This window comes from Loxodonta africana, chromosome 13 (assembly GCF_030014295.1).
Source record: "Loxodonta africana isolate mLoxAfr1 chromosome 13, mLoxAfr1.hap2, whole genome shotgun sequence".
NCBI lineage: Eukaryota > Metazoa > Chordata > Mammalia > Proboscidea > Elephantidae > Loxodonta > Loxodonta africana.
Window position 1 is genome coordinate 50,061,269 of NC_087354.1, and position 528,422 is coordinate 50,589,690.

A 528,422-nucleotide genomic window follows, 5' to 3' on the forward strand; every position below is an offset into this window, starting at 1 on the left:
TTTTATAAAATATATGGCCCCATAACTGTACTGTTACCAAAACCATAAGTCTTGTTCAGAAAAAAGTATCCCCTCTCGAACCAACATCGATGCTTATAAAAATTAAAGAACAAAATGTACTAAACGACACAAACCTTTTAAGGCATTTTAGAAGTTGATTTCCAGAATAATGAAAAAATTTCAAGCTCTCAAAATCCTGCTATGTTTATAGGACAACTCTTGGATTTGTGAAAATATCAGCTGCACTGAGAGAAGAGTGCATTAATTACAAAGTGCTCTGTGGCAAAATATCAGCTGATTTTTAAAGGTCTTCTTAGTTTGATCTGATCAAGACCAATAGGTCTGAGTTTTGAGTGATCAAGTTCTACTATGTCCTACTTCGACAGGCTACCATGATGAAAAGTAAACAATAATTGAGGAATTCAAACATTCAGTTTATTAAACTAAGGCTAGTGAGGCCATAGCATGAAAAAGAGCTGCAGTCATTTGGGACAAGTAGATGATTTTAGAAAGCTAAAATCAAAAACTGAAGACATGGAAAAATTCATAAGTACGAGGAAGTAATAAAACACAAAGGTGACCACGAGAATTACAAATATATTTAAATCTCAGACCTGGGAAATGGACTATACACAGCCTTCTGGGGGGAAGAGAAGCGCCTTATATGTTCTGACAGCACTGCACCTTTGGCTTGTTTTCAGTGGTTGGTGGCACGTGAATAGGAACCACATTGTTGCTTGGAGACATGTCATTTTCACGTCTGTCTGACATTTGCTTCTGAGAAACAATGCGGTATATCTCTGAGTGAAGAAGAGAAACAGCAGTACTTGGTGTGAATAAACCCATCAACGGTTGGTATAAAAGAAAACATATAGGTACATTTGCAGGAATGACCGATTTTGAGCATACAAATAAACTCAACAAACAACCCCAAAATTTAAAATTTTATTTTCAAACAGACACTGAATAGAGGACCGAGCAATATTTCGTTCTGCTACACACAGGGTCGCTATGAGTCAGAACCAACACCAACAGCACCTAACGACAACAAACAAGAGAAGCAAAGGTTTTTCCATTTCGGAGGGAAAAGTTCACCGAAGTCAAAAACATCTTGGTTTAAAGAGTCTTACGTAGCTTAGGAAACCCTGGTGGCGTAGTGGTTAAGTGGTATGGCTGCTAACCAAAAGGTCGGCAGTTCGAATCCACCAGGCGCTCCTTGGAAACTCTACGGGGCAGTTCTACTCTGTCCTATAGGGTCTCTATGAGTCGCAATCGACTCAACAGTACTGGGTTTGGTTTTTTTTTGATACATTGACACTGGTTCATGGAAAAATAAAAATCTGCACTATCACACACCTCAGGTATTTTTCTAGGATAGGAAAGGACAAGCACAACTTCACAAACATCCCAAAATCCCAAAGGACTCTTGGAAGGGAAGGAAGGACAGATAATGTGCTTATCAGTGACCCTCTGAACCAAAATTTAATTAATTACTCAAAACAGGCAACTTAAGATTTTGTATGCATACTCTATTTTTCTTTCATGATACATTTTAAAACTAATTGCTTAGTATATGCCTGTCCCACTAAGCACTAAACCCTATGAGGACCAAAATTACATCTGCCTTATGCAATGAAGTATCTCCAGCATGTAACACATAACCCAAAAAACCAAACCTGTTACTGTCAAGTCAATTTTGACTCATAGTGACCCTGTAGGACAGAGCAGAACTGCCCCACAGGGTTTCCAAGAAGCAGTTGGTGGATTCGAACTGCTGGCCTTTTGGTTAGCAGCCAAACTCTTAATCATTGCGCCAACAGGGCTCCATATAGCATATAGTAGACTCGACGGCACTGGACTGGGTACTGGAGGGGTTCAATATCGGAATTGACTCGATGGCAGTGGGTTTAGGGGTTCAATAAGTAACCATTTTCACAAACGTTGTTTTTCGTTGCCCTGAAGTCGATTCTGAGTCACGGTGACCTCCTGTGTGCACAGTAGAACTGCTCCACAGGGTTTTCGACGTAGTGAACTTTCAGAAGCAGATTGCCAGGCCTGTTTTCCAAGGCATCTCTGAGTAGGTTCGAATAATAAACCTTTTGGCTACTAGTCAAGTGCTTAAATGTTTGCAAAATGCTATTAAATCCTCTATGGAATGTATCTTTATTTGGTCTTTTATTGCACTGCCTAAAAGTAGTTCCCTCTGACTAGATTATAAATTCCTTAAAAACAGAGAAGGTACCCCTTCTTTATCTTTTTTCTTCCAATACCCCTGCCAAAAAAAAAAAAAAAAAAGCCTCAAAAGGAAAGGAAATTCTTAAAATAAAACAAATTAACAAGATATACCTTCTAATGTGATGTACTATGAAGGACACAGTACCACCCATGTATGTCTTCTTGTCAAAAATGAAATTAATTATGAGGAAACAATTAGATAAATCCAGACTAAGGGACATTCTACAACTGGCCTGGTCTCTTCAAAAAAAGTTACTGTCATAAAATACACTGAAAAGATTGGGATGAACACTGTAGATCTGTGCTGTTCTATACAGTTCACCTACTTAAAGTAAATAAATAAAACAAAAAATTCTACCAGACACATTTTAAGTGCTCAATAGCCACCCATGGCTAGTGGCTACTGTACTGCAAATGCAGGTATAAAACATTCCACCATTCATGTGATTCTTGACTAAACCCTGGGATTAAAATCTAAAAAACCAATCTATAAAGGACATTATTAGTACAGTTAGAGAAGCCTAAATATGGACTGTATATCAGATAATACTGCATAAATGTTAAATTTCTTAGATATGGTATATAGTATTGTGGTTATATAGGAAAATGCCTTGTTCTTAGAAAAGACTCAAGTATTCTAGATGAAGGGTATATACAGATATTCATTGTATTATTTCTGTAAAATTTTAAAAAGCCTTTAAAATATAAAGTTATGAGAGAAAGCAGAATGGTATCTTCAAAATCCTCTGCAATGTATAGACATTATTTGGATCCTAATTTAAACTGTCATGGTGACCTCATGTATGCAGAGAGAACTGCTCCGTGGGGAATTCAAGGCTGTGACCTTTTGGAAGCAGATCACCAGGCCTATCTTCTGAGGCGCCTCTGGGTGGGTTCGAACCACCAACCTTCTGGCTAGTAGTCGAGCACCTAACCATTTGTACCACCCAAGGACTCCTTCACCATGAGTGGGAATCGAATTGATGGACAAACAACAAATTTAAACTGTAAAAAAAAAAAAAGAAAAAGTTGGGACAGTTAAGAAATCTCAATATTGCATGGAAAATACATGATAACATGGGATCACTGCCTTTTTTTAAGTGGCTTTCCTGTTATGGGTTTAAGTGCTAATCAGATATGCACACTGAAATGTTCACAAGTGAAATGATGTAATATCTAGAATTTGCTTCAAAATAACGGGGGAGGGAGTAGGTAGAAGAAAGACGGACTGATTGATGAGTGCAGATGGTTACATGGGAGTTCATGATACTAGTCTACGTTTGGCATGTTAGAAATTTTCCATAACAAAATGTTAAAAAAAAAAAAGTATTAATTTAATTAGCGTATTTTCTCCAAATGAAGAACTAATTTCCCTAAAGTTGAACAACACGGCAAACTGTAGTCAAGTGAATATATAAACAAAAACACTGACAGTGAGTGTAACCTTTTCTTACCCTTTTTTGAGGGGGTTTAAAAAAATTTTTTTAATGCAAATGATATGGAGCCTTAACTTAGATTCCTCTTTTACTGAAAAGTGATAGGATGGGAGAGTGTCAAGGGTAAAGAGGACAGTCATTCAGTCAGGCTAGTGGCTAAGGCATGAGGATGATCATCAACTTACTATAAGCTATACCATTCATTCTTTACATTTCTTTTTAATACCAAAGGAGGAGCTCTTCTTTCTCAAGTCAAATGGTTAAACATGTGACTCCTACAAGTTTTAACTTCTTTACAAGTTGCTTTGAAGATTAACTTAGGAGAACTCACCCACCAAAAGAAATGGCAGTTTCTTACATAAAAAGCAAGTATGCATAATATTGGAAGAAGGGCAAAGACAGGCTTCTCGGAGAACACAGGGAGGTAAATAATTAAAGAGATCTCATTACAAAGCAAGACACTTGAGCAGTGCTGAAGAACTGCGCACAAGCACTGCACACTACTTTTTTAGAAACGGATTAATGCTGCATTTGCTCCAGTCACCAAAAAGATGCCTGTTAACAAAAATCCTATCAAGACGATAAGGAAAAACCAAACAGTTGGTCAGAAAACTGGAAGGGAGAGAATGTTCTTCCAGGTAGAATCTTTTACCTGGTTCTATTATTTTATTAATTATGGAGCACTACAAGGCTCCGTAAATTATCTACTTAAACTTTCTCTTGGCTGGGTGTGTCACTTTAAAAAAAAAAAAAAAAAAAGCCTCTGATAAGAAAATAGGAAGCAAGTACCTTCCAGCTGGTATCTGATTAGAGAAGGTTATTAAGTGGGGGGGAGAGGACAGGACTAGTAACTTGCTAAACCAGATCTAAGAATTCTCCTCTCTCAAGGGCACAATCTCCTTTAGAACCAAATGAATGTGACGTATCAATGCCCTTGGGGTCATTTTTCAAGAGGTAGGTACAAAGGGTAGGTAAGGTTAGAAACAGAAGGAATTCTGCTTTATTCTTTTATCAGGATCTCTTGTAGGAGATCTAAATATCAAGTAAAATATTAATATAAGACAGTTTTATAAATATAACCAGTTAGGGCTAAATATAAAGAATATACACCTATTCCTACTCTACCAGAAGTATACGTTATAGTAAGTTGCAAAAGAATTCAAAGAAATCTAACTGTTCTAAATCGGGGAACCAGCAGATAAAAATTTTCGATCCCTCCAAAAATCGTGAAAACAGCAGAGGCCTGAGGTACTCCACTACAACCTATACTGCCTACGGCAACCAGGAACCTTTGGCAGTGAATATTACATAGTCCGAAGTGGTTATCCCATCAAGTCACTTATCCTATTTTACTGAAGAACTAGGAACAGACTCTGTGCTGCTGAAAAGTAACAAAAAGCAGAGTAGGGATTCATAAATCAGTATATATCTCTGAAAATGATCCATCTCAAATCTAATGGCAAGTCTGAAAGTTTAGAGCTACACATCAATCCCACAGTGAACTGACAATAGACAAGTTTACCCATATACATAAAAATATTGGTTCCAGACCCTTATTATTGGGTTATTTCTTTCACAAGCATCAAGTTCAGCTATAAGGGCAAAATGGAACTTTTACCAATTTTATATACATATATTATTGCTTAACTGCAATGTAATTTTGAGCCACAAGCGATTCATAAAACAAACACAAATACTATTGTACCAAAATGAGATACAGTACAGGAAAAGACAGAGCTTAGTAAGGCATGAAGAAATTTACAACAAAACATCTGGATTCCCATGGCAACAGAATACAGCACAGAACAATCTCCGAATTAAACTCAGTATTACTAGGTCAGACGCTTTTGATGGGTTCGTTTGGGTTGCCTTCAAACCCACTGCTCACCATGTAAACTTCTGAAGGTCAAAAAATGCCCAGATCTGATATACTGGCACATATTTAAAGAGTTTTCACACACCAAGAACAAAGCTGCTACACCTAATTGAAAGATTCTCACTACTGCAATAAAATTAAGGTCTCTGAAAAATATCATCTGCAAAATTATACATCCACTGGCCACTCCTTCGACACCCTACAGGACAGTTCTACTCTGTCCTATACGGTTGCTATGAGTCAGAATCAACTCAACAGCAACGGGGTTTGTTTGTTTATTATGTACCAGGAACTAGCTAAGCACTTCACATGCACTACCTCATGCACTGATGTTTGGAGACCAGTGACAAACCATTCTTCCCTGTAGGTTATACGGACAAAAAACCTTAAGTCACAACAAAACAGTTAAGTCAAATCATATCACGAAGTATTTATAAATATAACCTCACTCTAAAAAAAGAAAGAACTCCCCAAAACATACTTGGATTTTACAGATGAAAAAAGCCTTATTTTTAAAGTCTAGAAAGGTTAGCTAACTTGCCCAAGATTAGAGCTCATAATAAGTGGAGGAGCCAGGATTAGAACCCAAATCAGGCTTCCAAGTCCATGCTCTTAACTCTAGGCTTTAATCCCTACATTTTTACAGTAAAATAAGATGATATTTAAGAGTTAAAATCTGTTTACCTCTAATACAAGTACTGTATTCAAAGAGTAAATTAAAATCTTGTTACATTATCACCGGATGCTCATTTCTTTCAACGATTTATCCATATAGACGTCACAGGACAAATCCACATAAGACTATTCTATACTAAGATTATACTCTAAACCTAGAGTTCTTAAAAATAACATACAATTTAAAAGTGCTTAAAACAAACCATGGAAGTACTTATTAGAGGATTAAGATTAAATTTACTGATAATTTGGTCATCCTAATAAAGTCAGATTAAATATGAGAACATACAAATGTCTTCTTATCCTCAAGCCTGACCTGGTCTGCATAACCACATTCCAAACAGTATGAGCCTGGTTCTTTTCCCACTTCTTACTTAAACTTTTCTATGTGAAATCACTGACTGATTTTCTCCAACAGGTAACACCTGGTTCCTTCTACAATACATCATGAGAGAATTTTACTTTTTGTTTTTTAAATTAAGTATATATTTTTCCCAAGCATTTTCTACAACACCTCAGACCTAAGAATGCCTTTTTGTTACTGAATTTCAAAAGGACATTTATATCTTCCCGTGGCCAGGATCTCAATATGCACCTAATGAAAGCACATTCAGGTATAACTTTGCGGTCATGACCATGAAGTATGGAAACATTCACTGGAGTAAGAACAGAAGCAAACAAATTATTTTTGAAGTATTTTTTCCCGCTCTGAACCAGATGAATTAGGATGACTGAAGCTCAACAAGCAAGAATTGCAACTAGTTTTGTATTCAAATACTCTTGCTATAGTAGCTCTCAAACAATAGTCATTCTCTGATGATGTCATATATAGTTTCAGTTTTTTGATTAATTTGTCTAAATTACTTTTTAAAACTTTCAATTCCCAGTAGTATAATCTCAAATGAAAGTCTTACCTGTCAGGATTGTTTGAAAAGCAGCTTCTACATTTGTAGAGTCTAGAGCAGACGTCTCAATGAATGACAAACCATTCTTTTCTGTGGGGAGACACAAAAACTACAGTCACGTCAAGTCTTAATACAGGGATATGATACTCTCAAGCACTCAGAAGGAAAACAACAGAACTTTCTAAAATATAAAACCACCTCACCTTCTCAGGCAGAAAGGGCACCATTCTACCTCCAATGTAGTAGATTAAAAAGAACAGTGAGAAACTCTCATTGACTTCTTAATTAAAATAATTACTTCTACAGCTAAATACTACCACTAGCAATGAAAGTTAGTACTCAAACTATATGGACTTATCAGATACCCAGCTATCTTCATCCCCCGCTATCTATCTACTATCTTTCTCCCTATTAACCGCATTGCTGTGGTATGAACATGGGTATATATGATTCACTTAAAAAAAAATTCTGTAATTATATTATTTGAAATGAAGCCGCTTCTTGCCTGAGAAACTAAAAACTGCTGTAGGAAACTTTTACTCACAACACAATCACTAGTGCAAGGTTACAACTTTCACTAATCAAGAACGTACAATGTTGCATTCTGGCACAGCACTGGGTGAGAATACCGTCAGAGATTGACTGATTCTCTATAAAACCAGAAAAATTATGGACATAAGCAGCTAGACTCTCGTTGGTCTCTGGCATTCCCTGGGCCATTGCTTTTCAGACTGACATAGAGCACTGTGTATAAAATACAGAGGCATACTGAAAAAACAGACAGGAAACAGAATAAACTGATAGATTTTATCTACCATTTACATTCAACTTTTTGGCAACAAAAGCTCAGAATTCTACAACACTTTAATGACTCAACATTAAGCAAGGAACCATGTACCAAAAACCAAACCCATTGCCACCCAGTCAATTTGAATTCATAGCGACTCTATAGGATAGAGAAGAACTGCCCCATAGGGTTTCCAAGAAGCAGCTAGTGGATTTGAACTCTCAACCTATTGGTTAGCAGCCGAACTCTTAACCACTGCGCCACCAGGGCTCCGTATAGTCATCACAAATTTTCAAAACAATAATTCTTGCTGAACACTTATGCCTACTTTTCTGAAACTACTATAACTTACTACTCTCATTGGAAGGGTTAAATCAAAACTGCAAACCAAAACACTAAGAAACACCGCACCACCTTACTGCCATGGAATGTGTATCACTAACCTGCGAAAGCTCTTGCTTCATCTGTAGGGACCGCCCTGAGATGGCGTAAATCACTCTTATTGCCCACAAGCATGATAACAATGTTACTATCAGCATGATCCCTCAGTTCTTTCAGCCATCGCTCCACATTTTCATACGTGAGATGTTTAGCAATGTCATAAACCAATAAGGCACCTACAGCTCCACGATAGTATCTGAAAACAGAAAATATATTTGACTATTAGAAAACAACCACAAGACAGAAGCAAACACCAGAAGAACTCAAAATATGGATTGCTGATTTTTTAGAACACACTTATAAATACATTTCAAAACCTTAATCCTGGAATTCTTAAAAGGAAAAAAAAAAAAGAAAAACCCCACAAAACACTGCCTTTTTCATTACCAAAAGTCAGCTAATTCACTTGATGGCAGCCTACTTCATAGAACTTAAAAACTACAAGACTTACGCTGATGTTATAGCTCGGTATCTCTCCTGCCCTGCCGTGTCCCATATCTGTGCCTTTATTGTTTTCCCATCAACCTGGATGCTTCTTGTTGCAAACTCGACTCCAATGGTGCTCTTGCTTTCCAGATTAAACTCATTTCTAGTGAATCGAGACAGGAGGTTACTCTTTCCAACACCAGAATCTCCAATAAGGACAACTGAAAAGACACAAAGAACTTAAGGTCAGATGAAGGACGCAAACACATTCAGAACACCGCTGTGATTTCAACAGAATGAAGTTTGGCTTCGGAGTAAATTAAAAAAAAAAAAAAAATACGGCATCTGATGTTTTAAAAAAGGCCAGGGAGGAGGGTACGTTCAGTAGCCCATGCTCTTGACCTGCTACCAATCAATAAGACCAATTTATTCTTTTAACCAGTTTCTGCCTGCAGGATAAATGACTTTCACACATCATCTGCTTAGCACATGAAGATAAGACAGTAGGATCCTGTTTTAAACATGCAATTTTAATCACAGACCCAACAGTATCTGATGACAGGTTAATGCATTAATGGTAGCTATTTTTTTATACCAATTTTACTACCTTAGAAGGCAATAACTTAAAAGACAAATTGTCAACCAAATGGAAAATATGTGATATTAAAATGTATCAGACATGAAAGCAAAGGATGTTAGTGGATGGGGAGGAAGATAATGAATATTGAATATGTTCTACTTAGTTTCATCAAAGACTGGATGTGACCTCAGGACTCATTCCTAGGCAAAATGAAACACAGTAAACACATGGGGCACCAGGTTTATAAATCTCACCACCCTGCTCACAGAAACTAAAATGACCCTTTAATATTTGCATTTATCGGATTGGTACAGGAAGCTAGAGACAAAAACCAACCAACCAAACAAACAAAAAACACTAAGGATAAATGCTGGGCCTGGGAAGCTGACTTACAATTCTATTTACTCTGAGTCAAGGCCAAAGCAAGAAGGGCCTATGCTTTCACCTATGACTTAAGGGATTTTTTTTAAAAAACAGGTTCTGATTAGATGAGCTCACTCCCTATGACTACCACAGGAGGCAGCTTATTTAGTAACTAAATACATGGAGACTGTTTTTCAGCCAAAGGAATGTTACACTGAGAATTTCAAAAACAAGGGAGAAATAGGCAATTAAGACAAGGTTTTTAAAAGCATTTCATCTATCTGAATTTAAAGAAGAAAGTAAGTTCACAGGTTTATAGAATCTGAGGTATATAATGTATTTCCTTCTGTTTGTAAAAAAAAAAAAATCATCAGCATAAAGACATTATACTTATTCCTACCACTGATCACCAATATTTCCTCTTATCTGTGAACTGACTAGACAGACACCAGGACTAGAAAATCAAATACGTAGGAATAACACCAAGCACGCCTTATTAAGGAGACCAGGGTTTGGTGGGAGGGTTGGAAAGGAAGGTAAAAACTGTGTGGGCTCACTGCACTCTGGTCAGAGGGCAAAGACAATTCATTACGCATTCCTTCCTTGCCACAAGATCGGATATAAACTGGCCTCTGGACAGTCTTGGAGAGAATATATTATCAAATGCTTATCTTTCCAGCTTCCTTTATCAGCTGATTCAGCAAGGAATCATCCAGGCAGTGGTGACTCCATGCAGCACAAAGAGTAGTTATTTCTAACTATACAGTCAATTAGAAGGTGTTAAAGGTGATAGGGCAAACACATATTACATCAAATGCTTTTATTTGGATACAAGGGAAGATGGATGTCAAGGTCATGGAATAATGTACAAAAACAAAGCACTTCCAATTTTATAGGATAGTTAGTTGATATGCTTCCAAAGTCTACCTTCTGGACATGATGTCAAATCCCAGTTTCAGTAATACAATCTATCTAATACGCTCTTTATATAGGGTCGCTATGAGTCGGAATCGACTCGACGGCACTGGGTTTTTTGAATATGCTCTTTGGAGCCCTGTTGGTGCAGTGGTTAACCACTGGGCTGCTAACCAAATGGTCGGCAGTTCGAAACCACCAGCTGTTCTTTGGAAACCCTATGGGGCAGTTCTACTCTGCCCTACAGGGTCTCTATAAGTCGGAATCAACAACGGGTTTTTGTTTTGCTTGTTTTTTATTATGCTTCTTAATACAGGAGGCTGGATGTTCTGTTCAGGAAATCTACTCTGAATCACTCTGGTCCCACATTAGCACTAAGGTATAAAAGCCTAATCTGAGATGGGAATAGGGAAGAAAGGTAAAACCAAAATGTTACAACATTTCTACTTCATGTTATATTGCTAGTTGCTGTTGAGTCGCTCCAACTCATGGCAACCCCACATACAAAAGAATTAAACATTGCCTAGTCCTGTGCCATCTTCACACTCAAGTTCATTTTTGCAGGCACTGTGAATTTTGAGTGCCTTTCAACCTAGGGGGTTTCCAGCAATATTCTTTTGTGATCCACAGCACTCTCAACGGCTAATATTCAGAAGCAGATCACCAGGTCTTTCTTCCTAGTCTGTCTTAGTCTGGGAGCTTCTCTGAAACCTGTCTACTATTTGAAATACCAGTGGCACAGCTTCCAGCATCATAGCAATACACGAGCCACTACAGTAAGATAAACTGACAGACAAGTGGTGGGCACTTTGATATCAATTAGTAATTCAAGAGCCGGTCACTTAGTATAAAGCCAAAGAGTACATAATTAAATGAGAAAAAAACATGACGATGCCTTTGGAAGAATTAAAAAAAAAAAAAAAAACACTCAAAGATGGCCCTCACCCTCCCACAAAAACTGGAGCAGTTTGAAGCTAAGGTTTCTTCCCTTTTGACCTTCACTTTAACTAATGATTATGTTCATTATGGTGGCATTCTCAAATCTTTATGCCATCAAATAGTGATGGAATTTTTTCCTTGATGTAAATAATAAGCAATTATTAAAAATAGTACCCTTACCTAAAAGTAATTCAAGACTCACAATTGATGCTACCATAGCCCAGAGAATTAAAACAACAGTGAATGCTTTATACAATACAAAACTGTTACCTCAACTAGACATGGCCAGTATTGCCAGAATTAAAAGTATCAACTTGTTAAAGGGATTATATATTAAATGACAACAAAAGATGTTAGTTCTATAAGAACAGTGCTGCCAAGAAGATGCTAAGAGATGGCACAAAAAGGGAAAACTGCTTCTATTCAGTTCACCAAATGAGAAATCAAAACATGCAGAGTTACATTTAGGATCACTAAAATAAACAAACAGATTAAATTAAACAACATAGGAGAGTTTACTGGCTGTGATCAAAAAAAAAAAAAAAAAAAAAACCCTCCGGAGACTCACCCTTCACCCAAAGATTAGACAGGCCCATAAAACAACAGGAGACTAAAGGGGCACAAGAGCCCAGGGGCAAGGACTAGAAGGCAGGACGGGACAGGAAAGCTGGTAATAGGGAACCCAAAGTTGAGAAGGGGGACTGTTGACATGTCGTGGGGTTGTTAACCAATTTTATAAAACAACATGTACACTAACTGTTTAATGAGAAACTAGTTTGTTCTGTAAACCTTCATCTATTAAAAAAAATTAAAAAAAAAAAAAACCAACTTCATGTACTTTTCTCCATCGACTCAAATTTGAATAATTTCTAATCAAAATAGTTTCTCTCATTTAGATGACATTTAATTGTTTTAAAAATGTGATAAACCATATAATCACATCCACACTTCAAGAAAGGAATTTGCAATGACTTTCCTGTTTAGAAAGAAGCCCTGATGGTGCAGTGGTTAATGGCACATGGCTGCTAAACACCAGCAATTTGAACCCACGAGCTGCTCCAAGGAGAAGGATGTGGCAGTCTGCTTCCGTAAAGATTTACAATCTTTGAAATGCTACAGGCAGTTCTACTCTGTCTTACAGGGTTGCTAAGAGTCAGAATTGACTAGATAGCAGTGGGTTTGGTTTGAGTTTCTATTTAGAAGTCCCTGGATAGTGAAACAGTTAGTGTACTCAGCTGATAACCAAAAGGTTGAAGGTTAGAGTCTGCCTCGGAAGGAAGGCCTGGCAATCTACTTCCCAAAAAATCAGCCACTGAAAACCCTACGGAGCACAATTCTACTCTAACACACAAGGGGTTACCATGGATCAGAGTCAACTCAATGGCAACTGGCTGGTTCCTATGTATTCCACAACTAGTATCTTAGGTTAAAAGTACTTCCTCTTTAAACATTTTATAACTATAGCCATCTATGTGGTATTTCTATACTAAATAATATAACCAAATTAAACAATAGCATCTGGAGATTAAACATCTATAACCAAAACAAAACTAAATAACATTTCTAAAATAACCTGACAGTATTTATCACCTTTGGTTAACCTCATCTGATGAATTTTAAGTATCATCTCTAATACCCAATATTAAATTTTGCTCATAATCTATGTCAAACATCAGGCTGCTAAATGCCATAAAAGCAAAATATACATATAAATTTTCATTATTTAACATAAATTCCTATCTCTACCACCACATTTAGTTTTATACTCTCTCCTGCTAATTTACTCATCTGAAATTCAATTTGATGTATCAGTCAGTGTATCTGACCTAAAAGTTACAACCTGACAAAGTCACTAATCATTTTCATACTACTATTCATAAATGAACATGGAGATGCTTCTACTCTTTCAACTATATTCACAGTCCAACCTCACCAAAAGCATCTTTAAAATAAAATGCATTCAATAAGGCCAAAGTCCAGACGAGTTTTTCCAGATTCGGCAGAATTCAAGTTGCTCAACCAAAAGTTGTGAAAGAAAAACTACCAAGATGCAAGACAGCGAAGTTCCTAGGAGCCTCTCTAACAACAAGATGCAAGACAGACAAGATGCAAGACAGCGAAGTTCCTAGGAGCCTTTCTACCAACAAGATGCAAGACAGCGAAGTTCCTAGGAGCCTTTCTACTGACAATCAGCTGATGGTTAATTACCACTGACCTTCGGTGAAACTGAAAAGAAATTGCTGGAAGCAATAGACTGTATATCCAGATATTTTTAGAAAAGGTGATTTCAATTAGACTGGTGTCTATCACATTTATTTATAAACAGGGGCTATGATTGATGCTTACCTCACTTATGGGTCCCATATGGCTTAACACATTGTGTGTAAATACTTGTACAATTTTTATTTAAAAAAAAATATAGTTTTAAAAAAATAAAACTAATTTGCCCCCATCAAAAGTCTCACTGTTCAAATTAACTAAAGATTAAAGTTCAAGAACAAATTCATCATTTAGAATAATTGTCCTGCTCTCCCCACATCGAATTCCCATTTGGGAATTCTAATCACATCCTATCCTAATCACAAAATCCCTTCATTTTCATCAGTTACAGTTACAAACTATCTCCCAACTCTCTCACTGTTTAGTTTGCTAGGTAAGCCTTCTAACAGACATACAGCTTCTCTGTAGAATAAAACCATTTAAAAATGAAATTATTCTTCCTTCCCTTTAAAATATCATTACTATACTGATTAATAAATATAATCATTACATAAAATATTTTTTAAATATGATTTATAAAAGAATATGGCTAAATAATAAGCATTGAAGTTTTAAAAAACTGATTCACATCCTGTAAAAACTTTAAAAAAGTGAAAATCCTCATCACCACGTTTTTTAAAACACTATTTTAAAACAGCAGAATGTGCAACGAAATGAAATCTTAACATAAAATATAACATAGAAACAAAATACTTCAGAAGCTCCAAGTTTTGAGTTTCTTTACTAATATTTAAATGCTCACATATTTATAACGATTTAAGGTTTAAAAAACTGACAAGAACTTCTTCATTATTATCATTTATCGAAACCTCACAGAAGCTAAAATTTCAGTCTCATTTAATCCTTACAATAGAGTGGTCCTATCTCCTTTTTACAGGTAAGGAAACTGAGGTTCAGGAAGGTTAACTCTCCAAGGTCACAAAGCAAACATACGACCTGAGCCAGGATTTGAATCAAGGTCTGTGCAATTCCAAAGCCCTCAATCATTGTTAGACAGGTGGTCTAATTGCAAAATTATTTTGATATCAAAAGTTTAAATTCCTTAACAGACTGGAAGGGCTGACTCATTAGGGGCAGAGTAAGTGGGAGTATGGAGTAAGGTGTATATAAGCTTATATGTGACAGACTGACTTGATTTGTAAACGTTCACTTAAAGCTCAGTAAAAATTATTAAAAAAAAACTAAAGATTTCCTTTAAAAAAAAAGTTTAAATTCCTTAAACCAATTCAGGACAATTAAAATTATTAATTTAAAAAGTTAATGGATTTCTATGCCCATCATTCAAGTTACAGACCAAACAGGAGAAATGCTCTGGACAGTCTGTCTTATTCTAAATTAATTACTTCAAAGGTAGCTAGCTGCCCTCTGCCACTGTGCCTTATTTAAGAAAACAAACCTTTATGACTTTAATGATTAAACCCCCCAAAGTCTCTAGGGACTCACAAAGTAATTTCACATCTCCCCAGATGCCTTCAGCAAGCAGTACATAAAGGAACCTAGGTTTCCCCTTTATATTTGTAAAATGCATTAAGGACCCTCTTCTCTGAAAATGCGTTTCCAGCATGGGGGCGAGGGTGGATACCGAAGGTTGGAACCCCACTATTATACTCCTCTGGGCCATATTTTGGCCCAGAGGAGTAAGTGATGACAAGGGTAGCTAGTATAATAAGATTTGCGAAGTATTGGTGAAGCAAAGAAATTTTTCCTGCCTCCTTTAGTCAGTCATTCCTAGCACCCAATGGCAAAGTCAGAAACACTGCCTAACACTCCGTTTAAACTCCACCCTCCACTGTGAAGCTTTAATAGCAATGGCTTCTTCCTCCCCAGTAATGATCTTTGTTCAGCACATTACTGACGCCTGCCCTCCTAATTCAGAAGCAGAGAAAGCGCATCGGAGTGAGAGAACATTCACTAAACAAAAAAGCATTTACTGTACTATTTTCTCATTGAAAAGTGTATCCTTCATCCTTCATGATTTAAAAAAAAAAAAAAAAAGCTATTTGGATTCTTTCCGGACTAATAAGCAATTCTTTGTATCCATTTCCCCCACTCTCCAAAATGTTTTGTCCAAGGGCACTACATGTTTCTCTACCTTATAATAAATATTTAATATGACCCAAAAAGCATACAACCTCCCCCCTCCCCTTACCCACCACCTTTTGGAAAAGGTATGGAGCCAACTAGGGCTCTTTCCTTCCTGTTCTAAAAACACCAAAAGATTGGATCCTCCCAGCGTTGCAGCAGGAAGCAACCAGACCATAGTGATAAAGCTCGCTAGTATTTGTGCAGCGCACAACCTTTCCTGCTCAGGAACTGGGCCTTCAGGTCTGGCAAGGATAACAGCCACCACCCATCCGCAGCCCCTTCTCACGAGTTATCCCAGGCTGGATGCCGCTGGGAAGGGCCGGCAGGAGGGGGAAGTCGTATCCGTGTGCCGGGTCATTGCGACAAGCGCGCGCCTGGGTGACACAATTCCCCTGGCCCCCCGCCCGCCCCCCGGGGTCGCACCAGAGACGTGGAAGGGAGGGATGGTGGAGGAGAAGCTGCCAGTCCGCGGGGCGGCCCGGGAGGTTACTGACCGCGAGAATAGCAGGGGCAGGGGTGGGGTGCGGGTGGAGGCCACTGACCCGCTCAGATTTTACCAGGGCTTGGCCGGGGGAGGGGGGGGCAAGGGAAGCCGGCTAGGAGGGGCGTCCGGCCGGCTCGGGGCTAAAGAGAAGCAGAGGAGACCTGGAGTGGGAGTCCCCGGGCCGAAGGACAGCCGAAAAGGGACGCCAAGGGCCTGCCGGAGGGGCTCCCGGAGGGGCTGTGCGCGGAGACCGCTGTACCCTGAGGGGGAGGAGGCGCAAAGGCAGAAAAGGGAGATGGCACGAGGGGCCCTTCGAAGGGGCCTGGGCGCCCCGGGGAAGGAAGGAGGAAAACCCTCCGGGAGAAGGGAGAAGGCAGTCGCCGGGAGGACGCCCAGGGAGGGGTTCCGGGGCTAGCGGGGGCCTACGGGAGGTCGCTAAGATGGGTGTGTGGTGGGGACCCCTTGTGTGAGGGGAGCGAGGCTGGGCTGGGAGACGGCAGGACGAACGGCACAGAGAGGAAGGGCTGAGGCAGGCCCATGTCGGCGCAGGGGTGGCCCGCGCGCGGGTCCCCCGGGAGTGTCCCGGGCCCCCGAGGGGGGACTCGGTAGAGAGTGAGAAAGCCCACAGTCTCACCTTTGAAGAGGTAGTCGTACTCGTCGTCGCGGGTGCCCATTGCGCGGCCGAGGAGCGAAGGGGCGGGAGCAGCAGCGGTATCGGTCGGTAGGACCAGGGGGCGTCGCTGCAGGGGTAACCCGAGCGCCGAGCTTCAGATGCCGGACCCGGTAAAGAGCCCCGCCCTGCCGCTGCGCCACTTCCGGCAGGCCCCAGCCCCTCAGGGGAAGTACTTCCGGGGAGGCGGTGCCCCGCCTCCAAGCCCAGAAACGTGGTACGCGGCCAGGGTCGCGACAGCCTTACGTTTCTTAGTCCTTCAAGGAGGCTCAAATAGGAAAACGAGTCCTGGATGCCCAGCTGATCACGCCGTTAATGGCCTCTCGTTCATTCCATACGCACCTCGCACTGCCTTGCCGGAACCGGCGCTGGGAGCGCATCAGACCCGCCTCCGAATAGTGGGTTTGTGGATGGGGGCGGGGTTTTCTAAGGTTTAGACAGCTGAAGGCGGCTCTATAAGTGTGGCGGTTCCATGGTGTAATGGTTAGCACTCTGGACTCTGAATCCAGCGATCCGAGTTCAAATCTCGGTGGAACCTGCAGCGGTTAGTTTTTTTCTGATCACAATTATAGTTCATTTATTCACTAAGTCGTTGTTGTACAACTGCGCTAGGTCTGGCGTTGAACTAAATAGAATGAGAATTTCGCAAAACGCAATCTTTGCCTCTGGACACCTCACAGATTATCCCTTTCAGTTCCATACTATCTGCCACCTCTACATGAGGATCTTGTGAGGAAGGAGCTTCTTCACTTAGCCTCTTTAGCCTCAAACCCTAATTCAAAAGCTTCTTCAGTGAAATTCCTTTTGCTGGAATTTTCTATCTCCAGCTCCATTAAAGAACAGGCAGGCTCTTCTATTCGCTCCTCTCTGGAAATCTCTCAAACTATCTCCAGATGTCACTCAGAGGACTTGGCCCACCCTCCTCATCAAGATTCATCCAGAACTTTGTGAGCCTTTACTATTTGTCAGCCTCTAACTTAAAGTAAGCCCGTTTTCACAATCATTTAACAGGAAGAGCAAAGGACAGCAATTTCCATTTTAGTGGCTTACTTTCCATTTTAGTGAATAGTAAGACTGAAGTGATTTGCCAAGGATCACAGCAGGCCTCCTTATATTTGAGAGTTTTGTAATTCCACAGAGCTCTTTCCCATTTATTGTAACATGCCGTACATACTGCCTATATACAAACTCTCAATTTAGACTTTTGGGGAAGGGTACTTGTAGGCAGAAACAATGGCCCTCCAAAAAAGTCCATGCCCTAAATCCGTGGAAACTGAATATGTTAGGTTACATGGCAAAGAAGAATTAAAGTTGCTAATCAGCTGACCTAAAATAGATGGATTATTCTGGATTAACCATGTGCACCCAACGTAGTCATAAGAGTCCTTAAAAGTGGAAGAGAGAGGCAGAAGAGGTGAAAGCGATGTAATGTAAGAATGATGGACCAGGCTTTGCTGGCTTTGAAGGTGAAGGAAGGAAGGGGGCCATGAGCCTAGGGATGAAGAGGCCTCTAGAAGCAAGGAAACGGATTCTCCCCTAAAGCCCCAAATGGAACACAGTGTGTTGACACCTTGATTTTAGCCCAGTGAGACCCATGTCAAACTTCTGACCTACGGAACCATAGATAATAAATTTGTATTGTTTTATGCTACCTAGTTGTGATCATTTCTTATGGCAGCAATATGAAACTAATGCAGTGCCATTGTCAGTGCTTTCTCTGCCAGTATAAAGTGATAGAAGGTTTATCTAAGGTCCTAGGTACTGCCTTGTGCACGGAGTGACCACTATCCACATTAGGGGAGAGGCAGGATGTTACACAAACAATCAAGTATTTACGGGATACCTATTACATGCTACTACAGATTATTCTTAAGTCACAGTCCCAGCCCTACTCAGGGATCAGACAAGATGGGCCCAAGAAAGAGGGAATATCAATAACTAAACAGTTCAGTAGGAATAACTAGTGAGAGTTCTTGTGATAAGTGCCAAAGTTCAGAGAGACTGATATAATTAGGGAGAACGCCCTGGAGGAGGTGGAACTTGCTCCATCCTCTAAAGGAAAACTCTAGGAAGGAAACTCATTTCGGGAAGCAGGAGAAATTAGATGGTAAGAATATGTTGAGCAAGGTGTTGATGCCAGAAGACTTTTGAACTTTTCCCCATAAGTCATTTTTTACAATGCGTGTTTTGAGGTCAATAGTCTTCCTAAAAAGAAGGATTGGCAGATAAGTAGAGCATTACTGAAGAGGAAGAACAAAGTGGGAGGCCTCACACTATCTGATTTTAGAACCTATTACACCACCACAGTAGTCAAAACAGCCTGGTACTGGTACAACAACAGATACATGGACCAATGGAATGGAATTGAGAATCCAAACATAAATTCATCCACCTATGAGCAGCTGGTTTTTAACAAAGGCCCAAAGTCTGTTAAATGGGGGGAAAAAGTCTGTAACAAATGTGCTGGCATAACTGGATATTCATCTGCAAAAAAATGAAACAAGACCCGTACTTCACACCATGCACAAAAATTAACTCAAAATGGATCAAAGACCTAAATATAAAATCTAAAACGATAAAGATCGTGAAGAAAAAATAGAAACAATGCTAGGAGCCCTAATACATAGCATAAACAGAATACAAAATATAACTAACAATGCATAAATACCAGAAGAGAAACCAGATAACTGGGAGCTCCTAAAAAAGAAGCACTTTTACTCATCAAAAGACTTTGCCAAAAGAGTAAAAAGACAACATACAGACTGGGAAAAAATTTTTTGGCTACGACATATCCAGTCAAGGTCTAATCTCTAAAATCTACGAGATACTGCAAAGCCTCAACACCAAAAAACCCATTGCTGTTGAGTTGATTCCGACTCATAGCGACGGGATATGACAGAGTAGAACTGCCCCGTAGGGATTCCAGGCAGCGCCTGGTGGATTCCAACTGCCAACCCTTTGGTTAGCAGTCAAGGTCTTGACCACTACACCACCAGGGTTTCCTCGACAACAGAAAAAAAAACCCAATTAAAAAATGGGCAAAGGATATGAACAGACACTTCACCAAAGAAGACATTCAGGCAACTTGTATGAGGGTAGAGAGGCTGGGCTGGGAGACAACAGGAGGAAATGGTCATGATCAGAAATGCAAATCAAAGCTACAGTGAGATACCATCTCACCCCAAAATGGCTAGCACTAATCCAAAAAACACAAAATAATAAATGTTGGAGAGGTTGTGAAGAGACTGGAACACTTACACACTGCTTGTGGGAATGTAAAATGGTACAACCACTTTGGAAATCAATTTGGCTTGTCCTTAAAAAGCTAGAAATAGAAGTACCATATGATCCAGAAATCCCACTCCTTGGAATATATCCTCGAGAAATAAGAGCTGTCACATGAATAGATACATGTACACCCATGTTCATTGCAGCAGTGTTCATAATAGCAAAAAGATGGAAACAACCTAGGTGGCCATCAACAGACAAATGGATAAGCAAATTGTGGTATATACACACAATGGAATACTATGCGACACAATGAAATACTATGCAATGATAAAGAACAGTGATGAATCCGCAGGTTGATCACTGATCTTTATCATTGCATAGTGTTCCACTGTGTTCATAATATTCATTCTCACAACATGGATGAATCTGGAAGGCATTATGCTGAGTGAAATTAGTCACAAAAGAACAAATATTGTATGAGACCACTACTAAGAACTCAAGAAAGGGTTTAAACACAGAAGAAAACTTTTTTTGATGGTTACGAGGGAGAGGAGGGAGGGAGGGAAAGGGAAATTCACTAACTAGATAGTAGACAAGAATTATCTTAGGTGAAGGGAAGAACAACACACAATAGAGGGGAAGTCAGCACAACTGGACTAAACCAAAAGCTAAGAAGTTTCTGGAACACAACCAAACACTTTGAGGGACAGAGTAGCAGGGGCTGTAGTCTGGGGACCATGGTTTCAGGGGACATCTAGGTCAATTGGCATAACAAAGTTTATTAAGAAAATGGTCTGCATCCCACTTTGGTGAGTGGCATCTAGGGGTCTTAAAAGCCTAGTGAGCAGCCACCTAAGATGCATCAATTGGTCCCAACCCACTTGGGACAAAGGAAAATGAAGAACATCAAAGACACAAGGAAAATATCAGCCCAAGAGACAAAAGGGCAACATAAACCAGAGACTCCACCAGCCCGAGACCAGAAGAACTAGATGGTGCCTGGCTACCACCAATGACTACCCTGACGGGAAACACAACAGAGAGTCCCTGATGGAGCAGGCGAAAAGTGTGATGCAGAACTCAAATTCACATAGAAAGACCAGACTTAATGATCTGACTGAGACTGAAGGAACCCTCGAAACCATGGCCCCCAGACACTCTGTTAACCCAGAACTAAAACCATTCACTCTTCAGACAAAGATTAGACTGGACTATAAAGCATAAAATAATACTCATGAAGAGTGTGCTTCTTAGTTCAAGTAGATACATGAGACCAAAAGGGCAGCACCTGTCCGAAGGCAGGATGAGAAGGAAGAAAGGGACAGCAGCTGGTTGGACGGACACGGGAAACCAGGGGTGGAAAGGAGGAGTGTGCTGTCACATTATAGGGATTGCAACTAGTGCCACATAACAATATGTGTATAAATTTTTGTATGAGAAATTAACTTGAGCTATAAACTTTCATCTAAAGTACACACACACACACACACACACACACAAAGAAAGAAACCAGAGACAGGACCCCGATTCCTGCCCCAGGGATTACAACCCAGGCTCAGACCAGGCTTTTTTCCAAACATGTTTTTAATTCCAACATCCGTCTTAATGGCATACTACTGCATACTAATTTATCCAGTAGTTGTTGTTATACTGAAAATGAAAGCTAATGATTTCAGCTACAAACAACTAAGCCAATACTATAAAAATATATTGTAAGACACTGAGAAAAAGAAGGGTTGCATGGTCAAACGCATTGAGAAAAGCTATACATTGTCTCTCTCCTTAGGAACTCCCTTAGTGCAGTGACAATTTAAAGTCTCTAGAAATTCTGCTCTGATGAAATCTTTTTTTTTTTTTTTTACCTGTATTGAACACAGCATTTACCAGATTCACGAGATCACAGAACTCTCTTCCCATGTGACACCTGTTAGCGTGCCTCTGAACACTTTGGTAGATGCTCTGACATGGAGTCATCATTAAAGATTTGTGAACAGAGGGGTAACTGAGTAATACTGGATTTGTGTCTTAGGGAAAGCCTAAGACGGCTATGGACTGATATATTTTCCTGCACACAAAACTTTTTTAATCAATATAATGCTGTAACTACGATAAAAAGCAGAAATAGGAAAATAATTTGTTATAAAATGACACAGATTTCATATGTTAATGCTTGGGCACAAGGATAATAGAAGACATGATAAAGTAGTCAGATGCTTGCACCTAATAGCAGAATCATCATTCATTCAAAAAATATATATTGAGTACCTACTATGTGTTGGACACTGTCCTACGTTTACTGCCTCACAGAGCTTACATTCTAGCAGAATAGCGGGAGGTAGACACCAAACCATCAACATAATACGTAAGTAAATTGCAAATTACATTACAAAAAGAAAACTCAACCTATTGCCATCAGTTCCGACTCATAACAACCCTACAGGACAAAGTAGAACTGCCCCATAAGGTTTCAAAGGAACAGCAGGTGGATTCAAACTGCTACTTTTTGGTTAGCATCTGGGCTTTTAACCACTGCGCCACCATGGCTCCGCGTGTTACTTTAGAAGGTGGTAAGTATTATGGAAAAAAAAAAGAATGTGGAACAGGAGTAAGGGAAAACTACAGTGCAGAGCAATAGGAAGGTAGGTAGCAGGTTGCAGTTTTAAAATAGAGTGGTCAGGGTAGGCTTCACTGAGAAAGTAACGTTTGAGAGAAGATTTGAAGGAGGTAAGAAAATGAATCATGCAGATATTTGGGGCAACAGTGTCCAGGCAGAGGGAATAGCCAGTGCAGAGGCCCTAAGGTGGAACTTGTCTGGCAAGCTTGTCTGGCTTTAAGGGGCCGGTGAGGTAGGCAGGGGTGGGTAGTATAAGTAGAAGCAGAAGTAGGAGAGAAATGGATCAGAGAGGGCCTTCTAGGCCATGGTAAGGACATTGACTTATACTCTGAGTAAAACAGGAAACCACTAGAAGGTTTATGATCAGAAGAATGACATGATCTGACTTACATTTTAAAAAGGAAAAATCTGGCTGCTTCGTTGAGAATAGATTGTAAGATAATAGGAGTGGAAGCAAGAGCCGCAGTGGCACAAACGGTTAAGCAGCTGCTACCCGAAAGGTTGACAGTTCGAACCTACCCGCGGCTCTTCAGGAGAAAGACCTAGCAATCTGTTTCTGTGAAAATCAAAGCCAAGAAAACCCTAAGAGACAGTTCTACTCTGTCACACTGAGCCGGTATGAGTCGGCGACTAGACAGCACCCAACAACAAGGGTGGTAGCAGAGAGACCAGTTGGGAGGTTGTCACAAGAATCCAAGCAAGAAGTGAATACATCAGCTGCAAATACAGACTAATATTCAGTACCATATTTCATAGAATCTGAGATGTCATTGATTGTAGGCTACGTCCTGATTTCAGAGATGCTAAGATTTTTTTTTTAAGATATGCCGTGACGTAGTGGTTAAGTGCTACGGCTGCTAACCAAGAGGTCGACAGTTTGAATGCACCAGGTGCTCCTTGGAAACTCTATGGGGCAGTTCTACTCTGTCCTATGGGGTTGTTATGAGTTGGAATCAACTTGACGGCAGTGGGTTTGTTTTTTTTTTGTTAAAGATATGCGGTGTAAATTACATTATGCAGTGTGAATTGCAATATTCAGTGTTGAATTGGTTACTCAAGTACCCCAAATGGTACTGACTGTTGAAGACATGATCTTTCTGAAATAATGAACAACTCTCAGTAAAGTTCCAAATAAAGTACTATCTTCTATTTACCCATTAGTCTCATACCTAGAAATTCAGTTTATATTAAAGCCATGCAAAAATAGTTTATATGTAAAATGGAGTTAGAGGCTAGGTTCAAATTATTACAAACTTTTTTTCTTTAATCTACATTAATGTCAACTAAGTGGTTAAGAGCTTTGGCTGTTAACCAAAATGTTGGTGGTTCGAATCTACCAGGCTTTCCTTAGAAACCCTGTGGGGCAGTTCTGCTCTGTCCTATAAGGTTGCTATGAATGGGAATCGACTTGAGGGCAACAGATTTTTTTTTGTTGGGGAGCTGGCATTAAAAGTTGTGCAAAATTTATTTCCCTTGAGAATGGGAACCAGACAAGGATGCCTTTATCACCGCTCTTATTCAACATTGTGCTAGAGGTCCTAGCCAGAGCAATTTGGCTAGACAAAGAAATAAAGGGCATCCAGATTGGCAAGGAGGAAGTAAAATTATCTCTATTTGCAGATGACATGATCTTATACACAGAAAACCCTAAGGAATCCTCCAGAAAACTACTGAAACTAATAGAAGAGTTTGACAGAGTCTCAGGTTATAAGATACACATACAAAAATCACTTAGATTCCTCTACATCAACAAAAAGAACATCGAAGAGGAAATAACCAAATCAATACCATTCACAGTAGCCCCCAAGAAGATAAAATACTTAGGAATAAATCTTACCAAAGATTTAAAAGACCTATACAAACAAAACTGCAAAGTACTACTACAAGAAACTAAAAAGGACCTACTTAAGTGGAAAAACATACCTTGCTCATGGATAGGAAGACTTAACATAGTAAAAATGTCTATTCTACCAAAAGCCATCTATACATACAAGGCACTTCCGATCCAAATTCCAATGTCATTTTTTAAGGTGATGAAGAAACAAATCACCAACTTCGTACGGAAGAGAAAGAAGCCTCGGATAAGTAAAGCATTACTGAAAAAGAAGAAGAAAGTGGGAGGCCTCACTCTACCTGATTTCAGAACCTATTATACAGCCACAGTAGTCAAAACAGCCTGGTACTGGTACAACAACAGGCACATAGACCAATGGAACAGAATTGAGAACCCAGATATAAATCCATCCACATATGAGCAGCTGATATTTGACAAAGGCCCAGTGTCAGTTAATTGGGGAAAAGATAGTCTTTTTAACAAATGGTCCTGGCATAACTGGGTATCCATTTGCAAAAAAAAGAAACAGGACCCATACCTCACACCAGGCACAAAAACTAACTCCAAGTGGATCAAAGATCTAAACATAAAGACTAAAACGATAAAGATCATGGAAGAAAAAACAGGGACAACGTTAGGAGCCCTAATACAAGGCATAAACAGAATACAAAACATTACCAAAAATGATGAAGAGAAACCAGATAACTGGGAGCTCCTAAAAATCAAACACCTATGCTCATCTAAAGACCTCACCAAAGGAGTAAAAAGACCACCTACAGATTGGGAAAGAATTTTCAGCTATGACATCTCGGGCCAGCACTTGATCTCTAAAATCTATATGATTCTGTCAAAACTCAACCACAAAAAGACAAACAACCCAATCAAGAAGTGGGCAAAGGATATGAACACACACTTCACTAAAGAAGATATTCAGGCAGCTAACAGATACATGAGAAAATGCTCTCGATCATTAGCCGTTAGAGAAATGCAAATTAAAACTACGATGAGATTCCATCTCACTCCAACAAGGCTGGCATTAATCCAAAAAATACAAAATAATAAATGTTGGAGAGGCTGCGGAGAGATTGGAGCTCTTATACGCTGCTGGTGGGAATGTAAAATGGTACAACCACTTTGGAAATCTATCTGGCGTTATCTTAAACAGTTAGAAATAGAACTACCATACAACCCAGAAATCCCACTCCTCGGAATATACCCTAGAGAAATAAGAGCCTTCACACAAACAGATACATGCACACCCATGTTTATTGCAGCTCTGTTCACAATAGCAAAAAGCTGGAAGCAACCAAGCTGTCCATCAACGGATGAATGGTTAAATAAATTGTGGTATATTCACACAACGGAATACTATGCATCGATAAAGAACAGTGACAAATCTGTGAAACATTTCATAACTTGCAGGAACCTGGAAGGCATTATGCTCAGCGAAATTAGTCAGAGGCAAAAGGACAAATATGGTATAAGACCACTATTATAAGATCTTGAGAAATAGTATAAACTGAGAAGAACACATACTTTTGTGGTTACGGGGCGGGGGGTAGGGAGGGAGGGTGGGAGAGGGTTTTTTACTGATTAGTTAGTTAGTAGATAAGAACCACTTTAGGTGAAGGGAAGGACAATACTTAATACATGGAAGGTCAGCTCAACTGGACTGGACCAAAAGCAAAGAAGTTTCCGGGATAAACTGAATGCTTCAAAGGTCAGCGGAGCAAGGGCGGGGGTTTGGAGACCATGGTTTAAGGGGACCTCTAAGTCAATTTGCAAAATAATTCTGTTATGAAAACATTCTGCATCCCACTTTGAAAGGTGGCATCTGGGGTCTTAAATGCTAACAAGCGGCCATCTAAGATGCATCAATTGGTCTCAACCCATCTGGATCAAAGGAGAATGAAGAACACCAAGGTCACACGATAACTATGAGCCCAGGAGACAGAAAGGGCCACATGAACCAGAGACTTACATCATCCTGAGACCAGAAGAACTAGTTGGTGCCGGGCCACAACCGATGACTGCCCTGACAGGGAGCACAACAGAGAACCCCTGAGGGAGCAGGAGATCAGTGGGATGCAGACCCCAAATTCTCATAAAAAGACCATACTTAATGGTCTGACTGAGACTAGAGGAATCCTGGTGGTCATGGTCCCCAAACCTTCTGTTGGCCCAGGACAGGAACCATTCCCAAAGACAACTCATCAGACATGGAAGGGACTGGACAGTGGGTAGGAGAGAGATGATGATGAAGAGTGAGCTATTTGTATCAGGTGGACACTTGAGACTGTGTTGGCATCTCCAGTCTGGAGGGGGGATGGGAGGATAGAGGGAGTTGGAAGCTGGCAAAATTGTCACGAAAGGAGAGACTGGAAGGGCTGACTCATTAGGGGGAGAGCAAGTGGGGGTATGGAGTAAGGTGTATATAAACTTATATGTAACAGCCTGACTTGATTTGTAAACGTTCACTTGAAGCTCAATAAAAGCTAAAAAAAAAAAAAGTGCGAAATTTAAGAAAAGTCCAACTCACATACTAACAGAAATCTAATATCCTGGCCTGTGTTCTCTAAATGCCCAATCATTGTGACAACCAAATTTGCTCCCCAAATTTCCAAAGAGGCCTCTTAAATGTAATGTCAACGCATCATTCTTGAACAGACACATGACCTGATATGGCCCTATCAGAGGGAAATCTCAAACTTCTGTGTGACGCGTGAAGGGAGACACCCTGCCCACTTGGGCCTGAGTGAAGAAACCCAAAGCCCTGACTGGACCAGCAGCTCTCCGACCACCAAGCCTCGGGATAAGGCTTTTACCTTGGAAGACAGAAAGCAAGACAGAAAAAAGCTGGCAGCTGAATGACACTGTTGAACCTCTGAATTAGCCCCTACCAAAGTCCACTCCACCTCTGAACACTTTGATTAGTTGGCCAATATGTTTCACTTATTGGTTAGGCCAATTTGTGTCTAATTTTCTATTCTTTGCAGTTGAAACACGCTGATACCCTCTTCTTCTTTCATCAAATAGTGTTAACAGTTGGATACATATTTTTTCAGACTCTTTAATATAAAGATATGTAAAATCAAGATGTATATTTCATTTTGCATAAGTGAAATTTTATATAAACTGTTGAACAACTTGATTTTTTCACGGACATCTTTCCATGCTAACAAATATAGAGCTCTGTTGTATGGGTGAAATACACTTTATTTAACTAATCTGCTATTTAGGATCTTCTCGTTGTTTTGATACTATAATCACGCTGTAGCAAAATTATTTCTTTTGGATACATTTCTAGACAAAATGCCTTCCCTATGGGTGGACCAATTTCTATTCCTAATAATGGTTTATAACAACAGTTCCTGAGTCTCTACATTATTAACAATACAGAGTGTTATCCATCATTTTCATCTTTGGTAATAAAATAAATAAAAATTATATCTCCTTTGCAAGTGAAATTGACAATTAAAAAAAAAAAATGTTTACTGGCCTCTCTTTTGTGAATCACCTTTCAAATCTTTTCTTCATTTGTCTACCAGGATATTCATTATTTGCCTGATAATTAAAAAAATTCTTTTTAGAATTAAGAATATTAATCCTTTGTCAATCATATATGTTACAGACATTTTCCCCAATTTGTTATTTGTGTTTTAACTTTTGAATAGAACCTTTTTTTTATGGAATCTTTTCCATACTGAGATTTTAATTTTTTTAGTATTTTTTCCTCATGTAAGTTGAATTATATCTCAATAAAACCGTTAAAAAGAAAATAAAGAAGATAAAGTTATCAGAAGTGATTCTATTCTTAAATGTTTAGAACTGCTTCATACGGTTTCCAAGAAGTGGCTGGTGGATTCGAACTGCCAGGCTTTTGGCTAGCAGCTGAGCTCTTAACTGCTATGCCACCAGCGTTCCAACTAATGCAAAAAGATGAGGAAAAGAAATAAAAGATATATCTTTTGAAAGAGAATTTTAAAATCAATATTTGGAGATTGTTTATTATCTACAGAGAAAAATCCAAAAGGAAAAAAAATTTCACATATCATAAAATTTGCCCTTTTCACAGGTACAATTGAGTGTTTTTACTATACTCGCAGGTGTGAGTAAACCATAAAATGGTGCAGCTGCTTTGGAAAACAGTCTGGCAGTTCTTCAAAAGGTTAAACATGGGTTTGCCATATGACCCAGCAATTTTACTCTGAGGTGTATATCCAAGACAGATTAGAACATATGTCCATAAAAAACTGGTACAAAAATGTTCACAGCAGCATTGCTCATGACACCCCAAAAGTGAAAACAACCCAAAATGTCCATCAATCAATGAATGATCAGTAAAATGTGATATATCCATACACAAACCCATTGCCATTGAGTTGGTTCTGACTCGTAGTGACCCTATGGGACAGAGTAAAATATGCCATAGGGTTTCCAAGGCTGTAATCTTTACGGAAGCAGACTGCCACATCTTTCTACTTTTTGGTTAGCAGCTGACAGTTAACCACGGTGCCACCAGGGCTCCTGGTACAGGCATACAATGGAATTTTACTCACAACAAAAAGGAATGATGTACATGTTACAAGGCGTATGATACTTGAAAAAACATTATGAAGGAAGTCACACAGACACAAGACTATGTATCAGTAATTTCATTTGTATCAAATACCCAGAACTGACAACTCTATAGAGACAAAAATTAGATTCATGGTTGTCTAGGGCTGGGAGAGTGGGGGGCGGGGGGGAGGGGTGTCTACTAAAGGATATGGATTTCTTCTTGGGGTAGTAAAAATGTTCTAAAAATGATTGTGATGATGGTTGCACAAGCCTGGATACACTAAAAACCATTAAATTGTACACTTTCAATAGGTGAATTGTATGGTATGTGAATTATAGCTCAACGAAGTTCTTACCAAAAAGTAGGCCTCTATTCTAGGACTTTTTATTCTAGAGCAAATACAAAAAGTTGTATTTTTTTTTCAAATTTTCTATAATTAACTAGTATTACTTTTGCAATTAGAAAAAATAAATGATATAATTTTAGAGAAAAGAAAAATCCTATCCAAGCCTCAAGGACCAGATAAAATCATGCGCGCCTCCCTGGTGATGTCTTCTCTGATCAGTCCCACCAGAAGGGGTTGCCTTCTCTGTGCTATTCTGGGCCAGGTCCTCTGTTCTCTGTTCTCTTCTGTGTTCTCTACTCCTAATTATGAATAAAATAATTAATTGTTTAATGTAGGAGGCTGGGTGGCACAAGCAGTTTGCGATTGGCTGCTAACCAAAAGTTGGTGGTTCAAACCCACCAGGCAGCTCCAAGAAAGAGGAGGCCCGGCAATCTGCTCCTATAAAGAAAACCCTATAGAGCACAGTTCTAATCTGACACATGTGGGGTCACCATGAGCTGGAATCCATTTGACAGCAACTGTTTTTATTGTTTAATGTTAACATGCTGCATTGTTGTGTCAGTTGGAACCTCCAAGGAGTTACAAGTACAGTCGGTTTACTCAGGGATAACACCTGTGAAAATGAAAAGGGGAAGGAAGTAGAACGCAGATCTGACAAAGTCTTGGTCCTCTGAACAGGGAGCTTTGGAGTAAAGATTGCCCATCAGAAGAGCCTTCCTTTGGGCAGAACCAGCCAAGCCCACACCATGCTCAGTGATTAGTTGGGGGCTATCTGGGAAGACTGTGGCTTTGGCTCGAAAGCCGAAGTGTATCCTGAAGTCACTAACAGGTGGAGGCTCTCCTTGCAGCTGAAGGTGAGTTTTTTTAAGAGGGTAGGTCGGGACAGTGTAACTTCATAGTTGGATATTTGTATTGTAATCTTACATATATATATAAATATATATAAAATCTCACAAAGCTCAGGCTGTCCGTACTTCTTGAAATAATTCTTTGTATCCCCCACAGTGCCTAGCACAGCTTTTTGCCATGGTAGGATCTCATTGAATATATGCAGAAAAATGAGTGATGGAAAACCTTATGGAGCAGAGTTCTACTCTGACACACACAGGTCACCATGAGTCAGAATGGACTCAATGGCCACTGGTTTTTTATTTGTCTTAACAGCTGACATAACTCTCCATTTTTCTGTGTTTCCTCCCAACCTTTGCTTTATGCATACATATTTTTCAAAAAATGTTTTATTGTGGCAAATTTTAAACATGCACAAAGTATATAAAGTAAAATAATCAAATCCATGGACCATTACCCAGTCCCCCAAAACATTAATCTGTGGACAGTCCTATCCTATCCACATCAGCTACTCCCTCCCACACATGTTTTTGAAACAAATCCCAGGCACCAGACACCACATCATTTCATTTATAAATGTTTCAGTAGTAATCATTCAATTTTTCATTCTGCCTTTTTCACTTGTAGGCTAAGAAAGACAAAGACATAAATAATTCAACTTAAAAAAAAAAATTGGAGTGTTCCGATGTTGGCAGTGAGAGTTGACTGGGGGGGATGGGAGGAATGCCTAAATGCTACAGCATCTGGAGAACTTCATTACTGAATCTTTTCATTTTTCCACCCTCCCTTTTGTGGTTAAATGCAGTTAGAAACCAATTAAAATTCCATTTGCTATCACTTAAACACTAACATGTTGTTGTTGGGTGCCATTGAGTCTATTCTGACTCCTAGTGACCCTATAAGACAGAATAGAAGTGCCCCATAGGGTTTCCAAGGCTGTAATCTTTATGAAAACAGGCTGCCACATCTTTCTCCCACAGAGCGGCTGGTGGGTTCAAACTGCTGATTTTTTGGTTACCAGCCAAGTGCTTAACCACTGTACCACCAGGGCTCCCTACACATCAGTATAACATAGACTAAATCGTAATGAAAAACACATGAAAAAACAAATTTTATATAATACAACTAAATTCCAAGGCAGTTACAAGTCGTCTTCTCCAATGTCAGCAATTTAAAAAGATTTCATTATAAACCCTTTGGATATATTTTGGTTTTTAAATGTTCTACCTGATTATCCATTGGTCAGACATTTCTTTGGAGATAGATTATTGTTCTCTCCCCTCATTCCATTATTTCACTTTGCATGATTGGAGTTCCAGAACTGGGGGAGAAAACGGAAAACACAAAGAGAATCATTGAAGAACTGCTGACAGAAGACATCCCTAATATTAGGAAAGATGAAAAGCTGGCCATCCAAGAAGCTCAACAAACCCCATATAGGATAGACCCAAAGGAAAATCACCAGGCATATCAATAATCACGCTCCCTAAAATAAAAGACAAAGAAAAACTCCTGAGAGCAGCTCGAGAAAAGTGAAAAGTCAGATACAGAGGGTAAACAAAAAGACTAAGCTCTGATTATTCTGAAGAAACCATGCAGGCAAAGAAGGCAATGAGATGACATATACAAAACCTTGAAAGAAAAATATTGCCAAATAAGAATAATATATCCTGCAAAACTCTCATTCAAATATGACGGTGATATTAGGACATTTCCAGATAAATTGAAATTAAGGGAATATGTAAAAACCAAACCAAACTTATAAGAATTATTAAAGGGAATCCTTCAGTTTGGGAACAAACAACATCAGACAACGGCCTGAATCTAGGATGCAAGACCATATCAGCCAGATACCAACTAGGTAATGAACTCTCAAGGATTAATCAAACTAAAAGATTTACAACAGGGAACAAGAGAGATTAATCTGTAAATGACAACAAAGTCAGAACAATAAAAGAAGGAATAAACAGTGTAGGTATTGAACTTTCAAATGGAGAGGAAGGCAAGGCAATAACAAGTAATAAAAGACCAGTTCAAACTTAGGAAGATAAGGGTAAATTTCAAGGTAACCACAAAGAAAGTTAACAAACCTACTCATCAAAATAAAGAAGAAAAACATAAAATCTCAGTAAACACAAAATCTACAAAAACGAAAGAAATGAAGAAAAAATCCACAAACAACAGGAATTCAGCACAGGAGAGTAAGAGGAACAAAGAAAACGTCGACACCACACACACACACACACACACACACACAAAAAGCACTACAAAATGACAATAAACTCACAGCTATCAATAATTACACTGAATGTAAATGGCCTAAATGCACACATAAAGAGACAGAGAGTGACAGAATGGATTAAAAAACAGGATCCATCAATATGCTATCTACAAGACATACAAGACATCTACAAGAAACAAAGACATAAATTTATTAAAAATCAAAGGATAGAAAAAATATATCAAGCAAACAGCTATCAAAAAGGAACAAGAGTGGCAATGGCTAAGCTCAGATAAAACAGACTTTAAAACAAAATCCAAAGAAGGGCATTATACAATGATTAAAGGGATGATCCATCTTGAAGACGTAACCATAATAAATGTCTACGCACCCCATGACAGGGCTCCCAAATACATAAAACAAACTCTAACAGCAATGAAAAGAGAACTCAACAGTTCTGCAATAATAGTAGAAGACTTCAACACACCACAATCAGTAAAGGACAGAACATCAAGAAAGAAACCCATTATTTCACTCCACAGTGTCATGAATGATGTTACCCCTCAGGGAAAATCAGGATAGAGGGGGCAAACATCGAAGCCCAGTCCCAAATGCAGATTCGGCAGACAGGAAATCCTCTTATCCCCACATTTACCATATAGAACGTTTGATATTTTAAGGAAGTAACTCATAGTGTAACCTGGAGTTATTCAGTTTTGTAACACCATTAGACTATGGGTTACAATTTTCTGGACACTTTATATACACTGGAGCCCTCGTGGCACAGTGCTTAAGAGCTCAGTTGCTAACCAAAAGGTCAGCAGTTCAAATCCACCAGCTGCTCCTTGGAAACCCTATAGGGCAGCTCTACTCTGTCCTATATGGTCGCTAGACTGGACGGCAATGGGTTTGGGTTTGGTTTTGGTTTTACATACACTATCTTTTACCCTGGCTCTACCACGCAAAGTCGATTTTATTTGTGTTTGAGAAAACCAAGATTCAGAGAGGCTTACTCAAGATCAAGCATTTAACTGCGATGGAGTGAGGATCTGAACCCTTGTGTACCAATTAGGTTTCTTTAGTTGCAACCAACAGAAATTGGCTAAATTCAGTCAAAGGTGGGGCGTTAATTGGAGGGCTACTGAACAGCTTACAGAATGAATGGAAAGCTTCAGGACACAGGGCTGGCAACCAGGGCAACAGGATGACCCAATCCTCTAATCCGGAAAGAGTGAACATCAACCTTTTTTTTTTCCCATCCTTCTGCCATTTTGCTCAAGATTCAAAGCTCATGGAAAGAGATCTTTATTGGTCTTTGCCTTCAGGAGGAAGACATGACATGTAACTTACTATCCTGTGAGGAAGCCTCATGTTTCAGAAGAGATAATTCTTCAAAAGGAACTCAGGATGCAGTTTTGAAAGGGTGAATGGATGCTGGGTGACAAAATAATAATAATAATTCTGTGGTGCCGTCTTGAATTCAATGTCCATGTCTCCCTTCAGGGAGGGACTTGCTCCCTCAGCTGTAAGAGTCTTGTTAGCAGACAGCCTTCAGCTGTCCAGCCCTTCAGGAATTGCCTTTTCTGCAAAGAGCCACCTCACCTATGGTTACACCCTTCCAGGGGCAGCCCACATCCATGACATACTGAAGTTGGGGTATAAAGGCCTGGCCATTTCATCTCAATGCCAGGACACCTCAGAGGGGCCATTTTAACTTCAGAGCTCTCTATGGGTTTATTGAGGCTATTACAGAGTCTGTGTCGTAGCTCATCTTTTCTCTCTACTCATTCCTGCTTCCCTAGTCTCCCTTTCATAGGTGTTGATCCTAAAGGAATTTTTAAAGCATCCTGAATGCTAGACTCAGTCTCAGAATCTGCTTCCTGGAGAACACAACCTACCACATTTTCAACTTACTAATTCTGTCTGACTCCAAAGTCTTTGATCTTTCCACTACACCACATTGCCTCTTGTTTTAGTCTCTAGTGCTGCTATAACAGAAGTACCACAAGTGGTTGGCTTTAAGAAACAGAAATTTATTTTCTCATAGTTTAGGAGGCTAGAGGTCTGAAGTCAGGGCACCGGCTCTAGGGGAAAGCCCTCTGTCTCTGCTCTGGGGGAAAATCCTTGTCTCAGCTTCTGTGATGTTCTTCTCAGCATTCCTTGGAGATTTCCATGTGGCATCCATCTTTCCCCCATTCTTGCTTTCTTGATTCTGTCCCTAATCTGTTCTTTTTATGTATCTAAAGTAACTGGTTTAAGACATCCTGTACACTGATAATGGCCTCATTAACATAACAAAGAAAACCTTATTCACAAATGTGATTATATCCACAAATATATTGTTGTTGTTGCTGTTAGGTGCCTCAGAGTCAGTTCTGACTCATAGCGACCCTATGCACAACAGAACACTGCCCGATCCTGTGCCATCCTCACACTTGTTGCTATGTTTGAGCCCATTGTTGTAGCCACTGTGTCATCAATCTCTTTGAGGGTCTTCCTCTTTTTCACTGACCCTCTACATTACCAAGTATGATGTCCTTTTCCAGGGGCTGGTCCCTCCTGATAACGAAATCTCACCATCCTTGCTTCTAAGGAGCATTCTGGTTGTACTTCTTCGGAGGTAGATTTGTTCATTCTTCTGGCAGTCCATGGTATGTTCAATATTCTTCGCCAATGCCATAATTTAAAGGCATCAGTTCTTCTTCAATCTTATTCATTGTCCAGCTTTTGCATGCATATGAGGCAATTAAAAATACCATGGATTGGATCAGGCAAAGTGACATCTTTGCTTTTAACAGAGGTCTTTTGCCGCAAATCTGTTGTTTGATTTCTTGACTACTGCTTCCATGGGCACTGATTATGAATTCAAGTAAAATGAAATCCTTGACAACTTCAATCTTTTCTCCACTTATCATGATGTTGCTTATTGGTCCAGTTGTGAAGATTTTTTTCTTTATGTTGAAGTGCGATCCATACTGAAGGCTGTAGTCTTTGACCTTCGTCAGTAAGTGCTTCAAGTCCCCTGCACTTTCAGCAAGCCAGTTGTGCCATCTGCATATTGCACATTGTTAATGAGTCTTCCTCTAATCCTGATGCCCCGTTCTTCTTCATATAGTCCATCTTCTCGGACTATTTGCTCAGGGTACAGATTGAATAAGTATGGTGAAAAAATACGACCCTGACACACACCTTTCCTGATTTTAAACCATGCAGTATCCCCTTGTTTTGTTTGAATGACTGCTTCTTGGTCTGTGTACAGGTTCCTCAAGAGAACAATTAAGTGTTCTGGAATTCCCATTCTTCGAAAAGTTTTTCATAATTTGTTATGATCCACGCAGTTGAATGCCTTTATGTAGTCAATAAAACACAAGTAAACATCTTTCTGGTATTCTCTACTTTCAGCCAAGATCCTTCTGACACCAGCAATGATATTTCTCATTCCATGTCCTCTTCTGCATCCGGCTTCAATTGGCAGTTCCCTGTCAATATACTGCTGCAACCATTTCTGAATGATCTTCACCAAAATTTTAATTATGCATGATACTAATGATATTGTTCAATAATTTCTGCATTCTGTTGGATCACCTTTTTTTGGAATGAGCACAAATATGGATCTTCTAGTCGACTGGCTGGGTATTTCTTGGCATAGACGAGTGAGCACTTCCAGCGCTGCATCCATGTTGAAACATCTTAATTGGTTTTCTGTCAATTCCCGGGGCCTTGTTTATTGTCAATGCCTTCGGTACAGCTTGGACTTCTTCCTCCAATATCATCGGTTCTTTATCATTTGCTACCTCCTGAAAAAATTTGAACTTCGACCAATTCTTTTCGGTACAGTGACTATGTGTATTCTTTTCATCTTCTTTTGATGCTTCTTGCATCATTCATTTTTTGCCCACAGAATCTCTCAATACTGGAAATGGACGCTTGAATTTTTTCTTCAGTTCTTTCAGCTTGAGAAATGCCGACCACATTCTTCCATTTTGGTTTTCTAACTCCAGGTCTTTGCTCATTTCATTACAATACTTTGTTTTCTCAAGCCACTCTTTGATATCCCTTCAGTTATTTTACTTCGTCATTTCTTCCTTTCACTTTAGCTTCTCTACATTCAAGAGCAAGTTTCAGAGTATCTTCTGACATCCATTTTGGTCTTTTTTTTTCTTTCCTTTTTAATGATCTTTTGCTTTTTTTGTATATGATGTCCTTGCTCTCATCCTACAACTTATCTGGTCTTCAGCCATTAGCGTTCAATGTGTCAAATCTATTCTTGAGATGATCTCTTATTTCAGGCGGGATATAATCAAGGTTGTACTTTGGGTCTAGTGGATTTGTTTCAATTTTCTCCAGCTTCAACTTGAACTTGCATACGAGCAATCGATGGACTGTTTCTCGGCTGGCCCCTGGCCTTGTTCTATTTGATGATGCTGAGCCTCTCCCTGATCTCTTTCTGCAGATGTAGTCATTTTGATTCCTGGGTATTCCATCTGGCAAGGTCCACATGTATAGTCATCATCTATGTAGTTGAAAAAGGTATTTCCTATGAATATGTCTTTTGTCTTGCAAAATTCTATAATCCGATCTCTGGTATAATTTTTATCACCAAGACCTTATCTTTCAACTTCCTTCATTTCCAACTTCTGCATTCCAATCACCAGTAATTATCAATGCATCTTGATTGCATGTTTGATCAGTTTCAGAGTGCAGAGGTTGGTAAAAATCTTCAATTTCTTCATCTTTGGCCTTAGTGGTTGGTGCACAAATTTGAATAATAGCCATATTAATTGGTCTTCCTTATAGGCACCTGGGTATTATCTTCAGGATAGATTTTAAAACAGTCCTTTTTGACGATGAATGTGACACCATTCTTCTTCAATTTGTCATTTCCAGCATAGTAGAACATGTGACTGTCTGATTCAAATGGCCAATATCAGTCTATTTTAACTCACTAATGCCTAGGGTATCTATCTTCAAGCATTCCATTTCATTTTTGAATACTTCCAATTTTCCTTGTTTCATACTTCATACATTCCATGTTCCGATTGTTAACGGATGTTTGCAGCTGTTTGTTTTCACTTTGAGTCCTGCCACATCAGCAAATGAAGGTCCCAAAAGCTTTACTCCACCCATGTCATTAAGGTCAACTTTTTCTACTTTGAGGAGGCAGCACTTCCCCAGTCGTATTTTGAGTGCCTTGCTACCTGAGGGGCTCAACTTCTGGCACTATATCAGACAATGTTCCACTGCTATTCATGAGTTTTTCACTGGCCTGTTTTTTTCAGTGGACCACCAGGTCTTTCTTTTTAGTTTGTCTTAATCTGGAAGTTCCACTTAAACCCAACCATCATGGGTAACTCTGCTGGTATTTGAAATACCTATGGCATAGCTTCCAGCAACATGCAAGCCACCACAGTGTGACAAACTGACAGATGAGTGGTGGTCCAACAGCCTGGCCCATCCGGCCTCCTCCACAGCTGAGTGAGGCCCAGTGCCTGTCTGAGAAAGGAATCAAAAGAAGGGATATGCTTGTAACCTGTGTCCCCAGTCCCAGCCTCACTCTAGGACCTGGGGCTGGCTTCTAAGTTTCCGTCCAGTCTTCAGCCAGCTTCTGAGTTAGTGGCAGTATACATACATCCCTATAAAACCTTGGAGTTTACGTTGAGTTTCTCCCAGCTTGGGTCCCCATGACTGCTCTGGTCCCCTTCAGCTCACTGGTCTCTTCCAGATGCCCAGGATGGGGAAGGTACAGGTTGGGCCTCTGTCTTGGAGTGGGAATGTGTTTTATTCACCCAGATTTGTTTTTGTTTTTCTCCCTGGGCTGGGGAGAGGAGATGGGTCTGGATCTTTTTTTCACAACTCCGTTTTCTGTCAGTCTCCATGCTACGGTTGCATTTCTGTTTTCTATGAATGAGTCTGCATTCAATTCAAGAAACTACCAGACACACACACACACAAGTACACACAACTATAGTGGTTAGGATTTATGACACATATTTTGGGGGGATACAATTCAGTCCATAACACCTCTTAACATAAAATGCTTTTTAATTTTATACTATATTGTTATTACTATTATTAAGCTCTATATCAACACACATTCTTCCCCACAAAATGTAATTATGCTTCATTATGAGTTTTTTTTACACCTTTAGAATAACAGTGCCACACAATATTCAAATTGGAGAAGAGAGAGGTCTTTACACGCTATAAAGTTTGAAAATTCAAGTATTAGACCTTAACAAACATAAAGAGAGAGAAACACAGAGAGAGAGAGAAATAAACAGGACAGGGCAAGTACACCTCCAAGTGAGTAAGAAAGGCCCATCTCCTCTTCTTGCCAGAGGAGCCATAGTTCCCTTCTGCCTCTCGGGGTGTGGGCATCTCTCTATGCTGTGATTCCAGTATTTAAGATTTGTACTTTGCTATAACACAGCACCAAACACAAACCAACTACTTCACCTTGTCTCGATGAAGAAACCACGATCCGCTCTAACACTAGGGAACAACTGTGGGGGTGGGACTTAATAAAATATGGTGTATTTGGGGCAGCTTGAGGCCTTCCTAAGGGTTTACAAGGGTAATTTTGACTGTATTCAATTTTCACCTTATATGCCAACCTTAGAACCTAACCCAGGTGAGACATAACCCCCTTTACATTTGCCTCGTTGCAACAGGACGGCATTAACTCATACCAAAAATTACAACAACACCTTAAAAAAAAGGTGAATGGAAGTATAGAAAAAGGGCAACAGACTGAAAGAAAGACTGATGTTCTTGTTAGGGTATCTGTGGATTTTCCTCTTTGTAGGAATCTCTATACGGTGCTATCCAATAGAAATATAATGCAAGCCATACATGTAATTTAAAATTTTCTAGTAAACTCATTTTTTAAAAAAAGAAAAAGAAACATTTGAAATTAATAATATATTTCATTTAGCACAATATATATCCAAAATATTATCTTTTCAACTTGTAATCAATATAAAAAATATTAATGACATATTTTACTTTTTTTTTCATATTGTCTTTGCTAACCAGTGTGTATGTTGCACTTACAATGTATCAGAATTTGGACTAACCACACTTGAAGTGCTCAAGAGCCACATGTAGCTAGTGACTTTCTCATTGAACAGCTTAGGTCTAGAACATATTTTCCAATCACAGAGAAATCTCCTGTCATTTCTCTGAAAAGTTTGGTCTAATGGGGTAACATCTGAGGGAAAGATGTGCAAGTAGATGTAGCTCCATATCAAAGCCTGCCAGAGCTGAGGAAGACTTCCATGCATCCTGGATGAAAAAGTGGGCAACAGTTTGTGTGTTGGTAGGAAGTAGAAACCCAAACCAAACCCTATAATGCACCCTTAGTAGAGAGAAGCAGCATCTCCCAGAGCAGAACATGAATCAATAGTTTCCAGTTCCCCAACAAGCAGTGAATCATTATGGTTTCACAAGGATAATTCACAGTGCAATCCAATCAAGTCTGTAAATTATAGGCAAGAAGTTTACTCCTCATGCCTCACTGCCTTCTGCCCTGGAGGAGAAAACAGCAACAGCTAATAGAGAAGACGTGAAAAAAGTGCCGAACTATTGAATGGTTGATTTAATTTAAAACGACAAACTCTACTTTTTACAGCAACATGAAAGAATGGAAGTAATAGCTCAATTTTTACTGCTTTGAAACGACGTTGAAATATGGAGCTGAAAACAGCTTTGAGCAAAATGAAACAGACTTTAAAATCATGAACACCATTCTACTAGTTTGGTGCCTACACAATACCAAATGAAATAAAGAACTAATTTATTCAGATATCTTTTAGCAGACTACACACACACACACACACACAATTTTGCATCTGATGCAGAAATGTTGAGCTAAGAGTTCAATATAAAAGCTATTCCATAATTATTGAACCCTGCAGTGCCTTCGAAGCAGAAAACTGTGAAAGTGCCATGTTAGAAACACCTTCAAAATCCAGCCCACACAGAACTCCATGGGAAACATCTCTGTGTCAGATAAGTTCAAAGTAAAAATCTATAAATCACAAGGAAATAAGTCATAAAGAGGGAGATTTAGCAGAAACAACAAACAGGACAACTTGTACTTCCAAAACTCAAGATAACAGAACAATCTAAAAAAGATTTTTTAAATAAGTTTCTTTAAAATGTTTAAAGAATAGTTGCCTTAAGGCGAAAACAACACTATATGAAAAAGTACCAGTGTGATCAAAGAACCATATAGAAATTTTAGAAACAAAACAAAACAATCATTGGGGAAAAAGTTTAATGACAGATTATACAGTGGATTAGACATAGCTGAAGAGAAATTAGTAAATTGGAAGCTAAAAATAAAGAACCATGCAAACAGATTTAAAAATGTGAAGAAAAAAATTAGAGACTTGGAGAATAAAATGAGATGATCCCACATACGTTGCACAGGAGTTACAAAAGGAAAGAATAAAGGAAATCGGGGACAGGTAATATTTGAAGACATAGTGGGTAAAATCTTAAAGATCTGATTTTTCAAGTTGAAGAAGTCCACCAGCCAAGCAGAAAAAATAAAAGCAAATCCTTACTTAGACACATTGAAGTGAAATTGTAGAACATTGATGCCAAAGAGAATAAAAATTTTGAAACTATCAGAGAGATAATAAAGCTTACCTACAAAGAAAAAAAAAAAAACAAACTGAAACCGTTGCCATCCAGTCGATTCCAACTTATAGCAACCCTGTAGGACACAGTAGAACGGCTTCACAGGGTTTCCAAGGAGCAGCTGATGGGTTTGATTTGCCAACCTTTTGGTTAGCAGCCAAGCTCTTAACTACTGTGCCACCAGGGTTCCACCTACAAAGAAACGACTACTAAACTCATAACAGACATCTCACTTTCAAAGTACTCAGGGACAATAACCTAGACTCTCAAGACATTTCCAGACATGCAAAGACTGAGAGTTTACTTCTTACAGATTCTTGCTGAAAGATGTACTAACGGATATACTCAGGAAGAAAGAAATTGAACTCCGAAGGGCAGCGTGGGATGCCAAAAGCAATTGTGAGCAAAGGTACTAGGAAACATGTTGGTAAATCTGCAAATAGCTTAAAGCAAGAAAGTTGTTGTTAGTTGCCGTGGAATTGATTCCAACTCGTGGCAACCCCACATATGGAGAGTAGAACTGCTCTCTATTGGGTTTTCAAGGCTGCAACCTTTTAGTAGCAGGCCTGTCTTCCGAAGTGCCGCTGACTGGATTTGAACTGCCCGCCTTTCAGCAAGTCGTAGAGTGTTTAATCATTTGTGCCACTGAGGGTTTCCTAAAGCATGAATAAGTAACTAATAATTCACTAGGAAATAAAATTCACATGTAAGTTTTTTCACAAATAAAATGCACACATCTATTCTGGGTGATATTCTGACAGATGCATGCAAATTGTGTTTTGCTATAACAGCACCAAACACAAACCTTGAAGTGCAAAAAGTTACAAATACCTAAACAAATTTACAAATACAATTTTCATTAGTCCCTTTTTATAAAATAATTTACCCCAAATTGTTTTTTAACATGTTGTCTTTAGTCATATCACTAGGGATCCCCAATCTCCACCTTTATCTCCAAGGACTTTTAGTTATAACAGAACAAAGGAATCAGCAATCTCACCATGAAAGTCTAAACATTAAACATGATTCTGGGTGCTGTACAAAGCAAATTATCTAGACACAACCCCAGCATTTTAGGAGAGGGTAGAATTCCTTCTACTCCTAGGCCAAATAGGTTCCTTATACTTCATTCTATTTATCCCTCAGAGCACATCACAGAACAGATAGCATCACTAATAATTTCACTGACCATTAGGATTTAAAAGACTTTCTTAGTGATATGGAGTCCCAAGGTAGGAATGATTTCCTGGGACCATTTTCTTCTATAAAATGTGGCATTCTCTTTTTTCCAAGAATAACAGTAGGAACTTTGCCAAAAGTCAGGAAGACATGCTTTCAAAACCAACTGTGCTTCCAAACTCAGTGTAGGGATAAAAATATTTTAACTGATGATTTAACTATGTTTCCCTTTGAGTTACTAACATGCAGGGCTAGATTTTTTAAAAGAGAAATATCTTTGTGCAAATAGTATAGGCTTCCGTGTATCAGTCTCTGTGTACAAAACTTTAGGAATTGTGTTTGGATTTTTAAAAATACATACGAAGTTCTGTGCCTTTCTTTCTTTGTATATCTCCATGTCACTATCTTAAAACAAACAACCAGGACTTTCTTCCTCGGTTCCTCGGCCTGGCCTTTCCCTTTCTCACACGTTCTCTTTTTTCGCTCCTTTTCTTTCTCTATCTCTATCTTCTCTCTGTTTCTTTCCCTTAAAAAACAATTTTGATTCATAGTGACCCCATGTGTGTCGGAATAAAACTGTGCTCCATAAGGTTTTTCAATGGTTGATTTTTTTTAGTTTCCCATTCAACAATTTATATACAAAGTTTTGTGACATTGGTTGCATTGTGGCTGATTTTTTGGAAGTAGATTGCCAGGTTTTTCTTCCGAGAAGGTTTTGCATAGATTCAAACTTCCACCCTCTTGTTTAGCAGGCAAACACGTTAACCATTTACAGCACCAGGGACTCCTTTTTTTCCCCTTAGCTTACCAATATTGAAAAATATTTTTAAATCATTTGTTTGTGAAGTGAGATAGAAGGAAGGCCACAGACTTCAGATCAGATAGACTGGTATTCAAGTCTTAGTTCTTTACAAGCAATGTGGGCCTTGAACAAATTATTATCCCCTCTAAGCCCTGGTGGCGTAGTGGTTAAGAGTTCTGGCTGCTAACCAAAAGGCTGGCCAGGCGCTTCCTGGAAACCATATGGGGCAGTGCTATTCTGTCCTATAGGGTCACTATCAGTCCGAATTGACTCAACAGCAATGGATTTCTTTTTTGTTTTTCTAAGTTTCAGTGTTCTCATCTGTGATTTGGGGAAAAGATGTCTGCCTCGGAGTTGTTGTCAGAATCACTTGAGATAAGTATGTGAAACAGGAAAAGTAGAGTAAATATTGAATAAATTCTGGCTCACTCGCAGGGCTTTACGGTCTTTGCTCTTAATTTTGATAGCAAACAAATGAAATGTTTTGTTTCTCTCAAAATATTGTTTTATACTGAAAAAAAAAAAAAACCCAGTGCTCAGACTTGAAATTATTATTTTTTTCATAGTCAGTTGTTTGATGGAAAACCATTTCCCATCTATCAGTGTTTTCCAAATTTTGTTCCACAGAACACTAGTATCTTTCTAGATATTGATAGCTGTTCTGTGAACAAAAGGATTGGCGTCAATAAGTTTGGAAATGCTACAAACAGTATCTTCTTGTAGATTCACAGTGCACGCTGGCTGATCCAAGTCCCTGACAGCTCCTCCAGGAATTTCCCGAGCAACTTTGTTTAACTCATTGTTTTCCATCACTAGTGGACCATCGTGCTCATTTTTCATGTAACACCTATTAATATCCTGCAGAATACTCCAAGGAACCCCATTTGAGAAACACTACCCTGAAGAGATGGATAAACTATACATTTTAAGCAATTTTCCATAATTGTAACTTCTTTTAACAGCTATTTTGATAAGAACTAAATAGCATCCAATTAAAAGTATAATCTTTGGCCAGAGCCTGGATCATTTTAATTTGGTGTTTTGGGTTGTCTTGGTTTTGATGATTTTAGTCCTTATTTTAAAATGTAGCAATCATTCAAATGACAGTAGCCAAAGCACCCACTGAATACCGAGCACATAGACAAATCACACAGGCTCTTTCTTCAAACCTCGGTTCCCTTGTTTCTAAGGTGGGAGAATAGAGGCTTTCATATGGCTTTGCTGTGAGGACTGAATGAAATTACCCACGTGCAAGCGCAGCCTATACCAGAGTAGTCTGGACTGGTTAAGTAATGCCCTTGGGCTGCTGTTGATTGTAGGGGTGGGAGTTAAGGACATTCAATGGTACTAAAGAGAAATAATCACGGCTGCTTGCCTGGCAGGAGCCAGGAGCACTATTTGAGCTCAGACCCAACCAGGTCTGACTTTTCTTTCCAATGGAATTCTAAGAGTACACAAAACTCAGATTAGATGACCAAGGCCTGGAGATATGGGCAAGTTCGAGGAAGGAAAGAAAACTCACCACTACCTCGTACGGTTGTTATGAGGGCATAGTAAATATATAAAGAATGCTAGATATTATTATTAGAGAGAAGTCAATACTGTTTTGTTTAAGAAAGATGCATCTAAATATATGATAAAAGGCATAAATGACTACCGGTAGAACTAAAAGCAGGCAAATATTTCCAAAATTACCAGAAGCAAAAAAATCCAAAGAAAACACAGAGAATTTGCCGGAAGCTGGAAAATAAAGATATACCAAGGAAGCACAAAAATAGAAAAGAAAATAAGATGACGAAACTAAGACCACGTTTAATAATTAAATAATAAATGTGAAAAAGAGATACTGTCTAGTCATCTAGTGCTGCCATAACAGAAATACCACAAGTGCATGGCTTTAACAAAGAGAAATTTATTTCCTCACAGGAGAGTAGGCTAAAAGTCCAAATTTAAGGCGTCAGCTCCAAGGGAAGGCTTTCTCTCTCTGTCAGCTCTGGAAGAAGGTCCTTGTTCTCAGCCACACCCCAGGGAAACTCCCTTTACCTTGGATCAGGGAGGTGACTTGAGTAAGAGTGGTGGTAACAATTCCACCCTAATCCTCTCAACATGAAATTGCAATCACAAAATGGAGGACAGTCACACAATACTGGGAATCCTGGCCTAACCAAGTTGACACATATTTTTGGGGGGACACAATTCAATCCATGACACTAACTTATTGGAAAAAATTGATCAAAAATCTAAATCAGCCTACAGAGCCACATCTAAAACCATAAACTGATAAAAGCCAATGTTGACGATAGGGAGCAAATACGTCCTCAAATCCAGTGTTGGTATAACATTCCTGCAAGGTGATTAGGCTAATTGTATTAAAATGTAAAATGTATATCCCATTTTAACCAGCTAGTCCACTTCTATCCACTGCCATCGAGTTGATTCCCTGATGGCGTAGTGGTTAAGTGCTGCGGCTGCTAACCAAAGGGTCAGCAGTTCAAATCCACCAGGCGCTCCTTGGAAACTCTGTGGGGCAGTTCTACTTTGTCCTACACGGTTGCTATGAGTTGGAATTGACTCAACAGAACTAGGCCTAGGCTAGGCAGTCCACTTCTAAAAATTCCCTTAAGGAGAAAGTTGCACAACTGCAAAAAGTTACACAGAGGATATTTACCATTGTGTGGTTTATGATATCAAAATATGCAAACAACCTACATTCTCAACAATAGGAGACTGTTTGCATAAATCATCATTCATAAATATCATGGAATAGTTGCAACCGTTAACATTCATGGTGTTAGTTTATAGTTACATGACCCTTTGCCTTCAAGTTGATTACTCATAGAGACCTTAAAGGATAGCCGACCCTATAGGACAGAGTAGAACTACCCCACAGGGTTTCCAAGGAGCAGCTGGTGGATTCAAACTGCCAACCTTTTGGTTAGCAGTCAAGCTCTTAACCACTGTGCCACCAGGGCTCCTATAGTTACATAGTCTGTAGTCATTGACTTGGAATTACTACATTGTATAGTTAGAACTACATAACTATCCACTGCATATTCTGAGAGAAAATAGCAATTACAGAACACCACGTGAATTATGACCCCATGTATGTGAATCTACACGCATATACCTCTATATGTATGCTGTATACTGTGTCTACCGTAGAGAGATTCCTGAAGGATGTCACCAAAATCGTTATGGCTGTTGCTCGGGGTGGTGGGATCTGGGGCCAATTTTTATTTCCTTCTTTGTACCTTATCTTGAGTATAAACCATAGTCATAAGAAACCCATTTTTGTGTATGTGTCTAAAAACTGTAATCCTTTAAAGCTGCTGGGTCAGCCTCATGAGACCCTGGATGCCTATGAATTTCATTCCTATCATTCTCCCAAAGATAAGCTTTAGGAATGAGAAAACAACTGGTGGCTATCAGGATAGCCAAGCCCAGACAGGCTTCCTGCTTAGAGAGACCAGCAGCGGACAGTTCATGCAGACCCAGCTAGCAGGTCATCTTTAGGGAAGGGTTGAAAGCAACTCTTCAAACTGGAGACAAAGAGTTGCTGAATGCAGGCCCTTCTATGTTGCTTCTCAGTGTTTGATTTTTTTTTTTTTTTTGGCTTCTATGATGGCTATAATACAGCAAGAATGGGATTTTCCCCCAAATTAGAAGGCTACGGTGACTAATTTCTGGGACTTTCTGAGGCTGCTGTGTGCATTAGGCAGCTGCATGGATCGGTGTCTGACAGCCAGAGTTCTCTGCAGCAGTGGCTTTGTTTGCAGCCCTGTGACAGGGTGACAGACTAGGAGGAGCCTCCTGATGCTTTTATTTATTGTCTGACTGTTTCATAAAAAAAGAGCATCGATTACTTTTGTAAAAACAATAAAGCTGTTTTTAAAAGGATTGAGTGGTCAGCAGTGTCTGAATATGATAAAGACTGACAGGGGCTCATTGGATGAGGCAGCTGGGAGGCAGTGAGAGATCTGGTCAAGAATAGTATCTGTGTGGTGGTGGGGGGTGGGGAGTAGTGGCTTTAAGAGAGAGCGGGAAGTGAGGAAGTGGAGAGAGTGAGTTTGGATAACTATTTCTGGAAGTTTGGCCACGAAGAGAAGGCATGAGATAGGGCAGCAAGTGACTCAAGGGGAAAATTGGGAGGCAGGAAGAAGTATTTAGTTTTTTGTTTGTTTGTAACTGTTTGTTTTTGCTAGTTTTTAGGATCGAAAAGTAACCAGTAAGTAAGGAGAAGTGGACAACTCAGCAGAGAGAGGGGAAGCTCATAACAGGGAGTCTCTGGAAAGGAGGAAGGGAATGGACACCAGAGCACCAGGGAAGAGGTTAGCCCTAAGCAGAATGAGGAACTTTGTAACTGGAGGGCAGGTGGAAAGGCCACGCAGAGATCAAATGGAGGGCTGCCTCTCCAGTGAACACAGAGATTGATAAAGATGGCCCTGCAGGGGCCAGTGCCGTTACTTTTCAGAAGAGGGTACTGCTGTCGTACTGTGGTGGCTTGTGTGTTGTTATGATGTTGAAAGTTATGGCACTGGTATTTCAAATACTAAAAGGGTCACCCACGGGGGACAGGCTTTAGTGGACCTTCCAGACTAAGTCAGACCATGAGGAAAGGCCTGGCAATCTACTTCTGAAAATTAGCCAGTAGAAATTGTATGGATCACAGAATATTGTGCGAGACTTCAACCTGCTTACTTTAGACATGTGATCAGGAGGGACCCGATGGCTGCAGAAGGACATTATGTTTGGTAAAATGGAGGATCATCAAAGGCAAGGGAAACCCTCAATGACATGGACTGACACAAGGGCGACAACGATGAACTCAAACATACCAACAATCATGAAGATGGTGAAGGACTGGTCATCATTTCATTCTATTATATGTAAGGTCACCGTGAGTCAGCACCAACTCAATGGCAACTAACAATAACACTGCTGTTATACCAAAAAGTACTGAAACGTCACCCCGTTCCACCCTGAAACAGAAAAGATGTCTGTGTCTATTGTCTTGACCATGGTGATTTCACAGGTATATTCACATCAGATTGTACCCCTTAAGTATGTGCAGTTATTGTAAATCAATCATACCTCACTAAAGCGGTAAAGAAATGTCGTTCAGTTGTAAACTGCCTCACCTCAACCAACAGGGGGCGTTGTTGCACCCGAAAAGATAAGGAATTGATTTTCCTACAGGAGTTTTAATTCTGTGGTCGTTCCGCTTTTCCTCAGCTCTTTTCAGATGACAGTGCTCTCATTTACAGGCATTAAAAGGAGACAAATAAGTATAGGCATGAAAATATAGGGACAAGGATGTGCAAAACCTGGAGCTGCTGAAATACTCTGGGTGCCTGAGCAGCAAGCACTAACGGAGAGCCTCAGCCAGAGCAAGGGTGAGACAGAGAAACAAAAAAGCATTTCTTCACAGCAGTGCGAGCTGAGCAAGAGACTCTCTAGTAGCAAAGAAGGAAGTTGCTGCCTTCCAGAAGAGAAGACTGTGGATAAGCATTTTTGTGAATCCATCAGTACAAGGGTGGGTGTCACATCATCGGCCACCTGGAGCCCTGAAGGAAAGGGCATGGAGAAGGGGCACCCGTGTTGCATTCTCTCTGAGGACTTTCCTGCAGCTGGGGACCGAGTGAGGCTTGGCCCTGACCCACAGGGAAGACTCTGGCTCCCTGGAGAAAGATTTGCTGAGAAGCCCTGCCTGTCAGCTCCCTCAATGTAATATTTGGGGCAGTTAAGTTTCCTGCTCCCCCACCACTGGATCTCTGTTTTCTCATCTGCAAAACGAGTTGATGATCTTTGCCTTGCCTGCTTCTCAGAATAACTGTGGAAGACTCCAGTGAAAACACTGAAAAATCAAAAGGACCTGTGAACATGAGGGCTTAGTGCAACCGCAATAATTTGGCAGTGTAGGTCATGATCCAGGGTTCCCTGCTTTGTGAAAAGGTTTCACAAACTCTCCCAGATACTTGTGGTCAGCTTCGTTGATTCAGTATACTGGTAAATGACTCCTTCATCCCACCCCAGGCTCCACCCCTCTGACCTGTCATAACAACACCGCAGATAGTATTAGCCCCATCTTACAGCCTCATAAAAAAGAGAGAGGTTAAATGTCTTTCCTACTAAGGGTTACAAGCTAGTCAAGTAGAAGAGCTGGGATTTGAACCCAAGACTCAAACACCAAAGTCTGGTCTCCTATACTTCTCTCTGCTGTCTTTTAAAAGACTAGTGTCTAATACAGGTATTACAAGCCACAAGTGGCTACTTAAATTTAAATGAATTAAAATTAAGCAAAATTAAAAAATTTGGTTCTTCAGTTGCACTGGGCACGTGTCAAGTTCAATAGCCACATGTCACTAACGGCTACTGTATCGCACAGTGCAGATATGAAACATTTCCATCATTGTGGAATGTTCTAATGGACAGCGGCTGCATGCACCAGGAAGATACGATCAGACAGATGGAATATGTACTCTTACCTGATTCTGCCCCCTTTTATCTTTATCGTCTAATTCTGAATATTCTCTCTAGTTCCCCTTCAGTCTTCCATCTAAGCGCCCAGAGGGCATGCTGGGGGATGACCTGCTAGCTCTGCAGGGCACCCAGCACCCAGGGCAGACACCGGGATTTTGATGACAAAGACCGATGTTGACACTTTGTCAGAGCCCAGGAGACAGCAGCTCTGAAGCAATCTGCAACGACAGTACCAGGGTGGGACGTGAACAGCCTGTTTCTGCAAATCTGTGGGTTTTTTTTTTTTTTTTTCCTCTCCTAGATCTGTCAGAAGCAGAGACAGAAAGGAAAAAGGGAGAAAGCCAGAAGGGAAGTGAGGGGAGGGGGCAGTGGTGCTACATACACCACAAACTTGGGTGAACAATGGAATAGAATCAATAAATATTCAACACTACATGCCTTCCTCCATGTGTTTATGAATGTCTTCTTCTAGTTCTTCAGGGCACGAAAGTTTATCCCTGAAAACCATAAAGGAGAGAAACTTCCTTTGCCATTCCTGCAGTGGGAGGAGTTTAACAATCACCCACTCTAAAAAAAAAGAGAAAAACCACCAAACATGAATTTATATGATCCTGGATCCTTGGAAACTCTATGGGGCAGTTCTACTCTGTCCTATAGGGTCGCTATGAGTCGGAATCGACTCGACGGCAGCGGGTTTGGTTTTTTTTTTGATCAAATTATGTCTAAAAACTCCATCCCCTGGTGAGGAAGACCATAGAATGAGTGTTGGAATCAGGTGTGGCAAAACAAAACAAACAAAGAAGGCCAGGTTTGCTCTGGGTGACCATTCTTCTCACCTGTTGCTGTCAGCACCCATTTCCTTTGTCCTCTTGCTGTCCCGGATATTTGGAATCCCTGCTTTAGTATTCATCCTTCCCCGGAAACCTTTATGCCCGTGGCAGAATTATTTGAGGACTTTTTTTTTGGTGAGGCTTATGATACACTTTCGGGCATCACACCACCTAGGCCACAAACTAAGGAGCCCTGGTGACACAACAGTTAAGCATTTGGCTGCTAACTGAAAGGTTGGCAGTTTGAGCCCACCCAGCAGCCCCACAGAAGAAAGACCTGGCAATCTTCTTCCATAAAGATTACAGCCTTGTTCCCAAAGTTCATCCTTTAACCAAAGATTAGACAGGCCTATAAAACAAACGATAACACACATGAGGAATGTGCCTCTTAGTTCAATCATGTATACAAGACCAAAAGGCAATGACGAGAAGGCAGGAAGGAACAAGAAAAATGGACGGAGGAAACAGGGAATTGGGGTGTGGAAGGCCAGAGTGTTGACACATTACGGAGATTGTAACCAATGTCACAAAACAATTTATGTATAAATTGTTGAATGAGAAACTAATTTGTTCTGTAAATGTAAAGTTTCACCTAAACACACTGAAAAAAGAAAAGATTACAGCCTTGAAAACCCTATGGGGGCAGTTCTACTCTGTTACATGGGGTCACTATGAGTCGAAATTGATTTGAGAGCACCTAACAACAACAAAAACAGGCCACAAACTACTCACCTTATCTAAACCTAAGTACAGTTTTACCTGCAATGTTTATTTGACTAAGTTTCTCCAACTCTTGTAATTTAGGAAGTAGCAACTTCACAATGTTATAAGATACTCTTTAAGTAATTTGGAGGTGCTCTTTTGCAAGGCCTGCCTCACTCGTGTAAGTATTATTTTAAAACACTGCCTTTGGGTTCCTGGTGTTCAGGTTGGCATTTCTGTAGCTGCTTCAGCACTTCCTTCCTAGGGAGAGCCTGTGGCCCAGCTCCAAACAACACTACACATCTTCCTCTAAGTATCCATGCTTGTTGGGTTTCCTACAACCCAGCCGTCACTCTGAACTGCTGTTCACAGAGCCTGCTGTGAGGAAATCAGAATGGGTCTCAGTGGCACCACGCACAGGGCCAAGGAGCTTTGGAACCTCTTGGAGAAGCAGCTGGGTGAAAAGCAGCAGGCTGCCTTGGGCCTCTGGGTCCCACCCTGCTGGGACACAAATGACACTGGAAACCTGCGTTTAGAGTTTCTCAGGGGCTTGGCACTTTGCTCGGTTGTCCCAGTGACTCACGTGATAATTTTCCAAGCCTTCAAACTGGGTCAACATGCTTTGTTTGTCCAGAGAGTTCCCGTGGGAGGCCATTCCAAGGAAAGCAGGCTGTGGTGATGTTTGGCCAGGTGATTCTTTTTGCTGGCTTTTAGCCTGCGGAAATATTACCAGTACTCAGGCCAGGAGAATTAAAAGCTCCTTAGCAACTGGGCTGCCCCCCCATCCATGTTACTAGTTAAGTGTTAACCACACTGCTAATGGTGGCTCCCTCCATTAGGGAACCCAACAGATGACTTGGGAAAGCTCTGAACCATGATGTCCACTCCATATAGATATGAGAGACAGTGAGCTTGGGCCAAGAATCTAGCCAGAGAGGCTTCCGTTAACTCTGTATGACCTGTTCAAATTATTTATCAACAAAGTCAGCTTGGGTTAGCATTTATCAAATTTGAGAATTTACAGACCCCCAAGAACATATCTGAAGACTTGCAGGCCCCACCTTTTAAAACTTGGCCCTAAAAGTTTTTCATAGCAGCATTATTCATAATAGCCAAAAAGTGGAAACAAACCAAATGGCCATCAACCAATTAATGGACAAACAACAGAATACAATTGAAAAATATTCAGCCATTAAAAAAGAGATGAAGTACTGATACATGGACAAACCCTGAAAACATTATGCTAAATGAAAGAAACCAGACACAAAAGGCCACATATCACATGATTCCATTTATATGAATGTCCTGAGTAAACAAATCCATAGAGACAGAAAGTAGATTAGTGGTTGCCGGGGGCTCCGAGCAGAGGAGGATGGGGAGTAACTGCTAATGGTTATGGGATATTTTTAGGAAGGGATGATGAAAATGTTCTGAAATTGGATAGTGGTGATTGTTGCATGACCTTGTGAATGTACTAAAAACTACTGAATAGTACTCTTTAAAATGGTGAATTTTATGGTATGTGAACTACATGTCAATATAAAATGTTACATGATATGATTTTAGTTGGTTACTGGATCCCAGGATATCTTAAACACCGTGTGAGGCAGTGAAACTTTCTGTCATGATTGTTATGAGGTACCCAGTCAGGTGCTCCAGGAAGTGCTCATGTTACCTTTGGATGATCATGGAAACGGAAATCTAGAATTACAAATATTCATAGACAACTCACCAGTAGGGCCCCCATGGATCTGTGAACCCCAGTCTGAGAAACACTGACCCAGATAATCTCCCAGGATTTGTTATTCTTTTACATGTTTTGCAGTGACTTCTCATAAGGTGTTTTCCAGAGAGAAAGCCTGGCCAGGGATACCTTGGGATTTACATGTCCCTTGGCTAAACCATGGTAACATAAGCAAATGACTACATCTACACTCCACGAAGTTAGGCATGTGATCTAGGAGGATAGAAATGCATAAGCCCCATCATGAGATGAAACTGGAGTATGATATCAGGTAATCTAACATGGAAAATCCCTGAGGAAGGTCTTCTGCTGTGGCCCCGCTTGGGTCGTGGGTTGACCGCCCTTGATTTAGACACTATGACCTTCCAAAAGGGTCACTTGCAATGGAATAAAGATGGCCACTGTTACTCAAAGCAGAGTAACAAAAAGCCAGTGGGCACCCAAGTGAACAAGAGGACTTTCCCACATAGATTTTTGGGTATGGGCAAAGGTCAAGGAGCACAGGACAAGCTTCAGGGTTGGCTCTTCTACTTCTTTAGCTGGGGGGTTACTCCCTTGACCCTCTACCTTTCATTTCTTCACCTGGAAAAAAATCAGAAACTATCCTACCTCATGGAGCGACTGTTCATATGAGTTCAGTTCATCAAAGCACCTATTCTTCATGTACCAGACACAGAGCTAAGTGCTCAGAGGAATTCACTGTGGCCCCTGACCTCATGGAGCCCACAGTCTATCAGAGGAGACTATTGTGTTCAGTGTTATGGTGAGAAATTTCATGTTGAAGGGGCTTTAAAAACTATTATGTGCTACAAAATATACGGTAATATATCTTGATTGTCCAAAATGACTCAATGGCTTATCTGATACCCGGTTCTGGATATTTCTTTAATAAGAATACTTTTGTGGAATTAAGCATTGAGGCAGTTATTGAACATCATTTACCTGGTTATTGACTTAATTCACCATCTTCTCCCATAAAGGCATTTTCATGTTGTGCCACTAGGTGTCTCATTATTTTGAAAGAAAATGGAAAAGAACAATGTTTCCACTTACAGCATGAGTCAGCTGTAGTATAAACATCCCACCCACTTAGCTAAAATCTCAGCCCTTTGCCTCTCATTTGAAAAGAAGTAGGGGAAAAAGATGTCTTTGTGGATTCTTTCTCCTCATAATCAACGTGCCTCCAAACTGCTCTCTTGAGAAAGCCATGACTATTCAAGATGAAGTAGAGAATCTTCCCGGAAGTGAGACTAAGACCCGAAGGACAGCAGTACTGCATTCCCGTTGGTTTCCTAGGTACTCTTTGGCCTGTATTTGAGCCAACATGCCTAAATCACACCATACTATCTATGTGTCCACACAAAATATGTTCTTCCTCATTCAAAAGTGTCAATCAAAGGAGTCGTTTTCATACTACAACCCTGGATTTTTTTGTTCTGCAAATTTTAAGTTTATAAAATATTATCTCAATATTTTCACTCAAGAAAACAAAGTAAAGTATTATAATGAAATGTGCAAACATCTGGAGTTAGAAAACCAACAGGGAAGAACATGCTCAGCATTTCTCATCCTGAAAGAATTGAACAAAAAAATTCAATCCTCAAGTTGCAATATTAAAGGATTTTATGGGGAAAATATTGAATGACCCAGGAAGCATCAAAAGAAGATGGAAGGAATATACAGAGTCGTTGTACCAAAAAGAACTGGTCGACAATCAACCATTTCAGGAGTAGCATATGATCAAGAGCCTATGGTACTGAAGGAAGAAGTCCAACCTACACTGAAGGCATTGGCAATAAACAAGATTCCAAGAATTGATGGAATACCAACTGAGATGTTTCAACGAATGGATACAGCACTGGAAATGCTCACTCATCTATGCCAAGAAATTTGAAAGACAACTACCTGGCTGGCCATCTGGAAGAGATCCATATTTGTGCCCATTCCAAAGAAAGGAAACCCAACAGAATGCAGAAATTATCAAACAATGTCATTAATATTACACACAAGTAAAATTTTGCTAAGATCATTCAAAAATGGTTGCAGCAGTAGTACATCAGCAGGGAATTGCCAGAAATTCAAGCTCGATTCAGAAGAGGATGTGGAACCAGAGATATCATTGCTGATGTCAGATGGATCTTGGCTGAAAAGGATGTTTACCTGTGTTGTATCGACTATGCAAAGGCATTTGTCTGTGTGGATCATTACAAATTATGGAAAACATTACAAAGAATGGAAATTCCAGAACGCTTAATTGTGCTCATGAGGAACCTGTACATAGACTAAGAGACAGTCGTTTGAACAGAACAAGGGGATACTGATTGGTTTAAAGTCTGAAAAGGTGTGTGTCAGGGTTGTATCATTTCACCATACTTACTCAATCTGTATGCTGAGCAAATAATCCAAGAAGCTGAACTATAAGAAGAAGAATGTGGCATCAGGATTGGTGGAAGACTCATTAACAACCTGCGTTATGCAGATGACACAACCTTGCTTGCTGAAAGTGAAGAGGACTTCAAGCACTTACTGATGAAGATCAAAGACCACAGCCTTCAGTATGGATTACACCTCAACATAAAGAAAACAAAAATCCTCACAATTGGACCAATAAGCAACATCTTGATAAACAGAGAAAAGATTAAAACTGTTCAAGGATTTCATTTTACTTGGATCCACAATCAATGCCCATGGAAGCAGCAGTCAAGAAATCAAACTATTGCATTAGGCAAATCTGCTGCAAAAGACCTCTTCAAAGTGTTAAAAAGCAAAGCTATCACTTTGAGGACTAAGGTGCGCCTGACCCAAAAAAAAAAAAAAAAAGCTCCTGATCCAATCCATAGTATTTTCAATCGCCTCATATGCATATGCATAGGAAAGCTGGACAATGAACAAAGAAAACCAAAGAAGAATTGATGCCTTTGAATTATGGTGTTGGCAAAGAATAGTGAGTATGCCGTGGACTGTCAGAAGAACGAACACATCTGTCTTGGAAGAAGTACAGCCAGAATGCTCCGAAGAAGAGAAGATGGTGAGACTTTGTCTCACATACTTTGGACATGTTATCAGGAGGGACCAGTCCCTGGAGAAGGACATCATGCATGGTAAGGTAGAGGGTCAATGACAAAGAGGAAGACCCCTGATGAGATGGATTGACACAGTCGGTACATCATAGGCTCAAGCCTAACAACCATTGTGAGGATGGCGCAGGACCGGGTTGTGTTTCATTCTGTTGTACATAGGGTTGCTATGAATTGGAATTGACTTTTCTTCAGATGGCCTAGGGCAGAACCCTTTGCCTATAAGCAACATTACAGAGGAAGGTAACAAAAAGGAGACTGCATGCCTTCAAAAATCTATCAAAATTTCAAGAGCCCATCTCATCAGGCTTTCTAAATTTTACTAGTGGGTGTGTAAATTGACATGACCTTTCTGCAATGCAATTTGGCAATATCTGTCAAGTCGGAATCAACTTGATAGCAACAGTAATCTATCACTATATTTCAAAAATATCAATTTTTTAAAATTATACTTTTTAACCCTGTGTCTTTCAGGATTCCAAACAGGAAAGACAATTTACCCCAATGGTATAAATGAAGAGATTTTAATAAAGGGACTAATTACAGGCAGGGATGTTGAGGCACCTGAGAGAAGAGCAACGGTGGGAGGCTGTTAACCACTCCTAAAGCTAAAACGGCAAAAGAAGGAAATAATCTATGGATCTCAGTAAGAGCCAGAAAGGGTCATATAGGAAGAGCCACCAAGGCAGGGGGCTGGGATGGTGGAGAGGGACACTGCAGCTGGTGTCCCAAAGCAGGAAAAGGGTAAAGAGGAAATACCCAGACTTCTTTCGCTTCTTGCCCTCTGATCACCCATCTACTAAATCCCAAGGAAGCCAGAGGGCAAGAGACCCAGGAGGTGCAATCTAGAAAGACAGAGAGTTGGGGGGAGAGGGCAAATGGCAAATACCCAGCACAATCCCATAATCCATTTCTAGGAATATATCCTAGGGATACAATCAAAGATGGAGGCAAAGAGTTACATGCAAGGGTGTTTTTCACAGTGTTATATATAATAGTGAAATAAATTAAAACAAGCTAAATTTCCTATAATAAAAGAATAGATAGATAAATAATGGCAGATCTATACTTGGAATATCATTGTACTATTAGAGTCATTTTTAAAGAATCTGTGATGATGTACACAAACGCTTACAATAAAATGTTAATTGAAAAAAAGGACACAAAACTATATGTGTAGTATTTACCGAATTCCTTATGTGCAAAGGGAAAAACACCTTAAAATATTTACACTATTTCTTTTTGATGATGGGATGATGTTTTTATTTTCTTCATTACATTCAATAGTTTCTCTTTTCTTTTTCCACATTGAGCATGTGATACTTTTGTGATCGGGGGAAAAAAACAGTGCCAAAATGGAGCATCCATGTCATTGAAACAGGCCCTGATCAATGTAAAATATTAATAAGGGACACAACAATTGTTTAAGGAAATTAAAGTCGGTGACATGAAGATTGAACCTCAATGCGTGTCTGTTTGATATCTAGACAAAAAGAAAAATCAGTCAATTACTAGGTGCTTTCCTACATGATAGCCAGTATACAGATATTTTAAATGATTTTGATTCTTGAGTAAATTTTTTTACTATTTACTTGAATAACAGGTATCATAAATATTCAGTTTTAATTGGTTTCATTCTTATAACTCTGGGAAATCCAAGATATATCTACAACCTTGAAGCTGTTTCTCAGTTGAGATAAAAAATGTCCACTCTTTTAATTTTTATATTTTAGTGTTCAGTATTTTTAAACTGTATTTTTATTAATTAGCCAAATAATACATGAATACCTTCTTGTTTTAAAGATCCAAGCTATACAGAGAATGCAGATTTTCCCTTGGCCGCCTGGTCACTTGATTTTCTTCCCCTAGGTAATCCTCAAGACCTTTGTTTATCATTTCCATACGTATTGAAATATGTGACTTTGTTTTTCATTTGAGTTAATGATGTTACATTGTACATATTGTCCTGCAACTTGTTTTGTTTCCTTCATGTTGAAGCTTCACTTTTTCAGTGGTTATGCAGTTTTTCAGGGTTTGGATATTCCACAGTTTACCTGGCCATTCCTCTTGCTGATGATTGTTTAGGTTGAGTCTAGTTATCTGCTATTTCAGACAAGGCTGCAGTGAAAATCCTTGTACATGCCTCTGTGTGCTCGTATGTGAGCATTTCTCTAAGACAGCTATGAAAAATGGAATTTTTGACTGGAAAAGTGTGTGCACTTAAATTTTTACTTTGTACTGTCTGACAGCCTTCCATTAAATTTCATCAATTTACACTCCCACTAAAAAGAGGAAAAGATGCCCATTTTTCTCCTTTAGTCACAAATTAAAGAAGATTGATAATGCGAAGTGTGGCAGGAGCTAGAGAAATGGATACTGGAATAAAGGTTCTTTTTACTGCCAGCATCTACACTTCAGGGAGTATTCTTTGGAGACATTAAAAGTGATTATGTTAGACTGTTGTGATAAATAAACAAAGAACATTTCTGTTGCAGGATCACTGATTTTTGTATGTAATGACAGCAGCCCTGCAGCTGACAGGAATTCACTCAGAGCATTTTATCAATTACCATTGTTTTATAATCATTAATCCCTTCATTCGCTAAGTACCGTATTTTAATAAGTTCTACCTTCTATTCTGTTTGCCAACCACACCCTCCTCCCCAGATATTTCCACAAGCATGCTATACTAATTTTTTTGCTTGTTATTGGTGTAAAAATATGGTAGATGTGAATTTCCCCATTTAATAATAATATTTTGGATTATACCATTTTCTCATAGGTTACTTCAGTTTTGATCTCTCTTCAGTAATGGTGTAAAGTGCTATTTCAGATGGGGAAATCAAGGTCGAGAGGAGTTAAATGGTTTTCCAAGGTCATACACAGCCAGTTTTAAATGGAAGGGCTCAGATCTTCTAACTCTCAATTCTATTAGCTTCCCACTTTTTCAATTGCTTTTAAAATAAAGGACAGTGGAGTAACCACAAAGAAATTTAATACACCTACTCACCAAAATAAAGAAGATGAAAACAAAAAGGACAGTAAACACAAAATCAACAACAATGAAGGATATGAAAAGAAAATCCATAAACAAAAAGAACTCAGTACAGAAGATAAAGCAGAACAAACTGTTAACATCGCCAAAAAAAAAAAAAAAAAGCATAACAAAATCGCAGCAGTAAATCCATACCTATTGATAATCACACTGAATGTAAATGGTTTAAATGCACCAGTCAAGAGACAGAGAGTGGCAGAATGGATTTAAAAAAAAAAAAAATGACCCAGCAATATGTCGCCTACAAAGAGACACACCTTAGACACAAAAACATAAACAGGTTAAAAATCAAAGGATGAAAAAAATATATATATCAAGCAAACAGTAACCAAAAGAGGGCAAGAGTGGCAATAATAATCTCTGATAAAATAGACTTTCAGTCAAAATCCATTATAAGAACAAAGAAGGGCATTATATAATGATTGGAGTGTCAATCCACCAAGAGGACATAACCGTGATAAATATTTGCACACCCCATGACAGAGCTCCAAAATACATAAAACAAAATCTAACAGAATTGAAAAGACAAATAGACATTTCTACAATAATAGTAGGAGACTTCAACACACCAGTTTCAATGATGGACGGAACAAGTAGGAAGAAACCCAGCGAAGATACAGAAAGAAGATCTAAATAACACAATCAACCAACTTGACCTCATGGACATATACAGAACGCACCACCCAACTGCACCACAGTACACAACCTACTCCAACACACATAGATCATTCTCCAGAATAGATCATATTTTAGTCCACAAGCAAGCTTCAATAAATTCAAAAACATTGAAATAATGCAAAGCTTCTTCTCTTATCATAAAGCTATAAAACTAGAGATCAATAACAGAAAGAACAAGAAAAAAGACTAAATACATGGAAACTGAATAACACCTTACTTAAAAACTATTAGATAATAGAAGAAATTAAAAATGAAATTAAAAACATTCTTAAAACCAAACAAGAATGAAAACTCAACATACCAAAACCTTTGGGACACAGCAAAAGCGGTGCTCAGAGGAAGATTTATAGTAATAAATGCACACATCAAAAAAGAAGACAGGGGGCCAAAGTTGATAGCTGAACCCCACAACTAGAACAAATAGAAAAGGAGCAGCAAAAGGAGTCCATAAAAAAGTCCATAGTCACCAGGAAAAAAAGGAAATAATAAAGAGCAGAGTACAATAAAGAACAGCAGAAGTCCTCTCTGCCTCTTTGATGGAGTTCATGTCAACCCAAAAGGAACCACAGAGGGCAGCATGGCTCAATGGGAGATGCAACTGACCACTGGCTCTTTGCTCCCTTGAGCAGTGTGACGGTAGGCAAATCATTTAGCCTCCCTGGGTCTCAGCTGCCTCTTAGAAAAATAGAGATGATGCTCAATATAGGTATTGGCAGCCGAGATGACACTGTGCGATACCTGCTGGCTGTGAGATCGTATTTGCAGTTAAACTTAGGTTAGCCCTTCTTCTCCGCTCATAAAAATACATTTTACAAAACCCAATTCTCTGCAATGAATTTATCCTCCACAAATGTGAACCCACAAGGGAAAAACTTATGATACAACGCTTTCTTTGTTGAAGTCTAAAAATGCTCCTTATCTTTTTTTTTTTAAAGCTTTGTTAGGTAAACCCCTCACTGAGGGCTGGGGAAATCCTCAGGGAACAACCGCAAATGGTTTCAGCTAGCTCCCTGTGTCTGAAAAGATGTTTTCTGCTTTGGATCTCTTACACTTTGTCATGACCTCAATGCCACCTGCATTGTTTGTTACTTATTATTTACAGAGGAAAAAAAAACTGATTTATTTTCCTTCCCCACTTGGAATAACATGAAAGCTTTCACCAGGTTGTTCTTGACAGCTCCAAGGTCCACAAAGCCAAAGATTTTAAGAGCTGGAAGGGATCTTAAGAGATCACTTGATCCTATCCCCTACTTTTGAGCAGATAAAATATTTTTTTTCCGTTTACCAGATGAAATATCTGATGTCCAGAAAGCCTGTGACTTATCGGGGTTTTACAGCCCCCGAGTCTTCTCATCAGTACTCATTCCGTTCTAACACAGGACAATTCATTGGTGACCCCAGCTCTTCCAGAAAATTGCACTGCAAGTCAAAAAGAGTAAACCATGTGATCGTTGGCTGTTTTCTTTTTATCACACATCACAAGTTCTAGTCCTAACCATATTTTGATGCATTATTTATGAGAGCCATCTGGTCACAGGTTCCTGGAGAAAACTCTGGAATTTAAAAAAAGTATGCTCCATTTTTTGAGGAAACATACTGATTTACTTAAATTTTTTTATACCTGCTTATCAGTTATACAGCAACAAGAATTGATAATTCTTTTTTTAGAATTTAGATATAACTTAGAGTGTGCATATCTTACCTGTACAACTTGATACATTTTTGCAGTGTGTCTATACCATGTAACAACTACCCAGATGAAGATACAGAATATTTCCAAAGGTACCCAAAGGTACCTGCTATTTTGACTTCTATGACCAGAAATTAGTTTTGCCTGTTTTTGAGCTTCATATTAGTGGAATCATACAGCCTGTACTCTTCTATGTCTAGTTTCTTTCACTCAACGTTATATCGGTGAGATCGTTAACTGCATTCTGAAAATGCAATTCACCTTCTGGCTGAAGTCCTCAGGGACTCTCTCAAGATCCGGTACATAATATGCCAGCTACACAGAGGTATGCATAGTCTAAAAAAAAATGCAGTTGAGAAAAGAACTTTGAAAAATGACTAGACTGGAATACCCTGTACTGTTTCTGTCACTTTCTACTCTTGCAGCAATTTCCCTCTTTATCTCTGCTTTTAGATGCACCCAAGTATCCCCTTTTCCCATTAATGGATAAATAGCTTATAAAAATTTCCTTGCTTATTCCTTCCTGATTTATATCCAGCATTCCCCTTCAGTGCTCCACAATCATTAGTTTAAAAGCTGGAAATGGCCTCAAGCTCTCATCTGACGCAGCCCTCTATCATCAGCAAGGAAAGGACTATTCTCTCCTTCTTTTCAGATTCAGCAGATATTTACTGAGTGCATTAAACCTTCCATGTGTTATGCTAGTCTCCAGGTGTGCAGGGGGAGGCAGGGGAGAGGCTACGAATATATAGCAGTGATGGTCCCTACCCTCACGAGCTTCCAGCCTAGTAGAAAAGCAGGATAGTGCAGACATCTATATAACGTATATATGTACAATGTATAAATGGTCACAATATGATTATAAAGTGTTAAGTGACATCGCTGGGTTAAAAGAAGATGCTGTGTGAGATCAGAGGGAAAGCTAACTTGTAGTGGGAGTAGCTTCAAGGAAGCTTGATGAGGGGTATTTGTACTAAGAGGATTATAAGAAGTAGGATGCGATGGCTAGGCAAGTTTAGTCATGCAGCGATGGGGGAAGGGCATTTTAGATAGTTAGCTGTAAGGACGAGGACACTGAATTGGGAAATCACGTAGTATGCACAGGGAGCAGCAATGCAGTTTGACCCAAGAGTAGGGTAACTGATGAAGAAACTGGGGCCCAGCGTGGTTGTGGATTACCCAAGGCCATAGTGCCAGGGAGCCCTAAAATGGGGATTGGATCCCAGGCATCTTCCTTCCCTAAAGCTCTCAGTGCATGCTTTCTTTACAACAGTCCATTATATATTGTCTGTTAATTAACTGAATCTCTACAATACTCTAGGCACAATTGAACACTACAGTCTCCAAGACTAATTTGGTATGTACATAAAACATACCAAATTTTTTTTCTATAAAACAGTCATTTCCAGGTGGAGTGTAGGGCTAATATAATATTGGACTAAGAAAGTTTCCTTTCCCTTTAATTGCTAGAACTATTGAGTTAGACTTCAGAGCAAATACTACAAACAACAGAGAGAATTAAGCCAACCACAAAAAAGTTCTCTGCATCATGTTTTTCTGCACGGCATCTATACACTGAGTCTTAGCTTTGACTACACATGTGTTTTTTTCCATAACGACTTTGACTCATGTTTGAGCAAGGGGTAATACAGGACGATCTGAAACCTTCAGTTTAAAAACACTCCTAACATTCTAGTATAGCAAGACTCACTTCCGGTTAGCTTATCAACCACTGAAAGACATTTCCCCTTTGTTCTTGTTATGTTTAGTGTAACTATGGAGACTCATCATTTTCTATACAACTGACACACTTGATCCTGGTTTAATGTACTCATTTTCTGAGAAATGTTACCAAAAAAAAAAAAGGGAACTGTGGTCACTATTAGACTTTTAGTCTTCTTTGGTATTTCGATGTAAATCCAACATGCCCGTTAGTAGAATTCATGACAGCATAGTTAAGTACCAAGCACTGTGAATTCTTTCTAATTTCATTAACTGCTTCTACCTAAAGTTTTGGTGTCAGAAAAACATGTAATTATATTTTAAACAGGTAAGGCTTTCGGATATTTTTATAAATTGTAGGGCGTATAAAGTTGAATTTTGAGAGTTCTGCTTCCAGGAATATGACAGGCTCAGCATTCAGACTGCCCCTCTCAATGAAAACAAAAAGACAAGCCACACATAGGGGAAAATACGTGTTTGTAAATCACATATCTGATAGATGACTTTATAATATATAATCTATATATTAAGAAATTTTTGTATTATATATAAAGTATAAAATGACTTTATAATATATATTTATGTAAACATATAAAGAACTCCCAAAACTCAATAATAAGAAAACAAACAACCCAATGAAATAATGGGCAAAAAGTCTGAACAGACACTTCATCAGAGAATGGCAAAAAAGCACCTGAAAAGTTCTCAGCGTCATCTGTCATTAAAACTAAAACCTAACCTGTAGCGGTCAAGTTGATTCTGACTCACAGTGACCCTATAGGACAGAGTAAAACTGCCCCATAGGGTTTCCAAAGAGCAGCTGATGGATTCGAACTGCCGACCTTTTGGTTAGCAGCCTGAGCTCTTAACCACTGTGCCACCAGGACTCCTCGTTAGTCATGAAGGGAGTGCAAATTAGAACCACTCTGAGAATACTACCACATCTCTATTAGAGTAGCTAAAATAAAACAATCTGAAAATACCAAGTGCTTGTAAGAATAGGGAACAACTGCAATTCTTGCACTTTGCTGGTGGAAATGTACAATGGTATAGTCACTCTGGAAAACAGTCTGGCAGTTTCTTAAAAAAGTTAAACCTACATGTACCATAAAAGCCAACAATCTCACTCTTTATTTACCCAAGTAAAATTAAAACTATGTTCACTTCAAAAACCTGAACACAAATAGCTGTAAAAGATGTATTTGTAATAACCCGAAACTAGAACAACCTCTACGTTCATCAACTGAAGAATGGATGACTGAACTGTGGTATCCATACAGTGGAATACTACTCGGCAATAAAAACCAATGAACTCTTGATACACACAAAATAGATGAATCTCAAATGCATTATGCTAAGTGAAAGAAACCAGACTCAAAAGGACTACATATTGTATGCCTCCATTTACATAACATTCTAGAAAACTATAGGGACAGAGAACAGTTGTTTCTAAGAGTTAAGCGTAGGGGAGAATTTGATCGCAAGGGTGTAAGTAGCACAAAAGAATTTTTTTTGTGGGGGGATACTCTGTATCTTGACTACAGTGGTAGTTTCACAGCTCTACATATTTGCCAAAACTCAATTTTACTACATATATATATATATATATATATATATATATATAAACTGTCCATAATTGTCAGATTGGGTAAAAATACAATTGAGTCTCTGACAGTCTCTGTTGGCCAAGGGCAAACTTTGCTTCAGAAAAAAATGTGTTCAGTTCTCATTCTGAGAATTCCTATAAAATTATGCTCCAAAACTTGTTCATTGAACAATATGTGTATAAATTTTTGAGTGAGAAATTAACTTGAGCTGTAAACTTTCACCTAAAGCACAATTGAAAAAAAAAAGTATTTCTATTTTTAGATTGTCAACATGTGGCAGGAAATAAAAAACCCATATATATTTGACCTAAATGAATACATTTTAACGTACCATGGTTCTATGTATCCTAAACAACTGCAAAAATACGGAGATTAAGAATCAAAGAGAAATTATATGTCTCTAACAGCAAGAGTTCTTGAATTTTTCACTTTTTATCCAGCTGTTTTGCCATCATAGAGCTAATTTTAGAAGGAGCAATCTTATAAAATACAGCGTAATTAAGAAAACTAGGGTTTTTTTTTTGTGTTTGGTAGTCTGTTTGGGGTTAAAAAAAATTTTTTTTTGAGACTTCTAATTCAGAGTTGTACAGGGTGCTTGATTTTCTGAACAAAGCCAGTAGCCTGAGAATAGTCTGAACCCTAAACCTGAAGTTAAACCAAGCAGCTTTGACCTAAAGAATCATAGTTATTTTCTACAAGAGTTGAAATTCAGAATCCCAGTTCCTTTTTGTTAATGGATTTTGATATGAAAATAAAGTTTTTCCTCCATCAGTGAAAATCATGGTGCGTGATGGGTGACTTTTCCCTGCAAACAGAATGACTACATTTGCTTTGTAATGGATTTAAGAGGACAGTGCTTGATTTCCCTTGCTGAAGACTGCACCAGCTGCTTTTTCTTGCTCTTTTTATGATGAGAATCGTCAGCAACATGGAACACACTGCCACATTTTTTGAGCAATGGTACTTACAAAAATGTAAGGAATCAAACCAAACCATCTAACCCAAACCGGAAATTCAGACCACAAAGGCCAGTCTAGTTTTCCCCATTTCTCAAAATAACCGGAGCTGGGTACACACAAAATTCCACTTTTCTTTGTGCCATGTAGATGCTGCAACAAGTGGGAGAGATTCTGCACTCTCAAAGTCATAATGAAGCCAGTCTTTTCACCCTGTTACATAGGTGAGCAATTACTTTTCGCTAATTAACTAGGAAACAAAATAGATTAAAAAGAAAACAGTTTTATGTAACTCCCAACAGGTTCAAGTGCTACACAAGGAATGACTTAAGAGTGTAGCTAACAACTTATTCAGTGCATGAGTTACCATTCAACTGCTCAATAAAAGCTTATTTAGAAACAAAAACATATGTCCACACAAAACTTGCACATGAATATTCATAACAGCATTATTCACAACCCAAAGGCGGCAACAATTCAAATGTCCAACTGATGAATGGATAAACAAAATGTGGTGTATATATATATACACATAGACACACAATAGAATATTATTTGGCCATATAAAGGAATGAAGTTCTTATACAGGCTACAATAATGGATGAATCTTGAAAACATTATGCTGAGTGAAAGAAGCCAGTCACAAAAGACTACGTATTGCATGGTTCCATTTATATGAAATATCCAGCTATCCTTTCACCATACTTATTCCATCTGTATGCTGAGCAAATAATCAGAGAAGCTGGACTATATGAAGAAGAACGCAGAATCAGGATTGGAGGAAGACTCATGAACAACCTACAATATGCAGGTGGCACAATCTTGCTTGCTGCAAGTGAGGAGGACTTGAAGCACTTACTGATGAGGATCAAAGAGCACAGCCTTCAGCACGGATTACACCTCAACATAAAGAAAACAAAAATCCTCACACTTGGACCAATAAGCAACATCAAGATAAACGGAGAAAAGACTGAAGTTGTCAAGGATTTCATTTTACCTGGATCCACAATCAATGCCTACGGATGCAGCAGTCAAGAAATCAAATGACACATTGCATTGAACGTATCTGCTGCAAAAGACCTTAAAGTGTTGAAAAGCAAAGATGTCACTTTGAGGAGTAAAGTGTGCCTGACCCAAGCCACGGTGTTTTCAATCACGTCATATGCGTGTGAAAGCAAGACAATGAACAGGAAAGACCACAGAAGAGTTGACACCTTTGAATTATGGTGTCGGTGAAGAATGCTGAATATACCATAAACTGCCAGAAGAATAAACAAATCTGTCTTGGAAGAAGTACAGCCAGAATGCTCCTTAGAAGCAAAGATGTCAAGACTTCGTCTCACATACTTTGGACATGTTAACAGGAGGGACCAGTCCCTGGAGAAGGACATCATGCTTGGTAGAGGGTCAGCAAAAAAAAAGAAGACCCTCTATGGGACGGATGGACATAGTGGCTGCAACAATGGGCTCAAGCATAATAATAAATGTGAGAATGGTGCAGGACTGGGCAGTGTTTCACTCTGTTGTATGTAGTGTTGCTGACATGGATTGAATTATGTTCCCCCAAAAATGTGTGTATCAATTTGGCTGCACCATGATTCCCAGAATTCTGCGGTTGCTCTCCATTTTGTGATTGTAATTTTATGTTAAAGAGGATTAGGGTGGAATTGTTAACACCTTTATGAGGTCACATCCCTGATCCAATATAAAGGGGAGTTTCCCTGAGGTGTGGCTTGCACCAACTTTTATCTCTCAAGAGATAAAACGGAAGCAAGAAGAGGGTTGGGGACCTCATACTATTAAGAAAGCAGTGCCGGGAGCAGAGCGTGTCCTTTGGACCAGAGGTTCCTGCGCTGAGATGCTCCCAGACAAGGGAAGACTGATACATCACAAGGACCTTCCTTCAGAGCCAAAAGAGAAAGAAACCCTTTCACTGGAGTTGGCACCCTGAGTTCAGACTTCTGGCCGACCGGACTGTGAGAGAATAAACTCCTCTTTGTTAAAGCCATCTGCTTGTGGTATTTCTGTTATAGCAGCACTAGATGACTAAGACTGTTGCTGTCGGTTGGAACAGACTCGACAGTACCTAACAACAACAACATCCATAACAGATAAATCCATAGTGGAAAAAAAGCAGATTAGTGGTTGCCAGGGATTGCGGGGAGGGGAGAATGGGGCATGACTATTAATGGGTGTGGGGTTTCTTTTGGGGTAGAAGAAAATGCTCTAGAACTGATTTTGGTAAAGGCTCTAAAAGTCTGTGACTATACTAAACACCATTGAGTCATACACTTTAAATGGTGAGTGGTATGTGAATTATAACTCAATAAAGCTGTTACCAAAAAAAATTCCTGATTTATAGAAAAAAGTTAACCAACTATAGAGTTGGAAAGCTTTTCCAACCAGCTAAGAACCCAAGAAACTTCTATGGGGGGAAAAAGAAAAAGAAAACATCCTGTATGGCTCTGGAGTCATATTTGATCTGAGACTTAGGTTTCACCTAATTACTCTCAAATTGTGTGCCTGGTCACAAAAGTCATTCGCTAAATCCTGAGACCAGTGATTGGCCAAGCTTGCTTTTGTGTGGTTAGGAAAACCGTATTACTGAGCAAACCCACAGCTTGTGACATTTATAAGAACCTTGGCAAATTAGCCACAACTACTGAAAAAACCAAAACAGCCTTATGAGAGTAGAAATGGAGAACGAACGGAGAAAAGTTACTTTCGTCAGGCAGGCTTTGAGCAGAAACACCATGTTTACAAAATGTTTTGAGATGTCCTGATAAGCAGTTCTAATGACAGCATTTTACAGAGTTATCATGAGCCATGTGTAGCCTAAGGAGAATTTTCAGTGTATCAGGGTGGCCCACATGTTGCTATTTATCACTTAAATTTCATATCAGAACCAAAATTGAGGGGGAAAAAAAACCCAACCGTGACACCAAAGCAAGTCATCTGTGGCCTGAGTAATGAGGCCTCTTGCAAAAAACAGAGATGAACACATTTTTGAGAAACAGGCTTTGGTTTCAGAGAACTATTGCAGCTCTTTAATTCGTTGGCTGATGCACCTCAAGTATGTAGAAATTTACAGTAAATTTTTAAAGGGTTTATGTGCCTCCAGAAATTTTTACCATTTTTAAGAGAAATAAGAAACACTGTGGTAGTTACCCACCCCTTGCCCGTTACCATCTGACTCATAGTGATCCTACAGAACAGAGCAGAACTTCCCCACAAGGTTTCCAAGGCTGTAATCTTTACGGAAGCAGACTGCCATAACTGCCATATCTTTTCTCCCGAGGAGTGGCTGGTGGGCTCGACTGCCAAATTTTCAGTTAGCAGCTGAGTGCTCAACAACTGCACCACCAGGACTCCTTATGGTAGTTCCCAAGTAGTAGCATTTACTTACTTTCAGAGGCTGCTTTTTAGTGAATAAAGCAACACTTGTAGACCATAGGAGTATGTCTTCGATGCAATGCAGTCGCTGCTTGTTACAGCAAGTGAGAACTCTGATGAAGAGAGACATGCAAGATCTCTTAAAGAATAACAGTCTCCTAAAAAGGCAATTGCTTTCCCTATAGGAAATAACACGTGAAGCCTAGCAGGCAGAGTTCGATTGCCTGAATTTTCAAATGGGCAGTATTCTATTTCAAGGCCATTCTGTTGCAAAACCTTGCTGTGTTGTTGTAACACATCTGTGTCTGTTATAAAACAGAGAAGAAAGCAAAAAAAAAAAAAAAAAGAGAGAGAGAGAGAGAGATGGAAGGAAAGGGTACTGCATGTAACTTTTCAAATGGCGGCCTTACAATTGTTGTTAGGTGCCATTGAGTCAGTTCCAACTCATAGCAACCCTATGTACAACAGAACTAAATGCTGTCTGATCCTGCACCATTCTTATAATCGTTGCTGTGTTTGGGCCCATTGTTGCAGCCACTGTGTCTACCCATCTCATAGAGGATCTTATTCTTTTTCTACTTTACCAAGCATGAAGTCCTTCTCCAGGGACTGGTCCCTCCTGATAACATGTCCAAAGTTTCTGTGAGACAAAATCTTGCCATCCTTGCTTCTAAGGAGCATTCTGGCTGTACTTTTTTAAGACAGATGTGTTCATTTTTCTTGACAGTCTATGGTATATTCAACACCCTTCGCCAACATCATAATTCAAAGGCATCAATTCTTTTTCAGTCTCCCTTATTCATTGTCTAGCTTCCTTATTTGTTGTCCAGTTTTTCTCTACTGAAAATACCATAGCTTGAATCAGGCACACTTTAGTCCTCAAAGTGACATCTTTGCTTTTTAACACTTGATAAGAGGGCTTTTGTAGCAGATTTGCCCGGTGCAATGTGTTACTTGATTTCTTGACTGCTGCTTCCTTGGACTTTGATTGTGGATTCAAATAAAATGAAATCCTTGACAACTTGAATCTTTTCCCTGTTTATCATGATGTTGATTCTTGATCTAATTATGAGGATTTTTGTTTTCTTTATGTTAAGGTGTAATCCATACTGAAGGCTGTGGTCTTACAGTAGATAGCTGATTCTTAAAACACAATTGAATGAGCTCTGTTTTTACTAAAGATTAACATGTTTCCTGTACAGACTCTAAAGTTTAAGACACTACTGGATCAAGGACACCTTATCATCTAAATAAATGCTTGTCATCTTCACAAAATGAAAATTATGGAGGCCAATGAATTAACAATGGCTGATCATCATTTATTGAGTATCTGCCAGGTATATTTTCCTGTCCAATTTCTTTTGGGGTTTCAGGGTTTCAGGTTGGGTTTTAGGGATAAAAATGTGAGATGGGATATTTATCATATAATTGTCTTGTGTTGAGGTTATTATTGGGAATATGTAAGGGAATGTGTCTGTGAAATTTCCTTCAAAAATGCCTACTTGTATAGATATGTATCGTCTTGGTAATCCAGTGCTCCTGTAACAGAAACACTACAAGTGGATGGCTTTAACAAAGAGAAATTTATTCCCTCACAGCCTAGTACACTGTAAGTCCAAATTCAGGGCGTCAGCTCCAGGGGAAGCCTTTCTATCTCTGTCAGTTCTGGAGGAAGGTCCTTGTCATCAATCTTCCCTGGTCGAGGAGCTTCTCAGCTCAGAGACCCTGGGTCCAAACGACACACACTCCTGCTCTTCTTTCTTGGTAGTATGAGGTCCCCCTGTCTCTCTGCTCAATTCTCTCTTTTATATCTCAAAAGAGATTTACTTAAGACAAAATCTAATCTTGTAGATCTCATCTACATAACTGCTGCTAATCCATCCCATTAACATTGTGGTGACAGGATTTACAACACATAGGAAAATCACATCAGATGACAAAATGGTGGACAATCACACAATATTGGGAAACATGGCCCGGCCAAATTGATACACATATTTTTGGGGGACACCATTCAATCCATGACATGTATACAGACAGCCAAATGTTTTCAGTAATGATGATAATTATAATCATTCTATCCAAATACATAGGTTGTTATAAACTATGTAATTAAGAACTGGAACAATATATATTCACAGACTAAATGATAGGTAATGTAATGACAGATCTGAGAAGTCCTTCAAGCAACTACAGCCTTGATCATAAAATACTCAAAAGGGTAGAATGATTAAGATGTAGTTGGGGTTTTGCTTGGCGTGGAAGGGAGATGGTTAATTGAAAATCAAAAGTTTTCTCCCAGTATCCCCAAATCTGGACAAATATTTACTAATATTGAAACAGCTTCTAAAGAGCCCTTGGTGGTACAGTGGTAAGTGCTCAGCTGCTAGCCAAAAGGTTGAAGGTACGAACCCACCAGTTGCTCTCAGGAGAAAGATGTGGCAGTTTGCTTCCATCAAGATTACAGCCTTGAAAACCCTATGGGGCAGTTATACTCTGTTCTGTAAGGTCACTATGAGTTGGAATTGACTTGATAGCAACAGGCTTGGGTCTTTTTTTTTGTAAATTGCTTTGAATGGTGAACGAGTCAAAAATAAATAAGTCCTTCCATGAGCTACCTCATTCCTGGGCCTCCAACTGTAGTCCTCATCCTAGGCAAAAAAATCCCTTTCCTGTTCCCTGTGAAATTATTGGTTTTTTAAATTACCTTTTTTTATCATGGTAAAAATATATATAACAAGACATTTGCCAGTTCAACAATTTTTACATGTACATTTCACTGACACTGATTATGTTCACTGTGTTATGTAACCATCACCACTATCGTTTCCTAATTATTCCACCACCGTTAGCAGAAACTCATGCACTCTAAACAATAGTTCCCTCTTTGCCTCTCCCTCCCACCTCTGGTAACCGCTATTTGGCTTTGCTCTTCATAAAAAAAAAAAAAAAAAAAAAAAAATTTTTTTTTTTTTTTTTTTTTATGAAGAGCAAAGCCAAATAGCGGTTACCAGATACCTTTGCTTATTTCATATAAGTGGAATCATATAATATCTTTTCCTTTGTGACTGACTTATTTTACTCAGCATAATATTTTCAAGGTTCATCCATGTTGTAGGACTTCATGTACATGTATCTGGACTTCATTTCTCTTTATGGGTGGGTACTATTCCACTTCTGCCAGAAGAATGAACAAATCTGTCTTGGAAGAAGTACAGCCAGATTGCTCCTTAGAAGCAATGATGGCAAGACTTTGTCTCACATACTTTGGACATGTTATCAGGAGGGACCAGTCCCTGGAGAAGGACATCATGCTTGGTAAAGTAGAGGGTCAACAAAAAAGAGGAAGATCCTCAGCGAGATGGATCGACACAGTGGCTGCAACAACGGGCTCAAGCATAACAATGATTTTGAGGATAGCGCAGAACTGGGCAGTGTTTCGTTGTGTTGTACATAGGGTTACTATGAGTTGGAACTCACTGGGTGGCGCCTAACGACAACAACACTATTCCATTGTACATATATACCACATTTGTTTATCCATCCATCTGTTGATGGACATTTAGGTTGTTTCCACCTTTGGCTATTATGAGTAGTGCTGCAGTGAACATTGGTGCTCTTGATTTTTTTTTTAAAGAAACACAGAAGTTTCACAGAAGGATCTGCACAGTTAGTTCCTGAAAAAAAAAAATTAGCTTTGTAACTTCCCATTTCCAAGGACTTTAACTAGGCCAAAAAGAAAAATATTGAATGAGGTTTCTTAGGCCTGAGATACAAAGTTTCCCATAATCACAGTCCCGGAGCACAGTTTCTTGACAAACAGAACATGTGTCAAAGTGTCTTTCCTGTTCCAGTCCCAGAAAGTCACAGATCTCACTCTACATCTGCTTAACATCTGCAAAAAACTCTTGTTTTATGGACAATGCATTCACTCAAGCCATAAGTCTTTCACTCACAATTCAAAGTGGTAGTAGTGACAAGAACAAATTCTACCTTGGAAGGTATTTTCTGACCCACTCTGCTTAGGAGCATAGATCTGTCCAGTTTTTTATTACTGCTTTATGTATCTAGATGATACTCTGGTCTATCCAAATCAGCTTCAGATTCAGTTATTTGAATTCTTTGAATTTCTTAGTTCTGTGGACTTAGGTGGGCATCATCAATTAATCCCCATAATTTGATCCACAGCTATTTCTAATAGACTCTAACCCCGAGATGTGCTTGCTTCAATTTCCCTGTTGCTTTGGAAACCCCTACGTAACTTCAATTAGAGTCTTTTTACATTATGTAGCTTTCTATAAATAGACTCACTGTGTTCTCTAGATGTAAAGATTGATTTTACATTGATTGCTTTCAGCATAGGACTTACTAGTATTTTAAAATCTTGCCTTTCCTCAAATATGCGCATTCGTCCAAGTATTAATAAAGCTTATGCATTAAATTTTACAGATGATATAGATTTACACAGGCAAAATGTTCGACTTGGAACATATACTGTAGAAAAAGAAAGCTGAACCAAAGTGGATAAAACAAAAGATCAAGTAAAGAATCCAGCATGGGACCCTCCCAATGCCACAACCCACTTCTTGCCGTAATTTGTAGCTTCACTAGTGGCTGCATTTTTATTTTGTTTCCTTTTTTAGTCTCTTCCTTAGATGTACCACTTACATATGCTTTTGGATGGCAACACTAACCTCTACTGAGTTTCTTCTTCTAATGCAACTTGGTCAGTTCCATTTGCATCGTAGATGCCCCGTGTGATACAAAAGGCAGTATCCTGAAGGTCCAGAAATGTAATGGAAATGATATTTCTGTTGTCCTTTCTCATCCCGTATGCTTTTCACCTATCACCACAAATGTAAAACTACTATTAAACTGCAACAACCATACCTCCATCGCCAGCTAAATACCCTTGGTTTTTGCTTTTGTTTGTTTGTTTTTAATACTCCTTTTTGAGCTTCACAGAGTACAACAATTTTAGAGTTGAAAAGTTGACAGAATCCAGTTTTCAGGGTAGGAAAGATGATTTAGTGAGAATCCAACCTTTGACACATTTTCTTGTATAAAATATTATGGAAACTTAGTCGTTAAGGAAATGCAAATGAAAACTGCAATAAGATTCTATTATACATCAATTACCCATTGCTCTCAAGTCAATTCTAACTCATAGCAACCCTATCGGACAGAGTAGAGCTGCCCCATAGAATTTTCAAGGCTGTAATCTCTACAGAAACAGACTGTAATCTTTACAGAAGCACATCTTTCTCTCTTGGAGCAGCCGGTGGGTTTGAACCACTGACCTTTTGGTTAGCAGCTGAGCACTTAACCATTGTACCACCAGGGCTCCTTATACACCAATTACAATGGCTAAAAAAAAAAAAAAAACCTAAAGAATCCAACGAATCAAAACTTGACAGTAACAAATGGGGCAACTGGAACTCTCATACATTACTGGTAGGAATGCAAAATGGTACAGCCACGTTAGGGAACAGTTGACAATTTCTTATGAAATTAAACAGACAAGTATCACAAGACCCAGTAAGCTCTCTTCCTAGGTATTTACCTAAGGAAAATGAAAAGGTATGTCCACATAAACACCTGCATGAGAATATTTATAGAAGCTTTATTTATAATTACCCAAACTGGAAATAACAGAAATGTCCCTCAATTGGAAAATGATAGATAAACTGCGGTACGCTCATACAATGAGATACTACTTGGCAATAAAAATGAACATGGTGCACGCAACATGGATGAATCTCTCAACTGCATTATGTTAAGTGAAAAACGTCTCGAAAGGCTACACATTATATGATTCTATCTATATGTCTTATGTACTTTGGACACGTTATCAGGAGGCACTAGTCCTAGAGAAGCACATCATGCTTGGTAAGGTAGAGTGTCAGCAAAAAAGAGGAAGACTGCCGATGAGATGGATTGACACAGTGGCTGCAACCACAGGCTCAAACGTAGCAACCGTTGTGAGGATGGTGCCAGACTGGGCTGCGTTCCGTTCTGTCGTATATAGGGTCAGTGTGGTCAGAACCAACTTGACGGCACCTAACAGCAACAGCAACGTTTGTATGTCATCCTGGAATGGGCAGTATTATGAGAATAAAAATCAAATCAGCGATTGCCAAGGGCTAGGATGGGGTTGGGGGTTTGACTACAAAGGGATGTGACAGAACTTTTTAGGGTGACAGAAATGTTCTATAAAATATTATGAGTGTAGTGATAGTTCACAGGTGTATAATTTGGCAAAACTCATCAAACTGTACACTTAGAGGGTGAATTTTACTGTATGGAAATTTAACCTCAATAAACTTGACTTTAAAAATCACACACACAAAAAAAACTTTATGGAAATGGATGGAAGATGATGAAGACTATCTTTGCCTGTGCGTCGCACACCTAGGGATTTGTATTTTCTCATACTTAATTATTGCATTACTTTTCAAAGAGAATGCCAGCAGAACTTGAATTCTCGTTATTCTCATGACAATGAGATCTCTTATTATTCTCATGACAGTGAATCTTAGTAATAATGAAAACAGGGGAAGAAAAAATAATAATGTACAATAAGTCAGCCAAACTGTTATAAAAAAGAATGTCTGTATTCCATGAGCTGTTAGATTCTGGCTGAACATCCTGTATTAGAGGAAGTGGTCTTGTTCCTGATAGTAAGAAAAAGATGCTTTGGTTTTATATGTAGATTTTCTGCAGCAATAATTAATTTAAAAAATTAATTTTTAGAATATTTAAATATAAAAAAGTTTAAAGAAATCCTTGTACCCACAAGCAAAATAAATATTTCTTAAAATTTTGTCATATTTATTTAGATTTTTTTTTTTTAAGTTGTATGATACTACAGTTGAAGCCCTAACCTCATCTCATTTCCCTCTCACTGCCATAGGTAGCCAATCTCCTGAAGTTGATATGTATCCCTGTGTTTTAGAGATTTGTCCATGTCGATAGATGTCATATTTCATTAATTTTAATTACCATATAATATTCCATTGTATGATTATATCAAGGTTCTCCTTTTGACAGACATGTAGTTTTTGTAATCTTTACTATCAACAATATACCAGTGACCATAGCAGTGTCTCCTGCACAAGTTTTTCTAGGTGCAAGGGTTTTCAAGCTTTATGGCCAATACAGTGAGAAATAATTTTTCATTCAGACCCTATACAGGCATACGTGCGTATATCATCACAGGTTGGGTTACCTGGGAAGCAGGCTCTGAGACAGAGATTGATGCACAGGATGTTTATTGGGGAGTTCCCTGAGATCAGAACTTGTGGGGGAACGAAGGAAGCAGGAGTGGGCAGAGGGAGAAGTTGGGTTGCAATGAAGGAGCAACAAAGGCCTCAGCAGATCCCGCTTTAACTGGGGTGACGCTTCAGAGTTATCTGGAATTGGGGAGAGGAGCTCAGGCCTTTTATACACTTGCATTGGCCACTGACTGGATAAGGCTGTACTCAGGAAGAAGGAGTGGCTTTGGCAAGTAGCTCTCTTTGGTCAAAGGCAAGTCCTGGGGAGGAATTCAGCTAAAAGCTGTTGACTGACAACACTCAAACAGCTGAGAGAATGAATGTTACAGTCCTGAAGAGGAAATCTAGGTAGCATACCAGGGCATCTTGAATATTTATATATATATGTATATGTATGTATATATGTATATATATGTACATTTCTCCCCCCACAAAACAATTCTTACCATGATATTTCCTGTTCTATTTCATTAAAAAAAAAAAAAAAAGATTGCTACAATCTCTAAATTGTTTTCCCAATCCACTAGTGGATCATGACTCACGGTTTGAAAAAAATCTGCTTTAGGGTATATACCTGGAAGTGGAATTGCTGGATCATAGGGCATAACTTTATGAATTTTACGACAATATTGCCAAACTGCTTTCCTAAGGGGCTGGGCCATTTGAAATTCCCACCAGCACAGCATGTGTGTTCCAGTTTTCCCATGACTTTACCAACTCTTGGTATTATCAGGTTTTTTAATGTTTGCCTATCTGATGGATGTGAAATGAGGTAACACGTTAGAGAATCTGATGCTCCGTCTTTCCTAAAAGTTTAAACACATTCCTAATATTCTAGTACACCAAGACTTACTTCCTGCTAGCTTATCAACCATCAAAAAGATATGTGCATTTCCCTAGTAACTAGGTAACATTCAGTATTTGTTCTCTCAAAGTAGAAATCTAGGCTTGTAAAACGAATCTTTTAGTCTTGTAATCTTTTCTGTAGCACTTAGTAGAGTGCCTTGCATATAATGAGGTACCAAGTAAAATATTTGTAGAGTGAAGGAGTGAATTCTATGTCTAGGTCCACGGTATTTAAGAAAATTTCACTTTGTTTTAATCCGTGGTTTGTTAGAAGCCTAGAAGTGAGTATGAGGCCTGGGCTATGGTCTAGTTCATTTATGTGGTTTGGGAAAACCCACTTTATCTTTCTGAGTCTCAGCGTTTTACTATGCATCCTGCTTACTTCATGCTTACTTTGAAATATTGAATTCCCAGAAGTGAATTAACATTTAGGTAATAGAGAGAACAAGAACTGGGAATCTGGAGATCTGGATGCTCGTTCTAGCTCTTCTCTCCCATTATTAAATACATGACCTGGGAAATATCACAAGTGGGCAAATGGTCACTAATTTGAAAATGAAATGGTCTCTAGATGATCTCTAAGATTCCTTCCTGCTCAAAAGGTCTATGTTCTGGGTCAAAGAAACATAAAGTCAATTTATGAAAATGCCATTCTCTCAGAAGGCATGGTCCCTGGATTGTCTGTTAACCCAGAACTAAAACCATTCCCAAAGCCATCTCTTCAGTCAAAGATTAGACTGGACTGTAAGACATAAAATAATACTCATGAATAGTGTGCTTCTTAGTTCAGGTAAATACATGGGACCAAATGGGCGGCTCCTCTCCGGAGGCGAGATGAGAAGGCAGAAAGGACAGGAGCTGGTTGAATGGACACGGGAAACACGGGGTGGAAAGGGGGAGTGTGCTGTCACATTATAGGGATAGCAACTAGGGCCACATAGCAATGTGTGTGTAAATTTCTGTATGGGAAAATAACTTGAGCTGTACACTTTCACCTAACGGACAATACAAAAAAAAAAAAAAAAGTCATTCTCATAAAGCCATCATGATTCTGGGTCACGTGATAAATCTTAAATCCGTTTCCTAATTGCCTGCCCTGTCTCAAGTGCTCTATAAACCCAAAAACCAAACCCACTGCCGTCCGGCAGATTCCGACTCATAGTGACCCTGTGGGACAGAGTAGAACCGCCCTATAGGGTTTCCAAGGCTGTTTCAACCTTTACAGAAGCAGACTGTCACATCTTTCTCCCACACAGTGGCTAGTGGGTTCAAACGGCTGAACTTCTTTGGTTAGAACAGAGCCCGTCAACCACCACACCACCAGGGCTCCTAATTGTTCTATAGCCCAATTCATTTAGCCCTACCCTTGTGCAATTGCCCTACATGTTTCCTGAACTCCACCCTTGAGATTTTCCTTTTCAACCAGTGACCATTTTTATTATCTCTAGTCTTTCAACTCTTGGTCCTAGCCTTTTAGCAAACAGAGGCTTACTTTATGCAATCGTTCAGAGAGTTTGAAATGGAACACATGTTTCTTGTCTCTTTTCACAATTCTACTAATTCCCCATCCCCTTTTAGCACAGAATTAGTTCACCAATGACCTGTATCAACACATACTCTCTTCACCGCAACATCAAGGATCTTTTCTTCAACTGTGTATCATCCACTACTTTCCAGAGAGCAATGCACAATTGGGCATGAGTTTGAACCCTGTAGTGCCATTTCTAAAAGCTTTTCTTCCATTTCCATTCTGATATATTCAAATAAAATAGCCTCTTATCAATTTAAAGTCATTATATTTCCCTTTTAGCTTAATCCAGAACTGTGCAAGTTATTGTAATACTGAAACCTTAAAAAGCCCGTTGCCATTGATAGATTCAGACTCTACTCTACTGAGTAGAACTGCCGTACAGGGTTCCCAAGGCTGTACTTTTTACTGAAGGAGACTGCCACGTCTTCCTCCCGTGGAGCCACTGGTGCTTTCCAACTGCTGGCTTCTTGGTTAGCAGCTAAGTGCTTAACCACTCGACCACCAAGACTTCTTTAAAATACCTAGGCTCTAGTAAATCAATAAGGTGATTTTTTTTTATTAACTTTTACTGAGCTTCAAGTGAACGTTTACAAATTAAGTCAGACTGTCACATATAAGTTTATATACACCTTACTCTGTACTCCCACTTGCTCTCCCCCTCATGAGTCAGCCCTTCCATGGTGATGTTTATTAAATTAAAGATGCTGTTGAAACAATTACAACCAAATATGAAAACTTGCAGGGTTATGAGTGGACAATGGAGGCAAAGGATATCCATTACTAGGAATCACTAGGACACAGTAAAGTAATGCTGACGCTGTTATTGTGTGTTGAGTCCATTCTGACTCATACTGACCCTATATGACAGAGGAGAACTGCTCCATTGGGTTTGCAGTGGTTGAAGAGCTCAGCTGCTAACCACTTTTTTCTTTTTCTTTTTAATTGTACTTTAGATGAAAGATTACAGAGCAAATTAGTTTCTCATTAAATAATTAATACACATATTGTCTTGTGACCTTCGGTGCAGTGGTTGAAGAGCTCAGCTGCTAACCAAAACGTCGGCAGTTTGAATCCACCAGCTGCTTCTTAGAAACCCTATGGGGCAGTTCTACTCTGTCCTACAGGGTCAGTACGAGTCTCAATTGACTGGAAAGGAACTTTTTTTTTTTTTGCTGTCTAGTCAATTCCAACTCATAGCGACCCTACAAGACAGAGTAGAACTGTCCCATAGGGTTTCCAAGAAGCAGCTGGTAGATCCGAACTGCCAACCTTTTGGTTAGCAGCCAGCCTCTTAACCACTGCACCACCAGGGCCCTGTAGCTGACACTAAACCAAACTCACTGCGGTGGAGTTGATTCCAACTCATAGTGACCCTATAGGACAGAGTAGAACTGCTCCATAGGGTTTCCAAGGAGCGCCTGATGGATTTGAACCACCAACCTTTTGGTTAACAGCTATAGCTCTTAACCACTGCACCACCAGGGTTTCCTGGGTGACGCTGAAACCCTAGAAAGCCTAAAATAGCTTTCCGGGATTATTTAGTTTAACAAGATAACCATCTTATGAGTAGCTTTGGAGATCTTTTTGTTTTTTAACTTAAATCTTTATTATTAATAGCCTATTATTTTACATGTAAAAATGGTTGAAACGGCAAAGGTTTTGTATTTATTTTAGCACGCGCAGGCACACACACACACACAGTCTATTATTCTCCCAATCCTGAGTAAGCTAATTGTTAGAGTCTTTCCTTCTTGGTTACCTGGTCCCTTGATATAACTAGCTGGAATATTGTACCCCCATCCATCTCTTTGTTGGTATGCACAAGTGTGGGAAAGAGGAAGGCGGTGCTTATGGATAGCAAAGGCTTAAATGCCTTCTCTCAATTGGGAGCCTTGCGTTGTCAGTCTGAAAGTCTTCCGAATGAGAGGCTGTCACCACCATCCTACAGAGGGGTAGGAGGGAAAGAGACCAAGTCCCTTAATGCCCGGTTCCTCTGAGCTAGCCTCAAGGCAGGGCATTGAACTTTACCACCAAGAATAGGGAGAAAGGGAGGAGGAAGTTGGCAACCTCCAGATGTACCTGAGCAACTGATGTATATGCATATGTAGGTGTAGGTGTGTGTAAATAGTCATATGTGTGTATATATGTGTATTTATTTATGAAAGTCATGACTCTTATTGAAAATATAGCAAAATATAAAGAAAAAAGTATTCTCTATGCTCAGAGGTAACTACAATTAACTTTTTTTTTTCAGTTTTTTTAAAAAATAATATTTCATTGTGTTTTCCATGAAGGTTTACACAACAGTTTAGGGTCCCATTCAACTGTTTCTACACAAATTGTTCATTGTCATTGATTACATTCTTCACGAAGTATGAACATGTTCATTATTTCCTTTCTGGTTGTTCTGTTTCCATTAGTCTAGTTTCCCTGTCCCCTTACCCTCTCATCCGTTGTTTTAAAGTAGTTGTTGACTATCTGGTCTCATATAGATGATTTTTTAAAGGAACATAGTATTCACAGGTGATGTTCCTTATTTTGTGAGATATTTGTTACTTAGCTAAAAGGTGACCTCAGGGGCTAGTTTCGGTTCAAGGTTTAAAGAGAATCTCAGGGTGATAATCTCGGGGAGTCCTCCAGTCTCAACCAGTCCAGTAAATCAGGATTTTTTTTAAAGAATTTGAGGTTCTGTCTCACATTTTTCTCCTACTCTATCACGATCCATCTATTGTGGCACTGATCAGAAAGGTTGGCAGTGGTAACTGGTACTGGTAACAATTTAAAGTATTTCCTTCCAGAATTTTTTTCTGCATAAGTACATACTAACTGTTTTTTATTTTTTACTAAATTGGAGTATATTTAGTACACACCTTTGTTAGTCTGGGTTTTTCAGTGAGACTATTCCTAAATTATTATTAAATAATCTTTGAATATATTAATAGTTATCATTCCTGATTTCCTCCTTAGTAATAACTGGAAATGCATTTGGGCTCCAGACATCAGTTTTTATTTCTGAAGATGGAGTTTACTAACTTGTCTTCTTTTTATTTCTCACTCTCCCTTGCAGCTCTTCTTTCCTCCATGTTGTTAGACAAGCCTGAAGGTGCCCTGAAAGAAGGTTAGTAGTTTGCTTTCCTAAGTCCTCCTCCGTGAGAGGTGGCACAGTTTAGGAGTCTACTGGGTTCAGGAATGAGTCCTTCCAGGGACATTTTCTTTCTTTCTTTTTCTTTTTAATTGTACTTTAGATGAAAGATTACAGAGCAAATTAGTTTCTCATTAAATAATTAATACACATATTGTCTTGTGACCTTGTTTGCCAACCTCATGACATGTCAACACTCTCCCTTTCTTGACCTTGCATTCCCCGTTTCAGCTTTCCTGTCCCCTCCTGTCTTCTCATCCTTGCCCCTGGGCTGGTGTGCCCACTTAGTCTCGTTTTGTTTTACGGGCCTGTCTAATCTTTGGCTGAAGGGTGAACCTCAGGAGTGGCTTCAGTACTGAGTTAAAAGGGTGTCTGGGGGCCATATTCTCGGGGTTTCTCCAGTCTCTGTCAGACCAGTAAGTCCAGTCATTTTTTATGAGTTAGAATTTTGTTCTACATTTTTCTCGTGCTCTGTCTGGGACCTCTATTCTGATCCCCGTCAAAGCAGTTGGTGGTGGTAACTGGGTACCATCTAGTTGTGCTGGACTCAGTCTGGTAGAGGCTGTGGTAGTTGTGGTTCATTAGTCCTTTGGTCTGGGAACATTTTATATCACTATTTCTATATGAACTATCACTATTCCTATTAATGCTATAGTTCTGTTCTTTTCTATTTAAATATTTATTAAGTAAATATACTTTTTTTTTTTTTTACTAGGCCCTGGGTTAGATTTTGAGAAAAGATTAAGATATGAACCCTACTCTCAAGCTGCTTATGTTTCAGCTAATTGAGAAAGAGAAATATTTATCAATAAAAAGGATAGTATAAAAATAAAGTATTATAGATGCTATAAGTACAAGGTAATCATAACATTTAACAATGGAAGACATTTATGAGGTGCTTACAATATGCCTGGCACTGTGCTAAAATGTTTAATACATAACATTTTCAGGACCACTTAAAGTTGTTATTATTCACTCCATTTTACAGATTATCAATGGATGCAGGGAGGTGAAGAGCTTGTCCCTCGCCACATAGATACAGGATATAGACTTGGTCTCACTAATTGTAAAACCTGAATGCAGAGCCACACAGTGGGGCACAAAAGGAGAGAAGAGCCAATTTTACCTGCGGTGGAAATGGGACGGGGCTAGGTGGAGCAGGAGATAAGGTTTCTGGAGAAGATGAGGCATGAATGTGAGCTTGAACAACGGAGTAGAAGTCCCATAGGTATGTGTTAGAGGGGTGGGGCAATCCAGATAAAAGGAGCAAAGACTTGGAAACAAAAAGTGTATGAGTGGTTTTGGGGGGATTACAAATTAGTAGTTTCACATGGCTAGGGGTAAAAATGAGCACAGTGAAAGATAAGACCGGAGAAGTTGGGGTGGGGGTCTAACTGGAGAGCTTTATATTCCATTCCAAGTATGAAATAGGGAACTATTGAAGAGTTTAAAACAGGGAAGTAACATGAGCATATATCAACATGAGCATACTTCTTCCTTAGAAAGAGCAACGTGGCAACACAGGGATGGAGGGATTGACGATGGAAAGACAGGAGATAAGGAATCCAATTAGATGACTGCTGCAAAATTTCAGGTAAAAAAAAAAGAAAAAGGTGTGAATTTGAGCCAGGTCAGTGGAAGTGGGGATAGAGAGGTGAAGAAGGCTACAACTGATTTAACGAGGTGCTTTCAGTTGGTTTTGATGATTGGTTAGGTATCAGGGAATGATGGAAAAAGAGGAGTTGATGATGACTCACAGGTTTTGGCTTTTGTGACTGGGTGTGTGGTGGGTCCTACTCAAGGGATTAGAAAATAGAGGAAAAATAGGTGTGGAGTATAGATAATGAGTTCATCTTGGAAAATGTTGAGTTTGAGGTGCACTTGTGATAGCCAGAAGATGTCTGGAGGCAGTTGAGTATATAATCCTGAAGTTTAGGAGAGAGAAATGACCTAAAGATGTGTCTATCTCATATTCTGAGGGATTATATGGAAACAGAGTTTTCATTTTGTTTTTAAGCTCATTCTTTTCAATTGCAGGTGTTTCCCCTTGTTGGCACCATTTCTTAAGCTTTAGCAATGTTGTCTAACCTTGCAGGATGCATGTCTGGACCCATCAATTAAAAAAAAAAATGTTTGATTTGTTCAGCTGTATGTTTTCCAAATATTCTAGCCATGACAAACAATGTTGAGTACATGAGGAAAGCTGACTCATATTTCCTACAAATCAGCACAGATATCCATCCATCCAGATTATTTGAACCTTTGGCCACTCACGAAGAGAGTCAAAGTGTTGGAACAATTTACGAGCACCTCTTCCATTTGTTGAGAGCAATTCTAGTACATCTGTTAGAAAGATTCGGAGCTAAAAAATTTTTTGTTAAAAAAGCTTTTCCTGCCTTGTACTACCCCCTACCTCCATGCCCCAGACAATGATATCCTCTCTTTCATAGAAAGTCCAGGTTCTCTGAGGACTCAACTTCCCTGAGCTTCCTCAGCAGTGGGTGTTTCACTAGAATAGAAATTACCATAGTCTGAATTTTAGTAAATTTACATGCCTGGGATTATTAGTGTGCCCTTATCTATCTTGGTTTTCCCTTTGTGTCCAGCATTATGTTTTGTATATAAATGATGATTGAAGAAAATTTGTTAATAGTCACGAAATATCATCCTAGGATTTAAAGAAAGTTGGAGGCATACTTGACTGAAGACAGTGGCAGTTAAAAAGACACATCATATAAAAATAACTTTCTTTTGCAGATAATTAAAAAATTAGAAATGAAATTAAGAGGAATTATTGAAAGAAGAAAAATAATTAACTTGACATTTCTTATTATTCCTGAAAGTTGTTCAGATAATTTCTTTCAAAAAGCATTTTATCAGATTTGTGTTTAAAAATAACTTGATAATATTGCTAATAAATTTCAGTTTGTGGACTTAAATACACTGGAATGTCACTCTCAGTGCTATTTCACAATGAATAGAATTGGCAGTGTGTGTTCTGCTTTGGGACACATCCAAAGAGTTTCTAAAGGACTATAAGATCTCATCCATAAGGAAGCCTGGTGCCATAGATATCAAGGGTTGCTTTATAGAAGGCTCCAGGGTTTTTATTTAAAGTTGTGGGAAACTTCTGGGATAGTAATTAAGGCACATAGATTTAACAGGTGAAGAGGATTAGACTGTACAATAGCCTGAGATTCCAGTGCTTTAAACTGTTACCGGTTTCATAGTTTTCCTTCTTGGATCATTCAAATCAGTGTTTTCAAATAACTTCTCAGAAATAGCCAAGATACAGTTTCGGGTGTAAAAGATGACACAGTTTCAGAGCTGGCATGCGGTGGAAATTTATAAGCGACATTTTTCTGTCTGACCTGTGTCTGCACTGCTAGACTCCCTAGCCCAAATCACATTTAGGGCTTAAGTTTGTTTAAACTGTGACGATCGTAACACATGCCTGGGATGTTGAGAGGACTAGTGACATGACTGTTAAGGGCTCTGAGGTACTTCCTGAGTACACAGACAAGTACTGCTTATCGTTTTTCTCCAAACCCAGACCCATTGCCACTGAGCTGATTCTGATTAATAGAGACCCCATAGGGCCGAGTGGAACTGAGCCACAGGGATTCCAAGGCTGGAATCTTTATGGAAGCAGATTGCCACATCTTTCTGCCCCTGATTGGTTAGTGGGTTTGAACTGCTGACTTTTCGGTTAGCTGCCAAGCACTTAACCACTGCATCACCAGGGCTTCTTATCGGTTTTTCTACTGCTCTTTAATATTGTTTTTTCAGAAGTTGTTTTCTTTGTTTAAAAAAAACAACAAAAACACTTCAAACCTTTTCAACTCTTGAAACATTTTAAGAATCCCATTCTGTAAGCTATGCTTGCAACTATGTGTCTATAATATTTTAATTTGTACTTTGTAGTGTAGATGGAAACATTTGGATGTTTTTAGCCAATGAAAGGAGTGCTTTTTGTTGCTAGACAAATGTTTTGATACACCAAGCTATTCCTCAAAGAGGAATTGACCTGAGAGTTCTAACAATTAAAATCAATGAAATGTTAGATCTGTGTCCAGTGGGGTTGGGGGGGAGATGGGAGATTTCCAACTGGACTTTTAATTTTTTTTTTTTTTTACAGCTTTATAAAGTGATAATTAACATATGATGTACTCAAACATGCTGGTGACTGTGAGGATGATTCAGAAGCGGACAACGTTTTGTTCTGTTGTACATAAGGTTGCCTTGAGTCAGTAGTCGGCTAGACTGCAGCCATCTATCGGTCTAAACCACACATATTTAAAGTACAGAATCTGATAAGTTTGACATATGTATACCAGTACCATACCCACTGCTGTTGGACACAGTAAAACTGCCTCATAGGTTTCTAAGGAGTGGCTGGTAAAATCGAACTGCCAACCTTTTGGTTAGCAGCCGTAGCTCTTAACCACTGCACCACCAAGGCTCCTGGCATATGCTCCTGGTATACATTTGTGAAACCATAACCACAATCAAGATAATGAACACGCTCATCATTCCCTCAAAGTTTCCTTGTGCCTCTTTATACTATCATCCCACCCTTGCAGCCACTGACTGGCCTACAGCCATGGCCTTAAATTGGGCATGAAAACGCTGTAGATGACATGGCAACAGGGAAGAAGGGCCCAGTCTAGTAACTAGATCTAGTTTTTTGTTTAATGGAGTTAACGATGCTACATTTAGGAGCTGTTTATATATATATATGTGTGTATATATATAGACTCAAAGTGTTTTCAGGTAAAAATTGATCTTTTGAACTTCATAACTTTATGGAAGGCTAGATTATTTAAAATGTGACAAAAACTCACTCCCATCTCTCTTGCCCATTTCCAACCCTTTCTTCACGGAAGATTGATTTTAAAATTAAATTTTCCCAAAGCTGGAATCATTTATTTTTTTAATGAGAATTAATAGTATTCATAAAATATGCGCTGGATTAGTTGTACATAAAAGGAGGGGCAGGTTGCCTGTGCCATTTTGGGGCATACATTTATAAGACCATGGAGCATATTTTATGACCATGGAACACAGTTTTTCAGCACTAAAACTTAATTGCTCTTACAGTCATACTCTTCATTAGTATTATGTGTTAGCCATCTGAGCTAAAACTTACATTAATACTTCCTTCTGGGGTGGCGGTTTCTAAACTTGCATGGTGTGGTCCACTGAATCCCTCAATGGGAGCAAACAATCCTGCTGACCATCAAGGCCATTTACTATTTTTTTTTTTGGGGGGGGGAGGTGGCGGGAACTTCACCGGAGGCCTTAAAAAATTCATTTTTGATATTCAGATAGCAAATTATACCAGAAAATGCAAGGTTAAGCACTTTACAATACATTTGAAACTACAGCATCAAAAAACCTACACATATATAGCAGGCCACATTCTTTTCCCTAGTAGCACTATAGTGAATTGAATTGTGTCCCCCCAAAAAGACTGTCAGCTTGACTAGGCCATAAGCCCCAGTATTGTGTGATTGTCCACCATTTTGTCATCTGATATGATTTTCCTAAGTGTTGTAAATCCTGTTTCTATGATGTTGATGAGGTGGGATTATTGGCAGTTATGTTAATGAGGTGGGACTCAATCTACATGACTGGGTTGTGTCTTAAGCCAATCTCTTTTGAGATATAAAAGACAGAAGCGAGCAAAGAGACATGGGGACCTCATACCACCAAGAAAGCAATGCTTGGAGCAAATCTTGTCCTTTGGACCTGAGGGTCCTGTGCAGAGAAACTCCTATGCCACCAAAGGAAGATTGATGACCAAGACCTTCCCCCAGAGCCAATGGAGAGAGAAAGCCTTCCCCTGGAGCTGGTGCCCTGAATTTGGACTTCTAGTCTACTAGACTGAGAGAATAGATGTCTCTTTGCTAAAGCCAACCACTTTTGGTATTTCTGTTACAGCAGCACTAAATGACTAAGACAAGTATATTATGCAAAAATGAATAAGAATGACTGATTTGGATTACCACTAACAATTAATAAAAACAGAATACGTGTACTTATCAAATACCATTGATTAAGTAACTATACATGATACTAACATGCCGTACATTAGAAACAAATTAATTAGCCATTTTCAGTGAAAGTAGTGTTTTTCTATACACAATCTTATGTGATGCTCACACATTTTTTAATGATAAGGAAAATGGAAGATCAGCATATATGATCTGACCAATTTAGTTAGTGCTGAAGAGGCTCAACCCCATAGTTTTGTTTTGTTTTTACTTTAGATCCAATTCTTTGGTCCATATATTGTCTGAAATGTAAATATAGATGTCACACTGCAAACATCACTGCTTCCAACTCCCTTGTTCTTACAATCATCCCCTACTTAAAATTCTTTAGTGGCTTTCAGTTACAATTAGAATAAAATCCAGGCTCTGTAAAATTCAATCTCTATGTCTTCCAAGGCTCTGCAGGACTGGGTTTTCACTCACCTCTCCAATCCCATGCCAGGGTCCTTCATGCACCCTGGACTAACTACACTTAGTGCCAATGAACAAGCTCTTCTTGTCACCGGTCCTTTGCTCATGCCATTCCTTTTGCCTTAAACAATTCCTCAGGGCCTTTCTCTCATGGCTGGCCCTTTCTCATCCATTGGATGGGCCTTCCTTGACCACCCTAGGTTATTAAGCTATCCTGTTATTTGCTATCCCAGAATTTTTCATAACCTTTATAGTATTTTTTCCCCCAAAATGTAATGAAATATTTGTTTATTGTCCCTCTACTCCCACTACAGGGCCAAGGTGGCACTGTGGTTAGGCATTTGGCTGCTAACCAAAAGATAGGCAGTTCAAAGCCACCAGCCATTCCTTGGGAACCCTATGGAGCGGTTCTACTCTGTCCTATAGGGTTGCTATGAGTTGCAATGGACTCCAGGCAACAAGTTTGGTTTTTCGGGTTTTCTCCCACTAGGCTGTCAGCTCCCTGAGGGCAGACCTTTTCCGTTTCCCTCACCACTCTGTTTCTTCAGTGTTCTGAATGAATGTTTGACTGAATTAATGAATACAAGGGAAGAAGTGGAGTTAGAACACAGAGCTCTAAACCTGGCTATTAACAAGAGTGTATACCTATTCTGGAAAATTTAAGAAAGTTGATTTGAAACCAGAGGGATCTTAGAAAGCCTGTTTTTCCCTTCATTTGTCCATGGAATAGCATTTAACATTTATTGAGTACTTTAGGCATTATGGAAACCCTGGTGGTGTGGTGGTTAAGACCTACGGCTGCTAGCCAGACGGGGCCAGCAGTTCAAACACATCAGGCGCTCCTTGGAAACCGTATAGGGCAGTTTCACTCTGTCCAACAGGATCGCTATGAGTCGGGGCCGACCCCACAGCAACTAGTTTGGTTTCTTGGGGTCTTTTAGGCATTATACTAAGCACCTCACTGGTATTGTGGAATTTAACCCTCAGAACAGCCCTGTAGGAATAATTAACCATTATTATCCTCACTTTTCGTAGGCAACCTGCCAAGAACCATTAATGGTGGAGCCACAGTCAGGTCAGGTTAAAGTAGGCCGTATCCAATAAATCCAATGTAATCTATATCTCTTATCTCTTCAGTCAACAATAGGTGCTTTATCAACGTACTTTCCAGAGAAAGCCCCTGAACTCCCCATTTTACGTGACCTTTTTTTTTTTTCTATCTTAAGACCGAAACCTATAGGGTGCGGCTGCTAACCCCTGGGAGGTTTCCTGAGGGCTCAGAGCGCCCTTGGTTATGGGGCGCCGCGCAGACAGGCGCGCCGAGCTCCGGTTGGGCAGCCTCAGGACTCCCAGACGCGCCGAGGAGAAAGCAGGAGACAGGTGAGTTGGCTAGGGCCTGATCCCTGTGCCTCGGGGCGGTGAAAGGGGAAGGCAAGATCAGCGCTGCCCACGCCCGCCTTGGGCTCGGGATCTCCCGACCCGAGGGGGAACCGCAGAGCGTATCCCCAACTACACAGCGCGTCACTGGCGAGCGCGGCTCAGCCCCGCCCAGCTTGGCCGCCCACTGTCAGGGGGGCGCTAGGACCCGGCGCCCTCCGGCTTGGCCCCCTCCCGCCCCCTCGGGCCAGACTAGGCCCGCGATTGGTGCTCGAGCGCCGCGATCCCTGCCCCCGCCCCCTCCGTCATGGCCAAGATGGCGCCGTTTGCGGCGGCGGCGGCCGCGGCGGCTGGAGCAGCAGCAGGAGGCGGAGGCAGCGGCGGCCGCAAGGGGAGGGGGAGTCCCGTCTGACTGAGACGGCAGCCCGGGCGGGCGGGGGTGCCGCGCAGGGCGGAGCGCCGGGCTGGGGATGAGCTAGACGAGCTCGGAGCGCCGTGGCGTTCAACCCCTCGTGTCCCGCCGCCGCGCGTGAGGGGACCCGGCGCCGCTGTCCAAGCTCTACCCCCGGCTCAAGCGGGAAGCAGCGGTGCGGTGAGTGCGCGGGCGGCGACGCGGGCAGCGGTGCCGTGCGGAGCTGTCACGGCCTGAAGCGGTGACAGCGGGGCTCGGGAGCGGGGCGGCCGGGCTCCGAGAGGCGGCGCTGGCAGCCGCGACCTCCGCCGGGGCTCCTCGGAGCGGGGGCGCCCCCACGGACCCGGGCTGCCCGGGGAGGGCGCGGCGGCGCTGGGAGAGGAGCGTCCGCGCCTCTGCGTCGGGCGCGCGGGGGCTCCCGTGCTTTCGTCCCAGGTTTTCTATTCCGGGCTGGCCTGGGGCTGCTGCGGCTTGGGGGTGGGGACGGGGCGGTGAGGAGGGAGGTCCTGGAGCTGGGATTTTGACAAGCCGGTTACGTAAGACCAAGGTGGCCTCCTGGAATCCCACCTGCTCGGCATATTAAACAGGCGGCGGCGGGAGCCTGGGGAGCCCCGGGGCCCCGTTTTCCTTCCGGGGGTCTGCCAACCTCCGCTGGTTCCGCGTGAGCCCGGCGGGCGTCCAAGTTGGCCAGTTTTTTCAGTCTTCAGAAAAAAAAAAAAGGATTCGTGGTCACCACCGTTCCCTTTGAAGTTTATCGCTTTCGGGAAGGAGGAGGGAGGAAAAAAAAAAAAAAAAGCTTGCGACCTAAAATTGGGTCGCAGCGACAGCTTTTCATTATCGTGCTTTTAAATGACAGATGTGTTGGAAGATTTTTTGTTTTTGTTGTCCCAGTGTGCTTTTAATTCATACGTTTGGTTCCGCCTGGAGCCTTAGAGAGAGGTTTCTGCCTTAGAGGACAGTTATTTCTTGTTTGCAGCAGCAGGGCAGGCATCAGTCAACAGGCATGTATTTATTTGAGGACAAAACGCGTGTCAGCCAGCTAGAGACCCGGAGGACAGAAATTGTATGACTCCGTGAATATGATATTCTTTAAAATGTATTACACATTAATGAAAAGAATAGCCCAACTGATAGAGAAGCAGCCTTACAGGATTACAGGCTGCTGTGTGGTGTGTATAGATTATCGTTCAGTTCTCTCTCCTTCTCTTGGGGGAAGGTGGCGGAGCCACCTGTAAACAGTGTAGCCCAGGTTACACTGATCGATTGTAGTACGTTTGAGATTGTTGTAAAAAGTAGTCTCTGGGGTCCTAAGATTGAGTAATAAATAAGGTCTCTTGGGCAATTTACTGCGTTTATGTTTACAGTAGATAGTTCTAGGGCTCAGCTTCTGAAAACTTAAGTATACAGAATTACTGATCTGTTTGAACCCTGTTTGAACTTGTAATGAAACAAAAGATTGTATCTGGCTTCTTCTACGGGAACATTGTTTTAGACAGAACTAAACATTTTGAACAACTTTTTATTTCATTTTTACAATTTACCTTTGAATTGCAGCTCTCACTAGGAGTTCAGAATAGCATATATTATCATTGTATACAATATGCATTACATAGTTTTCCTTTTCTGAATGATTAAACGTAGACCTACTTCACTGTGGTATTTTATAAGAATGTGTTTTTTAAAGAAAGTTAATTGAGCCTGATACCAGCCCAATACTGGGTAAAAGTATGAGTAAGTTTTGGCCTGAGTTTTAAACTTATGTACACAAATGTACATTTTTAAAAATTGATGAAGCGGTAGGAATTTTTCGTTTGTGCAGGGAAGCTGATGCTGATTTGTTCTGAACTTTTCCACATGAACTACACTGGTTTAAATAGCTCTTGATTCTTAAGCTCCTGGAGCTGTTGGCCTATTTATGGCAACTTGGGTAATATTTTTTTTTTATATTTAGGATAATTGGGGGACTATAAGGGAGAAGGGACAAAGTATATGATGTTTATTAATTTATTCAAAAATAAAAATTATGGCAGAGTTATAAATGAAAACTTATTATTTTCCAAATGGGTGATAATAGCTTTCTTTGAAGAATTTTTCTAAGCAGCATACTTAAAAAGAAAACCTGGATTTAAGCACCAGTTTTTACAGATAGAGATGTTCGCAGTGTTATAAATTTTGTGGCATTCCTGTTTAAAATTGAATTGATGGTTTGTTATTCAAAGTGGAAAACAGAAGTGGCTGTAGCAGGAAGATTGACTTGTTATTCTTGACCTCTTTGATGCCAGGTGACTTACCTTTTTGGGACTTTCCTCTTTCCCACCAGAGGTGGAAGAATTGAGTGACTGAAGAAAAATTAATGCAATTTTCTTTATTTTTTGTGTTTTAATGCCCCAGATTGTTTATTGCTGAGTAAAATTTGGGCGGGGGAGGGGGAAGTCAAACACACTATTGCTGTATATTATAATTATTACTTTGACTTTTTCTTTAATTGAGGTAACTTTATTATTTAATCATTTGGCAAAAAAAAAAAAAAAGGATTCTTATCGTTGTCTACATTTAGGTTTCCTTTGGGTTCTTCAGGGCATAAAAACCAGCCCTGAACATTTGTCCTCATTGATTCCTTTTTCTAAGGTTTTAATTATTTTCATTCATTCCTTTTGGATTTGCTATGTGATACAGGGGTTTCAGAGTCCAAAGCTGAAACATAATAAAGTACCGAGCATAGGAAGAAGACAAGCATGTTGCTCTTGAATCCATCATTCCTGATATTACAATTCATAGTGCTGTGAATGTGGATGGCCTTTTTATAGTACCTATAAGGTCGCTATGAGTCGGAATCAACTCGACGGCACTGGGTTTTGGTTTATGTAGTCAGGAGAGATCAGTCCCTGAAGAAGGACATCATGCTTGGCAGAGTACAGGGTCAGCAGAAAAGAGGAAGACCCTCAATGAGGTGGATTAACGCAGTGGTCCAACAATGAGTTTAAGCATAACAACGATTGTAAGGATGGCTCAGGACCGGGCAGTGTTTCGTTCTGTTGTGCAGAGGGTCGCTATGAGTCGGAACTGACTCGACGGCATGTAACAACAACAACATATGAGAATAAAAGAAAAAATTTTCATGCTTATTTGAGAGCAGATACTAATTGTCCTTATTGGAAAGAGCTCTTCAAGATCTTGGATACATTATTCAAATGTTTCTGTTCTTAGTTGCCTTGGAGTCATTTCCAGCTCATGGTGACCCCATATGTGCAGATGTGACTTAGACTTATAAAAGAGCAGTGCAAAACTTTCTACGTAATTAATTTAGTATGATGTGTAATTGTAGTAGTGAAAAATTTGAAACAATGAAAATATCCTGTAATAAAGGAATGGTGAAATTAATGATAATGGATTCATGTGTTAGATGCAGCTATTAAAAATTATATTTTCAAAAAATATTTACTGACATGAGAAAGTAGTCAAATATAATGTTGGGAGAAAAAGCAGAATATATGGAAATATATACTGTGTTTTTAATTATAATATCACATGTATATGGCAACAAAAATTGGTAGGAAAGACATAAAATTTTAAGAGGTGTTATCTCCAAATGATAGGATTATGGGTGATTTTTATTTAGTGTTTATATTCTTTGTTCACTCTCTGAATGGTATTATTCTTATATTTACAAAAACGATTACAATATTTTCAAGAATCATAGGAGAAAATACTGAATATCCTCCATAACCATTGCTCCAACAGGGCAACGATCTTATTCATTATTAAGAAAACAAACCTAAAATGTGGTGCTAATTTGTAGTAAACAACAATGGAAATAACTAGTAATGTAAGTGTAGGTATGCTCCTTATTGCTAGCACCATCCTTGTGATCATTTTACATAAATGGATGTTCTATGTATCAATGCACGTTGCTGCCTCTTTTCTATTTGTTGCTTACACCAAACTGCTCTGTGTTGACAGCGCCACCTGTTGATGGAGTTTTCCACTCAGTTTTCTTTACAACCTGCTAGTGTGTAGGCTCCACGGCACTGGGCTTTCTGGGTAGTGTGTAGGCAGTAGTCTTTGAATGTTAATTCGGTGCCAGGCACATTGTTAGTCACTGAGGATAGAAAGGTGAACGAACCAGGATTTCTTCCCTGAAGCTCTGGTTGAGAGCCTTTTCTTTTTGGATCATCAGTGCTTATTGTGTACTCTGCGTTTTGCTCATTGCCTGGTACCTCAGGCTGTATCTTTTTCCTGGTGGGAAAATATGTTCTGATTTCCATTAACATAAAATTTTAGAGCATTATTTGATTGTATTTTGAATAATCTTATATTCACAAGGGCAGCATGTATATTCATGTATTGCTGTTATCGTGATTTTTGTTGTAATAATCGTCTTATAGATGAGACATTTTCGTTTTTGAAAAGTTTTACAAATATAGAAAATCACAAAAAATAATGTAGTAAATAGCCACAAACCCACCATACAAAATATTAACTGTTTTCATTTTTAACATATATATTTAATATAAAAGAATATTATAGTTGTCACGTTGAATTCAAAAAGCAGTATTGAACTCTATACTGTACGTGAACATTACTGATTGAGTTAAGGTCCCTTTTGTTCTCTCCAATTTTATGCAGCTTCCCCAGAGGCAATTGTTATGGTGATTTGATGTGCACACTTTCAGTTTACCTTTTAATACACTATTAATATATATACAGTACATGATATGGCTTTGGGTGCTATTGAAGAATGTGGATTTTGGAGCCATACTCCCTTGGTTTGAATCTTGACTCTACTAAATAGTTTTGTGACCTCAGGCAAGTTATTTAATCTTTCTGTGCCTCATTTTACTCATCTGTAAAATGGTGATAGTAAAAATGCCCTCCTCATAAGATAGTTGTGAAGATTACATGAGCTGATTTACATAGTGTTAAAACTGAGCCAGAACTATTTTTTCAAATTTATGTGTTAATACATTTTAGCAGTTATTAAAATAATTGTCATGGTGTACATATTTTGAAACTTTCATTTTTCTTTTTTTGCTTAATCCTTTTTAATACTACAGATATAGTTCATTCATTTTAACTGCTGTATAGTATTCCATTGAATGTATATACCACAATTTATTATTTCCTCTACTGGTAAGCATTTAGGTTATTTTCATTTTTTTAAACCTGTTATAAACAGAGGCCTCATGAACATCCCTGAAGCTCTTGAAGGAACATACCAGCATTTCTCCAGGTCATGTACCTGGTTGTCAAGTTGCTGGTTCCTAAGATATATATTTTTTTCCCTTTACAGGGTATTTCTAGGATATTGCCAAATGATTCCTGTTTTCTCCATATCCTTACCAGCAGTTAGTATTGTCAGACTCTGATTTTTACCAGTCTGATGGGTGTGATATGGCAGTTTATTCTTGTTCCATTTTTATTTCCCTTTATCTTATGTATTAGGTTTTTTTGATTATCTTTTCAGTGATCTGCTTGTACCTGTCTTTTACCTATTTTCTACTGGACTGTCTTTTTCTTATTGATTTGTAAGAGTTTTTTTTTTTTAAGGTGTTCAGGGTAGTTAACATTAGTAAAGCTTGTTTTTGTTTGGTTTTTGAAGTTTCCATATCTCTCAAACAATGACCAATACAGACCCAAATTACTGTGAATTTTGCACTGTAGTATATTATTGATGGTGAAATTCCAATGTACTTTCTCAAAATATTTGTACAGTACATTCTTCTCCTTTTGAGACTATGGGGAAATGTTTCAGCGATGTATTGTAAGTGTATTTTACCTAAAACTATTTAAAATTTGTTGACTTTAAAAGCCAAGTGGAATTTTTTTTAATGTCGTTAATATTACAAATTTGCTTTAGTCCAAAGTTGGAGTGGCCTTGTGCTTACAGCACCAGAAATAAAAGGACAGTTTCCTGCCCCCTAAAATGCTTACTGACTAAGGAATTAAAATGTACACATACGAAATGACTAATAGCTACCTTACAGGTACAGTGTTACAAACTGTTCATCAAGCCGAGGTTATTTTGCACATCAATGCTGAGATATTTCTATTTTTATCTGAACCCCACTATATGTGACTTAAAGGCCTAAAATCAGTCTGATTAAGGCAATAACTTCCCTTATTATCATTGTTTTTAAAATTTAAATGAACTTTTTATTTTCAAATAGTTTTAGATTTACTGAGAAGTTGCAAAGAGCTAGTGTGTATCCTGCACCCAGTTTTCCCTATTGTTAACATCTGACATTCTAGGTTACATTTGTTAAAACAAAGGAACCAATATTGGTACATTACTGTTAAAGCCCATACTTTATTCAGATTTCATTATTTCTTACTTAATGCCCTCATTCTGTTTCACGACCCCATCCAAGATACCACATGACATTTAGTCCTCATGCCTCCTTAGGCTTCTCCGAGCTGTGACAGTTTTCCAGACTGTTTTTTACTGACAGTTTTGTGGAATACTCGTCAGGTGGTTCGCTACGAGTCGGAATCTACTCAACGGCAACAGGTTTTTCTTTTTTTTTAAAGCCCTTAATTTGCGTTTGTCTGATGTTTTTCTCATGGTTAAACTTGGAGTTGTGGTTTGAGGGAGGAAGACGACCACAAAGGTAAAATGCCATTCTCATCACATTATATAGAGGGCACACACTGTCAACATGACTTAGCACTGATATTGTTAACCTTGATCAACTGGCTGAGGTAGCGTTTGCCAGGATTCTCTACTGTATAGTTTTCCCACCTCTTCCTACTCTATTTTCGGGAAGCAAGTCACTAAGTGCAGCCCACACTCAAGAGTGGGGAGTTAAACTGCATCTCCTGGAGAGACAGGAGTATCTGTAAAATTATTTGGAATTCTTCTCTAAGGGAAATTTGTCTCTTCTCCTCCACTTATTTATTCAACCATTTATGTATGTTTATATGGAATAAGTCTGTCTTGGATGAAGTACAGCCAGAATACTCCTTAGAAGCAAGAATGGTGAGACTTCGTCTCACATACTCTGGACATGTTATCAGAAGGGACCAGTCCCTGGAAAAGGGCATCATGCTTGGTAAAGTAAGAGAGTCAGCAAAACAGAGGAAGACCCTCAACGAGATGGATTGACACAGTGGCTGCAACAATGGGCTCAAGCATAACAACAATTTTGAGGATGGCGCAGGACCGGGTAGTATTTCATTCTATTGTAAACGGGGTCACTATGAGTCGTGACCAGCTCATGGATTTATGGATATTTGGTTTAAGCTTTGGGTTATAATCCTGTACTATATTACTTACTTTGTTGCTCAAATTGTTTACTTCTTTTGGGTTGGCTCCAGTGGCCAATAAGACTTACCCCATTTTTTAAATTTTTGACCATTTCTTTACTTTCTGGCACTATGAGATGCCCCAGGCTCAACTTGTATATTCCGCGCTTCAGCTCTAAAATCAACCATTTCTCCAAGGAGCTCTGGTTCCTTGTATTGGAGAATGATAATAGAAACTAAGACCTGGGTGCTGGGTGCTTCTTGCTGCCGTGGTATCATTGCTTCTAGGCCCTCTCAGTATACAGACCTAGGAAATGTATGTATGTGTACTAACTCATATATATAAACATAATTTTTAAAAATAATTTTTATTGTGCTTTAAGTGAAAGTTTACAAATCAAGTCAGTCTCTCACATAAAAACTTATATACACCTTACTACATATTCCCAATTACTTTCCCCCCAATGAGACAGCCCGCTCCCTCCTTCCAGTCTCTCTTTTCATGGCCGTTTTGCCAGCTTCTAACCCCCTGTCATCTCCCCTCCAGACAGGAGATGCCAACATAGTCTCAAGTGTCCACCTGATGCAGGCAGCGCACTCCTCATCAGCATCTCTCTCCAACCCATTGTCCAGTCCAATCCATGTCTAACGAGTTGGCTTCTGGAATGGTTCTGGTCGTGGGCCAACAGAAGGTTTGGGGACCATGACCACTGGGGTCCTTCTAGTCTCAGTCAGACCATTAAGTCTGGTCTTTTTGTGAGAATTTGGGGTCTGTGTCCCACTCTTCTCCTGCTCCCTCAGGGGTTCTCTGTTGTGTTCCCTGTCAGGGCAGTCATTGGATGTGGCTGGGCACCATCTAGTTCTTCTAGTCTCAGGATGATGTAGTCTCTGGTTCATGTAGCCCTTTCTGTCTCTTGGGCTTGTAATTACCTTGTGTCCTTGGTGTTCTTCATTCTCCTTTGATCTAGGTGGGTTGAGACTCATTGATGCATCTTAGGTGGCCGCTTGCTAGTGTTTAAGACCCCAGGCGCCACTCTTCAAAGTGGGATGCAGAATGTTTTCCTAATAGATTTTATTTTGCCAGTTGACTTAGATGTCCCCTGAAACCATGGTCACCAAAGCCCTGCTTCTGCTTCCCTGACCTTCGAAGCATTCGGTTTATTCAGGAAACTTCTTTGCTTCTGGTTTCGTCCAGTTGTGCTGACCTTCCCTGTATTGAATGTTGTCTTTCCCTTCACCTAAACTAGTTCTTATCTGCTATCTAATTAGTAAATACTCCTCTCCCACCCTCCCTCCCTCCCCCCTGTTGTAACCACAAAAGAATGTGTTCTTCTCAGTTTAAACCATTTCTCAAGATCTTATAATAGTGGTCTTATACAATATTTGTCCTTTTGCAACTGGACTAATTTCACTCAGCATAATGCCTTCCAGGCTCCTCCATGTTATGAAATGTTTCACAGATTCATTACTGTTCTTTATTGATGCCTAGTATTCCACTGTGTGAATATACCATAATTTATCCGTTCATCCATTGATGGGCACCTTGCTTGCTTCCATCTTTTTGCTATCGTAGACAGTACTGCAGTAAACATGAGTGTGCATATATCTCTTCGTGTAAAGGCTCTTATTTCTCTAGGATATATTCCGAGGAGTGGGATTGCTGGGTTGTGTGGTAGTTCTATTTCTAGCTTTTTAAGGAAGCGCTAAATCGATTTCCAAAGTGGTTGTACCATTTTACATTCCCACCAGCAGTGTAGAAGTGTTCCAGTTTCTCCACAGCCTCTCCAACATTTATTATTTTGTGTTTTTTGGATTAATGCCAGCCTCATTGGAGTGAAATGGAATCTCATTGTAGTTTTGAGTTGCATTTCTCTAATGGCTAATGATCATGATCGAGGGCATTTCCTCATGTATCTGTTAGCCGCCTGAATATCTTCTTTAGTGAAGTGCCTGTTCATATCCACTGCCCATTTTGTAATTGTGTTGTTTGTCTTTTTGTGGTTGAGTTTTAGCAGAATCATGTAGAATTTAGAGATCAGGTGCTGGTCAGAGATGTCATAGCTGAAAATTTTTTCCCAGTCTGTAGGTGGTCTTTTTACTCTTTTGGTGAAGTCTTTAGATGAGCATAGGTGTTTGATTTTTAGGAGCTCCCAGTTATCTGGTTTCTCTTTGGCATTTTTAGTAATGTTTTGTATTCTGTTTATGCCATGTATTAAGGCTCCTAACATTGTCCCTATTTTCTCTTCCATGGTCTTTATTGTTTTAGACTTTATAAACATAATTATTTTTGTATCTATCCATCTGTATCTATATTAAGCTAAACATGAATTCATACTGCTGTCTTTGACTCTAATCCAGTGCCACATGGTTCATTCTAGCCTTATCCGCTTCCCTATTTTAGCCTCTCTCTCCAACAGTGGCTCCCACCATCCACGACCATTTACTTATTTGTTCAATTCCATTTTACCTGTGCAGCAAATTCAGAATTGTTAACCAATATCAAGTCTACAGCCTTCAGTATGGATTACTCCTAAATGTGAAGAAAACGAAAATCCTCACAAATGAACTGATAAACAACATCATGATAAATGGAGAAAAAAATGAAGGTGTCGGTGATTTCATGCTACTTGAATCAACAGTCAACACCATGGAAGCAGCAGTCAAGAAATCAAAGACATATTGCATTGGGAAAATCTGCTGCAAAAGACATCTTTGATGTGTTAAAAAGCAAAGATGTTACTTTGATGACTAAGGTTCCCCTGGCCCAAGCCATGATGTTTTCATTTGCTTCATATGCATGAGAATGCTGGACAGTGAAACAGGAAGACAGAAGAACAATTGATGCATTCCAGTTGTGAAGAATATTGGATATATTGTGAACTGCCAGAAGAACGAACGAATCAGGCTTAGGAAAAATACAACTAGAATGCTCCTTAAAAGTGAAAATGGCAACACTTTGGCTTGCTTACTTTAGATATATCATCAAGAAAGACCTATTGCTAGAAAAGGACACCTTGGTTGATAAAGTAGAGAGTTTGTGAAAAAGACAGAAACCATCAATGAGATGAATTGACACAACAGCCAAAACAGTGGACTCAAACATACCAGTGAATATGGCTCAGGACCAGGCAACCTTTCATTCTGTTAGACATAGGTCATCATGAGTCAGAGCCTACTGGACGGCAACTAACAACAGTTCCCGTGAGAAATGACTTTACCAACTAGAGCAGTGTTCCTTTTTTATTTAGTCAAAACACTGTTTTCCAAAGTTAAGTCAGAACCTTTTCCCCTACCCCCCACATTTTAATTTTTACAAATTAGTCTGAAGTACCTAGCAACTACTTATAAAACTTACTAAAAATATCCCTTGCTCAACTATAGATCTTTAGGCTGTGTGTTTCTTTTCTGACTTCTGTGGCTGGGGGGGGGGGGCGGCATTGGGGTGGGGTGGGGAATCTCTTCTCTGAAAGCAATATTTTCTGAGGTTAAGCCAGAACAGTATTCCTCATTTGGTTGTCAGTTGACATCTTTATGATTTGGACTAAAGAGTTATTACTGCTTCAAATATTTTTGGTAGTACAAGTTGAAAAATGCAATCTAGTGGAGCATTAAGATCATCGTTCAACATAAAGAAAACAAAAATCCTCACAACTAGACCGATAAGCAATGTCACGATAAGTGGGGAAAAGATTGAAGTTGTCAAGGATTTCATTTTACTTGGATCCACAATCAACACCTATGGAAGCAGCAGCCAAGAAATCAAAAGATGCATTGCATCAAGCAAATCTGCTGCAAAAGACCTCTTTAAAGTGTTGAAAAGCAAAGATGTCACCTTGAAGACTGCAGTGCTCCTGACCCAAGCCATGATGTTTTCAATTGCCCTCTATGCATGTGAAAGCTGGATGATGAATAAGGAAGACAGAAGAAGAATTGAAGCCTTTGAATCATGGTGTTGGAGACGAATATTGAATATACCATGGGCTGCCAAAGGAATGAACAAATGTATCTTGAGAGAAGTACAACCAGAATGCTCCCTAGAAGCAAGGATGGTAAGAGTACATCTCACATGCTTTGGACATGTTGTCAGGTGGGATGAGTCCCTGGAGAAGGACATCATGCTTGGTAAAATAGAGGGTCAGCGAAAAAGAGGAAGACCCTAATGAGATGGATTGACGCAGTGGCTACAACAGTGGGCTTAAGCATAACAACGATTGTGAGGATGGCGCAGAACTGGGCAGTGTTTTGTTCTGTTGTACATAGGGTCACTATAAGTTGGAACTGACTCAACTGGCACCTAAAAACAACAAGATCATTGCAAGTAAACAAATATATAATATTTGAGTCCTTAAATGTACCTGTATTCTTGTAATAGGTTTATATCTATTAGCTCATTTAATTCCCCCGAGAAGTCTGTAAGGTAAGTACTTTATTATTTTATCCATTTTAAAGATGAGAAAATTAAGACACTGTGAGGTTAACCAACCTGTGGAAGGTCACACAGTTAGTAAATGGCAGAGCTGGAATTTGAGCCCAGCCAGTCTGATTGTGGAGCCTGCACTCTTAATCACTTTGTGATATTACCTCTGAATAAAGAAGAAAAGTTCATATTGTGGAAAGAGTTACAAAGGAAGTAAGACAGGGTGATATGAGAGAATGACTGAAAGTGTTCGCATAGTATTTCTCTGGGAAGCCCTCTGTTAGGAGATGACATTTAACAGACAAGAAGGAGCCAGCCAGCCATGTGAAGACCTGAGGAAAAAGGGATCCTCGTGGGGGAACTGGAACTGCAAAGCCTTACAGTGCAGAAGACCTTAGGGTGTTGGAGGAAAGAAAGGCACCTGGTGTGTCTAGGTGTAGTGAGCAAGGTTGAAAATAGTCCATGAGGATCTGTGTTGTTGTTGTTGTTAGGTGCCCTCAAGTCATTTCCGACTCATAGCAACCCTGTGCACAACAGAATGAAACACTGCCCTGTCTGGGCCACGCTCACAGTTGTTGCCATGCTTGAGCTCATTATTGCAGCCACTGTGTCAGTCCATCTCGTTGAGGGTCTTCCTCTTTTACACTGACTTTCTACTTTACCAGGTGTGATGTTCTTCTCCAGGGACTGATCCCTCCTGATAACATGTCCAAAGTATGTGAGACGTAGTCTCGCCATCCTTGCTTCTTGCTTCTTGCTTCTAAGGAGCATTCTGGTTGTACTTCCTCCAAGACAGATTTGTTTGTTCTTTTGGCAGTCCATGGTATATTCAATATTCTCCAACAACACAATTCAAGGGTGTCAAGAATCTGAAGATCTATAGTGCTTACTAATCGCTTTGCTATAAATAATTTAGTCCCCACAATAACCTACTGTCTCAGTTTTATACGTGAGGAAACTGAGTAGTCCGTATTGCCAAAATTACCTCTTTTCCTCCATTTACTCATTATTCCATGGCAATCTGATTTCTGCATCTTTATATTACTAAAATTGCTCTTGCTAAAGAAAGCAATGACAATACTGTTGTCCACTTTCTCAAATTCTACACTTTGACTTCTACCATGCCACCACCTTTTTCTGTTTATCCTGGTCTACCTAACTCCTTTGCATCCTTTAAGAGGCTTTGTCTCCTCCAGAAAGTCTTCTCAGACTCACACTCATACTTGCATTATCGGGTTCCTCTTGGAATAATGTATTAATAACTGTATTATGTCAGTGCCTGGTACAAAGAAGGCACTCAGTAAGAATTTGTTGAATACATACATGTTGGAGAGGCAGTATTAAGTAGTTGGCCCTAGACCCAGATTGCCTGAGATTGAAACCAGGCTTTGCCATTTGACTGTGTTATCTCTATCTCAGTTTCTTCCCCTCAAAAATGGGGGTGATGATGCCTTCATAAGGCTGTTGTGAAGCTTAAATTTGTTAGTGTAAGTAAAAGACTTAGAACGGTGCCTGACACTTTGTAAATGTTTAGTGAATGACCTACTATAGCTATTGTTGCCCTTAGAGTGTTTAATATGTGCCTCTTAACCGCACTAAGCTGTGAATCAGTGAATGAATGAACCAACCAATTCTGAGTTTTAAAATGAATGCTGCATTCCTAGCTTTTGAGAATGTCATTGCAAGTTGACCATTAGTCTTACTCTCTAGTAGCTCCAACATTGAGTATCGTGTAACAAATTGGAAATTAGCACTGATGATGATTTAAAAAAAAAACCCACTTGATGATTAGCATTTCTTAATTGTGCTAATGAATTTGTTGCTTTTTAAAATTTCAGTGCATTTTTCTTATTAAGAGCATTGTTTAAACTCTTGAAATGCCCTTTATTTACTCTTAATCTTCACATAGCCCATGCTATAGCGTTTAGCCGCCTTCCCTGTTACGGTGAAGGTGGGAGACAGTAGCTCTGTTAAGATACCACCTTTAAAAAAAATTAATGTGGGAGCTAAGACTGTTTGGAGCATGTTGCAGAGAAAGGTTGAACAAGGGGGCATAATGGGGAATTTGGAAAGCTTCCCAACTACTTCTGAGTCAAACCTGTGTGGTTTTCCGTCACTATGTGGTTTAAAGTAAAGTCTCAGAATAGTAGAGGCTCGTGATCAAATGCAATTTTGGTAAGCACATTCTAAAGGCAATAATCTTTTTTTTTATGGCAATTACTGTTGAAGTTTTCATAAACTTTTCCTTTTATCCTGAATTTGAACACCAGAACTAGCTATATAATCTTGGCAAATTCCATAGAAGTACAGCCTGTTTTCTTGTTTTTATCTCTATGCTGTTACATTTGTAGATTTTCCCAGTCTTCCTAAGTTTTTATTATGTGAAATTGGTCATATTTCTTTACAAAAGCAAGCTTGTCTGTTTTAAACCCACAGACAGTAAATATTACTAGTATTCATTCTTTTTCATCATATGTTTGAAAACTGTAGTTCTTGTTTTTTTTTTTTGTTAATCTGAGTTGCCAAAGGAAACTTCTCCTCACTAACAGATCAATAAAAAAAAAAAAATGGAAAACCTTATGTATCAGTCTTGTTTCGGAAGCTAATGCTATATAATGACTGTGGTATTGGTGAACGCTTCCTTTGTTTAAAGGTCCCTATTTTTTTTTTTTATCTTCTAGCATGGCAGCCCAGGTGGCCCAGTGGTTAAGCGCTTGGCTGCTAACAGAAAGGTTGGTGGTTCAAACCCACCCAGCTTCCCCATGGGAGAAGGATGTTGCAGTCTGCTTCCATAAAAATTACAGCCTTTGAAACCCTATGGGGCAGTTCTACCCAGCCCACAGGGTTGCTTTGAGTTGGAATCGACACGAAGGCAATGGGTTTTTGGTCTTCTAAACAACAACAAAAAGAAACCATTGCTGTTGAGTCGATTACAACTCTTAGTGACCCTATAGGACAGAGTAGAACTGCCCCATAGAGTTGCCGAGGAGCACCAGGTAGACCTGAACTGCCAACCTTTTGGTTAGCAGCCATAGCTCTTAACCACTACACAACCAGGGTCCTTTGGTCTTCTGGCACAGAATATTTAGTTGAGAACTCCAAAGTGAAATATTTTAAGATAGATCAGTGTGGATGGATGGGGAAATCTATATCATGATATTTAGGTGTGTTAGACAGGATTAACCATTATCAGAAAAGATCTACCCTCCCTTTTCCTCTTTTGGTCAAACTTATAGTAAATGATAGTATTTTCCTGTAAAAAATAATCCGTAGGGGGGATGGGGAGCAATTGCTTAATGGGTGGGATGAATGGGTGATCCTTTTGGGTTGATGAAAATAGACAGAGGTTCCCCAACATTGTGAATACACTAAATGCCACTGAATTGTTCACTTTAAAGTGGCTAATTTTTTTTTTTTGTAAATTTCACCTCCAAAATAATGCAAAAAAACTTTTTTTCTAACAAGCTCTACTAAGATATTCCCTATCCCCTAATCTTTCATATTTTTCTTTCTTAACACCAGAGCATTGTAATAGAATTTTATTCATCCTGACTCACAACTATCCTGAGGTTGGATTTATAGAAGGCTGTCTAAACCTGTTATAGTTAGTGAGTTAGTGAATATTTCTCATTTTCTTGCACTGAGGAATGCTTGAAGATGTCAATTTAACAGCCATTTTTTAAAGAAGCTTTTTTCACTCTATGATTAACTCACGTTTTGATATTCCTACTTGATCGTGAGTTGGAGCTCATGGCAGCTAACAACAAAAATAACAACTTGACCTTGTCTTTTTTTTAGGTTTGTTTAATCGAGATTCATTTGATTTCAAGTAATAGAAACAAAATTCAAACTAACTTAGTCCAAAAAGGGAATTAATTGGAAGGATACTGGAGATTTCACAGTATTTGTGTGGTGCAAACAGCTAATGAGTTCTGCTGCTAACCGAAAGGTTGGACATTTGAATCTACCCAGAGGCTCCTTGAAAGAAAGGCCTGGCAATGTACTTCCAAAAAGTCAGCCATTGAAAACTCTATGCAGTACAGTTCTGCTGTGACGTGCATGGGGTCTCCATGAGTCAGAGTCAACTGCATGGCAACTGGAACTGGAAGAAGTACAGCCAGGCTTCATGAGGGGAGGGTGAGCCAGGAACTGGAAACCTATTAGTAACCCAGGGAGCTATTTTTTTTACCACTCAGGGGCTCTGTTTCTCCCTACGTTTCAACTTCAATTGTCTCTCTCTGTATATTGTGTTTTACCGCTGCGCATGGCCAAACATGTCCTCTGGCTCTTAAACTCATACATTTGCTCACGGTTCTGTGATCCCATTGTAAAACCCTGGGAGAAAATCCAACTTGAGGGAAGTGTCTATGTATGGTCCAGTCAACTGTGGCCAGTGAAGCCAAAGTTTCACAGGACATGAATTTCAGGCCCCATTTTTGTGGGAGGAGAATGGCTGCGGGGTGTACAACTCTCAGAGGAGGAGGGTATGGACTAAGCAGACGCTCTAAAAGGTGACGATTACAAAGAAATACTAAATGATGAGAAATAAAATTAAGATTAAAAAAAAATTTTTTGGGGCTTTAGGTGAAAGTTGACAGCACAAATTCGTTTCTCATTCAAAAGTTTATACACAACTTGTTTTGTGACATTGGTTGCAACCCCTGCAATGTGTCAGCACTCTCCCCTTTGCTTTTGCACCCTGGGTTCCCCGTGTCCATCAGGCTGGTGGAGGCTGTGGTTCATGAGGTCTATTAGTCCTTTGTATTAATATTTCACTTGTGTGTTTGGTTTTCTTCATTCTCTTTTCCTTTGGATGGGATGGGCCCAGTAGATGTTATCTTAGATGGCCATTCACAAGCTTTTAAGACCCTAGAAAAAATTAAGATTTTAATGAAATAAAAGGGATCGCTTAGTGGCTTCGTATAGTAATAAAGACCTTAAAAATATTTTATCCTAAGCCCACAGGTGATTGTTGTGAAATCTGTGAAACACCTTCCTTTTTAAAGTAAAAGCCAGTAGAGCTGATTTCTTAGCTTCTGCATGCAGAATTTGAAGTTTGAGTCATGTTATTTCATGAATGCATATAAGTGAATATATACCTTCTTTAACCTTATATTAATGTCATTATTCATATAGCTTGCTGTTCTTTATGCAGTAAGCATGTATTCACTGCCTATTCTCTGCCAGTCCTGGCAGAGATTAGAGATGTAACATTGCCTACTCCCTAACAGTTCATAATCTAGTTATGAAGGGTGGATGAACAAAGAAATAATTACAGTGTTAATGGGATAATCCTAATAGACTTAGATGCAGGATGCTCTTGAAGCATAAGGAAAGAAAGTGACAATCTCTCATGGGGAAAGAGACTTGCGAAGGTTCAAAGAGCAAGTCTCAGATATTATGCAGGAGCTGGCCATTTGAACAGGGGCATTGTAGCAGAGGAACTGAAATTGCAAAGGCGTGTGTGCTATAAACCAAACTGTAAACCAAAAGCCAAACCCATTGCCGTGGAGTCAATTCCGAATCATTGCGACTCTACAGGACAGAGTAGAACTGCTCCTTAGGGTTTCCAAGGCTGTAAATCTTTATAGAAGCAAACTGCCACATCTTTCTCCCACAGACTGGCTGGTGGGTTTGGACCGCCAGTCTTTTGGTTTGCAGCAAAGCGTTCAACCACTGAGCCACCAGGCCTCCTTTGTATGACTGTAGCATGGGTATTTTGTAATAAGTGAATTTTTTTACCATACAATTTAATAAAACAAATTAAAACTCTTCTTTCATACCTGTCCTTCATGTGGTTGTGAATACTGCCTTTTTTGAAGGAGGGTTATAGATTATAGAATACTCAAATCATTTTGGTCTGTAACTTTGATGCCACATTTGAGAATGAGGTGTCACTGATTGTTTGCTTCTAGACTCTTATCAAAATCTTCTAGTAGTGGTTTATTAGTTTACTTTTATGATAATTTTCCTGTTCAAGCATAGATCTTCATACAATGGGTGACCGAAAATGCTGGAGCTTATAAAGCTTATGAAGACAAAAATAAACAGTGAGAACAGTGCATAGTGTAAGCCTAATGTAATTTTAAAGATAAATCTCTAAAATGATTGTTGTTGATACTGAAATTTTCTAATTTTGGAGAAGAAAGCCCAGATAAGATAGATATACTTTTATAAGATGTTATTTTTCATTAGTGTTTTTTCCCCAGTAAAATTGTACCTGCCTTTCTTAAGCAAAACCCTCGTAGGTTGTTGTCAGAATACTCTGTGCTTCATTGCTCTGATCGGTTGATTTACTTCTCTTTTCAATTCCTTTATTTACTCATTCATGATTCCTGCATCAAAAATAACCAACCAACCAAGCAAAAAAAAAACCCCCCAAAAACCCCGGGCTCTGTAGTTAACTATTCTGAGACGTGATTGAAGTGAGGAGGAGAGAAAAGGAGGTAGTTGTGGCCAGCTTGGCAGTGCCCGTGGCCATGTGTGAGTGTCCGTTTCAAGCATGAGGTTTGTTTTCATACAGCAAGTTCAAAAATATACCAAATTGTGGCCACTTCTCACTCTCTTTCACAGACCCATCAGTTTGCCTTCTGTCACTTTTGTCCTTCAGATAAGCTTTTCCTATTGTGTGGGAAGGAGGTGATAAGCAGAAAAAATAAAAGATGATATAGATGCCTTTGTGTTTGCTGCTTCTTTTGTTTGGAATACCTTTCCATTTCTTTCCTGTCACCCTACTCATATTTCAGGATTTAAGTGATACCTCCTTTTCTGACCCCTCCAGCCTCAGCTGTGTATCCTGCTTGTGCTCTGTGTGCCTACTCCTGTTAGAGGCTTACCGCTAATTGTAATTACTTGTCTGCCTTCTCTATTAGAATTTGGACTCTTATAAGACAGGCTCATGTCTTATTTGTCTTTGTGTTCCCAGTGCCTAGTACAAGAGCCTGGTACATGGTCAAGATACCAGTTCAGGGTCCATGTTTGCAAACAACAGAAATCAGCTTTGGTTAGCTGAAGCCAAAGAAAAAGAGTTTTATTGGAAGGATATTGGTTAGCTTATAGAATTGATTGAAGGCTGAACAACCAGGTTCAGAGAACAGATGGGAAACAAGGAAAACTTAGGGCTAAACCATAACCAAAGTTAGACCATAGGAATATCCTATTTTTGTTTAAGATACCATTGACTCCTCCACAGAACACTGAATGGCATTTCTGGAACGTTGTCTCTGGGTGCTATATGTTATTGCCCTAAAAATGAATTTTAAACTGTCTCTGCAACTTAAGCTCCAGACTCAAATCCTGCATGAGAACATCTGATTGACCAATCTATGTGCCTGGTCCCTAAATAGGGAGAGCAAGTATCTGGCCTTTTTGGCTTTTGGTTTGTTCTAGGGCTCAGCTGTCTCCAAGACACACATAGTAGCAGATTCTCTAAACATAGGGGAGTAGATGATGGACAGCCAGATACAAAGCTGACACATGTCCATTTCCATAAACATTCGGTAAATACTTGTCAAATGAATGAGAGAATCAGATTCACATAATTTCCTGTCTCTAAACCTTTACATACCAAACACTGAAGTGATTAGTGGGTTGCCATTCTGTAATTCAAAACAAAATCAATACCAAGCCATAAAATAAGTAATATCAGCAAAATTCTCATTTTTTTAAATGACAACCTAGTGCCGCCGATTTATTCCGACTCATAGCGACCCTATAGGACAGAGTAGAACTGCCCCACAGAGTTTCTAAGGAGCACTTGGCGGATTCGAACTGCCGACTCTTTCGTTAGCAGCTGTAGCACTTAACCACTACGCCACCAGGGTTTCCTTTAAATGACAAGTACCTCACTATTAAGTGATTTAAATTAAATCTAAACATTTCCTGGCGCCCCTGTTTTGCAGTGCCCTGATCACGTGTTTATTTGCTTATCAGATAATCTAACACTGGTTAGAGCCAGGATTTGAACTTGACAAGACTGATTCCGTAACACTTACTACTGTGCCTTTTATATACTCCTCATATAGCTGTAGTCAGCAATCTTTAATTAAAACAACAACAAACTAATATTTTATAGAACTCAGTCAGAGAAATGTCTCTGCTTGCTTAAAAAAAACAAAAGAAGTTTTTATTTCTAAGCCATCTTATCCATCAACTATAATACAAGGTTTTATGACAACCAGTTCAGAAAATTTTGGGCAACATCTACCAGTTTAATATACATATACCTATATCCGAGCAATTTTATTCCTAGGTATATTCCAAAAACAGACCAAAATATGCATGCACTTGTCCATTAAAAGACATATATTATTTATAATAGCCTGACATGAGAAACAAGCCCAGTGTCTATTAACAGTAGAAGGAATGGATGAAATTGTGGTGTGTATATACATATATATTTTTTAAATTGTGGTGTCTTCTTAACATGAAAAACTATAAAGAACTGGAAATGAACAAACCACTGCTATGCATATGAGTGTGGCTGAATCTCAGAAATACACGAAGTGAAAAAAGATACACCGAAGGAACACGTAACTGTTCTTTCATGTTCAGTTTATATAAAGTTTAGAAACAGGCAAAATCTAGTGTTAGAAGTCAAGATAGTGGTTCCCTTTGAGAAGACTGGAGGGGGCTTCCTGTTACTGGTAATGTTCTATTCTTGACCTGGGAGGTAGTTTTAATGGGTAGCGTGTTCACTTTGTGATACTATACGTATGTTACACGTATGTTATACTTTAGTTAAAAAGCAAAAAAAACAAGAATCAGACTTGTGTATGGATTTGCATGGGGAGTGGCTCAGCGAACCCCTAAAATCGTGTGTAAATTTATATCTGTGTGTCTGTGTGTGTATTTTAGGGGAAAGATGATCCGTAGCAGTAATTAGATTCTCGAATGGATTTATGACTCAAAAAAGGTTAAGAACCCACATCACCAGAGCCTGCATATTCAGCAAAACTCTTGTTAATTTAAAAATATTTTTTATGGAAAGCTTATTTATTATAATGGCATAAATCCTTGCCTCTAAGACCAGACCCTATTTATGTTTGGGATCTTATCCCCTCACGCGTTCTCAGGGTTTTCGCTTTTACAAACATCCTCTTTCTTTCCCACATCCTCTTTTCTCTCTGTATTGGCGATTGCCATCAGCATACCTCCCTTAAGTACATTCTTTTTTTTTTTTTAAAGCCCTCTGTTGATTTCATGTCTTCTTTCAGTGACTGCTCCATTTCCCTGCTGTCCTTTACATCTATACTTCCTCACCTCTCCTCAGCCCTTTCCAGTTGGGCATTCTTTGTTACCACTTTACTGAAATGGCTCTTCTCAAGGTCACGTTGATTGGAGACTTGCTGATGCCAACAATTAAATATGTCTCTGGGAGGAAGTGGAGTGAGAGTGTCTCAGGTATAGAACCTGATGTAATCATATTTCTCATTTCATGGTACACTTTTGTCGTTGTCCTGTGCAGGGCGTTGCTTTTATTTTATTTTATTCTCCATCTTCACTCCCATTCTGTTTTCCCTCAGAGGCCTTCACTGTAATATGTTTAGCATATTATCCTGAATATATCTTTGAAAACTGTAGTCCTGTTTTGAATATGTATGTGTTTTTAATTTATATAAATGCTATTTTGCTGTAGATTCCTTTCTGTTCCTTACTATTTACATTCAACGCTAAGTAAAAAAAATTATCTATGTTGCTGTGTTTACATGTATTTCATTACTTCTGACTACCACATGGTATTCAGTTATAGATATCTGCCATATTTGAAGATCAGTTCCTTTAGTTATGGACACCGCGGTTTGTTTATTCATTCATTCAGCAAATATTGACCACCTACTGTTTGCCAGCCACTGTTCTAGGTGCTGGTTATACAGCAGAGAACAAAACAGAAAAGTCCCTACCCTTGTGAAACTTACAATCTTGTGGGAGAGAGAGACAATAAATCAAATAAGTAAAACATACAGTACATTAGACAGTGAAGTGCTGAGGTGAGAAGATTAAAGCAAGAAGGGAGAGAATATGAAATGCTGGGTGTGAGAGATTGTTGAAAGTTTAAATAGGGTGGTCATGGAAGGCCTCGCTTCTCTGAGAAGGTGCGTTTTTAGTAAAGACCTGAAGGAAGTGATGCGGCTGGCTAGGCTGTCACGGGGGAAGACTATTCCAGGTCGACAGAGCAGCAGGTGTAAACATCCTGAGCCTGGGGTGGACCTGGTTTCTTCAAGGATCAACGAGAAGGCTGGCATATTACCTCCAAGAGTTGTCTACAAAGAATTTTTATATTTTTTAAATATGCTGTACTTTTACTATATATTTAGACTTATTCCTGCTATCTTGTTTTGTGTTTTCTATATAACGTAGTTTCTTTTCATTTCTTCTTTCTCCTTTCATATTTTCTATAGATAAATAAAAATTTTTGTACCAGTTTGAAAGTTATATATTCTATTTTTATTCTTCTAATCATTAACCTTTACTTAGATTTGAATTTATTTATTTTTTCTATCAATTTTTAGGCTTATTGATTACATCTTCCCCTGAACAAGACATGAGTCTTGGCAGGCTCTTACCATCCTATATTCTTCCCCACCTCTGCCCCCACCTTCAGGCTTCTGAAGTTCAGGATTGTTAAGAGTACACTTTCCTGTTTTTGTTTTTTCCTTTCCTTTCCTTCCTTTCCTCCCCATTATTTATTTAGCAGTAGTGAACCTTTAAGTTAATTACTCACCCTTTCTTGCCATATCTTATAGTAGAGTCCTCCTGGGTTTATTTCTCTTCTTATACTACTTTCTCCCACAGTGTTTCACTCTAGAATTCTGTGTCTTTAAGGATATGAAGTTATACATAATCTTTTAGCCTAATCGAATTTTTGGTTAGTTGTTTTCTTGGTAAACATTCTGAATGCTCACATTCCGGTATTCCTAAGAATATCTATTTCATCCTTGCATTTAAATGATACGAAAAACCAAACCAAACCCAGTGCCGTCAAGTCAATTTCGACTCAGAGCGACCCTATAGGACAGAGTAGAACTGCCCCATAGAGTTTCCATGGAGTACCTGGCGGATTCGAATTGCTGTCCCTTTGGTTAGCAGCTGTAGCACTTAACCAGGGTCCCCTGTAAATGATAGGTTGGTTATGTATGGAAGCCCTGGTGGTGTAGTGGTTAAGTGCTGTGGCTGCTAACCAAAGGGTCAGCAGTTTGAATCTGCTAGGCGCTCCTTGGAAGCCCTATGGGGCAGTTCTGCTCTGTCCTGTAGGGTCGCTATGAATTGGAATTGACTCGATGGCACTGGGTTTGGTTTGGTTTTTTGGTTTAGTTATATATAAAATTTCCTTTCTTTCAACATTTAAACAATATTACTCATATTTCTCTATAAGGTGTCTAGGTTTTTGGTTTTTTTTTTTTTTCTTATCTAGTATACCAAACTGATGTTTTATAACTTTAATTGTTGGAAATCATTGGTCATTATTTCTTCAGTTATTTCCTCATCTCCATTTTTTCCCCTTACCTTCTGGAACTCCAGTTATTTAGATGTTGATACTACTTTTTCTAGCCTCCATATAGTTTTAACTTTTATTGTATATGTGTTTTCCAGGGTCTTTATACCTTCTTATTGCCTCATTCTGATCATATATTCATTAATTGTATTTTCCAACTATATTCATTTCATTGCTTAAACCTCTGATTTTTTAAAATTTAATTTATTATATTTTTCATACCCAATATCTCCAGTTGGTTCATCATTGTAACTGCTTAGTCTTATTTTCTTAATAACTTACTTTAGTTTCCTGGAGATGTTTATTACGCTTATTTGAAATTTCTGTTCTGTCTGAACCATAAATTCTTTTTCCTCTGGGATAGGTTGTTCCTTTTTGGCCTTTCTTTTTACGTGGTTGTACACCTGAGGTGTCTTACTTATTTTTCCTGGAATGTGTATTTCCTTGTGAATATTAACTGCCTTGACTGAAATATGTACCTGAATGAAGCATCAAAGTCTCAAGTTCAAATTTATGCTCTCCTTGGTAAAGCCATAGACTGCATGGGTGTGAGAGAATGGGGAAGTGGGCTTAGGCGTAAAGGTAGGGATTTTCCGAGGAAATCAATAGTTCTGTTTTGGTTGTGACATACCGGTAAAGTTATCAGGTAAGCATTTTGGCTCTCAGTGAAGAACAAGGGCTGGTCATGTAAATTTGAAAGTGAACAGCATTTATGAGACTAATAAATTTGAGGGGTTTTTTTTTTTTAAGAAGAAAGAGAGGCCCCAGAGATTGGAAAGTAGGTTCAGGAAGTTTAAAGAATAGAAGAAATACCTTGTCAATAGTTAGTCTTGGCCATCAGGATGTTTAGAAAGAGCGGTGTGTCATCTAGCCTGACTAAGGTGACCTGCTTATCCTCGTCCGATCTATAGTTCTGCGTCACTGTTCCAGGCTTTTGTGGCGCTTTAAGAGTCCTCTAGCAACATTGGTGTAATGGCAAGAGATCTGGGATTAGGAGTTCCAGGCCCTGCTCTGCTGTCGATGAGCTGTGCTGCTTCGGTCAAGTCAAATTAGTCTTCCCGGACTTTAAGTTCCTCATCAACAAAATTATGCGATTGAACCAAGTGATTTGTAAGGTTCTTGTCTACTTTAAGATTGTATGACTCTTAAAGGAGATGTAGCTATAAGCAATCTTTAGACTACTAGTTTGAATTTTTAAAAATATTTTCTTGAGGTGATTTCACCAAAGTAGAATTAGTTGATAAGAGTAGTTTTAAGGAATTGCTAGATTACTTCTCAGAAGGACTATTTCAATTCGTAGTGCCTTTAGCAGTTTTTAAGTATATACAGTTCCCTACAGCACCACCAGCTTTGGGTTTAATGTTAAAAAAAATTCATGTTTAATAATTTAATGGCTGTGGTATAATACCTCAAAGTTGAATTTCCATTTCTTTAATTATTTGCAAGGCTAACAGTTCTTCCAAGCATTTGGGTTTCCTTCTGTGTGAACTATTTGTTTATAGTCTTTGATCATCTAATAAGTCCTACAAATAAAAAAAAAAATAGCATCAATCATTAACTGGAAAAATAACAGAACTCTCAAAGGTATTTTCATGTATTTACCAATTCTCAAAGTCCTTTTCAAATATCATGTTATTTGACATAGTTTGTGAGGAAAAGTGGAAAGAGATTCTTTAAAAAGGGATTTTAAAAAGGTAGTGAAAGGAAATAATTAAGAAACTACTAAAGTGTTCAGCATTAACTAAATGACAGAACTATAAGTTTTCATACCTGCCTTTCAAAAAAGTTAATATTCTCAGTCAATGGATCTCTTTTTTATTATGTATTAATGTAGCTGAATTTTAACTTAAGTTATGTGAACTTAAAGTAGCTTGTGTATGGTTGTGAAATAGAGAAGAAGAACCAGATACTGCGTATCTGAGATAAACTTTTGGGAAGATTCCAATGGTGGCGTCCATTCGTTTTAGATTAGATACCAGCTAACAGATGCATAACAATAATTCAAAGAGGAAGTAAGGACTTTGTGATGTGGCAGTGGTGTGCGTAAGGGAAATTAAGTAAAAAAACGATGGCGCAAGAGATGAAATTTAAAACCAGACTTCCCTTCCACTCTAAACTGGTAAGCTGTATGTATTTGCATATCACATATGGTGCTGAGTATGAACAGATCTTCAGGACAAGATTGGTGATTGATTTTTGTTGTTACTGTTAGTTGATAGGAATCTAATTTCATTGTAGGAATGAAAAATCTCAGTTTCTTTATTTAAAAAAAAAATGTAAAATATGCAAAAGAAGTTCTCCATACAGCAATTCCATATACTTCTTTACCCGTTTTTCACCTCCTTCCCATTTCTGCTGTATTTTTACTTTTGTCCCTTCTATACCTTTTTCCCCGATCTTTTTTTATACCTTTTCTTGCCATTTCTCTTTGTTCAACTTTTTTCCTTCTCATTTTTGGTCATTCATTCTTTCTCTTACCTGCTAATTGCCCACTCCCTTCAACCAGTTTAACTTCTCCCACTTACCTGTTCTTTTTTTGTCCATCCAAGCCTGTGTTTACTAACACACAGGTCTCCTCAGGGACTCTCTTTCTTCTCTTCCATTCTTTACTACGAAGTATTGTGTAGGAGAACTTTGAATTAAAACCCATGAGAGTTGCATTGTAAATTGATGTATTTGGTCTTAGGCAAGTTATTTAACTTTTATGCCTCGATTTGTCCAACTGTAAAAGGAGGAATTGTAACTAAACCTCCAGGGATCCTTCCAGCTCTAAAATCCTGTGATTCTATGATGTCTTAAATTTCTCTCCCATTTTCTTCTCATGTGCTGACCTCATTCATTTAATAAATATTTACACACCTACCTCGTGTTTTTAACTGCTATGCATGTGGCAAAAAAAAAAATAGAAGACAGGGCTCCTGCCTTTGGATTGTTTATAGTCTGTTTGGAGAGACAAGAGGTATCTGTATATTAACACTCAGTTATTTCCAGTCTGTTTCTATTCTGTCTAGACCAGATCCATATTCTCAAAGGAATACCAGCTACTTCAGCTGTAACCTGATTTCATTGTAAGGGGCAGGGTTGCCCTGGAAAACAGTAAAAGACTCCTTTTTATGCTTTATACGTCTAGGAACCCCCATTGTGACTGTCTGTGCCTTTATTTTATGTCAGCCACTTGACTCCAGTCTGGAACTTATCTCAGAACTAGAGATTGGTCTTCATCATGACTTAGTAGATGATCACTTTCTGCCTTCCTGTCTTTTGTGTGTATACATGTCTATGCATTTGTATGTTCATATAATTATGTTCAAATATAATGTAGATGGCTGAGTAAATGTGACCACAACCGTATTCTGTGCTTTGGTTTATTTCTGTACCTATTTTTTAGGGGGCATTGCTTTTGGAAACACTACCTTTTCCTTTCATAGACTGTATGAGCTGCCTGGTTGGAGTCCTTGAGTGGTACAAACAGTTAACGTGCTCAACTGCTAACTAAAAGGTTGGGGGTTCAAATCTACCCAGAGGCACATTTGAAGAAATGTGATCTCCTCCCAAAAAATCAGCCACTGAAAACCCTGTGAAGCACAGTTCTACTCTGACACACATATGGTTGCCATGAGTTGGAACCAACTTGATGGCAGCTTGTTGGATCGTTGCTTAAAGGTTCAGGGTCAGAGAGAGAGGGTGAATGGGAGGTCGTTGCTTTATCAAAGAGCAGCAGGAAGAATCTTTGTGATGGAACTATCCTGTGTCTTGCCTGTGGTGGTGGATATAAGAACCTGCACATGTGATAAAATTACATAGACCTACATATGCACACATATGCAGACACACACACACAAATGAATACAAGTAAAATTAGGGAAATCAGAATAAGATAGGTAAATTGTATCAGTGGCGAATCTTAGTTGTGATATTGTACTACAGCTTTTTGTAAGAAGTTACCTCTAGGAGAGACTGGGTAAAAGGTATACCAGCTCTCTCTGAATTATTTCTTACAACTGTGTATGAATCTACAATTGTCTCAAAATCAAAAGTTCAATGAAAACTAATAGCAATTTAAAGGAGTTTGTGCTGAAAGATGATGATTTAACACATGTAGCTGCAAGAAGCACTTTACTTTTGGAACATGACTTTCCATTCAGATCAAAGGATGCTCTACTAACTAGATTTTATTCATTTACTATTCCAAGTTTTCTTGTGCATATATGGAAAGTGAAGCAATAGCTATGATGTGTTGGCTCTATTAGCAGAAGAAAAACTTTGCAAACATTTTAGTAATGCCGATTTTATATAAGTGTCATTTTTTGTATCTAGTAGAAAATCAGTTCATTCTAATAATGGGTCAATTTTTTCATACAATTCATGAATCAAAGTAAAGTTTTTGTAAGTTCATTCCGTCAATGATAAAGCATTTATTATTATTGTGAATGCTACTATAAGTTAATCTAAAAAATTCACCATTGAAGAAAACATTATTTGTTTTTTGAGTAATGATACAAATATTAAGTTTAGTGGAGCACTGGATCATGGTCAAAATAATGTTCTTACTGTGTTAAGAAACTCAGTGTAGCAGAAAATGTATTTGGAATTGGTTGGAGTACATTCGTAATTCATAATTGCATCTAAACAAGCCTGTAGTCTGAATAAAATTGGAGCGTAAAATGTTTGAAAATTACTTGCTGGCTCTTAACCATATAAAATTTATAAATATATATACACAAATAGAGTATTTTAACTAAAAAATTTTTGTGATAACCTAATGTTGAATTAAAAAAAACACTTCTGCAGTTCAGTATTCACTGTCTCTTCGCTACCTGTCAGCAATAAGATTTTAGAAATATTTGAAAACATGTATATATCCTGACCATTTTTAGCAGTCCAAATTGTAACAAGATTATGTTTGTATTCTCATTCATTCCTCCCTCCCCCAACCCCCCCCCAACCGCCCCATTCCAAGGCACTTTATCAAATTCTTTACCCAAATAATTTTGGCTGTTTCCTCGCTTCTCCCCAACTTTCCACAGATACATATACCTTAAGGACCAACAAGTTAGACAAATCTGGTGTCTGATGCCCTGTCATTAGGAGTAATTGTTATTAGGTGCCGTCAGGTCAGTTCCAACTCACAGAGGCCCTGTATACAACAGAACGAAACAACGACTGGTCCCGCACCATCCTCACAGTTGTTGCTCTGTTTGAGCCCATTGTTGAAGCCACTGTACCAGCCCATTTTGGTGATGGTCATCTTCTTTTTTCACTGACCCTCTCCTTTGCCAAGCATGATGTCCTCCTCCAGGGACTGGTACCTCCTGATAACATGCCCAAAGTATATGAGACAAAGTCTTGCCATCCTTTCTTCTAAGGGCATTCTGGTTGTACTTCTTCCAAGACAGATTTGTTCATTCTTCTAGCAACCAATGGTATATTCAATATTCTTCACCAGCACCGCAATTCAGAGGCGTCGGTTCCTCTTCAGTCTTCCTTATTCATTGCCCAGTTTTTGCATGTGTATGAGGTGATTGAAAATACCATGCTTTGAGTCAGGCACACCTTAGTCCTCGAAGTGACATCTTTGCTTTTTAATACTTTAAAAAGTTCTTTTGCAGCAGATTTGCCCAATTCAGTGCATCATTTCATTTCTTGACTGCTATGTCCATGGGTGTTGATTATGGATCCAAGTAAAATGAAATTCTTGACCATTTTAATCTTTTCTCCATTTGTCATGATGTTGCTTATTGGCCCAGTTGTGAGGATTTTTGTTTTCTTCATGTTGAGGCGCAATTCATACTGAAGGTTGTGGTCTTTGATCTTCATCAGTGTTTCAAGTTCTCTTCACTTTCTGAAAGCAAAGTTGTGTCATCTGCATAACGCAGGTTGTTAACGAGTCTTCCTTTAATCCCTGATGCCCCGTTCTTCTCCATATATTCCAGTTTCTCAGATTATTTGCTCAGCAAACAGATTGAATAAGTATGGTGAAAAGATACAACCCTGATGCACACCTTTCCTGACTTTAAATCACACAGTATCCCCTTGTTCTGCTTGAATGACTGCCTTTTGATCTATGTACAGATTCCATCATTAGTAGATATTCGGTATTACTTAATACTGTAATACTTTTGGGTGTAAATTTCTTGGAAACAAGTATATGGAAATTACTTGAGACTGTCTTTAAATTAACTGAGATACACTATATGTAATATCTCAGGGATAGGCATGTTTTTCTTTCTCACCTTCCTTCTGTGTAACTTACTCCTTTATGCTCTTGCTTATTCTTCTGCTTTTTCTCTTTTTACTCCTTATCTGTTGTTCTTTTTTTTTTGTGTGTGTGTGTGTGTATCTGTTCTTGAGTAAAATGTATGTTCTGAAGGAGCTGGTGCTCAAAAATTACTTATTGGCTCTTTATCATATAAAAACGACATATATAACCATTTTGTTTAAAAATTATCATTGTTAACAACTTTAAGTATCCACGGGCATCTTAGGGGAAATACTTGATTGGAATTAATTTAAGCTCATTTCTTGTTCTTTTCAATACAGTGTTTCTCAAACTCTGAGGCTTGCAGAAGTCACATATTGAGATCTGGCATCATTTTCAGAGAGACCTTCAGTAATGTGTAAGTAGTGTTTGTTTCTCACTTTTGTTTCAGTTAGCTGTTTTCTGTAATAAACACAGTGAAACATTAATATGCCAGAACTCTTAATAAGAATTTGGAGGTATTTTCACCACATAATGATTATGAGAAACAAATGACACAAATAAAATAATTTATTGAAAGAATATGTCTTAAGAAGTGTCCTGGGTCAGTATAAATTCAGCACCGTTTATTAGAGGCAACGTCCTCAATGTAAGGAATACTGGATTAAGGATTTGGCTTCTTGCTCAGGCTCTGTCACTAGCCTGCTTGGTATCTGTTAGTAAGCCAGTTTCTGTGGCTATAAAACTGGACTATGATTAATAAGATTCTTTCCCCTCTGAATGTCTATTATCCCTACCTTAAGTTTTTTTTTTTTTTTTTTATGAATCGGGTTGGTAATCTTTCAAAAGAGAACTGTCAAATTATGCATTTATGTTTTGATTTTTTTGTTGTTGGTTTTTGCTTGGGGTTAGTGAGAAGGGGAGGTGGTGATTCCTAAGCAGCGCCCCCTTGCTCAAGAAATTTCCCCCACATAGTGCATCAATTTGTGTTAATGAAGCTTGCTTAAAAAATCAAGTTTGCCTTGGGAAGGTTAAACTTTTTTTTTTTTTTTTAAACATCAATGTATTGTTAAATATGATATGCAAATAAGATTTCTTTCAAAATCTCATTGGGATGCTGATGCTGAAGGAGTGCCAGTCTTCAGGTGGGGTGGGCGGGGGGTAATAGAGTGAGGATTACTTCTGTGCCTGTGGATTTTGAGGAGAAGCAGGCAGGGATAGATTATTGGGGAATTTTGGGCTGCATGAAGACAAGCTACTTGGAACTTGGAAAGGGTGATAGGAGGAAAAATGGCTAGAAGTGGAATGAGAGTATGGAAAGGGATGTGGAAACGTGGAACTAAATAAAAAACTCCTTGAAGGCAGGGGCTGTTGCTTTCATCTCTTGTCACAGCTCCTAGAATAGTGCTAGTACTTAATAAGCATTTATTAAAAAACCTCTGAGCCAAAGAATCAAATATTTATTCAGTAAATTTCTAATTTTGCTTAGGGCCCTAATGGTGGTAGCTATTGATTACTACACTCAAATCATCTAGTTAATCCATGTGTATCCTACATTCATCATCGACAGCATTTAAGATACTTGAGATTCAGAAAAACGATTCTGAATTATAGGAAAAAAAAAAAGACATGTTTAGCATACTGTGCTTGAGGAAGACTAGAAAGTGAACTATTTATTCATTTAACAAATATTTTTTAAGCAAAAAAAAAAAAAAAATTTTTTTTTTTTTTTTTTTTTACCTACCGTACTTTGGAAACCTTGGTGGTATAGTGGTTAAGAGCTAAGGCTGCTAACCAAAAAGTCAGCAGTTCAAATCCACCAGCCGCTTCTTGGAAACCCTATGGAGCAGTTCTACTCTGTCCTATAGGGTTGCTACAAGGAGGAACCAACTCGACAGCAATGGGTTTGGTTTTTTTTGGGGTACCATACTTTGGGTACTAGCTGAGAATGGAAAATAGGATACAGGCTATAAAGTATATTTTAATTTGATGGGTATTATGTAGCCATTTAGGATAATTACGAAGATTATATCAATTTAGAAAAAAAGCTTATTAAATAAATGAAAAATACTAATATTTATATAATTATAACTGTGCATGAGAATTAGAAAGATGTTTTCTCAAAGAGGAGTAGGAATCATGGCGAAATATAAACCTGATTTATTGTTGTAAATGGGATTGTTGATTTTCTTTTTGCTTCTTTGTGCAATTCATAAAGTTTCGGTGAAAGTGCATGTAAATTTAAATTGTTTTGAAAAATACGATAAACATATATTGACCAGAAAGAAGAAATAGGATGTGTAATCAAAGCGGAAAAGAACAAAGCTTTATTTGAAGCACAATGGGTAGATGACCTTGGTTGGAGAAAAGATGAAAGGTGGAGTTGGAAAAGATGGGCATGAGAGTCTCTAGTTTAGTTTTGATAATGTAAGAAAAGATGAGCTAGTTTAGGTTCTTGAACTAGAAAATTATGTTAAAAAAAGAAAAAATCTTTTCTAGCTTATTCAAGTGAACTGGAGTTGGGGGAGTTGAACTGGTCCATTGGACCATTTTAATATATAAATTTGAGTTTATTGACATTATCAGGCCCTGTCCAGGAGGTTTTTACTCCTTTTACCATTTCAGTAATAGTTTATAATTTTGCAAAACTTTTATGGCCAGATTTTTTTTCATATAATTTTTAAATGTTTCCTCCGATGCCACTCTTGCCTTTTCTTGTCCTTCAAGTTAGTCTAGGTAGCAAATGCTTACCTACTTTGATATAATAGAGCAGGAGAAGAAATAAAAGAGAATCTGAATTGATTGGGCAGAGTTTGAAAGGGAGACAAAACAGAAATCACTCTCCAGTAGTTGCTGAATGAGTAAGAGCTTTCTTACAATAACATCACAATTTAGTTCTCATCCTTCTTGTTCTGTATATTCGAAGAAAATAGATGTAAATTTAAAGTGAAATACTACCTAAGCAGGTTTCTTAAATTTTAGGAGATATCTATAAACATTTTATTTTATGATCTAACTACTTAGGTTGTTTATACCGTGCTGAACAAAGAAGAATTAAAAAACAATCATTGGTTTATGATGTAGTATTTGTTATTTTAATTTTTTTATTATACTTTAGATGAAGGTTTATAGAACAAACTAGTTTCTCATTAAACAGTTAGTACACATATTGTTTTATGACATTGGTTAACAACCCCATGATGTGTCAACACCCGCCCTTCTCAACCTTGGGTTTCCTATTACCAGCTTTCCTGTTCCCTCCTGCCTTCTTGTCCTTGCTTCTGGGCAGGTGTGCCCCTTTAGTCTTGTTTTGTTTTATGGGCCTGTCCAATCTTTAGCTGAAGGGTGAACCTCAGGAGTAACTTCATTACTGTGCTGAAAGGGTGTCCCGGGGCCATACTCTCAGGGTTTCTTCAGCCTCTGTCAGGCCAGTCAGTCTGGTCTCTCTTTTTGAGTTAGAATTTTGTTTTACATTTTTCTCCACCTCTGTCCTGGACCCTCTATTATGACCCCTGTCAGAGCAGCCTGTGGTGAGTCAGGCACCATTTAGTTGTACTGGACTCGGTCTGGTCGAGGCTGTGGTAGATGTGGTCCATTAGTCCTTTGGACTAATCTTTGCCTTATATCTTTAGTTTTCTTCATTCTTCCTTGCTTCTGAAGGGGTGAGACCAGTGGAGTATCCTAGATGGCCGCTCACAGGCTTTTAAGTCCCCAGACGCTATCCACCAAAGTAGAAGAGTGTAGAACATTTTCTTTATAAACTATGTTATGCCAATTGAGCTAGGAGTTCCCTAACACCATGTTCCCCATAGCCTTCAATTCAGCACTTCGGTCCCTCAGGGAGTTTGGTTGTGTCTATGGAGCTTCCATGACCTCGCGTTGTACAAGTTGTGCTGGCTTCCCCGGTATTGTGTACTCTCTTACCCTTCATCAAAGTTACCACTTATCTATTGTCTATTTAGTGTTTTTCCATTCCCACCCCTCCCCTCCCTCGTAACCATCAAAGATTAGTTCTTTCTGGGTGTAAACCTTTTCATGAGTTTTTACAGTACTGGTCTCATACAACATTTGTCCTTTTATGATTGACTTATTTCACTCAGCATAATGCCCTCCAGATTCATCCATGTTATGAGATGCTTCACAGATTCATCATTTTTCTTTATCATTGCATAATACTCCATTGTGTATATATACCACAGTTTGTTTATCCATTCATCTGTTGATGGGCATCTAGGTTGTTTCCATCTTTTTGCTATTGTGAACAGTAGTATTTTTTAAGATAATTTATTTTGTTTTTATTGTTGTTGACAATATACAGAGCAAAAATACAGCAATAGAACAGTTTCTGCATGTATAATTCAGTAATATTGCTTACATTCTTCAAGTTATACAACCATTCTCACCCTCCTTTTCTGAGTTGTTCTTCCCCCATTGATATAAACTCACTGCCCCCTAAGGTTCCTATCTAGTCTTTTGAGTTGCTGTTGTCACATTAATCCACTATAGATAGATCTTAAAAGCATAATGCTCAAGGCAGACATTCTTTATTAGTTAAGCTAAACTGTTGTTTGGTTTTAAGAAGACTTCAGGGAGTATTTTTGGTTTAAAGATTATCTCAGGGCAGTAGTTTCGGGTGTTTATCCAACCTCCATGGCTCCAGAAAGTCTGGACTCCATGAGAATTTCCCCCTTTTGATCAGCATTCTTCCATAAAATCTTTGATCAAAATGTTCAGTAATGGTAGCCAGGAGCCATCCAGTTCTTCTGATCTCATGGCAAAGGAGCCAGCTGTTCATGGAAGCAATTAGCCCATATATCCATTTCCTCCTCCTATTCCTGACTCTCCTTTGTTGCTCCAGGTGAATAGAGATCAACCGTTGTGCCTTGGATGGCTACTTGCAAGCTTTTAAGACCTCAGGCGCTATGCAGTGAACTACAGTGAACATGTGAGAGCTGGAACTCGAAGGGACTGCCTTGTTTTTCTGATTCTTGCAAGTTTTCTGCCTTTGACAGGGTGCAGTCTTACCACTTTTCCGTTGCTCGCCATTAGTGGAAAATATTTGAGTTTTCTCTGACAGGTTTTTGCCTTACATGAATTCAGGTTTTTGCAGGTTTTACTGTATATTGGAAACTCTATGGGGCAGTTCTACTCTGTCGTATAGGGTCGTTATGAGTCGGAATCAACTCGACGGCACTGGGTTTTTTACTGTATATGATGTATCATTGTTGCTTCAGCATGAGTAAAATTTTTCAAGAGTTTTATATTACTGTGATTATTTAGGGAACTGTTGAATCAAATGCTTGTTTCTCAAAACCCCCAGTTTCTAAAAATGAATTGAAAAAAATTTACCTGCTTATCGTTATAGGGGTTTCTGCTCTGAAGTACTACATTAAAAGTCCAGGTTTTTTTGTGTGACCAGGAATATTTTCCCCAAATACTATTTCCAAGTAATTTATGGTATCTCTTGCCAGCACAAGGCACTCTTGCCTTAACTTATACAATTAGTATCTTCCAGAAGGATTCCAAATTTCACATGCCCATGGTAGTCTCTTAGTTTAACTGAATTGTTAGGAAGCCTTCCGTAATTACTCATTTCTGTATTAAGTATTTCCAGTATTCTTTCTTTGCCTCATAATTTTTACCATTGTCATCCCTGTAGCTTCAAACCCCAAACTTAACTTAAAAAACAGTTGATTTAAAATAAAAACTAGAGGTGTGTTTTTTTGTATTATGGACTTATCCTGAATGAATTAAAGAACATTTAGATCTTATAAGAAGTCACCTGTAATGTTGCTAGCTATGTTCTTGGTATTATATGTTCTGTCAACTGTGCCTTAAAAAATTTTGCCTGCTTCCCAGTCATCCCCAGCCCAAAAATGAATAAATAGAATACACAAACAAAGCAAGGGGCCTGGGATGATACAGACTTTCCTTTTCTGTCAGTGGATGTAAGAGGATTTTATCACCGCTTAAAAGTTGTCTTTTTTTAAAATATTTATTGATGAAGAACAGTAACTTGTCCCTTTTAGTGGTTATTCACTGTGTACAGTTGTGAGTTTAAATTACTAAATTTTGTGAATCAGAAAGATCTAATAAAAAGGAACTTTCCATACAATTTGCCCCCATTTATCTGCTTATTAGTATGTTGTTGTTGATCCCCACCAGCTGGTATCAATTGGAGCCCAACTCATGGTAACCTCATGCACAATGGAATGAAATGCTGCCTGGCTCTGCACCATTCCCATGATAGGCTGCAGATTGGACCATTGTGAATCGTAGGGTTTTCACTGGCCGATTTTCAAAAGTAGATCACCGGGCCTTTCTTCTACTCTTAGTCTGGAAGCTCTGCTGAAACCTGTTCAGCATCCTAGCAACACAGGAGCATCCACTGACAGATGGGTGGTAGCTGTGTATGAGGTGCACTGGTTGGGAATCAAACCCTGGCCTCCCACACAGAAGGTGAGAATTCTACCATTGAACCCCAATGCTTTGCTTACTATTAGTATAATGGCTGTTTAATAGCTGAGGTAGTAGCTTTCAAAAAACTTATATATTTTTTTTTTATATCATATATGTTATATATCCAAGCAAACACACACACACACACACATATATATATTTTAATGATAGTACTGTTTCCATTCCCTTTTCCTTCCTTCTTCATAACAGGACATAAGACTGTATTCTATGCAATAGTGACTGCATGCTTTAGTCTAAATAACATGAAGTTAGAGTCTGGGAAAAAAGACAATGTTTCAATCTCCTCATTAATATGAAAGGGAAGTTAAATTCATGCACTCCTATAACCACATACACAGGTTGTTTAGGTAACTTTTCACCCAGTAGTTCTACTTCAGTAAATTTATCCGGAAGAAATAAGAGATGTAGCCAGAGGTTTATGTTTAAGTTTTTTCACTGTAGCATTTAAAAAATATTAGCAAAAGAAGTAGAAGTAATAAATGATCAATAATTAAAAAAAAAAAAAAAGTTAAATCAGTAATGGTACATCCGTAAAACAAAGTATGCTGTTGTTGCTGTTATTAGGTGATGTCGAGTCAATTCTAACTCTCAGCGACCCTATAGGACAGAGTAGAGCTGTACCATAGGGTTTCCAAGTAGTGGCTGGTGGATTTGAACTGCAGCCTGAGCTCTTAACCGCTTCACCACCAGGGCTCCATAAAATATCATGTAGCCGTTAAAAATTGTTTTCAAAGACTAATGAAATGGAGAGAAAGTTCAATACAAAAGTGCACTTGTTATTATTTTACTTCTTTTTTTTTGTGAATAGGTGGTCAACTAGATAAACATTGTTTTTGTGGAGCACCTGTTAAATGCCACCAGCTGAGTGACTATTCAGCATTTAAGAGAGTCCTCTCAGGAGAATAAATTGTTACAGCTTTCTCTTTACTGTCACTCTAGGAGGCATTTCTGAAAAGTTTAAGTTCTTTATTACGTGCAGAAACCTTTTGTGCACAGGAGCCATGTTATATCTAAATAAAATAAGTAGGATCATATAGTCCTTTTTTAGGTTAGCTTTCCAAGCAAATAGTGGGAATATTTACGAGTATATTTGAACAATCAACATAGATTCTAAAAAAATGTGGCCAGAATTATGAAAACTCTTAACATTCACAACGTAGAAAATTGAATGAGTATAGGGATTGTGATGGAAAACGTGGTGATTACGTTATAAACAAGTATGCTACATAATTTCTTTGCCCTCAGGTATTTTATAATCTGCATGGAAAGGTTGTTAACTTTACCATAAACTAGCAGTTTCTAAAGCATGTTCTAAAAAATTTTTCAAGTTGTTAAGTGGAAAAACAGGGTCCAGTTTTCAAATAGCCTGGGAAATTCCTGAATTAAGCAAAAGTAATCAGATATCTTTATCAAAATCAGGTACCAAATCAAAGTCATTATTAAAAGGCTCTCTTGAGACCTTAATGTTTTCATATATATTGTAACTATCCAAAGGAGGCGTATAGTGTATACACCTTATTTATTTGTCCATGGAATCCTTTCTTTGCATTTGTTGGAACTAAATCTAACATGAAACACATGTTGGGAAATGCTGTTTTAGATTAAACTTTTTCCCTATAAAGTGGCATGTAAGAAATGACAGTACTATGTGTGCATTCTGCTAGTTAAAGAAAAACGTAGGGTTTCAGTGATACCGGACAATTGAAGGAGATTTTTATATTAAAGTGTTTGTGAATACATGATGGGCTACTCTACTTTGTCTTGTTATTTCTTTGAATCTGTTATAAACGTGCATTACTGTTATAATCTCTGCCCTACTTTCATAATTTAAAATTCTTCTCTTTGTTGTTTCTGCTGAGACTCATTCATGGTGGACTTTTCCTTGTATGATTTTGTAGTTTTGGAATAGGAGCCCATCTTCAGCTGGGCTTCATCTGTGGAAAACCTGTGTTTCCTGGGTTGAGGGTGTAACCTCTACAGCTGCATGTGCTTCCCCAGGGTATCGTTAGCCTGGGAACGTTGTTATTGTTAATTTCTCATTTGGGAGCTTGCAAGTGGCTTAAATTTAAACCCCAAATCCAAGTGTGAGTAGGTCTGTTGTTATGAATTCTGAGGAGACCCTCCCCACCCCCGACTCTGCAACCCAAGGCCGAGATTGAGGAAGACTTTTTATTATTATCTCCCTATGCCAGTGAAGGAAACCCTGGTGGTGTAGTGGTTAAGTGCCACTGCTACGGCTGCTAACAGAGAGGTCAGCAGTTTGAATCTGCCAGGCGCTCCTTGGAAACTGTATGGGGCAGTTCTACTCTGTCCTATAGGGTTGCTATGAATCAGAATCAACTCGATGGCAGTGGGTTTGGGTTTTTGGATGCCAGCGAATGGGTTTTTATAACATACTCTTTAACTGAAGGTGTAAGTCCTTTGAGGCTCATGGCTTTAAATAGGTCTCATTTCCAATTTCCTGTCTTATGTTGTCCCAAGGCAATGCCTTTTCCATGTAAACCCCTTGATTGCTGGGGAGGTCCGCAAACCCTCCCCGCCCCCATCAGCTTCTACACACTATTCTGGCTTTTGGTTTCCTCAGTGTTTTGGGGCCCTAGTAATTTGCCGTTTTTACAAATGATGGTTTTTGTTGTATATTTAGATAATCTAGGCTTCCATATTTGCCAGAAATGGAAGTTCATGCATTACTTTTATAATCAGAAAACAGTGCTAAGGTATTGCCATTAAAAAATGGGCATACCTTTTAAATATGAAAGTAAAATAGATAAGACCATGTGTTTCTCAGGGGTGCTCTTTTTGTAGTTTTTGTTATTTGCACACAAACCAGTTACATTTATTTGGCATATTATAGGAGAATATACATTTTACTTTCCTCTCAGATGTGACCTTCTGTAATGGAAGATGATTGAAGACAAGGGACCTCGTGTTGCTGACTACTTTGTGGTAGCAGGATTAACTGATGTTTCAAAGCCTCTTGAAGAAGAAATTCACTTCAATGATGCCTGTCATAAAGTAGCTAAACCAAAAGAACCTATCACAGATGTTTCAGTTATTATTAAATCTCTGGGGGAGGAGGTACCACGGGATTATGTATGTATCGATGTTACTCCAACTGGATTATCAGCTGATCTCAATAATGGAAGTCTTGTGGGGCCACAGATTTACCTTTGCTATAGAAGAGGAAGAGATAAGCCCCCACTCACAGATCTGGGGTAAGTGCTTTTTAAAATGTTTTATTATTATTAATCCAAATAATATGCCTTATAGATTTTAGAGTTAACTGTTTAATTCATTCATTAGTAGAAGTTTGGCAGCTTTAGAAAAGTAGACAAGTTTATATGCAGAATTCTGTATTTTGTCCCTGTCCCCTTTCAGTGGCCCTTTGTCCTGCAGGTTCCCAGCACTTTTATCATGTCTGGGTTTACCAGGAATGAAGATTAGTCTTCTTGTTTTCCATTGCTCTGTTGCAGAAGGGGATGGGCTTAACTTACAATGTTTTGGTTAAAAATAAGAAAGGTATCTATACTCCTACAAAAACCATCAGAAAGGGGCTATAACAATTCTACTTCTAATGTGTTAAGTCTGAAAGTAGATAGTTGTGTTTACTGATACTTGAGGAAAGATAGGATGACTTGGAAGAGCTTCTGAAGTTTCTTTGACTTTTTTTTATTCTATCATCTGTTTGATATCAAAAAGTTAGATTAAACAATTAGTCTTTATTCTGTTAACATCTTTCAGTAATTTTACATTGGCTTCAGAATAGCTACTATGTTGCTTCGTATAAAGTTTAAGTATTTAGTGAATGGTCATACGGTCTTCAAAAGAATAGGTGCTTCGCCCCTCTGACCTTTGGCCATAGTCCGGAATTCTAGCTTGTGGATAAAATGAAGGAAATGTTGCAGATTATTGTTTGGGTGTTGGAGTCTCATGGTTTAGAGAGGAGTTTTCCAAACATAGGAAGGATTCTCTGTAGGAAAATACTTGAATTGGAAAGAATAAATTAACCTTTCTTATAGCTATTTTTTTTATATAGCAATTATCTTATGTTAGTCATTGTGGAGTATATGACATCATTCTTGCCTTTAAAAAGCTTACATTTTAATTAGACAAGAAAGGTTTAATTGACAATATAAAAATCAAGTAGTAGTAAACAGTTATAGCTCCAACAGCACAATGAAAGAAAATAGGTATTTTCTGCAGTGAATGTATGTATGTCATGTCTTTTAAAGATTTGAAGTGATAAATGGTGTTTTGTTTTTATTGTTCTGTGTGTTCTATTTTTATTTTCTTGTTTTTAGTTGAGAAAATGTGTGCCAGGCACTGTTTGTTTTGGAGACATTCCTTACATTCTCATCTAATTCCTCGAGACATTGAGTTAGATTTTTTAAACTTCATAGCTGAGTAGTAAGTAATAAGGCTCAGAGAGGCAAATGTAACTGCCTAAGGGAATGCACCTAGTGAAAGATCACAGGAATTTGAATTCAGATCGGTTTAACTTCTCTGTGTTTTTGTGCCCTTTTTTAAAAAGATTAAAACACACACAGAGAGAGAAGTGGGATCAAAAGGAGGGGTAAGCAATTAAGCTAACTTCAGGATAAACATGGAGTTCCTGGGTGGTGCACTCGGTCAACGTGCTCAGCTGCGAACCAAAAGATTGGCGGTTGAAGTCTATCCCGAGGTGCCTTGGAAGAAAGGCCTGATGGTCTGCTTCTGAGAAATCAACCACGGAAAACTCTGGGGGGCACAGTGTTACTCTGGCACACACACAGGGTCGCCATGAGTTGGAATGATTTAACTAGTTTTAGCTTAAAGACAGTTGCAATGCCTAATCCTCAAATTTAGCTCTGAATTTTCCAAATCAGATATTGCAAGTTAAAAAAATACTTGCTTCAAAAATACATTAGAAGGAAAGAATTTGACCAATTCTCGACATTAAACTTTATTTGCATAATGGAATTTTATATAAGGGAATATTGATTGATGTTGAGGACATTGCCTGTATAACAATTTTTATAGCAAATTCAGAAACAGATTTAATTTTGTAGAGGCTTAAAAGAAATCTTAGACTAATACCAACACTTAGCATTAAATTACGAATGAGTAAATTCTGTGAGAGAACAAACTAATATTGTTCAAGTATGACGTTTTCTTGATCTCCCCAAGTACTTTAAGTATAGTATTTAGAAGATTCAAGGAATGGATGCTTGGTCTGTCCTTTGTTAAAAGCCTTATGTCTTTCACTCAAACTTTGATTAAAGGTAAATTTGAGGTCATATTCCTTCTTGAAAGTCTTAAACTATCTCTTGAAGCAGAGGAAAGTATTGGAGGTACAAGTATCCAAGCAGTTTCTCTTCTGTCTGGGCAAGACACCTTTTGTAAAATTTTAAACTTGGTCAAAATGCAAAGTAGCTTTTCGTAAAGAAGATACTTGGTTTTAGAGATTTAAAAAAAAAAAAAGCTGTTTTATTAAATAGAGCACTAAAGCAAGTACCTTTGCCTCTAATTGTTACATTCTGTGGTTTACATCAGCTAACACAAAGGTTAATCTGAATCTGTTCTTAACATGATTTTTTTTTCCGCCCCTAAGGAAAAGTTGGCCTTTACTATTATACAGGACTGTGCAATTCAAACTTATAATAAGATTGAAATATCACACTGCTACATTTAGGATCAGTTCATAGTGCCTGAGGATATTACCTTTCATATTTGAGGGTGCTTTGTGTATTCATATTTATGCATTTTTACATTTATTTTTTAGGGTTTTGTATGACTGGAAAGAAAGATTGAAACAGGGCTGTGAAATTATTCAGAGTACACCTTATGGACGCCCTGCAAATATTAGCGGCAGTACCTCATCACAGAGAATTTATGTCACTTACCGAAGAGCCTCTGAAAACATGGCACAGAATACGCTGGCTGTCACAGACATATGCATTATTATACCCAGCAAAGGAGAAAGCCCACCACACACATTCTGCAAAGTTGACAAGAATCTCAATAACAGTATGGTAAGCGATTCTTTGGTACTGAGAAAATTAGCCACTGATGAAAAGAGCATACTTTTAAATAAACCTTAGTTTGGAAAGCAACAATTACTGAATTGAAAAATACATTTTTAAAGATGTTGAATATTTTATTTTTAGGAAAGTGCTTTGGTTGTACTTTCAAAAGGAGCTGTGCAAAAAGGTTTTTTTTTTTTTTTTTTTAATTAAAAAATAACTCTTCCTCCCTTAACTGCAAAAGCAATGCACTAGTCAAGGCTAACTCCTTTACTTGTGCCCTAGATCCTATACCATACACTTACCTCTTTGAAGACATGGCATCAGCAATTCTCCCTACTTTTTTTGAATCATCTGCTTTTCCTTGTATATCAGATTATTTCCTCATGTAAAACACTTTGCAATATCTCTCATCTTTACAAAACTTCTTGATCCCACGTCCTCTTCCATCTGTTGCCCCATTTCTTTGTTCTCCTTAATAACAAAACTCCTTAAAAGAGTCAGCTGTATTCTGTCCCCTTCTTTACTTTGACCTTTTTATTCAGGCTTTTTGTAACCGTCATTCCACCAAGATGGCTCCTGTTGAATTTAATGATCAATTCCGAGTCTTAGTTTTCCAGCAGATTTTGATATGGATGATCACTTCTTCCTTCCTGGAACAGTGGCAAGAAGAGAGATGTATTCTCTTCCTGTGTACTCTGGTTTTTCCGCCCACCTCACCAGCCATTCCCTCTGTTGATCGTTTCTTGTATCCCTAACCTCGATGTAATGAAGTGTCCAGGGTTTAGTCTTCAGACCATTTCTCTTGACCACATAAACTCCCTCCCTTGGTGATTTAACCACTTATACTAGCTGTATATTGGAAGCCTCCTAAGTTTATGTGTCTAGCCTAGATGCCTCATATGTGCAGCTGCCACTGGATCACCTCTTCTTGGGTATCTTGTCTAATAGGGCATTTTAAATTTAACACATCCAGAAAGGAACTTCAGATGTTTTTCTCCAAACCTGCTTCCCCCCATAGTCCAGTTTACCCTTATACCCTTACGCAAGCTGAAAATCCTTGGCTTAATCCTTAAACTTTCTCTTCTACTTTTCTGTAAATCCTATTGACTTTAACTTCTTGTATTTGAACCACTTCTCAGTCCCTCCATTGCCACCATCCTGGTCCAAGCCATGATCATCTCTTAACAGGATTATTGCAATAGCCTCCTAATTCAGAGCTCAGGCAAACTTTTTCTGTAAAGTGTTAGATAATAAATTAGTTTTTGTGCACCAAAGGCAGTCTTTGTCACATATTCTCTTTTTTTTAAACAACTCTTTAAAAATGTGAAAACTATGATATAATGCTTAGCTTAAGACACCATTTCAGATTTGGTTGGGTATTTTTATACAGGCTTATAGATAACTTGATATTTTCCCATTTGTGAGTTTTCCATTTATTTTGTGGATGTGTTGGTTTTGAAATCAGAGTAAATTGGTGTCGTCATTAGAGCCAGTCCTAGGTCTCATCAGTTAATCAAGGTGTTCTAAGTAGACTTATGGAATTGAAACACAACCCAGAGATATGAGTTTCTGTTTTTCTTTGTCCCGAAACACTAGTTCCAGTATTCTCAGAGAGCATTTGTTCTCCATTAGAGAGAATAAAGAGGCACATAGCATAGTGGCTGAGAGCATGAACTACAGCTAAACTGCCTGGGTTTGAATCTCAGATATGTGTCCTGGACAAGTCCTGTTGAACCAAGGCCTGGGATCACCAATAAAAACACAGCTTACACACAGACATTAAATAAAACAATGCTTTACTCACACAGAGAAGAGACAGAGTAAGGTCAGCTTCAGCTGTGGGCTCCAGACCCCTGTGGCCAGCAGGTCACTCCCCACAGCCAAATCAGGGCTGTTGATCTACATAACAGCTCTCTCGTGTTGCAGCTGATGGACCTTGTTCTCTCTCCACCGGGAACAGATATAGAAATGGGATTGGCCAGCTGCCATATAACACACACACTTAGCTAAGCAGTTCCTGGGAACGTTGATGTGCTAAGGGCAAGAGGGGAGGGATGTGCTGATAGTCCACCAGCTGCTATGGGAAATGTTTTGGGTCAAGATGCCCTGGGAAAGAGGTCATTCCACACTCTCATCCCATCTAAGAAGTCAGGTTGACACATCTGATCGTAAGCACAAGGTTCATTTGTGGGTTACAGGGTAAGGTGGCATGCTGTGCTTGGAGTGTCCCCTTCCACAAGTCCCTTGACTCTTTGAGCCTCAGTGTCCTCATTCATGAAGTGGGGATCAAGTAGTACTTTATTTCACAGGCTTTTTGTGAAAATTAAATGAATTAATATTTATAAAGAATTTAGAACAGTACCTGGCACACAGTAAATACAATGTAAGTATTGTTGTTGTTGCTGTTGTTAGCACCCCCCAAGTCATGGCGACCCCATACACAATGGAATAAAATGCCACTTTGTCCTGCACTATCTCCATGATCAGTTGCAGAGTCAACTGTTGTGGTCTATAGGGTTTTCACTGGCAGATTTTCAAAAGTAGATCACTAGGCCTTTCTTCCTAGTCCGTCTTAGTCTGGAATCTCCACTGAAACCTATTCAGAATCATAGCAGCACTCAAGCATCCCCTGACAGACAGATGGTGGCTGTGCGTGACGTGCATTGGCTGGGAATCGAACCTGGTCTCTCATGTGAAAGACAAGAATTCTACCGTTGAATCGCCAATGCCCCCATATAAGTGTTAGCTGTTGTTAGCTGTTAGTTAACTCTACTCTGCTCTACCAGTCCCTTTTTTCATATATTTAATGTCTGAGGAAGAGTTCTTTTGTCTAATGTTTAAGCTTCTCCTAAGTTTTTTAAAGAAGCATTAAAACCATGGAAGCCCATTGTCATTCAGTTGATTCTGACTCATAGTGACCCTACAGGACAGAGTAGAACTGCCCCATGGGGTTTCTAAACATTCGGCTGGTTTGTTTGAACTGCTGACCTTTTGGTTAGCAGCTGAGCTCTTAACCACTGAGCCACCAGGGCTCCAAAGAAACATTAGAGTAATAGAAACCTCTTAAATGGCTGTTTTCTTGTTCTTTAATCTAGCGTCAGACCTGAATATAGAGATTGTTCCTTGATCTTAGCAATAAACCATTAAATTTCAACTTGCAATGGGTTGTAGTTTGTATCTGTTAACATTCTTTGTTTCCATTGACTATAAGATAATAAAAACAAATTCAGGCCTTTGGAGTGGATGTACAATAACTTATTTTCTCCCTCCTTTTAAATAGCTAAAGTAGACATACAGTCTAGAAAACTTATTTTTACATTTGTTCAGTGTATATGTAAGGAATCAGGAAGCAGTTGGGACTAAATTATTGATGTGTTGATAATCCTAGCAATATAGTCATATAGGTGACTCATGGTTTAGAAGATTAGGTAGGTTGAATGAAAGTCATCTACAGGGTTTCTAAACCAGAAAAAAAAAAAAAAAAATGATCTGCTAGACCCCGGGAAATGTGTGTTCAATCTTTATAAGAATTATTCAGCTTTCAAATTTTAGACCAAAAGCCTTAAATAGTTTGGACTTTTGATTTAAAATTGAATCATAATATTTTAGAGCTGAAAGGCTACTTCTTGGCAGAATTGGGCCTACCTACTAAGTTTTTTAACTCCCACTGAGAGTTTTTTTTTTTTTTTAACTCTATCAAATAGCTCTCATTTTACGACTTTTTAAGAATGTCACCATTTGATATAACAAATTTATTTAGAAAAGTAGAGTTGTTAACAAAACAAATAATTAAATCGTGTACCTAATTCCCAGGGGAGAAGGGGAAGTATCTGAAAGTAAATTTTTGCTATGGCGTAAACCACAATGTGGATAGTTTGACTATCGGTCGAAAGTTTAAGGTAATTTTAGAACAGTGATTCCTCCTGCTTTCTTTCTTGCTGAACCCTGTATATGAAAAAATTGGGAAACTGCTGTTGTAGTCTTTATATTTATGGCTCTTTTCCTACAGACCCTCGTAATTTTTACTGTGTCACTGAAATAACAAACAAACAAAAAACACCACCAAAACAGTTGCCAGCAAGTTGGTTCCAACTCATAGTGACCCCGTGTGTGTCAGAGTAGAACTGCACTCCACGGGGTTTTCAAGTCTGACCTTTCGGAAGCAAATTGACACCTTTTTTTCGAGGCACCTATGAATGGATTTGAACTGCTAACCTTTTGGTTAGTTGTCAAGCACTTAACCATCTGCACTACCCACCCAGGAACTCCTACTGTGTGTCTGAGTCCCTGTTTTTCATTTTAGAGTATTCCTTTTGGTTTCTGCCATATCCAAATGATTTTGTATTTCCCTTTTTATAATCATAACAGTTATTATGGAAGGTTTTTGTTTGTTATTGTCTTTAAAAATTTGACTTATGGGGAATTGGAGGGTCCTTTATTTATAAATTTCCTATCCATCTGATAAAATCCAAGTTTGCCAACATTTGTAACATCCACTTGAGTTTTATACATCCATATGACGTATTAAAAAATGTGTCTCCAGAAGATTAGTATATCAAATCTGGCTTAGGAGGTTAAATTATGCTCATTGCTGTGTTGAGATTTTATTTTTATAAATGTTTTAGTATTTTTGCATCAAGAGAAAATTTCCTGAGGCTGTAATCTCGACTAGAATATAATCCATTAAATTTTTTTGAAATAAAATGTTTGTTTTTTGTTCAGATATTTCCAGATGCCTAGACATACTATTTTCTATATGCTGTGTTGTTTAAATAAGAGAGGTGTTTGGATATTATTCCCTTTCATCTTAGTTTGGTGCACTTATGCTTTTAGATGTTCAATTTAGAAGATATTTTTGGAAGACTGACAGATACCTAAAGTCAAAAACAGAAATTTATTACGATTTTGATTCTTCAGGATATTGTCTTTTCTTGAAAAAGGATTTTTAAAAAAATGATCATATAATGCTTACTATGGTATCTTTTCTCCTTGCTGTTCACCAGATTTTCAAAATACATGCAATTGAGAACTTAATAAAATGGGTATGAGCTAAGTATCAGAGAAGCCAAAGGAGAAAAATAATTCATATTTAGACACTTGACTTACATGAATTTCCTTATGCAACTTGTCTCTATTTTCTGTAATGCCAACATTTCCCCAGTCCTTTCTTAGCCCTTACCTTTAAGTGACTCCTGTGTCACCTAGTCTTTCCCAAGTATAATGCCCCACTTACTCAGAAACGAGTCATCTAGCAAGCACAATTGTTGTGTAATTCTTGAAAGGATTACATGAGAAGCAGCAAAGAAGATCAAAAAAGGCTTTTGAACATTCAAAGTAGATATAAAGTCCAGACACTAAAAGCTTATACTTTACTCACTGAGTCTCTCAGAATTACCCCTCTTCTAACTTACTCTTGCTTTAGACATTATTGTAATGAAATGATCTGTTTTCTTCAGCTCACAGCATATTAGAAGGGACATTTAAAAGAGAAGAAGGCACATGGGGGAAAGACTTGTAAGAAAGAAAAGTGGCAGAAACCTGAAACAGAGGAAAGAGTTAGGAAAAAAAAAAAGGAGTTATTAGGAATTTTAAAAGCAGAGTAGTTTGTTGCAAAGTTCAATATCCATATGATGATTCTAGCGATCTTGACCTCACTAAAATGTTTTACTCTGTTTAAGAAAGCAATGAAAAGCTTTGCACAAGGAGCCAAGTTATTGCAGCATTGTTCATAGTAGCAAAAAAGAAAGAACTAAAAAAACAAAGTGTCCATTAATAAAACCACATCCGTCTCTGTCGAGTCAATTCCGACTCATAGCCACCATATAGGACAGAGTAGAACTGCCCCATAGTGTTCCCAAGGAGTAGCTAGTGGACTTGAACTGCTGACCTTTTGGTTGGCAGGTGAGCTCTTAACCACTATACCAGCAGGGCTGGGGGAATAGGTATTAAACTATGGTTCATTCATTTATGGAATACTGCCCAGTAGTAGTTGTTGTTATTAGGTGCTGTTGGGTCGATTTTGACTCATCACAACTCTATGTACAACAGAACTACCCAGCCTTGCACCATCCTCACAGTTGTTGCTATGCTTGAGCCCATGTTGCAGCCACTGTGTCAGTCCATCTCATTGAGGGTCGTCCTCTCTTCTGCTGACACTCTACAGTGAAGAAATTAAATATACTATATCAATTTGGATAATTCTTGAAAACATATTGATGAGTAAAAAGCAAATCACAAAAGGACATATATTAGTGTATCACTGTGTAAAATTAAAAAGCACACAAAACAATTATATATGGATATGTATATTCATGTACTAGAAATTTTTAAAATGCATGGTAATAAAATGCACTGACTTTCAGCTAGTGGTTAACTAAGGAGAAGGGAAAGGGATGGAAGCTGGGGCTTTAGCTAAACCTGTCTTTTTTTTATTTCTTTGTGAGATAAAAGATCTGAAATAAATATGGTAAATTGTTAACATTTGTTAAATCTAGGTGGTAAGTACACAGATGTTTGTTATTTAATAGTCTCTTAATATCTAAGAAGAATTTCTTAAAGTTTTAAGGAGCCGTGGTGGTGCAATGATAGCTTATTTTCTATATATATTTGTTCTCAGTGCCATGTACCTATTCTTACGTACTTGTTAATACGTGTGTGCATGTATGTATGAACACATCCTCTCACATTAATTCATTTAACAAATGTTATTAAGCATTTTCCATATACCAGATACAATTTTCGGTGATACAGATTCAGCAGTGAGCAAAGCAAAGTCCTAACCATCACGGAATTTAAATTCTAGTAGTAGGAGGCAGATGATAAATACATAAATATATAATGTGCCACATGGTAATACTAAATGCTATGGAGGGAAAAAAAAGTACAAGACTGGGTGGTAGGGAGGGCTGGGCAGGGTGGAGGGGGACTTGTTATTGCGTATAAGGTAGTGAAAAAAGACCTCTCTGATAAAGTGACGTTGGAGCTGGAACTCGAAGGAGATAAAGAAATGTGCTGTGTGACTCTCTCTGTCACTACCCACACGTCAAGGACTCTAAGTTTACATATCCATTTCTGACCTCTCACCTTAGCTGTATTTGATTCTTAACTTGAATTTTCAATAGATTTTTCAAACTTAATATGTCTAAAACTGAAATCCTCATCTTTGCTCCAAAACCTCCTCTATCCCCGTTCTTCCTCATGTCAGTTGAACTTCATTCTTCCAGTTACCCAACCCTAAAACTGTGGAATCACCTTTGACTCTCTTAGACTTTGTATCTAATCAAATAGGAAATCCTCTTGTCTCTATTTTCAGAATACAAGCAGAATCTGACCTCTTTTCAGCATCCCTACTGCTACCACCCTGGCCCAAGCCATGATCATTTTTTTTACTTTAGTAGCCTCTTAACTGGTCTCGTCACTTCCACACTTGTCTCTTCCCCTCACTTCTCAGCACAGCTGTCAGGGTGACTTTTAAGTCAGATAATGCCACTCTTCTGCTCAAAATCTTCCATTGACTTTCAGTTTCTCTCTGAATAAAAGCCAGAGTCTTTAAAATGTCATACAAGGCCCTACATGATCTGGCTCTCTTATCTCCTTTACTTACTCTTTTACACTCACATTGCCTCCTTTTGACTCTTTGGACATGCCAAGCATACTCCTGTGTCAGCACCTTGAACCCTCTGTCCTGAGATTTATTCATTAAGGAAATACTTTATTGAGCACCTACAGCATGCCAAGTACTGTTCTAGGTGCTAGTGATAGCATAGAATATATAGCTTATATTCTATGAGAGTGGGAGAAATAGACACCAAGTAACGAATATTAAATAAATAAATTATGAAGTATGTTAGAAAGTGATACATGCTGTGCTAAAAAAAAAAAAAAAGAAGAAGAAGAAGACATAGGTTAGGATAAAGAGGAACTGGGAGTTCTGGCAAATGGGTTGTAATTTTAAATTGGGTGGTCAGGGTAGGCCTTACTGAGAAGACAGTAAAGGAATTGACCATTCACCTATCATGGGGGAAGAATGTTCTAAATAGAACAGTTTGTGCAAGAGGCCTTGAGGAAGGAGCATTCCTGACAGGTTTTGGGAACAATAAGGAGGGTGTTAGGTCTTCAGGAGGGGAAAATAAAGAAATTGAAGTGGGGGCAGATTAGGTAGAACCCTTAGGTGATTTTAAGGGCTTTGGCTTTTATTCTGAGTAGAACTGAGCTTTTCAAATGGAGCAGTGACATGACTTAATGTTTGCTTTAAAACGATCCTGCTTTTACCTGATAATAGACTGAAGTGGACAGCAAAGGTGGAAGGAAGGAGATCACTAGGGAGATTACTACAATCCATGGTAGTAGCAGTAGAGTGGTAGAATATAAATAACATTAAATTGTGATAATAAATGTTTTGATTATATACTATTTTTAGTTATCAATTATGTTGCCCTCCTTCATTTGCATGGATTATGTGAAGATTGTCTAATTCATATTGTCTAATTCATAAAGCTTATTGTTTTAAAAGCTTTTTAAATATTTATGTATTTATTTACTCAGCAATACTTATTGAACTACCACTATATACAAGGCACTGGAAGTGCAGTGGCAAAGAAGACAAAGTCCTTGCCCTCATTGAGCTTACATTCAAGTGGGAAAACAAGCAAATATAGCGTATAATGACAGAGAGTGACAAGCTATCTGAAGAATAAAGGGGATAGAAAGTGACAGGAGATGCTGTTTTGGTTAGGATGACTAGTAAGGCCTCTCTGAGGAAGGGACATTAGAGCCAAGACCTGAATAAAATGAGGTGAAGAGCATGGGAAGTTTAAAGGCCCTCTCATAGACCTGTGCTTGGTAGGTTTGAGAAAAGGCAGGGAGGCCAGTGATGTTGGAGCAGAGTGAAGGAGTGATAAGAAGATGTGGTTGGAGTGGTAGGAGGCATGATCACAGGTTGTAGAAATCTGATCACATAGGGCTCTGTGGTCCAGAGTAAGGAGTCTGGATTTTATTCTTAATCTAATAGGAAGCCATTTGAGAGTTTTAAGCAAGAAGCAACATGATCTGCCTTACATCTAAAAGGCTCCCTCTGGCTATACAGTGTTGAAGACCAAGAAGCCAAGAAACTGCTTCGGAGACTACAGCAGTGGTAAAAATTAAAAAGGTGACTCCTTGGTCAAGAGCAGTGGTGATGAAGGTGGTGCAGAGTGATCAGATTCAAGGCTGATTTTGAAGGTAGAGTTGACAGAATGTGCAGATGGATTGGATATGGTGTATGAGAGAAAGAGAAAAGACACAAGTGGTTCCAGGGTCTTCAGACTGGTAAATAGTGGGGCCATTTTCTGAGGTGGGAAGCACTGGGAGAAGAGCAAGTTTGAGAGGGACAAGATTTCTGTTATAGTCGTGTTAAATATGAGGTGCTCTCAGACACAGAAGTGCGGGTGTCCAGTAGGCACTTGGATATGAGTCTGGAGTTGGTAGGGCGAGGGTATAGTTGGCGCTGGGACTAGAAATTTGAGACTTCTACGTGAGTAGCTGTTATTTAAAACCATGGACTAAATGTATGAGATCATTTAGAGAAGGTAGAGAGCACATTTAATGATTAGGAAGAAGGGGAGGATCCTACAAAGCAAACTGAGAAGGAGTGGCTGGATAGGGCCGTGAGGGACCGGGAGAGTATGATGCCTCAAAAGCAAGTAAAGAAAATGTTCCCTGAAGGTAGTAACCAATGGTATTAAAACCCACTGAGAGGCTGAATGAGATGAACACTAAGAATTGACTACTAGATTTGGCATCCTGGAAGTTGTTCAGTTCTTTTAAGGAGCTGTGGGGATTAAAGCCTGGTTTAGAGTGGATTCAGAAGAGAATGGGAAATAAGGAACTGGATACATCAGATTTCAACAACTCTTTTGAGGAATTTTGGCATAAAGGGCTGCAGAAAAATTTGGCAGTATCTAGAAGGGGTGTGGAGTCAGAAAGAAAACATGCACATAAATAGTATTTCTGTATAAAAATAACCATGTAGTTTGTCATTTCTACCCAAAGATTGAACTCAGAATAAAACCTAAATTGTTGTTGCTTAATTTTGTTTTAAAGGGTCAAGCTTTCCTCATGTTACTGCTGTTGCAGGGGAAAGGGAATGTTAAATTTAACTTCTAAAAGAAAAGTAAGCAATAACTTCAGTAAAATGCTGACAAAATAATCAACTGAAAATAGCTAACAGAAAGAAATCTGTTGCTACATTTTAGATAATATATACTGGGGAGATCAAAGAAATTTTATCAAGTGTCTTAGTCATTCAGTGCTGCTGTAACAGAAATACCACAAGTGGATGCCTTTAACAAAGAGAAATTTATTCTCTCATAATCTGGTAGGCCACAAGTCCAAATTCAGGGCATCAGCTCCAGAGAAAGGCATTCTCTCTCTGTTGGCTCTGGAGGAAGGTCCTTGTCATCAATCCTCCCTGGTCGAGATGCTTCTCAGGCACAGGGACCCCGGGTCCAAAAGACGCGCTCTGCTCTTGGTGCTGCTTTCTTGGTGGTATCAGGTTCCTCTGTTTCTCTGCTGGCTTCTCTCTTTTATATCTCAAAAGAGATTGGCTTAAAACACCATCTAACCTTATAGATCTCATCAATATAACTGCTGCTAATCCATATCATTAATGTCATAGTGATAGCATTTACAACACATAGGGAAATTACATCAGATGACAGAATGGTAGACAGTAACACAATACTGGGAATCATGACCTAGCCAAATTGGTACACATATTCTTGGGGGACACAATTCAATCCGTGACATCAAGTTACTGCCTTTTAAAATTAAATGATATTTTCTTTTTTTTTTTTTTAATTCAGTGGGGATCAGCAGTGTACTTATGTTATAAAAAATCCGTGGCAAAGACTAACACTATATCTTACAAAGCTGGTAAGTATGTTATTTTTCATGAAGCACTTTAGAAATGTATTGTGTGACCCAGTAAGATAAAAGGGGAGGGGGAGCCTGTTTTATGATGCTAGTGTCAGAACTGTTACAAGAACCCTTCCGTGTCTCTTGATTCTTAGTTTTGTCTTCATATGCACGTTTATTGGATGGTTTTTGGAAGAGTAATTTTAAAAGCAGGGCTTAAGCATTAGGTTTAAATGAAACAGGCAGTCTCCAGGTTAAGAAATCCGACTTATGGACAACTGGTACATAAGAACAGACTGCCATATTAAAAATTTGAGTTATATTCAGTGCTTCTTAATAACTAATGTACATACTACTTGGTGATGCTCATGAAAACATTGCATGTTTGGGAGTGTTTCGTGTTTTATATGCATAGCAAGGTAGGATGTACACTATTTACTAAGACAAACATTTGACTAACTGCTGGTAAACAAGAACCGTATGTCCTGTTCTGACTTAACGTACAGATTCAACTTAATGACAGACTTAAGAACAGATCTCATTTGTAACCCGGGGGCTGCTGTAACTCGTAAATGGATGCCAATTCTTTTTTAAGTTTTTCAATCAGAAGATAGTATGGGAAAAATATTTACCCTCCTTTTAATTAATGGTTCTTTAATATCTATATTAATTCTAGTCAAATCTGTAGTTTATATGTAATTATGTTTTATAATAGTGTGAAATATTATAAAGTAATTTGTGATTTTATAACACATAGTTGAAATCTTCAATTTCTTGAGGCTTCAGATATCAAACATACTGATCTTATTTACAAGAGAGGAGATGCAGATTCAGCTTTCTAAAAATACATATATTTTTAATACAGTTTATTTTTGTTGTTGTTGTTAAGAATATACACAGCAGAACATGCCAATTCAGCAGTGTCTACGTGTACAGTTCAGTGACACTGATTACATTCTTCATGTTGTACAGCCATTCTCACCCGACTTTTCCGAGTTGCTTCTCCCCTATTAACATAAACAAACACATATTTTTAAAATTAGTGTCCTAGACTCCTAATTTTTCTTCAACTTTTTATTTTTTAGGACCCACAATTCATCACTATTCCTATACTTAATGGCTTCACTATTACCTCACTACCTGAGAGAGTTAACTGTAGATTTTTGTGGGACCTACTGGCTGGCAAGCTGGCTTATAATTAGAGAATTTTAGAGCTGCCTTGGGCCTTATTCATCTTTCTCACTTTATAGATGAGAAACCAGAATCCTATGGATATGTGATTTGTCCAGAGTCATACAGTTATTAGTGGCAGAAGCAGCCAGTCTTATTCCCAGTTTATCCTTTTGTTTTTATGGTCATGTCTAGTGACAGCATCCACTTGAAGAAATTCAAGGTCAGGGAAGCTGTTTTTTGTTTCTAGTTTCACAAAATCCAGTACAAGTCTCTGTACTTAGGATGTATTTATTAGAAGATGCCATTTTCCAGCCTAGTCTAAAAGCCAGTTGCTGCCGAGTTGATTCCCACTCTAGTTTACCTAACGTGAAATCATAGATCACTTGAAACTCCTATCTTCATATAATCTGGGGCTATTTAGAAGCTGAGCTTGAGTTGATACTATTCTGGAAACATTGTAAATATGTGGCTTTTCTATTTTTACAAGTAACTTTCTTGTATTTGTGGTAGATGATATATATATACTCATTGGCAATACCCATTTTCATGTGTAAAATCCCCCGAGGAAAGGTTATTGAGAGCTGAAAAATTCAAAAATGGTATATTCGTATGCCTTGAATTAATGTGACCACAAACTGAATTTTTAGGTCTGTATGTTTCTATAGGGTTATCTTTTTTTGTTTGCCTTATCTAGCCTTTGTGGATGAAGCTTGGTAAGTATTAAGCAGTTTGTTAATATTAAAAGTTACAGTGTTGAAAATTTAAATCTATATGAATCCTGTGAAGCATTCAAAGTTATTTGATGAACATATGCATGTTTTGGCCTTCCAAATGTGGGAAATGAGAAACATTTTCATAATTCAAATTATGAACAGCTGAATTTAGGAAGTGATGACCTAATATTTATTACTGTTTTTACAGGTTTAATTTGTAGATATCCCCAAGAGGATTATGAATCATTCTCACTACCAGAATCTGTTCCCCTCTTTTGTTTACCAATGGGTGCAACTATTGAATGTTGGCCACCAAACAGCAAATACCCTCTCCCTGTGTTTTCTACCTTTGTGTTAACTGGAGCATCAGCTGAAAAGGTACTATGTGTTTTAACAAATGGCATTTACAAATTTTGTGTACATTTTCAAGCCTTAAGTTTTATATAATGCAAGGAACAGTAGGAAAAATAGCTGGTTAAGTTAAATCCATGCCTCTTACAGTTGGTTAAAATAATATATCCAGAGACATAGGAAAAGAGAATTTTCATTTTATCCCATCCACTTGGTCCTTTTTTTGTGAATATGGTGAAAGATTGGTTTGTTTTATGTGATTAAAGAAACTTTCGAAGTAGTACAAAAGACATCATTAAATATATAATGCTGTTTGCAATCTTTTACTGTTATAGCTGGCAGGGACCTTGGGAATCATGTAGTCCAACAGGCTCAACTTACAGATAGAGAAACTGAGGTCCAGAGAAATTTAGTGAGCTGCCCAAGATTGGAATTTATATTTCCTTATCTGAAATTCTGTCCCACTTTCTACCAAACAATTATTTTCAGTCATTTTCTTATAGAGAATGTTGAAACAATTGCTTTCATTCTCCATAAAGCAATGCAGTTTAATTAAGCAGTTTTTCCTCCCCCAATAAGAGGACCTGAGAATAGTGCTGTATAGTACTTTTATACTTCAAGAAAGCAAGAGTGATGTCTGTTCACCACTGCGTTCCTAATACCGGCACTTAGCCTCGCTCATAGCAAGCATCCATTAAATGTATAACTGATGATGTAATTTGATGTATAAAAAAAAATTTTTTTTGTTACATATATTTCCTGTTTTGCAGGTCTATGGTGCTGCTATTCAGTTTTATGAACCATACTCTGAGGAGAATCTCACGGAAAAACAGAGATTTCTTTTGGGATTAACATTGCCGGCAGATGGAAAGCCTGATAGTTCCAAAACAATTCACACTAGTAAATGCATTTGTCTTCTTTCTCACTGGCCCTTTTTTGATGCATTCAAGAAGTTTCTGACTTTTCTATATCGTTATTCCATCTCTGGACCTCATGTCCTTCCAATTGAGAAGTAAGTTAGACATCATCTTGGTTCAAAATTTAGCAGATCTTTTCATTATGTGGTATATTGTTACTTAATTGAGTAAATTTTATGTGGAGACTGAATTTCTCAATAATTATTTTGAAAAAAGAACTTGATAAATAACTTTATACCTAACGAAATAAAATAAATGTTTCATTTTTCTTTCCATCATCTTGCCAGGCTTAAAGAACCTAATCTGGAGAGATATTGTAATTTTTATACTAATTTGTAATTCTTATATATAACGGGTTTATTACGAAACTTTAAAAAATATTCATACTATTTTAATGTCATGAATTTAGATGATTAAATGAATACTTTGTTTTTTGCTTTATTAACTTTAGTGATTTAATTTAAGATCACTAAAATTAATTGATATTTCATGCCATAAAATCTGATGTCAGTGAGATCTAAACATGTCAATTGTTTGACTATTGTTTATACCATCTATCACTTGAGCTCTTTCGTGTCCTCAGGCAGAATTCTCTGATTCTGATGACAGTTGGGCGGTGATAGGATTGTTATAAAAGCATTCAGTGCGCAATATTACTCTTAATTTTGCCATATCTTTTTCTATTCTTAATCCCAACAGTCCTCAATTTTTTTGGCCTGAGGACCCCCCAAAAGCTTTCGTTTATGTGTTTGTATCAATATTTATTATAATAGAAATTAAAACTGAGAAACTTTTCAAATATTTATTCATTGATTTAAAAAAAAAATTATATGTTAACATGAATATCTTTTTTGAAAAATAGCTACTTGCCAAAACAAAAAATATTTAGTGAGAAGAGTGGCGTTATTTGACATTTTTGCAAATCTCTTTAAAGTCTGGCTTAGTTGCACAGTTGGGTTCTCATATATGCCTCTGCATTGAATCTGTTGCGACACGTTGTTTTGGCTAAACTATATGAAGAAAATCTGGCTTCACACAGATAAACAAGTGGAAAAATGAGGAGCATTTGAGTAATCTTTTCAGAAAATTGTGGATATTCTTTTTTGAGACTGCACCAAAATTTGACAAGTGGTAGTTTTTACAGGTTATTTGCAATGTGGAACCTGAACCTTTAGCAGTGAACTTTCTTTCCTTGTTAACATTAAAAGCCACAGGTCTGTCTTGTTCTTTTAGTGGAACTTTTACTTACGCGTGATTTTATAGCATTGCGCATTGGTCATTTGGAAAATATCGACTCACTGAGTTAAGCAGATCTTCCTAATGTAAACATATTTCATTATCAATGTAAAAAATTATGTTTCTTATTATCACCACCTATCTCACTAGGCAAGTTTTGAGTATTAGGAAACTATCAGGCTCATGGTGGCAAAATTCTAATTTTTGAATTGTATAAGTTTTTTAAGTTTTACAAATTATGAATTTAATTATTGGCAACAAATACTGTCAGTTATTTTCCTTGAGGCAATAGGGTCACTTCATTTTCTTTTAGAAAATATCTGCCAAATACCTGACTGGGTAACCTTAGTTTGTCAGTAAAAATGACACTCTTAAAAAGAGGAAAACAGTTAACTCACTTGCGACTAAACAAACAAGTGCTTTTCCTCAAGACAACAGTGGTACTTCTGTATTCAGAAGAAATGCTTTATGCATACTTCCCTTTCAGTCCACAGAGTATTTTTTAAAAGTATACCTGCAGGGTCAAGATTTAATAAAATTGTTACTATTTACTGCTTAATGAAACTGACATTCTTTTACTACCAGTGTGTTAATAAAGAATATTAATAATGTCTGCTAGTACAGTTTGGTGCCTCTGCACTGATTCATGGTAAGGTGCTCACAGTTTTACCCACAGTGCTTTTGCATCATCAGTGCCTATGTTTTACCCACAATGCTTTTGCATCATTAGCGCCTCTGTTAAGGCAAACAACACCTTAATATTATTACTAAAATAGTTTTGACCTCACATACCCTCCCCAAATGGTTCTTGGAAGTCTTTAGGGATCTGTAGATCACACTTTGATTTTCCCTATTCCAACTACCAATTCTTCAGATAACTTAGGCAGACTTGTGTCCTGTAGGACTCGTTCCCCTCATCTTTATTCTAGACTGAGAGTACCCTGATGGTAGAGACTGGTAGCTTTATGCCTCTTTTACATTTCCCTTCATGTCTGCCATAGTGTCTTATATATGGTAAGCAGTCAATACATGTTTGTAAAATTAGTAAATTTCTCTTCTAGTGTTCTATAGCCCATTGAAATTAACTCGGTTCTGAAACCAAGATGATTTTGAAACAATGCTTAAAAAAGAATAATAAAACAGAAATAAAATAGCTTATTCAGAAAAAAAATTTTTTTTCTCTATAGTTGCCTTTGTTCTGTTCCATAGTGTTCAAAACAAAGCCCATCAATCTAACTTTTTGTCTATATTCTTCTGGAAAAAAACTTATAAAATCAGTAATAGAATTTGTTTACCTATTGTTGATAGAAGTATATTGTTTATCTTTTAGAATTAACTCATTTTTCTGGAGCACTGTAAATGGTTGTTTCACTTCCAAAGATAAGCAATTGACTAAAAAGCATATTATAAATATGGAAATTAGCTTATTTAATAATGTCCATATCATCTTCATAGGGAGAGATAAACATTAAAATGGTGTTTAAGACAGTGATGATTACAATTGTTATATGTGAGCATCTATTAATGTGAAAGTTACTGGATTGAGGCACAAACATTTTTAATGGGACAGATGGTTTTGGGTTGCTGTTTGTTCCCTTGTTTTCACAGTACTGAGATTTCAAAATTAATTACAGGTACACAAAGGCTTTGACTCAGCTTGGGCTGGTGATGACATGTTGGCCTTTACAGCATGTGGTAGTCACTTTGGAATAAATAAACTGGGTTTTTGTTTGTTTGTTTTTAAGGCATATTTCTCATTTTATGCACAAAGTTCCTTTTCCATCTCCTCAAAGACCACGGATTTTAGTTCAGGTAAGGCCATTGAATGATTATTGACTCTGTCAAAGTGTAGCATAAGAATAATAATTTTAAGTGAGAAAAAAAATGAGATCTAAAGAGAACCAGATGCTATTTCATGTGGAGTTTGGGCTCTTAATGTGTTATAAACCCCCTCCCAGACAGCTAACATTTCTGCTTTAGAGAAAGAGTTAAATTGAAAGGGATTTCTTTCCCTAAATTTGCTCTAGGTGTTTGAAAGTTTGTGCTTTTGGTAATCATTCAGTAAGATAAATGTATTAAAGAGATATAAGGAAAAGTTGTGCTTTTACATATATTGTAGGAAGAAAGGAATGCCCGTATATTTTATGTGACGAGGGAACTTTAAAATGAACATAATTTTCCCCATCTCTTTCCCCAATTGAATGTATCCTTCATTTTCATTTCCTTTTTGTTTGTGTTCTTGATACTTAAGTTGTCTGATTTTTTAATCATCATTTTTGAATGGATTTATATAAAGAAATACTTTCATGTATTATCATTATGTGGTCTTATTGTATTCATCACAGCCCCAACAAGGTATCATTCAGCATTAAAAATCATCCTGGAAATAGGTATTTACAGATTTGTGGAAATATGTATAAATTTGAAAATATAAAAATAATTGTGTTTTTGTATTAATTCAGATAAAATATCTGGAAAAATATCAGCTTGATGATCTTTATAATGAGTGTACATATCCACATATCATCATTTTCTTCTTGTAAGTGCTTAGTACCAGAATAGAGATAGCACACTCAGTTTGAAAGCATACAAAGGATTTGTTTTACAGGCAGGGTTGGCAAACCTTTTTTGTTAGGGATCAGATAGTAAATATTTTAGGCTTTGCAGGCCATCCGATCTCTATCCCAGCTCCTCTGCTCTGCTGTTACAGCACAAAAGCAGCCAGAAGCAGTACACAAATGACAGGCATGGCTGTATTCCAGCAAAACACAAACAGGAGGGCTGCAAATTTGACCCGTGGGCCGTAGGCTTGCTAACCCTGGCTTTATAGCATTAAATGATTAATGTAATCTTTTAATGCAGGTTTGCTTCAATGACATTTGGGGGAAATGCTGAGGAACAAAAGAAAATAAATAGAATTCAGAGTAGGAAAAACTAGTGATTGGAAGGTACCAGCCATCAGGATGTGTTCTTTAGGATCTTAGTCAGTGATAGCAGCAGTTCCTACACTAGTCAGTGGATACAGTGCAGCTTCCTGGGCACCTTTATTAGCCTGTACGTTTTTACCAGAAAGTGGTGTTCATCCTGAGTTTTCAAATCTTTGTTTTAAATCTTACAGTTATCACCACATGATAATCTGATTCTCAGTCAACCTGTTTCTTCACCTCTCCCACTAAGGCAAGTAAAACTTCCTTTCTGTTTAAATTTCTTTAAATCTAGTGTGAGGCCAAAGTGACATTCAAATATTTTCTCTGTTTGCTAGATAAAATTTCAAGTGTTGATAGAAGTACTTCTCATTTAACTTTTTTTATTATCTAAATTCCCTTTACTTGGTATTTAGGTCACAGATTTGAAGAAACAAGGAATTTTACAGTAGTGTTTGGGATTTTAAATACCCATTTATTACCATCAATACTATTACATAAATGTATATATATGTGGATTTTGAAAATAATTTTTTTTAGCTTTAATTATCCCTCAGAGAAAATTAAAATGCAATTCATTTTAAAAAGTGACCCAAAATAAGAGGGTAATTATGATTAATAAACCAAAGACTTGGAACAATGTATGTCATCAGCTTAAAAATTTAGAGGAATTATGAAGCATGTTTTTTTCTGTGGTATCCTTTATTGAAATCCAATTAGCTGTGTAATTTTTCTAGCAGAGAAATAGTTACAGTGTAATTAGTTATTATGTAGCACATACCTAAGGGAGACCAGCTGCCATCTTTGACATTAGTTTTGTAAGAATTGCAAATTATTTCATCAGGAGGCCTTGGCGCAGAGTGACCAGTGTTCTCTTAACCTTTGTTTGGTCCCAAAATAAACTAGAAATACTGACTGAGACCACATGTAAATGATCTAAATTATCCAAGGCTTTTTTTTTTTTTTTGTAACAGCTTTGTTGTGATATGCCCATTTAAGGTGTACAGGTCAGTGGTGGTAAAGTGTATTCAGAGTTGTGCAGCTGTCACCACAGTCAATTTTAGAACATTTTCATCACCCCAGAAAGAAACTTACGCTTTAGCAGTCACTTTCCAATTCCTTCATCCTCCCCAGCCCTAGGCAACCACTGATCTACTTTAAACCGAAAAACCAAATCCACCGCCATGGAGTCAATTCCGACTCATAGCGACCCTACAGAACAGAAGTAGAACTGCCCCATAGAGTTTCCAGGGAGCGCCTGGTGGATTTGAACTGCTGATTTTTTGGTTGGCAGCCATAGTACTTAACCACTATGCCACGAGAGTTTCCTTTGTCTCTAGAGATTTGCCTATTCTGGACATTTCTTACAAATGGAATCATACAATACGTGGCCTTTTGTGTCTGGCTTCTTTCAGTTGGCATAAAGTTTCCAAGGTTCATCCATGTAGTAGCATGTACCACTACTTTATTCCTTTTTTAAACATTTTATTGTGCTTTAGATGAAAGTTTCAGGGCAAATATTAGTTTCCCGTTCAATAATTTATACACAATTTATTCTATGACAAGGCTGCAATCCCTGCAATGTGTCAGCACTCTTCTGCTTTCCCTTTACACCCTGGGTTCCCTGTGTCCGTTAGTCCAGGTTTTCTGCCCCTTCCTGCCTTCTCATCTTTGCTTTTGGGCAGGTATTGCCCATCTGGTCTCATATAGTTGATTGTTCTACGGAGCATGTTCCCCACAGGGATTATATACTATATTTTATTTATCCATTCATCAGTTGATGAGCATTTAGGTTGTTTGTAGTTTGGGATTGCTGTGACTAATGCTGCTGTGTAGATACATAAGTTTTGTGTGGACATATGTTTTCATTTCTCCAAGAGATTTTGTTATTAGTTTTGCTTTATTAAAAAAAATTTAATTCACTAAAATCAGTTGTTTAGCATTATGTAGACAAGATACTGGTTGGATTACTGAATTATGTACTTTTTCAAGGCAGTATTTTGTTACCATATACAAGATCTAAGTTTATTGTTTTGCTTTGTATCATTTGTAGCTCCTGATTTCCTATTACTATTGTCATTACAATAGTAATGTAATATATATATTCATAACCCAAATTTTAATATGTGTATTTACATTAAAGGAAGTGAGCCTGCAAGTCATGTAGCTCTTCTGATAATTACAGGGCGAGATGAGCCATGTTCTAAAAATTTCTATTAAAGGATTTGTCTTCACCATTCAACCAAAGCATGCCTTTCATGAATTGAATTCTTTATTTTGAACGTTATCTGCATTGCAGATCATTTTATATAAAATGAAGCAGATGACTTCTCATTTTCCATGTTGAATACAATGCAAAAGAATCGAATGATTTTGAAACCTCTTAAAATTACATTGTTTTCAAGGATGTTTGCCATGCAGTGTTTTCCTTACGTAAGAGCAGCAGTCATGTTTAAAGTTGAATATATAATACAAATAATACCCTAATAATGTACTTTTCTTATTATTTGAGACCATAAGGTATTTGGATCTTAATTTTTTTAATCACTTATTCAATAAATATATTTGTTTGGGTTGACAGTGGTGGCAAGTTTTCAACACTACTTCAGAATTTAGGCCCTGAAAATGCCGTGACATTACTGGTGTTTGCAGTAACAGAACATAAAATCCTCATTCATTCCTTGCGGCCTTCCGTGCTTACTAGTGTGACAGAAGCACTAGTGTCTGTGAGTATCGTGGTTTCTTCCTGCCAGGCAATTTAGTTTTCATCCTAATTTATTCATATAATTTAATGTTATTTTAATGCTTATCTAAAATTCATAGAGTAATGAATTTTTATATTATGGAAACAGTTTTAATTTCCTGACCATTAACTCTAGTTATAACTATTTAATTTGTTATCAAGCATTAGGCATTAGCTATAAGTATTTAAAAGATAATTTTTTTATGTGCTTACAACTTATACTTCAGTATCAAAAACCTGAATATTCTCCTATCTCTTGTTTATCCAAGATGATTTTCCCGTTTCACTGGCCATGCCCATATGTTCCTCTCTGCCCACTGGCTTTAGCAGATGTCTTGAGTGCACCATGTCCATTCATAGTAGGGATTGATTCAAGATACTTTGATCTCTACGATCCTCCCCCAGATGTTAGTTGTGTTGACCTAGACACCAACACCATTTCTCAGTAAGTACATTTTAGCTATTCCATACCTAATAACTTACAACCTCATAGTGCATGTGTGTAATCGTATCTTTTGTGAATGTTCATTAGAATTGTTTTGAGATACAATGTTTTCTTTGTATTTGTGGTTATTACCATCTTTGAATCAGCACTTACGTGCCTTGGTGGGGTAGATTTAGGGTATTAAGGAAGGTTTTAATGGAAAGGAAATATACTTCTAGTCCTTACATCTCATAAGTATTGAAGAAACTTTGTAATTTTATGCTTACTTAGAAATTTAGCAGAAGGGAAATTAAGATGAAAAATAGAAAATGTTTATTTTTCTCTAGTCAGATGAGTATGGGTGAAATCACAAATTAAATTTAAAACACTGTTTCTTGATTAATACTTCAATCCTGTTTCTAGTTCTGTGTAATACTATTAGAAGGCTAATACTAGTATTCCATAGGGAAATTAATGTAATAATATTAAAATTTTAATAACTTTTAAATTATATATACTTTCATCACCTTTACACTCTAGGAATATAAGACTTTTATAAGTTTCCCTCTTTTTATTGGGATAATACTTAAGTCGTGGTTATTGGAGCTGTATTTTACGCTATAACTCAGTACTTCTCTTGTGTTTTCTTGCAACAGTCCCTTATTTTCAGTTTAATTGCACTTAAGTTATTTAGGGAAGAGGAAATTGATGCAGTGACTTTACATCTCCACAGGACATACTTAAAATAACTGCAATTTAGTTTATTAATAAAGCCCAAAAGCTAGTATGGCTTTTATAATTTAAATATGTACATCCAAATGCATTTGTCTCCATTTTTTAAAAAGTGCTATTAATTTTAAAGCCTTTTATTTAATTTTGAAGTCTTAGATTAATTCTCAGTTTTGTCTATGTCAAAACTTGAAGTGTCTAAACCATTAGAAAAGTTTAGTAAAAAAATCAGTCTTCTATGATAAAGAATTTATGCTGTTGAAAAGCTTTTATTTGTAGAAAACCTCACCAAGAAAATATAGAGTGTATTTTGTATATAAGTCATTTTACATAGGGGTCAGATAGAGTCAAAGATTCTCTGCCAGGAACATTTAACTCTTTACTGGGAATATTTTATTCTTTAAATATTAAAGTAATGTTGTTATGTTACATGACAATATTTTTGAAAATTGAAATTAAGGATAGTAAATAAATATATACTGTGCTTATTATGGTAATAAATTATGTTTTTTCTTTTTGTACTTTGCCTCCATTTGTTAAAAAAGAATTTTTTTCTTTCTATTTACTGTTTGATCTTTCTGCTTTGATCACTAATGAGTTAAAGAATCAAAGAAACAGGAGTCATTTGTACTCATCGGTTTTCCTCCTTGATGATATAATCACTCTTCCTATGGGAGGATAGACTAGGGAACTAACAGCTTTCTCCTTCCCTTCATCCAGAATTTCTGAAGCCTCAGCCTGAAATTTCAAAGAAAAATAAATCCTGAGTATGGAGCTTACAGTTTTCCCTCTCTGGCTCTTAAACCAAAAAACCAAACTCACTTGCCATCAAGTCAATTCTGATTCCTAGTGACCCTATAGGACAGAGTAGAACTGCCTGTGAATGTCAAGAAATTTCTGAAAAATGGGAAAGCAATTCCTATCTTATATAAGCTAAGCATAAAGCCATACCCATTGCATAAGCTATCTCACGTTATTCTCCATTCTCTGCGAGGTAGTTTTTATCAACCCTATCTGACAGATACTGAAACTTAAATTTTTAAGTAATTTATCAGTGGGCACATAGCTTATACTGCCAGAACTGGGTTTTGAAACCAACACTGTCTGTTTACAAAACTAATACTTCTGCTATTAATTATTGGGTAACTATTTATTTATTTATTTATGTAATTAGTACTCTTATAAATGGAAGGAATATGAATAAAAATGCAGAAGGCTATGATAGATCCAAACTCAAGCACTAGATAGAACTCTCATACCTAGCCTAGTTTTAGACTGAAGATATCAAAGGCAAGAGGGAAAATTGTGTGAATAAGTAACATTGATGAGGTGTAAGCAGATAATACCAAGGTATTATTCATTCATTTATCCACAGACATATCTTGAGTGCTCATTTTTTGCTAGGCACTGAAATAAACAGGCAAACCAAATACACTCCTTTCTCTCAAGTTGACGGGCATGTACACCATGAATGGCAAGGCATGGAAGGAGCGCCAGGTTGCAAAATTTAAAGAAAATATTGTAAAAAGTGTTTCTACTTTGTGTTCCCACTTTAAGGCAGGATTTCATGTTCCTGATCACATTATAAATGTAATAAAACCTTCACAGCAGGACATCTGCAATTTGATCCTGCCCTACCTTTGTTTTTATTTTCATTTATGAAGAAAGAGCGGGTAGATTCCAAGACAGTCCTCCTTAGTCAGCTTAAGCTTTCCCATCCACTCTTTTCTTTGCTTAATTTTCAAAATGATATTTGCCCTTTTTGTTCTGTGGGAAGTTTAGAGAGCTGTCTCAGTTATCTCGTGCTGCTATAGCAGAAACACCACAGGTGGGTGGCTTTAACAAACAAATTTATTCTCTCACAGCTTAGGGGGCTAGAAGTCTGAATTCAGGGTGCCAGCTCTAGGAAAAGGCTTTCTGTCTCTGTATACTTAGAGAAAGGTCCTTGTCTCTTTGAGCTTCTGCTCCTGAGCAACCTTCATGTGACTTGGCATCTCTCTTCCCTCATTTCTGCTTCTTTTGCTTGCTTGTTTAATCTCTTTTATATTTCAAAAAGGGAGCCCTGGTGGCACAGTGGTTAAAGCACTAGGCTGCTAACCAAAGGATCAGCAGTTCAAACCCATTAGCCGATAGGAGAAAGACATAGCAGTCTGTTTCCATAAAGATTTACAGCATTGGAAACCCTATGGGGCAGTTCTACTCTGTCCAATAGGGTTGTTATGAGTCAGAATTGACTTGACAGCAGTGGGTTTGGTTTTTGTTTTGGTTATATCTCAAAAGAGACTGAGTCAAGATACACCCTAATGCTGCCTCATTAAAATTATAAACATAACCTAATCCCGCCTTGTTAACATTCTTCCCATCACATCATCCCAAAGGTCTTCAGTCAACTCCAAGTCCAAAATCTCATCTTCTGAATCATCTAAATCAAATATGAGTGAGACTTTAGGTGTATTCCATCCTGGGGCAAAATTCTTCTTCATCTGTGAATTTGTGAAATCTAGGCTACAAGTTATCGGTTTCCAAAGTACAATGGTGGAACAAGTACAAGGTAGACATTTCCGTTACAAATGGGAGAAGTTGGAGGGAAAGAAGGGATGACAGGCACCAGGCAAGTCCAAAACCTAGCGGAACAAATTACGTTAGCTCTCAAGTGTTGGAAATAATCCTCAGTTCTCTGAGACCACCTAGGTTATGCACCCCCCTACCCCACCCCGACTGCCGACTCTGGGTGTTGGCCATGCTATTTGCAATCTGAGTGGAGGCCCCTTGGGTCTGGGCTTCAGCTCCACTTCCCATGCCCTCTGGGACAGCATCTCTGCTCCCTCAGCTTTGGGTCACCCAGTTCTCATAGTCCTTCTGAGTGGCGACCCCACCCGCTTGGTCCTGGCAGACCCCGCTAAGTCCTGTTTTCACTTTGCATAGTTCTTTTTAAGTCCATCTCTTCCCTTTCATATTTTACTATAAGCGGCAAGGAGAAACCATGAGGCCCCTTTAAGATCTTGCTTAGAAATCTCATCAGCCAGATATCCAAGTTCACCACTTCCGAGTTCTACCTTCCACCAAACATTGGAACATAATTCAGACAAGCTCCTTGCTGCTGCATAAAAAGCATCACCCTTCCTCCACTTTTCAATCACATGTTCATTGTTTTCTTTTAAAGCCTTACCAGAAACACATTTAATACCCACGTCTCTAGCAACGTTCTGTTGCTGGCACCATATGTATTCTCTCAGATGATAAAGCTCTTTTCACTTCCTTCTGGACCCTCACCAGAATTGCCTTTGATATACATAATTCTACCAGTAGTCTCTTCAAGGCAGTCTAGGCTTTTCACCTTAAAATTCTTCCAGGCTCTACCCGTTACCCAACTCCAAAATCACTTCTATGTTTTAGGTATCTGTTAGAGCAGCACCCCCATTCTGGTACCAAATTCTGTCTTAGTTATCTAGTGCTCCTATAGCAGAAATACCACAAGTGGATGGCCTTAACAAACAGAAATTTATTGTCTCACAGCTTAGGAGGCTAGAAGTCTGAATTCAGGGTGTCAGCTGCAGTTAAAAGCTTTCCCTCTCTGTCAGCTCTGAGGAAGGTCTTTGTTTCTTTGAGCTTCTGCTCTTGGGTGATCTTCATGTGGCTTGGCAACTCTCTTCTCCCATCTCTCCTCTCGCTTGTTTAATCTCTTTTATATTTCAAAAGAGATTGACTCAAGATATACCCTAATCCTTCCTCATTAACATAATAAACATAACCTAATGCTCATTGAAGGAAGCCTTGTTGGCGTAGTGGTTAAGTGCTACAGCTGCTAACCTAAAGGTCAGCAGTTTGAATCCACAGGGCACTCCTTGGAAACTGTGGGCAGTTCTGCTCTGTCATATAGGGTCACTATGAGTCGGAATCGACTTGACGGCAGCAGGTTTCGTTTTGGTTTAATCTTCATTGAGGAGCCCTGGTAGCGAAGTGGTTAAGAGCTCAGCTACTAACCAAAAGGTCAGCAGTTCAAATCCACCAGCCACTCCTTGGAAATCCTGTGGGGCAGTTCTACTCTGTCCTGTGGTGTCACTATAAGTCAGAATCCACTCAACAGCAATGGGTTTGGTTTGGTTTTGGAATCCTCATTGACATAACCTAATCCTGCCTCATTAATATCACAAACACAACCCATTCTCAAATAGGATATAACCACAGGCATAGGTTAGGATTTACAGCTCATATTTTGGGGGAACACAATTTAATCTCTAACAGGAGAGTAACAGCGTCTGTGCTAAGTCCCATTATATAACTTGGTCTGCTAGTATCCTTTTATAGAAACAAGGCTTATCAAAAGCTTTTGGAAGTATCAATCTTAGGTTAATTTCTACTTTTTTTTTTCCAGATAATCTTATAGAAAAGTCTAAAATTATAAGGCATAATTAATTTAGATGTGCTGGTTAATATAAATTTTATTTGAACTGTGAACCCATGAAACAAGCCCCATTTCTAGTTCTGTAGCCTACTTGTTAACTAACTTTGGGAAGACAAAAATCGAAGCCAAAGAAGATGGCATCATAATAACTATAAGCAGAGTTGAGTTGAGGAAGGAAATAGTTATTAAAAATTAAAGATTTCTATTTAAAAAAATAAAGAACAACATAGGTATCTTCACAGTAGGGTAAATGATTAAGTACCCAGCTGTCCAGACTGTCTGAAATAGCACGTCACCTTTTAATATCATGTTTCTGAAGGATATACTGTAGAAAATGTTCATTGCAGAATGTTAGTGAAAATTATGTATGAAATAGGAATCATATCATTTAAAAAAATAGTAAATTAAAGGCCCTGAAAATGGAGAAAAGGCTAAAAAGTAAATATATCCCAGATATTACTAGTTATCATTTTTGGTGGTTGGAGAATAAATGATTTAATTTTCTTCTTTTTCTGTCAGTATTTTTTCAGGTTTTCTAAAACATGTCTTCATTGCTTTTGGAATAGAAAAAAAAAGATTTAATAGGAATAGAATCAACAAAGCTATATTGTTGTTGTCAGGTGCTGCCAAGTCAATTTGACACGTAGCGACCCTATGCACAACAGAACGAGACACTGCCCAGTCCTGCTCCACCTTCACAATTGTTGTTACCCTTGTGCCCGTTGTTGCAGCCACTGTGTCAATCTGTATCCCTGAGGGTCTTCCTGTTTTTTGCTGACCCTCTACTTTACCAAGTATGATGTCCTTCTCCAACGACTGATCCCTCCTGATAACGTGTCCAAAGTATATGAGACATAGTCTTGCTATCCTTGCTTCTAAGGAACATTCTGGTTGTACTTCTTCCAAGACAGAACAAAGCTATAGTTAAGTCCAAAAACTTTTTGATGTTTTATTGCCATGTTCTTTTCTTCTTCTGCCCAATAGATACAGAGCAACTATGTTATAACAGTTGGAATAAAAGAGATAATAGGAGTCCATCCTTGAAACAGAGATACCATTTTCCATCAGATGTCATCTTTTATAGTTATAAACATATTTTGGAATGTTGTACTTTATTCAAATAATTTCATATTATGGATTTTTTTCCTAAGAAACAAAAATAATTTTTACTTATATTTTTATGAAATAAGGAACTAAATATTTAAATATACCAAAGTATTTCAATAAGATAAATTTATTGAAAGTTTTCTGCAGTGCTTAGAGTCTATAAGGAAAAAAAATCCTCATAGTAGAAATTTTCTAATATTTAGGTGTCTAAACACTCTTAAATGGAGTTTAAGAGTAATGATCGCCACATCGAGCTTAGTGGTAATTAGCTGGATTCCGGTGCAAGTGGAATTTACTCAGTACCAACATCATCATAAATTTTTGAGCTATATTTAATATAAAGTTCTGCCATCATATAAATTAATTTTTAAATATTCAACATCCCAATTTACCATTGTAGTATTTTTCTCCTCTTAACTAAAATATTTTGTATGTGTTTTATTTTTTGTTCAATACATTTTGTTTTTCCTTTTTTTATATGTAACAGGTATATAATTTCCCCCCAAAAAAGGCCAGCTAACAAATATGTTATTGTTGTCATTTAATCTCAGAACTGGAGACAAGAAAAATGTAGCCTGGAAGATACTTCCAAAGAAGCCGTGTAAAAATCTGATGAACACTCTGAATAATTTGCACCAGCAGTTAGCAAAATGTAAGTGGAGAACTTAACTAAAGGAAGTAATCTAATCTGAGAAAGAGATTCCAGTTAATCTGCCTTACCTGTAAAAGGATAACATTTATTTTATCTAAAGGAAAGTGTTTTTATAATCTTGAAGGTAAGCGAACATTAAAGCAAAATTTGTTAGATGCTAATGGGCGATTCACACAATTTTTATTTTACATCTATCACATTTTCATAGAACCATTCTAACTTGTTTAGAATAATAAAGTTCAAAAGGATGTTAAGATGCTTACTTTCTTTAATTTTGCCATTACTGAAATACCTTGGAAAAATAAGGGTTTCCACTTTTATTTTTCCTTCATACAAAGAGTAGAAAGTTAGTTTTGAAAATCTGAGACAGATGGTTTAAATCGCATTTGAAAATGCTTGTGATTTCAGTGGGGTGAGAGCTAGGTCACCTGCTTTTCACTCTCAGTGGATCTTAATGCCGTTCTGACTTCAAATAGAATCCGGCCAAAAGCATTAGGAAATTAATCAAAATGAAAATTGATTAGTGTTTGAGATATTGCAGTGAAAAGTTTTTATAAGAATATATCCTGACTTTGATCCAGAATTACTGATAAGGAGAATTAAACCTTCAGTTCTTTATCTAATCATCTTGGCCCATTTAGAGTCCATAACTTAATACTTACTGTGTGAAATGCAAGTATTAGTAATGTAGCAATATATGGGGTTCCCATTTATGTATTAGTTGAAATATAAAACATAGGGGTGGCCTTACCCTCAAAGTGCATGTAGAATAGTTGGAAATAGACATGGGAAAAAAAGCAATGTGAACAAAGCAAACCTCATAACAGGTAGATAATTGGAAATAGCTTATAAGAATTGGATATGAAATAAAAATGATGTCAATATAACAGAATTTGATCTTATGGAGCAAATTATGTGCATAATTTTATTTAAGCCCCCTAGTTAATTGCTTTCTATAAGTGCTTGCGCTTCTTTTGAATACCTGAGAAGTCCAGCAGCTTTTGTAGCAATATTTAAATAATATTAAAATCACCCACCTAGCTCCAGTCAAGGGCAGAATTTCAAAGCTCAAAACTACAGAGACTTTTAAATAATACTAATGGTTAAAGATTATGTAATAGTTTACAGCCACAGGGTTGCTAGGAGTTGGGGAGGGGTTACAGCTTTAGAAATCTTTCACATAACATTCTTATTTTTCCTACAACTCTGAAGGACAGTAAGGTTGAGGGAGGTTAAGTCGCTTGTCAAAGGTCCTGCAGTTAACATGGATGGAGCTAGAATTAAAACCTAGGCCTTCTGGTTCCAGTGCTCACAGTTTTTCCAGTGTTATATTTTTGTAGACAACAAGAACTCCAAAAAATAAATTCTCTAAGATGATTAATTAATTGGTTCCTCATATTTAAAAAAATTTTTTTTAATTTGAAGCAATCACCAGTGTTGTCTTGACCCTTTGAGAGTAGATGCCCCATCACCACCAAATAGAGCATTTTCTACCAACAAGTACATTCCCCTGCATCAGCCATCTCCTACATGTAGCCATGAAAATCAGGAAATTAACACTGATACATTACTGCCATCCTAATCCTCAGACCACATTCAAGTTTTGCTAATAATTACAATAATGTTCTTATTAGCAGAAGGATCCATTTCCAAATCAGGTGTTGTTTTTGGTTTCACACCTCTTTAGACTCCTTCCCTCTAGTACAGTTCCTCAGTGTTTAACCCATTTTTTAACCTTTGACACTTTTGAAGATTATCCTTAACATCATAGAATGGTCCATGTTTTGGGTTTCTCTGAGTTTCCTCATAATAGAAACAGGCCGTGCATTTTTGTTAGGAATACACAGAAGTAATGGAGTGTTCCTCCCATTGCATCCCTTTCAGGCGGTGTACTATTTCAGTTTGTCCTGTTACTGATAAGGATGTTCACTTTGATGTCTTGACTAAGGTGGTGCCTATTAGGCTTCTCTTCAATAAAGTGACTTTCATTTGTAATTAGGTTTTTTTTTTTCTTTTCTGTTGTTGTAAATATATCTATCACACAACTTTTGCCAATTCAACTTTTTACAGGTATACAATATAATTAGGTATTTTGTTGGTGTACTTTAAAACTATGTAAGATCCCATTCCTCATCAGATTTTCAATTTATTCCTTTATTTATTTAATATCTGTATGGGCTCATGGCTTCCTGTTTTATTCAATGAATTATAAACTGTCATTAGCATTTATTTTGATACTCACATTTTTCTCCCCTTCACCTGCTTTGGCTCTGACCACCAAACAAGGCCAGCCCTCTGTAGGGATTCTCTTGTCACTCTTCTTAGGCTCTGACTCACCATGCTCAGCCAATCCTCCCTCCCTCACCTGATTTGGGCCCAACATCCTCCTCCGGGCCGGTACAGCTCCACACCCCGCATCTGCCTATGCATTCTTTGCTCTGCCCTGCCTGATAGCTTTAGCACTAAATTGTTCAGCAAGGGGAAAAGTAGGGTTTTTTTTCTGTTTTTGTTTTTTAGCGTTTTAAACCCTGTTTTTTTCCTCCTATAGTTATTTTTTTTTTTTTTAATGGGAGGGGGGAAGGAAGGATTATTGCATTTAACCCTATGTCCAGATGATATCGTTTTATGATCTTTATTTATTAGAATGTATATAATTATTTCAGAACCTGAACACTTTTTCTGAGGATAGTAAGATAAACGAGGGTAATTTTATCTTTAACTTGGATAAAATATGTTCTGCAGAGCCTGAAAAATGGTATGGTAAGCTTTAGTAGGGTTTACGTATTATAAAGTTATGTAAACAAAGAGTTAGGGTAGCTGAAGCCAGTGGGTGGGTTTCAGCCCTTTTGAGAATAACAGCTTTATATTGGTACCATCGTAAAAGTCAGCTTTGATGGCTTGGAGGAAGCACTAACACCGTATCCCTTCACAGGGCAGCAGAGACCGAGAGATGATGGACTGATGGACTTAGCAATGAACGACTATGATTTTAATTCTGGAAAGAGGTTGCATATGATAGATTTGGAAATCCAAGAGGCATTTTTGTATTTCATGGCCTCTATTTTAAAAGGTTATAGATCGTACTTAAGGCCAATAACACAAGCCCCATCTGAGACAGCCACAGATGCAACCTCTCTTTTTGCCCTACAAGGTGAGTGATTGCATAGTTTTACAGTTTTTGTATTATCGAGCTTAACCTAATGATGATTTGATTACTCTCTGGGTTTGTAGCTTGCATTTATCAAAATATATAGCTACCTATTTCAGGGTATGTGAATACCAACTCTGTTGGTAATCCATCTGCATAGGATCTGTTTTTTCTCAGGCACATTGAATATCATCCCGTTAGCAAAATATGTCAAAGAAACTACGTATTTGAAAAGTACAGAGCCTCCTGACCATGTACCCCTGTACTCTGATGTGTGCTGAGATTAGTTTTGTTGACATATTGATGCTGTCAGCTTTTGGGGCAGCCAGGCAATGTTGAGAACATGGAAGAGCCCCTGGATGGTCAAGTCCAAGTTTGAGCAGCCTCATTTGTTTCACTTCAGTGTGCATTACAAATATTTTCTGTAAGAGCCATGAAGTAAAAAAGGTTGAGAAATTCTGGGGTGCGATTAAGTATTAATAAGTATCTGGGGTATCATAATAAGTATTTGCTCTCTCCTGTTATATTTGATATTTGAAAGAGAAATTCATTTTATAAGCATTTATTGAGTGGCTCCAAACCCTGGGCATTGGGTATATAGTGGTATGCAAGAGACCTTTCCCTCATGGAGCTTATAAAGGATAAAGAATTAGAAAATAATAGGAGTGATTACAGGAGGCTTTTCTAAGGAAGTAACATCTGAGCCATGATCTAAAGGATGAATAGAAATTATTCAGGTAAAGGGAGAAAACAAGAGTGTTTTAGGCGGAGAGAACAGTTTATACAAGGTCCTTGTGACTCAGAAGAGCTTGAGTTAATAGGCCCAGAGGAAGGCCAGTGCAGTGTAACCTGAATATAATGATCAAGGTGTAGGGGGAATCCAGGAAATAAACTTTACTTTGTTTCCAGTAAGTAAGGCACAAATATAATGAATACTAGAGGGAATGTTACTGCTGCTTTGAAAAAACTGTATATGTAAAAAGAGAGAGAGACACAGAACTATGTATGCAAAAAGAGAGAGACACAGAACTATGTATATAAAGAGAGAGAGACACAGAACTATGTGTATATGGAGAGAGAGAGTGAGTGTGTGCGTAGACAGCGCAGAAAACACTGGTGGGGGGGGAGCACTTTTCTAAATGATTTCAAGTTTACTAGTTTGTGTGTAATCTTTGAGGTACCAAGGGGGCAATCGAAACAATTCTGGGTGAGGATGTGAGAGATCTGGGTTCAAATACCTTCCCTATTGCTGTCTTTTCAGGCAATTTCCCCTCTCAAGGATTTTTGTTTCTTTTTCTGTAAAACGGCAGCAGTGTAGAGAGTGTAGATGACATGGTTAATAATCAAGTTCCTTCCAATTCAAAAATTCTATGACTCCATGAATTTTGTATTTTGACATTATATATTTATGTTGAACAGCTTTCTTAAGAAGCCGGGATCGGTCGCATCAAAAATTCTATAACATGATGACCAAAACACAAATGTTTATTCGCTTCATTGAGGAGTGTTCTTTTGTCAGTGATAAAGATGCAAGCCTGGCATTTTTTGATGATTGTGTAGATAAAGTAAGTAAAAGTATGTCTCCAATTCCCCAACTTATTTTGTGTGACTGCAATAAATGTTATGAGTTATAGTTTCCATTTATAAATTTACCAGCTTTTATGAAAATCTAAATTAATTAGTTTTACCATTGACCCCTTGTAATGAAAGTTTTGGTGGCCTGCTAGAAATTACAGAGCACAACCTCTTGTAAGTACCTTACAGGATTTTACTAAATCATGAGTTTTAGCAATCAAGCCCTTAACCTTACTTGCCCATTTATAGACAGACTGTTGGGTTGTTTCCAAGCCTGTGGACCTCCAACTTAAGCATCCTTAATTTTCTCCTCCTCTTTTTGTGTGAAGTGGCTGGTCATATGCTGCGAGTAGGTGTACAGCATCCGAGATATTTCACTTGAATATTTCTATAATAAGAGAATGAGTTTGTGGCATAAATTGATTAATTCTGTTATTTTAAGTTCATGTATTAAACCTCTCTCTCTGCTTCCATCTTAATGCCATTAGGTAGGGCAGAGCAAAGGGGGTATCCGTGCTGAAGAGGGAGGAAGTTGTGGAATGGGCGCCAGAGAGGGGTGTCAAAACTTGAGTTGGGTGAGTAGCCCAAAGTGGGGTATAGAAACCAAGCCAGATGAGATAACCATGCAGAGGGGTGGTCTAGCATGGGGAATCAGAGGACAGGCAGGATGAAGAGCCTGTCCATTGCTGGAGGACAGACTGCTGCAGGGTGTCAGAGCCTAAGCAAGATGAGAAGGTTGTCCATACAGGGGTGAGGACAGCGTGAAGTCTGAGCAAGGTGAGAAGAGCATCCCGGCAGGGTGAGGGTTTCAGAGCTTGAGGTGGATGAAGGCAGTGACAGCATGGTGGGGGCAAGGAGTTAATCTGGAGGGCATTGCCAATGCCCAGGTAGGGTGAAGAAGGCATCTGCATGGGAGAGGGGACAATAGCAAAGATGGGAAATTGTTACATATGGAAGGATTGATCAAATAAGTAAATATATTAAGGATAATGAGGTTTTTCGCTGTCAGAGAAAGGATTTACAAATACGGAATTGGAGAAAATGGGAATGAACCTTGTGGCCATGGAATGGAATTGGAGGTTTAGTGTTGGTTTGGTATTGTTGGTTTTCAATATGTATAGATATATAGAAATAAATATAGATGTAAGTATGTGTCAGTGTGTATATACATATTTATTCCCTGGTTCTGTACACAGAGAGGACCTGGAAGCAGGTACACCCCAATAGTAATAAGTACATTTAATGTACAGATTTTGGCTTCTAAATACCATTCTCTACTAAAAGGAATTAGGGCTCCTTGGAGACATGGTTGGTTCCAGCGATAGGGCAAGGAAGGTACAAGATGAGCTCCTCATTGTATATTTATGTTGAAAAGTTTCTTAAGAAGCTGGGATTGGTCAAATAAAAAACAGAGACGTTTATTTGCTTCATTGTTCCAAGACTGATGGGGACACGTTGAACACACATACAAATACACATATACTTGACCATGCATGCCAGTTTAAATGAAATAGGAAACCACAAGTCCACACGGATACCAATCATTTGAAAATCTGATAAAAAAAAAAGGGATCTTACATAGTTTCAAAGTACCTCCTTACAAAAATATGTATTAATTACAAGGGAAGAAAGAGTAAATTTGTAGTGGAAAAGCCTGGCAGACACAATCTTAATCAGGTGATCAAAGCAAACATCATGAATAATCCTGCGCCACTTAATAGGCTGCAATGAGAATGTAACATCAATTCTGTGATATCCTTGCCAGAGATGTATAGCCTGTGCCTCACCTGAAAGAAACATCAGGCAAACCCAAAATAAGTGACATTCTACAAAATATCTGTTCTGTGATCTCTAAAAGTGTCAAGGTCAAGAAAATAAAGGAAAAACTGAGAAGCTGTTCCAGAGGGAAGGAAACTAAAGAGACTCGACAATAAATGCAATACGTGATTCCTAACCGGATCCTTTAGCTCTGTATAGCATTATTAGAATAATAAACAGAACTTGATTGTGGTCTGAGGATTAGATAATAGTAATGTATTTTTTTTATTAGTGTTGATGTCTAGAGTTTCATGTTGCATTGTGGTTATGTAGGAAAATGTCCTTGTTTGTAGGAAGTACACACTCAAGTGTTCAGGGATCAAGGGACATCAGCAACTTTCAAAAGATTGAGGGGCAAAATTATTTCTTCTGTACTTGAAACTTTTCTGTAAATTTGTGATTGCTAAGAATATATATATGTGTGTGTGTGTATATATACATATAGAGTGTGTGTGTGTAAGTATACTGATGATTTCATGCCTATCTCATACAGTTTACAATTGTAAGGTTATTTAAAGGAGTCCATAGTTACTTTCAAGTTTATGTGACTGAAAGAAACTCAGTGATTTTTTTTTTCCACAACAGCCAAAATATAACTCATCCCTGAATATTGAGAAATTGGCTCAGTCCTGCATTTGATGTGAAAATATCCCTTACTGATTATTAACTAAGCACCACATGTGTCTTATAAAAATGAAAAGTGATTCTTACTATATATGGTACAGTAGGAAAAACTACCCTGAGAATCAGAGGAACTTTAATCCCAGCTCTTATACTTGTGACTAGTCATTTAGTCTGAGTTGTTTTCTTACCTATGTTTTCAAAAAGTCGTGAAGGGAGATAATTATACCTACAAATCTCACAGTGTTAGCTGTATAAACAAAAAGTAAAAAAAATATTATGACAGCTTTTATGTTTTGCTGAATTTTGAGTTTATGGATTAGTAGTTCATTTGGTTTTATCATTTCGCGTCATGGAAATGTTCAACTTTTGAATGACTTACACAGCAGGAACGAGCTTAGAGCCTTGTGTAGGCATCTACCTTTTCCTTCAATTTAGAACACTTGACAGATGATTGATGTAGAAGGATACTGTTACCGATGCTCCTAGGGAGCTAACCAGCTGAGGTGCCCAGAAGTATCAATGCTAGTCCTTGAAATGCTTTGAAATAGAGAAAAGGTGGATACATGCCAAGCATTTACCTGCTTAGAACTCATTCATTTTCCCACAGAAGTGCTATAAATGGTAATTAGCTATAATTCAAACAGTACAGGGCTACGGTATTGTGCTGTGAGCATGTCTTTTTTGGGCGGGGAGGGTGAGGTGATACTCTAACCATCTTTTAGGACATTTTTTTAAAAAATCAAATAATGTACAAATAGTAAATGCACCTTTGAAGCATACAGTTTGTTGAGTTTTGACAAATACATTCCTACAAAGATGCATAGCCTATATCTAATCTCAGGGAAATATCACCTGACCAGAACTCCAAAGTATAGAACGTTTTCATCAATCCAGAAAGGACATTTTTTTAGGGGAAATTTATTTTCTAAGTTTTGAACAACTTATTTACAAATGGGCTTTTAGAAGTTTGCCTTTCTTAAGTTGAGCTCTGCCTATCTAGAACTTTAAAACCCTGTTCATTTTGAGAAGTATATAATGTCATAGCTTATTGACAGTTTTTTCTTCATTACAGTATTATTACATACTGGCAATAAATAAATTTGAAGAAAATTTCTCTAAATCCTTTTTTATAGGAATAATTGTGTTAGGTTTTGTTTATGAAAATGAGCTTCTGACTAGCATGATGCACTTTGAATGGTTTCCCATAGTGGTGCAGGGATCCAACTAGCCATATGTCCATACTCACAGATTTCCCCTTATGGTTTACATTTGTGTAATGATTGTTCCCTGTTCCAAGCTAACTGAATCATCAAGGATTCAGTTAATGATTCCAGTTAGTGACCAGGGTTTTGTTAGTAGCATGCTTTAGCCAATAAATTTATTAATCCACATGGAAACACTGAATTCATTGTAGGAATTCAGTTAAGAGTTCAGAGGAGACAAATTTGTATTTTCCCTTTGATTTTTGACCCATTTTATCTATCTTGTTCACAAGCTTGTGTTTCAGCTAAGAGCTCGCGTTGTAGTATGATGTGGTTTAAAAAAAACTTATTATAAGATATAGAAGACCGGTCATTTTGCTACATACTTAGGGCATCGTGTCCAGGAGGCTATTTTAGTACTGATCATTAATATATTGTCCAGGAGTTTCTGAAAGCAGGTCACCTGCTGTTCACTGAATGGGAGTCAGTGAAGGAAATGACTGGAATAATTGCATAAAAAATATAAATTCTGAGAAATCTCTAACAAGAAACAGTTCCATTAAATATATAATCATTGTTTCTTGGTAGACTCTTTTCCTAAAGTACACAATTTTACCTATTCAAATTCTAGATCCAGCAAAAGATCATTTATGTAATATTTTTATGATATATATTTTTAAAGATTTTAATAGCTACTCAGAAAATCAGAACAGAATTAATTCGGTTAAATATCGTCACTTGTATTTGGTTTATTGGGAATCACTGGGTGGTGCAAATGGTTTACACTCTTAGCTACTAACTGAAAGGTTGGTGGTTTGAGTCCCCCCAGAGGTGCCTCTGAAGTAAGGCCTATCAATCTACTTTGGAAAAATCAGCCTGGAGAGCACAGTTCTGCCTTGCCACACATGGGGTCTCCATGAGTCAGGGTCAGCACCAGGTCAACTGGTTATTTGCTTTATTATAATTCAAAGGACACTTTTATTAAAGAGAAAAACAAAACGTAAAAAGATATAAAATGTATTTTAATAAATAACCTATATAATTGGAATAGAGGTTAATTGTATCCCTAGTGTTATTAAACAGAACTCACTGAAATAGGAAATAATTATATAATGCTATTACTACATTTCATGTTTTAATACCACAATTTACGTGTGCTCAGCACAGAAAATCAGTGTTTGCTTTTAATCTATATGTTTTTTTTTTCTAGAGTTTCCAAGGCTATAAGCTTTTCTTCTTTTCCTTCTAAATTTTATTTATTTTGTTGTTGTTGCCGAGAATACACACAGCAAAACATATCCCAATTCAATAGTTTCTACATATATAATTTAGTGACGTTGACAACATTCTTGAGCTGTGCAACCATTCTAACCCTCCTTTTCTGTGTTGTTCCTCCCTCATTAACATAAACTCACTGCCCGCTAAGGTTTCTAGTTGCTGTTTTCAATTTGATCCTGTATAGATAGTTCTTAAAAGAACATAATGATCAAGGCAGACTTTTTTTTTTTTACTAATTAAGCTAAACTATTGCTTGGTTTTAAGATTATTTCAGGGGATAGTGTTCAGTTTGAAGCCCAGGTAGCGCAGTGGTTAAGAGCTCAGCTGCTAACCAAAAAGTCGGCAGTTGGAATCCACCGGCCACTCCTTGGAAATCCTATGTGACTGTTCTACTCTGTCCTATAGGGTCCTATGACTCGCAGTTAACTTAAGGGCAATAGATTTGGTTTTTTGGTTTTGTATTGTTCAGTTTTAAGATTTCTTCAGGGAATATTTTTGGCTTAAGGTTTAAAGATTATCTCAGGGCGATAGTTTCAGGGATTCATCCACCCTCCATGGCTCCAAAAAGTCTAGAGTCTGAGAATTTGAAATTCTGTATTTTCTCAGACATAGTCCTCTTTTGATCTTAGCATATTCAAACAGAAACATTTGACTGACTTTAAAAAGCTGGAGTGGGTAATGCCGAATAGGACTAAGAGAAACAATATGTTAGAATTATTTGAGTTTCACTTATGACTAATTTAAGAACCATGTGTTTTTGTTATTCCTATGATGATATTTTCAGTCTTTACAATCTGTTCCTGTAGGTTGTGCTTAACTAAGGGCAGTTTTGTGTAACAAATACTCTGCTAAGATTTTTCTTAGTCTACCAAGCATCCCTTTGCAGTGTTTTCTTGAGCATATTAATGTCTTATGAAAAAATATGGCGAGAATATGAAAGCGATTTTAATTTTATCCTGCTGTGGGTGTTGGATTTCTTTTTCTCCAAACAGAGATATGTCACTGTGCTTTCCAAAAGACAGAAATGTCCACCTGATAAATGTAGGGTTTATTGCATGGCTATTTTGTAATGTTAAAATGGGATTTTTATTGGTATACAATTTAAGAGAAATATCTTTTACCAGGTTACTGAATCTGCAGGTCAAATTTTTTTTATCTTAATAGACTTTACTGAGAATTAGAGCAGTTGTCCTGGAACCCAGGCTTCTTCTATGAGAACCAAGTAGCTGGAGACTTGGAAATAAGCACAGATCTGGAGAGGAAGAAGCTGTTTTAAAAGATAAAAAAGAAGATGCTGTTAAATACATACACACATACACATAAATGTAATTTAAAAAGCATCAGGCACTCATATACAAGCAGTCCTCTTACAATGTTCCATCATGGAGACAGGCGATTTCCAGCTTCTTTTCCAGCCAGCTTACGTATCTGTTTTACCCTTTTTGTTCTGCTCCATCTCTTTTGTTTTGTTGTCATTGCTGCCCACAATAGTATATTAACTTATTTTATCTGCATAAAATGTTTGTAGGTATCGACCATCCCATTTGTTCTTGGGTTGCCCATGGACGCCATCCATATCCTGTAGGGATAGCTATGATTTTAAATTATCATTGGCATGTTCTTGTTTTTCCTGGAAGTTAAATTTTTTAGTGCTTTTATTAAATTACTAAAGTAACAGGAAACTTAGAAAATAAAGGGATGAAAAAATTCTATAAGCTCAGTGCCCCAATATCCTTTTTTACTTTACTTCCAGTGTTTATTTACAGTTGTAATGTAGCTTCCAATTTTTTTTTTTACATAACCAGAGCTTATAAACATATTGCTGACCAATCTTACAAAAGTTTCATTTTTACCAATTTTTAAAGTTAACTAATTTTACAAGGCTTATGTCCCATCCCTTCCCACCCCCGTTTTTTACTCCCCAGGGGCAATCTCTTTCTCTTCCAGCTGTATCTTTAGTCAGTTATCTTAAGATTTCTAAATAGCATGCTTATATTGCTATTTATTGTTTTATGTATTATCTATTGATGTCATATCTACCACCGCCACCACAATTCTCCCAATGTACTTATAAGTTTTGGTCAAATAATTGTTTGGTGTTAACATTGTTATCACTTTGTATATAATCACAGCTGGGCCATATAAGTAGAACTGCTCCAGAGAGTTTCCGAGGAGCACTTGGTGGATTCTAATTGCTGATCCTTTGGTTAGCAGCCATAGCACTTAGCCACTAAGCCACCAGGTTTTCCGGGGGGACGGAAGCCACCAGGGTTTCCGGGCCATGTAGCATACTAAAATCAACTTTTCTTTCATTTGCAGATTTTTGTTTTCCCTGAAGTTAATAATTGCTAATTTTCTTATTTATGTATCTATTATTAATTCATTTCCAAATTCTTCTTCAGGTATTACAAATATCTCAATTTTTCCAACACATCAAGTAATCTATCCATGTGATTTTTTTTTTGGCTGGAGATTTCTTCCTCTTTCTCCAGTCTGAAATGATTGCGTTCTAGTCTGTTATCCTGGGGTTTTCCTTCATCATTGTCTTGGGAATTATATTGATTTCTCTCCTGAGTCGGACCACCTTTTCTGGCTTGAGTAACTTCTTTCTCAGTTTATTTCTTTGCTAAGGTCTAGCACATCTTCTGGTAGCTTAGTGAGAAAGACTACACAGGAGATATATTTCAAAACCTGCTTGTCTGAAATTTCGTCTCTATGCTGATTGCTAATTTGGTTGAGTGTAAGATTTTGAAGTCATTGTGGCACAGTCTTCTAGTGTCCAGTGTTGTTGTTAAGTCCAATGCCATCTTGATTTCTAATCTTTTATGCCTGATTTTTTTTTTTTTTTTTTCCTTCACTGGAAGCTTTTTGGATCCCCATTATTCTGAAATGTCATAAGGATATGCCTGATGTAGGCTTTTTTTCTTCATTGAATTGGATACTTGGTGGGCCATTTTAACCTGTAGATCCATTTCATTCAATTTGGGAGAATTTTCTTATATTTTTCTCTTTGGTTAATTTTCTTTCATCCATTTCTCTAGTCTCCTTTTCTGAAACATGTGTTATTTGAATATTGGCCCTCCTGACCTGATCTTCTAACTTTTTTTTTTTCCTTCTGTTTTTCTCTTTGTCCTTTAGTTCCATTTTTCAGGAAATCTCTTCAATTTTATTTTCTCAACTAATATTTCTGCTATCATATTTAATTTTCATAAGCTCTTTTTTCTTCACTGAATGCTCCTTTTTAATTGCATCTTGTTCTTGTTTCATGCATGTATGCTTATTTATTTTAGTTCTTTTGAAGATTTCTTCTTGCTACATTGTGCTTCTGAGTACCTTTTTATATCAGTTTACTTTGTTGTCTTTCAAGTTAACAATTTTTCTTGTGTCTAGTGATCTTTAGTTGGTACTCATTTTCAAGAATGAGGCACAAATAGCTCATTGGAGCTCTTTCTGGGCAGGTGGGGCTTGGGGCTTCCTTAGGTGTTAGACTGATGATCATAAAGGAACTCAGCTATTTCCTTAGAGTAGCTGTTTGATTAGTGTCTATAAGTCTTAGTTCTCCTAAGACGTATCCCCCTAGTCTAGCCTGGGGAGCATAAACATAACTGCTAGTATTCTCAGAGCTGAGTGGAGGAAGGTAACTGGAGTTTTCTCCTTGTAACACGTAGGCTTTGCTTACTTCATCTGTTTTTAGTAACCTCCCTCATCTCTCCCAGCACTGCCTGGTGTTCTCAAGTCTAAAGTCCCTCTGGTTCACTCAGAACATTTATCTCTAGTCTTCTGCCATGGTTGTGGAGAGGTAGTGGCCTGAGTCCTGGTGGTGTAGTGGTTAAGAGCTTGGCTGTTAGCCAGAAGATCCGCAATTCAAATCCACCAACTGCTCCTTGGAAACTCCACGAGGCAGTTCTCCTCTGTCCTGTAGGGTCACTATGAGTCAGAACCAAATCGACAGCCACAGGTTGGTTTGGTTTTAGTGGCCTAACTATATTGGAGTAGGGATCTGGGAGTCATTCATTGCAAGCTTTTAAATAATCCTTCTGCTTCAACCCCACCTGCATTCCCATCTTCAAAGGCTTCTAGCACTTCCTATCCCTGACCTTTCTGTGATTCTACAGAACAAAATAGTTTGCTTTTTGGCTTCTTTCTTCTAAGAAGCTTTTTGACTTCTTCCCTTCCCAGTACTAGGTATGTTGCTTACAGATTCACAGGTCATAAATCTACTTCGCAGCCTCTAAAATGTTTTGAACTCTAGCTCTGCTGTTGTCCCCTCTCTGGTTCAGTTTGTCTTTGTAGATTTTTTCCCAATCCTCCTAGTCTTCATTTTGGTGGAATTTCAGAAGGGGTTGTTCTGTTTAATTCATTTTGTTCAACCAAAAATCTACATAATCTTTACTATTTATTTTTAATGACTGCATATTTCATCCAATGAACATATCATATCCATTTACCTATGTTTTTATTTATATGTGACCCCCCAATTTATTGCTATCACGATCCTGCAATAAACATCCTTATCCTTATACTGATAGCTTTTTTACACATTAGGTTATTTCCTTAGAACAAGAATAAGGTTGAAATGTTTAAACACATTCTTGTTTTTTAAAGAGGCTGTACTAATTTTGAGTACCAGCAGGGTATGAGATTTTACCATATCAGTGCTAGTGTCACCATATGAAGGTCTTTCTGACAGGTTAAAAAAAATTCCCTTCTTTTATAGTGGTGAAATTTTAAATATCCTTTACCCCCAGTGCCGTTGAGTCGATTCCTTTAAAATATCCTTTAGCAGGATTGAAATAACAAGTGATTGTTCTAAAGGTAATATATTCTACCTTGATTATCAGATTTTTATTTTGAGCATTTATTACTTTTGCAATTAAAAAAAGTAATACATATTCATTATTTTTCACTGGAAATTAAACAGCAATATAATTTTTTTTGTAAAGAAGAAAATTTTTTTTTAATACCACTACCAAGACCTAACATTTTGATAATTGTACGTGTGTGTAAGAGAGAAAAAGCACACATGCACACAAATGCACCTACATAACGTACATACTCACCCTTTTTAAAAAAAAAATTAAGAATTATACTATGTGTGTCACTTGGTAGCCTGATTTTTTCCCCATTTATCATTATTTTATGAATAGTTTCTCTTGTCATTAAATATAATTATGAAGCATGACTTAATTGTTGCATACTTCGCTGTATGAATATACTATTAAAAACATTCTTTAATTCTGGAGATTACAGCATGTTATGCTGTGAAATTATAAATAACAATTTATGTAAAAGGACTTTGAATGTACCAGTTTTTTTTAAGAGTTAGAAAAATTTTTTAACTTATTCCTGTCTTTTTTTGGTATACTCTGCTCTGCCTTTTGGTCTTTAATAAAATAAAAAAACCCCATTGCCATCAAGTCGACTTCAACTCACAGCCACCCTGTAAGACAGAATAGAACTTCCCCATAGGGTTTCCAAGGAGCTGCTGGTGGATTTGAACTGCTGACCTTTTGGTTAGCAGCCAAGCCCTTTAACCACTGCACCCCCAGGGCTCCTGGTCTTTGACAGTCCCACAGCAAAGGAAAATATATAACCTACAAAGTGTATTATGTGAAAAATCAAAATTATATTACATTCTTTAGTATTTAAATTTTAGTGTTTTTCTTTCTTTTACACTAATATGTGTAATACTTATTAAGTAATATATGCAATAAATATATACAAAAATCCTTCATGGGGCTAAATTTGATATGAAATTCTGAATTGTTTTATTCTAGGTAGTCATTATACCATACATTATGTAATGGCTCAGTAGGGTCTGCTATAGTTACCCGTAATTAAGCACATGAATATTTTTTGTAGCAAAACATGTGAATGTTCACACTAAATAGGATAAATAAAAACCATAAGTAGCTTCCTGTCAATTTAGTTCAAGTTTTGCTGTCACATGAGTTATGGAGAGGTTTCCAGCTTCCAGGACTTTATGGATTTTAAAATTGTGTCTAAGGAATTAAGACGCAATATTAAACCTGGCAACCAATATTGCTGATTATTATTTTGACGGTTTCCTAAATCCTTATCTTCAAGATTTAACTTATTAATAATTCTCTCACCTACTCCTGACTGTATATGATATTAACTCTTTCTAACCTAACAATAAAGTTCTGTGGATTGTATTCTGTCATACGTGTGACATCTGTTTTTGTTATTAATGTCAATATTGTGTTCTTTAGTTTATGAGCTCCTGTGGGGCAGTTTAAGCTCTGTGAAGCTTTCATTTTTTGTGGATATTACCTAGCTGTATAGTACCTGGTAAAAATAGTTCTTTTAAGGTGCTTTTCAATGTTAATGTGACTAAAGTTTAACTCATATGTGTTTCTACATTTACTGGAATCCTGCAGACACTGATTTAGGTACTGATTTAGAATAAATCAAAGTAAAAACAGAGCCCACTATTCCCAACACATATACACACTCGTATGCTTTTTTTTTTTTTTTGCTATTTCTAGAATAAGTAATACATTCTCATAATCCAAAACGCAAAACAATATAAAAAGATGTAATGGGGAAATCTGGGTCTAATCCTTTGCCACCTCCTCTCTTCCCCCTTCTCTATATAGGTAATTGCTTTTCTTAGTATCCTTCTAGTGTTTCTTCATGTAAATTAAAGCAAAGATGAATGTCTGTTCCTATCTTTCCCTCTTTCTTACTCAAAAGGTTGTATACAGTACGTGATGTTGTGTCCCTTGCTATTTTCACTTAATTTATCTTGGACATCTTTCTATAGTGTTATGTAGAGAACTTGCTCATTCTTTTTTTTTTTCCAGGGTAGGACTTTAATATTCAGTTGTGTAAATGATTTATTTAACCATTCCCTTATGGATGAACATTTGGCTAACAATGTATTTTTTTAATGTATGTTTTTGAAACTCCTTCAGGTAGATATGGACAAGAGTGGTGAAGTGCGACTTATAGAACTGGATGAATCTTTCAAAAGTGAACATACTGTTTTTGTAACACCACCTGAGATCCCCCATCTGCCCAATGGTGAAGAGCCCCCTTTACAGTACAGGTATTCAAGAGGCAGAATGTTTGCGATTGAAAGAGAGAAGCGATCCATCATCTGTGACGTAGCTTTCTAAGGACTGTGGTTATTTTCAAAAATGCGGACTTTACAGATCCCACGTCCATTATTAAGTTTTGAAGTATAAACAGGAAAAAAAGTTATAATATTACCTACTACAGATTTAGGAAGCTCCCTAGTTATATCTACGGAAGTATCTGTCCTCACAAATGTTGGTAAAATTCAGTTAGACATCCGCTTCCAAATGGAACAATTTGTTTATAGAATTTGTTTTTGTTTCCGCCTAAATCTAGTTCCTTCACCCTCATCCCCCACCCCACACACACTGATTAGTGTAACACTGGTTTATAAAAGGATTTAACTGGATTTAGAGTCAGTATTTGTGACCTTGAATTGTATGATATAATTTTTAGACTATTAGTTTTCCCATGAGTTTTTATTGTAAGTCATGGAAATTCAGAACTGTTGGAATTGATCATTGTTAATTTAGGAAATTTGGTCAAGCACTATGCTAAGTGCTTGGTACACACACTTGAATGAGACATTATTCCTGCCTTCAGGCCTAGTGGAAAAGAGAGAAACGTTCTGAGCACAATAAGATAATGAGGATAGTGGTAAATTTATTAGTTTTTACATATATTTATTTTTACTTAAACATGTTACTTCGTTTTAGATTTAAAATTATAATAATTGTTTTATTCTCCAGTAATGCTTTCTTCCTTTATTCAAAGATTCTAAAACCATTTCACATCTATCACTTCATTTTAGTTAGTTTGATATTTTCATTGAAAAAGAATTTTTCAGCACATCTTCATTTATGACTTGGATTAAGTCCTTTTACAAATGAAAACGTGGTGTTACAGATGTTTGTGGGTGTTACAGATGTTTGTGGGTGTTACAGATGTTTGTGGGTATTACACATGTTTGTGGTTGTTACACATGTTTGTGGTTGTTACACGTTTGTGGTTGTTACACGTTTGTACATGTTGATGAACTCATTGGTCACTTGATTTCCTGCCCTTACTTTCCACCCATTGATGATGTTTCTCATATCACTTTTAAAAAATCTGTCTTTGTCCCCAGTGTTTAAAATATTTCTCCTAATTTCTTTTTTCTTTTTTTTTCTAAACAAGATTTTGTTTCTTTACCCTCTTTTGTACTTTATACTTCTAAGTCTTCTTTTGGTGTGTTTCAATAATATAGTTTTGTTTTTTTCGTTCATGGTTTGGTTTTAACTTTTTAATTTAAATTTCACTTTAGTTCTTTAATAAGAAAATTAATTTTAAAAGTTTCCATTTTTTAAAGAATCTAGTCTTTTTTTTTCTTGAGGCTATCAATATAATTTGTGTATAATCATTAGAAAAACAACTTAATTTACATGCCTTTAATGGGTACAGTGGGCCCTCTTAAGAGATGACTTCTATACTTACATTATATAAAATGTTCAGGCAGCAAGTTCTCATAAGATACACAAAAATGGCCTTATTGTCACACCATGTACATACAGTGGATGTTCTTAAAGGACATGGTTTTCCTGGACTTCTTTGTGTTGTTTTATTCCTACTTAACATTCAGTCATTACTAATATTTTCTTATTTTGCTGAATTTGCATACAGTAATGTATAATAGATATAGCTGCCATATTTTATTATATTAATTTTTTTAGTTCATTAAACTATTTATGTGCTTTTAAGCATGTTGTAGAGTTGGTTAAGCTTGTTGCTTAGGGGCTCCTTCATTCTCTTCAACATGCCTTTTCTCTAGATGCTGCTACCTGTTAAATGCCCAGCAGACCTTGCTCTAGCCTTACTTAGGTCCACCTCTCATAGATCCACCCGTTCTACCTCTTCACCCTCCCCAGTTTTCATTCTCATAAATAAGGTCCTGAATCTGTTAGCCAGCCTGATAAACCCGTTGATGGTAACGTGATAGCTGGTGCAGGTGTGCTAAGGTACCGCACTTAAGGTTGTTATTTGCACCTTTTTAAGTGGGGTGTTCTACAGTAAATATATTACTTCAGTTAATGACCGTTTAATTGGAAAGAATGCTGATCTGATTTGCCTCTTACCAGCTGTCATATTGTCTGGTATTCGTTGAACATTTACATGAATACTAATGTTTTAACAGTTTGCTCACATTACTTTGGAATTTGATGTCAAGTTTAGCAAAATTTAAATGTATGTCACTTTTCTTTTCAAAATATATACTTGAATCTGGATCTGGCTACTACATTTCTAAATATTGTAGTAAAACATTAGCATGTATATTTGTTGAGTATCTACCGTAGTCTGATGGAGAAAGATCGTCAATATAAATTCTGAGTTAAGAAGTTATTGGTTATAATTTTTCACTTTGTAAGCAGATGATCATCTATTTGTGCTTGAGGAGTTTTTTTTTGTTTGTTTTTTCCTAAACAGCTATAATGGATTTCCAGTTCTTAGGAACAATTTATTTGAGAGACCTGAAGGATTTCTACAAATGCGAAAGAGCAAATTGCCTTCAAAATCAAGCAGTCCTAGTAGTCCTTCTCCCATGTTCAGAAGAACAAAACAGGTGCTTTGAAAATTTTGAGTTCTTCGTATAATCAAATATTTGGACAAAAAGTGAATTTGACATACACCCTCCCTTAATATAATTTACCACCCCCAGAGATAATAACTATTATCGGATTATTGTGCTCCCCAGAGCCCTCTGAAGATAGCTTAGAGGAATCTGAATTCAAGAAATTAATTATTTCTCTTGTCCTAAAACTTTATACATTGTATAATACAAATTCAAGCAGAGGCTTTAAAATATATTATGTCCTTTGCCTATTGCGATCAAGTCAGTTCCGACTCATAGAGACCCTATAGGACAGAGTAGAATTGTCCCATAGGGTTTCCAAGGAGTGGCTGGTGGATTCGAATTGCCGACCTTTTGGTTAGCAGCCGTAGCTCTTAATTGCTGCACCACCAGGGCAGATTTTATTATGGAAACATTATAAAAGCATGTGACTTGTGCTTGTTCAGCCTTCAATTATGTAAGAATGCCTAAGTGTGTAAATTTATTAATAGGATCCTTGCATTTTTTTTTTTCTAGGAAATTAAATCAGCCCATAAAATTGCAAAGAGGTATTCTTCCATCCCTCAGATGTGGTCTAGGTGTCTGCTGCGTCACTGTTACGGACTGTGGTTTATTTGTCTCCCGGCTTATGTGAAAGTCTGTCACTCAAAAGTCAGGGCTCTAACAACAGCATATGATGTGCTAAAAAAAATGCAGTCCAAAAAGATGGATCCACCTGATGAGGTAACGATGGTTCTTTAAAAGGTGTGATTTTACCCTAGATCCGTGTACACAGGTGACCTTGTGTCTGCACACTTTTGAATGTACTGTCTCTCAGGTGTGCTACCGCATTCTGATGCAGCTGTGTGGGCAGTATGATCAGCCAGTGCTTGCGGTCCGAGTGCTGTTCGAGATGCAGAAAGCCGGCATCGACCCCAATGCCATTACTTACGGCTATTATAACAAGGTAATAGTTTGGTTTAATGGAGAAACGGCGTGACTTTTGTGATTACACAGTCTGAATATATTGGCAGAAATAATCTATGTGAGGTTATTTGGTCTTTATTTTAGAGTATCTCAAAAATATTTGGTAAGTCAAATAAGCCTTCCTGTTCTATTTTGTGTTATACAGTCTACTTTGATATTCTGTAGTTTGATTCTGAAGCCAGTGTATATTCATTTATAAAAATTATTGTACTGATCATCTTATTTTGTTGAACGAATAGGCTGTACTGGAAAGTACCTGGCCTTCAAGAAGTCGTAGTGGCTATTTTCTTTGGACAAAAGTAAGGAACGTTGTTTTGGGAGTAGCACAATTCAAAAGAGCTTTAAGGAAACATGCACGCTTATCGCAAACAACCCTCTCAGGTAATTAAAGGGTTTAAGAAACGGATATGGGTGTTTTACTATTTTTTTAATTAACTTTGCATTTTTAGCAATTTTAAATAGTTTCAAAATGTTAAATATTTTCTAGTTTTTATTGCCAATAAGTAAATTATAGAGTACTCACTAAATTTCACTTTTGGTGAGTATTCTACTATTACAAAATTATACCAAATTTCTCTTTTTTTTTCCTGTTAAATTATCAACCTTTGGTGGTCTTGTTTTAGTGTCCATTGATAATTCACAATAGGTTTCTTTTGATTGTATTTTGCTAATTTTGTGGCAGTTTTCATGTCACTATTGTATCAGTAGATTATTAGCTTGAGTGATAAACTTAGGCATATTTTTGGTATCTTCCTTGAGTAGTAAAATGCTATCAAATTGTGTTTTTAAGCAGATGGCAGTGACCTGGATGCTGTTAGTCATGACAGCATGGATAGTGGTCATGGGACACACACTGTGGAGCAGGCATCTTTTAACACAGGTTTAATCAAAGTGTATGCTGCTGATGATAGATCCAGTACAGGTGTGTTCAGGCTTATATTACATTTATTACGGTACAGTTTTAAAACTAGATTGGCTACCCTGACTTTTAACTTTTTTACTTTTGATGGGGTATTTAAGTGAACTTTCACTTTTTAATTTTATATGTTAGGCTTTTGGTTCAATATTAAATTTAATAATGGTATGCAGTTTAAAGAGCACCGGTGGCACAGTGGTTAAAAGCTACAGCTGCTAACCAAAAGGTCGGCAGCCGGAGTCCACCACTGCTCCTTGGAAACCCTATCGGAGCAGTTCTACTCTGTCCTATAGGTTTGCTATGAGTTGGAATCAACTCGACGGCAACAAGTTTAGTTTTGGTTTTATATGCAATTTTACTGATTATTTGAATAGAGATGAAAGTTTAAAGAGAGCTTATAAGACAGTTTATTTAAGTATTTTGTCCATGATAATCTAATTAACTCTGGATAGCACACATATTCTTTACCATATCATTTTCTTAGGATAAATTCTCCTTTGTAATTCTGAGAAGATTGTTAAAATTAAAAACAAAACAAAAAAACTTCTCTCCGTACCTGAGTTAATAGTATTGTACCATTGTCAATTTCTTGGTTTTGACAGTGTACTGCAGTTATATAAGATATCATTAGGGGATGCTGGGTGAAGGATATATGAGAATTCTCTGTATTGTACTATTTTTTGCAATTTCTTTTGAGTTTTAAACTCTCTTAAAAAATTACAATAAAGTTTTAGTATATTTTTTAAAACATAGCATTCTAGCCCTGCACAGGACGTTAATTTCATTGATATACAAGATTTGTACATAAGCTTCCCCTAAATATTATTAAAACTGACGCACTTAAGAAATCATACACTTGCATGGTTCTATCCTTGTCATTATTACATTTTAAAAAATTACACTTGGCTTTTGAATATAGTACAAGAGCCAGCTCTTAATGGAAACTTTAAATTAAAAAAATTCAAGCATTATAATAAATTATAAAGGCTCCTCTCTCTGCAAATGGTATCATTACTCTGGCCTCTCTCCTTTGATGGCCTACTTTTAAAAGTAATAAATGTAAGCTAATAGTGTTTCAGTGTAATTTCAGTAGTTGTTCTTCCTTGTCTCCTTTTATTTCTTGATTACACAATTGAACTTAATCAGAGTTATACTAGTCATCCACAGGCATTATCTTTTAAATGAAGCAGTCTTTTTTTTTATTTTAACTCTGGCTACTTACTAAAAATCTATCTTAAAACAGTGCAGAACCTAATAAAATAGCATGAACTTCATCAATACTTTGTTCAAATTTTTCTATTTGTAGTTTCTTTGGAAATGGAGCTCAAAGGTTGATTAGCAAAATACAAACTCAAAATTATAACAAAGGTATTAAAGTAAATACCTAATGATACTTAATACAACTTCTTTGCAAGTTTTCTTTAGCAGTTAAAATGTTTTGCAAGTTTACAAAACCATTTCCTATATAGTCTTTAATATTGTAACAACCTTCTGTTTTACAAATCTGGGAGCTCGAGATCCAAACAAAAAAGTTAAGTGATTTGCTTAAAATCACGTGTCTCAAAACCTTATCTTTTAATTTTAACCTAGTGAAGACAATTTGCTGAAAATGATAGCCTCTTTACCAAAACAATGTCTTTAAAGCTTTCTTATATCTTATGTAACTTTTGCTTTTCTAACAATAACTTTAACACTTTAGATTTTTTTCCTTTGCATGTATTTGTACTCAGGTGCAATGAAATAATTATTAAATTGAATTTTCAGAAAAACTAATTGACTATCAATAAACTTAAATAAACTCATTGTTTTGGCAAAATCATTTAGATATTCAGCTGCAGTGATCTGTGTGTGAATGTCCTATTATGAATTCCCGGCAGATTTCTCTTCTCCATTGCTTAGTAGGAACTAAGACATTCGCCGTGAAAGGTCATGGACTCATATAAAGACTGTCTGGTTTGTCTGTGCTTTTGGAGCTCAGTAGTGTGAATGTATACAATTACTTTTGACTGCAATATGGACTCAAAAACCAATTATTTTGTGATTATTTCTTTTTTACATTAATAGAGATAGGGGATTGGCTAATAAAATCATACTTTCATTTGGAAGTTATTCAGAAAAATATCTCTAAGTAAATGGAAACACCAAGGTGTGGCTCCAGTCCCAGTTGCTCTTACTAAAGAAGCTTCTGATAGCCAGCACAGGGTTTCATTTCTGTCTTCTTTTTTCCAGGTGGTCAGTCTGATCTTGGGTATAATTCATTATCTAAGGATGAAGTTAGAAGAGGGACTGTATCTACTGAAGACATTCAAGAAGAAAGAGAAGATAGGAAAGGAAGTGATTGTAGTTCCCGTGGGTATTGTTGGTATTATGTAGAATTGTGAACTTAGGTTTATAGAAAATACAAGTGACCTTAGCATAAAAGTGCTTGGTTTATTTCCCACTATAACCCTTTCTTTTCCTTCCATTGCAAGACCTCTCTGCCACCTAGTATAGTATTTTAACATACAAATGCTTCATGTATAAAGTATATAGTCTCAGTGGCAAAACACCGGTCAAATCAGTATTGTTAGTGTAAATGCTATGTGTTTCTTGAAACAATGGCTCTTTTCTGAGGTTTAACAATATTTTTATTTAATGAGTTTGTTAATGTGATGTGACTGTATTACCCTCCTCCCCTTGCCTCCAAAACTACTGGTTCACAGCCAAAGAGGAAAAATTAAATTTGTATTATTAAGTAGTTAACAGAAATGAACATTGATATGGGGGGGGGAGGGCCAACTTTAATAATTATTGTTACTTCGAGTTATAAGCATAGTTTCTTAATGTCCTGGACCATATGCATGACCAGGGCTTAATAACTGGATCCACACCTTGTCTCTAGTAAATTAAATCACTGATATGTGACTGACAGATAGAGATGTTTAGTATTTTCTTAACTTATCACTTATTTTCAGGCAGAAATATTTATAACTAAGAACTACTTTTCTTTTTGCCTCCTACAGTATATAGAGATTTCATTTTAATAACATTTTCATTTTAATCTTAACAGTGTCAGAGAGTGAGAGTACAAAAGGAAGTGCTGATTGCCTTCCTAAGCTCAATTATCAGAATTCTTCCAGTATAGTTCGCCTCAGTGGTACAAGTAACAAGAGTGCTGATAAAATATCAGAAGAAACCACAGGTGAGTTGAATAGTAAAAAAAAAAAATACCCCGTTATATACATAATAAGGTGTATCTGTATTTCTAGTGAAAAATTTTTTTTAAGTCTTAATTTTGTAGTTTTTTTTTTTTTTAATGTATTTATGCAACCTCTCATGGTATAGCTTAGCGGCTTGAATTCTGCATTTTATAACCTACTTGATTCAAGCTTTTATTTTAACAAATACAAAGACAAACCTCAAACCTACGTACCGTCTTTTGGGTTTAGTTATCCAGACCATCCAAACTGTTGGGACTTACTGGAAGCGGGGAGTAGAGGCAGGAGAGTTGATCCCGCTGAGGGGAGCACACAGCTAGCCAGTTTTCAAACAAGCCTGTGGATCCTTACGGTTCATGCTGATCCTGTTTCTTCTGGAGACAGAGATACCATCCTTCAGATAGTTTAGATAACGGTACCCAGTATTTTTTTCCAAAGTGCTTTTTACACAGTATTTCATATTTATTAGTACAGCAATGCTGAGATTAGTGAGAGCGGATATTAGCACTATTTTACTGAAGAACATAATAAACTGATTATGGGCAGTCATAAAAGTTATCAACTCATTAATGGAAAAGTAAAGTTAGGATCCAGGATAATGCTTGCCCACAAGTTTTTTACCAGACCATTTTTGGGGGGATTAAATGGACATAAGCTTAGAGTTTCTTGTGTTAATAATATGTTTACCTAATTATTTTATTTAAGTATTAGCTCAGTTTGTTTTATGTTATAGCCTGAGAATATTAAAGAACATGTACTGTCAAAGCTGAAATCCTTTATCTGTAAATGCTTTGCTGCGACAATATTTTATTTCTTTTTCTTCAACAATCTGCCTTTAATTCAAAGGTAGGCAAACTATGGCCCATGGGCCAAATTTGGCCTGCAGCCTGTTTCTGTACAGACCCATGAGCTAAGAATGCTTTTACATTTTTAATGGTTTTTTTTTTTTTTGGCTTTAAAGAACAGAAATTTATTTTCTCTTAGTTCCAAAGGCTAAAAGTCTGAATTCAGGTTGTGGCTCTAGGGAGGAGGTCCTTCTTTGCCTATTTCAACTTCTCATAGTCGGCAGTTGTTAGAGTTCCTGGGCTTGTAGATTCATCTGTCTCCCTCATCGTCAGGTAATGTTTGCCCTCCCACTGTGTCTGTGCATGTGTATGTGTGTCTGTGCTGTTCTTTATATAACTCAGAAGTGATGAGGTTAGGATCCATCCTACCCTGGTATGACCTCAACTCATTGATTACATTACATTGCACCATGGAAGATGATTACATTATGTTACAATAGATTATATCCACAGATACAGAGGTTAGGATTCCAGCACATATTTTGGGGGGATACAATTCAACCCATAATAGTAACCAAACATTATTTATTAAGTCATCCTCTTCATGTTGAATTATAATATCTTGATTGTATACTAAATTCTTGCATATACTCCAGACCCATAAGCTAAGAATGCTTTTACATTTTTAAATGGTTTAAAAAAAAAAAAAGATATTTTTTGGCACATGAAAATTATATGAAATTCACATTTCAGTGTTCCTAAGTTTTATTGGAATACAGCCACACTCATCCACTTACGTATTATCTGTGCTACTGTGCTACAGTGCAGAGTTGAGTAGTTGTGACAGAGACTGTATGGCCTGCAGAGTCTAAAATATTTACTATATGGTCCTGTACAGAAAAAATTTGCAGACCTCCGGTCTAGCAAAAAAAAAAAAAAAAAATAGATGCTTATAACTATTTAACTTTCCATTTCTTTTTTAGGTAATTGTTATAACTTCAAACATTTCAGATTTTCTCATTTCTATCATGGGATTGGTTCACAACCATTTACTCTTTCCTTACCATTGTCTGGGGCAGTGGTTAAGACCTTGGCTGGTAACCAAAAGGTCAGCAGTTCGAATCCACCAGCAGCTCCTTGGGAACCCTATGAAGCAGTTCTGCTCTGTTCTATAGGGTTGCTACAGGGTTGTTATGAGTCAGAATCAACTTGATGGCAATGGGTTTGGTTTTTTGTGGAACCACTGTCTAATTATAATCCTTCATAACTTGGCCTTTGGTAGTCTTTGTTTTATTGTTCTTTCATTACTGTCTGCTCAAGCTTGCCTTTTTCTTAAAATCTACTTTTATGGATTCTATATTTAAGCATGATCGTAAGCCATTTCTTTTTGGATTTTTTAAAAAATTTTTTATTGTGCTTTAAGTGAAAGTTTACAAATCAAGTCAGTCTCTCATACAAAAATTCATATACACCTTGCTATATACTCCTAGTTGCTCTCCCCCTAATGAGACAGCACACTCCTTCTCCCCACCCTCTATTTCTATGTCCATTCAGCCAGCTTCTGTCCCCTCTGCCTTCTCATCTCCCCTCCAGACAGGAGCTGCCCACCCACGTAGTCTCATGTGTATAATTGATCCAAGAAGCTCACTCCTCACCAGTATCATTTTCTATCCTATAAAAAAAAACCAGTCTAATCCCTGTCTGAAGAGTTGGCTTCGGGAATGGTTCCTGTGTTGGGCTAACAGATGGTCTGGGGACCATGACCTCCGGGGTCCTTCTAGTCTCAATCAGACCATTAAGTCTGGTCTTTTTACGAGAATTGGGTGTCTGTATCCCACTGCTCTCCTGCTCCCTCAGGGGTTCTCTGTCAGGGCAGTCATCAGTTGTAGCCAGGCACCATCTAGTTCTTCTGGTCTCAGGCTGATGGAGTCTCTGATTTATGCGGCCCTTTCTGTCTCTCGGACTCATAATTACCTTGTGTCTTTGGTGTGTAAACCATTTCTTGATTTATGTTCTAGTTCAACCCCCTTATCTTATCGTGGACCTATAACAAACAGTTCCCAGAACAGAAGGTGGTCTATGAAACACATTTTGAGTAGCATTATTTAGTGTTATAAAAACAAGACTTGGCATCAACTTCTGTAGCAGAGAAAATGCACCAGTGTTGAAAAATGATAAAATGTACAGTAGGGAATTTTTAAATATTGTCTGAAAAATTGTGAGAAGAACTTTTGAATCCCCAAGCTACAGCAACCAAAACTATGCATGTTGATAAGGAGCGGAAAAGAAAAAGCATGAGAGAGAAAGATAAACACAAACCAAACCAAAAACAAACCCAAACCCACTGCCGTCAAGTCGTTTCCGACAATGGCACCCCCATGTGTTACAAAGTAGAACTGAGCTCCATAGGGTTTCCAAGGCTATAATCTTTATGGAAGCAGACTGTCACATCTTTCTCCTACATAGTGGCTGGTGGGTTCGAACTGCCAACCTTTTAATTAGCAACTGAGGGCTTAACCACTGCGCCACCAGGGCTCCTTGAAAGAAAGATAGATAAGGATAATAATTTCAGTACACTTTGGCTCCAAATAACCATCAGTAAAAACCAGGACTCAGGACTCTCAGGTACCCTCCTTTCTCCTGAGAGAATCCTAGTTTACCATGTCCTCTCCTCATGCCTGCTACAATTCTCCCAACTCCATCACTTCTGTCACTTGTGCTGCCTGCACCTCCCTGTTCTTGTGGCCTCTCTCATTGCTGTTCTTACCTACATGGAAAAGGCCTGGCTCTTTCAGATTCGTGTGACCTTCTCTGTGAAAGAACATAAATTCCATTCTTCTGGCTTGGGTCTGTAAGAGTCTGAATGATGCCATGCAGACTGCTCGTCACCAACCCCAAGCCAGCCACTGGGGCAGGGCCCTGGTACTTTCTCTCCCTCCCCGAGATGAGCTTCCTGACCTCCTCAGTATATTTATAATTATTATTTCTTCTCTTGGAAATAGGCTTATTGACTTCTATACTTAGATTCACAGGATTACTGAAGTGAAGTAATAGATTTTTCATACTTTCCCCAAAACCTATAATCTTGCCCTTTTCATAAAGTAAACACATACAAATCAGTAGATACACATAAACCCACACACCCACACCCACACACACACACACACATATAGTCTCACTTAGTATTCGTATAGCCATGTGCTCTTTGGATCATCTAACACCCATTTGGGACAGTCTTTTTGCCGACGGTCTGTTTGACAGTGTTACAGTTATTTAAGGGAGTGTGGCACACGAGTGGTATAGTTATCTAAGGGGAAGGTGCGAAGTTAGTGACAATATCATGGGGCAATTAAACGTAATGATTGTGCAGCAACCTAAACAGTGTTTGTTGTTGTTGTTAGCTGCTGTAGAGCCGGCCCCTGACTCATGGCAACCCTGTGCACAATGCGATGACATGCTGCCTGATAGGTTGCACATTGGACCATCGTGATCCATGAAGCTTTCACTGTCTGATTTTTGGAAGTAAACTGCCACATCTTCTTCCATGGCAGGCCTTTCTTCCTAGTCTGGAAGCTCCGCAGAAACCTGTTCAGCATCATAGCAACACACAAGCCTCCGCCGACATACAGGTGGTGGCTGTGCATGAGGTGTATTGGCCAGGAATTGAACCTGGGTCTCCCACGTGGAAGGGGAGAGTTCTACCACTGAGCCACCATTGCCCTTACAAGTCAGTGTTCAGAGCACTAGAAATATGTAACAAGGTCCTACCATTGTTCCTCATGGCTCTCTGATATTAACCTACGTGAATGCTTATATACTTAAGTGACTTTTATTACCAAAATGATCCGTAAAGAGCACAAAAATATAAGTATAATAATAGTTTCTAGAAATTTTTAAAACGGGTTAATTATAAGGAGCAAAACAAACAAAAAGCATGCACAGAAACTTTTACTTTACATGTGCCCTAAACTATAATGGTATAAACATCACACACTTCGTTAAACTCCTTACTGAGTGTCTTCAATTTATTTTTTCCCGTTAATGTGACTATGAATCATGTGAAATCTTTAAAACAAATTGTGAAGGCTTCAACTATGCAGTAATTGGAGGTTGTAGGCATGGGGAAGCTGACAGCAGACTAACTAGAAGCCAGGCATCTTATGTGATGGTTTGGGAGAATTTTTGCTTTTTCTGGTTAGTCCTGAGTTGGGAGAGGTAACAAAAAATAGGGAAGCTAGAAAATACACAAACAGCCAATAAGCACATTAAAAGATGCTCGATATCATTAGTCATTAGGGAAATGCAAAGCAACAACGAGATACCACCTTATCCCTACTAGGATGGCTGTTATCAGAAAAACTGAAAATAATAAGTATTGTGGAAGATGTGGGGAAATTGGAACCCTCATCCATTGCAAGTGAGATTGTAAAATGGTGCAGACACTGTGGAAGACCACATGGTGGTTCCTTAAAAAGTTAAACATAAAACTGCCTAATGACTCAGCAATTCCACTCCTAGGTGAAATATACCCAAAGAAATTGAAAGCAGGAACTCAAAACATACACCATATTTTTACGCAAATACCATGCGCCTTCTACATTTGTTTGCCAGCTGCACCCTCCCCCTGTGAGGTATTTTCATAAACACTATGCTAACTTTTTTTATAGCAACATGTGAAAAAAATTGGCATAATGGCACTTACAAAAATACCTCATAGGAGGAGGGCGCAGTTGGCAAACAGACTTAGAAGGTGTATGTTATTTGCATATAATGTGGTAATTGTTATACCAGTGTTCGTTGCAGCATTATTCACAGTAGCCAAGAGGTGGAAACAACCCAAGTTATCTATCAACAGATGAATGAATCAATAAAATGTGGTATATTGGGGCCCTGGTGGTGCAGTGGATGAAGAGTTTGGCTGCTAACCAAAAAAGGTCAGCAGTTTGAATCCACCAGGCGCTCCTTGGAAACCCTATGGGGCAGTTCGATGGCAACAGGTTTGGTTTTTTTGGCATATACATATAAGGAGCCCTGGTGGCACAAATGGCTAAGCACTCGGTTGCCAACCAAAAGGCTGGCGGTTCATACCCACCCAGTGGCACCACGGGAGAAAGACCTGGTGGTCTGCTTCCATAAAGATTACAGCCAAGAAAACCCGATGGGGCATTCTACTCTGTCTCATGGGATCACTGTGAGTTGAAATTGACTAGATGGCACCTAACAACAACAGAATATACATACAGGAATACTATTCAGCCGTAAAGAGAAGCAAAGTTCTCATACATGCGATGACATGGATGAACATTGAAAACATACTGAGTGAAGTCAGTCAGGCACAAAAGGACAAATATTGTATGATCCCACTTATATGATATACCCAGAAGAGGCAAATGCATAAAAACCAAAGATAACTAGTGGTTACCAGGGGCATGTGGAAGAGGGGGCTGCAGGGGAGGAGGCAGGTGTTCCTTAAGGCATGCAGAGTTGTTCTTAAGGATGTTGAAAAAGCTTAGGAAGCAGACAGTGTTGATTGTTGCACAGCATGGTGAATGTAATTAATGCTACGGAATTGTACACATAAAAATGCTTGAAGTGGCAAATGTTTTGTTATATATATCTCACCACAATGAAAAATCTAAAATATAAAGAAGCCGACGTCACTGACCAAATCCTGACCATTTTGGGCCAATTGCTGCCAAGTTGGCTTTCTGGGTTGGTTGCTGCAGAGCGTCAGAGTGCTGTTGTCATGTAGGCAATGGCCGTTGTCCATTTGTATATTCCGCCTCTCTGAGTAGAGATAAGAGAAGAGCCTAGGTTCACATTTTAAGGAACTCTTACATTTTATAGTCTGGTATGAGAAGCAGTACTCACCAAAAAGGAGCAAAGGCAGTACTGGACCTAGGAGAAAAGCATTTAGGTTCTGTCTTGTGAAAGTTAAGAAAAGAGAGCATTCGCGTATTTACTTTGATTTGAAGGACCTTAGTTATATTTTATTTATTATTTTAAACTTTCTTTTGGCAGCTCTGTCAGCCTGCATCCTTGGCTGAGCTTCGGGTCATTTTTCATTTCTATATTAATGAAGTTGCTTATGGCCTGGGCCAAGTCAGGGTTAAATTGCCCTGTAATTGGTTTTTTGGAATCACCCCAACTTTGAGATCTTAAACTTTGTTTCTGACATTATTTGGCATGATGGGATAATGACCCATACAAATATTGACCATTATAATTTGATTTTCTACTTTGTTGGCAATTAGCAAGGAACAGCTCAATTAGCTAAGATCAGAAACAGTTTCCAACTTAGTCCTGTGGAATTTAGCATGTATATAAACTTGATATGTCCAAGGATAAGCAAAATTTTTTTTGTAAAAGGCAGGATAGTAAATACTTTAGGCTTTGTAGGCTGCATACAGACTCTGTCACATATCCTTTGTGTATGCATGTACCCGTCTGTGCATGCAGGCACATGATTTTTACAACCATTTAATAAAAATGTACAAATAATTTGAGGCTGTAAAAAAACAGGCCTCAGGCAGGATTTGGCTTGGGAATAGTTTGCCAACCCTCGTATAGTCTGATAACCTGTTTTTTGTCTCAGGCCACAGCAGAGTGTTGACTTTGCAAAGTAGCCCTGGCAAATCTCTTTGAATGCAATTCCACTGTATTATCTTTAGATTTTAAGATTTCTCCCAGTCTTTGTGGTATTTAACCTGTCAAACAAAATTTTCTAGGGTACCAGAAGAAAGTATATTCTTGGTGTTTTGGTTTCTTATGTCTTTAATCACAAGCCAATACAAAATAAAAAGAATAAACTTTGACTCTCCACCACTCTGTCTTCCATGTTGACTATACATGCTTATTAAACAGTATTAGTTTGTGGGCTTTTATGGTCTCTTTCTCTAGCAACCTTTGCTTAACATATTGATGGCAGATTTATCCCTTGTCCTGCCGCCTGCAAGCATCACATGGAAAGAAAAAAGCCTATTTTCAGTAGTTGCCTGGTTTTAGAGAACTAATACAGTTGGTGCATGTAGGAATAGTTGATAATATCATACCTAGACTAATGCTTTAGAAGACTCCCATATAATAAGCACAAAGAAAATCATCAGAAATCAAAATTTCTGCTTTCAGCATTGTTATCTAAATAATTTGGTAGAAAGCACTGAACAGTGTTTCTGAATGGAAATTAACAAACATTTTACTGGTGTAAACTTGCAATCAATATGTTAAGCAGAGGTGAATTTTTTTTTTTTATTAACTCTTATTGAGCTTCAAGGGAACATTTACAAATCAAGTCAGTCTGTCACATATAAGTTAATATACATCTTACTCCTTACTCCCACTTACTCTCCCCCTAATGAGTCAGCCCTTCCAGTCTCACCTTTCATGACAATTTTGCCAGCTTCCAACTCTCTCTATCCTCCCATCCCCCCTCCAGACAGGAGATGCCAACACAGACTCAAGTGTCCACCTGATATAATTAGCTCACTTTTCATCAGCATCTCTCTCCTACCCACTGTCCAGTCCCTTTCATGTCTGATGAGTTGTCTTCGGGGATGGTTCCTGTCCTGTGCCAACAGAAGGTTTGGGGACCATGACCGCCGGGATTCCTCTACTCACAGTCAGACCATTAAGTATGGTCTTTTTATGAGAATTTGGGGTCTGCAGCCCACTGATCTCCTGTTCCCTCAGGGGTTCTCTGTTGTGCTCCCTGTCAGGGCAGTCATCGATTGTGGCCAGGCACCAACTAGTTCTTCTGGTCTCAGGATGATATAGGTCTCTGGTTCATGTGGCCCTTTCTGTCTCTTGGGCTCTTAGTTGTCATGTGACCTTGGTGTTCTTCATTCTCCTTTGCTCCAGGTGGGTTGAGACCAATTGATGCATCTTAGATGGCCGCTTGTTAGCATTTAAGACCCCAGACACCACATTTCAAAGTGGGATGCAGAATGTTTTCATAATAGAATTATTTTGCCAATTGACTTAGAAGTCCCCTTAAACCATGGTTCCCAAACCCCGACCCTTGCTCCGCTGACCTTTGAAGCATTCATTTTATCCCGGAAACTTCTTTGCTTTTGGTCCAGTCCATTTGAGCTGACCTTCCATGTATTGAGTGTTGTCCTTCCCTTCACCTAAAGCAGTTCTTATCTACTAATTAATCAGTAAAAAACCCTCTCCCTCCCTCCCTGCCTCCCCCCCTCATAACCACAAAAGTATGTGTTCTTCTCAGTTTTTACTATTTCTCAAGATCTTATAATAGTGGTCTTATACAATATTTGTCCTTTTGCCTCTGACTGATTACGCTCAGCATAATGCCTTCCAGGTTCCTCCATGTTATGAAATGTTTCAGAGATTCGTCACTGTTCTTTATCTATGCGTAGTATTCCAATCGATGCATAGTATTCCATTGTGTGAATACACCACAATTTATTTACCCATTCATCCGTTGATGGACACCTTGATTGCTTCCAGCTTTTTGCTATTGTAAACAGAGCTGCAATAAACATGGGTGTGCATGTATCTGTTTGTGTGAAGGCTCTTATTTCTCTAGGGTATATTCCGAGGAGTGGGGCAGAGGTGAATTTTTTTAGCCACCTCTGTAGTCATAGGGATTTGGAGTTTTTTAAATATTTTTTTTTTATGTTTAAGGTTATCATAGCTGCCTTTTTTGTTTCATTTGTTTTGATGTGGGGGGGTCCTCCCCCACTTTAACAGGCAGAATACTCAAAATCTCAAGATCATCTAGCCCAACCACAGTTGTATAACTATTATTATTTAGTCAATTTAGTAGAAATAATGTAAATTTGTTGTTATTGTTAAACATAAAACCAAAACCAAACCAAACCCACTGCCGTTGAGTCGATTCCGACTCATAGTGACCCTATAGGACAAAGTAGAACTGCCCCCATAGAGTTTCCAAGGAGCGGCTGGCGGATTCGAACTGCCGACCTCTTGGTTAGCAGCCGTAGTATTAACCACTACACCACCAGGGTTTCCATTGTTAAACATAGCAAGAGTAAATTATAATCTTAATTTGTAAATTTGAAAAAAGCAATGCAACCTAGTATCTAGGAGTCTACCTTTTATAGTCAGTCAAACTTGGATTGGAATCCCAGTTCTACCACTTAAGGACTGGGTAACTTTGGGCAAGATTAATCCCTCCAAGTGTCAGTTTTTTCTCAAACTATAAGAATGTTGGGATGTTTATAGTAGATAATATTCGTAAAGTGCCTAGTATAATATCTGTCAGATAGCACTCAGTGAGTATTTACTATTATTATTTTCATTTCTAATATTTTAAATAGTTAAGATGGCTTGTATTTGCACATTACATTTTCATTACACTTTTTTTGTTTTTCAGAAAGCACACCTGAGCTGCTGTTAATATCATCTTTTGAGGATTCAAACAAAACAGGAAACATTCAAAGTAGATGCTTCAGGAAAAGACATAAAAGTGACAGTGAACATAATTTACAGCCACAAATGGCCTGGGGAAACAGAAACCGTAATCTTAGTGGAGGAGTACTAATGGGACTTATGCTCAACAGAATTAACCAGGAAGCAAACCCTGGAGATATAGTTGAAAAGTTAGGAGCTGATGCAAAAATTCTTTCAAATGTTGTCTCAAAAAGCACAAGACCAAATAGTCTTGATATTGGAAAGCCACCTTTAAGATCAAAAAGAGATAGTCTAGAAAAGGAATCTAGTGACGACGATACACCTTTTGATGGTTCTAACTGTTTGGTAGATAAAGTGGAGTCTCCTGTTATTTTTGACTTGGAAGACTTAGACAATGAAACAGATGGAGCAAAAGCAAGATATGTTGCCTCACAAAATCCCAAGAGGATTCAACGTATGAACAGCAGTTTTTCAGTGAAACCTTTTGAAAAAACTGATGTTGCAACAGGATTTGATCCCTTATCTCTTTTGGTTGCTGAGACTAAACAGCAACAAAAAGAAGAGGAGGAGGAAGATGAAGACGATGACAAAAGTGTTTCAACACCAACTACTAGGCGTGATTTAGCTGAAGAAATTGTGATGTATATGAATAACATGAGTAGTCCATTGACAAGTCGCACACCAAGCATTGATTTACAACGGACGTGTGATGATAAATTAACCAGTAAGAAAAGTCCAGCATTGGTCAAGGCAGGCAGAAGATCTAGCCTCCCTCCTAATTCTCCAAGGCCAGCGAGACTTACTAAATCTAAAAGTTATACAAAAAGCGATGACAGACCAAGAGATAGACTTTGGTCTTCTCCAGCCCTCTCACCTACTTGCCCATTTAGGGAAGAATCTCAAGATACATTAACTCATTCATCACATTCATTTAATTTAGATACACTACTAGTACCTAAACTAGATATTCTAAGGAATAGTATGTTCACTGCTGGAAAAGGAGTTGCAGAGAAAGCAAGCAAATGGTATTCAAAATTTACCACATATACTGCATCATCTAAGGTAAGTTTTTTTGGATTTGCTACTACTATTTTTCCTTTTAAACCGCACCCCCCCCCAAAAAAAAACAAAGCCGCTTACTTGCAAGGATGTCTTGTTTTAACCATGCTCCTTAAATACAGCTGTATAAAAAAGACTCTTAGAATGTGTAAGGTTTTAAGTGTCACTAAGGTTATGTTTATAGTTCATTTTTGAAAGGGAATGATTTATAGCTGGTGTAAGAATTAGTGTCATATGAAGGTATTTACTGAAATTCAATGTTTCCTTCGAAATTCAGATTTTTTTTTCATACACAGTGTCCAGCATGCCCTCAAAAATTATCAGCCAGGCATAGGATTCCTCCTCCTAGTTAGGATTGAGTAGCTTGTATTAAAGAGCAAACATGACATGAAACATCAAGAGTATCTGTTTAAAGTCATCAGAGAAACGCTAAGACCCTCAGTTGGAAGCCCTGCAGAGCTATGTCTCAGGAGCATTGGCAAACCAGAGGTAGACCAAGCCTGACCAAAACTGTAACCCAGGCATGATTCAGCTTGATTTGTCATTAGATTAAAATAATCAGCCTCTACTCTTATCTACAAGAGGAAAGAGTGACCCTTTCTGAAGGTGTAAAGCACAGTTATACACAATTTCAATCATTCAGTCAAAAATAGCTATACCAAGAGACAGACTATAAACAAAAATCAAGAGGAAAACAGATGATAGAAACAGACCCTCAGATGATCCAGATATTTGAATTAGCAAAGAACTTTGAAATAAATATGATCAAGAAAATACAGGAAGAGGTGTAGAAAATATCTGCAATGATGGAAAATTTCACCAGAAAATTGGAATCTATTAGAAAGAATCAAATGGAAATTCTAAAACTGAGAAAGATATGAAATTAAGAATGTGGTAGTTGGATTTAACAGCAGATAAAGCACAACAGAAGGAAGATTAGTAAACTAGATGGAAAGTCAATAGGAAATGTCCAAACTGTAGCCCAGAGAGTTAGGGAAAATACAGAAAAGAATGTGAGATTCAGTGAAAATATCTAACATTCATGTAATTGAGTTCCAGAAGAGAGAATGGGATAGAAGGAATGCTTGAAAAGATAATCCTCAAGAACAGAAGGTGTATGGGAATAACCAAGAAAATTTTGAAAGAGAAAAATGAGGGACTCACCTCCAAAATACCAAATAAATGCTAAAACTGTAATTAAAATAGTATGCTAATTACTGTAAGAGAAGGTAATGAACCTGTGGAATGGAGGGAAATCAGAAATCTGAATATGTTTATAGAAGCTTGGCATATAAGAATATAGCATGTTATATTAGTGGGGAACAAGAGAATATTAAATAAACTGTGAGGAAATAATTAGCTATCCATTTGGGAAAAAAGTCAGATTCTTGCTTCATGCTGGACAAAAAATAAACTCTAGATAGATTAGCTATCTAAATGTAAATTATAAGATTATTAAAAGAAAAAAGATATTTTTTATCATTCTAGGATAAAGATTTCTTAAGCAACATACAAAAACCCAGAACCCGTAAAGGATTAAAAGATTTGACTACATAAAAATGTTAAATCTTAGAAGGTTTGTCCAAACAGTTCTATCATACTGTATTTCATTTGTAGTTTTATTTGATTTATAGTACTTTTACTTTTTTTTACTCTGTGATTTTGTTTTTTAATTAGGTAAAATATTTGTATGTCTCCAAATGTTTTCTATTGCACATATATACACATACATGACTGAAAAAAAATTATAGAGGCAGTAGAATTACAGATATTTAATTTTTTTTCATACAAAAAATCTGTATCTACTAGATTTTTCCATGTATTATTGACATAATCAGGAGAAAAAACTTTGGTGTCCTCAGACTTGAAAACTAGAAATGCATATTTTTGAAACCTGGATTATTGTGGAAAAGAGCGTAATCCTATTCTAATGGGACAGTATCACCCTGAGCTTTTCAGGGAAGAAAATTCATAACAAATGGAGACTTAAAGTCAGCAAAATTACCTTACTATGTACTTTCTAAAAAATACTTTCTTAAAAATTTATCTTCCCCGGGATATGTGTTTGTCCAGATTAGTATGCCCTTATAAAATTGGTTATTTTCACCTCTAGAAAGTGTGATGTTGTTTAACCAATCATCCGGGTAGTTAAATGATAAATGTTTCCTCTGCTTTAGAAGTAACTTTTTAATAACTTTTGAATATGAAGGAAATTAAGCTTATAATTGTGTTCTTAGGATCAAAGTTCTGATCGTACCAGTCTTTCTTCAGTGGGAGCCCAGGATTCCGAATCTACCTCTTTAACAGATGAAGATGTCTGCCAGGAGCTGGACGGAGCTGCTTCCTCTCAGGAGAGCAGTGCTGCTTCAGGGACTAAGGGAATTGATCTCAGCCGAACAAGCCTGGAAAGTTCTGCCTCCTTAGAAGGTTTGTCCAAACAGTCCTGTCGTAGTCATATTGCATTTCGTTTCTAGTTTTGTTTGATTTATGGTACTTTATTTATTTATTTTACTCTATGGTTTTGTTTTTTAATTATGTAAAATATTTGCATGGCTCCAAAGTCAAACAGTAAAACCAAGTCTAGCTTCCATCCCTGCCTCCTCATCCTCACCCCATTTTCTCCCTGTTCCTAGGGGATACCACTTTTATTTGTTTTTGGTTGCTTTTTAAAAATATAGATGAATATTTGTGTGTGTGTCTGTGTATGTCTGTGTATGTTCTTATTACCTCCCTGCCTTCTTACTTAAAAGGTAATGTACTGTAAATACTGTTCTGGCCCTTGCTTTTTTCACTTTTATCTGTGTCATTCATGTCATTCCATGTCATCATATAGGAATGTCCTTTATTTATTTTTATTACTACACAGTCCATCATTGTGTACATGTATCATAGTTTTTTTCCCAGAAAAAAAAGGAATTCATGAAGAAAATGGCATTTCATAATTATACATGGATTGCCTTGGCATTGTCACTAGTTACTACAAATCAAAAATAAAAATAAATTAATAGTGAATAAAACAAATAAAAACTAACCCTTAGCTACCATTTTGTGTTTTTACTCACATGCATTTCCAAAGACATAAAATCCTTCCTCCTATGAAGTTTGTTGTTAGGTGCCGTCTAGTCAGTTTTCAACCATAGCAACCCCATGCCTCATAGGATTTTCTTGACTGTAATCTTTTGTCGTCGTTGTTGTTGAGCATAGTCTATTTTAACCACTTCCCTGTTGGTGGACATTAAGTTTCTCGATAAATAATGCCACAGTGCACGTATATCATAATATATTTTTGTGAGTGTATTATTGGGAGATACTTCTAGATTCTTCCTTGAAGTGATATTGCCAAGTCCACTTCCTCAGGGGTGTACAGTTTTGCACTTCCACTGGCAATATCTGAGAGTCCCTATTTTCCCACAGCCTTGTCAACAAAATACATTGGCATACTTTTGAATTTTTGTAACTCTGATATGTGAGAAATGTATTTCAGTTTAGTTTTAATTTCTATTTTTCTTATAAATGAGTTAGAATATCTTCTTATATGTTTAAGGACTATTTGCATTTCCCCTTTCTCCTCCCCCAACAAACCCCCCAGTTTTAGTAGCTTTTTATGTTAGAGAATTAATCCTATTTTAGGCTTTGTGGGCCACCTGCATCTCTGTCACCTGTTCTTTTTTTTTTTTTTTTTAAATGTAAAAACCACTCTTAGCTCCTGGCCATACAAAAACAGGCTGGTAACTGGGTCTGACCCCAACTTAGATATTTGATCCATTTGAAATTTATCCTGGTATATGGTGTGGGAATGTATCCAGTATGTATTTTTTTTCATTTTCCCTCTTCGCCTTTAAAAAGCTTTCATTATGGAAATTTTCAGGTATACCCAAAAGCAGAAGGAATAGTATTCCCTACGTACCCTTCACCCAGCTTCAGCAGTTGTCAACCAATGTGTCTTCTTGTTTTATCTATTCCCCTGTCTCTTCTGTGGCTGACACTTTTTCCTTCCCCATTGGATTATGTTAAAGTAATCTCAGACAGCATATCGTTTTATTCATAAATATCTCAGTATATGTATCTCTAAAATATAAAGACATTTGTTATGTTTTTCTAAAGTTTCAATTAAAATGCAATGTGCATACTTTTCTGTACATAAATAAATTTCCCATGTTGAGCAGTCCTGAGTACGCAGCTCTCACATCAGAAAACAGAACCCTAACAGCACCGAAATCCCCTTCATGCCCCATCTAGTCACTGCTGCCTTCACAGGTAAACAGCCTTAACTTCTAACACAATAGTTTAATTTGGCCATTTTTCAACATTTTATGAACTTATACGGTATTTATCTTTTGTGAAGGTTTCAGTTTTTGAAAACATGGTCATAATGTCATTATCATAATTTTAAAGATACAATATCATGTGATATCTTGTCAATATTCATTTCATTTCAGATTTTCACATTTGTCTCATAAATGTCTTTTTCTAGGTGGTTTGGTCAAATTGTGATCCAAAGTCCACGTGTTGTATTTGGTTTAGATGTTTATTATCAGCCAAAGTCTCCTTTAATCTTTGTTCCCCTTTCCTCTTTCTTTTTCTTCTCCTTGCGGTATATTTGTTGAAAAAATCAGGTAATTAGTCTTCTCCCTCTTTTTTTTAGCATACAAGAACAGTTAATTGTGCTAATCAAATAAAATTTAACTCACAACCTAATTCACATTTATTAAAATGAATATTCATTTCTGTGCTGTAGATTAATTAGACAAAAAGAAACAGATTGCCTACATAAATGACTGTATTAGTTAAGGCTATTTTGGTAATAGAAACCAGTTTTGAACTACCTTTAGCAGAAAGGGGTTACCGAAGGTTAGTGGGGTAACATCGAGGGATGAACAGCAATTACCACCAGCTCTAAGCATCTTAAAGGCTGGTATTAGGCTCCAGCCCTCTCTCTCTGCCTCTCTCAGGCATTTCCATGTGGCAGGGGCTGTGGTCAGTGGTAGTTCTGGGGTTATCCTTTCTTTTTTAACTTGTCACTTATTTGTTGAAGCAATTAGGCATTAGTCTGGGTTATGCCGGTTGTAACCAAGGGGTGTTGTTTCACATGTTTTCCTATCCCCTTTATTTCTTGTGAACTGGTGGTTTACACCATTATTTTTTTTTTATCTTTGTATTTATAAAAAATAACAGCACTTATCCATAAAATTCAGTAACTACAGGAAAAAAAAAGTATAGAGAAGATAGAGTACATCCAATTTCACTAACGAGATACAGCCACTGCCAACAATTGATTTGACCACAGAACTCCCCACTTTTGTTGTTGTTGTTGTTGTTTTAATAAGTACTAATATTTCATTAAGGAGCCCTGGGAGCACAGTAGTTAAGTGCTCAACTGCTTCTGTAAAGACTACCAAAAGATCTTGCTGCTGTCAAGTCAATTCTGACTCATAGTGACCCTATAGAATAGAGTAGAACTGCCCCATAGGGTTTCCAAGGCTGAAATCTTTACAGAAGCAGATTGCACATCCTCCTCCCATGGAGCAGCTGGTGGGTTTGAACCACCGACATTTTGGTTAGCAGCTGAGCACTTAACCACTGCACTGCCAAGGCTCCTAGGTGTGAAAAAAAAAAAAATGAGGCAAGAATAATGCTGGCTGTAATGGTTAAGGTTATGTGTCACCTTGCCTGGGCCATAATTCTCAGTGGTTTGGCAGTTATGTAATGATGTAATTTGGCAGTTATATAATAATGTAGTCATATTCCATTTTGTGAGCTTATGTGACCATCCTTCATTTTCACATAACACCAATTTTCACATAATGACCTGGTCTTTTGAAGCTAATCATGTCAGTAAGGGAGCAGTGGGTGTACTTGGGAACTACTCTCCTAGTATTTAAGAGTAAGATTATTGTACCAGATAAATTAGCCTCATAAAGGCAGAGAATTACCATTAAATCTGTGATTTGAAATAAGATTAGCTCTTTACATTACAGAAATGCAGATCAAAACTACAATGAGATTTCTTTTCACTCTAACAAGGCTGGCATTGATCCAAAAAACACAAAATAATAAATGTTGGAGAGGCTATGGAGAGATTGGAACACTTATACACTGCTGGTGGGAATGTAAAATGGTACAACCATTTTGGAAATCAATTTGGCGCTTCCTTAAAAAGCTAGAAATAGAACTACCATATGATCCAGCAATCCCACTCCTTGGAATATATCCTAGAGAAGTAAGAGCCTTTTCATGAACAGATATAAGCACACCTATGTTTATTGCAGCACTGTTTACAATAGCAAAAAGATGGAAGCAACCAAGGTGCCCATCAACAGATGAATGGATAAATAAATTATGGTATATTCACTCAATGGAATACTACACATCGATAAAGAACAGTAATGAATCTGTGAAACATTTCATAACATGGAGGAACTTGGAAGGCATTATGCTGAATGAAATTAGTCCAGTTGCAAAAGGACAAATATTGCATAAGACCACTATTTTAAGAACTTGAGAAATAGTTTAAACTGAGAAGCAAACATTCTTTTGTGGTATGAGAGGGGGAAGGGAGGGAGGGTGGGAGAGGGGCATTCACTAATTAGATAGTAGATAGGAACTACTTTAGATGAAGGGAAAGATAGCACATAATACAGGGGAGGTCAGCACAACTGGACTAAACCAAAAGCAAAGAAGTTTCCTGAATAAACTGAATACTTCAAAGGCCAGCGTAGCAGGGGTAGGGGTCTGGGGACCATGGTTTCTGGGGACATCTAAGTCAATTGGCATAATAAAATCTATTAAGAAAACATTCTGCATCCCACTTTGAAGAGTGGCGTCTGGGGTCTTAAACACTAGCAAGCAGCCATCTCAGATGCATCAATTGGTCTCAACCCGCCTGGAGCAAAGGAGAATGAAGAACACCAAGGACACAAGCCGATTACAAGCCCAAGAGACAAGAGAGGGCCACATGAACCAGCGACTACATCATCCTGAAACCAGAACTAGATGATGCCCGGCTACAACCGATGACTGCCCTGACAGGGAACACAACAGAGAACCCCTGAGGGAGCAGGAGAGCAGTGGGACTCAGACCCCAAATTCTCAGAAGACCAGACTTAATGGTCTGACTGAGACTAGAAGGACCCCAGTGGTCATGGCCCCCAGACCTTCTGTTGGCCCAGGACAGGAGCCATTCCCGAAGCCAACTCTTCAGACATGGATTGGACTGGACAGTGGGTTGGAGAGGGATGCTGGTGAGGAGTGAGCTTCTTGGATCAGGTGGATACTTGAGACTATGTTGGCATCTCCTGCCTGGAGGGGAGATGAGAGGGTGGAAGGGGTTAGAAGCTGGTGAAATGGATGCGAAAAGAGAGAGTAGAGGGAGAGAGTGGGCTGTCTCATTAGGGGGAGAGTAATTGGGAGTGTGTAGCAAGGTGTATATGGGTTTTTGTGTGAGAGACTGACTTGATTTGTAAACTTTCACTTAAAGCACAATAAAAATTATTTAAAAAAAAAAAAAAAAGATTAGCTGTTTGTACTTTTTAGACCTAAAACACTTTCCTGTATTTTAAACATGGAAAGATAGAACAGCACAATAGTAGTTATAATTGGATGCTTTCTAGCCTGTATACAGAGAAAGGGCCTACTAAGTATTTAATGCCTAGTGAACATACCTACTGTGTGGGGACCACTAGAATTAGAGCACATTTCTTAGGTTTGTACTTGAAAGCAAAAATGCATGCATTGAAAAACATTTTTTCATTACTTACGTTCCCTTAAAGTACCTTTAATATTTTGAATAAAGCAGGTTGATATTTGACGTGTACTTATGAAAATGAAATATACTTATGTTCTTTCTCATTAATGTTAGTGGTTTTGCTCCTTGTTTTTTAATAACAAACAGGATCCCTGTCAAAGTTTGCCTTACCTGGGAAATCAGCAGTGCCATCTTCCTGCAGCACAAGTAATACGAATATCTTCCACAACTATGCAATGGAGGTACGATTTTACCCAAAAGAGCATCTTTGTGTACTGCTTTATAAAATTTATATTCCTTCAGTACTTATGGTGGAACCCTGGTGGTACAGTGGTTAAGAGCTTGGCTGCTAACCAAAAAGGTTGGCCGTTCAAATCCACCAGCCACCCCTTGGAAATCCTATGGGGCAGTTCTGTTCTGTTCCATAGGGTCGCTATGAGCTGGAATCGACTCAATGGCAACGCATTTGGTTTGGTTTGGGTTAAATATTGATGGTGCAAGCAGTGACAAAGGTTAATTGTATCTATAGAAATTCTTCTTAACCTGATGGTACTTTATTTGGTGTGTAATTTGGAGCATCAGAAAATCTCAGAATGTATATTGAATCTGAATAAACTTAAAATCTAGTTTTGGAATAGCTAATATTTCAGATTATTAAAGACATACTACTTTATCCCAGTTAGAACGGTTCCATGCTTACTTTGAGACTTTCTCAACATAGAAACTCATTTTCATTTTCAGCATTTATGTTTACCCCTTGTCGTATGTATGCTCTCTTTGAATTTTTGTTTTACATCTTAAACACTTAAAATTAATTTTGCTATGCAAGCAGACTTTTGCTGGTGAGGGTGCAGGGAGTGGTTTTAGTTTTTCATTCTTTGTGTCAGTTTGATATAAATCTCTGCTGGGTGTGCTCCTGTATCCCCTGTTCTCACAGTAAAAAAGTTAGACTTTTACACTTTTAAATTTTTCTCTGATTTTTCTATTTAAAAAATTCCTTCCAGATATATTTGGGAATGTTATTGCTATTTCATGCTAATTTGGATAAATCTAGAAAAATAAATTTGCGTAGAGCTGGAAAATAAATGAGCGTTGACGCTGCAGTTTACAAAGTTGCTGGTGGCTTCAGGAATTTCTGTATTAATGTAATGACAGCGTTTACAGTTACCTACAGCAGTGCTTCTTAAACTGCCCGTAGTGACAGACCAGGGTTTGGTTTTTTTTCCCCTCATTAATTTCCAACCTGTCATGGCTGATATTCTTGTAAAAATACATTGATCACATACTTAGATGTTACAGCGATATCTAATTATTTAAAATGTTTCTCAATCCTCCTCTCAGTTTCTTTACTTATCACAAACCCTAATAGTTACAGCCTAGCACCAGTCACGTGACCACACTTTGAGTAGCCCTGATCTATAATAGGTAACTACAGCTACCCATTTGGGGTGTCAACAAATTAATGCCTTAGTTTACTTTTCCACAAATTATAGCGGAAAAAATGCTCAAACAAAAGTTGCCCTTTCAAGCAAGAATTTTGGAGTAGATTTACCTGAAACAGTGAGAGATGAGTATATCTATAATGCACTGAATATCATCCATTTTTTGTTTGTAACATCTGAGTCCTTCTGAGTTTTAATTTTCCAAACAATTTATGAGTTAAAATGGTGTTTAATTCGTAATGTGCACTAGCTAGTTACAAAGTGGTGTTTTCTCTGATAGGTTCTCATTTCAAGTTGCTCTCGCTGTCGAACCTGTGAGTGTCTCGTCCATGATGAGGAGATCATGGCTGGCTGGACAGCAGATGAGTCAAATCTCAACACCACATGTCCGTTTTGCGGCAATCTTTTCTTACCCTTTCTAAATATTGAAATAAGAGATTTAAGACGACCTGGAAGGTAACGATTTATGCTTCCTTTTTCTTGTTTATGGATCATGTTTCCTAGAATATCTCTTCTAAAAAAGCTGCTTTGATTCACGCGACAGGTACTTTTTAAAGTCGAGCCCATCTACAGAAAATCTGCATTTTCCATCTTCCCTTCCAAGCCAGACGAGGCAGTCTTGCATCTCAGCATCAGCCTCTGGTCTTGATGCGTCTTTTGTCTCTGTCCAAGGGAACTTTGCTCCAAATAGGTAATTATGTGGAATTAGCTATTTTAACACTAACAGAAAAATTAGTGGACCATTTAAGGTTTGATTTTCAAATTAACAGACTCATAACCTTAAATTCTTACTCGTACTTAAAACAGCATTAAAATTGTTTAATAACCTAAATATGTAAATAAAACAGCTACGTTTTATGCTTTATCAATCTGAGTTTAAGCTGTATAATTTATATATGATAATGTGTGCTACTCTTTTAAAGATAAATATCTGTAGAACACTTGAAGTTTATAATGACCATCTTTTCCTTCTCTCAGTCTCTTCAGGTTTTAAGTCAGTACGGACTTCTACTTTGGAACGTTTAATTTTTTACTTAGCAGTGTGTAATAATCTAAGAAAACATTTGGAGTTGATACGGGAACTATAAAATTAAACTAAGGCTTATATCAGACAACCCAAACCTGTTGCTATCAAGTTGATTCCAACTTATAGTGACCCTATAGGACAGAGTAGAATTGCCCCGCGGAGTTTCCAAGGCCGTAAATCTTTATGGAAGCAGACTGCCATATCTTTCTCCTGGGGAGCAGCTGGTGGGTTTGAACTGCCTACCTTTTGGCTAGCACTCAGGCACTTTAACCACTGTGCCACCAGGGCTCTTTAAGGCCTATACAATAAGTTTAAGTAAATGTATGTAAGTAATGATGTAAGTAAATCTATGCTTAACACAAATGCAGAAATGTAAGTATATCTATGCTTAAAACAAATGCAGAAATCTACTCCCTTTTGTAGAAATGTCAAGTAGGCCCTATATACCAGAGTAGGTGAGGCCATATAAGTAGCTGTATGTACAAAAGAAAACGCCTCCATAGTACCAGCAGGCTAACATGACCCATTTGATCCTGAAGGCTTAGGCAGCAAACCAGAAATCTGTGTGTGCACATTCTCTCATCATAGCTCTGTTGTAGCTCTCTCCTTGGCTGTTTCTCCCACTAGCCTGTGACATCCTGAAGGAATATCACTTTCTTTTCCTGCTTCGTATCCCCAAGGCCTAGTGTGGTTCCTACTGTATGAAAGTTGCCCACTAAGTGTTTTGAATAAATGAGTGAACCTTGAATACTTAAGAGTTCCCTGGATAAAAAGGAAATGTAATATGTTTACTTGAGAATGCATCCTGTTTCCCAGCTGAAGCCAAAGGAGCGTCTTTCCCTTTGATTTGCTTTACTATGTTCAGCTTTTATTCTAAAGAGAAGAATATGGTTCTTCCAGATGAAATAAAGCACATCCAGACACTGAATAGGCTTTTTTCTTTTTTCAATGCCCCAGCAAATCTAAACCACAAGAGAATTCATGTGCCCGAAGTATTCAGATCCCTGCTGATAGATCAAAAACAGCTATGTCAAAATGTCCAATATTTCCAATGGCCCGGAGTATTAGTACTTACGGCCCCTTGGATAAGGAAGAAACTGGAGGACAGAAGCTCATTCCAACAGGCAGCCTGCCAGCTACTTTACAAGGAGCTACAGTATGTACTTTTTTTTTAATTTAGACATTGATAGTTTGTTCCTCTTGTCCTCAATAGCCTTATTAGCTTCAACTTTACTATTGTCTAGAGGAGCCTCTAATGTCATAATAAAATTATAGTACCTTTCTACTAACGTGGAAATCATTGACAGGAATTTGAGAAAATGCTTTAGTATCACTGTTCTTGCATTTGCTATTTATGGTTTGTATTTATTCAACAGGATTCTCTAGGATTAGAATGGCACCTCCCAAGTCCAGACCCTATCACTGTTCCGTATCTCAGTCCTTTAGTGGTATGGAAGGAACTTGAAAGCTTATTGGAAAATGAAGGTGATCACGCAATAACAGTGGCAGACTTTGTGGACCACCACCCAATTGTTTTTTGGAACCTAGTGTGGTATTTTAGACGCCTTGACTTGCCCAGTAACTTACCTGGATTGATTCTTTCTTCTGAGCATTGTAACAAGTATTCAAAGGTATGAGCGTCAATATGAACTAAAAGGCAATGTACTTTCACTATCATAGTGCTCCCACATGCCTAATCATTTATTTTCATGCTAAGTATTTTTAATAACCATCTGAATGATTAGATCAATAGAATTGTTTTAGTTGCATTCACAATCATTTTTTCTTCTTACGGTGTACCAGTAAGGCAAAGTCGTGTTTTTAACCTTCTTATAAAATTTAGAAACTCTAAAATTGAGTTTGAATTTTTTTATAGCCTGAAGAATAAACTGGTAATGAATCTTATAAGGATTTGTGAGTTAGGCCCACTCTGAAGCAAACATATTTATTCAAACTTTACCTGGTTCTCTAACACTTCTGCCTCAGACTTCCTTTAAAAACAAGCCTGACACTTTTTAAGGAAGATGTCTGTAATTCGTATCGCAGCAGCCATGTGCCACCGTTCTCTCCATTCCTTTACTCTGAATTTGCTTAACATTTAGGCGATTGATTGTTATGTGTTCATCTGTATGTTTGATATGTTGTTCTATAAAAGTATTTTTAGTTTTTCATGTGCTATTGCCACCACTAAGCTGCGAAATCTCCTACGTTCAGGGACTTTGCCTTCTCCCTTCTTGCACTTCGTGTCAGTGATTGTGCGCACACTTTGGATTTGCAGTACGTGATAAATGAGTGATCAAGGGGTTAACTCAGTCAGGGTCATCTGGGCTGGGATCTTGGACGAATACAGAGTGGGACTCCTGGATTCATCTTTCAGTGGATCCTCATCTTGAGCAGGGCAAGACTAGCGCTTCATCATAGGCATTCTCACTGACGTCCGTACTTTGCGAAACCTTATACTGATGCGACTCTCGAGGCCATTAGCTTCTGCACTCAGCACAGCTTTCCTCAGGAGGTATAAAATGTGGACAGTCAGTCATTTTCTGTTCTCTTTTCTCTCTTGCACACATACATCCTTAAAAAGTATTGAAAGATCTTATAGTATTTATAAGAAATTATCATGTAAGATCATTAACGAATGTTTATTCTACCACACAGATTCCCCGCCACTGTATGTCTGAAGATAGTAAATATGTTTTAATACAAATGTTATGGGACAATATGAAATTACATCAGGATCCGGGACAACCCTTGTACATCCTCTGGAATGCCCACAGTAAGTGCCATCATGGAATGCTGACTTGGATCAGACAAGCGGAACCTCTACCTCCTTGCAATAGCTCAAACTAATATATAACTGACTTTTATTTTACTACTGCTTTTTGTCTTACAGGTCAAAATCGTACTCTTTTGTTTGAGAGTGAGTGTTAAGTTTGATGTTTTTATTGCTACTTCTGTGGAGGTCAAGGCCTATTTTCTTTGGAGGCGTGCTGTGTATGTGCTGGAGGGGTTCAATTTTGTAGAGTTCAGCTTTCAGCACATTGCTTGTCCCAGTTTCTTCTTTTTATTTATTTTTTATTTGTTTCCATTCCAGGCTGCTGATACAGAATCTCTTTCAGGGGCTGTATTAAGGGAAACAATATTTTTCATTATTGTCTGTTTGAGGCCACAAAAATCTTTCGGCTGATTTTTGTCATTAGTTGTCTTGTTTTTTCCTTTTTTGCTGTCTTCATTCTTAGATTTCTATTCCTTTCTTTACTTATTGTCCTTAATTTATTTTTGATGCTTTATAATTTCTTTAATAACTGTCAGTTGCTGCTTATTTTTTTTTCTCCTTTCTACACAGAACATTTTCCTTCATCTGCACTTTTGTTCTTTTGCAGCCCAGAAGTATCCAATGGTCCATTTATTGCAAAAAGGTGACAACTCATTCAGCCAGGAACTACTGAAAAGTATGGTAAAAAGCATTAAAATGAATGATGTCTATGGACCAATGAGTCAGATTTTAGAGACACTGAATAAGTGTCCACATTTTAAAAGACAGCGGTAAGTCATTCCCTTAAATTATATATTCTACCTCCAAGCTAGTTTGTGCTATTTGCTTAGTAATTTGTTAGCATAGCTCATGCTTATATTAGCATAACAAACCTTGTAGAAAACATATGGACTATATGGCTACTAATATTTCCCCACCTCTTTTCTCCCCACAGAAGTTTATACAGAGAAATATTATTTCTCTCACTTGTGGCACTGGGAAGAGAAAACATTGATATAGGTAATTCAGCGTATTATATAATTTGTAATATTTATATGTTGTGGTATCATCTTTAAAGTGTTTTTATATTGGTAGTCTTAATTTTATCATTAATATTAATATTCTGTTAATTCATTAGAAGGATTGTTTGATCTTTTTTTTATCTGATGTAAAAGGTACTTTGATACTTTGGTCATGGCAGTAACAATTCAGTTCCCTCATATGCATGCAGAAGTTGTGTAGTGAAAAAGGAAGACAGAAGAAGAATCAATGCACTCCAGTTGTGGTGCTGGCAAAGAATATTGAATGTACCATGGACTGCCCGAAGAACGAACAGATCAGTCTTAGAAGAAACACAACAGGACGTTCCTTAGAAACAAGGATGGCAAGACTTTGAATTGCTTATTTTGGACATGCCATCAAGAAAAATTAATTGCTAGAAAAGGGCATCGTGTTTGGTAGAGGGCCAACAAAAACAAGGGAAACCCTCAGTGAGATGGATTGACACAAGAGCTGCAGCACCAGACTCCAACATGCCAGCAATCATGAAGATGGCACAAGACTGGGCAACTTTTCGTTCTTTATACGTAGGTCATCTATACATAGGCAGCTAACAACAAGAAGCAATAATAGTGAATAATAATGGTAAATACTAAAACTTAACATTTTTTGAGGGCTTACTATGTGCCTCACACTGTAACAAGTGCTTTCCATGTATTATCTCATATAATTTTCCTGAAAGTCCAATAAAATAGGTACTATTATCGTCCACATATTATTTAGGAGACTGAGGATCTGAGAGGTTAAGTAACTTAATTTTGGGTTTCACAGTAAGTAAGAGAGCCATATTTAAACCAGGCAGTCTTAATTTCTGGTCCCATGTTTTTAACTATCAGGTTATATCACTAATGGCCTCAAGCTTCTTTCAGAAAGAATCTAAGGTAGCTAAATGTTTTAGGAGATGTCAAACTTTCTGGTTAATCATCTCCTTCTCCCCGTTATTATGTTTGACCTCCTTTAGGTTTTCACTCTCAAGTCCTAAGAAAGGACAGAAATGCCTCCTGATAGGAGAAAGAAAATTGGTTTTAGTCTTGGTTTTCAAGGAGAGTTTTGGCAGTCTGTTTCAGAATTATTAATATTGTCAATAGATTCGTAATAATTAATACATGTAATTCATCTGACTTGAGTGGTATCTGACTTGAGTGCCCTACTTAAGCTCATTTACCAGTTAATGAGAGAATAGGTAGTAGGTCATATTCTATTAGGTAGTTGTACATTGGTGTTAGCAAAAAACAAATCTAGTTCTTCAGCAGCAACACTCCAGTGGCTTTTAAAATGCCCGTGACATTTGCCACAGCTGTTTATTAGTGGCTCCAGAGTGAGAAGGATGATGCCATGTAACTATCATATGCAGTATTACAGGTTGCTCAGTCAGACCAGATGGAGCACGGAGATGGAGCAAGGGCTCCTCTCCTTATATTATCGGCTTCCTGATAAGTTCACTGCGATTTGCGAGAGTTAGTGAGTAAAGGAGAGGTCTAAGAGCAACCATCCCTAACTGGGTATCTTAGAGTGCCATCTGACCAGAGGTGACTTGTACCACTGGGAATTGTCACCCTTGAAACCAAGAGAGAGTTTATAGCATTTGGCCACAAAGGTATATAGGGATGAAATGGCAAGCATCTTAGAAAATGGAATTATTAGATGTATGTGATATTTTAAATAAAATGAACATTTAAGAATAAAGAGGCTAATTTACTTAGAAGGAGAAAATAAATCTGTTCATGTAGAAGAGTAGGAAATTAGCTTACACTAAAATGACCTTAAAAGATTTAGCTATAAATCCAAGCTAGAGAGTCTTGTTTCACATTTTTGTTTAAAAAAAAATTTTTTTAAATATGACCCAGAGAAATATAATCCAGGAACAGTGCACTCAGAAGTCACATTAAATTGGCGAGTAACTAGCTGAAATAAATTTGGAAAAATTCGGAGAAAGTTGCAATGGGAAGGTAAAACATATTTAGAATTAAGGAATATTTGATGGCAAAGACTAAAGGAAAGATAGCTGTGTTTAACCTACAATTTTGTATGTAATAACATACTGTATAAATGTGTTGAGCTGTCTTTTCCATTAAAAAGAGGAATGAATGGGTTCCAATTCAAACCAGGAGACTTTGAGCAGAATGTTGTGAGTTTTTTTGTTTTTTGTTTTTTGTTTCACTTTAATGGTTGTGAACGCTGGAGACTGTTAAAAATAAGAAACTTGACAAAATAATTTCAATGTTTACCTGGAGAGATAATTGTGCAAGAATATCCAGGAGTAAAAAATTTGTAATAAAAGAAACAACAGAATTAAAATGGTACACCAGAGTCTAATTAGCAGAAAAGAAGGCAATAATGAAGGAATTAAGGGACAAAAAGATGTAAGGCACATAGAAAATAAATAGCAAAATGACAGACATAAATCCTACCTTCAGTAATTATTTTAAGTGTAAATGAATTAAACTCTTCTATTAAAAGACAGAGATTGGCAGAATGGATAAAAAACATGACTCAATTATATGCTGTATACAAGAGACACACTTTATATTCAATGACACAAATAGGTTGATAATAAAATTTTAAACAGATAGAAAATTCATATACCATGCAGACAGTAACCAAAAGAGAGCTGAAGTGGCTATACAAACATCAGACAAAGAAGGACCTATCATAATGATAAACTGTCCATGTACCAAGAGGATATAGCAATTTTAAACATCTATATATACCTAACAATGGAGCCACAAAACACGTGAAGTAAAAACTGACAGAATTGAGAGAAATAGACAATTCAACAGTAATAGTTGGAGATCTTAGTACCTTACTTTCAATAAGGGCTAGAACAACTATACAGAAGATCAGAAAGGAAATAGAAGACTTGAACAACACTATTAACCAACTAAAGCTAACACATCTATAGAACACTCCATCCAACAACGACAAAATACACACTCTTCTTAACTGCACATGGAACATTCTCCAGGACAGACAATACTTTAGGCCATAAAAAACATGCCTCAATAAATTTAAGAGAATTGAAAGCATACAAAATATGGTTTCCAGTCACAATGAAATGAAGTTAGAAATCAGTAATACAAGGAAATTTGGGAAATTCACAAATACGTGGAAATTAAACAATATACCCCTAAATAACCAGTGAGGCAAAGAAGTCACAAGGGAATTAGGAAATACTTTGAGATGACTGAAAACAAAAACCCAACATACCAAAACTAATGGGATGCAGTAAAAGCAGCGCTCAAAGGGGAATGTATAGCTGTAAATGTGTAAGTTGAAAAAGAAGAAAGACCTCAAATCTATAACCTAACTTTCCACCTTAAGAAACTAGGAAAAGAAGAGCAAACTAAACCCAAATCAAGCAGAAAGAAGGAAATAATAAAGATTAGAGCAGAAATAAAATAGGGACTAGAAAAACAATACAGAAAATCAACAAATCAAAATTTGTTTCTTTGAAGAGATCAACAAAATTGACCAACTTTTACATGGATTGACCAAGAAGAAGACTCAAATTACTAAAATCAGGAATGAAAGCAGGAACATTACTACTGACCTTAAGGAAATAAACAGGATTATAAGAGAAGACAATGCCAACAAATTAGATGAGCTGGACAAATTCCTAGAAGGACACAAACCTAGAGAATACACACACAAAACTATTAGAGTGAATAAACAAGTTCAACATTGTTGAAGGACAGAAGATCAATATACAAAAATCAGTTGTATTTCTATATACTAGCAATGAACAATCTGAAAATGAAATTAAGAAAACAATTCCATTTACAACAGTATCAAAAAGAAGAAAATACTTAGGAATAAATTTAACCGAAGAAGTACAAGACTTGTACAATGAAAGCTACAAAATGATGTTGAAAGAAATTGAAGAAGACCCTGAAAAAATGGAAAGACATCTTATATTCATGGATTGGAAGACTTAATATTTTTAAGATGGCAGTAGTCCCCAAGACAATCTACAGATTTAATGCAATCCCTATCAAAATTCCAACTCCTTTTTTTTTTTTTTACAGAAATGGACAAGCTGATCCTAAAATTCATATGGAATTGCAAGAAACCCAGACTAGCTGAACAATCTTGATAAGGAAGAACAAAGTTGGAGGACTCAGGGATCCTGGTTTCAAAAACTATTACAAAGCTGCAATAATCAGAACAGTATCATACTGGCCAAAGATAAACATATAGGTCAGTGGAATAAAACTGAGAGTTGAGAAATAAGCCCATACATTTCTGGCCAGTTAATTTTGACAAGGATGCCAAGACCATTCAATGGGGGAAAGAATCGTTTCTTTCAATAAATGTTGCTGGGACAACTGGATGGCCACATGGAAATGAATGAATTTAGACTTCTGCCTCATACCATATACAAACATTAACTCAAAATAGATCAAAGAACTAAATGTAAGAGCTAAATGAAATAAAGCTTATAGAAAAAAAAAAAGGTATAAATGTTAATGGCCTTGGATTAGGCAGTGGTTTCTTAGATATACACCAAAAGCACAAGCAACAAAAGAAAAAATAGATAATAGACATCATCAAAATTAGAGACGTGTGTGTCAGAAGACACTGTCAAGAAAGTGAAAAGAAACCCACAGAATGGAAGAAGATACTAGCAAATCACATCTGATAAAGGTTCTGTATTCAGAGTATATAAAATACTCTTACAACTCAACAGTAAAAACAAATAATCCAATTTAAAAATAGGCAAAGGATTTGTATAGACATTTCTCCAAAGAACATGTACAGATGGAAAGTAAGTATATGAAATGATGCTCACTGTCAGTAGTCATTAGGGAAGGCAAGTTAAAACAACAGTGCGCTATCACTTCATGCCCTCTGGGACGCCTATTTAAAAAAAAAATGGAAAATAACAAGTGTTGGCGAAGATGTGGGGAAATCGGAACTCTCGTTTGTTACTGATGGAAGCCTAAAACGGTACAGCCGCTGTGGAAAACCGTTTGACAGTTCCTCAGAATGTTAAACGTACAGTTACTGTGTGACCTCTCAGTTCCACTCTTAGGTACATACCCGAGAGAATCAAAAACATGCAAAACTTATGCATGAATGTTCATGATAAGCAAAAGGTAGGAACAGCCCAAATGTCTGTCAGCAGATAAACGGATAAACAAAATGTGATATATTTGTACAGCGGAATATTATTCAGCCATAAAAAGGAATGAAAACATTTTTGTTAATCTTGGTGGAAAATGCCATTATTTATTCTTACTTCTTTTATTATTTATGGCATATTAAAAGCTAGGTACAAAAAAAAGCCTGTGTCATATTTGGTGGGTTTTAACATCTTTATTTGATAATAGTAAAAATTGGCATTTTACAACTTGTTAAGTTTCACTGATCTATGCAGTCTGGCTCTCAAATTCTGTGGACTCGGAGGTTCCCCCTCCCGCTCTGAAATTCTGTGGTTCTCTGCATAGCAGGAATGATCGAGAGATTCTTTCTTGGCCTCTAGTTTCGTGGTTCTATAGTACTATAGAAATTTGATTGTTGACAACATCAGACGTAAATTTTTTTATGTCTTCTCTATGAATTTTTGCAGATGTATTTGATAAAGAGTACAAGATGGCATACGATCGTCTCACACCTAGTCAAGTCAAAAGTACACACAACTGCGATAGACCACCAAGTACTGGGGTGATGGAATGTCGAAAAACCTTCGGAGAACCTTATCTTTAAGATGTGCGTGTGTGTGAGTGAGTGTGTGTATGTATGCATTCAATATGTATTGTATAGTCAGTGTGTAAAATAACACTTTTAGACGCTAAAACTTTTTCTTCAATTTTTGAAAATACATTTGTAAATGGTTCAGAAGGCCCGGATACCTTTGTATATGTACAGAATGTTTTCAGAAGAAGAATAGTAACAAATGGGGAGAGAGCCACTTTGTTTCTCATTTCTTGTTCTTTTGCCTTTAAATCCCCTTAATAAGTAATTAAGTATTTTTGTTATGAGGAAATCTGTAAACAAAATTAGTTGCCATAAAATTACTTTTACGGTTTCTCTTGGAAGAGACAGATTGAAAAATCATGTCTGGAACCTAAACAGAAATGTAAGATCAGAGTATCCCCTGTTTTCATAGACTATTCAAATGTTTTAGCCATAAAGTTGTATTATACATATTTTAAATTGTTTATAGTAAGTTGCTATTTTTTTAATTTTTAAACTTAATATAGCAAATATAAAATTAAGTACTTATTTTCCTTGTCTGCTGCTATTTGAAGTACTTGGTTCAGCTGCAGATCTTTGTATATAAATATATATATATATATTTTTTTTTTTAATTTGGGAGAATGATCCAAAAATGTCAGTGCTAATGTCCACGTTGCCCTAGGATTGCATGTTAGTGTCATTGCCTGACCACAGTGAGTCATGTGAAGGGTGGCATGCACGCCCAGACCGACTCATTGATCCTCATGAAAGGGGAGCCAGAGAGGGCCCAGGTCTGCATCTGCAAAACCAGGCTCAACAAACCATGATTCAGAATTTTCTCTTGCTAATATATATATACTGTATACAGGGAAAATAGCTTACAAAGCCAAATATCAATTTAAATTTTAGTATTCTACATGAAAATGTATTTTTGGAAATGTCAGGCAATTGACCCTAACCTAAATTTTACCCTTATTTTAAGACTTAAATTATTGGGTACGATGCAAGTTATACTACAGAATATTTCCCCGGAATATGACCTACTGAGGTATTCTGTTAATACTATATATAAAAATTCAAAATATTTTTACAAAAGTAGAAAAATAGTACTCTCTAAAAGTATAATAGCCAGATAGAATTTCCCATATTGAGGAATTTGGCTTTTTCGACAAGCCTTCAGAATCTGAAGTTTGTGGAATCTAAAACCCAGAAGTAGCCAGAAATCAGACAATAAATTGAATGTTTAAGTACCATGAGTATAAAAAAGACTAGAATACGTTTTTAGTCCCATTATTTCTGCTGTCACTGTCTTTGGGTAGCTTCTGATAGAGAAAATTATATCCTCTGGCTGTGAGAACTATAAATTTTCAGGATGTGTATATGTACCTTCACACACACTGTCATTAATGAAGGAGCTCTGTAGCCAATTTCAAAGAAGAAATAAAAGGATGATCCCAAATTAGGTGTGTAAAGCCAGCAGAGTCCACAGCACGTTCAGATGCAGAAAGCCACCTTTAGCATTCACACCAGTAGTGAATAGCACCAAGCTGAAACGTTTCACAGCTTTCTACCCTGGGAAACAATGGAGAGTTTAAAAATGTAAAACTGTCAGCTCAGTTTGGGGCTGAACTTGCTTACTTGAAAAATCTGGTGCTATGCACACGTATCTGCCTCCCTTTTGTAAATACCACCCCAGTTTTACCCTCCTTCCTATCCCATCCAAACTTCATATTCTAATCCAGTCTTCTGTTCTCGAAATTATTTGAAAGTTGTCAAATGAGAAAAATATTTGATAGGTGAAGCTTTTGGCATTGTTGGTAAATAGCCTTCCAAACAGGATTCTGGGGTTATGTTACCTTTGTTCCTTCCCCTGTAAGTAAGCAGTTTTTGCTATTGTTTATCTTTTCTTTAATTCGAGAACTATATAGGAAACACAGATTATTGATTTCAAATATCTGACCAAAAAGGAGTGAGTTAAAGCCCATTCTTTATGGTTCAAACTCATTTGGAAAGTGAATGTAATCCCCCCGCCACCCCCCCAAAAAAAAACTGGGTTTCTGTTTTGGGGTGAAGTTTTGTTTTCCCTACTTTTAATCCCCAGGGAATATTATTTGCATAAATTTAGTCGTTAAAAATAAAACTTAAAAACATGCATAGAAAATGGTACACCCTGCTTAGAAGAAAATATGGATCATCCTTTGAAATAACTATACAAACTTCTCTTCAGTTTTCTCTGTTGACCGTATATTTTGGAGAATCATGGCCAATCATGTTGGAGAGAAATGCTCTTTCACTCTCTTATTTCTTGTTCTCTTATTCTTAGTTTTGTTTATATGTTTAAATTGTTGAAAATAAACCATGCTGTGTGCTGGTGTAATGTGTTCACTACTTCCTCCATTATGTTTTGAATGTCACACATTAATATTCTGCATCATATTTCAAATACTCAACTCTCCCTCCTGTTGCCAGATAGGGAACCTTGTAGCTCTTTATCTTCTGATTTTTGGTTTTTTTTTTTTTTTTCCTGATTTTTGGGAGCTTTTTTTCTTGCTTTAAAACTAAACACCACCATCTTATTTTCTTATAAGGTTTTCTAATATGTATTCCCATTTTCTTAATACAGGGAAGTGGCCCCTGAAAGTGCCATTTCAACATTTTAGGTGATAAATACTTGTTTTTACTTTATGCTGGTAATTACTATGATACATTAGTACAGTTAGCAAGTGTTAGCCTGCTGTTTATAGAAGTTAGGTTGTGTTTCTAAATACCTTGTAAGTATATGGCGCAAAAATACCCATTTGTTTGGTGATGTGCCACAGTCCAGCTTTATTTCTCCCACTAGTACTTGAAAGCTGTTATTGGGCTGTTTATCTTAGACCAGCAAGGAAAAGAGCAAGCTGTCTTTTTTAGAGGGCTGTCGGCCCTTCTGCCATTTAGCGTGCTGTGCCCGTTCCTGCTTAGATACAAGGCTGAGCTTTATTTCAGAATCAAACTCTTTAGCTTAGCAGCTGCCTCCCAGTTCACCTTGACATCCTTGGTACATGGTGTCTTGTCATCCCGTCCTACTGCCCTCTTCCTCTGGCCTCAAGGTGAGCACATTTGCTGGCTTAGTTATTGATGTTTACAAAATCATCAATGCACAGATTAATGTAGGAATTTTTACTCCGATTCACTAAGTCCACGTACATGTGCTTGTACTCTGAGATGTTAACACACTCTTCTGATCCAGGTACTGCTGCATCCCCACAGTTGCTGTTCATTTGGCTGGCTCCCTCCTTTTGTGTTTAAAGATTTTCTTTTCAAATGTAGCACTGTTACAAAACCACTGGAGCAGCTGACGGAAGTCTGTCAGTGAAATTCTTCAGGTTTTGCTCCTCATCACAGGGCCGGGCCTGAAGACCAGAAGTGTGCCTTTGGTCATGCAGGAAGGCTTAGACCAGGTCTCCATGCCAGGCTCTAGCAGTGCCCCACGGATGGGCAGCTCTGCCTCTGAGCCATCTCTTGGTACCTTTCATGGCTACCAGTGTCTGAACACATTGCCAGTTGCACCTGCAGGGGGCCCCTCCCACAAAAAAAGATCAGAATCAAGTGTATTCCTGGGTACATAAGTCCTGCCCATGTATCCTTCAGGCTGTGCCCTAAATGTAAAATTCCAATTCCTGCTCCCTTTGGTACCCAATCTTTAAATAAAGGCTAAGTCTGATATAGGCAGTGTCATAAAAAACTAAGCCTATAATTTGATAAACCATTTTCACATTTCTTGATGAAAGTGTAATATAATGTGCAAAATATATAGGAACCCTTTAAACACACCAGTTTGCAACAATTTGGAATCTGTCCCTTTTTTCTGATACTGTATAGAATCTTAACCCTTTAAGTCAGGAAGAGTTTCACATTTTTTAGAAGTCTGGGCCAAATCTATTACCAGGGCCACCAGGGACATGCAGCTCTGGGGGGATAAAGGAGGAGTCGCCCATGCATCTGCCTTCTTTCAGTTCAGATGCCCACATGGTTCAGGTCAGACTTTCTAAACTGAATGAATGGCCTAGAATTTGTCCCAGGCAACTACAGAGATTGTTTTGCCTATTAAATGAGAAAACCATCTGAATATTATCTTGACATTTTAAGATGATCCTTTACCTCAAAACAACATCATTTTAATAAGTTATAGTAGGTTTATAAGTGTATGACAAAAATTTTCATTCCCAAACATAACAAATTAATCTCTTCGATGTGACATAAGTTTCCATCTCCCTGAAATCTTCTTGTCTTTGTTCACCACTGAATTCCTGCTCACCCATCAAGACCCAGCTTTCATTTTATGTACTTGTCCCTTTCTGTCATAGTGTAAAGTGATCAGAACTTCCTTTCTAGGCAAAAAGAAATGGTAGAAATTCAGCTAACTGATTGGGAAAAGGATGTTAGATCATCAGAGTTGGCTTTAATCATTAAAAGGAGTCCTGGTAGCTTAGTGGGTGAGTGTTCAGCTGCTAACTCTGCAGGAAAAAGATGTGGCAGTCGTCTTCCATAAAGATGACAGCCTTGGAAACCCTATGGGGCACTTCTACTCTGTCTTGTAGGGTCACTATGAGTTGGAATCAATTCCATGGCAACAGGTTTGGTTTTGGGGGGTTTTTAATCATTAAATGAATTTTCAGCACTTTATCATTACTGAACATTTCACTGTCCATCACTCCTCACTCAGCTGGTCTGGGGCAGAGTGTCAGATCCTGGGCTGTGAGGAGGCAGTATGTCTCCAGGACAAGCTGGAATTGGCTGCAGACACCAGTTGCCAGCCAGAGTTTTAGTATCGGAATCTCGCGTCCACAGGCCTTGTTCTCTCCTCTCCTCCTGCTCTTAGGCAACGGCATGGGGGACCTAGGCGTGCAATAGCATCAGAAATGAGGATAACAAATGTATGAAAGTGGAATTTAAACGTGGTTCCATATCCTTCATCAGCCTTCTCTTGAGCATTCTGACCAAGAAAACCTAACACCAGGGATGAGTTCATCCCTGTTGGTAAAGTAATAGACCAACGAGACTGGCAATTTATTGAATTTTAACAAAAATTATTTCCAAAGAATAGGAGAATCCTAGGCTAGTGAGGCCCTTACTTAAATTAACTAGCTGATTTTAAAAGACGAATTCTGATTTAAAAGATGAATTCTGACTTGAAAGCCTCACTGTGTTCCCACTGGGACCAAAGTTCTCCAAACACCTTAGCGCTTCAACACTAAAAGCTTTTTTTCTTTTTTTTTTTTTTCCTGTCACATCACACCTGTCCTGCTGTCTTCCAGTCTTCGGTGAATCATTTCTCAGGTTTGTATTAAAGCCATATTTACCATCGCAGTCTGCTGTCACCTGGCCTCCAACCCAAGTGACGTAACTTGTGGGTTTCATTGCTAGTGAGTTCCTAATATGCTGCTGTTAAAAGCAGCAAGCAGTGGTATTTAATATAAAAGCACGTGAAATTCCTCATAAAATGTTTAAATAACAACACAGTTTTTAAAAACACAAATGTCCTTCACACTAACTACCTTGGGAGGTCTCAACACCCTTTTCCTACCACGTTGTCGTTGCATTGGGCATTTTGGAATTTTCTCCTTTGTAATTGCCTTAAGATCCACTTGTAAACCAGGCAAGAAAATCGGTCTCCTTGCTTATAGTCTTACCTAGGTTGACATTAAAAACTGCCTTGCTCCACTAGATCGTCTACCTTATCAATCTGATTGAGCTTGATTGACTTTGGACTCTTTAAAATTACTTCCCTTCTCACAAGTGGGAAGAGCTGTCACTGCTGGAGTGGCAGGACCAGGACAGCTCCATTAGAAGTCTAATCCCTCAGGGTGACCACTTGATGGAGACAACATTAACTTGGATTTTCTAATAAGTACATATTTTTTAATTGCCCCTCGAGTCGTTTTCCTCTCCTCATCTCCACTCCTTCAAGGACAATCATAAACGTTCATTTCTCGGACTGCTTCCTGTTTTAATTTCCCATTTCACATATGCAGCAGGAAGAGCTAATATCCGTTTAAGCTAGAAGATACTGGTACACATTTTACTGGATGGGGATGTGGCATGCTAATAGATTCCTGTTATACTTCCTTTTTTCCTGTAGCCTTAGCTTCTTAAACTCACCAACAACTGAACCTGTAGTGCAAATTGCAACATGTGCTTGGGGCAGGGGCCAGGGGGCGAGATGTAGACCATGTCTGCACCTTCTGGGTCAGCGGCTCTTCAGGAATGACTGAGGGACAGGGAGCAAAAGAGCTTGTCTTACTGCTGCTGTGCCAGTCCCAGCCCTCAGCCCCAATTATCTCGCATTTAGAAAACCCTGTGGCTGCAGGGGTCCTCTGCTGGCCCCCACGTAATGGAGGTCTGCATCAGTCAGGGAGGAACCCCACCCCTCCAGAGGGGAGGTCCTTCATCCACCATGAGCCGCCAGATGTTTCCAAGGAGAAAGTGCAGTCCCCGATCACGTTCACATCAGAGGCTCTGGGCCACTGTCCGGGATCGTGTTCTTTCGCTGAAGTTAACAAGAAATGCATGAACTTCGGGCATGGTCTTCTGCCCTACATCCACTGTGAACAACAGTTGGTCTGACTCAGACAGATACAGGACAGGATATGATTCGGTCTTCTAACATCACACTGACTATCAGGAACACGAAGTAAAGGAGGAACATTATCAAGCCCAGGATCTTGTTCATTCTCCATTTGCATGATGCGATCGAAGTGATCACAAATAGGAGCATGAGAAAAAGCAAAACAATTGCACAAAACAAACCATTGCTGCTCACTGGAACAGGCAGTAATCCATTGACAAGAGAGAAAAGCAACCAAGGAACGGGCAAGCTGCAAGATTGAAGAAACAATGTGAATATTCTGAATATATATAATAATTCCATATACTTAAATGGTAAAGCACTTTTTTTTTACACACACACACGACCTATGAAGTAGACATCAGAAATTATTAGCCCCGTTTCACAGATGAGGAAACTGAGGTTCAAGGAAACTAAATTGCTTGGCTAAGAACTCACAGCTAATAACTGGGGAAAAAAAAATTTTTTTTTTTTTTTAAAGGCTAGATTAAATGAAACTATCTGGGTCTGAACTCTCTTATCTGCACACTTTATGACTTCTACCTGACTAACCAAGATTTTTACGGTAAGGCCTGGCTCAGGATAACATCCCTTTAAATTCTGATCAAAGCTCCCTCTCCTATGCCCTTTTCACCCCCTCCCAGTCACCCCTAACCACTCTCTCCTCCCATAAACACATAGAAAAATTCAAACTAAAGGAATCAAGGCCACCACGCAAATCCAGGACACAACTGAGAAAATGAAAGTGGCCCAGCTGCTCTGCTCCAACAAGGTGGGGAGGAGTCTGTAAAGGATTGGGCAAGGGAAGATGTGGCATTTGCTTGTTTATGCCAAGTGCTCTTGAGAGCTTCTGAGCTGGCAAGGGAGGAAGGAGACAGGAGGAGGAGTCTTAGAAAGTGAGATTGAGTCATTGCTCCTTTGAACCCCAGCCCTGGAGGTCAGCAGCAGAGCATTTGACTGTCTATGGTCAAGGAATTGAATGGACTTCATTTTCAATTCATCTGTAAATTCCAGTCAGCTACATTTCAGGCAGCATTTTAGTTCTGTTATCCCATCTGGCTGGGATGAGTGAAGGAAAGTACTTTGTTGCCTTGTAGAAACTAATGGTATAAATGCCCTTTTATCCCCTGCATAATAAGTGAAGCAGAAAACTGGTGAACAGAGCCAACACGCTGGTTTCTAGTCATTCATTCTAAATATGCCTTGGGAAGTAGCTTTGCCACTCACCCCACAGTGATGTCAAATATGTTACTGCCCACAGAGCTTGACACGGCCATGTCTCCTAGGCCTTTCCGAGCGACGATCACACTGGTGATGAGGTCAGGAATTGACGTGCCTGCTGCTAGGATTGTCAAGCCCATAATCTCTTCAGAAATCCCCACCGTTTCACCAACCTGGTAAACAGCGACAGTAATGAGAAACCATGGCAACAACAGTTCAGAAACCGAAGGCTCTTCAAAGCACTAGCCTCGTGCTACTTTGTACAGGCACAGCACCTTTCCAGGACCTGGATACTCTCCCTCAGTCTGAGGGAGGGAGAGCGATGGGTGGACTGACAGCGGGGAGATGGGCCCCAGAGAGAGAGAATGGGGCACCTGCCCAAAACTGCAGAGAACCCATCTGTGACATCGGCTGTACTCTTCTTACTGTTATTCCAACTACATGACCACCACCCAAAAGAACTGCCCCTCCAAAATTCTCTTCATGTCAGCGTTTTCATTTCCAGAAATGGGAACCTGCCGTGTGCCAGGAATTAGGAGGCTGGTGATGGCTGTATGAACAGCACAGCACATCCCTGCCCGCGGCCTAGTGACAGAGAGAGGCTTGTCAACAGCAATCCAGCTCTGTGCTGAGGTGCTCGGGTAGAACAGAAAGGCCGTGGGTGCTCAGAGGACAACTGATTGAGTCTGCAGGGAGGTTGTGGGGTAGGAGCGCCAGAGAGAAGCCCCTGCTGAGCCGACTCTAGGACAGTGTTTAGGATTTCACCAGGGTGGAAAGAGTGGGGGATCTATGGCAGAGGAAGCAGGGAATAAGGCTGGGAACGGTCAGCTAGGACCAGGTCGTGCAGAACTTCCTATGCCTTCTGCAGTGAGAATATAAGTCACACTTGGAAAGCACCACATTCGTTGGGATAAAAAGTCTATTTTTAAGCTTTTATAATGTACAGGCTGTACAAATTTCACTTGGTCTTTCCCATTCCCCGGGGACTGGAAATACATCGTGAAGGGGGAAAATTCTTGGGATGTGCTAATGCCGAGTGTAGTTCCTGCTGTCCACTCACCTGGTGAGCCCACCACACCATAAGGTATGAGAACATGGCTATCCACATGATGGATCCCAGGAAGGTGAGAACAAAAAACTTCCTAGACTCCTGATGGAAAATTTGAAAAGAGAAGTAAGTTGCAGAGGCTAAAGTTCTTTGGCCTTTGACGAAGCCCCCAGGTCAGTGGTGAGGTCCAATGGGGGCATGATGGAGAGGATCCAGAGACATTTGAGAGGAGGGTTCTGTCTCCAGGGAGGACCTTGGCATGAATGGGAAAGAGTGGGGGCAGGGGCCCACAGGGAGCATCCAGCTGGGAGGGTGGGTAGGGAATAGCCAAACGGAACCGCTCTTTGCTGCCTTGGAACCAGACCAGTCTAGGTGTTTAGTTTGTTTTCTGCAACCTCCCAGGCCCCTCTCCAGACCCAGAGGCAGAGTATGAACTGCCCTTGGGTGAGGTTGGTTAGGCAGACCTTCCCTACAGATAGGAATGTTGAGTAGAAAGAGCAGTTAGCACCTTGGGTTTGCAAAATATCCCTGTGAAACTTGGAGCCATCATTCCCATATTAAATTCAAGAAACTGAGAAAGAGACTATGTCCACACTCCTTGTTGTGGTGGAAATAAGCATACTTGAGGTCTAGGGACTCCCAGGCCCAGGGGCATGTCCCCCAGGCATGAGGTCCCCTTCAGGGCTGCAATTCCATCCCAGATTCCCGCCAAGCTGGTTTGCCCTGACCTTTCCCTCTTGAGTGTGAGCCCTGGGTGTCTGTAGGCCCCAGCAGCCTTCCCGGGGATAGACAGCCTCAGTGCAGCTGGGCACACTCACCAGCCTCCGGACGTCAGGCACCGTCAGCCACAGCGGGAGAACAATGGGCAGGAGGAAGAGGTAGAAGGCCTGCTTCTGCCAGGTCTTGGGCCATTCCAGTGACAGAGGCTCCTCATTTTTCTCCCCCTCTTCCTCTTCTTCCTCCTCCTCCTCCTCATCACTTTCACTATCATCTCCATCACCTCCCTCATCACCCTCTGCACCTTTCTCATCACCTTGATTTTCAGCATTGGATTCCTGGCCTTCAGCTTCACCTTCATCACCTTTCATTTCACCATCTTCTCCTCCTGCCTGAATTTCACCTTCACCTTCATTGTCTCCTTTTCCTTCTGCTTCGACTTCACCTTCACCTTCATCGTCTCCTTTTCCTTCTGCTTCGACTTCACCTTCACCTTCATTGTCTCCTTTTCCTTCTGCTTCGACTTCACCTTCACCTTCGAGTTGAGTTTCACCTCCACTTTGCTCTCCAGTTTCACCTTCACCGGGAGCTTCAACCTCTCCACCTGTCATTTCACCTGTGCTCTTGGCTTCAGCCACATCTCCTTCCTGCAAACCAAAACCAACAGATTAATGTGTGATAAGTACTCTCTTTAGTTAGTTCTCTCCCATTTTTATTGCTGTTGTTCGGGGGGATGTATCTGAAAACTGAATATGAGGAGAATACTTGTGCAATCATTCAGCAAAATTCCCTCTTTGACATTCCTACCCAGTGGTCATCCAGCCCTTATTTGGTGATTTCCAGGAATGGAGAACCACCACCTAAGCAGCTTCTGTCATGTCTGACAGCTCCGATTGGTTTGAAGTCCATGTTTACATCGAGTTTCTACCCCTTGTGTTTAGGTTTACTCTTTGGAGCCACACAGAACATGTCTAATCACTCTCCCATGAAATAGCTCTCTCTTCTAAATGAGACACCCCCAGGTCATTCTATTATTGCCCCATGTCATGGCCCAGAGCTTCCTCACCACCTTGGTGAACTCATCCTAACTAGTTCATATTCCGTGAGGAGACCTCCAGAACTGAACACAGAAATCTGTACGGTGTGAAACAGGACTATCACCTCCCTTGTCTTAGATACTATGCTTCCATTAATGTTGCCTAATATGGCATGATATCTTTTGATGGTCACATCACATTTCTGATCTACTAAAACTTTTAAAATTATTTTCTTATATGAATTACCTTATATAAATGAAATAATGATTATGATAATACCTATTTATTGAGGGTTTTTATGTGCCAGGCTGCACTCTAAAAAGTTTAATAATACTAACAGCTAGTGCTTACTAAGTTCCATGAGTCAACTCTCTCATGCTATAGAATTATACCCATCTTATAGATGCAGAAACTAGGGTATAGAAGCTAAATAACCTGCCCATGGCCCACACAGTTTGTAAGTGATAAAGTTGGGATTTGAACATGGGTAGTCCAACTCTCAGCCTCTTAACCACTAAGGTATCTCATTTTGTAAATGCAAGGACTTAATGAGATCTCTGGTTCTCAAACCTGTTAACCTGGGGATCTTATCAGGAATACAGATTTCCTGGCTCCACCTGGCCCAACTGAGTTAGGATCTTTGGGAGTGGAAGCCAGGAGTTTGTATTTTAACATTTTCACAAGCGCTAATAATACATCTGCCTGCATACCAGTGTTTGGGAACCATGGGCTGACCCCATGCATTCTAAAAGCTATTGAGTCTGAGGTTCCTCGGATGAAGCACCCAACTAACCTATAACAACATGCTCGTCCAGTCCTTTGAACAAATGACCTGAGCTGGGTGCTCATAGAGTAAGTCTGTCCTCTGAAACAAATTTCATGGTGTAAGCAAGCCCTCCCCCCAAGGTGGTTCAGTGACTCTCAACCCTGCTGCTTATTAAAATCACCTGGATGCTCTTAAGAAAAATTGATGCCCAAGTGCCCACCCAGATACTCTGACTTAACTGGTTGAGAGTGAGGCCTGGGCATTTTTCCCTTTTTTATTGCGGTAAATATCTGGGCATTTTTTTAAGTTTCCCCAATTATTCTAATATGCAACTGGGGTTGAGAACCCTTGGTGAAGAAGCCAAATATTAAGTTAGCTTGTCCAGAGCAAAGAAGAGTGAAGAAAACCAAAGACTCAAGGAAAGCATTAATCCAAAGGACTAATGGACTACATGAACCACAGCCTCCACTAGCCTGAAACCAGAAGAACTAGATGGTGCCCAGCTACCACTACCAACTGCTCTGGAATCACAATAGTAGGTCATGTGCAGAGTAGGAGAAAAATGTAGAACAAAATTCAAATTCATGAATAAGACCAGATTTACTGGTCTGGCAGAGACTGGCAGAACCCCCAAGACTATAACCCTTAGACACCCTTCAAACTTGGACTGTAATCACTCTCGGAGATTACATTATAGCCATACAATAGACAGGCCTATAAAATGAACGATAGCACCAATGAGGAATGTACACTCAGAAAAATCAAGTATATGAGACTTAAAGGGCACCATTTGCCCAAAAGCAAAGTTCAGAAGGAAGATGGGGGCAGGAAAGCTGGGCGAATGGACACGGGTACCCAGGGAGGAAGTGGGGAGAGTGCTGACACATTCAGTGATTTGCAACCAATGTCACGAAACAAGCTATGTAAAAATTGATGAGTGGGAAACCAATTTTCTCTAAACTTTCACCCAAACCACAATAAAATGACAAATCACTTAAATCGATAGGTATGAGAGTATCTATCCAGCCTGCACACTCTTCTCTGAGAATGCCACCCCTAGTAGCCCCAGCTCAACAGCGTCTCTCTTCTTCCATGTTGAAGCCAAGGCATCCATCTCTCCCTGCCACAGCTGACTTGATTCAGGCTGGATCTGATCCATGCCTGGGTTGAACAGATTCTGTCTCTTCTGAGACTGGGACTGAGTCACTGGTTGATGGCCATGTGGACTAGAGGACTGTGGTGGTGGTGTGGGGTTATGTGTGCTAATAAGGAAACGAATGGAGCCAGGCTGCCCAGAGAGGTTGAATGATAGAGCCTACGCAGATGGAGAAAGGGATGGCAGGCCGACACCATCAGGCTCACAGATACCTTTTCAGGCCTGGGCCCAGCTCCTCATGAGGCCAAGCTTCACTTTCTGCCCTGGAATTCCAGGAGATAACCCCTGTATTTATCCTTTTAATCCCTTTTACTTGAGCTGGCTGTAAAGGGCCTACTCGGGACACTCATGATCCCATGAAGATATCTTAGACACTGAACCCAAAGTTGCTGGATCAAGGATGGGGTGGAAACTGGAAACTGCATGCTTCTTTACTGTCAGTCACCTAACCCTAATTGGGCACAACCACGTGCCAGCCACGTGCTTCTCTCTGCAGGGGTGACAGAGTTGACTTGGATTCTGCTTTCAGGAATCTCACCACTTAGCAGGGGAACCAAGTTGTTGTGAGCCATCAAGTAGACTGTGACTCTAGCAATTCTAAAGGACAGAGTAGAACTGCCCCATAGGGTTTCCAAGGCTGTAACCTTCAGGGAAGCAGACTGCCACATCTTTCTTCTGCAGAGCGGCAGGTGGGTTCAAACCACTGACCTATCAGCAGCTGACCACTTTAACCACTGCGCGACCCGAGCTCCTGAGGGGAACTAAGAGAAACTCATGAATAGAGTACAAGAAAGGCAGTGATAAGCACCCTGAGAGAGGTTCAGAATACCACAGGCATTTGGGTGGGGGATCAGAGAAGGCTTCATGGCAAAGAGGTGTTTACTCAGGGCCTGGAGGGTGGGTGAGATTAGGATCTATAAAGAGAGAGGGGAAAAAGGCAACCTAAAAAAACAAATCGAACTGTTGCCATTGAGTGGATTCCAACTCATAGCAACAGAACAGCAACCATGTGAGCCAAGTCATGGAAGCAGAAAAGCATGGAGACATGCTTTTACCTGGAGCACCGTAGAAGAAAGAGGTGGTGGGTCTGAAGAGACAGGTCAGTGTCAGGTCTCAGAAGGCCTGTGTACCAGACCAAGGAGCCTGGGCCAGGAGCTGCAGGCAACCGGGAGCCTTGGAAGGTTGCAAAGTCTTTACCCAGCTCCACTCCCACCCGCATTTCAAGCTACCTGGCTCACTGTCCCCTGGCAGCTTGCAGACCGCTAACAATGTTTCCTGATGTTTTTAGAGCATGTGACAGCTCACAGCACGTCCTCATTCATGGTAATGCATTCGTCCTACGGTGTCATAGTGAATGAGCGGGCCCCGTGGGTATTTGTATTTTTAAAATGATCTTCCGAGAAAAGGCAATACTTTTCCCAGAATAACAAATCTCAATGGGATTTCAGACTTCAGGGAGGAAGTATTTTGGATCAACAGGTCCTTCCTAGGGCCTCTCAAACCCCTCCATTCGTGCAGAGGGCAGCCAGGCTGGATGCCTACCTGGCTGTCAGGATCGTCCTCCTGATCTCCACTGATGTCTGGAGCAGGGGCTGGTGTGGGCGTGACCCCAGGAAGCTCACCAGACTCCTCCTCTTTAAAAGATAAACACGGGATAAGTCAGAAGAGAGTACCAGGATCTGAGCAACTGGCGGGGCGTGGGCTAGTGTGAGCAGCCATAGTGCTGTCAGACTTGGATCATTTTAGGACATCAGTGGGGTTTGGGGATTCCTTGTTGATAGGAAAAGTAAACTGATATGATGTGACCTGCTGCTGCCCTGTCCACTGAGATTTCGCAGATGAGAGGAAGTGGCCGTCCTTGCCACCCCTGTATCCACAGACATCTCCATCCTGGCCAATGTGGCCACGGAAACTGTGAACAGTTTGGGCAACTAGAGCAGGGAGAGGGAAAAAGCTCCCAGTCGCTGGCGTCTGACCCTTTCCCCTACCAGCCTCATGGAAAGGATCCTGCTGATTTCAAAGGAGGCAGGTATGAAGCCTTGGTGCAGGACGGGGGGAGGAGACTTGGCAAGTCTAGAGAGCTGAGTTTAGGTTCTCACCCTCTCACTTCATGGCTGTGTGGCTTCGGGCAAGTCTCTTGACTCTCTGAGCCTCGGTTTCCTTGTCTGTTGGATGGGAACGGTGCTGCCCTACCTCCTCCGGGGGCTGCTGGGTGGATCAGGCAGGTCTGGGGCACTGTGCAGAGCCCACGTGGCAGCAGCTCTCCCACTGCCCTGTCCCTGCTGCCACACAGAGATGCTGGACCTCTGTGTCACCAGACCCCTGGTGGCCTTCCCTCACTGGAGTTGCTGGTCTAGACCATCACTAGCAGTACTGTCCTTGTGTAGAAGTGACAGGAAGGAGAAAGGATGTGGCCATGCCCAGTGGGGTCTCATTTGGGATGAAATTTAGCAAAAAAGACGTGGGAGTTCAACAACCCATGGCTTCCCCTCGCCCACCCCCGTCCAAAGAAGGTGCACCATGGCCTCCCTTCGCCTGCCCCGTCTGAGGTAGGTGCACCATGGCCTAGGCCTCCCCTTGACCCCCCATCTGAGGAAGGTACACTGTGGCCTCCCCTCACCCACCCCCCACCCTGTCTGAGGAAGGTACACCATGACCTTGGCCTCCCCTCACCCACCCCATCTGAGGAAGGTGCACAGGAGCTGCATGGGGCCACCCTCAGGCCAGTGATCATGTCAGAAAGGGACACCCTGGAAGGAGGAGGTAGGAGGGCAGTAGAGTGCAGAGCAGCATGGGGCAGGCTGGACGTACCAACATGGGGATCGTTACTCTGCCTGCCTGGCTCAGAGAGACCAGAGGCAAGCCTCAGTTCTGGCCTGAGCTGGCTGTTGTTTCCAGGCCAGGCTTGCTCTTGACCCACTAGCCTGACCGTTATCTCACCTTCTGGTTTGCTTTCTGCTTTGATCTGGGATTTGGCTCTGGCCTCCTGATTCAAGTTCTCCTCCTCCTTGTCCTTGGAGAGGTGGGCTGCAAAAGAGAAAGGAAACAGGTCTTATCTGGGACCACAGTATTGTCCCTGCCACACCTTTTCAGTTAGGATGGTCAACTGAGCAGCCAGATCAGTTGTAGTGGGTGGGAAGAACCTGGCCCGCCTGGGAGCTGGAATAGCTGGATTTTGGTCCTACTAGGCCTGTTGATGGTGCCCAACTCCCAAACTTCTGTCTTAGATTCCCTGCACTGTCACAGCTGGCTGTGACCTTGAGCAAGTCACTTCTCCTCTCTAGGCCCGTTTCCTCTCTGGTAAATTGGTTGGACTCAGGGACAACAACTAGGATTTATTTCCTTTATCAGCTCAAGTGATGGCTACTGAATTGATAAGGATTCTGACTCAGGCTTAGTAGCAAAGTGCCATTTGACAAGTGATGTCTGTGATGAGGCGGGAAGACCTCTATGTGCCACCTTGGGCTAGATTATATGTAAGGTCTTTTGTGGCTCAGGCTTTCTAGGAATCCACTAGAAGCTTTCCTACAGCTCCAAGGGGGCTCCTGGTGGCTATGCTCCTGACCCTTCTCTCTCCAGGGGAAATAACTGATGAAATATCTTCCGGCCACACACTTTTTGGGCCCAGACACCTGCTGCCCAAGCAGGGCCTCCTCCAGATCCCTGTGCATGTGCTTTGCTGGAGGCCCACACAGCAGTGTGCGCGGAATGGTGCTGCCCTGGTTTCTAGGCAAGGAGAATGATGAGAGGGCAACTCTTTTCAATGACACTATGTGCCCGCACCATGTAAAGTACTTCACACGTGTCATTTAAAGGTAGGAGAGGATGGACGGTCAGAGACTGAGGTCCAGGGGATCATGACAGTCCTCCTCACGCCCGTGCAGCTGAGGCAGGAGAGCGATGGAACAAAGTGGCTCCACAGGAGCTGTTCTGGATTCCTGTCTGGTTCTGCCTGTAAGCACTGGGTGACCTTGGAAAGCCTGTGGACCTTCTCTAAGCCTTAGTGTGCTCACTCTGAAAGGCAGCATACACCATGACATATGCAGAGCACTGACATGAGTGACCATGAGACAAAATAAACAAAAATGTTTCAATCGCTGCCAAGTGCCAGCATCACCCATATTGTTATGTTAGCACACACTTTGGAGCCAGATGGCCCGGGCTTGAATCCTAGTTCTGCTGCTTGCTAGCTGCGGACCAAGCTGTGTGATTCCTTCACTTCTCTGTACCTCAGAGTCTTCATCTGTAAAACATTTAGAGTCATTGTGAGGAGGAAATGAATTCATGCAGGACTGTGCTTGAATCAGTGCCTGGCACCTAGAAAGCAGCATATAAGTTTTAGCTGTAACAACAAGGACAATGATAAGTTGACGGTGGTAGTTGAAAGGGTCAGTGAAAGACAGGAAGACCCTCAATGAAGTAGACTGACACAGTGGCTGCAACAATGGGCTCAAGCATAGCAATGATTGTGAGGATGGCACAGGACCTCGCAGTTTTTCATTCTGTTGTACACAGGGTCTTTGAGTCGGAACCAGCTTGACGGCACCTAACAACAACAGCAAATTGAGAGCATCTGTCCTGCCCAGGAAGCAACTCTGCAGAGACCAGGCCCCGCATTCCAGAGGGCTGAGTTAGAAGACACCCTGAAGATCGCTAGCCCACCATACAGATGCAGAAACTGAGGAGGTGCAACCTGGGAACCTGGGTAGATCAAAGCCTCTACCTGGGGCCAGGGTTGGCAGAAAACAGGTAATCAATCAGCCTGGAATTTCCTCCTCTCAACCTGTCTCCTAAACTCTGAGCTGCTGCAGCTGCCGCTGCCTCTGGAAACGGGCTCCATCCCACAGCATGACCACTATGGCACGTGTGGTCCCTCGCAGTATCCTGGTGGCCTGCCTAGGGGACCTCATTAGAATGAACTATCAGGAGGTCCTCGTCAGAACTGAGGTGTCAGGAAGCCAATGCTCCACTGCCTCCTTCACCCAGACAACTCCAGCGCCCCCCAGCATAAACCAAGCAGGCTCTGTAGTCTCATCTCTCGTACACCCTGGATTCTCACTCCCTACTAAGGAAATCAGGTCAGCTGCAGAGTCGGTCCCTGTCTCTGGCTGACTCCCTGTCTCTCTCTTTCTTGTGCTCCCTCACACACACACCTGCACACACACATACTCTTACACACACATGCACAATCCCCAGTGAAATCACCAGAAGGGACAAAGGATGTTAGAGAAGAAAAGCCCCTTCATGGGAAAGGAGAGAGCTCAGACCACAAGACATTCTCTTCCAATGACCAGCTCTGTGGAAAGAACTGGAACATCTGGAAAGGGTGGACACATCTGGCCCACCATTTGGAGACAGCACATGGAAACACAAACAGGTATCTGGAAAACCCCAGGAACCAGGACCCTCATCACAGTCCGGCGTGGTCCCAGCCCCCCTTGACAGAGCCTCAGGATCTAGAACCAGGGTAGTGGTTTCTATGACGACTGCATCCCACAGCATGGCAGCGCAGTGTTCACTGTGAGGTCTTTCCATGCGATGCCACACACAACATCCCGAGCATGCTTGACTTCCTGGGACAACTGTAGTGGGTTCCCCCCGGTGTTGATCTCCTCACACGGCCTCTCCAGGCCAGTCCTCAGTGTGGCTGGATCATCTCCTTAGTATCAATCTTCTCTGACCTCAGCCTGGCCTGGACATCCCATAATCCTGTTAGGACAAGCAGGCCAGCTGGCGGCTGCTGGCCATGGAAGTGCCCAAGGCAGGGAGAACTGCCATCCCATTCAAGAGAAGGTCTTTATCTTCAGGACTTAGCTAAAATCAGTGATTCCTCAGGGAGTGGTCAAGCATGGCCAAGAGACACAGCTTCCTTCACTGGGCCTGGCTGGGCACCCACTGGGCCAGGCTGCCAGGTGCTGCAGACTTAGTTCTTGAAACCCAAGGGGTACCATTCTTTTAGAGCTGAAACTTGGGGTGGCCTCTCTCATGATGTCTGCTGAGGGTCACCTTGAGGAACATTCGATCACCTTGTCTTTGACTCTGCTTTTCACAGTACGATATGCTTGTTTTAAACACCCAATGTAAAAAAAAAAAACATGGTGGCCCGGGGGCATTTGACCTCTTCTAACTTTATAAGGGGGAGGAGAGAGAATTAAGATCATCAGCCCAAGGTTGATTCCTGTGAGGTAGAGGTCAGACATACCTCTTCCCTCCAACCTATTTACCAATTCTGGCACCAGCCGTCCCTCCCACAGCACTCTGTACTTGTTTGCTAGATTCGATAATTCATCACAATAGCCACTCAGAACTCACAGACTACACTCACAATTATGAGATTTATTAGAGAAGTAACAGGTTACAATTCAGGATCAGGAATGACTCAGGATAGAGTTCCTCATCAGGACAGCTTCTTCTCAGCCATGCTGCAAGCAGGCCTCTCTCTGGCCCTCGCCTTCTCCACCTCTGCCTACTTGGACAAATGTGATAAAGCTCTTTAGCTCTGGTGATAAGTACCCAGGGACACCCTACTCTGTGAGTAAGCTTCGGCCCGAAGGCACTCAGCTCTTTCACTCCTTGGGTTGGCGACCCTAGCTTCGCCAACAAGTACCCGGAGGCGCTCCACTCTGCCAGTAAGCCTCCAGCCCAAAGGTGCTCAGCTCTTTCGTTTTGTAGGTCGGTACACTCACGATAGCCACCTTACTCCATGGGCTGGGAAGCCCACTGTGTCTTGCACTGGTCTCCTGGTTTTGCTGCTCCCATTTCTCTGCCACTCACTGCTTCTCGCCGTCTCATGCCATTTCCAGTGTTAGAGCTCTCTCTGTCTCCTGGATCTAGGAGGTTCCCAGCATAGGGACTCTAGATCCAAAGGATGTGTTCCACTCCTGGCTCTTCTTTCTTAGTGATAGTGAAGTCTCCCCTTTCCACCTCTGGGATGGCTCATTTTAAGCCCTAGTGGGATGGCAAAACTGACCAATCCTCCTCACTAGGGTTCCATACACCTTATTTGCATGACTCCATCCCCAAACCCACTGCCAAACCCACACCATCGAGTCGATTCTGACTCATAGTGACACTATAGGACAGAGTAGAACTGCCCTATAGAGTTTCCAAGGAGCACCTGGTGGATTTGAACTGTCTACCTTTTGATTAGCAGCCATAGCACTTAACCACTACGCCACAAGGGTTTCCATCCTCACAAGGGTGCATTATTACCAATCTATCCAATCCCCTTGGTGGGCCACAAGCATCTTACTTGCATAGTTCCACCCAGTCATTTGGTGGGAGTTACAAGACCATGCCAAGAAAGGCCATATAAAAGAGATCAATCTCTTTGCACCCAACAACTCAATATGGTATCTGAAAAGGACACTTCAGGGCCTAAGGAAAGTTCTGAGCCTCCTAAATTTGTCCCTGAAAAACCAGAAAAGTCAGTGGAGGTGCCCCCAAGGCTCATGGGTCAGTCTCTGGTATCATAGCTCATTCCTCAGTCCTCTGCCCAAATGCACTCTGACCCCTTGGCTTCTGTCCAAAGGCCACCTTTCCTTGATGGGCCTCCTGCCTGGGCTCCCAGTTCTGCTCCAGATTCCCAGAGAGGAAGAGGCCCAAACAGTGCAGGAGAGTACTTTAGGGGTGCTCTGTAGGCACCTGAGAAGCATATTGGGGTGCAAAAATGGCACGGCAGCTTCAGACCTTATCGTCTAACTTCACAAGGGGGAGAAGAAAAAATCACCATCAGCACCAGTCCAAAGTTGACTCCTGTGAGGTTCAGGTCAAACATACCTCCTCTCTCCAATGTTTTTACCAATTCTGACGCCAGCCGTCCTTCCCACAGCACTCTCTACTTCTCTGCTGGGTTTGATAATTTGTTGCAATGCCCCACAGAACTCACAGACCATAGTAACAATTATGGGGTTTATTAGGGACTTAACAGGTTACAATTCAGAGTCAGGAATGACTCAGGATACAATTCTTCCAACAGGACAGCTTCTTGGGTGCTCCCACAGGCAGGGCTCTCTCTCGGGTCTTCGGCTCCTCAGCCCCTCAACCTTCAGGCCTTTCGTCCCTCAGCCTAGCCTCTGCCCTGCTCAGGCAAGTGTTACAAAGCTCTTTAGCTCTGCCAATAAGCACCCAGAGGCACCCCACTCTGCCTGGAAGCCTCCTGCCCAAAGGCGCTCAGTTCTCTCACTCCATGGGTCAGCACATCCACTGTAGCTGCTCCCTCCGTAGGCCAGGAGGCCACTGTGCCATCCTGCACTGGTCGCCTGGTTCTGCTGCTGCTGCCGTCTCTCTACTGCTACATCTTGCCATCTCATGCCATCTCCAATGTTACAGCTCTCTCTCTCTCTGTCTCCCAGGCGTAGGAGGTTCTCAGCGCAAGGACCCTGGGTCCAAAGGACACACTCTGATCCCAGCTCTTCTTCTTGGTAGTCGTGAGGTCCCCCTTCCGCTTCTGGAATTGGCTCCCTTTGGAGTGGCAAAACTGACCAATTCCCTTGTTAGGTTTCCATACACCTTATTTGCATTGTTAGCAAGCTGTCCAATTCCCTTCGTGGGCCACAAGCACATTATTTGCATAGCCCCACCCAATCATTTTGGGAGAATCAGAAGACCACCAATGGCTAGAAGGGCTGTATTCAGTAATTTACTGCACTGCATGGAAGCAGCTCTCTGGAAAAGGGGGCAGAAGGCAAGACTTGGTAAGGTGGATGGTGGGATTCTCAGCTGCCCCATCATTTGTCAAAGTGGAACATCAGCCACCTTGGCACTTTGGACCCTGTCCCCACCCTCACCACTCTCAGAAGTGGTCTTGGCAGCTCCCAGGGTGCCCTGTTGGATTCCTATCTGAGGGAGGGGATAACAGTCTTCCTCAAGCTCCAGAACTGAATATACAGCAGGAGGCAGTGCTACTCAGAGCTCCGGACTATGTGGCCCTATAACAGATGCCCCCAGAAGAGGCCCTGGCTGGAGACTCTCTGTCAGGCACTGAGCCCTCCATGGGCAGCAGGCTTTGTGGGGAAATCACTGAGGGTGGCCCCAGACCAGTGCAGGGCACATGGCACTCATGGCCTCACTAATGGCCAGGTGAACACTTCATCTTCTATGGAGGGACACTGAGGCAGGGAGGGAGTGGGATGTGGATACCCCTGTGTTCCTTGGTCGGGGTTGCTTGTGGCCCTCTCTTAGTAACTCCCCTGTCTGTCTTTGTCTCTACCCTGTTTCCCAAACTGTCTTTCACCACCCACTCTTTGCTCTCTCTTTCCACTCCCACCGCCACCCACCCACTGCCTCTCAGGTCCGTAGGTCCCAGTTCATCCCCAGCTGCAGAGGAAAAGGTAAAGAGGGCAGACCCGCAGGTCTGGGCAGGCCTTGCTTACCTTCCCCCAGGGGTTCCAGGCTGTGGATCATGAGCTGGTAGATGGTGGTGCGGATGGTGCTGTTGTGCAGTGAGGCAGAGCTGCTCCCTCGGGTCAGCACAGATGGGAGCTGAGCAAGGAGAGAGACAGCCACACAGGCCTCAGCGGGCCCCTGCTCAGGCCGGGGGAGAAGCCCCACACAAGCCCCACTAACCCTGCCTCCCTCCCGTAGAGATCAGGGAGAACACACAGAAGCCTAATCCTGGCCTCCCTTCTTCCTTGGCCTCAAACCAGGAGAGTTACATGGCTTTCTTTCTCAGCCACCTTTCAGCTTTTCCTTCCGTAACTGGCTGATTCTATAAACTGAATAATTCCTTAAGATCTCAACTCGAAGCAGATGATGCGTATTAAAGATACCACGTTACCAAGGGCTTGTCCATCCCCACAAGTACACCCACCCAGAAAGACATACTCATGCAGATACCACATAGACAGAGCTATAAAGTGGGCCCACTGCACATGGCCACAGCTCTTCACAGTTAGTGACAAGCACTATAATGTTTATCATCACCCCATGAGATACCCAAGTTTATGATCCCCATTTTACACCAAAAGAAAGGAAAACCCAAAGAGGCCATGGGGCTTACCCAAGATCACTTGGGGAGTAAATGAAAGAGTTAAGACCAGCACCCAGGGCTTCTGACCCCCAGTCCAGTTCTTTGCCACCCACGTGCTCAGAAACCTTCACAGACACACTCATACACAAACACACCCATGTGTACTTACAGACACACATATACTGTAGTGGCACACATAGAAATATCATCTACTCAGTCAATATCTTTCTCTCTACTCACACAATCTTTCCATCTCTGTCTCCTCTTGCCTCCCAATCCCTCTCATTCTGAACTCTTCTGCCATCTAGTGGCTGTAGAAACACAGTACTTCACAGCAGGCCTAGGGATTTACTTTGGATGGAGGTTTCAGGCCAGAGTGGAGGGTCCCAGCCTCGCCTCTCAAATGTTCCAGTAATTCTTCCCAGATACCCCATACAACAGCCAAGAAACAGCTTTTCAGAAGCCTCACACGTCTGTCCGGTGCCCCTCCTTTCTTTTTCTTAGTTCTGGGCCATTCCAGCGCTACACTTTTCGATCATACAAGCACAGAATTCCAGACAGTAAGCAGGACTTGAGTTCATCTAGTCCAAACAGTCATTTTACAGATGCAGAATTAGAGGCCCAGAGGTCAGGGACCTGCCAAGGCCATAGGGCAAGCTAGTGACATTTCAGACACAGCTCCCAAACCAGCACTTCCTTACCCAAGGTGCAAGTCCCTCTGGTAAAGGAGCCCCCGCCTTCCCTGCCCACCCTGGCAGCACTCCCAGAAGCTGGATCACAGCCTATGACCTTCAGCATCAGGGCTGCAGGGCCCTGGGTCTGGGGTTGTCAGCTGAGAAAGACCCTGCAGTGTCCCCACTGGGCAGACTCTACACAGCACCCACCTTCAGCTTCTTGATATCTTGTGGCTCATCCACCGCAACGGCCCCATTGCCTGGCTGCAAACAGGGACAAAAGTCACGAGATGTCGAGATGTCAGGGACAGACCCTCACTCTTTCTCCCTACTTCCCTCTTTTTCCAGGGAAGCCCTCAGATTGGAACACAGAAGCATTCCTGGAGATAACCTGGTCTCAGAATATGTTTTCACATGTCCAGCCTCCCTGCGCCCTGGCTTGGCCTTCCACATCTGGCTGCAGCCACACACAGTCAAATGTGTCCACTGACTAGGGTCTAGCAACATTGACTGCCTCCAGTTCCTCCAGTGTGCCATGCTCTTTACCCACTTCAAAACCCTCTTCACAGGATTGCTCCCCATTCCTTACACTTCAGGTCCCCACTGAAACGTCACTTCCTCTGGGAAGCTAGGAGTCCGTATGATACTCTTTTATAGACTCCTGTTCTTTTCCTGCATAGCATTTTCCTCCATTTAGTTTATGTTAATAAACATACAAATAACTTGATTGCCCTGCTAGCACCTTGAAGACCAGAACACTGCCCACCACTTAGCAAAGGTTCAATAAATATTTGTTGAATGAATGAATGAATGAACTCTAATGTACCTCATCTATTCCAACTCCTGCTCCCTTGCTCACACCTCTTCCCTTTCCTAAAATGCCTTCTCGTTGCCTGCCTACCCAAATCCTATCCAGCTGCCAGAAGATTCTAGGATGAATTCTTGTATAATAGAAAGCTTTCCCCTCTAGCCCTTCCAGCTCACGCGATCCTCTCTCCCTGGACGCTGCACTGGAACACCGAGCACACATTGTGATGCCGAGATCTGGCTGTGTCATCAGATAGGAGCCACCGTCCTGGGGAAGCTGTAGGACAGCCAGCTGGGAAACATGACAGCCCTCCAAAATTCAGGATGAAAAGTCAAGTCCACAGCGTTTTCTGTCTGCACCGCTTGCTTGCCACTTGATTTTCTGACTTGTAATACCGTTTACATTGTCTTCCTTGTTGTTTTTCTAATATCATTGTTTAACTTTTCACATACGTAAATCATCTACCCAGCTAGACTTCACTGTTTTTTTTCTTTTTTGCCATGTAGTGAGGTTAGGATATAGTCTTCTTTGCTCCCCTATCCTATAGCAGCATGTCTCATACAGTAGGCACTTAGCAAAGGTGAGTTTAATGAGTGGATACACCAAAGTGGCTTCTAGTGCTCTTGCTAGGCAGCAGGGTCACTAATGGCTCAACTTCTCATTGCCTACCCCACCCTACCAACCCCTATGGCCAGGACCAGAGCTGGAATTGCTACACTCCCTTCTCTGTTCTGCTCAGAAAAATAGAGGAAATACTGACTGCTCCAGGGCCACCTGCCCATTCACCCAATTCATTCATTCTTACTTACCGAGCACCTGCTATTTACATGGTGCCATGCTGGTGGTTGTAGTAATACAAAGGTATTTAGGACATGAATTCTATGGCCAAAGGGAATTGAGACTACTGAATACACAGCCACATGAAAGGTGCGGCTGGGATGGGATGGGGAAGGAAGGCTTCCTGCAGTAGGCGGAATTTGAGGAAGCTTTGAAGGATGGGAAGATTTGGGTGTGAGGACAAACATTTGTTGAATAAATGAGCATAGAAATGAATGAAAGAGCAGAAATAAGTAAGCTGAATATGAAGGGGGCACTGTGAATTTCCTGAACAAATCCCCCAACTCTTCCATGACACACCTGTGAGTTTACTGCGGCATAGGAACAATGCCCCTGCCATCTTTATCATCTCCAACCTACTGCTCTAAACCGAACCAAAACCAAACCTGTTGCCATCAAGTACTCAGAGGAAAAAACTGTGAAGGGCCAGTCCCATGCCCTCTTTGGGATGGCTGGTTCTGTCCATGGGGTAGGAGGGGAGCGGGGTAGACAGGCCTTTGCCCCATGGTGCACACCCCTGACAACTTCTCTGTGGGTTTATGGTTCATTGCACATATTAGTATCTTTGAACCTCACTAAGCACTTCTAACTTTTCTGAAGTGCTTCACATTCATTTCTTCATTTGAGATTACAACTGTGAAATAAACAAGGCTAATATTTTTTTCAACAGTTTCTGCATATACAGTTTAGAGACATTGATTACATTCTTTGAGTTGTTCAACCATTCTCACCCTCCTTTTTTGAGTTGTTCTCCCTCATTAACATAAACTCATTGCCCTCTAAGGTTCCTATCTAATCTTTCATGTTGCTGTTGTCAATTTGACCCTATATTTTTTTTTTAGATAGTTCTTAAAAGAGCATAATGCTCAAGGCAGACCTTTTCTACAAATTAAGCTAAACTATTGGTTTTAAGATGTATTGGTTTTAAGATGACTTTGTGGGATATTTTTGGTTTAAGGTTTAAAGATTACCTCAGGGCAATAGTTTCAGGGATTCATCCACCTCCATGGTTCCAGAAGGTCTAGAGTCCATGAGAATTTGAAATTCTGTTCTGTGTTTTCCCCCTCTTGATCAGGATTCTTCTATGGAATCTTTGATGAAAATGTTTAGTAATAGTGGCTGGGCACCATCCAGTTCTTCTGGTGTCATAGCAAAGGAGGCAGTTGTTCATGGAGGCAATTATCCACACATTCCGTATCCTCCTCCTATTCCTGACTCTTCTTCCTCTGTTGCTCCAGGTAAATAGAGACCAACTGTTGTGCCTTGAATGGCCAGTTGCAAGCTTTTAAGATCTCAGACACTATGCAATGAACTATGACCCTAAACCTCCAAACCAAGGAACCAAATCCCATGAGGTGTTGGATTGTACATAAGCAGCCTCAGCAGCTACTGTTTTTTTTGTGTGTGTGTGTCATTGTAAATACATCTATCACAGAACTTTTGTCAATTCAACTTTTTACAGGTGTACAACTTACTGACAGTAATTACAATAATCTGCTGTGCAACCCTACCCTTAGTCAATGTGATTTTTCCAACACCATTAACCCCCCTTTTTCTCCTCCCCACCACCCCTGGTAACCACTAATAAGCTTGGTTCTCTATATTGTTTGGACAAGGCTGGTATTAATACTGCTATTTTGACAGATGAGGAAACAAATGCAGAAAAGTTCTGTGACTTGCCAACAGTCACAAAGCTAGTGACAGAACCCCAATCTCCTAACCTGCATCATATTTTTTTAACTAAATCTCATTTCTTTATCTTAGCATAAAGAAATGAGACCCTTCTCCCTCTTCTTTCTTCAGTCTAATCGTCCCTACCTCCTCTTTCTCCTCCCAAAAATTAGCAAAGGGGCTGAAGAACACGAAGAGGCTATCTTCACCATAGCCAGACACCCAGCACCTGGCTAAGGAGGAGCCATGGGATCCCTCGCAGCTGTTCTCTGGGGACCTAGGATGGCAAACCATGGCAGTTGTTCAGGGGCCGCTCCTCCTGACCTGCAATTTCTATTTCCCACTGATGCAGCAGTTAATCATTGACCTGTCCCCTTCTAAACCACCCACAACTCATTTCCTGAACCACACATTTTTGTCTGTGATTTTTGGTTGTTGTTGTTAACACTCATTCAACAAATATTTCCTGAGCCCTCTGTCTGAGTCCAGCCTTCACCCTTACACTCCAGGAGGGGCCTCTTGACTTTGGCCCATCGCCAAATACAGTCTCACTGTCCATCAGAAATACAGTGCAAGCCACATAGGTAATTTCAAATTGTTTAGTAGCCACATTTTTTAAAGTAAAAAAGAACAGGTGAAAATTTTAACAATATATTTTACTTAACTCAATATATAAAGATATTACAATTCTTGATCATGAAAATAGAGAGTAGAGAGAAGGAGTGTGCTGTCTCATTAGGGGGAGAGCAACTAGGAGTATATAGCAAGGTGTATATAAGATTTTTGTATGAGAGACTGACTTGATTTGTAAACTTTCACTTAAAGCACAATAAAAATTTGAAAAATATATAATTCCAACATATAATTAGTATAAAAAATTATTAACAGATCTTTTAGAATTTTTTTTTTCTTTTTCATATTAAGCCTTTGAAATCTGGTGCAAATTTTACACTTAAGCATATCTCGATTCAGACTGGCCACATTTCAACTGCTCAATAGTGACATGTGGTTGGTGGCTACCATACTGGACAGCACAGCTATAGTCTCTTCACACTGTATGTTCCTGGCCTTCCCACATGCCTAGAAGACCCACTACCCTTTCTTTAGTCAAGATCCAGCTAAGCATCACCACCTCTAGGAAGCCTTCCCTGATTCTCTGGTCTGTTGAAACACCACTCTCTGCAGTACTAAATCCCTCCACGCTTACCTATATCATTAGCTCATCACATATTATTGCAACTATTGCTTTCATTTCTCTGTCTTCCCCATAAAGGAGGATTTACCCTGACACTGATGACACTTAAGCTTCAGGGCCCACCTCTCCGCTGCACAAATTCCTTTCAAAGCCTTGTGCCTAGTTTTGTAGCAATAATCTTATATTCTTTTTCTTAAAGTAAATGTCAGGCCCCAGAAAACCTGAGTCAACTTCAGCTCCTCCACTAGGCTGAGCTCCTTGAGGGCTGAGGTTATTCCTTACTTATCCCCTGTCCCTAGGCCCTATGCAGTGCCTCACACAAAGCTATTCTGTAAGTGTTTACTGACATAATGAACGTTGGAGTTCTTCAAAGCTTAATCCTAGGCTGTCTTATCTTCTACCACACTCTCGGAGTAGCATCAGCCAGTCCTTGACTTTACCATATATTTGTTGGTGAGTCACAAACTTCACAAAGCCCAGACCTTGTTCCTGGGCTTCAGGCCCATTGTTACGACTGCCTCTTGGACATATCTACATTGAGGTGACCATAACCTGTAATTCACCATGCCAGAGTAGGAACTCGATTCTCCCTCAACCCATTCTTCCAAAAGTCTCCCTTTTCTCTGTAGATGGCACCACCATCCACCCTGCTCCTCAAGCGAAACACCTTGACAGCATCCTTGACTTCTGCATTCTCACCCTCTATATTCACCTCCATCACCAAGCGTAGCTGGTTCTGTCTTCAAAATATCTCTCAAGTATATACACGTGTCTCCTTCTCACCCTCCGTCGCCTGGAGGCCCTCAATAGTCTCCTAACTGGTCTCCCTACTTCTGCGTTTGCACATCTAGGATTCAGTCTCTACACTGTGGTTCAGGAGTGGCCTTCTAAAAACATAACTCGTATTACATCGTCCCCCTGTTGTGCTTCATATAAAATTCCAACTCCATATCTGATCCACAGGGCCCTGCATGAATCAGCTCCGACCCTCCTCTCCAGCCTCATCCTGTGACCACTCTCCCCCTTACTCAGTAGCCACACTGGCCTGCATGTTTTTCCACTGACATGGCAAGCTCTTTGCCAGCTCTGAGCTTTTGCAAATGCTGTTCCTTCTTCCAGAAACACTCTTCCCCAAAGAGCATGGGGTGGTTTCCCTTCTCATTCTGCAGATCTCTGCTTGGGCTTCTCCTCTGAGAGCCCTCCCTGGTCCTCACTCACTAAAGGGCCCCACTATCGACAGTGACTCTCCGTGACATGCACTGCCGTGTCCTTCACAGCACTTGTCACACTCTGATGGTATCTGTTTCGTTTATTTTATTCACTTATCATCTATGCGCCCATCCCCCCATACACTGTAGAGCGTTTCTGCTGGTTTCATATTTCCCGTTTATTTAGGCAGCACAGCTCTTCTTTGTGAAACACCATGAAATTTCTAATTTCATGTTTAATTCCATCATATGGACAAGGAAAAAACAGTCCTGTGTTGTAAGAATGCACTGTAAAATCTCAACTACAAGCAAACTCTTATCCGTGAAAACAACAAGCTATGGGACTAGCCATGATCAGATGTTCAAGTTTTTCTGTTAATACTTGTTTGTTTCCTATGCATTCACTTTGTCATCTGCTGGCACCCACCAGCAGGTGGGCACTGAAAGCTTAAGAAAATTTTTGAGGAAGAGAAACCTTAAAATTCAAAATTCAACTCACTGTCTTTTCCTGACAATCAGGGAAAGCTGGCTATTCTTCAGGGGGTCCAAGGAGGGAACACCTCGGTCTAGGCTCGGATGGCTCTGTGAGTTTGTCTCTCACTGATCCCCTGGAGCCTTGCATGGCTGGGCCTGTGGAGGCAGGAAGGGCCCTGTGGGTGCTTCCTGTCTCCACCCTCCTGTCTTCACAGCAGTCAGCTGGCTGGACAGGCCAAGGGTGGGCAGCCCTCGGGATAAATGTCCACCCTGGCAAGAAAGGAGGTCCCTGGGTGGCGCAAATGGTTTGTGCTTGGCTGCCAACGATAGGTTGGTGGTTTGAACCCACTCAACCGTGCCACGAAAGACAGTCCTGGCGATCTGCTTCCATAAAGTTGTTTTGTTTTGTTTTTTATTATACTTTAGGTGAAAATTTACAGTTAGCTTCTCATTAAACAGTTAAAACACAAACTGTTCTGTAACATTGGTTGCCAACCTCTCAATGCGTCAACACTCTCCCCTTCTCCATCCCAGGTTCCCTGTTTCCATTCGTCAAGTTTCCCTGTCCCTTCCTCCCTTCTAGTCTTTGCTTTTGGGCTATTGTACCCATTAGTCCTGTACACATGATTGAGCTATGAAGTACGTCCCTCGTGTGTGTTATTGTTGGCCCTATAGATCTGTCTAATCTTTGGCTGAAGAGTGAATGTCAGCACTTAGCTAAAAGGGTGTCCAGGGGCCATACTCTTGGGGTTTTTCCAGTCTCTGTCCAACCAGCAAGTCTGGTCTTTTCTTTTTTGTGTGTGTGAATTTGAATTTTGTTCTACATTTTTCTCCCACTCTGTCCAGGACCCCATTGTGATCCCTGCCAGAGCAGTTGGTGGTGGTACCTGCGTATCATCTAATTGTTCTGGGATCAGTCTGGTATAGGTTGTGGTAATCATGGTCCATTAGTCCTTTGGGCTAATCTTTCCCTTGTGTCTTTGGTTTTCTTCATTCTCCTTTGATCCAGCTGGGATGGGACCAGTAGATATATCTTAGACTGCCGCTCGCTCACTTTTAAGACCCCAGACACTACTCACCACAGTCAGATGTAGAACATTTTCTTTATAGACCGTGTTATGTCAATTGAGCTAGATGTCCCCTGAGATCTTCCCATAAAGATTACAGCCAAGAAAACTCTATGGAGAATTTCGGTCACGAAGAGTTGGAATCAACTCAATAACAGGTTTGATTTTTGGTTTCGACAAGAAAGGTTAGGCCCAGCCCCAAGGGAGGTTTGTCTGCTTGGTGGGTTTGTTTAATTTAACAAACAAAAAAAAAAATCCACAGGGGAAAAAAATAACCTCATTGAGGAAAGAATGGCAGAGTTTCCTCCAGAACTTCACATTGCGAGGTTTTCTTGGGGGCATAATGTGGGTACAAGGTTTCCAAAGCAGCTGGCCCAGGCTCATTCCCTGCCTTGCATCCTTTTTGCCCCTGGCTCTCCATGCAGCTGTCACGGATCGTACAGTCATGGAGAGGGCTGGTCCTTCCTGGCCAATCCTGTGACCTGTCACCTCGGTCTGAAACTCTCTCTGTAAAAAGAGTTTGTCGTCCTTCATATACAAATAAGGTTTTCAGTCAGGCTAGCACCTCAGCCATGCTGTTTGTTTGCTTTTTATGGCTCTGTGATCAAAGCAGGTCAGATATTTGTTGTTTTAGGCCAGAAAAATACCTTCAGCACTTCAAAACTAGGTACGAGTTTTCAGAACTGAGCTAAATTAGACTGTATTAATAACTATAAAAACATTGAACATTTCCTTCAAAAAAAACTCTCAAACCCGCTGCCATCAAGTCAATTCTGACTCATAGCAACCCCGCAGGACAGAGTGAAACTGCCCCACAAGGTTTTCAAGGCTGTTATCTTTATGGAGTGGCTAGTGGGTTCGCACCACTGACCTTTCAGTTAACAGAGGAGCACTTAACTGCTGGGCCACCAGGGCTCCTTACTGGGGTCATAAAAAAAACATCTTTATAACCAATACATGTCAATTTGACTATGTGGTCTGAAATAATTTTAGCTTTGATTTTTTTTTAACCAGACTCAAAAGAGACTGAAAAATAATTACTATGTGTCTATGCTCAATATTGTCTTTTTTTTTTTTTCTGGAATTTTTTTTTTTTTTTACTCTTTAGGGAATTCTGATTAGAATCACTCCCACAAAACCTTTAACCTAGTTTTAGATAGTCAAGAAAACATAAAAGGTAGAAGGCCCTCTAGCTCAGAAACTGTACAGATGGTAGGTGGGTGAAACACTGAGCGAATAAATTTCCTGCTGATTTTTTTGTCTCCAACTTGTTCAGGTAGGAAAACACCCGCAAATTCTGTTGCTCTCTGTAAAATATCATGTGGCCACTCCCGTTCACTTATTTGTTGCCTGTGGCTGTCTTCATGCCACAATGGCAGAGCCGAATAGACCAGACAGCTGGCAAAATCTAAACTATTCACTTCTGGCCCTTTATGGAAAAAGCTTGCACCAGTTCATCCCATGCACTTTACCGATGAGTAACCTAAGGCCTGGCTCAGAAGCAAAGTGACTCTGTAGTACTGTGCAGTGTTGCCTTTATTACAGCTATTATTTGTCCATGCTTGTCTCTTCTGCAAGGAGGGATACAATCTTTTTATTTCCCACACAAGAAAACAAAAATCCTCACAACTGGACCAATAAACAACATTATGATAAATGGAGAAAAGACTGAAGTTGTCAAGGATTTCATTTTGCTTGGATCCACAATCAACGGCCATGGAAGCTGCAGTCAAGAAATCAAAAGACACATTGCATTGGGCAAATCTGCTGCAAGGGACCTCTTTAAAGTGTTGAAAAGCAAAGGTGTCACCTTGAAGACTAAGGTGCACCTGACCCATGCCCTGGTATTTTCAATCGCATCATATGCATGTGAAAGCTGGACAGTAAATAAGGAAGACCGAAGAAGAATTGATGCCTCTGACTTGTGGTGTTGGTGAAGAATATTGAATATGCCATGGACTGCCAAAAGAACAAACAAATTTGTCTTGGAAGAAGTACAACCAGAATGCTCTTTAGAAGTAAGGATGGCAAGATTGCATCTTACATACTTTGGACATGTTGTCAGGAGGGACTGGTCCCTAGAGAAGGACGTCATGTTTGGTAAAGTATGGGTCAGAGGAAAAGAGGAAGACCCTCAAGGAGATGGATTGACACAGTGGCTGCAACCATGGGCTCAAGCATAACAATGATTTTTAGGATGGCACAGGACTCGGCAGTGTTTTGTTCTGTTGTGCATGGGGTCGCTATGAGTCAGAAACAACTCGACGGCACCTAACAACAACAACAACAACATTTCCCACCACACGGCTTTTCACTTATGTTCTTAATCATAAAGGTTTGTTGAATAGCCCAGGGTACCGGTGATAGTTCGCAGTGAAGCCTGAGTTAAAACTCAGATACGATGATTCATGAACCAGTGATAAAGACTGCCTACTAGCTGTGTAACTTTGGCTGAGTTAACTGTCTTCTCTGAGCTTCAGTTTCCTCATCTGCAAAATGGGAATAACAAGCGATTCCTCAAAGTGTATTTATGAGAAATTGTTGAGCTAATGCATGTATGCAACAAGCCCTCCACGAGTACTGATTCTTTCCCTCACTCCTGTCTCTAAGCCAGAGTCCCTGAACTGTTAGGGTACCCTGAGGAAAGTGAACCAAATACTTAGGTAGGTCCTGCTAGGGAAAAAACAAAAACCAAACTTGTTGCCATTGAGTCGATTCTGACTCATAATGACCCTACAGGACAGAGTACAACTGCCACATAGGGATTCCAAGGAATGGCTAGTGGATTCGAACTGCCAACCTTTTGGTTAGCAGCCGAGCTCTTAACCCACTGTGCCAACAGGGCTCCTCCTGCTAGGGGAGACACCCTGAAAATTGTTTCCCCATTTACTGACAATGATGCACCTGACATTGTGGGCACGCCCTCCACACCTTGCCCCAGTTTGGCAACAGAGGAAGGGGGAGGCCCCAGTATCTTTCCTGTTCCTGTTTCTCTCCAAGAAGAAACTGGCTCACTCTGCCATCACGTCTCTTCCCCGCTTAGAAGTCCCAAGCAACTTGTCTCCCCAGCCCTGCTTCTTGGCTCCCAATCACTCAGGCTGGCCTTGCCCCACTTCTCTTCTGACTCCCACACCTTTGGAGCAGTGGCTGAGCATCTGCCTTCCTGAGGTGATGCTCAAAAAAGGGGCCCACTAGACAGAGAGAGGTGTGAACCAAATAATGTGCCCCATTCACACCAGAGTGAGTGTTCTGAGCAAGGCGCGTTCATTGTCACAGGTAAAGTAAAATAATTTACAGGGGTAGATACGGGCTATTACGTGAAACCACAAAAATGAACACCGACACAGTTTCCTAGATTGAAGATTAGATCTTCAGAGTATCGTTTCATGAATTCAGGCTTGCTTTTCCTTGTCTGTCAGTGAAGTACTGATAATTCATCTCCTTCTAACCACACCACAGGGCTTGGCCAGCCAAACACGGACATAAAGATATAAGCAAAGGCACTTCCCTCTCTCCCCTGCTACAAGAGAATAAAACTCCAAATTCATGTGTTTTAAAAACCATTTTAAAGTAACTATAGTTCTTGAGTTTTTGGACTAATTTTTAGAAGGCAGTTGTTAGTGGTTAGCTCTTAATTTTAAATACATACAGATTTACTTTCAAGCATAGCCAATAATTCAACCTGACTTTTTAAAAAAGAATACTGTCAATCAAAAGTCTTACTGGCTCAATTTCAGTAAATAGATAAGAACAGAGTTCTTATCTATAGGACAGAGTAGAATTGCTGCACAGGGTTTCCTAAGCTGTAATCTTTACGGCAGCAGGCTGCCATATCTTTCTTCCATGGAGCGGCTGGTGGGTTCAAACTGCCGACCTTCTGGTTAGCAGCCCAGTGCTTAACCACTGCACCACCAGGGCTCCTTATAAAACCATTTAAGAGTCTCAAGTAGGTTACAATTTCTCTTTTGAAATCCTGATTATGCTTCATTTGCTTGGCAAGCTTTGTCTTGATGGTCTAGCTCTGACGAAATTGAAAATTCAGAATTTGTAGAACTTAAGTAAAAGTGGAGTGGCTATGAAGGAGCAGGAGGTACATGAGAGGCATTCTGAAAAGCACTGGCCTGATGTCCATGGAGGAATTAAACTAGACGTGTTTCTCAGGAGACAGTGCCAGGAGCTCACAGCCACCTTTTCACAAGGCCTGCCCTGACAACTTCATCAGGAGGGAGGCTCCTGTCTCCTCACATCAAATTATGTGATGCTCTGAGCCTCCCTTTCTTTCTTAAGCTTATAGTTTCAAGGACCCGTGGTCTGGTAGGAAACAGCACTGAATGGGGAGTTAGGAGGCTGGGTTCCCATCCAGTTCTATCACCTGCAGGCTGTTTGACCCTGATGGGACATTTCTCCTTTTTGAGCCTACTGAAAATGAGGAGATTGAAGCTCTGTTGACTATATCAGACAAATAACCATTGTACTGGGTCCCACTGGAGTTGAACTCATTTGGACCTAGGATATTATCATAGAATGTTAGAGCTAGACAGGACTTTTCAGTAATTGCTTGGACTCTGTCATTTCCTCTGGAGAAGAGAAGGGTCACACAGCTAGTTTGAGACAGAACGAGATTAGAACTCAAGTTTCCTTACTCTCAGTTCAAAAACCCAGAAGGAAGTACATTTCATCTCCCTTATATCACGTAACCCCCAGACATGTTGCTGAGTTGGGTGTCCATCCTGCCCACTCATCAAAACTGCTCTGGATTAAGTAGCTAAAACCTTCCACTCTTCGCATGCCAAATTCTGGTTGCACCAATGACTCTTCTGAGACCCGAAATGGGCTGATTTTGAGCCAATCCTTCTCCCAAGCCTCCAGAAGCAGGAGAGAAATGGGGTCTATGTTCCTTGAGGTTACCCTCACTTTGGAGTCTCAAGGAATAAGAAACTTTGGGATGAATTCCTCAGAGATCACTTAACCTCATCTTCCAGGTTATTGAATCATTAATGAATTTAGCAGGAAAGTCCCGGGGTGGGGGGAGGGGCAGAGAAGTTCATGGGAAGAAATTTCTGGGCTGGATTGGAGCTCCTAGTATCTGGTCTCCAGTCAGCACAGAGAGAGGGCTCTGTCCCTAGAGGTGGCTTGTCAGTAGATAAGTGGAGATCCCATCTTCTCCAAAATTAAAAACAAATAAAAATCCGTCTTTCTTCTTAGACCCAATCCAAGCCACCCAGCTTGGAATGTGAACAAACAGGATTAAAAGAAAGTGAGGGTGCTAGATAAACCCTAAACACCATGCACATGGAAAAGATTAGCATTTTTTCCCTTGCCTGGTATCTCCTTGGATAGTCTCCAAAGCCCAGTTCAAATGTCACTTCCAAAGATCCAGTCAAACCAACCTGGGTTCAAATCCTTGCTCCACCACCTATTTGCTCTCTGACCTTGAAGAAGTGGTTTACCTTCTTTAGGCTTTGGTTTCTTCCCTTGCTAACGGGGATCTTAAAAATAACCATTTTATAGAGTGATGGGGGGTTGAACCAAGGTCACACTTCCAAAGGCCCCAGCACAGTGCCTGTAAATGTTGAATGAATAACAAGGGAATCAGAAGCACCCATCTCTTGAGGTCTGACCCAGAATGTTCTAGTCTTCAGCCTTGGCTTCCCCTCCTGCCTGCTCACCCCAGAGGGGCTAGAGAAGCCTGGCCAGCCTGGCCTTACCTTGCTGAGGTCCCCCAGGGCCATGACCTTGCCCATGGGCCTCCGGCTGAGCTGCTCCTTCACCCAGACCTCGAGCTGCTTGTTCCATTTCATGGTGAACACATAGAGGGCATAGGCCGACAGCAGCAATAGGCTCTCCCACCAGGCAATGAAGCTGTCTAGGAAGAAGAGGATGAGCATCATCAGGTCAAGGATGTAGAAGGTAACATCACGGAACAGGGGCCACCAGGTGAGATTGAGGATCTCCCGGGAGAAGAGGGCACAGGTGCCGATGACAAACAGAATGTTGAACACGGCGGAGCCCACGATGGTGCCGATGCCCACGTTGCTGTGGGAGATGAAGACTCCGATGAGGGAGGTGAAGAGCTCAGGGGCAGAGCCCCCAGCAGCCATGAATGTGGCGCCCGCCACATCCTCGGAGATCTGCAGCTTGTCTGTGATGACACCCAGGGCTGGAACAAAGTACTCGTCACACACAATGGCCAAGGCCACAAACACATACGTCATGCCGAAGATGTGCAAGACCACCCAGCCCTGCCGCCGCTCCTGCACACTGAACAGGTCCGGGGGGTACTCCGCCTTGGGGTGGAGGTCTGGGGGGCTGGAAGGCAGCACTGAGGGGCTGGGACTGGGCTCTTCTGTTGTCAGGCTGGGGGAGGGAGTGGTGGGCACAGCAGGCACTGGCTCCACAACCACACAGTGACGGACCTGGGTGGTCGGATTTGCCCTGACCCTGGGGGTTACTGATGTGCTGGGTGCCGAGGACGCTTTCTTTACCAATCCCCGGAAGGTGGCTGAGGCAGTTCCAATGGTTGGTACACTGGTTCTGGGTGAGGAATTCCTAACACTCCAGGAGACTGTGGAGGCTTTGGTTTCTGCTGGGCTGCTGGCTGGCCTGGTGCTTTTCGTCACTTGCCCCTCAGAGATGGCTGGGGTATACTCCAGAACTGCTCTCCGGGGAGTTGTTAGGTTGTTCTTTCCCACTAGCCTCCAGGGTTTGGTTGAGCTGTTATTTTCCACTCTCCTGGGGGTAGACAGGGTGTCCTTTTCCACTATACTCCTTGGAGAAGTCAAGATGTTCATTTCTACTTCATTTGCCAGGAAAATTGGGGTGTTACCAGCTACTCCCTTCAGATTAGTTGGGGTATTTTCCTCTACTATTCTTTTAGGGGTGTTGGTCCCCATTATTTTGTAGGTCGCCATAGTTTCACTATCTTTCACTGCTGTCCTGGGGGTGATCGCATGGCTCATTTTCATTGTCATGAACATGGATGAAGCATAATTGTCTACTGTTCTACCAGGTGGGGATGGGGTGTATTTCTTCACCTTTTTGCTGACTCGAGTTGGGTGGGAGCTCTTCATTTCTCCCCTGGGTATTGTTGGGGTAAAATTCTTTACTGTTTGTCTGCTTGAAGTTAGAGTGTAATGATTCAATACTCTACTGGGTGTGGTTGGGGTGTTTTTCTTCACTCTTTCTGTGCCTGCTGGTGTCGGGCTGTAGTTAGTCTTAGGTTTTGTTGGAGTGATGTTGGCTGTTCTTCTGGGTAAATTGGGGGTGTTCTCTGTGGCTATGCCAGGTGTTGCTTTATACCTGCCCACCGTGGCTTGAGGCGCCAGCATCTCACCCTCCATTTCAGAGCTAGCTTCTGGAGGGTCACTGCTCACCATCACCATCTCATCATTGGAGAAGTCCTGGATGGCCAGTTTTACAGGGTGTTGGGAAGAGACTGGTTCCCACAGTGCAGGGAGACCCCAGGGGCTACTCAGGTGCTGGAAGATGGGACCAATGAGCAACATTCCCAGTAGGAAGAGGAGACGACTCCAGCGAAGCCTCTTTGGCCGGAGTAACCGCCTCTCCTGCGCCCCCATCCTGATCAACTTCCCCATGGTGGCCAGCTGTGTCTGGTTACACAAGGCTTCTCATTCTGTCCATGGAAAGATGGGGGCTGCTCTGGGATTTGGGCTGGTGATTAGGACAGGTTTCACCATGAAGCCCAGCCAGGTGGTAGCCACAATCCTTAAAAAAAAAAAAAAAAAAAAAAGAGAGGTTATTTGCTCCTAAGAGGAGAGCTGGGAACCACCACACCCTCATCTGGGGGGGGGGGGGGAAGTGAGGATGGAAGCCCCCAGGACAAAAAAGTATCATGTGGAAGCCTTTTGTGCTGGGGGCAGGGAAGTGGCAGTTGTTTCTGTTAGAGCAAAATTACCCCGCTCCCTGCTCTGGAGGGTAATGCCTACTCTTGGCAAAGAGAGTACTTGGGGGTCCTCTCTGCTATTCACCCTTTCTGTGTGGGGTATCAGCAGCCCAAGTTTCTGAGCTGGGTCCTGGGTGCTCTACAGAGTCTATCTGGTTCTCCCTGGGCTCCCTGCAAAGGTCTGTTAGCACTCTTCAGGCTCCAACCCTGAGTTGCTGGTAGCTCAGTCTTCTGAGGTTGGTGCCCAGGCCACAGATCTCACCCCATCAAAGGCAGAAGGGAGGGAGGGAGGCATGACTTTAACCCTTAGACCAAAAGAGGAGGCAGTAGAAGGCATTGCCAGGAACATCAAGGCTCCACGTGTGTTTCTAGACTGATGTAAAGCGATTCCACTATATCAACCAGAGAGGACAAAGCTTCAAAGTTAATGTCAAGGAGTTTCCCAGATAGTGTGGTGTGATGGAAGGAACTGCAGTATGGAGTCAAAGGCTTGGATTCCCAGCTCTGCTGCTTACCAGCTGTGCCACCCTGGACAGGCGGAGCCTGGGTACTTCATCTGTGAAACGGACATGATAACATATGTGTTGATTACACAAAGCATTATACAGAATCAAGTGCTATGTAATGGTTAGAATGCGGGAGGGAAGAACATAAAAGGCCCTCAAAAAATCCTCATTTTATAAAGGAGGACGTGAGACCCAGCCTGACTGAATATTTAATAAACCTCTAATCAATGGCCACAGACTTACCGAACTGTAACCAGAAACGTTTGGTTTTATACATGATAATAAAGTATTAGAAGTAAGCTGAGTAACTCACAGAATCTTAGTGGTCAAGGTAGAGTTACGACACTGTCTAGTGCAACCCCTTGTTTGAAACATGAGGAAACTGAGGTCGAGAGAAGTGACTTGCTCAACATCACACAGCTAGCGAGCAGCAGAGCAGATGAATCTCCTAATTCCCCAGTCTTTCCAGCAAACCACACTAACTAGAGATGCAAACATAACTGTCACGAAAAAGCAGAACACAGCCGGCCGAAGAGAAGTAAGGACTAAGTGAACTTCCTTCTTTGTCCTGATTCCTGTTATTTTCTTCCCACCAGCTCACTGCAGCAGCCCTGCCCTCTGCCATAGATGAAGCACTTTTTGGCAAGCCCATTTGAATCTCCTAAAAAACACTTGAGAGTGTCCCTCTCTTTCTGGCGTGCCTGTGTTTTGTAACAGAGCTGAGCTGGCACCCCAGTTGATCCCTCCTACCTACCACACCATTTACCTTCAAACCCGGACATTTGGGGGTCTTCTCAGTTCCGTAAACTCGTCAGAATCCAGGGTCTCAAGGAGTAGGTCTGAAGCTGGCCAACAGGGAACACCCCATTCTCCTGCCCCCAGTTCCCCTGTGGAATCCTGTTCATAGCAGGGTCAGATGTGAAGGGCATGTCAGGGGAAGAATATCCAATCCTGGCTAATACCCGCCTCCCCTAAGAAGCTTATCAGGGCATTGTACAAGTTCTGGGTCCCAGTGCCTCTGACAGAGTCTGAAGGTGTGGACCTCCCACCAGGGACACAGATGGAGGCTCTCCACGGGCCCCCAAAGCTGGGCAAACTTCTCAAGCTTGTTTCTAAACTATGGGAATGATAGGTGGTCCAGGGTTTCCCTGATTAAACCTGTTGCTGTTGAGTCAATTCCAACTCATAGCAACCATACAGGACAGGCTAGAACTGTCCAATAGTTTCCAAGGCTGTAATCTTTACGGAATCAGACAGCCACATCTTTCTACCACAGAGCAGCTGGTGGGTTTGAACTGCCGGACTTTTAGTTAGCAGTCTAGTGCTTTAACCACTGCATCACTAGGGAGGGCTCTGTACATTCTCTTAGTGACCCTATGAGATTTGTATACATACACACATATACATACGTACACACATATGTACCTTGCTTTGATTATTATTGTCTAAGTAAGTAGGACTGTGAATATATGTACATGTGTACACACACACATATACATATGCAGAACAGTGGTTAAAGTGCTCAGCTGATAACCAAAAGGTTGCCAGTTCTAACCCACCAGCCACTCTGTAGGAGAAAGACATGGCAGTCTGGTTCTCTAAGTATTTACAGCCTGGGAAACCCTATGGGGCAGTTCTACTCTGTCCTAGGGTCACTGTGGGTAGCAATTGGCTCCATGGCAGTGGGTTTGGTTTTTGGTTTCATGTATATGTATACACCCATATATACTTTACTTTTATTATTATTGTCTAAGTGCGTATATGTGCTTGTATATACACACATACACAGATATACACACACACATACACATACATACGCATATATATCTTGGTTTTACTATTACTGTCTAAGTAGGACTATGTATATATGTACATGTATACACACATATATATGCATATACATATACACACTGCAGAACGGAATAGATAGCATTATAACACAAATGTATACACATATGTAGAGAAAATTTTGCAAATCATATGTAAGAACATATAAGAATGACTGTACTTTTGTTACCAGTGAATACTGAATAAACAAAACCAACCAGCCAAACAGAAGCATCCCCGGTACTTTATCTCTCACAGCCAGTGGCTGGAAACAGACTTGAGGCCGGCAGATGCATGTGGTTACCTCTAGGAAGGGAAACCCTTCTTTTTCACTTTATATATAATTTTTTGAAAGTGTTTGAATTCGTAAATATGAACTACTTTTACAGTGAAAAAAAAACTAGTTTTGTTTTGCTTTATCTGCTTTTGTCATTAAGCAGATGCTACTTTTTTTTTTTTTTTTTACTAAGCTATTAAAATGGTAGTTACAATGAGATAAGAGGGTAAGGGGTGAGCCTGGTGAAACAGGTGGGGGCCTAGATGATAAAAAAAAAAAAAAATTTTTTTAAGCGGTCTTAAAATTTTAGCATTTATAAACTTCAGAGGAGAGGGTGTCCCAAATGAAGCTCAGTCCTACTTACTTAGGCAAATGCGGTTTCTTCCAAAACTTCTCTGCTTTCCCCCTTTGACTTTTTTGTTAATAATCTCTCTTCTTTCCCTCCTATCTTCTTTCCTCAAATACATACCCGGTGTTGTATGCCAGGCACTGGCAATCGGTAGATAAGGCTCACTCCTATTCACAGAGCAAAGTTCATTGGAATTGTGTAAAAAAGCCTTTCTTTGTTCTCTGAGTCCTTCTATTATTTTAGAGAGAAACTTGGCAGTTTTCTCATATGCTATGAAAGAGACTGAAGGAGGATTGAGAGCAGTTAAAAGAGAGGGGTCACAGTTTCTTCAACAAATACATTGCAAGGGAAAAAAGAGATGGAGGCAGAAACCTATAGATCAAGAAATTTAAAAGGTATTTCAACAGATTGCAATGGAATGGGCTTTATTTGAATCCTGATTTAAACAGCCAAAGTGTGAAAAAGTAAACGGTATGATATTTATGAGACAACTGAGTATTTGAAAGCTGACTGGATATTTGATGACACTAAGAATTTATTGCTAATTATTTTTAATTTGATAATGGTATTGTAATTATGGTTTTTTAAAGTCTTTCTCTTCTAGAGATACATACTGAAATATTTATGGATAAAATATTAGGATATCTGGGATCTGCATCAAAATAATACGTTGTGGGGGGAAGCAGGTAGGGGTATAAATAAGACAAGATTGGGGACTGAGCTGATGATGAAGCTATGTACCAAGAGGGGCACATGGGGATTTATTATACTTTTGCCTCTATCTTTGTCTAGTTGGAAAATTTCTATAATAAAAATTTTTTTGAAAGAGAGAAGGGTCAGATCTAGGATTTCTTTAGACTTCCACTTTGGTGAAAAAGGGAAAATGGTCACAGGGATGGGAAAAGGGAATAGCTTGGGAGCTTGAAAGTATGATCTGGGAGGGGATGAGGTACAGGTGAAAGGAGGCAGGAAGGAAGATGGAGAAGGAGAGGGGAAGTAAGAACAAAAGGGATGTGGGCCCTCGGCTTTTTCTCCTTACTCTTCCCCTTCCTCACTCACTCGCTCTTTACCTTTCATCTCTGTAAATGAAAAGTCACCTCGGGAACTTAACAACAAAGGTTGCCTGGCCACCAACCCCTGAAATTTCAATTCAGTCAGCAAAGCCTGGAACCTCCATTTTCAACAAGTGTCCTAGGAGATTCAGACAGCTGGACCTTCCGTTGAGCTCACCAGCCTATACTCTGCCTGAGCGAGTACCAAGCCACACTGCTTTCCAAAGCCTCGAGGACAGCAGTCCACTGTTTCAAAGCAGGGAAAAAATAAAGGGGGTGGGAGATTGTGCAAAGGAAGACGAGTATTGATTTCCTTTAATGTGTATCTGGAAACATGCAAATGATGAAGGTCCTTTGAGTGGGGAAGAGAAATGTATCAGCTAGCTATGGCTTGAAAGAAATCTCTTTTAAGACTTTCTAACTCAATGTTCTCTAATTTTATATTCACTGAACAACCTTCAGGTTTGGTTTGGCTTCTAAATTTTATTTATTTTGTTGTTGAAAATATACACAGCAAAGCACACACCAATTCAACAGTTTCTACATGCACAATTTAGAGACATTGATAACATTCAAGTTGTGCAGCCATTCTCACCTTATCTTCTGAGTTGTTCCTCCCTCTTTAACATAAACTCACTGCTCCTACAGTTCCTATCTAACCTTTCTAATTGCTGTTGTCAATTTGATTCCCTATCGTTCTTAAAAGAGCATAATGCTCGACGCAGAACTTTTTTTTACTAGTTAAGCTAAACTACTCAGTTTGGAAACCCTGGTGGTGTAGTCGTTAACAGCTATGGCTGCTAACCAAAAGGTCAGAATCTACCAGGCGCTCCTTGGAAACGCTATCGGGCAGTCCTACTCTGTCCTACAGGGTCACTATGAATCGGAATTGACTCAATGGCAACGGCTATCGTTCAGTTTTAAGATGGCTTCTGGAGATATTTTTGGTTTAAAGATTATCTCGAGATAATAGCTTCAGGGGTTTTTAATTGGATTCCATTAAAAAGAAAACAACACTCACCTGAGTGACACGGTTCTCTTTGCAGTTTGATCTTTTATCATCAATTTTATTAAATTGACAATTCTTGCTTCCCAAGCCTCCTGAAAGCCTATTATTCAAAGAAATAGGTCACCAAGATCGATCTAAACTTAAGCTTTAGGACAGGGTAAAATAACAAAACAGACCATGGAAGTGGGGCAGAAGTACCAGAAAAATAGTAACCCTACGGCTGAGTCATCAACGCGTTAGAGGTAGCTAGACAACTCCCTGGCCCATATGTTCTTGGCCACTTCTCTCTCACTAGGGAAAGAACAGAAATTGTGACTAAGCAGTCAGGATGCAGCCTTACCTACCGCCCATACTCCAGCATAACATCTTGAAATGGTGACAACCAGCCGAGCTGGAGAAAGAAGTTCTGAAGCAAATAGGCAAGTCTACAGGCTTCTGGGCCCTCATGCTGGCAGGGATATTCCCAAGGACTGACTCCCCTTTCTCTGCCACCTCTGATACGAGGAGACAGGAATGAACTATAAGCAACCTGAACCCACACTCTCCCACAGAACAAGCTGTGAAAAGTCAGACAGACTTGGTCGTTCAGTTCAAAGTATCCTCCTTCCCTGTCCTACCCCAGAGACATCCCACCAGCTAAAAGAAAGAGTCAAATGTCTAAGGTCTTCTAGAGGCCCTTCCGTTCCCATTTGTAACCTATATTGTACAACGTTGTTCTTTGAACCCAACTACCCATGGGCCTGATGGCATCCATTCAGGCCTACCTCTAGTTGGCACTGGTAAGAAAGTCATCTCTTCCCTCCCCGAGGACCTCACTGAGGCACGAGATGGCCGGAGATGAGACAGGCAGAGTCCACGCTGTCTCACAGGAAAGCCTGAGAGCAAATCCCTGAGCAATGCACCTTGGTCAGGGTAAGGGGAACTAACTGAACCCCCTGCACCCTCAAAGGTGGGGGGACGAAGTGAACTTCTGGGCTGAGACCAAGAGGTACAGTCTTAACCTGTAAGCTCGGCTGACATCGCCTAGAAAGAAATGTACAGAGTGCTTTATATAGCGTTCCTCAGCCAGGAAATACGGTTTAAAAAGAGTAGTCTGCCTAGTTCAGAGGAAAGGAGTGGGAAGAGTCTGAGGAGTTATGGGCAAGAGGGGCCAATATCAGTGAGGGTCGGGTGGGTGCTCCAACCGCGCCCAGGTGACTGAGGGGACAAAAGAGTGCAGGGGTTACAGGGTAACCGGGCCAGAGGTAGCCCACAGGTCAATGAAGGGGCGGGGCAAGAAGCCAGCGGCAAATGGGGGTGGGGCGGGGACTATAAAGCAGTGCAGGGAGGAAGGAAGGGACAAACACAGCCAGGGCTCGGGGAGGTTGGGGACTTGAGGGGAGGAGAGGGGCGGTCCCGGACAGATCACCGATGGAAAGAAGCACTGAGAAGGACGCGCCCCCTACCGTCCCTGCTGGGCCATCGCCCCGCCCCGTGGGCCCTTAAGGCCCCGCCCCGTCGGCCCTGAAAGCCCCGCCTCCGTCAGCCCTGAAAGCCCCGCCTCCGTCAGCCCTTAAAGCCCCGCCCCCGCCAGCCCTTAAAGCCCCGCGCGCACTGCGGGGTTGCCCGGTTCCCTTTCGTCGCGCGGCCCTTTATTTCCGGCTGTGGCGCGCGAGCGGAAGGCTTTTACGGACGGACTGTGGCCGGCGATGGGCGCGGGGTGAGTGGGGAGGCGGGGGCTGGGGCTGTCTCTCGTCGCTCGTTGGGGCTGCGGGTCAGCGGATTGGGGTAGGGAGAACAGGGGACCAGCGGCCGCCTTCCCGCTGGCCTGGCGGCATCCCTGCGCCGCCTCTGAGACGCCAGTTCCGGGGCCCGCGCCCGGCTCCCCACTCCCTGTGGCTCGGGGTCTCTAGCTCTGCGTCAACAAGGCTTCAGCCCCCTGCCCAGCCCGGTCCACCCCCTTTTCCCATAAGAGACGTCCAGCTCGGAGATTTTTTGGATTGATTTTAAGATAAAAACACGTCCCCAGGTGCGGTCCAAAGGCAGGTTGATTTTGTATTTCCAGGCCGGCCGTTTAGCGATGAAGTCGTATCTGGGGACCCTAACGTGAATGGGCGGGCTTCTAGGTATTCAAGTGGAGTCACACTCTGGGAGCGAAACTGGTGAGAATTCTTCCTGAATGAGCCGATTATCGCCTTCAGGGAAGAATCATAAACGTGTAGCTGATGGAGGCTTGGTGTTTCAGGCTAAATCAAGTGGGTCCGTCCTCAGGAGTAGACTGTCGTTGAGAAAGAAGCACCCTGGCTGTCCGGACTGTTGTGTGTATATGGGAAGAGAATGGGGGCGGAGAGAGGTAGGGTCACCCCAGTGCGAAATACATTGTATTCTTACAAAACTGCCGGACTGAGTTGGGTGGGGATTCTTTCTCAGGCCTGGACTGCTTGAGTGAACCATTCTTTAAAAACTGTCAGTGCTCTCTTTGTTTTTGTTCTTACAACCTGAGTACTAAATTGGTGTCCTATGGACTTTGCCATTGTTGAGGGGGTGCCTTTGAGGGTGGACACAAATGCACCAGTCAGTAGAAAAAGCCATCTTCATAGGTGTCTTCAGAGAAGGCGAGACTGCCAGCTGTGGCACCCATCCCAGTGTTACAGCAGGTTTCCTGGGCCAGAAGGGCTTTCTAATACTTGATGTAAATCTATGTCTCTTGTTTCCCATTCTCCTTAGAGGTCAGGGTTGGACTCCCCAGGATTGCTAGCTTTCAAAACCAAAGGCTTCCATGCATAAATGAGACTGCTCCAGGACCTTGGTAAACTCTGTATCTAGGCAAAGGCACGGGTGTTGCGGTTGGTTGCCATCGAGTTGATTCCAACTCATGACAACCCAATGTGTTACAGAATAGAGCTCCTCCGTAGGGTTTTCCTGCTGTAATCTTAACAGAAGCAGATCGTCAGGCCTTTTCTTCCACAGTCCTGCTGGGTGAATTCAAACTGCCAATCTTTAGGTTAGCAGTCCAATGCAAACTGTTGGTGCCACCTAGGAACCTAAAGGCATAGTTGTTATTGTAGGTGCCATCAAGTTGATTTTGACTCAGAGAGACCCCCATGTGGCAGAGTAGAACTGCCTCATAGGGTTTTCTGGGCCATAATCTTTACGGGAGCAGATCATCAAATTTCTCTCTGGCAAGGCCACAGGGCATGTTTGAACCACCAAACTTTCAGTTGGTAACCTAGTGCTTAACTGTTTTGTTGTACCACCAGGACTCCTTAAAGTCCCTGGTATCTCTGCTTAAATGAGGAAAAAAGATTAAATGTATTTCTGGTATCCAGAGTTAATATTCATAATTTGCCAAAGAATTAATGTTACATCTGGTAAAGGTTAGGGGTAGTTCATTCATTATCACATATTTGTTGAGCACCTACTACATGCCTGTTCCTGTGCTAGGTTCTGAGGAGACATTGGTGGACAAAATCCAACCTGGTCACTGCCCTTAGTGGGCATATGGTCTGATACAGTGGAATTGAACCAATATTGTACAGAACCTCAGTTTTTGAACAACACAGCTGAAGCTCAGAAGGGAAATAAAAGATTAAGCAGACAAAATAGTACTGAATTAATTCACCTAAATGCATGCATTTTACCTTAGAAGAAACCCATAAGCTTTCACTTAGCAGCTATTAACTTTCACTTTTGACACAATTTTAACAAACTTGATTATCTGGCTTTCCAGCCCATAGCAACTAAGGAGCAGCAAGTTAGAAAGGGGGAAAATGATTACAGAGGATTACTGAGAAAAGTGGAATACAAGCTGATGATCTAAAAATTAATAATAAAAAGGAGGCACTAAAATAGCACAACATTACTCAACACCCCATTGAGTGTAAGGCAGTGTTTCCATATATATTCTACATAATACTTGTTCCATGGAGTGTTAACAGGAATTATGTAGAGAAGGGTTAAATGGGAAGCGCGAGATTAGCAGATTACACAGGATTCTTTGCTGTAGCCCTTGTGAGTTTTTAATAATGCCTGAACTCATTTTTCTTGGAATGTGAACATCCCTCCAGAACATTGTTTTGCAGCACGCACTTGGAGGAACGATATAAAGTAAAAAATCAAGTCAGCAGTGTGCTTGGCCAGTGGTAATGGCCAAATCATCATAAAGAAGGTAAATTCTATCTAACACATGCTTTAAAAAGGCAGAAAAGGATACAGATTTTTTTATTCTATTTAAATTCCTTAACACTTTGGAACCCTAAGGAATCTTCAAAAGTAATTCATATCTCCTGTTTAATCTTTGGAAACCCTGGTGGCATAGTGGTTAAGAGCTACAGCTGCTAACCAAAAGGTTGGCAGTTCAAATCTGCCAGGCGCACCTTGGAAACTCTATGGGCAGTTCTCCTGTGTCCCCTGGGGTCACTAGGTGTAGGAATCGACTCAACGATTTGGGTTTGAGGTTTTTTTTTTTTGGTTTAATCTTTATTGATGTTGGTTACATGAAGCATTGCTGTATTTGAAATGTATTTTCGGCCGTTTTGTGGTAACCAAGGCTTTTTCTACTTCACCTGAGACCCTAACCCCGATTATAACATTGTTTCCAAGAAACAATATGTTCTGAGTTCCCAGTACACTACTTACAAATGGAATTTTAGAATATCAATATTTGTAGTTGGACAGTGTACTAAAATAAGAAGTCTGGAGCCCTGGCAGAGAAGTGGTTAAAGCGTTTCGCTGCCAACCAAAAGGTCAGCAGTTCGAACCCACCAACCTCTCTGCAGGAGCGAGATGTGGCAGTCTACTTCCATAAAGATTTACAGCGTTGGAAACTCCATGAGGTCACTGTGAGTCGAAACCAACCTGACAGCAGTGGGTTTGGCCACTATTCAGTGTTTTGACCACCGCTTATCTTTCAGTTTGTCATACTGTGGTGGCTGCACCTCAACATGAAGAAAACAAAAATCCTCACAACTGGACCAATAAGCAACATCTTCATGATAGTCAGAGAAAAGATTGAAGTTGTCAAGGATTTCCTTTTACTGGGATCTATTATCAACACCCATGGAAACAGCAGTTAAGAAATCAAACAACATATTGCATTGGGCAAATATGCAAAAGACCTTTTTCAAGTGTTAAAAAGCAAAGATGTCACTTTGAGGACTAAGGTACACCTGACCCAAGCCTTGGTATTTTCAGTCACCTCATATGCAGGCAAAAGCTGGGCAGTGAATAAGGAAGATGGAAGAAGAATTGACACCTTTGAATTATGGTGTTGGCGAAGAATATTGAATATACCATGGACTGCCAAAAGAACAAACAAATCTGTCTTGGAAGAAGTACAGCCAGCATGCTCCTTAGACACAAGAATGGCAAAACTTCACCCCACATACTTTGGACATGTTATCAGGAGGGATCAGTCCCCAGAATAGGACGTTATGCTTGGTAAAGTAAAGGGTTAGTGAAAAAGAGGAGGACCCTCAACGAGATGGACTGGCACAGTGGCTGCAACAGTGGGCTCAAGCATTCCAATGATCGTAAGGATGGCATAGGACCAGGCAGTATTTTATTCTGTTGTACATAGGGTCACTATGAGTCGGAACCAACTCGATAGCACCTAACAGCTACAACACAGATGTACCTATACATGCAAGTACATTTACGTACACATGCTTTCCTATACACATTAAAAAAGCAAAACAAAACAAACCCATTGCTGTCAAGTCTATTCCGACTCATAGTGACCTTTCAGGACAGAGTAGAATTGCCCCATATTTTTCCAAGGAGCGGCTGGTGGATTCGAACTGCCAACCCTTTTTGGTTAGCAGCTGAGCTCTTAACCACTGTACTACCAGGACTCCATCTATACACATATATGCATCCATATCTACCTACGTACCCACACACATATTTTTTGGTGGTTTTTACTGTTGTTGCAAAATTGTACATGTTACAGCATTTACCCAAATTGCCCCTTTTTCTTGTGTACTCTTAGTGTCTTTATTTGCTTTAGTCAGGTTGTACAGACTTCACCCATATTTAGGGTTTTCTTTCCCAATACCAAAAGTATTAAGTGTCTACTATCTAGAAAGTGGTTCCTCCTCCCTCTCCCTCCCATTCCTAGTAACCATCAAAGAACTTTGCTTTCTGTGGGTCTATCTGTTCTTGACTTTGTGTAATAGTGGGATCATACAGTGTCTTTTTGTGATTGACTTATTTCAGGCAGCATAATGTCCTCCAGATTCATCCATATTATATTTCACAGACTTCTAATTATTCTTTAGTTGCATAGTATCCCATTGTATGTATATACCACAATTTGTTTATCCATTCCTCAGTTGATGGACACTTAGGTTGTTTCCATCTTTTTTGATATTGTGAATCATACTGCAGTGAATATAGGTATGCGTATGTCTGTCCATGGCATTGTTCTTATATCTCTAGGATATATACCTAAGAGTAGGATTGCTGGATCATAAAGTATTTCTATTTCTAGCTTTTTGAGGCAGCGTCATACTGTTCTCCACAGTGGTTGTATCATTTTACAATCCCGCCAACAATGTATAAGAGTTCCGGTTCCCCTACAACTTTACCAGCATTTGTTGTTTTCTGTTATTTTTGATCATTGCCATTTTTGCAAAGGTATTTCATTGTAGTTTTGATTTGCATCCCTCTAATGGCCATGATTGCGGGCATCTTTTCATGTATCTGTTGGCCACCTGAATGTCCTCTTTGGTGAAGCGTCTGTTCATGTCTTTTGATCGGATTGTCTGTCTTTTTGTCGTTGAGTTGTTGACATTTTCTATGTATTTTAGAGATTAGACCCTTATCAGATATGTCGTTGCCAAAGACTTTTTCCCAGTCTGTAGGTTCTCTTTTTACTCTCAGTAAAGTCTTTTGAGGAGCAGATGTATTTCTGGGGGTCCCAATTAATCTTGTGTCATTCGTGCATTGTTTTGTTTGATAGACTATTTATGCCAAAAATTAGGTTCCCTAGTTTTGACCCTATGTTACCTTCCAGGAACTTTATAGTTTTAGCTTTAACATTTAGGTCTTGGATCCATTTTGAGTAGGTTTTTGTGCATAGCATGAGATATGGATCCTGGTTCATCTTTCTGCCTATGATATCCAGTTTTGCCAGCACCATTTGTTAGAGAGATTGTTTCTTCGCTGGTGGATGCACTTTGGCCCTTTGTCGAAGATCAGCTGCCCATAAATGGATGGATTTAGTGGGTTTTTTTTTTTTTTTTCCAGACAGAAACCCTTCAGGAGATCTTTGATTCATGGCTATTTAGTAGTAAGTGATTTTAAGAGTGGTTCTCCCGGTGAACTAAGCTACTGGCTTCCTTTCCACTGAATTCTCCGCAGATTTGCCCCCGCCTCACCTCGAATGTGGTTTGCCCCCACTCATTTCTGGGAAATTTGTTTAAAATTATGGTGGAAGAAATACTTTTTCTCACTATGATATGTGAGACCTATTTTTATTTATATTCCACAGCATTTCTCCATTTATAGCTGTCTGTTTACGTTCTGATTGGAAACCCTGGGATCGTTTTCATCATGCCGACAGTGGTGGTAATGGATGTATCGCTCTCCATGACCCGACCTGTGTCTGTCGAGGGGTCTGAGGAATATCAGCGCAAGCACCTAGCAGCCCACGGATTGACAATGCTGTTTGAGCACATGGCCACAAATTACAAGCTTGAGTTTACAGCCCTGGTGGTTTTTTCATCGCTCTGGGAGCTGATGGTCCCCTTCACAAGAGACTATAACACCTTACAGGTATTAAAAGGAATGTACAGAGCCTAAATTTATAGGGAAGAAAACAGTGTTATCATACTGTACTGAATATTTGGAACTTGCAATATGGAGAACTATGTGTACTTAATATCCTAGTGTAGCTATAAAACAAGGATTCACAACCAATGGGTCTTATGCCTTTTTTTGGTAGAGCTATGAGTTAGAACTGTGATTTGTTGCCTCCTTTTCTTCTCCCGATTTTCTGGAATTCTCTGTGGAAGGGGAGTATCTCAGGGTGCAGTGCCCCATTCCCTAAAGTTCAGGGTCTTTAGATTCAATGATTTACTCTTGTCCATTGTTGTTATTGTCAGCTGCTGTCGAGTCAGCCCCCGACTCATGGAGACCCCATGTGGGACAGAGGATAACTGCACCATAGGATTTTCCTGACCGTAATCTTTTTGCAAGCAGATCGCCAAGCCTTTTCTCCTGCGGATCCACTGCTTTCCCATAAAACTTGAGGAAATAAAAATAGTCCTTCCCCACAAAACCTTTATTCTAGAGTAATTCAAAATGATATCTCCTCTTCAACAAAATAACCTTTGATTTGTAGATACCAGGAAATTATAATTTTTAAACCTTGATTGGAAGGCATTATCTTCCAAAGGTGCTGTCAGTGCTAAGCCAGAGAATTTACTCTCTGACAGCATCTCTAAATCTCTAACATCATCTCTAAATCTCTAACATCTCCAGCAGTGCCTAACACAGCTCCTTGCCCACAGTGAGCAGTCAGTAGGTATGTGTGGAATTAAACGGACCAGTTTAATAATTGTTAGGCAGTTTAGAAATCCAGGATCAATGCAGTTTGATGTTTTGTTTTGTTTTGTTTTTAAGAAATAATAGAATTTTGTTAAATCATTCCTTTTACTAGCTCACATATTTTTAAGTGACTCTAAAGCTTTTTTAAAAAATTACACTAGATTTCTTACAAGTGAGTAAATAAGGATATCTGATGTTCACCAGTTCTGAAATTTAGAGAATTGCTGTATCAATAGTGTGGAGGGGCCCTGAGTCGGACTGCCTGGGTTCAAATCCAGGCTCTGCCACCTCTAGCCATGAGACCTGGGCCAAGTTATCTAATTTCTCCATACCCTAGTTTCCTCATTAAACATAGGGTTAATAATTCCTGCCATATAGGGATGTTGCGGCGATTAAATGCGTGTAAAGTGCCTAGAATGGTGTTTAGGATATCCTTAGTGCTCAGCAAATTTTGTTTGTCATTATTTTTGTAATATGTATGAAAGTTCCTTGCTTTAATTATTTCCTTCAAGGTCTGCTTATAAAGATAGGAATGTGGTAGACTGTTTACTCCCACCTGGCAAGAGGAGAATAAAGAGAAGCTCTTTGAATTATCCTCTAGATTTAAGCAAGTCTGTTTTACTGTTCTTCTTTAAGAACCCATGCATGGGGCTCTCGGAAACACAAAGTTCCCTGTGTAACATTCATGCTCTGAACGGTTTATGTAGTTTTTTTAAATAACAAATTAAAACAGTAAAGAATAACGAGCGATTTTATCTTTTATTCAATCAGGAAGCACTAAGCAATATGGATGATTATGACAAAACCTGCTTGGAGTCTGCATTGGTTGGCGTTTGCAATATCGTTCAGCAAGAATGGGGTGGTGCAATTCCTTGCCAGGTAATGATCAATTGTTTTTCTTTGCCCTAAGTTAAAAACATTAACCACTGAGCTTCTTTGATTTTCTTCGGGCTCTGGCACGGCAAGCATTGTGATTTCCATGAACTACATTATACGCTATCAGTATCTTTCGAAAAGAAGGTACTAAATCAGCACTAATGTGCTCAGAAAACAGCACAGTTATGCCTTAAGGAAAGCATCCTCCTCATAAATTGACTCATTGCAAACTAGTGCTGTTTGTATGAGGCACAAAGGGCTCACAGTGGAGTTTTAGAATTACGCTCCCTGGACAGGGTGATTATAATTTTGAGTGATAGAATCATCAACAGCACAATATAGTCTGTCTTTAGTATGTTAAAGTAGCATCTATTCAGCGAGCTTTTAACCGTCTCAACTCTCTGAGTTGTCTAAAAAATGAGGCCCGTGGATGTCGTAAAATCTTTACTTAGAGACCACCATGAGTTCCGTAGACCACAACTTATTGTCCCATAGGCCATAACTGTCTAGTCAATATTAACGGTTAATGACTTAACAAACTTGGTACCTGGTTTCACTTAAAGTCAAATCAGACCTGAACAGTAGCAGAAAAAGAGACTTAGAGGTTTGCTATAAACAGATATTTTGAGAAGTGATAGCATATTTTGAAGGAAGAAACAGAAAAATTGCTAAAAGGAAAATCATGTTTGTCTACAGCAGGAGTTAGCAAACTTATTCTCTAAGGGGCCGGATAGTAAATATTTTAGGCTTTGCAGGGGTCTGTAGCAACTAGCCATCTCTGCAGTTTAGTATTAAAGCAGCTGTAGACAACAGTTAAACAAAGGGGCCTGGCCATCTGCCAATAAAACTCTATTTACAGAAACAGGTAGTGGACTGGCCACTGGTGTATGAGTGTTTATTGTAGGGGCAAACACAGGATTCCTCCATTTATTTTTTAGATAAAAATAAGATTGTGGTTTCCTCAGGGTAAGGGGAATAGAAGGGTTGACCCAGAGGAGGCATGAGGGAATTCGGAGAGTGAAGGACCATCCTTTATCCTGGTTGTGGGAGTGGTTACATGCCTGAATGTAGTTGTCAGAACTTACAGAACTGTACACTAAAAAGGGTGAATTGTACTGTGTGCAAATAATAGCTCAATAAACCCAATTTTTTCTTAAAAAGTTGGTTTTTAGTACTGCAACAGCCACCTGTTTTGTAGAGTATAAACTTGGGTTCATGAAGACCCTGAGCTATTACTAAAAGGTTAAATCACTTTAGTGAACACTTCTGAAGAAGCCAGTGAATACCTTAGAGATCAATTTCTTTTCAGAAATAAAAAATTTGCCACCTTACTTCATAGGCATCATTTTTATGGTAAATCCATGCATCAGAATATCTAAATTGCCTAACAATATATAGGTAGTCCCTGACTTACGATGTATTCGAGTTACAACAAACTGCACTTACGACTGTCTGTTTTGTTTTGTTTGGTGCATCTTATCATTGGTAATATGTACTACATACAGTGTTATGTGGGTAGTTTGCTGATGTTATCATTCTCAGATGTTCAAGGATTCGTTTATAAAGATACTGATATTGAAAGGCAATAATAATGAAAACTAAAATAAAAGAGGCATTTGATTTACATCATAACTGACTTACAACACAGCTGTTGGAACAGAACCCTGTTCCAAATAAATGACGTTTTGTTGTTAATATGATCTGAACCCAAAGTTAGCAAGTAGCACAGTTTCATTTGCTACGTCTGTACTTTTAGAGAAGGAATACCGGAAATGTCTAAGAGCCAGACCTTGTACACCATGCAGACTTCTGCCTTTTGGTGTTTTTCTTCCTTTGAAGAAAGGAAGACTCTGAATTTGAGAGCAAGGGCCGGGCCTGAATCCACTGAGACTTCCTTGGTGAATTTTAAGGTAAACCAGGCCCAAGACTGTGTGTTAGAGGTGGTAGTTATTAGTAATTCTGTTATTTAAATCAGTTACTATCAAGCACATTTGTTTTCATTTGGGGTTTTTTAACCATGATATTAGATAGGTGGACTGTCCTTCATTATGTGAGTAAAGCCTGTCTCATTTTGATATAAAACCAAAAACCAAACCTACTGCTATCAGGTGGATTCTGACTCACAGCAACAGTATAGGACAGAGCAGAACTTCCCCATAGGGTTTTCAAGGAGCAGCTTGGGGATTCAAACTGCCGACCTCTTGCTTAGCAGTGAAGCTCTTAACCACTGCAACGCCAAGGTTCCTCTTTTTATATATATATATATATATATACACACATACACCTTGTAATATTTCATTATCTCATAGCATCTGGAAGGCTAGTACCAGAAGTAAACCATTATATAGCAGTCTGTTGTACTAGAAGAGGGAATTGCCTTGTAGTCTGTTCACTGTCTCCCCCAAAAATCATCCCTTCAGGGGCCTCTATTAAGCATTCTTGAGTTTTAGAAGTAAGTGCCAATCTCGATACTTCACGTGGAACAGCCGCCTAATACTGCCTTAATGGCCTGTTATTATTAGGTTCCTGGGCTAGGCTGGGGAGAGTGAAAATAATCCTCCCCTGGGATGCTTGGGAAGTCCACCCCGGCAGGATTACCCTGAGGCAGTAAGGAAGGGAAAATGATTTTGCAGCCATCATCTATTGGGGTATATATGTTTTGTTGGCTTTTTCAAATTACAGATTGAGGATACATTTTAAAGGTCTTACATACTTCTCGCTAAATGGCCTTTATAAACACATTTTTAAAGTAGTTATCATTTCAGTTAACCAGAGCTAGAGTTTGTCATCCTTTGAAAATTAGAGTGCCAAGGTTCAGACTTCTGTGCTGGTGCTTCAAAGGGACACATGTGAAATGAGATCTTGTGCCATTTTTTACACAAGTGCCAAGATGGGCATCTTCTTTGATACAGTTAAGTAAGTATTGGTTATGATTGCTTTTGTCTTTTTTTTAAGTGTTAAGAGGTAGATATTATGGATTGAATTGTGTCCCCCTAAAATATGTGTTGTAAATCCTAACCTCTATACATGTGGAAAGAAGCCCTAATGGCACAGTGGTTAAAGCACTTGGCTGCTAACTGAAAGGTCAGTGGTTTGAATCCACCAGCCGCTCCGTGAAAGCAAAGATGTGGCAGTCTGCTTCCGTAAAGATTTACAGCTTTGGAAACCCTATAGGGCAGTTCTACTGTGTTCTACAGGGCCACTATGGAGCAGGGCAGAGTCGGAATCAGCAACGTGTTTATACAGGTGGATGTAATCCCATCTGGGAATAGGGTTTTCTTTGTTATGTTAATGAGGTTATATTAGTGTAGAGTGTCTTAAGCCAATCGCTTTTGAGATATAAAGGAGCAGGTTAGGCACAGAAACAAGCTATCAGGAATGGGGGAAAGATAGATGCTATGTGGAGATCTTTAAGGAATGCTGAGAAGCAAGGTCCTTCCCCAAGAGCAGACGGAGAGAAAACCTTCCCCTAGAGTTGGCACCCTGGATTTGAACTGTTAGTCTCCTAACTATAAGAAACTTCTGTTCATTAAAGCCATTCACTTGTGGTATTTCTGTGATAGCAGCACTAGATGACTAAGACAGTAGGGTTTTTTTTTCTTTTAGGTTTATTTAGATGATACAGTAAAATGAGTAGGTCTTACGTACACAGTTCACTGAGTTTTGACAAATGCATACACCTCTGTAACTACTAGGAGTCCCTGGGTGGCACAGACAGTTAAGCACTTTGCTCCTAGCTGAAAGGTTCGTGGTTCGAATCCACCCAGCGGCACCCCAGAAGACAGGCCTGGTGATCACCTTCCAGAAAGTCAAACCTTGAAAACCCTACGGAGCAATTCTGCTCTGCACACATGGGCTCGCCATGAGTCAAAGTTGACTTCATGGCAACAAACAACAGCATGTAACTACTGCCCCAGTTAAAATACAAAACATGTCTTTTACCCACAGAGTTTCCTCATGCCCCTTTCTAGTAAATATCCCCTGCCCCAACAACTCTCATTCTGATTTATCTTAACAGGACTTTGTTTTACGTGTTCTAGAACTTTCTATAAATAGAATCATACAGTGTGCACTGTTTTGTGCCTGTCATCTTTCACTTGACAGAATGTTTTTTAGACTTTTTCGTGTTGTTGCTTTTATCAGTAGTTCTTTTCTGTAGAGATAGGGGCCTTTCAGTGTAAAGCAATTAGGGAGAAATGAAAATGCTGCTGAATGGACTGCTCTCAGTAGGTTTATTTAATGTACAAACCTTTTCTTCTTGCAAACAGGTTGTCCTGGTGACAGATGGCTGTCTTGGCATTGGTAGAGGGTCACTGAGGCATTCCCTAGCTACTCATAATCAACGGAGTGAGAACAACAGGTTTCCACTCCCCTTTCCTTTCCCGTCTAAGTTGTACATCATGTGCATGGCAAATTTGGAAGAGGTAATGCCTTTTACTAAGTTCTTTTTAGTTTGACTAGGTAAATAGGGTTCAATTTATTTTTTAGTACATGCCGTTAATTACACCGCATATACTACAACATCGAACTCCATTGGTTTCAGCTGAGGCTGGTCACTATATTTGAAAAGACTCTGGATTTCAGATGCTCCTTGAAAATTCAGAGCTTGCCCCATCTGGCAGAGCGTAGCTGGAGTTATTATCCATCCTATTTCGTACAGAGGCTCTAGATAATGAAGGGTTGACGTATTCTTTGTGGCTTTAAATATCTCCTTCCCTTAGGAATCCTTAAACTTTATTTCTCCAAAAATGTAGACAGAAGTAAACTTTGTTTTGTTTTATGTTTTTTTTTTGTAAAGTAACATCACCCCGATGTATATTTTATTAAATACTTTACTTGCTAGCTTTCCCATTTATTTGGGAGTCATTTAGCCTTTCTTCACCTCAGATTTTCTATCTGTAAAATGTACATAATGACAGTTCTTATCAGATGTTAGAAAGGCTTCGGAGGGAAGATGCTGAGTAAATATCCACTGTGTCACCTCTAAGAATCTTTGCAAACCAGCTTCTGAATGAAATAGCTCTGCTGGTGTCATTTTCTCTAACATTCCTCTCGGGTAACCTTGAATCAAAATTGGCTGTAAAAAAACTCCGTATTTATTGCCTGTGTGATTGTGATGGGTGTGACCTTGGTGGGCCGATAATAACCCAGCAGTTTGTGCCACTTCAGAGGGGTCATCTGTTTTGCTTTGTAGCTTCAGAGCACTGATTCCTTGGATTGCCTTGAACGTCTCATAGATTTAAACAATGGTGAAGGTCAGATTTTTACCATTGATGGCCCCCTGTGCTTGAAAAATGTACAGTCTATGTTTGGGTGAGTATGTGCTTAGAGCTCTTTTGCCTTCTTGATGATCCAGTATTATAATTTGACGTCTAGCCAGCAAGAATACCTATTTTACTATCTCCAATCGGGTCACTTCATTTTCCCCATGCCACACACCTTTCAGATAAAGTGATTGGTAGCAGTGATTTTTTGAAGCTCATTCCCTTTTAATTAAAAATGATTAAATCTAGACTGCCTGTAATTATTGACTTCCTCACTGTGACTCAGCAATTTCAAAGATTAACCCAAAAGGGTTTTCAGAATTGAAATTTGCTCACCAAAAATATCGGATTTTTTTGTATTTCATAAATGATCAGTTCTTCATTTTGGAGTCAGCTTGAAGGGAAAACAAACTTCCATCTGGAAAAAATTACTTTTGTATGTGTTGTATTACTCTCCCTGTAACAATTAATCATTGTATTCCAGAAAACTGATAGATCTGGCATACACACCTTTCCATGCAGTTCTCAAGTGTGGTCACCTAACCGCTGATGTACAAGTCTTCCCCAGGCCAGAACCTTTTGTCGTAGATGAAGAAATCGATCCTATTCCCAAAGTCATTAACACAGGTAACATTCTTTTTACGACTTCCTTCTTACATTTTCTGTCATCCTTACTTTCATCTAAGCTCTGACTGTTACCCTCTTCTCTATCCAGGAGGGTTGAAAAGAAACGTAAATTCTGACAATTAGGGTGCCATTGTCATCAGTGAACCTTTGGGCAGGAGGATGCATTGCCTAAGGGATGATGGCTTAGTGATCTTTTGTGGTGAAGTCATGAGTTAGTCTCTCATCCATGCTGACTGTGACCACAGTCACTAGCGTTGAAAATCATGGCCAGATTCTACTTTGTAATCCAGCAAATCACTAACATTGAAATCCTTGAGGAAATTCTCAGTAGAGATACTGAGATTGATTGCATCATTGTTAATGGTCATTATCTTAGTGATCTAGTGCTGCTATAACAGAAATACCACAAGTGGATGGTTTCAACAAACAGAAGCTTATTCCCTCACAGTCTAGTAGGCTAGAAGTCCAAATTTAAGGCGTCAGCTCCAGGGGAAGGCTTTCTGTCTTTGTGGACCCAGAAGGAAGGTCCTTGTCATCAATCTTCCCCTGGACTAGGAGCTTCTCAGCGCAGGGACACCAGGTTCAAAGAATATGCTCTGCTCCTGATGCTGCTTTCTTGGTGGTATGAGGTCCCCTGTCTCTCTGCTCACTTCTGTCCTGTATATCTCAAAAGAGATTGATTTAAGACTCAACCTATAAGTTGAGTCCTGTTTCATTAACATAACTGCCTCTAATCCTGCCTCATTAACATCATAGAGGTAGGATTTACAACACATGGGAAAATCACATCGGATGACAAAATGGTGGACAACCACATAATCCTGGGAATCATGGACTAGCCAAGTTGACACACATTTTTGGGGGGACGCAATTCAATCCATAACAGTCATATATGAAGGGATAGCTTCTAGACTTGGCTATGTGACTTGTTGTGTGACCCTGGATAAGCCACTCACTCTCTCTAGGCCTTATTGACAGTGTGAGTGGAATCAGCCAGATGGTCTCTAAACTCTCAGCTGTGATGCACTGTACTCCTCTAGCTCTGCTGCTTGTATTATGACTAAAAGAAAACTATGTGCTGCTGCTTTCACCTGGTTCACAGTGCCGGTAGATTGCTCCGGTGAGACTGGCAAAGTGAAGAGTCAGGGGTAACAAGGAGTAGTGGAGAGGAAAGTTGTCTCCCATTGGTGGATGAACTCCTTGAGTAGTGGGTACACCTTAAACCTCTTGAGGGTGTGGACCATCTCTGTTCAGTCACCGTTCGTTGCCTCAGTACCTAGCATAGTGTCTGACACTTAGTAGGTGTTCAGTAGGTAATTGTTCAGTAAATTATTAAAATTGAGTACCCCGTTGCCATCAATTCTGACTCATAGTGACCCTATAGGACAGAGTAGAACTGCCTTGTAGGGTTTCCAAGGCAGTAATCTTGACAAAAGCAAATTGCCACATCTTTCTCCTGTGGAGCAGCTGGTGGGTTGGAACCGCCAACTTTTGGATTAAGAGCTGAGCACTTAACCACTGGGCCACCAGTGGTCATTGTCTTGGGTACAGATTTTCAGGAATTTTAGAAGAAGGGCTGTATACGGGTTTTTTTACGTGTTTTTTTGTGCCTTTGCCTCCTGGCTGTCTGGAAATAAGGCATCTCCCTCTTTCATTGTGACTAGACAACAGTGTATTGAGTTCAACTAAATGTTTTGCAGCCCTCAGACCAGTTGGGTTCCACTCTCTCCCATCCCTTATTACAGCTTTATTACTTTCAAGTACAAACAATAATTTGGGCTTGGCTAACCAAATGTTGCCTGGTTGAGGGAACTTGTTTTAATGTATAGATAAAAATGATATAGTTAGCACGATCACGCACAGGTAAGAGAATGCTTCCATGATACGTGGAAATAACTTCTCATCTTACAGAGACATCTTGTTCCACAGTCACGCCACTATCTGCTTAAGCAGTTCTTCCCCCCTCACCCCACAGTTCATATATCAACTTCACCTCATTCTCCCTAGATCACAACATACATCAGATTAGCGAAACTTGCACTGAATTTTTACCATGTTGTTAAAGACTTTGGATTGGTGATAGAGGCCAGCCTTTTTCATCCTGAGCATTCTCATCAGGTGTACTAGGTCTAAATTAATGAAACACCTCTGTGCATAGTGTGAGTATAGGGACACCAAAAAATCGTGAGCTTATCATCTGATGTTCCCATCCTTTTTTGATGAGTAGCTTTGAATAGGTCTTGTCTTTCTCATACAGACTTGTAGTCTAAGATCTCAGATACAGCTTCTTTAAACCACTTTAAAATGTAGTAGGGTTTTTCCTACTCAAATGAAAAAGATCTTACTGCCTAGGCTGATTCGTTTGTTACTTAGCTAAGGGAAGTAGTGACAGCAGATCTCCAGAGAAGCAGACTTTGGGCGTATTAGAAGTATAGTATATTCACCATGATCCTGATTTTGTAAAAAATATTTTTAGAATATGAATGTCTAGAAGAAAGACTTAAAAGCAGTTCAGTAAAATATTGATAGAGGTTTTCTCTGATAATGAATAATAGGTGATTTTAGTTTTCTTCTTTATAATTTTTGGTGTTCTTCAAGTTTTATATTAAGTATATAATCAGAAAAAAAACTTTTTAAAAGGTACTTTTGGATACAACTTTTATTTTTACTCATTTTAGGTTTTCAGCAAGATAGTTTGGTCTTTAGTATAACTTTTACAAAGTGAAGAAATTACTGTCTTTAGACTACTACCTTGGTTTTGTGGAAAGTATACGTTTTTTTCTCAGGAAAACATTTTTAATGCAATAGTATTAATCTCCAAGGAGGGCCGAGTAGGGTTGTTGTGGAAGTGTTTGGCTACAGCGCCCCCTGGTGACGTGATCATCCCTGACTCCAGAGGAAGATTTGACCTTCAAGTTTTTGCGTTGGCTGGAGACCTAGCCTCATAAAAGTAAAGGCTAGACAATTTGTCATATAACCTAAATTCATTAAATAAAGGACAGTTGTTACTCTTTCCTGAGCATTAGAAAGTGTAAATTATTAAAGAGTCATCCACGGGAACTTGTAATAACTTTTCTTGTTAAAGACATCATATTTGAAATCCACACCTAAACATTTTGTTTGTGAAATCTAGCACATAGAAAATAATATACTCGAAGTGGAGGGAGAGAGCGGGCTGTCTCATTAGGGGGAGAGTAATTGGGAGTGTGTAGCAAGGTGTATATGGGTTTTTGTGTGAGAGACTGACTTGATTTGTAAGCTTTAAGGCACAATAAAAATTATTTTTTAAAAAACTTATTCAGGAAATAAAATAATTTTTATAAATTATAAATATTTTTATTTACTGACCTAAATAAAAGTAGCTTAAAAGAAAATAATATACTTCCCCATGGCATGCATTAATTTTATGTTGCATCCTTCCTTCCAGATTTGGAAATAGTGGGATTTATTGACATAGCTGATATTTCAAGTCCCCCGGTTCTATCCAGACATCTGGTCCTACCCATAGCACTTAACAAAGGTAAGCCATCGTCTGCCTCCAGTGACACATATGAAGCATTTTATTAACTAAAGTTATCTTTTTTAAAAACAGCTTTATTGAGAATTAACTCACATGCCATACAATTCACCCATTGGAAGGGTCTCATTCAATGGTATTTCGTGTGTTCACAGGTGTGTGCAGCCACCACCATCCAAGGTTGTTCTTAATTGTCAGGTAGTAGAATTTGGTGGGAAGAAATAGCTGTTGCACTGGATTTTAAAATAATGAATGTGGCCCAGTGTACCGGAAATGTAACCCTGCTGCTGTGCACTGTGGAAAGCATTTCGGCAGATATTTATGTGTTAATTTACTAATTTTCCGGTAGTCGTCCTCTTTAAAGATGAGGATGAGGATGCTTGGTCCCTCTTCCAGGGCTCTGCCTTTCCTAGTGGGAACGGCTGAGGAAGCCAAAGTAGTTATCAGGTTGCTTGATGAACATGGAAGGCAAGTGCAGTTTCACAGGGGCAGGGACCAAACCTGGGTTTTATTCTGCCAGAGCCTCACACGTAGTAGACACTCAGTTGAGTGCATGGATGAATCCAGACCCTTGTGAAGAAGCCTCATTCCTGCAGAATATACCTATCCACCAACTGTAAATATATGTCCCCCAGATTCAGCATCTCCAGGGGCAGCACTAGTCTCTGGCTCTTTAAACTTCTTTTGTCTGTTCTAGGCTCTATCCATTTCTCTTCACCACCTTTCTCCAAGTGTGTGTAGTCCATTAAGTTTCCACTTACTGAGTTACCATCACATGCCAGTTATGCCCAGGTCATCTTAGCTGGAGTTGAGGGTATTCCACAACTCCTCGGTCACACATTCACAGGCAGAATCCTTTTTTTGGCAGGGGGAAGGGGACCTCGATTTTATTCATTGATAATTTATTTTATATTTTTGTTGTTGAAAATATACACCAATTCAGTTCCAACATGTGCAATTCAGTGACATTGGTTACATGCTTCAGGTTGTGCACCATTCTCACCCTCCTTTTTCAAATTGTTTCTCCCCATTCACATATGCTCCAACCTAAAACCAAACGCATTGCCATTGAGTTAATTCCAACTCATAGCATACCCCCCCAAAAAACCCTATAGGATAGAGTAAAACTGCCCCATAGGGTTTCCAAGGCTGTAAATCTTTATGGAAGCAGACTGCCACATCTTTTTCCCGTGGAGCAACTGGTGGGTTCAAACCACTGACCTTTCTGTTAGCAGCTGAGCGCTTTAACCACTATGCCACCAGAGTTCCTAACATAAGCTCACCAACCCCTAAACTTCCTATCTAACCTTTCGAGTTGCTGTTGTCAGTTTGGTCCATGTAGATCTTTAAAAGACCATAATGTTCAAGGCAGGCATTCTTTACTAATTAAACTATTGCTTGATTTAAAGAAGACTTAAGGGGTATTTTTGGTTTAAGGTTTAAAGATTATCTCAGGGCAGTGGTTTGGGGGCCCTCTTCAGCCTAAATTGCTCCAGAAAGTCTGGATTCCATGAGAATTTGAAGTTCTGTTCTACATTTTCCCCCCACAGGCAGAATCTTGATATGCTCCCACAGATGGCTTATATTGTGATCACTGTGTTTATAACTTAGCTTACTGCTCTGGGAGAACAACCAAGTTTCCCTTACTTCAGAGGTCCTGGGAGAACTCTGCATGCCCATATAAGTTGCCAACAAATATATTGGGCAGAATGAAAAGCTCACATAGGGGAACAGTGGAAAGAAAAGTGTGGAAGGGTGGAATGGGGCTATGCTAGAAGGGCTGTTGAATGCCAAGCTCAACTGGGTAACTCTTCCTGGTAAAGTTAGAGAGTCTTTGAATGAGGTTGAACAGGCAGCTATGTTTGGAAGGAAGGTAATCGTAGGAAGATACATCTGTCAGAGTATGTGAGAAAGCCTGGAGTTGGAGAGTCCAGTTAAGAAGCTGTAGAGTGATCATTGTTCACCCTTGGGGATTCCCATCCAAGTTGTGTGGGAAGGCTGTGAGTTGAGACATCTCTGGATGTGTGGTTCTATTTAGAGAGGTGTCTGAAATCTCCAGCTAGCATCTAACTGAGCGTCTTAGGGGAAACTATGGAAAACGGATTTTTTTGTTAAAGCTTTATCAAGACGTAATTCACCTACACACTTCACCCAGTTAAAGTGTGCAGCTCCGTGGTGTTCAGTGTGCTAACACTTGTGCTGCCATCACCACAATCAATCTTAGAATTTTATCACCCCCCCCCCCAAAAAAGAAACCCCATACTCTTTGTCTGTCGCCCTAACCTCCCCACTGCCCCCTGTCCCTGGCAACCACTAATCTACTTTCTATAGATTTATCTATTCTGGACATTTCGTATAAATGGAATCATATAACATTTGAAAACTGATTCTTCTGTAGACATTGGAAAATGTGAGTTTTTCTTCTTTGTTGTATTCCTTTACAACTCCATACACTTTCCTTCCAAGGCTAGAAACAGCCAGCAGTTTAATTATCAGTACTTTGGGGTTTCTGTAGCTGATTTCAGTCTGACCTGTTTTCCTCTTCTTTTCACAGAAGGTGATGAGGTGGGTACTGGCATCACTGATGACAATGAAGATGAGAATTCAGCCAATCAGATTGCAGGCAAAATTCCCAATTTTTGTGTCCTGCTCCATGGCAGCCTAAAAGTGGAAGGAATGGTGGCGATTGTTCAGTTAGGGTAGGAAGCTTTGTTTACATTTGGTTGAGCTGAAGAGAAAAACCTGTTGACAAAGTAAAGTGCTTTCCAGACTTTTCTGAAACAGAAAGGTCTTTGTCATGTTTTTCCTTTTCCCACCACACCCTTCCCACCTCCAATCCCCTAACTTTCTGTTTAAATCACCCCCTAGAATAAGTGGAGTGAGCCTTTTTGCCACAAGTCAGCAATTCTCATATTGCTTTTAATTATTTCCTTTCTCAGCTTTCCTCTTTTCTGTGGGTTCTGGTCATAGCAATGCTACCAGCTTGCTATGGGGTTTTAGGCAGGACTCACAGACCCTCATCTGTAAAATGAGGGGCAGAAGCAAGTGATGGAGATGCTAATAGTGTTGGTTGAGTATTTTACCATGTGCCAGGCGGTATTTCTTGCCACCCAAACTACATGTTTTGGCTCTAAATATAAGAAATACCTGGAACCCTTTGAGAACCTGGGGCAGTGCGTCTCTTAAAAGACTGAGTGATGGCCTTGTGCCCTATGTTAGAAGGCCTTCTGTGAATGACTCAGGGAGGCAGCTGAAAAGACTTACAGGTCATAGCCCTTAATCCTCCTTACCATACCAACGGCTACTTGCTGCCCTTTGTGGTTTTTTTTTCTCTGTTTTTATGTCCGTATGTACATAATTTCACCTGAGTAATGAAGTGTCCCAGGTGAATGATAGTATCCTGGGGCAGCATTATGCATTTTCAGGTTTAGGATTTTACTTTGGTAAAAGTAAGATGCCTGATTTCAAAACGGAAGTGTATGCCTCTAAACAGAAACCACAGACTAGCCTTGTTTAACTTGTCAGTCCCAGGCTTGATGTCCTTCTCATCTCCTGTCTTCTCTCCATTTAGCCCGGAATGGTATGGAATGCTGTACTCCCAAGCTGACAGCAAGAAGAAATCAAACCTTATGATGTCTCTGTTTGAGCCTGGCCCAGAACCGCTCCCATGGCTAGGGAAGATGGCCCAGTTGGGTCCTATTTCAGGTATAATCCAGATCAGCTTTTATGTATCTTGACTCTGTTTTCCCTCTGCCATCCTGAACATCTCTGGCTGTGCAGTCCAGGTGCTGCGTGACCTCCATCACCAATTTGCTGTGGCCTCTGGTGCTGAACTTGCACATGGATACCCCCAAGAGAATTTGATGTTAGAACTCTAAATTTCACAGCTCAGGGAAACCAACAGTTAGGTGGCTTTAAGTAAATACAGACTGCTTAGAGTAAAAAGTTACTCTCCATAAACTTGTTTTTCTTTGGTGTATTTTCAACCCAGGTATCCTGCAGTCATTTCTAAATAATTTAACACCCCCGTCCTTCATGAAACTGTTTTCCCTTAGCTTTCCTGACATTGCTTTCTGTTGGTTCTCATGGTACCTAGCTGATGACTTTTTCTTGGGCAGTTTTTCTTACTCTTGTTGTCTTTCCTTCCTCTTGCTTCACAATTCCCAAGGTGCTGTTCTTTTCCTCCTCTTGGATTATTATTCTCTCTCTTGTGTATTTGTTCAGCGTAATGGCTTCAGATGCCCCAAATCTGTAACTCCAGTCCTGCCTGATCTCTCCCTGGAACTTGTGTATTCCAGTATTTCTAGTTCCCACCTGCCCCACCTGCCTATTCGGCCATGGTCTCAAGCTCAGCATGTCTGTTACAGAAACTGTAGTCTCTTCCCCCTTCCCCACAAACTTTCTTCTTCTGATTTTCTTACTCCTTTTGATTGAGGCCTCTGTGCTCCTAGTTACACAGGCTCCAACTGTTGAGTCATTTGGACTCACTTCAATTTCAGGAACATTGCCCAAGCAGCCTATTCTGTGCCAGGCCTAGGGGATAAAGGAGTTAGCTGGTATTGCACAAAGCCTAGTAAAAAGTGGACTAATAAACACAGGCTGGCTCGAGATCAGAGCTCACCCAGAGAAGGGGGTGATCAGCTCTGCTTGGAGGACTCGGGAATCTTCACAAAGCAGGGACAACCTAGCTGGGTTTTAAAGAAAAAGAGGAATTTGCTGAGCCAATAAGGAAGGAAGGGTGTCCTGGGCAAATGGAGCACCTATACAAAGGAAAGGAGACAGCACAGAAAGTGCAGGGGGTGGGTGGGCAGTGTCTAGAGCAGGACAGATCGTCTGAAGCGTGAAGAGCTGACAGTTTGTTTTGCAGATATGAGGAAACCACTAGTTAGGAGACTTTGTATTCTAGGTGCCTGGTGCCCTGGGAGTTATGCGACACTGCCATAATCCAGGTGAGAGATAAGAACTTGGAGTTGTGCAACATGGCCATAATCTAAGTGAGGGAGAATCAGTCAGCCTTTAGAAATATAGCTCTGTGGAATGTGGGCTTGAAAGGTCAAGAATAGGGGCAAGGGCAATCTGCAGCTAGGAGTCTATTATGAGAGTCCTGGAGATGTGAAGACAAAAGCCAGAACCAAGGAAGTGGCTGGGTCAGGGAGGGTGGGGTCCATGCAAAAGATGCCTGGGAGGCAGAATCAGCAGTGACTGGAAAGAATGAAAGGGAAGACCTGAGGATGATCCCAGGTTTCCAGCCTGGGCTGCTGGGTCAAAGGTGGTGCTCTTAATGGAAATAGTGAATAGAAGAGAAAGAGTAGATTTGGGAAGAAAAAATATTTTGTGCATGTTGAGTTTGTATCTAGGAGATATGGGTAGAGGTTCCTAGAGACAATTCCTGTGACTCCGGAGTTCAGGACAGAGGGAAGAATTGGATACATAACCTTTAGGTACAAACGTATGTATCACTGAGAGTTAAAATGGTGAGAAAGGGAGATGGCTTAGGGCAGTGGTTCACAAATTGGAGTTTTTATGTATGAGAAAATTCAGCTGCCTGGGCACACCTACAGAGATTCTGATTCCTTAGGTCTGGATTCAGGCCCAGAAACTTGGCAGTTTTAATATTACCTCAAGTGATTCTGATCCATAACCATATTTGAAGAAGCAGTGGCCTCAGGAGAGTGTATAGATGAAGTGAAAAAGAGAGCCAAGGGCCATACCTCTGGGAAGCTTCACCGACTGAGGGCAGTGAAAAGGGCACTACCAAGGAAAAGGAGAAGAAATAGTCAGATGAAGGAGGAAAAATAGAGGAGAATGGTGTCACAGAAGCCAAGAGAGTATTTGGGAAGTAATGACCTACAGTGTCCCATGCACATGCACAGGTCAGTGACGGTCTGATGAGTGCCCTTTGCCACTGAGGCCTAGGAAAGATTCTAGACTGAACATAGGCCCTAGAGCTAGGTCAGCTATTGGCAGGATTTTTCAGGAAAGGGCCAGACAGTAAATATTTCAGGTTTTGTGGGCTATATGGTCTCTGTTACAACACTCAGCTCTGTCATTGTAGCAGGAAAGCAGCCATAGACTACATAAACGAATGACTGTGACTCTGTTCCAATAAATCTTTATTAGCGGGCACTGAAATTGGAATTTCGTATGATTTTCACAAGTCATGAAATTTATTCTTTCACATTTTTTCCAGCCATTTAAAATTGTAAAAACCATTCTTTAATTCACGGGATGTACAAAAATAGGCAGTGAGCCATAGTTTGCCGACCCTGGAGGTAGCACCTAGGGGCTGAGGTTTTAAAAGTCACACAGGGGCAGGAGACATAACTTTGGTTCCAAACAAGACAAAGACTGAAATCTCTGAATAAAGCTGGGTATGTGGAAGTTCTGACCCTCAGTGAGAGGATGACAAGAAAAATGCTCCCCATTATTTCTATCAGGTTTTCCAGATATAAAGAAGTCAAAAAATCTCCTTCTGAGAAATTGAAACCCAAGTCATTTATTTATTTTGTGTTTCAGGTGAAAGTTTACATCTCAAATTAATTTCCCATACAAAAATTTATACACATACTGTTATGTGACATTAGTTGCAATCCCTATAATGTGACAACACACTCCCCCTTTCCACCACAGGTTTCCTGTGTCCATTCAACCAGTTTGTGTCCATTCAACCAGCTCCTGTCCCTTCCTGCCATCTCATCCTACCTTTTCACGAGTATTATTTTTTGTTTTATAGCCCACCCAGTCTAATCTTTGTCTGAAGAGTGGGCTTCAGGAATGGTTTTAGTTCTGGGCTAAGAGAGCGTCCGGGGGCCATGGCTTCAGGGGTTCCTCCAGTCTCAGTCAGACCATTAAGTCTGGTCTTTTTACTAGAATTTGAGTTTGTACCCTACTTTTCTCCTCCTCCATCAGGGACGCTCTGTTGTGTTCCCTGTCAGGGTAGTCATTGGTGGTAGCCATCTAGTTTTTCTGGTCTCAGGCTGATGGAGTCTCTGGTGTATGTGGCCCTTTTGTCTCTTGGGCTAATATTTTCCTTGCATTTTTGGTGTTCTTCATTCTCCTTTGCTCCAAGTGGTTTGGGACCAATTGATGCATCTTAGATGGCCACTCACAAGCTTTTAAGACACCAGACGCCACTCACCAAAGTGGAATGCAGAACATTTTCTTAATAAACTTTGTTATGCCAGTTGACCTAGATGTCCCCCAAAACCATGGTCTCCAGACCCCAGCCCCAGCTACTTTGTCCCTCAAGGAGTTTGGTTGTGTTTGGGATGAAGCCCAGGCCTTGCACCATGCAAACTTATACCACTCATTCTGATGTAGGAACATTCAAACCAAACAGTGCAACAGCTGGTTCTGAACCAGTGAAACCCTTGGTGCATAAAAAAAAAAAAAAATTTTTTTTTTAATACATAAGCTAATATAATGGCTCTGTAACAAAACTTCTAAAAGCAGGGCAAAAGTACTGCCACAGAAAAAACAAATCCCCACTGAAGATGAGTTTATAATTTAAAATAAATTTTTTTAAATCACATGACGAAATGATCTCCTTTGAGGAAAAGTCAACAGGAGGATTAGCCCCTAGGGAACTTAATCTCAAAGAGACTGTAGGATGAGTGTTTTAAATGATTAAACAGTTTTATAGGAATAGAAACTAAGAGGGAAAAGAAGACACTGTGAATGAAGTGTCATTTGAGCCTGACAGAGATTATTGGTGAGTTTATATAAGAGCAACTTCAGTGGGTGGTCAGCCAGGAGACAGGCCAAGGAGTGAACTAAAGATGAGGAAATGAAGATGGCAAGTTTGGCTGCAAAGATGGAGGAAATGGGGTGGTAATTGGAGGACACAGACCAGTTATTGTGTGTGTGTGTGGCAGTTAGTGTTGGGGGGGCAGTTAGTGTCTGTGTGTGAGAACATGGAGAAACTCCTCACCTCCTTTGTCTAGTCTCTCTCTGTAGCATTCCTAAATTTATTCTTGCCCTGTTCTGGCTTTTACCTTTCATTTAGACCCAGAGTCAGCTAACTACAGTCCACGGGCCAGATGAATAGTTTTATTGGAACACAGCCACTCTCGTTCATTTATGTGTTGTCTAGGGTTGCTTTCACGCTACAGTGGCAGAGTAGAGTAGTTAAGACAGAGATCATGTGGCCCACAAAATCTGAAATATTTATTTACTGCCTAGCCCTTTAAAGAAAAAGCTTGCTGACTCCTGACCTAGACTCTTGTGATGGTTTTCATCAAAGATGCCAGTCCACAGTCTTAAGATAGTAGCATTCCAATTCCTTTCTTATCTGGCTTCCAACATAGCAAACTTGGCGAGTTCTCTACTTCCTTGTTACCCTTTTTCTTCATTCAAACTCAGCTGCCGTTTACTCCGCTCTGTATATATGTTGCACTTCCTGCCTCTGACTCTGTTTTTCTTAATGGGGATAGCAATAAAAAAAAAAAAAAAAATTAATGTTTTATTGAACTTTGTGCCTGGCGCTGTGCTACCCACTCAGTGCTGTCTAGTCGATTTTGACTCATAGCGACCCTATAGGACAGAGTAGAACTGCCCTAGAGACTTAAAATGAAATGTCTTCTCACAACAATCTTAAGAGGTTGGAATTGGCATTACGGAAGGCAATAATAATTAATAATAAAGCCTACCTTAGAGTGTTGTTCAAAGAATTTGTTAAGGCAGTGTGTATAAAGCCCGTCACACACAGTACATACGTAATAAGGCAGGTACTGCTGTTTTTATCACAGCAAAACATGCAAAATAAATTGCTCCCTTCTCCTAGTTCTGTTCTTACAGACAGCTACTTTCCTTTGTTTTAATATTTACTTACATTTGTGAGTAATTTAAATATATAGCTATTTCTTGATTTCTTTTTCCGTTATCTTTTTTTATTTTTTAAAGATGATTACTTAGCTCTCCTACCACCACATCCCACACCCACCCAGCAGGCACATTTTCCCTTCCTCTGCCCTCCAAATATGGCGCTAGTGTTCTTTCTGGTTGTCAGTATTCAGTTCTCGCTAGATGATGTAAATTGCCTTTCCATCTGAACCGTATGGTATACTATGTTAACATTTCTTGTACAATTTTTTTTCTCCTGTAGTTACTGTATTCCTTTTTTTTTCCTTGTTTCCTGTGTACTTAACACTAATTTCTACCATTTTTTTCCTTTGCTTGTTTCCTGTATACTTATTACTAATTCCTTGAATCAAGATACACTCGTGAGGTATTTGTCAGTTTCCATTTTTTTTTTCTTGGTGGCATCTCCCATCCCTCTTTTTCACAAAGGACTGGTTGTCCTCTAGGCCTGCTGCATAGCTGTCATCCTGAGTCTTCCGTTCGTCTCTCTCCTATGGACCTCCCTGTTTCATGGCACCTTCTGAGAAAAAGATACAAGGGAAGTAAATGTCTTGAAATCTTGCATATTTAGAAATGTCTTTATTGCACCCCTTACACTTGATGGGTAGTTTGGTTGGATGTAGAGTTCTAGGTTAGGAATCTTTTCCCTCAGAATTCTGAAGCTTTGCTCCGTTGTCTCTTCTGGCTTCCAGTGCTGCTGCTGAGAGCTTGGTGCCATGCTAATTCCCAGATCTTTGATCGTGACCTGTGTTTTTTTCTGTACAATTTGAGGAGCTTCTTTGTATCCCTGGTGTTCTGAATTTTCAGAATGACATACCTAGTTGTTGGTCTCTTCATCTGTTGTGCAGGGCTCTCAGTAGGCCCTTTCCATCTGTCAACTCATGCTCTTCAGTCCTGAGAACGTGAATTATTTCTTTGATTTTTTTCCTCTGTGTATTTTCTGTTCTCCTTTTCTAGAACCTTTATTTGTCTGTGTGTATTTTCTTACCCATTTTTCCATCTTTATCTTTTTGTTCTGCCTTCTGGAAAGTATCTTCAACATTATCTTGCAACTGTTTAATTTTTTATTTCTTCTATCATATTTCTTATTTCTAAGAGTCTCCTTTTTTTCATAGATGCAGTATTTGTTGTCCGCTAAGCCAGTTTCCCCATATAGGCTCCAAACAATCAGAGACAGTCAGGATAGGTTATGATTAGGTATCGGAATGCCTGGATATAGTAAGTTTGGTAAGGTGAGGGGAGCCCTGGTCACACAGTGGTTTAGAGCTCAGCTACTAACCAAGAGGTCAGCAATTCAAATCCACCAGCCACTCATTGGAAACCCTCTGGGGCAGTTCTACTCTGTCCTATAGGGTCGCTTTGAGTCAAAATCACGTTGGTAGGTGAGGAACAGCAGTGTTGAGTGGTGGGAAATGTTTTGGCTTCAGGACCAGGCAGACCCAGATGCAAATCCCTACTCAGTCATTTACTACAACACCATACGTAAGTCCAACCTCTCTGAGCCTGTTTCCTCATCTCTAACGTGACTAATATTATCTACCCTCTAGGGTTGCTGTAAGGAGAGAAATTGTATGTGTAATGTGTCTGGCACACAGTTGGAATTTAATAAATATTCTCTCTTCTTTAAGTTCTTTGAGGTCAGAAAAAAAAATGTCTTATTCATCTCTGGTCACAATTTCTAGCACAGGGCTTGTTCTATCGTAGCTTCCTTCTATAGATCCTGAATGAGTGAGTGAATCAATGAATGCGGAACTGACCACATTCCAGTCTAGGCAGGGGGAGCAGCAGAGATAAAGGCAGAGAAGCTGGCAGTGAGCCTGCTGTATGGGAGAGGACTGTGAGGCTCTTGGCCTGACTGAAAGGTTTATGTACTGACCAGCATTAATGACTAGAAACACATCTGGAGAGTTGAGCCAGGACTTTTTTTTTTTTTTTTTTTTGCAGGGGGTGGGGAGGGTTAATGGGAGTAATGTGAAGGCAGTATGAGACGTTGAATTCATGACCGAATCAGGGCTAGAGAGCTCCCGGCTCATGGTCTTATTCCAGTGTTGAGCGTGAGCATCTGGGAAGGGATTTGAGCTCCCTGAGACTGTGGGAAGGTGATCCCTGCTCTGCCTACCTCAGGAGGTGGTAATAAATAAGGATGGAATGAGCTGGAAGCTGTAAGTGTGTTTGAAAGCTTGTAGCAGAGCTTTGTTGATTCAGGAAGCAGGTACAAAGACTGAAATTGTTGTTCATCCACATGGCTGTAAAAACATGATTGAAATCTCTGGAAGCAATACACTAATACACTGTAAGGTGGGGTGTGTTCCCCACTGAAAGTCCTTCTTCCCTTGCCCCTTTCCTTAATTCAGGTATTATATAATTTTCCTTTTTAATTTTTTAATGGCTAAACCTGTGCTGTCTAATATAGTAGGACATCAGCCATATGAGGTTATTTAATTAAAACTAAATGAAATTCGAAATTTGGTTGCTCAGTCACACTGACCGCATAGCAAGTGCTCAATAGCCACACAGGCTAGTGGCTACCATATTGGATGGCACAGACATAAGACATTCCCGTCATCACAGGAAGTTCTGTTGGCCAGAGCTAGGCTGGACCACAGAATTGCAGTATGTACATACACGTCGTTGCATTATTACTCTTGTCCCCTCTTACCGTAGTTGATAAAGGTGAGTGAAGCTTGTTTCTTTTAAAACATTTTTCATTTACATGGACCTCAGTTAGTTGTTTGCTCCCATACTCGGTGGCTTTCTCTTGAGAACAGGTCCCCAGCCTGACTAAGGTAATGGATTTCCTTAATTAGGGAAGTAACAGGATATATAAGATTGAGTGATTCAAAGAGCTTCTAGCCTAATTGGAAATGTAATTGATTGTGTTTTGCCAGATGTCATTTCAAGAATGTCTTTTTCTTTTAAGATGCTAAAGAAAACCCTTATGGTGAGGATGACAATAAGAGCCCGTTCCCCCTGCAGCCCAAAAACAAACGCAGCTATGCCCAGAATGTGACTGTCTGGATCAAACCCAGCGGTCTGCAGGTAACATTTGCCTTCACATCACTTTCCGCTGGGGACGAGAGGAGGGATTCTGGCAGGCAGACAGACCTTTCGTTGGATTTTCTTTTCCACTGATACTTAGTAATTCATTTACTTCTAATGTTTTTCATGATTTACAGAAAGGATTTGAGATAGCCTACAGTAAAAGAGTATATAGCAAAATCATTTTTTACAAAATTTAGAGCAATAAGAAGCCATGTAGAAGAAGAAGGGGACAATGGTGCCAGGAACTTGAGGTAAAACAATAATTGTATTTGAGCAATTTGGCTCTGAGTTTCCTGCAGCTAAGGTCAAAAAAGAAACATGTTGGGTTATATAGTTTTTCTTACCTGATAAAAGGAATCCTGTCAGTTCATCTAGAGAGAAACATTTCCCTGGCATTTAATTTTTATGTAAAATATTTTGCACTGTGAGACACTGAATAACATAATGGATGTTATCTTTAACAACAGTTTCGCAAAAGATGCAAAAGTATATGGTTATTTCTTCCATCTCTACAGTAAATCCCAAGGCATAGCATTACATTATAATTCAACAAAAACACTTTCATGGGAAGTTAAGATAATACCATTATCAAGGTATGCAGCTTTCAGGCAAGATACTCAGTGACATTTCTCCTTCCATTGACATAAAATCATTTGTATCTATTTTAACAAATCACTTCCTGAGCCTTTTTTCCCCTTTGAGCACATTTTTTGGTTCTTTGTTCCTCCAGTGAGTCCAACCTAAGCTAATGAGAAGAGGCAGTCAGGCCACCTGACAACAAAGTAGCTTTTGTTGACTGCATAGTCTCCTCTAGCCCCTTTCCATGGAGACTGAACCACGTCCTGTCGTGGCTAAGGGGACAGGGGCCTCTTTTCTTTGTAGGAAAATCTGTTTCTCGCCATCCCTGACCCCACTACATCCCTGTCAGAAGGATAATTCAAACCGCCGGGTATGGCTGACATTTTTTATTTTTTTTTAATTTTGTTTTGGTCCTGGATATGTTTTTGTGAGACTTAACAAGAAAACCAAGGGATTTCTTTTATCATCATCAAGCCTTTTGAAGGAGGGAGGTGCTTTATTGATGTTGAACAGAACATTGAAATTAACTGAGGGGACCCTCATGTTGACATGTAGTGCTGTTCTCATGCTCATTTCGTTAAATATTTAGAACCATCCTGTTGTTATTCTTTCTCTCTTTTACCACAGAATTGTAATCTCAAATTCTTTCCACTCTTAATAGACAGATGTACAGAAGATTTTAAGAAATGCAAGGAAACTACCTGAAAAAACACAGACATTCTATAAGGTGAGAATGTCAGAATTATAGTGGAAGAGGGTGTGTTCCAAACATAAACGATCACAGTAGTGAGAGCGTGGGGTATGGCATGAACATGGACAGGGATTAGAAGCGTATGACTTGCACCTCAATTTTTTCATCAGGAAAGTCTGTAGAAGAGATAGGTTCCTCCCTGCCCTAAAATCCAAGAATCCCAAATGTTTGAATGGCCTGGTTCTGTACAGTAACAGGGCTTCTCTGTGTTGATGCTGGTGTGAATGACAGGAAGGTAGCTGAAAGGACCTGTGGGTCACAGCCCTGAGCCCTCCTCACTGCGTCCCAATCTGTGTATGTAACTTCCTGGGACGGTGAGTTACCCAGAACCTTCTTACTACACCAGAGAAGCTGCTTCAGGAATAACTTCTAAAATTATACATTTATGAATTGCAAAGGAGATCGCCCTCCAGAATCATGTCCAGCTCACCTAGAGCCAGTGGTGGAAGGAATGAAGGAGGCGGGATAGGAGGCATTTAGGCTCACTCCTTGTTTCTCCCCGTCCTTGTTACCCCCTCATCCTTCTGGCGCTTGGCTGAAAAGCAATTGGCAGTGTAACGTAGGCTGTGTTGTTGTTGATGTCCCAATTTGCTAATCTTAAACTATGGCACCCACAGCCAGTCTCAGGCTAGTGTCTCTTCCAGAGAACATAGAGGCTACTTTGTCTGGGTGTCATCTCATTACCATTACTTCAGTGTTTGTTCAAACCTAATTATGTAGCAAGCTGGTGAAGTCAAGGGCAGCTTTAATCAAAGTTCAATCAGAGAGCTTCTCAGCCAGCCAGTCCCCTTCCTACCCTAAGCGCATGATCCACATGGGCCCTTCATTCCCACTCCTTGGCTGCATGGTCCCTGTCTCCCCTACAGAGCTTTCTGCACGGAACCCTCAACTTTCTATTCAAGATGACATACGTACTTGTTAACACATCATCACAGAGAGGTGATCTCAGATCTTTTTTTTTCTGGTTTTATATAATCTCACGTATTGGAGCTGGAAAGGGCCTCTAGCAAGTGACTGCTCTAGCCTACTGCAGTGCGTAAGGGGTTATCGTCCACTTTGTAAAGGAGGCCACTGAGACCCAGAGAGGCTACACGACTTGCCCAGATCACACTGCTAAGTGCTTGATGGAGCACCTTGTATTTCTCTGCTTCCATCCACTACCCATCCTTTCTGGCCAGACTTCCTGACTCTTCCATGGCCTTCTCCAAACACGTTCATTGCCACTCAGTCTGAGGCCCCGTCAGAGGCATCAGAGGGTTAAGAGCCCTCTGAGATTTGGGGTAAGCCTTTTCCGTACCTGAGTACCGGGAAAAAGTACTATCCCCCTTATAGTTAGGAAGAGTAAATGAAATGGTGTATAACACCATGCTTGGCATAAATGCTCATTGCCTCTGATGGTGATAACCTGTTTCTCAGTCACCTTACCGGCTTCTTTATCTGATAGCTTTCTGATCACCTGTATAGGAGCTACTTCCCAGTCATCTCCTTATTGGCGGGTTTGTATCTAAGATCACTCACTAAATTTGGGGTCAGGGAGTACTTATAAAACATGTGTCTTAGTTATCTAGTGCTGCTGTAACAGGCATACCATGAGTGGATGGCTTTAACAAAGAGAAATTTATTCTTCACAGTCTAGAAGGCTAGAAGTCCGAATTCAGGGTGCCAGCTCTAGGAGAAGGCTTTCTCCCTCTGTCAGTTCTGAGGGAAGGTCCTTGTCATCAGTCTTCTTCTGGTCTAGGAGCTTCTCAGCTCAGGGACCCCCAGATCCAAAGGACATACTCTGCTCCCCATGCTTCTTTCTTGGTGGCATGAGGCCCCTCTCTCTGCTCATTTCTCTCTCCTTTTATCTCATATAAAAGGTGATGCAGGCCACACCCCGGGGAAACTTTCTTTACATCAGGTCAGGGCTATGACCCAAGTAAGAGTATCGCATCCAGCCCTAATCCTCTTTAACATAACCTAATCTTACCTCATTAGCCACAGGCAGAGATTAGGATTTATAACACAGGGAAATTAGATCACAAAATGAAGGACAGCCACACAATTCTGGGAATCATGGCCTGACCACATTGACACATATTTTGGGGGCACACTGTTCAGTCCATGGCAGCACATGAGGAGGAAACCCATGCCAGGAGCACTGGTGTTTTTATCTTGTTTCAGGAGCTGAACCGTTTACGAAAGGCTGCCCTGGCCTTTGGTTTCTTGGACCTGCTCAAAGGGGTGGCTGACATGCTGGAAAGGGAGTGCACGCTGCTGCCGGACACAGCCCACCCTGACGCTGCATTCCAGCTGACCCACGCAGCCCAGCAGCTCAAGCTGGCCAGCACCAGCACCTCTGAGTACGCTGCTTATGACCACAACATCACACCTTTGCAGACAGACTTCTCTGGGAGCAGCACTGAGAGGATGTGAAGCTGACTTTTGGAGCCTTCATTATTTCCAGAGTGAAAATGGCTTAGGGTAAAGACCTTTCAGTCTGCTCACCTCTGGAATAGCCACTCACAGACCTCCCCAAGGCTGCCTCAGAAACACCACTTACTGGTTGGAATGACTCTACCAGTCTGAGAGGGGTTCTGAAAGGTGACTGGCTGGTTAAGCTTTAATTTTAGCATTCTGGGGCTCAGAGTCCCCAGATTCTCCTCCCTCAATGGGTACATCTCCTGAGAAGCTTGAATGGCTGACAAGCACCGAGTTCCCCACACTTCCTCAGCAGAGGCTCTCTGGTTCCTGAAAGGCGTCATCTCTTCTCTCCAGTTTTCTGTCACGACCATATTCTCAAGCTTCTGTCCTTGGAATGAGCAACCCAGACCATTTGAGGCTGACTACGTACAAGACCAACTCAGTTTCAGAACTTTGCCTAGAACTTGAGCAAAATGTGATGGTAACCCTTAGGTGCTCTTGGTGTATCTCAAGATACAGACTTTTAAACAGCAACCACATGTATGTCTAAAACGATTCTCCTTCAAATTTTTGGGTTTTTTTTAAAAAAAAAGAAAATAAAATATTTTCTATAAAATAGTTTCACCGAAATTAATGGGCATTTTGCCTTTTGGTCTGACCTATCACTTGAATATAATTTCAACTTCCTAAGCGGCACAGATTATATAATCACGTTTCCTTGGGTTCTATACTACCTTGTTTGGACACAGATTTGACGTCAATGCCAGGTTCCAGCTGCTGTTGATTCCAACTCATGGCAACCCTATGTGTACTGGAATAGATCTGTGCCCCCCAGGGTTTTCAATGGCTGATTTTTCGAAAGTAGATTACCAGGCCTTTCTTCCTAGGTACCTATGGGCAGACTCAGACCTCCAACGTTTTGGTTAGCAGCCGAGCACGCTAACCCTTTCCACCACCCAGGGACTCCAAGCCAAGTTCATTCCAGCTAAATTGTCACAGATCACTGAATTCAAAGTCAGTTTTGGTTCCAATCCATCAGCTAGCTTCATGATCTTGGGCAAGTAAGTAACTTCTCCAGGGTTTATTTACATCGTCAATAATCTTCAAATTGCTCTGTGGACCTACTGTGGTAGAACCCCTCAGGCCTCTGGGCCCTTTACCCCCACCTTCAACCAAAACAGACAACTGTGGCTTAGCATGCTGAAGTGTCTGAACAAAGGGCTTTCGTCACTAACAGTTTGAAAACCATTAAACTGAATGATATTTAAGCACGCGTCATTAGGATTTTGACTGTAAATGTTTTAATAGAAATACACAATGTTTTGCCTTCTCAGACAGCAATAAAGGGGTTTGTAACAATCACTAAAAATACAGGATTTTGCCCAGAGGATGCAGGATAATCTGCGGCAAGGCTGATTTGCCCAGTTACACAGAGGAACTCGGCTGAAAGAACATCAGAAGTCAGTACAAACAAGTGTTGACAGGAAGACACAGGCATACAAGATATGTTCAGCGCGGCGGATTTTTAAAAAATCAGCCAAACCAGGTTTCCATTTTGGGCTCAGAGAAAGAACATAACTAACTCACTGAGTCTCCTTCCCCCAGGAGCAATGGGAATGGCAGACAAAAGAGCTATCAGGCCTTAAATTCCTTTATACAAGTGTTACTTCTAACACTTATTTTACTTGGTTTACTTGGAATGTTTTAGAGAAAACTACTCTTTTAGCATGGATAAACTTCAAAATGTTTAGATTTTTTTTTCCAGTTCCCCTGTTGGTGTGTTTCCTGCCAGGAGTCCTTGTTAAGGGTCAGCCTATGGTTCTCCAGCCAAAGTTCTTTCAGCAGACAGGTGACAGAGCAATCTAATGGCAGAATAAAAGCAAGTCTACTCAAAAGCAGACAGTCCCACCACTCACGGACCAGTAAGTGAGTAAATGGACTCAGCTAGGGCAGGGGTAAGAAGACTAGCTTTTTAAAAATGCTTGTTCACAGTTTAAGACAGTTTTGTGGGCATGTTTAGTCTGGCCTATTCAAATGGCTCCAGTTTGCCACAGGCTGCACTGCCAGCAGCTTACTGCCAGTTTGACCCACATATTTACATTCCCTTCTGACCCCTGGACCCATGTGAGTTTGGAACCCTTTTTGTAGTTTCATTGTATCTTTAGTGTTCAGAAATAGTGGTGAAGTAAGTGATCATGGTATTCCAAGGTTCTGACTGGCCTCTCCCAGATCATCCTGTGCCCTCTCCAACGTCCAGACAGTGGTAAACACTGTGATAACATATGTTGTCAGAGACTCCAGAAGATATCAGATCTCACATATGTTCTCTAGCCCCACTCTGACTCAGGAGTGTTTTATCAAGGACTGAGTCTAACTTGCTATCACAAGGTCAATGCCACTCCACTTGCCAAGTAACCCACTGGGTATAGAATATATTAGCTTCTGCCGGAGTCATTTTACAGTCCTATACAGCAACAGCCTTGCTTTTTTTCACACATAGTAACTGAAAAGAACAAATCCCAATTATGAGAATGGCCAGTACCTTGTAGGGATGACACTGAAGAAATATCCTTGGCCTGCATGACACAGCCTGGATGTGGGGTGGGTGGCAGTGGGGCTGAGCCTTTGACATCACTACCTGAATACACAAGAATGAACCTGTCATCAGCTATCAGGAATCCATGTCGTGCAAGGACTACGCTAATACAGTAAATTCAGGAATGTTACTGGGGAGAAGGAGAGTAGACAGCCTTGCTGAGAATTTAATCATTTAACTTTAAAAAAAACTTTTATATCAGTACAAGAAGGTAAAACTGTAAGAATCACAGATAAGCCTCAAACTGGTAAGAAGCCATCCAAATCTCTTCTTAGTCGATCTTTTTCTTTCTTTGTCCATAGCGCCGCCTGCGCTGTTTATAAAGGTGACGGAAATTTATATATAACCCTGAAAAAGAAAACAACAGTGATTAGAAATGAGAATCCTTGTCTCTGTTTGTAATGGCGAGGGGCAACCTCTAGTTGTCTGTTTCCCGTGTTCTACAGCACTAAGCTTACTGCAGCTGCTCAGGAAGTGCAACGTAGGACAATTAACAATGAACTAGAGACAGCCGTTTTTTTTTCCTGGTGGGGTTACAATTCAATTTTTGCTATATTTTATTAGGGAAATTTTCAAACAGAAGTATAAAATCATTGTACAGTGAACACCCATATAGTCACCACTTAGATTCTAAACATTTTCCCATGCTTCCTTTACCAAGTATTTATTTATTCATCTCTCTCTCCACCTCGCTAACCCCTTGCTGTGGGGAAACAGCCACATGGAGAGGCCCTGTGGCAAGAAACTGAAGCCTCCGGTCAGGAACCGCAGGGGTAAGCTTGGAGCGGGTCCTCCAGCCCCACTAACAGCTTGTCTGAAACGTCGCAAAACCCTGAGCCTGAACGGCCCAGTGAGCTTGCCTCCTGAGCCTCAGAAACTGTGTGAGGTAGTAAATGTTTTAAACCACTGCATATTGGGGTCATTTATTACCCACACAGCAATAGGTAACTAATGAACTGTCTACCTGCTCTTGCATCCTCTGTTGCTGAGAAACCAGGCAGCCATTCTTATTTAAGTCTACTTCAAGTCTCTTGTGAAATAAAGCAGACATAAATTACATTAAAATGTGTCTGATCTTTATGTAACGCAAATAATCCTCATAGTTGGAAAGGCTTTTAAATCTCTCATTATTTGTGTGTGGTAATTTAGGCTTACTTCTTTTTCCATTCTTTAAGCTCTTAGTTTTTATGAAATAAGGCAAGGACTTATGATTCAATATAAAAGAAACCCCCCCAAAAACAAACCCATTGCTGTCAAGTCAATTCCAACTGATAACAACCCTATAGAACAGAGTAGAACTGCCCCATAGGGTTTCCAAGGAGCAGCTGGTAGATGTGAACTGCTGACTTTTTGGTTAGCAGCCAAGCTCTTAACCACTGTGCTACCAGGGCTCCAATATAAAAGTAAATTAATAAATAAGCAAGTGGGTTTTAGGTGAGGAGCAGCAGGGCTTTCCCACTGTTAGGTAAAGGTCTCTGTGACACCTCCTGGCTGCTCAGAGGCCTTTACGGCTTTCCTGCTTCCTTGCCGTCAGCTGTATTACCACCTCTATCAACTCTGGATGTGGTCTGTGCTAATAATGAAATCAGGAAAGTAAACTGAACTTCTTATTCTGTTTTAAAAGAGCTTCCTCGAGTCTGGCAAAAATCTTCAAAGTTCTGAATCTGGCTGACGGGTAAATCAGTGTTCATTTTGCTTTTCTTTTTTTGTATATGTTTTAAAATTTTCACAATTCAAAAGCAATAGAATGATCATGCAGGGGAAAAAAAAAAGCTTCTTACATTGTTTTAAACAAGAAACATCTTCTGGTGTATTCCCAATGACCACGACCACTTCAAGAAGAAAATTCAGCCACTGGAGATTTGGGAGGAAATACATCCATATACAGCATATTCTCCTAGTGGGTCTATTTTTGCAAAGTGATTTTTCTCTAGCTCCATGCAACTCTTTCGAAATAAAAATCCCAGTAAGGACTTTTAAAACCCTGTATCACTGAAATCCACCCTCTAAGAAGTGTCAGGAAAAAGTCTGTATTACAAAGCCAATACTTACCTAGAAATAACACAATAAGATAAATCTGAAGAAAAAAGGAAAATCTAACTTTGATTTTCACTGGATATGGCAATGTGAAACTGAATCTTCCTGTCTCATTGAATACTGGAATGGACTGGATCACTGAGACAGCTGGAAACGGAAACAAGAACTTGTTAGAAGAAAGGGAGATACAGAGCTTTCCGGCCCCCAGCCCTCAAAGTTTCAGTTCCGAGTTTTTTGAAAATGCTTCATCTTCCCTTCTTACAGAGAGCTCTTAGTTTTCCTAGGATTTAAGCCTCCAAGCTGTCATGAAAAAGAGATGAATGAGAGCCAGTCATCTGATCGCATAGGGCTTCAGTTTCCTATTCCATAAAATGGAGAGAATGATTCCTACCTGACTCACTCACTAGGTGTTTGTGAGAATAAAATGAGGTTATCAATATGAACCTGCTTTGGAAAATTAAAAATACAATATAAATGGGAAGCATACAGTACATGACCACCTAGCTCCCAAAACTTATATACACAATGAGCTACTTCCCTGGACACCAGGAGTATTATGGAAAGAAGCTACTAGAAAGAAATTCTGGAAAAGTCCAACATTTACAGACCTAGGCTAGCAAAGGAAGAACAAGCCGAAGCTAAGCTATAAAATGTAGAGTTCCTAAAAGTACCTTCTGCTAAACACCCCAGAGGATATATGGGAATCCACACAGAGTATCGAAGCCACGTGAGTACCTTCCAATCCATGTCAATGCAAGTCAGCATGTAGAAGGGGTACCTGTTGAACATAAGGAATTCAGGTATTACGAGCCACTTCGGGCTCTGAATGCAACCCTAGAAAACCAGTCAAGTAGAAGAATCACTTCTCAATTAGCTGCACATGACTTCTTCAGAACAGAGTTAGAATCCTGGGCTATCACTCACAAACTCCCATCATGCTACTCCCCAAATCGTCAAAGGTTGTAAACTCTCTTTAATGCCAGCCTAAGTTTAGGTCTCAAAGAAATCCTCCTGGAAATAGTTCAGTATATCAACTAGGTCTCAGAAGCTTTCTAGCTTTTTTTCCCAGTTCTTATCTACTCTCCAGATAGGTAAGGCCATCAGACACTTTATCTCTGGATAAAAGAATTGTTACCAAAATTAAAGTATCCAAAAGACCGCTAATCTACAATCAGACATACTCTATTTAAAAAGAGATAGCATAAGAAATGTTTCTTCCCAGACAGTGAGAGTCACCATTAAGGACTTATAATCCGTTTCACCTTTGTACTAAGAGAGATTAGAGGATGCCAAGGGATACAGGCTCTGTTAAGACATGCTGTAAGGCTGCTGCTGCTGCTGCTGGTCTCCCTCTCAACTGTCAACTTTACCAAAAATACCACCAAACCTAGACCTGATGGGCCAATTTGCAAAATCCTTGCTCCATTTGACTGAAATGGGAAGAAATATGGAGTATGTATGGTTTGGTAAAGAGGAATACATCTACTTTAACTGGTACTGTTTTCTAAAAAAGATATTTCTTCTATTGAGAATGGAGGAATCACTGGGAGGCTGATTCAGACTTCAGTGATTTTGTAGTTAAAGTACAATCACCATTTCTGTCATCTCTTCTAGAAGGCCGGTCTTGACTAGTTCCATCCAACCTGGATTGCTCCCTTAACCCCATGTTTCTTCAGCCCTTCCAAGAACTTTTCCACGTGAATGGGTCCTTCCTTTCCAAGGAGACAGCAAGACCCTGTGGGTAAGATGGTCTTCTATTTCCTAGTTCTCTCCCTCTGCTCCCTAGTGCCCAAGCTGGCACTAGGATCCAATGACTGTTTTTTTTTTTAAAATCTGCCTCAACTTTGCAGAGCACATAGATCCAGCTAGAACTTACCACACATTTAATCTTACTCCCAAGCCAAATGAGACTCTGGCTAAGACAGCAACTCCCTTAAGAAGAGAGCTGCCCCAGAGAGGAAGAGGCACTCAAACAGCATCCTGGCATTTTACTCACCTAAAAATTTCAATTGCGCTCCACAGGTAAAACACAAAGAAAACTACAGCTCTATTTTGCATTTCTTCCATGGTGCCAAAGATGATAAACAAAATGAAATTTCTCCCAAGAAGCTATCAAAGGGACCCAAAAGAAAGAAAAAATTATTAAAAATATATTCAAAAACCATATTAGTGGATTGTCTGAAACCTAATCCCACTAAATTGAAGGTAAGTGGACAAGACTGAGCTCAACTAATCTTCTGCTCCAGATTTAGAACAAGTTAAAGTATCCAAACTAGTCTTTCTAGACAGGTAGTTTGGGTGTGTGTGTGAGAGTGTAAATGTATCATCATAAACAATATATTTAAAAAGCATACACTACCGGATGAAGCTGTATGTCTCCACAGCCCACGTTAAGAAACAGAACATTGCCAGTGCGGCACTCCTCTAAGTAACCACTATCCTGTGTGAGTCAGCCCCTTGCTTTTCTTTATAGGTTTCACTCTGCCTGTTTTTAAACTTTGTGAGATCATGCTATATGATTATTCTGCAACTTGCTTCTTTCTCAGTATCATGTGCCAGAGATTCGTCCATGTTGATGTGGTTACAGCTCACTCATTTTCACTGCTCTAAGGTATTCCAAGATGTGAGTAGATATTCTACCCATGGTGGACATCTGGGTTGTCATTTACTCTACGTGACTATCTCTGTACCTATATCACATGGTATTAGCTACTGAACCCTTAAAATGTCTTGATTTCTTGTAGGGCAAGCCCCCCAAATTGAATTCTTCTGCAGAAGAGTATTTTTAGCCCTTTATTTTTCCACATCAGCTTTAGAATTTTCTTACCACATTCCAAAATTTTTAAGGTTTTGATTGAAATTGCATTTAATCTATAGATAAATATGAAAAGAACTGGTATCATTATAGTCATGAGTCTTTACAATTCAAGAAAATTAAAAGTCTATATTATTTACTTTTTGTGTTCTCCCTTCCTGCATCTCAAACCTTCCATCTGGGATCACTTTTCTAATACCTGAATTATTTCCCTCCCAGTGAGAGGCTACTGATGGTAAACTCAGTTTTCTTTGTTCGAAAATGTCTTTATATCACCCTCATTCTTTAAAAAAAATATTTTGCTTGGTGTAGATCAAGGGTCTGAACTATGTCCCGTAGATCAAATCTGGCCCACTGCCTGTTTTGTAGTTTTACTGGAACCCACCAAATCCATGTTTACATATTATTTACAACCACTTTCACACTACAATGGCAGGAGTTGAGTAGATGCAACAAAGACCATCTGATCCGTAATGCCTTTATATTTTAATACACAAACTTAATTTAATATATAAATATTATATATTATGATGTATAATATATATTTATCTATTGCTTTAAAGAAAAGTCTGTCAACCTCTGATACAGATCTCTGAAGTTGGTTGTTTATTTCAGCACAATGAAGACATCACTGCTCTGTCTTCTGGCTTCCTTTATTGCTGCTGAAAGTCTACTGTAGCTTCTTTGAAGTATTCTGTCTTTACCCTCTACCTAGCTACTTTTAAGATCTTTTTGTCTTTTGCATTCTGCAGTTTCACTCTGATATGTCCAGGGGTGGATTTTTTATTTATCCTGATTTGGATTGTGCTTCTTGAATTTGTGTTTTGGCATTTTTCATCAGCTCTGGAAAATTCTGACAGTATCTCTTCTGATCTTTTCCTCTACCCCACTCACCCCCCCTTCTGAATTCCTATTAGACATATGTTCAACCTTCTACTCTATCTTCATGTCTCTTAACCTCTCTCATATTTTTCTTTTATCTCTTTGCGCTTCATTCTGTTCATTTCTTCAGATCCATCTGCCAATTCACTAATTTTCTCTGCAGCTATGTCTAACCTACTATTAAAACTTCCCATTACATTTTAACTTTTGATTACTGTATTTATAATTAGTAGAAGCTCTATCTGCCTCCTCCTCAGACCTGCTTATTCTTTATAGTTTCTCGTTTCCTCCTCAAATAGTCAGGTACTCCTTCCTTCCTTTACGCATGATTATTTCTATTTCGTATCTGATCATTCTGGTATCTGAAGTCCTAGTGAATCTGTTTGTGCAGCCTGTTGTTTCTCCTGGCTTTTGCTCACAATGCTTTGTTTCCTTGGTTTTATAATCTTTGACTGGAAGCTACTCATTTTCCTTGGAAACTGATCTGTGGGAATTCTTCGAGGCCTGGACAAAGGTGGTTTCTTCCAGAAAAAATTTGTGTTTGCCTCTGTCAGAGACTAAGGACAATACCAGTTGAGGACCACTTTAAAAAAAAAACTGATAACTTGAGAATTTTTGAACAACCCAAGTGGTGTCCATTCATAATACAAACTCATTTGGAGGACCAGCTTATGACTATGAAGTCTTAAAGTTAATTATTTTTCTCCCTCTAGCAAGACCAACATTTGAGACAGAAAATTTCCCTTGTAGACGGCAAGGAGGGGAAGGGGAAATTTACTTCTAATTCATCTTTACATGCAGCTCTTTTGTGTTCTCTGATTTACAGGGAAGGGTCTCTTAGGGGACTCTTCAGGCAAGCTCTGAGTCTTTTATCTCCCGTACCTTTCAATACTATAAAACTGAAGTTTACGTTCATTTGGTTTTGCAAATCCCCTCATCGTGAAAGTCAATGTCAGTGCTCTGTTTATCTCTGTAGGTTTTAGCTTTCACTTAGTTTTTGACCTGTTCATCAACGCATTTGAGATTTTTTCAGTATCTTACCCAGGTTTCCAGCATGAGAATTCATTTGGCCACCTATCTGCTGTATTTCCTGAAACAGAATCCTCTAACTTGTTTTTGTAAGCCAAGTAAACAAATTTTATCTATTACTCCATGATTGCGTTACAGCAGAAGATGTTTTTCACCAAATTTTTTTGGCTAGATACTGAGCCTCTGACTCTTTGATCTTTCCTCACACAGCAATGGAAAGAAGGGTGCATGTCCACCCACCTTCACCCTACTTTCCTGTGCTCCTGTCCTATACTGTTTTCTACTTACTCTTACTTGGTTCCAAGGAGGAATAACATTCTAGTTGTTCATGTCCTCAAGGACAGAGACTACTTCTTATTCTTCCGTGCACAGAGTAAGCCCTCAATATGTGTTAAATGACCCAATCAACCTGCTATGGTAAATTCAGCTCCCATTTCCACTCCAAATAAGCTCTGCTCAGGCCAAAGGCATTCCCCAACTCCAGGAGACTTCACTCAGTGTCCTGTATGTAAATGGCACTCTGGAGCCATGCAACGTGGTGACACTGAACCTGTCCCCTCCATCCAGCCCTAAAAATTCTACTATAATGCTTATTTCTAATAGTCCTTGATAGCAAAGAATATTATTCCATACTAGTGGGTCATCTACTAGCCTCTTTTATTTTTTAAACTAAGCAAAGCTGCTTCCTTCCAAAGGCAGATAACCTAGAAATAACAAGGTTATTGTATTAACATCTTTATCTTGCAACTGACACTGTTAGAATGCCAGAGTTGGTATACCAAACACGGGTAGAACTATAAAAACCATATTCCAGGAGCGAGTGACCAGGAATCACCAGATTTCCCCTGAGTCTGTGTAGGCAGTATTTAAAGATGTGCAATCATCTAGCTAGGGAACAGGGCAAGGAGGTCAACATCCATGCCCTGTTCCTGATAACAATTTTCCAGATATTAGGAAATAACAGAAATTGGCAAGAGCCACCTTTGTATTTGGAAATAAAGTCCCAAATGAAAACAGTTCTAGGAATTTGACTGCCTCCATCTACCAAAGGTGAGAGGAGGCCCAGTATGTTTTTGCCTAAGGCGACTGAGGGTAGGTTTTTTTGCTCCCACCTGAGAATCAAGTTTCTCTAGTTTTAAAGCTCATTTTAAAACTTTGTGATTTCATGAAGATGGTGTATGTGATGAAATAGACTTGAAATGGCAAAAATCTATGATGGAAAATATCCTTGAGGTTTAAAGTTTTCCGCCTTGTTCAGATAAACCAATGCCATTCGTGTGCAAGGAGACCATCCTCCTAGGAGACTTCTCAGCTATCTGTGGCATACCTACTAGATAAAAGCTGGAACCTCCCATTCCCCATCCTTGAGCTCAACTACTCAGTACCTGCAGAACAGAAGGCAACACTGGTGAGTTAGTGACTCCGATCACTGCATTGATCGTTTCCACACCTGCCAGCATCTGGCAGAAATACATCACATCAGCCACGGTGTGAAATGTGTCATAGAAGGACTCTAAGGGTACAAATATACATTAGGGGTAAATCAATTGGCAAATTCTAACAGAATTATTTCTCAAACTAGATAACTCCTTACATAAAAGGAACTTTAGAAAAGGTAAACGGAAGTCAGATTCAATTTTACTACCCAACTAAGTTGGGAGAGAACAGGCCCCTAGGGTCATAAAGAGTAAACTCTGCTAGTTACCAGAAAGTTAACACTAAGTCCTTAAACTTTTCTCGTTTTTAAAAGGCAAGAAGAAAGCACACCTAGACTTCACGTAGTTAATACATACTGAAAATCTATGTATCAGGCACAGTGATAATTCTTTTCAGATTATTACCTCATTTAATTTAAAGTTAAAACTATATCACATATATTGAACACAATCTAGCCTTTTCTAATCTCAAAAACTGTACACTCAAAGGCACATGTGCAGAAGTATTGCTGGATAAAATAAGGTTCCAAAAACTTTACCTGCGTTTATTTTTCTCCTTTCTTTTTTTTAAATTTTATTTATTTTGTTGTTGTTGAGAATATACGCAGCAAAACGTACACTAATTCAATAGTTTCTACATATACAATTCAGTGACACTGATAAAGTTCGAGTTGTGCAACCACAGTCACCCTCCTTTTGAGGTGTTCCTCCCTCATTAACATAAACTCAGCCCCCTAAGGTTCCTATCTAATCTTTCGAGTTGCTGTCATCAATTTGATCCCATATAGATAGCCTTAACTGCATTTGTATCTTTAGACCTAACAATTCTTATTCTGAGAATCAATCCTAACTGAAAAATATAAAATGAAATAAAAAAAGCTTTATAAACAAGGTTGTTCTCTGAAACCTTATTTCTTAGTGCATTAAAGTAGGAACAGTCTAAACGTCTATAAGAGTTTGGAAAGTTTGAGTGAACTAAGGTATATGCAACTTGATAGAATACCACGTAATAATTTTAAATGACAGTTACTGTTTACTGAGCTCAGCAAATGTGGTATCACAATTCTGAGTGGTCCATGAAATAATATCCTATATTCTTCACAGTGATCCTCACTTGGCATCTTGCTGCCTGCATTCTTCTTCACTGTGTTTCTCAACTAGGACACCACTGACATTTTAGGCAGGACAATTCTTTGCCTTGCATATTGCTGAAAACTTAGGATCCCTGGCTCCTTGCCTACAAATGAACCCGTTGCTTTCAAGTCGATTCTGACTCATAGCGACCCTATAGGGTAAAATAGAACTGCCCCATAGGATTTCCAAGGAGCACCTGGTAGATTCAAACTCCTGATCTTTTGGTTAGCAGCCACAGCTCTTAACCAGTATGCCACTAAGGTTTCCTGCCTCCAAATAATTATGACAACCAAAGAACACTCTCAAATTAGGCATTTCCAAATGTCCCCAGAGGGCAAAACTGCCCTCACTGAAAAAAAAACAAAAAACTGGTAACGGGAATTCTTATTCATATGTTTATAATCTAAATTCTGTTAGAGGTTCCACAGAGAAGCAAAAATTATAGCTGAAAAGCTATCACTAATGAACCACAACTTATACAAGTAGTCTCCATTTAAACATGCCTCCCCACTTAACACTGGGCCTAATTATCACATCCAAGTCTTGGTCCTTCGTCTTTTCCCGCTGTATGCAAATAGAATGAACAAACAGAATGAACACAAATCACAAAATGAAATTACAAATCTCTTCAAAGTGTGCAAGATACTTCTGAAATCAATTAAATTGTTGATGGAGAACTCTTCTAAATACAAATAAAGATACTTGTGAATGAGGGTCTGGCAGTTAGGCCAGTTACCAGCAAGGATCCCACTGCAGAAGCCTCAAAAGAGAATGAGAGAAATAAAAGAGGCCCTTGCAAAAACTGAGAAACCTTCTGATATTTTCACAAAAATTATCCAATTTATGATCCTGCTGCAAAGTTAAATGTGAAGAGAAAAATGGCATCTAGTACTACTGTATAATCTTGTCAGAAAAACCGAACAAATAAGTTCAAAATTTGACTAGTTCTTTTTTTTTTAAGAATTAATGCAAATTATAATTATAACCAAAATTTTGTTATATATAAGATAAAAAAATATATTTACATAACCTTAAATGTCACTTTTGAAGATAAAATCGCAATCAAATATTTGTGTCACCATCTACAATGAAATTCTGGTACTCCTTTTAAGGAGATTCACTTTCAGTCCCACTTTTCATGGGAAGTGAGACCTCCCATTCTTTGAAATAGAGGATTGTGACTTTAAAATTTGGTACATGGGTAACCAAATTAGATCCTGCTGCTCAGCTTCTGATTTTATGAGAAATTCATCCTTGTTTCAATTCAGGAATATGAACCTGTCTCTAAAATGACTGTTTTAAAGAATATTAATACTTTTAAATGCTTATAATATTAAATTTAAAAAAGATGCAAAATGATATACACACTCTGATTATACTAATTACTATTTTTTTAACTGCAGGAGAAAATAGAAGGAAACTCATGGCAATATCAACAGTGATGAAACAAAGACTTATTTCCTACCTCAACCTTTATCCCAGTTTTCTTTATTTTTTAAACTTTCTTAAATCAGCATACTAACTTTTATGATTTGAAAAAAAAAGTTTTTGAAAAATATTAAAAGGCACTCATGCTAGTGAACATGGGTTTCAAGAATGGGAGAGGACTTTTGTATATACTCTTTCTGGACAGAAATTTGGTAGTATACATCAGAATCCTTACAAACAATTTGGCCTTTGATCCTGCAATTTCACTTCAGATATTTTTCCTAAGGAAGTCACTAAGGACCCTTATAATAATTTACCTACAAAAAACCTACCAGAACACTTCATAATAGTAAATAGTTGAGAACCAACTAAATGTCTGACAACAGCTAGGTAAATGACTGTCTATCACCTCACAAAATGCGGCCATTTGAAGTGACATGGCAGAAGCACCTTCACTGACATGGGAAGATGCTCACGATGTTCTATTTGGTGAGAAACAAAGGCTGCATGGTAACATTTATGTCATGATCCTAAGTTTTTTTTTGTTGTTTTTTTTTTTAAATACCTGGGTTTAAAAAGAGACACACCAAGGTACCAAGAATCTGTTGCTGTCATGGATAGGATTATGATAAGGTTTTTGTTTGTTTTTAAGTCTTTATTTTCTGACTTTTCTGTAATTAGCACTTATTATTTTTATAATTAGAAAAAAAAATTTTAATTTCTAAAATAAAGATGTGTTCCTTAATAGAGAGCTAGACAAGTCCCAGAGTTTCTAGACAAGCCGGAAAGTCTGCTGCTGTTCTCCACTTAGCAGAAGTCTAGCAAGTTCATATTTACATGAAAGGACAAGTATGTGTGGAGCACTTGCCATTCACCAACACCCTTAATTCAAGAGGAGAAAACTGCAAAGAGCGAACAATGATACCAGGTGTTAGGTCCCACATTCTTATCACATCTTTGAGAACCAGTAAGGGAAGAAATTCAAGGGGTAGGAAGGGGCACAGAGCCAAAACAGAAATTACAAGTCCAGGAAGCTTGCTTTTTTTTTTTTGGCAGCTTTCTTTGATCATATGACCCAGACAACTTAGCAGCTTAGGGACTGGGTCACCTAACCGCCAGCAGGCTTGAGTGGAACACTCAGGATTCATCCAACTATGTTAGGTTAAACACAGTAAGTACTTACATATTTGAATGTCACTATTTGCCCTCCAGGAGCCCTGATGGCACAGTGGTTAAGTGCTCAACTGTTAACCAAAAGGTTGGTGGCTGGAACCCACTAGCCACTCCAGGAGAGAAAGATGTGACAGTCTGCTTCTGTAAGGATTCACAGCCTCGGAAATCCTATAGGGCAGTCCTACTCTGTCCTATGGAGTCACTATTAGTTAGAATTGACTTGACAGTCATGGGTTTTTTTTTTTCATTCCATGGGACTTGTGATAAATCCATATTAATAAAAGCTGCAGGGCTGAGAATATCTGTCTGAGACTTCCTTTGCTTCTTTAAGTAAATTATCTGTAGACCTCTGGTCACACATGACTACAGGCAGGAGCAGATTATCTAATAGGCAAGGTACGCACAGAGCTTACCTTGCTTACCTGGTCATCTGTAGTGAACAACTTCATTTTTTCACCACATCAAAGATTCTGCTTCTAGGTATGGCTGGCATCTGTCTCCTTCCCAACCCCACAGTACCTTCCTACAGAATCAAAGCCTCTTCAAATTTACAATCCGTGATAGGGGTGGGGGCACCCTGGTGGCGCAGCAGTTAAGGGCTACAGCTACTAACCAAAAGGTCAGCAGTTCAAAACCATCAACTGCTCCTTGGAAATCCTATGGGGCAGTTATACTCTGTCCTATAGGGTCACTATGCATTGGAATCAACTCGACAGCAACGGGTTTGGTTTGCTTGAACACGGGTGGATGACCCAGTAAGCAGGATAAGCGTGGGCTTACTTGCATTTACCTACTAACATGTAGTGAACAATTTCACTACAGATGATCTGGTAAGCAAGGTAAGCACCTTGCTGATATTTGCTGCAATTTTTCTCCAACTCCCCAACTCCCATGCTGCTCTGCCCTCCCCTCCCCCCGCCCCCACCATGGGCTGTTAACCTTTAATGTTTCTTGGTCGGGATGTTTTCAGATACACAAGAATTTAGATATTTTATGTAGTCAAATATATTGACATTTTCCTTTGATTTTTCTCACACTTTTAAGCTTAGAATGTCCTAATTGTCCACATGAAATTATTATAAACATTTACTTATATGGACTATTATGATTTAACTTTTTAATACGTGACTTAAATTCTTTGAGGGAATTTATTTTGGTATACAGTGTGAGGAGAAATGCTAAACAGATTCCTTGCCTCCCTCGTGCTCCCCAAACTAGCCAACTTTCCTTAGGAACATATTAAATTACCCATCTAATAAAAAATTATGGAATCATATTTTCTTTTCTACTGATTCATGATTCCTCTTTTATCATATATATGATTCATACAGATAGAAAGTAAGAGCTATTTCTGGGCCACCTAATCTGCTCTGTGAATCAGTCTGTCTCTGTGCTAATGCCAGATTATTTTCATTACCGTTCTCTCTTACCAGGAAGAAAATGTTCTCTCCCGTTACTCTTTTTCCTCAAAATTTTGTTACTTATTAATTCAAATTCTCAAATATTTTCCATTGGCATTTAATCTGGGCAAAATTCTACATAATATATAAATTAATTTAGGAAGAATTAATATCATTATGAGAGTCTTTCATCCTCTTTTTGAACAGTCCATTTCAGAATCTATTTAAGGAGGCACCAAAATGGCTCCAAAAGGGGAGTAAAGAGTGAGATCCCAGGCCTTGCATAACCCTGGCACCGGAAGTATCACATCCATTTATTTACTTACTAATGAACTATCAAGAAATGAATAGAGAAAGGGATGCTAGCCCCCAATGTGCCTCTTTCAAATGACTTTCCGTGTGTGTGGACTTGGGCCATTTCTTCACCCATCTCTAAGCCTGTTTCCTCACCTGTGAAGTGGAAAGGATATCTGCCCTGCTTGTTTGACAAGGCCATGGACATGAGAGGTGAAAGCACGATGAGGAGCATGAAGGGCGACTCGAACGTGGAGGATTCCTATCAATACCAATGGTAGAGTAGCGGGCCAATACTGACAGGAAGAAAACGAGCCTGGAAATTTTTTACTTGCCTTTTCCCAAGACAAAGAACCGGACAGTCAGGTTGACAAAGATCCAAGAGAATCCCAGGAATTGTACGAGATTATACATGAACAGGTATCCTTTCTTCATGCTTGCAAAAGCTAAAAGACAAAGTGAGGCAATAAGCTGTTAACAACAGTAGTCACAGCCGGAGAGTAGATGACTCCAGCCCTCTTTCCTATTTGGGTGCCCTAAGCTCCCACAAAAATACCTGACCCAGGCCTTCAACAGCTTGGGTTCCTGATCCCATAGAGACACAGATATGGGAAAATTATGAGGAACACTGCACCCCAGGGTATGCTTTCAGAGGCTTTCCCCTTCCAGCCTTGAGGGGTAAGAATACATACATCACAAACCCAAGAAGAAAAAAAGATGACTGTCTTAGGAGGCATTATAAAAGGGAAATAAAGCTATCCTCAGCCCCTGCTCTACTTATACAATCTACAGTCTACAGTTTCTGCTCTGGAATTTTTTTAAGGTCATGAGGTCAAATCAGCTAAAAAATCTATAAACAGTAATGAAAAAAAAATGAATTACGATATTTGATCATATATTCATTCAACCAAGCATTAACTGAACACCCACAATGTGCAAGGTACTGTAAGGAGCACTACTGGGATACAAAGATGGTTAAGACAATGCCACCCTCAAGGAGCTTATTATCTAAAAACCATAATACAAGATGGACAGTTACAGGTAACGTGTTGTGAAAATTTCTAGGTGAGAAAATGACAGCAGGCTGGAGAAGAATCAGGCAAGTCTGCATGGATAAGTTGGCATCTGATCTGGGCTTTGATAGATGGGTAGGATAAGAACACACCAAAGGAGGACAATGTCAAACTGAGAGGCAGGAAGCTAAGGGCCATTAGTTTTGTTTGCAGCCTAAGGTTCATGAAGACACAGCCAACTGAGGAGTTTAGAGGTAGGAGCTAATCAAAGGCAGGTATAAAGGGATTAGCAAGAGTCATGGTTGAGTCAAAAAGAGACAGGTCAAGGAAAGGATAGTTTTCAAGAGGAGAGCTATGGAGCTCAGATTTTGTGGCTACATATTTATTCCTAAGCTACAGATATCCTGCATAAACACCTGACTGATGTTTAACTAACCACATTGAATAGCATGGCCAATCAAAAGCAGCCTGATCCTAAGGGGTCGGAAAAATGTCAGACTTCTAATAACATTTTACTAATTAAAAATTTTTTCTTCAAAACTACAAAAGTTTATTATACTTCCACATCATAAAGAGCTTCCTTCATGAGGGAACTTTATGAGTTTAGATAAAACAGCTATAGTTTTATGTAACATCCTAAAAATCCATGTCTGAGAATTTTTATGTATTTCTGAAGCTTACCCCTTTAAAACATCAAAAGATTAAATCTCAAGGTGGCTTTTTTGTTGTTATTCTTTGCCTTCACTAATCCTCTCCCCTCCTCTGATTCTCTGAAAGAAGAGTCCTCTAAATTAATGGCTATTCAAATCTTTTTTAAAAGCAATGAAAACCCTTTTCAAAGGAAATCTTATTCAGAACCGGAATACATACGACACAAAGGCAGAGTTGCTCTGATTGAAGTGGGCCTGCTTGCTTGACCTAGCCCCCAAAGCATCTCTGGGAACCCTGGGGGCACCATGGAAACCACTCCTCTAAAACTTTCCCTTCCTGACTTAGAGCATGCCAAACAAGTGCTGCTAAAACTTGGAAAAGTTTAATTTAGGGCAGATTCTGCTTTTCAGAGTTAGTTTTGTATAGACGTACATGGTCCTCCCACTGGAACGTAAGCTCTCAGAGGCCAGGTGCTATGGTGGAGTCATCTGGCTCCACATCTCAAGTACCCACGGAGCATGAATTTAATAGACAGCTGCCAAATTTAATCTATGTACTCAGGAGACAATACACTTTCAGAGTTTCCTACTTACAAGTGGTAGAAATTGATGTTTATAAAATTACTGAGCAGCAGAACATCTTTCAGGCTGACAACCACTCCTCTCAATGGTAAAGTTCTTGAGATCTTAGTTGGGAGAAAACACCAGGCTGGAAGGAGTACAGCCCTGGACTCGTGTAGTAATTTCCACATGTCTATTCAAGACCTGGAAACCTTGGTGCAGTAGTTAAGAGCTATAGCTGCTAACCAAAAGGTCAGCAGTTCAAATCCACCAGGCACTCTTTAGAAACTCTATGGAGGAGTTCTACTCTGTCCTATAGGGTCACTATGAGTTGGAATTGACTCAATGGCAACAGGTTTGGTTTTTTGGTTTTATTCAAGACTTGACTGCCATTTGCCACTAAGCCAGTCAAGGGGACTAAGATTCTTCCATTCTGCTAGACCACCTGTGGATCCCTTCAGATGATGTCACATCCCAGACAGAACGGAAACATTAAAGGTAAGCCTTTTGATGTGGACGTACACAGCTTAAGCACCGGACATGAAGGATTTCTCATAAACTCACCGAGGCAGTCCACTGGGTGAAATTATTAGCTCTCCTGCCACATCGCTGCATCCACACCCCACCTCTATTGCAAGTTAACTGGTAACTATCCTAGCAGCAGTGGCAACTTACTTTCAGGGGAGCCTTCATTTTCCATTCGGAGTTTATTTAGGCGCTCTTCTTCCTAAAATTTGGACAGTTTTCCAAGAACACAAGTTAGAATTCCCAGAAGCTTGCAAAAGTTCCCATGCTGGGTATGTGAAACATCACCTCAGCCATATTAAGATTAATATCAGCAGTGATAAGTCATGTTGATTGCATGTACCTCCAGTGGTGTTCATTGCTTCACTAGGGAAAATGTACCCTGGAGTGTGCCAAATGTGCTCAGGTGCCAAAAAGTCTGACTCCTCCTTACTAGGCAGCACTAACATCAAAGGATGCCTGTCCAGTGCTCACAGAATTAAACCAATCAGTTGGCTTCCAAACTGCCAACTAGGCAGACTTAGAATCTTAAGCTGGAAAGGACATCTAGAAGACTTAATGCAGTTGTAGAAACAAAAACAGAAGCTTAGGCAGGAAATAAACAGATTGGTACTTTATTTTTCAAGACTTTTAGATTTTCAGTATAACTTTTCCAGAAGCTAAAATTATGTCTCCAACATCAGTATGAACTCACATTTATGTTAACAAAGATACAGATGAATACAGAAATATTTACAAATTTATGTATATATATATATATATAGGTCAGTATACACACATTTATTTCCTTACTCTGTCAGCTGAGAGGGCCTAGAAGCAAGGACACTCCAGGAGCAATGGGTACACTTAGTGCCCAGATCTTGGTTTCCAATACTACTGTCCAATAAAAAGAACAAGGTTCCTTGGAGAAATGGCTAATTTGAGAGCTGAAGGAAGAAATATACAAGAAAGTACCGGAAAGGAAGTGCAGGGGAAAAGGAGAAGAACACAATGATGGGAGTATACATACGTCAAAGGGACCCAGGAGCCAACTGAAAGAGCTCCCAATGGCCGAAGCTGGAACAATTTGAGCAACAAAATAAATAACGTAGTATTGGATTATAACCCAAAGTATAAAGTAAGTATCCATGATTCCATACTGATATAAATAAAAATAAATGAGGGACTGGAAGGGCTGACTCATTAGGGGGAGAGCAAGTGGGAGTAAGGAGTAAGATGTATATAAACTTATATGTGACAGACTGATTTGATTTGTAAACGATCACTTGAAGCTCAATAAAAGTTAATAAAAAAATAAAATAAAATAAAAAAATAAATGAGGGAAAAGAGACAAATCTCTCGTTGCAGAAGAAATCCAAATTATATAAATATTCCACCCTAAAAGATGGGGAGCATTACTCTCCCAGTGTGGGCTATCCATAGTGACTTCCTTCTAAAAAGGACAGTAAGGAAAGGAGAGAGGGGGACAAAGAGTAACTTTACAGGAGAGAAATCTGACAAACTTCACCTCAGCCAGATGACAGTGATAAGTCATGTTAACAGCATGAACCATCGACAAGATGTGATAAGAATGGACTTAACTTCTGTGGTCTTCTTCCTAAAAACCCATCACCACCCCAGTTTAATCATGAGAAAAACAGACAAATCCCACCTGAGGGACAGTCTATAAAATACCTGAGGAGTACTTATCTAAAATCATGTCTCTAGGTCTCTAGATAAATCTGCATCTTGGTCACTATTCTACCAGGCTCTAAGAGATATCTGAGGTGGCCCAAATAACTTAAGTTCCTCATGATTTCTGTCTTCAGTGGCGGGATCGGAGGGTTCTTACTGACCTTGGCTCTGAGCTCCATTTCTGCATCAGACTCGTCCAGCCAGCGATCGAAGTCAGGAGCCAAAAACAGTGGGCGCTTCTGTTTGGTGAGTCTCTCCCACCACTGACTCACCTTCTTCTGTACCATTATATTTACCTGCCTCTGGGTCAGTTTGTAGACAGGCTAAGAGAAAAACTGAGAATGTGAGAATGTCCTCCCCGTTCTCCTACTGTATCCCCTGAACTGGCACCAAGCCAGCACAGCTACACAGAGAAATTACATGGTGTGCTTACATCCCTTCCTCCTCTGCCCTGACACAAACAGAACATGAAAACCAGGGGCTGGTACAGGGAAGAACTGGTAGGAATAGCAGTGTCTTTCTCTGACTCTCCCCAGTAGATGACAAAGGAGGAAGAAGGCAGATAGTTTCTGGTTAGCACAGAGGCAACTACATCAACCTCCTGCCAGGTCTACATTATGCAAAGTACTATGACCAGCCACCATGAAAATAACTGAATTCAATGATCAATGATCCCCGGAAAAAGCAAACTCTTGTTTTAGAAAGGCCTGCAGCATGGCCAGAGCTGTACTGCATCAGTTAACAACCTTTCCACTAGGGTGAGCTGAGGAAGTCTTCCCAACTATACTCAAATTCCTGGAGGCTGTTCCAGTTAACACCAGCTCATTATTCCTCTATGTGACTTCTTCCCTCTGCCTCCAAAGTAAGCCCCACGGACAGGTTCTCTGTCCCTCATGCCACTGATGACTACTAATGCTTTCCCAAAACAACTGCACCCCCTGAAGTGAAAGATCACTAAGCTCAAGCACCCAGAGCCAGGAGTGTAATTTTAGAAACCGAAGTGTACCATCTTTTGGATTCTCTTCCTTCTTGTTACAGAAACGTCCTCATGCCCTGAGGTAAGGGAAACTTCAATCATACTTCCAACATTCTTTCTAAAGACCAGCAGCTTTAACCATTTATGATTTTTATTTTTCTCTTTGCCTCTGTGGCAAAGTCATGAAAAGTAACTCCCCTGGTGCATGGAGGTCATATTAATGACCGTGGAATGATCTGGAAAATAGTGCGAATAACTGCACCGTTTGAAGGATGTAATCAATGTTATTGAATTGTACATGTAGAAATTGTTGGGATGGTATGTTTTGTTAAGTATGTGTTCATCACGATAAAATTGAAAAAAAAAAAAAAAAGAGTAACCCCTTGGCATGGGCCTCACCCGCCCGTGTAACTCTGCTCTCTATCGATGCCACACTCTTCTACTATCACTAAAAACCAGAGACTATCAGAGCTGGAAAGGACCCTGGAGATCACGTAGTCCTATCCTCATTTAACACAAGAGAAAACTGGAACCCAAAGAAGTGAACAGGCTTGTTCAAGTTCACACACCAGGAAATCATGGAGCACAAATTCAGCTAAGGTCTCCTGATTTTTCCCATCCTCAGCAGCTAAAACCTGAGCTTTGTTCCAAATAAAAGAGGTATATAGCTCCCCCTTGGTTTTTATCTTCTTCTTTCCTACAACCCCTGCTCCCCACTTCACCAAACTATTAGTACTTATTTCCTAGAACAGAGTGGGAAGTGAGAAAGGAAAGAACATACCTCTGGCTTCACAGGGTCTAAGAACTCCAGGTGAAATTCATAGACATTGTCTCCTTTGGCACCATGTCCCTGAGCTATAAAGGAAGAAATAAATGTAGGTTACTGTGGCCTTAAGCAGAGTAGACTCATTCATAAGTCAGCTTGGTACAGTTTTTCAGAAGTATGCAAATATTAACAGGCCTTACCAGACTGAGTGGGAATTTGTAAACAGAGCTCCTCAACAGCCAGCTAAGCTGAATCCTGGACAAAAGTCTATCTGATATGTCCTTCTGAGCAGTTCCTACATGTTTGCTTAGTCTTTCAGTATGACCTTGGCAACACCCAGTACAAACACTAGGCAGGAGAAAGACCATAGATAACAAAGCCCAAGGTACGACACAGATATAAATTTAACTTTCACATCTACTTTGTCTTTGAATTCAAAAATCTCCTGACCAGAGCCAGAGAATGAAGGGAAGGCCCTGACTTCTCCTTTAACACACTCCAAATGGAACAAGGAGAAATAAACGCTTTCTCAGCTTATTTCTAAAACAGGACAAATAGAAGGGGGAGGAAAGTCCCCAAGGGCTGGCATGACTCCATGCCTGTGCCTTGACGTGGCTCCTTTCCCCACATCAGGTAGGCACCACACCTGGTGCCAGTGACTGCTGGGCTGCCAGTGCTGCTGGGCCTCCCTTCCCACACTCTGATTTGCCTGTCGTTTGATCCCCTCCTGGAGTTCTCTTCCCTCATCTGGCTATATGTGGTAAAACCTACTACTATTTGCTACCAAATCAAGACCAAACCCATTGCCATGGAGTTGATTCGACTCATAGCGACCCTATAGGAGAGAGCAGAGCTGCCTCATAGGGTTTCCAAGGAGAGGCTGGTAGATTTGAACTGCCAACTTTTGGTTAGCAGCCTGAGCTCTTAACCACTGCAGGAGGCTATTCTCTTAGACTGTAAATTCCTTAAGGTAGGACATTCTATAAGGTTCAAGTGGCAAAGCACCCTTTTATCACTTTAACTTCCCTTTCAATGCATTTACCCCCCAAAATACTTGATTTACTACCACCACTACCCTCCATCTTGCAAAGTAGATACAAAAGCCAGGCTGTGCTTTCATGCAAGTGTATCACGGTAGAGGAATCTAATGTAAGCAGAAATTCTTCAATCCCCGATAACCCTGGCTACTTCATGATATACCAAGGGAACTGGAACAGAGAGAGAGCAAGGAGGATCCCACCACACTGGGTGACAATGAATCCAGATCTACCTTCTCAGGTACAGCAGCAAACCTGCTGATGAACCGAGGAGAAAGGAGGTGAGGCAGAGTCAAAGAATCATAGAATGTTAGAGCCAGAAAGGCCTTACAGGTCAGCCAGAGCGCAGGGTTTCTCCAACTGGTACACAAGGGTAATATCAGGGGGCCACAAAGTCTCATCAACATATTTCTATTTTGGGGAAGGACTGTGCCATCTTATTAGGGGGAGAGCAATTAGGAGTATATAGCGAGGTGTTTATAAATTTTTGTTTGAGAGTCCGACTTGATTTGTAAACTTTCATTTAAAGCACAATAAAAATTAAAAAAAAAAAAAAGATATTTCTATTTTCTGTTTTCATTATAATCTTTAAAAAAAAAGACGCCTATTCTGGGTCATTTGGATGGCTGCCTTATAATCAAATACTGCCACACAAGTCAGTGGCTATGTTTGCGTCTGTGTTCACAGCTGCAATATGGCCAAAGATCAGATAAAGTCACCATATTTAATTCTTAACAAAATATTTCTCAATCTGGGCCCCTTGGGCCCTTGAAGGGCCTGGAGATATATTCCCTGGTGGCCATGGGATGCTCAGTTTTGAGAAATACAGATATAATCCAACACCTTCATTTTATAGGTCCAGAGAAGTCCTTACCTTGTCCAAGGCCAGGGAGCTAGAGCCAGGTTGTCTGGTTTAAGCTCAGGAGTCTTTTTCACTACGTCTACTGTCTCTCCAAGGGAGACGCAGGGTGTGAAACAAATTCTTTGACTTTTCTTATCATGTATCTGAAATCAATCTAGTTTACCCCAAAAGAATCAAGAAGAACATCAATAAAAATAAATAAAACAAATAGATAAAAATAAAAGGAAATCACCATCACATCTCCCTGGCCACGCAGAAAGCTAGGAGCTTCGGCCCGGATACTGACCTTTGAAATGCAGCACATTTTCCGTGATGCTGATGGCAGGATTCTGTGAAAAGAGACCAAGGATGTGAGGAAGAAAATGAAATGAAAACCAGATGCCCTTTTCTTCCTCTCTCCCCTCCTTGGGGGCTCAACTTCCTACCTTATACCTCCCCAGAAAATATACTGAGTGGTTTATTCACCCCTATGTGTAAGAGTTCTCTATGCCTGTCTGTAGTTATTGGAGATTGTCAGCTCTTGCAAGAAGGACCCTAAACTGCTCTGACTATGCAGGACAGTGAGATACTAAATCAGGCCCTTCAGTGGTGAACCATGGCAAGTGCTACGTGAGGCATAAGGGTGGAATATACAGAGCTCTAAGACTCAGTGTTCCCAAACACCGGAGTCAGAGAATCTAGTGGAACAGGTGAGTCATTTCCTCTGAGAAGATATCAAATAATATCAGGTAACACATACTCAATACCAAAAGAGTAGTAAAAAGGAATGCGTTACAGGAATTAAGAAGAGAGCGAACACAATGGGAATAGAATGGTTGGGGAAAGCTTCACGAAAAAGTAAGACCTGTCCTGCAACACGAAGAATAAATAAATTCTAGGAGGTGGGAGAAGGAGTTGAAGCTTACGGGTGGTTGTGCCGATGGTTCTAACTTAGTCCTCAAGCTCCAGAATCTCTTAAACCCCAACCAAACCAAGACTAGAAGAGATTGAAATTCTCCAAATTGCTCATTTATTCCCAGAAGTTGCCACATGCCTTTGGCAGCACGATTTAAAGTGAAAATCCTCGGGTTTGTTTTTTCTTGTTTGTTTGTTTTCAGTGAAGGAGAAACAACTCAGCCCCTTCATCCCAGCTCAACATTAACTATAAGCAAGAGGTAGCATGTTCCCAGGTTTTCATTTTTTTTTTTTTATAGGCTCAGCTCTCTGTACAGTCGCTCATCAAAGGAAAGCAACAAGCTAGAGAGAAGGTTGGGAGCTGGGGGTATACTGTGGGGCAGCAGAAACCTCAATGTTCTATTTATAGCCAAGAGAGTTAGGGAAAGCGGGAGAATGAAGCCTCAGTGGGAGGAGCATTTGTGCCAAGCTGTAAAAACGGCATGGACAAAGTGAATCAATATCAACAGACCAAGGCTGATTCCTATTAGGCAGAGGTCAGACACATGTCCTCTCTCCAACCTTATTACCAATTAATTCTGACACCAGCCAAACCTCCCACAGCACTCTCTACTTCTCTGCTGAGTTTGATAATTCATTGTAACGGTCACACAGAACCCACGGACAATATTCACAATTATGGAGTTTATTAGGGAAGTAACAGGTTACATCATGATGTTGCTCATTGGTCCAGCTGGGAGGATTTTTGTTTTCTTCATGTTGAGGTGCAATCCATACTGAAGGCTGTGGTCTTTGATCTTCATTAGTAAGTGCTTCAAGTCCTTTTCGCTTTCAGCAAGCAAGGCTGAAGTTGTCAAAGATTTCATTTTACTTGGATCCACAATCAACAGCCATGGAAGCAGCCATTAAGAAATCAAATGACACACTGCATTGGGTAAATCTGCTGCAAAGGACCTCTTTAAAGTGTTGAAAACAAAGATGTCACCTTGAGGACTAAGGTGCACCTGACCCAAGCCATAGTATTTTCAATCGCATCATATGCATGTGAAAGCTGGACAGTAAATAAGGAAGACAGAAGAACTGACACCTTTGAATTGTGGTGTCGGCGAAGAATATTGAATATACTATGGACTGCCAAAAGAACGAAAAAATCTGTCTCGGAAGAAGTACAACCAGAATGCTGCTTAGAAGCAAGGATGGCAAGACTGTGTCTTACATACTTTAGACATGTTGTCAGGAGGGATCAGTCCCTGGAGAAGTACATCATGCTTGAAAAAGTACAGGGTCAACAGCAAAGAGGAAGACCCTCAATGAGGTGGATTGACACAGTGGCTGCAACAATGAGCTCAAGTGTAACAACGATTGTAAGGATGGCTCAGGACAGGGCAGTGTTTAGTTCTGTTGTGCACGGGGTCGCTCTGAGTCAGAACTGACTCAACCAACGGCACCTAACAACAACAGGTTACAACTCAGGATCAGGAACAACTCAGGATACGGTTCTTTGATCAGGACAGCCTCTTCTCAGCTTTGCCTGCAGGCAAGCCTCTCTCTGGCCCTCCACCCCTCAGCCAGGCCTCTGTCCTGCTCGGGCGAGTGTTACAAAGATCTTTAGCTCCATCAGAAAGTGCCAGGAGGCATCCCACTCCACCAGGAAGCCTTCTGCCCGAAGGCTCTCAGGTCTCTCATTCCGTGGGCTGTGATGTTGGCATGCCCTCTGAAGTCCGCCACACAGTCTCGTACAGGTCTCCTGGTTCTACTGCCACCGTTTCTCTGCCATGGCTTCACTCTATCTTGTGCCACCTCTAGTGTTACAGCTCACTCTTTCTGGCTCCTAGGCCTAGGAGGTTCTCAGTGCAGGGATCCCAGGTCCAAAGGATGTGCTCTGCTTCCATTTTTTCTTTTTGGTGGTAGTGAGGATCCCCTTTCACTCTGGGATCGGCTCTCTTTTTTATGCCTAGTGGGATGGCAAAACTGACCAATCCCCTTGTTAGGGTTTCATACACCTTATTTGCATGGTCCCACCCCCACAGGGGTTCCATGAACTTTATCTATATTCTTAGCAGGCTGTCCAATCCTGCTGGTAGGCCACAAACACTATGCAAATAGTCCCACCTAATCATTTTATGGGAGTCACAAAGACCATAGGCTAGACAGACCATATTAAGTAATTCACTGTACTGCAGGCCACCCCCTGGCTCTTTCAGCCATTGTTCTTTCATATTTGGAGGATAACCTCCCCCTCTCAATCATTTTACCAGTCCAAAACAGCCATTAACAATTAGTCGTACAGTAGGGCAAAGAGTCCTCAGGGCGAAGTTACTCAGGTACCAGCCATACAGGCAGAGGTGGATTATCAAACATGCAAAATAAGCACAGTGTTCACCTTGCTTACCAGATCATCTGTAGTGAACAATTTCACTTTTTTTTTTTTCACGTCAAAGACTTTGCTTCCAGGTATGGTTGGCATCTGTCTCTCTTCTAAACCCGCAGCACTTTCCTACAGAATCAAAGTCTCTTTTCAAATTTACAATCCCTGAGAGGGGTGGATGACTCAGTAAACAGTAAGCACAGGCTTTACGGTGCTTACTTACTTACTAATCTGTAGTGAACAACTTCTACCGGATCTGGTCAGGTTCTCCAAAAGTTATCCCAGCTCTACCCTTTCTGGTGTCTCATAAAATTTAACTGAGAGAATATCCCTTGCTCTGAGCCTCACGAGGTATCAGCATAGCAAAACCTTTACAGAACTTTAGGTTCAGCCACTGCACTCCAGTTCAGAAGTGCCTCTCCCTCAGTCCACTCTTTCACACTTACAGCTTCTACAATTCCAGTTTTTACAATCACAGTTAAGCCTGTTAACACTCAACACGCACAACTGAATCATAAAATCCTCTCAGCGTCGTCCCCCACCCTCTCTTTCCAAACCCATCAGGAAAAGAGGTATCTATTCAGATGAGATCCTCCCTTGTCCCTCTCATTTGGAGTGTAAGCATACCCAGGGAAGCGTGTAAGCCAACCACTTCATGCCTTTATCTCCCCGCATTTAGACAGCCAATGTTGAAACTGCCCATTCCTATCAAACCAGCATGTTCCTCCATCTGAGGAATCTTCTGTTGTGGCTGGAACGTTCAGCATCTGCATTCGTATGCCAAGTCCAGTCCGGAGGAAGCCATCAAATTGCAGCAATTTACACCAGCTCACAGTGTCAAACATCTCTCTCTCTCCATTCGGTAGGGTTCTGGTCAGCTCATCCCTAGCCCCTGTGAGCAAGGTCGATGGGTACCAGCCATAGGTTCAGGAGTCCACACACCTTCCTGCACTTCAGACCAGCCAGCCCCTTATCTCTCATCCCTAGTCCCCATGGGCAAGGTCAACGGACACCAACCATAGGTTCAGGAACCCACACAACTCCCTGCACTTCACATCTGCCAGCCCCCTCTCTCTCATCCCTAGCCTCCATGGGCTAGGTCAATGGGTGCCAGTGGAACATGTCCAAACTCAGCCCATCTCTTTGTTGCTGCCCCTCTCCCACTTCCACTCATCTCGTGGACCCAGGTGGTCATCTTAATTGAGCATACCAACCTGTCTACTTGTCAGCTCCCTTTAAGTTCCAGTCCTGGAAGGAGGTTCTTCTGACGGGCACTGGCTTTTCCTGCTTTGATGCACACAAAGGCAAACCACTTGCTCAAAGTTCAAAAGCAAGGCACTCATTATTTTTTTCTGCAGGTCCTTCCTTTAAAAGCAAATCTCCTGCTCTCTCAGCACTTCTGGGTAGGTCTGCATGTCTTTTCAAACACAAATTTCCTGAATGGAAAGATCCTGGGTGGGGCTCAGGTTTTTGACCTAAGCCCCCAATACTCTACACACAGGGCTACTGCATTGAAATGAACAGTGTGTGTTTCTTTCGGGCAAATCCTCGTTCCCCTTTTAACATACCCAATCAAGTACTGGTTGAAGGCAGAGTTATACACTCTCTGTAATCTATAATATCCAATATTCATTCCCATCAAACATTTAGGTCTGTTTTTACAACAGTAAGTAGGAGAAATATTCAATATCCAGAGTATATTCAAATAAACACATAATCCTTTTTAAAATATTCCAGTTCCATCTTCTCCACACCTTGACTATCTTCCCACTCTTATGCATATGGCCTTGGGCTAGGTGGAACTAGAAGACCCTGGATGCCTATCAATCATCTTGTTTAACTGGGCTGGCTTTTGTCCCAAAACACTCCAGATGCGATTTTTCTCTATTCAGCTGCAGCATAACATCTCTTTCCTTTCTGCCCTTATAGATAACAACAAACAAAATAACCACCTAAGAATCAAAAGTTTCACTTCCCACACCCCTTCATTCTTTCCCTTACAACGTCCCAGGCTTCTGTAAGTCTGGAACCACTGAAACAAACCCTGCTTCTGATGCCAAATGTAAAAATGGCATGGGGGCAACATCAGGCCTCCTCTAACTTCACCAGGGGAAGTAAATGAAGATCAACAGCCCAAGGCTGATTCCTATGACGCAGAGGTCAGACATTCCTCCTCCCTCCAATCTTTTTACCAATTCTGACACCAGCCAAACCTCCCACAGCACTCTCTACTTCTCTGCTGAGTTCGCTAATTCGCTGCAATGGTCACACAGAATTCACAGATGGTACTCATGATTTTGGTATTTATTTGGGAAGTCACAGGTTACAACGCAGGATATGGTTCTTCAGTCAGGACAGCCTGTCCTCAGCTGTGCCTGCAGGCAGGCCTCTGGCCCTTGACCAGGCCTCTGCCCTGCATAAAAAAAAAAAAGCACTTCAGCTCCACCAGTAAATGCCCAGAGGCACCCTACTCTGCCAGGAAGCTTCCTGCCCGAAGGCTCTCAGCTCTCTCACTCCATGGGCTGTGGGTCAGCATGGCATGCCCTCTGTAGCCACCTTGTTCTAGAAGTAGGCTGGGTCTCCTTGTTCTGCTGCTATCATTTCTCTGTCATTGCTTCTTGCCATCTTGCGCCATCTCCTGTGTGACAGCTCACTTTCTCTTTCTCTCTGTCTCCTGGGTCTAGGAGATTCTCAGCACAAGGATCCAGGGTCCAAAAGGACACACTCCACTCCTGTTTCTTCTTCTTGGTGGTAGTAAGGACCCCTACCCCAACCCCACCTTTGGGATTGGCTCTTTTTTAAGACTAGTGGGATGGCAAAACTGACTAATCCCCTCATTAGGGTTCCATACATCTTATTTGCCTGGTCCTAACCTCCACAGGGGTTCCATGAACTTTATTTGCACTCTTAGCAGGCTGTCCAATCCCCTTGGTGGGCCATAAGCACCATACTTCCATAGTCCCATCCAATCATTTTGTGGGAGTCACAATGACTATGGCTCGAAGGCCATATTAAGTAATTCACTGCACCACACAAACTTTATGTTAAGACTCTCCCCAGTGGAAGTACAGACTTCAGACTAGGCAGCTCACCCAAAAGGGCTAGAAATCTGATTGACCTCCTCTGTAGCACGAGAAGAGAACCTCCTTAAAATGGGCTACATTTCCAGGGCGGTATTTCCTCAGCATGGGAACCAGGGTTTCGGTAGAAACATTATCATGGCAGCTAGAGTTCTGGGTTATCTTGGAGATAAATTTCCTGCCTAGGTCACTTCTTGCCCAATTCTATATGTCCTCCATACCCTAATTCACTTGAAAGGCAAATAAGAGGTGCGAGTGGCCCAGTTTACTCTCCACAGGTGGATGGATGTGCCCAACAAAGGTTGGAGTACTTAGCAGAGTATAAGCCCAGGAGCATTCTCTAAGCATCTCTGTGAGCCAGAGACTTCAGGTGCTAACTAGCAATAAAGGGACAGCTCTCCTCCCCGGCAGTGAACTGGACACATCACATTCAGCTTCTCCAAAAGTGGTGGTGGTAGAGGGATAGCCCGAGTCGTGTAAAAAAAGATTACGCCAGAAACAAGTTCAAAACTGGGAAAAAGGAGATGCTAAAGCAATCAAAAAATATTTCAGCATCTATATTCACAAGGGAGATTGGCCTGTATTTTCACTTTGAAGTGAGACAGACCTATATACATAACTATGATATATAACATGTATCATAGTTATATCACTTTTTATTTCTATCATTTGCCTTCAAATCCATAGCCACTCATCATTTTTAAAACAATAATAAAAGCATTGACTTCACAAGACTGTTGTGAGAATTATAACCTACTAAGAATCTGGCCGCTAGTGAGAACTCATATTCTGGTTCCTTTTCTTCCTCTGGCTAGCTCACCCTTCAGGACTCCCTGCCTGTTGAACACAATTCTTTGTTCGAAGTCCAGCTCAAATGTTAATGCCTCTTCCCACCTCCTCACCGCCACCAACTAACTTGATAGCTTCCTGACCACTTTGCCTTCACCTTTATTGTAGCACTTATCAACTCTTCTGTAGTTTTTGTTTATTGGTGTACTTGCCCCTAGACTTGAGCTCCTTGATGGCAGGAACTGTGTCTCATTCGTATCTGAACCACCAATGCCTCCGTAACTGTTTACTGAACTGAAATTAAATTAATCTGTCCCATTTTCATCATCTCTTGACAGAACCACAAAGAGCTCAATGTACTATCTACTACCTAACTCTTTAGACAAGAGTTTCCTTTCTCATTCACATCTTGTGTATTTGTCTTTGTGTGTGTGTGATTAGTAGATACGTAGAAAAAAATGAACATAGCTGACCTGAGGCTGCTATCTTTAAAGGGCCTGCTTCTAGGATTGGGCCTTGGCTGGCATCTGGGAACTTGGTTCTCCTCCACTCCCTAACTGATAAGGGTGCTTCACTGTCCCCACAAACAATGTGATTTACAGTGAATACCAGCTTTCCTTCTGGGAGTCTAGAATTTTAGTACATACCCTGCAGAGGGTACATATGTAACCAGCCCTCAGTAAGAACCATGGGTGCTGAATCTCTAATGTTCTTCCCTGGGCAGAAACGAACACATTACTGCATTCTTCCATGCTAGAGAAAGGAATACACTCAAATGAAGAGAAGATAAAGAAGTCTACGTATGCATAGCCTTCCCCAGATTCTGCCAGTGTCTCTTTTCCTTGGCTAATCCTGCTGTGTATCATTTTACTATAATAAGCCTTAGCCTTGAGTACAACTATATATGCCGAGCCCCGGGAGTCCTTCTGGCGAATCACTGAACGTGTAGGTGGGTCTTGGGAACCCCCAAAACAGTATGTATTTTTTTTTTAATAACTTTTATTAAGCTTCAAGTGAACGTTTACAAATCCAATCAGTCTGTCACATATAAGTTTACATACATCTCACTCCCTACTCCCACTTGCTCTCCCCCTCTTGAGTCAGCCCTTTCAGTCTCTCCTTTCTTGACAATTTTGCCGGCTTCCCTCTCTCTCTATCCTCCCATCCCCTCTCCAGACAAGAGTTGCCAACACAATCTCAAGTGTCCACCTGATATAATTAGCTCACTCTTCATCAGCGTCACTCTCCCACCCGCTGACCAGTCCCTTTCATGTCTGATGAGTTGTCTTCGGGGATGGTTCCTGTCCTGTGCCAACAGAAGGTCTGGGGAGCATGGCCGCCAGGATTCCTCTAGTCACAGTCAGACCATTAAGTTTGGTCTTTTTATGAGAATTTGGGGTCTGTATCCCACTGATCTCCTGCTCCCTCAGGGGTTCTCTGCTGTGCTCCCTGTCAGGGCAGTCATCGATTGTGGCTGGGCATCAACTAGTTCTTCTGGTCTCAGGATGATGTAAGTCTCTGGTTCATGTGGCCCTTTCTGTCTCTTGGGCTCTTAGTTGTCGTGTGGCCTTGTTGTTCTTCATTTTCCTTTGCTCCAGGTGGGTTGAGACCAATTGATGCATCTTAGATGGCCGCTTGTTAGCATTTAAGACCCCAGACGCCACATTTCAAAGTGGGATGCAGAATGATTTCATAATAGAATTATTTTGCCAATTGACTTAGAAGTCCCCGCAAACCATGTTCCCCAGACCCCCGCGCTTGCTCCGTTGACCTTTGAAGCATTCATTTTATCCCGGAAACTTCTTTGCTTTTGGTCCAGTCCATTTGAGTTGACCTTCCATGTATTGAGTGTTGTCTTTCCCTTCACCTAAAGCAGTTCTTATCTACTGATTAATCAATAAAAAAATCCTCTCCCACCCTCCCTCCCTCGTAACCACCAAAGTATGTGTTCTTCTCAGGTTTACTATTTCTCAAGATCTTATAATAGTGGTCTTATACAATATTTGTCCTTTTGCCTCTGACTAATTTCGCTCAGCATAATGCCTTCCAGGTTCCTCCATGTTATGCAATGTTTCAGAGATTCGTCACTGTTCTTTATCGATGCGTAGTATTCCATTGTGTGAATATACCACAATTTATTTACCCATTCATCCGTTGATGGACACCTTGGTTGCTTCCAGCTTTTTGCTATTGTAAACAGAGCTGCAATAAACATGGGTGTGCATATATCTGTTTGTATGAAGGCTCTTGTATCTCTAGGGTATATTCCCAGGAGTGGGATTTCTGGGTTGTATGGTAGGTAGTTCTATTTCTAACTGTTTAAGATAACGCCAGATAGATTTCCAAAGTGGTTGTACCATTTTACATTCCCACCAGCAGTGTATGAGAGTTCCAATCTCTCCGCAGCCTCTCCAACATTTATTATTTTGTGTTTTTTGGATTAATGCCAACCTTGCTGGTGTGAGATGGAATCTCATCGTAGTTTTAATTTGCATTTCTCTAATGGCTAATAATCGAGAGCATTTTCTCATGTATCTGTTGGCTGCCTGAATATCTTCTTTAGTGAAATGTGTGTTCATATCCTTTGCCCACTTCTTGATTGGGTTGTTTGTCTTTTTGTGGTTGAGTTTTGACAGAATCATGTAGATTTTAGAGATCAGGCGCTGGTCGGAGATGTCATAGCTGAAAATTCTTTCCCAATCTGTAGGTGGTCTTTTTACTCTTTTGGAGAAGTCTTTAGATGAGCATAGGTGTTTGATTTTTAGGAGCTCCCAGTTATCGGGTTTCTCTTCATCATTTTTGGTAATGTTTTGTATTCTGTTTATACCTTGTATTAGGGCTCCTAGGGTTGTCCCAATTTTTTCTTTCATGATCTTTATCGTTTTAGTCTTTATGTTTAGGTCTTTGATCCACTTGGAGTTAGTTTTTGTGCCTGGTGTGAGGTATGGGTCCTGTTTCATTTTTTTGCAAATGGATATCCAGTTATGCCAGGACCATTTGTTAAAAAGGCTATCTTTTCCCCAATTAATTGACACTGGTCCTTTGTCAAATATCAGCTGCTCATACGTGGATGGATCTATGTCTGGGTTCTCAATTCTGTTCCATTGGTCTATGTGCCTGTTGTTGTACCAGTACCAGGCTGTTTTGACTACTGTGGCTGTATAATAGGTTCTGAAGTCAGGTAAAGTGAGGCCTCCCACTTTCTTCTTCTTTTTCAGTAGTGCTTTGCTTATCCGGGGCTTCTTTCCCTTCCATATGAAATTGGTGATTTGTTTCTCTATCCCCTTAAAATATGACATTGGAATTTGGATCGGAAGTGCGTTAAATGTATAGATGGCTTTTGGTACAATAGACATTTTTACTATGTTAAGTCTTCCTATCCATGAGCAAGGTATGTTTTTCCACTTAAGTATGTCCTTTTGAATTTCTTGTAGTAGAGCTTTGTAGTTTTCTTTGTATAGGTCTTTTACATCCTTGGTAAGATTTATTCCTAAGTATCTCATCTTCTTGGGGGCTACTGTGAATGGTATTGATTTGGTTATTTCCTCTTCGGTGTTCTTTTTGTTGATGTAGAGGAATCCAAGTGATTTTTGTATGTTTATTTTATAACCTGAGACTCTGCCAAACTCTTCTATTAGTTTCAGTAGTTTTCTGGAGGATTCCTTAGGGTTTTCTGTGTATAAGATCATGTCATCTGCAAATAGTGATAACTTTACTTCTTCCTTGCCTATCCGGATACCTTTTATTTCTTTGTCTAGCCTAATTGCCCTGGCTAAGACTTCCAACACGATGTTGAATAAGAGCGGGGATAAAGGGCATCCTTGTCTGGTTCCCGTTCTCAAGGGAAATGCTTTCAGGTTCTCTCCATTTAGAGTGATATTGGCTGTTGGCTTTGCATAGATGCCCTTTATTATGTTGAGGAATTTTCCTTCAATTCCTATTTTGTTAAGAGTTTTTATCATGAATGGGTGTTGGACTTTGTCAAATGCCTTTTCTGCATCAATTGATAAGATCATGTGGTTTTTGTCTTTTGTTTCATTTATGTGATGGATTACATTAATGGTTTTTCTGATATTAAACCAGCCTTGCATACCTGGTATAAATCCCACTTGATCAGGGTGAATTATTTTTTTGATGTATTGTTGGATTCTATTGGCTAGAATTTTGTTGAGGATTTTTGCATCAATGTTCATGAGGGATATAGGTCTATAATTTTCTTTTTTTGTAATGTCTTTACCTGGTTTTGGTATCAGGGAGATGGTGGCTTCATAGAATGAGTTGGGTAGTATTCCGTCATTTTCTATGCTTTGGAATACCTTCAGAAGTAGTGGTGTTAACTCTTCTCTGAAAGTTTGGTAGAACTCTGCAGTGAAGCCATCCGGGCCAGGGCTTTTTTTTGTTGGGAGTTTTTTGATTACCGTTTCAATCTCTTTTTTTGTTATGGGTCTATTTAGTTGTTCTACTTCTGAATGTGTTAGTTTAGGTAGGTTGTGTTTTTCCAGGAATTCACCCATTTCTTCTAGGTTTTCAAATTTGTTAGAGTACAATTTTTCATAATACTCTGAAATGATTCTTTTAATTTCATTTGGTTCTGTTGTGATGTGGTCCTTCTCGTTTCTTATTCAGGTTATTTGTTTCCTTTCCTGTATTTCTTTAGTCAGTCTAGCCAATGGTTTATCAATTTTGTTAATTTTTTCAAAGAACCAGCTTTTGGCTTTGTTAATTCTTTCAATTGTTTTTCTGTTCTCTAATTCATTTAGTTCAGCTCTAATTTGTATTATTTGTTTTCTTCTGGTGCCTGATGGATTCTTTTGTTGCTCACTTTCTATTTGTTCAAGTTGTAGGGACAGTTCTCTGATTTTGGCTCTTTCTTCTTTTTGTATGTGTGCATTTATCGATATAAATTGGCCTCTGAGCACTGCTTTTGCTGTGTCCCAGAGGTTTTGATAGGAAGTATTTTCATTCTTGTTGCGTTCTATGAATTTCCTTATTCCCTCCTTGATGTCTTCTATAACCCAGTCTTTTTTCAGGAGGGTATTGTTCATTTTCCAAGTATTTGATTTATTTTCCCTAGTTTTTCTGTTATTGATCTCTAGTTTTATTGCCTTGTGGTCTGAGAAGATGCTTTGTAATATTTCGATGTTTTGGACTCTGCAAAGGTTTGTTTTATGACCTAATATGTGGTCTATTCTAGAGAATGTTCCATGTGCGCTAGAAAAAAAAGTATATTTTGCAGCAGTTGGTTGGAGAGTTCTGTATAAGTCAATGAGGTCAAGTTGGTTGATTGTTGTAATTAGATCTTCCGTGTCTCTATTGAGCTTCTTACTGGATGTCCTGTCCTTCTCCGAAAGTGGTGTGTTGAAGTCTCCCACTATAATTGTGGAGGTGTCTATCTCACTTTTCAATTCTGTTAAAATTTGATTTATGTATCTTGCAGCCCTGTCATTGGGTGCATAAATATTTAATATGGTTATGTCTTCCTGATCAATTGTCCCTTTTATCATTATATAGTGTCCTTCTTTATCGTTTGTGGTGGATTTAAGTCTAAAGTCTATTTTGTCAGAAATTAATATTGCTACTCCTCTTCTTTTTTGCTTATTGTTTGCTTGATATATTTTTTTCCATCCTTTGAGTTTTAGTTTGTTTGTGTCTCTAAGTCTAAGGTGTGTCTCTTGTAGGCAGCATATAGATGGATCATGTTTCTTTATCCAGTCTGTGACTCTCTGTCTCTTTATTGGTGCATTTAGTCCATTTACATTCAGGGTAATTATAGATAAATAAGTTTTTAGTGCTGTCATTTTGATGCCTTTTTATGTGTGTTGTTGACAATTTCATTTTTCCGCATACTTTTTTGTGCTGAGGCGTTTTTCTTAGTAAATTGTGAGATCCTCATTTTCATAGTGTTTGACTTTATGTTAGTTGAGTCGTTACGTTTTTCTTGGCTTTTATCTTGAGTTATAGAGTTGTTATACCTTTTTGTGGTTACCTTATTATTTACCCCTATTTTTCTAAGTAAAAACCTAACTTGTATTGTTCTATATCGCCTTGTATCACTCTCCATATGGCAGTTCAATGCCTCCTGTATTTAGTCCCTCTTTTTGATTATTGTGATCTTTTACCTATTGACTTCCATGATTCCCTGTTATGTGTATTTTTTTTTTAGTTAATCTTAATTTGTTTGTTTTTGTGATTTCCCTATTTGAGTTGATATCAGGATGTTCTGTTTTGTGACCTTGTGTTGTGCTGATATCTGATATTATTGGTTCTCTGACCAAACAATATCCTTTAGTATTTCTTGTAGCTTTGGTTTGGTTTTTGCAAATTCTGTAAACTTGTGTTTGTCTGTAAATATCTTAATTTCGCGTTCATATTTCAGAGAGAGTTTTGCTGGATATATGATCCTTGGCTGGCAGTTTTTCTCCTTCAGTGTTCTGTATATGTCGTCCCATTCCCTTCTTGCCTGCATGGTTTCTGCTGAGTAGTCTGAACTTATTCTTATTGATTCTCCCTTGAAGGAAACCCAGTATGTATTTTTAATATGATTCTTCTCACTTCAACTCCTTATTCTAAAAAATTTTAAATCTGCAGGAAAACTGATATATACCCCTGGACAACAAAGCTGACCTGACGTCCGCGGCTAAACCTCAATATAGTTACAAGCTGCTCTGACACTCACAGCCAGGCCATTTCATTCTCCTGTTGAAAATAAACCATCTCACAGAATACAAACCTCAGATGAGGTTACTCTGAGACCATGATAAAATGAAGCAAAACAAGGCCATTACATAATTTTGTGTAAGCACAGGTCACTATGCCACCCACAAAACAGCCAATAGAATTATCTCCACTTTCTGAGAGCACCCAATCTAGAGTGAACCTCTGCTTCTTTAGACCCTCCTTCCAATTACCCAGAGTGTAAACACACCATAATTTTCCTTCTCCAAGGGAATGATGAGCATCTAGACTGTTTTCAATTTTCTGCTGCAATGAACAGTTTGCCTCCTTGTGCTAATAGATCCTATTCTTTCCCGTAACTCTTTGTGTCTACCCCTCTCATCTAACTTTAAACACAGTAATAATTCCCTACACTTGAATAACAGACATTTGAATATGTAAAGTACATTCAAATCCATTATCCAATTCAAACCTTAAAACAGTCCTGTGAATTGGGTGTTATTATTCACATTTACTTAGATGAAGAGACAGAAGTTCACAGAGGTTAAAGGAATTATCTATGGTCGCCAGTTAGTAGGTAGAAGAGTAAGAACTCAATTTCACATCTTTGGTTACCACTCTTTCTACCAGGTCCTCTGTTAGGGAAGCTCAAGAACAGTATCTTTCAAACATCTCCCAAACATACTTAGTTCACATACAATTAAACAAACAAAAACCATGCTTTAACAACTGCAGTGGTTGGCACAAACCTATCCATTATGCTTATTTTGAAGGTAAATTCTGTTCTGAAAGTGAACCTGGCCCAAGCCCCCTGTTCCTCAGCTGGCCTCTCTGCTACTGCTCACTTCAAGCACGGACAATGCCATTGCTGAAGTGTTTATTATCTGCTATTCCTTCTCACATCAGCAGTGGTTTCTGACCAGCCACTGTCCAAAGACAAATACCCATTGCCATCAAGTTAATTCTGACTCATAGCAACCCTGTACGACAGACTAGAACTGCCCCATAGGGTTTCCAAGGATAGATTCAAACTGTCGACCTTTTAGTCAGCAGCCGATCTGTTAACCGCTGTGCTACCAGAGCTTCAAAGACAGAATAGAGTTGTGTAAACCGTGTCTCAGAAAGGGAGGGCTGCAGAGCAGATGCCCCCAAAACTGAAACTCAACACTTTAAAACTCATACTTACACAGAATTTGTGGGACATGCTACAATAAGTAGGGGCATTAGACCTGTCCAACAACCCAGCACCTAGCTCAATGCCAGACAAATGTACGTATTCCACGAGCTCTTTTATTGTAAAAATAAATGAACTGCTTCATCCCAAGCCAGAACCCCTGGTTCCAACAGGCCCTGCACAGATAAATCAACTGAGAAAGAAAGAGCAGCCCCAGACATTCAGGAGCTGGTCTGACCCTCACCGCTAGGCTGTTATTCTCCTACTGTTGTTATTAAAAAAATTATTAGTTAGGTGTTAATAAAAGTTTTGTCTTTATATTTCAATGAGAAAACAGGTTTATTTTTCCAGACCAAACCCATTGCCATCCAGTCATTTCCAACTCATAGCGAACTTAAAGGTCAAAGTAGAAATGTCCCATTGATTTCCAAGGAGCGGGTGGTGGATTTGAACTGCTGACCTTTTGGTTAGCAGCCATAGCACTTAACCACTGTGCCACCAGGGCTCCTATTTTTCAGAAGGAATGATTAAATTTAACAAATTCAAGTCAACACTCAGAGAGCACCTACATTGCTCAAGGCAATCAGCCAGACGGGGTGATAGACCCAAACATAAATGCCCGACTCCCAGGCAGAAAGCGTTAGGTGGAGTGAATGAGGCTATAAAGTGCTATAGGCGTCAAAAAGCGGGGAGTAAGGATGACAGTAGAAAGAACATTTCAGACTGAAAACTACAGCTCCCCAAAGATAGGAATCCTGGATGGTTGAGACGCGGTGGGGGTGGGGAGAGGGCTGCGCACACACATCTTGGGGTCTCCACCATTGAGGAGGCCTCAGCTTGTTCATATAGGGGGCCAATGACACTAAATGTAAATGCTAAACGTAATTTAAAACAATTTTTAACTTTTCTATGCACCTCAGCAAACCTGGGCTTACCGCCTTCAAAACCAGCGTGGGGCGGGTCGCTTCCTCGGGGTCTTCTGAAGTTTAAAGTTATTGAAAATGATTTCTATCTCTAAACGGTTGGGAGGTGGGTGTGGCCCCTCCGAGGCAGTGGCGGGCTTCGTGAACGTCGGAGGGACCCGGCTGGACCTTTCAGGGCAGCGCTACGCGTCCGGCCACAGTCCAGCCGGCCACTGTAGCACGGTACCCCAGACTCGACGAGCTCCTCCCACACCCCGAAGGGCAGCCGCCAACCCGAACCCCGACGGCCTGGCCTCCGGGGCCGGCCTCGGGCTCCACCAGGCTCCACCAGGCCGCGCAAATGGCAGAGGCCCTGGGCGGCCGCCGAGGCCCGCTCCGGACTCACTGGGCACCTGAAGATGCCTGCAGCCCTCGGGGGTCGCAGCCCCGGCCCGAGATGTGCCGGTGTGCCTTGACCAGGGCAAGCCGGGGCCTGGATGCCGCGAGTGCCCGGCGTCCCGGATCTCATCGGCGCACTGCAGGCTGCTCGGCGCGCAATCGGACAAAGAGGATGGCGGTCCCGGCGGGCGTCGGGAGCCGCGATTCAGCGAGCATCCCGCCGCCGGCACCGGCCTTTACCTGCACGTCACTCAGCTCCACGCGCAGATACAGCTCCCGGTGTCGTTGAGCCCAGTAGACGTGCGGTGTCAGCACCTGGTTCTCCATGGCCACACGGCCCCGGGCGCGGAGATGCTCGGCTGACCGCGCCTCGCTGCGCCTAGCTGCCTCGGAGAGCGCGCGGCTGGAGCCGGCCGAGCGCAGGCCGCAAACCCCGGCGCTTCTGAGCGCCTGCAGCCGGGTAGCCTCGAGCCGCCCCACGCTCGAGGGGGGCCGCGCCTGCGCAGTGACGACGGGACGGCGGGGGAGCGAGCAGGGCGGGGCGGGCAAAAGGCGAGCCCAGCCGCGGTGAGGCCGCGGGGCTCTGGGGCCACCTCGGGAGTTGCCAGGGCGATCGCGGCTTCCGGCTCTAACTCCAGGCAATGCTTTAGAATTAAAAAGGCCAGAGTCTTTTAAGGGACGGATCAGCACGGAAAACGGCTTGGGACCGATCTATCTGGATGATGTATTTCGGGGGATGGCCTATCATTCATTAATTCTACATTTACTGAGCGCCTACTACGTGCCGGGTGCTTCAAAGCTAAACTTGGAGCTAAAGAAGTGAATTAAGACACAGTCCATGCCCCCTTGGAGCTCTCATTCTATTAAAAGACACAAGTAATTATAGACACAATAGGGAAGATAGTGGTTATAGGAGAAACTGTGGGAAGAGGGCTGAAGTGAAGACGGAGGAGTAACTGTAAAGTCCAGAGGCTCCAGCCCTGTCCAACAGAATCCCACTCTGCGCCGTCCACACGTGGCTTTTGAACATTTGAAATGTGGCAAATGAGACTGAGGAAATTAATTTTTTATTTTACTTACTTTTAACTAATTTAAATTTAAATAGCCATGTATGGCTAGTGACTATTGTATTAGCACAGGAGACTGGCTCCCTTAAAATGGGAAACCCAAACTAGAGACAGAACTAATTTATGTCTTAACTGTCTCATTTGTTATCCGCTTTTATTCTCAAGTTTTTCTGCAGGGAAGAATTGAATGGGAAGCAACATTTCTATGAAAACCAGAAGTCTGGGACAAAAATGGAATTTACAATTCACTTATTTAAAAAAAAAAAAAAACACCAAACCTGTTGCCCGCCAGTCAGTTCCCACTCATAGCAACGCTGTAAGAGAGAGTATAACTGCCCCACACATTTTCCAAGGAGGGCCTCATGTGTAAGGTGATGTCTAATGGCGTTAAGGTCAGGAAGAGAGGTCACCCTGGATCTATGAAGACAGGTTGGGAATGGATCAGGAAAGTCTTTGCTTCACTGAGATGTTTGCACTGTATCCCACAGACACAGGGGATTCAAAGAGGTTTGTTAAACTATTAGCAAAGTCAATCAAATTAGCACCAAAGTCAAACATGTCCTCGGCAGGACACTCTGTCTGTGAGGAAGAATTGGTAGAAGGCACACCTGTTGGACATTGATGCAATCTGCCAGGTAACTTGGACAGTTTTGATTTTTTAGAAAAGAAAATATTTCTTGAAATGATATGAGCGTTTTTAATGCATTGCCTTTACTCAAATGCAAAAGCACTATGGGTCACATTTTGGTGTTTTCTTTTGTTTTTTAATTGAGGTATAACTTACATTTAGGGAATGGGGAAATCTGAAGTGTTCAGCTTAACTTGAATTTTTATGTATGTTTATGGCTGTGTAATTACCACCCAGATGGAAAGCTAGAATATTTCCAGGGTCCTAGAGGTTCCTTCATGTCACTATCCCTTTCTCTACCACTTCTCCCACAGTTCCTATCCTGACTTCTGTCACTACGGATTAGTTTTGATCTGGTCTTGAATTTCAAATCCATGGAATTTAGTGTGTACTCTTTTGTGTCTGGCTTCTGTCACTGAACATAATATCTTTGAGATTTACCCATGTTGTTGTGTGAATCAGTAGTTCAATCTTTTTTGTTTTTGTTTTCTTGTTTTTGCTGTGTAGTGTTTCCTTGGATGAATATCCCACAGATTATTTATCCAGTCTCCTGTTGATGGACATTTGTATTGTTTCCAGTTTATAGCTATCATAAATACAGCCAACATGAACATTTGTATACCTGCTTTTTGGTGGTAATGTTACCGAACACAACGGGTCCGCTGCTTGTACTTTCATTAACTAAGAGTCAAGTAGATTTAAAGCAGGCATAGTTTAATACTGCCAGCCACTAGGATGCTACTCTTCCCCTTCGCCATTTTAATTTTTTTCCTACTAGATTTCCCTAGGACAGAAGGGCCTACAATAGCTGAGCCTCTTTGCAGGAAAATTTAGAAACAGCTGGTTACAACATTGGAGATGACTTGAGTCTAACTCTTCCATTTGATGGAAGATCACTCTCAAAGCACTGTCTCCCAGAACAAAGGGCTGGGAGATTTAAACTACGTATTAAAAGGGAAGTTATACATATTCATTAAACTTCTGGGAGATAGCATGCATATTTTTAAAAAGGACTGGGCTGAGACTTAGCACAGAAGTTGAACTTTTCATTTCTGAATTGGGTCCAGCTATTGATTGGTGACATGTATCTGGCATTTTTAGTTCCCTGACATGAGTTTCTCGGTTCCTAGGCAGGACTCATTATGGGATGGGGACATCCAGTGATCAACCAAATCATTTTTTGTACCTGTGCTGGATTGTGGTTTTAGTTGTTTTGTCTGAAAAACAATCCTAAGAGGAAGTGTTAAGGGAAATCTGGTCACTTACTGTTTAAAATGTAGCCTCAGGTTGAGATACTGGTTTCCTCCTGTCTGGCCTAGGCCATATCTCCTTTGCTCTGGAATTTTTTTTACAGCCTCTGTTCACAAGAGGGTTAATTTTACCTCAGGACCCCAGACCTGTCTCAGTAACCCAGCATATTTGAAACCTGAGGCTTGTCAGCTGACCTCTGACCAAGGTGAAAGCTACTGATGAACAAGAAGATGGAAACTTGACACTATGCCTCAGATGCACCATAAGAAAGGCCCAGTAAAAGGGTTCCTCGTCCGCTGGCCAGGTCCTATCATCACTGGGTGACTTCTCTGGGCTTGAGTTTATCCATCAAATGGAAGAGTTAGACTCAGTCATCTCCCATGTTGTAACCAGCTGTTTCTAAATTGTCCTGCAATGTGGCTCAGCTACTGTGGGCCTTTCTCTCCTAGGGAAATCTAGTTGGAAAAAAATTGAAATGGAGAAAGGGAAGAGTAGCATCCAGGTGAACTAGAAAACTAAAACATGTTGGGGATGAGGAAAGACAGAGTCAAATGGCAGTGCCAACCCAAAGCAGGTAGGGCAGAGGGCTTTATGAAAATATCGGTCAAATGAAAATGCAGATCAGGCACTGTCTTTGTGTCCTGCCTTCTGGGTGCAGCCTTCTCAGCACTATTGGCCTAGGGCCACCTCTCCCATCCCTGTATTCAGAGAAGGTCATCACCAGCCACGCCAAGCATTTGCAGAGTGCTTGCCATGTATGAAGTGCACACTCAGTGCATAAGGTTGGTTTCCTACCTTTGGTTAGTGATCATACACAGCCTTGTTGTTTACCTTTTTACAGAATCCTGTGTTCCTGGAAAAGGTTTTAGAAAATGAGCTGTAGAATTCGGCTGTTTTGTGCCTCAGCCAGGATCACCCAGCCAGTTATCCATGACCAAAATCAAGTTTCTCTATCTAGATCAGGTTTCTGTATCTAGACAGCACAAAGCTGACGGTAGAGAGATGGATCAGGATCAGCCTAGGCATCTACTGGGGAATTCTATCACAGGCAGATTATATCCCTGAACCTTCTAACTATGCCAGGTGGGTGGGCAGTGAAGGCAGTCACTTCCAGAAAAACCCTCCCTTTGCCTGTCAATCCACAGGTCCAGGGGTCTCCACTATTAGCGCTAGTGGCACAGTCGGTAAAGCGATCAACCGCTAGCTGAAAGGTCAGCAGTTTGAAACCACCAGGGGCTCCACGGGAAAAAGATGTGGCAGTCTGCTTCTGTAAAAATTTACAGTCTTGGAAACCCTATATGGTAACTGAGTCGGAACTGACTCAATGGCAGTGGGTTTGGTTTGGGTTTCAGCTTATTCACGTAGGGGACCAGTGAGATTAAACATAAATGTTCAGTGTAATTTGAGAATGTGCATAGATATTCCACCTCAGGTCAAGTGCCTCCTTTCAGAGGCTGCCTTGTATATGGGGAGTGGCCTTTCTACCCTATTTAGGTTGACCCACCTGCTAATTCGTGGCTCTCTAGGCTGCCTACGTAATTGCAAGGTGCAGACAGTAAGTATGCTACCATTTGTGTAAAATGGGATGAATTATATAGATATAGATATTCCCTGGTGGCACAGTCGTTAAGCACTTGGCTACTAATCAGAAGGTCTGCAGTTCAAACTCACCAAATATATATATATATACATATACACACACTTGTTTATATACTGTATCATAAAATATCACTGGAAATATATGCAAGAAGGGAGTCCCTAGGTGTACAAATGGTTGAGCACTGGACTACTAACCAAAAGGTTGGTGGCTCAAACCTACCCAGAGGCACCTGGTGATCTGCTTCCAAAAGGTCACAGCCTTGAAAATCCTATGGAACAGTTCTACGCTGCAGACATGGGGTCGCCGTGAGTTGGAGTCAACTGAATGGCAACTAACAACATACGCCAGAAACTAATAACATCAGTGTCTTGTGGGGAAGGAAACCGGGTGACTGGAGGACCAGGGTGAGAGAAAAAATGCTTCACTACATATTCTTTTATACTTAAAAATTTTTGAATCCTGTGACAATACTGCCTATTCAAAAAAATAAATACAAAAAAAAATCAGGGAAGAAGTCCTTTCTTATTATTGCATCTTGGTATGTACCATTCCCAAAAAGGGGCAAAAAATGGGGGGAATGGACAACTAGCTCCAGCCTACCGTATCCTATAATCAACTGCTATTAGTATGTATGTACATTATATGCTTATGATGTATCCTCAATTAGACTGTAAACCTCCCAAGAGTACAAATTGCCTCCCGTGCTGTCCTATAGTATCTAGCACTGCATGTTTCAGAAAGTAGATGCATGAACATATTTGTGGATGATAATACCCAGTGCTAGAAAAGTTTTCATGAGATAAGCTTACTTATGCTAAATGTATCTAAGGGCATCATGCTTGGTAGAGGGCCAGTGAAGGAGAGGAAGACCCTCAACGAGATGGATTAACACAGTGGCTGCAACAGTGGGCTCAAGCATAACAGCAACTGTGAGGGTGACATAGGACCAGGCAGTGTTTCATTCTGTTGTGCATGGGGTCGCCATGAGTCAGAACCAACTCAGCAGCACCTAACGACAACAACATGTGCATTTAAAGCCTCCAAATCTGCTCTCAGGTCATCCGCAGAAAATTCACAGAGGAGATCCAGGGAAAAGGACTACGCCTTTCTTTTAGGGGAGCAAAACTAAAAAAAGCCTGAGGGAAGGTTCATGTAACCTCAGAGTGAATAATTACATAGTGGGCAGTGGAACATGGTGCCCAAATGGATCTTTTATTAGGGCTATTATAATAAATCCTAACGGCACAACTCTGACACATGACTCCTTGGTAATAACAGAAAATAGAGGAGGCTCAGCTTTGCAGTCATCTCCCCAGGCTCTCTTTCTCTCTTTCTTAGCCAATGTAATTGGAAAAACATTGAGAGGATCAAGGTAAGTGCTTCTGGTTCTGATGACAGCAAGTCACTCATTTAACTCTCTTGTGCCCCAGTTTCTAAAACTGTATGAGTTAGTGTGGCATACATGGTTCCTTTAACAGCGACTAAGTGGCATGTATTATTATATCTTTTTACAGATAAAGAGATTAAATGACTTACAAAGCCAATAAAGCCAAACCCAGTGCCATCGAGTCGATTCTGACTCATAGTGACCCTATAATGACCTACAGGAGGCCACTAATTAGTATTAGTAAGCTTTTTGACTCCAAGTTCAGGTTTCTTTCCATCACAACAATAAAACCCTCAGAAGATCTCCAAGGCCCTAATCCCTTTCCTGTTACTGTCATCTCCATAAGGAGGCAGGGATTTTTTCCTGTTTTGCTCCCTGCTCTAACCCCAGCGCCTAGAACTGTGCCTGGCACATAGCAGACACCCCATATATATTCGTTGAATGAAAAACTGAATGAGTAGAGACGCAACACAATTCGCCCTGTGACTTAGGGCAAGTCCCTGCCTGTCTGGACTTCATCTCTGTCCCCTCCACCTGTTCACGTCCCTCACCTCGTTCGCTCCTCCCGCCGCTAGATGGCGCTGTCGTAACTGATCCGGCCCAACAGGGAGCGGCGCCTTTCTTGGCCTGGCTGCGCCTTCACCTTCCCCAGTCCCAGGGCGGGTTGCGAGGAACCGGAAGTGCTGGAGCTGCCGGAGCCGCCGCAGCCGCCTTTAAGTACCGCGTTCACCGCTTCGGTTGCCACCGGCTCATCCGTCGAGGAAGCCGCTGGGCTCCGGGGCCGCAGCTGCAGCCGGGACCGGAGTGGAGGCGGCGCGGCATGAGGCGGCGCAGGCCCGCTCCGTAGCGCGCGTCGGGACGGTCCGGGTGGGGCCGGGGGAAGGTGCTGTATCCGCCCCTTCTCTTCCCCCTTCGCCTGCGAGGCCTGGGCCCCAAACTGCCCGGGCTCTCCTCGTCTCACCGAGGAACGGCCCGGCGCGTGTCCCCGGCTAGCCGGCTCTGCATTTAGGCGGCAGGGCACCGTGTGCGGAGGCAGAGTCAGTGGCAGGGGCCCACTCTCCGGAAGAGGAAGCTGAGACTCAGATTCCGAGTCAGCCAACGTTCACTGGGAAGCTCCTGAGCCTGGGTGCTGGGCTGTGGACTTCCACGTCCGTTACCTTAATTGAACTTCGCTGGGGTTGGGAGACCGGGCATTGTCCGGGCTTACAGATGAGGAAACGGAAGCCCAGAGAGGCGAAGGAATTTGCCTAAGGTCCTTCTGTGGCAGATCGGATTCAGACTTAGATTTTCTGATTTCCCAGCTGGTCTTCTTTCATCTGTACTGCCTGACTCTAGGTCGGTTCCCTCTCTGCTCAGTGTCCCCTCCCGTCTTATTTTACCCACCTGCAGCGGGGTAGATGCTTCTCTTTCCTCTCAAACCGTCTTCTTTACACACTCTTCCCCAAGACCTTAAATTCTCTGCTACACCTCGTCCTCATTCATAGCTTTCCCGAGATCTTTGCTCCTTTAGCAATAATGAACCTGTCAATTAACTGGGGACTCTGAAGGGTGAAATAACCTAGGCTTCAAAGAGGCTGGAAGTGTTTAAGTGGACGAATGAGCGTTTGGCCCTGGTGTTAAGAAATGTTATGTGGGTTGACCCAAGTTCAAGAGTCCTGAGATTATTTACTAAGTCAGTGTGTCCTTCTCTGAGTGAGGGGCTTAGTGCTACAGGGAAGTGTCTTGACGTCTTAGTCCATTATTTGCCACTTGGTCTTTCTCACCACATTTCTGCCCATCACCTACTTGTGCTGCAAGAACACAGAAGGAAAACTAATGGCAAAGTAACGGGCATAATCACAGATCTTCCTTTTTTGCTTTTACTAAGCTAAAATTCCAGCAAGCTTAACATTTATTTTTCCCTAAAAGTTAACCTATTTCAGTTACTTTCAGAGTATAAGTGGTAAGGAAAGAAGCAAATACAGAATGCAATTAATAAAGATAGCACATTCTTTATCTTGCGGAAATCTTAAGTTATTAAAATCAAGTTAGTTCCTTTTACAAAAAATGGCCTGTTCGGTAATTCTTTTGGTTATCCCACTGAGTCTAATTGTTTCCAACCAGTTCAGTAGGAGATTATTGCACAAAAGATGAACAGGAACAGACACATAGAAACATTTTATTATAAATCAGTATCTGTGTCATTGTTGAGGATTTTCAATAGCCACATCTGTACGCCCTTTATACTTTTTAAAGTTCTTTCATAGTTTGCTTTTAATGTATGTCTGGCTATCAGGCCCTACACTACTGTCAGGATATTCTATTGAGGAAATGGGACTACATATCTCTGAAATAATTTTTTAATCTTGATAATGTGAGTTACACACAAAATAGTTTTGGCATTATGCATTATACAAAAAGAAAAGTTTCTGGATTAGTTTTAAGTACTATATTGGGACTTTTTAGATCTAATCTTTTTGGCCATGTTTATAATTTTAGTAATGACCAACCGTCTTCTATCTTACTTTATTATCCTGGTGAGCAGGATTGCATGGTGATAAAAGGAAAGACTCCCGTGAGAAGAGAGCAGAATGAGCAGAGAGATCTGTGCTTGAAGTTGGGTCCTTTGAAAAAGATCTCTTTGAATGTGGAAGAGATCTGGGCAGATGAAAATACAATCAGGTAGGCACCAGGGAAGGCAATTAAGTGAAGAGGTAGCTGGGGCAATGCAGTACATGCACTGTGCTGAAAATTTGTGTTGATCCTGTTTTCCAATTTTTGAAATTAGAAAACTCAGGTCATATATTTTGAGAATGTATTTGTATATAAGATGTTAAGAAATTCTGGAAATGAAGTCATTAGTTAACACGCAAGTAAATTACTAAAATCACATAATATCAGATCTAACCAAAGAAATGTAGAATATGCATTTACCATAAATCTACGGAGTAGGTTTTCAATTGTATCCTTTGAATTGTATGATATCTGTGTGTGTGTGTGTGTGCGCGTATGTGTGTGAAGAGAGAGAATAAGTCCAGGAACCTAGTACAATTTAGGAATACCAGGTAATTTGCTTAAATGTAAGCTGATGCAGCTTTTACACAGGTGAGATTTCCAGTTGATGATGACTCAAGAAGCTGGGCAGTAAGGCTTAGGAATCCTGAGTGTCTTTCCTGTTGTTCCTTAACCTTGTATTGGGAGCAGTGGTTTGGAGATGAAGTTCCAAATTGAACACAAGGAAAGCTTGAGAAAAATGAGCCTAATTTGGGGAGAGTCTTCTCTCACTTGTTTCTTACTCCATTAGAAATAAACTAGTACTATTGATATATTTGATAGAAAGTAGCCTCCCACCAGCTTTTAGATGGGTAATCAGCCCCCACTATCCTATACTGCCACTTCATGTCAGTTTGCTGAATACCAGAAAAAACCTCAAACCCGTTGCTGTCCAGATGGTTCTGACCCATAGTAACCCTATAGGACAGAGTAGAACTGCTCCATAGGATTTCTAAGGAACAGCTAGCTGGTGGGTTCAAACTGCCAACCTTTTGGTTAGCAGCTGAGCTCTAACCACGGTGCCACCAGGGCTCCTGCTGAATACCATTTCAGCTAAATACTCAATTCATTGCTGAGATGTTTTGAATTTTAATCATTTGGATGTGAATGCCCAGTTGTAATAATATTACAAGTTGTGTATCTGAGGTAACTAATGGGTGTTCTGGCCACTTTTATCACTGTTTTATTGAAAGTGGTAGTCTAGTTCACTGTAGCGTGAAGAAAGATAATATCCTGGCCACACAGTTCAGTTCATTTTGCATGCCAGTAATTCACACCTGATAGACTGGTTCACAAGCCACACCTGCTAAAAAGTTTTTCTGTTTAGTTCTTTTCATGAGCTCATGTTAAAAAAAATACCAAACCCATTGCCGTCGAGTCTATTCCGACTCATAGAGACCATACAAAACAGAGTAGAACTGCCCCATAGAGTTTCAAAGGAGCTGAACTGCTGACCCCTTGGTTAGCAGCTGTAGCACTTAACCACTACGCCACCAGGGTTTCCAGAGCTCATGTTAGCCTTCAAAATTGTGCATTAGAAAAGACATCATCCTAAATATAAAGCTATGTATTGATCGTTGTTCTAGAAGTAGGTAATAACTGTGAAATTGGTTACATAAATACAGTCTAGTCGGTCCCTGAAACCTAGAAGTTTTGACATTTATTAGTACGAAAAGAGCAGGTGTCGTCAGACCTTTTGTTTATGTTGTTCCTTTTGGTAGTGTCGTAAGTAATTTAGAAACAGTGCATGTCAGAATATCACACAGTGGCTAGTGATAACACTTTATGTTTTCTCTGATACTTTCCTCACATTGCATTTAAATATTGGGATAGATAAAGGAAAAATACATCTTCTGGATTTGTGAAATGAGAAGAAATATTAGTAGATGAGATATTAATACCATTTTTGGGTTGAACTAGTAAATCGGATTAAAACTTTCATCAGAATATTGATGTTACAAACGTTCAGTGTTTCTACATCGACTACTTCAACTAATTAAAGCCTCTTAAAGATAGTGCCTGTATTTCTCTTATTTTTAATCTTGAGAATAAAAGTTGTACAGTCCATAATAGCAAGCTCATAAGTTTCCTTAAAATACAGCATCACCCTAAGTGATCGTTAAGATAATGATATCTAGGCAAGAGCAGAAGGGTCCAAGAAAAAAGTACCAACCAGTGAAGTTGTCTGGAGTTTAATTTTAAAGAGCTAGTATTTTTTAGTATTTTTATTATCTTGATTAAGTGCCTAGGAAGGTTATTACAAGTACATTGTTTACAACGGTTTTATTATCGTTCTAATTGGTAGTGATTACTTCTGTTAGCTGCAGAAATCCATGTTTATCGAACGTGTTACTTTTTAAAATGCCAAAGCACTTAACTCCCCTGACACATTTAGCCTCACTATTGACATGCTCTTGGGTGGAGCATAGTAGCCAACTGGCACATGGCCTGTTTTCCTTCCAGTGTGGGAAAGAAAACGGAATTTTGGCAAGACATACCCAAGGAGCCTCTTTTATGAAAGTTTCCAAAGGGATTTATAGTCACTAGGAAATGGATGTGACCTCCATTTTTTTTAAATCTCGTTTTCAAACTGAACACAGAGAAAGGGGAACTACTGCTTTTCTTACTAGGTTTCATTGCAGCAGTGCCAAAAAGCACCTTTTTTTGCCCTATCAGACTGTCATTCTGATTAATATAAGAGAAGGCAGGCCTGTGAAGAGCTTCGTGTTCCTTGTTTTTCTAGGAAAATGCAACATGGCAGCAGCAATGGAAACAGAACAGCTGGGTGTTGAGATATTTGAAACCGCAGAGTGTGAGGAGAATATTGAATCACAAGATCAGCCTAAATTGGAGCCGTTTTATGTTGAGCGATATTCGTGGAGTCAGCTTAAAAAGCTGCTTGCTGATACCAGGAAATATCATGGCTACATGATGGCAAAGGCACCGCATGACTTTATGTTTGTGAAGAGAAATGAGCCAGATGGACCTCATTCGGATAGGATCTATTACCTCGGTGAGTCAGAAGTTGTAGTTCCTCAAAGGAAGCTTTCTTAAGTCAAACACGGAGGTTAGATATAATTGGCGTGCAGACTTTGGTGAATAAGTAAATGAGTAAGAGACTTGGTTCCTTCCGTTAAAGGAAAAAAAAAAAAAACCCAAACCTTTTGATTTGAAGAACTTCAGTTTTGGTGCTGTTTTTATTTTGGTTTGTCCCATTCATTTTATTTTTCCTTGCAGGTAACATCATGGATAGACCATGATCTTAATTTCAAAGTCAGAATTAAAGATGCCAGAAATTACTTCTTCCTAAAACTAGTTCCAAATGCCTTTCCCTAGGATTGGTCAGATAAGAAACAAACAATAAAGATAGAGCAATGACTGTCACTATCAGATCATTTCTCACATGTGTGAATGTACCTATAGGACTCATTCTTGACACAAAGGGTATATATATTCTGAATTTTGGCTGGTACTGCCAAATTGCCTCTCCAAAGAAGTTACATTGTTTATATTCCCCTCAGAGTTGTCTCAGAGTATCTATTTCCCAGAACCAACTGTGAGTGAAAAAAAAAACTTCCATCTTTCCTGTTTTGAGGTGGTGAACAGGGTCTCTCATTGTAGTTTTAATTTGTATTTCTCTCTTTATGAATGAGGTTGAACATCTTTTTACATGTTTAAAGGCTTATTCGTATTTCCTTTTCTGTGACTGATCTGTTTATAATCTTTGTCTTTTATTGGATTTTGGATCTTTTCCTCACTGATTGGAAGTTTTTTGTATGACAAAATTAATTAACCCTCAGTGGTATTTTTCCCCCAGTTTTAATTTTCCTTTTTCCTTTGGTGTCTTTGGCAGAAATTTGTATTTTTTTGGTGGCGGGGGGGAGCGGGAGTAATTTTTTTTTTTTACTTTTTGTAGCTTCATGTCATAGCTAGAAAGGCATTTCTAACTCCAGGATTGTACTTTTAAAAATATTTAGTGTTTTCTTTCGACACCTTTCGTAAATTGAATTGTTCATTTAATTTTTGTGTCATTTGGTGGAAAGTGAATTTATTTTGGTGCTGTAACATATGAAGTGGGGAAACTACTTTTTCCTCTTGGATAACTCTCTAGTTATTTTAACAACATATTTTAAATAAACCACCTTTCTCTGTAAGGATTAGAAATGTCACCTTTATCATGTGTTAATGTCCTTATGTATATATTCGGGTCTATTTTTGCACTTTTTTTATTCCATTGATGTGTCTGTCAAATCAAGGGCCAGTACTGTGTTGCTATTATTATTCTAGCTCTATATGTTTTACTATCTGATAGCACTAGTCCCCCTTCATCGCTCTTTTTCACAATTTTGACTTGCTTGTTTTTCTAGAAGAACTTAAAGTTAGCTTGTATAGCGCCCACCTCCCAAATCCTGTTTGTACCATTCTGGGATCACCTTATATTTACAGATAAATTTGGGGAAACTTCAAGCTCAACATCTTTAAGACATTAAGCTTTTCAAGAAAATTGTATTTTCGTTTGTTCAAATCTTTTGTATCCTTCCAAGTTTTAATTTTGTTCCCATATAAATCTTTTTTTTTTTTTTTAATTTTAGTATAATTTAGACTTTTTCTGAGAACCTAACTGGAAGAATTTTTTTCTAATAGAGAATTACACATTTTTGAGGACGTTTATCACAAATGTGGCATACTTAGAGGCAGTAACAAGCATTTTGTCACATTAAAACCACTTGCCATTGAGTCAACTCCACCTCATAACAATCCCATGTATGTCAGAGTAGAGCTGTGCTCCATGAAGTTTTCTATGGATGGTTTTTTAGAGGTTGATCTCCAGGCCTTTCTTCCAAGGTGCCTGTGCGTGGTCTTGAACCTCCCACCTTTCTGTTAGCAGCCAGGTACATCAACTGTTTGTACCATGATCTGCATTTTCACATGTTAAGTTTTGCCTCTTGTTCCTTATGGTACTTACTATGTGGTGCCATAGTGGTTAAGGGCTATGGCTGCTAACCAAAAAGGTCAGCAGTTCGAATCCACCAAGTGCTCCTTGGAAGCTCTATAGGGCAGTTCTACTCTGTCCTATAGGGTCGCTATGAATTGCAATCAGCTAGATACCAATGAATTTGGTTTGGTTTTGGATCCTCGAAAGAAACAGAACTTATTAAAAAGACTTTCCTGAGGACGTCAGCCTGTGTGGACTGCTGTAGCTCTGAAGACTGGTAATATACTGGTGTGTTATCAGGAAAGAAACATGGGGAAAGGCTGTTTTGTGCTTATAGAACTGGTGTGTCTGTACCTAGAATACCAGGAGATTTTTATTTGTCATGGATAAAGCTAAGGAAGACATGAAGCTAGGAGCAGTGTAGACAGGGCCAACTGAGATGATTAGGGGGAATGACTTATTTGAGGAGAGAAGAGAACCTTTTTTTTTTCTTCTTATTTGAGGGCTGAAGGCTCTTAGAAGAAGGCTTATGGAAGATATGATCACATTTTAAAATTATGAATGGTATGGATAGGTCACCACAATCTTTAAGAATTTTAGAACAAGTCAACTCTAGAATATAGAAAATAGATATAAGACAAAATCAAATGTTGAAGTATCAGCCAATGTCAAACTTTTTACTCCAGAAAGCAACACAAACTAAAAAAGATTTAGAAAAATATGGGGATAAGGAAAGATGTGGCTATCTGGGGGCTCATCCCCAGCCTTTGCAGGGGTTAGTATGGAAGGTACCGTGCCCTTCACCTAGCTTTGTCAGAAATACCAGGCTGAGGATCTGTTCCGCCCAAGAGAGAGTTTCTTCTTTTGTAGTGTGATTGTGTTCTCCTTCATTGACTCCCCTAGCTTTTGGAAGTGATACTTTTGTAGCAGTTCTTAGAGTAAAACGGATCTGTTTTGCTTTGGTTCACACCTTCCTAACAGTTGTGTTTCTCGTGTATGTAGCTCATTCTACACTGCTGTCATCTGCCCTCCAGTTATTGGATGATTGCACAGAATAGACCTGACTTCTGCTTAGTTTAGATCTTTTTCTTTTGTCCCCAGTAAAGGACAGGAGATATTTAGCAAATTGGATACCAGATTCAGTGTTGTTTTATATGAGTATACTTTCATTTGAAATGCCATAGGCCTTATTAGTAATTATAGTTTTAGAATTTTTTTAATTGAGAATAAAACAGAATTCAGTTAGAGCTATGGATGTTTCTAAACAAGTACTTTAAATGATTCAGGAAAAGAAGAAACTTGGTGATCTGAAGTTGTCAGACTCCCCCTCCTCGGAATCCCAAGAGTGCATCACCGACTTGTAAAGGACCAACAATTTTCAAAAATTCCTAAAGATAACGGTTGTCTTAACTCTCCTTGAACCATTTTAAACATGCTTTTATTTCTTTTTTTTTATTCCTGAGGAAGAAACTAAGATCTCAATATCAAAATGAAATCTGAGCATTTTTCTATAAAACCTGTTATAGATCCCACAGAATGCAAAATAACACAATATATAGAAGGTGCCATGTACTTTCTACCATGATTGTAGCAAGGATGCTACTTTGTAAAGAAAATAATAAGTTGTTGTTTTCTCTTATAGCCATGTCTGGTGAAAATAGGGAAAATACACTGTTTTATTCTGAAATTCCCAAAACCATCAACAGAGCAGCAGTCTTAATGCTCTCCTGGAAGCCTCTTTTGGATCTTTTTCAGGTAAGATTAAATAATGTTATTCCTGTGATTTGGTGTTTTCAGGTAATGCATGTATTTAGAGGTAGACATTCAATTGGGGTTTTATTCTTGAAGTAGATGTAAATCAGAAGGAACTAAAACATTTTTAGTGAAACTGAAGGATATTACAATTCAAATTTATTTTAACTGCCCTCTCCCTGTGCCTCTATTCCTCCCATCAAGTTTCCAGTCAATATAGTTCTCACAGATTTTGGAGGAAAGGTTCACTTAAAAGAACAATGTATTTCTAGTAGGGTTTTATTTATATCTTTAAATTGAATTTGTAGTTCTGATTTTTAGTAATAGCACAGACTTCAATAAAGGTACTAAGTTCAGTTTTTGTTTTTAGTTAGTATAATTTATGTAAAATCAAAGCTTCGGATTTTTCTCAGTGTTTTTTCTTTAGACAAAAAGGTAAGTAATTATAAATGTCCCAAAGTAAAGATGATATTTTGGGTGCAATTATATGCCTTTTTGGTTGTCATTTATTATTTTTACATTGGTTATTTCTTTACTGAATGACATGTTTTGGCTAAAATGTGGTATTGTTTCTCGTAGGTACTAAGAAACAGTATCCATGTCCACTAATCATTTTAATTGCAGCTGTTGTTTATTATGGATTTTGTTCTTTTATATAGGCTTGTATCTTTTCTTTAAAATGGAAAAATAATCTAGAAATGGTACACTGAACTAATAGAACAGTATGCAGATCATTGAGACAAAGTTCTTTTTTTTTTTCTGAATTTTATTATAGAAAGTTTCAAATCATGCAAAAGTAGAAGAATACATGAACCATTTTCAACAACACTTCTGAAATCTTGGCTATCGGCGTTTCCTATGTAGTCCTACCAACTCCACTCAGCCCCGCCCCCACATCCAGCAGATTCCAGATATGTTATTTCTTTCCTAAATAAATCAGTATGTCCCTCTAAAGGATACAGATTCTTCTTAAACACTACCACAATATCATTATCAAACATAAAAAAAGATTGATCATTTTTTAATATCATCAAATATTCAATTAGTGTTCTTAATGTTCAAATTTCCCTGATGTTTTGATAAATTTTTTCTCTACACTTTTTGCTCAAATCAAGATCTGAATATATTGCACCTAGTGGATTGATCTTTTAAGTTTCTTTTGAGCTATTGATTCCCCGTCCTCCTTTTTTTACCCCCGTTGTAGTTTCTCTGTTGAAGAAACAGAGTTTGTAGGATTATTCAGTCTATATTTTGATGATTACATACTCATGCCGTTATTCGATACATTCTAGCTCCTGTATTTTCTACAAACAAATAGGTAGTTAGATTTAGAGGTGTGATCAGACCTAGGTTTGCTTTTTGTTTGTTTGTTTAAAGTATACTTTAGAGGTGATGTTGTGTACTTCTTTCGGGAGGCATATACAGCCTTAGTTCCCTTCTTGTGCTATTAGCACTCTTAGATTGTTGTCTAGGTCCATTAATTTATTAGGAGTTATAAATGGTGATTTTTTTTTTTCTTTTCACTTATTGACTGAACAAATTCTATAAAGAAAAACTTCTATTCAGTAACTACTGAGATCCAGTTCACTTGGGAAAGGCAGGATAAATGTTTGATTTTTTTCCCTTATATTTGCCATTTTTCAAAATAGTGAATTTGTTTTATAGAGTCCTCCCGAGGATTTTTGGCTTTGGTGCCTTCATGAACTTACAGATTTAAAACTGTTTGATGCCTTTTGATTTTTTGCAGTTATTGATCTTACTGTACAAGTTGTTTTATCTTTGACCAGTTGAAGCCCCTTCAATTTGTTGAATCCTTTTGACATGACTCTGATGGTATTTGATAGTTCTCTTGTTTTCTGGTATGATGAAGATGTTCCATGTTCCTTTTTCATTGCCTGTCCCGTTCTAGGAATCCATCATTTCTCCAAGGAGCCCTGGTTGCTTTAGGGGAAAGAGGTATTAAGAAACCAAGGTCTAGATACTAGGGATGCTCATTATTATTGGGTTGGTAATTGTTTCTAGGTCTTTTCAGTAGATAAACTAGGAAATACATTGTGTGTGTGTTGAAGTCCCTGGGTTGTACAATCAGTTTGCAGTCAGCTGCTAACCTAAAGGTTGTTGGTTCAAACCCACCCAGTGGCACCATGGGAGAAAGGCCTGGCAATCTGCTTTCAAAGAGATTACAGCCAAGAAAACCCTATAGAGTAGTTCTGCTCTGTAACACATGGAGTCACTATGAGTCAGAGTTGATGGCAACAGGTTGGTTTGGTTTGGGTTTTTTTTTTTTTTTTTTGGTGTGTGTATTTGAAATGTATCAATGTGAACTCAACATCAGCTCAGATAAAATATAAGATCAGACTGATACATCCTATTTAAATTCTGCACTACAGAATTTTTAACCTTATTTGTCTTACATATGAATTTCCTTCCTCTGATGACAGAGATCCTAGTTTAAACGACAGCATAATTACTCATTTGCTTTACCCCGTAATACGCACACAGTAGTTTTAATGTGAAAAGCCAGTACACCAATACTATGATTACTCTTAACAGTAACTTGGCATAATGCCCCCAGTTTCCATACTGTTAGATGGATCTGCTTCATTTTGCTTTCCAGTTTTAGGGACTCCTTTATTTTAATTTTGCTTTACAAAGTATTTACATGGTGCCAGAATGCAAAAAAAAAAAAAAATTTTTTTTTTTTTTAGAATGCTCCTTAGAAGCAAGGATGATGAGACTTTGTCTCACATATTTTGGACATTTTATCAGGAGGGACCAGTCCCTGGAGAAGGGTATCATGCTTGATGAAGTTGAGGGTAAAGAAAGGCAGACCCTCAGTGAGATGAATTGACACAGTAGCTGCAACAGTGGGCTCAAGTATGGCAACAATTGTGAGAATGGCGCAGGACTGAGCAGCCAGGCAGTGTTTCGTTCTGTTGTACATAGGGTCACTATGAGTCCGAACCAATTTGACGGCACCAGACAATGAGAACATGGTTCCAAAGTCGTATGTACAAAACAAGCTTTTCTCCCTCTTCCTCTAGATAACTTTTTTAGAGTGGCTTATCCTTTATAAGAAAGGTAAGCAAGTACATAGATATTCATATCCTTCTCCTCTTAAGGAGTAACATTCAGTATACGCTTTTCTCCTCCTTGCAAATGTATGTTCCAGATCACTCCATAGAGGCATATAGGCATTCTTCACTCCTGTTCACATCTGTGTTGTGTGGATCAGTCATATTCAACGAGTTTCCTGTTGATGGATGTTTCCGTTATTTTAGATAGTACTGTAATGAAATGGCTTGTACATAGAATTTTTCACATTTTTTCTTGTGTGCCTTTGAACTGGATTCTTAGAAATGAGATTGCTAGACCAAAAGATATATAAAACCAAAACTAAACCAAACCCAGTGCCGTCAAGTCGATTCTGACTCATAGCGACCCGACCCTATAAGACAGAGTTGAGCTGCCCCATAGAGTTTCCAAGGAGGGCCTGGTAGATTCGAACTGCCAGCCCTTTGATTAAAAGATAATATATGCTTTTGTAATTTTACTAGATATTTCTGTTTCTTTCCATAGGGATTATGTCATTTTGAGTTCCCACCAGCAGAGTTTAAGTGTGCTTGTTTCCCCACAGATTCTCCAACAGTTCATGGGCAGACATTTGGGTTTTTGACATTCTGATAGATGAAGAATGATATTGAGTATAGGGTTTCAAGGCTGTGACCTTTCAGAAGCAGATCACCAGGCCTGTCTTCCGAGGGGCCTCTTGGGTGTGTTCAAACCACCAGTCTTTCGACTAGTAGTCGTGTGCTTAACCGTTTGTGCCACCCTGGGACCCCTGTGTAAGATACTAGCTGTGGGCTTTTCATAGATGCCTTTTATTAGGCTGAGGGTGTTCTCTTTCTAGCTTAAGGGTTTTTGTCAGGAAAATGGGTACTAGATTTTGTCAAATGCTGTTTTTTTGTCACTGAGGTGATCATATGGTTTATCTTTTTTAGTTGGTTAATGTGATAAAATACGCCGATTACTTTTCTAGTGTTAAACCAACCTTGCATTCGTGGGATCGAGCACGTTTGGTTATGATGTTTTCTTTCAAGCATTGTTACATTCCATTTGCTAAAATTTTTTCTACTGTATTTTTACACCAATAACTCTCGCCTTCTGCATTTGTTCGCCAACCACTCCCTCCCCCTGGGGGGTATTTTCATAAATATTGCTGTAAAAAAATTAGCATAGCATGCTTACAAAAACACCTTATGGGAGGAGGGTGCAGTTGGCAAATAAGTGTAGAAGGCATGCATTATTTACATAAAAATAGAGTAGATTTTTAATATCTTCATGAGGGATATTGGTCTGTAGCTTTCTTGTATTTCCTTTGCCCAATTTTGGTATTACAGTTATGCTGGCATCACAGAAAGAGAAGGTATTTCCTCCTTTTTAACTTTCTAGAAGAATTTGTTAGAATTGCTATTATTTCTTCCTTAAATTTTGGTAAAATATGCCAGTGACACTATCTGGGTCTGTTGTTTTCTTTGTGGGAATGTTTTTAACTACAAATTCAATTTCTTTAATAGAAATAAGGATATTTAGGTTTTGTATTTCTTTTTTTTTTTAATAATTTTTATTGTGCTTTAAGTGAAAGTTTACAAATCAAGTCAGTCTGTCACATAATAAGCTTATATACACCTTACTATATACTCCCACTTACTCTCCCCCTAATGAGTCAGCCCTTCCAGTCTCTCCTTTCGTGACCGTTTTGCCAGTTTCTAACCCTCTCTACCCTCCCATCTCCCCTCCAGACAGGAGACGCCAACACAGTCTCAAGTGTCCACCTGATACAAGTAGCTCACTCTTCATCAGCATCTCTTTCCAACCCATTGTCCAGTCCCTTCCATGTCTGATGAGTTGTCTTTGGGAATGGTTCCTGTCCTGGGCCAACAGAAGGTTTGGGGACCATGACCGCCGGGATTCTTCTAGTCTCAGTCAAACCATTAAGTCTGGTCTTTTTATGAGAATTTGTGGTCTGTACCACACTGTTCTCTGGCTCCCTCAGGGGTTCTCTGTTGTTCCCCCTGTCAGGGCAGTCATCGGTTGTGGTCGGGCACCATCTAGTTCTTCTGGTCTCAGGATGATGTAAGTCTCTGGTTCATGTGGCCGTTTCTGTCTCTTGGGCTCATAGTTATCGTGTGACCCGACCACGATTGGTGTTCTTCATTTTCCTTTGATCCAGGTGGCTTGAGACCAATTGATGCATCTTAGGTGGCCGCTTGTTAGCATTTAAGACCCCAGATGCCACACTTCAAAGTGGGATGCAGAATGTTTTCATAATAGAATTATTTTGCCAATTGACTTAGAAGTCCCCTTAAGCCATAGTCCCCAAACCCCCGCCTTTGCTCTGCTGACCTTTGAAGCATTCAGTTTATCCCAGAAACTTCTTTGCTTTTGGTCCAGTCCATTTGATCTGACCTTCCGTGTATTGAGTATTGTCCTTCCCTTCACCTAAAGTAGTTCTTATCTACTAACTAATCAGTAAATAACCCTCTCCCATCCTCCCTCCCTCCCCCTCCTCGTAACCACAAAAGTATGTGTTCTTCTCAGTTTATACTATTTCTCAAGATCTTATAATAGTGGTCTTATATAATATTTGTCCTATTGCCTCTGACTAATTTCACTCAGCATAATGCCTTCCAGGTTCCTCCATGTTATGAAATGTTTCACAGATTAGTCACTGTTCTTTATTGATGCGTAGTATTCCATTGTGTGAATATACCATAATTTATTTAACCATTCATCCGTTGATGGACACCTTGGTTGCTTCCAGCTTTTTGCTATTGTAAACAGTGCTGCAATAAACATGGGTGTGCATATATCTGTTTGTATGAAGGCTCTTGTATCTCTAGGGTATATTGCGAGGAGTGGGATTTCTGGGTTGTATGGTTTTTTTTATGGTAGTTCTATTTTTAACTTTTTAAGAAAATGCCAGATAGATTTCCAAAGTGGTTGTACCATTTGACATTCCCACCAGCAGTGTATAAGAGTTCCAATCTCTCCGCAGCCTCTCCAACGTTTATTATTTTGTGTTTTTTGGATTAACACCAGCCTTGTTGGAGTGAGATGGAATCTCATCGTAGCTTTAATTTGCATTTCTCTAATGGCTAATGATCAAGAGCATTTTCTCATGTATCTGTTAGCTGCCTGAATATCTTCTTTAGTGAAGTGCGTGTTCATATCCTTTGCCCACTTTTTGATTGGGTTGTTTGTCTTTTTGTGGTTGCGTTTTAACAGAATCATACAGATTTTAGAGATCAGGTGCTGGTCGGAGATGTCATAGCTGAAAATTTTTTCTCAATCTGTAGGTGGTCTTTTTACTCTTTTGGTGACGTCTTCAGATGAGTTGTATTTCTTTTTGAGTGAGCTTTGGTTTCTGTCTTTTAAGGAATGTGTATATTTTATCTGAGTTATCAAATGTATTGGCATAAAGTTCATAATATTCTTTTATCTTTTTAATATCTGTAGAATCTTCAGTGATGTTCCTGTCTCAATCCTGATATTGGTAGTTTGCTCTGCTCACTTTTTTTTTTCCCTCATCAATTTGGTTTCATGATTTCCTCTGTCATTTTTCTGTTTTCTGTTTCATTGTTTTATGCTCTGATCCTAATTATTTTCTTTCTTCTACTTCCCTTAGATCTCATTTGCTCTAATTTTTCTGGGTTTTTTTTTTTTTTTTTTTTTTTGCTTTTTTATTGTACTTTAGATGAAGGTTTATGGAGCAAATTAGTTTCTCATTAAACAATACATATTGTTCTGTAACATTGGTTGCCAACCCCACAACATGCCAACACTCTCCCCTTCTCAACCCTGGGTTCCCCATTACCAGCTTTCCTGTCCCCTCCTGACTTCTTGCCTTGCCCCTAGGCTGGCGTGCCCATTTAGTCTTCATTTTGTTTTATGGGCCTGTCTAATCTTTGGCTGAAGGGTGAACCTCAGGAGTGACTTCAGTACTGAGTTAAAAGGGTGTCGGGGGCCATACTCTTGGGGTTTCTCCAGTCTCTGTCAGACTAGCAAGTCTGGTCTTTTTTTCTAAGTCAGAATTTTGTTCTACGTTTTTCTCCAGCTCTGTCCAGGATCCTCTTTTGTAATCACTATCAGAGCAGTCAGTGATGGTAGCCAGGCACCATCTAGTTGTGCTGGACTCAGTCTGGTAGGCTGTGGTAGTTGTGGTCCTTTGGTCCTTTGGACTAATCTTTCCCTTGTGTCTTTGGTTGTCTTCTTTCTCCCTTGCTCCAGACAGAATGGGACCAGTGGTATTTCTTAGTTGGCTGCTCACGAGCTTTTAAGACCTCAGATGCTACTCATCGAAGTTGAATGTAGAACATTTTCTTTATAAACTGTTATGCCAGTTGAGCTAGATATCCCCCAAGACCATGGTCCCCAGCCCTCAGCCCAGTAATTCCGTCCTTCAGGGAGTTTGGATGTATCTACAAAGCTTCCATGACCTTGCCTTGGTCAAGTTGTGCTGACTTCCCCAGTATTATGTACTGTCTTAGCCTTTACCAAGATAGGTTATATCTTAAGTCAGTCTCTCTAGAGATAATAAAAGACAGAAGCAAGCAGAGAGACATGGGGTCCTCACACCACCAAGAAACAGGAGCCAGGAGAATAGCACGTCCTTTTGACCTGGGGTCCCTGCACTGAGAACCACCTCAACTGGGACAAGAACCTTCCCCCAGAGCCAACGGAGAGAGAAAGCTTTCCCCTAAAGCTGGCACCCTGAATTTGGACTTCTAGGCTCCTAGACTGTGGGAGAATAAATTGTTCTTTGTTAAAACCACCCACTTGTGGTATTTCTGTTATAGCAGCACTAGATAAGACACATCCCTTCTTTTCTTATGCAGGCATTTAGTATTATAAATTTCCCTATAAGTACTGCTTTTGATATGTTGCATCTTCATGTTAATTTAGTTCAAAATTCTTCCTGATTTTCTTTTAATTCATTATTTAGAAGTGTACTATTTAGTTTCCAAATATTTGGGAATTTTCCAGAGATATTTCTGTTACTGACTTGTAATTTAATTCCATTGCAATCAGAAAACATACTTCATGTGACTTGAATGCTTTTCAATTTATTGAGTTTTGTGCTTTTGCCAAGGATAATTTTAGTCTGTCTTGGTAAATGTTCCTCGTGCACTTGAAAAGAATATGTATTCTGCTGTTGTGGAGTGTTCTATAAATATCAATTAGATCGAGGTGGTTAATTGTGTTGATCATGTCTTCTATGGTCCTTACTGATTTTCTATTTGTTTTACCAGATACTGAAAGAGGGGTTGTTAAAATTTGAAATCGCCAACCATACATGTGGATTTGACTTTTTTCCTTGCAGTTCTGTTAGTTTTTGCTGTATGTATTTTCAAGCTGTGTTTTTAGGCTCATAAGTGGATAGGATTGCTATGTCCTCCTGATGAACTGACTTCTTTATTGTTACGAAATAGCCTTCTTTGTCTCTGGTAATGTTCTTTGCTCTGAAATTTAGTTTGGTATTCATATAGCCGCTCCAGATTTCTTTTGATTAGTGTTACCAAACCCAAACCAAACTCAGCGCCATCAAGTCGATTCCGACTCATAGTGACCCTATAGGACAGAGTAGAACTGCCCCATAGAGTTTCCAAGTAGCACCTGGCGGATTTGAACTGCTGAACCTTTGATTAGCAGCCATAGCACTTAAACACTACACCACCAGGGTTTCCTTTGATTAGTGTTAGCGTAGAATATGTCTTTCTGTCTTTTTACCTTTCTCCAAACAGATTTATTAAGATATAATTCACATAACATGCAGTTCGCCCCCAAAACTTAAACAGTTCAGTGGCTTTTAATATGGTCACAGAGTTGTGCATTAGACATCCCAATCAACATTAGAATATTTTCATTACCCTAAAAAGAAACCCTTCACCTCTTAACCATCTAGTGAAATCCCTTTCTCCTCCATCTCTAAAAAAAACCAAACCACATCCTGTTGAGTTGGTTCCAACTCATGGCAACCCCACAAGTTTCAGAATAGAACTACACTCGACTGGGTTTTCAGTGCCTGCGATCTTTCCAAAAGTAGATCACCAGACCTTTTTTCCAAAGCACCTTTTGGATGGATTCAAACTGCCAACCTTTCAGTTAGTAGCCGAACACTTAAACATTTGGGGTTTTTTTCCTCCCTTCCGTTCTATCAGTTTTTGCTTGATGCACCTTGTGGCTCTGTTTTTAAGTGCATATAAATTTGTAATATTTATACCTTCTTAATGGATTGACTCTCATATCATTATATAATACTCTTTTTTGTCTCTAGTAACAATTTTTTCTTGAAGTCTGTTTTGTCTGATGTTGATATAGCCACTCCAGCTCTCTTAAGTACTGTTTGCATGGAATATCTTTTTCTGTTCTTTTACTTTCAACCTATTTGTGTCTTTGAATCTAAAGGAAGTTTCTTTCAGACAGTATATAATTGGAGCGTGTTTTTTTTAATTTGTTCTTTCAATCTCTGCCTTTTAATTAGAAAGTTTAATTCATTTACATTTAATTATGGATGAGGAAGGGCTACTTGTGCCATTTTGGATTTTTTTTTTTTTTTTGCCTATATATTTTTATGTCTGTAAACATTTTCTAGGATGTATGTTTAGTTATCTTCTTAGTGGTTGCCCCAGGGGCAACAATTAACATCTGAATATATAACAATCTAGTTCAAATTAATACCAACTTAGTTACACTTAAATATAAAAACTGCTCCTGTTTAGCTCTACCCTCCTTTATGCTGTCATTATCACAATTATAGCTTTATACATTGTCTGCCCATCGACATAGATTTATAGTTAGTATTTTATGTAGTTATCTTTTAAATTGTATAGGAATATAAGAGTTGTTGTTACTGTTAGTTGCCATGCAGTCAGTTCCGACTCATAGCAACCCTGTGTTACTAACCAAAAATACATAACACAGACTTGTTTTTGCTTATACAGTCATGTGTTGCTTGACTTCCATGATATGTTCTGTGAAATAGGACATTTTGTGATTTGGATGCAGTGCAAACATCCAGGTCCATGGGTGTCATGTATTGAATTGTGTCCCCCAAAAACGTGTCACCTTGGTTAAGGCATGATTCCCAGTATTATGTGGTTGTCCTCCATTTTGTTACTGATATAATTTTCCTATGTGCTGTAAATCCTAATCTCTGCCTGTGGTTAGGTTACGTTAAAGAGGGTTAGGGTGGAATGTAACACCCTTACTTAGGTCACATCCCTGATCCAGCATAAAGGGAGATTCCCTGGGGTGTGGCCTGCACCACCTTTTATCTTATAAGAGATAAAGGAAAGCGAGCAGAGAGTGGGGGACCTCATACCACCAAGAAAGCAGCACTGGGACCAGAGCGCATCCTTTGGACCTGAGGTTCCTGCACAGAAAAGCACCTAGACCAGAGGAAGGTTGATGACAAGGGCCTTCCTCCAGAGCCAGCAGGGAAAGCAAGCCTTCCCTGGAGCTGACATCCTGAGTTTTGACTTCTAGCCTATTAGACTGTGAGAGAATAAACATCTATTTCTTGAAGCCATCTACTTGGGCTATTTCTATTATAGCAGCACTAGATAACTAAAACAGTGGGGCTCCCAGGTTCACGGGCCTGGGGGCTGCTGTGTGACATGCGGCCAGGGTAGCTCCTGCTATGGATACCTCAGATGAGCACTCAGCCAGGTTCTGCCCAGTGCTCGGCCCCACAGCCCTGTGAGGGTCATGGCAGGGAGGCTCCAGGTATGGGCCCAGGCAGCAAGGAAGCAGTCTCAGTGACCCAGCACCCCCACCCAGCCAGGCCCTGTGATGCCTGTCATCAGCCTTGGGCGCTCAGGAGCAGGATCGGTTGCCTTTTCCTCCCAGCAGCAGGGGCACCTGTTCCCACATGTGGGGGCAGTAGGCAGGTTTGCTGCCAAGTCGGGCTGCGGCATCCATTGGAGGGTGAGCACCAGAGCACAAACCTGTGTGCTGTTGGACATTGCCCAAACAGACGTTATGCAGTGCATTACTAGTTAACCTTTTCTGGTGATCTTAATTCTTCATGCTAATTCAAGTTACTGTCTAGTGTTTCCTTTGGATATCATTTTTCTCTACCTGAAAGACTTCATTTAACATTTCTTGTAGTATGGGTCTGCTTGTGATTTAATTCTTTTGGCTTTTATATTTCTAAAGGAGTTTTTATTTCACCTTCAGTTTTGAAAGAGATTTTTGCTGGGTATAAAATTCTCAAACAGTTTTTATGTTTCAGTACTTTAAAGATTTTGCTCCACTGTCTCCTTGCTTACATTCTAAAATCTGCTGTCTTCCCTATCTTTGTTCCTCAGTATGTAACTTTCTTTTTCCTCTGGCTGCTTTTAAGATGTTCTGTTTTTCATTGTTTTTGAATTTTTACGATGTGCCTTGTATTTTTCTTCATGTACTTTGTCTTTGAGTTCATTATGTGTTTAAAAACATTTTCTGTCCTCTCTCCTCTCCTTTTCAGTCAGAGTCTCCAATTATTTACACATTAAGCCATTCAGAGTTGTCTCACAGCTCACTGATGATGCTCTGTTCAATTTTCGAAGTTTTTCCCCATTTCATTTTGGATATTTTCTTCTGCTGTGTTTTTAAACTCACTGATCTTTTCTTCTGCAATGTCTAATCTGCCATTAGTCTCATACGTTGTAGTTGTAGTCTCTATTTTTGATTTGGAGCTTTTTTATGTCTTCCATGTCTGAAGCTTTTAGACTTTTGGAACACAGTTATAATAACTGCTTTAGTATCCTTATCTTCTAATTTTATCATCTGTGCCAGTTCTCATAGCAACCCTGTATGACAGAGTAGAACTGCCCCATAGAGTTTCCAGGGAGCACCTGGTGGATTTGTACAGCTGACCTTTTGGTTAGCAGCTGTAGCATTTAACCACTACGCCACTAGGATCACTCTGAGTTGGAATTGACTCGACAGCAACGGGTTTGGTTTTTTGGTATCGGTTCTGGATTAATTGATTTTTTCCCCTTTTTATTATGAGTTGTGTTTTCCTGCTGTTTTGCCTGCATGGTAAGTTTTTCTTAGGTTCTGTGCATTATCAATTTTATCTTGTTGAGTTTGTTATATTCCTATAAATATACTTAAGGTTTGTTCTTGGACACAATTAAGTTACTCAAAAACTGCTCCTTTTTGGGTCCTGTTTTTAAGATCTGTTAAGCAGGGCCAGAGTCACATTTATTCTAGGTCTAAGATTCCTAACTACCAAAGCAAGAGTCTTTCTCTAACCAGTGTCCCATGAATTATGAGGTTTCCCAGTCTGGCTGGTGGGAACAGGTACTACCATCCAGCCCTGTGTAAAAACTGGGTACTTGTCCTCAGGTCTTTTAGGGTGGCCCCTTTCCTGTCCTCTGGTGATTTCCTTACACATGCACTGATCATGCTGCATACTTAAGAGAGACACCTGCTCTTGGTGTAGTTCTTTCCTCATCATTACTTTGTTCTGCACACCCTAGCTGTCTTTGTCTCCTTGCGTGCTCACCTGTATCTCCTTAACTCAGGAAGTCTTCCAGTTCCTGTTCTTCCATCTTGGTTGGAAGCAGAGGTTGGTTTCATTTTTAACATTTGTATCTCTGATCCACTTGGAATGTGTGAGAAGTAAACCCAGTTTTATCTTTTACTGATTTAAAAAGTCCCATCTTTTCCCCATCACCCTTTCCTTACTAGTTTCTGTATTTAGTTTTCCATTTTGGATCTGCTGTTCTGTTGGTTTTTCTCTTTATTCATGTGTCAAAAGTTATTTATTATAAAAATTTTAATTTTTTAGTATCTGATAACTCTAGCCATATTCCTTGCAGTTGATCTTTTTCAGGGTTCTTTTTTACCATCTTGCTTGTTTATTCTTTCAAATAATAAATTTTGTAATCACAATGTTATAAATACAGAGTTCTCTAAGGACCTCGGAGGTCATGGTCCCCAGACTTTCTGTTAGCCCAAGACAGGAACCATTCCCACAGCCAACTCTTCAGACTGGACTATAAGGTAGAAAATGATACTGGTGAAGAGTGAGCTTGGATTGAGTAGACACATGAGACTATGTGGGCAGCTCCTGTCCAGAGGGGAGATGAGAAGGCAGAGGGGGACAGAAGCTGACTGAATGGACATGAAAGAGGGTGGAGAGAAGGAGTGTGCTGTGTCATTCATTGGGGGAGAGCAACTAGAAGTATATAGCAAGGTATATATGAATTTTTGAATGAGAGACTGACTTGATTTGTAAACTTTCACTTAAAGCACAATGAAAATTTTAAAAAATAATGGTTCTAGAAAAAAATAAATACTGAGTTCTGTCGTGAAGGATAATTTCTTAGCTCTGAAATTTCTTGTGTTCTGATTATAAAGCACTAAGACATATTAGGTACAGATCCAGCCTGGTGACGGTTAGGGAGAAAAAGAGGGAAGATATTCAAACATAATCACATACTCAGAACTACATTTGGCTTTGACGGAAACAGTCTTAAGAGACAGTTAAAACAAAAGGGTCAGAATTAATAAAAGTTCATGAAAATCTGTTCCATGAATTTGCTTTTTTCGTAGTGGAGCCTAACATACATATGCAGATGTGCATGTATGTAATTAAACACTAATAAACATGACACGAAAAGAAATGTATATAACTAGGTGGGCTTTTAGCAGGATTCTGTGGTTGTCTCTCTTTTTAACCTCACAAGTTTTCAGAAGCCTGTGGTAGCTGACTGCTCTTTCCTTTGCATTAGGCAACACTGGACTATGGGATGTATTCTCGAGAAGAAGAGCTATTAAGAGAAAGAAAACGCATTGGAACAGTTGGAATTGCTTCTTATGATTATCACCAAGGAAGCGGAACATTTCTGTTTCAAGCCGGTAGTGGAATTTATCATGTAAAAGATGGAGGGCCACAAGGATTTACCGTAAGTTTGAGTGAGTTGTTAGTTGCTGTCGAGTCGATTCTGACTCATGGCGACCCCATGTGTGTGGAGTAGAACTGCTCCATAGGGTTTTCAAGGCTCTGACCTTTCGGAAGCAAATTGCCAGGCCTGTCTTCTAAGGCTCCTCTGGGTGGGTTCAAACTGCCAGCCTTCCAGCTGCTAGTTGAGCACCTAACCATTTATGCCACCCAGGGACTTCTAAGTTTGATTGTACTGCTCATTAAATCTTTTTTGGATCCTAAAGATTTTTTTGCACTCAAATCAGAAAAATAATTAACAAGCAAACCAAAAATTTGTTTGCCTGACAAATAAGAAATTTAGTAGTAATAAAAAAAAATGGATGTTACTTTCCAGTGTCTAGAATTAATAATTTTTAGTTTTGTATGGAAGATTAACTTGAACTGTAAACTTTCACTTACAATAAAAAATAATAATTTTTTTAATGGTATTAGTATGCGTTTTTTTTTTAATGTTAAATATACCTACTGTAAGAAGACAGTAAAGGACATTAATGCCCTTTTTTATGTGTAAATGCTGACAGGGATTTTGGAAAATGATGTTATCACAAGACAATCCATTTTTCCCTTAAAAGTTTTAATTTATCCTAATAAATTAAGGTGGATTTTAAATGGTTGTATTTCTTGCAATTTCTTATGTGCTATTAGAACTACTATTTCTATAGAGTTGTGATGATTCTGGCTTTTATTATATTTTTATGGGCAAACTTTTGAATTGGTAAAATTAATTTTAAATATATAGTACATATTTAATACATGTTTGATAAAATATCTAATAATAATTACCCCATTAAGCAGCTTTGGGCAATAAAGTGATAATGTCTTTCTTTCTTCTCCTGTTAACTTTAGCATTCTAATTCATAGGGAAAGAAAATTAGTCCTTCCTTATAAGTTAAGGCATATGAGAGTCTCTGTTTTTCTGGGGAACCATTATCATGGTTGGCATTTACCTAGACGTTCTTACAGGAAGGGTGCTGGCAGGTGGAGTGATACATCACCTTAATACTTGCCTTAGAATGATGTTTATTTTTCTAGCAACAACCCTTACGACCGAACTTAGTGGAGACTAGTTGTCCCAACATACGGATGGACCCAAAATTATGCCCTGCTGATCCAGACTGGATTGCATTTATACATAGCAATGACATCTGGATATCCAACATCGTAACCAGAGAGGAGAGGAGGCTCACCTACGTGCATAATGGTAATGCAGAAGTCTTCAAACATACTTTCCTGAAAAAATTTCTAAAATTTAATTTGCTTTTGTGTGCATTTTGAAATTGAAGCAAGCAGCATGATCTTTACATTTTAAATTCATATCTGGTTTTGGCTCTGTCATTAATTCTAAAACCCAAAAAGCTCTGAAAACGGAAAGGTTTTCATTAGCTTAGTGCAAAAACTCAGTTCGTGGCAAAATCTGACCTGACGTGACCTGACCTCAGGATATTTATAATCCTAATCCTACTTAGTGTGCCTATTCATAAGTTTGCTGCAGGAATGTTGATGTATTTGATTACAGGGTATTTGATTACCTTGCTGCAGAGCTTACATAATATATGGTAGATGTACAGTATATCTAAAATCCTCAAAACTCTGAATTCTAAACACTTATGGACTCAAGCTTTTTGGGTAAGGGATTATTGGTTCGTACTGTACGTTCATTTCGTACAATATAGAAAACACAGATAATCAAAAAAATAATAAAACTTGCATGTAAAATTAAAATCAATGCTACAAACGTACTAAACCCAAACCAAACTCATTGCTGTCGAGTCAATTCCAACTCATAGTGACCCTGTCAGACAGAGTAGAACTGCCTTATAGGGTTTCCAAGGAGTGGCTGGTGGATTCAAACAGCCGTAGCAGTTTGCAGCCATAGCTGTTAACCACTCTGCCACCAGGGCTGCTAACCAAAAGGTCGTCAGTCCGAATCCACCAGCTGGTCCTTGGAAACTGTATGGGGCAGTTCTGCTCTGTCCTATAGGGTGGCTGTGAGTCAAAATCAACCCAACAGCAGTGGGTTTACACACCTACTGGTCTGGCGAAAGTGAAAAAGATTGAGACCATCAAATATATAATACAACCATTTCAGGAAACTGGCAGTTTGTTGTAAACATATACTAACCATACTACCCAGCTTTTCCCCTCCTTGATATTTATTCAAGAGAAATAAAAACATATGTCCACAAAAACCCTTTTATGTGGATGCTCATGGCATCTTTACTCATAATACCAAAGACGGGAAGCAGCCCAGATACTCATTAACAAGAGAATGGATAGAAGAGTGTGATATACTTCTACAATGGAGTAGGACTTCATAATAACCAGGAATGAACTACTGGTGTATGTAACAACGTTAATAAACCTCAGAAGAAGCCAGACATCTCTGAACAATATGTGTAATAATTGTTCAGTGTGAACCTAACTTGCTGTGCAAACTTTCACTGAAAACTCAATAAAATATTATTAAAAATAAGCCAGACACAAAATATATACTCTGTGATTTCATTTATGTAAAATTCTAGAATATGCAAAACCAGCCTGTGGTGATAGAAATCAGATGACTGCTTCTTTGGCAGTGGACATTGACTGGGAAGGGGCATGAGAAAATATTCTAGGGGGCTGGAAATAGTCTGTCTTAATAGGGATGTGATTACAAAAGTATATGCATTTGGCAAATGAAGATTTATAAATTATACAACAATGGGGAAAAAAAAACCTTGCCTGTGATCCCACTACCTGCAGATAAGCACTGATAACATCTTGGTTTATATCCCAACACTTTTTGAGAAATACCTGTGTATAGTATTTTTATAAGTGGATTCACAGTGTATATTCCATTCAGTAAAGTGCATTTTTTCATTTAAGTGTTGTAAACATTTCCCCATGTCAGAAAATCTTCAATGATTGTGATTTTTAAAAGCAGTTTCCTTTCTTCGAATTCTTTCCTGGAAATGAAAGTGTGAAAGCAGATGAAAGCTGAACTGCTCTGGGGAAATGGGAGGGAGGAGGAGCGGAGGAGGTATATGGTCTACCAGTTCTGTTCCAGGTCTAAAGATTTACTGTTCTGTACAGGAGAATTGTAAGTCACTTTGACCCTTTACATGCATTGTTTTCTTCCACGATTCTAGTGAAATGGGAAAATAATAACATTTATGGAACATGTACTATGGCCTAGGCTGTGTTCTAAGTGCTTTATATGTGAATTAACTCATTTACTCCTCATAGTAACTTTACAAGGTCAGCTATTATCCCCATTTACAAATAGAATACGGCAGCAGAATGGACTGAGTGATTTGCCCAAGGTCAAAGAGTTGGTAAATGGTGTTCAGATTTGAACTCATTCCTTCTGACCCCACAGTCCACCATTACACTATAGCTACCTCTCAAAATAAACAAAAAAAAGTTTTGCCGTAATTGTATTTGTTAGAACAAGACTTTAACATGGATAGAGAAACCGCTTCAAGCAACTGAACTCTATTACGTAAATAGCACTTTTTTTTTATAGAAAATATTATAAATATTTTAATATTATAAATATATAATTTTTTAAATAGACTTTCTGCATTGTACCTATGAAAAGATAGAGAGCTTTCTGTGGTAATGTCCCTTTTATGTTTGTCTAGAGCTAGCCAACATGGAAGAGGATCCCAGATCGGCTGGAGTTGCTACTTTTGTTCTTCAAGAAGAATTTGATAGATATTCTGGCTATTGGTGGTGTCCAGAAGCTGAATTAGGTAAAAGAGTGCAATGTAACGTATTACAGATCATTTACAGTATTATGAGATTCTACTACCAATTGGTTAAAGATTCTAAATCTTGCGTAATAGATTCTAAAGTGATGAAGATTGTTTCCTACCGGTAGTTATTTGGAATATACAGACTGTATCCCACTATAATGAATCCTAGTGAAAACATTTGCATTGTGGTTCAGTGCCTTAGACTCCCCACCTTCCTTTGCCAGTATTTCACCTAGAAGCTGGTCTTTGTAATGTTGGTGGCAACATTGGTAACAAAACTAAAAATATCACACCTTAATAAGAACTGCTATAAAAACATATGGTTGAGCTAGAAAGTCTCCATGAGCAGATGGCCAAGTTAGTGTGTGAATGGGTAAGAAAAAAGGGAACAAATTCCTTCTTCTAGGTGGATTTATTCCACTGCTTAAGAAACTTGAGAAACAGCTCTCTAATGCAATGGCTTTCAAACTTTTTGACCATGATCCAATTAGAAATTTGTTTTACCTTGTGGCCCAATATACAATACATGTAATATATATGTTAAATTTGTCAGGTATAGATATATCCCCGCATGTGTCTGTCAGGTTGTCATACTGTGGGGACTTGCGTGTTGCTGTGATGCTGGAAGCTGTGCCACCAGTATTCAGAGTTGTATCCGTTCACCACACCTATTCAATCTGTATGCCAAGCAAATAATCCAAAAAGCTGGACTATGTGAAGAAGAACGGGGCATCAGGATTAGAGGAAGACTTGTTAATAACCTGTGTTATGCAGATGACACAACCTTGCTTGCTGAAAGTGAAAAAGACTTGAAGCACTTATTAATGAAGATCAAAGACCACAGCCTTCAGTATGGATTAAACCTCAACATAAAGAAAACAAAAATCCTCACAGCTGGACCAATGACCAACATCACGATAAACAGAGAAAAGATTGAAGTTGTCAAGGATCACGTTTTACTTGGATCCACGACCAACACCCATGGTAGCAGCAGTCAAGAAATCGAAAGATGCATTGCACTGGGCAAATCTGCTGCACAGGACATCTTTAAAATGTAGAAAAGCAAAAATGTCACCTTGAAGACTATGGTGCACCTGACCCAAGCCATGGTATTTTCAATCGCATCATATGCATGTAAAAGCTGAACAGTGAATAAGGAAGACTGAAGAAGAATTAACACCTTTGAATTGTGGTGTTGGTGAATATTGACTATATCGTGGATTGCCAAAAGAACGAACAAATCTGTCTTGGAAGAAGTACAACCAGAATGTTCCTTAGAAGCAAGGATGATGGCAAGACTGCATCTTAAATATTTTGGACATGTTGTCAGGAAGGACCTGGAGAAAGGACATCATGCTTGGTAACATACAGGATCAGCAGAAAAGAGGAAGACCCTCAATGAGTTGGATGGACACATTGCTGCAACAATGAGCTCAAGCGTAACGATTGTAATGATGGCGCAGGACCGGGCCGTGTTTCGTTCTGTTGTGCATGGGGTCGCTATGAGTCGAAACTGACTCAACGGCACTTCACAGGAACATAGATATGTCCGTATCTGAGAGATTTAATGAAGCAATGCTTATCCATATGTGTGATGCAATCTGATATTGTATATTCTTTGCTGTTTTATTTTTTAAAATACTAGTTATGACTCATAGATTTCATGACCCACTAATGAGTTGCAAATAGCAGTCTGAGTACTTCATAACCATGAAAAATACTTATTTTTAAGAGATGGCTTAAATTTGGACATTTTATTTTAAGGTACAAAAAGTTTTGCCATAATTCTGTTTGTTAGAACAAGACTTTGGCATGAATAGAGAAACTGTTCAAAACAACTGGATTCTATTTAAATAGCATTTACTTTTTTTATAAGAAATATTATCAATGTAATTTTCTGAACAAAGAATATATTCATTTTAAGGTATGCGAAGAATGAAATCCTTCAAAAGTTATTCCCCTGTCCTAAATGTATATATATATACATGCAATCTTCAGTTTTTGCCCTCCAAAAGGAATAACTTTTAACTAGTAAAAAGTGCCTTAGCAGTAACTCATTTTGCTACTGCAAAGACCAGTGATACCTTCATACATGAGAGTATCAGATTATAGACAATATATTTTCACCCTGGGAAATTAATGCTACAGGGAATGGTCACTTATGATTACTTTCTGAGATAATTCTTTTAAATCTTCAATATCTAAATTCTTTTTAAGCTCCCAGTGGTGGCAAAATTCTTAGAATTCTGTATGAAGAAAATGATGAATCTGAGGTGGAAATTATTCATGTTACATCCCCTATGTTGGAAACGAGGAGGGCAGATTCATTCCGCTACCCTAAAACAGGTACAGTAATCCACTGGCATTCACATTCACTCCTTTCTTCTTTCTGTACAAGATTCTGTTTGCAGTCATCCAAAGTATAGTCAGAGTGGTTATTTACAGCCTTAATAAAGATGGGTTCATTCAGTGTCACTCTGATTTTTGAATTACAGGCTTAACCCCTTTTTACTTCAAGGAATGAATAAGCAGTAACCTTTGTTAGCAAGAGACGATTTTTAAGGGATTATGTTCTTAATAAATTAGTAATTTTTTTCCATCTTGCTGTTTACAGCACTGCAATTGTAAAAATCATACACAGTTTCCCATCTTTATTTCATGCTGACTCTTGGTGTTTTTCAGCCTCCTTTTTATTTATTGTACCATAAACAGCACGTACAACATTTCCTCAGTTTCTACATTGTACGCTTCAGCAACATTGATCACATTCTTCAAGTTGTGCATGCATTTTCAGTCTTTGTCCAAACTTTCGAACCACCTTTAACATATCTGCAGTGCACTCTAAGCAAAAACTCTTCTTTCCCTCTCCCTACCATCCCTGGTAACCACAAAATACTTTTGATTTCCATATATATACTTATTTCACATGAGCGATATCACATAGTGTTTGTCCTTTTGTGTCTGACTAGTTTTGCTCAGCATAATGTCCTCGAGGTTCACCATGTTGTGGCATGCATGAGGACTTCATTCTTGTTTATGGTTGAATAATATTCCATTGTATGCATATACCAGTGTTTCCTTATCCATTCATCAGTTGATGGACATTTCAGTTGTTTCCACCTTTTGGCTATTGTGAATAGTGCTGCAGTGAACATTAGTGTCCATATGCCTTGGCCTCCTTTTTCGATACCCATATTTAAAAGTATGAATTTAAAAGTATGACCTGAGAGTCTTGCTCAGTAAAGCCCTGATACATATGGTATTCATGACTTAAGAATAAAAGGGAGTGATTGGATAAAATCATTTGAGTAATTTTGGAGATGCATTACTATTCATTTATATCTCTTTATAAAGGCACACCAAATCCAAAAGTCACTTTTAAGATGTCGGAAATAATGATTGATGCTGAAGGAAGGGTAAGCATAAAATGTCGTGTTGCCTTTTTATGTCCTTTGACTAGTCAGTCTAGTTGGGGGTCTTAGATATGCTTTTTTTGTTTTTTGGAGTTGTTGAATTTACTGAGGCACCTGTGGATCATGATTTCAGGTTGACCTAAATTTCTACTTTGAACATTTCCGGCATGTCCCCATGATAGGAATATGGGGATGTGCATATTTACCACTCCTTTCAGTAGTTCTTCCATCTTTGCCTTTATTAATTCACCAGGTCAGTGTGAAAAAAAAATAGTACTGTAGGTTATTGGCTGGTGAATTACCTTCTGTGTTGGGCAGATGCCTGTGGTAGATTAAATAGCCCACATCTCTCTTGTACTGCTGCTTTCCGTTGGGACAGTCAGATGTTTATAAGCTGCATAAAAAGCAGTCTTCTCTGCTAGACTTCAGAAGAAAAAAAGTGTGCTTACCAAGGGCCATTTCATTACTCTATTACACAAATATGTTTTAGGCTAAAATACAGGGAACTAAACCCTAATATTTTTCTTAGATTCTAAAGTGATGAAAACTTAGTTTTACCAGTTACTCTCAGGTTCTGTTAGTATAACTCATGAAAGAGACATTTAGACTGTGCTCGTTCTTGTGGTTAGAACTTTTTTAGGCCTAAGGGCACCCGTGTAGGTAACTCACAACTTAACTGCTGATTTCGCTTTTACCATATGTGACTGAAAGATACCTAAGTCTGAAACAGTATCTATTAAAGATTACAGTTTAAGTAGACTAGTGAGCCTAGTTATTTAAGTTTTCTATAACTAGATTCTTTTTTCTTTTTTAATAGATTTTAGATGTCATAGATAAGGAACTAATTCAGCCTTTTGAGATTCTGTTCGAAGGAGTTGAATATATTGCCAGAGCTGGATGGACTCCAGAGGGAAAATAGTGCGTATGTTAAATTGTCGCTTCTTTACATCTGATTTAGGATCCAGACCTTTAGAAATGACTTTGCTATTAGTTTGTCCTACACCTGGAGCTGCCTTCGCGTGTAAACTTGCAGTGTGTTGTTTCTGCACATGGGATTTTCCTGAACTGAGATTTGTGGGTTCGTAATCCTATAAGCATAGCATTTTCATATGTCTCTTACTTAGCCAGTCATGGTTTCATTGTTATTTGTGGTTAAGTTTTATGACTTTAAGTTTTATACGTAAGTGTGTGTGTGTTTTATTGTATAATTTGAGGAGAAGTATTTGCAGAGCCTTACGTGACACAGATGATTACGTATGGCTCCTGTGTCTAACGTAGATGACAAGAGTTCCATGAGACTGACATTTAGTGATTATAAAGGGAGAAAACAATTTCACAGCCCACCTGTGGTTTTGGAAATTTAAAGAAAACCACTTTTTAAAAACTTTTCAAAGAACTTTTAAAAATAAGTGTAGAGTATCTTTACTTAACCATTTGTAATTTATCATCTAACATATACTAAAGCAGTTCTTTCATTGTGGTTGTGTCAGGGGAGAGAGTAGAAGAGTATTGTTCATTTTCTGAGACTTTGCTTGATTTCTGGTGCTTCTCTTCTGTTTGAACAGTGCATGGTCCATCCTACTAGATCGCTCACAGACCCGCCTCCAGATAGTGTTGATCTCACCTGAGCTGTTTGTCCCGGTAGAAGATGATGCCATGGAAAGACAGGGCCTTGTCGAGTCTGTGCCTGACTCGGTGACACCGCTGATTATTTATGAAGAAACAACAGACGTCTGGATAAATGTACATACGTTTTTCCTGTGCTTGGTTAAATGTTTTCTCAGAATAGTCAAGCAAATTAAATTTCACAGCCAACTACCTATATATCTATGTGTGTGTGTATATATATTTTTTTACATTTAGGGGAACTGTGAATGTTATTTTCTTAGTTTGAGCATCTCAAGTCAGAACGATGGTCCAAGAGTGTAAGGATGTGTAGCTAGAAAGTAGATTCTCGGTGCAGATTTGCCATTGTTGCTGGACGTTTCAGATACTGAATCCATAGCCTCGTCATCAGTGCTCCTGAGAGAACTTCAAGGGTCCTGTCTAGAAAAGTCTTTTCACTTTTAAGTTGACAAACTGTATACCAAAATAGACCAGTTTTGGATTGAATTCTGCATTTTCCAATTTACTAGAAAAGATTTAAGATACAAAATAAAGCCGGCTCATTCACTAGTTGAATGTCATTCACCCGAAACAGATGATCATTCCATCTGAGAATGACATATTCCAGAGAGATTATTTCTCTTTTGAAAAGAAAATTTAAAAGAATTTTTTCTCATCATATCTATAATTTATATCATTAAGTAAACTTTACACCGCATTTCAAAGGATTACAGAGAATAAGAAAAAGCTTTTGGTTTTTTTTTTTTTTTTTTTCCATTTGAAAACACTTAATTCTCAATGATGAAATCTTTGGCTAAAATAAGATAAATCCGAAAGGTCCAGGCAAAATCTGTGTTATAAATACACCATGAACCCTGGCACTGACAGTGATTTATATTTCTGAGTACACTTATCAGGTAATTCTTGCTTAGCTTAATTGAATTTTTTATGTAGTATTTTTTGTTAATGTGTATAGTAAATTAAGCTATTCATTTTACAGATTCACGACATCTTCCATGTTTTTCCCCAAAGTCATGAAGATGAAATCGAGTTTATTTTTGCCTCTGAATGCAAAACAGGTTTCCGTCATTTATATAAAATCACATCCATTTTAAAGGAGAGCAAATATAAGCGATCCAGTGGAGGACTGCCTGCCCCAAGTAAGAAATTCTTTCTTATTTAAAAAAGAAAAAATGGTGGGGTGGGACAGAGTAATGTCATGCGTCTTTTGTATATTTTGTAAGCATTAGTACTTGCTTCATTAAACTTAGATACATAAAATATGAATACATGCCATGTGTGAAAACATAGGACAGAGTTCTTGACGTATATCCAATAAACTATTAATAGTGAGTAACCTCTGAGTAGTGGGATTACTTACTTTTACTTTCTGCTTTTTCTTTGACTGATTTTTAATTTGTTTAAAGTGAGCCCATATTTTTATATTTAAAAAAATTTTTTAAATGTTACATATATGCTTATTAAATATTTTTATATACTAGATTTTTTAAAATACTGTCTGTATCTGTACTTAAGTTAATTTATAGTTACAGCCCTTCAGATTGATATACTTATGTTGCCCAAGGTGAAATTGCATATTGTGTCAGCTGAAGTTAATTTCTCTTTTAAAAATAGTGAATTTTTACAGAATGGGTGCGTAAGGCTAGAAAAAGTGAAATGGTACATCAAGTACTTTGGGCTTTTTTTTTTTAAAGTTGAGTTATAGTTTTCTACCTTAATGATACAGTTTGTTTCGAAATAGTAGGCACTTTATGGTAAGTTACGTTAGATGCTTGTTATAAATGGCAGTATACTGCCATTTATAACTTACAGACTCAGTGTGGCCTTTTAAATATCATTCTGACTTGGGAAATGGGGAGGTACATCTTGGAACTAGTAAATATTGTCTGTGATTCTGCTCCTTTCTCTTAGCCTAATTTTTTAAGGCAGGCAAGTTCTTATATAGCCAAGATGGGGAATTTCATCCCTTACAGCCTTTAGCTTAACTTGGCTTTCAGTATGAAATTGCCCTTACCAGCTCCTCAGTTGTTTGGAAGTTAAATCCACTTAAGGAATTCTAGGAAGGTTAGTGATGAAAACTGGTCAAGGAGCTGTGAGTAGTAGCTGAGTAACTAAAGTGACATTTTAGGGACAGTAATTAAAAGATGTTAACTTAAAATTTTATACCCCAGTTGAAGAGTATAAGAAGAGCCTCAGTTAACATTGCAGGAACGCCAATGCTCTGGTCCCCATTTTGTCAGTCTCTGGGCCCCTCTGTCTGCCTCTTCTTTCCTTCTCCCTCCTTCTTCCTTAGTCTTTTTTTGCTCCAAGCCTTTCCCCTTTTCTTTGATATCCACTTCATTTTCTTCCTCGCTCCTCTTGCTCAAGTTGCTATAATGTGAAACAATTAAATATCGTTAGCATATATGTGAAATAATGTTTTCTGATCATAAAGTTTAAAGTACTATGTTAATTTTTTATATCTTAAAAAAAAAACCAAGCTAAGTATGGACCCCTGGTTAAAACCCTATACCATCTCACTGTAAGCCTGTCCTCAACTGTCACTCCTGCACCGTAGATAGATACCAGCAACTGGGAAAAAGAGGATAATTTTCATTTTCTCACCTCTTCCTTAGGCCACTGATAGAGCTTCAGTACCAAGACAGAAGCTCAGAAAGACAAAGAGGGCAGGCATATTGGTATTTACTATAGTAAAAACTTACCTGGTATATTTTTTGGAATATTAAGAACAATTCTATTAAAATTTTTCTTCTGTGGCTTTTAAAGGACTTAGTTGCATTTCTAGAAAAGGTTGTCAACTCATCATATTTTCTTGTTTGGCTAACCAGAATTTGAGGAATTCAAGTGTTTAATTCTCTTTTGGCTTTGATGGAAGAATCTGTTTTGCTTTTTACTGTTATATACATGGATCATTCCACTCATTAATCCAAAGTATTCGAGTGTTGTTAGGTGCCGTCAAGTTGGTTCTGACTCATAGTGATCTGTGTACAACAGAATGAAACACTGCCAGGTCCTGTGCCGTCCTCACAGTCGTTACGCTTGAGCCCATTGTTGCAGCCACTCTGTCAGTCCATCTCACTGAGGGTCTTCCTTTTTGTCATTGACTCTCCACTTTACCAAGCATGATGTCCTTCTGCAGGGACTGTTCCCTTCTGATAACATCTCCAAAGTACGTGAGACCAAGTCTTGCCATCCTTGCTTCTAAGGAGCATTCTGACTGTACATCTTCCAAGACACATTTGTTCGTTCTTCGGGCAGTCCATGGTATATTGAATATTCTTCGCCAACACCATAATTCAAAGGCATTAATTCTTCAGTCTTCCGTATTTATTGTCCAGCTTTCGCATTCATATGAGGTGATTAAAAATACCATGTCTTCAGTCAGGTACACCTTAGTCCTCGAAGTTACATCTTTGCTTTTTAACACTCTAAAGAGATCTTTTGAAGCAGATTTGCCCAATGCAGTATGTTTAATTTCTTGACTGCTGTGTCCATGGGCATTGATTGTGAATCCAAGTAAAATGAAATCCTTGACAACTTCAGTCTTTTCTCTGTTTATCACAATGTTGCTTATTGGTTCAGTTATGAGGATTTTTTGTTTTCTTTATGTTGAGATGCAGTCCATGCTGAAGGCTGTAGCCTTTGATCTTCAGTAGTAAGTGCTTCAAGTCCTCTTCACTTTCAGCAGGCAAGGTTGTGTTATCTGCATATCACGGGTTGTTAATGAGTTTTACTCCATTCCTGATGCTGTGTCCTTCTTCATATAGCCCAGCTTTTCTGATTATTTGCTCAGCATAAAAAAAAAAAACCTGTTGCCATTGCATTGATTCCATAGCAAATATATTGAATAAGTATGGTGAAAGGATACAATGCTGATGCACACCTTTCCTGACTTTAAACCATGCAGTATCCCCTTGTTCTGTTTGAACGACTTCTTCTTGGTCTATGTACAGGCTCCTCATGAGCACAATTAAGTGTTGTGGAATTCCCATTCTTTGAAATGGTATCCATTATTTGTTATGATCCACACAGTTGAATTTAGCAGTATTGTGGATTCATAACTTGGATTTTTTTTAACTGAGGTAAAATTCATGTAACCTAAAATTAACCATTTTTAAGTGAACGTTTCAATGGCATTTAGAACATTTACAGTGTTGTACAACCAGCACCTCTCTCTGGTTCCAAAATGTTTTCATCACCACAAACTAGGGCTTCAAACCTGTTTGTTCCAGTTCGAACCCCTGCTGAGGATCTGCATTTCCAACAAGCTCCCAGGTGATGCTAGTGATGCTAGTGCCGCTGGTTAGGGACCAATTCTGAGAACCACTAATAGAGCAGTGGGTTTCAAAATTTATTATATGTAAGAATCACGTGGGGATTTTGTTAAACTGTAGATTCTGATTCAGTGTATCTGGGGTGGAAATGCAAATTCTCAACAGGGGTTCAAACCAGAACGAAGAGGTTTGAAGCCCTGCCCCAAGCATAGGCTTTTTAATGCAGCTTTTTAGAAAAAAGAGGATAGAATACTATTTTTCATTGTTAGATTTGCTTATAGTCTGATAAAAAGTACTGAATTATAACTGTATTTACCTTTAGGTGATTTCAAGTGTCCTGTCAAAGAGGAAATAGCAATTACCAGTGGTGAATGGGAAGTTCTTGGCCGGCATGGATCTAATGTATGTTCTCTCACTCTACTGATGTGTTTGGTTGACATCTGCTGTGTGTATGCAGTCTGTGACTTCACATGACCTCAGTATTTTGAAAATATTGTTAGGGCCTAAAAGAAGTCAAGAACTTGAAAAGAAAGAATCTTAGTTTAAATTATAAATCTCACCTGTTATAGTGCCCTGGTATTGGATGTGTTCTGGCTGCCGATGGTCACTCTTTTCAAATATGTTATTGCTGCTTAATAAAGAAAGGTCTGGTCCACCCTTTTGGAGTCTGGCCAAAGTGGATAAGGATATAGTTTCTACATTATAACATGCGTTTACCTATTTATCTTATCTCACAAATTTAAACTTCCAGCCAGCACCTAAGAAGAAATTGATAGGGAAGGGAAATCCGCCCATTCCCCTCTCAACATGTGGGTTCATGGTAGCAGTTCAGTGAATTCTGATTGTTTCTATTGTTCCTTTCATAGCACCTACATGCACTTCAGCTTTCAGTCAGGTGGTCAGTTTCATGGGATCTCTTAAGAACTCCCTTCTTTGTAGGTGACACATACAGTTCAGGCGATGTGTACTACCAGGATTTAATTTATTGAAGGCCTAAATGCCATCTCCTCTGATTGAGATGGAGATTTATTGAAGGATTATGCATTCTGCCTACTGTAGAGGTCACATGTAGTCACCAAGGTGATCACGGGAAAGAATGAAAACCCAGCTCCCGGGTTCGCTTTTGTTGATAAAAACTTTAGAATATCACAGGTGGCCTTTAAAGTCTCATTTCCACTGAGAGTTTCACATGGCCTTTGGGTGATGTGTCCAGATGTATTTTCTTTTTAGGGACCTTGAATGTTAATGTCACCTTAGAATTCTAGGTTCAGATAACAGAAAATTACACTAGTGAAAATTTCATGTTGTGTAATGGTTGGAGGAATACAAACCGTTAAATAATACCAGGGAAACCCCCAAAATTGTATTTACACAGATCTGTACCTTATTTGGGCGACCTAAATATGCCTCTAGTACTTGCAATTACGTTTTCTTTTTTCTTTCCTTTATGCTTATTTATGTGATATGTTTGTCTCTCCTGTTTTCTTTCTCTCCTTGCTTTTTTTTTTAAGTTACCTTTTTTCTTCTGTTTTTCCTGTCACCCTGTTCCCACCTAAAGATTTCTAACTGAATAAAGCTTTGAGACTTTGAAGCCCAGGTGACCCTGATTGTTGGAAGGTGGTTCTCAAACTGTTGTCCCTGGACCAACAGTAATGCATCAGCATCACTCAGGAACTTGTTAGAAATGCAGACTCAGGCCCACCCTAGCCATCCTGAATTAGAAACACTGCGGGTAGGGCCCAGCAGTCTGCATTTAACAAGCCCTCCAGGAGATTCTGATACTTCTGTTGAATAGTTACATGAAACAAAGAAAAAACCATTATAGATGGAGGGGATATTGACCATCTCTTCAGTTTTGAAAGCCAGACTCCCAGCTGCTAAATCAAGAGCAGAATCAGTCCTAAGGTCTTAGAGAAATTAACACAAAACTGGAAGTTTCATGAATGTTCTGCTGTCTCCTATCATTAGTATCTCTTCTTGTGTTATGTGGACCTGCTTAACCTCAAATGTCTTTGTCTTTATGCATGCTAAAAAATGTTTAATGATGATGTAGAAATTTCCTGGAAAAAATGTGATATTTGAAAACACACGCTTTTAGAAATGTGTCTTGTTTTCTTTGCTGTGTAAAAAAATTATTTTTGAATTTTTAATAAACATTGAGTTGGCTGTAGAAGGTTTTTAAAAGGAACAATAAAAGAAAACCACTTATTCAGAATCCACTGTAATTTGGATAGAGTAGTAATTGAATTCAGCTGTGTTTATTCTTAATTTTTTTTTTGAGTTCTGAGTGAAGACTTAAAAGATCTTATCCATACTCATTTATAAACTAAATTATACCAGAGTTGAAACTGATTGAGTTCAAATATTCTTTAACCCAAGAGATAAAACACTTCCAAAATTTGTACAAGAGGCCAAGAAGTACCACCTAAAGTAATATACTGCACTGAGAAATATACAGGCTCCTAAAATTTGACTCTTTCAAGTATGCATGAAAAGTTGACCTAAACTGTACTATGGTTTTTTTTTTTTTTCTGTAAAGAGTTATTTAATGAAATAATTTTTATATCATAAGAAAAGCACACACTCTCACCAGATAGAAAACCCTACCAACAGCATACAATTCAGGTGTCTTTTTTCATTCTAGATAGGATCTATATTTAGCTTTAAGTCATAAACAAAGTTAACTTGGGTTGATTAACATTGGTGACAAAATAGAGAGATATTAGTTGAATAGTAACTCAAATAATTCAAAATAAGAGTGAGATAGGAGAGTTATTCTTTAGATATTATGTTTGTTGTATTACTGGCCTTGCCAAGGACATGGGTAGCACTGACTTTTTGTTGTTGGTGTTTTGGCAGATCCGAGTTGATGAAGTCAGGAAGCTGGTATATTTTGAAGGCACCAAAGACTCCCCTTTAGAACATCACCTGTACGTGGTCAGTTATGTAAATCCTGGAGAGGTGACAAGGCTGACCGACCGTGGCTACTCCCATTCCTGCTACATCAGCCGGGTATTAAGTCTGTGTGTGAAAAGCATTTCCTGTCATATAAAAATCTCTCTGCTCATGTAATACCCCTTTTGGTGATGTAAAAATTGGTGAAATTGATTCTTTAGGTGTCTGATCCTCTTAGAAAAAGCTTTAAAAAGCTTAGCCTTAACTTCAGCATTGTGTATGTACATAAATGGCCAAACTTTTACCACAGTCCTGCCACAGCCTAGTGCAGATGTAACAGCAGGTAATCAATCTGTTTTCACTTGTCCCTCTCTGGGGAAAAACAGTAATTGTTTCTCTCTTCTCTAGCATTGTGACTTCTTTATAAGTAAGTATAGTAACCAGAAGAATCCACACTGTGTGTCCCTTTACAAGTTGTCAAGTACTGAAGAAGACCCAACTTGCAAAACAAAGGAATTCTGGGCCACCATTTTGGATTCAGCAGGTACTTATTTTCCCTGTGTTGTAGTTGTCATTAGGTGCCATCGAGTCAATTCTGACTCATAACAACCCCAGGTACAACAAAACACTGCCCAGTCCTGTGCCACCCGCACAATATTTGCCATCTTTGAGCCCACTGTTGCAGCCTCTCTGTCAGTCCATCTCCTTGAGTGTCTTCCTCTTTGTCACTGCCCCTCCCCTCTACTTTACCAACTATAATTGTCTTTCCCCAGGGACTGGTCCCTTTTGATAACGTGTCCAAAGTACATGAGATGAGGTCTCGCCGTCCTTGCTTTTAAGAAGCATCCTGGCTATACTTCTTCCAAGACAGATTTGTTTGCTCTTCTGGCAATCTGTGGTATATTGAATATTCTTCACCAGCACCGTAATTCAGAGGCATCAAATCGTCAGTCTTCTTATTCATTGTCCAGCTTTCGCATGCATATGAGGCAATTGAAATTAAAAATATCATGGCTCGAGTCAGGCGCACATTAGTCCTCAAAGTGACATTTTTTCCTTTCAGCACTTTAAAGAGGTCTTCTGCAGCATATTTACCCAGTGCAATATATCATTTGATTTCTTGACTGCTGCTTCCGTGGGCATTGATTGTGAATCCAAGTAAAATAGAACCCTTGACAACTTCAGTCTTTTTTCCATTTGTCATAATGATGCTTATTGGTTCAGTTGTGAGGATTTTTTGTTTTCTTTATCTTGAAGTGTAATCCGTAGTGAAGTCTTTGATGTTCATCAGTAAGTGCTTTAAGCCCTCTTCATTTTCAGCAGCAGAGTTGTGTCATCTGCATAACGCAGGTTGTTAATGAGTCTTCCTGCAATCCTGATGTCACATTCTTCATATAGCCCAGCTTTTTGGATTATTTGCTTTGAATACAGATTGAATAAATATGGTGAAAGGATGCAACCCTGATGCACACCTTTCCTGATTTTAAAGCACGTAGTATCCCATTATTCTGTTTTAATGACTGCCTCTTGGTCTATGTACAGGTTCTGCATGAGCACAATTAAGTGTTCTGGAATTCCTATTTTTCGTAATGTTACCTATAATTATGATCTGCACAGTTGAATGCCTTTGCATAGTCAATAAAACACAGGTAAACATCTTTCTGGTATTCTCTGCTTTCAGCCAAGGTCCATCTGACATGAGCAATGATATCCCTTGTTCCATGTTATCTTCTAAATCTAGTTTGAATTTCTGGCAGTTCCCTGTCAATGTATCGCTGCAACCATTTTGAATTATCTTTAGTATAATTTTACTTGCGTGTGATATTAATCATATTGTTCAATAATTTCTGCATTCTGTTGAATCACCTTTCTCTGGAATGGTCGCATATATGGATATCTTCCAGTCAGTTGGCCAGATAGCTGTCTTCTAAATTTCTTGGCATAGGTGAATGAATACTTCCAGTGTTGCATCTGTTTGTTGAAACATCTCAACTGGTTTTCCATCAATTCCTGGAGCCTTGTGTTTTGCCATTGCCTTCAGTGCAACCTGGACTTCTTCCTTCAGTACCATCAGTTCTTGATCATATACTACTTTGTGAAATGGTTGAACACTGACTAATTATTTTTGGTATAGTACTCTGTATTCCTCCCATCTTTTGATGCTTCCTGCAGTATTCACTATTTTGCCATAGAATCCTTCAGTATTGTAACTCGAGGCCTGAATTTTTTCTTCAGTTATTTTAGCTTGAGAAATGCTGAGTGTGTTGTTCCATTTTGGTTTTCTAACTCCAGATCTTTGTACATTTCATTATAATACCTTGCTTTGCCTTCTCAAGAGGCCCTTTGAAATCTTCTGTTCAGCTCTTTTACTTCGTGATTTTTTCCTTTCACTTTAGCTACTCCGTGTTCAAGAGCAAGTTTCAGTCTCTTCGGACACCCATTTTGGTCTTTTTTTTCTTTCCTGTCTTTTTAATGACATTTTGCTTTCTTTGTGTATGATGTCCTTGATGTCACCCCACAAGTCATCTGGTCTTTGGTCATTAATGTTCAGTGCATCAAATCTGTTCTTAACCTGACTACCACCAGTCAGTGCCCTGACAAGGAACACAACAGAGAATCCCTGATGGAGCAGGAGAACAATGGGATGCAGATCTTAAATTCTCATAAAAAGACCGGGCTTAATGGTCTGACCGAGACTGGAGGGACCTTGACGGTCATGGTCCCCAGACCCTTTGATAGCCCCAAATTGGAAGCACTCCCGAAACCAACTCTACAGACAGGGATTGTCCTGGACTATAAGATAGACAATGATGCCCGTGAGGAGTGAACTTTGGGGCTCAAGTAGACACATGAGACTATGTGGGCGATTACTGTCTGGTGGTGAGATGAGAAGGAAGAGGGGTCCAGAGCTGGCTGAATGGACGCGGGGAATACACGATGGAGAGGAGGTATGTGCTGTCTCATTAAGGGGAGAGCAGCTAGGAGTGCATGACAGGGTGTGTATGGCTTTTTTGTTTGTGTGAGAGACTGACTTGATTTGTAAACTTTCACCTAAAGCATAATAAATAAATTAAAAAAAAAAATCTGTTCTTGAGGTGTCTCTAAATTCAGGTGGAGTGTACTCAAGGTCATACTTTGGCTCTCATGGAGTTGTTTCAGTTTTCTTCATCTTCAATTTGAACTTGTATATGAGCAGTTGATGGTCTGTTCTGCAGTCAGCCCCTGGCTTTGTCCTGACTGACGATATAGAACTTTTCCATCAACTCTTTCCACAAATGTAGTCAGTTTGATTCTGGTATTTCCATCTGGCGAGGTCCATGTGTATAGTCAGAGTTCATGTTGAAAAAAGATGTTTGCAGTGAAGGAGTAGTTAGTCTCAGAATTCTATCACATTATCTCCCGAGTTGTTTCTATCTCCAAGGCCCGTTTTCCAACAACTGATTCTTCTTTGTTTCCTACTTTGGCATTCCAGTCACCAGTAATTATCGTTGCATCTTGATTGCATGTTTGATCAATTTCAGACTGCAGCAGTTGGTAAAAATCTTCAGTGTCTTCATCTTTGGCATTGGTGGTTGGTGTGTAAATTTGAATAATAGTCATATTAACTCATCTTCCTTGTAGGCATGTGGATATTATACTATCGCCGACAGCGCTGTACTTAAGGATAGACCTTAACGATGAATGTGACCCGTTCTCTTCAGTTTGTCATTCCCAGCATGTAAACCATGTGATTATCTGATTCAGTATGGCCTAGGATAGCTGTCTGCAAGCATTGCGTTTCATTTTTTACTACTTCCGATTTTCCTTAGGTTCATATTTTGTATGTTCCACGTTCTGATTATTAATGGATGTTTGTAGGTGTTTCTTCTCATTTTGAGTCATTACATATGAGCAAATGAAGGCCCCAAAAGCTTTACTCCATCCATGTCATAAAGTCAACTCTACTCTGAGGAAACAGTTCTTCCTCAGTCACATTTTGAGTGCCTTCCAACCTGAGGGGCTCGTCTACTGGTATATTTTATTAGACAGTATTCTGCTGCTATCCATAAGGTTTTCACTGGCCAGTTTTTCAGAAGTAGATTGCCAGGTCCTTCTTCCCCATCTGCCTTAGTCTGGAAGTTTCACTGAAACCTGTCTATAGTTGACCCTGCCGGTATTTCAAATACAGCAACAAGCAAGCCACTACAGTACAACAGACTGACAGATGAGTGGTGGATTTTTCCCTGTACCTGACCTGAAGTAGGATTAGTACAGTAGTGTGTTATACCTGTGACATACATCCCCATTTCCTGAACAGAGTCTTCCCATCCACTGCTGTTCCTGAGCTGCTGAGCTCTCCTGATTGATCCCACCTCTCCAGTTCTATCAGCTAACTAAGAAAATGTTTTATTCCCACTCCAGGCAGGAGCAGCTCTGGAAGACCTATTTTAAAAATAAGATTAAAGTAGCAGACAAGGTATCAGGAAACCCCATGATGTTATTCATACATTTGAATGATAACATCCAGTTTCCTAGCTGATACCTTGACTGTTTTAATCTTATTTTCCAGATAAACAGATGAGCTTGAAGATACTGTGTACTGACTAGTAAGACCTAGTAAGAGCAGGGAAGCTGCAGCTTTGGGGGATAACCAGCTGGTAGCTCTTGTCATCTTTTAAACCACTCTGCAATGGCCATGTTTATAAAAGGTAAAAAATACTTTGTATAGGGCTGAGGAGCACTGTAAAGTTTCTGTTTTTAAAATGCTTAATTTCTTAAACAAATAACTTTATGTATCTTTTAACCCATTTTATATCAAATTGTTTTTCCTGGTAAGTATGTTCACTAATATCTGCTAAAGAAGCCCTAGTGGTGCAGTAGTTAAGCACTCAGCTGCTAAATTAAAATTCAGCAGTTTGAACCCACCAGTGGCTCTGTGGGAGAAAAGACCTGGCAATTTCCCATAAAGATCACAGCCTAGGAAGTCCTACGGGGCAGTTCTGCTCTGTCATATAGGGTCGCTCTGAGTCAGGATCGACCCGATGGCACACAACAACATCTGCTAATATCTGCAATTAGTGTCACGTCAAAGGGTGTAAGTGTGTTTTAATGTCCACAAGCAGAATTTGTAATATGATGATCTCTGCATAGACTATAACATTGTCTAGTTAGGAGAGTTCTATATAGCTTTGGTGAACCAGAGTCTGATCATGGCTTTATTTTTTCTGGGTTCTGATTGGGTTTATTTGCTAATGATCACTGTAATTCAGCCAATGTTTTTTGAGCACCTGCCATGAGCAAGTGAAACTGGCCAAGTTAAATTTGCGTTGCCAGTTTCTCGTCAGGTATGTGGCTTAACTCTCGATGAGTTATACTGAACCAAGCAGTGTTTGTATTCTTTTGGGTATAAGTACCTCCGCCTAGGCTTCAAAGATTATTCAGAAAACTGTGTGCCTGCTTCCGAAATAGATAATTTGATGTGTTTATTAGATTTATTTTTTTAAGAATGATGTTCTTCCTTAATTTTTAGCCTGTCACCTGAAGGGGATGGCAGTTATTTGTGTGTGGGTCTGGGTGTGCGGTGTCGTCTTCCTTGCTCTCGGGTTGTAGAGCGCCTATAAAACTCCTCTTACACACTCATATGTTGCCTCCTCCCAGGTCCTCTTCCTGACTACACCCCTCCAGAAATCTTCTCTTTCGAAAGTACTACTGGATTTACATTGTATGGGATGCTCTACAAGCCTCATGATCTGCAGCCTGGAAAGAAATACCCCACTGTTCTGTTTATATATGGGGGTCCTCAGGTGGGCATGTTTACATGCATATATACACACGTGTATGGTATATAATTTAGGTCGTTTGTGTTTTAAATGTCTAGCTAGTTTGTTTAGGTTGAGGTTTTGAGCATCCTTGAGCCTCCGCTGTTCTTGGCTCTGGCTTATGTTCTGATTGTTTCATTTAGGATTTCAAGAATCTGAGTTTTGTTAGATGGCTAATTTGTAAATGAGTCAGTCAATTTCTTAATTTACAGTGAGAGCTATAACTGTCACGGGAATGGAATATTTGTGTCAGTGAGTAATTATATTGCTTTCTATATAGGGAAACTTGTTTGGGAAATGAAATTAAATAATTAAGTTTCTTGGTCAATAAAGAGAGTTTTAACAGATGTTTTCAGAAAGCCTTGGTAGCCTAGGGAATCCTCTTTTGTTATTCTAAGGCTCTGTCTCTCAAGGAACCTGGAATACTTTTATCAGCTTGTTCAGGCAACTGATGTACTACTCTTTGGCACTGGAAGAAGTTTACACTTTTGTTTTCCTTTTTCTGGATTAAATATTAAAAAATATCAGCTTGTAAGTATTAAGTAAATGCTACTGACTATCAGAATGAAGTATTATGGGTAGGTAAATTGCTTAATTAGTAATTTAGAAAAATATTCCTGATTATATATCTTACATGGAACCCTTGAAGAAATTCTAGAAATAGATTATAATTCTATGTACTACAGTGCATAGTATAGCTCTTACAAGATAATACAACTCTTGAACTCAGGAGATATCTTTTATAATTATACCCAGTGATTCAGTATCTGGAAACCCTGGTGGCAAAGTGGCTAAGAAATACAGCTGCTAACTGAAAGATCGGCAGTTCGAATCCACCAGGCGCTCCTTGGAAACCCTATGGGGCAGTTCTGCTCTATCCTATAGGGTTGCTGTGAGTTGGAATCAACTCAATGGCAACGGGTTTGGTTTTGGTTTTTTTGTATTCAGGGTCATCCAAAGAATAAAATGGAAGCAAAATACTACATAAGCCATAAAATCTCTGGGATGGTGATCATATATGATCAGTTAAATCGTGTAGCCACTGTTAAACTTGTTTGTAAACAAAGCAGGCATGATTCACATTCGTATCATAGTCATCTACACTTAAGTTATGAAACTGTTAGATGTTTTTTTAACAAAGCAAGAATCTTTGTAAACTTAATGAATATAACTGTACTTGTAGAAACAATTATGTTTGAAATGCTAAAAATGAATTCAATATGTGGTTTTTGAAAAGCTATAGATGACACAGGATGATCTGTTGATTTCTTCTTCAAAGTATTCTTTGGAAGCATTCAAATTTGGCGAGGTCGTAGGAATCTATCTCGTGTTCAGTTTGCCAGGCCCTTTTCCCCATGGTTCGCTGCATGATAGAGTGATTCTGGCACTTCAGCCCACTTTGATATCATTTGTCCCCTTGCTTGAGGACTATGGGGTTAATTACGAAGAGACTTCTTAATGTAAGACCAGGTCTTTCTGGTAACTCACCATGGCCTTGCGAAACTTGATTAAATCTTACGAAGGTGAGATGTTTGTATGATCTTTCTCAGCGAATGTTCAGGCAGGATGGTCAAAGTGAGCATCCTCTTAAGCAGCAACAATGTCACAATATGTAACATTAAATAAATTATCACGAAATGCAACAATTTCTGTAGGTCAGACAAGTAAAATGAAAGAAACACAAGAAAAGCAACAAATATTTCCCATTAAAGTTATCAAGACTTGAGTCTTTAAACTCTCCATTGATAACTGTAGGAAACCCTGGTGGCGTAGTGGTTAAGTGCTACGGCTGTTAACAAAGAGGTCGTCGGCAGTTCGAATCTGCCAGCACTCCTTGGAAACTCGATGGGGCAGTTCTACTCTGTCCTATAGGGTCACTGTGAGTCAGAATTGACTCGATGGCAGTGGGTTTGGGTTTTTTCGGTAGGTTTTAAGTGTTTAATAGATGCTTATGGTGCTTCCTATGTGCCAGACACTGTTAAGCAAATATAAATGCACAAGAGAGCAAGCTAGGTGATAGCAGGACACAGATTTTGAGAATCGATACTAAAGGAGACCTTGGAATTCTCAGTGCCAAAGGGCATTGTGTGTAAGTGCTTTCTTCTCAAGAAGCAGCAGGCCTCCAGGCTGTAAAGGCTGAAACTTAGGCCCTGGCGGAAAATGTTCATATCAGGCAATCAAGGCCCTCTTCTGTGCTTGATAGGAGCCCTTGTGGCTCAGTGGTTAAAGCGCTCAGCTGCCAACCAAAAGGTCGGTGGTTCGAACCCACCAGCCGCTCTGTGGGAGAAAGACATGGCAGTCTGCTTCCTAAAGATTACAGCCTTGGAAACGCCATGGGGCAGTTCTACTCTGTCCTGTAGGGCCAGTGTGAGTTGGGATCCACTCAACAGAATGGAAATGGGTTTTCTTTAAATGCTCCATAATTGTTTTCTTCCATGCCTCTAGTATTTCTTTTTACAGCTTCCTTCCTTTAAAAACAAGTACTTTGCCCATCAAACCACTTCCTCCGAAAGTAGGAAGTGAAAACATCATCTCATATCTCTGTTTTTTATTTACTCGTTCACCAAATAGTTGAGTCCCTGTTATGTGTCAGGTACTATTCTAGGCAGTGAGGATTGTACAGTGAACAGCTCCAACTGAAGTCCCACCTTCATGGAGCTTAGTGGACAGGTAATAGACAAGTAGACATATAAATGATTTAACTTCAGATAATGCTATGAAGAAATTAAGCTGGAAAAAGGGATAGCAAAGTGACTAAGATGGGATGGGGAGCTGTCCTGATTTGGGATGCCAGGGCGGGCCTCCCTGAAGATACAAAGGATAAGAAGAAATGAGCCACGTTAGGACCTGAGGGGAAAGCATTCCATACAGTGGTGGGAGTAGACAGGTCCTCTGGTGAGAAGCAGTTTGCTGTAGTTTGTAACAGGGAGACCAGTGTGGTTAGAGTGCAGTGAGCAGGGGGGACACAGTATAAGACAAGGTCAGAGAGCTAGCTGGGGCCAGATAACGTAAAGGGTTTAGATGTTATTCTTAAGGGTAATGGTAGCTATTGGAGGGAGCCAGGCAGCAAAGTCATATCTGATTAACATTTTTAAAGGATCACTGCTACCAAGTAACAGACTAGAGGAGAGCAAGAATAGAAGCAGGAAGGCAGTTTTGGCACTTGTGGTGGTGGTGCTGAACATACAAAAGTGCACAAAGAAAAGGTTCTTTTATCCCCTGCACAATTAGCCCGGCAAATACTCAATAGATTTTTTTTGGTTAAGATAATGTTAATTCTTACCTAACTCCTAGCTGACATAATATTCCATTGATTTCAGCCAGGGAAAAAGTTTTTCTTTCTCATTTTGCCAGAACCTTTCTTTGTTTAATATCTCTCAGTGTCTACGAGACCTTGACCTTTTGTGACCTTCTGTCTACTATTTACAGTCCTCTTTTCCCTAGTTATCCTGTTCCTGGTGAAGCACTGAAATATATCTCATTTCTCAGTCATTTGGGGTGTAGTCTGTAGGGTGATCAAGTGATTTAAAAATTATCCTACTTTATGACAATGATTTGTGTAACAGGGTTCCACTAGAATACTGTTACTCCAACTACTAGTCAAAGACAGTCTCAGAAGAAGTGGGTGAGAAGGGAACATGATCTGTTTATCATTGTCACTGTCGTTGGAATGACACAATTCTTCTTCAGGGTAGAGGCAATCATTTTTGTAGCTTTTCCTATTGGGTAGATTGATTCTCTTGTCTTGTATGTAATTAGCATCTAGGTTCCAGTTGTAAAGTCTGCCATTTGCCATTGTTGAGGAAATTGCCCTGCGTCTTGAGTGTGAAGTTACACAGGTGGCAACATCAACATGAAAAGATACAAGTTATTTTGAAAATGAATCACTTAAAAATTATATATTAAAAGGCAAAATAACAAAAATTAAAACTTTCTACTTTTTTTAGAGTCCTGTCTCTCTTGTGCTTTTGTGTGCTGACCACATAGTAAGTTTCACTGAAGTTGTATTTCTTCGCAGGTGCAGCTGGTGAATAATCGGTTTAAAGGAGTCAAGTATTTCCGCTTGAACACCCTTGCCTCTCTGGGTTATGTGGTTGTGGTGATAGACAACAGGGGATCCTGCCACCGAGGGCTGAAATTTGAAGGCGCCTTTAAATACAAAATGGTGTGTGAGCATAAAGACTTTTAAAACATTCTGATTTTCTGTTGCATTGTTTGGTGTGAAATCCCATAGAGAGAGAGTTGGAAGAAAGGACTGTGAGAGAGAATGTGTGTGTGTGTGTGTGAGTTGGAGTTGGAATTGGCAGGTGGGAGGGAAGACGCAACTCCATACTCTAGTCTAGCTCATGTCTACCTGTATGTAACTTTGGGGAGCTGATATAGAGCTACTTATACATAGAAGTACCCTCTCTTTCCATTTTGTATGTCCAGCTTAGCCAGAAAGCAGCACTGTTGAGTTTTCAGCACCCTGTACTCTATTGAGAGGAATAATTGAGATTTGTTCTGTCCTCTGTGAAGAGGGAAACCAACCAACTGGTTAGTGCCTTCCTTGTGACAAGCCTCTTTCTCTCTACAGGAAGCTTTAAATGCTACCTTTTAGAGATGCCCCATGTCCCTTCTGCTGCTTTGGGAAATGATGAGAATCCGATGTTCCTTTTGCACAGTAAGGCAATTACTGTGTTTGCCAGTGTGTTGGACATGCTGAGTAAGACGTGGGGAGTTTCTCCCACAGCCAGTTCTTTGACCTTATGTTGTATCCTCATGTAAGTTTTTTTTGTTTTTATTTTTGTTTTTGGCTCAGTGAAGTGAGATTATGTGCACTGGCAGGCCTAGTAATACAGACAGGGTGGTGGTTGTAGGAATTAGGACTTAATAGGACTTTAAAGAAATAGTATGTTCAATTCCTAGAGGTAGTATATAACGGGAGAAATAGGACAGGGCCTCAACAGAGATTCCCTCTGCTTTACTAAATATCAAAAAGAAGGAGTTAAACTGGCCAACCAATTAAGGGAGCTAATTTTTTGTCTTTGGGTATGGGAAGGCTTGTTGCAAGGAAGATGCTGACCTCTTAGCAGACAACAGAACAAATGGACATGATTACAGCAAGGGGCAGTTTAGGTGGCAATAGAAAACAACTTTATGACTGAGGAGTGATTAAATGCTTAAGTCAGACTGGCAACAGAAGCTATAGGTCCCTATCTCTAAATAGATTTTTAAAAATGTTCTTTGGGCAACAGAATCTCAGTTGATTAAATTCCAATCTAAAAACACTACAGGTATTTTTAGCAAAAACATTAGCTTTATAAGCATTCTTATAATGAGATTTTTATTGATCAGGATCAGTCAATATAATGTGCTCCTTTTTTTGACAGGGTCAAATAGAAATTGACGATCAAGTGGAAGGACTCCAATATCTAGCTTCTCAGTATGACTTCATCGACTTAGATCGTGTGGGCATCCATGGCTGGTCCTATGGAGGATACCTCTCCCTGATGGCATTAATGCAGAGGTCAGATATCTTCAGGGTACGTGATTCCTTATTATATTTATTTTGGCAATAAAGGTAGATAGAATTTGCTGTAAATTGGGGATATGAGAAAATGCCTATTTTTTTAGGGTTTAAAAAGTTTGCGATATTATAATATGTTAGGGTTTGTGTGTTTAATAGCTATGCTAGATGCATATACACACACACGTTTATACTTTACAACTAGGTGACCAGTTATTGGTTATTTATAGATACATGCCAAAGGTTTGGGAGATAGTCATAATTAGTAAAGCACACACTTATACATATTTGATTGTAATTATTTGTTTAATTGTTGGACTGCAAGCTCTGAGGGTAGGGACCTGTCTGCGTGTACACCACTGTATCCTCAGCAGCAGCCAGACACAGGCTTGGCCCTGACCGTAAATCTATGTTGAATGAATACATTATTAAATATATAAATGATGATTACAATTATATAAACAAATTCTTAGAAAAATATACTAGAGCAGAATACATAAAGATGCTAACAGTTGTTAAGAGTGGGAATTATGAGTAGTGTTTTTTTTATATTCCAAAAACATGACTTTTATAGTTAAAAAATCATGCTTTATTTTTAAAGAATAAAAATGATAGGCCTTTTGTTCTTGTGTATCTATTCACATAGTCTTTATAATAACCACAAAGTAATTCTGCAAACTGCCATAATTTTCCCACTCCTGCAGCTGTTGAGAAAGTAATTAGAATATTTAAATAGAAAACTGTGTGGGAGCCTTAAAATGAGGCTGGTTTTAGTACTTCAGTATATTCCATTCATAACTTTAAACTCTGCCAACAGAGGCTTAAGTAAGTGGCTGCTTTTCCTATGTAAAGCTGACCCTTCTCACACCTTTTCTTCCCAGTAGCAGGAATGAGTTTACCCTAAGCCATTCCTAGGCTCTAGCTCAGCCTCCTGTTTAACAGAGGGGCCCACGTTTGTATGCCGGCTAGCCCAGATGAAGGGTATGCTTTTGTAGCATGACCAAACATGAAGCTGACTGACTCATAAAGTATCAAATTCTTGACCTTGGCACTTCTCTTTGATTTTCTGAGTTGCCTGAGACCATGTGTGTCCCAGTCATGGGGCCAAAGCCTGAGGATAATTTTAGCCTCTAAATTTGCAATTTTAAGTTCTCCTTGCTAGCCATCCTTTTCTGGACCACATTTGACTGTCAGTGTTGGCTTATACAGGTCGCTATTGCTGGGGCCCCAGTCACGCTGTGGATCTTCTATGATACAGGATACACGGAACGTTACATGGGCCATCCTGACCAGAATGAGCAGGGCTATTATTTAGGATCTGTGGCCATGCAGGCAGAGAAGTTCCCTTCTGAGTAAGTTCAAGCTTTCAAATTAAGATTATAAATTTGAAATTGTATTTATTTCAGTTGTCTTTAGTAATAGTGAACACTACAAATAATGAAAAGCCAAGCTTAATATTTTTTTAAATTGTGCTTTAAGTGAAAATATACAATTCAAGTCAGTTTCTTGTACAAAAACTTATACACACGTTGTTATGTGACCCTAGTTGTTCTTCCTACGATGTGACAGGACACTCCTCCTGTCCACCCTGTGTTTTCCCGTGTCCATTCGGCCAGCTCCTGTCCCCTTCTGCGTTCTCATCTTGCCTCTGGACAGGAGCTGCCTATTTAGTCTCACGTATCTACTTGAGCCAAGAAGCACACTCTTCAGCAGTATCATTTTCTATCTTATAGTCCAGTCTAATCTTTGTCTGAAGAGTTAGCTTTGGGAATGGTTTTAGTTCTGAGCTAACAGAGAGTCCAGGGGCCATGTCTTATGGGGTCCCTCCAGTCTCAGTCAGACCATCGAGTCTGGCCTTTTTACTAGTATTTGAGTTCTGCACCCCACTTTCCTCCCACTCCATCAGGAGCTCTCTGTTGTGTTCCCTGTCAGGGCAGTCATTGGTCATAGCTGGGCACCATCTAGTTCTTCCGGGCTCATATTTTCCTTATGTCTTTGGTGTTCTTTATTCTTCTTTGCTCCAGGTGGGTTGGGACCAATTGATGCATCTTAGATGCCTGCATACTAGCTTTTAAGACCCCAGACACCACTCACCAAAGTGGGATGCAGAGCATTTTCTTAATAAACTTTGTTATGCCGATGGACCTAGATGTCCCCTGAAACCATGGTACCCAGACCCCTGTCTCTGCTGCTCTGTCCCTTGAAGTGTTTGGTTGTGTTCAGGAAACTCTAACTTTACTATTTTATGGAATAGTGGAATGGCATGGCTCTCTATCAGAGTTCAAGAAGTACTTGTTTGTTTACAGACCAGTTCATATAATTTGTTTTTGTAACAAGTATATTTAAAACATTGGGAAAAATTATGTCTCTGCTTATTTTACAAACAGTGTTTATAATTTGTCTTTTTCTAGAAATGTAATTATTGATGTGTGCTAATATCCCAGGATATTGGATGTATGATCTTTTTATTTTTTTAATCTTTCATTACGTGTAAAACCTGGTTAATATATTATAAATTTACTATGAAGAATGTTGACTCCTTATTCTAACATTACAGTAAAAGGAAGTTAATATAGTTAGGTATGATTAGTTAAAGTGAGTTAAGTGTTTTCCCCTAGCACTCTACTATTTCACCTAATCCTCTGATAATTTCCATGTCTCCAGGCCAAATCGTTTGCTCCTCTTGCATGGGTTCTTGGATGAGAATGTCCATTTTGCACATACCAGTATATTACTGAGTTTTTTAGTGAGGGCTGGAAAGCCATATGATTTGCAGGTGAGTTATTCTACATTCTCTAATTAAACGAAGTAGTGATTCGTGATCGATTACTTTGAAATCTAATAAACTTTGGAAGAAAGCCCCATTTTCAACTGGTTACCACCCTCTAATAGACATAGTCAGTAGTGCTTCTGGTTGGATAAAAATTAAGATTCTTTTGAAGTCAGGCTGGAAAACTGGTCTACTTGATTACATGACTTGTGTGTCTGCACCTGCTTTCATGGTTTATAAGCATAGACAGGGAGTCCATTCACTATCTCCCTCTGCTTTTCTCTTTTCCCTTTGAAGGGTAAGGAAATGCAACTTTATTTGATTGTTGTAAAAGGGTTTTTAGGCCTGGATGCATGGTTCTTTAATTTTCCCCTTTTGATTTTGTATTGGCATTGGAGCAGAAACCAGCAGATTGCCTTCCTCCGTTGATCCACTACTCAAAAAAAATGGTTCACGAGAAACCTTTTTTTTTCCCTCTTTTCTACTCCTTACTTTAAAAAAAAAATGTGCCCATAAGAGATGAAGAGTATTACTTTCCTTTTTTATATATTTCAGCTGACATTTATGTAGGTAAACTCTGAGACACTTGTCTATAACAGCAGTTCTCAAGCTTTTTTAGGGTCTTAGAGTCCCTTCATAGTCTTAAAAATTATTGAGGATCCCAAAGAGTTTTTGTTAATGGTGGGTTATGTCTATCAGTATTTATCAGATTAGATATTAACACTGAAAAAAATTTAATATTTATTAACTGATCTTGTAATAATAAACTGTTACATGTTAACACATAACATTTTTATGGGGGAAAAAAACTATGTTTTCCAAAACAAAAGAATATAATTTACTGAAGGAATTAACATTGTTCTACATTTTTGCACATTCCTTTACTGCCTGGCTTAATAAAAACACCTGAATTCTCATGTCGGCTTCTGCATTGAGTCTGGTGTGCAGTGTTGTTTTGGCTAACGCATATAAAGACAGTTCAGCCTCACAGATTATGTAGTTCAGAAAAGAGAAAAATATTTTAGCCTTTTCTGATAAGTACAGCTATTCTTCTTTGATACTACACCAAAACTTGTTAGTTGGTAGTTTCTTAAAAGTTAGTTACAGTGTGGGACCTGAAGCAGTATCAGTAAACTTACATACTCTGTGGCATTAAAATCCCTTGGCTCTCACACATCAGATGGATCTTTTGCCCACACATCCGCCATCTGGATGTATCTTCCAAATGTTGACTCGTCACATAATGTTAAAACAAAAACATGTATTAATGTTACCATTGATTTCATCAAAAAAGTCTTTTGATATACAAATGGCCAACAAGCACTTGAAAAGATGCTCAACATCATTAGCCATTACCAAAAAAAAAAACAAAATCAACCCTGTTGCCATTGAGTCAGTTTCAGCTCATGAGCCATTAGCGAGGTGCAGATCAAAAACTACCGTGAGATACTACCTCACCCCCACTAAAATGACTGTGATTTAAAAAAAAAAAAAAAAAGTGATGTGGAGAAATTGGAACCCTCATTCATTACTGATGGGCATACAAAGTGGTATAGCTGCTGTGGAAAACGTTTTGGCCGTTTCCCATAAAGTTGAACATAGAACTCTACCATATGACCCAGCAATCCCAATCCTAGGCATATACCCAAAGGATTGGAAAGCAGGAACACAAACAGAATCCTGTACACCAGTGTTTATTGCAGCTCTATTCACAGTCACCAAAAGGTGGCAACAGCATAAATGTCCATGTGGTATATATACAAAATGGAATATTATGTACTCAGCCATAAAGAGAAATGAAGTCCTGATACATGCCACAACATGGGTGAACCTTGAAACATGATGCTAAGTGAAGTAAGTTAGTCACAGAAGGATAAATACTGTATGATCTCACTTATATGGAATAGGCAAATACATAGAAACCAAAGTCTATTAGTGGCTACTGAGGATGGGATGGGAAGAGGGCAAGGGAAGTTACTGTTTAGGGGGCACAGGGTTTATGATAATGGTGGTAGAATTCAGAAGAGGATAGTGATAATACTTGTACAACATGAAGAATGCGATCGCTATCACTGAATTACACATGTAAAAATTGTTGAATTGTCAAATGTTATGTACACTTGTACCACAATTTTTTAAAAAAATGAGTATGTCCTGATGACATAGGGCAGAAATAATTCTCTCTTGCCAGTGCAGAAGCTGAAAATTATTATATCATCTCTGAATGGGACATCTCAATCCCCAAATGAACATGGTTCTAGGTATAATAAAACCTACATTTATATAATCTTAAAAAAAAAAAAAAAAGCCTCAAGTATTGGGAAGCTCATGAGCTAATTGTGGTAGATAGAAGTTTTCCAAAATTTTAGTTCTCTCTTGAAAGCTTGAATTTTTTCATTGGCAACAAGCACTGTCAGCATTGTCCTTGACGTGACTGGCTCATTTCATTCATTTTTGAGAAAATGTTTGCCAGATACCCAAGTCTGGAAAACTGTAGTTCGTCAGTCATTCTTTCAAGTTAAAATGGAGTTTCATTTTAAAAAGCACCAGTTGAGCTTGCATCTCAGTTGTACAGTATTTTTCCTTGAGACAGCCGTGATACTGCAGCGTAGAGCAGAACTTCTTTATGCGCACTTCCCATTTCATTACCACAGAATATTAAAAAGACACCTATTCAAGAGCTACAGTTCAGTAAAATTCTGATTTTTACCGCTACTTAAGTGAAACCGGTATTTTTCCTTTTTGATTGCAAGTGTGTGGTGGTGAAGGATTCAGTGACTAGTACAGTTGAATGTCACTGCCTTGATTCATGCTTAAACCCCAGGGGTTTTACCCACCCTTGCTTTTTCATCACGGCATGAATGCTAACACGATGAATAAAGGCAACTAATGTCTTAGTTTTGGTCTAAAAGTAGTGTTGACCTCACATATCCCTGGAACATGTTTCCAGGAACCCCCAGAAGTCTACAGACCACACTTGGGGTACCATTGGTCTACATATAAATCCTTCTGTAAGCCTAATGGTATATAGGGGATCGTAAGGGAGAGGGGCCTTTACGTAGGATGTATGTGTGTGGTATCTTGGAGAGGCTGTGTACCATATTGTTAATCCTGTTAAATATCTCTGGAAAGTTTGGGAAGGAGATGTATCATTAAATTCTTATTTTTTGTATTTTGTTTTGTTATTGTGTTTTGTTTTGCTTTTGTTGCTGCCGTTAAGATCTATCCTCAGGAGAGACACAGCATAAGAGTTCCTGAATCCGGAGAACATTACGAACTGCATCTTTTGCACTACCTTCAGGAAAACCTTGGATCACGTATTGCTGCTCTGAAAGTGATATAATTTTAACATGGGCAGAGCTCTGTTAAACACTGGCTGCTTAACCAGACGAGGAGGTTAATCAATAGAGAACAGAGAATTGAGCATGACATTTTGGTACCTGCCATATAACATCTGCTTCTGAAAGGAAATTTGGTGCCACACAGGTGTCTACAGCTTGTGGGTAGTAATCTGATACCTTCACCACACACAGGTATTTCCGAGGGACCCAGCAGCACCAGGAGAGTTACTGAAAGAAAGAAGGCACTAGCACCACATATCCATACTACCCTGTTTTCACTTTTAAAAGCATTATAAACCTAATGGATTTAATTAGTGTATTTTTACAGTATATTTCTCAGTTTGTTAAAATATGATATTAGTGATTGGTTTGGTTCAATTCCAGAATCTCTGACTAGTTACAGATTTGATAGCACTTAAATGTAATGGATGCTTATGCTTCGTTGCCTGGGGTATATCCAGCATGTTATGAACTAATCACTATTAAACCTATGACTTAACCAGTCATTGATGATTTTCAAGGATAACTTAGGGGCCTCCTAAAGACCTATTTTGGTTCATTGAAGCTCTGACCAGTTTTTAGCCAATGTAAACTGTATCTAATATAAACAGCTCTCATTTTTCTTTGATGATATGACAGTGGGTTTTTCCTTTTGCATAAGGGCAGATAACTGTATATGTAGCATGGGTTTAATTTGTCTTATGATATTGATAATTACAGGCAGAGAAATTTTAATCACATGATTAGAGCTTAAGTACTTGCAGGCAATTCCCCGCCCCCTCCCCGCTTAGGAAAAGGAAAAAGTACACACTCACTTTGTTCTTCAGAAAATGTGGTGATGTCCGTTTCCTGTAAAATGTTGCAGAGTTTTAGGAAGGTGGAAGGGATTCTTAGTAGGGTGGGAGAAATGATGGAGAGGAGGAGGCAAGGATCTGCTTAGGAACTAAGCAGAAGCCTAGTTTAACGAAAGATACTCGTGAAAAAGTTTTGGGTTTTTGATAATTAAGAAATCACTCTCTTGCCAACACAGCTACAGACTGATTTTATTCAGGGGAGGAAAAGTTCCTTAGAGTTACTTTTATCCATTTTTTTCTTCTTAATTTTGGAACATACAAATTTAAACTTTATAATTTTTAAATTATATGAGCATAAAGAGCTATTTAGATATTAAATATTAGGAGCTTAAAATAAAAGTTTCCAGAAGATGTGTTTAAGCTGATCCCTGGCAAGCCACGGCTCTCTTTTTCAGTATTTAAAGCTTATAGTTTCCCCGAATGTCTACGACATTTCCCGTGACATTTAGCTCTAGCACTTGACTGTTAAGGAAGCTCGTTGGCTTTCAGTTGCTGATTGAGATCTGTCCCCTTGGAGTTTTGGGGCGCTACATAGGTCATATTGGAGCCCGTGGCAAAGAAGGCATCTGTGGGTTTGACTCTTCAATCACAAGAGTTGATGTTTGGAAAGTTGTTACCAGTACTTTTTAAACAACAGTCTATGAAAAATCACTATTTTCTCTCACCACGAGAGAGAGAGTAGATTTCCTCCATAGAGAGCACAGCTCCATTGGTAAGGATGACTCTGGCAGAGGTGGATTTCATCCCTGAAGGCCAGGTGGCAGGTGGAAGAAGCCCAGAGATGGCAGGGTGACCTGGTGGTTCTGCCCTTGGCGAGGGGATTGGGTTTTACTGTTTGTGTATTTATACTGTATCATAGATACCATACTTCTTACTGTATATATATTAATTTTCATGTTTATATTTTTCCCCATACCAAGATTTGTTTCTATTTTTTCAATGTTAAATTAAATGGATTTGGGTAACTTTTTTTCCCCAAGGAAGTATTTTCCCCTGTGACTTAAGTATGTATCTGACTGTGGAGAGTGATTTTTGCTTTTGGACTAGTTGGTCTCTGAGGATTTGTTCTTATATCGTCTGCGAAGTAGCAAATGTTACACAGTGGCCTTTAGACAGTGTTCATTTGAAACCTCTTACCCATCAAGACTGGCTAAAATGGCATCTCTTATTTTCCAAAACAAACCTTAGAAACTTTCATGTACTCTTGAATCATAGGTGTTTTCCTTTTGCATCTTGCCTTCCCCTTTTCTTCTGTCAGCACTCCGTCCTGCATCACAAGGAACGCTTCTGTTGTAATTCCTGGTCATTTAAATGGCACTCTGCTTCTTTAGGGGAGACGATACCTGACTGAATTCACTTACAGAAAGACTTGCCTGAATTAATTTTAACGACAGATGAGGGAAACATTTCATTCACTTCAAGCGATCAGTAAAAAAAACTCACTAAAACTCCTTGTAAGCTGATTAAAATGCAGGAGTATAAAAGTAGCAGTAGTTTTGGTGAGAGCCGAAAAGCACTAGGTTCACCATCAAACAGGGTTTCTGCAGGCTTGATAAATAGGTGCACTTGAACAGCCATCAACACATACGACTACTTAAGCGTTGTACAACAGTGGAGCTCAGAATCCAAGACTCATCTGGGATGCTTTACTGAAAGAAATGGAGATTCTTGACCCTCGTTGTTAAGAATTTGGATTCACTTGACTGGACCAGGAATCTGCATTTCTAACAAACTTTCCAGGTGCTTCTAAATCAAGTCCTCTGTGGACTACTTTAAGAAACTCTTCTACAGAGAGTGGAGCTGGTGATTTTTACACTGGACTGATTGACAAGAGCCCAAACAGCAGTTAAGAAAGCTGCCCCTGTGTGTTAACTAGTGGCCCTTCTTACACTGAAAGGAGCAGGTGGTACAGTTAACTTTGTCTGGGGATTTATTTTCTCTCTGGGCCATTCCTGGCTCTCCCAAAGCCTCACCCAAATGGTAAGAAGATGAAGTCACAATCCATGCATTAACTTTTAAAAGAAGGAGACACAGATACTGGTGCAAGCATGCTTACTTTACTGCTGTGTTGTACTCCTTACGGAAGGTCTGTCCTACTTCTCTGCAGCCTTGTTCCCTCTTTAGGTGGAACGATTCCTGTAACATAGATCTCATTATTATAGAAGCATAATCCTTTCAAACTGGAATAAATGTTGGATAGAGTCTAAACCAATAGTAGAGGAGGAGCCTACAGAAGGGGTTCTGCCCCTGCCACACAGCCCCTTAGTGTTCACTTGGCACTAGACTCCATCCAGGTAGCCTGACCCATGGTAGTGAAATGATAGATAAAAAAGGCAAATTTTTAAAGAAGTATTTATTAATATATTCATATAAAACATTTTAAAGGTAACTACATAAAATGGTTAATTATTCCATTCTATAGTAAATGCTAACCATGCTTATTAATGCAGTATTTCTTATTATTGTACGACATTCTGAAGATAATTAAAATGGCTACACTAACTGTCTTCCTTGGTATCGTGGGGAGTGTGGGGATTGGAATATAGAGTAGAATGCTTGAGTAAGCCTGCGAGCCCATCTTACAGGTATTTGAAGTAAGAAAAGCGACATGGCCATATATTTGTAAGGTGGATGTCCATTCCCAGCAGACAGAAAGGAATAAGGAAGCTTCTCCAACTCCCACTTCCCCGATGCCACCTAGCCTCACTGATACACCTTCCAGCCTAAAACATGGAGATGTGTTTGTGTAAGGGGCTGGCCCCTGCTGCCAGCAGATAGCTCTAGGTAATGATTTCAGAAGTTCTTCACACAAAGAGCAAAAGTAGTTTTTTTGTTTTTTTTTAAATAACCCAAATACAAATTATTGTGATATTCAGCACAATTGGAGTTCAGGTCTTTAATTTTAGAACATAAAGTGCCTGCTGTTTTAAGCATTGACGTGTATAAAAAGAATTGCATGTCTCACTCCCATAAGCTTATGGGTTTTCTCATTTTCAGCTACATGGCTTTTAATCATGTAAAGTGAAACATTAGTTTTGTTGCATTTTATTACAGGTTCTTTGTTGCAATAAAGATGCTGCTAAAATGAGTTGAATTAAATATTCCTTCTCCACCACCACCACCATCCCCCATTTGAACAACCGTTGGGTGACTAACACATATGGAAAAGGTCATGTGCTTGAATGGAGCAGAAAGACTGCAGGGCGAAGGATTATAGGGGGTGTAAAGTATAAACATTAACAAAAATGCAGTTAAACTCAGAGGAAGGTGTGCAGAGAACTGCTTTGTACATGCAAATGGGTCCCAACCACCAGCAGTGTTGCAAGGGCAGGTGGAGTTTGGAGCCAGTGATGAACGCGTCCCCCCTCAGCAACTGGGGATTTCTTACGGATACAGATGAACTCTTCTAAAGTGAGTAAATCTGGGGTCCTCCAGAGCAGAGACTTCATCTGGGTTCTAGAACTCTCTGAAATTGTATGCAGAATATTGCATGAATGAGGGGAGGTGCTTTTTTCTGGGGAGAAAGGCCTTGGCTTTAGCCATTATCAAAGGGATAATGATCCTAAAAGGTTAAGAGTCACTACTGTTCTGAGGGTCTTTAGCTCTTCACTTGTGTACTAAAGTTATTATGAATAAAGCAGACCTTTAAAGAAGATAATGTTGTAGACCAGTGCCGCTTAACCTTTTTTAACCTCATGACAGACGTTTGCATGACACTCTGGGACAAATAGGCACACTGGGATAACCAATTGAGGCCACCTGCAGCCAGGACTGACTGGCCGTTCCCACCCCAGCACTGAAGAGATGAGTATCTCAGCAGACCTCTAATCCATTCATTGCACTCCAGTTGGGAAACTTTCGTAGACTATAGAGCAACCTTGGTCTGTTTAACCACATCTCTGGCCGTCCACATTTTGCAAAGATTGATGGAGTTACAGACTTCCTAGTAAGTAGCTCTAGGGCTCCAGTGCTCTAGAGTCCTATCAGAGTGAGTGCTGTGGCCCAGAGGTCTTTGAACTTCACCCTTGAGTCTAACCCACTTGGTGGTTATAAGGAGGAAGTGATTGATCCTTTGGTGCTTATTTTGAGAGGCAGACTTGAAACAGCTGCAGTATGAGAATCTCATAACCAGGGCACAATTTTATGTTGGGCTTGGAATGGTTTGGGGAATTACCATGGTTTAAATGTTCATCAGCCTGGCTCTGTCTACATAGTGGGTGCCCTGGCCCTGCCACTGTGGACAGAGGTTGAACTCCCTTTAAAATGGATTACAGGGGTTTCTGCTCAGACACGGGCACTGAGTTTGATGTTCGTTTCTTTTTGAGAGATACTTTCTCTAAATTGATCCCTGGACTTGAGTTCTTGAAATCGAAGTTTGGGGAAGCAACGAGCCAGGGTACTGGTCCTTAGCCTGGTCCAGGAATTCATCTTCACTGGAAAAACACTGCAGAAGTGGTGTGGTTTATTTCAACATTGTACTCACAGGTGACAATTCTTTGTAGGTATAGAGCCTCTGGCCAGGGAGGTTCTTGAAGCCACACAGCTTTTCTGTAAAACTCCATGTTGTCTTGGTTTCTGTGCATAAATGGTTGCCATTGCATCCCTGAGTGTGCGCATGAGCGCTGCTGTCTGTGGTTCAGTTGAGTACTCGATGTGTTTGCCTTACAGATTAATTGCTTCAAATGATTTCAACTCTCCGTTCCTCTTCATTTCTATTACTGCACCCACCCCAGCCTAGCTTCCTTGCTCTCATGCTGGGTAATGGTAGCAGTTCTCTACACAGCCTGAGTTGGGGTTCAAGAGTAAGAATTCCAAGTGACTTCATAGAGGTGGTTCTCAACTTTGATTTGGCAAATATTTTGCAAAAACCACATGCCAGGCCTGTGTTAGACCGTGAGAAAATAAAGATGAAAGGACACAGCCCTTGCCCTCACTAGGCTCACAGGACCAGCCTTACACCCAGAAAGACACTGCCACTTCTTTAAAGGCAAGCTCAGCTCTCCTGCTCAACTTAGGGTGGTACTTCCGTCCTTAATTCAAGTTCTGCCTGGCATTCACAGCCCTGTGTCTCTTGACCTGTCCTCACTTTCCCTCAAGCCAACATGTGCCCAGGCCCCTCACTTGCCCACAAACACACTGAGGCCTTCCTGTTTCAGTAGAGTGCATGCTTTGAAGTTAGACCTAGTTCTGACCTCCACTCCCCCATTTAGTAAGTTTGCCAATAAATAACTTGATCTTTCTGAGCCTAAATGTCCCCATCAGTGAAGTGGAGATTAACGGAGATACGGCAGTGTTAACCCCTCTTCCCCGCCTTGAGTACACACTCCATCCATCTCTCCTAATCCTACTGACCTTCCAAGGTCCAGCTCAAGTCTTAGCTCCTTCTGATCTATTTCCACCCTGGTGTTCTTCTCTTGGAACTTCTACAAAGCTTAGATGGGAACCTCATCATAAAAGAGGTGGCATCATAAAATAGTACCAGAATTGGCTTTGGAGCCTGGCTTCAAACCTTGCCTCTGCTATTTGCTATCTTTGTGACCTTGAACATGTTCGTGGTCTTGGAGATGACCCCTGGTTTCCTTAGGTGTAAAACAGGAATAATAGAATCTTTGCAGTGGGTTACTGTGAGGATTAAATCAGTTAATGTACATAAAGCACTTGGTGCCTAACACACAGTAAAAGTGTTAAATAAAGGTTATTATCTTAGACTTTTGTTTTACGACTGTTTCTGTTCTTCAGTTAGATTACAGACTGTGAGAGTAGGCACTGTCTTACATTCGTTTAATTCTCCCCAGAATACCCACTGTAGAGCCAGATACACAGGAATTGTTTATTGGGTACTTGAGTACCAAAGAGGAGTCCCTAGGGGGTGCAAATGGTAAGCACTAAAGGTTGCAGATTAGAATTCACCCAGAGGTACCTCCAAAGAAAAGCCTGGTGGTCTATTTCTGAAAGGTCATAGCCATTAAAAACCCTATGGAGCACAGTTCTACTCTAACACACATGGGTTGTCCATGAGTCCGAGTCTACTCAATGGCAACCGGTTTGTTTTTCTGAGTACCAAAAATTTTCAAATTAAAAAAATATTTTGACCTTTTCCATTTAGGGTTGCCTGGCACCCATCCACCAATTCACTTATGAGACTGCAAAAGAGATCAAATTCCTCTCAACTTTAAGCTTTCAGAACTCCTTTGAAATCCTAGAATTTTTATTCTTTTCCCACTGAGGCTTTGTTGTTGTTAGGTGCCATTAAGTTGTTCCTACTCACAGACCTGTGCCATAGGGTGTCCAAGGAGTGGCTGGTGGATGTGCATTGCCAACCTTTTGGTTAGCAGCCAAGCTATTAACCGCTACGCCAGTGGGGCTTTAGGACAGGAGGAGTGGTGCTTCTTAACCCCAGGTGCCTGGAGGACTGTGAAAAGCACTGCTGTCTGACCACATTTACCGACCTGATAGAGACTGGGGGAACCCCGAGACTGTGGCCCGAATACACCCCTCTGACTTGGAACTGCAGCCATTCCCAGAAACCACCTTCCAGCCAAGCAATGGACAGGCCTGTAAGATAAGTGATAAACCCAAAAAGAAGTGCTCCATAGAACAAACAATTATTTGAGACCAAAGGGCTACATTTGCCCAAAAGCGAAGACAGGAAGGGGTAGGAAAACCAGATGAAAGGAAATGGGGACCCAGGCTGGAGATGGGGAGAGTGCTGACACAGTGTGGGGATTGCAAGCAATGTCATGGAACACTTTGTGTATAGTTTGTTGTATGGGAAACTGATTTGCTCTATAGACTTTCATCTAAAACAATAACTTTAAATTTTTTATTGTACTTTAGATGAAGGTTTACAGAACAAACTAGCTTCTTATTAAACAGTTAGTATACATACTGTTTTATGACATTGGTTAACAACCCCGCGACATATCAACACTCTCCCTTCTCGACCTTGGGTTCCCTGTTAACCAGCTTTCTTGTCCCCTCCTGCCTGCTAGTCCTTGTGCCTGGGCTAGGGTGCCCCTTTAGTCTTGTTTTATGGGCCTGTCTAATCTTTGGATGAAGGGTGAACTTCAGGAATGACTTCATTACTGAGCTAAAAGGGTGTCCAGGGGCCATACTCTCACAATAAAGTGTTAGAAAAAAGAAAACTGATGTCTGAGTCCTACCCCAATCCCAGTTCAGTTACATCAAAATGATTGCGGGGTGTTGGAGGGCATCTTGGCATCTTTTAATTTTTTTTTTTTTTTTTTTTGGTAAACTCCTTAGGTGATCCTGTGTGCAATCTACAACCACAGTAAAATTAGATGAATAAAAGATTTTATTCATTGGATGTTAGAACCCAAATAGATCTTAGAAACCATCTAATGTAGTATTCTACAGATGAGAAGCTGAGGCCCTCCAACCCTCATTTCATCCAGAGCAGCTTAGCTTTCTACTCGTATATGATTTTGTTTGGGGGCGGGGGGAACCTTACCCTCAGGTCAATTCCGACTCATTGCAACCCCATAGTGGCCCTTTACGTTCTTCAGCTTAAGAGGTTAAAAATCAGTGACCTTCCTTCCGCTCATTTTACAGATGAGGAAACTAAGGGTCAGGGTGGACTAGTGGCTTCCACAAAGCCATGCAGCTGTAAGTGGCACAGCTGGTACTAAATTGCAGGCCAGCTAACCCCCTGACATGCAGGCAGGTAAAGTGACTTCCCCAAAGGCACACAAATAGTTGGTAGCTGAACAGGGACACTTGAGTGCAGTCCCTAGAACTCTTGATCTAGAACTCCTACTAAATTTCCTAAAAATTTAAGGTGTCACTATTTGTAAGATTCTGATATTAGAAATGTCAAAGTGTGAGTAAGAATGTATCTTAGAATCCAGGAAATAATATTTGCCTGAAATATGAGTTCCTTTGGGAACTGAGCTCATACTGAACTCAAAAAGCATGTACTGGCTGGGTCTTGGATGGGAAGCTCCCCTAACTTCCCCAGAGAAAGGAGGAGCAGGGGAAAATGTAGGGAATTTGGTATCCAGTAGACTTGGGTTCAAATCCAGCAGTTGTGATTTGAGCAACCCTTTTGGTTCTTTAATCTTGGTTTTCTGGACTCCAAAGTGGGATCCTAATACCTCCTCATAGAATTGCTGTGAGGCCCAAGTGCCAAGCACAAGCCTGGGATGGGACGGTGGCTTGGGCACTTAAGAAGTTGAAGTTGGCATGGTTGCCTATGATCTGACCCCGCTCCCTCCAGGGTTGCCAGTGGGGCCTGCTCCCCAGGACCTGATCTGTCAGGCTTAAGCCCTGGGGAGAAGATAGATGCCGGGTGGAGACAGCAGATGACTCAGCCTCAGAGGATCTTAGGAGAACATCAGGTTCTGGGCCATGAACAAGGAGAATGGGTGCAGAAGCCTCCTCTAGGGGTGCTTCTCCTTAGCCTCTGATACTTCCCACGTGCTTGACAAGAGTCAATCTCCTAGCATTGCTTATTACTTTGGATGAAGGCATCATTAACTTCAAAGTCCTTGTAATGAATGGCATGTGTTCCCGGGAACACCAACAATTAACCTTTGTATGGTGAGTGCCACACCCATTCAATCGAATCTTCACAAAAAAACCAGGGATGTCAGGCGGTATTATTATTCCTCTTTGGTTAACAGGAGTTGAGCACCTACCAACCATGGACCTGGCTCCTGCTGAGGGATGCAGGGATCTAGGGACTCTCAGAGGAGCCAGACACAGTCTCTGCTCACCAAGGGTTCTCAGTCCAGAGGTGGAGGTGGATCGGCGCAAAAAGAGACATGCCAAGAGCTATGTGAGCCCTGAGGAGGCGGAGTAGGACAGCCATTAGAAGTGCGGGCTCTGAGCCACAGAGCCTGCCATCTAGTCTTCCGTTGAACCGCTTCCTGCTTGTGACCTTGAACAAGGTACTTAACCTCTCTGTGTTTCAGCTTCCTCTTCTATAAAACAGAGCTAATGATGGCGCTACTTCAAGGGGTTGATGTGAGTTTCAGTATGAGAAAATGCACTCAAACCTCTTGGTGCAGGCACAGAGCAAGCACCTAGCGAACATGAACAATGATTCCTCTGCACAGTGGGTTTTCTGGGAAGACTGCACAACGGAGGTGGCATTTGGATTAGGCGTTAAGGGGTGGGTTTGTTTCCCCAGGTGGGAGACAGCCATTCCAAGCAAAGAGAGTAGTTTACACACAGACACCAAGGGATAAAGGAGCATGGAGTCTTGGAGGGTTGGGGTGGAGGGTGGGGAGTTGACACACTAGGACGCCAAACCTGGGAAGGGGGAAGGGGAGGAGGAGAGAGAGAGAGGCAAGAGTGCCAGGGGTAGCCTCTAAAGGCCTTGAATGATGGAAGCTAGGGGGATTGTAAGGAGCCCTGGTGGAGCAGTTAAGAGCTTGGCTGTCAACCCAAAGGTTGGCAATTCAAACTCACCTGCAGGTCCGTGAAACAAAGGCCTGGCAACCTGCTTCTGTAAAGCCAAGAAAACCCTAGGGGGCAGTTCTACTTCACGGCATGGGGTCACTATGAATTGAAAGCAACTCAAGGGCACCCAACAACAACAGGGGGGTTATGCATCTGCCTCCATTTCTCCTGCTTGCTTCAACATAACAGGCTTAGTTTAAGCTACCAGAGGAGGGACAAGTCATGGGATAGACATGCTTTGATGGGGCAAGTGAGGAGGAAGGGCTGTTAGGTAGAGAAGGCCTAGGAGGAAGGCCCTGGCCCCCAGAGGCTGACAGAGGGCACACAGCATCCAGTGGGTGGGGGCGCAGCTTCCAAAGAGGAGTGGACAATGTGACCAGTGTCACCCACCTTGTAATTCTGCTGAAGGCAGTGTGGCCATCCTGCCTTGGTCAGTGTGTCCAGCTGCAGGTGCGTCCAGAGGCCCCGGGAGACAGCAGTTCTCAACCCATTGTGCTGGATGTGCAGGGGTCCTCATAAAAGGGGATACAAAAGTGATGTCTGAATCCCAGTCTAGCTGGGGCAGGGTGGTGCTGAGCAGAGGTGGGTGGTCAGGAGCAGTGATCTGGGCAGGAACTAGCCATCGGGCAAGCAGGGCAGGGGTGGCAATGGCAAATGGTGCAGTGCCTGCCCAGAGAGCTGATGAGAGAGGTAGGGTGGCAGGATAGGGGGCTTCCACCTGAACAGTATAGAGACCTGTGGGACTGGAGTTGACTTTTAAGAGGTCGTGTATGTTTTATTGTTTTTTTTTTTTTTTTTTACCATTGTTATACAGACATACAGCTTAAAGAGTCAAGCTCTATAACAAATCTCTAAATAACTTATTTGTATTGTTACTTTGGAGTCCCTCGGTGGTACAAAAAGCTAATGTGCTTGGCTGCTCACTGAAAGTTTGGAGGTTCAAGTCCACCCAGAGGCACCTGTAAAGAAAGTCCTGGCAATCTACTTCCAAAAAACCAGCCATTGAAAACCCCGTGGAGCACAGTTCTACTCTGATACACGTGGGGTCACCATGAGTCAGGATTGACTCGACTGCGACTGAGCTGGCAATTGTTGCTCTAGGATTTTGTTTGTCAGTGTTCATGCATTCTCTAATGGCATCCCATCATGAAAGATTAAGATTTAGCTGTTTTTCTCCCATTTCTACCAAACACCAACATACTTTAAATCCCCCTCATCCTCTCAATACAGTTCTATTGTAATTTTAGTGAGACCAATATTCAGTGTTTACATTATTATGATTATGCAAATGTAGTCAGAGAGAAGTCATAATAAACTTTGAATTCATTTTCATTCATGCAGAACACTTTGGTTTCTGCAGTTAATTATCTTTTTTTTCCAGCTTTTATATATTTATTACTAATTCAATCCCAAACTCATCAACCTTTCCATTGATTTATTTTTGTCTGTTTAATTGCTAGCATTGTCAACATTTTCCTATGATACATTTTCATTGCCAATATACAGCATTTCAGATATTTAATGAGTTCAGTAAGCTTTGACTGACTGGTCTGAGAATGTATTCATCACTTATAGTGTCGATCCTTTGGGGAAATGTGTTCTGATTTTCTAGGCAATTGGTTTATAAATGCACTTTGGGTATGACTACCTATATAAAGCTCAGTTCCTGCCCTCAAGGAGCTTCCAGTGTGATTTGAGACATGGGAATTACATAAAGAAACAGCTGTACAAGACAGAGGTGACCCAGTGCCTGCTGAGTGGTAAATACAGGTCTGTGAGGGCTGATGGGCACCCTGAAGGAGGTGGGATTTGAGTAGAGTTTTAAGAGACTGTATGTATTTTTTACCTCTCTAAATTAGATTTATTATTTCTGATTAAAAAGTAATAAGTCTCTCTCAGACCAGTAAGTCTGGCCTTTTTTTGTGAATTTGACTTTTTGTTCTACAGTTTTTCTCCCACTCTGTCCAGGTCATACAGCAAGTCTGCAACAGAGGAAGGACTAGAGCCATGACTCTTGGTTCTTACGCTGGATTTGGCTGGGCTGAGCCTGTAAACTCCATTGCTCCTCACAGCTCACACCCACTCTCCACAGAGCTGAGGCGAATGCAAATACAGAGAAATTAATTAGATTTTTGTATGTGGCTGGCAGAATCAGTCTCTTTGTATAGCAACATCTTGTTTGTTCGCCCATTCATTCAACTGACAGCGAAATCATCAGCTGCTTCCCAGATGACACACAGGCCCTGCCCTATCAGCCCCAGCCTCCCTACCTGGCTTCATCTCCCACCCTGCCCTCCTGCCCAGCTCACACCTCCCACTTTCTGCTTACACTGGGCTCAGATCTGTGTTTGCTCCCAAAGCCTTCTCTGCCTCCCCCCAAGTCTGGCTCGGGTGCCCTCCACCCACCATCCCCCAGCACGGCCTGTATGACCTGGGATGATAACTGCCTGTCTACCTGTCTGTCTCCCTCTAGACTAAGTGCCTTGCAGGCAAGAACCGCCGTGTTCACCGCTGAGCTGCCGGTGTCCAGAGCAGGGCCTGGCCCATAACAGGTGCCCTGTGTATGTCCACGGTTCAGCCATTTCCTGAACACTCCCTGTGCCCTCACACCTCAGGGTCTCTGCCGAGGGCGTTTCTTCCCCCACCCCTGTGCCATCTACCCTCTTTACCTCGTCAAGACCCACAAGGATCAACAGCTCTGTGGAGCCTTTTTCCTCAATGCCCCTACCCCGCACCACACAGAGTTAGTCCCTCCTCTTCCTGCTCCTATCCCTCCTGCCATCTCATGTCACTTCAGACACTATTATCCCTGTGGCCAGTGTCTTGTGTCTTTTATCCTGGCTCCCTGGTCTGGCTGCTTAGAACTCAGCAGTGAACGTAACAGACAAAATATCCCTGTCCTAGTGGAGCCCACAGCCAGGTGCTCAGCTGCGAACCAAAAGGTCGGCAGTTTGAACCCACCAGCCGCTCCGCAGGAGAAAGACATGGCAGTCTGCTTCCGTAAAGATTTACAGCCTTGGAAACCTTATAGAGCAGCTCTACCCTGTCCTATAGGGTCGCTAGGAGTTGGAATCGACCCGACAGCAGTGGGTTTGTTTTGGTGGGAGGGGAGCCACAATCTAGTTGGGGGAAAGACCATAAATGAACTAAGTAAAATTTAGATCATGTTAGAAAGTGATAAGTATTAGGGAGAAAAACGAAGCAAGAAAGGGGACTCGGGAGAGTGGGAGGAGTCCTGAGGAAGGCCCCCAGCATCTGGGAAAGAGCTCAGGCTTGTGCTGGCTGGGCAAAGTTGGGGGGCAGGGGCTGGCCTCAATCACGTTACTGTACAGTGAGGAGGCTAGTGTGGCTGGAGAGCAGAGGGGACCAGTGTAGGAGGTGAGGGCAGAGAGGCAAAGCAGCCTCCAGATCAGAGAAGGCTTGTCAGTTGTGATCAGAATTTTGGCTTTTGCTCTGATGGGCTTTGAACAGAGAAGTGCCATAATCTGGTTCACATTTTAACAGGATCACTCTGGCCACTGTATTGAGCAAAGATTGAGGGGGGACAGGAGCAGGGTCAGGGAGGCGGTTATAGCCACATTCCAGGTGAAAGGTGTCTGCATTTGGACTCAGGTGGCAGCAGGGAAGTGGGAGTGAATTATGTACAAGTGAAGAGTCAAAGGTGTCTCCACTGTGTTGACCTGAGCAACAGGACAATGGAGCTGCCAGGAACTGAGCCGGGAAGACCATGGAGGAGCAGGTTTGATGCGAAGATCAGGGGCTCAATGTTTGATGTGCTACGTTTGAGATGTCTATTAGATTGTTACAGGACATGTTGATCAGGTAGGTGGATATGCAAGCCTGGGGTTCGGGGGAGATGGCCCAGACTGGAGATAGAAATGTGGGCATATCAGCATACAGATGCTTAAGCCTTGGGAGCTATACGAGATCACTAAGAAATGCCAGCATTTCAAGGAAGAGGGAGTGATGGGCTGAGTCAAATGCCACTGATGGGTCGAAAGGAAGGCTGGCAATGAGTGAAGAAATGTCAGGTCCAGTTAGATCTACAAAGTACAGGTGATTATTAAGAGCTAACTGGCAACAGATGGGTAAGACACCTACCCAGTTCCTAGCAGAGACAAAATGGCTCTAAGTCCCAGGAACCCTGGAGACACAGAGAATGGACCAATCACACATCTTGGTGTTGGAAGGACCTTAAATGGGTCATTTCATCGGTATGCTTCTCCCCACCCAAGCCTAATGAGGGAATCCCTGGTTCCAGAACAAGAAATATCTGGTACTGGCTAGGGCAGTTGCAGAAAGCACAGTTGAAGAGAAAAAGGATAGTTCCGTAAAGCCAGACAGCAGAGGTTGAATGAGAAGGAGTGGAGGATGGCTGCTTCTGGAGTCAGAAAACTAGTCGGGCCCTGCATCTGCTGCTTGCTGGCCTCATGTGGTTAGGCAAGTCACTTCACCTCCCTCCGTCTCAGTTTCCCCATGTGTAAAATGGGAGCCATCAAACTTGTCCTTTCCAGAATAGCTGTGAGACCGAATGTGGCATCGCTTGCGGTACATGCTCTAGCTGGCATCTGGTTATTGCAACATAAAAGGAAGGAGGCCAACAGATGAACTGGGCTTGTAATGGCAATGGAAGTGGGGGTGAGGAGGGAACTACCATGTCCTGGGTGGGCAGGCTGGTGGCATATGAGGAGGTTAACGAGGATTCGGGCCAGGACTTGGGCAACAAGATGAGGCCATCCGGACAGAGACAGAAGCCTTGAATTCGCCTCCACTGTGCTTTTTTTTAGTGCCTGGAACAGAGATAGACGAGACGCTGAGGCGACGACAGGGAGAAGAATGAGAGACACCGAGGCAGAAAGAGCCACGGGGACCCAGAGACGGGGAGACTAAGAGAACAAGCAGCCCAACAGGGCCCCGAGGCGACCGGAGGGGGCGAGGCACTGGGGCGCAGACCCCAGCAGAGCAGAGCCCCCGCGCGGCGCCAGGTCGCACCGCGTGGGCCAAGGTCCCCGGCGGGTCCACAGCGACCGCACTCGCTGGGCGCCCCCGCCCCGGCTGTTGGCCCAAGATGGCGATGGAGGGGCGGGCGAGGCGGCGGCGGCCCCGGCCCCCGCTCCGGCCCCCGCTCGGGCCCGGGCCCCCGAGGCCGCGCCCCCGCCCGCGGCGCCGCGCCTCCCCGGGCCACTGACGCCCGGCGCGCCCTCCCCCGGCGGCGGCGGCCGAGGTGCGGGGAGGCGGCGGCGGCCCGGCCCAGCCCCATGGCGCGGGGGGACGCTCGCCGCGGCCGCGGACTCATCGCGCTGACCTTCTGCCTGCTGGCCGCGCGCGGTAAGGGCTGGCGCCGCGGCAGTGGAGGGAGCGGCGGCGTGTGCGTGCGCCCGCACCCGGGCTGCGCTGGGCTGGGGGGCTGGCGTGGGTCCCGCGTCCCGAGTGAGCGCGGGGGCCGAGGGGCGCGGGCTGCGCGCCCGTGTGCCGGGGATGCCTGCGTGGGGAGGTCTGCGAGCTGCGGCCGGGGGCGTTTGCGGCATGTACTTGTCCGCAGGGGGTGTGTATCCTGGGTTTGCGGAGTCTGGAGTGTGTGTGTGTGTGTTTGTGTGTTTGTGGGAGGGGGACTCCTGCGGGCGTACGTGTCCGCATTGCGTGCCATGGTCCCGGCATGGCATTGGCGCTGCGGCTGGCTGCGGGGCTGGTGGCTTGTGCGGGTCAGGCTCTGCCCGCGCGTCTCTCCGGGTTAAGAGTGTGTGTGTGAGAAAGAGAAGGGGTGTGGGGGGTGTGTCTACACCTCCATTTGTGTCGGGTGCGTGTGTAATTGTGTTCTGGGGCTGAGCTAATATTTGGCCTTGGCTTTTGGGAGTGTCCTTGCCCGTGGTGGGGGACGGGAGCGGGAGATTCCGGGCTGGGGTGGGGGGGCATAAAACACTCAACTTTGCCCAGTGGGTGTGGTCCTTGGGGTCGGTTGGGGCAGGGGAGGTCTGCTCCCCAAATTCATGGCCAGGAGTGGATTGGGGGAGGGGGGACAGAAAACCAGTTGCTTTCGTGGACTTGTCCAGCGGTCGCTCTCGGGATGGGACGCGTGTCACTCCTGCCCCACCCCAGGGGCCGATAAGGGAAGCGTGGACGAGGCCCGCAAGGCCTCCTCCAGTCCCCCACCCCAGTGCGGGGCGGGTGGGGGGTAAGGGTCAGAGTTGTCCAGCTGAAGGAAGGGCTGGGGACGGGGGTGGTGGGTGGTGGGAGGGGACCAAGTCCTAAAGTGTCTGCGTGTCCAGGGCTCCTTCTTCCACCCATAGCCTTCTCGCTTGCAGTCCTGTGTGCGTTTGGGGAGGGGGGGCTGCCCAAGAGGAGAGTAGGTGGTGAGGCTGGGGAAGGGGGATGGGCTGCCCGCTTTGTTCGCCTCCTTTTTGCCTTCCCTGCCGAGGGGGGAACTGAGGATGTGTCCGGGGCGAGTCGGGGAGGGACTTGAAGCTGGGGGTGGGGAGGGGGATTTCTCTCCAGCTGCTGCGGCTTTCCAGAGAGACTCAGCCAGGCCACGTGGGAGGGAGGCAGGGAGGGTGGCGGGGGAAGGAGCCTCAGCCCCGCCGGCCCCAGGCCCCTCTCCAAGAAACCCAAACAGCGTGTGGGAAAGTGCCGGGAGCTGCTGGGACCCCCTCTCTCCCAGTATAGACACGCCCCTTTCCAGTCCTGACCTTTGACTCGGCGTTCGTCGGCTGCTGGAGGCCGCCTAGGGGCAGGGTCGGGGTTGCTGGGCAGAGTGGGGGTCCCGGAGTTGTCAGGTGAAAGGAGCGGGGCAGTGTCAGAGAGGCGTCTGTCCTCCTGGAGCCCCGGGGATTAAGGAATAGTTTCGCCCCTCTCCCTCCTTCAAGAGCTGCAGAAACGAGCTCAGGGTCCAGCAAAGCAGGATCAGAACGAGGAACCGCGCCGTCGCGTCCTCCAGTACCGCTGGGGCCTCGGGCAAGGGGCTCAGCTTCCCTGCCTCTGAGACCTGTCCTCTCCCTGCCGCCGAGTGCGCGGCTGGGGCTCCCCTTGGCTGCAGTGTGTGTGTCTAAAGCAACCACTTTGCTCTGCCTGGGTCCCACTCCCTTTGTGCAAAGCTCCAGCAGGCCTGGGGGCAAGCCTGTAGAGCTCTGATTAGCCACCTGATCTAGATCGAGGTCTTTCATTCATTCAGCAAATATTTAGCACCTTTTATAGGCCAGCACGTGCCTAGTGCTTGGAAATAAGGAGGCAGACATGGTCCCTGGTACAAAGCTTGCAGTCTGGTGATGGGGTAGACTGACAGGTAAACTAGTACCCTGCAGTGCCGTGGAAGATGCTGGGAGCAGAGGCTCCTAAGCCAGCCTGGGTAGGTCAGGAAGGGCTTCCTGGAGGAAGTGATGGTGCATAATAGAGCTAAATGTGCAGGTGAGTTAGCCCTGCAGAAGAGTGAAGGGTGATGGGCAGCATTTTCCAGAGAGAGAACAGCATGTGCAAAGGTTCAGAGGTGACTAACCTAAACCTGAAAGAAACTCAGTCTGACTGGAGTCCAGAGTAAAGGGGGTAGGAGGGGGCAGGTAGGCGCAGGGTGGGACAAGGGCCCTGAGTACCAAGAAAGGAGCCTGAAGAGGGGGACTGGACCCAACTCATAAAGATAAGTTCTACCTGAGTCAGAATATGGGTGGCTGGGAAGCCAAGTGAGTAACAGGAGGGTCCTGAGAACCTGAGAGCTGCTTCTTCCTCACCCGGGAACACCTCCGCCCCGTTCTTTCTCGGGCCAGATACCCAAGAGGTGTCTTAGTTGAAGTGGTCCTCTCTGACCCTCTCTCTGAAGTTAGGAACCAGGTCAAGCATTGCGGGTTTCGCTTAATAGTGAATCTTACCCAGGGATTAGCTGAACCTTTCTATGTACTGATGTACTTTCATGATCCAATTAATCACACATTTACTTGTGAATTAGCATTTCCTTTCATTGCTCCTAAAAGTACCTCTCGCAAGTTAAATAATCTCAGAATTAGAGCCCCATTGATGTCAGCGCTGAAAGGAATTTAGAAATAATTTTAGCTTGACCCCATTTTACAGATGAGAAAACTGAACCCTTAAGAGGGTAGTGGCTTCCCAAAGTTAGGGAATAGGATAGGGACTGAGCTGGGGCTAGACCTAGGTCACCTGGCTCTTGGAGGTACATTGCCAGGTTAGAGAAGTCACCCTTTCCTGGGACTTGGTAGACACATGCCCAAGTCCATCTTTCTGCACACCCCTGCCAATGAGATGTTATCAGCTTTGAGCCTGGCCCCCCTTAGTCCATCTCTCTGGGCTCTGGAATCCACCCTCCTCCACCCACCCCCACCACCTCCTCCTGTTCAGCTCCCACTGTCTCTGAGGTACAGTAACCAGACTTGACACAGAATTCCAGCTGTAGAACAGATGTCATTGCCAGGCGGGCCTGGAGCTCCCAGCCCCCCACCCCCGTGGGGGGAGTAAGAGCAGCTCTGAGCGAGAGGACCCCAGCCTGGTCAGAGGGAGTGATGGGAGATGACGGGGAAGGAAAACCGGAGAGAGGATATGCTGGGGTCAACATGCAGAGAAATCGAATCCTTATCTCCTAGGCCAGCCGGCCACCAACTACTGCTCCCCCGTTGCTGGAGCAGTGGAACTCTCTGCATTTGGGGGCTGTGGGGCCATTGAGGTCAGAGAAGCAGAGGATTAGTAAGCTGTCTCTCAGGTGACAGGGACAAACTGGTGCAGGCTCCAGGATGGCTGGATAAGCGGCTCATTACCTTGTCATCTAGTTTGGAGGACAGATCTCTGGAGTGAGCTCAGTGTACAGGTAGGCTGTGGAGAGAGACATTTTTAACCATCTGAGCCACACAGCAGGAGATGACAGGTGAGGTAGTGAGCTCCCCAGCCCTGGTAATGTTTAAGTACAGGGTTTCTTCCCATGTGGGCTTGCTGCTCTCTCTGCTTTGTAAGCATCTATTAGGTAACACGCAGTATGCTAGGCATTTCCACATGTCTTATGCCCATCATCCCTAGCCTTGAAGGGGATTACTATTCTTTTTACAGATAAGGAAACTGAGGCTTGGAAAAGCATGAGTGGGTCTGGGTCTTATCTTTTTGAGTGTGTCTGTACATGCCTGTCTGCTCTTCCACTCAAGGAGTATTTACTGAGCACCTGCTATGTGCTGAAGGTCCCTGGGTGGCACAAATGGTTTGTACTCAACTACTAACCTAAAGGTTGGTGGCTCGAACCCACCCAGAAGTGCTGCAGAAGAAAGGCCTGGCATTCCGCTTCTATAAAGATTACAGCCAAGAAAGCCCTATAGAGCAGTTCTACTCTGTAACACATGGAGTTGCCCTGAGTCAGAATTGACTCAACGGCCACAGTACTGTGTGCCAGGCACTGTTGTAGGCACTGGGAGTTTAGAAAGCTGACTAACACATAATCCCAAGAGTTTGTGCCTAGTTGGGGAGAAAGGCAAGTCAAAACTGTAGTGATCATTGCAATGATCTAGTGCCCAGGATCCCCTGGGGCAGGAAAAGGAGGGGCGCCAACCTTAGATGGGGATGGTACAGCTATTCTAGGCAGAGGGGGCACCCAGAGCAACGGCTGAAGCAGCCTTGTGCTTTCAGAGAACTGAAAGTGGTTTGGTGTGGTGGGGGCAGCGGGTCGCAGGAGGAAGGCAAGGGCCAGGTCAAGCTGAGTTTGGCCTTGCCATCCAGTTGGCTGGGCCTCAGGGTTGCAGATGAAGGGAGGGCCGAGGCCTTCCTTGTGTCCCAGGCAACAGTCCCAAACTCTCCTTCCAGCTGTTGGTGGGAGGGGCTTAGTGTGTGGTAGGGGAGGTAGCCAAGCTGGGGAGCAGGGAAGGATGTTGCTGGAAGAAACTGACTTGTGTCGCCTGAGAAGGGAGAGTGGTGAGGGTGTCATGGAGAATTGCCCTTAGGCCCCAAAACAAGTTGTAAACCTGCTGGGCCCCGAGAAGTTTGATGTTTGTGGCAAATTCTTAGCCTAATGAATGAGGCATCGTGGCCTTGTTCCCCTCCCCCACCTACATGCCCCCTTCCTGAGAATTCACTGAAAAACTGACCTCAAGGCCCCAGCTCACACCAGGGCCCCACTAATCCCACAAAACAGCCCTGAGCTGGCCCTAGGGCTCAGCAGCGAACCTCCTTTCTGTCTGGGCTCTAGTTGGCCTCATAAAATCTAATATATCCTGTAAGTGGGTAAAATAACATGTCGAAGAAAGGAGAGTGAGAGATGGCCCTGCGGCTCCCCAGCGTAGAAACACTGTGTCCTGAGGAGACTGTGGGAGAGGGAGGACCCTTGAGGCAGAAAGCTGGTGGGCAGCAAGGGTCCACTGAGCACCTACACCCACCTCAGTCCCGAGAAGGATGTCTAAGAAATGCTCTTGCAAGGTGCTTTGGGGGTCTGCCACAAAGCCACTGCACAAACAAGGCCCACTTCCCAGGACATCACTTTTACGAGAAGATTTGATGGTGTAGGAACCACGTTTATAGTAGAACAAACGTTGCTATGTTATAGAGCAGAATGCAAAATGTGCCAGTGGTTTAAAAAGAAAAACATTCGGGGTGGTCAGTGAAACCTCCTAAGTACGTCTTCCTCAGCTGTGAGGAGAATTTTCGTGACAATGCCTGACAGGTGCGGCACCTCCTCCTTTTATGCATTAGGGAAACTGAGGCTGAGAGGAGGAAAGTGACCAACCCAAGGTCATACGAGACATGACTGGACCTAGAAGCAGGACTCTGTTTCTAAACCAGAGCTTGTCGGGTCACATTCCGTTGTCTGTCTTGGCAAGAGGAAGGATGGGGAAGGAACCTCCAAGCTGCCCTGTGATGTGAGACTCAGAAATACTCCATCGGGGAAGGCGGCTTCACAGGGGCTGGCATCTGAGCTGAACCCCAAAGGATGCATCTCCTGGGCACAGAAGTTGGGCTGTGCACTGAGGCAGAGAGACTCCCTAGTTTGGGAGCAACTGTCTCCTCAGGACTAGGCTTACCTTCAGAGGTCAAAGAAGGAGCAGCTTCTCCAGACTATCTCCCAGAGAAATGAGATGCCCCTTAGGGCCTCAATTTCCCCATCTGTAAAATGACCAATCTCGGGCTTAGCAAACACTTTCACTAAAACAGGCCTTCCTGGGCCCCTGGCACAGCTCTGCTGGTCTCTGAGGGGAACCCCAGTTCTCCCCGCGTCTATATTCTGGTTTCCCTGTTCTGCCTTGTGGGGTTCCTCAGAGGTGGGGAACGGAGACATCTGCTGCCCCATGAATATTCAGGAAGGGAACTGGAGCCTCCTCTGCTCCCCAGCCAGCCGCCAGCCCCTCTGGCCGCTGTCCTGCCCGCCAGAGCCTGGGATGCTGACATATCCAGCAGCTGCTCAGGGCCCCAACTGTTCACATTGTTTGTTCAGCGCGGCAGGGGATTTTCCAAGCCCCGGACATGCTTTGGGGGGCGGGGAGGCCGCCAGAGGGCTCTGAGATTCATGTTGTGTGGGGCTTTTCCCCCCGAAACCCAAATCCAGCTCAGCGGCTGGATCAGGGCGGTTGGAAGCCACTGGGCGGAGAGCCCGGCCTTGCTTTCCCCTACCCTGTTCTTGAATCGTGGGATCTAGGGCCTTAGAGATAGAAGGAACTGGGCGTTAAGATCAGCAATTAGCCTTTGTATAGGCCTTTACAGCTTATGAAGTGCCTTAAAGAGAGAGCTCTCAGTCGAGTGATGTCCACTGGCTCAGGGCCAGGGCCCTGACATACATCATCTTGTTTAATCCTCACAAGCTAGGATCATCTCCATTTTACACATGCGGAAACTGAGGCCCAGAGAGGTGAAGTGACTTGTCACACAGCTAGTAGGTAGAGCAAGTCTAGAACCTTGATCATCCACCCCAAGGTCAAATGCTTTTCTACCATAGCAAGGGCCTGCAGTGTTGTGACTACAATTAGAACAAAACTCAGGTGAGGGCTAGGGCTGCCTTCTCCTCCCTGTCCCCGGTAGTAATGCTGAGCCCAGCTGTACAGCAGGAGGAGCCTGGTGGATCCTTTCTGAAGGATTGAAAAGGCAGAGAACCTGTCCTGGCCCCGTCTGTCCATCCCAGGGCAGCGTGAGGGCCTTAGCCTGTGCCCCAGTCTCCTTGTCTTGGCCAGTCGGGACTTCTCCCTCATTCTCATTCTCCTTAGGGGTATTGGGAAGGATGCCTGGGGACATGCTGTCTGGCAGGGGTTCTAAGCATTGGCATATGTGTGGCCAGGTGTTGATGAGCATGTCAGAGACTGAGGTGGCTTTGCTCAGGTGTGGAGACTGTGTCTATGGTTTGATGTGTGTGTCCAGAAGCTGTTATATATTCATCCAGGAATGGGCATGTCCAGACCACTGAATTGTAAAATCATAGACTCTCAGAGATCACCCACTACATTCGAGTAAACTGAGGCTTAGAATGGGAGGTAACTGGCCCAAATTCACACGGCTAGACTGTGACAGTGCTGGGCTTCATCACTGTGCTTTCTGCACGTCCCCATGTGCCTCTCTCAGCCCAGACCTGTCTTGTAGAGAGAGTTGGCCATTGCTCTCACCTCTCCCTGTGGTTCCCTCTTAGACATGTCACTCTGCTTTGAAGCAAGGAGTCAGGTCAAAGGATAAGAAGGGACCTTGGGTCATTGAGCTTTTATAGGACAGGGAGGCAGCAGGTCAACTCTTGGGAGATATAACTGGAAAAACCAATCATTTATGAATAATTGGTACTAGGCCTTGCTGAAATGTTGGTTAAAATGATAAATATTGACCTTTATGGGGTTTTGCCTTGACCCTGGGATAGCATTCCCTTCCTCTTCTCTTTATGGAAAGGGCAGCACTGGAGTCTGCAGGCTCTTCTGGGGCCTTTGGAGAGAAAAGAGCCCTGCTCTGGGAGTCAGGGGACCTGAGTTCTGGTTCACGCTTGAGGCAGGGCCTTGAGTAGATTAGCTGCAGGAAGGAAGGGTGGTTGGCTTAGCTTCTTCAGTCTCTGGGGCAGAAGAGGCAACTGACTGCCAGGGCTCAGTCTCCCAGGTGCCTGGAATGAGCCATGGGAGCCTCTCCTTGGGCTTGTCCTGAACCCAGCTTGAGTCTAGCCCCTACCTGATGGGCATCCCAGAGCACTTAGCTGTTCTGTCATGATCTATTTGCCTTGTCCAAAGGAGGGAGGTGGGGGGAAGCATCCAACTTCCCTTCATTGAGGTGGCTCCACAGACCAACAAACCAGCTTGGAATTATTTTTGTTTTGTTTATTCAGGATATATGTGTATTCACACACACACACACACATACACACGTACTTTCTTATACTTGTAAAACTTGCTTTTAATGTTTCCTGGATCCTATATTTTTCTAGCCCACGGTATATTTTTGGCTGGGTAACATTAGTCAAGACAATCTGTAGGATTCCAGGGGAGGGAATGACATTGCTGAGCCCCATTCTGTGCCAGGTACTGTGCAACACCCCTTTCCCGTACGTCATCTCATTTCGTGCTCACCACAGCTCGGCGAGGAAAGAACTACTGTATCTTCATAAATGTTGAGATGTAATTCACATACCATAAAACACACCATTTAAAGTATACAATTCAGTGTTTTTTTGCATATTCACAAGAATGTTCAACCATCATCATTATCTAATTCCAGAACATTTTCATCACCCCAAAAAGAACCCTAGTACCCATGAGCAGTCACTCCCAATTGCTGCCTTCCCCTAGCCCCTGGCAACCACTAATCTTTCTGTTCCGTGGAATTGCCTATTCCGAACATTTATTATCAGCGGAATCATACAATATGCGGGCTGTTGTGACCGACTTCTTTCACTTGGCATGTTTGGAAGGTTCATCCATGTATCACAACTTCATTCCTTTGTGAATGAATAATATTTCATTGTACAGATATACCCAATTTTGCTTATCCATTCTTCAGTTGATGGACACTTGGTGTCTTAGTTTGGGATCTCTAGAATAGCAAAGCCAGTGGGACATAGATAGATAGATAGATGATAGATAGATAGATAGATAGATAGATAGATAGATAGATAGATAGATAGATAGATAGACAGATGATAGACAGATAGACAGATAGACAGATAGATAGATAGATAGACAGATAGACAGATGATAGACAGATAGACAGATAGATAGACAGATAGATAGACAGATAGACAGATAGATAGACAGATAGATAGATAGATAGATCGATCGATCGATCGATCGATTGATCGATCGACCTACTTCAAGGATATGGCTCACCCAGTTGTAGGGGCTGGCAACTCTCAAATCTGTAGATCAGACAGCAGGCTGGAGACCTCTGCTGGTCCACAAGATTGTGGGGGGCTGGCAAATCCAAAATCTGCAGATCAGGCAGCAGCCCAGAAACTTCTGCAGGCTTACATCCTAAGATTCGTAGGTCAGGCAACAGGAAGAATGCTGGGCCAAAAGAGAGAGAGAGCAAGCTATCTCTGCCAGACCGTTCATTTATATTCTGGAGGCAGGCCACACCCCCAAAGAAACACCCCCTTTCAACTGATTGGTTGATCATATCAGATCACATCATGGAAGATAATTACATTACAGAGCATCAGCCAGTCCAAGGTCTGCCAAACCACTGAGAATCATAGCCTAGCCAAGGTGACATGTAACATTAACCATCACACTGAGTTGTTTTCACTTTTTGGCTTTTATGAATAACGCTGCTTTGAGCTGTATCTGTTTATGGATGAGGAAATGGAGCAGCAGGCAAGAGAGGCACAAAGAAGTGCAACAGTCCACCCAAGGTCACAGTTCCTAAGGGGCAGAGCCAGGGTTCAGACCCAGGTCTTTCTCTACGAGTGGCCCCAGCCCCTGAGGGGGGAGCAATGAGTCAGAAGCTGGAGGCTTTGTGCAGTGGGAGCAGACACCTGATGGCCCATGCCTCCTCCTCCATGCAGGGGAGCTGACGTTGCCCCAGGAGACCGTAGAGCTGAGCTGTGGAGCGGGGCCACTGCAAGTGATCCTGGGCCCGGGGCAGGCTGTGGTGCTGGACTGCAGTCTGGGGGCCGCTGCTGGAACCCCCACCAGTGTGACCTGGAGCAAGGATGGGGCCTCCCTGCCCAAGCACCACCACCTGCGCCTGCTGCCCAACGGCTCCCTGTGGCTGTCCTGGCCAGCACTCGATGGCAGTGATGAGGCAGGCCCTGGGAACTCAGGCGTCATTGAGGGCAGCTATTCCTGCTTGGCCCGTGGCCCTCTGGGAGTGGTGGCCAGCCAGGCTGCTGTGGTCAAGCTCACCAGTGAGTATCTGCATCTGGGGTCTAGGACTGGGACCCAGAAGAGCTGGGGTGTGGGAAGTGGGGTCTGCAGTTAGTTACTTGCACAAACGCCTGTCTTCTTGAGCTCGCTCCCCTTTTCTCTGCCCCTATCCTGCTCAGGGGGTCCCTTCCTGGCATTTCCCTCCCGGTTCTGTATCCCATTATCTTCCCACTTCTCCGCTCCCCTGGTCCTCCTATGCTTTCCCTTTGAGGTCTAGAGTCCAGACTTGTGCTTCTTCCAGGAAGCCTACCAGAAAGCTTGGTAAGAGTATCAGAGGCACACAGGAGCCTCCTCGGGAGTGCCCCACCCCCACCCAGGTAGTGTGTGGAGTCAAGCCCCACAGTCCAGCCCCTCCCACGGGTGACTCTCAGGGGGCACAGATCACCATGAGTAATTTTTGGTCCAGGAGAAGTGTGTACCTTATTGTAGTCTGACCATCATGGTGATGTTAGGCAGGGGAATTTTGGAATTCTTTCTGTTTGCAGCATCTGACCAGTAATCCCCGCTTCTTATCCCCCGGCCACCTCACTCCAACTGTACATGTCCTTTTGGTCTGAATTTGCTCTGCTGTATGCTTCTATTGCTCGGTGCTTCTATGTCTCATGTTTGTACGTGCGTGCGTGTGTATGCATGTGTGCATGTGTGTGTGCATGTGTTTCGCTGCCTCTATTCTCTCTCTGCTCCTGTCCTGCCCCCGCCTGTGTCTTTTTGTCCTCATCCCCAGCACTCGGAAGCTTCTCTCTGCACCCGGAGTCCCAGACGGTGGAAGAGAATGGGACGGCTCGGTTTGAATGCCACATTGAAGGGCTGCCAGCACCAGTCATTACTTGGGAGAAGGACCAGGTGACAGTGCCCAAGGAACCTCGGTGAGTGCCTGAAGGGGAGTGTGGAGTGGGTCACAGTGGGCAGAACAGAGAGGGCTCTGAGATGTGCTTAGGAACTGGGACCCTCACTGTCCAGAAACTTGGGCTCCATTTGCCTAAACCAGGTTGGGAGCCAACCATTGCCTGACTCTCTGCTCATTTCTGGTCCCAAAGACAAGCTGGACAAGAAGTATTTGCTCCCTGGGAGGAAGCCACCCATCCAGCTATGGAGCTTGGGTGGGGACTAGTGGTGGAACCCTTCAGAGCATGCCTAATCCCGTCGCTTGCTTTACTGAGAAGGAAACTGGGGCACAGAGAGGAGCTGTGATTTATCCAAGGCCACATCGTGAATCATTGGCAGAATATTTCTTGTTCATTCAGGGCCCTGAGGCTGCTGGGAGGGTTTTCACTTTTCAAGGTTCCTCTCGAGTTTCCGGTGGGGGGGTAGGGGGTGATGTAGGGCAGTGGTGGTTCGGTGGTAGAATTCTCGCCTTTTTTTTATGTGGGAGACAGGGTTTGTTTTGACTGGATTTGACACTAGCCCAGGAGGCTTGTGTGTCGCCATGATGCTGAGCAGGTTTCTGTGTAGCTTCCACACAGACTAGGAAGAAAGTCTGGTAATCTGTTCCGAAAGCCAGCCAATGAAAACCCTGTGAATCACAGTGATCCGATCCACAACCCGTCATGGGGATGGTCTGGGCAGCATTTCATTTCCTTGTGCGTGGGGTCACAGTGAGTGGGGGACTGACTCAGCGGCAGCTAACAACAACCAGAGTTTTCGCCCTGGATGCAGGATTCCTCTTCCTGTATGGGTTCCATCCAGTGGAGTGCAGCCATCTGACAAATGGGTGGTGGAGGTCCTTCCTGTCTCTTCCTCCCCCTTCTCGCCACAAAGGCAGTGAGTAGATGGAGCCATCCCAGGAGAGAGAGTTTCTGGGGTAGAAAAAGAGCGGAAACCAAACCCCAGACCTGATCCCCAGTTTGGGATTCGGATGTGCATTGAGTGTGACTGGAAAAACCACAAGGCTCATTTGCATATGTGGTCTCTGAGTTGGTCTCATGACTAGGTCATCTCCCCGTGGATTCTTTGGAAATGTGGCTCCAGGAGCCTTTCACAGCCACCCTGCCGTCCTCTCCCTACATCTCTCCAGCTTAGGTAGCAGCTCGCTTGCTCTCCTGGCCTCCCGGGTGGAGGTGGGGTTACAAACGTTGAGAGATGCTGGTTTCCAGATTCCGCTCCCTTGGGACTGGACTAGCCTTCCCATGACTGTTGGGTCGTCCCGGCTCCTCTGACTTCTTCCCACGTCTAGAAGGAGAACGTGTAGAAGACACTTCAAGAATAGTCACGGGGCACATCCCTGGGACAGCTGTGAGGGAGGAAGAAGGGCGAGAGGTCAATCCAGAGGAGTTCCTGTTGACGTTGGTGACCAGTCAGCCCCATCGACCCTTGCCAAGTCACTTCTCACCCAGCCGTATTCTCCCCACCTATAAAATGAAAAAGTCGGATTAAATCCTGTTCTTTGCAGAACATTAGGGCCATAAGATGCTTCTTGAAAAAATTTTCCATGATCAAATAAGGTTGGAAAACTTTGCCTATAACACTGTTAGCAACCCATGAGTGATTCTCATTCTAGGAAGTGAGCCTTGGAAAATGCTGCCTGAGCCCTTCTAGCTCTGGCGTGTTTAAGTTCTGTGCCTGTCTGAATGCAGGGGCCTCTCACCACCGTTGGTGGGTGCTTCCTGGGAGTCCATGAACCCAGAGCAAATGAGCTGGGCAAGAACCAAGTGAGAGCCTACTCCTGACAGTCCTGGAAAGGGTGGGAGGCAGCAGAAAAGCCTCCCCATGTTCAAAGTCACAGCAGCCACCACTTAATCGGTGCTGAGCTCCGTACTAAGCCTTTACATATGTTTTCTCGTTTCATCCTTCCCATCATCCTTCGAGGTAGGTATTTATTATTTTTCATATTTTTCCTCTATTTACTCTTTGTATATATTCCTAGCAGATATGTTTTTAAAATTTAGATAAACAAAAAGAAATAAAAATTACCCATTATCCTACCACCCTCAGAAAGCCACTGCTAATTTTGATGTCTGTCCTTCCAGACTTTTTTCCTATACTTTCTATAACCGTTCTCTTGAAAAACTTGGGTTAATCTGTTCCTATTGTTTTTTTGTTCAATTATCTTTTCAAAAACAAAAATAGGATTATATTGGTGTACAACTTTCCCCCCACACCTCTGCACTTAACATATAATGAACATCCAGGTCTGTGTATACAGATATGGTAGATATTGTTATTTGTATTGTTAAATGAGGAAAATAAGAGTCAGAGATGAAAGTAACTTGCCCCAGGTTGCACAGCCAGTATCCAGGCCCATCCACTCAGAGCCCCAGGGTGGAGGACCCTCAGGTCCTCAAAGGTGTGACTTGGTGGTTGGGGCAGGAGAGCCACAGGGTCTGAAGAAGCTCATGCTGCTAGTGGGCTTAGAGATTCCATTGTCCAACTGCAGTTCAGGACAGAGAAGTGACTTCCCAAAGTCTTTCAGCAAACCAGCGGGGTTCAGACCTTGTCCCCAACATCTAGTTTGGGCGTTGTCCTGTGAAGCCACGGGACTCTCCCAGGAGGCCAGTGCTGCCAGTTCCTGGGCTCTGGAGCGTTTGCCCCCAAGTCCTCTGAAAAGTGATCCTCATCTATAAATAAGCCAGGCTCACATGTCCCAGCACATTGTGTGGGAAATAAAGACATGTCAAAAACAGCGACTTGATTATGCCCAAGGTATGTATTTTTGTGCATGCCCAGATATAGTACATGTACAAATATGCTATTCATAAATTCAGCCCAGTGATTTGAAGGAGACCATATGCCTGGGTGTAGGGTGCACACACATGCAGCTAATAAACACTCTCTGTCAGAATAGATGTGTATATTTTTGGAATAGTTGGCGAGGACTAGACCCAGAGGCAACTCCCTTCACCTTAATGCTAATTGCAAATAATAGGGGATAATTTTTTCTGCCATGGGAACCAGTAATCGATGACAGCAAAGTTTCCCAAATTTTCAGGCATTCACAAACACCTTCATCATTTTTGTCACCCCATACCATTTATCTAATCACTTAATACTTTTTTTTAAATCAACTCACTCGTCTGTAACTATAACACATATTCAAAGGGAATATTATCTCCTTGCAGCTGATGGAAACCAACAACACTTGCCCTAAAGAGAAGGTAGCCATAAAAATAAACAGATAACCACTGGAATAAAAAAAAAGTGTGTCTGGATCCATGTGAAATCACTTTGTTATCACCACTCATTCACATTTTAAGAAACATGAATTAATGGACTTGCATAACATGGGCTCCCTAGTCCAGCCTCCTGCTCTACCCATTTCCAGGGTTCATCATGTCATCAACCTCCTGTGACCCTTGTCTAGCGTCCCATTTCCCTGGGTGGATCTCTCAAGGGCTTAGGGTGAGGGCTCCTTGGTCACTGGGAAACTCAGAGCAGCTGTGTCATTTCTTTTGCGTCCTTGAATCCCCGGCCCCAAGTGGCCTTTTGGGGATGGGGTAGCAGGCTCAGGTTTGGGCTTACAAAAAGAATAGTCCCGCTTCTTTTTGAATCAAGGTTGTTTTCATTCTAGAAGTAGTTATTTTGTTTTATTTGAAACTTGTATTTGTTTTTAAATGATGAAATATTCCAACTTTACAGACAGGAAAAAAAAGTCACCTACCAACTGAACACAATAATGATGCTTTTGAGTGTTCTTTTCCAGTCTTTTAAAATATGCATATGGTTTACACCATTGTAAACATGTGCTTAGAGCTGACAGCTCATAAATCGTGTTTATGTCTGTTATCTGTATGAGTCTCAGAGCACATCAAGAGGGTTAGGGGCATGACTAGACAGGGCAGGAGTGATTTAACCCATTTTTCAGATGAGAAGCCTAAGGCCCAGACATGTGATGTCACTTACTAAAGTCATGTAGGTGGGAACCAGTTCATTCTTCATATAGCCACAGCAGCTTCTATGTCAGAGCCTGGAGTTACAGGACAAAGTGTACAGGGGCACCTGCTCTTTGCTTTAATTTTAATATATTTCCAAACGACTGCATATTCACTGTAAAGAAAAACAACAAGAACATAATAAATAAGAATCCCCAGTAACCCCACTCCCAGAGAAAACCCCTGGGAATGATATAAGCTTTACCACCCCTTGACTTCTGTGTGTATCCTAACACGTATCATTTATTTATTTTCCAAAAATGGAATTGCTTCATAAGCAATGTGACTTTTTTTTCCCACTATCCAATAATATCCCGGACAGCTTTCCAAGGACAGAACTCCTGAACACATTTCAACAAAACAAAGTCTTAGATGAACGTTGCTCCTTTATTGACGGCGACAACAGTACCGTGTGCAGGGAACGGTATCCACTCATTCACTGAATAGACATAATTAAGGAAGTATCACTTGTCAAAGGAGATGTGGGCTCTTGGGGACCATGGAAGTTCGGGATTAGAAAGAGTAGGCAGTTCCTGGTGGGAACACTACAGGCACAGTTGGCTAGCAAAACTGAAGTGGGAGAGGGAAGGAAGAAGGTTGCTGGAGCCAGAGTATGAGTTGGTGGAGGCCTGGTGTGGAGGTGAGGGAACCTTGTTTCCCCGATGGGTCCTGTTTGCCCTTCCCCCACCTGTCCTTACCCATCAATTTTTCCATGGCAGCAGGCTGGGTCCTGGCCCAGGATATCACCTTCAACCACTGCTAGCCTGCCCGTCCCCTTCCCCTTGTTTGGCCCCAGCACGATGTGGCCAAACCCACAGGGGCAGCCACTGGAGCTAAGGGTAAGAGGCTGGGGGCAGAGGTGGGTTTGCCTGTGGGATGAAGTGATGCAGGCTTATTTTTTCCCTCTAAATCCCTGTCAAGCCAAAGCAGCTGTGGCTGGAACTCCCAGCGCCGTTCCTCCCACAGGGAGCCCTGGTGGTGCAGTGGTTAAGGGTTACAGCTGCTAACCAAAAGGTCAGCAGTTTGAATCCACCAGCCACTCCTTAGAAACCCTATGGGCGCTTCTACTCTGTCCTATAAGGTCTATATGAGTCAGAATCAACTTGATGGCAAAGGGTTTTCCTTCCACAGAAGAGTTGGTGCAAATGGTTAACGTGCTGAGATGCTAACAGAAAGGTTGGAGGTTCGAGTCTACCCAGAGGCACCTTGGAAGAAAGGCCTGGCAATATACTTCCAAAAAATCAGCCACTGAAAACCCAATGGAGCACAGTTCTACTGCATACACTTAGGGTTTCCTTCAGTTGGAGTCGACTCAACAGCCAACTGTTTCCGCCCCGCCCCCCCAACCCTTGAGCTAGTTCTCCTCTCGCATGTTTATATTTTCTCATACTAGGGTGGGGAAGAACCTGGTTTCCCATGAGTGGAAGGATTTCCACAGACTGCAGAGCTGTCTTGTTCCCTCTGACCATACCCAGCCTCCACCCCAGGCTCCAGCACCATTTGCTCTATTGAGAAGCTAGGACTTAACCTGGAGCTGACCCTGCAGGATTACAGTCAGTGGACTCAGGGGGAACCCACTCACCCCCTGCCTGAGCCAGAGCCCACTGTGCTCCCCACCTCTCAACCCCCACGGAGACCTCCCTGCCCTGGAGTACACGTCTCTCCAGCAAAGTCTCTGGGCCTTTCTAGTCTTCTAACTGTGATGTCAGAAAACAGCACCCTCATCCATCCCCTCCCTTCCTAGGTAAGGTGCCTGTTGACAGGAGCACACTGGGGACTCACCCCCTCCAGGGCATCCTCAGCCATCTGATGGTGGGTGCTGAGACAGGGAAGGGGGGAAGAACGTGGGGTTTGGCACCAGGAAACCTGGATTCAAGTTTTAACTCTGCTTCTGCCTTGTTACTAGGTGCCATCGAGTCAATTCCAACTCATAGCAACCCTGTAGGACAGAGCAGAACTGCCCCTTAGGGTTTCCAAGGCTGTAATATTTATGGAAGCAGATCGCCACAGCTTTCTCCCTTGGAGCAGCTGGTGGGTTCAAATCACCCACCTTTCAGTTAGCAGTCAAGTGCTTAACCACTGCCCACCAGGGCTCCTTTGCAAGACCCTAGGAAAATATTCTACATCCTGCTAGCCTGTTTGGTCACCAGTAAAATGGGGGTTGTGATCTCCCTCTATCTCTTGGGCTTGTTTTGAGGGTCAGATAGGATAGTGTGAGTAAGTAGAAGGGATTTATTTTATCAGGAGAGGAAGGATGTAATACAGACAGAGAGTGAAAACATTCAAACTCTGTGGAAGGGTATACAATGAAGAGTGAGTCTCCCACCCTCGGATTCCAGGATCCCAGATCCCCTCCCCAGAGACCACCACCGTTCCCAGGGATATTCTGTGCATGTACAAGCGTATATACATACACATCCCCACACGTCGTTCTGCACCAAACACATTTTGGAGATTCTCTTGTATTAGCACAAGGGGAGCTGCCTCCTCCTCAACAAGACACTTGCCACTTGAACCGTTTTTATGTGCACAATTCAGTAATATTCATTACATTCTTCATGTTGTGCAATCCTCACCACTATCTGCTTCCAAGTTTTTTCATTCCCCTTCAGAGAAACTCAATACCCCTTAAGCAATAACTCCCTGCTTCCTCCTCCCACTCTCAGCTGGTAACCACTAATAAACTTTGGGCTCTATGCCTTTGTCGACTCTAAATATTTCATATAAGTGGGATCATGATATTTGTCCTTTTGTAGCTGGCTGATTTCATTCAGCATAATGTTTTCAAGGTTCTTCCATGTCATAGCATGTATCAGAACTTCGTTTCTCTTTATGGCTGACTAATATTTCATTGCGTGGATACACCACTTTTGTTTATCCATTCATCTGCTGATGGACGCTTGACTTGTTTACACCTACTGGCTGTTGTGAATAATGCTGCAGTGAACACTGGTGTACAAGTGTCTGAGTCCCTGCTTTCAAGTCTTCTGGGTATATACCTAGGAGGGGAATTGCTGGGTTATATGGTAATTCTGTGTTTAACCTTCTGAGGGACAGCCAAACTGTTTTTAACAGCAGCTGCACCATTTTATAATCCTACCAGCAATAGATGAGGGTCCCAGTTTCTCTACATATCTCCTTTTAACAACTGCCCAGGATCCATTGTATGAATGTACCTAAACTGATTTAGCCAGTGCCTGCCCTACAGATGGACACTTGGGTTGTATCCAGTCTTTTGCTATTACATACAGTGCTGAAGTGAGTATCATTAAACATAGGTTTTTGCACACATATATGAAGGTATCTGTGGGATAAAGTCCTAGCGGTGGCATTTCTGGATCAAAAGGTAGGTGTTTTTTCTGTTTTTAACATTTCTTCTCGATTGCAGTATACACAACCGAAATACATTCATTGTTAGGTGCAGTTGTGATTTTGAGATATCAACCAACTTATTCTTGAATAAGGGTGTATCTGTCAGCATGGCCACCAACAAAGCCAGAGGGTCTTGCCTCTCTCCTCTCATCCACACGGGTGTTATTAAACCTTCTGACCTTTGCCTGTCTGGGAGGTGAAGATGGTATCTTGTAGTTTTAATTTGCATTTCTTTTTTATGAATGATGCTTGAAAGTGAAATGCTCTAGGTATTTCAGACTGGAGTGGGAGATAGGCCCAGTTGGGGCACCACCGCCCTGCCCCCGGGACCCTGCCCACCTCACAACCGCCCTCTTCCCCCTTTCCAAGGCTCATCACTCTTCCCAACGGCGTCCTCCAGATCCTGGACATTCAGGAGAGCGACGCAGGCTCCTACCGCTGCGTGGCCACCAACTCAGCTCACCAGCGCCTCAGCCAGGAGGCTGTACTCAGTGTGGCCCCTAGAGGTAAGGGAGCTGGCAAGGAGGGGGAGAGAAACCTGGTTTCCTGAGTCAGCCGCCTCAGAGCTAGGAGGGTCCTCAAGAGGTCCAGCCCCTGCCTTCAGATAGGTGAAGGGATATCAGTCCATCGAAGACTAATTAGGTGAAGGGGTGTGAGTCCCACTGGGCAGGTGAGGCAATGAAGCCCAGTGGGGCAAGAGCCACCCAGCAAGTCAGAGATAGAACAGGCTGGAGACCAAATCTCAGGAATCCCAGCCCAGGACTCCCCACTTCCTGTGGAACCTCTGTTCCCTTGGGTTGGACAGAGCATTCAAGGCTGGGGACGGGAGTGGGGAGGGGAGGTATCTGAGAGAGGTCTGTCAGTGCCCTGAAGCCCTTTCTCTCCTTCCGCTCCCTGTACCCAGAGGGCCCCGGGCAGTGAGGGATTCCCTCTGGGGTGTCTCCTGTGAAGAGAAGCCTGGGCCCCCATCGCCTAGTGCTGCAGTCCTTCTCTCCATTTCACTGAAAAGCTTCTGTCCCAGGGTAACCACGTAGGAAGGGCTCAGGCTTTGGGGTCAGAAAGACCTGGTTTGAATCCTGGCTTCTCTACTCACCATCTGTGTAACCCTGGGCTCCTTATCAAATGTCCAGCTCCAGGGTGGTTGTGAGAATATCTGATATAAGAGAGTAAAATGCCTGGCACCTAGCGGATGTTCAACAGCTCTTACCTCGGGCCTCCCAGAAAGGCCCCCGCACTGGCCTCCCTCTGCCAGTCACCCTTCTCCTACCCCCAATCCCCATTTCCCACTTAGTTGGTGACCACTCACTCTAGATACCCACCTGAGCCTGGGGTCTCTGCTGCCACCTGCTGGACAAACAAGGTATTCACTATGCTGTCCCAGGGGGCCAGGGTCACACTGAGAACTGGGCAGAGAATCCCAGCTCAAAGAGCTGCCTAGCTGGCAGAAACCCGAGCCCAAGCGCACCCCCACTTTTTGTTTGTGGGGAACCTGAAGTCCTTTGGGGAAGGGGCTTGCCTACAGTCACACACACATTAGTGACAGTGCTGGCACTAGGAACTAAGACCATTGACTCTAAGTCCAGGGCTTTGCCCGTGACCCTGATGGTTCTCTGCCAGGCGAGTGGATTAGTTTGGGATGGAGGAATGGGGCAGGTATGGGTCTGTCCAGTCATTTTTCTGATGCTGAATCAGAGGTCAGGTTATTCTTCCCCTGGCCCTGAGTTCCAGTCTCAGCTCTGCTGTGTGACTCTGTGACTTTGGGTCTCACTTTCCCCATCTCTTAAATTGCTGTCAGATCTGCTATTGTGGCTCCCTGCCCACCTGCCTCACCAGGTTACTGAGAGCGTCAGGTGAGACACTGCGTGTGAAGATACATAACGGTAAGGGTGCCTGCTGGCTTGCTCTCTCTCCAGGGTCCCTGGCACCCACCAGGCAGCAGGACGTGGTCATCGTGGCAGCCCCGGAGAACACCACTGTGGTGTCTGGTCAGAGTGTGGTGATGGAGTGTGTGGCCTCGGCCGATCCCACCCCTTTTGTGTCCTGGGTCCGACAGGGTGAGTGAAGGGGCAGACGTAGAGGGGAGGGGGCATTGGAAAGGTGGGGTGTGGCATCTCACATGCGCCCCAAGTTAGGGAGCTATAAGGGACTGCTCTGGTGAACAATCACCTTCTCATGTGGTGGGAATTCCTCTCCCAGGGCTGAGTGTGGCTGGAAAGCAAGGCCGAGCTGCTGGGGAACACGCTTAACTATCCCATCTGTGTAGCATTTTTCCTTTACAAAGCACGAGGAGTCTGCCATTCACAAAATCACTACTGAGACCCTAAATAGGACAGGCACTGTGCTAGGTTCTCCACTTTACTCATTGTGGTTCCTCACAACAGTGCTCAAGTTTGAGAGCTGTGAGGGTGTCCCACAGCCAGCAAGTCCGGTGGAGCTGTTCCCTTTGACTACAAAGCCGGCGCCTGGTCTACCCCAGCGTGCTTCTGCCTTTGTGGGCCTGGCATTCTGCTGGGCCCAGTGAATAAATACACAGATGAGAGAGACACACACCCTGTCCTCCGAACTCATAGTCTGGGTGAGGGAGATAAGACACAGAGCCGTGAAAAGAGGTTTGACCGTATCAGGCAGTGAGCAATTAACGCCAAGTGGGGCTGAGTCACCGGAAATGCTATCAGGGCAGCAAGAGCTCTGAGCCAAACAGCACTTTTTGGTCTGCTTAGCACATTCACACCCATTCTCCTGTCAGAGCCTTCCAAGAGCCCTCTAAGGAGAGCAGGGGCCAGGACCATTCTTCCCTGAGAAGGAAGCTGACTTTCAGAGAGGCAGGTGACAGAGCCACCACCCAAACTTCAGAGCCTTATGTTTCAGGTACAACACTCCTTGCAGTCCTGTGAGGAAGGAAGGCAAGGATTATTGTTTCCATTTGCCGATGAGAAGTGATTTGTCCAAATTAAGACACCTGGGTGGTACAAGTGGTTTGTGATCAACTACTCACCTAAAGGTTGGTGGTTCGATCCTACTCAGTGGTGCCGCGGAGGAAAGCCCTGGAGATCTGCTTCTGTAAAGGTTCCAAACCAAACCATTGCCATCCAGTCGATTCTGACTCATAGCGACCCCTACAGGACAGAGTGGAACTGCGCTAGGGTCATAGCGACTCTATAGGACAGAGTGGAACTGCGCTATGGGGTCATAGCGACCCCACAGGACAGAGTGGAACTGCGCTATAGGGTCATAGCGACCCCATAGGACAGAGTGAAACTGCGCTATAGGGTTTCCAAGGAGCAGCTGGTGGAACTCAAACTGCTGACCTTTTGGTTAGCAGCAGGGCTCTTAACCACCGTGCCACTAAAAAAAACGCTAGGGCTCCTTTATAAAGATTACAGCCAAGAAAACTCTATGGAGCAGTTCTACTCTGTTACACACGAGGTCACCATGAATCAGAATCAGCTTGATGGCGACAGGTTTGGTTTTTGGTTTCGTCCCAAATTAATGGCAGACACAGGTCTTGAACCCAGCTCTCTTTACCCTTCTTCCCTGGCTCATTCTATCACCCTCCACTGCCTCCTTGTTATAAGTCTCTACATTCAAAAGAGAGTACATATATATATATATATATATATATATATATATATATATATATATATATATATACACTGAACTGATGAAATAGAAGAGTGCTAGTATCTTTGTGCCTCCCCCACCTGCATCACCTCAAGGGATTTGTGACACTTGCCTAGTTAGTGGGATCCCAGGGGCCAGCAGGCCATCTGACTATTATTGGGGTAAGCCTGTAATGTCGCCCAGAAGTCCTAATATCAATGTTTCTCAAATCCAGACCGGCCATCAGAATCACCTAGGGAGCTTGTTAAAACTGTAGGCTCCCTCCCTTGGCCCCTGGAGAGTTGTGACCCAGGAATCGCAAGGTTTAACAATTGCCCGAGGTCCTTGTTACTGAAAGTGGGTCCTGGGACTTGCGACCTGCCGCTAGTTAGAAATGCAGAAGCTCAGGCCCTGCCCCAGGCGTCTGCATCTTAACAAGATCCCCTGGGATTCTGTGATTTGTGCACACCGTAAAGGTTGGAGGATTGCTCGCCTGGACCATCCTGACACCGAGGTCCTTCCTGGGAACTCACTGGGAGAAACCGCTAAGGCTTTCCTAGAGACTGGGAAAAGGAGGGCTGGAAAAGGACAGCATTCCTGACCCCAGGCACTCTTCCCCTTCCAGCCACCTACTTTACTAAGTTGAGGAAGTGCAGCATTCTTTTGTTGTTATTGTTTTTTCCTGACTGCAAAAGCCATACGTGTTCATTGTAGAAAACTAGGAAAAGACAGAAGCCAGAAAATAAGCCACCACCCGGACATAAAAACTGTTAACATACAAATGTGTTTTCTTCCACATTCTTAAATGCGTTTGCATATTTCCCCTCGACGGCAGTAGGTTTATTGACAGCATACCGAATTTACAGTTCTGAATTCTATTTTCATCCAACAGTATATCAGCAATATTTTCTCATCTTTAAAATGTCTTCAGAAATGAATTAAAAAAAAAAAACTTTTTTTTTTTTAATAATAATCCCAGCATTTGATGTTGGATTTTCAAGCCCTTTCCAGTTGTCCACCAATCCAGTTAATGCTGCAGTGATTGTCCTTGTTCACAAATTCTTGCCTGTAATTCTGATCATCTCCCAGGACAGGTTCCCACAAGTGGAATCACTGGTTTCAAGGTCCAGGGGGAGCCCCTTTACAGCCCCGTCAGCAGCTGCCCCTTCACCAGCAGTGCAAATGACTTTTAAAAACTCCCAATTTGACAGACGAGAAGTGGCACCTGTGCTTTGATTTCTTTGCTAGTGAGGGTGATCGCTGTTCTGTGTTTCTTGGCCATTTGTCTTTCTTCTCTGGATATTCTGTTCATGTCCAGAAGACAGGGGTTTCTTAAATGTTTTTCATTATACATCAAGATAAAAGTTCCTGCAGGTATTCAAATCTTAGGTCCTGGTCAGATATTACCATCATGTACTGGGCTGTGGCTCTAGGGGAGGAGTATGTCCTTCTGGAGAGAAATGAACTTGACAATAATGATAACAGTAATAACTGACTTGTGTACAGAGCAAGTATGATGTGCCTGGCACTGTGACAGGGATTCTCACAGACCTGATTCTTTTCACCCTCACAGCAGCTCTTCAGGCTAGGGACTATCTCCCCATTCTACAGGTGGAGACGCTAGGGCTCAGAGAAGTCCCAGGCTAAACAGGTGGATAAACCGAGATTCCAACCCGGGACTTTGTGTTTACTTAACCTGTGTGTACAGGGGCTTGGAGCTCCTCCGGAGAGTGGAGGGACGGGCAGTCCCAAGCGCCGCAGCTGTCCCCCTTTCCTCCCCCAGATGGGAAGCCCATCTCCACCGATGTCATTGTCTTGGGCCGCACCAACCTACTGATCGCCAGCGCGCAGCCCCGGCATTCTGGCGTCTACGTCTGCCGCGCCAACAAGCCCCGCACTCGCGACTTCGCCACTGCGGCTGCTGAGCTCCGCGTGCTGGGTGAGGCAGGCGGTCAAGTGGGGGCCCTGAGGCGTGAGGGTGGGGAGGGGACGGGGTTGAGGCGGGCTAGCTAGGGCTGAGGGGAGAGTGTGTTAGTAGGACTGAGGGGTGATCCTGGGGGTGGAAGGGAATGGAGGTACGGTTAGGGAGGCCTGGCTCACAGGGGAGTCCCTAGTAAGGATGCTTTGAAGGGGATGAGACTGGGTAATTGGGGAAGGGGAGGTGGTGGGAGGAGATTAGGGGATGGAATGGGAGGAGTTGAGTCGGGAAGGGAAGAGTAGGGTGATTTAGGACGCATTTCAGATGATTGGGGTGGGGAGGGTTTGTCTGGGTGGGACTGAGATATTGGAGGACGAGAGAGTGGTCAGGGTGGGATCTAGTTAATTGGGGGAGATAGAGGCGTGGTCTGGGTGGTGCTAAGAAAACAGGGATAGGGCTGGGATAACGGGGGAACAGGGGTGGGGGGGTGTTGGGGCGTCATTGGAGGGGAGGGGGAAAAGAGGTGAGTTTATTCAGGCAGTGGGGTTAGATCTGGGCGGAGGTGGGGTATAATGTAGGGGAGGCTGAGGAAAAAAAAATTTTTTTTTTTTTTAAGCTTGGGGTCTATTAGGGAGAGGAGGAGATTGGTCAGTGTGGGACAGGGGTAAATGGCGGGGGGTGGGGGGAGGAGGGTAGATCTGCGCTGAACTGGAGTATTTTGGGGAGGGGTGAATCAGGGAGAAGTCGGAGTGATTGGAAGGGAATGAGGGTCGCCCCGGCGGGCGAGGCTGGGGTATTGGGGGAGGGCGGAGCTCCTGGTGGCTGGAGCCCACGGTCAGCGTCCCCGTGCCGTCCCCAGCGGCCCCGGTCATCTCGCAGGCCCCAGAAGCGCTGTCGCGGACGCGAGCGAGCACTGCGCGCTTCGTGTGCCGCGCGTCTGGGGAACCGCGGCCAGCGCTGCGCTGGCTGCACGACGGGGCGCCCCTGCGGCCCAACGGGCGCGTCAAGGTGCAGGGCGGCGGCGGAAGCTTGGTCATCACCCAGATCGGCCTGCAGGACGCCGGCTACTACCAGTGTGTGGCGGAGAACGGCGCGGGCACAGCGTGCGCCGCCGCGCCTCTGGCGGTGGTGGTGCGCGAAGGGCTGCCCAGCGCGCCCACGCGGGTCACGGCCACGCCGCTGAGCAGCTCCGCGGTGCTCGTGGCCTGGGAGCGGCCCGAGCTGCACAGCGAGCAGATCATCGGCTTCTCCCTCCACTACCAGAAGGCACGGGGTACGTCCCTGGGGCAGTGGGAGCTGGGAAGGGATGCAGGTTGGGCGACTGAAGGGTTTACTGGTGGGTGCCTTTGTGATGGAGTGGGATAGGGTTGGATCCTAGGAGAAATAGACTAGGCCATGGTTCTTCCGCCTGGTGCTGGAGGAACCCACGTGTGGCACATTTTCTCCTCAGCTACATTTTTGAGGGAGGAGGGAGAGGGTGCTTCTCCTCCCAGAGGAAATGCCAGGGGATCTCAGGAGCCACCTCCCACCCCTGCTTTCTGACTTCAGCAACAGTCACTTTAATGAAAGGTCACAAAGAACTTCCTAACCGGCAAAGGAATTAATACAGTGGAACTAGAAGCCAGGGGAGTTTACATGCTCTCGCTCAGGAGATTATCTGGGATGGTTTAGCTAAAACAGACTACTCCAGAGGCTGGCACAATCTGAGGGATACCTAGAAAGCTTCCTGCTGGCTGGTGACTGGGTGACAGTCCCCTTGCCCCGTATGTCACCATCCCAGGCATAGACAATGTGGAGTACCAGTTTGCAGTGAACAATGACACCACAGAGCTACAAGTTCGAGACCTGGAGCCCAACACCGACTACGAATTCTATGTAGTGGCATACTCCCAGCTGGGGGCCAGCCGCACCTCAGCCCCAGTGCTGGTCCACACACTGGATGACGGTAGGTTCTGACCTGCCCAGAGAATCCCCTGGGGATGGTGGTCTGGCTTCTTTTTACTAGTGCACACCAAGGTGCCTTTACCTGCCTCGTGTCGTATTTTGTACTCTTAAGGGTGTGGGTAAGGATTCTTCTTCCCAATTTACTGAGGCCCAAACGAGGAGAGTGACTTGCCCAAGGTTATAGCACAGCTGAGGTTCAAGCCCAGGTCTTGTGCTTCCTTATATCCTATACCCCTTCTCCCCAACACCCATGTCAGGGTAGGGGCTGGTGACATTAACCCATTGTATGTGGAAGACTGTGCCCCAAATCTTGCTCTAGCTTCAGGTTGAAGGGATGCCCTCTCCTCACACAAGCAACATCACACCAGGACTTTGGGAATCTCTGGGGCCCAGTCCCCTCATCCTCCAGCATGGGGCTCCCCTGAAAAGCCCCCTTACTCTCTCAGATCCTGGTCTTGGTCCTGCTAATGACTTGCTGTGTGACTAGGACAAACCGCCCCAGGACCTCACCTTCCAAGTCCAGGCTTATGCTGATGTTCTCTGTCTTAGTCCCCGGCGCAGCACCCCAGCTCTCCCTGTCCAGCCCCAGCCCCTCGGACATCAGGGTGGCGTGGCTGCCCCTGCCTCCTGGCCTGAGCAATGGGCACGTGGTGAAGTACAAGATAGAGTATGGTTTGGGAAAGGAAGGTGAGTGGGGACAGGGTGCAGGCTTCCCATGGTCGGGAATCATTCATGTGAAGGGTTGGTTACAGCGGCTGGGGACCTGAGCTGGGTGGGGAGAGTCAAAGGAAATTGAGTGCTGTGGTGTCTGCACAGTCAGTGCTGAGAGGACCTCAGGCTCCGGTGGACGCAGAGGAACTAGGATGTGAAGTGGAGGAGTTGGTGGAGGGAGTCTAGGGGCCATGGTCCTCAGGTGGCCATCCGGCAGCCCTCTTTCCTCTCCCAGCAGATCAGATTTTCTCCACTGAGGTGCCAGGGAATCAGACAGAGCTTACGCTGAACTCGCTTCAGCCCAACAAGGTGTATCGAGTACGGATCTCGGCTGGCACAGGCGCAGGCTATGGGACTCCCTCCCAGTGGACCCAGCATAGGGTGCCCAGTATGCACAACCAGAGCCACGGTACGGGGTCACGGGGACAGGGCGAGTGGTGTGAGTGACTGTGTGGGTGTATGTGTGCCTTAGTACCCAGCGCCCCACCATCCCCCTCTGTCAGATACATGCCATGGCTCCCCACTGCTTGCCAGGTGTCTTAGTCATCTAGTGCTGCTATAACAGAAATACCACAAGTACATGGCTTTAACAAAGAGAAATTTCCTCACAGTAAAGTAGGCTAAAAGCCCAAAGTCAGGACGTCAGCTCCAGGGGAAGGCTTTCTCTCTCTGTAGGCCTTCTCATCAATGTTCCCCTGGACTAAGTGCTTCTCTGCGCAGGGACTCCAGGTCCAAAGAACACGCTCTGCTCCCAGCACTGCTTTCTTGGTGGTGTGAGGTCCCCTCGTCTCTCTGCTTGCTTCTTTCTTTTGTATCTCTAGAGATTGCCTCCAGACACAATCCAGTCTTGTAGAATGAGTCCTGCCTCAGTAACACAACTGCTGCCCATGCTCCTTCATTAACATCATAGAGGCAGGATTTACAACATATAGGAAAATCACACAATACTGGAAATCATGGCCCAGCCAAATTGATACACACATTTTTGGGAGCACATAATTCAATCCATGACACCAAATGAGGGAGGCCGGGGCACAGAGGCCAATGGCCGTCTCAAGTCTGCCTTCTTCTATCTATTGTGTGATCTTGGACAAACCATTCACAACTCTGAGTCTTCATCTACTTCAAGGGAGGGAGCAAAGATTAATGATATAATGTGAACAAAGTGCTTAGTACAGAATAAAAGCCCACTGTATTATGGTTATTATGATTGTTGTTTTCATTGAGAGGCCGTATAGTAGAACGATTAATACAGACTGGAGCTGAATACAAAACCTGGTGCACATACTACCTGTGGCCGTGGGAAAGTTACTTAACTTCTCTGAGCCTCAGTTTTCTTATCTGTCAGATGGGGATGATAGAATTTTAGCTCTTTTATAGAGTAGTGAGAATCATGTTAAAATACACAGGCAAAGCGTTCAGAACAGTGTCTGACACTCGCGAGCTCTCCGCTCTGGCTGCACCCCTCTTTCCAGCCTCAGCATCCCCTAAACCCCCTCCCTGACAGTATCTATACATTTGTTCATTCTATTCATATAGAGCCCTGCTCTGGGCCAAGTACTGTAAGCCTGCCCCAGGTGTTCTTTGTCAATGCCCAGGCAACACCTGTATCCCCAGCACTCTGTGCTTGTACAACAGTGGGGTCACTGTAGACCTGGTCTGCCTGGCACTTAGGGTGCTTGAGTGACTGAATACTGATGGGTTGGGGGGACGCTGGCAAGGATCTCACTGAACGAGTGTCTTCCTGCTTTTTGCTTCCTCCTGCCTCCTCCCCGCTCTCATCCCTGGCCCCCTTCCCTTTGTCTCCCACTCTGGGTACCCTTTTTCCCACCTGACACATCTGCCTGCAGTCCCGTTTGCCCCTGCAGAGTTGAAGGTGCGGGCAAGGATGGAGTCCCTGGTGGTGTCATGGCAGCCACCCCCTCACCCTGCCCAGATCTCTGGCTACAAACTGTACTGGCGGGAGGTGGGGGCCGAGGAGGAGGCCAATGGCGAGAGCCCCCCAGGGGGCCGTGGAGACCAGGCTTGGGATGTGGGGCCTGTCCGGCTCAAGAAGAAAGTGAAGCAGTATGAGCTGACCCAGCTAGGTGAGGAGGGCTGGGGGGAGGAGGAAGGGCCGAGGCAGACAAGGGGCCAAGCTAAATGCAGGAAGTCTCTCTGGGGCCGGGGAGTGACCCTAGAGGTCCATCTAGCCAGTGAGCGACCCTGTGACTTTCCCTAGTTCCTGGCCAGCTGTACGAGGTGAAGCTCGTGGCATTCAACAAGCATGAGGATGGCTATGCAGCGGTGTGGAAGGGCAAGACGGAGAAGGCTCCCACGCCAGGTGAGGGTGGCTGGGGGCAAGGCAGCCTGGGGCTCAGGTCAGGGGTCTGTGTGCTGCTGCTTCTCCCTCTGCTCTGAGGCATTCTGCTAGCCTCAGCCCAACCCTCAAACCTATTCTCCTAGTGTCTGTAGTCCTCTGTAGCTCCAGACAGCCTCTGTTGTAGAGAAGCTCCATACAAAGCTCCAGTTAGTACACTTTTAGGCCTGTTACCATATGTTCGTTGTCTGTGAGCAGGTGCTCATTTGAAAGGTTTGGACAGAGAGAGGCCCCTTGGTGGATCAGTGACTCCTGACCCCAAGTTTGGCCTTAAAACAATTTTTTAAAACATCTTTACCCGTATCACCTTGTCTATCATATTATCACTCAACTCTGGATGATAAGCAGGGAGAGTGTCCCTATGTGGCCCACCAGGACACAAGGGCTCAGAGAGGTAAAGGGACTCATCCAAGGTCACACGGAGCTGAGACTAGAACCAGGACTCCTGGTTCCCAGACAGAAGTCTGTCCACTGCAGTTCATGGCTTGTGGCCCTGTATGGGACACCTTGGCTGACCATCATGACACTCCCTTGTCCCTAACTCCCCAGGCTGACTTTTAACCATGTGGCTTAGTGGAAGGAGCATTCAACCAGGAGCCAAGAAACCTGGGTTCTAATTCTAGTTTGTTCATTCATTCGTTCAGCAAATATTTACTGTCTACTACGTGCCAGCTCTGTTCTGGGAATTTAGTGGTGAACAACAAAAAAAAGGTACCTGCACTCATGGAGTTTATTTGATTTTATGTGTATATAATAAATACTTATCACAGAGTACTTTCTGTATGCCAGACACTTTTCTGTCTACTTCACAAATACTAATTTATTACTCATAACAATCCTATGAGGTAGGTACTATTATCAGCCCCACTCTACAGAATAGGGATGGGGGCACAGAGAGTTTAAGTAACTTGTTCAAGGTCACACAGCTAGTAAGTGACAGAGCTGGAATTTGAACCAAGGCAATCTGGCTCCAGAGTCTATGCTCTTAACTACCATGATTGCTACTTCTTTCTACCACGTTCTTACATACTAGTGTTTCATGGTCTGCTATATGTACGGCCTTGGCAAAAGTCTCTTAAATTCTTGGAAACCTCAGTTTCCTCATCTATGGAGTGGGAATGATGCCACCCAACTCACAGGATCAGAAGGGACAGAGTAGGGGAAGGTGTCTTGGGGAGAGTTAACCACTGTACATATGTAAGGGTGACTGGCCTCTCGCCCTTCCCACACTCTTCACCTTCCAGACCTCCCCATCCAGAGGGGGCCACCCTTGCCACCTGCCCACGTCCACGCAGAGTCAAACAGCTCCACGTCCATTTGGCTTCGGTGGAAAAAGCCAGACTTCACCACAGTCAAGATTGTCAACTACACAGTGCGCTTCAGCCCTTGGGGACTCAGGAATGCCTCCTTGGTCACCTATTACACCAGGTGGGGGAGAGGCACTGATGCTGTAAGCGGGGAGGAGGAGTAGGTGGAGGTGGGGATAGGGAAGCAGGTGGCTGTGGGGAGGGGGACATTTCACTGTTCACCTCTGACACTGGGGGCACATCAAGGGTCTGCACAGGGTCTGCTTCCTTGCTGTCTGGCCTGATGGTAACAGGTAGAAAAGGACTGTCCATCTATCCCATCCCCTCACAAGAGAGCCTTATACTCAACCCTTGGAGAACAAGATACAAGACGGACCTATTCTCCAACCTCGGGGGGCTCCCAGTGTGATGGGGACGAGACAGCCCAGCCCTACCCTGAGAGCCCCCAGACAGATGGGAAGACAGAGCTCCTGCCCTGAGGAGCTGCGGCTCTGGCAGGGGATCACTGCAAAAGCAACAGAAGTATATAGTTGCAGCCAAAGCAAGGTTAAGCCAAGGGGAAGCTACATCAGAGACCGGTTCCTTGGGTAGGGAATAGCTTGGATTAATCCAGGAAGGGGGCCTGGAGGAGGAGCCTGGCTTTGTGAGTAGACATGGACCAGCGGTACCAGACCTCGCTGTAGGGCTTCTCGGTGGGTGTGAGTGGGCCCCATGCCAGGGAGCAGTTTCAGTTTCCAGAATCGGGTGGAGCTGGGGCTGGGACAACACGGTAGATTCGAAGGAGTTTACTCTGCTGGGTCAATGGGCTGAAAGCACTAGTCACCATTCCTTGCCTCAACAGCTCCGGTGAAGACATTCTCATCGGCGGGCTGAAGCCATTCACCAAATACGAATTTGCAGTACAGTCCCACGGTGTAGACATGGATGGGCCTTTTGGCTCTGTGGTAGAGCGCTCCACCCTGCCTGACCGTGAGTGGACCTTTGGCCCCTTGGCCACCAACCTATCTTTTACCCAACTCCTTCTCTCTCCAGCAGCTCTCTTCTCTGAAACATCCCTCAGAAGCAGTAAGTGTTTGTCATTTGCTTTGCATTTGTATAGAACAGCCCTTGTGCTGGTCTTAACCATTTACCTGTAAGAGTGTTGATGACATGGGATTTAGGTGAGTGGCTTCTTAAAAGGCTGTGGCAAGACTTCACTGACAAGGCCAGGTGGGGGAGGCAAGAGTCTTAGATTCTCATTCTGGTCCCCATCCTGTCCCTGACACACAGGGAGACTATGGGCAGGTCCCTTCCCCATCCAGGGCCTCAGTGGCCTTATCTGTAAAAGAAGATGGGACCATTCACTCTGCAAACCTGGCTCTTGGATCCATAAGAACCATCTAGAAATGGCACTTCACAGGACAGATGGAATTTTCTTCTCACAGCAGAAGTTCTTGGGTTCTGCTAGTCTGAAGACTGTTTACCTTCTCAGTCGACAGAAGATGGTCGTCCTCTGTCCCAGGAGCTGAAATAGGAAGATGCGTGTGGCGTGCAGGGTGTGTGGTGGGGGAGGCCCTCAGGTCTCATGAATTAGCTTTCAAAAAATACTTATCAATTGTTTCTCACCCACCTGTAACCTCAACTGTTATGGTTTAAAACTGCACAGGGACTTTAGGGAGACCTGATGCATTCCGAAAGGAGGCTTTATGTCACAGGATCTCCAGCTCAACTGTTGGTGCTACTAGAGGAGGGTTGTTCCTCTCCGTTTGCAGACAAGGAGCCTGGAGCCTGAAAAGTGGAGACTCACCTGGGGTCAAAGAGGGTTCCTGGTGGCCCGTGATGTTGTGGCTCTGTTATGCCTTAGAGCCCTGAGACCCATTACACCCTTGAACCTCGGAGTCCCTTCTCTAGTCACCAGTCACTTTGGGTCCCTACCTCTCACCTTCCTCAGCCATCTCCCCTGCCCACCTCCCAGGATTCACTTTTTCTCTTAAAATGAAACACAGACCCTTCTGCAGTGGTACTTCTCCAACCAAGATTCCCGTGAGTCTGTGGAAGCCTGTGCCTGGGGTGGGCGTAGACAAAAGCTACGTAGGACATCCTCATGTACAACCAATTTTACTTGAAGATTTCCTGGGGGAAAATTGGAATTTGAAATGATAAGTAATATTAAAACATTATTAATATTAAACTTTACTATGGAATAGGTGCAAACATAGTAGGAGAGTTAAAAGTAAAATGTGAGCCTTCCAAAAATTTTTGAGCTCTGCCCCCCAGGCCCCCAGAATTCCAGAACAGTCTCCCCAACTCTTAGAAGTATTTGGGTGTGGAAGTCTGAGGAGCTGTGCTCCAAGGATTGGGCAGAGCTGAGTGGAAAAGCGTTTCTGAAAGGATAGGGATCGTGGTAAAGCCCTTTCTCCCCCTACTGTTTTCCAGAAATTCCAGATGTCATCTTTGCATGACCCTTGAGGGTTTGTGGTTTGTTCACTGAAGGGGAATGGAGGGAGACCGTGTCCTCCTGCTCAGTCTACCAGCTGCCACAGAGCCAGGGCTCACAGTGACCCTGCCTCTTCCATCTCCACCCCTGCACCTCAGGGCCCTCCACGCCCCCGTCAGACCTGCGCCTAAGCCCCCTGACGCCGTCCACCGTCCGGCTGCACTGGTGCCCCCCCACGGAACCCAACGGAGAGATTGTGGAATACCTGATCCTATACAGTAACAACCACACCCAGCCCGAGCACCAGTGGACCCTGGTCACCACAGAGGGTGAGGGCTCCCGCTCCAGCTCACCCACCCACAGGGCATCTAAGCAGGAGCTTCTCCACCCTCTTTTCCCCTTCCCAACTCCCCCAGCGACTGGATTAGCAGTGAGAGTGCCACTGAGGTTTGTTTTAGGGGCTGGGAGGAGTAGAACAGTAGGGAGTTGCTGCTACCTGAGTGGGGCGAGGGAGGGGTGGGGGGACAGCAGCAATTCTCAGTCCTGCTTCCCTGTCCATCCCTGCATCCCACCCCTAGCCTATCCACCAACCCTGCTCTCCCTGCTGCCACTTCCCCAGGAAACATCTTCAGTGCTGAGGTACATGGCCTAGAAAGCGACACTAGGTACTTCTTCAAGATGGGGGCACGCACGGAGGTGGGGCCTGGGCCCTTCTCTGGCCTGCAGGATGTGATCACTCTCCAGGAGAAGCTCTCAGGTACAAGGGCAGGGAGGACAGAGTGGGGTCCACCCTGGGTCCCTAGAGGCCACTAGAGACGCCCCTGGAGTTGACTTGGATGCTTCCAACCCGCCAAAGCCATCTCTTCCAAGCCCCTGCCTCTGGGTACAATTATCTTTTTGTTGCTCTGGGCAGCTGCCCTCCTGGTTTGGTGGGGAGAAGGAGAATTTGAAGGGGACGTTGATGTGGATGAGTGATGATTTGAATGGGAGGCCAGGTTTATGAGGGACTGGCTTAGTTGGTAAGCCCTGGTGGCATAGTAGTTAAGAGCTCTGTTGCTGATCAAAAACTCAGCAGTTCAAATCCACTAGCCGCTCCTTGGAAACCCTACAGGGCAGTTCTACTCTGTCCTATAGGGTCACTATGAGTAGGAATCAACTTGACAGCAATGGGGTTTTGGTTGGTTTGGTTTGGAGACCTTCCTGAAGGGGTTCCAGTTTCTTTGGGAGACTGATTTGACTGGAGGATTGGCTTAGTGAGGTGACGAGCTTTATGGGATGGAGGCAAGCAGCAGGACCAGCTACATAATTTGCAGGGCCCAGTGCAAAATGAAAATTTGGGGTCCCTTCATTTCATTAAAACATTGTCAAGACAGAAGGTGGCTGAATGGACATGGAAATACAGGGTGGAGAGAAGAAGTGTGCTGTCTCATTAGGGGGAGAGCAACTAGGAGTATATAGTAAGGTGTATATAAATTTTTGTATGAGAGACTGACTGTATTTGTAAACTTTCACTTCCCCCAAAAAAACAAACCCAGTGCCATTGAGTCGATTCTGACTCATAGTGACCCTATAGGGCAGAGTAGAACTGCCCCATAGAGTTTCCAAGGAGCGCCTGGCAGATTTGAACTGCCGACTGCTTGGTTAACAGCCGTAGCACTTAACCACTGTGAACCAAGGGTTTCCAAACTTTCACTTAAAGCACAACAAAAATTAAAAAAAAAAATCATCAAGAATTTCAAGCTGGTGGCAGCAGAACATTAAACTAAGTACAGGGCCCTTCTGAGCATGGGACCCCGTGTGGCCGCACAGTCCTGGTGGGCAGGAAAGGCTGTGTTTCTTTGAAAGGCCAGTTTGATGGGGAAGGCACAATGTCTGGATGTCTGGCAGAGAGGGCAGATGGAGGAGGGAGAGGGAGTTGTTGTCCTATCAGGGCATGCATCAGAAGACTGGGAGTGTCTGAGACTCGGTACCCCCTCCTGTCTTTGACCTGCTGTGCCCCCTGCTCTCCCCTGCCAGACCCCTTGGACGTGCACTCAGTCACAGGCATCATCGTGGGCGTCTGCCTGGGCCTCCTGTGCCTGCTGGCCTGCATGTGTGCTGGCCTGCGCCGCAGCCCCCACAGGTGGGCCGGGGAGCCAGTCCGACTGCAGGGGCCAGATTTCCAGGAAAGGCTGCAAAGATGGGAGAGCAGGAAGGTGGCCACACTTTCCCCTCGGCACCCCCAGGAGCCCCATTACAGTTCGAACTCTGGGATGGAGGGATGAGGTCATCATGGGAATGGGGAGGTGGACTTACGGAGACCCCAGCCCACCAGCCACGCACCCCACCCGCCTCAGGGGCAGGCACAGACAGAACTGCCTTTCTCTCCCTTCCTCTGAAAGCTGCCAGCATCTGGGAAAGAAGCCCCCAGTCTCCAAATTCCTGGAGCCAAGAGAGGGAGGGTCTCCTCTGCAGTGACCTTTGAACAATCAGGGAGTTTTCTATTCATTGCACAGATGAGGAAACCAAGTCCCAGAGCAGGGCAGGGACCTACACAGAGCCATAGGCCGCTCTGAATCCCAGGCCCACCCCCACCCCTCACCCTTTGACCACTGTGCCTTGCTCCCATCCTTCCTTTCAGGGAAGCCCTCCCAGGCTTGTCCTCCACCGCCACCACTGGGAACCCGGCGCTGTACTCCCGAGCTCGGCTTGGTCCCCCCAGCCCCCCAGCTCCCCACGAACTGGAGTCCCTCGTGCACCCCCCTCCTCAGGACTGGTCCCCACCGCCCTCAGACATCGAGGACAGGGCTGAAGTGCACAGCCTTATGGGTGGTGGCGTTTCTGACTGTCGGGGTCACTCCAAGCGAAAGGTGAGCCGGAGCCTGGATGAGTCTCTTGCCAGGTTAGAGGCCCGCACTGTGGCTCATTCCCGAACAGGACACCAGGGGGCGCAAGAGCACAGCTTGTGCCCCTGTGAGCGAAGCCAAGCCCCAGTCCGTCCCCCGTCCCTTCCCCCACCCCCCCGCCCCCCGGTCCTTCTGGGCCAGCTGCCGAGGAGAAGGGGTTTTCTCCCTTCTCCATGAAAGGGTTGGCAGGGCAAGAAGCAGATGGGCCTCCATCCCCTGGCAGACTAGGTCAGCCTGGTTCTCACGGAGGGGAGGGCCCCCAATGGATCGTAGGTGACTCAGGAGGCTGGAAAAGCCAGCTCTCTCTTCATCCTGGGAGCTGGGAAGGCCTCTAAGTCTCAGCCTTCGCTGACATGGGCAAAGACACTGGTCAGTTTGGCTGTTGCCAGGTGGGACCAGGACCAGTGTAAGGCCAGGCTCCCTCAGGGCAGGCGCCCTCTATGCCATGGATGGTGGCACCTCACTCCCTACTCTGACCCACCCTCTCAGACCCCTGGGTCCTCCTCTCACCCTCTCCCCTCTCACACTCTCCGTGCCTCTGTGGTGAAGGAGACCTGGCCTTGCCTGGAAGCCTGCAGGCTTTGACAGAGCATCTGGTATCAGGCTTTTCTGCAGGAGGGCTTTTCCCTCCAAATCCTCCCCCACTGACACTCAGCTTGGTTCTGTGCTCCTCCCCCAGAGCCTGGGGAAGGGATTTAGCAGAGAACCTGTCAGGGAGGGAAATAGCAGGGGCCAGCACACAGGGCCCCCTTTTTCCCCACACTCCATCCACTTCCCTCCCTGTTTCTCAAGTCCAGCCAAGGCTGGTCCTGTCCCTCAATACTCCCGCTTCTTGCCCTGTACAGATCTCCTGGGGTCAGCCTGCTGGGCCAAGCTGGGCAGGCTCCTGGACAGGCTGTGAGCTTCCCCAGGAGGGCCCCATGCCCTCTCTGGCCCGAGCCCTGCTGCCCCCTGCTGGAACCGGACAGACACTGTTACTGCAGGCTCTGGTGTATGATGCCATAAAGGTCAGTGTGCTGGGGGAGGAAGGAGTCCCTGGGTGGGCAGAAGAAAGGCCTGGCAATCTAGTTTCAAAAAATCATCTGTTGAAAACCCTACAGGGTTGCCATGAGTCAGAATCTACTCAAAGGCAAATTGTTTAGGCTTTTTTGTCTCCTGGGGGGAAGGAGAAGGAAAGGAGGGAAGGGTTCCCATACTTGTGAAGAAGAAGCAGTGAGTTCTCTGGAGACCTCAGGAAGGTATTTTCCACAGGACAGAAGCCTAGCCAAGAGACTCCTAGAGCCTCCAAAGGTCGAGTGGGTGGCAGGCAGGCCAGTTTGTGGGAATCTGTATTTCACCTGGGTTGGGATGGTTGCTCTCAGTGACGGTCAGTTTGTCGTAGTGTTTTCTGCTCTGACCAGGGCAACGAGAGGAAGAAGCCACCCCCAGCCTGCGGAAACCAGGTGGAGGCTGAAGTCATTGTCCACTCTGACTTCAGTGCATCCAAAGGGAACCCTGACCTCCATCTCCAAGACTTGGAACCTGAGGCTGCCCTGCCTTCGGACGCTCCTAACCTCACCTCAGGTGTTGGGGATCTACGGCAAGGGGCAGCCTGGCTCGACCTGGAGCTGGAAGGGTGTGAACAGGCAGCCACTGGGTCAGACAGACTTACTTGCCTGCCAGAGGCAGCCAGTGCTTCCTGCCCCTATCCAGACCTCCCACCCAGTCAGACTCTGGAGGAGGCCCCTGGGAACAGCTGCCAGCCAAAGTCCCCATGCCCCCTAGCAGCCAGCCCTGCTCTGCCTAGAGTCCCAGTCTCCTCGGCCTAGATCCCCTAGAGGGTGCAGTTTGGAGCAGGCTGGTGGGAATCACGGGCAATGGCATGAGTGGCCATGGATTTCACATGTGTCCCTGAAGCTACTGAACATCAGCGAGCTATCTGCAGCCTTCTAGGGTGAGGGGAGAGGAAGAAATGGATTATTCATTCTTTCTGTATTCTTTGCTACACATATGTGATATGTGAGAGACATGTGAGACACAGCCACCTGTGATGTGTACATGTGTGGGGCACATGTATGTGTGCTGGTTGGTGAGCTGGGGAACCCGGGCCCAAGCAGTGCTCACTACTGCCTAGCCGATCCCCCAGGTCTGGACAATGCTCAGAGTGGTCAGCCCCAGCCCGGTGAGCCCCACCTGCATCACCAGCCTTGTATTACACACTCTGAGAGTGTCTCCAGTGCCCTGTCTACAAAGACAACCCTGGCCCATCTTCCTGTCCAGCTGGGCTGAGCGCACGCGGGCTCTCAATGCCCAGCATCTTAGCTGCATTGCCTCCCGCACCCCTATTGCCCAGATTGAGGGGGCGACCCTGGCTCCCCTCAGAGCAGCTCAGCGTTTCATTTTGTAAGGTGTGAAGTGCCTGGTTTTGAAAACCTGCTCGTCTCCTTTGCCCTCTCTTTCCTTCCTTCTCCTTTGCTGCTGTGCCTGGTCTGTTTCCCAGTCAACTCGCTCTCCCAGTTCCAATGCCATTCCCTGCCTCCTTGTTGCTCTCCTTTCCTTTCCTCGCTCCTGTTTCTCTTTCTATCTCCCTTTGTCCGTTCTTCTCTGCCTCTGTCTGTCTGTCTCTTGGCTGTATCTCTCTGTCTCTCACATCTCTCCCAGACTGCGTCATTGGTTCTCCTGCCTGGATTCAGCATCTTTGTCCTCCCTGACAACATGACTACCTCATGTCTGTTCAAGGCCATAGCGTGATTCCTGTGCCCACACCTTTCCCATCATCCACATCCATCCTCCTGTCCCTTCTTTTCTCAGTGCGTCTGCACGTCCGCTCCCCAGGCAGCTGTTTCCATACAGCCCCCGAGCCTCAGGGCCACTGGGGAGAAAACCTTCCAGCTTCCCTGGCATCTTTCACTTTGGGATTGGGGTAAGAGCGTTCTCCTTCAAGTCACTGAAGGGGATTTTTGAAATGGAAGGGGAATGTAATTCCCCCCTCCCCTCAGAGGCTCAGGATAAAATTATTCCCTCTCTTCTTTGCAGGGGGGTGGGGTTGCTGGATGGAGATGATTCGGAACCTTTTTTCCCACTAAAGGCAGAGAAGGGCAGCTGGGGTTAGGGGAGCCACAGCCCAGCCCCTTCCTACTCTGTCTGCCTTGAACAAGAGTTGATTTGGGGTGGGGGGTAAGAGGAATCTCATGAATCTGCACCAGGCACATTCACTGTCTATAATCCCACCCTGGGGTGCTGGAAGGGAGGTCTTTGCACAGGACAAGGGTGTTTGACTCCTTTTGTTTGGTTTTGTTTTCTTTACATTCAATCCCAAAGTCATTTTCTGTTGACTTGCCACACAGGGACAGCTTGACTTCTCTTTCCTACATGGCAAAAACAATGCTATTTGTCTGGTTTTCACATCAGCCCCCTCACAGGAGCATAGAATATGGGGGTCTGTTCTCTGGAATCACATGTTTTAAACTAGTCAGCACCTCAAGGGTTAACTCTGGCTTCTGGGCCAAATTGGAAATAACCAGTCTCTCTTTCCTTTTCTTCTTCTTCTACTTTTTTTTCAAATGATGAAATGTCTCTCAGCAGAGTCGCAGCTTCTCAGACCCTGAAAGAAGCATCTGTGTTTATTACACTCGGGTGTCACTCACATTTGACATCCGCCCCTACGTTTCCTCCTTCTCCCCCTCCTTCAGCCAGCCTATGATAACACTAAAGGTTATTAACGTTGGGTTTGTATCTCGTTAAGGGCAGAATTATCACTTGTACTATTTCTGTAGCATTCAGCGTTGCTGTGGCTAACCCCACTGTATATGTTTCATCATTGCTCTGAAGGTCAAAAGCCTCGTTTTGTTTTGCTGGTTTGATTTTTTTTTTTTTTTTTTTGAGGGAAAAAAAAAAAAAAACTGCCCTGAATTAAATGGCTGTTTTAACAGTAGAATCTGAGCATTACACTAAAACCCGTTGCCGCCAAGGCAATTCCAACTCATAGCGACACTATAGGACAGGATAGAACTGCCCCATGGGTTTTAAGGCTGTAAATCTTTACGGAAGCAGACTGCCACATCTTTCTCCCACAGAGTGGCTGGTGGGTTCGAAACTGCAGACCTTTAGGTTAGCAACCTAGCGCTTAACCACTGTGCCGCCAGGGCTCCTAGCGTTATGCAACATAGTCATTTTTCATGCTCTTGTTTAACAGGCACTGAGGTTCTGGTTTAAATTAAATAGCTGCAAATGAGACAATTTATAACCCATTAGGTTGAGTGGAAAATTGTTTTTCAAAAGCAAATAAGTAATAAATTTGGTATCTGCCTATAACTCACACTTGGTAAGAAAGTGGCCATTACTCACTAGCATTCTATATGATTTAGGCTCTGGGTAATTTTGGAAGTGTTAGGATTGTGTCTTTGTACCAGTATTCTTATTAGAAAAGAGTCTGTTGGCCTTTTACAGGGTAATAATCCCCTTGTCACCTTCATTGATGCCTTAATTTTTTTTTTAAGTCTCATTTTAAAATCTTCGTCTTCTTGATGCATGACAAATGTAATCGGTACCTGCTCGTTTATTTGTCTATATTTAGTTCATGACATCCTATTTAATTATTTCTCCAGCATTTTTTTTTCTCCTTACAAATAGAATATTGTTTAGTGTTAAGCCAAGGCATTGATCATGTACCTGTCCCTATAAAGAATGAATAAACTATTTTCCAAAAAATGAGGAATTCTCTTTTGGAATTTTCAGAATTGAGGAAGGGCTGAAGCATCTTCCTCCCCATCAGGTGCTTAGGAAAAGACAAGCTTAGGGAAGATGCATCCTTTGATGGAGCCCATTCGGGTTCTCTGGAGCTCTGCTTCCATCACATTTGCCTGAACTTGCTTGGCTGTAAAGGAAGAGTGAACAACTCCAGAGATCTGGGCTCCCCAACCATTCTGCTAGATAACTCTGGTCACCAGAACTGCTCAGGGCTGCATATTCACGTGCACGGAGAGCTGGCCCACAGGCTCGCAGCCCCACATGGGCACACTCACCTTCGCAAACAAAGATTCACACAGACTCACACAGGAAAGTCCATGCTCACACACCACACACATTTTTCAGGAACATGACTGACAGCGCTCTGATAGAATCTTTCCAGAGCCTGGAACACTCTTGTCTCCTGGAGTGAACAGCGAGCCAGAGGCTAACCAGCCTGGGACCACCCCCAAAGTGGCTGGTGGGCCAGGCCCCAAGTTAATTGACAGATCATACAGGGAGATACTGCACATTTTGCATGTGACAGAATAGCCATTATTTGCATACCACTCTCAGACCTCGGGCTGCGATAAAGAAGAATTAAACACTTGTCAAAATGAATTTAAAATGACAGCAATTCAGGACACCAGTTTGACCTCTCAGAAGGACAAACCAAGAAGGGGTTGTTGGGAACTCAGGACCTACAGGAGGGAGTCCCAAAGCTTTCAGCCCAGGGAGGACCCCCCTTCCCTCTCCCTTCTGATGCCAATGGAGGCCCACCATTCCTGCCCTTCCTCACAATGAAATAAATCCACTGGGGGCTCGGTGTGCTGGTGTTCCCTGGCCCTGAATTTCTCCATTGCCTCCCACTGCTCATGTGCCTGCAGTCCTGCCTCTCAGCTTCATGCCCAACTGCTACTGCAGAGTAGAGTCTCAAGGCTGTGCAAACCCCAACTTAGTAAACTTGTCCACCTATTGGCAGTCTGATTTCTGGAGATCTGCACTTTATGGACTCAGCTACAAAGTTAGTCTTGTAGTTACTGTTAGATGCCTTCGAGTGGATACTGACTCATAGTGACCCCTGGGTGACAGAGTAGAACTGCCCCCCATAGAGTTTCCTAGGCTGTAATCTTTACTAAAGCAGATCACCAGGTTTTTTCTCCTGAGGACCCACTGGGTGGGTTCAAGCCAACCGTAGCTGAGCATTCAAGGATTTGCACCACCAGGGCCCCTTACATAGGGTTAACACTCCTGGTCCCAAGGTTCCATAGCTGGGATCAAAAGAGAGATTTAGTCCTTCTTCTGTTTTCCCAGTCCAACCCCAGAGGAGAGAATAAGCTGAGTGAGACAGATACTGTCATCTTTAAATCTCCAGCTCCTAGAACCTGGTAGATGATCAATAATTTTGATGCTAGCCCATCGTGTTAGACTCAACAGAGGATCATTTAATAATAAGCTGCCAAGATTCATGTATATGGCATGTAACTCCTAAGAGGCATACTTGCCTTCTATAACATTCTTATGTGGGACCTATGTTGTCTGTATGTTCTCTGACATAAAACACTGAGTGGGATTTGTGGCACAGAATTTTATTGGGATTTTTAACTTTCAATCTGCTCTTCCAGTTACCAGGTCATTTGTCCTGGCCTGTCTGTTTAAAGGACTCTAGGGGCGAGAGATTTAATTACCTTCATCTTTCAGATGAGCACAGAGAGTGACTGCCCGGGATGGATGGGGTAGACAGTGAGAACAACCAGAGTTGGAACCCAGGTTACCTTAGCGCTCTCATAGTCCTGGTGGGTCTGTTGTCTCAGGCCACGGAGGAAGCTGCCTCTTGCCACACTCCCATCCACCCAAGCGCCAGGACTCCTCACTCTAGCGAGGCCAGGCTTGCAGCTAAACGTCCCAGCCTTTGAGTGGAAGGACCAGAAACCTAGGGAAAGCCTGACAACTTTGTGCAGCTTTTAGGGAATTGTCTCTAAAATACAGGCTTGGTCGTGGTGGAGGGAGGCGCAGCAAAAAGAGTGGGTCTGAGCAAATCTGGCAGCTTTGCGTGTTTCTCAGCCCGAACGCACTCCACAGTCCGCTCGTTCCCCACTTCCCCAGCCCCCCAAGTCCGAGACTGGTCAACGTGGGCGGGGTGCGGGGCTGAGGTCCGGGACTGCGCGGGCAGCTCCAGCCGCAGTTCAAAGCGCAGGGGGCGCGTCCGCCGCGCAGCCGGGAATGTCCGGCCGCTCGCCGGCTCTTTTGTTCCCCAGACCGGGCCTCCGGGGAGAGGGGGTTGGGGGAGGGGGCCGGGAGGGGAAGGAAGGGGGGCGGCGGGCGGAGGGAGGAGGGCGGGGCGGGCCGCAGGCGGTGCAAGTGCGGAGCGCGCACCTCGGGCGAAGCTGACAGATCGCCCGGGTGGGTGCAAGATGGCGCAAGCGGCGCTCCCCCTGCGCCCCCTGCGCTCCTAGGGAGGCATGCGGTCTCAGCCCCCTGCCGCCGGGGCTCGGCCCCGGCCCTGGCCCCGGCGCCGGCCCCGCGGGACGCTGTGAGCCGCGAGAGGCCCCGGAGCAGCGCGTCGCCGAGCGGAGCGGACCGAGAGCCCCATGGCTGGGCAGAGCGCCGCGCCCCCGCGCCGCCTGCCCGCGCCGCGCTGGTCCCGGCTCCTGCTGCTGCTGCTGCTGCTGCCGCTGCTACTGCTGGCAGCGCCGAGCGATGGTGAGAGAGAGCGCCCGCGGTCCGGCGGCTGCGGACCCAGCCGGCAGGGCGAGGAGGGAGTCCGCGGGGGCTAGGGGCTGACCTGGGAGAACGGCGCGGAGCTGCGGCGGACCCCGGGCGGGAGTGCATGCCCGGAAGAGGAGCCGGGCGACAGGGCACTGAGGCCGGGCTGCCGGGGACGGGGGTGGGTGCTGTGGAGAACAGACCCCTAACCCAGAGAGAGGTGGGGCTCGGTAGACTGCGGCTCCAGGACTGCGGCTCCAGGACTCCGGACCGGACCCGGAGCCCGGACTGAGGGGCAAGGACCGCGGCGAAGCAGGGGTTAGGGGGCCCCCGGGCGGGCGCCAGGGCTAAGGGGAAACCGAGTCGGGGGAGACTCCATGTCCGAGCCCCGTCCCAGGGCGGCGAGCCCGGATGCGCGGAGCCCGGGGTGGGCACCGAGTAGCCGAGGCGGCCGAGGCGGGAGAGGGGCGGCCGGGCGGAGGTCGGGACCGAAAGGGGCAGGAGACCCGCACCAGCTGTGCTGGGCGGAGAGGGCCAGTCCTGGATTTGGAGCTGGCGCTGGGACTGAGAGTGCGCTGGGGAAACCGAGGAAGAGGAGGAGGAAGATTCCAAGCGGGCCGCGCTTGGGGAGGGGGCGACCGCGGGGACAGCCGGCTAGCAGAGGATGCCGACCGAGGGTCTGGGACCGCGGGAATGCCCAAGTGCCCCGCCCTGCCCCGGAGGGCGGTCGCGGTGCGTCCTGCCCGGGGCTCACCTGGCCGGCCGGCTTTGCTGCGGGAGCCCCGGCACCACTCGCTACCCCGTTACCTCAGTGGCTGTAATGGGCCCAAATTCTGCGCCGGTGTGTGCAAATCTAGTTCCTCCCCTCGCACCCCGAGTTCTCAGCAGAGCCTCACCCGGGCCACATTCCCTCTCCTCTCCCTTCCCAAGAAGCAGGATGCGCGCTCGCACTAAGCAGAAACTTTATCCCCCAGTAGCTATTCCATGGTTGGGTTGGAGGCAAACGAGGCTGAAACACAGGACGTGGGGGGAATATGTAGGGATTTTAAAGGGTCTGGTCCTCAGTTAGGAGCCCTGGTAGAACAATGGTCAAGCGATTCGAACCCACCAGCCTCCAGTGTCTTAAAATTTGCATCTCCCTGAAGAAATATATAGAATCCCTGAAGTTTTGTTTTATTTACTTAAAGTACACCCCCTCTTTCAACCACATTGGGCAAGCGAACGCCCATAACCCCGCCCCCCTTCTTCTTTCTCCCGGTCCACTTCCCCCTCTCTCCCAGCCACCGGAGGGCGCTGGTCTGTTGGAGAGGGTCCCACACCCCAGGATCGCTAGTTTGCCTTCAGTGTGGGCAGGGGTCTGCTGCTGCCCCTTCAGGCAGGTGGGCTCATTCCTCCAGGAGTGAAGTTGCAACTGGTCTGGTACATTACTTGCTGAAGAAGTTGGTGACCTGGCATCCTGCGTGGGACTGGAGTGCTTGTCCCTTCTGTCAGGCTTCCCCTCCTGATTCCCTGATCACCCTCTTCCCTCTTGCTGGCTGCTCTCTTTCCCTCCACTTCCTCTTCCAGCTCATTTCTTCCGCAGGAGAGACAGGTGGCTGGGAGTAAGGTTCTAGGAACCTCCTTCTTCCTGAGTTTTGGGAACTCTGAGTTGGCATTTGGTACCTCTCCTCTCTCTATGACAAAGGCAAAAGGACCAACATCCAGAGGCTCCGGGGAAGGGGCAGCGGGCCTGAAGTCTGGCCTGCACCGCCTTGGGTCCTGGGCCCTCGCACTCTGCTCCTGCCAGGCATGGGGCGGGAGGTGGTCAGGGCTCAGACGACCTTGCCAGCAAAAAAAACAAGTAATGATTCATTACTATTTCACTTTATATTTGTTTAGAACTTTTAACTTTTCATAGTGCCTTTGAGGATCTGTTAAAGAGCCCTGGTGGTGCAGTGATGCAGCGCTCGGCTGCTAACCAAAAGGTCAGCGGCTTGAACCCAGCGGGCACTCTGTGGGAGAAAGATGTGGCAGTCTGCTTCTCTAAAGATTTACAGCCTTGGAAACCCTGTGCAGGCAGTTCTGCCCTGTCCTGTAGGGTCGCTATGTGTCCGAATCACCTCAACAGCAATGGGTTTGGTCTGGAGTCTTTACAGAAGCAGATCTCCAAGACTCTCTCCTCGGCACCACTGAGTAGGTTCGACTTGATGGCAGTGGGTTTTGGTTGTGAGTCTGTTGACTACGTTCAACAACCCCATGAGACAAGCAGCTGTTGTTTCTGAGGAATGGAAGCCAGGGCAAGTTGAGTGGCACTTTATCTGAGGCCTTGAAAGTCTGTGAGACTTGAGTGCCTAAGGTGAGTGATCGCAAGAGTGGCAGCAGCTGTGTTTGAGTCAGTCTTACCCTGCCTGGGCTCCCAGCTTTGCAACTACTAACTTTGAGACCCTGGGCAAGTGACTTACCATCTCGGGGCCCTGGTTTCCTTATTTGTAAAAGAGGGAATGGTAAAGATAATACCCATCTCTCTGAGATGTGCTGATGATTAAATGAAATACTGCGTGGGCTGGCACTTTGTCATACATGAAGCTGTACGTATCATAGGACTCCCTGTTTACATTTGGAGTCCCTGGGTGGTGTAAACAGCTAACGTGCTGCTCGGCTGCTAATCAAAAGGTGGGAGGTTTGAGTCTACCCAGAGGCTCCTTGGAAGAAAGACCTGGCAACCTACTGCCAAAAAATCAACCATTGAAAGCTCTGTGGAGCACGGTTCTACTTTGACACATGTGGGGTTACAGTTGACTTGATGGCAACTTTTTTTTTTTTTTTAACATAACAGAAAGCTGGGAATGGGGTACATTGATCTAGGGAACTTGGAACCCCTGTGAGGGAATTCTTCCTGTCTACTCATTTCACACTGACATTTCCTTTTCCTCCCATCTCCCCTGTTCCCATCCAGGTCTTGGCCACTCTGCTGAGCTGGCATTTGCTGAGGATCCAAGCGATGATGTTGTAGTCCCCGGGCAGCCTGTGGTGCTGGGCTGCAGGGTAGAGGGGACCCCTCCAGTGCAAATCACCTGGAGGAAGAATGGGGTGGAGCTGCCAGAGAGCACCCACTCCACCGTGCTGGCCAATGGGTCCTTGATGATCCACCACTTCCAGCTGGATCGGGGAGGCAGCCCTTCAGATGAGGGTGACTACGAGTGTGTGGCTCAGAACCGCTTTGGGCTGGTGATCAGCCGGAGGGCTCGCATCCAGGCTGCAAGTAAGTGGACACCCCTTGTTTTCCCTGCATGGAAGTCAGACTGGTGATCCAGGGTTGGGGGGATCCCTAGGGATGGGGGGACAGGAGGGGGAGTCCATCTTATGCAGCTTTCTGGAGGATTAATTTCTCAAGCACAAGTCCATAGAGAGGTGCATAGCTGTGATCTGTGGTGGTCGAATTATACTATCTGCTTATTTAACTGATTGGAATGTGACTCAACAAGAATGTAGCTGAATACTCGGGGTGGGGGGGGAAGGGACAGAGAAAGAGAGCTGAGAGCCTGACAGCAGGCTTTCCCCAACTCTGGATCTATGTGTCTTGGTTTCTGTACACCTGTCACATCACGAGCATCCTAGCCCGTTGAGTGTGATTCTCGTGTTTAAAGATTAACGATCATCATATTTTGTGGATTATTTAAGACATTTTTGAAGGGCAATTTTGGCCACATGTAATTTTTACTTTATGTATTGACTTTCAAACCTAACCCTTGGATGAGAGAAGCCCTCATTATACCAGTAACGGAGTCCCTGGGTGATGCAAACAGTTAATGTGTCTGGCTGCTAACTGGAAGGTTGGAGGTTTAAGTTTGCCCAGAGGTGCCTTGGAAGAAAGGCCTGGTCTACTTCCAAAAAATCAGATATTGAAAACCCTATGGAGCAAGTGCTACTCTGACACACCTAGGTTTGCCATGAGTTGAAATCAACTCAATTAGCAACTTTTTTTTTTTAATATATACCAGTGACAGCATCAACAACAATGAAGCTCTGTAGCTTGTCAACAATTTACTTTAAAAAATATAGTAGGATAATTTTGGGTTCATCTTAATGGTGGCATGGCTCCCACTCCCCTTCATGCTGGTGTGTTGTTTTGAATGGGAGAGGAAAGGCCGGGCCAGGTGTCTCCGCTGTAAACTACCGCTTTGCTTGCACTCAGGGACCGCCAGTGGTTATGGGGATGAAAATGGCAACTGTGCTTTACTTCCCTGTCCTGAAAAAAGTCTGTTGTTGCTGCTGCTATCTATTTATTTTTAAATCTGTGCATGCTTATGAGTGTGTGCTGCATCAATCAAAATTATGTGTGTGCCTTGAGGAGGTGGCAGGCTAGACAGGGTGGAGGGGCATGGTTGAGAACCACTGCTCTTGAGAAAGGTCAGAAGTTTTAACAAGTAGAAAGTGTCCTCTGGCCCATATCTCTGTGCTTCTGGGGGCGGCACTTAAAGAGGCTGTTGTGGCACTGCTCTGTTGGTAATAATTCTAGCTAACACTTGTTAAGCATTTGCTGCCTGCTGGGCACCTTGCGTAAGTACCTGTCATGAATTATCTCATTTAGTCATCACACTGACCTAGAAGGTAGGTGGTTTTCTTGTTGGCTGCTGTCGAGTTGATTTTTGACTCCTAGTGACCCCATGTGACAGGGTAGAACTGCCCCATAGAGTTTTCTAGGCTGCAATCTTTATGGGGAGCCCCGGTAGGACAGTGGTTAGAGCTTGCCTTCGAACGGAAAGGTCAGCAGTTCAAATCCACCAGCTGGTCCTCGGAAACCCTATAGAGCAGTTCTACTCTGTCCTATAGGGTTGCTATGACTTGGAATCGACTCAACAGCAGTGGGTTTGATTTTTTTTTTTTTTATCTTTATGGAAGCAGATCGCGAGGTCTTTCTCTGGAGGAGCTACTGGGTGGATTTGAACCGCAAACCTTTTGATTAGCAGCCGAGTGCTAAACTGTTGCACGACCAGGGCTCCTCCATCCCCCCTTTACAGATGAGAAAAGTGAGATTAGGAGGATCCAATGACATTCTGGCAAGCAGAGGAGCCAGGACTGCAGTCTGGGCGGCGTGAGCTCCACTGGCCTGCTTAACTCCTGTGGCATTCTGCCCCTTCGCTGCCTGATCACAGATGAGCTTCTTCCTGGCTCTGAGGGTGTTTGCACTGTTGCTATGAAGGGCTGGTGAGTGATGAATGGTTCTGAGGCAGGAGCCCTCTCGATGGGTTTAAGATGCCCATTTTTTCTAAGGAAGGCTGATCCAGGCTCCATATGAAGCTCACTGGGAGGCAGCCCTGGACTTTGAGACCAGATCACTTCTGGCTCAGCCACCCCTCACTCTCCAGCCCTCCTGGTGCTGTAGTGGAAGGCTGGGGCAGCCTCAGAGCAGATGGCTGGGTGTGAGGAAGAGAAGCGTAGACGAAGGGTGGGCACCCGAGGAAGATTTGCGGATGGGAGAAGCGCGATTGTTAGGGAGAAGCTCCCCATGCCCCGCCTGGCCTGTGAGCAATACATGGTCCCTGCTGAGGCCTCCACATGGCCAGCCTAGAATCCTGGGAGATAACCCCCCAGATGCCTACCCACCACCCAGTGCCCAGATACCTATATATAGCTAATTCTAAAGGTGCTTTTCTATAAATGATAATGCCTTCGAGATGTTTGGTTTCCTCAAAGGCCTAATAGTATCAGAAATTGAGCTGTGGGCTCCAGCTGGGGGAGGGGCTGGTGGGTGGGGTCAGCCTGGTTAATCCTTTGGCGTCCTGGGGACAGCTGGGGGTTTTGCCTCCCAGGACATGGCCTCTCCCCTCCACCAGGGTGTGTGCCCCTGGGGAAATGCTTGGATGCCAAGCAACCGTGCGACTGGAGCCCCTTTTCTCGCTTCACGGCTGATGCCCCTAGAAACCTCCAAAGCCGATTTGCTGCCTGGGTTTCCTCCTTCAGTAATAATTCCCTGCCCGTGTGCCTGCCGGCACTGCAGCTGTCGTGTGACACAGGAGGTGGCTTTCTGAAAAGGTGTGAGGAGCCCTCTGGAGCACCTGCCTCCCTGCCTGCTCCACAAGCACCCCCACAGCACACAACCCACCCAGTGGACTAACCCAGTGAGGCAGATGAGGCCCCAGGGGTGGAGGGTCTGCTGCGGCCCTTGAGCTCCCAGAGGCTCATGTCTGGGAATGTCTCCCCTCCCATCCCAGTGGACTCAGATGCCATCCAGAAAGGATGGCCTGATCAGGGCTAAACCACAGGCTGATTCTTTGGGGTCTCAGGTTCAAGTATCTTCCTTTTAAGATGGGGCGGCTCAGAGTCCTAACAGTCCTAACTGGGACTTCTGCGTTCTCCACCTTGCGAGGTTCCACTTGCACGGAGTTTGGTGCTGAAAATTGAGTCATTTGTTAATGATGAGATCCTGGACCAGTTAACCTCTCAGGGGCCCAGCTTCCTCATGTGTGAAATGTGCATTTTTTTTTTTTTTGTAGGATGGCCTCGCACATAGCAGGCAGTCAGTTATAGGGACCCAGTACTTTATTCTGTCCTGAAAGGTGGTTTCGCTGACACCCCTTTTAAATGGGATCTTGGCTGCTGTGGAGGTTAATCACCAGCTAAAGCAAACACCAGATCTGCTCCCCACCCCTAGCTTCCTCCCTCACTGGGATTCATTTAGGGAGGACTCTAGGGAAATATATCAGGGAGTGGAATTATTGGAGCAAGAGTACACTTTGTTCTGTTTTAACTCCTTCCTCGGAAAACAGGGATTCTCCCAAGCCTCAGGGCTCAGGCTACAGCTAGACTGGCCTGTGAGACCCTCTGCCACCCCTCTGGAGGGGCTCTGGGGTGGGCACACGGGTCACCTGCCCCAGTGGGAACACATGCATTGACTCACACCTTTTGAGGTCTGTGTGGCTGGATAACTACAAAGGGGGAGGATTTGGGGACCCCACACCCAGCTCCCCTTCTGTCCTCAGGGTCTGGCTCCCTGCTCCTGGTTCTCTATAGCCTCAGTTACTGCTCCTCACTTCCTGGCCTTGGTTCTTGGTCTCAGGTCCCTTGGAGAACCAGAGTGAAGAACCATATGCTCGAGAGCGGGGTGTCTCAAATTTTCATTGCCGGCAAACCACCTAGGGAGCTTGATAAAATTCAGACTTTCAAAATCCATAGACCTAGACCAAGGCCCGGGATTGTGCACATCTACCTAATGCACAGGTGAGGTTGATGCTGACGGTCCGCAGGCCAGACTCTGAGTGACAAAGTGCTGGAGCAGAGACCACTCCCATGGCATCAACTCTGGTTTGGGGGCTGTGGGCATCATAGTGAAATTCATTGAACACGGACTTCAGGGCCAGATTACATGGATTTGAACCCCTGCTCTGCCACTCACTGATCATGTGCCCTTGGCATGAATACTTAACCCTCCGACCTCCTGAGCTTCCGTGCCCTCATCTGAACAAGTGGCCATAATAATCCTATCAACCTATCAGGGCTGTTGGAGGATTCAGCAAGGCTGTATAAAGCATGTGGCACAGGGCGTGGCCCCTAGGAGAGCTCCTTACCTGTTATTTTTGGTGCTAGGTGTTAGCTACTAATTTAGGATGTTGTCCAGCCTGTCTCAATTCTGGCTGGGTTCAAAAAGAGCCAGGATTGCCCTCCACCCCCAGCCTGAGGCCATCCTGACTGGGAGGACCCAACAGTGGTCCTGAGTGTGGGCTTGATGGCAAACAGACCTGGGCTTGGTGGACTTGGGTCCTGGCTCCACCACCCACTAGCTCTGGGACCTTGGGCAAGTTACTGAGCCTCAGTTTCCTCATCTTTAAGATGGAGGAAATAATACTTATAGAGGAGAAATGTGAGGATTGCCTGTGATAATGTGTGTAAAGCTTAGCATGGTGTGGGGCACATAAAAAGTCTTCCATCCAAGCAGGAGAACAGTGTGATGCAGGTCTCAAATTCTCGTAAAAAGACCAGGCTTAATGGTCTGACTGAGACTGGAGGGACCCTGATGGTCATGGTCCCTAGACCCTTTGTTAGCCCAAGATGGGAACCATTCCCGATGCCAACTCTTCAGACAGGGATTGGACTGGACTATAAGATAGACAATGATACTGGTGAGGAGTGAGCTTCTTGGCTCAAGCAGACACATGAGACTATGTGGGCAACTCTCGTCTGGTGGCGAGATGAGAATGCAGAGGGGGACAGGAGCTGGTTGAATGGACATGGGGAATACAGGGTGGAGAAGAGGAGTGTGCTGTCTCATTAGGGCGAGAGCAGCTAGGAGTACCTGGCAAGGTGTGTATAACTTTTCGTCTGAGAGACTGACTTGATTTGTAAACTTTCACCTAAAGCACAATAAAGAAAGAAAGAAAAAAAAAAGTGTTCCATCCACAACATGAGTGACGTAACTGGTGTCACTGAATTGTGCACGTGAAAAATGTTGAATCGGAAAATGCTGTATTATATATATACATTCCCTAAAAACGAGAAAGGTTAAGCTCTGAGCCCAGGAAGGAGCCCTGGTGGTGCGATGGTTAGTGCTGGGCTGCTAACTGAAAGTGTGGCAGTTCAAACCCACCCAGTGGCTCCTCCGGTGATCTGCTGCCAAAAAGATTACAGCCTAGGAAACCCCACGCGTCAGTTCTGTTCCATCACACGGGGTCACTGTGAGTGGAAAATTGACTCACTGGCACACAACAACATGACTCCCAAGAAGGCCCATGGTGACTCTAGGCTCCTAGAAAAAGGCAGCAGGGTGTGGGGAGACAGGAGGAAGTCGATTCTAGTCCCCTGGGCTGTCCATCTCAGTATGTCACCTGTCTTCTCAGGGCCTCAGTTATCTACTTCTAAAGTCTGAATTATCCCAACCTGTCTGAGAGAGGGCAGTATCCCTTCTGATATCCCTTCTCAGCAGCAAGATCCATGGCCGTGTGGATCTGGAGGAGGCTCAGGGCAGAGCTCTGTGGGACCAGGTCTGGGTAGGGGTCAGGGAAACCCTGGGTGGAGCTGCTATGGGGGAACACAACTCACTGGGGGGCTCGGTGTATTTAGGGACCCTGGGAGGTTTCTGTGCAGGGCAGTGAGTTGTGGCTGGTAACCTTGGAGGCCTTTGTCAGGTTGTGTCCTCAGGCCTGGTGTGGGGAGCCCAAGCTTTCCTCTCCTCCCTGAAGGAGCTCAGCTGAGGTGACCCTGAGGAAGTCTCCCTGCGTGTCCCTCAAGCACACACATCTGCCTTTCCTCATGCTCCTCCCTCCCCTGCCATTAAGGTAGAAAGCGGGTACCTCAGCTGACATGTCACTAGTGCAATGAGAAGGCAACCGTGCCTATGCTTCCCCCATGCCTGGGAGCTCACCTGTCCATATGCCATAGCCCAGTGGTTGGGTGCAAAGAGGTGACATCCAGACCCTTATACCTGCCAGTCACAGCACCCACAAACCAACCCCTTCTGAGACTCTTGAGAAGCTGTGAGCTCTGATGGAAAGGGCTTTGTCTGAACACCAGGAGTCCTGGATGACTTTGAGCAAGTCCCTTACCCTCTCTGGGCTTTGCTTTCCTCATTGTAAAATTGGGTGGTTAGACCCAGGTTCATTTCTTCTTTCGCATATTAAGGCTCTATGTTCCCCTCCAGGAGCATTCTCTGCTGGCCAGCCAGTCCTCAGGACATGCCTGCCTTTGCTGGGCCTTTTCCCAGTCTCTTCTTGCCCCTGCCTTCCCTTAGCCCATCTCTCTCCAAAGACCATTTAGCTTAGGTAATTTCTTCTTCCCCTTCCCAACATGAATAGTGTTTGTGGTCTGTGGCCTTCAGGCTGAACCGTCTTCCCAGCGATGGTTACTTGCGTTGTTAAGTAACTGTTTTGTGGCTGGATATTCCATCTGTCTCCCCAACTGGACCTCGAGCTCCTAAAGGGCTTCTCTTTCTTTCGTATTTCTCACATGCCCCTGCATGTGGAGCTCGATAAAAACTAAATGAACATGTGGCCTCCTGGGCACAAAGCTCCCTGTCTCTCTTCTGTTTCCATCTCTGCTTGTCTATCGCACTCCTTAGGTTGCTCGCTCTCTCCCTGTCTCATAGTTGATAGCGTACCTCAGAGGAACAGAAGCTTGTGAGCAGTGAAGATCAGCGGGGGACTATAACACACACGACAGCATCATGGGTGGCTAGTGCTACTTGCTATCCCTCAAGGAACTGAGTCTCTCCTCCCCACCAGATGGGGTGTGAATCAGAGACCCCCGCCGCCCATGCCTGGGTCTCAGGGTCTCCTGCCCTGGACCTTACTCCCTGGCTGGATAAGGCCTGTGTCCCTGGCCCAGTGGCCTCAACTGTAGGGGGAGGCCCCCCTTACCCTCTGTGTGCAGGGCCGCCCTTCACCCCCACCCCCACAACTTGAGTGTGGAAGTCGATCGCTTCTGGTTCCCACACCTTGGCTCCACTGTCGCAGGCAGCCAGCTGGCCCCTTGAACACAATGTGCAAATCTTCTCTGTTCCTGTTCCCGGCATTGTCCGTGGCCTGGCGTCTTGGCTGGGAATGTGGGCCGGTGAATAGGAGAGGCATTTGCAGCCTGCAAATGAAACAGGCCTCCAGCCCCCCTTCGCCCTCTGTCCTCTCCCCACCCCCAGGGAGAAAGGACTTTTTCACTCCTGGCCTTCTTGTATTGCCTTTCCCTCTCCTCTCAGGAGACCCTGCAGGCTGGTGTGTGTGTGTATGTGTGTGTGTGTGTGTGTGTGTGTGTGCGTGCACAAGCATGATTGAGAGAGAGACTTTTCCACAGCACTTGAAGGCTGTTCTACACAGCCTTTAATAAAAGTAGAATGAAACAGAAGGGCACCCAGGATGGAAAACACAACAGCTCACTGCTGTCTTTGTCTGAACTGGACTGCGATTCTACCAAAAATGTTGGCCTTGTTTAACTAACCCATGCCCCCCACCTGAGATTTTCTGGCTGTAGCCTTGTTGCAAACAAGGAATGTATCCTCCCACCGTGGTAGAGTGTGTGTGTGTGTATGTGTGTGTGTATTGTGTGTATGTATGGGTGTGCGTGTGTGTGTGTCCCCATGGACCTGTGTAGGCAGCTGAGCATACAAGTGTGTGCTTATATGTAAAAGATGTATGTACATGGGCCCAGGATCCAGGGCCACCTCTCATGGAAGGGCCTTCCTGTGGGAGCCCCCCTCTTTGGGCAGTGTGGCCAGGCTAGAGGGCTACAGTGGACTGAACTAGTACAGAGCAAAGCAGCCATAGATAATTTTATTGGGTCCTGCAAGGGATCGATCCTGATCGGCCAGCTGGTCACTGGGTGGAGGGTGGGGCTTACATTTTGGGCATGTGAACGTGGCCATAGTATCTCTGGCCACAGTTTTCTTACTCTTAAAATGAAAACTTCCTTCACAAGGCTTGACTCTGGCTGCAACCCAGCCCTGCTATCTTGTGCTGCTCCATCCCCCTGAAAAAATTCACCTTGCTTTCTGTGCTTTGCTCCCTCTACCCCCAACTTGGTTAACCTGTTATGCCCTCAAATGTCGGGGGAGAGCTAGACAGAGTAAGCTCTTTATGCTGGAGCAGTCCCAGTGGCTCCCAGAGGGGGTGATATTAGGACCCTCAGTGAAGTTGGGAAGGCAGGAGTTGAACAAAGACCCAAATAAGAGGCAAGCAGAAGAGCACCCAGGGGGACCCCAGACCACAGGGAGATGAAGGAGGTGGGGGTGGGCCCTTCATCCAGGTGAACTGGTAGGGCCGGGGTGTGGCTCACCTGATTCAGGCAAAGGGAGGTAAACTCGATGCAGAGGGCTAATGTCTCAGCTCCTCCCATGAACCTTCCTCCATCTCTTCTACTCTGGATTGCCCAATGCTTCTTGGTCTTTGACACCCCTCCACTGCCCCCCACCTCTGCCTTCCTATGAGACCACGTTTAAGGTCTTTGTCTTAGTCTTAGTTTTGCTATGAGTTGGAATCGACTCAACAGCAGTGGGTTCTTTGTTCAGTCCTAGTTTCAGGAGCCCTGGTGCTACATTGGTTAAGCGTTCCCTGCTAACTCAAAGTTTGGCAGTTCAAACCCACCCAGCAGCTCTGCAGGAGAAAGACCTGGTGATTCGCTTCTGTAAAGATTACAGCCTAGGAAACCCTATGAGGTAGTTCTGTTCCATCACATGAGGTCACTATGAGTCGAAAATCGACTCGATGGCACCTAACAACAGCGACAGTCCTAGTCTCTCCAGTACTTCCCTATCTTCTTCCTTTCTCACTCTCCTCTTTCTCTCTTGCTCATTCTGTCCTTCCTCCTACTTCCTTTTCCAGTTGTGGGAATCTCCTGGCCACCAGGTTCTGCTGTGCGGCAAGGGAGATCCCCTTGTTTCAGGAGCAGAAGTAGGTAAGCCCAGTCATCTGCAGAAAGCAGGGAGGATGAGGAGAGCCTGAGAGGGTGAGGTCCAAAGAGGGCCCCAGAGGAAGGAGGTGAGGGCCTCTCTAGCAAGCCAGGGCCTCCCTGGGGGCAGACCTTCCTAGACCTTCTTCCTTTGGAGAGGAATCTGAGAACACTGGACCCCGGTTGGGGCCTGCCTGTGAGCCAGGACACTGACCACGGTGGGTGGTGGGGGCAGCCCAGGGCTGCTGTCTGGAATGCTGGTGTTGGGTTGCAGTGCAGATGCAAGCAGTGATAATGGGCAAGAACTGGACTTTCTGGTCTGGCTGCTGCCCCCAAGGCCACTGGAATGTGGTGGGGAGGCACCAGCTAGAGGCTTCAGGGACCTGGGGTGGGCAGATGGAGAACAGACCACCTAAATGGAGAGGAGGGGACAGACCACCGTGAGAGAGAACCAAGTCCTGGCCCTTTCACTAGATTTGCTGGTACAGGCTGCAGCAAAAGAATCCTAAATTCCCAGCCCACCTAGGACCTTGGAGCTCCCAGCTCCTGGGGAGGATCACAGGCATCCAGAGCTGCGGGAGAAAGCTCGGAGTTCATCAGGTCCACCCTTCTCATTTTACAGATTTGAAAACTGAGGCCCTCAGAGGGTAACCTGCCCAAGGACATGGCTGTTCCTCCACCCGGGGCAGGTAATGGAGCCTCTCAGGTGCATCACACCTCTGAACACCCCACCTGGGGAAGCATCTGGCCTTCCTGGGTGCCACACTGCCCTCTGGTTAAAAAAGAGTGATCTTTTATTTCCCCTGCCCAACTAAGGGCAGACTGGCAGGCACGTTTGTCTTTCTTTTGTCCTGCCTGCCCCAGGTTTTGTCTGTGGTTGTAGTTCTGGATCTGGGCTTGTTAACCAGCAAACCTCAGGCGTGGGCTCCTGACATCCATTACTATGGAGGGCCTTTGAGTTTCCACATTCAGCACACTGGATGCTGAGCTAAGTGGTTTGAGGGCCACCTGTGTGCTGGGCCTTGTGGTGGACTGACTAATGGTTGGAGATGTAGCCATAGTAATATGTAGCCATAGTAATACCAGCCACAGTAATATGCACTGTCCCAAGCCCTTTATGTGTGTCAATTTAGTTAATTCCCATAATGTAGGTATTATTGTTGTTAGCCAGCCCCCTTTAATCCTCTGTCCCTTCCCCACCCCCAGAGTAACTCCATGCATAACGGAACTAAACATGGCCTGGTCCTGTGCCATCCCCATGAACTGTTGCAGATTGGATCACTGTGATCCACAGGATTTTCACTGGCTGGTTTTTGAAAGTAGATGACCAGGCCTTTCTTTGTAGTCCGTTGTAATCCAGAAACTGCTGAAACCTGTTCAGCATCATAGCAACATGCAAGCCTTCACTGACAAACAGGTGGTGGCTGCACGTGAGATACATTGGCTGGGAATCGAACCTGGGTCTCCCACATGGAAGGTGAGAATTCTACCACTGAATCACCAATGCCTCCTGCATAGGTATTACTAGTCCAGTTTTACAGATAAGCAAATGGAAGTCCAGATGGTTAATTAACTTCCTAAGGACGGCAGTGAGTTTTTTGGGTTAAGGGTACAGAGTAAGTAGAAAAGCAGGGATTTGAGCCCAGGTCTTCTTGACTCCAAAGCTCCCTGGCCTGAGTCTCCTCAGGTGTTGAGAAGGCTAAAGTCACTTGAGAACATTGAACTAGAGCCAGGCTCCTGGGGACACGCAGGGTGTGGGAGAGGGGGAGCGAGTTGTGAACAGAATAGCTGAGCACTCTGGCCCAGTTGGGAGCCACTTCTGGGTGCATCAGTCAGGGCAACAAGGGCCCCCTCCCAGCTGCGGCTGGAGGCCCCAGGAGAATCTCGAGGGCCAGTTGGGTGGGGCCACTCCCTGTAGAGAAGTCTTGCTCTGCCTGTGGCAGGGGCAGAGACGGGTACAGGTTCCAGGGAGGAAGGGACCTTGGGAGGGGGCTGGGGCTGCTGGAGGTTGCGGTGGGAGTTGCTGCTTTCTGAGGAGGAAAGACTAGCTCCCCTCCCCCCCAGGGGCCCCTTCAGCTCCCTTTCCCTTTCTTGTTTCCCGCATACTGATGCTGATTGCTCCACATCTGTCATAATTACTCTTTGTTTGAAAATTCAGAACAAATCACAGGAGAGGCACTGGTGTGGCTTGAGAAGGCTCCTTCTCCCCAGGGGTCCTGTGGGGAGAGAGGGGGTGGTGGGGAAGAGCTGTAATCAGCCTGGAGGAGCCAAGGCAGCTGATTGTCCTTGTTTTGTCCCTTGCCTGGCCGTAGCCATAGCCCAAAGGGCAAAGCGGCCTAAGGCTTCATGGAGTTCCGCACCCCACCCCCTCCAGGCTGCCAGCTAAGGAGTCTGGGAGATCTGCCCCTTTACCTGGGGGAGGTGTCTGCAGTGGGTCCCCACCAAGCAATGGCTTGGACTGCAGGCTGCTTGGTAACAAGGAGGGCCAGGCTGTGGCTGCTGGAAGGGCGCCTAACCCAAGCACATGTCAGGGGTCCTTATTCTTGGAAAGTGTGGCAGTTTTGTGGCTGGGAGCTTCTGGAGCAGAGTGGGCATTGGATCTCCTGGGGTAGGAACCAGAAATGGGGGCCATTACCCTCAGAGATCCAGCAAGCAGACCTGGACCCTCTCCAGCAACCTGACTTCTAATGAAGGGCCTGGTTCTTGCTCCCTTCCCTGGCCTTCAGACCCTTGGTTTTGGGGGCCGATAATTTCTGGGGCATGTACCCTGTCCTGTAGCACCTCTCCATGTTCCCTCCCAACCTAGCTCCTTCCCACCTGGGCTTCTATCCCCAAAGACCCTCTAGGATTTTGTGGGGGAGAAACCAAGGAGGCTTGTGACAAGCTAGAATTCATCTGCAAACCCTACTTGTACAAAAACCTCATGTGCAGACAATACGCTTAGTACTGTGGTAGGACTACAGAGCCCCTCATGGAGCTAGAACCTGCACACGGGACTTACTCTGGGTTCAAATTTCCTCCCTCTCTTAACACTGCTGGGCCTCAGTTTATCTTTGTGGAAATGGGAGGGAGCAGTGCCTGCCTGTCTTTTGAAGGGGAGTAGGGTCCAGGCATTTATAAAGTATAGGGTCCTGCCCCCTCATCCACCAAGAAGGGGCACCCTTTGTTCAGACTTGAGTGGGTGTTGGTGTTGCAGGGCAGACAGCTGGGGGGGAGGTGGTGTCCTGGAGACATGACCCCACAGAGGTGCCTGGCTTGAATAGGGAATACTCCTAACCCCACCCTTACCCACTGAGGCTCATGGGAAGAGCCTGGGCATGACCCAGACACTGTCAGGCTTACCCCTATGCCCTCCCTGGTTCCCATTTCAGTAAGCTATTAGATTTCTAAAGTCCCTTCCCAGTTCCAAAATTCTGGGACACTGGCTCATCTTTTGGTCTTCAGCACACCACCACCGCCTGTTCCTCTCTGTGCCTCTCTCCGAGCTCGCTCTAGCTGCCTCCTGCCACCGCCCTCGCCAGGTAGATCTTGACTGTCCCTGCCTAGCGCACTGGGCTTGGCTCCGCTCTGTTTTAACGTCCGGACCAAAGTTTTTCAGAAAACCTGTCTTGTCATTCTCACCCCTTTTAGCTCTCCCATTTTTGTCGCTGTCCTCACTCCTGCCCAAAGCGACTTGGCCGGCTTTTTGGGGTTTTCTGGGCCGGCGGAGGCGAAGTTCTAGCCTGCGGCTGCCAGTCTCGCGTCCGCTCCGGGAGCCGCGCCGCCGGGGCAGCGGGTGTCCGCGCCGGGCTCTGCGCTCTGCGCCCCGGGGGCGCTCTCCCTGGTCTTCTCGAGCAGGGCGCCCTGGGTCCACAGTGGCCCCGAGAAGAGCCCGTCTCCGAAAACGACCCCTCTTCCTCGCTCAGGGAAGGAGGGACGACCCCCAGCCCCAACACAAAGCGAGGCCCGGCCGGAGCTGGTGGGCGGGCGGCAGAATCAATGTGCATTCAATTAACCCCGCGCCGCGCAGTCCCTCGGCTGTCAAGTCACGGCTCTGCTCAGGCCGTGTGTGTCTGTGTGGATGTGAATGAGAACGTGTGTACATGTGGGTGTGAGTGAGTATATATGTATGTGAGTATAAATCCTGGGTTCCTAGAGTCACCACTCCGTTGGCCCGCCCTGGGAACCCAGGAACCCGTCCCCACCAGCTGGGAGCCTCGAATTGGTCTGGGAAGGGAAAAAATGGAGCTGGAGAGTTCCCAGCCCTCTTTCTCCCAACTGGCTTGGGGTGTGGCCAAGGATTTCTGACCAAAATTTGTAGACAAACCTTTATATGGGCCAGCCCTACTACGGAGAGGAAGCAGAGAGGGTCCCCAGGCCTTTGACAGATCTGAACACAGGGGTGGGTGCTTGTCATCCCGAACATGTTTGGGTACCTCCCCAGGCTTTGCTGATTTGCCCTGCACCTCACCCCCCACCCAGCCTCCTGTCTAGCCCAGATTTCTCATATCACTGCTGTGGAAACTGAGACCCAGAGAAAAAGCCTTACCCCAAGCCCCAGCCTGGGTCTGGGGAGCTTGTTGGAAGGGGGTCCTCCAGATATTCTTTCCAACATGCTCATTGGTCAAGTGGGATTTGGGCTCTAACTTCAGAGCCCAGAGCTGAATAGGACCTTAGGGAATTGAAACCCCAGGATTTGGCTTGTCATCTCATATGAGTCAGAATCGACTCCACAGCAATGGGCGTGGTTTGGTTTTTTTTATTTGGCTTGTGGTAAACAATGTCTATCAGATCTTTTTCTGTCATCTTTACACCTAATTTGTCTTTTCCTAGTCCTCTTGTTGAGTTATTTTTGTTTTGTCTCTTACATCCCACCTTATACGAAATGCTGCCTTCTTTCTGCATGTTTCCTTCATTCTAATTTTGTAAAGGTCTCTTCAAATTGTTTTCCAATTCTCTAGCGCCTTAGAGGAACCATGTCTGATTTAGTCCCACTTGCAGATTGGATTAATCTTGATTCCATGATCTCAGATCACCAACAAAGACGTTAGATAGAACGAGCCTCAGGACAGAGCCTGTTTGATATTCCTGCCCTCCTGTGTTTCTGATTTCACTTCTCAAATCAGTCATTTCCCTGCCAACCGTGACAAAGTCAAGCTAATTACAAATAAGCTGGTAGTTGTGATGTTGATGGGATCCAAGACTTTTCTGAAATACAGCAATATTGCTTTTACCACATCAATTCAAGAAGGGTCCTCTGGGCTATGTGCGCAGCTTTGCTTTTTGGAGGTGGGGGTCAGAAAGACACCATCCATTCTTTGACAATGAAAGTATAGCTTGTGCCTCCCACTGGTCTGCAGATTCCTTAGGAGGATGGGCTAGTTCCTGTCTGCATCCTCCCTGCTCAGCATGGGCATGGCCTGGTGAAGGTGAGGGAATAGGGAGCTGTGTGGGCATATGAAGTAGGAGGATGGGAACACCTCCCACCTGCTGTGGGTCACTCACTCTCAACAGCCTGGGGCTGGGGGAGGGTAAAGGTGGGCAGATAACCCTGAGCCACGTATTACTTCCCAAGGGCCTGCAGGGGTGGTCCCACCCAAGCCGTTCTCAGCAGGCTTTTGAGCCCCTGCTGTCAGGAGCTAAGAGCAAACCATGCTTGGCTGCTCTTGGCTTGTAGGGGTTGAAAGGAGTCTCGTGTGTTTCTCTGCCTCTAACTGTACCCCAGCTCCCCTATCCTAGCCTCTTCTGGTCTTAAAGGGCACCGCCATAACCTTTCTCTGAGACACTCCTCTTCCAAGTCTCTACCACTGGCTGCCTTGGGGAGGGTGGAGATTAGACAAAGCTCTAGATGCTCCTACCAAGTGCTGAGCCAGAAGGGCTCAGCCTGGTGAGCTGCCACCTCAAGATGGGTGGCCTCCATCCTTCAGTCATCTCAGGATGATTTCTCATGCAAGCTGGAAAAATCAGGGTGCCAGACAACTGGCACCCCCAAAGATCTAACAGGGCAGGTTCTGTGGAAGAAGCTCCTTCCCTCCAGCTTCCTGTGCATCCTCTGTGGAAGGACTATCCCTGCCTGTACATGCCTGCCTCCCTGTTGTTTTTTAAAGTCATAGCCACAATAACAACAAAGCTTTCCGTGAGTGCATGTTGCTGTGGAAATGGATAAGCAGAGAAAAAAACCACTCTCATTATTATACTCATTATCATCCTATCAGAATATTCACCCATGGAGCACTATTTTTAAAGTCACTTACGGTCTCAGGTTTGGGGAAGGGAGAGATATGAAGAGAAGTAGGCTTCATTTAACAATACCTTTTTAGTTGAAAGTATTGTGTCTGTAATTTAGTTTTTTGAATGGTGGACCATTTTTTACAAAGTATAATTTATCTGAAGATTAGACATTCAGTCATTCTTGCCGAAATCTGAACAAACCATAAAGGTACACGTATAGTAACATATAACCCGATTCCAACTCATAGCGACCCTATAGGACATGGTAGAACTATCCCATAGGGTTTCCAAGGAGCAGATGGTGGATTTGAATGGCCAACCTTTTGGTTAGCAGCCTGAGGTCTTAACCACTGGGTCACCAAGGCTTCATGGTAATATACAGTAACAATTACATTTGTGGTTTAGGTTTGAATGACAATTTTAGTCTTGTAAGATGAAACCAGTGGCCTGTGAGGCATAAGAATGATCTTTGATCAGCTACTAAGTAGCTGTTGTTTTCTTGGATAAATCTTTTACCTTTCTAGAACAATGGATACTTAAGCATCATTGGAGTCCTCGGGTCTGTGGAGGGGGCTTAGGGGTTGGAGGTGGGGGAAAGAGGGAGGCCAGATTGATGGAACTCCAAGCTTCCCACCTCTACCTCATCCACAGCAGCCCAACTTTTATCTCTTTGTGTTTGTTTTGTTTTGGAGTTTTGTAAGCTAAAGTAAACCCACTGAACGGGCAGAAAGGCCTGAGCAGGGGAGCAGTTCAGCAGTAGCAGCAGCAGCAGGTACCATGATGCCAAGTGAGTCTTAGAGTCTTAGACCAAAGCGGTACAGCTGTAAGACAAAGATTTAAGGGTTATAAAGAAAAACGTCATGATCACGTCTAAAGTTATGACTAGGGTTAGATTAAACTCTGATTAGGATTGGGTCAGAAGAACAATGAGCTATATTGACATTTCTCTCCCCTTTAAAAGCAAGCTTTTCATCTATCACTGTTACAACTAGTGGTTGAGACTGTTGGTGAGTCAAAACAAGGAACTATTTGCTCTTCATTCAGTCCCTCAACAAGTGTTGTCTACTCTTTAATTTTGTTTTCAAATAAGATGGCAGGAGGGGGGGATGGATAGATGACCATGTGTAAGACTTTGTAGGTCACCCACAAAGGGCTGACAATCTAGTTGTGGTGACATGGACATTAGAAAATATTGCAGCTTCAGAAGGTGCTCTGTGATGTGCTATTAATTAAGTCCCTGGGTGGTGTAAATGGTTAAGCACTCGGCTACTAACCGAAAGGTCGGTCGGGGGTTTGAATCCACCCAGAGGTGCCCCAGAAGAACGACTCAGTCATCTACTTTCAAAAGATCACACCCATCAAAAACCCTATGGAGCACAGTCCTACTCTGAAACACATGGGGTCGCCATGAGTTGGAATCGACTCCATGGCAACTGGTTTACTGGTTTACCTAAAGGTTCCGCCCAACAGCCTTCTAAGACAGAGCTGTGGATAGCGATCAATATGATCTGGGCAACAAACCAAACCTCGTTATGATTTGATAAACCTGACAGAACAGTGGAACATACACATAATATTTTTCCTTGAGGCAGAAATTGTCTAAGAGCCCATCAGAAGAGGTTAGCCACCACTCTCATCTGGATCTCCTTCCATCTAAACAGCAGTCCTAGTACTTGGACATTAAATCCAAACTCTGAAGCCTGACCTGGCTTTCTGGACCCTCATCGTTTGGTCCCCCCACACACACCACTACCACGACCACACACACACACAACACTTTCTACCCTATTTACCTGAGTATGCCATTTCCTTCCTCAGCCCTGGTTCCAGGCAGTTCCCCCATCTTCCTTGCCCTTCTTTTCAGATTTTTTCTCTTTTGCGTTTTCTACCCACAGCCCTCTCTCGGTTCTCTAAACTTCTCCAGACTTTTCAGGTTGTGGCACACAGTTGGTCACTAAGGTATATAATTTCCCTACTGGTTTCCAATTGTCCCATGTGTCCCCAGCGAAATCTAATTAGGCCGTTGAATGCAGGACAGAACTGGGCGAGCGCAGTAGGTGCCCCAAGAACCTGCTGGTAGAGAAGGCTGGGTAAGGAGCCCACTGGAGGAGTGGGGGGAGCCCGAGGGCAGGTGTGCGTCCGCCCATCTCCCCCGGGGAGACAGGTACTGCGTCCTCAGTTTCCCTCTGCCGGCCGGGTCCGCGGGGCGCAGGCCCGGCTGGGGAATTGGAGCCGCTGGGGGAGGGGGTGGCGGGAAATGGTGCCTCGATCGCCCCAGCGACATCAAACCCTCGTTTGGCGTGCCAGGACAATGGCTGTCTTATTTTCTCCATTCGCCGCGCACAATGCCGGATTCTCTCATTCACCCGCGGTGGTGCGAGCGAGGTAATTAGCCCGCGCCTTTCAGCGCCGACACCACCGCTATGCCGGGGGCCGGGACGCCCGCGTCGGCCGGGATTAGCCGCCGGGCGGGGTGGCAGCTGCGGCCACTTCAAAGGGGCCCGGCGGAGCCGCCGGCTGTGGGAACCGCCTGCCTCCCGGGGCCGCCTCCCGGCCCGGCCCTCGCCCGCCGCCCCGCAGCCGCCCGCCCGGCTCTCCGCCAGCCGCGGCCCGCGGGCTGGACCGGCCCGGAGCTGGGCGGCCGCTGCGGCGCCCCGTCACCTCCCACTTGCAACGGGACCTCAAGTGCTTTCTTCCTTTGAGTCCCAGGAGTCAAAGGGCCAAGGAGGGAAGGAGGAGGAGGAGCGAGGGGGATGGGAGCTTGACACAAAGCACTGACCTCTGAGGAGTGGAGCAGATGGTCCCACTTACTCCGGCCGCCGCGAGCCAGCGGCTCTCAGGGCCCCAGGCTCGGGTCCCTGACCCCGCCCGCCACCCGAATGCCTCAACTGGGGCCCCGCGGGGGCTGGGCCCCCACATGCTCCTCCACCCGCACTGCTGCCCACTCCGCCCTTCTGGCATTGCAGTCAGACTGCCTGGGCCAGCCGGCTTGAGCAAGGTCTGGTGGAGTGGGCCAGGCTAAGAATTTGCCCCTGTCTCATTTTCATGTCTGAGTCCTAGGGAAGATTGGAGCCCTCAAGAATCAGCCAGCCTAGGGGCTCCCAATGCTGCCTGTGCCCATGGGTGTGGTGACAGACGCCTTAAAACACGCACACATACACATTCCTGGGTGGCAAGACAGACCAGTGATTCTGCATCTCTGGCAGTGGGGTCCAGAAATCGGCATTGTTACCAATCACCCTAGGTTATTCTGATACACAGCAAAGTCTGAGAACCACTGGTTTCCTCCAACTTCATTTTCATTAAGGAAATTGAGACTCAGGAAGAGGAAGTGACTTGCCCAAAGATGGCCATGGAGTTGTGGCAGGGTGGGGAGTTGCATGAAGGAGAAGATGTTGGAGAATGCCCTGCAGGAGCGTATAACCCTAAAAAGTCAGCATTAAGGAAACAGTTTATGAGGTCTCATTATGTACCTAGTATTGTTGTAGGTGCAGATAGAAAGCTAAATTAATCTTTCTCTGCCTCAAGGGGCTCATAGGCTAGTAGGCAGAACAATGTGTGAACCACTGACTAATACTTGGTCTGATAAAAACTAGGAGAGAGGCCTAGAGGGGCAACATGTTAGAGGTAGGTATTAATTCTGCCTGGTTTGGGTAATGTGGAGGATGGGGGTGCTGGTAGAGAAGGAGGCTAAAAGAGTTGCAGACAGATTGTACAGCAGCAGCAAAGGGATGGAAAGGTGAACAACTCTGTGTACAGGGAAGGCAAACTGTCGAGCATGATTGAAGTATGAATCATGTGGAAACAGAATTATTTGGCATCTGAGGCTGGAAAGATGAAACGGGATCCAATAATTAAAACCCTGAATGCCTTCCCAAGGAGGGTAACCTTGTTTCAAGGCATTGGAAAACCATCAAATTAATGACCAGATTGGATATTCTGGAGGGTAATTATGGCTTCAGGATGAAAGATGAGAGCGAGAACTGGAAGTGGGAAGGCTGGAGAAGGGAAGCTATTACTGAAATAGTTGGGAGTGATGAGATCAAGGGGATGGAAAAGAGGGAATGGACCAGGATTTGGTGTCCAATTAGCTGTGGGAGAGAGGGGGAAGGATGGGACCTTGATTCCTGGTTGATAGCTTGAGCACTTGGTGCATAATGAAGCTGTTAATAAGAGACATAGAAAGAAGATCTAGGTTAGGGGCAGGCGTGGTGGTTCCTTTGAATTTATGGGAAGCCTTTCAAAATTGCTCTACAGAAGATGTGTCTTGAAAGAAGTACAACCAGAATGCTCCTTCGAAGCAAGGATGGCGAGACTGCGTCTTACATACTTTGGACATGGAGAAGGACATGATGCTTGGTAAAGTAGAGGGTCAGCGAAAGGGAGGAGAACCCTCAACGAGATGGACTGACACAGTGGCTGCAACAATGGGCTCAAGCATAGCATCGATTGTGAGCATGGCGCAGGATGGGGCAGCGTTTCTTTCTGTGGTACATAGAGTCGCTATGAGTCGAAACCAACTCAACAGCACCTAACAACAACATACGGAAGATGGGAGCCCTGGTGGCATAGTGGTTGAGAGCTCGGCTGCTAACCAAAAGGTTGCCAGTTCGAATCCATCACCCATTCTTTGGAAACCCTATGGAGCATGTCTGCTCTGTCCTATAGTGTCGTTGTGAGTCAGAATCAACTCAACCGGTTTGTTTTGGTTTTGGTTATACAGAAGATGGTTCCTAGGGCTTTAGGAGACCTCTGACCCCTAGAGAACAGCAATGGAGTTCCCCAAATAAGTCTACATCCAAGCCCCATAACCAGTTGCCATTACGTCGATTCTGGCTCATAGCAACCCCAGGTGTTGCAAAGTAGAACTGCACTCCATAGGGTTTTCATAGCTGTGACCTTTTGGAAGCAGATCGCCAGGCCTTTCTTAGGAGGTGCTCCAGGTGGGTTTGAACAGCCAGCCTTTCCATTAGCAGCTGAGCACTTAACTGTTTGCTTCACCCAGACTCCATACTAGCCAAGAAACTCTATGGTCCTTCCATGGAATGTAGACCTCCCTTTCCCAAAACAGATAAGGTTTATTGTGGACAGTTGTCGGGTTCGAGAGGCTGCAGGCCTTGATCTCTTGTGGTCAAGTGTTGAGCCACCAGAGAATCACGTACAGCAGAGCAACATGTACCAGGGGATACAAATGCAGGATGGGATCAGGGTTAGAGAGTAGGAGAGAGTCCTTCCATGGGATGGAAAAGGACCACTTTACCCAGTGTTCTTCTAGAATTTTTTCTCTCTATTGTGGTAAATATATACATAACAAAACATTTGACATTTCAACAATCCTCATGTGTACGGTTCAGTGACATTAATTATGTTCGTCACGTTGTTCAACCATCACCTTTATCCATTCCCAACTTTTCCCATCATATTCTGTTGGTAATGACCTTGAAGATTATATTGTCCACCCTGCCCTACTCCGACTTTACAGATGAGAAAACCAAGGTTGGAATTGAAAGGCCACAGGAATCTTGTGACAGAGCCAGGCATGACCCAGGTTACCTTGCTGTTACACAGCCCCCACTGTATTAATCCCTACAAATCCTAATATATGGCTCTGGAAATTTTGGAGAAGTATCTGTTTTTGTTGAGTTGTCCTTGTGGTCATGTGAAAACAATTTACTTAATAGCTCCAGCCTGGGCCCCCTAACCAGACACCCTTCCGGGAGGTGACGGAAATCTGGTATCCTGACCAGAATTATGAAGTTAAGGATATTGTGGGAGTGGGTAGGTTTACATAAGGAAGTCTGCTGACCCTGACATGGGCAGAGACAGGCAGTCTGAGGAAAGGGGCTCTGCCGGGCCTGGACATTTTCAAGGCCGAAGCAAAGAGGAATTCCCAAGTTGACTCCCAGCCCCTAACCCTGAACCCTGGGCTGGCATTTGGAAGCCGGTGTGCCTCAAAGGTTGCAGCTGGATAAGACTTTATAACTTGTCAGCTCAACTCCCCCATTTTACAGAGAAGGAAACAGAGACCCAAAGACGGGCTTTGACTTAACCAAAACTACACATTCAGTTATGAGAAGAGCTAAGTCGTGGTCCCCGGCCACCTCTCCTTTTATCACTTCTACCTCACTCCTCCCTATTCCCTCTCCACCCCACTTACCCCACAAAGCCACTAGCATTTCACAATGTTTTGTCCCCCCAAAACCAGGAAAAGGAATTACTTCTGTTTTATAAATGAACATGCTAGCCTGTGGAGTGGCTCTGAGGTCCCCCACTTGAGGCGCTCGCCATAGGTCTGATTTCCTGGAGGATGGAGTTGAAAGTGCCCAGCAAGAGCCATCCCAGAACAACCATCTTGGTTGTCTGTTTACTTATGTTAATAGGACCAGGAAGCATGCATGGGCACATTAGTGGGGCCCTGGTAGTGCAGTAGTTAAAGCACTCAGCTGCAAACCAAAAGGCTGGTGGTTTGAATCCTCCAGCCCCTTTCCTCCCTTCCGCCTTCCCTGAATGCAGTGGGCACATGCCACCTCCCTTCTGCCACCTAAGGCAGGCCTGCAGCCTGTTCCCCCCCAGGCACACTTCACACCCCCCATGGAAGCCTCAGCAGGGGTGGGGGCCTCATGGCTTGATCTGGTGGAGGAACTGGAGTCCCTGAATTATGGGGCCCAGTGGTTAACAGCAGGGCTTTGAGAGGTTTTACTCTCCTTGGGTTGTAAAAGCCCAGCCCAGAGGCCGCAGAGAGCCCCTGTGGCTCCTGCAGCCATGCCTTGGGCTTTACAGTCCATTGGAAGCAAGACCAGCCATAAAGGTAGATGCTCAATTGGTCCTACAGCAGGCCAACAGCTGGATGCGGGACTTTCCCAAGCTGAATCCGGTCCCCCCACTGCCCCTGACTCCCCCCCATCCAGGCCCCCATTTGTCAGAGGTGGCTGCAGAGAGGAGAGAGACATGGATTTATGGCTGCTGACTTGAAAGACAAAGTTGCCCTTTGTGTTAGCATTGGGGCCGGGGGAGTGGAGAGCTGGTGGTGGGGTGGGAGGGTGGGAGGGAGGGGCTGGGATTCGGGGCCCAAGGCAGGGGTGGGGGTGGGGGTCTTCAGGAAGCCAAGGAGGCAGACAAAGGGATCCGGAGGCTTCTCAGAGCAGAGTCACCAGGCAAAGGCTCAGATGAAACAATCGCCCCCAGTGAGGCCTCTGAGCCATCCCAGTCTGCTGAGGTTGTTTGTAAATGCCAGACACCCCGTCCACCCACACCCATTTCCAAACCCAGACCTGTCTTCACTCTGGTAGAATATCCCACGTGGCCCCCTACCCTTCTCTTCAAAACTCTTTGGATTCAGAACCTTAATTCAACTCTGAAACCCTTCTTTGGAGGCTCAGTGAAGTACATAATGGTCTTCCAAATTCATGTTTTCCCACCACAAATGATGACAGCCAATCACCGTGGGATTCTTCCCTAGTAGAACCAAAGTCAGGGGCAAGGTAGAGTCTTGGATCAGGGACACAGGGACAGAATGTTGGGGAAGGTGAGCCTGGGTCAGAACCCTGATGACAAAGCTTATATACCCTACCGGGAGCACAAGTCACCAGCCTCCACAGGTTCTCTGCCACCACCTCTCTCTTTCCACAGACTTGAAATGGGACATTGACTTGGGAGTTTAAAGAGCATGTGAGCAGGATGTGGTTGGCCTTCTTACCCTGTGATACCCCCAGTGGTTTTGCCTGGTGGGTCTTGGTGGAGGCAAGGGCAGTCTGGTGCCTGAGTTGGACAGGTGTTTTAACTACACCTCGGAGAGCTACATCCAACCCTCGGAATGAGCCTGGCCAATAAAGACATGAGTTTACAGGCTTCGTAAACATTTTACTAGAGAAATCAAGGCCTCAATTACCCAGTGGCCTCTTCCAACTGACAGCTGTCTATTGAGGCCATTATGAAGCCTCCAGGCAGAAGTAAGAAGAGAGAAGAGCTGAATTTTAACTTATATACGGCTGCCCCTTCTCTTCCCTCAGCCCCCATTATTCAGGTCTTGCAAATTCTGTCTTTATTCACATCTCCAGAGGGCTCCAGGCTCTGCCCCTAACTGAGCCTCACTCTCTCTGAGGGAGAAGACCCTTGGAAAAGACACCAGCTCTTCCACCACCTCTCAGCTCCCTTTCAACTCCAGATCCTACTATTTTTCTTCAACGATAGCTAGCAAAGACTGTGCCAGGCACTTTACAACTACATCTTATTGAATCTTCCAAGTGCAACAGGCCTAGAGACGTGGGCTATTGTTGTCCCTACTTTCTAAGTGAGAAACTAGAGGTCCTGAGAGGCTAAGTAACCTGCCCAAGGTCACACAGCTACTAATTGGTGGTGGTGTTGGGATTTGAACCTAGCTCTGTCTGATTCTAGAGGCTGTACCGCCAATGTCTTTACTATAGCACTACCTCAAAAACTTCTTAGCAAGGACTTCCCCACTAGGAGCGGCAATCTTCCATTGTGAGGCCTTCTCTGCCAGGCAGTGTGGCTGCACTAGGATTCGGTCAAATGTGGGCCTTGTCGTATGCCTGGGAGTCCCAGTACCCAAGAGAGTGGGAGTGGGCAGGGGCAAGGCCAGGCTATTGATCAAGATGGGGGTGAAGACGGGGAGCTGCCACAGAGGAGAGGTCCTCTGCAGTAGAGCAGCTGGAGACAGGGAGCAGGAGACAAGGCAGCTGGGGCCTGAGGCCTTGCCTTGGGTCTGGGACTAGCGTTGTCCAGTAGAATTTTTTGTGATGAGGGCAATGTTTTGTCCAAACTAGCCACTAGCCTCTTGTGGCTATTGAGCACTTGAAATGTGTCTAGTGAGTCTGAGGAACTGAATTTGTTGTTGTCGAGAATATATACAGCAGAACATATACTAATTCAGCAGTTTCTTCCAGCCCAATTCAGTGACATTGATTACAGTCTCCGAGTTGTACAACCATTCTCACGTCCTTTTGAAATGGAATTTTCTGTGTGTGTGTGTTTTAGGTGAAAGTTTATAGCGCAAATTAGTTTCTCATTCAAAAATTTATACTCAAATTGTTTTTCAGCATTGGTTGCAATCCCCACAATGTGTCAGCACTCTCCCCATTTCCCTTTCCTCCCCGGGTTCCCCATGTCCCTTCCTCCAGTTCCTATCCCTTCCTGCCTGCTTATTCTAGCTTTTGGGCAGGCATTGCCCATTTGGTCTTCTATACTTGAATGAACTAAGAACCACGTGGAAATGAATTTTTAATTGTATTTCCTTTAAATTAATTTAAATGGCCACATGTGGCCAGTGGCTACTGTCTTGGATAACAGGGTTGTGCTCACTACAGCTGGTGGCTGAAACTTGCTTTTGTGATAGACGGCCCTGTGGGCTCAGGCCACCACTTCTAGGTGCCACCTTGTAAGGGGGGCCTTGCCCACCTGGAGCTTGGAGGGTCTCCAGGCTCCAGGCATCTGAAGATTATTTCACATCACAAGTAGCTGAAGGAGTTAGGCGTGGTTCACCTCAGAACATGTGTCTAAGGGGGCGACCTCAGACGTTAAGTATTTGAGGGCTCTTGTATGATGAACAAAGGTCACACACTGCCCAATAGAAATATGCTGCCCGACAGAAATATGATGCAAGCCACATGGGTAATTTCATGTTTTCTAGCAGTCACATTAAAAATAAAAAAGAAGTAAACAGGTGAAGTGAATTTTAATCATACATTTTATTTTATCCAATATATCTTAATTTATCATTTTAATCTATAATTATTATTTTAAAAATTATGAAAGAACTCCTTTACATTCTTTTTCTGGGGGGAACTAAGTCTTTGATATCTAAAATATTATTTCAACTTGGAATCAATATTAAAAAATTATTAATGAACTACATTCTATTCTTTTGTTTTTTAATACCAGGTCTTTGAGAGCTGGTGTGTATCTCAAGTGCTTGATATCTGGCCACTATTCACATTTCAAGTGCTTAATAACTGGCTAGTGTATTAGACCGTGTGGTTCTAGAGGGGAAATGCTGGGGCCAGTGATAGAAGCTTATGGAAGAATGTTATAATCCTCTGAGCTGTCCAAAGAAAGGCTGGGCACCCAGGAGGCTGAGTGTCCCTGGTCCCTGGTGGGAAAGGATGCAAGGAGGGGGCTGGCGCCAGACGGCCTTTGACAGTCGGTGGTTCCATGGTGGCTCCTCTTGAGTGGCTGTGTGAGGTGGAGACAGTCAGTGCCCAAACCCCAGTGCCTCAGGCTTTTGCAAAGGCTGTGTTCAGGCTCCCCATCCAGACCTGACCATGGACTTTCTGCCATCGCACACCAGATGGGAATCTGGTTGTAGCCAAAGCTCAGAGGCCTGGGCCTGGAGGGCTCTGCAGCTTCCTTCCCAGCACTCTGCCTCATCGCCTGCTGTACCGCCCCCCTACCCCCCACCCCCCACCCCCCAACCCCCGGCCTCCCCCTGGAGCCTGTCTAATCAGATCCAGGCCTGACCTCACTAGAGGTCCTGAACCTGGAGGAAAGCGCCCCCTCCCCTCCCTGAGCTGCCCTGGGTCTGGCTCTCAGGAGACCCCTCCCCTCAGGGTGATTTATAGGGGCATCCAGGAGCCATTTCCTGCCTGTTTCTGCTCCCTTCCTGCATGTGGAAGCTGGGCTTGCCCTCTGCACCGCTGTCTCTCCCCACAGCCTGCCTGTGCCCTGGGTCAGGGCAAGGAGCCTCTGGGAGATTCCTTCCCAGATTGCTTGGGGACAAAGGTGGTTTCTTCTTTTCTCCAGAACTTCCCCCAAGCAGGCTCTTGTCTTTCCTACCCCTCTCTCTGGCCTTCACTCCTGGATGGCCTCCCTCTGCCCATTCGCCTCTCCCGTCACCCTGCTTGAAGTGAGGGCCCCAAAATTGCCCCCACCAGCTCAACAGGTGTCAGTAGGGACATAAAGCATAAACAGCACAAGCCACAGCACCGCCTTGCTGTCCACCAGCCACAGACGCAGTACCATCACCACCAGCCACAATGTCTACAGCTACAGCAGCAATTCGTCTGCACTGTCATCACCCACACAGTGGCCTCCAGTGAATGATGACTTGTCCAGGACCTCGGGTGCCCAGAGGTTCACATGCAACCAAGAGACACACAATGAGGGGCAGACCTCCCCACTCCCCCCCAATGTGACCTGTGAGCACATGCCAAGGACAGACTTATGAAGCAAACATGTCCTACCCTCAGAGATTTGGAGGGGGTCTAAGTGGCCCCCAGATCCTTTCTCCCCTGATGTTCTGAAGGAAAAATACTGTTGTCTATGAACCAGGAATGAGTGGAAGTTCCCAAGAGTCCCCAGCTATGCCCACTCATAGATGGTGGATCCAGACAAGGGCCTGTCTAGGAAGGCGTGTGGAGAGTCAGAGCTGGAAAGCCCTGAAGAGTGAGTAGCTGGTCCACACCCTTCATTTTATGGATGAGAAGACTTGTGTTTCCAGACACTGCGTGGCTTACCTGATGGATATGCAGGGCTGGCCAAGGGTTGGGTGGGGTGTGAGGAGGGGGAGGGGAGAAGGAGCCTGAGATACAGAGAGCCTCACCCTCCTATTGCACCCACGTCCCCTGGACCACACCCATGCAGCCAGCTGGGCTCTGAGGGGCAGGGTCGGGGAACCAGAGAAATTTCCGCATCCCTGGGGCTCATTATCCCCCCTGCAACTTGCAACACTACCCCAACGCCTGACCATCTTCCTGATGTGCAGCTGGCTCTGGGGTGACCTGCACCTGGAGAGTGAAAGATTGGCTGGAGATTGAAGAGACATCCTAGCAGAGGGCCTGGGGCATGGCATTCCTGACTCAGGGCCAGTAGAGCCACCAACTGGGCTCAGGCCTCAGTCTCCCCTTCATAAGATGAAGTGGCAGGCTTTAGATTAGTGGTCTTGAAGCACTTTTAAAAGCAGCAAAATCTACCCTTCAGATCAAATGTTCGGCAGAACCACAGTGAAGTAAAGCTGATAGGGAGGTACCCAGAGGTGCTGCTCTATTGGAGGAGGGCAGCTCGTCTGCATCTGAGGGGCCCCAGGGGCCCTTAGGACTCCCCTCCGTGCACTGCAGAGATTTTCAGCCAGGCTCCTCACCTCCTCACCGCTTCCCATTGATCCTACTGTAACATCACATTCAACCCACGTGGTGGTGGTTTAGTTCTGGGGTGAGAAAGAGGGCTGGACAGGCGAGGCCAACCTTTCTCCATCCCCAGCACCCTTATATGAAGCAGTCCCCTGCCTTGTAGCTTTCCCCAGGGCCAGCTCCTAGCTCGAGGCGCCTCCAGGGAGCCCAGAATGGGGGCTAGATGCACAAAAGGATTCGGTGCCTTAATGAGGAGGCATCTGTAGTCAGCAGAGCCCTTAGTCCCCGCCCCAGTCCCTGGGGGGTTGCGAGCTCCTCTCCAGCTGGAGCAAGGAGTGGGCAGGCAGCTCCCCAGTTCCCCAATGGCCGCGGCCCCAGGGGGCACAGCCTGCTTACCCACCGAGGAGCCTGGGTGACTTCTCCAATGCCCAGACCCTCATCTACCCCTGCCCTCCTAGAGGCTGAGGCCTGGAGGCAGGAGAAGGGCCCCAGCAGGGCCTCGGCCCCCTCCCCCGAGCCTGGGCCGATCTGCAGGCTCTTGGCCAAACTCAGCCTTTGGCCTGAGACAAGCAGACTGACCTCACCGGCTCCCCGGGGACCCTCACACTGAGCCTGATGGGGGCACCAGCTGGGGCACTTGCCTCCGCCTCCAGCCCCCAGGGCCCCAAAGCACGGTTTGTGAGAGCCATACCTACCGGGGGACTTTCGTGATGGATTACCCACACAGTACCAGATTCGTAGGGCAGCCCCAGGAGCTGGCAGGTACACACACCATCCACAGCCAGACGTGGACACTCGGACCACAAACACGGAGACACAGCCCATCTTCCTGGCAAACACACAGCCTTGCACACACGTACAAAGAGGCACATACACCCATCAGCCGCACTCCCCGGAGGCCCTTAAAGAGAGGAGGCAGGGCGGGGGATTTTTATGAATGTTTATATTTAATGAACCACATGCAAATGAGATGGGGAACATGCCACAAAAGAGTTGGCCCCCAGCGGCTCTGGGTAGAAGGGCACAAGGCACTGCCTTGGGGGCTGCCTTGGAGTCCAGGCAGGCGTGTTGAGGGGGCCCGAGACTGGGCGTGGGGGCCAGGGGTGGGCTGCTCCCCCACACCCAGGAGCCTGAGCTTGGAGGAGCCCAGCAGTCCTGCTCCTGTAGGGGGGTTACCCTCAGGGAGGGGAGCAACTGTCCCAGTTGATGGAGTGCCTGTGGGGAGGGGCTGCCTGCCAGGACAGATGGTGAACGCCTTCCCGCACTTGAAGCAAAGTGGATTTTAATGAAATCGAAGCCCTGGTGCTGAAGCTGGGAACCGGCATGGGAGCGGCCCACTCCCCAGGCCTTACAGGGTGGGGCCTGGGGACAGGAGGAAATAGGGGTGCCCGGGTACACTTAACCAGCCAAAAGCAGGGGCATGGTGGAGAGTGTCCACCACAGCCCCTCTGCACAGGCCTCTTTGGACCAGAGTTCAGAGGGTTAGATCAGATCCCCAAAAGGTGGGGAAGGGCCCTGAATATTTATGACACATTGAAATGCAGATTGGTAGCTCTGACAGTCTTCTGAGAGGCTTGTCACCTTGGATGGATACACCACCCTCTTGGGGTACATCGAGAAACTGCAGAAGTGGGAGGCGGTGAGGAAGGGCTAACAAGTCACTGGGCTCTGGTAACCAGCGGTCTGGCCACCAGTGTCCTGCTGGGTGAAGTTGGACTTCAGTTTCCAATTCGGTAAAACATGGAGCATAATATTTAGGCCTTCCATAACTTGAAGTGAGTTTATGAAGAAAAAAACTGAAACCAGCTGAAAAAGTGGGAAACAAGAGTAGGGCTTCCTTTGACTGTACTTCACGGATTAGCTTTGGGGGACTGATGGCTCCCAGCAAAGCCTCCAGCAGCTCAGAATTTCCTTGTTAGAGGTTTATCATCCAGGAATTTTTCCAGACTTTTCTCAGCCTGTCGCAATCCAGCCTATACCACCTTTCAGGAGGAGATGTTTCAGGGGGTAAGTGGTCCTGTGTCCCCCAAGCAGTCATCCCAGGCCACCCATCTGTGACCCAGCTGCACCCTGCCCTCGCCCATCCTCTGCGCCTCCCTCGCTGGGCAGGATGCCTCTCCAGTGCTTCCTTTCTTCCGCCAGCCATGTCGGACTTCCACGTGCATCCCCAAGCCACTATGGGGGAGGAAGGCGGCGTGGCCCGCTTCCAGTGCCAAATCCATGGGCTTCCCGAACCCCTGATCACGTGGGAGAAGAACCGAGTCCCCGTTGACACGGACAATGAGAGGTGAGTCAGGTGGGAAAGGTGGAGCGTGGCTAGGCCGAGGAGGAGGACTGGCTTCAGCTCTGAGAACTGGAGCTGGTGTCCTTGGGAGCTGAGACACGGGTGTTTCTGGAATTGTAGCCGGGAGTTGGCACCCTTGAGATTTGCCAAGCCCAGACTCCATGCTCATGGATGTGTCTGTGCGAAGGACCAGCTGGAATGGAGGAGGGTGTGTCCTCGGCGGGAGTCCCTGGGTGTGTCTATGATGAGGACTGGGGCCTTGGGGCAGGCCCGGGTCCTGGGCTGGGTCTGAGATGATTAGAGTTTCTGTGGCTGATGGTATCACAGGCTGTGCTGGCAACCGACTGTGCCCCTTCCCCACAACAGGTACACATTGCTGCCCAAGGGGGTCCTGCAGATCACAGGGCTTCGGGCTGAGGACAGTGGCATCTTCCACTGTGTGGCCTCCAACATCGCCAGTGTCCGAGTCAGCCACGGGGCCAGGCTCACAGTGTCAGGTGAGGGTCATTTGTCCTGCCCCGTTCTACCCACCCACCTCAGCCACCCCCCTGGGCCTCCTAACTTCTCCCCACCCTCGAATCTGGCTTCTGGCAACTTGTCAGCCAAGTGCACGAAGCTGTGTGCGCCTCACAGTGAGGGTCCCAGGCCACAGTCACAGTCCTTGGTTCAGTTCTCCCCAGGGAAGCCACCCTCTGCTTACCCCGGGGCTTTCCTCATTGCTGCTGTTGAAAGGTGCTGTAGAGTCAATTCTGACTCATAGTGACCCTATAGGACAAAGTAGAACTGCTCCATAGGGCTTCCAAGGAGCAGATGGTGGATTCCAACTGCTGATCTTTTGGTTAGCAACTGTGCTTTTAACCACAGTGCCACTCCCGATAAAAGGGGCCCTGGTGGCCCTGGTGGTGCAGTGGCTAAGCATGTGGCTGCTAAATAAAAGGTCAGCAGTTTGAATCTACCAGCTGCACCTTGGAAACCCTATGGGGTAGCTCTACTCTGTCCTATAGGGTCGCTATGAGTTGGAATCGACTCAACGGGAACAAGAAATTTTTTGGTGGCACAATGGTTAAGTGCTGCTAACCAAAATGTTAGCAGCTCAAAGCTCCTCAGGAAAACAATCTGGTGATCTGCTCCCATAAAGATTACAGCCTGGGAAACCCTATGGGGCAGTTCAACTCGAGGGCACTGAATAACAACAGAGGCCCTGAAGGGCACGGAGCTGAGGGGTGGGTGTGAGAACCAGCTGTGGTGCCTGACATCACCAGGCCTGGTTTCTGGGCTGGTGTTTGTCTGCAACCCCATGCCGTGGGTTGTGGGTGCAGTGAAGGGTGGTAAGGCTCCCAGCTGAAATGAAGAAACTCCTCCAGGCTCGGGCTCCAGGGCCTACAAGGAGCCGACCATCCTCGTGGGGCCTGAGAACCTCACCCTAACAGTGCACCAGACGGCAGTGCTTGAGTGTGTCGCCACGGGCAACCCGCGCCCCATCGTGTCCTGGAGCCGCCTGGGTAAGCCTTACCCCATGGTGCCTGCCTCTCCCACCCCTGTCCCACCCCCTGGGAGGGCCGTCTCATCACCCAGCTCTGGGGAGACTTTGAATCCTGTTTGTTCTCCATGGGAGTCTGTTCTCTCTGCAGGCCTGGGAGGGGATAAGTTTCCCCGCTACTCAGCAGGACCCGGGGGCCCCGCCTGCCCACTAAATTCTCCCTCCCCCTGTGGAGAGGACTTAGCTCCCTGGGTTACCTTGCCCAGGCCCAGCAGTCCTGCTCTGCCCGCCTTCCCCCTCCCAGCCCCCTCATCCTCGCACCAGGCTCCCCAGAACCTGTCTGCAGCTTCCAGCACCCAGTCTGTCTCCCTTCCGGCCACCCTGCCCTCTATACCTGGCCATACCCCCCAGCTGTGCAATCCCCCAGCCCCTCAAGGTCTCAGCTAGTTGTCAAAGCCTCCCTCTGGGCCCCCCCAATCTCTGCCCTAGCCCTCTAAGTTCCCCAGCCTAAATCCCCAAGCAGCTGAAGGAGAAAAATGAAAGGGTGCAGATGGGCCCCCATTGTCCGAGTGGAAAGGTCACTCCGGGGAAGGAAACTCTTGGGGAGGGCAGTTGCATTCACAAGGAGACTGTGCCACATTGTAGCAGCTGAGTGATCAGTGAACGAGGGGGCAGCAGGCGGGATAATGGAGTACATTTCACCACTTCAGGTCCTGAATGGGGAGCTGTCTCCTTGTATTCGAACAGTGCTAATCTGATTCTGGGGCAGAGGGGAAGAGGGGATGGCGCCCAGGTCCCTGGGAGAGGTTGGGACGAGTGACGGCTAGGCACCACAAGTGAGATGTGTCAAGTGGGAAAGAATGGCTTGGTGGTCTAACAAGTTTGGGAGACAAAGTTAGCCAGGTCTGTTTCCTACGGGCCTTCTCAGAGCCTTTATGTGAACGGACACTGTGACAGTCTAGGAGTAGGATGGATATTTGACAGACAAACCAGGTTGGGAAATGTTGATCTAATCCATTCTGATAGAAAACTGAGGGGAAGGGACTTGAAGGTCACTGATAAGTCGGGGACAGTGCCAGCATGGGGACCCAGGTCTTTGGCTGCCCTCTGCCACCTCCACGGCACAGCAATGGTGGCAAAGGAGGTGTGGAGTCCAAGATCAGGGGCCCCTGGGAGTTTGGTGCAGCAGTGAACAGTCTGGAATGTTTTGGAATGTTCTTCAGATCTGTCTGACCCTCTCTCATTTCCCCCCTTTCTCCCTAGATGGCCGACCCATTGGGGTGGAGGGCATCCAGGTGCTGGGCACCGGGAACCTCATCATCTCGGACGTGACCGTCCAGCACTCAGGTGTTTACGTCTGTGCAGCCAATAGGCCCGGAACGCGGGTGAGGAGGACGGCGCAGGGCCGACTGGTGGTGCAAGGTACGGTCCACCCACCCCAATAGAGGGAGGCAAGGGGCTTCCATGCAGCCTCTTCCTCTAGCCCCATTTCTTGTCTCATCAATATTCCTGGCCGAGCCCAGCGCTAGTACATTGCTTGCCTTACTCACCCTATCCCTAGCCCCCATCCTCTCCTCTCCCTGACCCTTCTCAGGCCCCCAGGCCTGCCAAAGCCAGCTCTCTCCCCAGGAATGTGTGTTGGGGATGGGAAGACTTCTGGGTCCTCTGACCCCTGCGCACCCCTCCAGGTGCTGTTCCCACCCCCACCCCGCTGAGTCATTTCCACTTTATAGTCTCAGGTGAGTCGCTCACACACGTGTCCCTCCCCACAGGTGCTGTTTACATTCACATGTGTGGCACTTCCACACTCACACCTGCCTGTTTGGCATTTTCACACTTGCGTACCCCAGCTCTCCGCCTCCCACGAATAGGAGTCAACCTCAGCTCTGTCCATGCACCCTGGCTCCGCAGGTGGCCTCTGCCACTGATCAGGGCATCCAGGCCATCCTTCTGGCCCTGGGCTCCACTGCCCCAATGAACTGGGCTTAGATTTCGGTTTCCAAGATTTTTCTGAGAGCGGGGGAAGGGGCTGTAAATGGGGGGATTAGGAATTTAAATGCCCGTTTGTTTAGCATTCCATGTGCCGTTAATCTGTCCGAATGGAAGTGATGGAGCATTTCATTTCTCGGGTATTAATGGCGGCTTGAGGCCTGGGATTGGTGGAGAGAGGAATTGAAAGTGAGGACCAGGGGTGCCGGTATGGAGGGCCCATCCATCTCCTCGTCATTACAGCCTTCCAGGCGCAGCCAAACCTATTAGCACATTTATTTATTTAACAATTTCCTGAACAGGAGCTCAGCTTGATTGCTTTCGGATACAAATGTCAGCCTTTTAAATAGTCATTACAATGGAATCCTCTCGTGGGTCTGCCCGGCCAGGAGGGAAGTGGGGCCTGGAGCCTGGGCCAGGATGGAGGGTGCATCCTACCTGGAGGATTCTCCAGGGGGTTATATCTGTACCCAGCCCTCCTCATCCTCTGCAGACCTCCCGTCCTGTCCCCTGGCCCCTTTCTTCATCCTTTCACTCACAGCCATTTCTGTCCCTCTCCATCTGACTCTCACGACCCTTGTGGTTCTCTGTGCCTCCCTCCTAGCCCCTGCAGAGTTCGTCCAGCACCCCCAATCCATCTCGAGGCCAGCAGGGACCACAGCCATGTTCACCTGCCAGGCTCAGGGTGAGCCGCCCCCTCATGTCACGTGGTTAAAGAATGGGCAGGTGCTGGGGCCCGGAGGCCACGTCAGGCTCAAGAATAACAACAGGTACACGTGTGTGCAGGGTGAGGACCAGGATGAGAGGGGGAAGGGGGCCTGAATGAGTTACCTCACCAGACTGTCATCTCCCTCCCTGGAAGAACAGTACTGGGAGCTTGGAGACAAGTTTGAGTCTCAGGTCTGCCAATAACTTGCTGGGAGACCTCAGACAGGTCACGTGTCTTCTGGAGTGGCTCAGTTTCTCTGTCTTTTAAATGGGGAGATGTGGCCGATTTCTGGGGTGCCTCTGGGAGGAGCTGGGCCTCTGAGGCTCTCCCTCTCCCTGCAGCACGCTGACCATCTCTGGAATTGGCCCTGAGGACGAGGCCATCTACCAATGCGTGGCTGAGAACAGCGCCGGCTCCTCGCAGGCCAGTGCCAGACTGACAGTGCTGTGGGCCGAGGGACTGCCTGGGCCCCCCCGCAACGTGCGGGCAGTCTCCGTGTCATCCACAGAGGTCCGTGTGTCCTGGAGTGAGCCCCTGGTCAACACCAAGGAGATCATCGGCTATGTCCTGCACATCAGGAAGGCTGCTGGTGGGTGGGGGCCCGCAGGGCAAGGCTGGCTCCACAGTCCCTTCCCCTGAGTCACGATTCCCCATCCTTTTCCTGTCTGCATGCCCTGACCCAATGCCTTCCTTTCCTTCTCCCCTGCATGAGGCTGCTCTCAGTTCACCAATGTCTGCCAGACTCCCTCGTGCCCTTTACACTCCCTGCCCTGCCTTCGCCTGCCCAGACCCCCCAGAGCTGGAGTATCAGGAAGCAGTCAGCAAGAGCACCTTTCAGCACCTGGTGAGCGACCTGGAGCCCTCCACAGCCTACAGCTTCTACATCAAGGCCTACACACCGACGGGGGCCAGCTCAGCCTCCGCCCCCACCCTGGCCAGCACCCCAGGTGAAGGTGAGGCCTGAGGGTGGGGTACATAAGCACAGACACTCGGGAGCACAGCAGTGCCACCAGGTACACTCATTCAGGCTGTGCACTGCACAGGAGGCTGGGTCTGCCTGGAGGAAGGATGTCTGTTTCTAGTCATGTAAAGATGCTGTCTGAGCAAGTGGAGGCCCTGGGTCAGAGGCAGAGAGCTGTCAGGCTCCTGGGGGTCTGGTTCACAGGTGGGAGGTGGGAAAGGAGAGGCTTCCACTGAGCCTTTGCATCTTGGACTCCTTCTCTGCTGGCAGCCCCTGCCCCACCCCTGTTGTCAGTGAGGGTCCTGGGCAGTTCTTCCCTGCAGCTGCTCTGGGAGCCCTGGCCCCGGCTGGCCCAGCACCAGGGCGGCTTCAAGCTGTTTTACCGCCCAGCGAGCAAGACCTCCTTCACAGGCCCCATCCTGCTTCCCGGAACTGTCTCCTCCTATAACCTCAGCCAGCTCGGTGAGGCAGCCACAGCCCAGGCCTTGGGGAATGGGCAGGGTGCAGTGCATGGGGACCAGGGGTGTGTGCAGCGGTGCAGTGCATGGGGATCAGGGGTGTGTGCAGGGGTGCAGTGCATGGGGACCAGAGGTGTGTGCAGGGATATAGTGCATGGGGACCAGGGGTGTAGTGCATGGGGACCAGGGGTATGTGCAGGGGTGACATGCATGGGGACCAGGGGTGTGTGCAGTACATGGAGACCAGGGGTATGTTCAGGGGTGTAGTGCATGGGGACCAGGGGTGTGTACAGGGGCCACCTCAGTTTCCCTGCCAGGACAGAGCTACCTGGTGGGGGCAGTGACCCACACCCATGGCCCTGCCTGCTCCCAGACCCCGCTGTGGTGTACGAGGTCAAGCTGCTCGCCTACAACCAGCACGGGGATGGCAATGCCACAGTCCGCTTTGTGTCTTTGAGGGGAGCATCTGAGAGGACAGGTGAGGAACAGGGTACAGGTGTGGGGCTAGGGAAGGGCACTCAGGAAAGTGGGTGAGGGGCTGAGGTGGGAGGGAGGCAGGAGTCCAGGGAAAGTAGGTGAGTGGAATAATGCAGTCCTGAGAACACAGGCTTAGACCTGAGTTAGAAGCTTACTGTGCCATGTTCTTCGCTGTGTGGCCTTGGGAGAGTTATTTAACCTTTCTGAGCCCTGGTTTCATCCTCTATGAAATAGGGATAATAATACTGCTTAATTAGAGTTTTGGTGAGGACGAAATGGCTGCGTATAGCACTGAAGCGCTGGATCCGGCACAAAGCCATTCTTAGTAAATGGTAAAAAGAACCAAAAAGACGGGCTGGGTTACATAGACAAGCGTAAAGGGTATGTGGACTTGGGGTTGGGAGCAGCTGAGGGATAAGGAAGTTGGTGTCTAGGGGTGCTTCAGGCCAGGACAGCAGCAGCCCCCAACCTGCCCCTGCCCACCCCATCCCAGCCCTGAGTCCACCATGTGACTGCCAGAAGGAGGAGGCCACCAACCAGACGTCCACCACAGGCATCATCGTCGGAATCCACATTGGGGTCACCTGCATCATCTTCTGTGTCCTCTTCCTCCTATTCGGCCAAAGAGGCAGGTGGGTCCTGGGCCAGAGAGAGGGGGCTGGGCGGGGCTGGGAAACAGGCTCAAGAAGGAGGAGCCACAGGGACAGGAGAGTCTTGGTTTCTATCCTTTTTCTCCATCCTCTTGGCCTCACTGTCTCCCTCTAACTCTGGACTCACCTTCAGGGTCCTCTTGTGTAAGGATGTGGAAAACCAGCTCTCCCCTCCTCAGGGCCCCCAGAGCCAGAGGGACCCTGGAGTCCTGGCTCTGAATGGGGTGGGACGGGGAGAGTGGGGTCAGCTGGGCCGAGAGGAGAAACGCATGGACTTGAAGGAGTTGGAGCAGCTGTTCTCAGCTGGGGCGGCAGGGCAGCCAGACCCCAGACCCAAGGTGAGTCCCCAAGCCGTGAGCAAACCTCCACCTTATCACCTCCCCATCCCGCCCTCCCTTCATCTGGTCCCAGGCCTAGATCCTAGTCCTCAGCCAATCTCCAGGCACCAGGCATATGGCGGGTGGTTCTCTGTGCACCCCTGGTCAGGCAAGGGCTGCATGGAATTGTAATCTGGAATCTGACCCTCTGGTGGGGAGCTTGTGGGCCTGGGGGCTCACTGCTGATGCCTCTGTAACCTGGCCTTTCCCCCCGCCGCCCCCCGCAGGATCCCATAGGCCCTGACCTGTGTGATGAACCGTTCCCCAAGCTGCCTCTGCAGGGGCTCAGCCTTTTGGAGGAGACAGCATTGCAGGTTGAGGCCCCCTGTGCAGGCCCTGCAGCTACGCCGACACCCCAGGACCCAGGCCCCAACCTCCTAGGTGAAGGATAGCTTTCCAGGCCTCCCATGGTACCAGCTGCCCAGCCGACTTGCTTGGGACAGTAGTCAGTGTCTGGCAGGCTCTTGGGGGGCAGCCCCCATTCTCAGGTCAAAGGCACGATCTCTCCTGTCACATGAGCTTTGGGTGGTCCTGGAGGGCTCCCAGCATTTCTCTCCTGACTGCCCCTCAGGTTGTGCAGGCCTAGGGCAGCCTCGGCAGGGACCCCCAAGAAGCTGGAGGGTCCTGGCAGAAGCCCCTCCCCTGGGGCTAATGCCCCCTTGCCCCTGCCTGGTACCCACATGACTTGGAACTGATGTTTTCCTTTAAAAAACAAAAAAACAACAAATGACTTTAAAATCAAAAAAAAAGAGAGAGAGAGAGGAAGGTGAATTAGACTCCAAAAATGTGACCTGCAGTGGCTGAGCCCCTGACACTGTCACCCTCCACCGACCTTGTTTTCTCAGGGTGGATTTTTGCTCTTTTAGCTCTCAGCACCTACCTCGGCCGTAATGAATGTCTTGCGGGGAGGGGCCGGAGCTGCAGCCCCCCGCAACCCCACAGAGCCCCAGATACACTCCTACCTCAAGCCCCCTTTGTGGGCACCCCCGCTCCCTCCCCACATTGTTGTCCAGAAGTTTGAGGGAAAAAAAAAAAAAAAAACTCCATTTCCAGGTGTGAGGGCAAAGCTTCTTTCTACCTCAAGGCTCCCTGTGGCCTGTGTTGTTTCACTGGACCCTCCCTCCACCCCCTACCCTTACCCCCCCACAGCCCACCTGCCTCTCCCAGGAACAGTAGGAGATTACTCACCAAGCTCCAGCCTTTTGGGGCCTACAGAAATAAGGTAGAATTGGTCAAAGAGAAAATGTGAAAAAAAGCCAAAAATGAGAGGAAATGGGTTCCTTGGAGTACAGATTGTTGCCCTGAACAAGCCACCTCTGAGCACGCTGCCTGTGCTCTGTCTACCCACCCCATTTTGACCCTCTCAGTTCCCATTCTGTTTCTGTATCCTGACACCCTCTCCCCATCCTGGCCTTGGGGAGGTGGACGGTCCCCACCCCTGCAGCCTGCTCCAGCCCTACCCAGATGCAGAGCCCCTACTGGCGGGGCAGGCGCAGGTCGGTCCTTGGAATGTACTACGTGTGATGGGTGTGTGTGTGCATGGTGGGTGGATGAGTGGGTGCAAGTGTCCCCCGGCAGAGGCGCCCTGGCCCTCTGTCCCATGGGCTCCACCCGCTGAACCTGCCCTCTGGACAGTTAAATAAACAGTGTCCTCAGATGTGGCCGGAAGCTATTTTTATACAAGGTATGTTTAAAAAGGTTATGTTCTTGTGACTTTTTATTTCTTTTTTCTGTTGTGTCGTTCTTTTAAATACTTAGTTAAAGAAAAAACAAGGAAACAAATACCTATTTTTGGTTATACTCAGAAACATTTTTTTAAATTCCAGAAAGAAAAAAAAATTTTTTTTAAAAGAAAAAAAAGAGTATTCCTAAAGTGTGAGATTAGACAATAAAGTCCCTTACCTCCACCCCTCTAGGGACACCCCGCCCCCAACTTTAGTCAATTAGCTGAAGAAGGTAGAACTTGTGGTGTTTCCCTGAAGACTAGAGTTGTGTTCGTGTGGTCTCGGGGAGGGGCAGTCCGTCCCCTTCTCCCAATTGATGAGGGAGGGCACCTCAAACCCGAGGGCAGCGCCCCCTTTGCAGTTTCTCTCTGCAACCCCCCTGGATCCTGGAGCTCCTCTCCCTAGGGAAGGGTGGGTCTGGGGGCAGAAGGGGTTGGCGGGGCTACCTGACCTAACTTGGGTTTTGTCACGCTGTACTCATTTTGACTGAATAAAAGTCTGTTGCCAAAGTGAACGTCCTTTTGTGGTGGCTGTGTCAGGTCCTGGGGGGTGGGGATGCTGTGGTAGGGTAGCTGGAGTTGTTGGCAGCCCCACCTGCCTCCCCCCAGAAAACAGGCAGGAGGGCAGCTAACCAAGTGTAGCCTCTTGGGGCCTAAAGACATAAAGGTGAAATTGGTCAAAGAGAAAATGCAAAAAAAACTAAAAATGAGAAGAAATGTGTTGCTCAGAGTATAAATTGTTGCCCCAAACTAGCCACCTCAGAGCATACTGCCCATGCCTGCCCCCGTCTTGACCTCAGCCAAATCCATCCTTCCTCCAGATTCCAACAACCCTGGACTGGGGGCAGGAGGGGTGGTAACAGAGGCCCCCATAAACCACCTACAGGTCTTCTGCACATTTGGTCTCATCAAGTCCTCACACCCTCCCCATGAGGCAGGCACTCTACTACCATCATCTCCATCCTACAGATGATGAGACTGAAGGAAGAGTAAGAGAAATGGAAGAAATGTCCAAAATCTCACAAAGCCCATTAGTGGCAGGATCAAAGTTTGAATCTAGGCACAGTCTGCCTTCCGACCACTGCTCCACACCTCCGTAGAGGACCGTGAGAAATCCCAGTCCAGTCCCCTCAGCTCCAGAGTGATGGTTCACCTTGACTCCTGAGCCCTCTCTAAGTGCTAGGCAGTGCTATGGGGCTTTTCACGCATTCTCTAGGATCCATTGCCTTCAAGTTGATTACAACTCACAGAGACCCCATAGGACAGAGTAGAAGTGTCCCATAGGGTTTCCAAGGCTGTAATCTTTATGGAAACAGACTGCCACATCTTTCTCCCATGGAGTGGCTGATGGGTTCGGACTACTGACCTTTCAGTTAGCAGCCGATCACTTAACTACTGCACTTTCAGGGCTCCTTATTCTCTAGGAGGAAGGACTATTTTCCTCTCCATTTTAAAGTGGGGGAAACTGAGGCTCTGACTGAGTGACTTTCCAGGTCACACGGCCAGGACCCCAGACCTCTCTGTCCTTCCATTGTCCACTCCTCAGTCCAGGATCCATGGAAGTCGAATGTCTGGGGGCTATCAAGGCTTAGAATAGGCCAAGACAGACTTAGCTTAATGGCAGTCACGCTGACAAAGATCTGGAGGTCTCAGCTGACCTCAAGCTTAGTAAGAAGCAACCGTGTTAATACAGCTGCTTAGAATGTCCACACCCTTTCTGCTGCTGAAATGGAAAGCCAGGGCTCAGACCCCAGAGATGCTGCAGGTCTGGAGGGCTGGGTTCTGTACCCAGAGCCACATTTTGAGAAGAGCAAACCAGGACAGTGGTTTGCAAACTGGGTTCCCCAGCTGTGGCAGGGGGCATCCTGACTTCCCACTCACCCTCACCCAAAGCAGCTCCATGTTCATCTTATGTTTGTTGGGCTCTTTGTGAGATTTTATTTGAAAACAAGGTTCTCCCGCTGTAAGAACATTTGAAAACACCTGGCCTGTTACTCTGGATGGGGCTGTGGGGTGGTCAGGGGCAAGGTCAGGTGAGGCCAGTGATGGCTGAGGCTGAGAGAGTGCCTGCTCTGCATCTCCGTGAGGGGTGGGGGGAGTTGACTCATCTTGATTTTCCCAGAGGAAAGAACTAAACCCAAATATAGATACCACACTCCACCTTTCTATGGGTTATATATTTACCTGGGGCTTTGCAAATAGGAATTTGTAAACAACTCTAGTCATCCAAGAGCTGCCTGGGGAGGTGGTGGGTTTGTCACCTGTTCCAGCAGACCCTGCAAGGGTGGGAGAGTAGACCAGGTGGCCTCTGTTGCCCCTGTGCCCTCCAAGAGCCCAAAATGCTAGTATCTCCCCCAGAGAGCCACCTGGAAACCACTTAAAAATGGTCCATGCAAATGTAGGCAAATTGCATGCGCATCACGTGCAAATGAAGAAGGGCTTGTTCCAACCATCACAAGGCCTTGGGCCCCAGCTACAGCCCAGAAGAAGGAGGCTCCCACTGGGAACTTCAGCAGACGTGGGTGTTACAGCTCAGTGGTCTGGTTGGAATCATAGCACATAGTCCTGAGGCCTTAGGCTGCAGAACGCTCCCCCACGCCTCCCATCTATGGCCAGAAATTAGCTGCCAGGGCTTGGAACCTGTTCCAACAATCTATTGCTTTGGACCAAACCACGCCAAAACAGTGGTTTGACCTAACATTGATTGTGCTCACAAATCTGCAGTTTGGGCAGTGCTCAGTGGGAACAGCTGTCACCTGAAACAGTTTGGAGCCTGGGGGCTGGAGCCATCAAAGCCTTGCCCACTCACAGGTGTGGTGACTGTTGCTAGCCATCAGTTGGCTGTTGCCTGGGACTTTAGCCGGGGCTGTTAGCCTGAACACCTGCAGGTAGCCTCTCTGGATGGCCTGGGCTTCCTCACGGCATGGTGGCTGGGTTCCCAGGGCAGGTGTCCTTAGAGGAAGAGCCAGATGGGAACTGTATTCATCATTTTTAACCTAGCCTTGGACATCACACAGCATCACACACACTTCTGCCAGGTTCTTATTCATTAGAAGTAAGTCCCTAAGGCTACGCGTATTCAGGGGAGGGGAGCTAGATTCCACCTTTTGATGGAAGGAAAGTCGAAGAACTGTGGACATGTTTTCAAACCACCGGAGGCTCACCCCAAAGTGGCAGGTGGAGAAGGACGTGTTGGCAGGAGGCTGGGGAGCATGAAAGCTCCTTTCAGTGGTCACAGGGGTGTGCATGGGAGGGGGAGACTGAGGCAGCCTGAAGGGCTAGGAAGTACTCCCAGCTCCTACCCTAGGCCATTAATAGATTTCCTTCCTATTATTAGTGCAGGAAGGCCCTGGGGTCTCCTCAGCCCTGAGGCACCAAGGGTGGACCAGGCCCCTGCAAACGTCTGGAAAGGGTTTTCCCTTTTGCCTGCTTCCCCCCATCTCCCTGCTATCTCATGCAGTGAGGGGTGAGGGGCCAAGGGTAGCCCATGCAAGCCTGAGGTCCCCACCCACATGGGGTGGTAGACCCCAGAATGACAGAGCTGGAAGGAGCTGTGGACCACTCATGCATCAGAGGAGGAAACCTGAGGGGCACGAGTTGGCCAAGGTCACAGGGAATTTAGAGGCAGATCCAGGGCAGGAACTCAGGACAGCCATACCCCACGTGGGGCCCCTTCCGCCTGGCAGCCTCCACCCTGCCCTGCCTGGCCACCGAAGGACCCTCTGAACGGGACTGAGCCTCAGGGCCCAGAGCTCAGGGAGAGGGAGGAGTGATGGGTGAGCATGTGAATTTGGAGGGTGGGCTGGTACCTGAAGAGTGGGGGTGGGCAATCACAGGCATCACTCTGTTCAGGGTAGGTGGGGAATCTGGGGTGGAAATGGAATGGGGGAGGGAAGCAGTCATGGGGGGGGGCCTGTCCTGAACCCTGGTCAGACTAGAGTCAGGCAGGGTGACATCTAAATCCACACCGTTTCCACAGAGAGGTATTAATGGGACTGATTTGAGGGCTCTGTTGGTCCCCTAGGCCCTCAAGGAGCTGCCTCAGAGCAGGGAAGGAAGGAGGACATAAAGCTGGAGAGGCAGAGGGAGGAATCAGGCTGACAGAAGAGGGACCAGCCTTGCTCCCTTGAGCCCAAGAGGAATGGACACTGGACTTTGAGCTCCCAAGGACACGAGTGGCCTCTTGGTCACCCTGCACCACGTGCACACTGCCAGGACGCAGGGTCTGGCTTGGCCATCACTCCCAAGTGCCTGCAGGCTTCCCCCCGCCCCCCGCACAGCCTTCCTCCTCTCTGTGCCCTTTTCTCCAGGTCCCCTTCCCCGTCCCAGCAGGTTCCTCCTGCCCATGCTGCCCTGTGCAGCTTTGGTCCCTGCGTTTATCTCCTTGCCTCCCAATCTGGTTCTCCACTGAGTGTGGGACCTGGTCCTATCTGAACTAGTGTCCCCTGGGCCCACTGCGTAGCTCTTGAATGAATGACTAAAGGCCAGATGTCTAACTGGAGCACTGGGGACACTGTCACAAAGCCACAAAGGAAGAAGTTCTTTGGTCCAACCCCTGGCTAGTATGTCTTGGGTCAAACAATGGAAGCTTTGTTACTGGAAGCTTGGGGTCTTATTGCTCAGAGCCACTGAGTCCCCTGTTATTGGGGCTGTGGCTGGGGTGGGTAACTAGAACCCCAAGAACAGCAGGGAACAGTGAGGATTGCCCTTCCATACCCAACTTGGGTGTCATCTTATATGGGGGGCTGTTATGGATTGAAATATGTCCCCCAAAAGATATGTTGAAATCCAAACCCCTGAGACCTAGTGGCACAGTTGTTAAGTGCTCAGCTATTAACTGAAAGGTCAATGGTTCAAATCCACCAGCCGCCCCGTGTGAGAAAGTTGTGGCAGTGTGCTTCCGTAAAGATTTGCAGCCTTGGAAATCCTGTGGGGCAGATCTACTGTGTCCAACAGGGTGGCTGTGAGTCAGAATCGACTCAATGGCACTGGCTTTGGTTTGGTTGGTACCTGTGAATATGATCCTTTTTGGAAACAGGGTCTAGAAGATATTACAGGTTAGCTTAACCTGAGACCATACAGGAATAGGGTGGGTCGTGATCCTATATGACTGGTGTCCTTATAAAAGAAGAGAAGATACACGGAGACAGGGCGACAGAGGAAGGACACCATGTGATATTGCAGCTGCACGCCAAGGAACACCTGGAGCCACCAAGAGCTACGAGAACAGATTCTCTCTCAAAACCTCGACCCTGATCTCAGACTCCCAGCCTCCAGAGATACGAGACAATACGTTTTTGTTCTTATAAGTCACCCAGATCGTGGTGTTTTGTTGCAACAGCCCCAGGAAACTAGTATCTTCCCCATCCCAGCTGGTGGCTCAGTCGGCAACATGCCCTCAAGCTCATTGCCACCAGGATCTTGCCCAGAGCTTGTTTGCTGTTGTTGAGACAGCCGGCTTGTTTGCAGAAATGGACAAGGTGATTCTAAATGATTCTAAAATTCATAAGGGAATTCAAGGGACCCAGAGTAGCCAAAACAATCTTGGAAAAAAAAAGGAACAAAGTTGGAAGACTCACTATCTGATGTCAAAGCTACAGTAATTAACACACTGTGAGACCGGCATGAAGGAGCCCTGGTGGCACAGTGCTTAAAGCGCTTGACGGCTAATCGCAAGGTCGGTAGTTTGAAACCACCAGCCGCCCCGCATGAGAAAGATGTGGCAGTCTGCTTCCATAGAGATTTACAGCCTTGGGGACCCTATGGAATCACTGTGAGTTGGAACTGACTTGATGGCAGTGGGTTTGGTTTTGGTTTTAGTTTGATACTGGCTTAGGAGAGAGAGCTAGATGAGTGGAATAGAATTGAGAGTCCAGAAATAAACTTGCACATTTACCATGACATGATTTTCAGCAAGGGTTTCAAGGCCATTCAATGGGGCAGAAATCATCTCTTCAGTAAATGGTGCCGGACACCTAGGCAGCCATCGGAAAAAGGGTGAAGTTGGACCCCCATCTCACATTCTATACAAAACCAACCCCAAAATGGATCAAGGGCCTAAAATGTAAGAGCTAAAACTATAAAACCCTTAGAAGAAAATTTAGGCATACATTGTCATGACCTTGGATTAGGTAATAGTTTCTTAGATGTGACACCAGAAGCACAAGAAACAAAAGAAAAAAGAGATAAATTGGACTTCATCAAAATGTAAAACTTCTGTGCTTCAAATGACACCATGAAGAAAATGAAAAGACAACCCATAGGGCAGGAGACACTGTTTGCAAATCATATATCTGATAAGGGGTGTGTGTCTGGAATCCATAGAGAACTCTTATAACTCAATGATAAAGAGACAAGTAAATTAATTAAAAGATGGGCAAAGAATTTCAATAGACATATTTCCAAAGAAGACATACCAGTGGCTGATAAATATATGAAAAAATGCTCAACGACATTTGACATCAAAGAAGTGCTAATCTAAACCACAAGGAGATAACTACTTGTACCCACTAGGACGGCTGTAACAACCCTATAACAAACGCTGGGGAGGATATAAAGGAGTAGCCCTATTTTTCCTACTGGAACCCTCACACGCTGCTGCTGGGAGGGCAAAATGGTGCAGCTGCTTTGGAAACAGTCTGGCAGTTCCTCAAAAAGCTAAAACCAAAAAAAAAAAAAAGCCCACTGCTTTCCAGTCGACCCTATAGGACAGAGTAGAACCGCCTGATAGTTCCCCACATAGCGACCCTATATGACAGAGTAGAACCGCCTGATACTTTCCAACATAGCGACCCTATACGACAGAGTAGAACCGCCTGATACTTTCCAACATAGCGACCCTATAGGACAGAGTAGAACCGCCTGATAGTTTCCAAGGAGCCCCTGGTGGATTCGAACTGCCGATCTCTTGGTTAGCAGCTATAGCACTTAACCACGATACCACCAGGGTTTCCTCAAAAAACTAAACCTATAATTGTTACATGACTCAGCAATTCCACCCCTTGGTACAGTTACACACCCAAGAGAGCTGAGAACACATGTCCATACAAAAACTTGTACACAAATTTTCATAACACCAAAATAGCCAAAACATTTACGCAGCACAAAAGACCATCAACGAATGAATAAACAAAAATGATATATTCACACAATAGGATATTTGAAACAGTATATTAATTATTAGGAATTATAATACAATTATAAGAATTAATCATAAGGATTATAAAGACATTGTTGTTAGGTGCCATCGACTCCTAGCGACCCCATGTGACAGAGTAGAACTGCCCCATAGGGTTTCCTAGGCCGTGATCTTTATGGGAGCAGATTGCCAGGTCTTTCTCCCAAGGAACTAGTAGGCGGGTTCAAACCAACCTTTCAGTTAGCAGCTGAGTGCTTAATCACTGAACCACCAGGGCTCCGTATAAAGGAATTACAGGGAACTCATTAGAAGGAATGTATTAAAAAACAAACAGGAATGAAGTACTAGTGATTTTTGCTACAACACAGATGAACTTCGAAAACATTACGCTAAGTGAAAGAAGCCAGTCATAAAAGGCCACGTAGTCTGATTCTCCCCACATGAAACGTTCAGAAGAGGGACCCTTTAGAGACAGAAAGGAGATTTGGGGTTGCCAGAGCGGGGGACTGGGGGGCGCGGTGGCAGAGGGAGTGGGAGGTGGCTGCTAACGAGTGTGGAGTTTCTTTGGGGTGAGAAAAATGTTCTAAAAAGCATTATGGTGATGGTTACACAACTGTGTGAATATGTTAAAAACAAAAAACCGAATTACACACTTTAATGAATGAATTGTATGGCACGTGAACTATGTCTCTATAAGCTGTTATTTTATTTTGTTTTGTTTAAGGTTTTGAGAGGATTGAATCAGTTCATGTAAGTGAAGTGCTCAGCACAGTTTAAGCGTTTAAATGATTCCATTGGGGCAGGCAGAGAAACTGGGGTGGGAGGCCAAAGTGGCCCAAAGGCGGACACGACAAGGCAGACAACCGTGAGCTGGAAGACCCCCGCACCCGGCCTGACCTTTGGATGGCAGGGAGCCTCTTGTCGCATCGCAGGCAGCGAGGAAGCTCCGCGGCCCAGGAAGGAGTGCTGTGACTGAAGGGTTTTGCTGCCACCTTGTGGACTCAATGCGTATTACGGCTACGGAGGCAAAGACCTTGATCCCCACGGACCCTGAATGAACGTAGCAGGTAAAATGTGCTCAGCAATGGCCATACACGAGAGATAGGCACATCCCTCCCCACTCCTCCAGCGAGCTGACAGTATATAGACTGAATACAAATAACTGCAATCCACCTAAATACCTGGATGGGACCAGCAACGAGCTGTGGAAACAGAAGAAAACCTGAAGTACAAGAATAAGGAGGGCTTCAGAGGAGAACTGAAGGAGGAAGGGCACCCAAGGCTGAGGGCACAGCGTCAGCAAAGGCTTGGAGGTGTGAACGTGCCTGGCGAGACCACTGAGCTGCCGGGAGGCTCTCATTTGCTGCATGAGACCTTACTCGCTCTCAGTAGGTGCTCCATTAATGTATGAAGGAATGTATGAGTGAATGATTCCTAAATACCATCCTAGGCTTTCCAGGTGGAATGGAAGCCAGCCAAATAGTCTGGAGTGTCCTCAGAGGAGGAGAGGAGCCTCTGTGGGGTCCTTAGTGCCCCCAGGATAATGCTGACCCCTCTGTTACTGTCTCTAGGCTTCCCCGATGTCTTCCCTGACCCTCTCCAGGAGCAGGGCGACTTCTCCGCCTGCCACTGCACCTCGGTTAACCCTCTCATACAGAGCTATTTCCTTCTGCAGCATAATATGCTCAGCACTCATGTCTGTCGCCTTGCTCCTGGAATTTAGGACGTAAAATTTCCCTCCTTCATTATCTCTTTATTCCCCACCAGTGTAGCCATGGAATAGCACTAGATGCTGATAAATGTGGAAAAAGTAAAGGAAGGAAAGATGGAGGGAGAAAGGGAGGAAGGAGGGAGGAAATGAAGGGAGGAAGGAAGGGAGAGGAAAAGAAAGAAAAGACTGAAGAGAGAGAGATTAACTAGAGACGGAGCCAAGACACTTTAAGAGCGACTAGCCCCAGCTCCATTTCCCTTCTAAGAACTTCAGGGAAAGGACTGAGGAGACTGGAAGATTTGGGTAATTTTGCAGCTCTTCCTTGGGTCTTGTTTTCATTCCTTGAACAATGGCATTAAAACACATTTTGAGAAGACCTGGGTGGTGTAAATTGTTAACACCCTTGGCTGCTAACTGAAAGGTTGGGAGTTCCAGTCCACTCAGAGCTGCCTCAGAAACAAGGCCTCGTGCTCAACTTTCAAAAAATCAGGCACTGGAAAAAAAAAAATGTAAACTATGAGAACCTCAGAGTGGCCCTGGGCTTGATAGTGAGCCCCTCTGAACCTCAGTTTCCTCCTCTGTAATAAGGATAATAGTGGTACAGGGATGAGCCTTGTAGTAGTACTGAGTGAAAGAACTCAGCCAGGGGTAAAGCACCATATATTGTCCACATGTCCAAAGGACCATATCTAATTGGGTTGTTAGGAGGATTCAGTAAAAAAATAACTGGTAAATCTTGGCACCTGGTCCACAGTAAGCACTCAATAAAAGGTATGTATTACGATGGTGAGGCAGTCCAGACATGTCAGGATACAGGACTGAGTGCTGGGATGAGAGAGGAAGTGCCTTCTAAGCTGGGAGAGGCGCCTGTTGTCCTACAGTAAGGCCCAGTGGTCAGACCATGGTCACAGTGCTGTCTCCTAGGCCTCCTCCCACCCCCAAGAAATGCTGTAAAGACCCCTGATTGCCTGATTAAAGGAAGCGGATACACAATTCATTTCAATTTTAGACCTAAAACCCCCTCCCTCCTTCCAAAAAAGAATCGCACACCCTATTCCAATTTACACACTGAACCAATATGGAATTTTCCAGCGGGTTCTGTAGCCTTTGAAGTGACCAGACCAGACTATTGATTTATTTCCAACTAACCTCTCTCTTTGAACCCAGAAGGGTCAAGGTTAATTATATAATAAAACATACCGGGCCCAGCTGCCCCCTCTGAGCGGCAGGGAGCCCCCCTTCCCACCTTTCTGAGCCGGCAAGCGGATCGGATTTCTGATCCTTTCTCTGCATTCATTTCCTTCATCAGGGCCCATTAAGAAGAAGAAAAACCCCCGACTCCTCATTTCCTCCCTAAGAGATAAATTTTAATTTAGTGGAAACCAACAAAGGGGAGCTAAGCCCTATATCCAGGCTGCACCCTGCGGCTGGAAAGTCTTGCTGGGAGCACCTATTTTTTGGAGCTGGTGGGAAAGGAGGTGGGGGCAGGGAGGGAAACAACATCTCCCAGAAAAACCCAAAAAACAAACCCGTTGCCGCAATTGGGTTTCTACTCATGGCGACTCCCTATGTTACAGAGTAGAACTGCTTCATAGGGTTTTCTTGGCTGCAATCTTTATGGAAGGAGTTCTGGTGGTGCAGTGGTTAAGTGCTCGGCTGCTAACCAAAAGGTCAGCAGTTCAAACCCCCCAGCCGCTCTGGGAGAAAGATGTGGCAATCTGTTTCCGTAAAGATTCCAAACAAAAACCAAACCCACTGCTGTCGAGTCGATTCCAACTCACAGCGACCCTATAGTAAAGATTAAAAAAAAAAAAAACAGCCTTGGAAATCCTATGAGGAAGTTCCACTCTGTCCTGTAGGGTCGCTATGAGTTGGAACTGACTCGATGGCAACTGGTTGGTTGGTTGGGGTCTTTATGGAAGCTGATCTCCAGGCCTGTTCCTTCCATGATAGTGCTGGGTGAGTTTGAACCACCAACTTTTTGGTTACCAGCAGAGTTCAAACCATTTGTGCCACCCGGGGACCTTCACTTTCCCAGTTCTCCCTGGAAAATTCCTGTTCGTGTCAGGCCCACCACCCATGCCTCTGCCTCCACGAGGCCTTCTTCACCCTCTTGGGCAGAATCGATTGTTCCCTCGGTTTGTTTCTACCTGGCTTGAGTGAGTTGTCACAATGTACTAGAGTTCATTATCAAGGCTTTACTGCCCTTTACTCTCAGGGCCCAGCCCAGTGTCCGGCATAGAAGGTCCTCCATAAATGTTTGCCAAATAAATTGTAACCCAAATAAAACCCGTCTGCCTTGTCGTCAGTCTCAGTTTTATATTTGAAAGAAAAGCCCAACGCCCGAGAACAAATTGAAAAGCAATTTAAATCTTTGCTGAATACCTTGGAAGAGGGGCTAAAACATGAATGCCATGGTCCGTCACACACTGAAGATACTAAATATTCTTTTTGCCTATTTCCCAAGTCCCATGGTTCCTCCTTCGCCTCCACACCTCTCTCCTTTCTCTCCCCAACTCCAGCCTGTACTGGATTTTCTCTCATTCCCGACCCTCCCTCCTTCTTCCAGATCAATTTGGTTTTTCTTCAAGTAGCTCTATGATTTTCCTTTTTTTAAAAAACTATGCTTTAAGTGAAAGTTTGCAGCTCAAGTTAATTTCTCATACAAAAAATTTATACATTGTTATGCGACCCTGATTGCAATCCCTATGATATAATAGCACACTCCCCCTTTCCACCCCTTGTTTTCCATGTCCATTCAACCAGCTCCTGTCCCTTTCTGCCTTATCTTGCCTCCCGATAGAAGCTGCCTGTTTAGACTTGTATATCTGCTTGAACTAAGAAGCACACCCTTTACGGGTATTATTTTACATCTTTTAGCCCGGTCTAATCTTTGTCTGAAGAGTTGGCTTTGGGAATGGTTTTAGTTCTGGGTTAACAGAGTATCTGGGGGGCATGTCTTCTGGGGCTCCTCTAGTCTCAGTAAGACCATTAAGTCTGGTCTTTTTATGTGACTTTGAGTTCTGCACCCCACTTTTCTCCTGCTTCTTCAGGGACTCTCTGTGTTGTGTTCCCTGTCAGGGCAGTCATTGGTGGTAGCCAGGCACCATTTAGTTCTGGTCTCAGGCTGATGGAATCTCTGGTTTATGTGGCCCTTTTGTCTCTTGGGCTAATATTTTCCTTGTGTCTTTGGTGTTCTTCATTATGATTTTCCTTTAAAAAATGTTTATTACTTTAGGTCAAATAAGCAGTACATGAAAGCATTCTCTTTGTAAAAAAAAAGTAAAATGTTAATAAGTCCCTTCTCAACCACCCCTCAAGCCCAGGCCCCTTCCCAGCCCCCTTCCCATTGTTTTCAGCTTAGTGTATCCTTCCAGGCGTTTTTCCATGCAATTATACACCTAAATAAAATATATAGTGTACTAAATAATGCCATGTATATTTTCAAAATGTTTACAATTTCCAATGCTTATGCATTGGGACATGATTGTCCAATGTACAAGGATCATCTTTGCACTGCCTCCTCGTGCTCACTGGCACGTGTTTCTCTGGAGCAGAAATAACAGAACTTTGCTCGGACATGAGGCCTGCACGTTGTACGTTTAACCAAGCTGACCGCATTCTCCTCCTAGATGGCTGCGTTTCCTTATTCTCCCACCAGCAGTGTAGGAAAACCAGCTGGGATCCAGGTGATTCCAACTCATGGAGACCCCATGTGTGTCAGAGTAGAATTGAACTCCGTAGGGTTTTCAATGGCTGATTTTTGGGAAGTAAGCCTCCAGGCCTTTCTTCCAAGGCACTTCTGGGTGGACTCCAGCCTCCAACCTTTGGATTAGCAGCTGAGCACATGAACTGTTCACACCGCTCAGAGATTCATAGCAGCGAAGAGGACCTGGAATGTTTTTGTCTTGCACACCAGCTTCCTTCTTTCCCAAGTCAGCACTGAGCTTCAGAGAGAGGATCCCAGCAGAGGAGCACTGAGTTTCTGAGCGACAATAGCGGTGGAATAATTCGCAAAAGGATAGTAGTGATGGTTGCATAGGATGATGAACTTAAACAATGTCACTGAATTATACAGGTAAAAAGTGTTGAACTGGCAAATATTTTATTATATATATTTCCACCACAATAAAAAAAAATTTACTAAATGAGTTTATTTAAAAAAAAAAAAAAAGGATCTCCGGAGGTGTTACCCATCCGTAAACACCCATCTATGGGTCTTAGTTGATTTAGAAATGATTCAATGGCTACATACTTCTGTCGTTTGCAGGCTGGCGTCATCCTTCTCTCCTCCAGCCTGTCCCTTTTCCTGGTTTCCCTGGGCCCTTTCTTCTCCACTTGCTCCGGTACCTGCCCACCTGCCTCTCCCGACCCTCCCACCCTCCTCAGCCCGGCTCCTCCCCGCCCCTGAAGCTAAGGTGAGGGATGAACGCGCAGCCCCGGGGACAGGCGCAGTCTCCACTCCATTCTGACGCCCCTCACGCTGGCCAAAAGGGGTACAAGAGACAGGCGTAAGCAGCCAGCCCTTTCACAGACACCTTCCAGATTTTGTGGCCTGTGGATGCATTACCTATTCAAAATCATTGACAAAAAATTAAATCACAAAATGAAATGGTCATGTAATGGAAATGAAATATGCATAAAAATACTTAGCATAGAAAATGTTGAAGAAAAATGTTTAATTAAAACAGTGTCTCTTCATATTCCCACAGCTCTCCTCCTTGAGATTTTTTTTTTTTTTTTTTGCTTTGATTCAGACCAACAGAGGGAGCCAGTGTCGGATTTCCATAATGTTTAACAACCAAAAAGAAAAAACCGAACCCATGGTCGTCAAGTTGATTTTGACTCATAGCGACCCTATAGGACAGAGTAGAACTGCTCCATAGGGTTTCCAAGGAGCAGCTGGTGGATTCGAACTACTGACCTTTTGGTTAGCAGCTGACCTCTTAACCACTGTGCTGCCAGGGCTCCAATGTATAATATTCTTCCTTATATAGCACAGACTAAGTGCCAGGCACCTGTGCTAACACAGTTAACACTAAATGTGTAAGGTAGACGCTACTATCATCACACCCACTTCACAGGTGAAGTAACCGAGGCCTAGAGAATTTAAGTAACTTGTTCAAGGCCACACAGGAAGTAGAAAAGCTGGGATCAGAGCCCAGGCAACGTGGCTCTGGGGCTGGATGGTAACCACTCTGCTGCACTGCCTTTTAGCTTTAATGTGGGTATACCACCCCCTCCTCTGGGAATGAGTGTTTTCCAAATCACTGTTATTATTCTGTTATTTCACTTAAATCACTCCATGTCTCTAAGGGAGAAGAGAAAACCCAATTTTTAGATGAGAAAATTGAGGCTCAGAGAGAAAGCACAACAGAGACAGATTTCACTCACAGATTTGGTCTCAAGAGGAAATGTGATGTCCGCAAGCTATGTCCTTCCCAAACTCTAGAGTGTCATCCACCAAGCTTTTAATAAAGATGTAAAAAGGAAAGCTCCCCTGGTGGCCACCTGTCCCCGCGCTCTTCTGCGTCAGTCAGTACATCAATCAGGCTGTCCACCCATCTTCACTTCCCTACCTGCCACCCTCTCTCCCTGTCTTTGCCTCCTCGTCTCCCTATCTCCCTCCCTGTCATAAATTGAATTGTGTTCCCCCAAAATGTGTTGTAAATCCTAAACCCTATATATGTGGATCCTAGAGCCCTTGGCACAGTGGTTAAGCTCTTGGCTGCTAACCGAATGGTCGGCAGTTGGAACCCAGAAGTAGCTCCACGGGAGAAAGATGTGGCAGTCAGATTCCGTAAAGACTACAGCCTTGGAAACCCTACGGGCAGTTCTACTCTGTCCTATAGGGTTACTGTGGGTCAGAATCAACTCCACGGCAGGGGGTTTGGTTTGCTTTTACAGTAGTGATGGCACCTTCCTTCGGTGGCTTCAGGGACCTCTTCAAGGGGTCCCTCCCTCTGTGCTCAGCCTGCCACAGGGCCAAGAAGCCAGCCCGAGGCACTTACTTCTTCGGTCTCCACAGGGCACGGGTCAGCCTCAGTGCACAGAGCCACCTCACAGCACAGAGCCTCCATCCTCGCTCTCCACAGGATGCCACACAAGCAAGGCTGGCTACCTCTCCTTTGCAGAGCCCTTCTAAGATCCCTTTCCTATCCAGCCTTCCTAAGGGCAGTCCCGGGATGGCCCTCCGGACCACATAAGGCTTCTAATCACATCCCCTTTCTAGAACAATAGAGCTGTTGTCTAGAGGAGCCCCTTCATTTTCTCAAAGGTAGTTTACCTCCTGAGGTGACCCACAGGACTTTCTGGCCCTTTCTTTTGAGGAAGAGACCAAAAACCCGCTCAAGTTCAATATCCCCCAGAGCCCCCTGCCATGCTTTCACCTTTCCTTCCTTCATTCCACAAACTTCCCCCAAGAGTTTCACCACAGACCCAATTTATGACTTTTTCTCATGATCCCCCATTTTGGAAGAATTTTGCCTGCTGCAATTGTCAAGTCAGAATTTACTCATTTCCCATTTGTAACTGATCGGAAAAGTCCCTAGGTGGCGGAAACAGATTGAACTCGACTGCTAGCCTAAAGCTGGCGGCTCAAACCCCCCCAGCAGTGCCACAGAAAACAAACCAGGCAATCTGCTTCCGTTAACATTGCAGTCAAGAAAACCCTGCAGAGCAGTTCTGCTTTGTAATACATGGGGTCGCCATGAGTCAAAATGGACTCGAAGGCAATGGATTTGGTTTGGCTCGTTCTCCAGGATCTGCCGAAGATGGTGGAGGGAGGCTACCAAGGGGGCTCTTGTCACAGACTGGGTTGGGGGGAAGGGGCCAGGGGAAGTCAGACAGATGAACAGACAGCAGAAAGATGACAGGAGTTGATCTGTATTGACTCCTCCAAGACGAGAACCCTAATATTTATATTTGTACCCCCAGCATTTCTCACAGGGCCTAGCACCTCCTGGCTCAAGAAATGGTTCTAGGACAAACGAATGCGTACCTGGCTAGATAAGTAGATAGGTGAGGGGGTTAGGTGGTTGGATACAAAGAAGGGTGAGAAGGAGAGAAGAGATGAGACATACTTAGAGAGAAGAGAAAGGGGAGTGTCTTAGTTATCTTTACTGTCAAGTCCATTTCAACTCACAGTGACCCTATAGGACAGAATAAAATTGCCCCATAGAGTTTCCAAGGCTGTAGTCTTTATGGAAGCAGACTGCCACATCTTTCTCTAGCAGAGTGGCTGGGGAGTTCAAACTACCGAACTTTTGGTTAGCTTCTGAGTGCTTTAACCACTGCACCACCAAGGCTCCTTTTTAGTTATCTAGAGCTGCTATAACAGAAATACCACAAGTGGGGGCTTTAACAAACAAATTAATTTTCTCACAATCTGTAGTGTTGTTGTTAGATGCCGTCGAGTTGGTTCTGATTTATAGCGACCCTATGTACAACAGAATGAAACACTGCCTGGTCCTATGCCACCCTCACAATAGTTGGTATGCTTGAGCTCATTGCTGCAGCCACTGCATCAATCCACTTGTTGGAGGTCTTCCTCTCTTTAGCTGACACTCTACCAAGAATGATGTCCTTCTCCAAGGACTAAACCCTCCTGATAACATGTCCAAGTACATGAGACGAAGTTTCGCCATACTTGCTTCTAAGGAGCATTCTGGCTGTACTTCTTTCAAGACAGATCTGTTCGTTCTTCTGGCAGTCCATTCAATATTCTTGAATATTAAATAATATTATTGTATATTATTACATTTATGTAAAGTTCAAAAGGTGGAAATTATAACAATAAACGTCAAATACTCATAATCGGAGAAGCTGGACTACAGGAAGAAGAAAGGGGCATCTGGATTGGAGGAAGATTCATTAACAACCTGCGATATGCAGGTGACACAACGTTACTTGCTGAAAGAGGACTTGAAGCACTTACTGATGAAGATCAAAGACCACAGCCTTCAGTATGGATTGCACCTCAACATAAAGAAAACAAAAATCCTCACCTGGACCAATGAGCAACATTGTGATAAACGGAGAAACGACTGAAGTTGTCAAGGATTTCATTTTACTCCACAATCAACACCCATGGAAGCAGCAGCCAAGAAATCAAACGACCTATTGCATTCGGCAAATCTGCTGTAAAAGACCTTTTTAAAAGAGTTAAAAATCAAAGATGTCACTTTGAGAACTAAGGTGTGCCTGACCCAAGCCATGGTATTTTCGTATCACCTCGGATGCATGCGAAAGCTGGACAGTGAATAAGGAAGATGCAAGAAAGGTTGACGCCTTAGAATTACGGTGCTGGCGAAGAATGAATACACCACGGACTGCCAGAAAAATGAATACGTCTGTCTTTGAAGAAGCACAGACAGAATGCTCCTTAGAAGAGAGGATGGTGAGAGTTGTCTCTCAGAATTTGGACATGTTCTACGGAGGGACCAGTCCCTGGAGAAGGACATCTTTTTTAGTAAAGAGTTAGCAAAAGAGAGGAAGACTCTCAACAAGATGGATTGACACAATGGCTGCAACAATGAATGGGCTTAAAACATCGCAACGATTTTAAGGACTGCTTAGGACCCGCAGCGTTTTGTTTTGTTGTATGTAGGGTCACTATGAGTTGGAACCGGCTGGAGGGCATCTAACAACAGATTGAAAAGGGCTGACAGCCTGGAGGGTGACGAACACATGAGCAGCTACTAGGAGGCTTAACAGTTACCCTTGAGTGAATTCCCACTCATAGCGACCTCACGTGGGTCAGCGACGTCGCTCCAGAACCACCTCTGGGTCAGCCCAGCTGCCATATTCTTAAAATCGTGTAGAATCACAAACTTCTGCGAGTCCGTAGAAAACCCAGGGCTTTCCCCTTCACCTCCTCCCCCCCGCCCCACTGATGCAAAACCAAACGTGCTCTATTCCGGCTCGTAAAATTTTTTTATCCATCTTACCAAAAAAACCCACTGCTGTCGAGTCAATCTCAACTCCTAGAGAACAGAATAGAACTGCCCCACACAATACCCAACGAGCGCCTAGCGGATCCGAACTGTTAAGTCCTTTGTTAGTAGTCATAACGCTCAACGACTACGCCACAAAAATAAATTACACAATCTATGGCACTAACTGAAAACGTCCCAAAACAACTTCTCGCGAGTAACCGGAAAGTACAAACCTCCCCATCTTACCTACTCATAAGTGAGTTTTTACGTATATCGTAATAATGCAACCACCTTTTACTAGCAGTGATTACACAACACCAGTTTTTTTAAGCTCAATTTCTAATAACAACACAAATTCCGCTCTTTCATTAAACACGTTTAATGTAGCCTTGCCGAAACAAGGCCTCAAAAAATTGGTTTAAGACTCAGAGTTGTTCCTCTCCACGGAAATCTTTAGTAAAAGGCGAAAGATTTATACGATCTGAAGAGAAACCAGAGTATACTTTCCTCTTTCGTAACTCAAGCGTCGGGTAACAGAAACTCTTATTGCACTGATGGTGATTAGTTAACGACGTAAACCAATGCCTGAATAAAAATTTTTACAAAATTTTGTAATAAAACCTACACTTTTTAAAAATATAAATTTAACGAAGTTAAAAATTTTTGCAGTTTTATACTTGCACTGTGCGCAGTGCATTTTGGGTATGCAAATAAGTGAGTCACCACCCTTTCGATTCCGGAAATACCTTCGTATTCACACGATGCCTCTGGGCTACCACTAGGGGGCGAAGCGGAGGCTTGGCTGTCTGGGATCAAACCTCGTCCGGGTCAGAGTCTCGGTTTTATGTTTTGTAGGTTTTTATGTCTGAGTGTCTTTTTTTTTTTTTTTAATAAAGAATTAATTACTAGATTGAAAAAGAAAAAAATCAGTGAAAAAACGGTTAACACAAAATTCCGGATCGTGGTTCCTCCCTCGGATGGGGAGTGAGGCGTGTAACTGGGGAAGAGCACACAGGCTTAATTTTGAGAACATCGTTTTTCTTAAACAGAGTGGTGCGCCCGTGGGTGTTTATTTTATTACTCTTTTAAACCGCACACCTACAGAATATACGCTCTTGAATATTATGCATTTTTGTTTGCAATTTGAGAACAATTCCTGACGAGAGCCTGTTGGGAGCTTTTTGCGCGCTGGCTTCGGGTTTCCTGCACGCACGTGGGAACCGGCCAGTCTGGGGAACGCTAACTGCGGCTCTCTGATCCTTTTTGCTTTTCTCCAGCTGCTTTGTAAGCATTCAGCTTCCCGGCTCTACAGCCACCCTCATACCTTCTCTGAACTGGCGCGTTTGTTTTTCACTTTCATTTTGCTGGTTCTTTTGCCAGCAAGTCAATTGTATTTGGCACGTATTTGATTTAAATCTGTCAAATACTTTTTTTTAAAACAGCTTTATTGAGTTATAATTCACAAACCATTACAATGCACCCATTTAAAACGAACAAATCCATGTTTCTAAGAATATTCACGAGGTCGTACCATCATCACCACGACCTAATTTTCTAACATTTCCGTCACCGGAAAAAGAAACCCTATACACTCTGGGGGAGTTCTACTCTGTCCTAGAGGGTCGATATGAGATAGAATCGACTTGATGGCAACAGGTTTGGTTTTTTGGTTTGAATTGGATATAATATACAATAAACTTCTAAAGGGTAAATCCTTCTATTAAACCTGTGTGATTTGAAACAAATAAGTTAACTTGTTCCATAATTTCTTTCTTTTGGTTTTGGGAAGGAGAAAGGAGTTAGTTTTAAAAAATTTTAAAAATTAAAAATAATGATGAGTGATTGGATGGGACTGTCCAAATAAGGTAATTGTGGCCCGCCAAGGGGATTGGTCAGTTTTGCCATTCTGATAGGCTTAGAAGAGAGCCAATTCCACCACCAACAGAGTGGAGCCAGGGGAGAAGCATTGGCAGAACCAGGAGACCAGCAGGAGATGACGCAGTGGGCTTCCCTGCCCCGGGTGTGAGAACGGAGTGCCTTTGGGCAGGAGGGTTGCTGGTGGAGTAGGGTGTCTCCAGCACTTGGTGGTGGAGCAGGGTGCCTCTGGGCACTTGGTGGAGCGGACCCAGTGCCTTTAGGCCAAGACTTCCTGGAGGAGCGGGGTGCCTCTGGGCACTTACTGGCGGAGCTAAAAGAGATTTGTAACACTCGCTGGAGCAGAGTAGAGGCTGAAGGCCAGAAAAAGGCTTGCCAGCGGGCAAGGCTGAAAAGAGGCAGTCCTGATGGAAGAACTGTACCCTGAGTGTTCCTGATCCTGAATTGTAACCTGCTACTTCCCTTGTAAACCTCTTAATCATGAGTATTATCTGTGAGTTTTGTGTGGCCATTGCAATGAATTATTGAACCCAGCAGAGAAGTAGAGAGTGCCATGGGAGGAAAGGTTGGTGTCAGAATTGGTACAGATGGCGGAGAGAGGAAGTACGTCTGACCTCCACCTCATAGGAATCAGCCTTGGGCTGTTGATCTTGATTCTTCTTCCCCCTTGTGAAGTTAGAGAAGCTTAGATGGTGCCCCACGCCATTAGTACACAGTTGATAAATTTTATAATTACTATGGACACAACAGAAACCCTGGTGGTGTAGTGGTTGTGTTACGGCTGCTAACCGAAAAGGTGGGCAGTTGCAATTGCCAGATGCTCCTTGTGTTAACAGGGCAAAGCATCCCAGCTCGAGACTAAGCCCTGCCTAGGTTCTTGCCTTCTACTGACCAAGAATGACCAAGAGAGGCTCAGAGGTTCCACACGAACAAAGGTTTATTAGCTACAGAAAGACAGTAAAGGCTTGCAAGGGAGAGACAGAGAGGAGCTTCCACTTATGCTAGACTCCAGTCTCCGAACAAAGGATTCCCTAGGGTTTATAAATGTTTTTAGGAGGGAAAAAAGGCATTATTTTTATTTATGAAATGGGTGGAGAGTTCCAGGAGAAGGGGAGGGATTATGAAAATCAAACGTGTGTGCAGTTAGAATTCAAGATGGACTTCCTTGCAGAGGTTGCTGGAACCAAGATGGAGTCTGTCACAAAGGCTGCTGGGATGTGGAACAGGACTTATTCTGGGATGTTGTGCATGCGTGATGCCTCTGGACCTTGGTTTGAGTCCTGGCAAGGGGTCTTTGCTCATGTTTATTTCCTGCAGAAGGTCATCCATTGTTCTTTATTGAGCATGCTCTGCACCTGGTAGGGACTTGAAAAACAACCTTGAAAAAGTAGTTATTTACTGGATTAGTCAAGGAAGTCTGTTAAGGAAATGTATAAAGAAAAGGTTATTTACTCAGAAAGGAATACATTCTAACAACCCATAGGAGGGGAGGGGCAATGAAGCTTGTGCATAGGCTTCAATCCAGGAATCGAGGAGGACTGAGCCAGAATTCATTTACCTCAGCCAGTCTGATTCCTTGTCGCACTTGGAAACCCTATGGGGCAGTTCTACTCTGTCCTGTAGGGTCGCTAGAATTGACTCATGGCAATTGATTTTTTTTTTTTTTAGTATAGACACAATGGAGCCCTGGTGGTGTAGCGGTTAAGTGCTATGGCTGCTAACCAAAAGGTCAGCAGTTCAAATCCACCAGCTGCTCCTTGGATGACAAGGGGTTGGTTTTTTTGGTTTTTATGGACACATAAAAGTAGATTTGGAAACCCTGGTGGCGTAGTGGTTAAGTACTATGGCTGCTAACCAAGAGGTCGGCAGTTCGAATCTGCCAGGTGCTCCTTGTAAACTCTATGGGGCAGTTCTCTGTCCTATAGGGCTGCTATGAGTCAGAATCGACTTGACAGCAGTGAGTTGTTTTTTTTTTTTTTTTGGTTTAAAAGTAGATTGCATTCCTTATACAAAAACATTATAAAATTAACATTTAAAATAAACCTAGATTTGGCTGCATGTTGTCTTCGGAGATTAATTCCATAGCTCCTGATGGCTGGATCTAAATGCAGATACACTTAATTCTAACCAGAACACCTTGTGAAGCTACTTAATATAGTAAGCTTTTGTTTTGTTTATGTAGAAAACGTTTGTAATCGCAACAAAACGGAAACAAAAATAAAATAGAAGTCATTTAAAGTAAATAAAATATAATTTCTATAAAAATTTTTAAAAAGGTCAAATAGTTCCACATGTTTGAGATACTTCAGTACCAGTAAAAAGTGTACAAATGCACACATCACTCAACTGGCCAATATTTTAATAATCCACAATATTAATAGATATATAAAAAGCACTGTCACCACCTAAAATAATGCATCACGTAGTTTTCAAGACCGTGTTGGCGTTTAACCTCTGCGCTTCTTTGGAATCACTTTGGCTGCAGCCAGAACACATTCTTTTTTAATGATACCACGTGTGTTTTCACATTTATCTTCTGTCAATTGATGGACAGAGTAAGCAGTTCAGACAAATCAGGAAGTCGTCACTAGTGAGGGAGGTAGGGTGGCTCAGTGGCGGAATTCTTGCCTCCCATGCAGAAGATCCCGGCTCAGTACTCCAAGTGCGGCCATCACCCGTGTGTCAGCGGAGGCTTGCATGTTGCTGTGATGCCGATAGATTTCAGCGGCGCTTCCAGGCTAAGAGGAACTGGGAAGAATGGCCTGGCAATCTACTTCCAAAAATCAGCCAATGAAAACCCTATGGATTACAAGGGTCTGATCTGCAGTGCTTGTTCAGTTGTGTATGTGGTCGCCATGAGCCAAGGCCAAGTCCATGGCAGCAATGGCAACAACAAAGTCTCTAGAGGAAGGTGAGGCCCCTGTCTGGGGAAGAGGGCTTTAGACAGCCACGGGGAGCATTCCTTCACCTGCTTCCTCTGTGGGACCGTGGTCGAGGGTACCACCCTCTCCCGCCCCAGCCTCCGAGGTCCCCAGCACCGCACACGAGCTCTGCCCCTCTGAAGCAGCCAGAACTACCCCGAGACAGCAAATACATTTGTTTTTGATGCAGCTTTGCACGCTTGCCATATTTCACAGCGTAATAGGAGGTTAAGGAAAGAGACCAATGAGATGTCACGTTTCCACTACATGATGACAGCTATACCTCACTGTGCTGTGCGAAGGGCTGAGGGGCTAAGGGGACAGGGGAGAGAGGCTTTTTGAACACTCTAGACTTTGGAATTTTGGAGAGTGCTTCCACGTTGGTGGGTTTTACACACTCACCTTCTGGTCTTTACTCTTCTTCGTTTTGGGCAGTTTTCACTGGTTAGAGAAACACAAGGAGGATAACTTATGTTATCCAGATTCCACAGGGAGCCATGGAGTTTCAAGGATTTCTGAATCCAAAGTGTGGGCCCATCCCTGATTTAAAATGTGGAGTTAGAGGGGCCTTTACAAGTTTCATTGTCTATGGTGCACCCTGTACTTCCGTTTCTGGCAACAATTCACATTGAAGCTTAGTACCAGACATAACCTAAGAAACAAAATAGAAAACAAAAAAACCCCTTGTTGGAATTTTGATTGAAGTGGTTTGGAATTTATAGGTTTGTTTGGGAAGAATTTCCCATCTTTATGACATTGAGTCTACCAGTTTATGAACTTGATATATCTCTTCATTTATTTACATCTTTCTATAAAGCCCTGGCGGGACAATGGTTAAGTGCTGAGAGGTTGGTGGTTTGAACCCACCAGCTCCTCTGTGGGAGAACGATGTGGCGGTCTGCTCCCATAAAGATTAAACCCAAAAACCAAACCTGTTGCTGTCAAGTAGATTCCAACTCATAGTGACCCTATAAAGATTACAGCGTTGGAAACCCTATGCGGCAGTGCTACTCTGCCCTATAGGGTTGCTATGAGTCAGAACTGACTTGACGGCAATGGGATTGGTTTGGTTTTGGTTTGATAAAGCTGTATAGCTCGCTCCATAGGAATCTTTTCTTATATTTACACCTAATATCTTAGGAGTTTTTTCTGTTATTATGAATTGTAGATTATTTTTTTAGTTGCCTACCTAATATGTCTTCTCTTCTCCCTTCTTTTATTATAAAATTTTTTTCATTGTGCTTTAGGTGAAAGTTTACAGAGCAAATTAGTTTCTCATTCAAAAATTCCTACACATTTTTTTTCATGGCATTGGCTGCAGTCCTGTAATGTGTCAGCACTGTTCCCCTTTCCCTTTCCACCCTGGGTTCCTCAGTTCCATTCATCCAGTTTTCCTGTCCCTTCCCACCTTATAATCTTTGTTTTTGGGCAGGTGTTGCCCATTGATCTCGTATACTTGGTTGATCTAAGAAGTACGTTCCTCAGGTGTATTATTGTTTGTCTTATAGGACGGCCTAATCTTTGGCTTAACAGTGAGCTTCGGGAGTGGCTTCAGTTCTGAGTTAGAAGTGTGTCTGGGAGCCATACTCTCAGGGATTCCTCCAGTCTCTGTCAGACCAGTGAGTCTGGTCTTTTTGTGAATTTGATCATTTGGTCTACAGTTTTCTCCTGCTCTGTCCAGGAGCTCCTGTTGTAATTCTGGTCAGAGTGTGGTGGGTAGAGGTAGCTGGGCACCACCTAGTTCTTCTGGTCTTAGGGTCGTGTAGGCTGTGGTTCATGTGTTCCACTAGTCCTTTGGACTAATTGCTCCCTTGAATCTTTAGTTTTTTTCACCTCGCCTTTGCTCCGAACTAGAAAAGATAATTGTATCTTAAGTGGCCACTAGTAATCTTTTAAGATCCCAGACACTACTCACCAAAGTAGGATGTAGAGCATTGTCTTTAAGAACTATGACATGTTGATAGGTGTAGATGTGCCCCGAGTAAACTGGAGATTTTTTAAAATTAAATTTTGCAATTAGTTGTGATTATTCAGACAACTTACTATTTGTCTAAGAATGCAATTTATTTTTGTCTATCAGTTTTACATCCAATAACCTTGCTGAACTATATACTTTTAGTTCTAAAGGATTCTCTAGATTAGCACTGTCCGACAGAAATATGAGCCACATATGTGAATTTTACATTTCCTAGTAATTACATTAAGAAACGTAAACACAAAGGGGTAAAATTATATTTATCTGTTTATGTAAGATTTGTTTGAATCTAGTTATGCAAATGTTATCATTTCAACATGTAATATAAAATTTATTAATGAGATATTTTACATTACTTTTTTCCTGAGAAGCCTTAAAAATCCAGTGGTATTTTTATATTAACAGCTCATCTGAATTCAGACTGGCCACGTTTCAATTGCTCAAAAGCCACGTGTGGCCGGTGGCCCCTGTATTAGACAGTGCCGTTCTAGATCTTCTACAAACGTAATCATATTGGCTCAGGTTAATAATTTTATTGTTTTCCAATTCTTGTACTTTCCCCCTTGTTTTACTTTGCTGGCAAGGACCTGTAGTGCCGCACTGAATAAAACCGGTGATACTGGTCATTCTTGTCTTGTTCCTGGCCTTAAAGGGAAAGTTTACAACACTTTTTGTTAATTGTGATGTTTGCTGGAGTTTTCTGACTGGTATTCTTCATTAGATTAAGCAGGTTTCCTTCTATTTCTAGTATGATATATATATATATATGTATGTAATGAATGGGTGTTTGATATTGTCAGATACATTTTCTGCATTCGTGGGAATGATTCAGTGGTTTATCTTTAATCTCTTACAATAGTGATGTATATTGAGATTAATGTTAAATCATCCTTGCCTGTTCTTGCAGATTGTTCTCTGGTTTCTTTTTGTTGTAGCTGGATCCCAGGGTCCACAGCTACAAGGGGGCAGTTCTGAGTGTAGTAACAAAATCTAGCCCTTTCAATTTTGCAAGTGGTGAAAGACTGTCTTTGTGGGGAGGGAAGAACCAGCCCCTAAGTCTAGTCCTCAGCTTTACCGTCTGTCTGGGAAAAAAATCGTCTGGGAGTCCTTGCTTATTTCTGCTGCAGCCTCTTTTCTGGCCACAAGGGGGTGCTACTTCCCTTAGCGTCAGTTCTGGCCACAAGGCAGACCTGTTAATAACGTCAAAAGTTTTGCTCCTGTACCTCTTAGAAGAATTTTGAAAAACTATGTTCCTCTTGTGCATTTAAACTATGATACAGTTTTTAATCATAAGTTTAAATAGTTTCAAAGAATGAATACTTTGAGTTTCGTTTCAGTGCTTCCTTTTTTCATTTTTATAGCTGAACCTAAGAAAACTTGTTCCCATAAATCGGTAAATGGAAGAGTTTCAACAATGTCATTATCATATAATGATCCATCAGGTGACAACCGGATTAAGTCCTCTTCAAATTTGATTGAAAGAAGATATTTGGGAATCTTTTAATTTGCAAAAGGATTTGTTGGCCAAAATTGTTCACTTTTTCAAAATAGATGTAAATATCTTAAATTGACATTTTGTTTGAAGCACTGAAGGTTTTCACACTCCCAGGCGTTGCACCTGGGTAAGGTTTAGAGTAGGTTCCTGGGTGGCGCAAAAGGTGAAGGGTTCGACTACTAGCTCAAAGGTCGTCGGTTTGAACCCACCCAGAGATGCCTCAGAAGACAGACCTGGCAACCTGCCTTGAAAACCCTATGGAGCCGTTCTACTCTTCATACATGGGGTCGCCATGAGTCTGAATTGACTCAAAGGCAACTAACAACAATAAGGTTTGGAGTGTTGGTGAAGAACGAGCCAATCTGTCTTGGAGGAAGTACAGCCAGAGTGCTCCTTAGAAGTGAAGATGGCAACACTTCGTCTTCGCTTGCTTCGGACGCATCATCAGGAGAGACCATTCACTGGAGAAAGACATCCTGCTTTTTCAGCTTCGTTATTTTTCCCTTATACAAGTTTGCTCTGTACTACAATGAGATTTCTAGCTCTGCTCTTGGCAAGGTTTATGACCTTGAGCAAGCCTCTTTTTTTAAATATAACTATATATATATATATATATACACACTTTATTTTTGTTGTTGAGAATACACACAGCAGAATATACACCAACTCAATAATTTCTGCATACATAATTCAGTGACATTTATTACATTTCGAGTTGTGCAAGCATTCTCGCCCTCACTTTCTGAGTTGTTCCTCCCTCATTAACATGAACTCACTGCTCCCTAAGTTTCCTGTCTAATCTTTGGAGTTGCTGTTGTCAATCTGATCCCATATAGTTCTTAAAAGAGCACCATGCTTAAGGGAGATATTCTTTGCTAGTTAAGATAAACTATTGTTTGATTTTGAGTAGACTTCAGCATATGTTGTTGTTTTTAACAAAAAGCTAGTTCTAAAATTTATATGAAAGAGCAAACAGTTAAGAGCCCCGCCATTTCTGAAAAGAAAACCCAAATGGAAGGACTCAGTTTACAGAGCAAGATTCATTATAAACCTATAGTAATTAGGCTCGGGGACAGTCAAATAGATGCGTAAATGAATAGCAGGGTAGGCACAGATTCACAGTTATGCCAAAGCAGAACAGAGCTGAAAGGAGAGATAATTCAACAAATGGTGCTGGACAATTGGTCATTCATAAGAAAAAATAACGATGGATCCCTTCCTCACACCATGCACAAGAAAATTTGTTCTGAAAAGTTTGTTACTGGTCCTCCAAGTCTTGCTCGGCGCCACACTGAGATACAAGACAGGTGAAAGTGAAAGAAGAAAACTTTATTTGGTTGGCCAAGCACAGGAGCACACCAGGACCTTTGTCGCCAAGACGGCTCCCCAGTTGGCAGGCCTGTGAGGTTTATCAGGGGAGGAAACAGAGCAGGGGTGGGCTCTTCTTCAGGGTGTGCTCAGGAGCGTTGTCTATCAGGACTGATGGACAACTCCTGTGATGATGCTGACATCATGGGGTCGGCCAGTAGCACTGGGGCCAAAACGGAGGGAAAATGGAGGCTTAGATCCTCCCAGCCGCCATTCAGCGGCTGCCCAGCTCAAGTTCAAGGACGTAAAAGTGAAAAGCAAAACTTTAAAAAAGAAAATATGGCCAAATAAACCTTTACAAGATGCTTCAACCTTTCAGGGATTAAGAAAAATAAAACGTAGAATCATTATAAGATACCATTTTACACTCACTAGATGGGCAAAAAACAAAGTCCGACCATACCCAGTTGACGGCTTTGGGAAACAATTGGGCATTACCTGGTAAAGTGGAAGCAATGCGTATGCAGCAGCTCCACTCCAGGTGTAAACCCTGGAACACCTGGTGCATATTTACCTCCATGTGTACGGGAATGTTCAGAGCAGCAATGTTTTTAGTAGTTAAAACCTGGAAACTGGAATTAACACAATGAAAACGAGCCAAAGAGAGCTACGAAGCAACAAAGCAGAATCTTTACAAACTAAAATAAAAACCGCCCGAACCTGAATTAAGACATAACTTTTTTACATGATAGAATTCACGATCTTCTACTGGGGAAAAGAATGTTTAAGCAATTCTGTGATAAAATTTAGTACGATTAAGACTTGTTCTGGGAAGCTGTTTGTTTATACACATCTCTGTCGCTGTGAGTCGGAATCAACTCCACGGCAACGGGTTTGGTTTTTTTAGTTTTGGTCTTAGATATGATTAGACCTTTTTCTGGGTGTTTTTTTTTTTTATGGTTAGTCCTTAGTAGTGGTTAAGTGCTATGGCTTCTAACCAAAAGGTCGGCAGTTCGAATCCACCAGGTGATTCTTGGAAACTCTATGGGGCAGTTCTACTCTGTCCTATAGCGTCGCTATGCTCTGAGTTTTGGTCCTTAGATGATCATTTAACCCAAAAAACCCAGTGCCGTCGAGTCGATTCCAACTCATAGCGACCCCATAGGACAGAGTAGAACTACACCAATGATCATTTAGTTAAGGTCCTTTTTACTAAGTTAAGATGACACCTAGTGACTTTTAACCATCATTTACTTTTGTATCTAGCATAACAATAATGTAACTAGTATCTTTCCCTATAAAATGCTTAACGGAGAACTGAATCATTTAATCGATCTGCTAGAGGACTTTTCCCCTGCAGTAGGTTGAAATAAAACTGACACGTGTCATTACTAAATTGCTTGTCGTTTTAAACAAAATGCACTACTGAGTGGAAAAGCTGAACACAAAATAACAGAGTATGATTGTATTTACATTAACTTCAAAAATCGGCCAAAGAAACTCTAGTAAGGCAGTCCCCGGGTTACAAACGAGATCAGTTCCTAAAGCTGTCTTTAAGTCAAATTTGTTAGGTAAGTTGGAACAGGTACATGCGTTTCTTACTTAGCGTCAGTTAGTCAAATGTTTGTCTGAGTATACAGTATATATTATTTTATGTATATAAAACACTTAAGAAACACTTCCAAATACACGAAAACACCGTAAACATAATAATACAGTCCAAAACAAAAAACCCACTGCTGTGGAGTTGATTCCCACTCATAGCAACCGTATAGGACACGGTAGAACGGCCCCATCGGGCTTCCAAGGCTGTACATCTTTACGGAAGCAGACTGCCACATCTTTCTTCCACCGAGCAACTGGTGGGTTTGAACAGTCGACCTTTTGGTTAGCAGCCCAGCGCTTAACCACTCTGTCACCAGAGTTTCTAATGATACCCAAAAAATCCAAACCTGTTGCCATCTGGTGATTTCTGACTCATAGCGACCCTATAGGACAGAGCAGAACTGTCCCAAAGGGTTTCCAAGAAGCGGCTGGTGGATTCGAACTGCCGACCTTTAGATTAGTGGTCAAGCTCTTAACGACTGTGACCCTAATAATACAGTACATAATTACTAATAATAATACAGTAATAATAAACGTAACTACATACGGTACTGTATTGATGATAGAATCTGTACGTATACACTATTGTAAAAAAAAAATTTAGATAGAAAAAAAAAAAATACAACTTAAGATGGCAGCGTTTTCTTGGCTCCAGCGAGGAACCGCTGAAGCCATGCAATGTTTTTATGAGCGTAACAAAGTAGTGCATGCATTCCTTACCACGAACCACCATATTTAACTAAAATTTTTAATAGGCTTTATGGTAGTCCGTTGTCAAAAGTAACTCAGACCTTGATAACCCAGAGACTGACTGAAATGCAAAAAGAGTTGAGAAATAAAGACAGCACCACCACTACACAAAACGAGGTTAGTGTTCAATTTACTGGCTAAAGATAGGCTTGCAACTAAGAGAGAATGGAGAAAAACCGATTAACATGCAGTGTACAGCATAGCTTAAAAACACTAACCACTGAGAAAATGACCTATATGCTTAGAAAGCATTTGAAAAAAATCGCGGGTAACAATTATAGCAGCTTTTCTTTTTAAGCTTCAACACAGTTATCAGCCTTGCAAAAACGGAAAGCCTCCAAAAACTGGCTTAAGACAACATCTATTTTTACACCTGCTTTCATGTCTTCAAGCAGGGGAAATGCTTACCCCCTGATTCATGCCTCAGGTAACTACAACTACTAGTGCGGTGATGGTGCCTACTTACCCACAAGATCTCTGCCCATAGACGTTCATCCAAGGAATTCTTTAAATAGCACTTTCATGAATGTTAGAGAAATTGAGTAGAAAGGCTTTTTTAACTTGGATAAAAAAATTGTACTATGAGCAGTGTATTATGGGTATGCAAATAAGCCTAAGTAATCGCTCTGGTGGTGCAGTGGTTGAGTTCGTCTCTTAACCAAAAGGTTGGCAGTTAAAATCCACCAGCTGCTCCTCGGAAACCCTATGGAGCAGTTCTACTCTGTTCTATAGGGCCGCTAGGAGTCGGAATAGACTCTACCGCAACAGGGTTTTTGTTTTTGTTTTTTTACTTGCACTTTGGACTCCGGAAATACCTTGCTATTACGCGATGCTTCTGGGCCACCACTAGGGGGCGAATGGGAGGCTTGGCTGGTTGGGATCTAAACCCCGTCCCGGTCAACCTGAGGCTCTGATTTTATCTTGTTCATACATTGGGACTTTAAAAAGTGATTTCTTTTAGATAAAGCAATTTTCTAATAGTTGGGGCGGGGGTAGGGAGAGAATAACGAGGAATTGTTAACACAAAATTCAGGGTATTGGTTACCCTCGGTGGGGAGTAAGGATCCTGTGTCGGCAATATCTTTTTGTCTTAAATTGGGAGTGTGGCATCAGAGTTTCATTTTATTACTTTTTTTCTAAATTATGTATACAAGATATACTTCTTTTATCTGTAGGATATACTTACATAAAAATTTTTTAAAAGATAAAAAAAAAAAAACCGGTGCGATGTGAAGCGACCACCATAAATATAACAAGGGTGGGGGGTAGTTTCTCTGTACATCTCCCTACCATCTCACCTTTGATAAGATTGCGTCTGTAGAAAGTGTTTCATCGCTCCTGGGTCTTAAGGCTTTACTGTGCTCCACAGAGGCACTTATCCCTAAGGAAAGAATGAGAGTGAAAAATGAGAAATAAGCTTAATGTTAAGCTTTTAGCTGTTGCAGCCCAGGGACAGTCATGGGGGCTCACAGAGTTCCGAATCCAAAGTGTAACGGTCCCACTGTGTGGCCACTTTCTACTTCCATGCAGCCAGAGTGTTGATGCCAAGGGTCAAGCAATCCGCTGCTAACCGGGCTCAAACCTGGCTCTGTGGGAAAGAGACCTGGTGATCTGCTTCCTTAAAGATTACGGCCAAGAAAACCCTATGGGGCAGTTGTCTGTCACATGGGGTGACTACGTGTCGGAGTCGTCTCAGTGGCACCTAATAACAACAAAAGTATTACTTCAAAAAACATTTCAGTGAGCACTTAAACTTCAGTGAGAATTTAACCTCAAAAAGAAAACTCTTCAGGGATTTGATTCATTTTTCATTATATTGTCTTCCCATTCATGAAAACATTGTAAATCTACCTGTTTATTGACGTCTACTTTTGTCTTCCAATATTTTATAATTTTACCGTACAAATTTTTTGTTAAATACACC

At 42.2% G+C, this 528,422-nt stretch overlaps 8 protein-coding genes and 2 non-coding genes across 20 annotated transcripts; 6 read left to right on the forward strand and 4 right to left on the reverse strand.

Moving 5' to 3' along the window:
* Positions 1-413: 413 nt before the first annotated feature.
* On the reverse strand, positions 414-17,227 carry RAB11A (RAB11A, member RAS oncogene family). Its single transcript, XM_003418373.4, has 5 exons — positions 17,062-17,227; positions 8,807-9,002; positions 8,358-8,551; positions 7,137-7,217; positions 414-800 (listed from the first exon to the last, which is right to left on the reverse strand). Exons 1-5 carry the CDS (start codon positions 17,099-17,101, stop codon positions 661-663), a joined length of 651 nt encoding a protein of 216 aa, XP_003418421.1. The 5' UTR covers positions 17,102-17,227; the 3' UTR covers positions 414-660.
* A 336-nt stretch (positions 17,228-17,563) lies between these two features.
* TRNAQ-CUG (transfer RNA glutamine (anticodon CUG)) lies at positions 17,564-17,635 on the forward strand. The gene has a single exon. It is a non-coding gene; the product is annotated as a tRNA-Gln (tRNA).
* A 72,776-nt stretch (positions 17,636-90,411) lies between these two features.
* On the forward strand, positions 90,412-218,153 carry DENND4A (DENN domain containing 4A). Of its 6 annotated transcripts, none has more exons than XR_010317418.1 (34): positions 90,412-90,543; positions 120,057-120,133; positions 129,078-129,410; positions 131,957-132,206; positions 143,042-143,111; positions 145,188-145,357; positions 146,101-146,342; positions 149,229-149,295; positions 150,602-150,660; positions 152,989-153,133; positions 153,420-153,595; positions 160,367-160,467; positions 163,400-163,618; positions 165,035-165,180; positions 177,051-177,184; positions 179,614-179,749; positions 180,275-180,481; positions 180,576-180,704; positions 180,964-181,105; positions 181,515-181,646; positions 183,870-183,989; positions 184,690-184,821; positions 194,978-196,077; positions 198,312-198,501; positions 203,966-204,060; positions 205,541-205,716; positions 205,805-205,951; positions 207,245-207,443; positions 207,664-207,918; positions 208,946-209,063; positions 209,671-209,833; positions 209,998-210,062; positions 214,127-214,298; positions 215,671-215,782. XR_010317418.1 is itself a non-coding variant. In XM_064267383.1 (34 exons), the coding sequence occupies exons 4-34, from the start codon at positions 129,100-129,102 to the stop codon at positions 215,805-215,807; spliced, it is 5,733 nt and encodes a 1,910-aa protein (XP_064123453.1). In that variant the 5' UTR covers positions 90,412-90,543; positions 120,057-120,133; positions 126,051-126,174; positions 129,078-129,099; the 3' UTR covers positions 215,808-218,153. The 6 variants fall into 6 exon arrangements, 5 of the variants coding, with proteins under 5 accessions (XP_064123453.1, XP_064123452.1, XP_064123456.1 ...); XM_064267383.1 differs by lacking the exon at positions 214,127-214,298 and adding an exon at positions 126,051-126,174 and having other exon boundaries at positions 215,671-218,153; XM_064267385.1 differs by lacking the exons at positions 90,412-90,543; positions 214,127-214,298 and adding exons at positions 101,086-111,424; positions 126,051-126,174 and having other exon boundaries at positions 215,671-218,153.
* A 1,607-nt stretch (positions 218,154-219,760) lies between these two features.
* On the reverse strand, positions 219,761-253,948 carry SLC24A1 (solute carrier family 24 member 1). The gene is made up of 9 exons (XM_023558354.2): positions 251,945-253,948; positions 239,187-239,240; positions 237,707-237,815; positions 231,273-231,359; positions 229,875-229,966; positions 225,475-226,020; positions 224,669-224,758; positions 223,615-223,781; positions 219,761-222,637 (listed from the first exon to the last, which is right to left on the reverse strand). Exons 1-9 carry the CDS (start codon positions 253,829-253,831, stop codon positions 222,388-222,390), a joined length of 3,282 nt encoding a protein of 1,093 aa, XP_023414122.2. The 5' UTR covers positions 253,832-253,948; the 3' UTR covers positions 219,761-222,387.
* A 6,561-nt stretch (positions 253,949-260,509) lies between these two features.
* Positions 260,510-299,019, forward strand: INTS14 (integrator complex subunit 14). Of its 2 annotated transcripts, none has more exons than XM_010598049.3 (12): positions 260,510-260,858; positions 266,631-266,914; positions 268,460-268,567; positions 272,833-272,988; positions 273,759-273,877; positions 274,313-274,455; positions 277,883-277,975; positions 280,527-280,671; positions 281,544-281,677; positions 289,752-289,870; positions 291,114-291,179; positions 293,367-299,019. In XM_010598049.3, the coding sequence occupies exons 2-12, from the start codon at positions 266,693-266,695 to the stop codon at positions 293,616-293,618; spliced, it is 1,557 nt and encodes a 518-aa protein (XP_010596351.1). In that variant the 5' UTR covers positions 260,510-260,858; positions 266,631-266,692; the 3' UTR covers positions 293,619-299,019. The 2 variants fall into 2 exon arrangements, with proteins under 2 accessions (XP_010596351.1, XP_023414120.1); XM_023558352.2 differs by having other exon boundaries at positions 291,080-291,179; positions 293,367-293,481.
* Positions 294,885-340,790, reverse strand: HACD3 (3-hydroxyacyl-CoA dehydratase 3). 3 transcript variants are annotated; one of them, XM_064267388.1, is made up of 11 exons: positions 340,660-340,790; positions 318,181-318,223; positions 316,011-316,084; positions 314,415-314,576; positions 312,730-312,781; positions 310,166-310,276; positions 304,351-304,478; positions 300,236-300,348; positions 298,911-299,017; positions 298,255-298,386; positions 294,885-296,550 (listed from the first exon to the last, which is right to left on the reverse strand). In XM_064267388.1, exons 4-11 carry the CDS (start codon positions 314,538-314,540, stop codon positions 296,474-296,476), a joined length of 846 nt encoding a protein of 281 aa, XP_064123458.1. In that variant the 5' UTR covers positions 314,541-314,576; positions 316,011-316,084; positions 318,181-318,223; positions 340,660-340,790; the 3' UTR covers positions 294,885-296,473. The 3 variants fall into 3 exon arrangements, with proteins under 3 accessions (XP_064123458.1, XP_064123459.1, XP_003418466.1); XM_064267389.1 differs by having other exon boundaries at positions 314,415-314,588; XM_003418418.3 differs by lacking the exon at positions 340,660-340,790 and adding an exon at positions 334,416-334,586.
* Positions 340,791-340,830: 40 nt separating this feature from the next.
* Positions 340,831-404,752, forward strand: DPP8 (dipeptidyl peptidase 8). Of its 3 annotated transcripts, none has more exons than XM_010598048.3 (21): positions 340,831-340,991; positions 342,633-342,769; positions 345,384-345,653; positions 349,219-349,331; positions 363,116-363,289; positions 364,360-364,528; positions 366,951-367,061; positions 369,282-369,410; positions 370,419-370,480; positions 371,295-371,395; positions 372,043-372,220; positions 373,083-373,242; positions 376,700-376,779; positions 379,237-379,389; positions 379,681-379,816; positions 384,910-385,055; positions 389,089-389,235; positions 390,443-390,595; positions 391,789-391,931; positions 393,244-393,355; positions 396,570-404,752. In XM_010598048.3, exons 2-21 carry the CDS (start codon positions 342,733-342,735, stop codon positions 396,690-396,692), a joined length of 2,697 nt encoding a protein of 898 aa, XP_010596350.1. In that variant the 5' UTR covers positions 340,831-340,991; positions 342,633-342,732; the 3' UTR covers positions 396,693-404,752. The 3 variants fall into 3 exon arrangements, with proteins under 3 accessions (XP_010596350.1, XP_003418417.1, XP_023414119.1); XM_003418369.4 differs by lacking the exon at positions 340,831-340,991 and adding an exon at positions 340,998-341,443 and having other exon boundaries at positions 396,570-404,751; XM_023558351.2 differs by lacking the exons at positions 340,831-340,991; positions 390,443-390,595; positions 391,789-391,931; positions 393,244-393,355; positions 396,570-404,752 and adding an exon at positions 389,647-389,809 and having other exon boundaries at positions 340,998-342,769.
* A 7,473-nt stretch (positions 404,753-412,225) lies between these two features.
* On the forward strand, positions 412,226-449,957 carry IGDCC4 (immunoglobulin superfamily DCC subclass member 4). The gene is made up of 20 exons (XM_064267390.1): positions 412,226-412,295; positions 421,891-422,232; positions 422,976-423,117; positions 430,858-430,994; positions 432,402-432,542; positions 435,872-436,027; positions 436,866-437,279; positions 437,787-437,951; positions 438,500-438,637; positions 438,900-439,070; positions 440,512-440,748; positions 440,883-440,984; positions 442,265-442,448; positions 443,169-443,296; positions 444,902-445,072; positions 445,363-445,500; positions 446,760-446,865; positions 447,364-447,592; positions 448,474-448,635; positions 449,029-449,957. The coding sequence occupies exons 1-20, from the start codon at positions 412,226-412,228 to the stop codon at positions 449,434-449,436; spliced, it is 3,741 nt and encodes a 1,246-aa protein (XP_064123460.1). The 3' UTR covers positions 449,437-449,957.
* A 4,969-nt stretch (positions 449,958-454,926) lies between these two features.
* On the forward strand, positions 454,927-495,601 carry IGDCC3 (immunoglobulin superfamily DCC subclass member 3). Its single transcript, XM_023558382.2, has 14 exons — positions 454,927-455,038; positions 457,977-458,282; positions 487,819-487,963; positions 488,327-488,457; positions 489,325-489,462; positions 490,704-490,862; positions 492,034-492,199; positions 492,480-492,727; positions 492,927-493,091; positions 493,370-493,561; positions 493,931-494,035; positions 494,528-494,666; positions 494,818-495,165; positions 495,267-495,601. Exons 1-14 carry the CDS (start codon positions 454,927-454,929, stop codon positions 495,451-495,453), a joined length of 2,541 nt encoding a protein of 846 aa, XP_023414150.2. The 3' UTR covers positions 495,454-495,601.
* Positions 495,602-514,954: 19,353 nt separating this feature from the next.
* Positions 514,955-515,070, reverse strand: LOC111752872 (U5 spliceosomal RNA). The gene has a single exon (XR_002787768.1). It is a non-coding gene; the product is annotated as a U5 spliceosomal RNA (small nuclear RNA).
* Positions 515,071-528,422: the final 13,352 nt, after the last annotated feature.

Excerpts from the sequence above, each read along its gene's own strand:
- RAB11A (XM_003418373.4), bottom strand. The coding sequence starts at position 17,101 with ATGGGCACCCGCGACGACGAGTACGACTACCTCTTCAAAG. Across the intron at positions 7,218-8,357 it reads TGAAGCAAGAGCTTTCGCAG|AAAAGAATGGTTTGTCATTC; the intron begins GTTAGTGATACA and ends GTCTCCCCACAG. Across the intron at positions 801-7,136 it reads TTTTCAAACAATCCTGACAG|AGATATACCGCATTGTTTCT; the intron begins GTAAGACTTTCA and ends TTCTTCACTCAG.
- DENND4A (XM_064267383.1), top strand. The coding sequence starts at position 129,100 with ATGATTGAAGACAAGGGACCTCGTGTTGCTGACTACTTTGTGGTAGCA. Across the intron at positions 181,106-181,514 it reads ATCGCAAACAACCCTCTCAG|CAGATGGCAGTGACCTGGAT; the intron begins GTAATTAAAGGG and ends TGTGTTTTTAAG. Across the intron at positions 205,952-207,244 it reads GGGAACTTTGCTCCAAATAG|CAAATCTAAACCACAAGAGA; the intron begins GTAATTATGTGG and ends TCAATGCCCCAG.
- SLC24A1 (XM_023558354.2), bottom strand. The coding sequence starts at position 253,831 with ATGGGGAAGTTGATCAGGATGGGGGCGCAGGAGAGGCGGTTACTCCGG. Across the intron at positions 226,021-229,874 it reads AGGACGATCCTGACAGCCAG|GAAGGAGATGTGGCTGAAGC; the intron begins GTAGGCATCCAG and ends TTTGGTTTGCAG. Across the intron at positions 223,782-224,668 it reads TGGTGTGGTGGGCTCACCAG|GTTGGTGAAACGGTGGGGAT; the intron begins GTGAGTGGACAG and ends GCTGTTTACCAG.
- INTS14 (XM_010598049.3), top strand. The coding sequence starts at position 266,693 with ATGCCGACAGTGGTGGTAATGGATGTATCGCTCTCCATGACCCGACCT. Across the intron at positions 281,678-289,751 it reads CCAGTTGGGTCCTATTTCAG|ATGCTAAAGAAAACCCTTAT; the intron begins GTATAATCCAGA and ends TTTTCTTTTAAG. Across the intron at positions 291,180-293,366 it reads AAACACAGACATTCTATAAG|GAGCTGAACCGTTTACGAAA; the intron begins GTGAGAATGTCA and ends ATCTTGTTTCAG.
- HACD3 (XM_003418418.3), bottom strand. The coding sequence starts at position 334,502 with ATGGAGAACCAGGTGCTGACACCGCACGTCTACTGGGCTCAACGACAC. Across the intron at positions 310,277-312,729 it reads AAATGAAGGCTCCCCTGAAA|CTTTTGCAAGCATGAAGAAA; the intron begins GTAAGTTGCCAC and ends TTTGTCTTTTAG. Across the intron at positions 300,349-304,350 it reads TGTTGCCTTCTGTTCTGCAG|CTTCTTGGGAGAAATTTCAT; the intron begins GTACTGAGTAGT and ends TCCCTTTGATAG.
- DPP8 (XM_010598048.3), top strand. The coding sequence starts at position 342,733 with ATGTGGAAGAGATCTGGGCAGATGAAAATACAATCAG. Across the intron at positions 349,332-363,115 it reads CTCTTTTGGATCTTTTTCAG|GCAACACTGGACTATGGGAT; the intron begins GTAAGATTAAAT and ends CCTTTGCATTAG. Across the intron at positions 370,481-371,294 it reads TGATTGATGCTGAAGGAAGG|ATTTTAGATGTCATAGATAA; the intron begins GTAAGCATAAAA and ends CTTTTTTAATAG.
- IGDCC4 (XM_064267390.1), top strand. The coding sequence starts at position 412,226 with ATGGCGCGGGGGGACGCTCGCCGCGGCCGCGGACTCATCGCGCTGACC. Across the intron at positions 432,543-435,871 it reads TGTGTCCTGGGTCCGACAGG|ATGGGAAGCCCATCTCCACC; the intron begins GTGAGTGAAGGG and ends TTCCTCCCCCAG. Across the intron at positions 447,593-448,473 it reads GGGGTCACTCCAAGCGAAAG|ATCTCCTGGGGTCAGCCTGC; the intron begins GTGAGCCGGAGC and ends TGCCCTGTACAG.
- IGDCC3 (XM_023558382.2), top strand. The coding sequence starts at position 454,927 with ATGGCTGGGCAGAGCGCCGCGCCCCCGCGCCGCCTGCCCGCGCCGCGC. Across the intron at positions 458,283-487,818 it reads GGCTCGCATCCAGGCTGCAA|CCATGTCGGACTTCCACGTG; the intron begins GTAAGTGGACAC and ends TTCTTCCGCCAG. Across the intron at positions 494,667-494,817 it reads CTATTCGGCCAAAGAGGCAG|GGTCCTCTTGTGTAAGGATG; the intron begins GTGGGTCCTGGG and ends ACTCACCTTCAG.